General features: G+C 36.1%; 6 protein-coding genes and 1 long non-coding RNA gene across 9 annotated transcripts; 5 read left to right on the top strand and 2 right to left on the bottom strand.

The window, feature by feature from the left end:
- Positions 1 to 121484: 121484 nt before the first annotated feature.
- On the top strand, positions 121485 to 138681 carry KATNBL1 (katanin regulatory subunit B1 like 1). 3 transcript variants are annotated; one of them, XM_062576593.1, is made up of 11 exons: positions 121485 to 121584; positions 121946 to 122020; positions 129048 to 129175; positions 130761 to 130801; positions 131204 to 131486; positions 132896 to 133014; positions 133201 to 133251; positions 133350 to 133439; positions 134032 to 134121; positions 134520 to 134613; positions 136228 to 138681. In XM_062576593.1, the coding sequence occupies exons 3-11, from the start codon at positions 129062 to 129064 to the stop codon at positions 136258 to 136260; spliced, it is 915 nt and encodes a 304-aa protein (XP_062432577.1). In that variant the 5' UTR covers positions 121485 to 121584; positions 121946 to 122020; positions 129048 to 129061; the 3' UTR covers positions 136261 to 138681. The 3 variants fall into 3 exon arrangements, with proteins under 3 accessions (XP_062432577.1, XP_062432578.1, XP_062432576.1); XM_062576594.1 differs by having other exon boundaries at positions 121946 to 122024; XM_062576592.1 differs by lacking the exon at positions 121946 to 122020 and having other exon boundaries at positions 136228 to 138680.
- Positions 138682 to 152371: 13690 nt separating this feature from the next.
- Positions 152372 to 163349, top strand: EMC7 (ER membrane protein complex subunit 7). The gene is made up of 5 exons (XM_062577901.1): positions 152372 to 152635; positions 155860 to 155979; positions 157352 to 157490; positions 159635 to 159715; positions 161638 to 163349. The coding sequence occupies exons 1-5, from the start codon at positions 152400 to 152402 to the stop codon at positions 161788 to 161790; spliced, it is 729 nt and encodes a 242-aa protein (XP_062433885.1). The 5' UTR covers positions 152372 to 152399; the 3' UTR covers positions 161791 to 163349.
- Positions 163350 to 177076: 13727 nt separating this feature from the next.
- Positions 177077 to 183511, top strand: LOC134141497 (fibrinogen-like protein 1-like protein). The gene is made up of 3 exons (XM_062577748.1): positions 177077 to 177229; positions 178964 to 179161; positions 182802 to 183511. Exons 2-3 carry the CDS (start codon positions 179014 to 179016, stop codon positions 183500 to 183502), a joined length of 849 nt encoding a protein of 282 aa, XP_062433732.1. The 5' UTR covers positions 177077 to 177229; positions 178964 to 179013; the 3' UTR covers positions 183503 to 183511.
- Positions 183512 to 193134: 9623 nt separating this feature from the next.
- Positions 193135 to 194727, bottom strand: CHRM5 (cholinergic receptor muscarinic 5). The gene has a single exon (XM_062577238.1). The coding sequence runs from the start codon at positions 194725 to 194727 to the stop codon at positions 193135 to 193137; it is 1593 nt and encodes a 530-aa protein (XP_062433222.1).
- A 4203-nt stretch (positions 194728 to 198930) lies between these two features.
- On the top strand, positions 198931 to 299993 carry AVEN (apoptosis and caspase activation inhibitor). Its single transcript, XM_062576235.1, has 6 exons — positions 198931 to 199182; positions 221141 to 221324; positions 294181 to 294251; positions 294929 to 295024; positions 296660 to 297017; positions 299487 to 299993. The coding sequence occupies exons 1-6, from the start codon at positions 198931 to 198933 to the stop codon at positions 299606 to 299608; spliced, it is 1083 nt and encodes a 360-aa protein (XP_062432219.1). The 3' UTR covers positions 299609 to 299993.
- Positions 299994 to 300049: 56 nt separating this feature from the next.
- Positions 300050 to 531241, bottom strand: RYR3 (ryanodine receptor 3). Its single transcript, XM_062578097.1, has 104 exons — positions 531177 to 531241; positions 493256 to 493375; positions 487036 to 487143; positions 480327 to 480401; positions 479180 to 479258; positions 476821 to 476933; positions 476260 to 476359; positions 472919 to 473012; positions 469447 to 469521; positions 468348 to 468504; positions 462950 to 463123; positions 460380 to 460501; positions 456197 to 456365; positions 455175 to 455310; positions 453514 to 453609; positions 452708 to 452826; positions 449957 to 450090; positions 448377 to 448618; positions 444814 to 445006; positions 441204 to 441420; positions 440886 to 440990; positions 439281 to 439384; positions 438749 to 438832; positions 437049 to 437208; positions 436396 to 436543; positions 433501 to 433706; positions 432390 to 432564; positions 429547 to 429755; positions 428736 to 428920; positions 427961 to 427997; positions 427374 to 427534; positions 426665 to 426830; positions 423374 to 423460; positions 422762 to 422988; positions 420910 to 421711; positions 420224 to 420424; positions 418928 to 419030; positions 415495 to 415632; positions 403433 to 403706; positions 402470 to 402584; positions 399921 to 400050; positions 398712 to 398815; positions 394606 to 394741; positions 391075 to 391255; positions 390504 to 390609; positions 389177 to 389297; positions 388009 to 388178; positions 387158 to 387378; positions 385439 to 385529; positions 383785 to 383925; positions 382733 to 382896; positions 381692 to 381770; positions 380322 to 380411; positions 378694 to 378843; positions 377220 to 377282; positions 372526 to 372601; positions 372227 to 372350; positions 368387 to 368502; positions 368010 to 368077; positions 367109 to 367230; positions 362277 to 362326; positions 361468 to 361528; positions 360189 to 360427; positions 359092 to 359173; positions 355120 to 355250; positions 353530 to 353850; positions 352751 to 352991; positions 351608 to 351695; positions 351407 to 351499; positions 346539 to 346553; positions 343329 to 343499; positions 342917 to 342976; positions 341617 to 341748; positions 340859 to 340971; positions 336951 to 337047; positions 335393 to 335502; positions 334501 to 334552; positions 333745 to 333801; positions 333365 to 333464; positions 333082 to 333161; positions 332708 to 332784; positions 331045 to 331118; positions 330785 to 330802; positions 330245 to 330325; positions 329747 to 329835; positions 329447 to 329575; positions 328966 to 329070; positions 327713 to 327794; positions 326058 to 327382; positions 322854 to 322912; positions 320590 to 320758; positions 319897 to 319983; positions 318182 to 318379; positions 317173 to 317303; positions 310346 to 310388; positions 309594 to 309721; positions 308511 to 308571; positions 307723 to 307869; positions 305898 to 306032; positions 304061 to 304217; positions 302872 to 302936; positions 302664 to 302764; positions 301759 to 301810; positions 300050 to 300979 (listed from the first exon to the last, which is right to left on the bottom strand). The coding sequence occupies exons 1-104, from the start codon at positions 531225 to 531227 to the stop codon at positions 300884 to 300886; spliced, it is 14616 nt and encodes a 4871-aa protein (XP_062434081.1). The 5' UTR covers positions 531228 to 531241; the 3' UTR covers positions 300050 to 300883.
- Positions 314968 to 319480, top strand: LOC134141705 (uncharacterized). The gene is made up of 3 exons (XR_009958696.1): positions 314968 to 315011; positions 315883 to 315942; positions 319047 to 319480. It is a non-coding gene; the product is annotated as an uncharacterized LOC134141705 (long non-coding RNA).
- Positions 531242 to 576716: the final 45475 nt, after the last annotated feature.

The following is a 576716-nucleotide window of genomic DNA, read 5'->3' as shown; positions in this document are numbered from 1 at the left end:
AAGAGGCACCTTACTGTTAAATTTACACATGCACATGCCCTGGTGAATCAGCCTCTGTGGATAAATCTGGGGTCTTTGGGCTTTGAAATCATTTATTAGTATCAGTGTTGCCAATGATCTGTCTGGAACCACTGAATTATACATTTTAAATAAATTCAATTAAACTAAAGCCCCTTTTTTCCTAACAAGAAATAGTTGAGTTCTTGAATAACTGACTGAAATAGACATTTAAAATAATAATTCCTCCAGTCAATGGAATCGTATGTGTATTCTATTTCACACAATCTACTTTGGCATCCAAGAAAAGACAAACAACTTTACATGGTAAGAAATCCCTTAATTAGGTTGGTGATAGAGAAAGCAAACCCCAGTGCATTGCTGTAAGCAGCAATGTGTGAATTTTCTATTCAACACTGCAACAGTGGTCTATTTATTTGGCTTATGTGTGTAATTAGTAGTAAAATTATGCAGCTTTTTTTTCTAACATACAGTAGTTATTCTTTATGGGTCTGGATTCTGAACAAAAATATTTCCTTTAGACTTTATTTGAGTAATGCTTTCTTCAGGTGAGCTCTGGCAAATGCTATAAAAAATTATAAACCTGGAAACCTAGGAAGTATAGAAAGGGGAAGGAAATTACCTCAGTTTGGCATGACATACAATGTTACTTTCTTTAAATAAAATGTATCCTCTGTCCTTAGGAACCCCATACAGCCTAATTTAACATTTCATTGTTATTCATCTGATATTACAGCATCTGAAGTTACAAAGAGCCTATGTTTACACATGCTATTTTTCACTTCTTCCAGAATACATGTTAGTCTGGCACCTTTGTGATTTAATCATAAATGCTGTTTTACATACAAAAACAAAAATAGTATATAATGGAATATGTGTAGATACAAGACTCTAGGTAAATACAAAGACATAAATACTATTCTCACCAAAACTGATGACTTTAACAATTTAACCAAATATATTACCTACTATTAGCCTACCTACGTACTACTTTTTTCATAGAATCACAGAATTACAGATTGGTTGAGGTTGGAAGGGACCCCCTGGAGATCATCTATTCCAACTCCCCTGCTCAAGCAGGGTCACCTAGAGCATGTTGGACAGGATCGGGTCCAGGCAGGTTCTGAATGTCTCCAGAGGAAACCCCATCACCCCGTCACTCTCGTAGTAAAGAAGTTTTTCCTCATATTCAGGCGGAACTTCCTGTGTTTCAGTTTGCACCTGTTGCCTCTTGTCCTACCACTTGGCACCACTGAAAAGAGTTTGACCCCGTCCCCTTGACACCCTCTCTTCAGGTACTTGTACACATTGATAAGATCCCCCCTCAGTCTTCTCTTCCCCAGGCTGAAGAGGCCCAGCTCTCACAGCTGTTCCTCATAGGGCAGATGCTCCAGCCCTCTGATCATCTTTGTAGCCCTACGCTGGACTCTCTCCAGTAGCTCCATGTCTCTCTTGTACTGGGGAGCCCAGAACTGGACACAGTACTGGAGATGAGGCCTCCCCAGGGCTGAGTAGAGGGGCAGGATCACCTCCCTCGACCTGCTGGCAACACTCTTCCTAATGCACCCCAGGAGACCATTGGCCTTCTTGGCCTCAAGGGCACATTGCTGGCTCATGGTCAACTTGTCGTCCACCAGCACTCCCAGGTCCTTCTCTGCAGAGCTGCTCTCCAGAAGCTGAGCACAACCCTCTGAGCTCTGCCATTCAGCCAGTTCTCAATCCACCTCATTGTCCACTCATTTCCCCCTTAGCTACTGTTATCTAAGCAACTAGAAAACACAATTTTGGAAAAAAAACTGCTTGTGAACTAAAGCCCTGGGAGGAAAAGTAGGCTTTATACAGGTGATATAAGTGCATTTTAATATGTGATAGGAGCCATACAGATAAAAAATTTAAGGAATAGTACTGTTAATGCCAGTTACTATAACTCTGCAGTAAATAGAACCTACAATTTGATCTGAAATTACAAATGCAGTTTTAGAGACTTCTGCTCACATATAATCTATTAGTTTTCCAAGAAGAGCTCAAAATCAATGAAGGACATGTAAAATCAGTTAAAAACTAGCTAACTGATAGATCTCAGATTATAATAGTTCAAGCAATCATCCTCAAATGTAGATATTTCTAAGAAAGTTTTGAATAGGGGTACATCTTTGCTAAATACTTTATAAATTATATATAATATAATATCTTTATAAATTATCTGAAGCAAAGCATGAAATGATTTCTAGTAAAATTCAAAAAAGAAAGACACAAACCCTAATGATGCAGGAAATGACAGCATAATCTGAATGGTTGTCTCAATCTACTTTATGGGGAAAACATGTTTAAAGATACAGTCAAATGCAAACTCTTGCAGCCACAGAAGGTGGGTACCCTTCCAGGATGGGGGCTGTGACCTGGAAAGCAGCAATGCTGAAATGGTGTGAATGGTTATGGTAGGTACTTAAATGGACATAGACTTCCAGTTGTGCTTTTCACATTTTAAAAGGTAGTACATTAAGACTTTGATATCATGTCTTTTAGTAAAAGACTTAAGAAGTTACACCTTCAGCTACACAAGGGAAGTTTAAAGGCAATGTACCAAAGGAAAGAGAAGAAATGGAGGTTCTTTAAATAAGCACAGAGGCAAAGAACACCCAATAAAGATAAAATATACATATTCAAATGGACAACAAAGCAACAATTTCTGTTTGCTTAGTTTTGATCAGTTCTTTATATTCGTATCCTCTTACAAGACCAATAAGCACCCTTCACTGTTTGGAGCTAAGACAGGATGATGTTGCCCCAGACTGTCTCAGACAAAACTGGATGCATATCCATGCGTTTTTCATTAAAGAAGACAGATTACAACACCCAGACAGCACTGAGCTCAGTCTAGTACACTGACACGTGTTCTCCGGAGTTTGAGTTGCAGCCCTTCTCTGGTCATGCAGAGCTTGAATTCATTTCTGTAGCCCACTTTCATGCAAGGACAGTAGCTTCACCTAGTTAGGGGATTAGAGAAGGTTTGAAATGATGAGTGTAAGTAAGTGCTTTAACTACCAGGCATTTATAGAAAAGTCTCTTTCACAAATCTTTGCCTTTTTCTTACCTATGAAATCCAAAATAAAGAGTGAGTCTGTCACGCACGTACAAAGAACAACCTAACTTCCGAGTCAGGAAGAAGGATTAGGGCTGAAAACGTCAGTTTCAAGATGCATCTAACTCAGGATCAAACTCCATAGAAAGAAATTAATATTTTTCTTCCTTCTTTGCTGGTGGCTGGATTAAATCACCTGGAAATGCATGCAGGCAGGCCCAATGCTTTCTCTTGCCCCGTTCTGAGCTGTCTAGATAACAGTTTGCTGCCTACCAAACTTTGGCATTAACCCCATACCAACATACTAAAAATAAGGTTGGAAGTGCTACACTTCTTTGCACCTCAAGTTACTTTTGAAATGGATCATATATTCCTTAATCATACACGTGCTTTTGAAAACAAAACCCACAGTATAAGGTAAAATATACTGTGACAGACACTATGTGATTGTAAAAGAGGAAATCACATCTGTTTAAGAACGAATGCATAAACCATCATTTTTGAACCTTGGAAAAGAGGTATGAGTCCAGAACTAGATCTAGAAATGGACTTAGGCAAGTAACCTCTGTTTTCAGATCTCTAGCTCACATTTCAGTGCAGCTAGAACCCTCAAAATTTACCTTCGCTACCTCTTAATCCCATAGAAACTTACATTTTCCAGTCCATTGGTGCCTATAAATTGGCACAAATAAAACCCCCTGAGTGATGATAAAAGAATTTACCACACTCAGTCAGATCGAAGGTCCATGTAACCCAGTATCCTATTTTTAACAGTAGCCTTGCAAAGTACAGGGTAAGTATAAAATAACACTTTCCTTAAATATTCCCCTACCCTCTGCAATTTGTGACTCAGGTACTTTCATAGCTTGACACAATATCTTTCTAATTACTAACCCTCAATCAATTTTTATTCTATTACTTTGACCAAGATTTGCCATAGCTAGCTGATAGCAGGATCACTATAGAATTCGTATATAAAAGACAACTGAATTTAACCTTACCCAAAGACTCTGATCCAGCCAGAGTTCTTCCAAAACAGAATTTGAAATAAAAAACAGGCAAGGAAGGGAGGCTTGAATTCCATTTTGCCCCACAGTCTGTCTTTAGAGACATTGTAGGAGATTGCTTTTAATGCTATTTCTCTGCCTAGATTAAAAAGGGATATGAACTCAGCTGGTCTAGACCTCCAGGCAGGGCACCCACTTTCAGAACAGTCTAGGGATACAGCTCTTAGGAGCTCTCAAGTCAAAGCTATCATATTTTGCATAAATAATACTTAGCAATACAAGAATGACTTTAAAGCTCTCCTTGGCTTTTCCAAGTGACTAATTGAACCGGCTTCCCATGCTTAGGCACTTCACCGAGCCCATGTGTTACAGAGGGTCCCTGGACACCTAATCCAAGCTAAGTAATTTTAAAAGCATTATTTCTTGGACCTTCCTTTACTGGCAATATGTCAGCACATCAACTTGATGTAAGGTAGACTGGATTTTTTACTCTGTAACAATGGCCAGAAGTTGCCTTTAAATTAGGATACTCATAATTACCATTCTTCTAATTGCAGTAACACTCCCTTGTAATACATCTCATGCTTAACTTTCCCAATAAGAAAAAATTCACCTTTCTCTGAACTCCTCACTTGTCTATGCAGGTAATTAATCAGTCAAAAACACTCAAGTATAAAGTTGATGTGACAAACTCCGTTGAGAACGTGTGCTGCAATTTTGCTGAATGTCCTAGCGCAGGACGGAGTGCTGGCTAAGCCCAAAGGTTTATCAAAACACAGTGATAAATCCCAGATGTGATCTCAGCTTTTCATGCTTTCTGTTTTGTTAATGTCTCCAAAACCACTCGCGGGATTTTTGCTGGGTGTTTTCTTTCTTCCTCCTCCCCTCCCCCTTTCCCGAATTCAGGGTAATTTGGCCTGGCTGCTGCTGGCTGGCACAGGGGCACGCTTCCTCTCAACAACTGTAAGCCTGTCTGAAAAACAGAACAACATCTTTGAGATGGGGTGTTTATATGGGCAACTTTCAGCCACCGCAGCGAACGAGGCCCCACCTTCAAAGAGACGCCAGAGCAGGGCTCACCTGATGAAAGCATTAACTGTTTTTGGTTGACTTGATTTACATGGAAGCAGCCAGTTCATTAGCTGAGCTGAACCCAAAGGAGTAAATGTAATGCACATGCAGATGTTTTCCTAACTACTTGATGTCAGTGTTGCTGCAGCTTTCCTCAAGGTAGGAGTACAAAGGCAGCAGTGATAACGCTCTGCAAAATTCCCAAGCAGCTATAAGAGAGCAACCTGCTGAAAAGATTTACATCGGGGCTACTTAGGTCGGAGAAGTGACAGGAATGTAGCCAAATCATAGCGGTTAGTGTATAGCATTGCACTAAACACCGCACTATTACCATATTTCATAGAAATAATAATTTAATATGACCAAGGGGTAAATGGAGGACTTGACATCCACAGACCGATCCCTAAGAAATCTGTACTTTTTTTTTAACATTCCTTAGGTGTTTTAGTCATATTCAAAGTTATGCCTAGTTATTTATATGTCTAAGGCTTCTCCTCCAGAAGTAGTCTTTAAATACTAAACTCGGATGAGATAGATTTCCCTGGTCACTTGAAAGAAAGTTCTTCCTGCTCTGTTGCTTTCCAAACATTTCTCTTTCCTTGAATTAGAGAGTTTAAAATAATACTTGAATGAATATTCAAAAAGGTATTCACAGGATTCAAAAAAGTTAATTCAGCAACAAAATGAAAATGGATAAACTTTAATGAATGTATTATTAGACTCTGTTCCTAACTAATATGTAAAATGTTCCATATTCATCATTTTTAAAAGTGAAAGCTACTTTCCACTCTCACTCATGGTCCTAATTAAAATTGCACCTCAACATCTTCTCCCAGCTAGAAAGTTTAATAGGAGCTCCCTAATATGGCTGCTTTTCTTGGCTGGTTATCAGATCCTCACCACAGTCATAACAACTAGTGATTAATCAACCTGCTTTTCCTCAGTTCATTAAATTAGCTACTTTGGTCTCATTATCTCTCCCGGTTTTATCTCTGAGGTTCTTTTGTTCCTGTTGCAAAAGATTGTACAGTTAGATCTTTAGTTAAGCATATGTTAAGAATACAACCTCCTCACTACCCTACAGCAGAAAGCCTCACACGTCACTTTACTTCCTTAACTTAATCTCCTTTTGAGATTTCTTGCCTTTCTAAAACATGTCTGGTACATTTTGACCATGAAAATACCCATCTTCTTTTCCCCTTTTTCATCTATTTATATACCTTTGCATCTTCCTGTGTCCTGTATATTAGGATTATGTTCATATTAGGTTTGTAGACTGATTTTTATCATCATTATTCTTTTATTGATTTGGAAGATGCTGTAGAGAACAAGGCAATGGGAATAGTGTGGATATAGATATACGCATATTAAATTTCATTCATGTTTAATCTCTGTTTAGAGATCCTTATGGACTTGTTTTCTAAAGGAGGGCAAGAAATAAAAATTTCTCTTGCAGAAGGATTTGAATCTATGAACATCCAGTAAATATCCAGAAAAATATCCAGAATATCCAGAAAAAAAGGAGGAGTAGAGCATGCCTGTGATTTGTGCTAAGCATTGTATACCCAAAGGCCTTGTTCTCCCACTTCAGAGACAAGCGATTTGAAAAAGTCAATGTCAGTTATTTATTTCCAGTAGCAGAACACTATGGGGTCCAGCTAGAAATGCTTTAGACCTTAAATTTCAGTTCCCAAGTTGGCTATTCAACTGCAGCCTTTTAACTACTTTTCAAACTTTATGTCAACTTGGTTTAGTTGGTGCTGTGATGGTCGCAACAGACCGCTGCACAGTCCTGTGCGAGACGTGCTTCTTCCCGACAAATGCTCTCCTAGTGCTGGATGCTTAACGTAAGATCCTGCATTACCAAACTCTAAGAGCGAATATCAGTGTCCAGTGTTCATACGTAGGTGCCTCTTATCACAATGCAAACTCTTTCATCGGCAGAAGGGAGGTTATTCAGGCTCTATCCTATGTGGAAATACTTCCTTATTTTAGAAAAATAAATCAATACATATAGTAAGATGCCACTTTTTACTTATTCCAGGCAGTAGTAAGAAAAATCCACATGTCCAGCCATCTTCACAGTCCAGTCTGAGTTTGTAAGCATGTGATTTGCTGACTGGTTTCAGCGCATCACTAAATCTTCACATGAGCAATTTTTGTACTTGAGGTCTTTGCGGTGAAACCAAAAACAACTTCTTCACTCAGCCTACAGTGACTATTATACCTGTAGTAAGTATGATAGCAGAAGCACTGAGCACACTCCACAGCGCCCAAACTGATCAAGATGTGGGGAGGAAGGGGGAGAGGGAACTGCAGAAACAGTATCAGCTCCACCGTAGTGCAGATTCTTTAGAAGTTTTAAAGTTCCTTTTCCTAGCTACACTTTACTAGCTATAATAGCCTTACTAGCAAAAATTCTTTTACTAGCTATTACAAAATGATATTATCTGAGGTGAAAATGTGGACTGAACTTCCTGTTTCTATAATTTTGGAGAAGGGCCCACAGTCGGGGCTATTGGTCTGGTATCCGATGAATCAAAACGCCTGCATGTGCGTAGCCAGGATGCTCTGAGAGGACCTCTACATCGCATGTGCACATTTATTGATTAGTGTGAGCTGCAGAGTCCCTCTGAGTTGTCTCAGATGACATTGCAGAACCCATCAATTAATGTCTTACCTTCCTTGGCAAGGCCAGTATCTTGTCTTTGCTGATAGCCACTGGCCAGATCAGTCTTCTATTTCTCAGTGTGTGACCTAACAGATCTGCAAATAGGGAATCTCTGTACTTGATGAGGCCCTTGGGGTAAAGCTAAAAATAATTTCTTCACTCAGCCTATAGTGACTATTATATCTATATTTCTCCAGCATAGGAGAGATGGAGTTTTTCTCCAGGAAGAGATACAGGGAGTTTCTCTGATATAATTCAGTCTAGTGCAAATCTGGAGAATCCTAACTGGTATACTTCTACCTAAATGTGAATAATATTAGGCCTGTTATTTTAAATTTTAATATACTTGCTTAATATACTTATTCTAATATAGTTAAACCTCTTCCATGTTGCTCCCCAATATCCTATCAGATATCTATCTAAATATTCAAAAAATCCAGATATTAATTTTCTTCATTTTCCTTGAGTAAATATCAGTGTTTAGCTTCTCATTTTCCCACACTTTATGATAGACTTGCACAACAGCATTCTAAATTAAGAACGTCATATGAAGCCAGTTTTTATAAATGTTATTGTGTTTGCTAGTTCAACAGCTGGGACTGAAGTGTTTTGTTAAAGATTTTATAAATACACGTTGCTTTATTTATTCCTTTTTTAAAGTTAAGAAAAGGAGTTGGAAATCCCAGAAATAAAAGGATAGTTCAGGATTCCATTGGGAATTAAAAAGTGCTTTTTTTCCTGCTCTGAGGGTCTGATTTAGGTACATCAGAGGAAGCAGTTTCAAAAAGGTTAACTGGGATGTTCCTGAAAATCTGGAGCATGAGGTGGTCCTGATTCTCCTTTCACTTGTACCCGCTGCATTGTGAGGTACCACCACTGGCTCCTTTTGATTTACATGCCTTTCAAATGCATGGTTATCTTGCTCATGGATATCTTGCAGCCATGGAAGAGCTTAAGCGTATGTGGGAATTCTGTGACTACACAATTTGTCAGAGCACCTACCTTTTTGCCACAAAGTCCTGCTTCAAAAAGTGTTTCACCTATCAGATCCTTCCATGCTGAATAAACAGAGCTCTGATCTTGCTTTTAAAGGCATTATGCTTTTGCAAGTCCTTTTTTGATTAAGAAACTACTGCTTTAATTTATGCAGCAAATGGAACTAAAATGCATTAACTAAGCAGCCACTTTTTTGCTTCCTCCACCTGCTAAAATCTAATCCCACTTCCATTCCAACTATCAGTAGCAGACTTCCGAAAAATTTGCCAGAGTACTATGATTAAGTACACCATTAATAAAGTCATATGAAACACGATAAACATTATAAGGAAAAAAAACAAGATCTGACCACTCTGAAAGCAGAAATTGGTCAGGAGAATTTGCCAGTCAGCTATAGAGTTAGGTCACTGGAATTTGAATCCTGTACTGAAACTGGGTGGCCTGTCTAATACCGTCCTTTGTGTTTTGGTTTGGCCTTTCTGTGGTCTTTTTGCAGCGATATTCAATATATTTTTGCAAGTTAGCATGACATAACTCAAATGGAGAAACACATCCTATTTCCTTCTTTTCTTAGCCTATAGTTTCCTATAGTGTCACTTGTTTTTGCTTAGAAGAAACCAAAATATGCCTGGAATTGTAATTTGGAAAAATTCTGTAGACTTGTGGTAGCAGCGGCATTGACTACATGCCATAAAGCTCTATAATGAGCTTCATCTCCATATCAAGTTTTGAAATGAATACAATTTGATCCCCAAAGAGCTCTTTGCAGAAACTAGTGTAGCTTGTAAAGGGCCACATATAATACATAAATTCTATTTTGATGAAAAATAAATCTGCTAGATATTTAACACACTTCATCCTGAAGTAAAAGGTGGTATATGTTGGTGTTCTTGGCAAAATAGTCTCAGTCTCCTTAGAAGTTGTGATTTTGGATTACCACCCATTTTCAGCAATAATGAAATTAGGGTAATCAAAAATGTCAGTATTACATGCAGGAAATACGTTGTTATTCTTAGGCAAAGCAATGAGGACTAGGACCCTGTTGCTATAAATCAAAATAGCATTACTTAAATTTATGGAACTATCTGAATTTATATAAATTCAGGCCTATGAGCTGCAATCTGCTCACCGCAGCTGGATGCAGTTATGAATGGGATCAGAACATGCTGCACCTGCAATATGAAATTATCTTTTTGATAACAATGTTGAAACTAAGGGACAAATTAAAGGCTCTTTTATATACGCAAGGTGGTGTAGCTGAGAGTCAGGACTAAAGAGTAAAAGGAAAAAATCCCAACCACAAAAGCAGAATGCAGTTTTAGATTTCCAGCACCAACATTTCAAAGTCCAGTCAGGCCTTATTTAGAAAGAGGCCATTTGCAAGATGTGACCATGGATCTAGTTTTAGATTATGATCCCCACCCTCATCATCTCCTTTTCCCACAGAGCTTGGGACGGTTTTGGTAGAAACCATCATCTTGAAAAGCTGTATCCTTGCAGAGAGCATTATACATACCATATTAGGAAAGACTCTGATAGAAGTTAGTAACGACAACAAAAATCCTATTTTTCAGTTTCCTTGTTTTAGGGACAGAGCTTTGTGTGTTTTGTGAGAAACTAAGAAGTTTCTCAAAGACCAGGATTGCTACTGCGTGAAAAGCACTAAGCAGTTGAAGAAAATTAACTTGCCATAGTCATTTTTCAGGTAGGTCTGCATGTGTGTTCACATGGCCCTGGAGCCCTGAGATTATCTGGTGGTCTGTGGTATGTAGGAAGAGGCTCAGTTAGAGTGTTCTCATCTCCTCTACTGTAGAAGAAGATTTGTGCTCCAGCAGTAGAAGATGATCTAGCGGGCCATGCCACTCCAAAGACACAGTGTGAGATGCGAGATCCTCTTTCTGTAGCTGTGTAATTACACTTCCGCAAAAAAGTGCTTGAAGCTGCCTGATTGTGGAACCTGATTTGACAGCATGCCAGGAGGAGTCGTGACTCTGTATTAGTGGCTAAAACCATCAGTGGTCTTGTGTTCCTTCTTATGAGCCCACTGAAGATCTTTTATCATGAAGGAAATACCTAACCCTCAGACAGTCAAAACAGTTGGTCTTAGAGAAAAAGGAAGAGTGAAATCCTGCAACCTCTGCTACCTTTTCTCACAGAGAAGGAGGTAGCAGGAATGCCCTTCAGATGTAGAGAAGTAATTGTTGCAGTCACCATGAAGCCAGCCAGAAAAGATTTGACTGTTCCACCAAAATATTTACAGAGGCCAGCTTGGGGAAAGACAAAATGTCCTTTTTCCTTTCCTAAAGACAGGAATAAAGATAAAGAGCAAAGAAAAGGGTAACAGAAGAGACTCCATGTTCAGAAAAATTTGCTGACACAAGGCAGCTGTCAAAGAATATGGGATTTGATACAGCAGCTGGCTGAGAGGAAGAAGAGCACTGCTCTAGCCCTTTCCTGACTTCAGGCATGCTACGTGGAGGAGCAAGGCCTGGGTATCCTCCTCTGGATATGGGTGTGCAGAGACACTTCTGGCTTATGCTGAGTTCAGATGCATCTATGATGCGAATGTAAACAAGCACTTGAAGGAGAGCTGAAGACACTGCTACTGGCTTCACCTGCATTTGTTTATTTTATGCATGAGAGGAGCACCCAGAGGCTTCATTCCAGAGTCCTGCCGAGTTAGGTGCCACACCATTAAGAAAGAAGAAAAATGGGGAATATGTTATTGACATGTTGTTTTGTATTGACATGTGACACACACAGATCTCTGGTTTGTTACATACCAAAACCATCCCTTTGCCAAGTTGATACGCAAGTAAACGAAACAAAGAATATTTATAAACTGGAAACTGACCCTGGTCACTAATATCACATTTTTTCTTAAACCAATGATTAAAGCACAAAGAAGAAAGGTGGTTTTTTAAGGATATATAATGACTGTACATCTGTCAGGTGTCTATACAATTAAATAGTTTGTGTTGCTTGGCTTGTCAAATATCAGTTGTAAATCTGACATCACAGCCCAACTCATCCTTAGTATAAATCTAGAGGTTTGACTGTTAGTGTCTTTCAAAAATGGTGTTGTGATCCTTTCAGGAGAAGAAAGGTTAGCTTGTAATCAGGAATAGTCAGGAGCCTTCTTCATTGAAACTCCTTGAGATTAATGGAAGACTCTGAGGGAATTAAAGGCCCACATCCTACTGAAATGCATTTGAAGCCTATTATATTTGGACACTGATACTAGTTTCCTGCATCCTTTACTAAGAAAAGCAAAATAATGATGTCCATTCTCTAAATCCACACATCAAAAATCCTGAAGAAGAACAGGCTCTATAAACTTAATATTTTCTTATTTTTGTGCATCCATCACTGTAGTTACATGCACATAGTATATGCCTACATAGCCTATGCAAATGTGTAATTACAATGGTATCTAGTGAGCTCAGCTTCTGAAGAAATTGTGTGCAGTACCTCTGATCCTAGAGACAACAGAGGAGACAAAAACCACAGAGGAATGCTTATACAGGAATGCGTATGCTTTCCTTACAGACGTGTGCACTTACAAAAAGATGTTCTACTCCGTTCCCCGTGAAGTTGCTTCTGCTCTGTTCAAGGGTGAATTTCATAAACAGCCTACGCAGTTTCTCTGTCCATCAGATTGAGACATAAAATGCTACTGTTTGGAATTGCTACTGTTTGGAATATAATTCCAAACAAGTTTGCAGTTGCCATAGCATACATCAAATTCACTTTTCACATGCAATCTAGTCACAAAATTTTATGTGGCTGAGACACTGATAGCATTCTTGGTGAAAGTCAGAAGCATCTGGACTGAATCACTAGACCAGCAGCTGCAGCAAAACTCACGCAATTTTTTCCCATTAAAAAGGAGACAAGACTCTCCACAATACACAGACTTTGCTCCTCTTCTATCCATATTCTAGATTCAACTCCTATTAATACAGAAAAGCTTTCCAGGCAGAAATGCTGTCATGAACAAGAAAAAGCAGCATGAGAAATTTCAGTTCCTTTGTACAACTGCACAGACTGGCCAAGATCCTAAAGGGCAGCAGGCTCTACTTTGGAAAGCTTAGCAAGGAACCAGACCAAGAGCTGTGCCTTCAGCCCTTGTTTCTGCACACAGTTCAGCTGCTGAGAGAGACACATACAGCACTGCATCCAGCAGCACATGTGCAGCCTCATCAAGTTTGCAATGGCTATGCCCACGCTGCAAGCCTCTCCTTGGCCTAATATCAGGGCTTCAGTCCAGCAAATCTCCTCATCTACCCACGTCATGTCCACATTAAGTCATTTTGCTGGGAGAGGGCAGTAGAGATAATGGCAGGGAGGTGGAAAGGAATATCTTCCTACCTGTTCTCTGCTGCAATTCAGTACAATTAAAGCCAATGCCTGACATTCATCCACTTTTCCACGGCAAAGTCAAAACAGGTAGTTAAACTGTGGTGATTTAAGCTAATCTTTCTTCCTCTAGAACTCATGAGGAGGCATCTTCATGTAGTCAGATGCATCTCAAATGTTTTGGAAGAGGCTGTTCTTTACTCTGAGTTTGACTACTTGCTTTCCCTAAATAGAAATCGTAATAGAAATTCTGCCATGAATCTTTACTTCTCTCCCTGGTGTCTTTTGGTTTTGGCCCATTGCACATAGCTCTCATCCTGGGCTTTTCCTCTCCTGCTCATCTCTCACTGTCCCCACTATCTTCCAGTTGTCATGTTCCCTTTCACCTTATTCTTCTACATACTCTCTCATTGCTCCTGCATCCAAAATCTTTTTCATATTTTTGTTGATTTACAGAGGGCACCTCAGGTCACCACCTCTTACAACATAAACATGTTTCTCTTCCTTGCACCCGTGTTTGAGTGTAGGGCTCCACACATTCTATGAGGGCCAGCTGAGTGCATGGATAGGTACAATCTGCTACAAGAGAGCCCAGAAAAACCCTTTCTCCTGGGTTCAAGTCTCTGGCAAATACCTCACTGTACTTCTGAAGTTTAGTTTTTGCATGGAATTTATAATAACAGGAAAGAGAAATATACAGTCTTTCAGTACTTGGAATGGCAATATGTCATGTGGCTAGGAAAGGTATGTCTGGGAGTATCATATAGCTGTTACTCAACCTGGAGACAGAGGAGCTTTGTGTAATGCGCTGAGGCTTCTTTACCAAGTCAGACCAAAACACAGACACACAGCTGAGGCTGTACTGGTTTAGGCTGACACAGGCAAGTTTCACACCCAAGCACAAGTCACTATTTTTTCTTATGACAACAACATTTTTTGACAGTAAAAAAATTAAATCCCAGTGTTGGACCCTTCTGACTCCATGTTCAGTGCAGGGCAGTCTTTCACTCCTTGCAATCCCCATTCAGGCAAGGATCAGGATAGTTTTGTCTGAAAGCCAGCCGTGGAGGGGATTTATGGATCATGCTTGTGCAGCAGAGGTCAGCTGTAGCCCTCACAAGAAAGAAGCCTGCTTCTTTATCCTGAAAATCTGCCATTCTGAATTACTTCAAGACAATTTCAAGTTTTATTAGCTTCTTCATTCTAAATAAACAAACAGACAAACAAGAAATTACTGCTCATGTTTGCAGCAGTAGCACAGGGATAAAAATATTGTGAAAAAGAGAAAATGTTTGCTCTCTAAAACTTTCTAATACTTCAGCTATCAATTCTCCAAAAGCTGAAAAATAAAATGGTATTTTCTCTTAAATTAGCAGCAGCAGTAGGACACTGTAAGTTACAGGGATCCATCTGGATCCATCTGGAGTGGGATACTCTAACTGTTTGTCCATGCATAAAGAAATAATGAGATTCAAATGGTTCAGGGAGTCTTTTTGTGAGTATCTGTACATTTAATAAAACATATATAATAATGTCCTTGAAAGGAAGCAAAGGAAAAGATGTCAATTATCAAGGGTAACATAAGGCTTCATACAAATTGCCTTGAGAGAAATTAGGCATTTTCAAAGCCAGCTTGGCAATTATGTGCTTATTTGGTGACACTGATGGTCAGAAAACAGCACTGCAAAGGAAGGGAACTGGCCAGTTCCTTCCTTCCATGCAGTACAGAAATGTCCCACATATTATCAGCAGCATAGGTCCCTTTGATGTACATTAAGGCAAAAAAACATTCACAATTGGATAGACAAGCAGCATATAAAACATATTTTTGGCAGTACACAACACACCATCTTGCAGAAATTACATATAGGTCAGAATTTGAGAAAAATATTTTCATGATGATGAAAATGGTTCCCACACAATAACCAGTAATACCACTTCTTGTTACGCACAATGAACTTAGAGCAAAAAATCTATCGCAGGCATCGAAATTGTGTATTTTATAACAGAGTCACCCCAAATGCAAGCCAATTTATAACAGAAACTTAGTTTTATTATCAGTACCATTACTGACTACATTACATTGTGAGACTATAGTGATTTATCCACTGCATGGCAGTGTAGAACAGCTACCTACAAAATGTAAAGCAACTGCAGGTAATGCAGTTCAGCAGGTTCAAAATTTGACCGTGGGAGATATCATTCAGGAATTCAGCTCTACCCAAGTGCAAAGGATCAGTTAACTTAACGATCTGCCTTAAGGTTTATCCGTTAAACAATCCAGACAGTATATGCAATGACATTTACTGACTGCAACAACAGATGAGCTAAGCAACACCCTCCCCCTCACTCCCTTAAGAAAGTCATAGTTTCTCTATATTGTGAATGTCTGTGAAGCTCTCAGTTTGTAAAATTTATTTTCCTCTTCCTTTTTCCTTCTCAGTACCAAGCCACTCATTCTACCCTATCAGAAATGTCTGTTCATATTCAGAATGTATCATGGCTCCTGTTACGATCTCCAACCATTCCTCATTTCATCAAGAAAAAATTAACACTTCCATTAAATTAATTTTCTGAGATAATCTAGATACCACTGGCAATGTTGCACATATGGTCTACAGTAAAAAAAGTTATACAGACAAATGAAAAAATGCATTGAGCATTGGTTGATTTGAAATATTACAGAGAGAAATTTTGTATTTCTTCTTGTACAGAAATCCTCGATTTTAGCCCAGTACTCTCTATCCTACATTCCTTTAAAATCCATCCTCTGTTGTCACTTCAGTAGGAACATCAAATTGGTTCAAATACAATAGTCACTTTTTGAGCATAGATATACTAAAAGACATTGGATTGAGATCACATACTAATTCGATGCTGGCCAAATAGCCATATTACATATATAACAATTTTTGAACATAAGATTAGAGCTCTAAGCAAGTACTGAGTATGAGCAAGTATGACATTTACTGAAGAAGTGAATGTCATAATATCTTGTGTGTAAGTATTTGGCATTTTTTAGCTGGATATAATGTACAAATTGTTTTGTCTAAGATATCCTCCATTGTCATTATTATTGTTTCCATATATTCCTTTATTAGCATGTTACAAACAAATTACCATCTGCTCTCTATTTTTCTAGAATAAACTCAAGATAATGCTGAAATCACACAAACCCACATTCCAAGAGGAATGTAATTTATTACTTATCTGTATGTCGGTCTAAATATTTTCTGCAAAAACAGCTTTGTCATGGAATAAAAATGTCATAACACATGAAAACCCTTTAAACATCTTCAGTCTAATTCCTGTGAGAAAATTGTTCTCATAACTATCACAGTCTCCTGCAGTTTCAAAGTTCCATCTAGAGAATGTTCAGTTTATGGAAAATCATAATTCTCTTTCTAATGACTCCCTTTCAGCTCCCATAAGAGCGCTAATTCAGAGCATGATGATGTAACATTTTTACAAAGGTTGAAGTTCTTTTTGGAACTAGGTACAGTGTTAAAACTTCTGGCCAGCTGCAGTTGTCTGCATCAGTTCAAAGTGAAAAACTCCTCCTCAGCTTGAAGTCTGAATGACAGAGCTTTAGGAAACAGTAAGTGTGGGGCAGCCTCCTACCACCAGTACTCAAAAGTCAGGAACGAGGTGGCAGCAAAACCACCCCACAGCAGCAACTCCTGGACACGCAATGGAACAGATTCCCAATCTCACTGGCTACTCCTGGGTCCTGGGTTTAGAATGGCAGCCTGCAATACTGTTTTTTTTAGAAAAACTCAGGAATTCTCACTGGAAGATACAGCTGAATCATTTTTGAGTAAACGATATAAATTTGCTGGCTCCACAGCACAATAAATTTTTCTGATTATTTTTTGCCACTTATTTAAAATTCTGCATACACATGTGCGCACAGACATATTTAAAATCAATATTTACTCTCTAGGCACCCCTGATATAAAGAAACAATATTCATATAGACTACAAAAAACATTTTTATAATCTAATAGTCTGACACAGCTTAAATGTCATGCAGGCTTTTAAAAATTCTTCTTAGGGAACTCAGTGCACAGATGGCAGAACTGTCTGCAGGACGTGTCTTCTGTTTTCATAGCAATTTTCAAGGTTTTGGCATTTTTATTTTTTGTTGGAAATATCACCAGAAACCAGTGAGTGTCCAGAGCTACACTTTCCCTTTCAAAAGCCATTCTAATTATTTGAGGTTGAAACTGTGGGTCTGCGAATCAAAAAACAATTTTGTTATCATACAGTATTCTGAAATAGGTGGAAGAAGACTTAAATAGGATCTGTCATCATTCCAGCTCATTTCCCTAACTAACGTTCCACTGAAAGCGAGACCTGATAACTGAAAAACTTTTCCAAGAAGATCTTTAGCCAAAAATTTAGCCAAAAATATCCTTAACAGCTGCAGAGGAGAGTAGTTACGAAGATAAGAGCATTAACTAGACATTTTGTGTAAAAGCCAAAGTCTGTCCAGTCCTGCCTATTCCAGTCACTGTAGAAGACAGTAAGGAAGTGAATATGAAAAATAATTTATATACAGAATCATATACCTATCCCCTTGTCCCCTTATCTCGCACCTATCAATAAAAAATCATTACTCAAACATTTTTAGCTCTTAAGTCCTTTTTGCAGAAAGGTCTATTGATATATCTTTTGGTCAACTACAGACTCCTGCAACTATTGAAGAATGAAATTCATTTTTCTTGTCAAAGGGTCAGTACTGCTTCCCAGAAAATACCAGCAAGTTTCAAACAAAAGGACAAGAGCACAGTTCTAATATCTTAACTCTGTTGATTGGTATCCACCCACGAATACTTAGCTATTTTCAGCAGGACATGGTACAGTTTTCCCCAAGACTGGATCAGAATTTCTACTTCTCGATACCAAACTCGGGGACTAATTCTTATCACAGTCACATCACTGCAACTCTGCTGCGACTACGGCGAGAGCACAGCGAGATGTTGTCATGCAGTTTATCCCTAGCTGCTCTCATTTATGCAGGAGAGGTGATAAGGGCTGTGAACAGTACGGGACTGATCGCTATCGCGTTTCCTGGATCCCACTCCAAACAACTCCGGCTCTACAAATCAAAGTGTGCAAACTGAAATGTTGCTATTCGGTTACAATTCCAAAATGATTTTGTCCCAGGTTCAGCCACCCTTTAATTCTTTGATGGGGGAAAAAGGAGGGCTTCTTTTCTGAGACAGCTGGACTCAAGGAGTAAGAGGCCCATCCTCCAGCTCAGGAGGATTGCTTAGCCGGAGCGCTCAGAAGAGGAGTGCTTACAAGAAAGACTGTAGATCTCCATTAACCCCTGTCGCCTTTTTTCTTTATCTTCATAAACAAAATATTTTACACAAATATTTTGGGGATAAGAGCATAAGTTGAAAGCAGTAATGGAAAGCCAATGTTTGTTTGGTTCTGAAATTTTGCCTGACTGCTTACCTTAATGGAGAACAATTGTCTGGTGATGTTTCTCTCTCATGTCATGAACAAGTTAATCTGGGGACATATCCTCATCTCATTAGGTCAGGGAAGAATACCATCTCAGCAGTCTGTAATAACTGTGAGTAGTGCTCAGAAAAGCCTTCAGAAACAAATCTGAAGAGGCTTGCCACTCATGGCTGTGCAGGCTGCCTCGGCTTTGTATTAAAGGTAACATTGCACAACATCTTCCTAACTGGCACCTAGCTCCTGCTATACTTTCTCTTTGCAGAATACCAAATTGATGAAGACTTTTTAAAGACCATTCACCAAAAGTATAAATTAAAAAACTCTATCTGCCTGTCTGCCAAAGTTCCAGTGACATTAATGGGTTTCTCTTCATACTGCAGGTCAGCCACAGCACCACAAGCAAAAGGTGTACATCCTTGCAAAAACTGAATGTTTGTAATCTTTTCATAACTACATGAAGAACATCACATCAGGCTTCCTAGTTTGGAACAGTTTTCTTAGAAGCTTGTTGTTCCCTTGTGCCATGGATCTGCAGCCAGGAGCAGCTGCAATGCTCTTCCTCGCAGATCCCAGGGCTGAATTTTTCAGGGCCACTGACAAGACACATTCAGGTGGGAGTTCTCATCTCTGAAATCTGCTCCCTTGGTGGGCCAACACAGCCTGAGTCTCTCAAACTACAGTTTTATTTATCTGATTTATTATCTATTTTGTTCTATTCTTTATCACAAAAATGATAACCGTCTTTAATATTGCTGTCAGGTGTACAAATACTTGTCAGCATTGTCAAGTACAATACGTGTATTGATTGTGCAAGCACTGAGCAATTGAAATGAAAGGTATTCTCTGAATTAGTAAAACTAAAAGAAACCCAAAGAGCAGGAACAGGGGATGAACAGACAAGCTAATCAAAAAAAAAAAAAGAGAGAAAAAGGCCTGCAACAGAATAGTGTACAGCAGCAAATGTATGGCAGACAGTTGTCTATCAGACTCTTGTTTGATCTTCTGTAACCTTATGAGAATGAGAGAAAAAAAGCAGTTCTTACAGATTACTCTTATTTTCTTTCTGAAGATAACAAATTACAATTTTAACTGATGATGATGAGTCTTTCTTATGCCTGTATTTAAATTTGGCCCAGGAGTTGAAAAGGCTACAGGGATAATTAAGCTTCAGTGTTGATGCTTTTCTCCAGCTCCTTGTTTTTGACTAGACAGTCCTTCAGCGAAACTGAGCTGTAACCATATTTTTCAAACATAGCTACCTGTTGAGAATCTCATTAGTTCCGAAGTTCGCTGTATAGGTGGTGACGTCTTCCAACTACGGCGTTCCGAATTTAAATTTTGCCTGTGATAATATGCTGCAACTGCTGGGAACTCCACTAATTTTTTAAGGGAAACCAAATATCTGGACATTAGCCACCAGCTAAAAACTAGAAACTAGCATCAAAGAGAGCAATAGAAATATTACCAGTTTTCTTCGGATGAGCAGAGAAAATCTTTACAATATGTGATTCTTGCAGAGGACTTGATCCCAAGTCCCTTCAGTCAGTGGAAAGAATCCCACTGGGCACAGACCAACCACTTACAGTGCAGTAGGTGCACTGAAATTGTGTACCCAAAATGATGTGCTTCACATGTAGCATAGGTTATTTGGTAATCAAATGAACTGTAGTGTTATCTGCTATGCAGGAGATCTTAAATGCTTTCAATCACCTTATCCGATTGCAAATATGTATCTAATTGTAACAAATAAATATGCAGATGAAGTATACAAAGTTGACAATTAACATTTATATTTGCAAGCCTTTTTGCTTTGCACTGTTGATAGCATCATTCATTTAGTGTAATTGTTTGCTAGCACAGACTTTAGGGATCATTTTTGAAGGTTTCAGAGAACTTACTTGGCTTCAAATCCATTAACATCTGACCTGAGATTTTATAAAAACAATCTACTAGACCAGCAAGTGCCATAGAAAATGATCAGTTGCTTGTGAAGGAATCCTATCCAGGTCAATAGAATGACAAAGTTTTTGTTAGATTTTGATAGAGAATTTCAAAAATACTGCATGCTACCTTTGTTCAGATTTTATTGGATGGATTCTAAAACCAATACAACAAAATGTAAATGTCCCCAAAGCTTGCAGAGTATCTTTTTAGAACCCCATCATATTTGTTAGACCTTATCAACTAGGAATGAAACAATGTGTGGGCCTGTTGCACAAAAACTATCAATCCTTGCCAGCCTTTCCCAGTCAACTTCAATCTGGACATTTTAAAATTGACACTAAGAAAAAGAGTCAATATGTAGTTTATTAGTTCAAACTCTATAAATGTTAGTAAAATATAATTGCCCAGTTTTCAGGAATATTTTTCGAGAAATTGAGCAATAAACAGAATGGTAAGCATAACTGAAACAACTGTATGGTCTGCCTGAAGAATAATAAGCCCTCGCAGTAAAGAAGGTATGGTTATGCATGGTAGCATCAGCTATGGCTATATACAGTTGATAATAGTTATCCTGTAAGAGAAATAGCTTTTTACTGTTTTTCACTTCCTTAGTTTACTGTTCACTTATCTCCATGTCTCCCAGTATCCTTTAAATAATATTCCTCACAAAGTCAGTTGAAAAAAATGGCTCTCGGCCCCAAAGAACTGTGAAGAATTGATAAGCTGTTTGCCCTCCTGTCCTGGGAGCTACCGCCTGTATAAGCCAAATCCAAACATTTGCAGCTCAAAACCAGGAATGACAAGCTAGCCTCATCACCATTGTCAAGTCCTGAACAAATGACCTCAGGTATAGGACATCTGATAGATGCTGAGCTAATTCTATTTCTTTTTTTTTTTTTATGACAGTCCTTTAAGATTATTATTTTCTTATGTATTGCTACACTGAGACACAGTTCAAATGAAGCAGTGTGTATTTTCAGATCAGACTAAAATTCTAGTGCCTACACAGGCTCTGAAGGCATCATCAAAGTTAAAACAGAAAGGTGGTGGGCAAGTCCTGAGAGGTACAGAGATTTGCTTTAGGTAAGTGTAGATGCTGATGTAATCTGCAAATATTCTCTATAAATTTCTGCACTCTAGACACCATTACAAAGAATCATATCCTTTTGGAAATCTGCTGCTGTGGTCAGGAACTGCATGGAAGCTATGTTTCACGTAATATATCAGTGCCTCTGCTTCTGGACAGATACAGGAAATATCATATCAAAATGAAATATGAAGTTCACTGACCTCCAAATATTTGCAAACTTTGTTGAAGGTTCAAATCACTTCAATGTACAATCCTGATTAAAAGGAGTTCATATTTTTCTAACTAAAACACACAAAGCAAATAGGTTTTTAGTAGTATTATGAAGACAGATGTTTGGCTCTGCCACACATCTTCTCAAAGCTACTGTTTCCTAGCTCTAAACGAGAAGGAAACGTTCAGATCAATCATGGTGGAGACAGAAAAACACTTTTATCTCACCACGGCAGTATCTGGAAGAGATTTACATTCTAAAATGAGTTATGGATTTATGAGCTAAATCCTGGACCTGTTGAAATTAATGGCATAATTTCCATTGACTTTAATAAAGTCGACATTTCAGCTATGGAGAGCTGAGATTCTTCCACAGGACCTGATAGGAGGATCCAGCAGGCTCTCAGCCTACCCAGCAAGTGACTATCCCACGTCCCAAACATGTCTGTGGATCCTTGTAGTTTGTTGAAAGGTCTGTGGCCTCCTTACTTCTGAAAGAAGCTGATTTGTTGCTTACTTGGAAAAGAGTAGTTGTATCAAGACTCCTGTTCCTGATTTACAAAGAAACAACTTAGCCGATCAGTTAGCAGAGGGTAATTATTCTTCTATAGCAGAAATATACAAAAAAAGGTACTGCTTGGTAATCACGTCTAGTTGGGGGAGTATCAGAAAAAGCTAGAACTCAAAATGTAGATTCATTTTACACTGCAGAGCATATTTTGGAAGAGCCCAAAGTGAGGACCAACAAAAGCACCCAACAGAGGTGACTATTTCTTGATTATCACTTTATGTAGAATGTAGAGGTACACATCATTCTTGATGAAATATTTCTCAGGTATTATAGGCAACATCTTTAATAATGAGAAACCTAAAGCATGGCAGAAGATAAAAAAAAAAAAAAAAAAAAAGGGGTTGCACTGATGTATATATTTGAAAAGGATCAGACAAAAGGTTCCAGCAAATAAGGTCACTTGCCCAGAAAATTAGGAGAATAAACCAAAGCTGCACATGCTTTCATGTCTTGATATCTGTTTATGTAAAAGAATATCTGTTTATGTAAAAGAATTCATGATACTTCTGCAGCTCCTTTAGGCTCTCAAAGGATGCTAAATATGTGACTCTGATAGCAGTAGTTAATAAGTAGTACAATAAATAGTTGCCTAATGGTAATAAACAGTTGCAATATTATGTTTCATTATGTTAGAAAGTATGACACATTTCTCTCCCCTCTCCCAAATGCAGACATTCAGTCTTCGTTAAAGAACCAGGTCTTGGTCTTCCAAGTCTAAAAGTGACATTTTGGGGGTAATTCCCAGCAATTTTGGGCAGCTCATCTAGGCATCTAAATTACAGATCTTGTGGAGGCTGATTCAGAAAACTCTCTGGACTCACTCACTATACCTTAAAGACTGGCAAATATCTGAAGAGTCCACTGAAGACTGCAGTTTACAGAATGGTCAGTAAAAATTTAAATCTTATGTACAAATACCCAAATAAAACTTCCAGCACAAAACTAGCTGACGTACCGATCGCTCCCACAGCTACAAAATTAAAAATACTTTTGCATAACTTAGGACAAATCTTTCTGTTTTGGAGCCAAGTAATAAATCTGAACGGCTTATCTCCCCAAGCCATCATCTTGATGGAGGCTTATTTTAATCACTGGAGAGTAATTCCTTTAAAATGTAAGTTCTTCAAATTTTACGGTCATACTCAGAGCACAGAAGTCTCTTTATCACACTTTAAAACATATAAATGCATTGCAAATTGGCACTTGGAAATGAAGACTTCATTTTCTAAATGTTAAATATTGCATTTTCAATTAATGTTTATGCAGGTTGAATATTTACTTCAAAAGATATGAATTTTCATTCTCTGAGTCAGTATTGCTATTATTATTTATTTGTGGAAAGCCAACGATATGCTTTGCTAAAAACTTTATCTGAAGTACTGCCTAATGTAAACAATTTACAGTGCACAATAGCAAGAATGTTGAACAGCAAGAATAGCTTCGTTGTTCAAGAACGACGCTACATACTCTTGAGCACCATCTACCGGCACTTCTCTATTGTATAATGCTTCACACTTTAAGACATTTCTAATTAAGTGCTGTAATATAATGGCATTTTCTGAAAAGTAGAATGACAGCTATACACATCAAAGAATTAGTCACTTGAATCCTCAGTATGGCAAGGATACCCAGGAATTATATTATGCAGCTGAGCCCTTGAAATTAAGTCACATTGGGAATTGCATTAAACCAAAGGAAATCTCAGAGGCAGACAGGATGAGCGCTGAACTTCCAAGATACGGAAATATCTTAATTTTGTAATTAGTCACTGTGTTGACTTCTCTATGTTTTGTTAGTTACTTGGGAAACATCAGAAACCCCTCCACAATGTCATACCTGGTGAAAAGTGTTGGCATGTGGCAAAAAGGAATTTTCTCCTTGTTTTGTTAGTTGCTTGACATAGGTCACGGACAAGGGAACAACACCAATTTCAATGAGAAACATCTGACACGGTATGAAGAGATTCTTGCTATGTGTCCTCCAAGGCAATGGTGTTAGATGGGTTGACTAGTGACGATATAACTGACTAGTGCTGGAGCTGCTCAAAATAACTGATTTTCTGTTGAAGATACTGTTCAATTTAACAGTTTCTAAAAGCACATGATTAATCGGGTAACTACATTATGCAATCCCTTCCACTAAAATATTAGGAAAACTAAATGGAACAAGTTTCTTTAGTTTTTTATTATTATTATTAAAACAAAACTCATCCAGTAGCATGTTTTCAGGACAAAATACCCAAAACCGCTCACAAGATACAATAGCAATATAAGGCAAGGATGCATGCCAGCAAGATCCAGTCTGAGGAGACTAAATTCCATTTTTAATTAAAATATGACTGGGATGGGAGAGTCAGTTGCAAATGCAACTGATTACCTCTTTATTCATGGGTCATATTTTGTGCAAGCACTTGCAAAGTAGCTTTCCCCTACTAGTCTGGGAATCACTGTAGCCATTCTTGCCAAAGGCACTATTCCTCTTAATAAAAACATCAAGTGTAGGACGAAATCAGTAACAGGCTTGCAAGAAAACCTCAGAACCAGTCCTAAGGCAATTTGAAAGCTGAACTTGGCATCAAGTCACTGCACCAGAGGTTAGTATAAGTAAATATTGGCTACAGGATTTCAAATGCAGAGTGATATATTGAGCATTACATATCTACAGCACATAGAAGTGAGACATATTCTCTTCATCTGTTTTCTAAAAGTTGCAGTATTTAGTTTAAAAACTAGAAAGATTAACAGTAGTTCAATCTGTAGCTCAGTGATATAGGTGTGCGTTATTCATGGCCCCTGAGGAATCCCTGTGACTCTGATCCTGCTTGTGCAGCATTAAGTAGTCTAAGAAAGCAGCTACAGACAAAAACCAACTTTTCAACAGATTTATCAAAATCACAATTGATTCAGTTCAAAAATCACAAATAATTTTGTTCAAAAAGAATAGAATTGCACATCTATTTGTTTGGATGCAAGCAGAATCCAGTTTCAAATACACTAAAACATATATATTGCCCTCAGTGTGCACACCAAGTTGCCACTGATGTCAGTTCCCACTGCAAGATTTCTGTACACAGTCTGAGGGCCGCACATAGCTCTAAAAAGTAAAACAAATATTCAAACAAGTCTAACATTAAAATTTCAGCTAAGCAATGTAACTAAATGTAAATATTCAGGATGGAGAACAAAACCACGATTCAGCCCTCTGAAACAGGTGTTGCATATGCAAAGCCCTCACAGTACATTTCAAATGGAAAAACAGAATACAAATCCTTTCAGATTCAGAACAAAGTGACTGAAAAGCTACTTTTTGACTGAAACATAACTGATGTACGTTTCATGTCCCCACACTTAGAGGATACCATCACACAAATCTCATCAGAATACTTTAAAAGCACCTGAAATGTTTTAAATATGCACGTAAAATGATCAAAAGGACTAAACATTCATTGACATTTAGCTGAGATTTGCTAAATTTTAATACTCTATTTGCATGTATTTTTTGCATATATAAGTAACTTAGTTCTATTACATGAGACATCCAGCAGCTAGTGGATCTAATTGTATCTGCTGATCCTACTTCAGTCTCATTGACTTGATCAGAAAGCTTTGAAATACCTCAAAATCCCCTGAGGATCTCAATTCATTTACTTTAACATTGGGAATTTGTCTGGAGTGTATTTGCATATTCAGTAGGGAAACCACTGGGGACAGAGGCTTATTCCTTCCCACTTGTGGACATCAGTGCTTATGCTACCTCTCAGATAAAGGAATTTACCTTGGTAGTCATGATACCTACTGTCAGAGTTTATGAAGCATTTTTCCAGTATCAGCAAGCAACAGTTACTTGATGAATTATCATAGAGGAAACTACAGGAAGGAAGTATTGCATTTGTCAATCCATTTATGCAAAACAGAACTTAAGAAGACATTTTAATATAATATGGCTATGTTAGTGCAGAATTGTATCTCAGCTGAAAAATCAATCCAGGAAAAGAGCAATGCTTTTTAAAAGGAGGAGAGGACAAGGGGGAAAAGGCAATGGATCAACTTCCTCTGAGATGAGAAACAAACTACACGCTCAGAAAAGTGTTCAGAGCTCAGCAGAAGCAGTGGGACGTGGAGCAGAACTGAAAAAGAATGATATTTTAAAAAGGCTTGCTGCATCCACCTCAGCTTGTTCCACCTGGCAGCTCTTGTACAGTATGGAGATCAGTGTGGGTTAAAAGTCCCTTTCTGCACCAGGCTGCTGAGATGCTAACCAGTGGAAACCTAAACTTTTGAAGTTATTCAGCAAGCTAGCCCAGAAAGTCATCATCACACTTATTTTTAACATTTGCTGTTTTCCATTGGACAGGGACAAGAATTTCAGTTGTGGATAAACAGGCCTTTCTCAGACATCTGAACTGGTGAAAAGGCCATGATCCATACAGACAGGATCTCTCACCTTTAACTCCAGCTCAGGTACTACCTTATCTACATCTTCTTCCTTCACACTGTCACACTGCGTGTGGTGGTGTGACCAGGCTGTGCACCTTGTCTGTCATGCCACGCAATGGTAAAGAGTCACAGAGAAGTGAGTTTCTTCTAACACTATGCAAGAACTTTAGTATCAGACTCAAAAAAACCAACCATCTGCCTAAATCTAGCTCGACCCTTTCAATGTTTTTCTGCAGCACTTCAGAGGCTCAAACCGGAGCCAGAAGTTAGCTACAGCTGCTAGTAAATAGATGAGCAGCTGTCACACACCATTATGTCATTCACAAAAAACAGGTGCATCCAGAACTGAACCAGAATCTAAGTATCAAATTTTATCTTTCCCTTTTGGTACATATTCATTGTAGTAAAAATGTAATGCACTGTTACATCCTGACCCACCAAAATCAGCCTTTCATCACACTAAGCCACAGAAGTCTCTGCTCATCTAACTCTCTCTTCACTACACGTGAGTCAGAATTTTATCTACCTTTCTTTTACTGTAATCTCTTGATGCTACAGTATTAACAGGAATCAATAACTAATAAAAAGCTATTATGATCATTAGAGTACGCAGAGCAAAAGTAGCCAACTTATGCTTATGTGTGTGCCAGAAACCAGAATACACATTCTTTCCAGTTCACAAACACTTCAGAAAGGAATTTTGGTCCTGGCATTCTTGGGAAAAATCCTGTACCTATGCCTGAGGGACATTCAGTTCCAGCGACAGGTTTTTTGTGGGCTTTTTTGGCAAAACTATTGAAAGTTGTCATTTTAAAAGTAAGTAAAATTGACACATCTTATTAATGTCTTGAAAAAGACACACATTTCAGGTAATTTGTTTTCAGCCAAATACTCAAGCTCTTTTTCAATACTTGCTCAGGGAAAGCTTATTGAAGTCAACAGTTTTGCTGAGTGTGGACTGCAGGATTTGTTTCTAGCAGTCATTAAAATAGTGTGCTTATTATTTAAACAGTAGCAAAAATAAAAGCAATCACTGTGAATCATCCAACACAGATATTTCTTTTAAAGGCTAACATTCAGCCAGCTAATTCTATTAGATCTTTTTAGAGTTGGAGGGAGTGGTCTTCAGCAGGTAGTCGCATAACTTACGAGAAGCACATAAACATTCTTGAGACAGCATAATCTTGCATCAAGCTAAAAAAATGCATTCTTTACCTCTTCTTTGTGTGAATGTGAAGGGAGACTAAGGACAGCGGGAGGTTTCTGCCAAGACGAAGGCAGAGTGGATTTCTGGAAGGAAACAGGCTTTCACCAAAAGAATAGGGAAAGAATAAACAAGGTGGAAAAAGAAGCCAAGAGTTTCTACTAAAGGGAAGAAAAACTATTAAAGAGAAAGCAGAGTAAAAGTAACAATAGCTGCTTTGCAGACTTGTTGCTTCCTCTTCCTCTTTTTGTTTGACAGCATTTTTACTTCTGCACCTTACTTACTTTACTCTTCTTTCAATCAGGTCTTTGCTTTTAAATTTCACTCTCTTCCACTTTTCCATTGACATCCCTTCTACAAAAAGAGCAGGCACAGATACTGATTTCCTATAGATGTGATGTTAACACTCTTCTACCTCCGAGCAGCTCTCTCAAGAGCCTGGAGGTAAGGGCAATTCTAGAAGTAGCCAGCAGGTAGTCCAGTTTGTCTGATGACATGTCTGACATTAGGCAGTTTCCAGATGCATTGGAGGAAAGCACAGAATCTTCCATTCCTCGACAACATGTCCAGAGGAAAATACATTTTTTAGCATTTGTTGATTTATCTAAGTTGGTTTCTTCTCTAATCCACTCCTTAACTGCCATGTGTTAACTTTTCTTCTGTATTTCTTCTATGTTTCTCCTATATTTCTTCTATTATTTCTTTCTCTTCTGTATTTGCTGAGCTTTATGCTATATTTGCTGAGATTTATGACTGGGGTTACTAGCACTTCATGGCAATATAGTGCTCATACATGACCTGTTCCTTGAGTCTCCCATGTCCCTTGTTGAAAGCAGACAAAATGCCAACTCGCACGTGTTCATTTGTAGGTGGACAATATTCCAAGTCGTTCCTCTACGAGTATTCTTCAAAAAGAAAAAAACAAAGAGTAAAATATTTCAAATATAATGAAGTATACAAAAAACAATGATTTCCAGGAGCCAAAATGGCACTACAAAATGGCCAGAAAATTAACTGAAATATGTCTGTTTTCATGGATTTGGCGCTTTGAGCTGTCATATTATTTTTTAAGTATCAATAAGAGCACCACACACAATTCTTTCAGATGCTGTAATATGATCTCTAAGGGAGATGGATCACATTTTTTATCCTTGGTTGAGTACATGTCTGTGCAGTTTTCTCCCAAAGAAAGATTCAGTGTGTTTCATTTGCAGACTGTATCAACCTTTTTTTCAATTATTTGATAGATGATAGATCTGACAGGTTTCCAGGACATTTCATTTCAGGAAGTCATCTACAGAGCTGACTCAAGAGAAGAGGCAAGAACATTGAAGTTAAAACCCCTCTGCCTGAGCACCCGTCCATTATGCAGACGATACAATCAGGGTGCATGCTCCTCAACGCAACATTCCCAACCCCTAGATGCAAGATGTCCTGAAATATCAAATATTCAACTTCAGATGCTCTTGGCACATATAACAGTAGCCAGTTTAGGTTACACAATTTTTCTCTGATAAATCAGTGTAATTGTTTCCGTGCGTTCCTTTGGTAGGCCTGCTCTCTGGAATATATCGTTCTTGGAATTCTTTCTACTTCAGCTGCAATTTAAGTCACAGGGAAACACAAAAGAACAAATTTCATTTAGATAACCACCCTGCAGTTGGCCAATCCCAATGTAATAAGACAGCTACTTAAGATTTCTGGCAGCTGTGCTTACTAAATAGACTTGGCTTTATTGCACCATGTATACTGACACTGAAGACACTGAAGACCTATCCTTGTTCATTATCTCACGACCATTTACATAACTCAGCTTTCTGGTCTCTTGAAAAGAAAAAATTTTGTCCTGGAAAGAACATTTGTTTTCCAGTAGAACTAGATTTTGGGGACAGATACTATAGCTGTTTCAGAGAAGGCATATAAGTAACGGGACACACTCTGGCTAAGGCAGCTTCCTAAAAAGAAACTTTCAGAACAGTCATGTCCTGTCTGGAATCACTGCACCTCTTTATTCACCCATGAAGAAAAACAGCATAGTTCCAAAGTGGTGAATGTCCATATGACAGCTTTCCTTTTAATGACTGTGATACCTTGAGCACTGAGATGCATTTGCAAACCAAAAATGGGCTTAGTCTGGACCAAAAGTAAACTCTCTGTGGAAATTCATCTTTGCCACTGAAAAATCTGCCAGGAAATACTTCTTAGATGCAGGCTGTAAAGCAGTTAGCATCCTCTCGCTAGAATACCTTGTTGTCCTGTGGCTACAATGTTGATCTGACACCAAAAGTCTGTCCTTGCAGTATATCAGGCAATCAAGGACTTGTGTTTCCCACCTCCTCGTATCGTCTATTGAGCTATTGGCTGCTACAGATCAGCTATGAGTTTCCTTGGAGCAATTATAGTCCTCCACTGAATGTCTTTCTCTTAAAAATACATAAAAATATTTCTACATAAAAGAAAAACTGTAAAAGGCTTATATCACAATGAGTAGAAAGATTCGGACAAATTCACTTTTCATTATGCAAACCATTTCCCTGGCAGTAATTTTTACAGGACAATGCTAGCCTTCAGTAAGATTTAGCTTAAGGTAGGGTAAGCAATAAAACTTTGGTCTATTCTACCAGCTTCTCCACAATGCCACCAGCAGCTCCTGAATATAAAACAAATACAAATGGATCTTTGAGCTGGAAGGGGAGCCAAACATGCTGTAAAATAAAGGATGCTGAGTCAAGCAGCATCCTTTCTGCAACTACACCCTGTGTTTACTGGGTGAGCATGGGGATTGAGCATAAACACTCCTTTCTTTCCAAAATTACGGCAGAGATATGTCCCAAATCCAAAAAAGTAAAAAGGAAGTCTCTGACCAATCCTACCCTGAAGAACAGAGAAAGGGGAATGTTCAGAATTTTTAGGCTGTATTCATAGATTTAAAATATTCAGAAAAATCTTTCTTGTAACTCTGAAAATGTGGACTGATTTTGAGCTAGGCCTGGTGTATCTCAACCAGTTGTATATTAAATAAGTTCCTTAGTCATGAATGAATGTGTGCACCACAGGATTATTTGACCATATGACTGCAGCATCAATAATTAGCTTTTCAGTTAAAATATTTATAACTCATGCATTCACATTTATGTAAACTACTGAAGTTTTGCTTTAAAAAAATCACTATTTTTGCAAATATTACTGGTAATGTTTTATTTAGCAGCAATATTAATGCAAAGGAAAGGTATCAGATATTTAAATGGAATAAAATACTGATTTGAAATGTGAATAAGTCAGAGAAACATAGCAGCACTCAGTTACCTCTAGAGTCAGAGCTGAGCCACAGACTCCAGATTCAGATTACAGTTTGGAACATCCAACATCTGAGACTTCTGAATCAAGGGTTTTGGTCTGTTATAAAGGTTTGGTTCAGTCTGTATATGGTACATACTAGTCTAAATGAGACTTCTGAAACCCTTTCACAAACAAACAAACAAAAAAACAGAATCATTTTGGTTCCAGATATTTTGATTTAGCCTGCATTTTAAATGAATCTAGTACTTGTTTACATACAACCTCATGTTCCCTCCCCTTAGCATCACAGCGTAACATCATCTGGTAGCACTACATTCATAAAAAAATCTTACCTGAAACCATATCATTGCACTAAAATGACAAGCAGTGACCTGGACACCACTTCAATTTGAAATTCTAGCCAACTTCCTATCGTGAACTCTCATGACACCTTTTCAAAATATGACATGGCAACATAAATAAATAAATAAATAACAACAGATTATAATTTCAATTCCACATCTCTAATGTGTAGGGTTGCCTTTAATCAAAGCAACAGTTCTGGAAGTCTTTAAGAGTAACAAAGCAACTCTGAGATGTTAAATGTATAATGTATTATTAAATTTAAGGGCAACTGTGTCTTTAGATGGTTCTCTAGAGAGGTGAGAGCCAACAGGAAGGACATTTAGCATCATTACTGTCTATTTTGATTTGAAGACTTGAAGGCTGTATGACAAGATACCCTCTCTTAACCACTGTTGGGATATATTTATTTACAGTTGAAAGGATAATTACATAGATGGCTCTTCTAAGCTGAAGTACGGTTCTTTCTTTTCACTTTAAAATATGGGTGATACACCAAATCTGTTATTACGAGTGGTGTTTTCTTTTTCCTGATACTATATAAGACTGCCAGCTTGCCAGCTCAGCAAAGATATCAAGAGGCACTTGTTCTGTGGACCAGATGAAAAGAAAACAAGTGCATTTCAGTTTTAAAATTTCAGTGTTTGGAAAAAAAAACAAAAAGAACAAAAAAAACCACTTTTCAAGTAAATTCTATAGAACAGGAGTGCAGTGATGACCAGCAGAACTGGACTTAGTATACTACCTAGCATGAACCTGGTTGTTGTTATCCTGGATTAAAAAAAAAAAAAAAAAAAAGTGGTAATTTGTATAAACAAACATTTCTTCCATATGAGAATTACTGCACAGTGCAAACTTTCTAAGGCATTATTAGAACACTAAATACAGGAGGTAGGGGATGTATAAATCTGTCTCAGTGGTTGGCATACAAAGGAGAGAGAGCTCCACACCTTCTCCCTTGCCTTTTGTATCTTTTTATTTCCAAATACAGGCATATTCTGCTGTATTTGATTTCTGACTATGAACTTGATTTGATTTTAATTCTGATTTATTCTGAGAAATCAAGCAAGAACACCAGAAAAAGAATTCAGGAGGGTGCTGGTGTTATCTAAAGGAGATGAATGAGCTCTTGCACATCATCAATCCAAACGGACAGACACAAGTGGGACAAAACACCTCTCTCTCTCCAGGGATGGGACTATGCTTGAGTTTTCATGCATTTTCAGAGGAAACCTGTCTCATAGGAGAGAGATACCATGGCAGTAACCTGTCGGGGCTATGACCATTCGTTGCAGTGAAGGAGTGTATGCCTCTTTAAACAAAACTGAAGTATGGTCCACAGATGATTATGTCACATTCCTTTTTACTTACTATTACAGGATTTTTGATATCAGTACCTACAAGTTAGGAATAACTAGGTGCAAGCATTTAATTTCTGAACACAGGCTTGGATGCCAAATATTTGCTAGCTTGTAAAGTACCTGAAAAAGCTCGTAAGGAAAAGTATTATATAACTTACTATAAACTAATATTACAGTGCTCTACATAGTCTAAAAATCAATTGGTTTGAGTAGAAAGAGATCTACTTTCAGCAGCTGTTTTTAAATCACTAGATTTTTATAAAAATTCGAAGAGAATAAGAAGTTTTCTATTAAATTTTATGGGATTTTTAAAATCATAAATAAAAATAAAAAAACCATACCTACACTAAATAACAAGATTTAGAATATCTGATCTCTAGTAAAAGCCTGGCTCAAAGGTCTATCTTCATTATCTGGCTTTTCCAACCGTTACAGCATTACGTATTTTCATACATTAAAACCAGATCCATTAATATAAACCAGAAATTAGTTCCATATGCTTCCACATAAAATATTTCCTCTTCTCATGGTTAATAAATTTCCTGTTTGAAGACATGTGAACTGATATAATAATGATCAAGTAAAGCACTTAAGTACATGTTTACGTTCCCGCACATCAGTAGTCATCTTCATCAGGGTCTAAATGAGGCTATCACCCCTCTATCTCTGCTGAAGTCTTTCCACTTTATTAAGGTGATTTAAATTATACTGAAAGGAGACAGAATAAGCTTATTGCTGCCATTTAATGTAGGCAATATTGGGAACCAGTTGCAGAGTAGCTTGAGCAGATCTCAGTGTACTTCCAGCATGCCAGAGGAATGATTTCTCTTCAGATCCTGAGACAAAACGTGAGAACGGAGGTTGGCCAGAAAGCCAGCAGTATTCAATTAATCAAAAGAACTACACAAGCGGTTCAGGAAGGGCTATCGTGCTTCAACTCCCAGTATCCCCAGGGACTGCAAATACTGCTTTTCACAGCAGCTAATCTCAGCTATATCTTAGCTTTCTTGGTGAAACATCCTTCTGATCAATATTTTGACTGAAATTAACTATTAAGATCATATTCATAATCGTAGAATTTTATCTGTCGTCTGAAAGCAATAAGTAACAGAATCAAACTGAATCATGCTTGTTTTTATTCCTGTTTCCTGCCTGATCACCTCTCTTACATTCTCATCTTCCCTTGCCTTCCTTCACTTAATATATCAGTTTACAAATGTTTTTCTTTTTCAGTAATCTCTTTTTGTCTTTCTTCTTTCTTTTCTTTGGCTTCTCTTTTTTCTTCTTTCTTCACCCTTTTTTCTTCCTTCTTTCCTCCCTTTTTTCCTCTCTCATTCTTCTTTCTTGTCCTTTTCTTCTACCATTCACTTCTTGTTTTCTTCAACTTTTTACTCCTGTATGTCATAATCTCTTTTTTCTAATTTACTAGATTTTTCCCTCCTTCAAAAATAATGTGCAAGAGCATAAATATCTGTATACATTTTTTTAAAAAATCAGATTTCATTAACTAAGATAACTTCTGTAGGGTTCAGCCTTTAAATTTTTCCCCTTTTAGCAAATTACAATTGTCACTGTTCACAATTATTAGGCAAAGCAAAGAAGTAAAACTAAAAACATAATATTAGAAAAATATTTAAGGAGATGTACACAAAAGTTAGCATACACACATATACATACATGCACACCAAATAAAATACAAATATACAGCTATACAAATACTATACTTGTAAACTCTTTTGCTGGAAAACAAATAGAAGGAAATTCAGCATTCAGCAGTGCAGAATCTCTATTCGCCTCAAGCATAGATGCTTCTTTAAATTTGGGCCTTGAAGTTATTTGTGTTTTTTGAGAATAAGCTTATAACATTTTCTTTATGCTCAACACATGTTGCAAAGATGTTTGTCTTAAAGAGAAAACATCATACAGCTGTATTTTTAAGTAAACAAGGTATTTTGGTTTCTTTGTATGACTAAATATTTTGTAACTTGAGGAGAAAATAAACTAGCAGTTATGGTGCGACGCAGTCACTGTTATTTAGATGCTTAAATAGAATCCTGTGGTGGTGCTTGCTGGTCAGCTACCATCAGCTGAAATCTTTTGCTGAACAAAGGTGCCCTCTGAAAAGGAAGGCTCTGTAAGGAGGTACCACCATGGAATAAGAATGTTGCATGGAGACAGGAAGACTCAACTTCTTTTTCCAAGTAAAAGGTGTTATATCGGCACAATAGTGCTGCTCAGTCGAAAACTTTTATAAACTATATAGCTGCTCGGAAGTGAATACAACCATATTCAACCCAGTGCCATAAGAAACTGGAGGAACAAGCTGACCTAGCTGCTCAGCTAGAACAAAAATCACCTAAAATTTAATGTGAAGTTGAGACAATGCATGAAATTGCTTCATATTCCAAGACTCTTTATATTACTCATTATTGTTCAGTATAACCCATCTGTCACCTTTCTCAATTATTCTCTTCACAAAATGGCTACTCAAAAAATCACAAACCAAATCTCATTTAATAGCTACATAATGTAAAAAATACAAGGCCATTCATCTTAGGGACATGGAAGAGTTAATAACTTAACTGCTCTCTCCAGTCTACTGCTCAGATTGGAACTGAAGAACATGTGTTCCAGTTGCACCTCTCCTGGAGGACTCTGATAATCCAATTAGGCAGAGGCACATTCAGTGACTACACGCAGTATTTTCCAGAAGTGAAAGCTGCGACCTTCCAAGACACTACCCAAAAGACTGGAATTAAAAAATAGACCTTTAATTCTAAATAACATGAGTGCAACTCCATAAAACCTATTGCTGTCAAATATGATTTTGTTATAGGATCATTCGTTATATTATATTGGGAAAAATATGAAGTACCTTACTGCTAAAATGATGTATTTAGAAATTGCCATCAAAACAAATCCACTGTAAAGGAAACATCACAAAAAACCTTCTGAAACTTGTGAATAAACATTCAGAACCAGCTCAGTGATTTTATCCATCAGCATGGATATTTTTGCTTACCTTTTTGCAATGTCCAAATTTAGTGAGGTCTGAAGATTGGTTCACTTACATCAGCCCACACAAAAGAACCCAGAGGGAGACCTTAGGCCACCTCTCTGGTCCCTTTGTCTGTGGCCAAACATGTGCACAGCCAATTCTTCAATATAAATTTTAACATCCTAAAAGCTGCTCTAATTTGTACCGGTTGGTGAGGTTCTAAAGGAGCCGTCTTTGTGGTCGTAGGTAATAGAGCTCAGTCATGACTCCATGCTGATACTGGCAAGGAGACAGAATATAGCTCATTCTGGCTCTGTGCTGGGAGGCATCCCACCCACAACTTCAAGAAAATATCAGGTATCATTGTGGTGCAAAGTCTTCTTAATGGCAGTATTTCTGGAATCTGTATTTTACCTTCTTGCTTATAAACCTATATAAGTTATTACAGTTTGCATTTACTGTGTATTGCATTAACAGGCAGATAAAATGAATAATTTCAGAGAAGGACTGGATCCTGAGGCAGGAGATCTGTACGGAGAAAGAGTTTAAAATGCATTCTTTATACCTTGGTTTGAGGATGCTCAGTATTAAGACTTCAGCTTGCTATTTATTTCACTTTTTTTTTAATTTATGCTTTTTTTTTTTTTACAGAATTAATGTGTATATATACACAATTAAATGTTTTTCCCTATGCTTCTAGATATGTAAACTTAAAATACAATTACAGGACTTTTGTTGAAGTCATATTTTACACCTTTTTTCCCCTCCTGCCTACTAGGTAGTGATTTTCTCTCTTAGACATGGATTATTCTCTTTTAAATTCATCATTCCTAACCACTCATTTGGTGGAGCACAGCAAGCATTTTCAATCACTCCTTTTTGCTGACAATGCATATCAGGTTGCAGGACTTGCCTTCATGAGAGAATCACTTTGGTACAATTTTTGTGTGAATTTGAAATGATGCAGATATAATCTTACATGAGACTATTTTGATTCCAATACCACAAAATCTTTTTAGGTTTGTTTACATCACATGGAAAGAATTCTTAGCTAAGGTAAGCAAGCAATTCCTAACCTGTAATAAAAGTGTAATGTAGCAGATTATACCCATGTAAGAGTTTAAATGATTTGTCTCTTGTTGAGACAAAGTCCTAGACAATGAAGTGTACAGACATAGCAGAGGCATCCAGATGATAGTTGTCCATATTGTCTTCACTGGTTCAGATAACACAGTTCTCTTTTATAATAGTATGTCTGCATTTCTTACCATTTTTTAAAGTAAAAAATATTCTTTCGGCTGAAATCTTACCATGATTATAAATTGTTATTTTGCTAACAATCCCTTTAAAAGCTTGTTACAGAGGTCTGGTAAGCCCCAGCCCGTAATAAAAGTTTTGTAGTCAATCATATCTCAGAATTACAGCTCAGTGACATAATCCTACAATGGATTCCCCATGAATAATTATTGTCATCTACATTGAAGCAGTTGTGATATGAAAGTAATAACAGATTAAATCCACAAATGCTTTGCACTATTTTTGTCAGGTTCTTCTGCTCTGAACACTATCTTCTCCTTTCTATTTCAACTTATGAAACACGTAAGGGTAGTTCATATTTTCAGAAATGCTCATGTTGGCTTTTCTGTGGAGTAAAGGAATATCTTAGATCATAAATGTTAAGAAACTACCATAAGCGGAAATTTAAGGTCAGGAAAAGGTGAGTAGCTGTTGATGTGAACACTGAGCAAGTAAGTGTGCATCATTTTTTAAGGGTTTTGGTGAGTGTACAGGCATACAGGTTTAGATAACACTACAAAATAGGTCAATTCATAATCCTTTGCTCATCGGCTGATCAACAAAAGCCTTTCCTTAAAGCTGCTTTTTCTCTTCGCCTGACAATTCCATGCATTGCAAATAGAGGTAGTAATATGCATAGAGGTAGCATACATCCACAGAAGTCTTCAGAAGACTCAATTGCTTTTAAATCATAACATTTCATGAATATATGTTATATTAAAAGTCTGCTTTGCCTTCTTTAGTCATGCTTTTAGTCTTGATCTATGGAGAACTCTGGTCCTTCAATTCCTACTAAGTTTTGTGAAAATAATTCTGCTTTCAACAGGAGTTGAGAGTAGACTGCACTTTTTATGGTCTTGTCTTTTCTATGTAGAAAGCTATGTAGAAGCTTCAGAAAGAAAACTATAGCTATTTACCTATTCATAGAACTTGTCTGTTTATAATAGGGGAGAGGGAGTTATGAAAAATGGGTAGAAGAAAGAAAATCAAAATAAGTTACTTGGTGACCAGAGAACAACATTGCTTCAACTACTGCAGATGAGCGAAAACACTGAGAAGGATAATCTTCCGCAATCTCAAACTCTTCTCCAAATAGAAGATTGCTAGGTGAGGTCCTGAATCACAGGTTTTTTATGGGTATATGCAGTATTACCCAACTGCCATCTTACTCAGAAGACTAACTGCCTGTCTATGTCTACATTTGTCTTTCATTCAGTAGAGCCTGCTGTAGCTGACCTGCACAGATTCAGACTTCCCTTTCCAGCCAAATTGTCTACCCAAGTTTATACTGATTTTTTTCCAGTTAGGATATCTTTAAGTCCTAAAGATTAGGTAATAAAATAATTACTACTCCACTTTATTCCTAAAAGCCTTCATCCATGCTGTGGAGACATTTGGGGGCACCGAAAATATTTTTGCATTCAATCAAATAGATCAAGTTTTAAAAGTAACTGTGATCAGACCAAAAAATGTGATTTGTGTTAGCATATTTTCTAATACCTCATGGAGGTTTCTTGAAAATCAAATCTTACAATGCCTCTTTACACTCTGGGACATAAGTAGCATAAAAAAATAAATACTAGAAATATAGTTTCCATAGAAACAAGCTAGTAATTAATAACATGCTTGTTACTACAGGAACAGGATGGAGCCAATAGAAATTCTGTATAATACTGTAATACTAAACCTATTTCCTGTCACTTAGTAGAGAGGACAATTTTGGAGTTTAAATCCCTTCATTACATTTAGACAATGTTCTGCATTGAATGATTACAATTCATTTCCACATTTCATTCCACATTTCACTACCACAGACTACTTCTATAACACTTTACATTCAAGGAAACAAGGAAAAAAAAATCAGAAGATAGGAACAACACTGGAGTGCACAGCTCTGACACCAAAACCATTGAATGCTTGAAGTTAAGTTTATAAAGAAGTTTACAACCAAAAGAAGAATCACTGCCCACTGATTAAGATATATATGCATCCCCCATCTTCCCAGACATGCTTTCATGATGTCTACTAGACAGAGAGATTTGAGAATGTTCTGTACCTATAAAACAGTCTCAGGATATGTAAACATGTAAACATACATGCATGGAGCATCTGTCATTTCTTGCATGACTGTTTACTTAGAAATACAGAAGCAAGTCTTCTCCATCAACACCTGCACACAAAAGTTTGCCAGATTTAGGGATTTTCTGCAACACTGCAGAGTACATCAGTCACAACTAGAGCAGACAGTTAAGCTCCACATTGTCTTGTCAACACAGGCTTCAGGACCAAGAATCAAAGAGACTGTAATATTTAAGGGAAGGAAAATAGAAATGATAACATAATGACAATAGTAATAATGTTCTTTTTCAAGTTTCTGCAGTTTCATTAATTAGTAAGACTGGTATATACTTGCCAATGCTATGTATCCATGGCACTTCATGAGAACTTCAAAAATTGTTTCTTTTTTAATGAAAGCTATGGTACTAGGAACAGATTCCATTTTGATAACTGTACTGTTTTTTATAAGCCTGAACCAAAACAGGGACCATCCTGCCATTGCACCAGAGAATTAACCACATGAATGATGCTGACAGCTACGAGTCGTATACTTCTGGCAGTGCTACACCTAGATAAGCCTTCTCAACTATAATGAAGGTGAGAGAAAACACAAAAGGTAAGTTTAACTACCTGCATAGGTTCTGCATGTTCTATAACCAAGTTAAGCTTAAAGAATATAATGCTGCCCCATCTGTCCTTTGAGAAGCATAAAGCCATGCAGTCATTTAACACAGAGATATACATACATGCACACTTCACAGAGAACTACTTTTCAACTGTGTGAACATTATCTAAAACTTCATTTAAAGAAAAAAAAAGAGAGAGACATTTCTATCCCTGTTTATCACATAACAAATCTTCAAAACAGATTGCTCTGATTGGACAAAAACAATCCACAGGATAACTTTGCTCCTCAGGTGGTGTCTGATGGCAGCATTTCTTAATCCCTGGAAGATCCCTGAAAACTTACTCCCCGACATCAGGCTTCACTCAATTCCACCACTAAATGTCTTGTTTAGTTTCAGAATACTTAGGGGAAGCACAGTCAAAGATCAGTATCTTTTATAGTCCATTTCAGATTCACAAGTAATCTTTGAGCAATCATTTTCTTTCTTTTTTTTTTAAAAAAAACTTTAATTTTCCTATCTGTAACCTGGAGTAATAACATTTCACTGTTGCAATGAATCAAGTAACGTTAAATGCTACAGAAATGCCAAGTACAGTAAGAAGAAGAAAATGGAAATAATCCTGGTAATGCGATAGCACATGGGCAGAAAATAAAAAATAAAGAAAAGAAAAATGAGAGATAATAAAGACTTAAAGTAAGAAAAGAAAGAAATGAATAACATATAGGACAACTGCTCTTCATCTAATTCTACAATTCCTCCACATTTAGGAGAAAGATAAGACAGATATTTAGTGAGCTTATATTGCATAATGAAGTACTTATACCTACCTGGAGGGGAAAAAAGACTTTCTTAAATTTCAAATCACTGAAATGTACATAGAGTCCTCTAGCAGGTAGGAAATCACACACACAGAACTTCTGATGATGAAACTGTTTTAATGTTGGCAGCTACATAAAACAAGATGGATTTCATGTCTACCACAGAAAAGGTTGCCTTTGCCTCATCTTTGTTCAAGTTCAGTCTATCCTGATTCTAATATTTTAGGAGTACAAAAGAACTTTTACAACCTGTCATGATTGCTGAGAATTTCCCCTAATACTTGGAATGTCATTCATTTTTTGTGTAAATAGCGAATATTTTCAAGAGCCCCAGTAAACAGATACCTTGCTTTGTAGCTAGTGTGATCATAAGTTGTAACTAAAAAACATTGCATTTCTATTTTTTCCCCACAGAAGGAAAAGGTACGAGCTCCTGAAAATAATTCCAATTTTTCACATTGCACCTTCTGCTTCTCAAAACAAGAAAGAAAAAGTCAGTCCCCTCTGTTTGCATAAGTCAACTATCTGTCTTGGCAGCTACTCTTTCCTTGCATGGGGTCCTCTAAGAAGAAATGATCTCAGAATAAACAAACTGTGCCTCTTTCCCTTCATCTGCCTCTTGCTCCTAAAATGTCTCTTTTTTTACATAGTTGATTAGCGTTATTTGGACAAATGTGTTTGCACAGCTTTGGCAAGCAGATGTGTATTTTCTTCAGCCCTTGCTGGAAGGAACAGTCTATTTCAAAGAGTTAAACAGCCGCAGAGACCCTTGAGATGTTCCACATCCTCTAGCTGTGGTATGCACTCTGCTAAGCTTTGAACGATACACTATTCAGCAGCCCCTTTGAGGATATGGCTATGTAAACCATCTTACAGACTCTCTTCCTACCTATACTAAAGGCCCAGTGTCTCTGGGAAAAAAAAAAAAAGGATTCCTGTAATTGGAAAAAATTACTGCTAGAAAGAATCGACAACAGGAAAGGGTTGAAATGAATAGGTAATCCAAACACATGCTTGAAATTCCATCATTAATAATATAATTGGTATAAATATTCTCAACAATGCTCGACTGCTAGTCATATATATTATCGTTTACATTGTTGTGATACTTGGACTGACAACGATATAACTGTACCTTAAGTCTAGGAAGTTTGTGGCATGATGCAAGTCAATCTCCTGTTAAACTCCTTTAATTTGCCACTTTCTACAACAGAAGAGGGAGTCAGCAACAAAGATGCAGATTCCATATGTGTTGAAGTCCTGGAACCACAAGGATTTTTTTTTTTAACTGTGATCATTAATAGAAAAAACTACGAAAGAAGCCCTTGAACATAATAGTCAAATTCTTTTCTCTGTCACTGACTGTAGCTCAGGAATTTTGACTCTCCTGTTTTCAGCTGCCAGAGGAAGCTACAGAAGGAGTACATAGTTACAGAAGGAGTACATAGTTACGCAAGAAAACAAACCTATCTGTAATAGGTACATCATCATCATCATCAATGAAAATCTTAAATTCACTGAACAAAACAAGTCTTTTTAATTCAGTGGAATCATGCTGTTCTGCCACAGGAAAAAAAAATATTCATGACTGTGCGACCGTGTGTGATGAATCTATGTAACTTAATCTTGTCATCTCTCTGATTTAATATTATATATGCACCCACTCAGAAACAGCAAAATATTCAGCTAAGTGTCTGCAGCAAATATCTAATTGGACAAGATAAATTAGATCCTGTATTTCCATAATTAATATACATAGCCCTTCCCTTTTGAATACAAAGAGTTGTAAACCCAGTCATTCTCTGCTTCTTCATTTAAAGATAGCCCACATTTTATGAGTGCACTTCACTAGTTGCAAAATATCAGGACTTATTTTTAAAAAGCTCCATAGGATGTTATCAGCTTTGTCTTGATAGACACAGTAATGAGGTTATTTTTAAAGGTGACAGTCCAGTTGCCTTTCTTAATAGTCAGTTCTCTGTTACTCTAAATTCTGGTATCATTTTTTGCTGTTTACATAAGTATTATATCACTGTAGTAGAAGATACAGAAAAAGTGAGTCAGGAAAAGAAAACCAATAGAGGATGAAGGTAAACAGCACATGACAAAAGATTCTTAAAATAATTTTTGGAAGAAGGAAGACAGATCTAGGTTTTATAAAGTATTCTGGGGATCAAGGAACTGAGGAATCGATCTTATCAGTTGAAGAAAGGATTAGTGGATAAAAGCCATTTGCTATTACTGGAAGATAAAGAGAAGGGACAGAATACAGTACTTCCCTAATACCAACAGGCCCAAAGCAGACTGAAACACAGCTTTCCAAATAATTCAAGGAAACAACATTGAGGGCAAACACTTCTTTTATATAACTTGGCAAACAAGTGCTAAAAAATGAAATGTGGATCACTGATGTTGGCAACAGAAGATGGCCAAAAAAGATCTCGTGTGAATAATATGCAAAGCAACTGTGAGTTTTTACTCAATTCATCCCAGAAATTAGGAGAGAAAAGATTTTCTACTTTGCCAAATTGAAAATTGTTTTTCCCATCTGTTTTTCTTCTTTTTCTGTTTTTGCAATCAAGTCCTTTTAACATTAATAAATATTGCATATCAAGAACTATCTAACAATTATTTTTCTATTACAAAATATTATACAAGCCACATAGAATCGATAGCGTAATACCAAAAACATTCTTGACTAAAAAAAAATAAATCTATATTAAAAGGTCAAATCCTAAACTTCTCAAACTGATTTTTGCTAGAAGGTAACTTATCTGCAATGGGACAGCCCTGGAATAGCAAGACTTGGTGCAAGTAATCTATCCATCTATTGTTCTCACATCTAATGATTGTGTACATTCCTTCTCACACTGGCAAAGGTCAGGCAAATTACTGTACTCTTTATCTGTCCATTCAGGTTATCCTGTCCTGTTTTCCTAATCAAGAAATTTGCTCACCGAACATTATATCATCACCAGTTCTATGAAAGGAAAACATTTCTGATACTTTATTCATGGCATTATTATCTGAATTTATTCAGAATACTTCTCTGAAGTTGTGATCCATGTTCCAAAAGGATATATACCCTTTGCAGCCAAAATACAAAAGATTTTGAGGAGTCACAGGACCTTTTTATATATGCCCACTATTTTGCTCTAAGTCATATTTTGCTCCTAAGAAGCCTGAATCAGAACACTAGATTAAAAATCAATCTACCTCAATGCCACTGCTAATAAGAGAAAATAGTCTCCAGCTAATGCATATTAGAAAATTATCAATGAAGTTGCAACTCACTAAAGCACTAAATCAGATAAACAGGTATGGAACCTGGGAACTGGTCTAAAATCAAACTATGCCTAGAAATTTTGGAGGAGAATCTCAGGTGGAACAGATCAAATCCCCAACACATAGCTTGCTGACAGTTTAACAATATTCTGAGGCCGAGTCCAAGCTTGGACGTAGAACAGATGAGCGTCAACATAGAATAGATGAACTTGTAGTGATGTGCCAGTAATGGCCTAAGTAGTTACCTTCATATAACTTCTTTATTTACTCTCAGAGACCACAATGCTTTACAAATGACTTGCAACAACGAAAAAATATACTGTCAAACTAAATATGTCAGAAGAGAAGGCACTGTAGTTTCTTTTCCGCTGCAGAATGGCCAGGCCTGTAATACAGAATTTGAAGAATAGCCAATAGTGGACCTGAGCCATACGGGCTGCCACTACCTTAAAACAAAAGTGACATTTTCTCCATTTTGAGGAATTTTCCGATTATATTGTGACCTCGAATATAATTTTCATTTTAAAATACTGTAGCTTTTCTGATTATAAATGCAATTCCAAAGACTGTAAACCGAAGTATTTTCTTTTTGAGAAACAGCTGAGTCAAGTGCGAAAATACCTCTTAGCTATTTTTTACTTGCATGTTCTTTACTTTGCTATTTCTTCTTCTCTAATATGAATTCGATTTTATGGAAATTAATATCTCTGTGCCACACTATGAACAGAAATGCTGTGATGATGTTTTTTTCAGTAGAAGTACCTCATCTTCTTTTTCTTGAAGTTCATCAAGCAAGTCACTAAAAAAAAAAAAACTTAGCAAATGAAAAAGGATAGTGTTCAGTTTTAATACAGAAATTTAGAAGTACATTTTTAAGGAGATACTTCAGTGTTTACCTATACCAGTTCAAACTTAATAGCATGTAACCTATTCTATGTTTAGGCCTTCCCTAATAAAAAAGAATTTTATAAAAGATGAACAAGGGAATTATTTAAGAGATTACTAAAGTGTCAAAATGACATGTTCAGCAGTCCTCTCTATTACTCAATAATTGCTAAATAGATCTGTAACTACTTTCCTACCACATTCATTTCTCCAAACATGTATTTTTTATTAGCTTTGGGCTTAGGTAAAGGAGCTTTATAGGATTTATGATCTTTTTTATAATGACCAGATGCAAAAGAGGAATGAGTCAAAGATTCCGTTACTGCTGGTGTTTGCTCTTAACAATCTTTCACTGTTAAAATTTTTATTTTCAGTTGCAAGACTTCTTTAATTATGAAAACAGAAATCTCACAGATTTCAACAGAGCACGGAATTAACTGAAACTATGATCTGGGACACAATACTCTCTGAAGAAGCATCAATTTTTATTAACCATCCAGTGAAAAATCAGTCATTGATTAAGTTTTTGTCTTCCCATTGACATTTCATAAGCACAGATTCTTGAATTGAAGCTCTTACAATTTATCAGCTGCAGGTAGCAAATTCTGATAAATGTTAATGCCTCAGAAACTCTGTTATGAAATGATGGTTTTCTAGACTGAAACTCATAAACAATGACCAAAAAGAACTCCTGGAAGTGTGCCAAGTGGCCAAAATGAGGCCATTTTTAGGACCTATAGATACAGTACATGAGGAAATTATAGACTAATTTCTACAGTTTTGCATTGGTTGCAGGGTGAGTCTTAGAAATGTTTTTAAAAGAGCAAATGGAAGAATGGTCAGTAAACCACAACTTGAGTAAAGGATAGCCAGCACAGCCTCAGGAAGGGAAGGGCATGCCTCACTTACTTGCTGGAATTGTTTAAGCTTGTGCCTGCCAATATAAACACGGGGAATGCTCTGGATACTGCACATTTGGATTTTTAGAAAACACTTGCCAGAATTCCTAACTGAGATTAGTGTCTAATGTGCAAAGCCATAGCCTAATTCAAAAAGAGCAAATGGGGCCTCACAGAAGTAAAAGGCTGCCCATTGGGGAGGAAACAAGTGAAGCCCCTTTAAGTTACAGGGAGATTTTTGGTGTTAAGAACTGGCCTAACTAACAAGCTTAGAAAAGCTTTGCAAGATGGAATTGATACCAACTTAGACTTGGAGAGAATGAGTTACAAGGTACCCAGAAGCATCAACAGACTGTGTGTTATTTAAATATGAAGGCTAACTAGTAATAAAATTATTATTTTGCTAATTTTGTAAAAGTAAATTCAAAATTAAAGAATACTAAAGCAAAGGTAAGAGCTGTAAGCTCACTCACCAAAACCCCTACAAATCATATGATAAAAATAGACTTGAAACAGCAACACAGTTCTAGGCCAGAACGTCTTAGGAAAAAAAATAAAAATAAAAAAATGATAACTAGAAAGCTGTAAATAAATAAATTGCACAGAAAACAAATGCTTGTTTTTATCAGAAATGAAAGTTGAAAAATTTTAAGGCGAGCAAAATATTTCGGATTGGGAGAAACAAACTGATTCAGCATTTCCACAAAGTTGTATTTTCAAATACTAGTAAAAACAGCAGGACAACAAAAGCATAAAATTAGAAATAGGCTAAAATTCTCTTTTATCTACACTCAGAATATAGAAAACACAAATTCTCTTTCATTCTTTTATTCCCCAGGAGGCTGACTTTAACCAGTACGCGGTAACGGATTATACTATAGAATGTATTTGCTCTTCTATTGAAATTGTTCTCTCTATAGAAAGATCTACATATTGACTTAGTTGGAGGGAACGTAAGCAACCTGTAAGCAAATCTATAGTGTAGTCCCTGATTTGAATTTATTCTGTATTAAATAATAATTAATGAATTCAGTGTTGACACCTTCTCCTTTGAGTAGGAGATTGGACTAGATGTCTTCCTTCCAACACAAATAATTTCATGATTCCACAGAAATGACTTCAACAGAGAGAATATTCTGTGGTTTGGTGACCATGAACCTTAGAATCCTCATGTATTTTAAGTGATTATCATAACCACTACTGGATTAAGACAGCTGTCCATATCATTACCACACAAATGTGGTGAATCACAGTGAAGAGATCCACCAAAAAATTCCATCTGTCTGATTAGCATAAAAATCTGCTCTTATTCTCCCAGAGAACATGAAACATAGCATGTAAAATAGTATGTAATTATAAAAGATTAATCTTAGGCATGCAGTTTAAAGACACAGTATAGAAATCAGAGCCTGTTCTCAACTTCCAGTTGGAGAAATCACCTAGAGCTTTTTAATTTATCCATCTGCAAATTGAACATAATGCTAGTCATGGTATTTGCCAGGAATACTTGTAATGATAAATGAAATAACTTTCATTCTGTAATATTTTTAGCGAGGATTAATGAAATGTTTTGAACATCGTGGTACAAATTCTTCATTTTTGTGGGTTAAAACATGCCTGTGCTTCTGTGCGGTCTTTAATTAAACTATATACTTCCGCATAATTTCAATGCTTTCTAATGAAAAAAAACACCTGAACCTGTATAAACAAGGAAAAGTTAACAAAGGCACAGACACAATCCCCACTGGTTCAGAAGGATTATCCCACTGTACAGTAAGACTTCTCCACAAGGTAGAAGCAACTCCACTCCAGCTGTTATTGCTAATAACAGAGAAAGGAGAGAGTACTCCAAGCCATTCCAAATCTGTACCATACCAATAAAATATTGCAAAATATCAGACTCAGGAAGGAGCTCTGTGGTAGCTGGTTCAGTGTCCCGAGAGTGCAATTCAGTTCCTCCTATCTACACAACTGAATTAAAATAAATGGGAGTTTATATCAAAGGGATTCACTTGCACCTTGAAGATTTCCTTGAAACCTCCTCTCTCCTGGCCATACCTAGCCCTTCTATTGCAATGACCTTTAAAAGCAACAAGGCTGTTGCCACAAGAGTTTGTGGATTGCTTATTGCATCTTGTTTAATTTGAGGATCAGCTTTATCATATTCACAACACAAAACTGGAAGGTTTGGGATAAACCGGCAACAGGTAATTAGGAACTAAAAGCAAACATCAAGTGCTGCACATTTATACAGCTCTTATTACACAAACATAGTCTTTGGTTTTGCACACATGCAATCCATTCTATGGTAGATTGTATATAACTCCCATGTGCCCTTTCACACTGAGAATTCTTAGTATGTTTTGCCAATGTCACTCAGCTTTGTTCTGTGGGATGATTTTAAGTCTCCTTTTTATACAAATCATAATGCAGAGGGCAAAGGACCTATGCTTATACTCAGATTGCTAGGGAGTTTTGTGGGCCCATGCATGTGTGTGTCTGCTAAAACCTTGAGATTTTGTTCCTAAATGTATTTATCATTCAATAGGTTCCTCTGTGCCATCCAATTTTGATGTAGGTAAAGGAGGAAAGTAAATACTCTTTAATTTATTGGGGTAAAACAACTCCAAGAGTGGGTCTGCTTAAAAAGACCCACTGTCAATACTAGTGATATTACTGCTACTGCCATGTGCCTCGGACTTAAATGACGAATACAGCCTTGGAATCAGTAGCATCTCCAAAAACTCAATCCTATTTTTAGAGAGGCTCCACCCAACTCCAGTCAGGTGGAATAACTGGATTACAAAACCTAATTCTTTGCTGGTTTGGGGGGGATGTTTTAAGGCACTAAACCTAAGTCCCCTGAGAACATGGGGCACAACACTTGCTCATAGATTTTGTTGTTCAAAGTTGCAATAAGCATAGAATAATAATATTATTGCAGAGCATTTGATATGTATCTTCAAGTTTGACAAGACAGGAGAAGGACAAAAATTGAAACAATGCAGTGGAATCAGAAATTTTCTCCAAAGATCTCTCTAAAATAATTTCAGTAGAAAGCACAGATCAAAGGACTTGTTTTTAATATTACGGACACAAGCTAGAAATCATCCTAACTACAGTTTTTTAGACATACTTATTAAAGGCCAAATCAAGGGAGCCAGCATCCCATAACAAAACTGCTCCAACATCACATAATCCTGAGATGACCCTTCACCTCAGCACACCTACCGGTCTGGCTATGTCCCATCCTAGTTTTCCCTTTCCTGCAGGTCTTAATGTGCAGAAGGCAAGGCACATACTAAGTCCTGGAATACCTTCCAAACACAGTCATCACCTCTTTGCAAAAGAGAACCATTACAGTGTTGAGGCACCTAAATAGCTCCGAACAGCCTTCTTTACCTACCCCTGACTTTCGTGGAAGTCAGTAGAAGTGGGTTAGACCTAAAACCCATACTGAGCGTTAATTCCCTTTTCACAGATCTGACACATTCAGCCAAGTACATTTGACTCTGATAATGATAGAGAGTCTGCAAAATACAAATGCTGATATTTACAATTTTTAGCTATCAGTTTATACTCCTCAGCTAACAACCTATTTTCTACTGAAATTGCTAACTGGTTCTCTGAATGGGAAAAAAAAAAGTGAAAGAGGAAGATGTCACGGACAAAGCTGTAATGAGGAGATGTTCTGGTAACAACAGAAATTTCTTGAGCCTTGCTCTTCCGGTTAAGTATGAAGTCATTAGATCCCCTCAGTGTGCAATGCTTATAGGCCTTTTTTTCAGGGCCTATCATTTATTCTATATATTAACATCTAGAACTATAACCATGACATAACCTACTCATTGGGAAAAGCCACAATCCTTGCTATGGTATGTATGCATGCATGCCAGTGTTGCTGTCTTTGTGCATCTGAGACAGAACCACAGAAAACAGGATGTTTTTAAAGCTGATCACTAAGATAAATCAGAAAAGCAATGTTGATTGGAAGTGCATTGAAGTAACTGATAGCCCTTCTGATGCTGTGCATTTTTGACCAAAGTACCTGCAAAGGGTATTGATTAACCGGTGTTACCTCCACAGTAGGCAAGTCAGGCCTTTTGGAGATGTATCTCTGCTACAATGTTAAACGCATGGACTCCAGTTTAGTTGTTTGCTTTTAGTTCCAGACTAGACTCAATATTCATTTTCTCCATGTGAATTAAATAGAAACAGAAACAGACATGGAGTATTTGATTCTCATTTCCATTGCAGTGATACGAACCAGGAGAAACTCCATTGAATAAAGCCAGATTAGGTCAAAGTAAGATGCTTTGTAAATACTGTAGAGGAAAACCCCAAAATTTGCTTCAGACAACAGTCTCTCTCTTGTTCTCTCTCTCTAATGTCTCAGTAATAAACATCTTGTACCACTATTCTCAAAATGGAAGATGGTATTCTCCGTCAGAACTAACTTTGCCCAGAAGCAAATAAATATTTTTAAAGCTTAAAAAAATTGGCCTCTTTGCTCCATAGCTTCCCATAACTACATACCTGTTATTTGGTACTTTGCTAAAGAAAACTGCCTTCAAGAAGAAAAAATGATTTGAATAAAACAGGCCATGTGGTTTTTAGGGGTAGAGGCAAAGTATAATATTTGAATGTCAAGCTCTTGCATTTATCAGAACATTGCTATTGCCCAAGGGATTCTTTTCCTTACAGATTCAAGTCTTCCTAGAAGACTTCAGATCCAAGCTATTGAAAATATCATGTTGTGATTTACTTTACTAATGTAATTTCTCAAAAAAAATTAACATTAAAAAAATCTTCAGCATTAAAGATAATGTAGAAAAACTCTCAGCACCAATAGATGTATTGGTCACATTCAGATTCAAATGAATACCCTTTTTAATAGCTGATATATACCTTTCAAAATAAAGGCATGTATCAGTGCAGAAATGTTACTGTACCTGGACCTTTGCTTGCAAAGATATATTCTTCTATCCCTTAAAATTTACACTTGAACATTTTTTTAATCACCTTAGTCACAGGTAAGATCTGAAAATGTTTCACAAGATGAGTTGCCCAAGATGTGGCAAATCCAGGTAGTAACTGGAAGGCAGGACATCCAGCAGTTAACAGCAGCACACAGGTAAGCAGTGAGGCCTATGCACCTGAAAACATAGGGAAGGAGAAATGCTTTTAATTAAAAAAATATGCTGCTGCAGCAAGTGGATCATTAAGTTGATTTTTTTTCACGTGCTTCTCATTTGTTACTTAGAAGGTAGACTGAAAGGACAAGGCTTTGAAACTTTCTTTCCTCAGTATGTATTCTAGCAACATTTTAAACTACACTTGATGGATTTCCACTGAAAGGCTTTGCAGAAAAAAATATTTGAAAAATAATGCAGGCCGTTGTGCAATCTGAACCAACAGCCCAAACCATCTTTCAGGGGCTGCCAGCAATCGCCACGTTGCTGCTCCCGCTGACCGCTGAAGCGTCACCCAGAATGGGGCCCGCGAAGGGCTCGGGGGGCAGCGGCGGCAGCGGGCGCCGGGGGGCGCCGGGGCGGCCTCCCGCCCTCCGCCGCGGCTCTCCCGCTGCCGCGCAGCCGCCGCCGGCCCGGCCCGGCCCCCGGGGTGGCGGTTTGCGCCGCGTCACCGCTACGTCAGCGCGCGCGGCGGCTCTCGCTGTGTGCGGGGGCCACCTCCCGGCGTCCGTTGGCACTGACGTCATGCCCGAGCCGGCTCGCTCCGGCTCCGGCGGGCTTGTGAGGCGTCTGCGGGGAGCGAGAGCGACTCCGCGCGGCGGAGGTGCTGCGCTGCTGCTGTGCGAAGGCCAGGAGGGCACGTTTCTGCGAGCCGGCTGCTCACAGCTGCTCTTTCATAGGTTTCAGGGGAGACAGTAGCTTAAACAAGGACTACTAGGTGTTATCAGTATGTTAAAATAGAAGTATATGCAGTTTTCAGGCTAGCGATCAAAACCGTGAGACTGCCACTGCAAGACTAAAATTTTAGTCAGTGCACCAAAGTACTACTGCTAGTGTCATTCTAACATCAGTACCATCATCACTGTGTAGCCATCCTACAGCAAACCACACAGAAAGAACTGTAGTAGCTTTATAAGTAATGCTGTAGAACAGAGAAAATGAGGCAGTGAAGCGATACTCCCACTTTGGCAATGCAAATTCTGAAAGCGTTCCCATGCTCAGGCTGAGGTTGTACAAACTCGGGGCCAAAGACACGTTTCAGTCTCTGGTCTTCACTTGAGAGTAAGTGCATCACCCACAGAAACAGCGTGAAGAGAGAGATTGCTGTATTGCTCAGGTGTGACTGCAAAATTAAATTAACGTAGCAGAGGCATGCAAGCAATCATCCGGATTTTATGTGCCTTAGCTATCAGCAAAACCACCTAATGGGATACTAGGTCTGCCATTTCATGTCAGCTACATCAAATCCGGTCCAGGCTAGCAATAATTGAAACTCTTGCTTCCAGTGACTGTTAGAGGGGAAAGTGACTGCTGCAAGGAATTAGAGACCTATTTTTCACTTTCTCATTGATTCAGTAAACCATTTGGGGCAACTCCCAGTATCCTTGACTTGATGTTAGGGTTATGAAAATAATACCATCTTTTGGAGTCCTGGAACAAAAAAATGAAGCGATATTCATCTAGCGATATCCGTCTCCTGGTTCCTAAATAATGGCTAATTGTATTAGTGTAGTGGTTGTGGTTGTTGCTTTCTAGACTTTGATAAAGAGACCAAAACAGTTGTCGGAAATAAATCCCTGTCTATAACAGAGTCCATTTCAGTAAGGTGGAGATAGGGAGCAGGTAGCATCCTACACTAAATGTGTGTGGACTAAGAATAAACAGAGGGTGTCAGCCCACAGCCTTTAATCCAGTGTTATGAATAAGTCTTAAAGCAATTTTTAAAGGTTTTATGGCATTGACAAAAATAAATTAACAGGGCGCTTTAGGAAGTCTATACCTGGACTCTGAAAATACTGGAACCTTTGAGAAAGAGACCCAAATTCTTTCATTCACATCAAATGTCTTGAATAAATAGCGTACTGAGATGAGGATTAGTATTAAATACCATAATTTTAAAGGTTTTCAACAGAAGGAAATGGAAAACATTGGTGAAATGAATCTGATAGATGAGGTAGCAGAGCTGCAATTTTAAAAGTCATATCCTTCCGCAAGATCCAAGAAAAACTAAAGAGCCTTGTGTTTTTCTGTAGACTCCTTATTTTATTTTCTGTTGCTTTGACTGGCAAGCCCAAATATTTTAGCATTAATTTTATTCCTGAGGAAAAGAATATGATTATTTCATGAAGATTACATTGCAGATGCACCTCATACCTCTAATAGCATATTACTAACATTAGAAAAAAATGTTTATCCAGCTGTTCTTCTCACTAAAGACTTGGTAGATCAACATAACATTATAGCTATGCTCTTTTTTAAGTGTCTTTTGAAATTAATGTTCCCTGAAAGTAGCATTTCTGCAAAATATTTGATCTTTGCTAAATATACATTTTCTGATAGAAAAAGATTCCACAGAAAAATTCACAACCAACTGTAGGGTGGGCACCAGTCAGTTTCTTTTGAGGAAAGATACACTACTTCTATAATACCTGTGTGATTATTTTATCATTTTTTTCCCACTGATGGTAATTGTGACTTGAAATGTAATCACATCCCATGAACTAAACACTGAGGAGAAAAAGAAACTATGGGAATGTGAATTTAAGGTCTCAATGGATTTTTGAAAATATCTTTTTCGTGAATTTATTATATATATTCACACACTTGTTATTTACACTCCAAGATTTACATTTCAGTCTGTTGGAAGAATTACGTTCCACATCCAAAACCAATGAATGACCAGTTCTAGGATATTAATCAGGCTAGGTACACTAAAAAAGGGAACAGACTCGCTTCGAGGGTGCCATCAACATTAGCAAATTTCCTTGATAATTCTGAAAAGCAGGACACTTGCCAAAGTAATCACTACTTGTTTAAGGTCCTTCTGATGGTGTATAAATGATCATGTAATGATGTGTCCACTCAAACGGTTCCAGGGATAGTTACTGACAAAGGGAAGGGGGAGCAGTAAGAGGACCTTGCGCAATCCCAGATAGCATTAACTGGGAGCCTCAAATTACCCAGTCACCAGAGCATGCTTGCATGAATACCCTGATTGGGGGAAATACCCTCTCTGGGGCGGAAAGAAGTCTTTTTTCCTTTCCACGCAGTTATAGCACAGAAAGGATCTTAATTAATCCTCTAGAGCTGGTCCAATCATTTGCCCTCTGCTAGAACTACTAAGAGAAATGTTCCCTATGGTGGGAAATGTTCTATTCTAAAATGCTAAATAGCATTTGAAGACTGTTTACACTGCTTACAGGACTGTGGATACTTCTAACTGGATTGAATTAAACTTCTTGTAAGCTACGTAATCAGCCTTCCAATGGTATTTAGTATTTTAGTTATGGCTGACCTGTACAGAATTCAATCTGCTAAACTAGAACAGTAAGTATATTGTACCTAGTAAAACTATCTAGAGAATAGAGGACAAGCATTTATGCTGAAAAATAGGAGTAGATGTTATTTGACTGGGAAATGCAACTGAAAGAAGATAAGAGGAACATGAAATACCTGAATTACAGGTCCCATGTGACACAAAAAATTACAAAATGTTTTTCTTGGCCTTCACTAAACAGAGAAGCTTTTTCCAATGTTGTTTAGTTAAAACGAAGAGAAAATAAAACACCACTTTTCCCTTGAGAAAAAATTTTGAACATTACAAAAACACTGCAGACTTTATTTTCAGGTCTGAATCATCTGCTCCATGTGTGTAGACAGTAGTCTCCTCTTAATGACTGTTGTAAAACTCCATTGCACAAGAGACAGCTGAGACCATGGCATTGAATAGCAACTTCAGTAACCGTAGAGGCTTTTTGATCTAAAATTCTGATTGAGGCAGAAGTTGTTCAGTGATAACTGAAACTATGTGGACTCCACCCGAAGAGAACATAGCATTTGTATCCCGTATATAGTAGTTAGTATAAAAATAGACATGATTATTTCAGACTGTAAATTGTATAAATGCTTCAAAAATTAGGTGTTGTGGAGCAGGTGTTGTGCTCACTCTGAGCTTATCCTTTCAACAGGAGAGAATAAATAATTACGGTTTATAGGAGGGTCTCCTTGCATTGCACCTGCAGCTCAATTGCTATAGTCTCATCATCTCCATTTCCTTTGGAAGTAGCATATTTAAAAAATAGCCACACTTAAAAAGAACTCTGCTTCCTGTACAGTCGCCTTGGCTCGGTCTGAGCCAGGATTGGAATCTGATAACTCGGAACTAGCTACTTCCTGGCAGAATATTATATTTCTGCTTATAATCTTTCTTTCTGGGAATTGAGGTAGTGCTGTGGAGTGTTGAATCCCTAGCCCTGTAGTCTGTGAAATCTAGATTTATTCTAATCCAGTCTTTAAAAGCAATATTTACCTTGCTTTAATGGAATTTTAGCCATTTCCTTTATTTCTTTGATGATACTTCAGAGATAGTTCTGAACCTGGAGAGGAAGAAAGAAAAAATGTTTCAGGGAAAATTACAGAAGTCTGTATAAACATGATTTTTTCCCAGTATTCTGATACATGCATTTATGTATATGTATGTATGTATGTATGTACTGATATACATTTTGAAATGAGTCTCAATGCTTTTCTCTGATATGAAGGCAACTGTAGGGTTAATCTTTCAGGGCTGTAATGTTCCAGATCTCCTTCATGAGAGACAACACACAATGGATTCAAGTTGTGATGTTCTTATGGTACATCTGTATATATCTAGGCAGCAACAACATTTTTTAGTATCCTGAAATTATTTGACTGATACCAACCTGGATGCTACTTGGAGATTTACAAATATTGCTGGAAGGATCAAAAGTTCATTGCCATTGCGTCTATCTAATACAGACAAACATTAAAATGAAGGAGAAAACTACTTGTGCTAGAGCTTGGACTGCTTAATAATATTAGTCCTATATTTAGAACAGGACAAGGAGTTACAACAAACAATATTTTGAGGTTTTATATCCACTCAGTTCATTCCATTCAGGATTTCAAACACAAATTTTAAGCTACCACAGATTTTGTTTTTATGCCCACAGTTCTTCCACAAGCAGGGCAGAAATTACTTTCAGACAAGAGTTATTATTATTTAAATAACACATGATTACATCCAGTTACAAATACATTGGCTTAACAAGAAAATTAGTTTAAAGGGGAAAAGACTTGGCAAAATTCAACAGTTTAATGGATTGTGAAACTCAGAAAAAGTTCTAGAGGTTCTGCAAACCCAAAACATCATAGAAGTCTCTTATCTGTAGCCATTTCTCTACTGTAGATATACAGATATGCTCAGATGTTACAGAAGAAATTGAATTCACACTTCTCACTGAAGGGAAATTCAGTTTCCAGAACCAGAGATCGTTTGTTTCCAGACACAAATGTCTGTGGTGACTTGCCAGTGACTTTCCTGTATGACTCTCCAGTCACAAAGGCCTGAGGTGAATAGTGCAATAACTGGGAGTCAGCAGCGCTGAATTCTGTGGCATGCGGTGGTGTATACAGACCCAGACTCTGTAAGTCATGCTATACTCCATGGTATAACACGAGTATTAGCAGTGGAAGACAATACCTTTGTAACAGAACAAGAGAAACTACTAAAGGCTTTCACAGACATCATTTAGCAATTGCAAGTAGCAGTGGCATTGGCAATTCATAGTCAAAGGTAGTTTAGAAAAGATTTCAACTCAAAAATTTACACAAAGAATTTCAGATGAAAACCTAGCTATGAAACAAGTACCTATCTCCTGAGACACCCCGAGCATATTATGAGAGGATCTTTTGAAGAGCTATAGTAATGATGAATTTCTGGAGCCTGCTGTGGTCAGATGGGAAAGAAAATCAGCAAAATATCATACTACCCTTAACATATTTAGAAGCAGGTATCAAATATAGAGAAGATTAATGTTAAAAAATCTACTCTGTAGTTTGTCCTTCTCAAGTGCACAATCTAATTGTGTGTTCTCATTTTCATTGACATATGCTACTGATTTTACGGAATTATTTTCAATGCATTGTGATACAACTGACTAAGCAAAAAAAATGAGGCCCTTTTTGTAGCTTCCTTTGATGAAAGCAATCCAGTACAAAATCCAGTGATACTGACATGTTATAATGTGCAGCAACCTATAGTCTTCTGCCACTGAAGACTGTGGTGTTTTGATCATTCCTCTTGATTTACATTAAGAATGCTCTAAGACTGCCAACTTTGCTAGTTTTAGGTACTTCTGCAGTGGCTCAGTGGCTGGTGGAAGGAAGAAATGAGAAAAGAATTAGGAATCAGTCCAAGACCACCAGAATGTACTAACAGATCCAGAAAGAATGGGGTTTAAGTGTGTTTTGTTTTGTGGGCTTTATTTGGAAAAGGACCTCTAAAGTAGAAGTAGGAACCCTTAACTCATCAAAATTGCTTTCAGTTAGTTAGGAACTTAATTTCATATACATACTTTAGCATTACCAACAAGAAATACTAGAGAGCTCTAGAAGATACATTGAGTTAAGGAATGTCAAAGCTAAAGCTGTATTTCTCAGCTCTTGCTGATTTGTGATAAACCTTGAAACTATTAAAGCTCAGGGGAGACTGTATTTCATTTTCTTTTTGTCTCTATCTTTTTTTTTAAGATTTCATGGAAAGTTATAAGGTACTCTTGCTGTCTTTTGGAGACAACAACAACTGGGTGGGTGAACTGGTATGCCAAGTAAGATTGACTCAGTCTGTCACAAATCCTTAAAAAGAATCATTGGTTTACTTAACAGAGTCTCCTTCTTTCATTTTCTTGTGCTGCTGCGTCTCCTAATGCCATCTGGGACCACAAGTGGAGTGTCGAAAAACAGCAACAGACTTTTCTAATGGTAAGATGGATAGAGAGATACAGACAGAGATGTGCCAGCTACCCATTTCCTAACTCTGAGGTTTCATTGTTATATTATCTGACTCTGAAATTTTCATCTAGTTTATTTCATACTGTTGTGTTTCTCAGTACTCCATGAGTTTGGGATTTTTTTTTCTAGTTGCAGAAGTTTTCAGTGTACTTTGAATAATTTCCATGAAGAAAAAAAAAAGAATTTAAGAAATAATTTCTAAATTGTTTCACAATACCTCATTAACATTCCTTTTCCTTTAGTTCTTTGAACACTAAGCACTGTCTTTATTTTAAATTAACTCCATTTAAGTAAGTAAGTAGCACTAATTCTAGCCATATTGTAATCTTTTGTAGTTGTTACCCATAAAGGACCTGAACGGTATGGTGAAGGAATAGGTGAATTAACCTTCTTTGACCAAAACATTTATCCAAATATTAAAACTAGCTCAAATGTTGAGTTATTTCCTAAAAGACACAAGTACTTATCACACTCTGGCAATTACTAAGATTTCTTTAAGGAGATTTGAAGCTTTTTTTTTTCATTTTCCAGACTTAAAATTCATGAACACAATACAGGGTGAGTAGAAAGAGTGTATGTATATAAATATTTATACGTATATGTATGTATTACCTCGATTTCATCTGATTTCAGAAAAACCTATCCAGTTTCTTTATTGAATAGATGAAGAGTGTGTTCCTTGCCTTTACTCTCATTTCCCTCAGTTCTCATTGCTTCTGACCTTTCCTAGTTTATAAGGAAAATGTATTAGCTGTGAGATAGCTACATCATTAGTTGCTGGAAATATTCTCTGTCATGAATACTGGTGGAGAATTTACCCCAAGGAAGGCTCTTAACATCCGGTAACTGTTTTTTGATTAAGCTGAGTCATTGGTCATATCAAGATTTTCAATATATTAGTAACAAACAACCATAGCAAAACTTACATCTGGCAGTAATTAAGACTCTTGCTCAGAATTTTAGCAGAGATAATAATATGGATTCAGGGACATTAAGCCATTTTCCCAGTGCAGAGGTTGACTTCATCATGCCAGGGTGGGGCCTGTTCATGTGGCAGTGAGGGGGAAATGCCCTGCTGTACATGTTCTGCAGCTATAGGTACCATTCCATTGTTCCGGCAGCTTTGATTTGTTCTGAAAGAGCTGGTTCTACCATAACACAATTCATTTATGCCAGGATGTATATTCAGTTCATATATTCAGTTCATGTATGTATATACTGTTCATACAATTCATAATCTGACTTAGGAAGTTAATCATTTCAGAGTGATTCCCTTCTGGACTTTCTAGCCTAGAAATACAGAAATGCAGTAAGATATCCTGAAGCCCTACCTATGAATGGTTACTTGATCACCTATGTTGTTATGATGATGACATTATAAAAAAAATCTTAACATTTTATGATACTTTATTTGCCTGTCCAAAAGAATTTTTAATCAAGGCTCTATGCATAACTGCTTTATAAGAGTATAAACTTTGCACATTCTGGATTGTGAGCTACTGAGTCAGTAACATCTTCCACTGTTTAATTACAGATATATTTCTTTAAAATAAATTCTGCCTGCTTTCTTAAACTTTTTATATATGATGTTATGGAAAGAAAACTAAAATGTTGGATCTTCTTTCAAATCTCACCTGTTCCTGTAGAAGTTACAGCATTTGTAGATTGAGATGGCTGTTGTCTAGAATCACCAATCACAGAAAATCTTAACTCATTTCTCTTGTCAGAGGTGCCATGTTCCACAAATAAATTAATCTCCTGAGACTTAACAAGGTAAGTAAGAGCCTGAATTATTCTTCCACAATAATTTCAAGCAGGACCAGTGAGAACAAGGTTTGTCCATTCACAACTGAATATAGCCTCAAGATCTGTATGAGAGGACCACAGGTTCCCCTCATTAGTTAAAACATGTCAAATATAACAAAAAAAGTTGAGGCACGTGCTGCGTAAGATCTTTATATGACTATGTTTTTTTTGTTCACAACATCACAGTGATACTGTTAAGAAAATCAGTAGGATTAATTCATATCCTTGTCAATAAATCTGTGAAGCTCAAGCCACTATTCTCTGAAGCATTTCTCTCACCAAGACAGTACCACCATCATATTAGACCCAACACGATTTAAATTCATTACATCACATTCTAGCTTGAGTTATGCTTAAGCCAAACATTTGGAATTTTTGTGGCTTTCAGAAGAGGAGATGAAAACGGAACTTGAAATAATATATAATGTATGACATTGGTAGTGTTCACTTGTGTCAGTGAAGGCACAGAAACACCCCAGAATGGAATTTAAGTCATTTTCTATATGAGCATATGCCAGGACGTATACTCAGAAAGTCAAGAAGTCTGTGAGTACTGTATTTGACAGGTTAGGAGAGACTTGAATCTTACTCGATCACAGATTGTCATAAAGCCAGTTTTTAATATCTAAAATACAAATGCATATTTTTTTCTGTTTCCATAGTTTTTATCTCCTGGTATAAATTTGCTGGAAGGCTGAAGAACAGCTAACAGATAGTTTTCTTCTGTGTATGTATAAATTACTTAAGAAAAATTGTTTTAGTCTCCGTCTCATTTCCTCACTCAAACCAGGGATAGATAATCAGCTTTTATGTATAATTAGGATCATAGAAGAATTCCAACTGTGCTAGTTTGAAGGTCATCCTTTCAAAACTATGTGTAGTATTTGTCTTGTATGCTTCTACACACAATTATTACTTTCCTTGGATTTGTAAGCATGTCCTAATGATCAACCACAGCTCTGGTTTTGCTTGGCAAGCCTCCAAATAGTCAACAGATGTTCTCTTCATCTTATCTCCTCAGCTAGCAAATGACTTCCAAATGATACCCATCTCTCCTTATAATATAGGGCCAGTGCTTTTGCCCAGAAGTCTTCTCCTGAACCTCAGCTTTTAGGTACTTAGTAAAAATAGACCCCTTTACAGAGTTCCTGCACACTCTAATTTTGTGCTTGTGAAACTCAAATATGGACCACCATGAGGAAATAAATGTGTAAAGCATTAATTTGTATAAATACTGAACCATTTTACATGGTGTCTGCTATATCCAGTCTGGAAAATATCCCACTAATATGCTGTAATTGAAATAAAGCTACTGGATACCATGAAGCAAAGCAGAGCAAAGCAATCATGAGCCTTTAAGGACAGTAACTGTGATGGTAGACTTCGTGTTCCTGATTGAGTATTCTCTTTTTCAAATGAGAAAATATGTGTGACTTGTATGGGCATCCTTCCTAAACATTTTCTCAACATTTTTTTGCTGTAATAGTGATGTGCAAAATAAGCATATGGTATCATATGGATATTTGGAAGGCTTACTCTGTCTGAATAAGGAGATACTATGACAGAAGTGCATTTTGTTGTTGGCTCTGCATATCAGCTTCAGAAAACATTTCCTAATAACACCACAGTTCTCCTGGATGGTCATTAAAGAAGGTGTAGGTTTGGATTTTATAGTGTCTCTTACTATAACTCAATGTAACTATCATGTAAGTGAGGAAGGAACTTAGGAGGAAAGAAGGATTCTGTACATCTTACTCTTCTCGTTGTCAGGGCAGAGAAACTGTGACTGTTCAAACCGGAACACTCCATTCTCTTACAAGACCAGTTATTCTTCCAAGCACTGGCAAAAATGTTGGTGTTAACAGGACATGCTATACCTCTTCTCAGAATAAGGTTCTACCAATGTGTTATTAGAAATGCTTGGTACTAGACCCACAGACTCTAATAACTGCAAGGTAAAGTACTAAACAACATCAGGCACAGGCACATAGCACAGAATGTTATGTAGGGGGAGCACAGACACATTGCTGTGTGTTGGGGATTTGCGTTAGAGATCCATTCTGTGTGAACTCAGTGGTTATCCCTGGCCTCTCCCAGTAAAACATGCATCTTGTCACCCAGAGTTCTCAGTAGCTTTGTAGACCTTGATGAAGAATCCTCTTTAAAGTTTTTCCATTGCCTGACATTCTCCAAAATAGTTCCAGTACTGCCATTTCAAATTAAATGGTAGGCTCTTACTATCTCACAGGAATTGCTGTCCAGTGAATAATCTGGCAAAAATGGTACTATAAGGAATGTTTTGGCTGAAGTGAGAAAAAGAGATAATTACCCATGAAAATGAACAGTACCCTACAGGACAAAATACAAAACCAAACTCTAACTGGTACACTTTGTAAAAGAGTAGCTGTCTGTAAGACTAAAACTTAGCATTTATAGTAGGCTTTATTTTTAAAAATCTTTAACAGCATTAGCAGATCTTGTGAGTGATTGACCATGTTGTGAAACTGAGAAAAAAAAGGAAAATTTTGAAATTACTTATCTAGAGCTACAGAGAGAGTCACTGTGTGAACTTAAATTAGAAAAAAGCAGAAATTCCAGGATCTCAACTGTATTATCAAACCACCGATTCTCTTTGCACACATACAACTAGAATGCACAGGAAAATGTACACCTTAAAAAGTGTGTCATCTTATTAATGTGTCCAATGCATTGGGCATCCATATGTTTCAATTTTTCACAGCCTGATTTTTTGAGTTGGTAAAAATTCAGGCTGCTGTCCATACAAATGAAATCCTGTATCTGAAAGAACAAATATAAGAACATATGTCACATCTCAGAGAGTAATCTGCTGTTTGATCACTCTTGGTCTGCAGGAATGTAGTCATTCCTGAAAACTGGTAAAATTCTAACATACAGGTATGGTCAAGGAGACTTTGCTGGGAGAGTGGGCTTGTTATATGTAGTACTGTGTAATCAGCAACTGGACTTCTGATAAACTATTAAAGAAGTTATATGGGTTTCATCTGCTTGATAACTGACCATCAGTTCAGTACAGGCTTCCTCTAGGCTCGGGCAAAGTAGGAGGTTTTGTAAGGCAGCAAACTCCAGAGCCTTAGAAATAACCTTGGGCCAGCTGCTTGTTTTGTTCACACCTGAGGTCCAGAAAACCATGCTGGCTGCTTCTTAATCAGCATGGGTTTGGCGCCAGCTCAGGCTGCAGTATAGAGAGGTATGGTTCCTCCAGACAGCAGCTCTCAGAAGCTCCCTCCCTCCATTGGCAACAGGAGATCTCCTGCTCTCCAAGGTCCTTCCTTATACCCTCCTTCCTGGTTATTTGTCTACATCTGTCCCTACAGTAGGACCCTACACTGAGACAGCAAAATTCAACTTTGTCTACATCTCTGAGAAGTGCTGGGCCAGCCATGGTTTATTATCACATTTGGTGATGACCAGTAAATGGTTAGTTAAAAAGTCATTATACTTACAACAGGACTACGTTTTAATCCTAAAGATGGACTGGCACCAATGCAAGGAAAAACAGCTGATGCCACGGCTCAGTGGCTAGTAAGCCAATCTGCTCCACTGCCTGCCTCCACCCTTGACTAAGCTGGCTTCAATCTTAGACTTTGGCATTACTGCTATTCAGGAAACTCTGATACATCTTTGAGGGCGAAGTCAAAACTAAAACAGGCAATTTATGAGCATGGACCACCTACAAAAAGTTAAAATATATGAAATTCTGTACTTATCCTATGATGCAGTGTTAAAATCTTAAAATCGTTACTGTTAGTGTAGCTTAGCATCCTCCAGATTAGGAATTCTCAATTTCATTATGTATACAAAGTCTGGAACCAGAGAAGAAGTTTTCCACTACAGGAAACTTTCCTTCCATTCGTTATATTCTAAGAATCATCACTGAGTAAGCTTTTCTTCCATCATTTTTTTTATAATAGAGCTGTTTGATTTAAAATAAAAAATGTATCTCTGACTGCAAAAATCCAATAAAGACCATAAAAATAGGACCATAGAGCTCTTAAAAGAATTTTGTTGCATTTATTTTACATATACCTTTAGTAAAGCAGTATGAAAATTAGATATAGCACAAATCTACAGGCAGAGCACCTAATATAAGCTAAATGGAGCCTGAAATCCCAAGTCTTCATGTACAGGTTGCATGTTAGAGTCTAGTGTCATCTGCTGTGTCACCAAATCATTGGAAGAGTTGAATAAGACAGATGACTCACAGGCCACTCAATGGTTAAAAGTGTCTTGAAACTTTGAAAAATTAAAGCAGTTTCAAAGAATTCAGGGATTACATGCAACGTAATTACAGTGATAGAAAGAAATAGATGCTAATTCGCAAAATATGTTCACAGCTTCCTTTCTCTATGGCAGCAAGCCATTTTTATCACAAATATATGGCCTAGAAACACATGTGTGGTTTCTTTAAAAGCACCAGTTTGAGTATCAGATATACAGGGATGAGCAAATAAGTTGTGATATGTCCCCCTTTTTCCTCTCTGCAGAAAATATTGGTGTAACTCTTTGAAACATGGCTGTACTACAAAGAATCTGTTACCACCATATCAATACAATGAGCTGCAAATTTTACTACAATTTTGAGTTACTGCATTTCATATAATGATCTAAATAAAATGAAATTATTATCTTTTGAAGTATATTATACATTTTATTGAACCTTAGCCAGAAGAAAAATATAATTGACATGGACAATAATTTTTAAGTAGAAGTTTAAAGCTAATGTGGGGTTTCCTCATATGCAACTATTTGTTTCAGACATAAAGTGCCAAATTTTTTTGAATCGTGACAGCACCTTTAAATTGCCCTTATGCTTGACAATATATTGGCATGTGTTTCATTATACTATACTTCAAAGGAAAGTATATTGCTGAGAAAGCCAAAGTTTTCTATATATGTATGTTAGTTGGATGCTTTTTAGCAAATCAAATGAAAATGGCAGGAGCCCTACTAATTTTTTGTTTCTGTGATTTTCAAATATTGTTTTCTAATAATACGGTACATTTCAAAAACTGCATAGTCAGACATAATCCTCAGTTTAATTTCACTGACTTTAATAGAGCTATGCATAAGGAAAAATCTGCTCTATTTTTGCTATTAAAATACTGGCAGAGAAAAGATAAGCTCATACAAAAAAAAATCGCTGATTCAAATTGTACCCCACAGTCAGAGATTTCTTTTGGTATCTAGTGCTTTCCTGGACTATGGGACCAACACACTGAGTATGAAATAATGAAAGACCTGTACGATGATTCTGGCTACGTCTCAAGTTCCCCATCTACTCAGAAAAGGCATTTCTTCTATATAAAAGATTCTTGAAGATATTTAGAGGTCAAATGAAATGTATAACAATTATAAATAGTCCTGACAAGAAGTCTTGGTAATTGTGATAATCAGATTTAAATACACCACTTGATAGTGTGCCAGATACATGCCCCATTTACTTTTCAGTTTGTCACAGTTGCAAAATTTCATTGCCCAGGTCACTCTTTCATTTCTTCCAATTTCTGTCTCTCATAGGTTGTCTAAAATGCGGAGCAATGGCATTCTGCCATGCACCTCTAGATATCATTTCCTCCATCTGTCTAAGTCAGGTACCTGTCCAGACTGAAAAGAAGCTCTTCTCTGTTGCACATCTAGATTTATTTCTGAAGGAAATATGGGGTGATGAGATGTGTACCTGAGTCTTAGCAGGAATTCATCGGAATGTGTGGAATTGAAAAATTGCTAAGCACCTGTCCATCACCAGGCCTCAGCTTAGAGTGTAGCAGCTAAGTCTGGGATCTCTTCAACAGTGCCATTGTAGCTGCTCTCACTTGGAGAGGCATCTAAAAGATACCTCTCATAGAGGTCACTCTCAGATTCTGTCCTGGAGAGCATTTGTCATGTCTCTGTGAAACCTTACCTCTTGGTAAACTCATCAGCAATACAAATTCAATTACCATTCATGGTGCCATTCACAGTTCTATTTCTTATCTGAACCAAACGTTCAGCTGTCTCTCTACTAGGTCCTCTTAGCCATTGAATCAAGTTCATCGTGAATAAAACAGATCAGAATCACTTTCCATCATATCTTCTCTGCAGACAAATGCTATTCTGTAGCCAATTAAGATCCCTAATGTCTTTGTCAACCTGACTAGAACTTTTGCAGTGTTTATGATAGGTACTAGCAGACCTATCATAAATGAATTTATCTAATACTTTTTTTTTGATCCAGAATACTTTTTCCTCCAAAGTATTAATAAGTTTTGTAATGTAATTATGCATTCTCTGAAAAAAAATATTTTTGCTTGTTCATAACTTTACTGACAATTTCATTTTGTGCTCCATAGTTCTTAAATTGTCAGATATGTAGTAAATAATCATTCTGCAGTTATGAATGTAGCAGTGTATTCTTGGACTGTCCTAGCTGTTTTTATCTGAAATTTGTTATGTTTTTTTCAAGGACATTTGGAGCTCACTTAGTCCTTTCCTTTTGATCTGTTCTTGAGTTTTATATTGCCCTCATATAGGCTTTTAAATCTCACAAAAGGCAGCAGTATTCCGTTTGTTTGTGTCTGACATCTAGTGTGACTTTGCTTGTAATATTTTCCCGTCTAATGTCATCATTACTGTTTTTGCTGGAGGAACAACTAAGCAAAATTAGAAGACATTGAAGTAAACAGTCCAACATACACTTTAATTAACCTCTCTATCACAGGTAAAATTACAGCTATACAGCCCAACAATGCTAAGAAGGCCAAAGATAGTCAGCGGCAGACTCAGATTTATGCAGAACTTCTTAGTGTCTACACCTGTGTTCAGTCCATAACCTAGGAGTGCTTCTATGATTGAATTTCAATATCCCCAGCAACTGTGGGTTTGAAAACTTCCGCTGCCACTCTCTATAACAATTATTTGGGTAAGATTCAGGACCAGACTGCTCAATGTATCAGTCCTAGTCAATCCAAAATGCAGCTGGTTTCTCAGGCATGCGCAATAAGACCATGATAATAAACTTACTGAAAGGGAAATTTATTTAAGCGTCTTCAGCCCTTACATAAACAAACATATATAGAGAGCTTTTCTGACTTTTTTTTAACTCTCTTTACATCTGTAGTTTACAGTTCTAGAACATACTTGAATTTCTGGCAAGCATCTCACTAGATCTGTATGTCATAAACAAACCTGAAAAAATACAAGGCTTAATTTTATTATTAGGGCTAGCCAATAGAAATGATCCAAATATCCGATCTTCAATATTTAGATTGGTGCCTATACTCATGGAATAAAAACAGTGAGACATTTTCCAGATGGACCAAAACGCTCTACTCCTTGCTAATGGGTCTCACCACGGCACACAAACACTTCAGGTTGAATGGCTGCCAGGATGTGTGTGTGTGTGTGTGTGCATGTGTGTTGTGCCTACATATGTGCATGTATATCTGTCTTTCACTTGCTCTCTCTGTTCCTGTTTTTGTAGGGTCTACTCTCTGGCTTTGCTGTTTTTCAGCCGTTTTTGCAAAGCCAAAATATGTAGACACTAAGTTAAATCACTCATTTTGTTTATGTGGCAACAACTTCAGACTTCTTGCTGAAAAAATGTTCTTGGCTTTGTTAAAGCAGGCTTTGAGATGCTTCCATCTGTTTTAAATACACCACAAACTGTAGTATGGAAACCATTGCCCTCAACTGGTAGCCAATTTACTGAATAAACCTATATTAAAAAAAAAGTGATTGAACTGCAGACTTTTTATTGCAGAATTTTTATATCATTTAATTTCATAGGAATTCAATCCTTGTATGGGAAAACTTTAAATATTTGTTATGAATTTGTCTCAGATCAGAATCTTACAGAGTCAAGGAATTAAGTTAACAAAAAAATGGTTCTTTCAATTCCGTAAATTGGTATTATCAAGTGTGGGGAAAAGCAGTGCTTCTCATAATGGGCCCTGAGCATTGCTCTAAAGGAAATCTTTCAGTCTATCAGTGATTTTACTTTTTTAGATTCTACTGCTGCTTCAAAGGAGAATATTTTTTGAGAGACTAGCATAGGATATCATAGCATATATAGAGCCTCAGAAAAAGATAGATGTTCTCAGCTCTGTCTTTGGTGTGTTGTGGGAATATGGACACATGATTACTCTTTTTACTCTTCTCTCACTTCTTTTCTACTCTCATTGCTAATTTTGGAAAGGGAGAAGGGTTTTTTTAACAACATGTATGAACAGGGCTAGCAATAAGGACTCCCAGACAGTGAGTTCTGTCTAGGAACAGAACAGACAGAACATGAAAGAACAGAACAAACCCAGGAAAGGTCACTATGAAGTAGAAGAGAGCTCTCAATCCCACCCACAAGCCCCCAGCACATCATGGATGATTTGGCCAAAATGCTTCTTAGTATCACAGTGATCCTTTCTGCTATCCATATTATTACAAATTTAAATGATGGTATCTCATTGTCAAGCTGATGGTGCTGGTACCCTTTGCTCCCTGGGTTGGAATTTGGCTTTCTTTAGCTTCCACATAAATTATGTGTCTTTTATCCAATTCTGGTGAATATTTATTGTAATTATTCTGGGGACAATACATCATAATATGAAAAAAAGGCATTAGTAATTAAAACATGCTTGCACTCTCACGTCTCTAAGTTTGAATAGCATGGGTTAGGGAGAACTGAGATGTTCTCCCACAAAACGATGAATAGATTAATTTACATACTTACTTTGCATCCAAAACACCAAATACTTAATCTTTACACAGTTTTAAGCATACCTCAAGCCCTTTTACCTTCATCTACTATAAATGGTGCAAAATTAACTCATTATCAGCACAGTAAAATCTCTCCTGGCATAAAATAGACCCTCAAATGTAAATATGTTATAATTCACTTCATCATATGTGACTACTCCTCAGCAGGTATCACTGCTCAGATATCCAGTTATATATATGACAGAGGGCATCTTTCCATTAAATTCCTAGCTTTTTATTAGCTTGATGAAATCCTTGGAAACTGTAGCTTTTCTGAGTCATTACTGCAGTTTGGCATAGTCCAATGGTTCTGGTAGTCTGATCGGGGAGCAGGCTGAGGCTGCAGTGCTTACAATTATGTCCTTATAAGGCACCGAGTTCACTTCGAATCACTACGTTTTTTAAAGTTTTAATATTGTAATGAACTATTTTTGCTTAGCAAACCAGGAGCTCTCATTCCTGTTAGTATTACAAGATTTTTATGTAATAAATAAAGGCAACTTGAATCTTGACTTTTTCTGTATACTTCTATAGACAGAGTAAGAAATCAGTAAATTGTCTCTATCCTTCCCTCTCTTAGCAGATAGCTGGAATACTGCTGACCTTTTAAGTTGAGCACAATGTGCAAGAAAACCCTAGCTTCTGGGGCTTCAGGAAACTCTCAGCTTTTGTTCACTTCTTCAGTGCTCCTCTACAGACCTGTTTGACATCACATATTCTTCACTCAAACTCGCCAAATATAAAAATAACAGTTTTACTGTTCTGAAGTTCTGGAATATATTTTAAGTGAGGGAGGGAAACATTGAAAGAAGAAGCCCAGATTAAAAGAGGGGCCCTCCTTCCTTAGCACTGGCAGAGCACAGTCTTACTCTCACACCACATTGCACCTGGCATCTGCACGGCTGCATCTTTTCTCCCCTCCTTACACAACTAACACTGCATCCACTGCAGTCTCCTAGTAACCCATCAAACCATCTGCTCTCAACTCCCAAATTTGATAAACATGTTTATTTTACTCCTGTACGGTGCTGCTCCCCTGGTGTTGTTGTGTTTAATCTCTGTACCAATGACAAAAGATACCATGGGCAGAGGCTTAAGGGACTGAAGTCACTTTTTGCTGTGTGTACAGTACACGCACATTGGAGTTCTCATCTCTGATTGGGGTCTGGAACTGTTGCAATACAAATAAATAAACAAGAACAGTGTACTGGAATGTGCTGGCATCATCCAGAGTGATAATCAGAATAGCAATCAAGTCCCTAACGGGACTTTCTGAGCCTTCCCATGCTATCTGGTATCTAGGCACAAAGGAAAGCAGAATTTTACAAATACCTAGTATAGATCCTATCCTTTGTTCTCACTTGCTTGCAACATCAAGTTGAAATTTCAATCAGTTCAGCAAGAGAAATGCATGTAGTGTGTGAATCAGTTGTCATACAGACGGAGTATCAATATAAATAGTAGTATGGGAGAGCATTTCATTCTTATTGTTAATTCAATCAGACAAAATCAGACAAAAAATGCAGAATTTTCTGATCATTTCTAATAAATAAATTAATCAGAACTAATCAGAATATATATATATATATATATTCTCAGATTTTAAATCATGAAAAATGCAGTAAGTCCTCAGTGAAGTGTTTCTAGATAAAGCAGGGAAGCTAAGCATTCTGGCTACCCTTTTACTTCACTTATATGCTATTCCTGTGAATTCAGAGTTTTCTTTGTGTGCTCTGCTATCAATGCTTCATCGTTCCCTTTTCCTACAGCAACCCCTACTGTTAAAAATAAAACTGGAATTTTCAATTACCAGTCCAAAAGGTTATTTTTAAGTAACCACTAATAGCTCAAACTTTCCAAGTGACCCTAATCCTGTTATACAATGCATTTTGTTTCCCCAACAACTTTTTAGGGAGCGATCTCCTATCTAAACTGGTCTGCGGAAACAAGAGTCATGAATTACAGATTTGCATGACAACTTTCTGAACCTACTAGGTGAACCTGATTGAAATGCCTGAACTGACATTCCACCCTGTGCTAGGTCAGTGATAAAATTCAGATCTGGACCAAGATTTTTAAACTCTGTGCTCAACCTCCCCCTGACTTAGAATAAAAATACTGAAATAAAAACCAGAGTGACCCTAATTTAAGAAAACAGAAAACCATTTTAAAAAATGGATCTGGTTTGATATTCAGAATCTGATTTCGGGGCAGTGTGCTCTCAGGTTCATGATCTGAAGTGATATGGCACAGAAAGAAAAAATCAAAGCACTGTTTCAGGCTTGGTAGGCTGCAAACTTAAGTGGATATTTAAAATGAAAATAAAAATTCCTGCACTTTGTGGTTTATTAAGAGATTGTTTTGACAGAGGATTGGTTCTGAGAGCAGAGCTATTCCTTGGTTTTGAAAAAATGTATTCTATGTTTTTCTGTGACGAAAATCACTGGGTCTCATCATGTTCACTCTCTGAGCAGAGTTCAGCCCAAAGTGACTCCTTGACAGACTGCTTTTCTGAAGTCATCTTCTATGGTCTGTCATATAAAAATATGTATAAGGATTTAAAACATTTTTATAGGTGGCAACACTCCATGACTATATTAGCTCTGCCTATAAATAATACAGTAAATCAACAGCTGGCCAGGCAGATGTTCCTGAATGCTGTAGATTTCACCAGTACTGAGAGCACCAGCCTCAAATCCCTTGATGTTTACAACCATGAATTGCTCCCACAATGTATATTGTCTTCATTTTGCTAATGTTAACTAAGAAAAATACATTGCTGCCCATTTAAATAATAAAACTATTGGCAGCAGAAATAGGTCTTATTCCCAGAGGAAAATTAATATTTTCTCTGGCTTGGCTCTCTTTGGCTTATTAAATATAATATTTAAATGTTTCCCTTTAATACTTTTCTTCAGACATCTCTTTTGTTTGACATTTTACGTACTGCTTCTGGTGGAAAACTCAGTACATATGCATTATCATTCTGACCTAATGAAATAATAAAGTAGAAAAGAAGAAATTACCATGTACGATCAAGAAATAAAAGATACACCCTAGCCTGAAATTTTGAAAAAAAAAAAAACAGAGAATAGCTGAAGGAAAGGTACACGAAGGTTATTGAATTTGTAAGGACTAGCAGTAGTCAGACAATGAACCAGTAATTCAAACTACTCCTTTTTATGTGAAATTTATATTTACTCTTAGCTACTATAGCACCTAATGATCACTCTATTTCTTCTTTAAAGAAGAATTTCGTCTTTAAAGGTCATACATGAAGGTCTTAGGTATTGGAAAATAAATATTTTACAATCAATGTTCTGTACTAGAGCTGACCAGAATTTTTCACAAAAATCATTTTAATCTCAGAAAAGGCTGGTTCTTCCTAACTGAAAACAATTTGCTTTCTTTTTTTTTTTTAATTCTATGTTGCCAAGCAGAATTTGTTTGTCAACAAAATTGTCAAAAAATATATTTTCACTTTTCAAACTGAAAAATTCAAATTTTTAATTTGAATTACTTATACTTTATTTTCAAAAGTTAAGCTATTTAGATTAAACGCATCCTATAAACCTGAACCAACTGCAAAAGAGTAGAATGTTTTATTTTCAAATCCTCTTGTAACTGACTTTTAATCACATTTTAAGATGAGAAAATCTTTTACAATCTCAAAAGTTCTTAGGAGAAGAGAAGCATTTTCCGCAACCCTCTTCAAATGTTTCTGATCTTGTCCTTTGGATATGCACCTCTGTTTCTTTATGTATTCCTATGTCATGTCATTCCATACATGCATGTATATAGAAGACGAGAATATCCTATGGACAGACATAGTGAGCGGCCTGGAGTAACAACGTGGGTGAGTAGATGGTAGCATAGCATCACCACTGGCTATTTCGGCCAGTCAGTAGTTCTCCATACTTACTGTTGATTTCTCTGGAAGTCTGCATTGCCACGGATTCATTGATCTTACTATCCAAGCAATCTCGATTTACCCATGCGGTCATCAGACAGAAGTTTACATATTTGCTGACTTGCAATGTAAATGGATTTTCAGTAGTCCTAGCTAATAAGAAAGCACTCATTTCTGGAAATAGAGCTTTTGTCATCTTAACACAAATTCCATGTGTCCCAATATAAGACATTCTTAAAAAATTACACAAAAATCTAGGTGCTTTCCACCAGTATCTGCTCTCTCAGTAAATTTGCACTTGGGTGAAAACTCCAACTTTGTAGAAGACCCTCCCCTGCAAGTGCTGTGTGTGACATTTAAACTTCACTGGACAGCAGAAGTCTTTTCCTCATTGCCCAAACTGAAAAAAAAAATGCAGGGTCACTATAGAGAAGAGAGGCAAGAAATATCTGCCTCAGGAGCTCAGCACAGGACTGTACAGAGGCAACTTTTCACTAAGAGCTGAAGTAATTTCCGTGTTCAAATTACCATCCCATACCAGACTCCAAAAAAAATACAGAAGAGACGTAGTGGCTGAACTGCTGGCCGTACCCTAGCCGTTTGCATTGCTTACCATTCTATGGTAGAGCCCCAACAAAGACATCTTTATGAAGGAAATTGCCACAGGTCTGGTTACTAAGCTGTACAGTTCCGTATGTCCTTTGAAGCCCCATCAAACCCTCCTTTCTAATTTGAGCAACTAAATCACGATGGGTACCTAGTAGGAAGATCTTTCATCTCTACAGGGTAGTTTAAACATGCATAGGCTTAATCTACAGTGAATACAGTGGTAAAAGTTTTAGAGCTAGAACCCTGATCAAGAAAAAGCCTGCTGAGGTCTATGAAAAATTTTCCCTCAATTTCAATATGCTTTAGCTCAAGCCATTTCAGCCAGTGGAGTTCCACTGATGAATGTAGTATTTGTACGTGGATATGATTTGCCATGTAAACATATGATGGCATATGATTTCTATGGAATATCTGGCTGGCAGGAAAGAATCTGGTAAACATTTTCCCCTTCAGATTGCAGTTTCAGCAACTGGGAGTTTTGTTTTCCTGAGAACTATGTGAATAGAAGCTAAATTTCATAACAACTCTAACCTCTGCAGTCTGGCTTCCGTTAACACTTCCATTACCACTGCTTCTCAGAGGCATTCGTAACAGTGCTGGATTCTCAAGAAGGGAGAAGACAAACAGACTGTTTTTTAGTGAGTGCTTTTTACTAAAATACCATTGTTGCTTTGGAGATAATTTTTTATGAAGTGACTCAAGTGAGCAAAATTACCTGGGGACCTTTACATGGCAAGTCTGGCCAATAATTAAAATGCACCAAACTTGCAAGTTGACTGAAAGCCAAATGCCTCTGTCTTTGGCAAAAAAAAAAAAAAAAAAAAAAAAAAAAAAAAAAAAAAAAAAAAAAAGGTCCAGAGAGGGTGATGCAACTCTTATCAAAAAGGGGTGTTATGAAAACTGGTTGTGGATGTGGCTATTTGAATTTGCACAGAAGCATACAGATAAGTCTTGGCACTTGCTAATTACAGCTATACCTTGGTAGATGTGAGTAAACTGACTATTGTGATCAAGAGTCTTAATTTTCATTTTGTAAGGATTCCAAGAAAATATTCTAATTTTAAAAATTCTTCATTATTTTCAGCTAACTGACTATCCAGCAAAGATATTACAGCTAGTGTTTTCTGTACAAAACTTTCTCTTGCATTTTGGCCAAGAGCAGCTGGTAAAGCTGATCTGCACTCAGTGAACACATAACACAGAGGACTGGGGTGGCACTAAGCTTTGTCTTAAGGATAATTAGAGCTGATGTATCTCTTCGTATTGCAAGCAGCCACAGAGGGATATTTCCAACAGTAGGAATTCCACTAGTTTTGTGAGTGCACTAGCTTTGTACAAGAGAATTGAGTTGGAGAAAAATTATCCCATCCATAAATCAGGCTGCAAGAAGCAACCTGGAAAAGGTCAAAGAACATCTATTTAGTTCATAGCTGGAAAAAATAGACAAAGCAGAGGAAGTGGCCTGCAAGGAATGAGTGATGCATGCAGAGAAAAGTTACCAAGAAATATGACAATTGCTTTCAGTTTAAATTACATACTAACTATGAAAAAACTGCTACAGGCACAAGTTACACTATTTCAGCATACCCGTTCTCCTTCACTGATGCTGACAAGCTCTTCAGCTGAGGCAACATTCTCCTTTAAGAGGCAAGGGCAGATGTCATTTCCAATATTTGGCCTCCCCAGCATGCACAGAACTGATCTCAATTAAGAAGCATTAAGTATGATCTCTGAAGGAATTAAGCGCTATATTGGAAATAAGTGTTAATGAGTCACAGATCATAAATAATATTGTCCTGGAGGAAGGTAGAATCTCAGAGAGTGTTAATGAATCACAGATCATAAATAGTATTGTCCTGGAGGAAGGTAGAATCTCAGAGAACTCACACAAATTAAATATGTTAAACATATTGCCAAGTGTCTGTGATGAAATTTGGGCTTCTACCCAACTATTGCACCAGCTGGGTGGAAGAAATCTCTTCCACCATATGGACTTTGATCATATTTATATCACAGTAAAATATAGAGTGCATATGCATTTACATGCTGTGTAAAAGATGTGTATTGTTTGACACTGCTGAATGTGATAATCCTTGGGTGCTCTCAAAACTGTCTGCACTGCCTTACTCTCCTATAAACATCATTAAATATTCTAGTGAACCAGTGATTTCAGCAGGAGAGCATCCATAGTTCATAATGCATTTTGAGATTTACGAGAGAAACAGTAAATAAATTTGTGTTTACAAAGACAAAAAACATGCATGTTCATGCACACACATGTGCATGTGTTTATGTAACAGAAAATGCACTGATAAATTATCTGTATTACTTCTATGATGATTAAATGATTTGAATATGAGACTAACATAAGGTTTTAAAAATAAAAAAGCGGTATGAATGCTATACAATGGTAGATCATTTGTTAGTGGTGAGAACTGTGATACATTAGACTATCCTCAGAAATTCAAAAATGGCCAGTCCCTGTCTTTGTGCGACCTCAGGACAAATTGACAATTAAGTAGGGAAAGGTTAGGGAAAGGACATAAAGTATTTTTTCATACGATTGAAGAGAAATTAATACTTTCACATATTTGAAATACTTCCTATAAAGCTGAGTATTTAATATTAGTCAAAAGTTCAGAAATTAATGCTTACACTTTCACTGCTGAAAATGCTTGATAGAAATTTTACATTCCCCTATAATACTACTTCTAGAAAGTGAAATTTCTCATGTCTAAAAGAAGCATAAAAATGCCAGCTTCACAAAATAAACTCTGCTAAAGACATCAGACCACAGACTGAAAAATCTGGTTTTGAAGTCTGAAATGTTCAGAACATTTTAAGCCTGATGAAATCCACAAGCAGGGCACTGCCAGTGCTATTATTACTCTTCATTTGTACCTTACTGCCTTAATGGCCCAAATTTCTTAGCTTTCTGTTTCTTCCAAGAATACTATTACATTCTCTAGCAATCCAGAATATTCTTAAAGTGCAATTTTAAATTATTATGATTTTTACGTCAATATTTCAGAAATATTAAGAAGTAATAAGTTCCCTGCCATTTCTTCTATAATAAGGATAGATGCTCACACATTTCCTTTAAAGCCTTCTCTTTCAAAATAGTGACCCTGAGGGCACGTTGTAAATCTCACCTATTCCTGGAAATATTCTCTTACCCGGAAACAAGGGTTCTGTAGTTTCATCCCATATTGCAACCTTCCAGCCTAAGATCGTTTAGGAGAAAACGGAATGAACAGAAAGCCGTATCTCCTATGGCAACAACTGCTTGTAGCTGATAAATAAAGATGACATTTCCGCTCTTTATATTGACATGACTGGTTACAAATTTGACATGGCAAAGTACAAAAAAAAAATCAATACATAATTACTTTTGTGTATAGAGACAAGCAAAAAATGACAAAAATATAGTCTCCTCAACTGGCATTACTCGTAGGCTTGTTGGCAGCCTCAGCAGAGAGAACAAGGATACTGAAACTGCTCAGAGGTGCCTCTTTGAGGTCACAGTTGCAGACAGGCTGGCCAGGCAGCGTGGGAAATGGATCTTGCACTTGTCCATGATCACCCTCATCAGATTTCGAAGGTGAGTAAAAAGACTAGAATAGTTTCCTCAAAAGTATCTATTCACACAGACTTGTTGGTGCAATTTTTCTCTCATGATCAAAACGTGGACTTGCTCCTGAAGGTGGAAATGAGGTCTTGTGCCATTTAGGATTGCCCTGTAGTGCTAGGCTGGATGTTCTGCTCTATCAGGCATGGGTAACAACAGAAAATAAATAGGTATGTCATGTGCATAGGTCACAGGAAAGAATATATCGTTGCTAGTCCCAGCAGAACTGCACTGTAGACAATAAAGGCTCTGAATTATGCCAGAGTGAGTCTGGAGGATATCACAGAAGCTGCGATCTTACAGTTCATTTTTTAGTAGTTGTTTACATGGAAATCAAACAGCCATGGAATTTCTTGAAAAGAGTAGAGTTTAGTTCCTAACTCCTCTCCAACAGTCACTCTCTCAAAAACAGTTTCTGTGGCCATATGTCAACTATCACCAAGTGAGATTCAGAACTGTAATAAAGTTGTTTTCTCTTTCACTCTGGACACAGTTTTCTTATTTATCTATCCCAGCTCATAACTGCTAGAAAATACACTATTTATTGCTGTAGCCTGGAATTTATTAACTGTATACACTACTAATTTATAACGAATCCCTCTCATTTTTATTCTTCTCTTGGGAATAGCCAGAGAACATCTACATACAGCTATCTGAACTTGAATCATTTTCAGCTAAAAATATTTATGCTCTAAAATGTTCTGAATTCTCCTAAAAAGACTTGTACGCAGTTAAGAGTATGCCCATTTTCACATATAGGAAAACCGAGGAAGATTCATAATGGAAAATTTCAGCCCAAATCTGCATTTGGGTGAATCTGTAGCATGCATATATGCACTTAGTTCAGCTAGTTCACTTGGTAGGTCCTTGGACTTTAGGAAAATGCTGAACCTTTTCTTTGGTTCTGCTGAATTTGTTTATTGCTGTGTTCCTGTTTCAGACATCCCTTCTTAGTCTGGCTCTACTTCTTCAAAAATTGTATATAGCTGATTTGTTTTTACTTTGGACTCTAGGTTTAACATATCCATAACAAGCAAAGCTTAAATGCATCAAGAGTTGTAACTCAATTATAAGGTACATTGTTTCAAGTGCACTTACTTTGACAATGGATGCAGTCTAGGAAAAAGTATATTAAATCTGGTCAGTCATATAAAAGGTATCAGCAAATGTAGCCATTCTTTAACTTTTTCTTTAATCATTTGATGTGTTTTGGAATTTTTGCATTCAGTCCATAAAGGGATGTACTTGGTGTAAGAGCTAATCTTAGTCTAATAGAATTCTCACTCTGCACTGTCAAAGCCCTCAGTAACAGTTACTAAATTCAAGAACTTACTATGTATATTTATCCAGTCATTTTAGGGTCTCTGGCTAGCAGGGCTTATCCAGGATTTGATTTCAACAATGATGCTGTTTTATCCTATTTTGTTTTGAACCAAGACCTGAGTGTGGAACTTTTATTTTTATTTAAGATTTAATATTTAATAAGATTTTTATTTATAGAATCTTATTAAAGATTCTATTATAGAGAGATGCATTTTAAGTAGACACTTCACACAGGAGAATAATTGAAATAATAGTTGCCAGGGGATCAGACCAAACGTTTGATCTGAAATGTCATATAGCTAAATGAAGTCATTTCACTCTGATAGATAAACATTTCAGAGAATAGAGAGGCAGAAGCCAGATAAATATTTTTTTCTGGGAAAACCAACAGAAGATGTCAAAGCTGTTATGAGTTATTTTGTGTTGACTTTCAATAGTAGGAACTGAAAGACTTACAGCTAAAAGAAAAAAAAAGGATGGATCTGCTGCATGAATTAGCAGGTTCCTTTAAAATATTTTCTATTTTTTTCTAAGGAAAAGGTTGTCATCACACAATGTTTTTAGTTATGTTGTAAGAGATATTTTCTGTGTTTCCCTTAAGTTTCTACAGCTGTCCATTGCTCAATCATTTTAAAAAACAGATAGGCCTTCCTGAAAAATACTCAGCTCAGAAGCAGTTTTGTACATCATATATTCTCCATTTTTTTATTCCTTGACAGCTTCAGTTCTTTGAATTTTGGATTGGAAACAGAATGATTGCTTCATATGACAAGTTTTTGTTCCTGCCACTTATTTTCCCATTTGCACAATTTTTCCTTGGGTTTGCCAACGTGATTGGGTTTAAGATTCCTCCGAAAAAGATTTAATAATGCAATAACATGAAAAAAATGTATAATAATATCAACTGAAAGTGTACCACTCTGTAAAACAGGCAGTGCAGGATTTACTGGAACAGAGGAAGAGCTGTGCTCTATTCTTTCTGCATGAAAATTTCTTTATCAACGTAACATGTAGTCACAAAAGGGAGAACCTGTAACTCTGGACCTTCTAGCAGCTTTCAATAGCAGCTTGAAGAATCTGAGCCAAAGAGAACATTCAGGATCCAGGACAGAATTTTCGTGTAGTATTTTTTATCCCATACTCTGTAAAAAGCTCCAATGTGAATTTGTATGTGTGTATCCTTCAAGAATCATTCAGAAAACATTTTAGGGGCAAAATAGCTAAAAGCACTCCTGAAACCATGCTGTTCTTCATTTTCTGTGAGACGTCAGTATGTATATTATTGCTTATAGAAGAACTTCACAATAGCAATCCTTAAGTGATAGAAGCTATGTCTGGATATTTTGGTTAGCATAAAATGCTTTGATGCTTTTTAATTTTTTTTTCCAGGAATTCTTTCAAACCATCCTTTATATGGTAATGTTCTTGTAAGTCTGGAGTTATTTTTTGTTTTATGTTACTGAGATTTGTTCCATTTGCTTTGGATTTGATGTGCATAATTTCAGATCCAATTTAGAAGAATACGATTACTGACAGAAATATTCAAATATTCTAGATACTGATGATCACTGAAGTAGCAGATAGTAATGTGCCCCTGTGGCCAAGAAAGCCAATGGTATCCTGGGGTGCATTAGGAAGAGAGTTGCCAGCAGGTCAAGGGAGGTGATCCTGCCCCTCTACTCAGCCCTGTGGAGGCCTCATCTCGAGTCCTGTGTCCAGTTCTGGGCTCCCCACTACAAGAGAGACATGGAGCTACTGGAAAGAGTCCAGCATAGGGCTACAAAGATGATCGGAGGGCTGGAGCACCTGCCCTATGAGGAACGGCTGTGAGAGCTGGGCCTCTTCAGCCTGGGGAAGAGAAGACTGAGGGGGGATCTTATCAATGTCTGCAAGTACCTGAAGGGAGGGTGTCAAGGGGACAGGGACAAACTCTTTTCAGTTGTCCCATGTGACAGGACAAGAGGCAATGGGCAGAAACTGAAGCACAGGAAGTTCCGCCTGACCATGAGGGGGACTTTCTTCCCTGTGAGAGTGATGGAGCACTGGACCAGGTTGCCCAGAGAGGTTGTGGAGTCTCCTTCTCTGGAGATCTTCAAGGCCCGCCTGGATGCAGCCCTGTCTAACATGCTCTTGCTCTGCTTGAGCAAGGAGGTTGGACTGGATGATCTCCAGAGGTCCCTTCCAACTTTACTGATTCTATGATTCTAATGGACAACTCACAAAGAAAGTATAGTTAAAAATAAGATAATTTGCAAGAAATTAGTATAATAAAAATGTGGTAGCATTCAGGAGATGCTAGTGTAGAATCATATAGATACATGGACTATCCATATACGCAGTTTGCTGCAGTGCTGTCTGTTGAGTTCAGCTGCTTAATTAAGCCTTAGAAAGTATGTAAATCCCACGGCTGTGGAAGTCAGGATGGTATTCCAAGACAAGCCTGTTTCTTCTTCACTTTTGGACATGGTACACCGGCTTCCGTTGTCCATCACATTGCCCATTTTCAAACAGAACTCTGTGTAGCAGGTACATGGCAGTAGGAGAGCATGAAGGATGAGCAGAGCCTTTGCTCATTCCTTTCCTCAGTGCACGGGCCACCACAGTTATGTCAAAAATCATATTCTATAAAAGATACAGGGCCAATACAGTTCTGGAGGAAGCCAAAAACAAAGTCACATTTTAATTGCTGACCACTCCTAGAGCAAAAGTGTTTGTGGAGTTGAAAACAATGGAGGTAATAGTTGACCAAACCTCTACCTTCCCATAGCAAAAAAATAATAATGCCTGAGTCGCTTGTTTTAAGACTCATATTATTTAGCCACATCGCATTTCTAATATCTGGAGTAGATATTCTAGAAGTACATTTGCAAATCAATTTTTGCCAGTCTTCTATGCTTTTCAGAAACTGTCTTCTAGTACCAACAGTTTGGCAAGAATTTTACCCAGAAGTTTAAGCAAGGAAAGAATATTGTGTCTATCAAGAAGGTTGATTTTTGTGTACAAATTCCCAGGAAGCTGCCTGCAGATCCCTAGGCTGTCAAGCTCATTACCCTGCAGCATAGCATAAAAATGATTTTTTTAATCGTTTGATCCTAATTGATAGAGACAGCAATAGAATTTTACAGGACAGACATTGATATTTTCTGCTACACCCTCATAATATAAATTATGCTTCAACTACAGAACCTTGGCCCACATACTATAAGAGTTTTATGCACCCCTGGTGGATATTTAGAGTCACAAATAAAAAAATATATATTTGCCACTGAAATAGGAGATCAGTAGCAGAAGAGAATCAGAACACTGAACAGAAGTTTGCAATTAGGGTCCTGATTCTGCAATACCCTGAGTATTTCCTGAATGGTTGGATATTGAGTACCTTTAACTCATGAGTTGATGTCAGTGTTTCAGTTTATTCAATAACACATTGCTGTGGTAAGAGGAATGACCAAAAGCTGTTTAATAGATGTGTTTCAAATGCTATTCAAAGGCAAATAATCAAGGGTAAGATAGCTGGAATTTGTTGCTGCTTGCTGGGGCTGCATGCATCCTGTGCCAACCAAGGCACAAGAGCTCTTTACTTGAAGCAGATGGAAGGCCACTTCATGAATTAAATCACCTGGACAGGTGCCCATGAGCTACACTCTCTCTCTAGGGAGGTTAATACATATAAAGTAAAAGCCATAGACTCACTTTCACGCTATAAGTTCCCACACAGCATTAAAACATGTTGTTGTCCAACTACAGAGCCACTTTACTTAATACTGATTTTGAGGATAATGTGCAGCTATGATGGCTGGTCTTGAAAACTGTCCAGATTATATTAAATGACTCTGTTAGCAGATGATAGAATATTAATGGTGAAATACTGTTATTTTCTGAAGAATGCTATGGTTCATTATTATCTATTATTAACAAAAGAAAGTTATATTTGTCTTTTGGCTCAGAAGGATGATGCCCACAAATGTTTCTCATGGGAAAAACCCCAAGACCAGCCACTCTTAATAGGATAAAAATACAGTATTTTTGGAACAATACTTTTGTATTAAACAGAACCTAGAAGGGCTCACTTGACTCTTTGGCTAAGCTAGAATCCCCAAATCTTATCCACTTCTTGTGCAGGAAGTATAGATTTTCATTGCTCTGTTTCGTAATAGTTATGTGGGGTAGTATATCCATACAGACTGAGTAGAAAAGAGAACTTTCTCTGACAGCTCACTGAGGAAATCCTATTTTGTACTTTATTCATGTTCCATATGAAGAATTTTCACAGGGAATCCACATTTCCATCAAAAAGGAATAGCAAAGTATGAATCTTAGCAAGGCACCAATCTCAGGAAATATATTTTCTTAATCGTGCACTGGGTGATTTGATGACGATTAGCTTCAGGACTCCAATGACAGTATATGGGCATGCTACAGATCCAAAAGGAATTAAATTAAGTGCGGGTGTGTAATGCCATTCCAATCTTTTCTGTGTTCAATATAGGTCTCATTTTGTGATTATACTTCCCACTATTTAAAGACTCTAAAAAATCCACATCCGTATTTGATCTGTATCAAAGAGTATAGAAAGAGAATTCTACAAACTTTCTTTTTGGAACCAAATGTTCTTGCTCTGTATGTTACTTTATTTTATGTGAGTCAATTATTTTTTACATTTTCTTAAAGCAACAACAATAAAAGGCATAAAAATACAACATGTACAGTGGCACAGAAACTATGTTATAGAAAACAATTTGTTTTGCAATTTGTAATGCTGATCTGGTCTTATCTTCATGTTTTTATTGCAAATATTTGGAGAATGGAAACATCTGAGGATATAAAAACTCTAGTCAAGAAGAGCAAAGTACACACTTATAAACCTCAGAATGTTACTGTATCACAAGATTGTGTTTTGTAGCGTGTTGCAACACAAGAGGTCAAAGACTAGTAATTACCAATAGCACTTTCAACCATTTTCACGCAATAAAAAGTGCTGTAGACCCTTCTGTTTGTAAATTTACTTGCACTACCAGACATTAGTAACTCTGGTCATCGAGGAACACTCCAGTCTGTTTTGCAAGGTCAGGTACTTCATGATGTTATTTCAGGGTAGGGGCTCAGAAGCATAACAGCCCACAGTAATGAATGAAGTTGTAAACTGGCATAATTACTTTTTCAAAGCCAGTATCTCTTCATGTTACTCATTCTATTTTTGACATTTTTTACTTTCCCGATAGTCTCTCACATTATCTGTTATTCACTGATAGAAATCATTATCATCATTGCTGTATGAAAAGGAGAAAGGTTCAAAATGTGAAAGGCTGATCCATTCTTATCAATATATTTAAAAGGAGAAAGAGAAAAAGGGGTATCATGAAGCTCCAACCATTGCTGTATTATCATGTAAAGAAAATTGCATACTTTCTATGTTGCTGTATTAAATAATTTTCATCTATTCCTTCAGCCCTAACTCTGAAGAGGAGGCGCGTGAACTCCGTATTTCCTACGCTTCTTTTTAAGCAGGCCTCTTCACACAGACCTTTACTCAAAAGTCAAGCAAGATCCACTATTTCCATTAAGTAAACAAAAATTAAAACTTCCTGGACTCATACTGAAAATTCCACAGAGGATTCCAGCAGAAGTAGGTAGGGGAAAGTATTTTAGAAATTAGCTGCAATTAGAAAACTAATCTGACTTCTAATACAAGATTTTACAAGGAAACAACCACATATTATCAGAACAGGACACAGAACAGTAAATCAAAGAATAAAATACAGCTTAATTCACTACATTCTAAAAGCACTTGGTATCTGAGCTAATCTCAACATTAAGCTTTTATTTATAATTTTCTTGAGAAATCCTTCCCTTAATAGCTGCAGTTAAAAAAGAAAAATAGCAATTACATGAGCTTATCAAGTTCCACAGCCTGTGGGCAAGCATAAGCCCGTTGGAATGTCCTTCTTCCAAGCCACACTACGCTTCCTATTAAAACCCCAAATCAATCAGCCATTACAAACAATGTCATTTCGTTTCTTCTTCTGCATACAATAAAATACGGCTTTGATTTTCTCTGAGCAGAGATCTCTTTTAGTCTTGCTTCTCTTTTAAAAATAGGGGAATTTGAAGAGACAAACTGATTATAATATTTCGGATTTATGCTGTTATTGTCAAGTAAAGTTTGGTCCAAAAGTTATATCAAAAACAAGCAAGAGCAGAATCATGTACAGTGCTTTTTAATTGCATTTGTTTGCATTTTATCATTCATTTTTTAACATATAAATTTAGATTTAGCACTTATCTGACTTGATGTAAAACAAACACTGGGAAGGCAAAGCCTGGAACTTTCTTTCATTTCCTCCTGAAATCTGGGAGTAGAGAGGACAATCCTAGTGCAGCTATTCCTCCCTCTCACACAGAATAAGTTGCCAACTACTCCATGTTTGCAGAATAAGTTATTAGCAGAAGAATCTGCCAGAAATCTGCTTCATTCAGTGTTTGGGATCTAACTGGTCCCTCCACTGCTAACCAGGGTCTCCGCAGAACCCAACAGCCAGGTCCAATTACCTCTAGAAAGCACAGCTCTCTTCACCTCCCTGAGCTAAACACAACCATGGTAAGAATAAACTTACTCTTACTCTGCACTCTTAGTACAAAATTTCAAACAAATAAGCACAGCCTACCAATGAGATTTCAGTCATTCCTTGGATGTTATGTTGTTGCAAGGTTTACCTGTCAGGTGTGTTTCATTTTGCACTTAATGTTATCAAAACCAGTTTGCGCCCCTTGCCATGCTCCCTCTTCGAGCTTTGTGTTCCACATCCACTGGACCTTCTGAGCTCCTTGCTCAAACAGATTTCCTATCACCATTCGTTACTGCAGACAACTGGAGTAACTGCACCACTTCCAGGTCTTTTAGGACTGCACCAGTAATACTGTTACTGTTACAGTATTTTTTCCACTTTAGTTATTTAGATACCCCGCAATCTATATTTGCTTGCTTAGATTCACTATAGTTGTTCTGCTTCTTTCCAAAGCTGCCTGGAAATCGTGATCACATTCTACTACTGTTTTTCTGCAGTCAAAATACACAACTTTTCTACCTTCTGAGATAAAGGAATGTGTGATGCTTTGCAAAGAATTGACTTAGGGGCTAAGGGTCGAACATCTCAATGGTGACAGCATGACATCTGTGTTACAGGATGACTCTAAAAACGTGTGAGGAAGAAAGGTTATTCCAAGTCCCCTGATGGTGTATTATGGTGTGCGGTGAAGTATCAGGAAAAACTCAACAAATAGGAAGATACAAAACTGCAGAACAATAAAAAAAATTTAAATATACACCATTTGAAGAATATCAGGCTCCAGCATTCTTCAGTGGAAATTGCCTTTGTCTATTTTGTGCCCTTGAAATGTAAAGGAGTGTTTCCATGAAGGAACGCTGTGAGCCCTTGGCTTCCTTGTGGTCAGCTGCATGCAACAGCTATTTGCAGAAGGAAAGTACTAAATTGCCTTGTTATTTCATGAAAATCTATTTCAAATTGTGACACAGCCAAACCCTGAATACTTAAAACATAAACTGCACAGTATAGTTATGCCTATTGACTAAAGTTTGTTTAGAAGGTGTACAGAAAGCCATGGCAGTTCAGTTTTATAAAAACTGGTGCTAAATCTGATTGTTTGTCTGGATTTGATTCATACCCTTGCATCCACTGTGAGAAACCACTGTAAGCTACTAATTACCACAGGGTCACGCCAGGTTCAACCTAGTATCTCTTAAGAGTAATCCAAGCTTGCAACAGTGGAGAAACTCTGCTTTCCCTCGAGAACCTTCTCTACTCAGTGTTTTACCATTTTCACAAGATTAAAAATATAACCACAAATAGATTGTAAAGACAATTTCAAGCCATCCTGCAATATGATTTCTTAATTTAGTACAATGCAAATATAACAATATACGAAGTACCACATGGTGACAGACCAGTAACATACGTTGTGTAGTATCTTCTCTCCAAGAATGGCTGGGAAGAAACGAAACTCTAAAATGTGTAGTAGAAGTCTTTAAATATGTTAATAAATGAATAGGAAATACATAACATGCTCGAAAAGGCACTTCTTTCTAGTTCAAAAAGGCACTAAAGAGCTGTATGACCATCAGTACTTTCGTTTCTTGTATTTTCTCCTGTTTTCTGTTAAATTATATATTCTTGTTTCTAATTTCTGTATATGCAAAAGACTTTACATCATCAGTCTTTTGCTGCCTTTTGACAGTTTCTTTATTCACCTAGGTTAAATCTACGTTCTAAAAATGAAGGGCAACTTTTCACTACCTGCTTCCTCTTCGTGTTACTAGAGTTCTGTTCACAGACAGGCAAAAGAAGCAGAGAGATACATGTATGCTGAGTATTTCTCTTATCTACTTGTGTGAAAAATACCTGATGGGAGAGAGTAGGTGGAAATGAGACTCAGTTAGGCAACAGGATTAGCAATGTACAACATACTCTAATGGAAAAATGTTTTTCTTATATAGAGACCTTTTTATCAAGTTACCAACCCAGAAGTGGAACTCAACTGATAATAGGAAAAATGTCCTGTGAGTTTGGCTCCTGTGAGTTCCTCATGGTAATAGAAACTGCCCATGTCTTTAGCATCTGGTTGGTAAAGAGAAATACTAGAATGTTTGGAATTTTTTTGAAATAACATTTTTGTTCCTTTAGCAGAAAATGATATTCTTTCTAACAAATTTCCCAGACATTAAGAACCATTTACCTGTAGAAAACATTTTTAGCTTGGGAGAAGACTGGGATTTGTGTTACCAAATGTCAGCAAATTTACTGCATGTCTGTTGAAAAAAGAAAATTATAACAAAGAGTATCCTAGCAAAAATGCACAAAAATTTGGAGAAATAGCTTTTCTGCAACAGACTGCAGATTATCTGAACACCATACTCAAATGTTATCTGGATATAACTAGTTTCTTTTGGCTTGCATGATTGAAATAAATTGTGTCAAATATAGTGCCTACTATCAAAAGAAAATACCTCATCTACTGATAATTGCAAAGCTTACTGTATATTCAGAATTCCAGACTTTATTTCTAATCTGTATTACTGCTATTGCTATTGCATTGCTATTGCTAGCAATGTTATGCTAGTAAAATAGTTTAATTTTGTTTTATATAAATATAGCTATTTAGGAAATGACTTTAAAAATTTCTGTCATGAGAAAGAAGAGAAAAAATCCTCAGCATTTGGAGAACTTTTGTTTCTAAGTGCTTTAAATTTCCAGCTGAAAGGCATTGTATAGCGTGCAAATATTCAATTGCAAAGGATTTAACATAGCTTTGCATATAGTTTTTCAGATTGCTAGTCAGCCAACTATATCACAAAATATGCACATGCATATTAATTTAAAAATACATACAAAATAAAATATAAAGGCTCGTGACAGCAATCTACTCAGGCAACACACATGCGGAGAGCTGGACTTGGAATTAATTGACAAATTTTTGGTTTATAGCAGAAGCTGCAAAATAAATTCCCAGATGAGGAGTCACCCAGTGAAATCCCTCAAGTATATCAACCATAATTAAGACATCACAGACTTAAGCAGTGTATTGATTCTCAAAGGAACAGGATATTGGTCCCAGACACCTGACACTAGAGAGCTGTGAATTAAAATCATCATCTTGAATTGCACCTATAAGCAAAATTCTTTGAATATTGAGAAGGGGCTATTAAGCTGCTTCTATAAACTTATGTTTTGCACTATCTTCCAGTTAGTCTTTAGATGCAGCTACTTTGCTAAGAGCCTTAAAGTGAATTGCTAATTCCTCTAAAGAGAACTGCAAGTGCCATCAGCCAAAAATAATCTAATAGAAAATAAAATAGAGCTTGTTAGGCATTTTTGTTTCATTTTATCAAAGCCAAAGCTTATCTACTAAGGATGAAGGAAATTAAGAAAAAAAATTTTATACTTCCAAGTAGCAGGTCTAACAAGTGAAACCAACTGAATGCCCAGCTGGACTGGCCATACGTCCTACTTTAAAGGCCAAAGGAATATATAATACTGATCAGAACAATTTATCCAGACCAAAAATGTTCCATCATACAGACTGAAAAACAGGTCATTGAACTTCTTACCTAGAGAGAGCTACAATTTTAAACACATTCCTATCTACAGAACCAGCCTGGAATGAGGAGAGACCCAGGAATAAATCCTTAGTCTTCGTCATTCTGGATCCTGGATGAAAAAGTCAGATCCATACCAGGCCTTAGTTAGGTCTTTATTCTGCACTCAATGCCCCAAAAGACAGTTCTCACTCCCAAATCTCTGCCCCACATATTTCAAGGCAAAAAGCTCAAGTTTTGATCTCAAACTTGACATTTTTATGCAAGTCATTATTGTAAAAGCATTTGAGAGGTTTTCCTCCATTTGAGCAAAGAACAAAAATTATCATTGAACCTAAAGGTTGCCACAAAATGTTGTTATCATCTCCTATCTAGAAATAATCTGCATGTTGTACTGGGTTATGATCTCAGAATCACACATATGGAATTTTCCTGATTATTACATTTTATCATAGTCTCTCACACAAGTCACTGTATCCACAAACCAAGTTTGTACTGTCCAAGTGTATCTCCTTTGGGTTACATTTCAAAAACAATATTTAAAAATAGAAATTTAAATTAAATTCAGAAGATCTCAACTATTAACTACCAGGCACTAGAAACCAGAGCATTGTCCTAGAAATAATAAAAGCTGCCTTTTCCATTGACGTCACCACTCAAGATACCAGACACATTTTTTACATTTTGCAACATACCTATCCAATAAAAGAGGATTAACTTTTGGCTTTGATACACTGTTGGTCCAAATGTCAAGTAAAAGGGTGTCTGCTTCATCCCATGACTGGGCTAGGGGGGGTGTAATCGTGTGAATTAGACGTAGAGAGCAGAGTGCCATAAAAGAACTGCAGTTGCTTTATAGAGAAAATCTCTATAAATGATTGTTTTCCAGAATAGCTCAGCTTTGCAAAAATCTAGTAGTACTTTACCGGAATTTTCTATTTTGACAAAAAGTCTGCTATAAATGAAAATCAACAGCACATTCAAAAGGAGTTAGGGAATACTTGCCTTGAGTACCAACAAGCTCACGTGAAGTCCTGTGTTACTCTGTAACAGACTAGTGATGCTGATAATTGCATCTTAAAGGAAAAACAGACTTAATGCTTTATTTTATCGTGGCATTTCTAAGAAATATTCGTGTCCTAAATCCTGTACTTCCAATAGAGTAACATTTATAAGCACTGATACTTCTTTTATTCTATTGAATGAAGGGATATCACAAAAAACAACCCAGGTCCTGTTCCAGATATCTGTAACAGTCAATTTTCTCTTTAGAATTTTAAGTTACTGAAAAACTTTCCGTATCAAAATATTGTTACAAATCAAAGGCTGGCTAGATCTATCAGGCCTCATTTCACTCTTGCATGTTTCTGAATTAATATTTTATATTAGATTTACTGGCATTCTTGGTTTGGAAGTTTTACAAGATGGCTCATAAATGTATATCTTGTCACAGGAAGCTTGAAGATTATGAAATCCATAGCTGAAGAAACTCACGTCACCCTGGCTTAAAAACATACAGCGCAAAGCTAATGGAGACAGCAATAAGTGACTTCTGAGACTGCAATGATTCTCTCCTGTATTGTGTAGCATTTTGGATTTCCTAAATCCATGAATTAAAACCTCCCATACTGAACTGAAATTAAAGCAATTTATTAATTTATAAAATCATAAATTTTTTAGGCAAAGTATAAACCTATTTGGTTTGTTTAAAGTTCCAAGACCCTTCATTTAACCTAGAATCTATTTAGTCTTAAGCCACCAGAGCTACAGCTATCTGAGATAAACAGATCATTGCTGGATGTCTAGGCAAACCAAGCCACAAAGTCTTGGTTAGAAGAATTAGAAAAAAAAAAGAAGTTGCCTTAAGAAGCAATTAGGGAGAAAAGAAAATGTATGGTGTTCAGCTATTTATGATTAAGACTGGTTTGCTCCTACATAATTGGGGCATGGGTATATGCAAATGAAACTGCAGACAAAACAGGAAATTATTGGCCTTTTCTCTCAGTCACAAAAACTATATCCAAGAGAGAAACAAAAAGCTAGTGAAGGTGTTCAGATACAAGGTTTTAAAAAATTAGTCCAAGAACTCTATTAATAAAATTATTTTGGTTGAAAACTGTATCTTTCTGTCAATTTCTAAAGTAAGAGGGTTATAAAGAGCAAAATATTCCATGCTTGGTGTATTCAGAATTCCTATTCAAATCTTTTCCTGATATTTTCCACTGGCTCAGAATTGTACACAGAAAAGGGCAACAGTCCTCGTAAGATCAGCTGTCATCAGACAGATCAGAATTTGGCAAGTATCCCAGCAGGAAAAAAACACGACAGTTTAGGACACTTCACATATCTGTTTCATCAACCTTAACACTTTTCTGGGTTAAGTAACATTTGTTTACTACTAGGCATCCTGGAACACTAACTGCGATGTTGGTCCAGATTCCTCAGTGGAAGAAGATCATCTGACGTAATAAGAAGGAGATAGTTGACAAGACAAGAGTCCAAGCTACAAAGCTCTTTGTTGGACTAGGATCTACAAGACAAGCACCAGTGGTGGAGTAATAGGTACGTTCCTTCCAAGAAAGCAGCAAAAACCCAAGAATCAAATAGCAGAAAATATTTTTTACAGGAGGTGAAGAGTTTGAAGTGATAACTGTGTTAACAAGTGTTCTGCAAAATAAACTGAATTTCTGTTTAATTAAATGAATAGTAAAGATGTGGGATTTCAGCATGCAGTGGCTGTTTCTTGGAAGGAACTTACATTAATGCTTACATTAATGCTCACTGCTTTCTTGTATTCTCCCACCTGCCCTAACTGGACATAGTAAATCATTTGTGACTGTTTTTCAAAGCCCTAGTGCTGGTGACAGCCCACAGCAGTTATTCCAGTACTTTCTAGTTCTGCAGATCAGTTAAATCCATACAATCTGTACTTGGCTCCAGACAGAAGCAGGGAAGTTATATAAGTAGGACTGCAGTTCAAGTATTTTATCAATTGTAAATCTAATTTGTCTAAAACTGTGCCACATAGAAAGCCGGGCATTGCTCAGGTGTCTTGACTTATTCAAGGGTAAAAATTGCTACCTTGAACTCCTACGTGAACTATTTCCCCTCACATTAACGGAGGCATATGGTTATGGAAAAGTTCATTATCCAGACACACATGGACTCAAGGATCTAATTTCAGGAAAAGCTAATTTTTCTCAGTGAGTGGTTTGACTCCCCTCCTCTTACTCCTCACACACAAATCTAAAGGCAAACAGACTCCATTGAGAGGCTGAACTTTAGCTGACTCTCTTTTTTCTGCCATCATCCTCCGACAGCTTTGATGTTACTAGAGATTACATTGAGGTATGATAAGAAAGGATGCTGGAACTGAGCCCACTTCTCCTCCCAGGATTTTTAAGAGAGATGTGAGTAGAAGTTTCAGACTTTGGCTAAAGATGAAAGACTGAAAATATGAAGTGTGGAAATGTGAAAGGCTCACCATGTTCTTTCTTATCATTTGGAGCCCACCGCTTTCTTCAGTGCAACACCTCACATGAGTCAGAATCTCCTCAAAGGAAACAGAATGGTTCAAAGATACACATTTTGTGTCATGTGTACAGATCTATTTTTTGAAGAAATCTGATAGTGGATGGTTTTACCAAGTTCCACATTTGGGATTTTAAAAAGAAAAAAAAAAAGACAGATGTAAGAATGTATTATTCTAAGGAGAAAATACTTAGCAAAGACATTTTGGAAAACACTCCAATAGAAAAACAGAGCTTTCCTGGTAGAGATTAGTAGACTATATATATTCAGAAAGGAAAGGGCCACTTTATGTTTCTCTCAGTCTCCATTGGTTCACATGGTGAAGAAACTTTCCATTCCTGCTCCTTCAAAAACTATCCATATCATCTCTATAAAAGAAACAAACAAAAATTAGTTCCACATACTTTTTAGAAGCTATTCAAATCTCTTCTCTTCGCTGTGTCCTCTCTTTCACACCACTGTGAGCAGAGAAGCTGGAAATGGGATTATGCTCATCACACATTCTTTGAAACAGTAAAAGCAAAATCTCTTATGGAATCGGATCGCTAAAAGAAGTAAAGCCTCTGATCCAAACACAATTACATTTGAACAGATGAAAACTTAAGTATCCTGCAAAACTGCAGCAGGCCTTGAAAGCAGAAAGAAAAGCAGCAAAGTAGCCTAGGAAAAAGCACATGGAGCATGGTGCCAAGAAAAAAATATGGGCAAAGTCTTTCTGTAGCTGAGGGTTCACTGAAAAGGTTATGGAGTTTTGGGCAACTGTTGCCCATTAGGTCTTCCTCTTACCTACTGCTGTCTGAGTGCACACAGTGCAAACAAACCTCGCAAACTTTCAATCTTCTTTTAGCAGATATTCACTCCATCGCTATTTTCTCCTCCTAACTGGAATAGCATCACACCATTTTCCAGCCATTACTGGGATGCCATTCACATCAAAAGGAGACAGCAATCGAAAGCTGCCATGCCATCTCTCCAGGTAAAGAGGCTTGACACTTTCTTTAAGCTGAATCCTGCTATTATTTACCTGCTATTCTCATGAGGAACACATTTAATCTAGCCTTTGCTTCCGTGGAGGTTATATTGTCAACCTTATTTGTAAACAGCATATAAAATTCTGTGCAGTATAACGATTGCTTAAAAATAGTAATTTGTACGATAGAATCCTAGCTTTGTTTTTGCTATCATGTATCTTCTCCCAAGCTAGTCAATAAGGAACGAAGTTGAAATACAGCATCTTGCGGTGTGACAGCATGTATCATTTCTGTGGAGGAAACAACCCACTCTGGATCCCAGCTCGTTCTGACCACGCAGGAGCTGGAGCAGAATCCTGTATCTTAGAGGTTCCGTTACGTCTTCACAAAATGCTGCTGTTCTCTGAACTCAGACTTGCACCTCGTTTCTCATATTCTGCAGAGCCAGTACAGAAAAATACCTGAACATCTTTTCTTAAAGAGATACTTTGTGACCAAAACTTAGAACCAGCAATGAAATTACTGAAACAACCATTAGCTATCCAAGTATTAAATACAGCCATTGGCAGAAGTTTTGCATATAATGAAAGTGCTAAAAGCGAACTTTCCTCTTTCTATGAGAAAATTATACTTTTATCCAATTACTACATCATAAAATTAATCCTAGCTCAGAGCTGTCAAGCAAGTAGTGTGTTAATCCTCCATTTTGACTCTGTGCCAATGCAAAACTTCTCTCACTTTAACATTTATTAATACTGTGGGGCCTGCATTGGGAATAGAATCAAAAAATAGTAGCTAAATGTGACAACCTATTTTTTGTTCTACTTCATTTTTTCCAAATCAGCAACAGTGGCAAGATCACAATAAAAAATCTCTACTTCACACTTTATGAATTCTATGGCAAAGTACAGAACTGATGTTTGTACTTTCAAACATGTTTCCATGTTTGATGTCTTAGCATAAGTCTCAGACTCTTCTCAAAGAAGAATTTCAAAGCAGTGCAGAGAGAGTGGGGTTAGAGCAGAGGATTGAGAGTCAGCTTTCGGAATTTTATACACAGCTCAGATGGTTACTTTCTACCTGATTTAGGTCTAGATTGCAGGTATTCATCAGGTTACTTTTCATGGCTTCAAAGGACCATGGAAACTATAGAAATAAGACTAATTAAAGAACAAATACGTTCTTCTTTTACCAAACTAGTGGTTCACAGGTAACATTTGGCACAAAAGAACCTCTAGCATGTTTCATAGCTGCAAGTAAACAAACAGGTAAGGTTGAGGCCACTGACAGGCTTTGAGCAGGAGGCTGGACTAGATGATCTCCAGAAGTCTTTTCCAACCTACATGATTCTATGAAAAATGTTATGTTGTCCAGCGACTGTTTAGTATTATTGCCTATAGTCCAAAAGTAATCATAAAAAAATCAAAAAAATCCAATGCAATTACTCGAATGCTCACATTTAGTAAGACTTTTGCTTATTAAAAAATCATTTTTTTCTGCCAGTGCTAGACTGTTTCCATTCCTTTTAAAAATGAGTTTTTAAATGAGTAAAATAAATTTATTACTTTTCCAAATGGTAAGATTTGGTCTGTACTCCTTGAGAAAGAAAAATACCATATTTCCAGTATATATGCAGTGCTTCTCAAACTCACAGATGTTTTGCTGAGTTGTACATAATTCACAGATGTTGTAAAGGCAAACACTTGAAAAGATCTCTCTAAAAGATACTGTGTTACTCTATTTCATTATTAGAGGAGGAAATAGCAGGACAAAAACATTTGGAAGAACCAAAACAGCTTCCTCATACATCTTTACAGTGTCACCTGAATAAGAAGTTGGGCACTTTCAACTGTAAATTGAATAATCCAATATTTATTCAAGAAGCAGACAGAAAGCTACAGAAAATGGGGCAGTTGCATACACTGTCTTCTGTTGTTAAAGGAACTTAGGAAAAGGAAACAAATATCCTAAGATGAAGAACACACTGTGAAAAACTTCAGACATATGCTAAAAATGAGCTACTCCTGAAATGACTAATCACTAGTCTTTTGGCTGGGATATAACTGGAACATGTTAGTATAATCACAGAATCATAGAATCAGTAAGGTTGGAAGGGACCTCTGGAGATCATCTAGTCCAACCTCCCGGCTCAGCAGGGTCACCTAGAGCATGTCAGGCAGGGTTGCATCCAGGCGGGCCTTGAAGATCTCCAGAGAAGGAGACTCCTCAACCTCTCTGGGCAACCTGGTCCAGTGCTCCGTCACTCTCACAGGGAAGAAATTCCCCCTCACGGTCAGGCAGAACTTCCTGTGCTTCAGTTTCTGCCCATTGCCTCTTGTCCTGTCACACGGGACAACTGAAAAGAGTTTGTCCCTGTCCCCTTGACACCCTCCCTTCAGGTACCTGTAGACGTTGATAAGATACCCCCTCGGTCCTCTCTTCCCCAGGCTGAAGAGGCCCAGCTCTCGCAGCCGTTCCTCATAGGGCAGATAATGTTTTGACAAAATCAGTTGCAGGGAAAACTAGGCTTATACTAAGAAATAAATATGTTAAATTATTTTCCATTTTCCAAGCACTGTCATCAGTTCCTCATACTTTATGTAAGAACTCTCTAGGCCATCTTATCTCTCCCAAGGCTTGATTCTGGACACATGAAGGTAATGGCTATCTTGATATTGACTTCAAGTGGAGAATGACTAAGTTCTGAGCTTTATTTACCGAAAGTACAAAAACAGCTTCAGGTTTATCACAAATCTATGACTTGGCCAGCTAACATTTTGTTATTATTCTCGTTATAACTCTTGGCCTCATTCACTAAGCTAGTTACACTAGCTGTAACTAGTCACAAGTCCAAAATTTGTTCTTAGTAACACCAATGACAATCCAGCCTATTTCCATGAAGCCAGAGAACAGGAATAGATCTGTAGCTGTGAAATTTCCAAGAGAAGGCTCTGAAGAGAAACGTCCACGAAGATCACCCAGAGGTGTCCACTTCATCAGGCTGCATCTGAGCAGACTGAATCACCACAGCATCTCCGGCTCTTGACGGGAAGCACTGACTTTCTAGCAGGACTCTCTCTTGAACAAAGCTGCTCCAAGGATCTCCAGAATGAGGTTTGCTGAGAAAGACGATGTGAAGTGGAGCCATGACATGTTTCCTGGGGATTCTTCAGAAGGGAATAAGAAAACTGTGCCTTCATGCTGCATCTGTCTTTGGCCTGTTATTCCTTCTGCCTCTTCTGCCAGCGTGGTACCTGTACCGCAGAAAACCTTACGATCTATCCACTGGATCCAGTCAAGCTTTGTTTATACAAACAGAAACTGCATAATCATGCCCTCAATCTCTAGAGGAACTTCCCTGATATTTGTGCTTCGAATTTTCATTGAAAAGCCAGTAAAGACTGTGTTTCTTCAAAGTAGCAATATTTTATGTGACCAGTGCTGAGTATAAAATAGGAATAAATTGCTGTAAGTACATTTTGTGACAGTCTGGCCTGCTTTGTTATTCTCCCGCAAGCTAAATGAGAGAACACGCTTAGAATCAGGTTCAGTGATCATCCACCTCTCGGCCGAGTGCCCCAGACTAATCTCAAAATGATTTTCTGCACAGCTTCTTCAGGAAAGGGAGCAAGTGCCCCAAGCAGAAGGTTCTAGCCTACCTACGAGGAAGCTTGGATGGGGGTGCAAATACCTTGTGGAAAAGGTGATAACTAAATTCAAAATATGCTCCAGCTACCGCTCTATTCACAAAAGAAAGAGTACGCCCTCCTCGGCCTTTGCAGGGGAGAAGGGGAGGAGAAAGAAAGGACATAGATGACTACTTCCAGGAGGGAATTCATTGCTGTAGATCCTGTGTATCCCTACAGGCAAAAGCAAATAGCCCGAGGAACGGGATCTGAGATTGCTCCCTGCCTCAGTTAAGCTAGCCGGCTGGATTACTCCTTAGCACGTGACCATTTGAAATCTGAATTCTTTCACATCCATAGACACCGTTGAGGGAGTCTAATAGAAAGAACTGTCTAATCCAGGGGCTAAAGTGCCTAAAAAGCTAAATGGTGCTTACCTTTAATGGATCTGGTCCTCAATTTCATTATTTTCATTACAAAATAAAAAAAAAAAATCAAAGACAAGTTGTAGAGCTATAGCCAGCATATAAGTAAAGCTTAATTATTACTTACATCAACTATTGCAGACACAGATACACTTTCCTTCCCTTTCCTTTCTATGGTCAGTCTTGGTTTCTTTAAACAAAAGAAAGATACAGGCAAATTATTTTGGAACAAAAAAATCCCAGCCTTTTCTGGATAATATTTTGTGTCATGATTACCTTATACTATAGGTGTCAAATCTGGATTAAAAACATATAAAATAAGATAGAAGTCCAGCAACGAGAAGGTCTGTCAGGAAAAATTCTGTGGCTGCTCCACCCTGTCCTACATAAATGTTAAAATGAACAGTAGCAGCAAGGCGAGTTTCCTCTTAGAACAATTTCTTCTTGTTTACAATTGCAGTAGGCTAAAATGACTCATCGCTCCATACAAAATGAGAACTGTGTGCTCACAAAAGATGTTTTGGTACCATCTGAAAAGTTTCAGTAAATTAGAATGGCAAAGTGATATATGTAATTTCTTTGAACATAAATTTGAAAATCATAGTGCCTGAAAAAATGTGAAAAGATATATAATTTCTTAGTATTCTCTGTTTCATGATGATAAGCTTGGGGACAACATCTGTTCTACTTCGTAACTCTTCAAATGGCAGGTGTGATAAAACTAAATTAAGAACATTGCAATACTTGTCCCTCAGGAATTTCTAAAACAGAACATTTTCCAGAGTTATAAAAATTATATGTAGCATTTTGGAAAATGTTAGGAACTCAATTTTCATCATGAGTTTCTCCTTATACACATAATAAATACAGAGTTTTTATGAAAGGCTTCTATATTAAAACTGAAACTGCACAGATATAATTTTCCTAAGTTCCTTGTACTAATCTTGTCTGTGAAATTTTTAGTGGTAACTTCAATGTCAGTAGAATTAGACAAGCCACTTCATGCTTGAAAATAGCTCCAAAAATGAACTGCAAAGTGTAATTCTTTCAAATTATGCTTTGGCAGCTATTATAATGTCTATATAAACAACATGCCTTTTCTTAATTTAATAAAATGTTTTTCTTTTCTCTACCATTTAAAAACTACCATGTATTTCAGTAAATTATTGAAGAAGTTGGACATACTAATATAAACACAAATGCATATAAACACAAATGCATAATATAAACACAAATATATTTTCCTCATGAATAAAATGTGTATTATCTGCAGTCACTTTACATACATTTGATTTATGTACATTTGTACTATATTATAAAAGATGTACATGCACCTGGAAGGATTTAATCTATTCTGCAGCCTTAATGTCAGAATAAAAACTTATTTCACTTGCACAGGTAAAGCAGTCTTATACAAAAAATGAACCAGCCTCCTTGTCTGAAAATGCACTGAAGTGGATAAAGAAGCTAAAATCTTTGTTTCATGAATGAAAATCGAATGGAAAGAAATGCTCTTTCCAATACGTACTCTCCCTAATACAATTAGAAAGGAAGGAAAAAGTCTAGCCCACTCAGCTACTCAGAAGGATACGTTCCAGGAAAGAATACTTGTGTTTTGAGGGAAAGGACAACACCAGCGTAGAAGAGAACTTTTGACCTTCTATAAAGGTCACAAAAAGGTGGGGGGGGAAACAACAAGTATTTTTAAAGCATAATTCCTTTTGCATCAAATTTGAGTACAAAACCAGACCACAAGATACGTGAAGAAAAACGTTCACGGCACCTTTATCAGTATTTTTGCATTGACCCAATATTCCCAATATCGCGAATATCTAAAAGAACTACGATATCAGGCCTCTCATGAAAGTCATGTAGTGTAAATGAAATCTCTAATCTAGGTCTGTGTGCAAGCCTACTAACATTTACCATCAATTAAAGATGCTCTTCTTTTGCTATGTTCCACAGGCATAAAATCCTGAGGTAAGGAAAACACTCCCTATCTTTGTAAAAACCAAGTTCAAGGTCAGTGCCCCTAGGAGCTGGGAAATAGTGCTGTTATTTCCAACTCTACATGCTGCTACTAGTTAGAGAATGAAAATTACAGTGAGAAGACAAGCATGGAGAGTTATCACAGGCTCCTATTTTCACTACGTTTTGATTAATGAAAGGAAATACAAACATCTGCATAAAATTGGTGGGGAATATCAATTCTAAGACATTGAGTGGGGTCAGAAGTGTTGTTTCTTTCCCTGTGTTTGCTCTCTTTTTGTCTACGGGTTTGGCAAAGTAGCTCATTAAGTTCACAGTAGAAACTTTTGCTACTTCACAACACACCTCATTATGAAAGGGATTTATAAAACCCATGCTGGTTATAGCCGTGGGGGCTTTTTTACAGCAAAAGCAGTAGCTGGACAGGTAAGATTCCTAGAATTTCAGGCAGGGCATAAATGACAGCAGAATGGGAACAGAATTGTTAACTTCTTAGAGGAAAATCCTCTTTTGTCACTTTGACCAGTCACCACTTGTTTGAAGAATTACTTACATCAAAGAATATTGCAGGCTTTTTGCAACCTTAAAAGCAGTTCAGCCTTAAAAGCAGAGAACAGCCAGCTACTCAACAGACAAAACAAACCTATTATCAACTTACATTGTTATTAAAACAAAGCTATTTGGCTACTTGGAATCCAAATAAAAATATAGACATACCTTTAGGTAAAGCCTTCAGAAAGTCCTGTGAAATTATTTAGCGAGTTTTTCATATATTTTTAAGATTTAGCTCTAGAGTACACTTTGCCATGAAACTATTTTTATTTCAATATTTTGTCTTTGATTTCATCATACGCAGTCCTTACATAGCGAGAGTAGGCAGCCTAGCTTTTATATCTTTCAGTCTTTATGCCTACTGAATTCATGTAATCACATTCAAGCCAATAAAAAAGATTATATACCTAAAATATTAGATTTCTGGCATATAATGTGAAGTACAGATCATTGTGTTAATTCCAGGGTCCATTCAGTGTAAGACAAGATCAAACCGGAGGTCCCAAGGATATAAACAACTCACCTATAATCAGATAAAAAAATGCAGACCTGGAGCAGAACAAAACAGTTTTTTGGGTATAACAAAGAGAAGGAAGAAAAAGTATCCAATAAATGTAAGACACTCCATATACAGCAAATCTGGATGTAACAAGGAGTTTCAGACCAGTAAAGAGCAAGATATAAAAATATGGTTGGAAAGGTATAAAAATAGCCTCGAGTGGACCCTAGAGTAAGGAAGAGTAGAAACCATCAACATGGATATCTCTCAGCAAATAACCTGATGACACTGATGACTTGCTGTAACCTCTTGGCTAGACTGAAGTTAAAGAGAGCAGGACCCAGAGGGGCAGCGTAATGATGAGTGCGATATCAGTGAAAAAGGGATAGATGCCTTATGCTTATGCATTATTTTTGAGACATGTAAAAGCATTCTATTTTCATTTTTCTCATCTTTCCCTGTAATACTTGTCTGTGCCTAATAATAATTTGTTTGATTTGACTCTTAAGAACTCAATTACACTAATAATGAATGGCTTTGCATGTTTCCTTTTTGACCATAACAAGATTTTGAATGTAATGACTGAACATATTTTCCTTTTCTTTTTTCCTTTCTTTTTTTTTTTCTTTTTTTAATCAGCAGACACTCAAAGAGAAGCATGTTCTAGAGGAGATCACCGTTGGGATGATGCTTATCTTCTGTATAATAATCCAGATTTGCTTCATTTTATCCAATGACTGTTTAGTGTATAGTGCGTGAATAGTCCTTTCAGTAGGGACAAGAAATTTCAGCACTCCCACAACCCCTGTGGTGCTTTCAGTATTCTCTATTGGTTTGAACTTTATGGGTGACTCAAACTGAGGAATTTTTGCACATGTGCAGAGTCCAAATTAGAGAATTTAAGTCACTTAAGGAGGAACCCATGAGATTTAAGGATCTCCACAGTTATGTGGCAACTAACGGTATATAAAAAAGTCATAATTCTACTAAAACTGTATGATTTACTTTAAAAATAAATACATCAATTTTGTCTTCTTGAAGAACGAATATTACTATAGAAATAAAATTCCAGTGAGGAGTTTCAGCAAATAATCCTTCCTTAAATATTAACTTCTCAGATAGAGTTGATTGCATGTAATTCATAAAATCCTCCTTAAAGGGTTTTATACCTAAGCAAGTCTTCAAACAAATCTGTTGATTGGTGGTACTTTAATTTCAATATCTGTTTATAAAAGGAAAATGTGAATTAAACCCATATTCAAAGGGCCAACTATGTAAGACATTACATTATGCTATGTACAGGTTGAGATCCCATGATCCTCTTTGTAACCTCAAACTGCTTTATAACATCAAAAATATCAAAATCAAATACCAAAACATCCTCTTTCTGTTCTGTAAGTCATATTGTTTCTTAAGGATGTATGTGTATGTTTTGGGAAGAAAGTATTGGGAAATGAGGAACAATCTAAGTAGATGGGCAATGATCTAAGTACAAGGGAGAAGACTGCTTAAATATTAATTCTCTTTGACCAACAATTGAAAAGCTTCATACTTACTCTAAATTTTTTACAGTTTTTATGGGGTTAAATTCACACAGAACAGTCTTATGTAAAGTTGTATAGAAATCCTTAGGGAAGAAAAGATTGAATTACTTGTATGACATTACAACTCAATATGTTGGACTTTATATTTTTATTAACTGTTTACATTTTAAAATTTCCAAGTGACTTCCTGCAATACAGTGTTACACAGATGTCCATTGACATTCAGAAGGGTAACTTCCATACAGGTTAGACAGGTAATCAAAAAAATACAAATTATAAGGAAATGCCAAACTGACCACAAATTTTCCAGAAGTCCTGGGAATCTTACAACCAACTAATCAAAGAGAAAAGTAAAAAGCAGCAGACCAAAGAAACTGTTGTTTTGTGGTGTTACAGATTGTTAGAACAATTTTTCACCTCACAGGATCATTAAGCTTTCTTCCCACAACCCAAAAGAGCGATCTTTGCCAGGGTGTTCTGCAAAAAACTGTAGTGGAGGACCAAGGTAGCATAAACCTAATGATCAGTCCCAAGTTTCTATTACTATTACATTGCCACTGAGCACAAGAAATTCCATTTTCCTTTTAGCCATGGATTTATGCCAGTGTTCTAGTCAACGGGGTACATCACTACTGAGTAAAAAGCAAATAGCAATATAAGTCTTGTGCAAGACTCAAATGCAGAAGAGCTAGCGTAAGAAATTGGGTAAGATTAGATTAGTAAAAGTAAGATTGGATAAAGAATTGCCATAAGAGAGAGATTTTAACATTATATCCAGCTATTATTTGGATTTATTTTTACTGGAATATATATTTCATTCTGATATGTATGTAGGACACATGGAAAGCCAAGAAGAGATTACACTGTACCATATATCTCAGTAGGACTACTGAGGTGGGTCATTTTACTCTGTTCTGCTACAAATTTTCCCAGTACTTGAAAAACACTTGGTGTCCCTGAGACTTCTACACCATTTGAAACCTACTTAAAATTTACCAGTGGGTTCAAAAGTTACTTGCAGAAATACAGAAAAGAGGGACTGATAGACAAATATTTTCCCTAGTTCTGCAAACTGAGCATAGACAAGCAATCAGATTTCTGGGTAGAGCCAATATTTTGTATAAAACAAATCCTGGTCATTCACAAGAATTAGAGGTGGAATTTCTTAAGAAAACATTTATATGTCTGAGTTTAAAATTTACGGAGGGCTGATCATGCAATTATTAGATTACCTAATACTTCTGATTTATAGAAAGGTTTATAGCTACTTAAAATTTTTCCAAACCTTGGGCATTTAAGCTTTATTTAAAGCATTTAATTTTCCATGCTGATTCTTTGCACATTTTAACCATTGAATTTCATCCTCTCTGAAAAAAGCCAAGTACAAATGCATTATCCTCCAGTTTTAAATTCTGGCTACTTTTATTCTCCTGTACTTCAAAAAAAAAAAAAAAAAAAAAAGGAAAGAAACAAGACCTTGATCTTTCTTTAGAAAGATAACTTCACTATACTGGGAAAATTCATCTGTATCTGGCCACTCTTTTAAAAGTAACCCAGATATGTCTGCATCCACAAAAGGAACGCTCTCCAGAACTTGGAATTAACACAAGTGCCTAATTTGGCTGTGCATCTGCTTTCATTAAATATTTTTGAAACCAGCTCGTTATGTGTCTCAGTCCCCTGCAGTATTACTCCACAGAGAAAATGGCAACTTGCTACTGTCACAGACGATTCTGCGAGCTCGAGGTGTTTGCGCAGCAGCTTGCAGGGCTTCGTCTGTGCTGTTCGGATGCGAGTGTTTCACTGTGACGCTGTGTCGGGCAGTTTGTTGGGGGGAGTTCTTTTTTTTTTAAGTTAAGAAATATTCTGCACCAAAAATACATTAAGAAAATACTATTTGAGTGCAGAATCAGTCACTTAAAGTTGGGAACTGCTAGAATCATGATGGTTTCTAATTGCATCATGATATAGTCTTTAATTATACAGTAATATTTTTCCACAGCTCCTCCTCTTCCAGTCTCACATTTCTTACACATTCCTATGTAATGCTGGCAAGCCATATAAATTAAATTTTTCACAGACTGACTCTAGATCACTTTGCTAGATGACAAACTTACTACACTCAGTTTGATGTGCAAAAATATTGAAAACCACAAATGTAACCCAGCATATCTAAACATATGAAATATTATATAATGCAAAATATAATGAAGAAATCATATCATAAATGTCCCTAGCTAGATACTGAAAAATTATGTTCATTTTTTTACTTGATTTCTCTAAACAGTATTGAGACTTCTTAATACAGTATACGTTCACCATAATGATGTGCAATTCATTACACCACATAGCCAGCCTTCACTTCCCTTACTAAAACACTGTAATAATTATATCCTTACTCCTTGCTCTAGTCTGGAATAATTTTGGATTTAGTTTCTCTTTCTGATATTGCTAAATGGAGTTTTTAAGGAATAAACTTGTTACAGAGATTGAGACCCTGGAACGGGGGTTCTGCAAGCATTTGCAACCCTGTTTTAACTAAACAGAGCGGTTATGAGCCGGTGGCACCGACTATGGCTCATTTTACCCGTGGCTGCCAGAAGCACTGCAAGGAGCTCTCAGTTCTAATTAGTCTGAATGCTGACACTCTATATGTAAAAGATCATAAAAAATGATTTTTTGAATAAACATCTAAAGAACAGTGACATGCAAATAATTTTATTAGATCATACCTTCCAAAAACAAGATTTATTCTTTATTTAAACACCATATTTTCTTTTATTTGTGTCCTGCTTGTTTATGCAATGGTTCCCATTACTCTCTTCATTAGCTGGTTAACTCTTGCAACAGTTCTGTGGTTTCAATGTTGATGCAGAACAGAAAAACTGGTTGCTAACAGAATTAGAACACATTGCCAGCATGAAGCCCTGAGCCTTTGAATGCACCTGCTAGTCCACAGCAGATCACTTCAGGCTGTTGCTGTTTCTCCTCAGATTGGTAGACCAAATGAAGAACTCTAACAACACAGGGAAGATTTTCTGATGGTTTCAAAACTGTAAGTCATGCTCAAAAAGGGTTACTATTTTCAAAACAATGTCCACACTCCAAAAAGGAAAAAAGAGAATATTCACTTCTTCAAAAATCAATGTCAAGAGCCTTATATTGTTTAAGGACCAACATAAGAAGAAAATACAGTCTCTTGAAATAAATACGGAAAAGTTCTTGTCTCCCCCCCCAACAAAAAAAAAAAGTCACAATTGTTTTCTTATTATTAAATTATCAGGATTGATCTGGGAGTTCTAGAAAACACAGGGGAAAAAAGGCCCAATTTTTACTTCTTTTAAGTCATTGTATAGATCCTTAAGAATTCTACTGGAAACAGTTGGAATAAAATGTGCTTATGTGATGAAGAGGTGATAAGAGAAAAAAAAAGATTATTATTCGAATTGAATTCAAAAATTATTTAGATTTTAAGAGGGCTCCACATTGACATAGCATATGCAAACTCATGAAACAAGGGAAGAGAGAGGTGTCTATACATCGACTCTTGCACCATCTGATGTCCAAAGCTTCAAAAATACAATATGAAAGACACCAAACATGAAATCCCAACCTAACCTAACCATGAAATTGAACAATAACAGTGCAAGTTTTGTTATTTACTACAATGAGGAGAGTGTTTTATTAAGCTTCCAAGAGGATTTAAGATCTTGATGGACATTATTATTTTATTCTCTGTAAGCTTATCCTCCAAATACTAAGAGAAGAGAAAGCATGTGGGGAAGAATCTTGCCTGATTTTAAGTTCTAAACTTAATTTGCTTTGCAAACTGCCAGTATAAACTAGAAAACTTCATCTCTGCTTGATCTCTGCTGTCAGCTCCAAATGCAGAGAAAAAATCTAACAAAAATGGTACTACCAAAGAAAAGTAACACACACATCCTGTGAATTTTATGACACTAAAAGGGGACAAAAAGGGTATAATGCAGCTTTTTATTTACAGAATCACTCTAAAACAGTATAACTGAAAGTCTAAAAATATTCAACACACTTTTAATTTCACAAATATAGTACCCAGTTTAAATATCTTGAATTTCAAAGATAATAATTAAGCTATTCTCTTCTAACATCCTTTAAATTCTTGGATGAAAAGCATGCTCAGTCATAGACAGATCCACTAAAGTATTCACAAACCTGCCCCAAAGGGACATCTGATTTTAGTAGGCACTTACTTGATTGACCTGAAAGTTTCCTAGGTGCCCATAGACCTGCTTTTCTGCATGTCCAGAACCACTCTGATCTCAGCAGCATCAAACAAGATATCATGAACCTGGCCATGGTCCAGAAATTAGATAAGGATGCACAACAACCTACATCTTAGATCCAGAATCCAGGATTGCTTTCTGCCTCCAAAGATCAGGCACAGTCCTAGACTCCATCCCAAATCTATGATGTGTGAGACCTGAGCGTGCTTGATCCTTCCTCATGTCTTGGTTTCTTTGGGGAGAAAATCCAGGTGTGTAGTGCAAAAATAGAATCAGAACATCTTCTTGCCAGGTTCCTACTCTGGACAAGCAGGAGGTGAGGACCATCCAATGTTCTATGGCCACTTTTGCTCCTAATCTAGACATAGTTTCAGTCTTTAGAAGACCAGAATGAGTAATGAAACTGCAAGTAGTCCTAACACGCTGTGACAAAAGGCAGTTGGGGCCACTTATTTTTTTAATGCAATTGTTGGAGATGTTCATACTTCAGAAGGAGCAGAGCAGATGGTGATCTGCACCCAGAAAATAAAAGAGATAGCACCACGTTCCCTTCTCCTGATGGAGCGGAAACCTATAGCCACTTATAGTACTTCCAAAGGTCTAGGCCAGACTGGAAAATACTCCTGTGTAACTAATTCCTAGAAGACTGTAACATTTTCACTAAAAGCAGCAGGAGCTGGTTTTGCAAGCTGATAAAAAGCTTGAAGGAAAACTCTCTCCTTCCTTAAATGTTGCTTTCTTGCATATAAGTTATGTTTTGTTATAATAAGACTCATTTATAGGCTGTGACGTGGAGTTCTCCCTTTATTAAACAAGGGGGTACGATGTCCCCCTTCCTGTTGCAGCTGTGGCACGGTTCCATGCAGAAAGAAATGTAAAATTCACAGGGTGAGAAAACTATCAGGGAACTGGGAGTTCGCTTGGGAGAGGGGAATCAGCACTCCCAAATCTTGAAATTTGTATCCTAGCAGTCACTAAGCATGCACCGATATAAACAGGAACTGAAACTTTGTGAGTGCCAGGATACTTCCCAAACAATATTTCCTTCTGCGCTTTCTCATTCTACAATTGAGCCTGGAATTTATCTTTTTTCTCCACCGTGGGCCGGTTTCAGAGGAGCAGGAGAGTCCCCTCCAACCACTATAGCCAATAATTAGGTGACTAAGACATTTTCCTGGAAAGCAGTAAAGCGGGTTTCTACTCCATCCAGCTAAGAAGTGCACCAAATCTATGTTTAGTGCTTTCTGAGTGAACAAATACTCTGAAACAATGTTTTTTACGAGCTTTGCTTCTTTTCTCAGTAAGGTTTTAAGATAAAATAGTGAGGGCTGCTCTATTATTTTTATTTGTATATGTAAGTGGGGCAAATACTGGGGTAATGTGGGGACACTAATTCAGCCTTGTGCCCAGCCAGTACCTATTGGGGTATATAACCCTATCATAGCACAGAAGACTGCAGTATCGATCCACTATCACCATTACAATCACAGTCACCAGTCATAGCAGTAGACACATACTGGAGAAAAATAGAGAAGGAGCTTGTCTGCCACATACATGAAATATTTTTGCTCCAGTAAGGCATATGATTTTAGGCACATTCATGTAGTTAGTGTTTCTGAGTGACAGTGTAAGTTAGCTCCCTTTTCAGAATGAAAAAATGTTCAAATTTTTAAAGCCCCTGATGTTCCCTTGCATTGAACAGGAAGTCTAGGTATCTAATAACACAGTTCTGGATCTAACTCCAGGAGCCAACTACTTAAAAGGTATCATGACACCTGGGTTTTTTTGGTCTCCAAGTCTTTTATTGTCCTTGGTAGGTTACTGTGATGTAGTAATTTCTTAACTGTGTCTGTTTCCCTTTAACTTAGAGTTTTGTGCTTCACAAAGCCTTCTCCACACCAAGGGCATTTCTCTTTATTTATTATTAGTGGATACGAATTCAGTGAAACTTCTCATTTTGCGTTCACCTTGATCTCTTAAATTATTAACTTTACTACATTTATCTGGAGGACTTCTAGGGTTTTTATACTGGTTTCCTAATTCTGAACTCCTTATACTGACTACAATACTTTTGGCTACCTGCCTATTCCTTAAATTTCCTTTTTTGTTTCCATTCTGTAATTCTTCTATTAAAATACACAATTGCCAAAGAATCTTTAGCTTAAATATCAGCTGACACAGGCCACCAGGCCGTTCTTATCTAACTATGAAAATCATCATTTTATTCTTGATAAGGCAAAATGAAAAGTTCTCATTTCTTTAAAACAACAAATATTTGAATCATAAGGCTAAGTGGAAAGTACTCAGAACTTCATTTCCCCACTAACTAGCATGGAACTCTGGACATTTTGACAAGGTTTGCAGAGTCTTCCTCCAAGGCTACTTCATCCTCATGTACAGGATACCAAAAATGAAAGTCCATTATGCAATTGTTGTAAAAGTTCTAAGAAACACCCATGCCCTTTGAAAAGGAAAAGGATGTATTTTTTAAATCGTAACAAATTTTTCTCTCAGTGACAAGAAAAGAGCAGTAAATAATATAAATAAAACTACTCCTTCATGTTGTTTCCTTGGAGGTGCTCAGTGAGCCACACAATATGATAAATTTATACTACACCGCTGGAGTTTTCGTTTGTTGCATGATAGTATCTGCACTTTTACAATTCGTGGTCTGAAAACACCTTAAGACTTGAAGACATATTTGCTAGGTGCTAGGTATATATAATGAGGCAAGAAAGTTCCTATCCTAAAGAATTTACAAGCTAGGTAGAAGAACCATAGAATCCTAGAAGAGTTGAAGTTGGAAGGGGCCTCTGGAGAGCATCTGGTCCAACTTTCTGCTGAAAGCAAGCCCTTAGATTAGGTTACCCACGGCCCTGCCAAACGAAGTCCTGAGTAATTCCGGTGAGGGAGATTCCATCAGTTCTCTGGACAACCTATTCCAGCGGTTAATTGTTCTCACAATCAAGACTTTGCTTCTTATGTTCAGACTTAATTGCATCTTGTCCTGTCACCATGCAACAGTGTGGAGAGAGTACTTCCATCTTCTCTGCAAGATGACTACCTTTCATGTACTGGAAGATTGTGATCAGCCTTCTCTTCTCTAGGCTGAACAAACACAGCTCCTTTGACCTTTCTTCTAGGAGAATTCTTCACACACTTCCTTCCAATAATTTATTCAGGAAGCCTACCTACAGTAACATATTGAGTAACATTTTGCCCGAATATACGTATCTAGAAAGTAAATATCTTCAAAGCCTTCAAAAATAAAATCAGTCTCTCTTAGCAGAATTAACTCCCCAAAGCAATGTAAAATTATTCATTTACTAGGTTACCTTCCTTCAGGAAAAAAAAAATCTAGCTTTTAAAGTAAACAACTTTAAATCTTGTATATAGGTAAGACATGAGCTGTGTGTGAGTAAGTGTCTGCACGAGAGAGAAAGGAAGGAAAGGTTGGATTCTAAGTGAACTGGCTTAAAGATTTATAGTCCATGAAGACACCATGTGGAGTGATGCAGAATAACAAGTTTAGAAGAAAAGTAAGATCAAATTAGATTTATAACTACATTCTTGCTGACATGAGATCATTTGAGCCCACATTACAACTTTCTCTTATTTTGAAGCAAAAGAGTAACAAACAGCTGCTACAAGCACAGGAGAACAGCAAGTCATAAGATGAGATTGTCAGGGTATTGTACTGCCAGTATTCCAGCAAAAGAGAAATTTCCTTCTGTTGTTCTTTCTTTACAAGCCCAGATACACAGTAACATCAGGGATAATCATTTTATTTACAGGTCCTCCAACATAGAAGTGAACTATGTAAAGGTCAGAATATGGCAATGGCATTCTTATTCTGTCACATTGCTGGATCTCAGATGAAATCTCCATGTTCATTTATTTATTTATTAAGCAATCTGATTTAGCTTTTTTGCAAATTGCATTGCTTAATCAGATTGTTTAAGGACTTATTTCTCATACCTAAGGAAAAAGCCTCAGCCTACAAGCTATGAAGATATACATACACAATGCCCAAATTTAAAAATCTGCAGTCAAAAAAGGAATTATTTCAGCATTAACTGCAAAATATAGATAGGAATATAAAAATACAGATAAAAATAGAACCAAACCTAACACTTTCTCATCATTCAGAAAACAAACAGAAGCCAAAACGTTCGTCATGTTATAGCCAACACTTGCAAAAAACAAAACTCTCTGAAGAATTACCATTTTTTTCCTTTTGACAGGCTCCAAATTAGGTAATAAGAAAAGGCTAGCTAAATGCTAACAACAGAGCTAATAACAGGGTTAGGAGCTACACAAGATTAAGCTGGGGAATAGGCACAGAGTATCTTGTAAATTAAAAAGTTGTGGTTAACGTCTAATGAGAAGAGGAAAGTATTCCAGGACTTGCTGCTCACTTAACGAGTTACTCCTGATTAACAGCAAGGAGCAAGCCTAAAACAAAGAAACCAGCATGCTTCTTTGTCTCTCTAATAAGGATAGACTGCTGATGTTCATTCTGCCTGATGCTTACTACGGTTACTACTAAACAGGCTGCAGGGGCTTAGGACTGCTCATTGCGGAGGAGTGTGGCTGGTCTTCAACGGGCTGAATTCACACACAGCTTCTATTCACAGCTGTAATAATTTCACATAAGGAAGAGTAAGCCCAAAGATACTGCCATCACTGTGAGCTCTCTACACAGTCAACCAACATAGTAATCTGGGATATTTTCAATTAGTTTAGGTTGTTTTCGTCAGCAGTGACAAATGCTAAAGGAAGGAAGACAGTAAGCTTGGCTGCAGTATTAAAATGGTGCAATGTCCCTGACCAACAACAAGCTTATCCCTTAAATTATCAGTACTTGCAAAATTCTGCCTTGAGCCTAGCTGAAATTGTATTCTTTTTATACCACATTTTACTGTGTTCTCTAACTAGCATCCTGCAGAGGTGAACCTGACTGCTTAGTTCATCTGTGCTGATCTAGAAGTTTGTTTGCTTGGCTCACACGTATAAAAATCTTATGTGTCCCACAAGATTCAATTTTTTCCAGTGATATCAGATTGGCCTGATAAACTATATTACCTCTATTTACAAATTTTGCTACAGGAGCTACATTTGAATTTCATTTTTTTAATTTCTTTGAATCTTCTCATCTCATATTTTAGGAATATGAGAAATGTATGCTGGATAATTTGTCCTTCTGAATGCGCTTCATTATTTAGTAGGCTTTTTCATGAGACAGTTGTGAACAACTGTCTCTGTCATGATATGTCCATCACTGACCTCACTGAGAGGAAATCTGAACTCATATATGTCTTCCTCAAATTGTATGGTCCCAATCCTTTCAATATCTCTCCTCAAGGCATTTGGAAGTGCCTTTTTTCCCACATCCTATCTCTTACTGGGTTTGATTTTAGTTCTGGTAATTATGCCCTTTATGAGATCGGATGGGAAAGTGGATTTAGGTGTTTGTGGTTACTCTAACTAGAAAAAAAGAAAAGACAGAGTAGATGAAGAAGTTTTTATTTTCATTAGCTTATTCTCAGTTACTCAAGCACAAAAAAATATCCTGCCAAGAAATCTTATTAAGAAAATTGTTCCAGGCATTCTGTTGTTTCCAGCTAGCCTTAATGTGCCTTATAAGGAGAATTCATATTTTCTTAGGCAGAACATCTCTGCAACACACGTTGGAAAAGGTAAAGAGTGATAAATCTGTGCCAGGTCCAGATGTGGAAGATTCTGGTGCCTAAAAGCCAACACAGCTTTTTATAAATGCTCCCATGGTTTGTTTTGGCCAGCTTAAATTAATGCATGTACATTAGAGGCAAATTACTCACTGTAGGTTTGGTAAACATGTGATGTACAAGCTGTACATAAAAGGCACAGAGCTGAGGAACAGAACCTGTGGCTCAAACATTTGTCCGAGAATTTTGCTCACAGGGCACAAAACCAGTAATAAGCAGAGTCTCCTCTTTGAGCTTACAGGATTCGAGCTGTGTACATCTCTGCAGAGCCATGTATAAACACCCTCCACAACAGCCCTGAAGAGCTGAACATAGAATACAGATGCAGGTTTCATCTTTCTATTTATCCTTACCCTCAAAAGAAATGTAACATTCTCACCACGCAAGATATTCAGGACAGTTTAGAGTTTTCCTTTAACACACATGCTTGATGTTGAAGGCAGGATTTTTTTCAGTTAGAATCACCAAATTCAATATAGTATTTTCATCTTCATACAAAATTCACACACACGCTTTATTTCTTCAGCCCAGTTTGTCTCTATTACTCACATGCCAGACCTTTGTTTTCCTTTACTTTCACAGATCTGCTTAACCAACCTGATAGCCTTCTGTGGTGGAATGACTGGTTGGGCAGATGAGGGGAGAGCAGAGGATGTTGTGTCCCTTGACTTCAGCAAGGCTTTTGACACTGTCTCCCGTAACATCCTCCTAGATAAGCTCAGGAAGTGCGGGTTAGACAAGTGGACAGTGAGGTGGATTGAGAACTGGCTGAAAGGCAGAGCTCAGAGGGTTGTCATCAGTGTCGTGGAGTCCAGTTGGAGGCCTGCGGCTAGTGGTGTCCCCCAGGGCTCAGTACTGGGTCCCATCCTATTCAACTTACTCATCAATGACCTGGATGAGGGGACAGAGTGCATCCTCAGCAAGTTTGCCGATGATACCAAGCTGGGAGGAGTGGCTGACACACCTGAGGGCTGTGCTGCCATTCAGAGAGACCTGGACAGGCTGGAGAGCTGGGCGGAGAGGGACCTCCTCAGGTTCAACAAGGGCAAGTGCAGGGTCCTGCACCTAGGGAGAAATAACCCTAGGCACCAGTGCAAGCTGGGGGCTGACCTTCTGGAGAGCAGCCCTGCAGAGAAAGACCTGGGAGTGCTGGTGGATGACAAGTTGACCATGAGCCAAGAAGGCCAATGGTATCCTGGGGTGCATTAGGAAGAGAGTTGCCAGCAGGTCAAGGGAGGTGATCCTGCCCCTCTACTCAGCCCTGCAGAGGCCTCAACTCGAGTACTGTGTCCAGTTCTGGGCTCCCCACTACAAGAGAGACATGGAGCTACTGGAGAGAGTCCAGCATAGGGCTACAAAGATGATCGGAGGGCTGGAGCACCTGCCCTATGAGGAACGGCTGCGAGAGCTGGGCCTGTTTAGCCTGGGGAAGAGAGGACCGAGGGGGGATCTTATCAACGTCTACAAGTACCTGAATGGAGCGTGTCAAGGGGACGGGGACAAACTCTTTACAGTTGTCCCGTGTGACAGGACAAGAGGCAATGGGCAGAAACTGAAGCACAGGCAGTTCTGCCTGACCGTGAGGGGGAATTTCTTCCCTGTGAGAGTGACGGAGCCCTGGACCAGGCTGCCCAGAGAGGTTGTGGAGTCTCCTTCTCTGGAGATCTTCAAGGCCCATCTGGACGCAACCCTGTCTAACATGCTCTAGGTGACCCTGCTGAGCCGGGAGGTTGGACTAGATGATCTCCAGAGGTCCCTTCCAACCTTACTGATTCTATGATTCTATGATTAATTTTAAGCCTGTTTTCTTGATCTCTCACTGATATCTTTTCAGGTTTGTTCCATTTCTATGCCATATTCCTTTTTCCTCTGTAGTTTTTAGATCCTATCATTAGTCAGTCCCTTAAGACATTAACAGTTGCTTTCAACATTGTTAACAATTCATTTTCTTTCAATACCACGTCATTAAAATTTGTCACCTTTTATAAAACTCTTGCCATATTTTTATTTCCTTTTCCATTAATAAAGTTATATAAACCTGTTTGTCCCCATTTCTTTAAATAGAAGACCTACTAATAAAACCACTAATTAATTTCAGCCTAGGTTTTCCCTCAGTCCACTGATTATGCTCTTTCAAAATAAAATAAAACAAAACTGTGTTTGACTACTTCCATCCAAATTTACCTTATAGGAAAAATTGTACAGATCTCACACTAGTGTCATCACACTAATACTCAGGATTTCCTAAGGCAGATTAGTATAGTATGTTTATGGAGTGTTTAGAAAAATATTCAGGTAGTCCAGCATAGTGTCATAAAGTACTGTCACTCTTAGATGCCTGAATTAAAATAGTGTATACCCTATATAGTATCACAAAAAAAAAGTTGGCTAAAGGAGCACAGACAACTTGGAAGTAGTTGCTTGAAATAAAAAACTAGGCTTTGGCCTTTGTTATTTGGGATTACATAAAGGTCAACCATATGTTCTTATTAAAAGAGGTTCTAATAGTAGAAAACAGCCTGCACAAAATTTTACAATGTTCATAGTAATACTGTGACATTGAGCCCTGCTATAACCTGGAGCTCTGTGGCATGAAATTTTCCATCAGTATCCTAGGAAAGAAAATGCAGCAGCAAACATCATTAATCAAGCAAGACCTACACGTCATAAGCAATAGGCAAGAGTCCAGGAAGGCCACAAGGTTAAAGTGCTTTGTTTGAGTAATTATAAGATTTGAAGGATTAGGCTGAACCAAATGATTTAAGGACACAGAAGGATTAAAGGGAGAAATAAGTAAGTAAATTAAAGGGAATGAAGGTATAGAAAGCACAAAAAAATATATTTTGCTCAGCAGAGTTTTTGGAACAATTGAAGAATAGTTAAATAGAAGATATACAATTCAAGGCAATACTATTTTTGTATATTTGTTATCTAGTAACTGAATCATCAGAGAAAAAATATAAAAAAAATCAGTATCCTTCTGTGATAGGAAACCTAACAAAACAAGTACATGCTTCAGTTGAAATGTTCTGGATCCCACAACGCAAAGTCACTGCGTACTCTGTAGCTGGTATAAATGTGAAGTCCCAGTAAACAAACACAAGAGAAATCACACCCACCATAGCCTGTTATTAAAATCTGAAGATTCTTGCTGTATACAGACAAAATGAATTCCAGTCTTTACCTTATGCTATCCTGAGATGAAACTCTTTTTAAAGCTTTCAAATCTCCTTTCTTTTAAAAGCCTACTGAGCTTGTAAACTAATAATAGCAAGAATTAACTCCTACACTTGCTCCAGAAGTATCTACAGGTTCTGCTTCTGGAATATCATGCATGGGAAAAAATCAAGGAATATGATTCCTGGATGATCCACATCTCATGAAATAGCAAACTGCCAAAAGAAAAACAACCAAAAGATAACCCAAAATATACAATGTTAAACTTAAATGAATGTAGGTTTTGTTCAGCAACAAACAGTCACAAGTGCAAGAGAGTATCAATTTCAACAAAGCTATGTAAAGAGAGTAAGGTTTGAAAGAAGGGTATCATCTTTTATTTGGAGTTACTTTAACATATCTTAATGAAACCACTATCATCATCTTTTTTATGATAATCTTTGAAAACAGAAAGGTTCTGGACATCTCAGTAAAGAAGTCTGGGAGAAGTTCAAGAAAACAAGGAAAGTGATAAAATGGAAAAAAAGATGCAGAAGAAATAATCAGTTACTGAAAAAGAGAATTAAAATGAACCATGAGAGGAGGAAAGCAGTTAGTATGTAGACATACAGAGAACCTGGACAAAGGATTCAAAACACAACGCTAAGTCAAGAGAGAACACACGAACAAAGTATTTATTTTGTAAAGCTATGTTCCTTGCTATTCCATCTTCACTGAAGACATACACTAGTATGTTTGACAACCTTAGCTAAAACACTACTATGCTTGACTGACAAGGTGCTTCTCAGCACGATGAAAGAGCAGTGACACTTTTACCAAACTTAGGTTTCTGATTTTGTTGAATTGCTTACACTCCATTGAGCATTTGGGCATCGGCTATAGATAGGCAATATACTAGCCCAGCTCTGGCTCTCTTTATGCTAACGGTGTGTTGTTCCAGGAGGGAAAACATGCACAGAAGCCCTGTGTGGCAGCACCACCTCCTGGTTAATAGCAGAAAGCAGCAGACAACTAAGAAGCCATCTCAGAGCACAGTAAATCAGGTGCTATCACTGCAAGAGTAACTAATGCAACAGGATGGTTTCCATGACCAAGCTGCATGAACATACCTGAAGATGACACTAGGTATTATAGTACAGAATCTGTTTCTCCACAACTCTTAAAAACTCTCATCTAGGAGAGCAATTAATGACAAAATGACATTCGATATGGAAAATTTTATCAAGATTTAAGAGTGGCTTTTTTAAAGGAGTTGGCATAGTCCATTTTTCAAATGGATCTGTTCAGAGTCATTTCCAGGAACAATTCAAATCTAACCTAGGGTAAATTTAATTCATAAACAGTAGCTTGCTATTCCAGGACAGCTGAGTGAACTGTACAACATAAAAACAAAGCAGTAACTTTTCAAAGAATTGCTGACATTGATACAATTGACAATGATAATAAAACATTTTTAAGGCAAAACTATTTTTCCTTGATTTTTTACCGGACATAGTACATGACAGCATAATATTTATGGGAAGATAAATGGATATTATTAATTATGAGTCTGAAACAATGAGAGAGAATTCTTATTCAGAAGTCTGGCTTCAAGCAAAAACTAAGAATGTTAGGAACCCAGGAAAACAGATCATAATTTTTTTTTACATTTTCTTAAATCTCATTATTAAGGCATCGAGCATCTCCGTTTACTTTTTGTCAAAATGATCACTCCAAGAATATAAAGTCTGGTTCATGAAAGTTAAACATAGTACTATAATAGTCAGTATTCCGTTATGACTTTTTTCCATATTAAAATAAAACATTATTGTTACATATAATTATTGTCAAGATAACATGCAGCAGGGTTTTTCTGATTTAAGCAACTACTTAACTCAGTTATTTTTTTCAGCTAGCACATTCCTTCAGAGAATAAAAGAAATTTAGACACTAGCCCATTTTATAGATTCCATAGTTAAATCTAACTTAACTTCTAAAACAGGGAATTGAATATAGCCCTGAGAAGGTACTACATTTCAAAGAACTATAACTTGGTATATTCATTTGTAACTTATTATTCATTAAGCAAGCCTGAGCTAACCTCACGCAGACTGCAGTAAGTCAGAAACTTTACTCATTTCAGCAGAGTCTTTCTTTTACCTGAGTTATGTCCCATTCAAGTATTGTCATCGTAAGCCTATCAGAAACATTATTAAGAAGAAATCATTTGCATTTTGAAGAATGGTAGGGTAGTGAGGGTTGTTCACATCTGCTTCTCCACATCACAGAAAAATCACTTTTCTCATATGCTCCCGTGATTTTCACCCAAGCATTATCAGTTTTTTTTTAAAAAAAAAAAAAAAAAAAAAAAAAAAAAAAAAAAAAAAACAACTACTTGATTTCCATAAACTGAATATTCCCAGTGTCAGGGCATCTCCTGGCAGCTCACACAGACACGGTACAGACTTTTTCTACGCACCCTACAGTGGGCTAGAGGCCTGACCATTAGGTTTCTAGTGGGATTTTTAGTACTCCTGTTCATTCAGTACTGGCTCCTTTTGCTGTGCGATCATTCTCACAGCATTTTGTGTGTATGTGTGTGTGTGATCTGGATCCCTGTTCACCAGGAGCCGGGCTGACTACTGATTGGTCTCATATGGGTCACTGACCAGACACCAGATGGTGGTAACATTCTGTTCCTACTAATCTGGCCCAGAGCTGGCAATTCGGAGGTGAAAAGCTTTATCCTATTACCAATTGCCTGAGCCATCCTGTCTCTAACCTACAGGCAAAAGATTAAGCAGTTAAGTCTTGCAGCTACTGCCACCCCCTCAAATATCTCATTTACTACACATCACAGAGATCTACTGGGTAGATCGAAGAGGAGATCCATAAGCATCAGAATACTTTATGGAATTTAAATTCTATCTAAGGAGGAGTAAGAGAAAAGTCAGGCTGATAAGAAAAAAAGTACTGCACTATGCAAACAGTTAGCAAGAAAACTTCACAAAAGATAAAATATCAGGAAATACTGAAAATACAAGTAGGCTGTTGGTGAAAAATACACCTTGGAAAGATGGGGAGACATTATAACAAGGAAATGCAAACACAAATAAAAGCAGAAAATATTAGGCTGCAGCTTACCTTTTCAGGTTTCACAAAACAACAAAGCATCAATGTTACATTACACACTTGTAACACTTAAGTCAGTGCAGAACAGAAGAAGAACTCGTTTTTTTGCTGAACTTATTCAGCCTATCCTTACAGTTTTCTTTGCCTCATTACAGGTGCTTTGCTTTGCTGCATATTCAAACTTTTATTGTTTATAAATTAGACTTTTGTGTTGCAGCCAAAATCAACACCAAGGTTCTTAAATAAACTGCAAGAGGAATTACTGTTACATTTGTGAAGGTAACACCAAGTATATATCATTTGGAATTTCAAGCTAATTGCAAAGACAACAATCCAAAGAATTGTCCATATCCAGACTCAACTCACTGAAATTCCTTATTCTGAAAATGCAAATGTGTTTCATACCATTTTTTTAACCAGGGGATAGAAATTTGGGCCATATGAAAGATAAAAGAAAAAAGGTTATTTGTTTTTGTATATAGATATATTTATATTTCTATACAATAGATCTGCATATATTTGGATCTACATTTTTTCACTTCTATGAAAAACATGATTCAGATTATATATCATGGTCTTATAAAATCCCATTACTTCATAATTATATTAATCTAGCTAGACTCTTTTCTCCTTCTGGAAGATTTGACTATTCAAACCTATCATATAGTTAATGAAGGACTCATTTAAAAGAGAAGTATGAAAGTAACTATACAACATCTGCCCTTGCACAAGAGGAAAGGGAAAGCTTAGCTCCTTGGTGGTATCTAGGACATCTTAGTGTTTATTTCCTCACTCTATGTCTTACACAGCTTCATGTACAATGTCTGTCTTGTGCTATACACAAATGGTTGGCCAGTTTTACTTAAAATAACCTGCGCAACTCATTTACAACTATGATGCTTATGAGTATTGAATATTTCCCATCCTTTGCATATAAAGTCTTCACATCACACTATTTATCCAATGATTTTTTTAGCTTAGTAATACTTACCATAATAGTAGTAAAAAGCATTATTCAAAGGCAGATTATACAAACTGGGGTCTCCAAGGGGGAAATTATTTCCTTGAAAATACATAATTAGACCTTATCTATATTAGAACTACACTTAAAATTGTTTCAGGTTTGATTTTTTTACAAAGAGTTGTTTAAAAAAGCACAAAAATTTCTTTCTTCAACGTCAACAGTAAGGTCAATATTGCTCAAGGAGTTTAAAACAAGCCATGCTAGAAAAGTACCATTCCTTAATGCAAACTTCAACTACATTAAAAGTACTTTACTTTTATAAGTACCTTACTTCTGTGGCATGCAAAAGCAACATCAGATCTTTCCTCTTTCACTCCAACTTACAAAAAATTAAAAAATACAAAAAGGAACATGCAACAGGTTTAAAAAGAAAAAATGAATTTTCATTACCTTGCAATTACTAGAAGAAATTCTGAATTTTTCTTTAATTCAGAGAACAAGACAGCAGTAGAAAGTAAGAATTGAAAGATAATGGGCCTGTGAACCTATTCAAAAACAGTATAAGGATTCTTACTTATGAGGACTGTTTTTTTTCAGGCACAGATAGCAACACACAATAGGTGAGAAAATGCAAATCAGAAGTGAAATAAAAGGGGACTATATAAAAGAAATCAAAATTATTAACAGAAATGATCACAAATGAGCTGAGCCCTAAACTGATTTACCTATTATTATTAGCTAGATGGTTTATGGTCATTGCTAAGTATCCAAGGAGCTGCTTGTATGCTTCTGAAAACAGAACTGGACCTTAGACAGAAATTGTATTACTATTACACAATTTTGCCCCTACATAGACCTGCAGAACAGCTTATTTTCATAAGGAGTACTTAATAACCAGCCCCAGCAGCAAAAATATTATTCTGTTAGGCAACCTTGACTGAACAAACCAGTTGCTCTGCCATTTAAAAGGTAAACATAAGCTCACGTGATATTCTTCAGCAGTTTTTAAAAAACGGTTGCTCCAGATAACTGATTATTCTATACAGAAAATGCATTGCTAAATTCTTGTTTAAGTGTCTTTTTTTGGGTTTTGATGAAGCACATACACCTTGCAATGACAATTTTCATTTTATCATGTTATTTTTCAGGACTTTTTCATTCTTCTGAATACCATACTTTATATTGTACTTTTTTAACGTTTCGCATTTTATATCATTTTATGCTTGTTTACAGTAACATGTGCATAACTGATCATTTCTTTTCATTAAAATGTACTCCAGGAAAAAAACAAGAAAATAAGCTTGTAGACAAGTACCCAATGTATTTGGTGTTTCTCCACAATAGCAATTTCATTAAGCTGAAGTCAGTGTACAGTTATTTAATTTCAGCACAAATTCCATCATGTTGCTTGTTGCACAGAGAAAACTGCATACATTATCTGCAGTGAAACTGAAGTAGATCCTAGAGACTTAAAACGTTAAGTGTGGTATACCCCCATAACCCTCCAGCTGTCAAAATTTGGCCAACATAGTACTTTGACATCTGTTTTGTAAGAGTAATATTACATTAATGAAGAAATACTGTTTTCAGTGGAAGCACAGGTTTAGGACCTGTTCAGGTTGCCATGGAAAGTTTCCTACAACAGGAGACTAAGGCATTTTGGTACGAATTGCCATAAATACATTATGGCAAAGACATGTGGCAAGGAACAAGAGTTTTTAAACCATCGAATAATATTGGCGCTATAAGAATAAAGGACCTAAATATATTTAGACTTAAAATTTGAACGGATTCCTAGGCACCAGGGCATGTGAGGCGGAAAGGAGAATGATGATGGTGAAAGAATCTAACAGCTTCTAAGATGAAGATTGATACGTTTATGAAACTTATCACATGAAAGAGTGCCCAAATTAATGATCTGGTGATACATTTGCAACTCATTTCTGAATGATGTGAAGTGTCTTCTTCGCGTAGCAGTCTTCTGTCATAAGCCGGTATCTTACAAGCCACCTCGTTTCAAAGCGTGTTGACAGGAAAAGCTGAAAAGCATGTCAGAAAAGATGGTAATGCTAGCCTGTGAAAAAGTCCAAACAGTCTTCTGAGTTGTTCAGACACTGAAAAAGAAACTTGGAGAAGCGTTAACGAGCAAGTTACAATTCAAACTGTCACATCAGATACTGCGATGAAGGAAGGACGCAGTTTGTCAAAGCCCAACCTCTCCCCGACCAAATGAAGTACATTAGGTACAAAAATTTTAGCCAACCCTAAACTTACGTGCCTGCATCAGGGATGTGAGGAGTCCCAATTTTGCAGGGATGCCTATACAGTTGCACGATAAAATCACACACTTCAGCCCCGAGTTTCTGTTCGAAAGGAGGAGAAATGAGGGGAGATGTGGAGCAAAGCTCACCCCTCCCTCCAGGCTAGCACCACGCAGCGCACGGCCCTCACGGCCACTGCCCCACAGGTGGGTTCTGAGATGCTGTATCGGGTCCCAGAGGCTCTTACCCGCTCTCGGGCCTCAGCACCGTTACAGCTGCTCGTACGCAGCCATAACGCGCAATCAGCACGGACCTCGCCGCCGCCGCCGCCGCCGCGCAGACACAGCGCGGAGCGGGGCCCGAGGGCTCCGCGCGGCCTCGAAATGTTTGCGGACAAGGGAACGCGAGCGCGGCTTCTGCAGCGCGGCACCCGCCGGGCGGCCGCGGCGGCCCGGGCGAGGCCCGCGCAGCCGGAGCGCTGCCCCCGCCGCGGGGGCTCTGCCGCAGCGGCGCGGCGCGGCCGCCAGGCCCGGGCGGCGGCGGCGGCGGCGGCTCTGCGCGGGCGGCGGGCGGCCGCCAGGGGGCGCCGCGTCCCGCCTGGCGCGGCGGGGCCGGGCGGGGCGCGGCGGGGCGGGGCTCCGCGCGGCCCAGCATGCAGCGCGGCGCCGTTTGAATGGCGCAGGCTGCGGGCGCTGGGCCGCGGCGGGAGCGTCTCCGCGGCTGCCGCTCGGCGCGGCGCGGGATCATGAGCAGCGGGTGAGCGAGCGAGCGAGCGAGCGGGCGGGCCGCGGCGGGGAGGCCGCGCTCCGCGCCGGCCGCGGGCCCCGGCTCCACCCGGGGCGCGGCCCCAGCGGCTCGGCGGGCGGGCGGGCGGGGAGGGCTGCTCGGCGAGGCCGCGCGCCGCGGCGGCCGCCGGCTCTGCGGGCTCCGGGCCGCGCCGCGCCGCGTGGCGCAGCGGTTGCGGCTGCCGGGGCGCGGCGCCCGGAGCGGGGGCCGGGGCCGGCGTGGGCCCCGCGGCGTGGGCCCCGGGGCGGCGGGCGCGCTGCGGAGCGCGGCGCGGCGGGCGCGGCGCCCTCCTCTTCCCTTTCCAGATGTGCTCGGGTGTTTAAATCTCCAGCGAGCGAGTCTTGGCAGTTCTGTCCCTTTCTAAGCGGATGACATCAGCGTGAGCTCAGCCCAGGCATGAGCCGAGGCAGGTAACGCAGGGAGCATAGGAGGGGCTTCGGCGCGGCGGAGAGGGAGGATAATAAGCTGGGTGTGAGGCCTGCTGACTGATTTTATTCCCTGGGTGTGACAGATGCCTTATTCCAGGGGAGAGGAGGAAGAGGAGATCTTCAGATGCTTGAAAAATCTTGCGTTAATTACTCTGTTAAAAGAGCTGTCTTTTTCCTGTTTCCTGGTTAAGTTTCTTTTTTTAGAGTTGTTTGCTTAGGTGTGGGGTTTTTTGGACTATTACACTGGGGTAGTTTGGTAGGCTGCTGAATGTAGATCCAGGATAAATTCCCACTGGTGAAATCTAGGGGAAAAAAGTACTTTCTGTTATTGTAAATTGCTGCATTTTGGGGCAAACTTAAATCAGTTTCTTTAAAATTGCTTTCTTCCTTCTTACCTTGGAACATGAATTTCCCTTTTCCCATTCCCTCATTTTTCATTCCTCCCATTTTCTAGCATTCAATAGGAAAGGAGGAAAAAAAACCAGCTGCTGTTGTTGTTCAGTAGAAATAAAGAGTAGTGGAGTGCAAGCTAGTGACTCTTTGGCCTTTCTGGTTGGAAAGAACAAATTGTTCTAGTCAAAAGCTGTTACTTTAATTTGTTATTAATCAGTGCACATTGTTTTGATGTCTATGGTGGTGTTCTGTTGAACTCAACTTAGCATTGGCTTGAATTCGTAAATTTTAACTAAATGTTACCTTAACAGTATTATTTCTAAGATAATATATTCTCAGATATACATGCGTGCATGCCTGCAAAAACATGTTTTGAGAATTCCTTTATCATCTTTCTCGTAGGATCATTTAAATAAGCACTACTTTTAAAATTTAAGAATTTTGAATGTTTGTGCAAGGCTGAGGAACTTAAGAATTAAGAAGGCTTTTTAAATACTATCAACAGGCCACATGAACGCATATCTTAGTCTTGTTGATTAAGAGTAACACAAAATCAGGTGACCTTGAGCTATAGGAAATATAATCACAGACCATGTGCTGCGCTAAGCTTGGAGGGGGCTTTCAATATGCCTTTTGGGGGTTGAAACTTTTAAGGTTGAGCAATGAATGAAAAACTGTTTATTGCAGTTAGTTTTAAGATTAAAGCTTTTTAAACTATTAGTATAGGGCTTCAGTATATTAGAACTTTATTTCCTATTAACAGCTCTTAAGATGATGATGTTAATGTTATTTCTGGGGTGTTAATATGCAAAAATCAACATATAAAAGCACCTTTTAAATAGTTAAACTTTTTTAATCAGAGTCTTCTAGTAATTCTTAAAATCATATTACTTTGGCTTGACATGATCTGAAAATGGTGCTTCTAGATGTGGAAAACTAGGTAGCTGGGCTTTTTTTGACTTAATGTTTTCTAGAGATTATTTTTGGCAAGACTTTACGTAAGATAGGTTTTTCAGACTCTTAGGCTAGCTGCAGTGGTAGACTTGATTTCATAATTTGATTCATCCCTCAATTCATCCCAAGTAAACTTAACTGAACTGCTTTTGGTCATTGTCAGAGGCTTGTTGTGGCTGCTCTTGCCAGTGGACCACATGCTTAAACTAATTATTCACTGAAATCGCGTTTGTCTTTAATGTGAGCTTAATCACATTTTTATAATTTTTGTTCATACTCATCGCTTCAAAGTTGAGCAAATCACCTGACAGGAATAGACAAAAATGTGAGCACTACTGAGGCAGTGTTGCAGGAAATACTCTGCAGTAACATATTCCTTAATATCTTGAACTTCCCACCTTTTCCTGCCCTCTCCCCCTTTTTTAAAGTCAGTGTGCAGCACCTAATGAATTGTCAGGGTATAAATTATTTTTTAAAAAAACCTGCAATGCTACTTCATACTCAAAGGATGAGGAAGCCATCTGAAACTAAGAGGCAGATTCTGTGACGTCTGTCAGTTAAAATGAAAGGAATCTGTGGTCAGTTTACTGAATCACTCCTACATCATAATGTAGACAAATTGCCATTTTGGTAGTGAATTTGGAGTAACCATTCTTAGAGATTTCTCATAAGCTTTTTCAATCTGAGAATCATTAGTGAAATTAGTTGTCCTTTGCCAGTTCTTTGGTGGACACCTATTTTAAATGCATTTAAAGCATGAACTGTGTATTCCTTGGGGACTAACAATCAGTTAACTTTTTCATCCAAGTCTAATAAAGATCAGTGTTGTCTTCACTGAGATCATGCACTTGATTCTTAATGGGGGGGAGCATTTACAAGAACATCTGTGCTAGCTAATACATACTGAAAGCTGTGTAAAAATCTGTTAAGGATTGGCAAAAGAAAGGAACAGGAGGAATGTCTGATTTTAAAGCTATTGCTGATGACTTAAATCTATTTTGCACTCACTTTGGTGTCATGTGAAACATTCAAGTCTGCTTTCTGTAAGATGTTAATGCTATGTTAATGCACATGTAGATTACATAACATCCAAAGAAATATTTGTCCATCTCTGTGGGCCATGCCCAAAATGTAGGATGATGGGAGGGAGTGGCTGAGTTTGTTAGTACTTGTCTTTGACAGTTATGCACTTGAAAGCCATTTAGGGTTGGCTTTCTTTGCCTGATTCTCGAATGACTTAAAAGGTGTATTGCATCTGGGAGAGATCAGAATTGGAATGCAGCAGTAGAACCATCGGAAGGACTTTGTCCATGTACTGTCTAGTCCCTGGGGACAGATAAGCTGACTTATCAGGAGATGAGGTTGCTGTTACTCCGGTCCTCAAAATTGAGAATAAAAGGGGGAGGAGGGAGGGCTGGCATTTATTATAAAGGAATAACCCATGTGAGGGCAAAATCGGTGGAATGCCAGCCCATCATCTTAATATACTTTTGCATCTCTCTTCAGATTTGCAGTCTGCTTTCTGTTCCAGTTTTAAAACAAAGTTTAAGCTTGTGCTGTGAATGGATAAGGCAGAGCTGAAGAGATTTATGTTGTATCCTTAGAGATTTTCTTTAAGAAATTATGTAAAGTCTAGGAGTTGCTGTTGGCTGTAATGGGATGACATTAGACTGTTCTGAACAGATACAGCTGTACTCATCACCAGGGAGTAGTCCAAAATTCAAGAGGTTAAGGTGCAAGTTTTGTCTGCTATAACATCTAATACAAGTTTAATAATTCTCTTGAGTATATTCCAAAATAGCAGAGGGTAGTAATGTCTAATCAGCTACCCTACAGAGTATCTAATAGCAGACATGAACTGAAAGTAGTGAAGAGCCCTGTAAAGAGCCTTTACCTTTCCTGCATAGGTTTCTTTTATTATTATTTTAATTGGTAGTCAATTAGCATTTTATCATGTATTACTAAACCTTTGGAAGCAGGCTTCCTGAGATGTGGACTGAGTTTATTATGGCAGTATTGTATTTGGACTTAATGTATTCTTCTGCTTGTGTTCTGCTCTGTTTCTGGGCTACCTGACTTGCGTTTCTGTATTTGCTCACTTTCACTGTATAGATGTGTAATCACTTTCACTGTATGTGTGTAATCTTTTTTTTTTTTTTAAATATGCAGTCTCCTGTGGAACCTGGATAAACGTTTAAATCCACAGCATTATGTGCTTAATTACTTCTTGGGTGAAGAGCCACCTCCTTTTCTTAGTTTTGAACCTGCCTTCTTTCTGGTGATTTCGCTTGCCTGTCTTACATTGGGCAAGATAGTGAACAATCTCTGTGTTAACTTCTCAAAGCCATTCATTTTGTAGGCGTTTATCTTATTGGTCTTTTTGCTATAAGCAGCCTTTTTTTTTACCGACTGAAGAGCTGAAAAGTCTTGGTCTGTTCAGTTGCCCCTAATATGGAAGGTATTCCACAGCTCTGGGGTTTGTTCTTCCCTCCTTGACTTTCATGGAGTTAGGGTTCTGGTTTTTATACACTATCATGACAGTGTCTTGTGTGTTTTCTAATTATTAAATCAGTTAGATTGCACGGTGTTCCATATGGATCAGTAAGGTAATCTGTCATTTGCCCAGATCTTGTTCTGGGTGGTAATTACAGCCCAGAGTCAGTGATTTTTACATGTGAAGTTAGAATTTCCTCACACATGCATGGATGGCTCTACATTCCTCTCTAATCATTACTTCTGCTTCTTGCTCATCAGTTTCATAGGGTCCTGCAGTTCTTTGGCCACCTGTCATCTTTATTGTCTTATAATTTTGTAGTGTCAACAATTTGTCATTTAACTACTCCTTGCTTTTGTGAGCTAATTTGTGAATATATTGAGCAGCATGAATTCCAACACAGATTTTCTGCTGTGTTTCTCTGATGGCCTCCCTCAGCTGTGAAAACAGTTTAGAGCATTTATTCTTGTTTCTTAGCTATTTCTTTATGCAAATCTTTTTCCTTTTATTCCTTGGTTGCTTAGTTTCCTGAAGAGATTTAAGTAAGGGACTTCTGGAAGTTTTTTGGAGTTTTGGGTAAACTCTGTCATTTAGCTCTCCTTTTTCCATTATGCTACTTCATACTCCCAAAAAATTCATTAACTTTGCAAGGCAGAATTTGCTTTTGCAACAGCCATGCAGACGATTTCCCAATATATTATTTGTGTCCAATAATTCTATTCTTGATTGCAACATTTATTAATTTGTACAATAGAGAGGTCAGGCTGGATTTTCACTAGGGCCATCTTTAAATATGGACACTGCATTTTCCATGCTTGATTTCCTTAGATGCTGCAGCAGCTCTAAGGAAGAGGTTATGCACCTTGGTGAACAACACAGCTGTTTCATTACTGAAACTTTTGGATTAATGCTGTCTAATTCTGGGGGCCTACTACAGACCATTTTACTTGGATGTTCCACTGCTGCTTCTAGAGTGGCTTTGAAATGCATTTTCAGGCATTCATAAAGCAGGTTCTACTATGGAAACCTTTTCTAGAATAGTGAGCACAGATGTAAAGAACTTACTTCATTTATCTTATGTCTTCATCAAGTGTTCCGTTATATGTGATCACCTACTGGCCATTTGGGTTTCTGTTCCTACTTTAAAGAAATAATCTTGTTGTCTTTTTATACTTGTATCTCAACTGGAAGTTTAGGAGATGGTGTTACCAAGATCTTGTATCTAATTTGCAAAAATATAGAGGAAAATATACTTTGACTTTTGGAAACAGATTCATTTTTTTTGAGGGGAAATTCTTTCCATTCAAGATAATCCCTCCTCTGGTGTTCAGCCATTTTTGAGTCCTTATCTTGGACTTTTTCAAGTAGAATATTAAACATTTGTACAAGACTAATTGAATTTACTTGGTAAGGCGTTTTTTTTCCTAGCCTTGTGATATTTTTCACTTCTACCCTGTTAAATAAAAAAGCATTGCGGTTTGATAGCACTGCCTTCTACACTGAGGATCGAGTTCTTGCATGGAAGACTGATACTGAGAATACTTTGAGATAGATATGAACTTAAACATTTAATAAGTAAGTAAACAGAAGTCACTGTTGTGTATGAAGTGTTGTATCGCTACTACAGGATTATTCAGGAGCAGGAGTTATGGAATTTTTAGCATCTGACAGATTTATTCTATTGGATTTAGCTCCGGTGACCCCAGTGATACCTGCTGTCCTTTGTCCTCCCTGCTCATCTGCTGGAGTTACTGCCTTTCTGTTACCAGCATTCTCAAACAGGGGATGCAAAGACCAAAAGAGTTGGAAAAATCTTCTTAACTTCCTTCATTCTTGAGGAACCTGAGCCTGGATTTGTTTGGGGTTTTGTATTGCACTTCCTCCTCCAAAAAATGGTCAGTTTTTGTTGTGCTTCAAATTAAAATATTAATGTACGGTCCCTCTGGAGTTCAAGTGGTGGTGTCACTCTGAGAAGCAGAGGAGTGGTTGTGTGGGTGTGTTTTTTGGGGGGGGTGTTTAGGATTTTTTTTTTTGGGGGGGGGGGGAGATTGGTGGTTTCATTTACACTTGAGAACAGAATTACTTTTTTTACTCTATTTATAAACCTGATGGCTAGAAGCCTTGGGATTGTGGAGAGCTCGGAGTGGTAACTGTGCTGTCACCATTCCATAACATGCAGGAAAGAATTAGGCCACCCAACAGGTGCCAGCAAAGTGTGCCTTCTTCTGTAGAGTCAAGTTTATGAACTGGTCTTAAGCCAACCTTGTAACCAGACAAGTATGGACAACCAACTGTGGATGTCTTGCCTTAAGAAATGTTGCCACTTTAAATGCTTGCTGCAGTCCATAGCCTGAGAACTTCATGTTTCCTTTTTAAAAAGGGCAAGGACTTCTGTCAATCTTCCTTTTCTGAGAGAGTTAAAATAAGATTCCTCAGTACTGATCCTGTTCTAAAAAAAGCTGAAGCTCTTGTAGAGTATATTCTTTAGCTTCCACAGTATCCTCCTGCAAGGAGTATTCCTTCTACTTTGTTCTATACCTGCCACCTGTTTGTTTTATTTGACTTTCAGTTACTGTGTTGAAAGAGCTATTTCCCATCTGGCTTTTTCAATGCTGATCTAATTAACATTTTAAATACTGAAATTCCTAATATGGGGCAGCAAATCTATTTGCTACATAGAGGAAAAGAAGTAGGACTATCGGTATTGAGTGGGAGTTAAGACGCTCACATTGCGACCAGAATTTTGCCGTGTAGGGAAAACTTCTTTCCTCATTTGGAAACAGTTGTGGGGGTCTTTTTAGGTGGCCGTTGAAACTGGTAGGGTGAGATGTGGAGGAATGAATCTTTTCATAATTTATTTGCCATGCTCTTTACTTGAGAGTTTGGCTGTATGGTACATGCACCAAGCTTTTCTGAAAAAGATCTCTGCCTCTTGGGTTATTTTATTGTGGAACACTAAGTGTAAATCTTCAAATGCTCATCAGTGTGTTACTAATGATAAGCCCTCCAGCTGACATTAGCTAAATGGCCATATCTTGGATTATTTAAATGACAGAACATTTGTGAATAGTTCCTCTATTCTAACTTTTTTTTCCAACTGTATTTGAATAAACTTAACTGGATGTTTTAGAAAATATAACTAAACTATCTTTCCTTGAACATAGGGATTTGAGAGATTATGGCATCTGAAGCCCACAATGTTAGAAAACAGAAAGTGTTGCATATTGAGGGTCATTCCATTGATCTACCCAGAAAAAGAATCTCTTCTTTCACTAAAAAGATCATGAAGGAGGTAAGATTTTGTTTTAAAAAAAATAAATCTCTGATTAAACTGAAGCAATGGCTTTAACAGAAGTTCATAGCTCTAAGCAGTCCAAAACAAGAAATACAGCATTCAGTGCAAAGAGTGTGCTTCAAATTTAGATGAGTATTAGAATTTTAGCTTATGCACAGCTTACACTGATATAATACATATTTTCCATTATATAATTACTGTATGTGCTTATTACATGCATCCTGTCTTCCACATGAGCAGTAGGTAGTGATGTGGTTTTACTTATGCCTACTTTTCTGCCATCTGGCCAAGAACTGGTTCAGAGCATCAGAAAAGCTTCTCTTGCCAAGAGAGCTGTGTGGCACAGCAAGTGAGGGGTGGGGTAGGTGGAATACATGTATTGAAATGGACCTGTCATCCTGTTGCCACACAGGCTGATCTATTGTATTGTCTGGTAACCCAGGTACTTTCACTGGGATCTTGCCAGCCAAAACCACTTTCTTTTAACTTAGTGGAGTCCTTCAGCCAGCAACATACAATGTTGGCAGATGGAGTATGGAGGAAGTACTAGGGGGAAGTACTAGGGAGATAAATTTAATGCAAGATCATTTCAGATAGTGGTGAAGATACCAAGGACCTTGATGTCTGTGTGTGTATTGAAACTACATATTAAAAACCACATGATTTTCTATGAGTCAGTCTTATAGAAAGATTCTGGCATCATCAATTTGTCAGACAGCTTAAATGTTATCCGTAGTATAAATTTCCAAACTGAAATGCTTGCAGTTTATTAACGTATTACCTACTTATATGAAAACATGCTTATTTCTTCAGTATCTCAGTGCTTTTTAAAAATGTTTGCTTACTAGGTCAAAAAAGACCAGAATTTCAATTTCTCATCATCATTACATGAAGCTGTAAAACATTGAAGATTATAAGACAATTACTTTTTATAAATCTTCAGATTGTTTGCTTAATTTTCAAAGGTTTTGCTAATATGTGCAACACAGCCTTAAGTGATGTTTGTGATTCCTCTTGATTATTTCTATTCTATGCAATGTAATTGGTATCAGAATAGTAATGTTTCATGTGGATGAATTCAGGATAATTAAGCTGCTGCAAGGGGGCATCAAGGGATGTTTTCAGTTGCGTTGGTGCAGGGGGGATTTTTTCCCTGTTTTTATCTTTTCCAGTAGTGGCCTCTGCTGTAGTAGTAGCAGTTAATTGTGTGAGACAATACTGAAATTTGATAAAAAAGCTATAATAATTTTTTCCATATTAGTTTTCAATTATCTAATAAATCAAGAATCTGTTTCTGATGTCAGTCTTACATCTTGCCAGAGATACCACAAGTCTGTAGATGATGATTCTTCAAGGACAACTGTGGCAGAGCTAGCTCCATCTATTTGTACCTGTGAAACACCTGTATGTTATGAGAAGTTTAATGCAGCTGGGCTTCAGTTGCAGAATTGGAGGAATTGGTGGGAGGGGATCTGTAGCAAGCATAGTCCATGAAAGAAGACTTTTTATGTTAAGAAACTATGAAATTGTTTGAGGCTTTCTAGTAATATAGCTCTTTTCTTTCCCTTTTCCTCTCTCCCAGGGTAAGAAATCTCCAAAAAAGTTGGCTTTATATGCAAACAGGTAGGAGAGCTTTGCTGTTTAGAGCCTGGGATTTAGGGGAAAGGGAGGGAGGAAGAAACAGCTAAAACTACTTAACAGCATACAAACCACACAAATAGATACGGAATTATCACTCTCTTCCATTTGGATCTTTTTTACTAATAATACTTTGTTCTTGTGTGCACTGTTGCAATAATGACTGTATTAATGAAAGCAAAAGAAGGGTATAGACTGTAGCTCGTTTCTGATACCTTCATGACATTTGTGTTACTTCGTTGTGGGAGAGAGGAAGGGGAGGTGTGGCAGCACTTGTTTTTAAATAATCTGCATGTTTAATACTGAACTCATATTTTTCCTTAATAACATAAAGTGCATATTTTTGTTTAGAATGACCTCTACTAAAATACTGCTTTATTTTTGCAGAATAACAGTTGGAAAAACAGTGGCCAGTACCCCTTCTCTCTTCAAAGTAGTATATTGTAAAAGAAGAGTTCACTGTTGTGCTCCAAAGCCTTGTTATAGAAAGAAGCAGTTCCCTAAAGTTGGGGGCTGTGACATGGCAAATAAAGAAAATGAACTGGCTTGTGCAGGGAATATGCCAGCAAAGCTACATAATGACAGTCGTTCACACTTGCTAAATTCTAGTGATTCTGGCTCATCCCAAACAGAAGGCCCGTCATCCAAATATAGTGGATTTTTTTCAGAGGTAAGCAAGAGTTTTATGTTAAACAGAAGGGTTTAAAAAAAAAAATAGATTGGGTTGTGCAGTTAGTTGTAGAAGCCTTTGAAGAGGTTTAATTTTTCTAACACAGGTTGACTCAGGACTGGTGATTTACAGTTCTTAGTTGTCAGTTTACTGTGGCTCATTGGCTTACAGTGGTTCTGCTTCTGTTCTTGTTCTTGTGTCAGCACAGAAATTCAGATCCAGCAGCCTAGTCTGGGTTAAAATTAAACCAGCACCAAAAAGGAAGATTGTTTTGACCTGATCAGGTTTCATGATTTGGTATGTGGTGCAGCTACATATGTGCTTGTAAAAGTGTTAGCATATGGGTGAGAATAAGCTGGTGGGGTAGGACAGGACTCTTCCCAATAGCAATATTGGCCAATAGTGTGTACTAAACTAAACGATTTTTATAAGACTGTACTTCTTGGTAAAATTATTTGATGAAGCTCAGTGAATGCTTCCTGTGCTTCTGCAACTGGCTAAAAGATCAGATATTTAAATGAGTCTCATGACAATCAGGGTTATCTGAAGCCCCTTAATGCTAAGGTTTTCCCTCCTCTCATCACAGATGCGCCTCACCTAACCAGTGAGGCCTGACAGTGTTTAAGGCAAGGGATGGCAAAGAGCATGAGCTCTGAGACTATTGCCATGCTGTCTCTTCATGATACAATACCTTATAGTGCTATGAGAGCTGCCATGAAAAGAGAATGCCAAGAGCCCCATGGGGTGGAGGTACAAATGTGTGGTGTCATTGCACTCCGTTGAATTTGATCGCTTCCAGGCAGGAGTAAAGGAATAGCTAGAATGAAGAGGTTGCAGAAAGGAGAAGGGTAAAAGAATGAGCTACAGGCAAGATTTTTGTTTTTTCCACCTGAGAAGCTAGGGATCAGTAACACAGATAACTCTATTAAGAGTTTGAGAGAGATGGGTAGTAATGTTCCTTTCAGTCCAAGATATGTTTTAAAATACCTAAACTTTAGTCCAAGGATAAGGTTTTCCAGAAATTATCCTGAATGTTGACAGAAAAGCTTAATATATGCAGTGCCTTGTGTCTGAATGGTTGAAGCTCTCAAAATTACTAAGCGTTCAAGTAAATGCCTATCAAAGTTGGTGAGAATTATAAGATGGCACTTGTGAATGCTCTGTTTAATTAGAGTTTGTTTTAGATTGCCTCTATTTAGGGTACCTACAGTCACCTTTTGGGTAAAGTAGTCTTAATCTATTTTTACCGCTTTCTAAGGGAAATATTTTAGTTAAATTCTAAACAACTCAGCATCTGTATAGAAAAATATATTTTTATATACTAAGTTATATTACAGCAGCTTACTATGCCATTGCTGGCTGTTTAACTTGCAGTAAACCTTTTTTGTATTCTCAAAAACACTATGCAGGTTTCTCAGGACCATGAAACTATGGCTCAAGTTCTTTTCAGTAGGAATCTGAGGCTGAATGTAGCTTTAACCTTTTGGAGAAGGAGAAGTATAAGCGAACTGGTAGCCTACTTAGTGAGGTAAACTGAGCATCTCTCTTATTTTCTTCTAAATTGGTGTAGCAATCCCAGATATGCTACAATATTGTAGGGGTTCCTTAACTTTTGTAACTTAACTGTAATTATCTGTTCTTTAAATGATAATGGAAGTGTATAGGTCAGCCTGTGCTCTGCTAGTAACACTTATGTCATCCTTAATATTCCTAGGATACAGGATCTGGGAGTAGTAGTAGACTGCCTTCCTGTACTTACAAACAGGTAAAAACAAAACTAAATGGAGGGATGTGGGAATCTAATATACCCACGCTGAAGTTCGGGCACTTCTGAAACTATTATTATTATTGTTATTTTTTAAGTTTACAGGAAGAAAAACCATATATTTCAGTTGGCTGCTGTGTAGATCTTCTGCCTTTAGTTAAGTCACTGCTTAAAAGCAAATATGAAGAGTAAGTATCACTTTCAGATGTTTTCAAAATAATACTTCTTCCTGGCTGTGCACTGCCCTTCAATTTAAAGGTGTTTAGTCTCCCCCTTGGCCTTTTTTTCCTGACTCTGGATTTCTTAGAGAACACCTTCCTGAAGGAGCTTTCCTGCAAACCTTCCATTTCTCCCTTCACAGGTGTTCAGTGATGCAAAATCTAAATTTCTTCTGCAAGGTTAGGGAGCAGGGAACTAGCTTTGCCCTTATGCAGATGTATTCATACTAAATAAAATAGGAAAAACATGACCAAGGTCTTTACGTGCTTTGCAATGTAAAATCAAGACAAATTTTCTTGGGCAAAATATCTGAAGAATTCCTACTTTTTTAAACAAAAGCATAAGTTTACTACTTTGAAATTAAAAACATATGCAAGGACCTAAACTTGGATTCTTGATTTTTCTAAATCTTCCAGATTAGAAAATAGATTGCTTTCTAAGTTACTTGCTAGTTCTAACAATTTAGCTGACCTATGGATCCATTAAAAAAAAAAACTCTATTTGGCAGATGTTTTATCAAAGGGAGGAGAAACATGTAATATGTAAAATATATTGTTACAGATATGTGATAGTTGGTTTAAACTGGCTCCAAGCTGTCATTAAAAGATGGTGGTCAGAACTATCTGCACATACAGAAAAGGCGGAGGATGGGTGAGTATAGTATTGGCATATATTAGAATGTTTCTGTAGTTTATTCAGTCTCAGTCTGTATGAATGTGGATCATCTGCATGTCTCATCTGCAAAAATTGATGCTTATAATTTGAAAGTAAATGTTTAACAAGATTTCCAGTTATCAAGAAGCAGTGGTGCTTGTGTGTGTGTTCTTGGGAGGTTTTTTGTTTTAATATGAAGTTTCAACAAATGCGGAACAGAGGGTCAAATTAGGGACAAGTTATAGGTGATACAAATTCTGTAGAAGTTAGGTCTAAATTTCTCTGATCTTTGTTGCAAGACTAAAGGCTGTATGCAGTACTAAACATTTGTGTTTGATAGTCTACTAAAACATAATGCACTTCTTTTGAAATTTGTTATATTCATTCTCTTTCAGAAATATTCCTGTTTTAAAACAACAATTAAGTGGATTATGGGAACAGGAGAATCATCTTACTCTGGTTCCAGGATATACTGGTAATATAGCTAAGGTAATCCAGTTCCAGTTGTTGTACTCAATAATCAACATAGCTGTATCATTTCTAATATTCTTCTAATTTGATGTAATTTATTTCCTACTATTGAATGATAGATGCAACTTCTAGAATGTTTTCACTAATGCTTAAGTAACTTTACAGAATCTGGGGTCAATGCTTCATGATAACAGTGATGTTTTCCAGAGAAAATCTCCTGAATAAAATAGCTAGTAATAGTAATGCTTAGTAAATGATGAGTTTATGGAGAGCAGAAGGGCACCTCTGTTTGAGGTGACTATTTTGCTTGCCTTTCTCTGTTTACATGCTATGGTATCAAGCAATAGGCTGGTGGTTTTTTGTAAAGGCATGATTTGCTGCTCACAGTACTTACCTCTAGAAAAAAGAGCTTTCTGAGGTTGGACTCCAAAGTGTTACACTGAGTGAAAAACCTCTTCCCTGGAGGGATCTGTTGAAGATAGGCAGTGAGAAAGGAGATGAAGGCGACGAAAGCGGACATTTGGGTTGTTAATGCAGGATTAGAGTGAATGGGGCAGAAGGAGACACTGTTAGACTGGAAGACTAACACTTCTTTTACCTACCTAAGAGCCTCTCATAGTAGCTTGGATTTTGGAGCATCAATAATGGAGATTACCTCAGTTTTTATGTTAGAAATTGCACAATGATACTGATGTGGATCAAGGGGGCTTTTATCATAGACTTACCACAGATGTCCATTTTTGAGTGTTAGATTTGATCCTGTATCTTGATTTCTCTAAGATAACATGGGAGATATCAGTGCAATAAAACGCAGTGCTGCCCTAATCCACAGAAAGCACCAAGCAAAGAACCTAGAGATACCACATTCTTTTATTACCACCACAGGAGCTTTGTGGGATCTTAACTGTACAGCACAGTGCCAAATTTTATAGTTGTAGCAACTAAAAATACTTGTTTCTCTTCCATTTGGGACTGTTGTGCATCTGTGATTTGAACTTTGGCCTCCTTACAAGGATACTTAAAAACTCCTCGCAGAGTTTCAGGCAACAAGGATGCAGAACTGAGTTCTAACTCACAAATGGTAGAACAGTGGAGTCTGCAGTATGGACTGCTCAGGTCTTCTGGTAGGTCAACATAGAGAACAACTGACTGGCTATAACTAGGATTCAAGTTCCCTTTCTAGTCTTTTTCCTACTTTTTAAGAAATGCCAGGACAGACAGTGACCAAAGCTACCTAACCAGATTAGGAGCAGAAGGCTTGAGGAGTAGTGCTCGGATGTTTGCTGGGGGAGGGGGGATATCACTATCAATAAATATGCTTCAAAAATGTCATTGCATGATAATACTCTTTCTTCTGCCATTGGAATGTATATAAGGAGCAGAAGAACAAACTAAAACTTATGGTTGAGAAAATTAATCCCAGTATGCTTGCAGGTTTTTGAGCGTAAAAAGTGCTATTGAAAATATTAAATTAAAAATTAAAATAATCTTGAACTAGTGGATAGCCTATACTGACATTTGACCTGAACGTTATTCTTGTATTAAGATTTAAATTGATTACCCTGACTCAAGCGTACAATTCATGTTGCAGCCGTAAGTATTGATAAACACTTTCTCCTTTCTTTCTTTTAGGATGTAAATGCTTATTTATTACAACTACACTGACGTGACAGAAATGTGTGCTTATGTGGTGAAATAATTCCCTAAAATATCCCTGAAATATGTACTATTTCTGAAAGCCTTTTGAGAAATGTTGGCAGAAGAGAACTGAACTGTCAAGGTGTTTAATGAAACCACTAACAAAATCCTAACAATCTACTTCACATTGAAGTGGAAAAGTGTCTAGTAGGAGCAGCTTTTACTTCAGTGAGGTGAAAGTGCACTATGAAAACTGTATGCTTTTGCTGCATTTGGGATTTGTTCAGTTACTAGGTAAAGTCATTTAAATGCTACTGTCTTTTACTGCAACATTGTGTAAAAGAAGACTGATTGTGCTGTTGTGAAGACAAGATGGCAGAAGCAGTTATAAGGAATCAGCAAGACCAATCAGCATTAAAAGCTTTTAAATCTTTCTTTCACAAGAGAACTCAAAGATGCACAACTATTTTTCAGTTATTGTTTAAAAAAGTTGGAAATATTCAATTACTGTTGTTTTAATCAAATTATTAAAGACATTTTGTTTGCACTATTGAGAAACTATACAGCAAAGATGCCTTAATTACTAGTGTTTCAGAAAGCCAATGTATTAAGATGCAAGTAGCTATACTGTTCACAGATTAAGAAGTGATGAAAAACTGCTACAAAATCAGGGTTTCATTTTGTATAGAATTGTTTATGAAATGTTGCACATTACAAAATCACATATGAGAACTAGTATAAAAAAAACTCAAGCTTCAATAAGCAGTTATTGCAAATGTCATCAGAATGGTGGATTTGTCTGACATGTTTTTTTATATTGTATGTGGATTTCTAACACAGTAATCTTCAGTTCTGTATCATTTAAACTACATGCAAATAAGTAAATACATTAAATGTATCCACTGTTCTTTCTCTTTAAGTTCATAAAAACAATTGGTAGAACAATCCCCTCCCTACTACTTTTTATCATAGCTATTTATATCTGTTTATGAAATGTTTACAGCCAGATGAGGCCATGTTGTTCAATCTCACCCTTTATATACTACCTCCTTTAAGAAACTGACAAACAGCTTTTGCAGAATAGTCAAGTTTTGTCCTGATTAGTGGTGGCAAATTCACAGTACCTTAAATCTAAATGGAACATGATGAAAGCATTGAAGACATAGCTATAAACTTTTTTTTATTATCATATGCTATTTTAATTTAAAAGCTGTAGCTTAACTGTGAGGGAGTTTGGAGTTTATCAGTTTGCTATTGCCTTTTCTATTTTGTGATTAGAAAATGCTTTTCCAATTAAAATCTTATGAAGTGCCAGCTGCTCACTCAAAACATAAATATATGTGCACAGCATGTATCATCAAATAACCTACTTCCTAAAAAAAATAAGTACTTAAAAGGGTTATTTTCATGCCTAGTGTTGAGCATATACACTTTCTTGCAGTGCTAGACAGGTGAAAGGTCTCTAGGAGCCTCAAGCAGTTTTTGCTTAAAACAGATGAAATTAATGAATTTTAAAATCATGTAGTGGTCAGCAGCTTTAGGCCTCCTGTTGTTTCAATTTGAATTTATTTTACATATCATTATTAATGACTTCTGAAGGCTAACGAGAAATCTGTCATCAGAACTTGGTGCTTTTGGTTATGTGAATATTTCTTAAACCACCAAAGGTTTTGCACTTCCCAGGGCAGTCAGCTAAAGGAAAAAGCATTTGAGACATCCCAAATCTGACAATTTTGTGGGACGATCTTTTAAGATATAAGGACAGCCAAATTCTCTTATCTCTGGAAGTGTGTTATATGCCAGTAAAGGTATTTCACACTGTAAAGAGTTTGAGATGGAACTTCTTGTGTTACAAGATGTTGTTAAGTGAAAATTTAAAGGAACTATGGTATAAAGATGTTCTTACATTATTCTACTATTCTGTGGTGCATTTAAATATAAAAAATAAAAAGGCTGGCTTCACAATTTGGCTAGCAATTGCTGGAGCTGTTGATTACCCTCAAGGAAAATACTGTAAAGGTCATGGAAACTTGTAGATCTTGATTTTTCTTGGTTTGTATAGACAAAATGAAGAAATTCATGGCCATATATTTGGATAATATAAGAAGTAATCATTGTAATTGATTTTTTCCTTTTTTTTTTAAAAAAAAAAAAGAATATCTAGTATTCCAGAAGCCAGTTTGGCTATAGAAAAACTAATAGGCTTATAATGGATTCTGCATGTGGCCATGGATTTATCTCCAAATTAGAACTAAGGATGGCACTTTTGTACTAGCAGCAAGGTAAGGTTGACTTGAGGATCTCTATTGATAAATACCTAATAAAATTATGCATTATTTTTACTGCCAAAAGTTGTATTTCAACAGCATCAATAAGAATATATTATGGAAAACATTGTCATTAGTGTCTGTGCCTTATTTTAAAGTAATTTTTACTATTTTAAGGCAGCTATTAGTCTAAGTACAATATTCTGACACTCATAGGAACAGAATTCTGAACACAACATTATCAAGTGTTTTTTTTAATCATGATTTTTCAAGAACTTCTTAAAAGCTATTCAGGTTGAATTTAAGGTTCAGCTCATGTACTGTTTCTCATAAATGGCTAGGAATCAATTTTGCTTTAGTAGAATGTATGTTGTCTGCTCAAAGGTGATATGAGTAAGAAGAAAATCTTAAGCTATGTAAGTCTGAATTCCATGGATTTGTCTCACAATCTAAATCATTTTTACATTCATCAACAGTTTGTATCTAAATGCTAATCTTTGTCTGCAGTGATCATTTCTGAAAAATGCTGCCCCTAGTAAGTACCAAAATATTGGAGCAGAATTGACTACTTGTTTCCAGCGGAGCAGGACATTGTGATTCCCTTCAAAGTTCTTGAAGGGTTTTGGGGAAGATGATGTCCTTTACCTCTTGATTATGTCAGGCCTTCTTGAAACCCTCCTCTCCTATGCAAATTACTAATGAGAAAATGAATTTTAAATGCATGTTCTTGGTTGATGCAGAACCATTTATGTACTTGAGGATAGACACCTATGCAGAGCTGTTCTTCATGCTACATGATACGAAATTCATGTCTCTGGAAAAACAGTGTCATGCCTTAGAACATCTTTCAGTGTTGTGTTCCCTGAGAGCACTTGAGGCGATCTTGCTAGAGGTGTTCTTACTGGAAGTGCAAGCTGGGATTTGCCCATCCTCTAAACTGAAGTTAGAGGCCCTCTGGCAAGATGCCTTTTTCTGCAGTGCTGAAGGAATCAATAACCTGTTCCTGTAAGAATTATTGTTTAGGTATTGCTGATAGCTTGTTGAAAAGCAGAGACTGAAAAGGCTACCTCATTAATTAGCTGGGTACAAAGATGCCAGCATGCCCTGATGATAACATATAACTCTATTTAGAAGGAGTTAGGCCTGTTTATTAATAAAGAATACTCATTAGCGGTACAGTGAAGCAGTATATCACAGGTAGGTATTACAGTTCCAGGCTACTTAATAGCTTGTACAAATAATTACTGATATTAAAATTAGCATCATCCTTCCAGGAGCTTATCTTCAGGAGTGAGTCACAATTAAATTAATCTTTCCCTTCATACGGGCTGCTTTACTGTTCGTTAGAGACTGCAGTATTATTAATTGGGAAGCAGGAGTGATGGGAGAATGGGAAAGGACAAGAATTAAGTATTTGTACCCTAGAACTTAGTGGCATCAGCCCCATTGCTTTATCTCAGTATCCTAAAGTAAATCTGCACATTCTTCTGCTAATCTGAAGTGGGCAATTTTGAGTTACAGGTATTTAAAAGTATTTTGTTGAAGATGTGACTTTTAAAGATTGATGCTACAATGTTGAGTCATGGGGTGTTTCGGTTTTTTTGAAGGATTAGGCAGTTTGTGTGTAGTAAACAGACAAGATACTTCTGAGTTTCATTTTGAAGTTTGGAGTTGCTTTCCCTAATTCATCTTCTCAGATTTTCTATTATATTAGAAAACTGGATGTCTGTCTTACCGTGGAGATTAGGAGCTATATTTTGTGCCTAGTTTTCTGGTACAAAATAATCACTGTGTACAAAAACTGAAGGCAAGCAGTTGATAACTGCAAATTACACTATCAGTGTGAAGTTACTCTGATTTACAATGTGAATTCTTAGTTTATGAAAGAAACTGGCTATTGTGTGAGGAACTCTGGCCTGATGCTGCATTAGAGGTGGGAGGGAATTATTTTCAAGGAGTGTATGCTGTCTAGTGTATAAGGATATTAAAGAGCTTAATTTCTGTCTTCAGTCTAGCTTCCTACACAGTAATTCTAGGCTACAGCTAGTGATTCACCAAGTGAATCAATTGGGCATGCTTCTGTTGCTAGCGTGTATGTTTATACCTATTCTTTAACAATTTACTTCATAAGAATGTTAATTTTGTAGTTAGTTCTTCAGACAGAATGAGATTAAATGGAAGTGTTTTTCTTTCTTCCATGCCCTCATTTTTCTTCAGCACTTAATGATGACTTTTATTATTTTTATAGTCTACATATAGTATGGATTTTTATTACTATAAAAGCATGGAAAGTAAAACTTTAGACAAAACAGGACTATCTGACACAGGACAATTGATTTGGAAGCAATTGGGAAAAAAAAATCCCTCTTTAATACTTTCACACGGTTTTGTTAATATCCACTCAGTGAAATGGGCATTCATGGCCCCAAGTCTAATGAGTTCGGACTTGAATGAAAGAAACTCTAAATAAACACAGCTGCAGTACTGAAAGAGCACTGTGCTAGTCTGTGACACCAGTCCGCTCTGCGGGAGGCGGGAGTAGAGCAGCGCTGCTCCACTGGATACTGTAGAAATAATCACACTGACTTGAAACACCGCAAATATAAAATGCTTTTGTTCCCTTCCTGGTGATGGCTTTGTAGTATATCTCTTTACGCAGAATATAACAATATGATTGGCAACTACGAAGTGAGATCCATTGCTTTCAAGTTGAATGTGGTGCGCGTAGTTTGATTCACCCAGGTCACTGCTTTGATTCGGTCGCTTGGAACGCTGTAGAGCAGATGAGCAACTGACTGTTGCTCTTCTCTTTAAACACCTGTACTTCGCTGCATTGACGTACAAGGATGCCGTGTTCACGTTGTCCGACGATTTTGTTTCCTTAGCTTGCAACACTTGAGCCATTTAAATTATTTTGGGGAAACGATAGCCATAAAAGTGAGCATTTAAAAAGCGCTTTTACAAATATGCTTGTGACTTGCTTTAAAATAATACTACATTTCTGTGAATAATAATGTTCTATGAATTTGGGAAGCAAGCCATTCTCTACTTGCATAGGTTTGAAAGAAACTAGTGGATTTTACTGAAATTGCAACCACTTTCTTGGTATTCTTCTAAGTGAGCAGTATATGTATTGTGAAGCAGCTAAAACAAAGCTAAGTATCAAAATAATGTTAAATTCCAAGACCTCTGTTGTAGGGGTAAGTGTTGGAATAAATACATGCCCTAGCACCGTATTTGAAACTGTTCATAAGTCACTTTCTCTTGTAATTTAGGTTGATTCTTTTCCAATTGTACTTAGGTTCATTTTCCAGAAGTCTGGATTACATTTTGGATTTACCGTTGCCACTTTCACTCTTGCTTCAGAACTTCCATGGATTGAAGGACATAGTCCAATAGTACAATAAATATTCCAAATTTGGAAAAATAGCCAATCTTGTGTTTTGTGATAACTGGCTTTCATATTTCTCATTTTAAACAGGCACCACCTTTTGTTTTCAAAATATTTTTATGTAAGAATGAAACCCTTTTTAGAGAATCTCTCAAAAGAGGAGAACCATTTCAAAAAGCCTGTGACTGTTTAAATAAGGTGCAGAATTTTCATCTATCCAAGAAGCGTGGCTGTGACCGTCGAAGAATCGGTCTGATCCAGGAAGTCCTTCCAGTTCTGTGTGCCTGGTTCCACAACAGTGAGGCAGTTCAAGGAGAAAGGAAGATTTAGAGACTTAATGCTGACGGAGCAGTTGGGTTTCTTCCCAGTTACAGCGGTTATTTTCCGCCTCTTTTGACAAGTTGGAGCACATCTGCTTGGCTGAGTTCCAGCCTCCACCTTCTCACCTACCCACATGAGAATAAAATGCTTTCAGATTTGGCACTCCTGGTTTCCCAAGTGATGTCTTACATCTCAAGACTTCCAGCTCCTCAGCACAAACAAATTATCAGCCTCGTGCCATCAGTGAGGATGTGGAGGCCTATACTTAGATGAGTAACGTGTGGCAGCCAGGGCTGCTACCACTATGTTTACCTCATGTTAATGTCAGGAAGCAGAGCACAGATCTGTGTTAAGGAACTAAATGGCTATTTAGTTATCAACTTGTCATCTTTTTAACCTAAACATTGTACAGAAGCATTAATTTTAAAAATGCTCATTATTGTGGACTCTTACAACTGGCAGGCTAGTAACTATTTAGGGAAAAATCATGCTGCTTGGAAGTGTGTGGTACCTCCCTCTTGCTCCCCTCTAGATAGATCACTAAATTCACTGATGTCTACTCAAATTATTTTTGTAGACTTTAGGATTTTTTTAGGCTTGTTTTCTGACCCCACAGAAGATGATCGGAGTTGGGCTTAGTAAGGCCATGTTCAGCTGTCTAGCTCATGCTATGCCTTGTAAGCATGTGTGTGGACTCTGGTGCTGCTGTGGACTTACTGTGCCAAAGTATATCTTTTACACTTCCTTCTGCAGCACACTTACGCTGCTTTTCATGGCAGGTTTCCCTTAACATCTGCAAAGGGATTTTTTCCATATAATAACTCTTGATTCAAAGAGCAGTATTAGTTGCTTTCCAGCTGAGCAGAGAAGCCTGTTAAAGTAACCCAGTGGTCTAGGACTGTTGGTTTTCTGCAAAGTTTTTCAACTTGGACATTCATATATCTAGAGTGCTAGTCTCCAGCATAAAGCAGTGCTGTGGCCAGGGACCAGTAAACACTGCCACCTATTTTTTTTTTTTTTCCCTCCCACAAAAGAAGGGGGATGAGAGAATGCACGTTCAGAGTCATTCTTAGATATTTAGGCTTAATGCATTGTATGTTAGCAGTCTACTTTCTGGGTTGTCTGAATATTTGGTAGATGATCTCAGCTACCTCATTTTGAAGTGCTGTAAATAGGAGAACGCCCTTGGAGCTCTATTTCAGAACTGGCAGCTTGCTAGCATCAGCCTGTACCTTGGAGATTAACAGGGAGTGTTTCTGCATGTCTGTGTATGGGATATATATTCCTTATCCTTTGGTTAGCCTTTCTGATACATACTTTCTCATTTAATAATCTTCTGTAAGCTCTGGAAATGAGAAGGGAACCTCTGGTGATTTACTCAGCCTTGTTTGGATGAAACAGTTCTGATACTAAGGATTCTTCTGCTGATGTGAAGAAAACTGCAGAATCTTCTCTCCGTTCTTCCATAAACTTACTGTATCTTAGCCCTAATCTTAATAGGCTCCCACATTTAGAAATGTGTTCATCCACACTTCACTATATCCTTATTAACATTTTTCCCCTGAGAAAATGGATCTGTCTGTGGTTCCTTTGCAGTACTTGATTACCATTACCTTAGGCTATTTTCATACCTTTAGATCAGGTTCTCTTAGTGCTGCCCAGGCTGTTTCTTGGTATTTATCATAGCTGTCAGATTTATCAGGAATTTATTTGAAATTACCTTTTGGTCAGGAACCACATTCAGAACTTGAACTGATTTTAATGGTCTGAAAGACTACCTTACCATGTGCTCAGGAGCATTATTTCCTATTGCACTTTTCTATGAAAGTATCACATGTGCTGGTGGCTTTGCAGCAGTACAGAAAAAAAAATGAACTTTCTCATTTCAACAATGAGAGACTTGAGTAGAGGAGAGAACAACTTGGGTCAGATGGTTCCAGCAAGTTCTGCTTTTTGTTTCTGTATACAGAGGTAAGAGAGAAGGAATGGAAGTAACAATTATGCTTTGGGAATACTTGACCCCAGCCCCAATCTCAGCTGCTGGCTCACTCTATTATTATTATTATTCATAGTATCAGTAATCAGTCAATCATTCCAGAGTTCTGACATGTAAAATGAGTTTGCTGCTTCATTTAAGTTTCAAGCATGCCATCATCATTGCCAGGAAAGTCAGAGGCCCTTTTGATGAACCCTCAATAGGATTCCTTCCTAACAGAACTTTTCTTTAGAAGATGTTCTAAATTCATATCTGAAGATGAGTCTACATTCAGTTACAAAAGTAGCTATTTCCTAAGTATGCCCCTTTTAGGCAGGGACACCAACGTGTGCTTTGGTTGACAGAAGAATATTACCCTTTTCACAGGCTTGTCAGAGAAAACGTCCAGCCGGGTAACTGCTGTGTAAAAACCTGCAATGGACCTTACTGGTGGTCCATGTGAGCTTGAGCTTTTTTATCAGGCACCATGCTGTTGTACAGAGGAAGGGATTTCATGTATAGTAAAATCATCCTGAAGTTTTCCATTTCTTGAAATAATGTTGAGACCCACACTCAAATCCCAATTATATGGACTCCAAATTGTCTCTTTTCCTCTCAGAGGTGTTTTCGGGAGCTGGGATTTTGGATATGGCATGCTCTGCCTTTAACTGCTGCCTAGTTAGGACTTCAGAGGGCAAGCACAAAGGTGCTCTACAGATACTAGTGAGAAGCAACTCAAGTACTTGTGATACAAGGACCTCTGCTATGAGCAGTTACATGTTCAAACTACAAGTTCCTGGGACCTGTCTTTTCCACCATTCTCCATTTTGGGTCTAGTAGCATATTTTAATGTGTTTATAACAAAACAAAAACAAGCTTGATAAATAAGAATTGATAAGTACAGTTTATTTACTGTTTAGTTGATACCCTCAAATTTGAATTGGCTAGCAAGAGTTTCTGTTACCAAGTTGTCCAAAGATGTGTTTTCAGTTAATGTACTTACCTCATGAATTTTATCTTTTGTTATTATACACCCAAACTTACTGGTTTGTAATCCAAGCATTGTCCGGAGAGTTTCAGGGATGATGAGCAGGTTGGTGGGGGGTTTGCTTTGGTTCTTCTTCTCCTGAAAGGTATTATGTGGGCCTGCAGTTTCTGAGGTACATTTTTGTTAGAAGCTCATGCACTCTATTCCTCCTCTTCCCCCTGTAACTCTTGCATGAATATGAAGTAGTCCTGAAAACTATTAGAATTTAATTTTCTCTTACTGTGCTTCTTACTTTGACATATCAATACCTAACACGATTTCTTTATCATCTGGAGTGAATACCACTTTGGATGCTTTGCTTAGTATTTGAGGTTTGCAGAAGAAAGTGAAAGTTTTTAATTTATGTTGAAGAATTTATATATTGCAACAATTTTTCAGTGGTTCGTTGCTGTTAGATTTGCCTAAAACAAAATTTGTAAAAAAAAAAAAATATAAAAGTAAATTCATGACTTCCACTGTCCACAGCAAAGTTACTGCTTTCAGTGGGCTTTGGATTTCACCAGATATTACATAGAGCTTCCTATAAGAGCCTTCTGTCATACATTTACAAATAATAACAGCAAGTTAAAAGGGGACAACAAGAAGCACTTGAAAGTGATTTATGCTACTATTTTCCCCAAAATTTAACTAATTTATATAAGAAATATAAAAATGACCCAACTTTGCACAGTTTAAAAGGTTAAGAGGAGGAAGAAAATTAGGCACCCGCAAACATGGAATTTATAGCAAGTACAAGCCTTTGTACTGCAATTGGAAGGATTTTATTTGACAAGCCTTGTATTATGATTCTAGAAAATATTTAACTCAGTGCCCATCTGAAAAAACTGGCAAATTCTGTTTAAATCTGAACTATTCAAATAAAAAAAAAATGAAAGAATCACTGGAGTCCTCTAAGATTCTTATTTAGCTTTAGTCTACAATTGGCATAGATTTATTTGAATCAAACAGGAAATGTTACTGATTGCAAAACTGCTAATCATATTGTTTTAATGAAGCTGCTGTTTAACACATTGAATAGCAATGCAACAACACATTGAAAATTAGCTTATTTGCCATTAATCAATGATAGATAATGCCTGCAATTCACTGAGGAGGTTCATTTGAGCAATTCTTTTTGAGATATGAACTTGGGCTCCTGAAGAGAAGTCTTCACTTGCACAGTCTGATGATTCAGTATAGAAGTCCATACAAATAGCAATGCATCGTAAACCTAAAAAGGAGCGTTACTTAGCTTAGCAGTATTGTAAGGCACCTCCACGTTTATCCATTCAGTCAAACAAGGCAAAAAACTAAGGGTAGAGCAAAAGCTGTTAATTCCAATAACAAATAGCTTGAAAGTAGTTACAAAAGAATCATAGACCAAGCTGCTGAAATGCAACAATATAAAGAAGTAAGTTAGCAGCAGTTACGGAAGTGCTGGATTTTAAAGGAGCAGCTGGTAAACTTCATCGGATATCAGATATCACATCGCTGTCCTGTGCAAGGAAGGTGCTTACGGAGAAGAGACAGAATGTAACGCAAATGCTCACAATATGCCTCTACCGCTACTGATGAGGATGGCGAGTGCCAGGAGCAGCTAATGCTTCAGAATCAGATTTGCCTTGAAGGAAAAAACAAAGCACTGCAAAGCATTTCCAAGATCAAGAAATGGCCAAGTGAATACGGAGTCACTGTAGTTTTGCGTTATTTTTGCTGAAAAATGAACTGATGTCCAAGCTTCGTTTTGCTCTGTCAAATAATACAAATTAGCAGGTTGTACTTCATTCATAGAGTTAATTTGAATTCAAATTTGCTAGTAGTAGATACTGTAATAGTTATTGTGACAACAGCTCTTTGCTTGCTGAACACAAAATTTCCCAGAATCTCTGCAGGGCAAAGTACTGTCCGTAACCACTGAATAGGATGCCTTACCAAACCCAATGCTTAGAGCTTCTTTATGCTGCTCTGACAATATAAAGATGTTGTCATCTGTGTAACGAGAAGAAATTCTACAAAGCATGTGAAATTTCTTCAGCTTGGAATACAAAGCAAGAAATAACATTTTGAGGCATTGTATTATTGATACTGTGGTAATGTAAAAAATACTTTCAAATATGTTTCTTTAAAGGATCTCATAATGCAGTATTGTATTGAGGCCACCTTGTGGTATTATGTAAGTAGAATTCAGATGGGAAAAAACAGCACAATTTAAGCGTGCATACCAAGAAATAAGGATATTAAACTGTTTATATTTTTGGAATACCAAATGTCATAGTGATGTATCACTCCAGCATTATGTAAATGATTGCAGGCGGTGTCCCTATGAGCAACAGTGCAGAAATCCAAGTGCACGTGTAACACCATTCTGAGTGGCACTGCTTGTTCTGTAGTCAGCTTAACGTATGATGTAGTTCTTATTGCATGCTTGGATTATATGCAATTACTGCTTAATAGAGACAGAGGGTCAACTTCCGTGGTAAACCATGGATGAAGGCCTCAAAATATTGTAAGGACAACTTCTAGGTCACAGTCATCTCACGCCCATGTTTGTTGTTCTGCTTACAAGAGGGAATCTGGAACTTTTTAGAGCAGGAAAATGGTGCTGCTTTTCCTTTTCCTAAGAAAAAAGCAGTCCAAAGCCTTTTCCTCATACTTAAACTAGTGATTACATTTCTCCTCCCAAAAATGAAAATCTGAGTTCAGTAAGGTACAGTTCAATCACAACTAGACAAAACCAGATATCATCTGGCAATCTCAATCTCAGCATTTTCTAATCATGCTTATTAAAATGAAGAACATACTAAAGTATTAACTGTTTATGTTTCCAGGTGTATATTACCAGAATGGTACAAAATTAATTCCTGAAAAAAAATCCTGAAATTGGAGGTAGAAAATGGAGAAGAGGTAAACTTGAAAGAGTCATATCAAGAATGATCTCTGTAGGAAAAGAAGGTAGGACAATCCTAAGCACTGGAAGACCAGACCATGCTCCCTGTGCCTGTGAGCTCTGTAAAATACTTCAGGGTAGTGGTACCGCGTGAGAATTGGTAATGCAGAGTGTCAGAGTACAAGGAACACATTTCATGACTTAGTTGGAGGCTCTTTAACACAGAGAAAACCACTGGGGAAAGCATCTGAATCTCAACAATGTCCAATCAAGTTTGTCCCGGTTAACTTGCGGTGAAAGCAAACGAGATGGATGAAAGCTGTTTCTTCCAGACAGAAGATTCTTTAGGCGTTCATGCTGACTCTAGAATGTGCAGATGGATGCATGGAAATGCAGATCATTCAGACAGCTGTTGAGTTTACAGGCATCAGGAGCTTTTCTGCCCTTACATGCCAGTCTTTCAGACACAGAGTGCAGGACGTGGAGACAAGCCTTTCAAGGCAGGCCACGACGCGCTACGCGCACCTTTCGGCCCCAAGTCAGAGGCAGGCCGATCTCGTGGAATCCGACATCCGCGGCGGTACAAACACTGTCGCCGAGTCCAGACTCCTAACGTAAAGTTCGTATCAAGTAAGTGTTTCCAGTGTAGCACTGTAAATTGCCAGCAGATGGCGAAACAATTCCACTTTACAACAGATTTTTTTTTAAAGCGCAGTAACAAGGGAAATAGGCTACACCATTGCTGTGAGTTCTGTATTGTAGTAAAGCTGCTTGGGCAGGAGAGGGCTCGTGTAAATGAGTTAGTTGGCCATCACAGTCTTTATGCTGGTTTCTTCCATCTACTTTCAGGCTGTTTATTCTCATAAATCTGTCTGCTTGGGTGTGGGTATTTAGATCTCTTTTCACCTCCGATTAGTTTCTCAAAAACTGTCAGCGATAAAAAAGAGTAACATTCTCCAACACAAGTACTATGTATCGCAGTGTACAGTACTAACACTGCAATGCTTGGTTCTCTTACCAAACTATAAATATAAAATAATACTTTTTATTCACGATTCTTGCAGGATTTTTCTCCCATTCACAGACACACAATACTCCTGATGCTTGATTTTTCTGAAGTAACCAAACAGCAATGAGTTTTCTATAAAATTCTATCCTTCCTTGGGAGGGACAGTGGGTAAAAAGATCTGCCTCAATGGAAAAATTCCTGTCTGCAAGTGATAAGAAATTTGAGAGTCTTCCAAGGACTCCTGCTGGACAGTGATATACAGGACACTTCCCCAAGGTTAGTGAGAACGACGGCTGCTTTAATAGCTAGGAAGTGACTTAGTCATTACAGGTAACTGTGAAGGACAAGACCATATTAGGAACTACAACAAATATTGTATATTATTTTCCTGGTTGTATATACACTGACTAGAAAACATTTCCCAAGGAAGAAGCCTGAATTACGGCTGATAAAAGGTTAACTGGTTGCAAGAACTCTCTGTACAGTTTTCCTGATACAGTCCTGACACAGAAGCTAGATTTTCAAAGGATCCAAATTACCTGGTAGTATCTTTCTCAATGGGCAGAAACTTAAATAATTGACCAAATACACATCATCAATCTTATCTAAAAAGGAAGGGAACAAGATGCTGGAGGCCTAATAATATTAGTGTATCCTACTGTCTCAAAAGCTCAAAAGCTTTTGTAAAACAAAAGTATAGCTATATGTACACGTATCTTCCACTGCTTCTAGAAATTTTGAGAAAGTTTACGATAACAAGGACCCCAAATATACTTGAGCTGTTAATATTTTACAGAAGCTCAAATCTCTAACACTGTTTAAGCAACTTACAATATAAATACAACTATAGATAATGACGGCCACAGTTGCTTCAACTCAGTTTTGTAGCTTGTTCTGGCAATATTTCTGGGATGTAGTTATGTGGACTCTGATGAATATGTAATTCTTATTTGATTCTTTGTAATTCTTGTAATTCTTTATATCAGTCAGGCCTATGTCTTTGGCTCCATAGAACATTGTGAACCAGCATTGCTTATCTGGCATACTAGGGATTGCCTGATTACCTATGTAGTAGTTAAGGAACTGGCTCAAAGAATATGGTAGGATTGTAGTCATATGGCCAAAGCTGCTCCCTGTTTGTCTACTGCAAGTCAACAGTCCTGCATATGGCTGGCTGGATTACACATGAACCATCAACGGTTGTTGTTTCTAGTTAAATTTATTAAAAGTAAACCAATACCAATATCAGGTCAATGTTCATATTTCCAAACAAAAGCTGGTATTTAAATACCAGCCAAAGCAGTATCAACTCTACAGTGTTCAGAGCAATTGCACTAAAATGTTCAAAGAGGAATTAAGTTTTATAAAAAATGCTTTACTAATAGTGAACTATGAGCAAAAAATTATTTTTTGCTAAAAATACACTGGCAAAACTTTTGCTAGAATTCAGGCTGTGAAAATCATTCAACATAAAACTAAGTTCTAGCTACCAATTTTTTGTAAAATCCTTTTCCTCATGGAGGAGAACAAACTCTCAGTATTTAAGGCTTTTTACCAGTCACAGAATAGATGATTCTTTGTAAACAGCTATGGTGCTCATGGACTTTGATGCTGCATTCAGATCGCTCAGCAGGATTTCCTGTCTCTCCTCTGCTCTTCAATTTGTACATGCTACCAAAAGTGACAAGAATCTGGATAGGATTTCAGTGTTAGAAGTATGATGACATTACATCAGTCTAGACCTGCTCTTTGTTCAACCCATTAGGGATTGTCAGGTCTCATCCATCTGGTTGACAGTTCTACAGAATTAGCGACAGCTGCTTGAAGTAATTCAACCAGACAAAACTGAGAACATGCTCACAAGCTGGTTAGAACTTTTCAGCAGCTTATTGTCAGTTTCTGCATATCTGCTACTGAGGGGAATGAAGCCATCAGTGAAGAGACAGCTGTAAAACAGAGAGATCACTCTTGACTGCACTTTCAGGAGGTTGACGGAGTTGTCCCGAAGGAATCTTTAGATTTTTTTTTAAGATTATCGTTTTGTTCACAGGGAACCTCCTACGTGTTCATGAAAGTGCTTGCTGTATCCAGACCAGGCTTCCCTGCAAAATGAGTTCTAGTTCCCAGTCAACAAGTTCTAGTTTTGCATCGGAAACAAGTGTATTGATATAAATTGCGAATTAAATGAAGATGTTCAAGGGTTTGATTAAACTGAGCATTTTAAATCTTCTTTCTGTGAGCTTTTTTGTAAACTCCTGAAAAAAGCTTGATTCTTTTTCAAGTGATAACCAATTTTAATTTACATTAATTCTAAATAGATCATTTGTTACCAAAAAAAGATACATTTGCTTATTTATATTATTATGCACTTGTATTTAGTTTCATGTGTCCTTCCAGATTTGCTGTAGCAAACTACATTATTCTTTGCATTTACACATACATTGGAAGAACAAAGTACCCTTTTCTGCATGCCCACATCATTTCTCAACTTGGAATGGGTGAAACGTTGAACAGGAGCGGATGGACGATCTAGGTTGCAAGTCAGCTGTTCCACAGAGCCAGAGAGAGCTCTGCAGGACTTTTTTTTTTTTTTTTAGTGACTACACTGCTTTTAGGGTCAAAGCTACAAGATCTAATAAGTCTCTGAGAAGAGCCGCCTGTGGTGCGCCTGCGTCGCCCCTGGAGACAGTAGTGATGAAAATACGCCCCAGTGGCCTTGCACAAGGCCTGGGGGCTGGAGCACCCCCGAATCGCGGGCGCTGCCAGGGGAGCAGGAGCCGCACTGTGGCAAGGCCGGGGCAGGCCCCTCACTAGGCAGTACAGGAGGAGTACAGGCGCGCAGGAGGAGCCAGAGCCGCAGACACTTCGGCCGAGGCTGAGCGGGCTCGACACCCTGAGTGACGGCGACGGGCCGCTCGCGGCGGCTCTTCCGCGGCCCGCGCCTCTTCCGCGGCCCGCGCCTCCGCCGCCCGGCCCGCGCCCGCCGCCAGGGCCCCGCGCTGCCTCCCCACGAGAGAGCGGGCGCTGCAGTTCCGCCTCGGTACCGGTCACGCGCGAACACGCCTATTGGCGAGTGTCCGTCACATGACCTTCAGCAGCTTCACTCTCGCAACTACGCGTGCGCAACATCGGCGAGACCCACTCTCCCCCCCCCGCCCCCTTTCGGCGCGCCTGCTGCGCACGCGTAGCAAGTTCGCCGCCCGGCGTGCGGCGTTCCGCGCATGTGTGGGGAGGGGGCGGGGCCGCCAGGCCGGCCCCGCCCCCCGAGCCGGGCGCAGGCGGCGGCGTAATGGCGGCCGGCGGCGGCCTCACGTCAGCGGCGCTGCTCTGGCTTGTCGCGTCGCTGCTGCCCCATGGCGCCAGGGGCTCGGAGGCAGCTGGGGCGGCGGAGTCGCCGGGCGGCGCGGGCCCCGGGGAGCGGTTTAAGATCGAGGGCCGGGCCGTGGTGCCGGGGGTGAAGCCCCAGGACTGGATCGCGGGGGCCCGGGTGCTTGTGGACGGGGAGGAGCACGTCGGCTTCCTCAAGTGAGCGCGGGGCGGGGGCCGGCAGGGGCTTGTCCCGGCGGGGGAGCGCGTCGTTACCTCCGCTTCCCCCGCCGGGCCGGGCTGCCTCGCCTCGCCTGGCCTGGCTCGGCCAGGTCGCGGGCAGGTCTCTCGGGCGGGCCGAGGTCGCCTCTGGGTGTTGCCGGGCAGTGGCGCCGCCGCTCCGGGGGCCGCGGCGCTTCCCCGGCGGCCCCTGTGCTGCCGCCCGCGGGCGTTAACGGCGCCGGGGCCGCGGGTGGAGCTCGGAGCGCTGCCGCCGCCGCGTTTCTGGCATGTCTAACGACCCTTTCCCCAGTGCCCCTCAGAAGATGGCGGCCAGCCGGGGCAGAACCGAGCTGCTCGCCGCCTGTTGCCGTCGTTGTCCCCGGTAGCTAAGCACAGCCGTGGAGATCGACGTCCCACTGCCGTTTCTAGGTTTTCTGACACACTTGCTCCATACTTACCTCATCAGGCTTTCAGAACGGCCGTGGAAATCTCTAGTGCTGTGGATACTACTTTCGTTCCCGGTCTCATACAGATACGACCAGTTTTGTGACTGAGGTTGGCTTTTTAGGTATTGAATTATTAGAAAGAACAGAGTTTTTATTTTGAAAAGCTTTGCATTTAGTTCTGCAGTGCAGTGCTTTCTCTTAACTTTTGTGGGCCCAGATTCTGTCACTTCTTCATTTAAGACTCTCACCAGTAAAGAGGTTATTTATTCTGGAAAAGGATGGGGAAGGGGGAGATGAATAGGACTAGATCAAAATACATTTTCCTCTGTCATTATTGTAGAAACACTTTGTCCAGTGAGGAACCAGCACAGAAGAAGGGCAGAAAGTTACAGTTGTAGTTAGCTACTACAGAAACAGATTTGTCACTGGTTTTTGTACCAGCGGAAGAAGCCTTTTCAAGCAATATAGTTTTATTTCTTCAAGCAAGATAATGCAAATGCATTTGAAAGCTATAAAAAGCATCACACTAGTTGACTGGGTCTTGGGTAGTAGTGGGTATGTTCAGATCAGCTAAGCATCTAGAGATGTTAGAATATTGAAAAAGTTCTCAGAATTCAGAATTGAATTAATCTCAGAGTTTCAAAAGTAGGGATCAATTCTGAAATCCTTTTCTATAATTTTTAATGCAGTATTTTGGTTTCAGAATTCTATATTAGAGAGCTTCAACAGAATTAAGATACACCGTCTCATAATTGCTAGTCACTTTGAATTATTTCCTGTGTAGTAAAAGTTGAACGGAACTTTGACCCTGTGAACTGTCTGATAGGTTAACAGAACGATCTATCGTTTCCTAAACTTGTACGGTGGTGTCAGTAAAGCACCTGATATGTCAATACAAGCGAGCTGAAGGAACCCAATGTCATACTTAGGAACTGATGTAATAGATACCATGGAGCTGATGAGTTTCCAAATACTTGTTTAGAGTTAGGCTTACATGAATTATGAGAAAACAGTCTTAGCGAAAAGCATACCTTGTTTATGACAATGTAACCTGATTAACAAACTATTATTATGTACATCAAGCGATAGACATACAAAATTATATGAATACATCTTAAAGCCAAGAAATGAGTTAAATACATTTGTAGATTTTTCACTACTATGAGCATGGTACATTTTAGTAAGAATACTTTCTTTAATGGCTTTTTCCACTTGTAATCAGCAAAATACAGGATGGCAGTAAATTTTTAATGAAAACCGTGGTTGAAGAAAGATCAGTTTTCTAATTCTGTTCATAAATAATACTAATTTTTTCAGGCTCAGTAGAAAGATCCTTCAGCTGCAATGACAGGATTCAGTAGATCATAATTCATATATCAGAAGTATACTTTGTCACCATCTTCTGTCATCTGTTGGGCAAGTTTTCCTTAGTTATTAAATGACCACCATGTCAGTTATCAAAAATAACTATTAGACACAGCAAAGTTGCCTCTAAAGTAGTTTGAGATGTTCTCTAGAACAAATGCTTTTATAAGTTGGATTAGTTTCCTCATTGTAACCAAATTAAACTTTTTTATAGTCTGAAAAATGGCAGTGTTGGATACTAATATATGAATTGAGAATTGGCTTTTTCAAATAAATAACTTTGACAAAATTCAATTGTATTTTTTCTAATGTCATGTAGATTAATGTGATCATTATTTCATTTATTTTAGAAAAACCTAAAAGTGAATTGCTTAAAGCAGTTGCAAAAAAAAAAAAAAAAAAGATACTGTGAGCATTTTTAGGGGGTTCACATTATCCCTTAAAATATTAGAGAGACCCACATACATAGTACTGTTTAAATGGCTCTTCATTGTAGGAAGTTCCTTAACTGATGTCCATCTTCGAGGAAGAGAACTTTCATGAAGGTCATGAGGACAAAATTTACTTTTAGGAAGGTTCTGTTTATTTTCCCTGCAAAAGTAGTAAAATCTGCTCATTTTTCTTCTGAATTAAGAAAGTTTTTTTGGTCTTTCTTACTCTGAGTCTTATTTGTAGAAGAATCTTTCATATTAATTTTAGAAGGGTAGAAATGGTAAACATTTCTTCCTGGAGCTTCTGGAAGAATGTAGGAAGTATTCTTCAAGTTTCTGTACTTTTAATTTGATGGCTGCTTTTCAAGTATGCTTTCATTAATATGTTGAAGTTTTGTATTTTAAAATAAAAGTAGTCTGCCTTCTGTGTGTAAGTTCAGAGCTCTTAGTTTTCTTATTGTAATAGCATTATAGAGCTTTCCAGCCTGAAGTAGTCCTAAAGGGATCCAATTAAAAGCAAAAGTCTTTCTTTTGCCATAAGGGCACAAGCCACAATTCTTGTGTTTTGCAAATCATCTTTAATATCTGGCCACATTATGTAGGATTTCAAAATTTCTGTTTTTTTTAGTTCCAGCAGGAGTACTGAAGCGAAGTAAACTTCATTGTACCTATTTCAGAAGGAAAAGGGAAGATATGAAATCTAACTATTTCAAGTCTCACTTAAACTGCTGAATTATTCCTTCAGCAGGACAATAGCTTGAGTGCATGAAGATATCTTGAATGTAACTGGTAATTTCTGCTATTATTGTGGCATCCATTGGTGATTTTAGGGGCTTGATATGAGTACTGAGTGAACAAATTTCTCTTTGGTCATTAATGATAGATTTGTAATACAAAATGATACTATTGTAATTTCTTTTAAAAAAAATTCTTGTACATTAGAACATACTGAAATGCAGAGGAACTTAATTTTTTGCAGGACAGATGGAAGTTTTGTGGTTCATGACATACCTTCTGGATCTTACGTAGTGGAAGTTATATCCCCTGCTCATAAATTTGAACCAGTTCGAGTTGACATAACTTCAAAAGGCAAAATGAGGTGAGCCTTGCCTGATGTTTTTCTGCATTGATCTATTAAGTGTGCCCAATAATTTAGTATAATAGGTAGCTTATAGTTATTACAGATACAGTACTTTTATTTCAAACCATATGTAGCAGCTTCTTTTCACATTACTTCTAAGAACAAATTTTAAAAAATCCAAAGTCTGATTTTTTTCCCCCTCTTCCCCTCATATTTATGACCTTAAAATAGGAGGGAATGGATGAATTAAACAGAGTTCTACAGTTTGTTTACTTTCATTAACTTCTCGTGCAACTACTCTGAAATAAAATCAGTTGAACTGCCTTTTCTTTTGACATACCTTTTTTTTTCTTTTTTTCTTGCATTTTTGTTAAATGTTCAGTCATTACTTCACACAATGAAGGATCAAGCTTGTTCCTAAATTCTAAAATACTTCCGTTACACCTCCACAAAATCATGTTGCTAGCAAATGCCAGCCTGCAGTACTGCAGCATAATTAGCTGTTTTTTATATGCTGTGGCCAGGTATCTTATCCTGACAATGATACTGTGTAACTGCACACTGTTCAGTAAGCAATACGGAGAAATGATGACCTTATTTAGTAAGGTGATATTAGTTAAAATAAACCTGTTTGTATTTACTCTTTTTTTTTAGATGCACACACATGTCTTTATCTTTATTCTTCATCTTTATTCTCTGCAGTTTCTTATGAAACATATTACATTTAAGATTTACATTTTACATTCAGAAATGACAATGGTATTGTTTTAGGGTCTTAAAAACTGAAACCTTAAACTGAAAGCAGCATAAACAGTCTGTCTGTAATAATAGCACTTTTTTATGCTTGATCCCTGCTCCCCGACTTTATGAACTTAACTTTATTAGGCAGCATCTCGTTGTCAACTGTGATGTCCTCCTTGTAATAAAGAAGAAAGGAACTCAGGGTTGAAATACCATGTGTAACCTCTTATTTTAAATTGTTTATTTAAAATGCAAAGTGATGCACTTGGGGAAAAGCCAATACCTACTTCACACACAAACGTTACCTCTGAGCAAGCTATATGCAGTTCAAAGTATGCTAGGTGGTTCAAACCTGTGTACAAACAAATGGTTCTAACGTTTTTGATCTGCTGTTCTGTTTCCCACAGTAAATTTTACTGTCTGTATATAGCCTGGAAAAAAAGTAGAATGAATGTTATTGGATCACATAAAGTGTGTTGGCAAGAGAGATTCGCTTCTGAAAAGTGAAGCCGAACAGACACTTAATCTCCTAGTGGCTTATTTGTAGTTTATTATTAAAACTTTGTTTGGAGTAATATTGAATAAGCTTTATTTTTTGTTAGAGGGAAGATTGTAATTTTTTTTTTATTATTTGTATTTTGTTCATTAGAGCGAGGTATGTAAATTACATCAAAACTTCTGAAGTTGTCAGGCTGCCATACCCACTTCAGATGAAATCTTCTGGACCTCCTTCATACTTTATAAAGAGAGAATCTTGGGGATGGACAGATTTCCTCATGAACCCTATGGTATGTATAAGAACCACACAAAGGTGAAAAATATGCTAAGGATATAAACGTAGTTCTTCAGAATACTGAGAATAAATCAGTTGAGAAAAGATGTGCACTGTTTGCACATAACTATTTGCATAATGTCCTTGAGACAAGACAAGTTTTTAGGTGATTTAAGGCTTATTTTTTTGCTGAAAAATTCTTACTGATGATTGCAGCAAACCAGCGTAATGATAATGCAACCAAGGCTTAAAATGTCATCCTCTCCAGAAAAGGCCTTTTTTTCTTTGATGTAAAGATGAGCAGGCATTGTAGCAATTTCAAGCATAATTACATTTACAGATAGCATGTATTCATAGTAGAATGGTGCTGGTTAGTTTGATCAGTTACTGATTGATCAAACTGCCCATTGTTTGTACAATTAAAATAATTTGCTGGATGAAAAAGTTTTTGATTTAAATTTTTAATTAGAGTATAAAGGACCATATTTTTTAGTGTGCAGAGAACAAAATCATAAATGCAGTTTAGACATCATCTGAATTTTTCATACAGCTAATAGAATGCATTGGCTTTCTAAGTCATTTTTTGTTCATCTTTAAATAAGTCATCCTTGAAAAAAAAAGTGCTCTTTTTAAAATTTCCCAGTTTTAAAATAACAATGCTAAGGTTCATACCATTCTGAATGTTCAACTCATGGATAAAGACATAGGCACTTGTTTTGTGAGGGGTCTTGGCTTGTTTTGTGAGGGTACTTGGTTTTTGTGCTAAAATTTTATTTTAAAAAAAAATGAGCCTTAGAATAGTATCAGAAAAGGAAATATTTTCATTGCTTAGCAGTCCTTTATTTCCCCACACAACTACTATCACTGACATAGAATTGCAGAATTGGTATGATTCCTGAGCCGTACCATGTTCTTAGAGTAGTATGAAAAGTTTTGAACAAAATGTTTTCAATGATACCTGAATAGGTTTGAAGACTATTTGAACACCAAAATTAAGGTCATCTCTAAACAAATGTGTTTTCTACTTTGCAGCATCCTTCCATAGCCTGAATTAATAATGACAAGCCTGTAGGGAAAATCCAAATTTTTTTTTAATCCTAAACGGTTTATTTTTCATGGCTTCAGTATTCTGTATAGCTCACTTATTTCAGTGAAATAGGATAGTTGGAAAACACTGACCTAGTTATTGTCATGTAACTTTGATGGTTTTACCACCACCAGATGTTACCATGTCTAATGAACTGTTGGACTGTTGGGGGTTTTTTATTTGTGTTTTTGGGTTGAGTTTTGTTTTTTGTTTTTTGTTTTTTTTTACTCTCATGTGATACCACCATGCTGATGGCTAAGGAAATTACTCTCATGTAAATCACTTAGATCTGGAAGTATTTTTGTTCTTAAACAAAAAATGGCAAATAATGTTGGGCAAATAATATCCTTTCCAGAGCATCAGGAATCTGTTTCACTTTACTAAATTTTATGCATCTTTTAAGTATGAGAACACAATCCTTTAGCATCCAGTGTGATTTCTGAACTTTCAAGCAAAGAGTGCTTAGTTATGTTACCATTTCTGTAATGATCAGTACTGTTTAACATTTTGCTGTGTAGTAAAAGAACTAGCATTGTGGGCTTTTTTTGTTTGTTTGTTTTTTAGAAAAAGTATACTGGAACGGCATAACTTTTTCAAGGAAATAAAGTTCACTTGTAATTTCAGCAGTATAAGTACAAATGTTGTTTACAGTTTCTTGGGATTTCTCTTTGACTATTTTCTTGAGTAAAGCTGATAGAAATTAGGGAATAATGTTCTGAGATGATTCTTTCTTTTGCCCTGTTTATAAATAGAAAGTTTTTCTCTGACCTGTTCTTGTACCTTTGACATGATGCTTGTTCTAGCTGTATGGAGATCAACACATTGCAAGCTTGTAATTGTAGCATTAAAGGAATTAACAAGTATTTACTTTAATGCTCCAACTTTCACATCCTGTATTTGTAACTTAATTTTTCCTTATATGATTTCTTTCCTGACAATTGGATTAGTGAACCAGATTGCAGTAGCTCTAGAATTTGGCTGTTTAGCTAAAAGCTTAATAATATCAGTATATCTAAAAATATTTTCAGCAATAACTAAGCTGAAGAAATATTTCCCATTTTTTTTCTTTGTAGGTGATGATGATGGTTCTTCCATTACTGATATTTGTGCTATTGCCTAAAGTTGTTAACACCAGTGATCCTGACATGAGACGGGTAAGTAGGTTCAGCTGATGCAAACATGGTGAACAAGGATACTGTCCTGAAAAGGTGGAGAAAAATGATACAAGCCAAAACTGGACTTTTGGGGAAGTCTTAATGGTATTATTTGTTCAGTTAGTACAGTGTTGCTTTCTAGTAATGAATTCTAATCTGTGCTTATGGCATAACACAGAATTAAATAATTTGGCACAGCTTTGAAAGCATTACAGCATGAATGATGTTTTACACTGCAATAAATTTCTCAGGTTAGTTTTTCTATAATCTCCAATGTATTTCTGTACTTTTGTTTAAAGCTAGCACTTTATTTTTAAAAATTATTTAATAAATGCATTGAGTGTGTTGCCAAGAATAGGATGTGTGGTCCCTTAACCAAAAAAGCATAGTTTAAAAATTTAAGTCTAGGTGTTGCAGTAGTATATATGATATGAAGTCTTAATGTAGTCATTAAATGATCTGATTTATTATCCTTCCACCATGCAAAATGCCGAATATCAGAAGGCTAGGACAAAGTGGAGATTCAAGGTGTTTGCTATATCTTCTTTTCTTATTTTTAGAACTATTCCTTGTCTGTCTTGGGTGGCTTCTTTTTGGCGGTTTGGTTCATTTAAATTCCTTTCCCTCTGAGTGACCACTGTCTTCAGTAGTACTTCATAGGTGTCTGAGCTTTTTTTTTTTTTTTTTTTTTTTTTTTTTTTTTTTTTAACATGATACTTGGAAAAAAGCTTATCAGAGCTATGTAATGCCTCTTTTGGCTTAAATTTCTGTAAAAACAGAATATGAAAAGACACTAGGTCACTGTGGAATGTCTTTTAAACTAAGATGAACTTTGGAAGTTGAATGTTAAAAAAACAATTATTTCTCTAGTATATATGCACCTGCATACAGACAGGTTGCTCTCATGGTTTTGTTTTTATTAGTTAACTAGTATGACTTGTTAAGGAGAAATTTTAATTGAAAGAATCGTGCCTGTAATTTAAGTTATCTTTAAGGAATGACAGAAGATAGTTTTAAAAGATCACTTACGACATTCATGTCATCATGTCCATGTGATGTCATGATGGCTATGTATTAAATTCTTAAGCATATATCCAAATTCAGTTTGCTTGTGAAGGATCTGGAGCTTGTAGTATATTTTTTCAAGTTAGCATTTTCTTTTCTTTAGATAGTCAGCTCAGTACTTGTTTATATAGGAAGTTCATGATTAGTAACTGCGCTTATTGTAGAAATACTAAGTATATATGTAATAGTAACAAAAGGCTACCATTACAGCTTTTGTTTAAATTGTATCTTGGACATAGTTTAAGCTGTATCAGTACAAGACTGTTCTGAATGATAACTAGAAAAGCAAGATAACAGTACAACTTTAAATCAGTCATTAATGTAAGTATTATCATGTTCTGGATGTGCTGTTACTAATCTCTTCAGCAACTTCAAAAATTTCTGTTAGATGTGGAGTAAATAGTACTAAATTGGTGAGTCAAACATTGAAGACATGGAAGTATGTAAAATCCATGAGAATGCAGACCCATAAATCTAAACAAAAGCTTAAAATCTTAAATGCAAGAAAGTAATACTGAAAATGACAAGTATTTTAATAGTGTTCTTTTTCTTTTATTAAATGATGGTTTTTTTTTCTGTTACTTTGTTTGCCCTGTAAGGCTACTTAAGACATGGTTGCCTTTTTCCATGCACCAGTGCTTTTAGTTTCTTGTTTTTATGTTTCAGTGTGTAGCTGGGCATTTGGCTGTGGTTGCATAAAAAATGTGTATGGCAGTACATACTTTGGAAGATTACTAACAATAAAACGGTATTTGGGAAAATTTTGCATCTTCCTGATACGATCTTTCAACTGAAGCCTCAGAAACAGCCTATGTTGTCATGAGCTCTTTTTGAGGTTATCTAATCTTTGCATGCAGGAAATGGAACAGTCAATGAATATGCTGAATTCCAACCACGAGCTGCCGGATGTCTCTGAATTCATGACAAGACTTTTCTCTTCAAAATCTTCCAGCAAGTCTGGTAGCAGCAGCAGTAAAGCAGGGAAAAGTGGTGCTGGAAAAAGGAGGTAGTTCGGTCTTCCTGCTAGGCCTGTTTGCACAACTGTTTGTTATGTGGTATCATGTTTATTTGTTTTGAAAGATCAAAAGCCACTACTGTAAACTTTAATCAGGCATGAAAATGGAATGCTACAACTCTGGTGTGTAGCTTTTTTAGTCTATTTAAGCAGTTTTGTACTTGACAGTAAGTAAAAGAAGACATGGCTTCAATACTGTATCTGTGTAAAGTCATTGATATACTGAATTAACTATATTGCTCTGTAGAGAATGATATAAATTACATGATGTGCTAAGCAGTACTGAATGTCTTAATGGTGAGACAATATATAAAGAAATTCTTTCAAAGATAATGAGAATGGAGTTTGCTTTTAAAATGGCTTTAATATTTTTATATCTTCTGCCTGAGTTCTGAAATGAACAAATTCTTTCAAATTGAGTCATGGGTTTATTGAGAAAGGAATGTGCTGTATCAGCTTGTCATGTGTGTTAGATAAGGGATCATTTTATTTTATATTGTTTATTGCCCATACACTTTAGTTCAAGAACTTTCCACTCCATTTTACTGCCCAGTATTATTCTATTAGAGTTTCTACCAAAAAGTTTTAGGGCTGAAAAGGAAACCATCCTTTTTCAGAATGTCTTTTAAGCTCTGTCCAATTTAATATGAATCCAAGGTATCTATATAACATGATGAATGTTGATCTTAAATCTTTCCATTCTAAATCACACTACCTTTTCTTCACTTTTGGTTCATATTGTTGTTTTTATGCTATGCATTAATCTTACTGGTGCGGTGATTTAAGGCCAAATACAGGACACACAAGTTTTTAAAATAAAAGAAAACCTAAATGTATAGCAAGGTAAATCCCACTCATCTTTTAAAATTATGTTACAAAAAATATGGTAAAATCTACATATGCTAAGTTGCTGGCATTACTTTGTTTTTTTGACCATGCCTGTGTATCTTTCAAGCTACTCAGTAGTAAATTCAGAAGGAGTTGAAAATTTGATTGTTTTTCACTAGAAGAACATTTTTAAATTAAAATAACAGCAGTACCTGCCAACCCCCATTAGCAACTGTCTGTAAATCATTTTTAGCATAAGAAATTATTTCATTCTGGAACAGACATTTGTAATGGTATTCATGCTGTCCTTTTCCATTTTTATGTTTGCTAACTTCTTAGGTAACGGTATCCAAGCAATGTGGGTACTGTTTTTCTGATTCCAAAAATGGTATATAACATTGATCTAAAACATACCTCAAGCAAAATCAACTCTGATGTGCATGTTTGTTCTAGGTTTCTGAACACTTAGAATATTCTGAGACAATTTTGTAGTGTTCCTAGTTACAGCCTTGGAACATACTGTGAAATATAAAAAGCTGCAAAAGAATTGTTCATGTAACGAAGTTAACATTTGAAGATATTGGATGAGCATTAGTCCATGTTGTCTGTTGGGCAAGCAGAGATTTCAGTCTTTTCAAAGTAATTTTTAAGTTGTTGGATGTTTTTTGCTAGGTTGTGTTTTTGTTTTGATTTGTATTTTAAATAAAAGGTATCTGATAAAGACAAGAGGATATTCAAATATTCTTGCTAGAAGTATATACTGAAAAGAGTGTTTAACCAAAGTTGTATTGCCTGTATAAAACGCTGAGATTTCATACTTCAAATCACCTCCTTTAACAGAACTTTACTGAAAAATTCATAGGAAAAACAGGGAGCAGCTCTCTGAAGACAGAGCAAATAGCTTTGTTATTGTGCTGTGTCCTAGGAAATACAAACCATGAGTTACTTTTCTTTAACAGTAAGTGGTATAACAATTAAGTTGTATTAGCTTCTTATTTCAATCACAATTTGTTCAGTTTTATTAGCTTCTTATTTCAATCACAGTTTGTTCAGTAATTAATCACATTGACAAATTTTTCCATGTTTTGAAGTTCAGAGCAGGAGTATATCTGCCTTCTTTCATTATGTCTGTTTGAGGTCTTGATCATCTTTAAGGGAGAATGGAGAATTAAGATGATAGAAAAGTGAAATTTTCTTGTTAAAAGTTAGAATAAAAAAATTCAGCAGAAATTGTAAGGATCCTAATAAAACTTCAGAAGGAGCATATGGAATATTCAGCACTTTTTTTTTCCCCCTGTGACTGATACACGAGCATTCAGTCAATTTCTTTGCATGTCAGAATTAGATGCAGTATACCACTCCTCCTCACTCCCAAAGAAAACCCCACCTACCTCCAAAAATCTGTTATCTGAACAACTCAAAATCCTGTTACCTAGTATTATTTCCTCAATCTTACACACTCTTTCTCTGCTTTTGAGGCTTCTCTGTGATAAAGCAGTATGTAGAAGCCATACTGGTCTGCTACTGAGCAAGCTACACTGGTACCAGAGCTGGAATCTGTGTGTCAAGTAAGAGAAGAGGTTCTAGCCAGAGTGCCTCGGTCATTTACAGGTCAGGCTACTGAAGCAAGTTGCCTTGGGCTATCATAAAAGCCACTTGGCAAGGTTTATTTGATAGCTGTTGTGTATCTGCCCATAAAGATTTCCTGTTGTGATTATTAATAGTATAACACAAGGCTGTCTTTTTTTGGAAAGTAAACATAATTGCTATATTTTGGGTTTAATTTCTTGTCCGTCCTTACTGATTTTTTTAGTAGTCTTTCTGCTGTCAGGGGTGACTTCTCACTCTGGTATACCAGAAACCATAGCTGCTTTTAACCAGCTACTTGGATGACATAGGACAGAAGATAAATTGAAGCAGCTGATCCCTCAAAATAGAAGTTAAAGGTATACAGAAACTACTTGAACTGTAGATCATTCTTACGTTGTGATTTAAAACAGACAAGCTGATTTCCTTATTGCCAAAAGGAGGAAGACTTGCCCCCTTCCCCTCCCCAATTTTTACTGCATAATCCTGCTGCTGCCTGCATGCCAGCTCTGGCACTTGTCGGACCTTGCGATGCGTTGATTTAACGAGAGAAAGATTTCCATCTTTTTGCTGGAATTTTGTTATGTTTTAGTAAGTTAAATGAGTTCACAGAAGGATCAAACAAGTGCCAGAGCCAGCAGAAGGTGAGCGCCAGAGGCGTGCAGTCAGAAGCAGGCACCCTCCTGTGTTGATGGCAGCGAGTGAGTCAGTCATTAAATCAGCTCACTGCCTCTTGAGGAAAAATGTGTTCTGAACGAGGGGGCAACTCTGAGTTTCTGACAGGCTGTGTGGAAGAGAAAGGAGACTTGCATCATGCTGAAGCCTGTTTCAGGTGTCACTTGCTTATATAAGATGGCCTGGACACTCACTACCTGAGGTGTTTTGAACAGTTTGAAATAATTTTGTTAATGACTTCCTTCATGATGTTTCCGTTCTTCAGATGTAAGGAAGAAATTTAACACTGTTGTGTATATATTTAGTGTCACTGTTTTAAACAATGAAAATGGTGCTCTGTTTTTTATGAAATGGGGATGATAATAGTTCTGTGAATGACTGTACATCTGCTAAAATTGACTCCTGTTGTTTCAAAGAAAAAGGCCAGATTGTGGTTAAAGTTTGTATTTATGAAGAGGACTTAAACTCCAGAATCAAGTGTTTTTGGTTGTGACAACTGCCAGGCTTTGAGTAAATCGTTTTAAGATTTCTCTTTAATTTTCATGTGGTCAAAGCATGAGTAGTTTGTCTCAAGTATTGTAAAGATGAATTTAGTAATGAATATCAGATACTCAAACTGTGGGCTTACAGAAGAAAATCCAATAAGTACTTTTGTCAAAGAGCATCTTTATTAAGCACTTATAGGTAGATCTTTATATATATTTATTAAATCAACCCTTTGAATAACCACAGATCAAGATTTCCAAGGCATCCAGGCAATTTAAATATATACTCTTTGCTGGTTCAATGGAAAGTGCCAAATTGGTAAGATTTGTTTAACTGTCTCCACCTGGCTGTTAATGGCTGTATAATTGCATAAAGATTGTGTGTGGTCAGCAGCTGATCAAATCTATGGTTGTCTCAGATGATGTCCAGTGCAATTAGGAGGCAAACAAGAAGGTAAAGGATTTTCTTAATGGTGTATCCTGGTATAATGGAGAGCTCTTGGAAATAATTCTTAGAACTATAAAAACGCAATGCTTCAATTCAAACAAACTATTTTTAATGAGGAAGCAGCTTCCAGCAGTACTGTAGGGGGAAAAATTAGTGAAAGAAAATGCTGTCCATCTTTAGGGACTTCTGCTTTTTTCACACAGTTTTGATGTGTGATTGCTGTCCTATATATTTGGAAATCTGTCAATGTAAATTACAGTCCTGTCTAAAAATTGTTAACCAAGTAATACCTGCAGTTATTCTAACTGTGAAAATTAGCAGAGGGCTGTTGGGTTGTTTTGATGGGTTTGAGGTGGGGTTTTTTTGGTTTTTTTTTTTTTGTTTGTTTTTTTTCCCCCAGAGCATTTTATAGTTGGTTTCTCTTTCTTTTGTATAATGCATTGTTTTAGTTGTTTGCTTACTTTCTTACTGTAATGGAGGAGAGAAAAATATTTAAAGATGAGTAAGTATGGTTGTAAAACCACATAAATATGCTGGTAGTCAGGGATACTTGCAATACTGAAATTATTTTTTTAATTGACTGGATTTGAAGTCTATGTTCCTTTTTTTTGTCTATACATTCTATGTAATGAATGATAAAATATGCACCCCTATAAGAGCATGTATACATAATATGAAAAATACATCTAAGATGATAAAATCTTACTTTTTCAAAAATTTAGTTAATAATTTCAGTTTAAATATATTTGCTAAAGTAACAATGCTTTTGCTTAGAGCTTCAAACCAAGTCAGGTTCTAATCTGAAAAAAATTAATGTCATAATTTCAGAGCTTGTGATTTTATAGCAAGTATATTTTAAGGAAGTCTTCTGGGTTTAAGTCAGAAAAGTTTGGAAGGTTGTTAATCTGATTTAATCTAATCTGTAATGAGGAGATTTAAACTGCATACAAACTGAAAGAGGGCAAGGGTTATTCTGCAGTTTGATAGAAGGACTGGAGTTCACTGTTTTTACAGGCTAACAGCAATAGCAATATTTTAAGGTACTAACAGGATTTCACTTTTGAGTATTTAAGACATCATGTGTGACCTTAATCTTGCTGCTCTCAATAGTTTGTATGTAGTAAATTTGTATTCCCATAGTATTTTGTTTCATTTGAAACTTTTTTTTCTCTTAGGAAAATAACCAGTGTGAAATATAAATAAGTCCTCAGGTAGTACCTGTTTTTCATTCTAATGTGTCAGGATGGCCTACCAAGGACATTTATTATAACTATTCTGGTGGTTAAAGAACTGAAAGAGAATAAAAATTTAGAAATAGTTATATGTACAGTTGGCAACTAAGGAATTATAAAGAACTTTGAACTTCAATCAGTGGAAAAGAAGATTTACTGTAGAAGGTATGCTGAAAGATGGAAAAAATACATAATGCACATTTTGGGAAGGACAAATTATTGTGCATAAAGAGGCAATGGGACATTAAGAAGATCACTCTTGATATTTTTAAGTGTGGTATGTATCTCCATAGGCTAGTTACTCTTCAGGTAACTGACACTGAGGTCAACTGTCTGGAACAAACCCTCTGCATGCTCTAGTCTCCAAAACAGAGCGTGTGTAGAGACTTCTTTCCCAGGAGTGGTTTCCAGCCCATGCTAACTTCCCAACCATATTCAGGAGCTGCTGGAGGTGGAGGGACAGGGGATGAAATTAGTCCAGAAGTAAGTCAGAGATTATTTCACAATTGTAATACTATGAATGATTAATTTCCCGTGTCCAGGAAAATTCGCTGGTAGTGTTTCATTTATAAAATTAATATATACAATTTGCTTACAAAATACTTGAAGTCATAGAGTGTTTGAAGCAGAAAAATTTGGAGAAAGGCTCCTAACATAATATTAAGACATGAAAAAGACTGGAGGAATTTAACGGGTTACTGTCATCACAGATTTGACTCATATATAAGATTTACAGCTGATTTATAACTTTATCATAGTGCAAGCATATATGGACAAGTGATGGGAACAGTGCAGAGGAGGAAGATTGGCCACTTCATGACTTGCATATGTTAGAAGTGCAGTCCCAGCTTTTAGGTAAGTACAGACTTCTGTATTTGTACAGACTTACCTGCTCAAGTGAATGAAGAGAAGGCAGTGATCCCTTCACACCTTGCGGCTGGATGAAGCTGTACCATTCAAGGGACTGGGCTTACCAGTCTGTTTTCCTCAGTTCACTTAGCAAAAATCAGGTGGCTATGTAGCTCTTCCCTAAATAGCATAGTTTATCCCTGCATTTGCAATCCATCTTCCCACCACTATTAGTGCAAGCTGCATTCTGTGTGACAGTCTGCAAGTGGACAAATCAAATACGAAATACATTAGCCAGCTTTAAATGCCAAAAAGCAAGCAGTATCAATTGTGAAAAAAACAGAATTTCAAAATTCTACCTGCTTTAATCATTTCAGAGTCTGTAAAGGCAGACTTAGATCTTAACAAGTATTTTGAACTTGTTACTGTGTATAAAATCTGATGATTCTGATCATAAAAATAATACAACATTCTGGGAAGTTTTATTCACAGAATTGTCTTTAGAAATAGTATCTAGTTTTACTCTTTTTTTCAGGTTAAGCTAGTGCAGATTTGTTGATGTCACAGGTAAATGGGATGGTTGGATTTTTTATTTCTGTTGTTCCAAAATCCATAAAGGATTCGAATTCCTCTCCTCATAAATCCTTAGGCTTTTTCAGGGAAAAGCTGCTTTCTTTTAAAACTATAATGTTATTCCTTCAAACTGTCGTGGCAGTGACCCTTGTGCAATGCATTTTTTCCAATAAGATCATGAGGATGTAATGACAATCTAATTTTCTGTGCAACTGGAATTTAGCTATTTAGTTATTTTATTGATGATGCACAAAAACAGATTACAGTTGAGCTCATTTTTATTAGGTGTTTGGTTCTGCATGGCTGACAGGAATACAAATTAAAGACTGTCATTCAGTCAAGGGCAAATTATAGTGACTATGCAACAGAAAGAAAACCTTTCATGGCATTTTTGACTAAAACAGGACTTTGATTAGTGTGTGAATAGTGTGCTCTATGAATACAAACATCAAAAAGTAATATGAAAGGTAACAACACTCATTTGAAAGCAGGCAGAAAAAGTAAGACTTTAAAGGAATATTTTCAGTTGAAAACACTAGAATTTTCTCCTCAGAAGCTTTTGGATTCTTTTAAGGATGTTTTTGCTCCACTACACACAGGAGTAGCATTTCCTTGTGAGCTGGGGATGGGAGAATAAGACACCCATGCTCATAGGTTTATCTGCAGAGCAGAGGACCACTGCTTACTGTGCAGCTGCAAAGAGAATCTTGTTAAATACTCAGAAAAATATTTCCCGTTCCTGGGATTAGAGTAGAATTCGACTGGAGAGTTTTCCGTGAACATAGCTATTATTTTTTGGGAGCAGAGAGGAGTGTTTCTTCTCCTATCAGCTTGTTTTCTCAACAGTCCTAGAATGTTTCTAAACAATCCTAAAACTATTTCAGCTTGGTGGGTGGCAAATGTATAAGCTGCATTAATAAAGACTTTTTTTTTTTTTTAAGACGGTAGTGAAACACCCTGAGGGGAAAGAATATATAAAGAAATTGGAGATCAGGATTAAGCCTCCTAATGAGATTGTGTTGTTGCAGTGGTAAATATCATCTCTTACAAAGATGAGGAGCTCAGATGAGAGGAGGAGCAGTTGCTGAAAGGCTTATAAGTGCAGCATTAATCACCATATTTACTAAAAGTGTTCAGAAAACACAGAAAACCAGATGATGGTATTTTTCTTTATTTTAACCAGGTATGTGATTAAAGGATCCAGACGTTCCTTTCATGAAAATAATATTCCGAACTGTAGCTTTGTAAGGGTTCCCAAGATAGGAATCTACAGATAGTTAGTATGGACTCTTTGCGAAATCTCCTCTTCTAATCCTGTGATGGTTTTGCTTTTGAATTGCAATGTCGATATTCCATCTTTTTTTTTCTTACATGGTATTTGCACAGAGAGGTTTTTTTTCACTTGTATTTGCCCTTCATTCTCACAAAGATTACCAGGGGCTTGTTGAAATTGCTGTATCAAATTCTGTTCAGCTGGTGGTGGCAGAAATAATTATATACATCACTCATACTTTCAAGTGTTTCAGTGGTAGCATCCAATTATTTTTATCGCCAGGTAGCCTGCTAATGGTGGAGAGGTCATTTGTCCTGCAAAAATGTGCTCAGATTACAGTGCTTTCTTTGTAATGTGTTTGAGGCTGATTTTATCATAGATTTTTTTTCAAACCATTTAAGTGTACTGTGAGGAGAGTATCAGAAAGATTGTACAGAAGTAGCCACATTTCACTGAAAATATGATAGTTTAACGAAATACATTGGTTATGCTTTTTCCTTCGAAAAGAATTGAAGAAAATATCCAGAGGGCCAGGATAGCTGCTCATGAAAAAAGTCAACTGAAGGCCCATGTACTTAACTCTAAAATCCATCTGCTGCTTTTAGCCCACCTTTACTAGCATCATACGGAAAAGAGATACAACTAAAGAATTCTGCCTCTTTCAGTGTTAAATCTGTCTTACAAAAAACCTGCACACTGTCCTTTATATGTTTAGCTGTTTATGCACTTTTCTGTATGATGGACTAAATATACCCTTTGGAAGTCATTAATTGCCCGTATAGCTTTGCATTACTTTGCTAGCCTTTTTTAAACTTTTGCATGTTTGTTTGTACTTTGTCAGCCCTTTTTTTTTTTTTTTTTTTTTTTTTTTTTTTTTTTTTTAATAATAAAGCAGATAAACTTGTGCTTTTGCAAATATGCTCCTTATAGGAAACAATTACTGCTTTAAAGATTAATTTCTGGCTTGATTTAAGCACTGTTTTTTTTTTCTTCAAATGGTGCTTACATTGTCTACTTTTTCTTCATGTATTTTTAATACTTTATGCATACTTTTGCATTTGCATACTTTTACTGCCTAATAATTTTTTATGTTTCAAGTAAGGGATTTGAATAAACAGATATTTTGTACAATAATAGGATGTTTTTCTGAGAATATTAGAACAGTTTATCAATGGAAGCCCAAAGCATGAAATGAACTCTGCTTTTTTTCCTATAGTTTTGTTCCTGTGAGTTTGTAGAGTAACTGCTTGATTTTCTTCATTCTTATGAGTACCTACTTTCATCCTAAGGGATAAATTAAAGATTGTTTTTAGCAGAACTTACTTGCTTCAATTAGCTCCTTTATGAACAAACTGTAGACCAAAATCACCAGTGCAGCTAGGGTGTATAATCATGTGTGGAAAAAATATATTAGCACATCTGAATGTGTTTAGCTTTGTTTCTTCAGCCAATAAAACCAGTCTGAGCTGTTACATAGAGCATTATGACTTTCTACTTCAGGGTTGCAGCTATTATTAGATGACGAGACACTCCTAGCCTACACTTGGAAATGTACTATTCATTCATATGTGTATGGTCTTTGTATAGCTGCAACACTTCCAAGTTGTCTGCTCTGAGTGACTCTCATCTATGAGACAGGCGTGCCATAACTAGGAAATGCTTAAAACACAGGAGTCAGGAAAGGACTGTTCTGCCCAAGTCACTAAGCTAACCAAACTGAAGTGAGGATAAATAAATTGAGAACTTAAACCCTAGCCCTGAGATCTGTGTATGCATTTCCCTGAATTTCTAAAATACATATGTTAATTTTAAGAATCAGTGTGTTAGGTATTAAAGGTTATTTATTCCATGTAGGCTCTTAGAGCACATTAGCACTGCAGTTCCTCAGTATCTTTCAGCAGTCCTTGAGCAGTCTGTGTAGCACCTGTGACATGATAGTTCCCTCAGCCTGTCTCCTGGAGCGAACTGTGGGCAGTGAAGCTGCTTTTTAGTAGGTGCTCTTCTGCTCCCATGCTATGTGTGCCTATGTATTATTTGCATTGCAGCGCATTTTTCATTAAATTACAACGTCAAGAAACTAAAGTGGGAGATGGTGAGATCTGTGATAATGATCAGCTCCAGGAGAGAGTGACTCCACCATCAGCTGCACAGACACACTTCAGCATGACAGGAAACCAAGCTCAACACGCACACACAGATGTGAGGGGACGTGTGTGTGTGCATATAGCATTCAGTGTGTATATATAGTATACATACATACTCTTTTTTCTGGAGTTCATCACCAAAAAGAATTTCATTTGTTTAAAGCCTGCCTTACCTCCTGAAACAGTCTTTTAATGATCTTTCCAAGCATTTCTTGTGATTGTATATTCTCTGTATGAAAAGCTCTTCCTTTTTCATGTTTTTCTTAGCAGTGATACTTCAGTTGTGAAGTTGCTGGAGAGCAATAGAAATTACAGAATTTCTCTTTAAAACTGAGATTGTTGCCATGACAATTCTGCCAGCTGCTTCTTGTCCCAGATTATAAAATCATTTTTAGACTCCTATATTGCAAGTCTAGGCTATAGTGTTTAAACATTACAGTTAATTGATTCAAATCAAAGATTAGCAAATTGTTTGCTAAAAATCTTGGGCTCTTTAGCAATTCATCTGAAATTGTTAGTTGAATAAAATATTTGTGCTGGTACTTGCCAAATAACTAATTGCTTTTGCTCTTTGTTTTTCATCAGTTTCTCTACATACTTGAGTTAGAACTGGTACATTGACATGGAAAAGATTTTTATCTTGCTCAGTTTACTAAATGTCTTTCCATAGTAGAAACGAGCCTGAACAAAAGCTGACCAGTACACAGATCTGTAGTGTTTAAAAAAAAAAAAAAAAAAAAAAAAAAAAAAAAAAAAAAAAAAAGACTGAGTCTGAATCATATTTTGCAGTATGCTAAATCTGGATCAAACCTGAAATTCTAGATACTTTAAGATTTATTGTATCTAAAGTCCAGGCAATCGGTTATGAATCATGGAAATGATGATTGCAAGGGACTTTTGGAGGTCTCTAATTCAACCTCAGTGAGCAGAATTATCTCCAACTGATCAGTCATGGATTTGTCTATCCAGTCTTAAGCACTTCTAAGCATGAAGGCTTCCACAATCCATCTGGGAAACCTATTCCAGTGCTGCGCTGCCCTCCTGATGAACAATCTTTCCCTAATGTCCAATTTAAACGTCCCAAGTCACAGTTTGTGGCCACTGCACCATGTTATCGTTAGCTTATGTGATTAATCACAGTAAACATAAAGGCCTGGTGAGGATCAGATGAACAAAGAGGGGCAGAAGAACCCTAGTTAACCTAGAATTGGCTGCTCCTAAGACTGTCAAAGGAGAATGATTATGCCATTGTCCCTGGTGCAAAACACGCTAAGATGCATCAACCAAAGAAACTCCCAAGAACTCCTTGCCAGACTGTATTGCCTACGGGGTATAGGACTCACACCAGGGTTGCGGGGAAACATTTTGGAATTGTTTAAAGCTTATTATGGGATGTCTTTAAGGGGACTGTAGGAAAATGTGAAACTCACTATGGAACCTTTAGAGGAAGGACCAAAGGAAGGGATCAAGGTGAGCAGGGAGAAACAAGCATGGGAAAATAGAGGGAAAAGGGCACCTGTAAACAGGTGCTGGTCAGTACACTTGTTGGAGCACTGTGCTTGCTTGAAGCAGTCTATCTTAAATTCTCACTAAAACCTCCTTCTATCTAATACGTAGGTACCCTTTCTTTTCTAAATAGGTACGTATATAAACACTAGCAAACTTTAAACTGGACCAGCTGGTGAGTATTATAAGAGGTGTGAGTACTAGTGACTGCAGGGGTACTGCAAACCTCCCGGACTCACATCCAGGTGCTAACAGCTCGGAGACCACGGGATCTTGAGCTGGCTATTGGATAGACCGTGTGTATAAGGCCAGCTACTGGCCTTCGTAATTGTGCGTGTGTATGTATATATATGTACGTAAACATTATATGTTTGTATAGATTTCACTATCAAGCTTCAATCCTTATCAGCAGGAGAGGAGGAATAGTATCAGGCTGTGCACACTGTTCGTTTGTATGAACCCTGTGTGTGTTTATAAGGGAGCTGGTAAAATCACTGTATTCTGTTTATGTTGGTCTGTGTGGCTGTTCCCATGTGTGTATATGTATCGTGTATGTATGTGCCTACAGGGATATGTGTTCAACCTCACTTCTGCCTGAGCCTGGGAACACGAAGCCATAGCAGCCTCAAATCCATCAGGCTACTGGATTCAGCAACCTCTAACAGTTACATCATCACCACTACCAAGAAGAGTTCGGCTTTGCCAGTTTTGCAACTCCCCTTCAAGTAGCTGTAGCCTACTAATAGGTAATTTCTTAGCATCCTCGTTCTCCTAGGTTATATGCTGTTGCCCTTGGACAATCTTGGTTCCCTCCACTGGTTCCTTTCCCATTTCCCAATATTTCTCTTGAACTGGAAGACCCAAACGTGGAGACAGCATTGCAAGTGTGGCCTTGCTATTGCAGGGAGGGACAATCATTTCCCTCAATCAGCTGGCTATTCTTCTGATATTGTCACCTGCTGTATGGTGTGCCATATCCTGATGAGAGCATACTATTGGTTCACAGTCACCCTGGTGTTGAGTGTAACTCCCAAGTCTTCCCAGCCATGCTACTGTTCAGACAGTCATTTAACTGCCTGATGCTGTTCTTGGGCTTACATCACCCCAGATACAGAAATTTGCATTCATGAAGTTTCTGTTGGCCAAGTCTCAAGTTTCTCAAGGTCCCTCTGAACTGAAATACTACAGTTTGCTGTGTCAGCTGCCCATTCCATCCCAGCAAATTCAGTATCATTCACAAATTTGCTTAGGTTGTGCTCCATCACATCATCTACTGCATTTAACTTGAAAACACCTAACTCAGTATCTTTAAGCTGTTTTTCACTTAGTCTGGCCTCTGTTCGTACCCTATCGTTAAAATTAATTTTAGTAAGCATCTGATCACTGTTCGTGAAATTTGCAACAAAAGAGGCTTGGAATCTATGCCTTTTGAACTTAGTTTTTACTTCAAATTTTGCAATACCTTCATAAAGAAATCTTAAGAAATGTTTCTTAACATTTGAGAAATTGAATGTTTCTAAGAGTAAACCTTGTTTTGTTTTGTTATACTTTCAGTGAAAAAATAGGCATCTAGGTTCATTTCACAAATAATGGTTATCTCACAAATAATGAATATGTATGAGGAGATTTAGAACTTGCATTTAAAATCATTCACACACATTGTGTTTCAGCAGTTTATAACTGCTTTCTGTTTTGTCAGACAAAACATGCTCTTTGCATGCATCGCCAGGCCAGAAGCTCAAGGACAAGTGAAAATTGTTATGAAGAAATTTTTTTGTTGTTGTTACTGTTCCTATATAAAAATACAATCATACATTTAGCCAAGGTTGCAAAGCAATTCAAAGCTGCTGCAGAAGTACTTTTGTGGCCTGTTTTATTTTTCAAAGTAGTCACTTGTGCAGCTATGAAACATTTTACATAAGAGACACTCAGTGAGACCTTTTCTATATATCTGGTTTGCATTGTTAGAACAGTATGTCTATTGCTTTGAACTTCTTGATATGCTTAAAGGATCTTTGCATGAATATTGGCATTTTCCCATGTCTCTGGACAACAATATTAAGCCATAATTCACCCATTGTAGTTTTCAGGCCTGGGAAATTATTTTTGAAATACTAGATCAGAGCAGAGAGAAATATGTAATGATTATTTTAGTTGTTTTTCTGAGTTTTTGTCTACAGAAATAACTGTCTTTCTGAGTATGAGTGAAGGACTGCTGTTGCCCATTTTTCTGCTGTCTAGTTAGAAGATTCTCACTTCACTTCTGCTTTGCCAGCTCAGATGGATCTATGGAAATCAACAAAGCAAAGCAAACAGCAAGAAATCAACAGCAACCTGGAAAGGTTGGCGAAGAGGTACCCAATGATGGAAGATGTAGGAGTCCAAGGCACAAAACTAAGATGTTATGAGTGACATAATACCTCTCAATAAATACCACTACAGTCACTGGTGGTTTGGGGGGGGTGTCTGAAATGAACAGAGTGGGAAGGTACCATCTCATGCCCTTTCTTGGAGTACTGTTTCAGCAAGATCTGAATCTATTCAGCACACCTTTATTATTTAATAAGCTGCAGTACAGTATTTTCATATCCTAGCCCAGAATTAAAAAGCTTAGTACTAATCAGAAGTTAGCTGTGTTAAACATGCAAATTTTGGAAATTCCCTCAACTGCAAAAATACTAAAAGCTGAGAGAATATGTGGCCCTGTTCTTACACTCTTCCCTATAACTCTTGTACAGTCCAGTGTCAGAGAAAAAAAAATACTTTTCTGACTCCCTGTGGCCATTCTCACTGAAGTGTTGCTCACACTTAAAAAAAATGAAATGTCATTGGGTTTTAAATATTAGAAGCAAATCTTCCTAAACTAGGTTTACTTGTTCAGTTGCATGTGACATATAAATCCTCACATCCGAGTTACACTTTCATTGAGGATGAATTATTGAAAACCAGAAATTCTGGATAATATAAATCTTCAAATAAAGCTTGCACTGGACTTTAATTGTGGCCTTTTTCAGAGATGGGATGTGGTCAAACGGGGTTGCAGATAGGATCAAGAAGTACAGAGTAATTAGGTGTGATGTCTTCAGAAAAGGGTAAATGCTGTATTAGACATCATCTGAAAGACATACAGATAGACAATACAAATCTCAAATACAATCATATATACAAACAATTAATTCTTCACATTTGTTACAGATTTTACCTTAAAGGAATCTATCTCTTGTTAATTCAACTAAACTGAGATAGAAAGCTAGGGGCTAGTCTGTTTGGCATTTTACTTTTTATAGATCTGAGACACTGCTTTCAGGTTCATTCATGTTAAAGCACAAAGTAACGACATAGTTTAGGTTGTTTTGTTCATAATACTTAAAAATCAAGTTGTCTTTATGTAACTTTAAATGTGACTAGCAATATAAAATACATCTAGTTAATTCACTGGACAAAATGACATAGCAAATTTGAGCATCTACCTTTAATAAATAATGTAAGTAGTTTTCTGAACTAAAACTTCTCTATAGTTATCCATCACTGTGTTTATCTATAAATAAGGGAAATTTAATTTAGTTATGGTGTTATTTTAATCCTCATGTAAGAACTTTGTACTTTTTATTTGACGTATGCTTTCTTGCAAGTATAACATGTCAGAGCGAAGTCCACCAGTCTAAGCATACAATATGAAATAATGAAGATGCACTTTTGCTGCTTTTGAAAAGTAGTGTGTTGGAGCTGATCTGTTCAGCTGGACTTCAGTAGCAGGCAAAGTACAACCGCAGAGAATGAGCTCATTCATTCGTGCGCGTGTGTTTCTTTGCCAAGCTTCACTTGAAAGGAGAGGTAAGGTGCCTGCCTAGTGCTGTTTTCCTCAGTTGCTTTCTTAATAACTTATAATACTGAGTTTGCTTCTAGAATTAAATGGATCTTTAAATCATTTCTGTGCTTACTGTAAATATAAAGGAGGAAAAAAGACTGACTCACTCAAAAATGCAGGAAGAAAAAAAGAGCTAAAAAGAAACTCCTAGATCCAAGTACAGACTTCCCTGAAGTTTAGTGATGCTTGTGGCCTAGGTTTTTATCTTAAATCCTTTTTAATGATAACAATAATAAAAACAAAATAGAAGCTTTCAGGAAAAGGGATGTGTGCATGACAGCAGGATATGCAAGTCGAGCATAACTTTAGTATTTTAAGGGAAACCCTGTACTGAATTTTAGAGAAGGTAATTTTCCAGTTCATTAAGACATTAATATCAAATGACTAGCTTTGGATATATTAGCAAATTGTATGATAATCAGAATTATTAAGGAATAACTTTAAATAGAGTAGAAAAGTCTACGTTTTGTTTTTATATGTTTGGAAAAAAATTAATTCTCAGACCTGAATTTTGCTGCTGTGATTTATATTAGACATTTTAAGAAAAATATGCTTAATAATTTTTCACTTTGGAAAACTGTTCTCCAAATCTACTACTAAGTCCTGAGATTTATAAGGAATGTGGCTCTGTTGCAATGCAAACCACTGTGGAGACTGGTACTGGCCTATGAAGTCTCTGTGCTGACGCTGGCAGGAAATGAGCTCTGACCAAAGAACTGCTTGTTTGATCTATTTTCTGCCTTCGTCAGAGCCACTGCATGGAGCACAGTCATTAAAAACAAGAACAAAACAAGGAGGGGAAGAAGAAGAGTTTGAGTAGTTTCTATCTAAGTAACGTGTCCCTTGAGAGTGTGGAAAACATTTGTTGTCCTGATTCAGTCAAAACTGCCATTGATATAAAAATTCCTCTTCAGTCAGTCCAGAATTTGCTTAAATGATGACCTCAGGATTTACTCTAGTAACAGCTTAAGACTTATTGTTGTGTTGGATGAAGGATTATTAGCTATGTAACCCAAAAAGGAGAACAAAATGGGGCTCAAAATTCTTTTTATTATTTTTATTGAATCCCTGTGCATTTTGATGAAGCTGAAGAAAAGGGTTCTTACTTTGTTTATTGAGCTGGTTTTCTTTTCCTCGCTTCAAACATTGACCCATTGACCTTTTATTTAAAACTATAGATGAAAATTCATACAAACCATAGTCCAGATGTGTGGAAGTGCATGGAAATACACCTCGTACTCAAAAAGCCACGTTGCTGAGAGTTGCAAAGAGTACTCCCTTTGCACTGCAGATGGCTGGAGAGGCCAGTGTTTGTGCCAGTTCATCCATTGCTCTCTCTTTTTAACAACAGTTTGGACTCAGGGAATAAGCAAACTTCAAATCTGGAAAATAGAAGATGCGCTTTTAAGTTTTGTCAGTATTATTTTCTATTACCATTTATCACGCATGAAATTATGTTATGCTTCATTGTCCAGCACGGCACAAAGTAACAAAGATAAGATACGTTGCCAGGGGCACAGCGCCAGACTGTGTCAGCAGAACCACCGGTCAGAAATGCAGTGTGACACATTAGGAAAAGCAAGTGTTTCTGAGAGGCAGGAGAAGGCAATTTTGGTAGAGGATCACTCTACCAAAAGCAATTGTTTCTCCCTCCTGACTTTCGTTCTGTAAGTAATAAGTCTTTCAATTTTCAATTCCAGCATTACAGCTCTGAAGTGTATTGCTGCAAAAGGCCTGACATAGAAGGAAGATGCTGTTGAAGAGTTCAGCGGGATTTATTGTGCTGCTGCTCTCTCACTGCACTGCATCAGCGAGCACCAAAGAGGCAGTGGCCTTGGCTAATGCTCACCTTCTCCCCCAAAGAGGCTCTGAGAGACTGGCTAACATCAGTGACGAAGGTACTCAGGAGGAGAGTGAGTGACTTGGTTGCAAGCTTTGCTGCTTTGCTGTAACATTTTCAGGCAAGGCATCTGAAAGTTCGCTCTACAAAAATACTTTGAAATACAAACATGACCTGCTCCTAAGTCCAAAAAGAGATCTTTAAAGCCCTTGCTCAGCTGCCACCTAACTTAAGACACATTATCTCTTCAAAATTTCTGTTAAAAAGTACTTTGTGGCATTTGAAGACTTTTTCTTAATACCATTTCTTGATTGTGCCTGACACTTCAGCACCTAAATCTCATGTTTATCTACAACTGAGGCATCCCTCTGCCGATCTAGCTTGCAAGATCTAACTTTTCTAAGAATACATTTACTAGAATAGATCCCACATAAAATGCACACAAAATGAGTAATGGGTTTGATTCATTTTCCTTTCTCACTGATGGCACTTGAGAGTCTATAAAATTTACTTTCCAGGTAAATCCTGTAACCTCCAGCCTAAATGACTTTCACAAGATTCATCTACTGTTGTTCTATTTTGAATAAATAGCATTCACTGAGACAGAAGAAAGGCAAATATGAGTGTCACTGTATATATTACTGGCTTGAGCATCGCTTTATGCTTTTATAACACATTCTATAAAATCATGGGATCAGCTCTGGAGTCAGACTACATCTACCAGGAGAATGTTCTAACTACTGGATTACAGAATCATCTACACATTTGCACTCTTTCAAGGTATTTCATAATTTCACACAGGTAGTGTTGAGAGTCAAAGTATTTTATTGATGGTTGCGGATTCTATTAAGCAATGAAAGGCCCCAAAGTAAGACTTTGCAAAGCCTATGTAAATCTGGCCCAAGTGCCTCAGACATACCAATAAACTTATAAATTATAAAGGTTGTATTATGAATAATAATATTTAACAAATTTAATCTATCTGGACTTCTACAAAGCCTGTGATACAACGCTTCATAGGATTCTGTGGGTTAAATCAGAGAAGATAAGGTTTCCTATTAATTTCAGTAGGGGCTGAAAATAAAATGACAATGGCTTGAGCAGAAAGGGGAACTGTAAAGCTGAATGGAAACTGGAAGTGTTTTCTTACAAGTGATATTTTTAGTATTCTTATTAAATATACTGAAGCAAAAACAGGAATATACTAATAAATTTTAATGATAACATTAGGGAAATGACAATATAAAGAGTCATACTACTACACAAAAAAACCCAGTTGTTCTTGAGTAATAGAAGTGGGATGAAAAATAAAATTTTAGGTTTTACTGCAAAGTGAGGGCTTAGCAATTACAAAGATCCAAAGAAGAAAGTCTGCATTAAAAGAAGCTATGATACACAAATGCTACCCTAGAATATATCAACAGAGTTGTTTCTAATGGGCCTTGGGAAGAATCGGTTGCACTATATAAGTCTATCTGGAACATTGTGCAAATTTTACCCGTATTCTAGGAGGTGAATTTGCAGTGGAAGGGGTGCAGAAAAACTGAGACAATTAAGGAACAGAAGATCTATTTTACACTAGATAATCAAAGAACTTGTTTATCCAAGCATAATTTACCTTAACAAAACAAAGACTGATTAAGAATATAATTGTCCTCGCTGTACGTCAGGGCTTATTACCAGGAAAGAAGCACTATTTAACGAAGGGACAACATGACACAAGAAAAATATAGATGTAAAGTGGCCATTGATAAAATCGGATTGGGAATCAGAAGAATGTTTCTAACTATCAGACTAGCAATGGTTAGTGAGGTCTACAATGCTTTTCAGTTGGAAGAGATGAAATTTAATAATTCTGTGAAGAAGATTGCATGACATAATTGCCTGTGGGACCAGTAGTAGATAAAATGATCTCTCAGGGTCTACGTGCTCTATTTCTTCCCAGATTGCTGGGAGCTTTCTTTCCCCTGAACAAACTCTTCAGTGTACTTCTGATCTGTTGGTCACAAGACCATTCAAGGCGATTGACTCTTTTCAGACTGTGTTTAGGGGAATAAACTGTGTTCAGTAAAAGGGTCAGCAGGGCCTGTTAGGTCAATGTTTTTGGCAAAGAGAAGACTTTTTAATTAGCTTTTATTTTAAAACTTCTGCTTTGAAAATATTTTTCCTAGTTGATTTTCAACATTTTCTTTAAATATGAGTATATCTTGCCCTACTTTTCCTGAATTATCTCAATTTCCCAGAAGAACAATTTGTTTAATAAAATTGATTAATTTCTAAATAAAATGTCTACATTCCTATCAGTTATTGTCAGGGCAGAACATAGGTTTTCATCTGTGTGAAAAATTATCATTTTATATCTTTCATAGTCTGCAGGAATTTACAGAGATAGTCAAATTCTCAAGTGTTTATTAAATATAAATTACAAATATTCCATAATGTAATGACACAATGACATGCCTTTCAGCTGCATGAACTGCATAATTTCAATTCATGAGCATGTTTCCGAGTAATGGAATAGACACTGAATAATGTCCTTCTCTACAAAAATAATTATCGATATATGAATTCATACATACATATATTTATTTATAAGAATTATATTTGGGCTTTTAGAAATCTCACATTTAATTCATAAAAGCAGAACATTGCACCTTATCTCACAGTACTTGAGATATTGGTACTTGGTACTATTGTAATAGATAGTAGTGTACAGCAAGTAGATAGTAGTCTAATAGCAAAAAGTGTCCTTATAAGCCACCTACAGCTAAAAAACATTTCAGTCCAATGAAGAGGCCCATCCCAAGCCTTATATGCCATTTTTATCACTCCTGAGTTTAAAGGATAAGCAATAAAATGGAAGAGCACTTCCACCTGTTTTCCTGTTATTACTATTCATAGAGCTGCAACTACACAGCACTGTAGTTCCATCCAGCACCTGCAGCCAAGTGATAAGATTTAGCCTGGAGTGTATGGATGACTAGAAATGTTCCTAAGAGAATCTCCAGATTTTTTTTTTTTAACTTGTGTACTAGCAAGAAATGTGTTTTAATGTTTTCCTTTTATCAATGCACACATGGCAAATTTAATGCATGCAAGGATGTTGCAAGTGCCTGAAGTATAAATTGATTAAAGAGGAATTAGATCTATTTGTTGAGAATAAGGCTATCTCCACTTATTAAACACAGTGGTCCAACACATGGCGCAGGGAATTGCTAACTTACTGACCACTGGTAACTGGGAAAACATAGAAAGAGAAGAAGCAGTCTCTACATTCCCTGTTTCTTAGGCTTTTTCTCTAAGCTTATGCTCTGGGCCCTGCCAGAGACAAGCTATCAAACTGTATCCACTATGGTCTGACCCTGTAAAATATATTAAAATAGTTATTTTAATGTGAAATTCTCTTTTGCCTTTTCAGTCACTTTTCCATCATCAGTGCAAAACCACTCTTCTGTTTTACAGCTGGATAACAACCCCTTTTTGAATTTCTGAAAATTTCCTGTATATTTTGCCCTGAAATCTCCCCCTTTGACTAAGTAGATGTCCCACCTGTTGGACTGAACTCAGTCTGAGCCATAGTTTCCAGTCAGATCAAAGCAATCATTCGCTCACTCTAGAGGACAGAGTCCAATATCTAAAATTTACTATATGAACAGAAACTTACTTTAAAACTTACTTTTTTTTTTTTTCCTACTCAGTCTACCCAAGGGATTGCTTTGAGATTTTTCAGCGCTCCTCAGGAAGTTCCAAAGATGGTCTTTATATCATCCAACCAAAGGAAGACCCAATTGTTGTCTATTGTAATATGCAGGATGGTGGCTGGACAGTTATCCAGCACATTACAGCCAATAGTACTGTTGACTTCGACAGGACCTGGCAGGATTACAAGTATGGATTTGGCTCCGTTCAAGACAACTACTGGTTAGGAAATGAATACATGCATCAGTTAACTAGCAGTTCCACACAGTATATACTTGGAGTCAAGCTTGTAGACCTAAATGCTGAAATCAAATGGGGACAGTATGAACCATTCCTTATTGAAGATGAAGAGTCTCAATACCGAATCAGGGTTGGTCTGTACCAAGGCAATGCCACTGATGCTCTGACCCTGGATACAGAAGCTTATCTCCATGACAACCAGAAGTTCACCACCAAGGACAGAGACAATGATAATTTCTTCCAGAACTGCGCTAAATTAGAACACAACGGCATTGCAGGAGGAGGCTGGTGGTATGACGCGTGCGCTGGCGCAAATCTGAACCGTAGGGACGTGATATACTGGCAGAAGGACTGCAACAGGATACGTGTGTGCAAGTTTGCATGGATGATGATCAAACCCATTGACCGTGGCTTGTCATATATAACTGAGTCTTGTCCATGTCAGAAAGACGAACTGTAGATAAACCATGTGTATTTTGAAGGGAACATAGTAAACAAAGTTTCTAGAATATCTTTGAAAAAGTTTTCCTTCTCTGTTAAGCACAGTCTTTGGATTTCCATTCTTCAGCTAGCTTGAAGCATTAACATATCCTGTGACCATTTCTTCTAGATGAAATTACACATACTGGATTAAACTACTCCAAAATTTAGAGGTGTAGGGATCTATAGTTTTGGCTTCTCTCTTGAAAAAATCATTCAGGTGATTAATTTTGAATCTGGATCTGAGATTCTAAATTCATCCCAAAGTTTAGAGTCTTGGGAAGAATGGGGTTTTTCTTCATTCCTACTTTGGGCTCTTCTGGTGCTAAATAGAAACTAAAAAGTACTTACAGATTTGAATATTGGCCATTTCGTTTATCATTTTCTAGGGCTAGAAAGGGAAAAATATGTGATACATTACATTACTGAAATCTCCTGTCCTAAAACAAAGATGTAGGTTTTTTTTATCATTTCATTAACTTTAACTATCTGAAAGAGAAGGAAGCAGACTCACCAGTTCATAGATTTTCTATGTGAATCATGATTCTTTGTGAAGTGACTGAAATACAAATAATCAAACTAAACAGTCATGATTGAAAATTTAGTCCTGCCTCTACAAGGGCTTTATGATAGCATATAGTCCAGAATTGGACCTAGGACATGACAGATATCTATCAACCACAAAAATGAGAATGGAGCTCCCTGTCAGAAACTCTGGATTTCACACCTAACTCCTCTTATAGCTAAAATACTATAAAATCGATTCTTTAAATCTTTTGGTATTGGTCTCAGAGTATGATGTCCTGTAGCAGACACACAAGTATATGCATGCATTTCTGAAGATTTTATTCCAGTGTGAATGTTCATAGCTGTGTTAAAATTGTACATTGCCACATATCACACAGGAAGGAAATCTACAGTCAAGTACTTTATGTTTATATACTTCATGTCAGAGAGTATTGTGTTCCATAGAGCAACATCACCCTTTCTTTTTTTCTTTAGAGAGCTATTTTAATACTTGAAATTGCAATTAGCCTTGTCTCGCATGGCTTTTTTTCCTCTTCATCGACTTCTCCATTTACCTCCACTTTTTAATGATACAATGAAATGTTCAGCACAGGCTTCTCTTTTCTTCCTTCTTACTACAGCAACCAGAGCTAATGATTTCATCAGCCTTCCCTTCAGAAGCTATTATATCCAAGGCTTCCAACTCCTCTCAATTTTTTTCCCAAGAAGAAATTCAGTGAATATATTTTAAAAAATCAAATTGACTTTGCAATTTTTTAATGCATTGCTACCCTTTTTTCTGAACATTACTGCCTTCTATTTACCATGTTTTGACTGTTGCTTCTCCCTGTTTCTTGATGTGCATCAGCTTTTTCTTTTCTTGTGATATCCTGAGATATAAAAAGAGATTGTTGTCTTTATTTCACATCCACTAGCTTCAATTGTTTTGGCACTCAACCTTGACATTTAAACAGCATTTTTTTTAACTCTAAAATGTAGGGGGAATCTTCTACCTTTAAATTTCATGATAAAATTCATCTGTTTTAAAAGCATAATAAAAAGGATTTCAGTTTCGATGACCTTGAAAGATCATGTTTTCTTCTATAGGTAGTTGGGGCTATTTCCCACATTTCTATTCTATATCATTAGAATTACTAGATGGCAACTGAACAGTTTTCATTGTTGCATTAAGCAAAACATCAGGATAATAATTAGAATATCTTGCATGTTATCTTAAATATTTCAGTTAAAGAAACTCAACCAACAGAGACTGGAAAACTTCTGCTTTTTAATTTTAAAATGGAATCTCATAATTTCCATGAAAATTAATTTACAGAAAATAAAACGTAGCATGTTTTAAAAAGAGCTATGATTACTTAAGGAGAAAAGAAATTGATCAGGAAATGAGAAACTCAAGAACATGATTTTTATTTTTTACAATACACTACAACATTTTCAGAGAGATATGGATATGTTTTGTTGGTGAGGCCTGTATAGCATACATGTCTATTTTGTAGCATCTGTTCTTTTTATTTTTCCCTCAAATTGTGTTTAAACAAAGAGGAATGATAGAGGAAGAAATGGATATTACCTGAATTGTGAGTTTATGTCCTTAGACTCTATATAATGTGGGTTCTGCTGTAACTCTATCAGGAAGCCTCCAAAGCTGTAATGAGGATACAAGAAAATTGGTGAATGCTGCTATCTCCCATAGCTTTTACCAGAATTCCCTGCAAGATAGCCAGATTCTGATACAACTCCCAAAAATGTATTGTGAATCATCTGAACATGGAAGCATGCAACAGAAAGCCAGCAAGCTGTATCTGATCCTCAAAGGCAACCCAGCTGCCTGCAGCCCACTCGGCCTGTGTTGGAGAGTTTTGGGGAAAGAAAAAATCTGGAAATAGACTATATGAATAACTTGGACACCAGCAGCCCAAATCCAGCTGCCCAGTTTTGGGGGCACGCTGCAGTATTAATTAGGGCCCTTCAGTCCTATGGTAACAGTGAATTCCAATAAGGGAATTTGATTAAAATTTATAATAACTAGTAACAACAAGTCTCCAAACAAAAACGCAATAGAAAGACTAATATAGTTCAAATAAAGACTTTTAATGCAGCTTCAGGACGGTGATGTATTCCATAATTCTTAAAAAAATGGAAATGATGGAAATGACTGCCTCAGCTGGATTTAGGACTAAGCAGTGGATGAAAATAATAAAGAATATTTCAATCCAACGACCAGAACTTCTTTCTAAACCTTTTTAAGAGAAGAACATGGAGTATTAAGAAGTGGACTAAACTCCTTTGTTCAAACTCCTTGGCAAAAGACTGTCTTCACTGAGTAGATTTTCTTCTCTATCACTGAATATTTTTCATTGTTGCATTAAACAAACCACCAGGATAATAATGAGAATATCTTGCATGTTATCTTAAATATTTCAGTTAAAGAAACTCAACCAACAGAGACTGGCAAACTTCTGATTTTTAATTTTAAAATGGAATCTTATAATTTCCATGGAAATTGTTTACATAAGATAAAATATAGTGTGTTTTAAGAAGAGAATAATTATCATTGGATAACTTGAACAATGACGAGGGCAGGTGGCCATCACCACTGAACAAGAAAAGTCACAGACTGATACATGGGCAGTTTTATTCTGTCTATTCCTTTCTTCTTTTCCCTATCATATTCCTCCTGTCCTACCTCCTTCTTGTCCTTTCCTGACTCTCGTGCCTACCGAAGGGAGGAGGTGGGTCCTCCCAAGAGGAATTAATGCAAAAACATTATTTGGTTGAATATCTTTCCAAAATGAGGAAGCATGCCAAAGTCCAGAGCAATAGCTGCACAGCTGACTCCTAGGTCAGAGCATCCCTAAGTAGGAAGCATGTGGCACTGCACCCCGTAAACAGACACTCCCCTGACAATAACAACTGGAGGTGAGAGATTTCTTCAACTCTCCACTACTTTTTATTTCTCCTCATATCATACTCTCTCCTCAATTGCAGGAAAGATAAACACATTCTCACATACAATATCACAATAATCAACTCAGAACTTAGCCAAAGGATAAATTCTTCCCCCAAAATTATCATTTGATAAAAAGAGCCTAGTAACCTCTTTCTAGCAAAAATACTTATTTATTATTATTTATCTTTTATAGTCATTCAACTTTTACATGAGAAAGTGTTTGGTTTTGCTTCTGATTATCTTTCTTATAAACACATGACTTCTTTTGTGTTAACCATAGGTTTAAGTAGGACAGAGTGTCCAACCTATTGCCAATTGCTAATACTTTGTATCAATAAATTCGTAACATTAACCCTCTGGGCTCATTAATTCTACTTTAATTAACAAAATAGAGTCCTTTATTTATGCTCATATCTTCTGTGTTTCAGAAGACCTCAGGATGCAGGTGAAGTGGTAGGGTACAGAGGTGATTCAACCGCACTCTGCAGCTGGGTGTGCTCTATCATGGGAGTGATACAGGTCCTGAACTCGCCTCTCCTCACTCCTCCTCCTGATAGATTGCACATGTAAGTAGGCCTTATGTGTAACATACAGTAAAAACAGCTATTTTGAACTCCACTATGTCTAGATAGAGACATGTAAGGGGTCCCTCGTGTAAGTCATAGAAGATATTCCAGCTGGTACATTGGCACTGTAATCCAGAAATTCAATAAAAATCTCCAAACTATAGCAGTTCAGTGAAATAGGAGCCAATAGCAATCAGGATTTGGAGAGGTAGTTATGTTTTTTTTGGGGGGGGGGGAGGAGAAGCATTTAAAATGGCTAGTTGTTTGAGAAAAAAAAGACTTGCATGATCTAACAGCAGATACATCAAGAAACTAATGGCATTTAATAGCTAATCACATAACAGTTGAGTAAAAGGCAGTGGTTTTACTGCATGTAATGAGAATTGAAGTTCATAATCTGATACATAGCCCAGCAGTGCTATTATCCAGAAATATATTTACCAAGATGGAAATAATTCACAAAATCATTCTTTTTTGAAACTAAAGAGTTCTAGATTATTTCTTTGTTTACAACACAATACTACAAAATTTTTTGCTATCTATAGATATGCGTAACTGTTAATATGAACCATAAATGAGAAGTTTATCTGAATGACTGAAGTTTAAGGTTTTATAACACCTAGCTGTCTACTGTACGTGGAAAAAAACTTAGTGAGTACAAAATCCAGACTACAGATTTGGGATGCCCACGTAAGAAATAAATGGCCTCTGTTTGATTTGGAAGAAGGAATGCCAAGGTATTTAACAGAAAAGACATAGTATCTGTTTTTGGAGCTCAGGTTTGGAAGGGCATTTTAAGACAGAGAAATCACTGACTATAGGGAAGCCTCAGAGACATTTCAGAGTATGATGAACCCCTTCAAATTGCTACTCACAAACATTGTGGGAAAGCAGTCTTCAGAGTCACACTGGTAAGTGGCAATTTTTCCCAGCTGTTGTGATACTTGTGAGTTTATTCAGAGGGAAGTTCTGATCTGTAAAGTTCTCTAGCTCACAAAAAATGTGGGATCTTTTTTCAATTATTTTTTTATAATATCAAAAAGGCATATAAGTACGAAGCTTTTTGGCAGAGTCCTTTTCAAGAGAGGGACCCCCAGATGCACAAATCACAGTGAAGGATAACTCCAGCTTGATTGTTATATATAACTGAGGAAACCGTTATTTGGTAATCACTGTGTCCATGTGGTTCCTTCACGTTACTTCTATCTCTATAGAAAGTAAGAAAATTAATTCCTGAGGAAAATTACATCATTCTCATTGCTTGTTTTCCTAAAACAAACAATACAGAGAAGGTAGAAGTGTTTACATCTTAACAATTACAGAGTAGCTTTATAACAAAAGTGTCCAAAAATCCTCATTCAATAAGAAAATGTTAGAAATCCAAGAGTATGAAAGGGTTATTTGGAAACTGTGTTTCCTATTATAATTAAGGAAATATCTTACAAAATTATATTCAAAATCCAGAATCTGAAAAAGTCCACAGGTACTCAGTTCTGAGTTTCAAATTGTGCATGCAGTTTTGTAATAATTGTTCTCTATGAGAAAATAGCATTCTCCAGATTGACACGGGATTCTTTAATTGTTGTAATGACGTCTCATTTATCAAATTCAACATGCTTACCACACCCCAGTGTCATTTTTATTTCTTCAGGTGTGTGATTATGCTTAGGTACATTTATATTAAGATTTGTTAATTAAATTAGTTTGACCTGTTCAGGTCATGTATCAAATATGTCTAGGAAGCAATGCCAGAGATTTCTGAGAAAAGCTCTATTTGAGTGATACCTGATCAGACTAATTAAAGCAGAGATGTGGACTTTTCACGAGGCTCAGCTCTAAAACTGGAACAATATCTATGGGTGATAAGGAAGAACAATCAAAGATTTTGCTTTGAAATATATCACTATATCTGGATCTTGAATCAAATGCTCCTAAAATCTGTAATATCCCAGTGCAGGTCTCACTTTAGATACCACAGGGATGAGATACAGAAGTAATTTTCAGAGTTAATAGCAGTTATCAATTGACATGCAGAGTTCAACAGGATGAGTATAATTACCTGCTAAGTTGTATAATTAATGTGTAATTATGTGCTGTAGTATTTTATAGGTTCTTATAGTATTTTCTCTATAACCCTTTTGATTTCATCCTTATTCAATTCAGAATAATTTTTCTGTAAAGGAAAACCCTGCATTTGCTTTCTGTCTTGACTTTCGATCCTTTGCAAGGCTCTGCATTCTCTGCTGAATAGTCACCAAAAGTGCACAATTGTAACTAAATGTTCTGTGTCAGTTTCAAAATCATGGGAATTCCTCCAAGTATTTATGTACAAACAGAAATTATATTTACAGAAAATGCATTATTTGATACTTTATGGGGATCCGGGATATATGGGGAAGCTGGGGCATATGAAAAGGGAGAGACAAAAATGATGCATCAGTTTCCTTTGGGGAAGAATTCAATATTCCAAAATATTAAACTGTGTTATTTCCCTGAAAAGTTTAGTTAGGGATTTATACATACATATACATACATACATATAAATATATACATATATAAAAATAAAATGCAATTTTACAGAAAAGATCTTTGCAAAGTCCATGATCATGACCTTAATCAAAATGAAAAGATGAGTAAAATGTTCATTAAAAGGACAAAAATATAGATAACAAGAATGTTTGACACGGTAAAAGTCCCATAATATGCCTTAAAAGAAGCTTTATAGAACTTGAAAACAAGATATCATTAAGTACTGACTAATATTCTGTTGAAGACTGTGGGTTTTTTTGTTGTTTTGATTATTTTTGAGTAAACATCCTACATAATGATAAAGAACAACATCTTTTTAATATAATTCTAGATATTTACAATGCACCTAGGTTTGGTAATGTAATGTCTCACATTATAAAGTGCTAGCAGCATAATTTGAACACATATTTCACGATTACATTGAACCAACATTGTTGCATCCATCACTGTATAATCTAATACATTTACTGAGCACAGAATCTATAAACATTTACAGAACACTCTAGTTCAACAGAAGCCAAAACTGACAAAAAATATCGCATTTAATTTCAGAAGTAGAAGCCAATGCTTTACTTTTGCAACAACATCACAGCTAGCGGGAACTGTTACTACTTTATAAATTTTGCCTTTAGCTACAGCTTGTGCCACAGAGGGACACATTAATTTCCTAAGAATCAAACACTGTTTACTGAATGTCTGATCCAATGTAATATAAAATGAATCCACTATAATAACCAACTTGTATGTAGTTACTGTACACAGGAAAAGTTCTGGATAGTAACAGAGGAAAATTGATGAAAGGGTCTTTATAAAAACCCATACTTTCCTTTAATAATCAGTCATATGCTAATGCACCAAAAAAAAAACAGGCACAGTACGGTGTATTTCAAAATCAATCATATGAATTTAGAGAACATATTTTTACATTACTACATTGCTAATCTTTCACTGACAGTTTTCCCCTCTGGAGACTAGGGATAAAAAATATTAATTACTTGTACAGTGGTTATTGACCTGAAGGAATTATATGTCTGTAGAAAAACATTTTCATGGTGCAATAATTTAATAAATTATATGAACAATTCCATTGAAAGCAATGGTATGTTCAGGATGACTAGCATGATCTCTGCAACTGCATCACATCACCACTGTAATGTCACACTAACATATATAGTAGATATAATATGGAGCATTGTCCAAACTGGTATTCCAGAGCATCTCACCCTGAATTTTGATAGAAAGGCTAGAGCTGAATCTGAACTTTGTGACGTGGACTCAGTGCATTTTCTGGAATTCTTTCTCATTCATTCATTAACATGTGTGTACTTTCAGACTCCATTCCCTGTGACTTCTCTTGCCTTTCACTTTGCTTTCTTATGGCCTTTTGTGATGCTTTCTGTTTGCTTCCACCACAATGAGCCAGATCATCAGTTCCATTTCACTAGCTTTGTGCTAAAAGCAGCCCCACAGATACACTTGCTCAGTCAATGTTGCAGGGCTCCTGTCAATCTGACACAGATACCAGACAGGCACATGCAGCTCACCCTGTCACAGAAGTGACTGTCCCGCACATCCAAAGCCCCAGCAAACCTCAGCTAGTGGGCAGATTCTCAGCTCACTCTAACTAGGCCAGTACACGCTGATCCCAATATCCAAAGCTGTAAGGGGGATTTTTCCAGCCCCCAGTCCTGTATGGTTCTCCTGGACCAGAAGATATTGACTGGAGAGAACTTATGTTTCCAAATGCCTAATGTTAGTTACTATTTGTAAAGCTATGAAAAGCTAAAAAGTGCTATGAAAGTGCAAAGTGTCATTAACAATTTTATATAGATATTCAAATTTTTTTTAAAAAATCTTTCATCTGTCAGAGGTACCAATTCTATCAATGATTTTAATAATTTGGTAACATATAGAGGTAATGTGTGGGACATAAAATATATATTTTTCTTGTGTTTTGCATATCATTAAACTAATGGAAACTTTGGGGGCAAGGGAGAGGCTAACAAAGGAGGCTGAGAAAAGACTTTCCCTACGTCTTCCTATGTTGTACAGTAAAAATACTATATCCATTATGTTGTACAGTCAATTCTGATTTGTACTATTGTCACTATCACATAAATTTAAAGAATTTCCTTCAGCGGCATCATGAAATGAAGAAATACTAATTCAAAGTTACCTGCTAGTACTCGTTTAGTGATGAAGCTAACTTACACGATGCCACTGAGATTGTGACTGGGCTTCTAATACACCAAATACTTACCTATTCCTCCCCATGAACCTTTACTCTCTCCCAAAGGTCAAAATGGAAATTTCTCAGCATTACACTCTCCCGTAATATATTTGTCCATTTGGAGTACTAAGAATCTCCCTGACCATTTATTATTTCCCCCTTTACACAGTCTTTCCAATCCAACAGGAGATGAAAAAGTCTCAGAAGGAAAGTAGTGGAAGCTCCATTGCCTGGTACATTGAAAACTAGAATAGACAAAACACTAGAAAGGAAGAAAGGAACTACAGGAAGAAACAGTTCTGCATTACAGGAGGATAGACTGGACGACCTGATAGGTATAATCCAGGTCTAATTTCTAGTAGTCTATAAATTACTCTACTCTTTCTCAGTCTGAAAGAAAGGACAGAAGACCCCAAACATAATAACTTTAATGCAGATGTACTGCATAATGACAAATACTCTCAGCTGTTCACAGTAGCCACTGACTTCCTCATTCCAAGTACACTATTTTCATGAGCAATTTTACTTTTTTGCTGACATTTTTTAGCTCCTAGACATATGAAGCAACAACTTCAAAATGACAGAGTTACAGTCAATTTACCCAACTATGTCAATATCTGGGTGATTTTTTTTTTTTTTTTTTTTTGGTCTTGTCATTTATTGGCTTTCAATGTAGCTCAGTTGGTTAGAGCGTGGCGCTGCTAATGCCAAGGTCGTGGGTTCAAACCCCATATGGACTATGCTGAGGGTTGGACTAGATGATCTCCAGAGGTCCCTTCCAACCTTATCATTCTATGATACATGAGCAGTTACGGCAATCTGGTATTGCCCTGCCAGTACAGCTTCTCCTCCATTTTTTTCTTTTTCCACTGACAGAAAAGCAGCATCTTAAAAGTCTTCCTGAAAGTTTTGTTGCAAAGTGCATAACAAATGGGGTTAACAGTGCTATTCACATAGCACAGCCAATATCCAAGGTGCCAGAGTGTTAGGGGGATGCAGTCAGAGCAGAATGTGGAGATTAAAACCATTATATTGTAGGGAGTCCAGGTAATGATAAAAGCCAAAAGAATGGCACTTAAAGTCTGTGCTGCTTTGCGTTCCTTTATAAGAACCATCCTTTTCCTTTTGGTGATTTGGTTACTTATATTTGGATCCATGCTTTTAATGGAAGGATCCTTTGATAGAGCAGCAGCACAAGGAGTTATTTTTACATTACGGCAACCATTGTTGGCTTCCTGCATGCCATCAGCCTTAACCACCAAGCGGAATTTATAGGCCACGCATTTTTTACTTTTTTGTACATTGCCTTTGGCAGGTGATAGAAAGTATTTCTGGGTCTCAAAATCATTTTCTTCAGGTTGGTCTTTGACAACAACATCCTTACGCTCCCTTTCAATAAACTCTTCTGCTTTACCTTTATCTGGACTTTTGTAAGTTACTTGGAAAACTGAATCAGTGGCAAGTTTATCCTCTTCTTCTGAAGATGCATAGCTGCTGCAGGTGGTTAATTGGTCAGCTTTAGACCAGTCATTACAAGTACTCACTGCCTGAGATGCCTTTACTGTAGCAGATGTACTTCTACTAGACGAAGACCATGAAGCCTGGCATCTCTCTCTTTTGACTAAGTTTTGCTGCTTACAACTGAAGCAAGACTTCAGGAGAGCTTTCTGAGGCTTTATCATCTCAAACTCTGCAACAGACTCAGAACCTTGAAGTTCAGCAAGGTCCTTAGTACGTTTCTCAGTCTCTTTATAGATGCGGCAATATAAAATAGTCATCACTGACACTGGGATGTAGAAAGCAGCAATTGCAGTACCAAAGGTGATAATGGGCTCATATAAAAACTGTATCTGGCATTCTTCAGGTGGTACAGTTCGTTCACCCACAAAATACTGCCAGCACAAGATTACAGGTGCCCACAAAATGAATGAAATTAACCAAGCTAAACCAATCATGATACCAGCCCTCTTGGGTGTGCGTTTAGCCCTGTAAGTTAAAGGTCTTGTTATGGAAAAGTATCTGTCAAAACTGATGACTAGGAGGTTCATTACTGAGGCATTGCTAGCTACATAATCCAGCGCTAGCCACAAGTCACATGCTAGACTTCCAAGAGACCAATGTCCTATGAGTATATAAGATGTGTAAAGGTTCATAGAAAATATTCCAATGATAAGATCTGCACAGGCAAGGCTGAGTAAGTAATAGTTGTTAACAGTTTTGAGTTGACTGTTAACTTTGAATGATATCATTACAAGAATATTGCCCACTATGGTCATTAAGCTTACAACTGCAGTTACAGTGGCAATAGTAATGACTTCCCAGAGGCTATGCCCTTCTAACTGCTTATGGTTGATGGATGATCTGTTTACAACAGTTGAATTGCTGAGTAAATTTACTTCCATTCTTGTTCTTGGTTTATTGTCATCTGGATGTTAGCACTGTTGCATATTGCTTTCTGTACTTGAAGATATTCTTTCAGATACAGCTGTAAAGATCAAAAGAAAAGAGAAGAAAGCAGCTCATTAAATAGCACAGACTTCCATTAGAGTTACCACAAAACACTTAAAAAATAATCTACCATATAATTTGTGTTCTCTTTTTGCATTTTGGTTATTGTTTATACCATTGTGAACAAAACTAAAACACACAGATGTACATTCTAGGACAATGTACTCTGATACCTTATAACATTTTTAATGCAATCAAAACAACTACTTTTTGATAAGACATTCAGTCATGTCAGCTCTTATCTCTGAATAGCTTAGGAGACCCTCTACATATTCTTATACACAGATACTTCAGGCTTTGCAATGCAATCAGTCAGTGAATCACAGTATTGCTTCTAAGTGTACTGTGCAGAAGACATGTCAACATTTCTTTGGAAATTCTGGGGAAGAAGTTATTGTTTTGTAAAGAAACAGCAGAAAAAGAGTAAGAGGAAATCACGGCAAATTGAGGATGCATTGAGAGAAAGGAAGAACTCTGGCATGGTGGCAGCAGGAAACAGAATTATTTGTTAGAAGTGCTTGGGGAATTTGAAGGAGAACTTTTGACTTAAGGAAGTAGGGAAGGCTACAAAGATGTTTTTTGAAAAATAAGACAGAAAAAGACTTTTCTATATTGGGAGATGTGGGGACCGAGGAGACAGATTGGGTCTGCAATCTGGGATTACATAACTGTAATTTGTGTAGACTGGGTGATGTAATGATAAGGGTGAAGATAGATAGGAGTAAATTGAAGAAGGGAGTCAATTGAATAGGAATCATCAAGAGATGGCCATGGTGACAAACCACTGTTTGAGTCAGCATTACCTAAAACATCTATTACTGTAGACCATGTAAGCAGTAGAAGCTGGAAATGGCACCACTGCCTCTCTGTTTATACATTTATCTCAGGTTTCATCTCTCTGATGTCCATCCCTTCCCACATTCTAATTCTTCACTGGTGAATATGGAATAATTCTTCACTGCTGTTTTCTTGTTTCGGTGAGTACATACATGAATTAGGCAAACTGGTTCTTTCACAGATCTCTGCTGATTTTGAAGATGATAATCACTTGCTTGATATTTGGTCTTGCTAGACAGTACAATTTTGGATTAATTGGGCAAATAGCAGTTCTTAAGACATAAACAAAATATAAATTATTAATAGTTTGCTTATTGGGCATCTAGCCAGTATAAAACAGGTAAGACATTCCCTTTTCTTCAAAACAGACATTAAAATGAGTTCAGCTAAAAATATCAGGTAGGTAACATATAACAGTGCAGCTCTATGTCTTGAAGATTCTCTCTGCATAAAATGTTTATCATATCCATGTTCACAACTTGTCTGTGTTTTCATCTTTCATCCTAACTCTCAGAAATTATTTTATTTGGTCTTGAAAAGTGTATTGTATTAGCTGCAGAGCTTTCACAGCCTGACCCTTTCCAATGTGTTGTCATCTATCTTTTGTACCAAGTAGCTGGCACCTATCTCTCATCAGATGAATGTATCAATATCTTACAGCCACTTGTTAAGAAAAGCATCTTATTTTCATTGCCCCTTCACTGTTGTCATCCACTACCTTCTAAATATCCATATATCATTTTCTCCTTCTAATCCTAAGATTATCTCTTGTGATGGAATTTGACAATGGTAAGCTTCCTGGTGTACAGAGATCACTATCTATTATACTAAGTAAAATGGTCTTCTTCCATCTGTGTGTGCCCATCTGTCATATCTTGTCTTATATTTAGCTACTTGTACATCTGTACCCTGTTTATACAGTGCCTAGCTCAATAGGATTCTAGTTCCTGTATAGCCCTTATATCCTAGTAATAATCATAACATATGCACGTAGACCATCTGTACTCTTGGCTCTCTGCAGCCTCAAGAGCCAGCAGCCAAGAATAGCTAAGTGTCACACCAGGCTTTATGAGCCCCATGTGGAGGGAAGAATTTTTCATTTTAATTCTGTATTTTGCAAGGATTTCCCTGAGCCAAAGACATTCTCTGATGGCTGGGTATACAGGCTACGGAAACTTCTATATCAAACTTTTTTGCCTCTTTTTTTTTTTTTTAACCAGATGATGATACCTTTCTCAGAAGAGGGGAGAGTAGAAATTGCCCAGAAAACTGTGTCCTGTAATGCACTTATTTATTTATTTTGCCATAGGTAGCAAATGTGTGTTCCTTTTAGGTCTTTTAACCTTCCTAAAATGCTTGGCCTAGGATTTAAGGGGAAGGAATACTGAAGCCACCCACATGGACTGCAAACCTCAGAGCAACAAGAGAAGCAGAAATTTCTGTCCTGGCACAATTATTCTTAGTCTGAACTGATACAGGCAGAGAGAACACAAATAATATGATAGAGAAAGTGTAATTAACTTCTAAACAAAAGACAGAGACATTTTGTGAGGATCAGAGTCCTCAAAAAGGCAGCCAAGAACAATACATTTGGGGGACTTGGCAACAGCATATCTGTTAATGGTGGATTTCTTCTATTACATGAAAAATTAGTTACTTTTCTTCTCCGTGAAGGCTTTTCATAGTTCATTCCTGCCTACTTATTTTCACTCTGTGTGCCACTCATACTGCAGCAGAGCGCAAGCAATACAAACCTTCATTGTTCACCTACTAATTTTTCAAACACATTTTGCTTTCTCGTGGTGCCCTTCATGCTTGGTAAGAGCTCCCTATAATCAACGACAGAAATGAAGCCATTATCATCATGTAAAGCGCTCTCATTATCGTCATGCAAAGCCCTCCCTAATGGACTTTTACTGCGATGACTATGAAAATCAACAGCTAAGCTGCTAGTATGCAAAGACCTTCACGTGTTGACCACTGCCATCATCTTTTCATACTCTCTTTATGTCTGGCTATTACCTTCTGTCTCATACTTCGGCGTGAGCACTTTGTGGAAGGTACTACCCTTGGTTCTCCATTTGTGTATCACTCAAGTCAACGGTGCCTCTGAGTGAGACTTCTCCCTGCTATGGTAACATAATTAATGCTAATTGTCTCTCACAAGCGTGTTTATAATAGGGAGATCAAAATTAAATTATAAAATCAAAATGCTCATGTACACCATCATGACTTTGCAATCTAACTCATAATCACTGATACATGAACTTCACATTTGTGAATTGTAATGATACTTGCTATTTGTTGCCAAATATTAGGGCTATTTTTTTTCCAGATAGGTGTAAGTACTAATTAATGTGAATTGTTAAACTTGCACGTATAGTCAGCTCTCAGTTATCTCCAGGCAGATTGCTCATGTCACAGATTAATTGTGCACAGATGCAGGCACAGCTTGAGTTTGGTGGGGTTTATTAGCTCTAGCTCAGCCCTGAGCCTGCCAGACCCGTGTTGGCGTCACGCACAATCACTTAGATGTCTTTGCAACATGCTGGCTAGTGCTCCGTTTCCTCATTTATCTGCTTGTGCGGGGCACTGGAGTCAAGCTAATTTTACAGATTTGCTTTGCGTTATGCCCCAGCAAGAAGCCCTTAGAGAACCAGGGGCGTAAGGCAGATATGCTGGAATCTGTAATTTCCCAGTATGGGAGTTTTGGTAGTACTTTGCCATAAGGATTACTCGGTTTAAAAAACCCTTCAAAAATAGACCGGTATTTTAATATGGTATTGTCAAACTGCAGACTGCCTGGGGAAAACGTATCCAGCAGGCCTGGCGGTGAGGGAACAGATAAGCTTTGCTTTGCTGGGTAGAACACAGCGGCTGTTTTAATTCAGGCACAGCGAGAAAACCAGCCAGGCTCTGACGCACTCATATACCAAATTCGGCTGGAAAATTATTTCATTTCCCCCGCGATTTGCCGAGGCAAGCCGAGCTGCCAAAGGGCCGGAGGCGCCGCCGAGCGGGGCGGGGAAATGGCGGCGGGGCGGGGAAAATGGCAGCGGGGGCGGGGAAATGGCGGCGGGGCGGGGAAAATGGCGGCCCGGCGGCTGCCCGGGCCCGGCGGCTGCGCGGGGCGGCGCGGGCACACGGCGGCGCGGGGCGGGGGAGCTGCAGCGGACGCGGCTGTTCCTCTCGCTGCCGCGCGGCGACCGGCCTCTTTCCGGGAGTAGGCGGGGACCGGCGCGGCTACAGGCGGCGCGGCCATGCAGCCGGAGCGGGGCGGCAGCCGGCCCCGCCGAGAAGGCGGGCGGCACGGCCGCAGGCGGCCCGGCGGCGCGGAGAGGGCGGCCGAGGCAGCGGCGGTGGCCGGAGGAAGCGGCGGGGACGGCCGCGGCCGAGGCGGAGGAGGCGGGGGCCGGGGAAGAGGCGGCGCTCACGGGCACCGAGGAGGCGGGGGCCGGGGTAGGCGAGAGCCGCGGGGCCGCGGGCTCCCCGCCGCCCCCCACCAGCGGCGGGTAAGGAGGAGCAGGAGGAGAGCCCGGCCTCCGCGGGGCGGCGGGGCTGGGCGCCGCGGCAGCCGCTGGCGGGGGGACAGCCCTTCCCTCCCCGCCTCTTCCCTCTCTCCTCCCCTTCCCCGGCGCTGCGGGCGCCGCTGGCGGCCGGAGCCCACCAGGGCATGGCACAAGCACCACGCCTTTTTAAAAAAATCCATTTATAATGCTTTCTTTTTGACGTGGGGATAAGTGCTTCGACAGTACCACATTCGTATTATCTTGCTTCCTTTATCCTTGTAATATAGAATCATGGTTGCCCCTAAATTGGCAAAAAGATTACAGTCACCACCTAATACTGATTGATGTTGGCAGCGTTGGGAGGCCTAATGCCGGTAGTCCAGCTGCTACCCCATTTTCAGCATCTAGTGGATTAAATTCGCTTTGACTTCTTTTCTGATATCATGACTTAAATTGGGCTTAGCCAGCGGTTTATCTGTATTAGAGCTCCCATGGTTGCTGGTGGATTTAAAAACTTCTGAAATATCCACCCTGCTTGTCACTGTATTCAGATACATTTTAGCACTTGTCTTTTCAGAGAGAAAAATGCAAATGAGTTGGTACTTCTACCTAGAGCACTGGCCAGTAATTTCAGTTGTATATAAACTGTTGTGCACATAATAATGTGTGCACAGGTCTCGTCTTGGGATGTGAAATAATAGTTCTCCTTCATGAGCCACAGAAGCATGGGGGGAAAAATTCAGTACCTGTGTTGGCTGAGGAGAGTTCTATCCTGGACTTACTTCCTTTGAGTCATTCCAGAATTTAATAAGTCGAAGCACATCTGTATCTTTATTTTCTATACTGCTGTTCTGCTTCATAATGTAAAAGGTACGCTCAGTAAGAGAATTGTTTCATGTATGTGCTTTTATCTAGATTACTGTTTGAAGCATTTCAGAAAGCTGTTAGAAGACTTTCTTTTGGGATAGCTTGGCATATGTTTTGCCTATTCATTACTTTATTGAGTTTGATGCATTCTTCATATTTCAGTCTAGTACGATGACTTTCTCTTTTTTGCCCAAGACTGGTAGTATGGACTGGGTCTTTAAAAGTGAAGCCACAGTTAAGCCCCCCCCCCCCCCCCCCGAGTTCTCCTAAAGAACGTTTAAGCGTAATCATTTTTTTTCCCTCCACCGGAGAATTTTCGTGTTAAGCTTGTTATGCCCTCTTAGCACACCTGTATCATGTCTTATATTTACCCTAAGAGTGGTCACCCTGCTGTGCAGGTGGAGTTAGGAGTTAGCGTGCCTCCAGCAGTCTCACTAGTGTCGGCAGCTGTGCCAGTCTGCGCCACGTGAGGTCTAGTGCCACCTCTGAACCAATCTGATGGGCTACCACTTCTGAAACAGGGAGGTCCTGCTTCGTCCCCTTCTTTCTTCTATCCATGGGGTCATGTTTGCTAGACTACCTTTGCTGAGCTGATTCAGTGCTCTCACCTGGCAGAAGATGCCCTCTTTCCCCCTTCCCCCCCCCCCCACTTCTTTGGTGTTCTCTCTGTTCATGAGTTGACTCTTCTCAGGCAAACACAGCAGCTCAGTGGGAGGAAGCCCGGCCCACAGTAAGGGATTTGTGTGAGATGGGGCCCTCTTGCCTCAGCAGCAGAGGGCTAGTTAGATCTTTCCAAGTGAAAATGTGTAAATTATGCACCTAGAGCTCTGTAGTAATACTGAGAATGTGAACGGTTTTCTCATATCACTTTCCTGAATGTGTGTTGGGAAACTGGAGTCCTCTTCTGTGAAAATCTCCTTTCTCTTTTAAAACAGGCCTTGAAACTCTCTGGAGAATGGAGGTGCAGGATGCTGTAGTTTTGGAGCATACACAGAATTTCCTGAGGGGATTCTGGCCCTTCTGCTTTCCAGGGTAAAACTTGTGGAGGATTACATTTTCCATTCCCACATTGCTCATCTCAGTTTGACATCTGGAGGAATTTTTCTGCTAAATTGGCATCATTCTAACATTGCATAATTAGAATTTAGATGACTTAGTGTTATTTCCTGAAAATAAGCCTATTCTTCTATCGTTCTGAAACTGTTGACTTTATAATTTAATTTGCATATAGATTGTTGTTTATAAAAGCATTGCTGCTAAGTCTGATATTTAAATGATTTTTGACTGCTGGAGCTTCACTTGTTGCCTTAGTTTCTCTTTATTGTGCCTCCAGTTGTGAAAAACTTCTGAAAAAAACTGCATCAAATTATATTAAAATAACTGGATTTGTTCAGCCTATTATGTACAGAGAAGTGAAATGCAAATAGAATTAGAGGAGAATGAATTCAGTAAAATGTAGTAAGAGTATTAATAAAGCCATACTTCATTGCAAACTTATGGAAATAGCATCTTTTACAGTGAACTAGAAATTGGCATTAAATTGCTTAATATTTTAGCATTAATATTCTTCAGTCAATTGGATTAATTGAAAACTGACAGTCATTCTCAGAACTTCTGTTTCAGATGTTTCAAGTCAGTGGTCTCTAAGCCTGTGGTTGAAGCCACAGGAAGTTGTTATTTCTGACCTGGACAACAGGGAGAACAAAGCATGGTGGTGGTTGAAGCCGCAGGAAGTTGTTATTTCTGACGTGGACACCAGTGAGAACAAAGCGTAATTGCGGTGGTCAGAACTTCTCAGTTTTTTAAGGACTAGTAAAGTCCTGGACACCACTTTGTGTTTGTACAGTACTATAAGTTAATATGTCTCTTATTTTTGTAATGAGTGATCAGCTGTGCTACTTTCAAGCCTATCAAGACCCAATATTTGCTCAGTCTAAAGTTATTTTTTTCCCCTCCTCTGCTAGATGCTAATGTTAAAGGAGATTGGGGTGCTCAGACCCAATATTTGCTTAGTCTAAAGTCAGTTTTTTTTTCCCCTCCTCTGCTAGATGCTAATGTAAAAGGAGATCGGGATGCTCTTTACCCATATATAATGGATTTATTCTTGCCCTGAATGGTAAATCGAGTGTAGGTGAAAGTCTTATAAGCTTTCATGATTTCTAACATCTAGGTGATAACTCTCTGAACATGGTTTATAACATAATTCCCCACTTCTATATTTTAAACAAGATTCTGCCTTTCTCAAATATGGAATTGGTTTAGAAACTGCAAGGAAAAGTGTTCTTACTTTTTGGTAATAAGAAGGATTTTGCAGTCATTCATAGTGCATAACTAGTGTGCATCTTGATTTAACTGGCTGCTGTATCCTCCATTTAAAATTACATTAATCTGAAGCCTAGTTATAACCAGCTGGTTTACCAAATGGCAGATTTCTTTGTAGATCTGTCATCTTGAATATTTCTGTTGCTTCTCTCTTTTTTAACTCATGTCAAATAAATAGAACACATTTGCAGTTACTCATTTTTAGTAAAAACAACAACAACAAATTATAATGATTGAAGAAAGTTTCCTTTGGAATCAGCACAGTATTATATATCTTATTTTATGCATCCATGAATTTTAATAGTATTGAATTTAAAATATAGTCTGTTAAAATCTTTTTTGAGATTCTGAATACGATACTAGGTTTTATTTTGGTATCTTGACTTCTTCCTCTTCTCAGTGGTTTAAGGGGTGGAAGTTTTCTTTTGTCATTTAGTTTTATGCTTGTTACATTTGAAAAATATTCTTTTAACTTTATTTTTGGTTCTGAGTGTATTATGTACGCTTGTGATTCATGCTGTTGCTTCAGTGCAGTTGGAAATGGCTCATGTATTTTGACAAGCTTTTCTGGCTTTGGCTGATGGTTGCAGTAAACTTTCTGTAGTTAAAGAATGGAAGTTGAACTGGTGCATTTTTTTTCTTGCTTATGGTTAGTTTCTTGATGACATCACATCTATTTTGTGTTTACTTGGTCTTCATTCTTGTGGTTTTTCATGTGCACGCAGCACTGATCTTTAGATCTAATGTTATCAGCCTCAGATAAATTTTACCTAATCTGTATGCATTAAATCTTTACAGCCTAAGTAATAGGCTGTAAAGATGTATTTTTAAAAAAGTGTGTGTGTGTGTGTGTATATATATATATATATATAGAGAGAGAGAGAGAGAGAGAGAGAGAGAGATTTTTCGGTCAGCTTCATTGCAGAGTGAATAGTGGCATAAAGCATAGAAATTATTGGTTGATTTCTAAATTTAATTTTGACCAATTTGTGAATGCTAGTCCATTGTATGGTAACCTACAAAACAGAGAAATGGGCTTTGGAAGATTATTTCCATGTGTTTTTTTTCTGTACTTACATTTATTGTATGTGAAAGCCAAAACGGCTACCTATTGTAATAATTTATCTGAGTAGAAATATATAAATACTATTGTGGTTGTATAAAAAAATACAAAAAAGTATCTTTTAATAGGAAGAACATTTCTAAACAATTTCTAAAATTTCCTCTTTTAATCTTTCAATGTGTGAGTTGTCAGTTGTCTTAGGAGTTTAGTGCATTTCTGTTTATTTCCATGGTTTCTCTGAACTGTGGTGTTCACCTGTTTGCCTCTCTTCGAATAGAATTTATACTGTTTGCCCATTCTAAGACTTGACCCTCAACTGTAGCTTCTTGAGAATTAGGTTTGTGTTTATCTACAGAGTTTGATTGTTTTTGACAGTTTTCTTTTTTTCCCTTAGGAGTCTCACCAGTGATGAAAATAGTGACTAAAAAGACTTTTTAAAACAAACAACTGCTTAATGGAGAGAAAAAATAACTGAAAAGCACTTGTCAAAACTAAGGTTTGCTGGAACTATGGACCAGCAGGAACTGGTTGTTTAGAAAGAAAAAATCAAAAAATGTTCCATCCTTGACTAAGAAAACTTTGGTGTGTCGAGTGAAAATGTCTGAAATAACCAGTATCTAATGGTTCAGACATTCAGAGCCCTGATCTATGGTGCTCTCTGTTGTAGCTCAGTATTTAAACCATAGGACTGTTGGCTTTCTTGGGTATCTGAGTATTGTCCTTTTTTGAAGCTGCCCTGCTTTGTGGTTTTTCATCAGATGGTCACGAGGCCAAAGGCGGAGTCTGATTCTGCGGTCACCTGATATGGTGGAGGTTGAGAATCCTCAGGTATACATATTTGTTATTCTTTCAGGAGTAAATGAAAAAATATTTTGAAAGGTATTGGTTTTGTCTTGGTGTAGAATAGGGAAGAAATCAGATGCTAGAGTTGCTTTTTCCTATCAGCACTGGTGTCTAAGATAAGTGTGGACTAAGAACTACTTTATTTGAAGTGTTTTAGTTTAGATTAAGTCTCTTGAAAAGTGGTTGAACAAGTAGTTGGAAGCTTTTTTACAGTTCCATGTCAAACTGGAAGGAGGTATTGAATGGGATTCTACAAGGCTTCACTCTGCACCAGATAGTATTGAGTATGTCTGTTAATAATTCAGATGAAGAGATAAAAATACAATTACAGCTGTAAAATTTGCAGGCAGCACTAAGCTGGAAGAGTAGCTAGCAGGTTGGAGCACCAAACTGGTGATCAACACAGTCTCAACAGATGGGAAAAATAGACTACAGTTAAGTAAGGTGTAATTCAATCAAATACAACACATCTATGTTTAGATAGGCAAAATCTGCAGAAATAGAAAGGAATTGGCAATTTAAAGGATCAGAAAGTATCAGAACTATCTCTACTTCTACAGGACTTTTATCAGCTGGGGAAAGTCCAGAGGAAAGGAACAAAGACAGATGTAAACTGTAGAAAATATGACCTAGGAGGAAAGGTCAAAAGAACTGGGAGATTTCTCTTTCTTTTTATTTTTTTAATGTGCAAGAGAGAAGACTGGGGGAACTGTGATATCAGTCTTCCACTGGAGAGAGGTTACTGCAAAGAGATCAGAAATGTCCATTTGAAGCAGGACAAGAACAACAAGGTTTGGGTTATTAGAAAGGAGATTTAATTTGGGCATTGGGAATAAAAGCTGTGAGTGAAAGGGTAGGTAGATTGTGCAATGCCTTGTGTAGAAAGTATATGGAGAACAGTACAGACAAATATCAGAAGTTTTAAGAATATGGTGAAGGTTATTTGAACCTGCTCAGTAGAATTGCTATGTGACTTCTTGTCACTGGACTGTTCTGTAATTATCCCAGACTGTTTAGAATGGTGTGGTTTACTGTGGTCTATTGTTATTCCATCATCCTTGTTTTATTAACTTCCTTCTTGATTTAGCCCAATATGCTAACATACTATTACATAGGTTAACGTACTGCATCATTACTTCATAACAGCTCCATGTCTGACATGCTCAGTTTTTGTAACCTCCTTGGAAAAAAGGTATTTTTTTTAGTACAGTGCTAGTGGCTGTGAATTTCTATTTTCCTGCCTTACTTATCCAAATGCTTTTATTCCCCTCTTTTCCTAAGGCCTCCAAGGTAAAAGTTGGGTAACTTTTAAACAAGTTGTCCTGAAGTTTTGTGAGCTTCCAAAAATTAGTTTTATAAACTCCGTATTTTGTTAGTTGTATGAAATGATTCAAAATTATATTACCTCATTTAGAGTCAGTTATCACATGTAATAGGGTAGATGTTATTCAGAGGCAACGTAAAATGGTAATGTCTTGAATGTTGGAGAAGCTCTCACAAGAACTTAACATCATATTTAACACAAGATTACAGAGTTTAGGGAAGAAGAGCAACTACAGATTTAAGAATCCATACTGTGCGTTTAAAATACTTTGCCAATGAAACAATGCTGGTAGCAAACAGTAGATGGGGTAGGCAGCTTAACCTTTAGTACTGGTCAGACCCAGTACTTCTGTGTGTGACAGCCATAGTTTCTCAGGCACAGAAGGCAGCTGACAAATAAGGAAGAGTAAAGGTGGGTGTTTCACAGTGTAAAATCACGATGAGGGAATATTTTTCACCTCAGGGAGATGTTTTTTGAACATTTAAAAATCACACATATGCGTAAGTTTTTAGGACTTGCTACTGAAGTATTCATTACAGACAAAACTGAAGGAAGGGAGCACTTAGGAATTCTAAGCTAAAAATCCTGTTTATATTCCTTGCATGAATAGTTGTCCAGTAACCATCATACAGGGTATTTTATGGGTACATCAAGTGGAATATAGTAGGTATTGCTGAAAGAATAAACTAATTGTAGAAGGAATGAAATTTGATTTAAAAAAATAATAATATTCTGAGTCATCTAAATAACAGTCTTATTTTTCACAATGGGAATTTTGAAAGAGCTGGCAGTACTACTTCTGTTTTTTCACGAAATTAACTAGGTACTTTCGGGAGCCTTTTTACAAATTTGCAGCAAGTGCAGTTGTGTTTCATGGGCTTCTGTAGCTCTCAGAAGAATTCTCTGTATTTCAAAGAAAAACTTAACTGATTATTGATTGAGGAGTGATCTTGAACCTCATAATAAGTACCACAGTATTTCTCTGACTAGTTTTTAAAATCAAAGGATTTTAGGCTTGTGTTCTGTGCTAAAGGATTGCGGGGGTCTGGTTTTTTTCCCCCTGTTTTTTCATTTATGCCATTCTTCTGTATTTGTATATGCATTTTTTCCTCATTATTACTTTTGCAAAAGTAAGGCTTTAATTCTTTTGCAGGTAGCCTTATTAAAACAGCCCTGCTAGTAAAATTGGTAAATCCAGTGCAGTGTGTGAGAACCTTGCCTCAAGGTGCTGTTTCTATTCCTGTCCCTCTCTTCCTAGAAGATGGCTTCAGTGCAGACTTGCTTTTTAACCCTGAGGAAATCAAGATCTTTCTCTTGTAGAGAGCAGAGTAATGATTCCAGGTCACCGCTCCTCCTGGGCTACTGCCCTGTTATTAGGGGGTTGTGAAGCTTTGAGCTTTTTCTAGTTGCCTGGCAAACCAGGGTTTGGTTTTGAGTTCTCTCCTGGGCTGTATTACTCGGGTTATGCTGCCATACTTACTTCACTAGCTTATTCCCTGTTAATTTTAACAATAGGTGCTGGTGGCAGCACCAGAGACTGGAATGATATTATATGATATCATATATATGATATAATATATATTACTACTTTTCCTGCACTTAAGCATACTTGTCAGCAAGTCAGAAATTATTGCCCCAGTGATGAGTAAAATCTGTTTGTGGAGGTAATATTCAAAAATGAATTGTGCCAATTAGAAACGTTAACTCGTTTAGGATTTTGGCCTGGCTCTTGGTGCTCACAGAGTGCCATTGGTGAGTTACTGTCAGGAATATATCTTTTTTTTTTCTTGGTGCAAATTTGCCTCATGGGATGTGCTCAAGCATAATACTGATGGGCTCAGAGTGGTTTCCCTCCTGCTGGAAGCATGGCTGAAGTTGTTCACCAGGGTGCTGCCTAGAGCTCACTACTTGCAAAGTAGGTGCAAAGTTCTCCCGCAGTTAGTACTCTCTATATATGCAGTGTGCCCCTAGGGCTGGTGACTGGTGCAAACTATGTTGCCAGTAAGGACATGTGCACATAAAGTCCTGGAACTGCAGTAGATCGCAACAAGTATTTAATAGTACCTATTTTACAAATGTCCTAGATAGGAAGTAGTCATGCACAGCTCCAAACAGGCTTGAGCATAAGAGCTTGTCAGGATCTAGACTTTATTTATTCTGCTATTTCAGGTTGTTTTTCTGTAGCTGGAGTTATATTTTTGGAGAGGAAAGCTTTTTATCAGACTTTTCATCTAGAAGTTGCATATTATGGTGGACTAGAGTCTGCACCAGGCTGTAATCATGTGACTGATCTATCTGAATTTGTTACATACATTTTAAAAATCAAGATTGGAGAAATGTTTTTTTTTTCCTCTTAAAGTTAGTAAATAAGCAGCTTGAAGGATCAAACCTAGTGAGTGTTGAAGAACAGTAATAGTTTTACACAAAAGACTTGGAGAAGTGTCATGTGTATCATGAATTTTTTTCCCTTAAAATGGACTGTCATTCCTGTTACATAAAACACCATTTTCAGAATAGTATATCTTTCTGCCATAGCTGATCTTTAGATGATTTCCAATATCCAGCATTCAGGAAGCAATCTTTAGGGTTTCCTTACTCTTTTAAAAATTCTTTTCCTGTACAATAAAAGCTAAAAGCTTTTTCCTTGTGCTACCTGTTCTTTCAGCTGCCCTTTCTGCTAATTAAGCTTCTCTTTAGCTGTGGTAGAGCTCTCTAAAGGTCACCAATAAAGCAAACTAGTGAAAAGGATTATACTTTGCAGCAATATTTTTTTTTCTCTTCATGAAAGAACCTCTCTCTTGAGGCTCTTCCTTGGTGGTGGTGGTGGGGGGAAATCTTTTTCCTTTTTCCCTCAACTTGGGAAAACAATAGAACTTCGAATCTGTGCTGGAAGAGATATGTTATTACCATGGCTATAAAGAAGGAAATCATTTTTTTCAGTTAATGAGAGGCAGTGTTTAAAGGTCACTGGAGAAGCCTCACTGCAAATGCCTGAAAATAGGTAAATAGGCCAGTAGGAGAATATGTAACGTACATGTATGACCTCACCCCCATTAACGCTTTTGAAGAAGTACATTTTTAACCTACTCTGTTAGGTATATTGCTGTAATTATGACGTCGACTTAAGATTTGTCAATACTGTTTAATTTTAATACTGTTTTGAAAAATCAGAAGATACGATGTTAAATATCAAGAATATTTTTTGCTCTACATCTTATTAGGCAAAGATTGGGAGAAAAAAGCATGAAAGCAACAGGATTTGCAAATACTTATATTGACTTGTCAAAGGTGTCTGAGTATTACAACTTAGTGACTTTTACAAATGTTTAGTTTCTGTTGAATAACTAACAAATAACACCTTTTTTTCTCAAAATATATGTGAAAATCATCCTTGTAACTGCCATGGGAACAGCTTGTGCACAAGGTTACAGAACTATTACCTATTACTGCTGATACTTTCTTGTGAAAAGGCAGCCAGTGAACACACAGAGCCTGTTTTAAATGCAGAGAGAGCATGATGAAAAGGCTTAAATCTGCAACGAGTGATAAATCAAAGGATTTGGAGAATATGGAGAAGAGGAACAAATTCAAATTGCAGTTCACTTTCTGGCTGATTTCAAATATAAGGTACAATCACGTTCTTTTACTTTTCAGATAAGTGACTGTTGGTAGACTTTAGATATTTCAAAGTGAATTTCCCTCTGTTCCCCCCCCCCTTTTTTTTTTAACCAGACTCTGTATTTTGTGTAAGAACATTAAAGTTGTCTTAAAGATGGAGCAACAATGAAGGAATGACGTGAGGTTTTGTTTGGTGGTGGTGGTTGGGCATCTGTCTGGCAAGCAGGCCACCAGGTTTTCCAGTTCTCTTGCTGGGAATGTTCAGCTGCTGTGCAAACAAGAACAGGGCTGAGAACCCAGGTCACTCATTTCGGAGGATGTAGGGTCACTGCATTCTCTTGGCTTGTGGGAGATGTGACCCGAAATACATTTGTGCAGATGAGGGAATTGAATTTATTTTCACTTTCTGTATAAAATATTGTAGTTCTGCAGCAGGTGAGTAGAAATGGATTGTATTTATTGACAATAGCCCTTTGGCATGCTTTGTTTTGGCTTTCCACGCTCAGGACTTGTTTTGTAATGAGTATGTGATTTGCTGGAAAAAGTTGTGTATCTTTCACTTTGCAGTAGTGATGAAGTTGGTAGTTGCTTTCTCTGTTTTTGATAAATTCTCGTATTTCTGTTGCCTACAGTGGGAGATTGTTTTGAGACCAAGGGCATGCCACAGGTTGGTAGATTAAAATTTGTTTCTGACTTACCTGAGTCAGGACAGTGTGATGCGTCTGCGCCTTTTGTGTCTGTGTAATGTTGATATTTTGATATATAGGCAGAATGTCTGGACATCTTAAATCTGAGGTTGTAGTAGAGCAGTTGGAGGGCATATTGTTCTGAGAATCCCTGAGCTATACTGCTAATAGAGTAGCTAGTGCTTGAACTAGGGTGGTACAGCGTGTTGCTGCATTTTGATTTGAGGGAGCACCACAAAAACACCTTACTAGCCATACATTTGGATTTTGAATTACAGAGCCTGTGGACTCATCAGGAGCCTACCTCTTGGAGGCAAAAATGCTGCAAATTGGATGTTTGGCAGTAACTTGCTATGTTATGGGACAGCATGTTGCATGGTGCCTGAAAGAACTCAGCTTTGTTTTGCTATGACCGACAGATTAGTTCCTTGCTTTTGTTGAGCTTGTGCTGGGAGGGGGAACACTGCCTTGTACAGGTAGATTTGACAGGTTGGAGGGACTCAATGGTGTCTTGTTTGCACTGGCTGGATGTACTGTCAGTGAATTCCTGCCCTGATCTAGAGGCAAGGGTTGCAACCTCTAAGCCTGGTAAGATATCCTTACTGAATTACTGCTTCATCTGCTTTCCTCATTCCCATTTCCTCACATCATTAAATGCACCGTGAGATTTACAGACAGCTTTGAGAATTGAAAGGAAAAAACTCAGGCTGCTTCTTCACTGACCAGCCCCTAGATTTCTCGCATCACTGAAAGGAAAAGGAAGAGTTCTGGTGTCTCTTTATCAAGTGGGTAGTCAGATTCTCTGCAGCTTTCCTGTTTCTTTACTGTTTAAAAAAATCAATTTGTTTTTAGTATTGTTCTCAGAAGTGCTATTTAAAACAGAGTTGAGGACTGCATTTTTTCGTATTTTTATTTTTTCTGTCACGGCATTGGTCTGACATATATTTGTTTTGTCTACTTGAACTCCCAAGTTCTCTTTTGAATCAATGCTGTTCAGTACTTAAGTCTTGCATCTTTTTTCCTTGATATGTGGGCTTGGGTTCACCTATATAGATATGCATTTCGTTTGCATATTAGAAAATTTGCTTTCTGTCCTTAGGATCTTTTATATCACTTACTGTTCACTGATTGACTATGTGGCTATGTACTGATCCTTAAAAATTATTTCTTTTTTGATTCCCCATTCTGGAAATGTGCTCAAATGAGAGTGAAGAATTACTGTTTGTGCCACACCATATATGTATTAATACAGCATAATTTCAAAAATGTGTGATGTCTGGATCTACTGGTTTGTTGATAGAGTAGTAGAAGTCGGAGGTTTTTCAATAGCATGTGAATTTACAACTATAAAAGGGCAGTATGTTAAAAATGAGATGAAAATCTTAGACAATGTTACTGATAGTGTTGCAGACATAGTGAAAGGGAGGACAAAAGCAGAGTGCTTTCATTTGAATTTCTTATAGCATACCTTTTTAGGGTTTTGAATTAGTAGAGTATCCCCTTGTAGAGCTTTAACTTTCATCATAAGAAATATTTTGTATTTATAATATGCTGCTGTAATAGTTGATCTGAAAAAGTGACAGATGTTGGGGTATTTTAATTTAAATTCAAGATGCAAGAATTCCCTGCTGTGAACCAAACATCCGTTCTTGTATACTGAACCTCAAAAATAATGCATTTCACATGCCTCACTGACTATCTGCAAGAAGTAGGTGAGAAAGGGGACTAAAAATGACAATCACAAATGTTTTCAAGTGGAAGCTGAAATTTGTACCAATTGACATAAAAATGCTTTTAGCAAAGGATTTTTTTTTATTTAAGAAGATGCAAAATCAGCAAAGAGCACCTGTGTTTCCACAACTGTTATGAGTAGTAAAATGTAGTAATGGAGAATCCACAATTTTGTAATGGAAATCAGAACAGAAAATCAGCTTTAGGAAAACAAGTGTAAGGATGGGGCTTAGGAGGGGGCAGCAGGTTTAGCTCAGTTGGTTAGAGTTAGCCGAGCTAGTGGATAACTGCTGTCAGAAATGAAGGCAGGACCTGCTTCCCAGATCTCATGTTTTACAGCATGCATTTTATTTGTGCTTGTCTGATTCTGCTGTGAACTGATTTAGGGACTTAAACTGGCAGAAGACTAGCTCTAGGAGAGCGAGGAAAGCTATTGATGAATTTTCTACCAGTTCAGGTGTTTGATTTCTGAGAATATTTTTCTACTAGTGTCTTCTAGAATTTTCTTTAATTCTGTGCTAGCTGAAAATACAACAGTGTGAGTGATTATCACCACTATTTTCATATTTTGAAATCCAAAGAAAAATGCCTTGATCTTTATATGCTTTCCATTTTTTTGGCAAAATAGATGAATTAAAGACTATCAAATTTTTAAACTGTTGTTGAATATTATGTAATATTTTTGAATTTAAAGATAGGAAACAGTTAGCTTGTTACTATGCAAATGTAACAAATTTTGGAGCACTCTTCCATTTTTAACAAAGCACATCTGACATCTTTCAGGGATTTTTTTTTTCTTATTTTGGCAAAAACTGATCCTGTGAGAAAATTAGTATCTCATTTTTGCTTGTATTAGAAACCTTGAAGCTTCTTCAACATGTTGATTTTGAACTCTGTAGTGTAGGCAGTTGCTGGGTTTCTGAGTGTTTTTTTGTTTTTGTTTTGTTCTATAGCTGTGTGTGTAGGGGGTTGCTAAATAAACATTAGACTTGTTGGTAGGACTGAGGTGTTCTCTAAACTTTACTCATTTGAGCAGGCTTTTTGAAGTTTGTGAAATAACCTTTGTGGGTTAGGATCCAGACTCCTATTTTTTCTGCAAATGGATTCAGTTATGAGTGAGCATTTTTCCTAGTTTGCCTTACTTTTATTTCATCATTGATATGGTTGCAGAAATAAAGGCTTTTTCAATATGTATCGGTTTATAACATAGATATGTTTATTGAGAGAGGTTGCCTTGCTCACTGACTCATGAGGGCTAGCCAAATAGCAATATCCATTAAAGATGTCTGTAGTTGAAAAGTTGAGATGAATGTATATTCCCTCAATAAATATACATTCCTTGAAGTTACAGAATTCTGCATGAGCTTTCGTTACAAGTTACCACAGAAGCTGTTAATACAGTTGCTTTTGCTATTTTAGAAAGTGCTACAACAAGACAAGAAAATGAAATGCTAAGAATTAGATGTAGCAGTGGAGGTTTTCAAGACCTAACTGGGCAGAACCCTAAACTGCCTGGTGTGATTTCAGTTTTGACCTTGCTTTGGCCATGGAGAGGGGGTGGACAAGATGACCTCCTGCGGTCCCTTCCAGCTTGAATTACGCTATGATTCTGTGACATTAACACACCGGAATTGAGTCTATTTTGCGATACAGTCATTTCCAGTATAGCTCAGCATATTTTTAGCTCTTATGTAGGAGCTGCAGATTTGGTAAGAACAAATAGCTTTCTGTAGAAATTTCTCTTAGTTTCCAGAATGCTACTTATAATTTGTTTTTAAAGTATGATGTACAATATGTGTGTGCATCTGAAGGTATGCAATATATTAAAACCCTGATTTTTGTCAAATATGGCCTATACATAGGAACAGTCAGTAAAATGCTGTAACCTTTGTGGCAATATAATGGTTCTGCAAGGTTCTACAAACCTGTTGCTTCTGCCAGGGTCAGGGCTCTGACTTTGTTTAGACTCAGCTTTTTTATCTGAATGTTTGTAAGAAAAACACATTCTACTTTTTTCATGTTACCATCAGTTTGCAAGTAGTGTGTTTGACAAGTTTTGTGCAGGTCCATGTGACAGTTTTTACATAAAATGCTTGATGGGTTTATGTAATTGCTGGTAACTTTCATACAATCATTTTGGATGAATGAAGGAAAACAGTTGTTTCTTATGTTGGCATCAATATTTGGACTTGGCAAGTTTAAAAAAATCAAAAGCCTGTTTATCTAAAGACAGCAGCTGGGCAAGCTCTTTGCTCCCAGCATGACTCGACCATGGGGATGGAAGGGGAAAGGACTGCTTCTGGAGTTAATGCAGCTTGTTACTTCTCTACTGAGTTTTCCAGTTAGGGCTGAATGTGTGCTGAAGCTCTGATGACAGAGTTCTCATAACATGCCATTAAATATCCTTCAGTTTGCTATTTTTAATCCGTATGAGTTGGGCTAAATTTCAGCTGGTGACTTTGGAGCTTGGAAAATTTTATATCTAACACACAAAATACTAAAATACGCAGTTTCCTAAATAAATACTTACCTGAGGGGCTTTACTGAGTTCTAAGTCTAGTTTTAATTCTAGAGAATAGAGCTTTTAAGAATTTTTTCCTATGTATATACTCCATTAGCAATTTTTCATTGCACGATTATAAACTTTTTCTTTGTGAGTCAATAGTTTTCAGTATTTTGGCACTGTGAGCCTAAGGGAGAGATTTAAGTCATAACAGAAGCTGTTCCAATCCAGTGAAGTGGAAGACTTGTTCAAAATACAGCAATGGGTTGTGGAAATACTAGTAATCATCTGTGAAAAAGATGAAGTGGGACTTGTAGCTTTCTGACTCCTGATTGTGTTTAAATTTTCCTAAGCCCAAAGAATATTTTATTAGAAGCGCTTATTCTGTTTAAGCAGTAGTGAAAAAAGAGGTGCTTGAGTTTGATTTTTTTTTTTTAAAGTTACAACGATTTGCATTTCATAGATTGTATAAACACAAACTTTGAAGCAAAACAATTCTTATAGATGGGTTTTTTTACATTTTTAGTGTTGTTTTTGATTAGACTGAATGAGCCTATTGAAAACATTTCAGTGTGAATACACTAACAGCTCACAACTTCTTGCAGATGTTGCTGAGTAGTGTTATGAATTTTTTTTGTCTATGAAAGAAACTATGATTTGGACTATCATATTATGAAGAAGTAATTTTTGAGTGAAGTTTAAAAACATCTTTCATTTACTTTTCTAAAATCTGGTTAAGATTATGAAATAATAGTTTGGGGGATTGTATTATACTCTTACTCCATGCCGACTTTATTTTTGTGTTGCTTAAATTAGCTTCTCTCATTTTTCTAATTCATTCCTTTTCCTATGTACAGAAATTTTTCATTAATATTCCTAGGTAGACAGAACAATGTGTTGGCATGCTTCATGAAATTTTTCCAAATATTGGAGTATATATGTAATTTACTGACAGAAATGTCTACCTTGATAATTCTTAATTAACTGTTAGTATTTTTATTTTATAAAGCTGAATTCTTATTTGTCTGTATCATTATGGAGTGCATTTCATATTCTGTAACTGAATTTCAGCATTTGCGTCTTCATACAGAAATGGAATTCCCGAGTTTAATTTATGTTTAAATACTGGAACGCTTCCCAGACAATCTTCTGTATTATTTCTTGTAGGCAGGGACTTCTTGACTGTAAATGCCTACAGACTTGAATCAGTATTGCTAAAATTGTTCCAGTACTTTGTTTTATAAAATAATAGCTTTAATCTAAAGAATATGTTTACAAATGTACTTCTGCTTAGGTCTGCCATCATCCTGAATGTATGTTTTGTTTTTCTTTACTGTATTATACAATTCATATCTTTAGCCCATTACATTTTCACTGCAATAAATGAGATAATGTATACTTTTGCCCATTTTAGATTTAATTTTAATCAATCTCTAATTGCTCACCAGACAGTAAGGAGGGACGTAGGTGTATGGGATGTAAGTAAGTAAATATGGAAAATCAGAGTAACTTTTGTTGAAGACAGTTATACTTTCTATAACTATCATAAGCCTATCAGTCATTGAGACAGAGGAAATTAAGCTGCTGAGGATTCTGCTGTACGTTTCTGGATTTAAGAAAAGAAATGTAATGAGCACAGAATGAAATCTTTTTGAGACTGTGTTGTATTCATATTGTGCTAAGGTAATTTCTGGTGCAGTCTCATTACTCCTGTATGGTTACATCTGCAACAACTTTGAGCCATAAAATTAAAAGCAAATATTTCTTTACAAGAGCAATTGAATTCATCATTGAATACCATTGTTCACATTTCTGCCAATGTGAAATTGGTTCCTCGCCCAGAGGAACCACTCAGGAAATACCAGCCAATCTACCTTACAGTCACTCATGCAGACCACTGTATACAGACTTTTTTTTTGGTGAAACACTTTAAAGTGTGAAGATTGTGAACTTCTTTTACTTAATTATTTATAATTTTCTTGACCCTGTGACTTACAAGTTCTATTCGTGAGAACCTTACTCTGAAAAATGCAGCTCAGATTGGGGTGATATAAAGAGGAGAAACTGTCTCTACCCAGACACCTTACAATTTTAAATATAAATGAGGATAATATATATATCCCTTCATGATATAGCTGGTAGTCTAGGTTCAACCCATAGAGACAGTAGTTGGCCACAACCTTGCCGCCGTTTTGAAGGAGGAGGGAAGCGAGATGCAAGTTCGTTCATGAGAGCTGGTTTCGGCTCCTGCTGTTGTGGAGGAAGAGGAACAAACGTGGGGAGCAGCAGTGGTTATCGCTGTCCCTACGTGGGCCCTGCCTGTGGGCGACATGTGCTGCAGTGGCTGAGTATTTATTGGGGGTTCTGTATGGATGGATAAGCTGTTGGTATGTCTAGGGCATAGTGGGTAAGTGTCCTTAATTAAAGAAGAGAAAGAACTAAGGAAATTTTTATGTTTTTTGAGGGGTGTAACATTGAAAACACAGCAGTATAGTAATTACAATAACAAGTAACAAGGGGAAAAAGTACTCAATATAACCATAAAGGGTTTCTAAAGATATGATGAAAAGTGTACAAAATCTGGTACAGGAGAAATGTTTAGCTATACTGTAATAGTTTTTTTTTTAAAAAAAAAAAAAACTCAGATTGATGTTGACTACATATAACCTGTAAAGAGGTGTTCTCAGGAAGATAACTAGGAGACATATTATTAGATTTTTTTTTCTGTCTTATGTATTCTGTAATATTTATTAGCTACATCAAGAGGAGGGACAGCACAGCTTCCTAAAGAAGGTTAAACTGAAGGTGTTGTTTCTGCAGCGACTGGGAGGAATGTGGAAAATTGTAGGTACCAACAGAGACTAAATGTTTAAACCTTTCTTATGGAGTTGATAGAACTGCATGGGCAGAGAGCTACAGGCACCTCCTGTAGTTTCCTAAAGGTAATAAATGCCGTTTTAGAAAGTCCCAACGGAAGCACTTGCTTTTAATCCACCTTCCTTTTCTTTTTTAGAAGGGCTGAGTTCAGCAGCGCTTGATGGGTGTTGGCGTGCGTGTGTACTTAGTGCAGTAGGAGCGACTGCACTCGCAGCGAAGAGAGGTTGAGTAACTGAAGCAGAGTGTAATAGGGCACGGTTGTCCTTTCTCCACTGTGTACTTCAGCCTCGGTTTTATCCAAAACGTTTTGAGGCCCGGGGAAGTGGAGATGCGGCCCCGGGGGGAAATTGCCTGTTCAGAATGATGTTTATTTCACTCTGACACTTTCGTTCCTGAAACGTGTGTATCCACGTGTTTCTGTCTGTAAGAAAATAGCTAAACAGACTGTTATAACTTCCTAAACCTGTGTGCAAAATCTGTATATAAAAGAGTGTACTGAAATATCCTTCTGTTGCTATAAGGCCTATAGATTGGGGTTATGTATATTACCCATTTTGCTCTCCCTCCCAAGGAAGGCAGATTCATAGATTCTGGCAAGGAACGAAAACATGTTACTTGCCAGAAAAGCCCAAACTGTGCAAGGTCCTGTGCAGGTCTGATGGGAGTTTGGCTCTTTTGAGTGTTGTTTGGGGACTTTAATTGGCCTAGTTTTTGGACAGGACACGATATTTACATTTTTTTTGGCTCATCTGATGGATAAAACAGTCTGAAGGTTTTCTGATTTTCTTTTTTTCTTCCCCTCCCTCCCCAAACTGGGCTTTTGTGTATTGTCCCTGATCTAAAAATCAGAGAGAATCAGGAAAATGTTGCAGAAAACTTCAGTGAAATGTGCAAATGGTGATGCATATAATACTGTCTGAAAGCGAGGAACAGCAGATGAGTACTGTGCCTGCTATGATACCATGGTTCATTATAGCACTGAACAATAATGTGTAGATATAACTCAAAATTATTTAAAGGCATCATTTTTTTCGCCTTAGCTGAGTCATACTGTTTTAAAGGTTACATTTGAGTTGGCTTTTAGAATTTGTTTAAGCTTGTATCATTTGTTATTTGGGGGAAGGTATTTTTTCGTTATACATAGGACAGATGTCTGCTCTACACTGATGAAGACGTGTCTCCTTTTCAGTACGGTGTGATGACAATGGCAGTAGTATATAGTCGACCTCAATAGGCAGATAAGAGGAAAGTTGTATAGAAAACGTTATGTTTATTTAAGTGTTTCTAAACTTTTTACTTTAGGCAGTAGCTGTCTCATATGAGACAGTAGAACCAAATTATTTTCTGAAGCCTCAACTGATCAGAAAAATAATTTATGTATTTGATAAGCCACGATTTTAGTTGTGAAAATGCATCTTTTAAGTTGTTTTGAAAGACAGATATTTAAATGTGTTTAGTTGCAGACCTATTTTATAGTATGGCAGTGCATTATGTGAAATCTTTGAAACACTTTATTAGAAATGTAAGCAGGTCTGCATTTACAGTATAATTGTTTCAAAAGTAAATCTCAGATGGTGCTTGGAACACCTGGCTGCACATCTCCCATTAACACTCCTGAGAATTTGTAGTTTGTTTCTTAAAGTTCAAGTTGATAGTTTAACCACTAAGAAATGCCGTTTCCTTGAGATGCACTGTATAACATAGCAAATGATAAAATGTGAAAAGAATTCAGTTCAGTATTATTTCATGTTTAGGTGAAAACATTTGAATCCATATTAGCTCACTAGAAGCCTATTGAAGAAGCTAATATTCCTGATCTGTTTATGCCAAAAGAAGTAAATGCAACAGACAGATTCAAAGGAAGTAAGTATCCATACTGCCATAATTGCATAGAATGATTTTGATCATTCAGAAAATTTTGGGAATTTCTTAGAAACAAGAAGAAAATACAATGTAGATGTGTCTATGTAGCACTAATCTTGCTTTGATATGTGAATCATATCACTTGCAAGTTATTTTAGGGTCTGAATTCTACGAGGCTTGCTGGATCATAGCAAATCATTCTATCTGTAGGAGGGAAAAAAACAACAAACAAGTTGATTCTTCAGATAAATATTTTTTTGTTGTTGTTGTCTTGTGGAAACTAGCTCTGCATCAGTCTGCAATAATAGAGTTCTGACTTCATCTCCCTCAGTTATGCAACCGCTTGTCTACAACCATTTTAGTGTATTTATCTAATGTATAAAAAGAAAAGAGTTTACCTATAAAGAAAACAAAATTACACAGAACTTGCGAGAATGCACAGATTTTTTCCTCTGTTGTCAGCTGTTTTGGTAATATGTGATGTATTTCTATAATTGTAGTAGGTTTTAAAACATTTTTTCTGCTGTTTGATTTTACCATTCCTTCGTGCTGTTCCTGATCAGGACTCTCAAACTGTGGTGAGAAGCTTATTTCATGAATATTGGGGGATTATTTTCTGAGGGAATTATTATTCTAATTCTGATTTTCCTACTTGTATGATATGCTGGGCAGTCATTTTGAGACAATTTTGGGAGAATATAATCTGCCACAATCAAGTTTAAACATGCTGTACCCTTCAACAGGCATAAATGCCGTGAGCCTGTTCTCCTATCATTGATTCTTGATTTTTGTGGGCTTTTGCCTTTCAGAGACATCAGTGTTACTTTTGGTCATTTTTAATACATTTCTCAAAACTGAGGAGCAGTAGAGTTCCACTATCCATGAACTATTACTTCCTGGTTAGACTTGCTGGGTCAGTCGTCTTTTTATGAGTTGCTTGCATGTAAACGTAGTATGTAGTGTTTGCAATAGAGATTTCTTTGGTGTTGATAGAGGTTTTTCTGTTAAATGATTGGATGTTAAAGGAGTGTCGAAAACCAAACAATTTGTACTTATCTAGCCAAGCCAAACTGTAACTGTGAAACTTTCGATGGAGAAGTTGAGCCTTCTTCAAGACTGATTCCTAAATACCAGTCTAAAACCATCATTGCATTGCTGTATATCCTTTCTTTTTAGTAATCTTTCCATTTCCACACATGATGTTGCAACTTTTCATTTACAAGGGTGTTAAATTAGACTTTAAATAATTGCGCTTCACATTTAATTCAGGATTACATTTGGTTTAAACTATTAAAGCTCAAGTCCTCCTTAAAGTATGTTTCTGAAGGTGAGCTGAAATGACATTTGGCTTATTAATATATAATGACTTAGAGGTAGCTTTGCTTTTCAAAATTATGCTGAATGAGGATGGCTCTAAGCTTCTCAGTAATGTAGAAAAATTTGAATTTCACTGCCTTAGTCGTGAAGAATGTACTCATTCTTGGGATAGCAAAACTGAATTTTATGGCAGCAGCACACTGATTTGTGAAAGGTGAGATAGAGTGAAGGAGAGAAGAGAGAGCAGAGTTGTCAGCAGAGGTATTTGAGAGTGGGCTCAGTAAGGATCACTTCATCCTTGATTTCCTTGCACTAGTTCTTCAGAGCTTTAGGCTTCTGCAGAAATGCTGTTGCTCTCTTTTTTGCACTTTTTTGAAGAGTTTGGGCTAGTAGCTGAACTCTCAGCAGTCTATTTTATTTTTTTTCATGTGTATTTCATTTGAAAGACTTTCATGAAGGAAACAAGTTTGTTGAATTACTTCATATTACCCAAGAGTATGTACTTGATTGTAACAGAAATCACTGGGCAGATCACTCTTATGTGATGACTTTTGGCAGTAATTGTGTTGTTTTTTTTCCTAAACTGTTCGACAAACACCAGTTCTTATCACCTGTATCATTGCAACCCTTGGACAGAGATACTGCTGTTAAATTCATAGTTCTGCTCCATGCATTGCTCGTTATCTTTGCCGTTCGCTTTGGGCTTCCACAAGAGGAGGGCAACCGCTGCAGTGTGCATTCAGTTTCGCTGAGTAGGCTGACCTCTGTTAGGTACTCCTAATAATAAGGAGTGGTTCAGGAAGAGGGTAGTGCTTAATCTAAAATTTTGATTGCAGGGCTATTGATCCAAGTTTATTTGTCTTTCTGGGGTTGTCTGAGTGACTGTTTAAATACTGGGCTAAATGCTGTTGAGTTGTAATGGCTGAATGTCCATTTAAATGTCACAGGTAGAAGATGATGATGATGATAATGAGTCACGAGAGGAAGAAGAGAAGGAAGACCTGAAAAGCTATTCAAGAAGAAAGATTGTTTCCAATTGGAGCCGCTATGAGGATGCAGAAAAAGAGGGACAGAATGAAAGTGCAGAGTCGCAGAGAGGAACAGACTTCAGTGTTTTGCTTAGCTCAGCAGGTAAGTGTTTTGTACTCATACATTTTTTTGTTTTGCATTTGAAATTTACTGTAGCTCTGGCTTTTCTTGATATTGAAATAGGACCCTAGAATACTGTTTCTATCTGGAAGAATAACTATGCTACTGATTATTTGGGAGTGTTCAACATCTTCATGGGAGCAACCAAGTCCCATGTATGTTGCACCAAGCCATGGTATAGTCAGGATAGGAGATGACTGCTGCCATTGTAGCCTGCTTATAAAACTGTGTGCGAGTCTGAGTATGTTTCCACTTACTTTGAGCCTATTCTTGCTGATAATGAATTTCTTACTGACCTTGGAGTCATTGGATTGTTTATAGAAAACAAAAAAGATTGTTAATACAACTAAACATAGCAAAGCAGTCGAACAGCTGCTTGCTGTTTGTTTTGACAATGATTTGTAGTCAGCACTGTACAGATCTTGCGTGTGAATAGCGAGTTTTGCTCTCGATAACAAAAATCAGTTGTTTTTTCATCTTTAAAGGGCATAGTAGAAGAAGCAGTAGGAGGGGCAGGCTTTTTTTTTTTTAGCCGCACATGAATAGGACATTGTGTAAAAAGTGTTGCCTAAAATTATTTTACCAAGTGTTGGTGTATGCTGTTGTGTTAGACTATTCTATTTGTACAGCCTGCAAGCTCTGAGTGGTTGCACTTGTCTAGATGCATCATTTTCTTTTTTTTTTTCTTTTTTTATCTCATATTCTGGTTTAAAGTGAGATTTTTGAAATCCTTTATTATGAGTACACATTTATGTCTTGAAGAAAATGATTGTGATATGAATGTGTTAACGGGAATGTGAAGGCAAAACAGTAGAAACGGTTACGTAGGGGAAGATACAGTGAACATTCCTGTATGCTTTTGAACAGGAGCCATAATTGCTCCTGTAGTAATAATTATTACTGACCCTCTTTGTTTTTTTTACTATACTCTGAATTAGAATGGTCTTAAAGTTAATATTTCAGATGAATGTTGTATTTTGGTCTGGTACAAACTGTATGAGTTCTTGGCAATGAAATCTGTCAGTCTTTGTTTGCATCGTTGTACTTGCATACAGATAATATCTGGAAAGGGAGCAGATCATTAAATGTGTTTGATAAACTCCATGGAAAACTCATTTTAAAACACTGAACCTTCATTTTTAGGATTAGAAACGCAGTTCTCTCTTGCTAGCTAATACAAGCTGTTGACTTTGTAGATAATGTTGTGTAGATACTAGTGGATGAACAAAATCATGTTTGGCTGAAGTAGAAGGAAAATGTGTAACACTTTGAAATGAACACTAGCAAAAAAGAGCATGAACTTATGTTGTGGTAAGACTTTTTGTGATTAACTCTGTGTCATTCACAGTATGCCTGGATTGTTAGTCTGGCTATGAAAAATGAAAAAAGTAGATCTGTAAATCATGTTAAATAACGTTTTTTCTTTGCTGTAACCAGATGAACACTTAAATCTCTTCCAGAATTAGAAGTGCTGTTGCAAAAGTACTAGGGTTGCTTTAAAAGAGAAGTGTTAAAGAATTCGATGGTCTCAGGCTGGGTTAAACACCTAACACACACAGTGCTGTACTGGAGTTGGATTGGAGCTGGCTTTTGGAATTACTTGCCTGATACAGGGTGTGTGTGTGTGTACATAAAAGTTCAGAATTTAGGCGAGAAAGGGAAACTTGTATGTCTAATTGCTGTGGTAGAAAGGTAGCCTTTTTCTTTCCTATTCGGTATAGGAAGTAGATGATTAAACTAGGGTAGAGAGGGAAGCATTACTGAATTTGAGAGTGAAGAAAGCAGTTAATCTAGTTCCCTGCATTTGTAACATCAGTAATTTTAAAATTTGTTATATGAGGAGGAGGGAAAAAAATCACATTTAAAGGACAATATACATGAAAGTACAGTTCAACACGAACACAGAATTCAGATTTCTGGAACAGAGTTGTATTGGTTGTTGTTTTTAACTTGTTGATTAATTCTGTAATATTAGAGCCAGGTCTTCTGTCATTAAAATATGCCTTACCTTGTGACTTACCTTGACTCCAGTTTTTACAAGTCCAATATACTATGGTTTACTACTTGTCTTTTACAGTTACCAATAAAGTTAACTGTCCCTAGTATCAAAAAGTGGATTATTAAACTATTTTTACTTTATTGAGACATCTGGCATAGCACTTCAAACTTCATTAGCTTGTTGCATAATTAAACGGGTTTGTTCTGAGAATTTTTTGCATTTGTTACTGACAGAAAAATAGGGTAGTATTAGAACTTATTAGAACTTAAAATAGCTTGTTTCTTCTATGACTCAGTGAAAACTTGGAATGTCAGTGTTCACTGGTTAATTAAAAAGGAACTTGAAAAAAATATCCCTTAGGTTAGAAAGATGGCATTGGTTACTGTCTTTTATATTATATCTCAACCTTTTGTGTTCAATTACTGCAGATAATTATTTCAAGCATGAAATGAAAGCTTGCCTTCTTTAATGCTTAGGTTTAAGAAAATTATTTCAATAGTATTTGTTTTGTACTTTTAATTTTCTTAATTCTCTGTGATTATATATGTTTTTATATATAGACATGTAGTCCATTAATTTAAATACTGCACATCTTCCCTTTTACTCATTCAAAAAATTTCTCTTCTATGCAATTTAAAATATTACTCTAGCCTTATGGTAATGTATTTATTTTATAATCAGGAATGTCTTCAGCCTTTCGCTGCTCCTCCTGATATCCTTTTAGATTTATTTTTTTTGTATGTTAATAAAATCATACTGACTGTAAAGCAACATGGTTATAAAGCAAGATTGTCTCTTGTAAAGTTATCTTTTAACACATTCATAGCCACTTGATTATTTTTATATGATTTTTTTCTTGTGTTACATGCTCTTGTTCTTGCTGTACATAGTTTCTTTGACTTATGTATAAAAACTGAAAATGGAGTGATTTATTTTTAGTGATCTTTGAGAAGCTTTCATCTTCATTGTATCTGATAATTTTGAATTCTGTTAGCGTGTCGCTGTTTTGCATTCTAATGTTGCACGGCATTGAGTCAATGCAATTGCAACAAACCACTAATGGAGTACTAGAGAGGGAATGGAGTTAGAAATTGCTACTTTTCGTGACTGAGGAAGCTTAGAAGAATCTTGCAACTTATTATAATGCACAATGTTGTAGTTAATGCAATTAGGGAACCTAGTGGCAAAAATTATGTAGAACAGTTTTCTATCCAATGTTTGAATGCCATAATATTGAAAGCAGAGTCCTACAGAAAATGTTCTGTTTCAAAATACAGCTCTGATTTATTACCAGAAAAGGTCCCCTTAATTGAATAAGTTGGGGTACAAAAGATAGTTTGGGATCACACAGTGGTAAAGACAGTAAATTAAAGCTAGTAAACAAACTTAAATGGAGAAATTTGTGACTTCCAAGCAATTAAATTTCTAAGCTTGATATTTCTTTAATATTTTTATAAATATGATTCTACATGTAATGTTTTAGTTTGAAACAACAAAAAATAACAAAGAGCACAAATGTTGCGTGATGTTGACATCGGGATTGGAGCTTTTGAATTTAGGACAAGGATATCACTGCTGCTTGAATTAAGGTAGTAAGTGAGAGTAGTAATGGATTGTTATGTTGTATTTATACCATTAGTGAATGAAAATGGGAGTTTTTTTGAAAGTGGAAAAGGAGGAGGTTGTAGATGTTTGCAGAGGACAGCAAGTCTTTGGGTGACTTTTACTTTATTAAAAATAATTTCTGAAGACATGCTTTTTAGGCTTGTGTGGGGTGGTTTTTCTTTCTTTTTTTTGCTTATCCTTCTGGCTTGTCCCTACCTCAGGCCAATCTCTGGTGCACCGCTGTCTGGCTTTTCGATCAGATACTTAGACCTGACTAGTTCCAGACTGTTGCCGTCCGTAACTTATCTTTCTGTGTTCAGCCTTTGCCCACCTACTAATTCTTGTTCACTCCTTTTTTTCTTACTGTCTTATTGACTTGCACATGAGATCATGTAGAGAAGCTCACTGAGGGTGCGTTCTTTGGGACTAGTTGTTAAGCTCTGGCAGATCTTATCACTAAATATTTACACACTCAGATTTCTTGAAGCTTGTTGCTTGGCTGTATCTGGGCAGATTTTTCACAAAATTAGCAAAGTATATATCTCTCAAAGATTTTCAAGCCTAATTTGAAGTTGCTGATTCAAGGCATGAAAACACTTACAGTTTTCCAAAGAAGAGCTTACAAGGGTCCTTCTAACAAGAGCTTTTATCCCAGGTTCTTTTATGATAGAAAAATGTTCCAGCTGTTAGGACTTTTTAAAGGTGCATGTGGGAGGAGGATGAAGAAGAATCACCTAAAGCAGACACTTGGCATAGAATTTTTCAGACTGAGTAGTAAACTTTTAAGCAACTGAAAATGGTCTTCACTAAGAACTGTCACGTTTGCTTTGGTAATAACTGATATTATCAGCCCCACAGAACTACTTTGTTAGGGCTTATTTTACTTGTTTATACAGCAAGGTGGTAATTTAGTTCTTATCTTTCTTTACTTTTGTAGTAACTTCTGATCATCTTTTTTAAACACACGTGTATGTATAAAATATATTTAAGTAACCTTGAAAATAGCAAAGCAAAGTAGTTTTTTTTCTGTATTGCTTTGACATCTAGCTGATGTAAACTACAAGTCCATTGTGAAGCCTTAAGGGAGTATGTCTCAAATCAATTTAGCAAAAATGCTATTGAAGCGTAAAGAGCAAGAGAAGTGGAAGTGATAGGATAACCTTGCTTTGCTAGAAGAATCTTGCCATGTTTGAAGAGCTGTCCTCATTCTTTGACCGACTGAAGTTAAGTGCCCCAAAATAGATTTCAATCCTTCCTTAGGTTTTGGTTGTGAATAGATGCTTTAGGTTTAAAAACATGATGCTAAACTGGTCAACGACTGATCAACTTCCTTTCAAGATACTAAGCATTACCACAAAAGTTACCAAAAGCTGCCAATATACATGTCTTAACAGCAACATGCTGAGTTGCAGGGTGATGGATATCAAGGTGGAAAATATAAATCTGGACATGAATTCCTTCTGCTTCTTATTTTTTGTCATGACTGGATGATTCTGGTGACCTTAAAAGACAAGGAAAAAGAGATGCTGTGCAGTTCAGACTGGTAGAATGATTTTGATATTTTAAGAAGGTACATAATTTATGTAGCACTTGAATACTCAAATGTGGAATAACAATCAAAAGAGCAGTTACTGGAGCATGATAATAACAAATGGTAAGTATAGGAATTATAAGATAGCAGTTGCTTTCCATTCCCTAAAATACTGATTTTTTTTTGGTCTTTTTAACCTCTTGCTTTTAGGCCTCACTGTAATTTTGATGAGTGTACTGGAATATATCATTGCATTTTTGTTATCTTTGTGATTGATATAAGTGTGTTAATAAGAGAGTTAGCAGTATGCAGAAGACTGACTGTCTTGGAAAAGCTGAAAAGAAATTTTGGGAGCAAGGTTTGTGTTTAAAATAAGGATATCCTGATGGAGATGCAGAAAAAACTGTAAGGTGAAGAATGAATAGTTTGCTTATTTCTGTGTAAATTCTGTTCAAGCAAAGAGTAGTAGAAATGCAGGGTATGTTTCTGATGCTAAAAAAAAAAGAATCCTTTGAGCTTTTAAAACTCTAGAGAACAGTTGAAAATAAGTTATTTTTACAGAAATGCCTAACTCATTGTTGCTAGGGATTATTGTAGTACCTGTCAGGGCTTCCACTTTCCAATAGTATTTGTTTTTCAAGTTCAATTAATTTTTGTTTTGAATGTTTGTTCTGTGAAATTAGTTATGCTTACATGTCTCTGTATAGTCTTCTTTTCTAGAAGGCACTCTGATTTTCCTTTTCCTTCTCTTCTCTCTCTCTCTCTCTCTCTCTCTCTCTCTTTTTTTTTTTTTAACTCATTTTACTCAGTGATCAGCAGATCCTCAAATAGGAAGAATTAAATGGGAAAACTCTATTTCATACTACTGTTATAACTGGATAATATTCCTGTTAATTCTCATGAACTTGGGCAAGACACAATGTGCTCTGACTTTGTTTTAAAAAGATATTTACTATTAATATAGTTCTTCTTAGAGGTAAAATAAAAGTTGCTTTTGTCCTTTCTGCCTCTTCCTCCACCCCAGTCTTATGTCAATAAGCAGGCAAAGATAGACAATAGATGCTTCAGCACTGAGGAGCTCACAGAGCTCTCCTCTTTAAAGGAGAGATTTTTTTTTTTTAACTGAAATATAAATATCCTTATTCAAAATGCAGATATGCTTCCAGTCCTCCTGTCAGATTCAGCAAAACAAATGCACGAAATCCCCAACTCACAGATGCTGCTACAGTTTAAACTGATGTCATATTGCATCCCTGTCTCTTGTACCACTGAGAGATCTAAAGTAATGAAGTATTGTTGGTTATCAGCTCTGAGAACACTAAGTTAAAAATAATTAAAAAGTCCTTTATTATGTTTTCATGTCTTTATGACTACATGCAGAGCAACTGTATTTTCAGTAAGTGAAAATGTATTTATATGCATGATGATATACACGAAATATTTGATCACATGAATACTTCTCTTGATATAAACAGTGTAGGCATGTGCTTTATATCTTTTTCACGTTTTTTTTTCTTTTGCTCTGTCATTCCCTAAACATTCTCTGAACATCTCTGACATGCCTTTCTGTCCTGGTTGTCCTTGTGGTCCCATTCCCACACATCAGAACTTTCCTTTTCTTTTGGGCAGTCTTGTGATAGACACAATCTCTCACTTTTGGTGACTGTTTATCCAGGGTGGTCTCGTTTTCACCTCTGTGGGTCTTAATCATGATGGTTATGCCCTGGGCAGTGCACAACTATGGCCTTGTTGGTAGACCTGAGAGATACTGCTATTTTATGTGCCTATAGATAAAACAGGATTCTAAAATTTATATAAATGCACCCCCCTCACCCCAAAAACCTTTCTCAAACAGGCCCTTCTCTGCACCCCCCCATAAAGATTTGCAGTAAAATTATGGGATTTGGCATCAATGTAAGCTGGTTCTCCATCTGCTCTGCGCTTCTTCCTGAACTGTTCCTAACATCACAAATTCATCTCTTTTGTCCTGTTCAGACAAGCTGTCCTTTTTTGTGCTTGTGCATGTGAATTAAATAGGAAATGCTGGATTTTATGCATTATGGAAAAACATGTTTATCAAGAAAATGTAATTGTTAATCTGTGCTCAACAATGTTTGTGTTTTTTATGTACACCTCCCCCCTATTTTATATGTAAAACACACTCAGAACTGTGTGAGTATTGAAGTGATTCTAAGGTTTGAAGTACATATACCTGTAGGATAAGACTTCTCTTTTTTTCGTTGTAACATTCTGAGTTCATCTCAGAACTATGTGATCATAGGTGTGTATTGGTGATATTACTGTGAAACTAATGGCAAGGAACAAAAGAAAGAAATGAATGGTTTCAACATTTCAGAGCTATTTTTTTGTATGCTTTGTAATTTTAACTGGATAGAGTAAGATTCACAGGCTGAAGGGTTAAATTCTATTTCCATTAAAATCAGCAAGGTAAGCTTTTTCTCATTTATATTTTAATTCTTCAAACCTTGATTGTGTTGATTGACCTGTGACGTTTCAGATTCCTGATGTTATAAGAATTTCTTACCAACGTCCTTCTCTAATCTTGTGCCTTAATCTTTTACTAATACTAATTATTGAGAATATTTGCACTGAATGTGATTGAAGTACGTTTTGGTTATGAAAACACAAATCAGTACGTTTAAATAAGGAACAATTTGTCCTTGTTCCCATCTTCCTGTTGCCATGTCCGTGTTTGAATTCACAGGCTAGAAAACTTAATATTGACTCGCCTGATTCACTGAACTGCTTCTCTTGTTCAATCACACTCTTGTATACCCCTAAAACAAGGTCTCTCCTGGTTAGGGTCCATGCTGCTCATCTTGGTTTTTGCAACATCAACATCTCTGACTTTTTTCTTCCAGTAAAATTCTTTAATGAAAAGACTAGCTATTGAGTCTTGCACTCATGGAGTATGGATAGTACTCTAGACTTCATTTTCAAAATTTAGTCTGATGTTCCCAATACGTTCCCGTTCCTATCTTTTTCCTATCTTTATTTTTGCATTCTCTCCTTCCTTTGAATTTTCCTTTTCCATGGACTTTGTGATTTTTTTCATGTCCTTGAATTAGACACCTCTGTTTTAATAGATTTTATTTTTCTCTTTCAGATTCCTTTTTTACGCAATATTTCTCTTAAACCTTCTGATTCTGAGCCATTGTTAAACACCTGAATTAGACTGAAAGCTTTGCAGAGCAGGGACTTTGTCTTTTGCTTGCCAATAAAGCATTGATTCTTTCCAATAATAATATTTGTAGATATTAGATACACTTGAGATATTGATAGACCTGGAAGAGTTGAGTTTGATTTAAATTTGATTTAATTGTAATACTTAATCCACTATTGTTCCAGTCTATATAAAGGAAAGCCTATGTTAAGAGAAGAACCATTCTATTTTTATTATTTATAAAAATGGTGAGAATATCAGATATAGGAGATTGGTTTAATTGCAGAAGCTGGACTTCATTTAGTGTTCCAATTCTTACAGAATATAGTTTTTCCTAATATCAGCTTACAAAGAAAATGACTCTGATAAGAACGTTTCCTTGTTCGTTGACAGATGCTCTGAAGCAGTGTTGTGGTGAGACTGTGTGTGTACCAGCTAGAAGAGGTCGACAGACCTCCTTGCAAGGTTCTCAGAAGTTCTCCTTGCAAGGTTCTCAGAAGTTCTCCTTGCAAGGTTCTCAGAAGTTCGTTTGCAGGGATGGTGCTGTTTCTAAATCCTGGCATTTAAGTGAAGGAAGGCTATGAAGTGGGCAGTGCTCTAATGAGCACAGACTCCCTGTTCCTTCCTTGGTCTGTCCTAGCTCTTTCATTTCTTTTTGTCCTGTTAGCTGGCCTGATACTCCTCCACTCATTTGTTACCAGTATTGTGGGCCCCCCCCTAGTTTTTCTCTTTTAATGCTTTCTGAATCAAAACTAATCACTTTATCATTCATTCTTGTGATCTCATCCTATTGCTGGGAGTTCCTAGTTCTTTCACCCAAATTCTCTTTCTAAGCTTTCTCTTGATTTACATCCTTCTCCCCCACCCTGGCCGCATATTTTTGTGCTTGTCCAAATCAGACAGTGGTTCCTCATGTAGTTTGTGTCCTCTTGTTCTTCATTCCCACCTCTCTTTCTAGCAAGTCCAAATTCTCCTAAGAGACACTAACATCTTTTGGCGTTTTTGGCTGTTACATGGGAAGGTGGCTCTACTGAGCACACACAGGTTGCATCCCTGCTCCCTTCCCATCCCCCTGATTTATTTTTTTTAAGACAGATTTGGGTAGAATAGCATGAAGAATACCAAAGGCATTCTTCATACTGAAGTCTTTATTTCCAAATGAGGATGATTTTGTTGTATTAACTGTGGGAACAGGGTCATGGGAACTCTTCCATCTTATTGTTGTCCTGTTGTCCTTTCTTGCAAACACTCCACATGTGTAAAATTGTGAGCTAGAATCTCTTTTAATAAAAAGCATGTTTGAGGGACAGAATAAGGTGCGAGTGCGGAAGAATTAGTTTTGTTTGATTCTGACTCATTTTCAACCTTTACTGGGATGTGAATCAGATGACCTTCCTTTGACAGTACGTGCTCATCATCTCAGCTCATAAAAAGTGATATTTCTGAATCTACTGCAGATAATTTGGATTGCAAAACTGATAAAACCCTCTCTATTTCTTGTTAAGATCTTGACTGAAAATGCTGTGATAATGTGGTGTTTTCTTCTTGACTATGTGCTTATGCTTCAGTGTACAGAAGATGTGTCACTGGAAAGTGTAGCTTACTTCCGAATGTCAGGGGCAAAGGAGGAGAACTCTAATTCAGGGCGAGCATTGTAACAGAATGACATTGTTGTAGTGATTTTTGTGTCATAAAAGCTGCAGGCTATAATTGCAAGTATTAATAGCAAAACAAATTTCATTTAAAAAAACCTAGTTAACTTCCTGATTGGCAAATGGTGGCAGAATTGAGCTGCCAGAAAGCTAAATGTTCTTATAAACTGATAGTTGAGTGGTAATAGAAGGTAAATGGGGTTAGATTTTCTGAGTAAACGAAGTGCTAAGGAAGGATACCAGAATAGTAGTCACGGAGAAAGTCTTTGTACTGTTTCAGGAAAAGATGCCCTATCGGCAGTCGTTGCTATCACCTTTCTCATGTTCAAGGAAGTGTAAAATGGGAAGTGTTATAATGGAAAAATTCACTTTCACTCTGATTTCCTTATTGATGGAGTCATCTTAGAGTGTTTTTTCTCTAAGTGCAATTTGTTTATGAAGTTCTTAGAAGACAAAGAGTTCAACTAAGAACATGATAGATTGCAAATGCTGATTGACTTTTATAATAAGTTTTCCTTTAGGCTAAACCACTTCTTGTCTGAAATTCGTAGATACAAATAAGTGAGGCTACCAGGATGGAAATTGTTTAACTGATGGGGCAAAAGGCCTTCAAAACCTACTTTAGCTGAAATGCAAAAACTCCCAGATGTTTTGCATTTCTCATGTATCTACATTTCTTATGCGTGTTGCTACCATTTCTGACCAACTGGCAGACAGACCAACCTGTTAAAGCAATGCGTATATCTCACTTGAGTATCTTGCTGTCTGCATGGACTTGGGAATGGGGCAAGCCACTAGTCTGAAGAAGATTGACTAACAAAAGAGCCAGTTCACACAGCTCAGTAATATTAGCCTAGTTTAAAGTTATGGTTGCCATCCTGCTTTCCACATAATACTACATTTCAATTTGGAGGTAAGTTGTCCATCAACCATAGTGCAGTCAGGTCATCTTTAGAAAGTACATGTAGTCTGGGACCTTCAGTGTTGCCAACTGTTAGAGGTCCTTTGCATGTTGCTTCAGGGACTCCTGACCAAGTTTATCTTCTGAAAAACTAACAAAGCCTACTCCTTGTTAGCTGCTGCTGTATGCAGGGAGCAAGTGTAGACACTCCGTAATTGTGCTAGCAGTCTGTCTTAAAGCTTGGCGCATTCATTCGCTGTCTTTCCCTTGCTCTCTGTCACTGGTCTGTCTTAGACAACATTAATTTTTGTACCTTTTTGTTTTACATTCTCATCTCAAAGCGTACTTTTTAAAGAAAAATAACAATATATTTGCTGCTCCCTTCAGGTATTCTTTTCATGGACCACATTACCCTAAGGATAAAAACGGAAAGGGCATTGCATATAGCTGTTAATAGTGGCTTTGTTAAATCTGCGTTTGAAATGGACGTGATACTGCTGGCACAACAGTGAGAAGTGAGGGTGTTTACATGTTTCTTTTCATTTTATGGTGTTGCTTCAGCTGGAAGGGGGAAGAAAGGTAATTTCTCTGAGAGTAAAGAGCCGAACTTTTACCAAAAGTGACAAAAGGAGTCAGCTAGCACTAGTTATTCTGACTGTAAAATATGGACTTGGGTTCCCCTCTTCCTCCCTTTTAAATACTGGAGAACTACACAGAAGTTGTTATCAATCGTACTTGTGCCTGGCTTCATCTAATTAAGTTTTTCGCCTCTAGGTAACTGTATGTGCAGTTATCAATTACTTCAGTTGTCAAGTCAGTCACTACTAAAACATGAATTCTGATGAAGGTGACTATAATTTATTTTAGATTTTTTTCTCTTCCTCTTGTACGTGCGTAGAAGAAGCCTGAGGGACATGAGTATGTTTTGTCTCTTACATGTATTTGCTTCTTTGTTGCTTTTATTGAGTGTTTGTTTTATTGAGTGTTTTTGTTGTTCTCTTCACCCTTGCCGTTCTTATCAATAAAAACATCATGAATTTGAAGTGGCATTGTGTTTTGCTTCTGCTCTCAATAATAAACCATCATCCTCTTTTCTCTTCTGAAAAAAATGAGTTTGAAAGACACTTCAAAATTCGATGGATTTGGCGTGTCACCAGATACAAATCTAGTTGCCTGGTTGGACTGCGTGAATGGTGCAAAGGAATTGGCAGAAAGTGAAACGGAAAGGCTGCGCAAGGAGAGAGAGAGATGTTGGGGAATCGGGAGTACTAGGACTACTAGTAAGGGTAGGGGCAAGAGCTCCTTTTGTGGTGGCACCGTGTATGTGTAATGGATTAAATTAGATTGATCGGCAGAACCTGTTAGTTTTAAATGTAGACTAAGATTGTTTATGTTGAAGAACAGCAATCCAGAAGCCTATTTGTGATTTGTCTTTATAAACATCTGCAGTTAGAATATTGGAAGCAAGTAGACTTCCTAATGCAAATAAGAGACGTCAGTCTTCCCTGTTTAAATTTTCTTTTCTGTTATTCCACGTCATTGTCTGCTCCTTCTTTACTACTTTTTTTCTCTGTTGTTCATTCCATAACACCTAATTAAGTGTTCACTTACTCTTGTTTTTATATATCCTCTTCCCATCCTTCAGCCAACTTTATTTCTGAGTTGTATTTGAATATGAAAAAAGAGGAGGAGGGAGAGAAAGGAGGAGGAGTGGAAATCTCCAACAAGAGGAGCAATCTAGTCACTTAGAGGAAAATTGCCTACAAGTATGAGATGACTAAATTAACTTGTAGAAGTGTAATCTAAAAGCATCAGATGTTATAACTGTAACTTACAAGCACACTTTAACTTGTCAAAGAAAATTGATCTTTTTAAATATCTCTGTGTAAAGTAACATTTAACTAGAGACAAAGCATTTTAAAGTCTCCGAGGTGTTTGATTTGGACACGTATCTTTGTATATTAGAAAAGAAAGAAAGATGATTATTTGCATTTGCCTGTGTTTGAAAACAGTTTATCTGTATTTGTTCATTTAAACTTCATTAATTTTCTTTTGACTGGTTATGTTTTTAGAGTCCTATAATTGTTCTTGGGGGTTCTTCCCACTTTTAAATATTTTAAAATACTACCATTTCATTCTGCTGCAATGATTATAAGAAACTGAGAGAGTGAACACCTGGTGTTTATAAACTTGTTTGTAGTGATAGTGGGAAAGAATATTTAATGTCTAAAATTCAGTATAAATAAAATGTTGGAGGATATAATTAAAAAAGCTGCAGAGGCATGCAAATGATTTTTACCTAGTAATCGCAAATACTCTAAGGCATTTGCTGATGGATACTGTAGACAGAAATTTTTCTAAATATGTAGAATAAAATAATATGTACTCGTTTCCTGAAAACTGCCAATCCCCCAGACTGGGTGTAAATTGAAAATTATTTCATTCAAAAATGGCCCGTGAAATAAGTATTTGTTCTGTTACAAAAATATCTCAGTGAATAAGCTATACTACATGATAAAAAGCTACTGTAATGCATTTTTGGAAACTGATATTGAGGCGTTGAACAATTACTGTTGAAAATATAATTTTACGTGAATAGAATTCATTTAATCATGAAAGGAAAGCACAGTAGACTAATCTAGGGAGAATTTAACACGGACAAGATATATTTAGGTGACAGTGATAGTATACACCCATACTATCAGTCAGGAAAAGGTGAAGTCCACATAATGGCATTGAGGATGATTTATATAATTTAATTACAATAGGTAAAAATTCTTGAATAGCATATTAAAGAGAGTAGGTATAGGTATTTAAGCAAATTATTTCTTCTAGAATCTTTTTGTATCTGAATTCTGACAGCTTGGCACTGCTAAACTTGGACAGTTTCATCTCTCCCTCTTCCTCTGTTACAATGCTTTTTAAAATATAATTTTAATAATTAGATCACAAATTAGATCAGCAAATATTTGTCATTATTTGCTTTTAGGCATTAAAGATGAAATACTAAAATATCTTTGAATTACAGTTGCTTCATTAATAACTTGTAAAATATTTGTGAAACAACGACCATGTAATAAAAAATAAATTTTAATGAATTTCAGGGCAAATTTGAACAAATGACGTTTACTGTTGTTTCTAACCCTGACTCAGATCTGCTACTGACTTTGTTATTACTTGAAAAACAGTGGATCATATTCTGTCAAGAAAGCAATTGTACACTGATGTCTAGCCCCAGCAAATCTAATAAAATTCACAGGTTACAAAGCCAAAGCAGCTACCTGCGATCTGGTGAACTTTTGTAGCTAATATGAACAGCTGTAACAAAGAAGTAATGAATTAGTCATTAACTGATCTAGGGAAATGTCTCTTAGTATAGCTGCTGTCAAATGCTACTATCAGTCCTGATTTAAACAAATTCAGTGACAGAGAATCCCCCAGAACTCTTGGGAAATTGTCCCACTGGGCTTGTGGACTGATCTGATGGACACTGTTGAAATGTGTGGTCTTAGTTCTCCTCTAAGTCTGTACAGCCTGAGGGCTGCAGCGAGTTGCAGAAAGGCCTCACAAATGGCAGGTTAAATTCAGTGTAGGTAAATACTGAGTGATGTACGTAGGGGAGGGGGAGATGGTCCTTCATATAGAAGGACATCTGAAGTGATCATTACTCCTCAGTAGTTGAAAGGAAATCAATCCTGGGAATTAGGAAGAGAATAGAGAATAAATCAAAAAACACATTACAGTGTAACTATATAAATCAGTAGCACAGCCATATCATGAGTATTCCTTCCAATTTGGATCCCACGAGCTCAACAAGGAAATAGTAAAAGTGAAAAAGGTACAGAGATGGGGCAGCAGGATGACTTAACAGCATGGAGGAGCTTTCAGACAAGGAATGACTGAGAAGGCTGTGGATAGAGTAGAGCTCTACTGCCTGGAAGAGAGATGACTGAGAAGGGGATATAGTATAGCAGTCTAAAATCTCAGAGGATGGAGATGGTAAGAAATTATTACTATCTTTTCTAGTGCATGAGCTAGGGAGCTGCGAATGAAGCCAACTGGCAGCAAATTCAAAACAAAAAGAAGGTATTTCTTGAGTAACTCGCAGTTAAACGATGGAAGTTTGTGTTGTAGTGGATGTTAAAACTTTGCACAGGTTCAAAAAAACAGCTGGAAAAATCCATTGGGGAATATCTTGTAAATAGGACATCATTTCTGGCTCAAGAAATGCCTACGCTACAAATAGCTAGAGGCTGGGGGAGTGTTTCTGAGGAATTATCACTGTGCGTGCGCCCAGTTGTTAGGCTTCGTAGGCTTACGTTGTTGGGGACTCTTGTAGAGAGTTTGAGATGGATAGAACCTCTGTTTTGCGGTGGTATAACCTTTCTCGTGCAACGTGCTCCTGAATTAATTTTCAAAATGTTTAATGGTGTCGGGCCAAAAATAGTGGAAGATGTTTGGGTCACGCAAGAGAGTGACTTTCTGTGGTATTTTTCTGTTTTCAATTGTACTTTACAAACTTGCCGACTTCACCGCTGTTCGATATGTAAGTACAGATACTGGGCTGGAAACAAGTGAATGCCTTGTAAAGCTTATTGTATCAGTACAGTTCACCAGAGCGGGCTATGCAGACCTCTGTTGTTAATTTCTCATAATTGCAGGAATACTGAAAAAGATTAAAGAATAATTTTTTGAATATTGGAAAAAATACTGTCCAATGAAATGAGTGGGTAAATGTGGGCCAATAGCTTCCTATCAGTCCCAGAAAAGAAAAATGAAAAAGGTAATAAGAATTCAATTAATTAAGTTTTAAAGGATAGGAACATAACTAATATTGGTCATACGGCTTTGTGCAAAATATTTCTTTACATATGATTAAGTTCTTTAAGCAAATTACAAGTTTGATTGACAAAAGGTACTGTGTATTTACTGTAGACATTCAACTTTATCTCATGACATTCTGATTTAAAAAATTATTATTATATAAAAATCAGTAAGATACAGTATATGGATTAAGAAAATGAAAGTTCACAGATGCCAAAAAGTAATCATAAACAGGGAATGATGAAAAGGAAGTGTTTCTGTTGGAGACCTGAACGGTTTAGTAATAGTCTCGCTAAACTTCCAGGTTTTAAAAGTAAATGGAAAAATCAGAGTGTGTTAGCAAACGATAAATAAGAAGAGGGCAATCATACTGGGCAGCCAAACTTCTCAGTATACTGAGCCCATTCAAACAAGCGGCTTATGCAGTGCTCTTTATTTAGGAAGAAGGAATGCAAACCAAATCTGCTGAATGAGATTCCCTGCAGGAGTAAGTTAAAGGAAGCCTCATGTGTTCTTAACAATCCAAGTTGTACTAAGGTGCTGTAATAACAAAGGTTGACGGAGTCTTGGAATATATAAATAAAAGTAACGCTTAGGAGTCAGGAATTTTTCCCCCCATGCAAGGTTTTGATAAGACTACATCCAATGCATATTTGAAAAAGTGTTTAAACTACTGGGAATGTAAAATTGTCATCGTTCATGTAGTTTTGTAGGATTTTTGTCTTTAATGCAAGAGATTTTTTTTTCAATCTTAATAAACTTACATAAGGGTGTTTTATTGTTTCAAAGAAAAAGACTGAGGTTACAATTGCAACATTCGAGTAGAGGGAAAAATACAGGTATCTAAAGAGCCCTGATTAAAACAAATAAACAAATTTTCATATTTGAAATACTGGAAGGATATTTAACAGTAATTGCGGTTGAATGCTGAAATAGGTTAAAAGGAATGTTGGATGTCTTTTCCTTTCATACATTGAAATGAAGACTGTGCTTTCCAAAAGGCATGAATTGGTCAGTAATAAGCTATTATCACTAGAATAGTTGGTTAAAATGTAAAGATGTTTAACTGATCTAACAGCAAATGGATCGGAAGAAATATTGAAGAGGGAGATTGTTCTGGGACAGGCACAGGTGCTGTGACTGGAGTCTAGATTTTGCCAGTAGGTTATTGATTCACCTTTTCTAATTTTGTTGAATTTTGTTGATTCACACTTTCACTTTTAGACTTCTAAGCTATTCCTGTATGTCTCAAGGGAAGTCACCTGTGTATCTTCTCTTGCTTCCTCTTATTTACCTATACAGACTACTTCATGTAAAATACGCATTCTCAGACTTGCACATAGTTCTCTAAGAAAATGTGTCTCTAGATAGATTTATCTAGAAAATGTTACCTTGAAAAATCTAGGAGAAAGGTAGAAAATAATGTATAGATATTTTTGTAGAATGAACATGTGTATTGGAAACAATGAGTAATATCTGAGTGTATTTACAGTGTAAATGGTTCTGAAGTGTCAAAGTATCAGTTTTCTCATTATGGTAACTCTCTTTATAAAGTAATGAAGTTACTATAAAGGGAGATGCAAAGCATCATGATTATTTTGATGTGTTCAGCTCAAGGTGAAAAGGACCTGTTTGGCCGGAGATTTAACCATAGGAGCAGTTTGGGATTTTGTTCTGTGCCTTCTGTTAGGAAACAAAGGTTATTTTTTTTAACAGACATAATGAAAGTGTAAGAGTAATTCTACTTGTAATCTAATTGGCCTTGAGTAGGCATGGAAGTTGATATAGAAAATAGGCCAATAAATTGGGAATATACCTTACTACAAGTTTGTGCTATTTACTCATTATTTTTTTTAGCTGGTAATTGGCAACAAGAGACAGTACGGACTGTTGTTTGTGCATCATTCTCATCGTTTCTAAAAGGCTTGCTAGACCATGCCACAGCAGCTCTTCAATGTTTGTTACCTGTTGAATTAATTGGGAAAGGGGTCCTATCTGTACGTACTGTTTGCCTTTTTGCTGGTGGATGTACTGCCTGTGCTATTGGCTGCAGTTATGTTGTGCATTGATTTAACCATTTCATGTAGACAGGGGACTTAATACCTAGAGGAAATGTGGGGTTTTAAGATGCTTGGTGATTCTTGAACAAGTGATTAGCATAGAAGTGAAAGTTAACAGCAACTTGCTGCTTCCAGGTAAGGTGCTTCTCCATATTTGCACATTTTGGGAAATATTTTGTGGTGTATTTATTTCTTTTTGCACACAGATCTAGATTTTGGAATTTGGTAAAGAACTTTGTTTGTATTCAGTTAATATGTTTGAATTCTGTCCTTTCTGAAGATAAGTGAGAGAATGTACCCAAAAAATAACATTTGCCTTGATAACTTTAATTCTTTTCAGATGCATTTTACTACTTAGCCTTCACGTTTTCCAGTCAGGGAGCCTAAACAGCTTTAACTACATCTAATTCTCTGTTTGAAAGTCTCTGAAACACTAAGTTCTATATAAGCTTTTCGGGAACTTGATCAAATAAACATCTGATTTCTCTTAAATAGGCATGTTGATTAACTCTTAGTTTTAGGCTTTGATAAACAACATCTTTTATAAAAGAGAGAGGACCCCCCCCCCCCCATAAACCCCACTTGTCTGTTTGGCCAAGATGAGAAAGTTTTCCCTTGTGAGAATTAGCAGTACCTGGAGATTCAAAACTTGAATTATAACTCTTATTTTTCTTTCTTTTACTTCTAACCGTGAAGCAGGTTCTGAAATCATCTGGCAGAAGCTGCATTGCTTCTGGTGCTCATTACAAGCACTAGCAAGTGGTGGAAGACTTTGTCAGCTTTGCTGCGGTTGGAAAATATGGAAATTTTGAATTGGTGCCATTGAAACCGATAGCCATATTGTTTGGTTTGGCGTTGCACAGCACCTCCGTCTTACCTAAGGCTTGTTTCATGGCATATTAGATGAGAGACAAGATGCTAGTGCACCTTGTATAGCAGCAATGAGGAGGCAGGAAGAACTCAGACCGGATTGTTGTAATATATGAAGTAATGCATAGCAAAAGAAGATTGGGAGATGCTTATTTAAAATTTTATTAAGCAGTTGTGAAAGGAGCTGTTAGAGCCATTTATAAAAGAAAGGGACAAATGGGGGAAATGTAGAGAGGGCTGGAACTTGTCAGCAGCAAAATGGCTGGGTGATGGGTGCACTAGCAAAGATTCCCATCTCCAAACACAGCAAAAAAGTGGAAGACAGACTAATGGAAACTCTGTACCTGTAATAAGCAGAAGACTTGAGCTTGTATGTTTGAAGGATGTGAATTGTGCATTTTTTTTCTCCTATCATGGTAGACATCTTGTAGGAGGAATTACAAATACATAAAGTACTCTCATGTTAAACATGAGATGAGCCCTCTCCAACAAAGTTTTTCGCATAGCTTTCCCAGTAGGAAAATCCAGTATTTGAGGAGTATGTTGTTGACGCTTGACTTGAGAAAAGTCTCTGCATAGTATCAGCTCCTGTCTTTTTGTGTCCTGTCTGTTTTTGGCAAGTGAGTTTTGCCTTCCTGCACTTTGAATTTAGAAGTCCTTTGGGCATAAGTGAACGGCTGGGAAGAGGTGTTTGTGAATGGAGAGTTAGTCCATCTTTTAGCAAGGATTGGAAGAGCAATTGTTTTAGTAAGTTAGGAAAACAGCTTAAATAAAAGGATTGGTGGATACATTTATTTAGAAAGATATGTTAAATAGAAAAGAGGAGAATTAGAGAAGTGGAGGAAAGGTTTAAAACAAACTGGAAAAAGAAACATGTTTTTGTAAATGGAAGTGATGTGAAACCAGTGAAATGAGCCACAGTAGGTTTTTAAAGCTAATATTACATACAAAATTTGACCAATCTGATATGTTAAAGAGTACACAACTATTTTGTGCTTTTCAGTTTTGGGGGTGTGGTGTGTGTATGTGCAAGCACAGGTATCTTTCTCCATGGCTAGTAAGTGCAGTCTTTTGACTGCTATGTTTATTTTTCAAATCTAGCTAGATGTTAGAATGTCGGTCTAAAATGCTTTGCATGGTATTTCCATGTAGGATTAATGTCTGTGTGGATTATGTAGTCCTGATGCCTCTAATTCTTTTTGTTTGCATGCTGTAATCAAGTGAGTAAAAGTGACGGAGGTAACCTGCACCCTCTTTTTATAGTTTTACTGGGGCACTGATGTCCAATCTTTATATTGGAACTCTGTGCATAGTGTCTTTATGGTATATTCATGTGGGGCTGTTTCCTTACAGTGCTTCAGTTTGCCTTTCGTAAATAACTAATCAACACTTTTAGCTTCAGTTAATATCCTTCAAAGAAACAGATTTATTCTCCTATAATAAAAGATACCCTTTAACACGTACTGCCATGATACAAAATGCTTGCTTTGCCAGATTAATTTAAATAATGAGGTACAGTAAATGTCCTTTGCTAATATTAAAAGAAAATGTGTCTCTTTACTAATTTCCTTTTTCTAAACAGCCATGAAATACATATTAAAATAAATTGAAGAATTTAAATCCTCACAAATACCTCACTGTAGTATAAGAAGAGAGAAGGCATTTAATGCTTTTCCTTTGAATAACCTTAGTATCAAAAGAGAACACTTATTTGAACATTGCAGGAAACATAAGAGCACAAAATATTTCTCATGGAAGATTTAAACTTCAATATCAACATAAAGAAATTTAAATTCATTTTCTTATTACCCATACATTAAAGTATATATTCCTGTGACCAACAATTAAAGTAGCAGATGAAATAAAAACTTACCTAGGAGATATTTGATTGAAGCTCTATCTGTGCTCTGTCAGAACGTACTGAGGCTCGCGCAGCAGATAGGGAGCCTTTTCTGTTTGAAATGCTCTCTCGTCTTGTGATTTCTTTCTCCACAGCGTCTTGTTGTTCACTGCTGCTTAGTCTTGTGGTAGTGGTTGTTTCCAGCTTATTTCCAGGTATCCCCAATATCGGATTTCTTCTGTAGTCAGCATTTTTATTTACTCTATCCTAGTGAAGCAACAGAAAAGAACCTGTGAACTTGGCATCTTTTCAAAGAAGAGGCAGATGCACTGACCCCAGTTAGTTAAAGTATTCAACACCCATTGAAAACTCATTAAAGGTTTAGCATTCAGTAAATTCCATCTGTTTGCTGTAGGTTATTCCAACGCTGAAAAGTTATTTCTGGATACATTTGATAGCTTCCACGTTTTATGATTCTTTAGGAAAAATGCTGGATCGGTAGACTTCAGGTCTTAACTTTTAACCCGTGCAACATCGTTGTGTGGGGAACGCGGAGGGTCTGCTTCACTCCGCTCCGTCAGCCACAGATGTGAAATGCTGCTTTTGAACAGGGGAAAAAATCCTGAAGGGTGTCGTGTGCTGTCATCTCCCAGGACAGCGAGCACGCGTGGCATCAGTGAGTAGCAGATAGGAGCTATTGAAACCAGGCACTGAACTGACAGGATGATGCTGTCGCGCAGAATAGACCCATTAATTATTTCTTCTGATGGACAGCAGTGTCTACTAAAAGAAAAAAAGCAGCAGATGATAATGCTAGGTTTGATAAGAGCTCTCTGTTTGAACAGCTTGTCATCAAGAAATGAATCCAGGAAAAAGCTGCTGCTGCTTTGGGGTGTGAGCAGGTAAAATGGACCAGGGCTGTTTTGACATGGTAGTTGTCATGTATAGGGTTAAAATCTCCATTCAGGTTAAGGCCTATTCATAGCTAGCTTTTACCGAAAAGGTATTTCCAGAAAGAGTTGTTGTTTTTAAAAATTTGTGTTTTGTTTCACATAGCCTTTCGTTTGGGGAACCTGCCTATAGTCTTGTGGTTTTTCGTTTATAACTTGCAGTGCAGATTAAGCCTATAGATTTGTGTGGTTTTTGTCCCTTTAAAAATGTGATTACCAAGAAACCTTGATTTATTTTAAACAATATTTTTCAAAGGACTGCGTGTATTAAAAAGATTTACAAACTCTTTTTTGTTGGATCAGACAAAGGCTTTCTGACTCACAGATATGTTTCTACTCAGAATTTTAAATTATTCTGTTTGAACGTCAATTGGATAACTGCTCTCTTGAGGTTAATATGTAGGAAATAATATATTATTGAAAAATTCATTTTTATGCATCATAAATCCCTCTCAAATAAATAAGTTTTAAAAGATTTTGGGTGAGATCTTCATTCACTGTATCCCTGTTGTTAGGGGCAATGTATGTTGATTATGGGGGAAATAATGTACTGTTCTGAGTTTTTCCGTAGAATACAGTATTATTTTTTTTCCCCTTGGAATTTTATCTACTATAACTTTCCTTTTAATTTCTTGACATAAAAATATTTTAAGTCTTCATTTATTTCCTTCTTGCTGTAAGTTGAACACAGAGAAAACAAAATGAAGTAAGAAAGAAAACAGATTATTTTAGAACAGGAGTGAAACGTGCAGAACTGAACTAAAAAATGGTGGAAGCAGGGGCCACTTCTACAGTTGTGTACTTATTTCCAGTGAATATGAATAATTTTCATTGTACCATTGTATCTTCTGTATTATTTTACAGTGATGGAGAGTGCCTGGATATAGCTTTCTTGGTTTATCCAGTTGCTAACTTTGAGCACAGCTCAGTGTTGTGCACTTACATGTCACCAAGTGACTTTGGGAATACGTTTGGTCCCTAGCTTACAACCTGTCTAGCTCCTGTCCAAATCCAAGCCTAATAGTGCATGATGACTGTAACTTTAAATCTGAGTTGTCAATCTTGTCCCTTTAGATAAGGAATTGAGTTGCCAAGGATACAGTGGGTACATGATGTAAAGTCCATGCTAAAAGTGCTGGAATGAGGCATACTTTCTGAAATATTAACACTTTCTGTCTCATGATTTCTGTCCTCAAGTGCAGAACATGTATCAGGAGTTGCTAGCCTAACCTGAGCTGGAAATGCCCTAAATTTATCACAATATGTTGTGGAGGTGCTTTTTCTCATGAAAATCTTCCAAATAACTGTAATGTGACAAGGCATGATATTTTTTCTCTCTTTATCTTTATGTGTGTGTGTGTGCACACATGTGTGTGTTTATGTGGCAATAAAGTAACTTATACAGTTTGTATTTGTGGACAAAGCAATAAAGTAACTTTTTCAGTTTGTATTTGCAGACAAGCTTTCAGGAGATAAAGAATAAATGCCCCTGCTCCTCTCACCTCTACCTATTCCCCAACAATGCACTCAAATATCTGCTCTGAGATTATTCCAAAAGGAAGACCTGAAGTGCTTAGTAATTAAGCTGCTCTATGTGTGTGTGCATACACGTACACACGTGTTACACGCATATAAATAAACAAACACTTTTTTCTCTAAAGAACCAGACAAGCTAAACTATTTGGATGTTACTATCAAAAGTGTTCAGTGACAGTGAGCCTGGCATCTTGTGCAACCTCAGTCTAAGGTGAGCAAGTGATTGGTGTAAGAGTTCAAACTCCTAAGAGCAAGCTGGTCAAATTCTTCAACTTTAAATGTAACACAAAGGAGAGGAATTGTATTCTTCGTTGGCGTTCTGAAAAACTTTTCTGTTGGATCAAACTACAAAAGAAATGAGCTATAAATAAGCTCTGTAACCAAAGGGAATAAATGACATCTCCAGGGGAGAGTGGTGCTGGCATGTCTGAAGTAGCAAAGGTTTCAAGTGTTTATGGCTGTAAGCTCCTGAGAACCTCTTTTCTGTCTTGTGACTGAATGTCTAATATCTGACAGTCGATGCTGTATCTTGTAGTGTGTGATAAATTCTTGCAGAATTTGACTATCTTGCACCCATCAGAATGGCATGATGAGGTATTCTGCACTGCTAAATAATGTCAGTTAGAATGAAGTTCTCATACTTTTAAACTAGGAATAAGGAACCATAGGGCACTGGGTACCACCCTGAACTTCCTTTCATTTGGTTCATAGCAGTGTTGATTTCTGCATTAGCTTCTCAAAACAGAGAAGTTTCTTTTAATATGTAGCAGGGAAAAGTCCTGTACTAATTGAACAGACCTTTATTCCAGTTCCCTCTGTTTTTTTTTTCTTGGTGTTAACCTGAAACATTCCTGGATGTACACATTATAGCCATAAGCCCTAACATAACCACTAGGTAGCTTTGCAAGTTTCAGTATATTGGAAATATGCACCTGAACATCAGACATCAGGTGGATAATACACTTACCTGTGTTGAGAAGATTGTATTTTAAAAATTGATAGGAAATGAGCCCAGAAGTAAGCCGCCTTTAAAAAAAAAAATGTCTTAAATTTTAAGTATGTGAACATTGAAGGTTGAAAGCTCACTAAAACTTCATTGAGATCTCAATGTATTTTGGTATTTATAGCAATACTGATAGTTTGCAAATACAGTACTGCTTGCTCTAGTCCATTCATGATTAATAATTTTGGATTGCTCAGGTCTAAAAGGTTATGTTACACCCTACTGTAGGATACCAATTTGTCAAAGATTCTGGGAAAAAGATCTAATAAGGCTGAATTATCAATAAAGGCATATCTAAGTTAACTGTTTCTAAAGTAGTAATGGATGTGATTGTTAGTTATGATGGTATTGCAAATAAAATTCTCAAAAAGGAAAATGTTTATAAATGATCTCTAACCCTATCCTTTATTCTTATACACATTTTCAAATTTATGAAGTATATATTACTTATCTACCTAAAAGCTATGCAAATGGAAATCTCATTCTTACCTTTTTCTGAATTTTGTCATTGAGCTTTTATAGGTCTGTATGACTACCTGTTTCACATAAGGTTGATACATTAGTGGATGCTTTTCAGAGAAAAGAGATGTATTTATCAAAATTTTTAAATTGCTTAAGAGCTTATGAGCTGAAGAAAACGTTGTCATTATTGCAGCTTCTTTTGTTGCTTGTGAGTAGTTGTTGCTTTTGTGAGCAAAATTATTTTCCCATTTATTCTTCAGACTTACTTCCCCCCTCCAACCCCTCTTTTTTTGTTTTGTTGTGAACTTATATTAATAACTATTCACTATTGCAGATTAAATAATTCTGTATTGTCAGTAAAATGTGATCATCTTCCAGCTAAATTTAATTAATCTGTAGTTTTCAGTGATCAGTTGAGAATTACACTGTATGTTTCTAAGAAAAATCAATAAATGTCTGTATAAAGAAAGACAAGTCTTCAAAATTTGCTTTGTAATCAACCAGATAATTAACATAGAGTAATTTTTGAGTAAAACTTAAAAGCGTGACTACTTGGCTCTTGAGTTTATTTTAAATTGAACAGGAATGTCTTCTAGCTCTCAAGGAAAATAGGAACCTGTACTCTATCATCTCTTAAAATGAGCCAGTTCTTTGTAAAAGTGGGTGTTCCTTGCCCTCTGAGAACTGGTATGGAAAACAAATATGGAAGAGAGATGGATAGCAATAATATGAAAGAGAAAGGAGTTGTTGTTGCCTAGGAAGTGAGTATGAGTCCTTAAGAGAACTGTTACCATGTCAGACATCTGAGGGCTTTTGTGTTTCTTAGCTTTTATACATGAAAGTCAAATTGATAGAGACAGAATGGCTTTAACACAGAATCCTTTGAGAAGAAACACACTTATTTTTCCCACTCTTTCAGTGGAATTTGTACTAGTTGTAGTATTTATATAGAATGCTTTTATGAAAATACATGAAAATGATTATTTAACATTATTTCCAGAACTGTTGGTTTTACTGCTACTAATATTTTGTTGGAAATCAAAGTGAAATTTCACTAGAATTATGTTTGCAGCTGTAAAACATATTTTGAGAAAGCTAACAGTGTGCTGACACAGGCTTTAGTTAATATTTTTATAAATTGTTTTATGCATTTTTATATCTTAAAATGTAACTGCCCTGTTACGATTTTTCATTATTTTAATATTAGAAGTGCCAAGATTTCTGCTTTTGTCTAATATAATATTGGATGAGTAATGACTGTTTCACAAATATGGGCTTCAGTTATGTATTTTTAATCACATTTTTTATTAATGGATCAGTATTTGTGAACTTTTTGTCTATATGATTGGGTCACATTACAGCATGATACTGTTACCAAACGTTGAGTTTGGTAGCAAATTATGAAACTGTATTGAACATTGAACAGTGTAATGTGATAATATCACATACATAATTATAGTTTTGTTGTGATATCTACTGAAAATATGCTCAGTAGATACTGTCCAGAGATCTTTTACGTGATTGTATTTTTTTTGACTATTGATACATGCATGCACGAGCTACAAATAAGACCTTGGATTTCATTTGTCTTGTTTTGGATCACTTTAGTGTAAAATCTAACATAAAAGTGTCCCAATTATATCATTCATTGCAGAGGTGAGGACTGTGACCACCAATTTTTAAAGAATTTCGGGGGGTGTCAAAGACTTCTAAGTTTTGCTTTTGCGCACTTTCTCTCTCTCTTCCAAACCTCGTAATTTTAGTTGCCATAACAACTTCATAATAGCAGAGCATTTGCTGCTGTAGTTAAGGTTGTGTCAGCACTTCCATTATGAGCTGCTCTTTACAGGAATTTTTAATTTTTCCAGAGGCTTCAAAATGGCATGCAGTAGTCCTATATAATTGGTTTTAATGTACACTACTAACCTTTTGCAAGGTTGCTGTTGTTTGATCTCTGCTGTGTGTAAAACAGCATACTGTTTTGAGTGTGTTTTCTTTATTATACAGAAGTAGCAAAATATTTTTAGTTTAAAACTAATTTTGACTGGTTTCCATCTGCCAGAGGTATGAGAATCAATATGTTCTTTTACTCTTTCACAATGCTCCATCACACCTGTATCCAGTTAGACCCATCTGCTCCTGTTAACTTAAAAGATTAGTGTGAATGTGGTGCTTTTCTGGGGAGTAGGGAAAATAAAACATTTGGAATCAGAATTTCAAAATTTCACTAAGAACTATGAAGTTTGGTATCTTAGTTATTTTAAAATTAATTATATGTTAAATAACTCCTCACAAGAGGAGAGCCAGGTTTTATGATCCTCAGAGATCACTAGGTGATCTCTAAAATGTTATAGAGGGAATTTATGAAGAAAAGCTGTTTGTTTGTTTTTTTTTTTTTTTTTTTTTTTTCCCCAGGTATTCTGGGAATACAGCTTGTATTGTAGAGTTGAAAAGCAAGGAATTTTGCACAACTTTTAATGCAACTTTCTGAAATCTGCAGATTGTTTAACCTGAAAATCCCATCTAAGTAGTTACATGATGTGCAAAGGGTCTGTTCTAGGTTCTGCAACAGGTAATTCCACTAGGATCTTTAAAGTTAAAGGACTTTCCTCCATCCAAGTAGAGGAAATTTTACAGATTAGGTTCAGGAAAACTCACACAGCAGAAAACACAAACTTGCTGCCCTAAATAATCATGAAATGTGTATTTTTGAAGATCTGTGGGTTTTGTTTGCTTTTCTTTAAAGCAAATCATCTTACCAGCTGTACTAGAAGACACTTGCCCCAAAAGAAAATGTCTTTTTACTGTAACAGATGACACCATGACAATGTGTTATACAATTTTAGAATTTGTCTTGAAGTATAGTTACTCAGATGCTAGATGTTTTCTGCTTTTTAATCTTTAATTGTTTTTATTTTACTTTGAATTAAAATCTTAATTTATGTGAAATTACCTGAATGAACTACTAAAGAACATACTTGCTTTGCATTTACATAGCATGCTTTTACACTTCAGTAACATCGAACTGCAGGTATTTAGATATTTGTTTGCCTCAGTTCAGTTAACTGTTTTCCTTAACTTCAGCAACAACATGTAACTTAAATATGAGCTTTCTTTTAAACAGTTTATGGTAAGTGTAGCTCTTTATTTCAAACAGCACTTTTATTGATTTTATTTTTAAAGGAAAACCTAGTTAAAACCTTGAATATTTAAATCTAATATAATTATTTAGAAAATATGCAACTATTGTATGCTAGATTGAAGAAATACTGTGTGTACTTCACAACATACTGAAGAACATACTGACAGCTTTTGAAAAGCTCGTTGGCATTTTTAACACAGGCTTTCTGTTTGATTCTACGCAAGTGAAGTACGTAACCTTGATTTCCTATGTCCAAACACCTGACTTGCCTTTCTTTGCCAATTTTTTAATGTATTTTCCCTTTCCCTTCCAAATCTATTCAGGTTTTTTCCAATTTTTTTTTATTCCAAAGCTTTTGAAATCATTTTCCCAAAATTGATTTCAGTGTTTCATTTCCTACTGATCATTAGATTTTACTGTCTGAAACTTGCAAAAGCTCATAAGAAAAAAAATGATGCAAAAATAAAAAAAGAAATTACTTTCTGAAAAGCTACATCATGATGGCATTTTCAAATTACTCTTAGGGTTTTGCAAGCATCCGTCTTTGATTTCCTATCATCTTCTTGTAGTTTCTACTTTTACTTCATTTAGTCCACTCCAATTTATGAGGATAAATTTCAAAGCTCTTCTACCTAGAGGATTCATTTTGAACCTCAGTGTGACGAGTGTATATATCACCTGAACACTACAATGCTGGTGCAATATGGAATTGTGTGATACTGTTTTCCTGGTTCTGCGTTCTGTTTTGATTTTTATTTTAAAATATTTTAGCCTGTCTTGAATAAGAACCCAGTCAGTAAGAATTCATGGGATCATCTACACTCTTTGTAAACTTGATAACTATCAAAAGTGATAGTGTCTCATCTCTACTACTTCTGAGTAAAATATCAGAATAGAATCCAAGCTTAGTATTTGCTAGGCGCTCTTCTTTGTAGTACCTTTCAGATAAGAGAATATAGGAAGAAATACTCTGTGCTGCAGGCTGTGGGTAATCTATAGTTTGACATCTACATTTATTTGGAACTTTTTATAGTGCAACTTTGTGGCACTATTAAACTTTCATTTTAAGTAGACTTGCTAGAAATTCTCTGAACTTAAAGGTCTCACTTCTGAGTTACAGAAATACTAACATAGAGATTCTTGAAGTTTTGCTAATGTGAAACTTTTTGATTTTTTAATAGGTATATATTCATATCACTGAAGTGTTACTGCTCAGTTTTAAGTTGAGGTTAGGTTTAATTTTTGTTAGATTTCAGCCTTATTTGAAAAGGTGGGTTTTTTTGTGTGTGTTCTGTATGTAGTCTAAAGAATGTTCTCTGTAAGCCATGTATGTGGTTTGGATCCAGCAGTCCAACTAATAATAATACATTTGAAAAGTAGGTGTCCTTACTGAGGTGGCTTTTTAGTAGTGCTGTGCAGTCCCCGTTGCATGACAACGCAGGCAGCAAGTGAGATAGGCATCTGTGTTCTGAAAATGAGTGGGGCTGTCCTGCAAGGGACGCGAGAAAGCTCTGCGTGCTTCCCAGTGAATGAGGAACTCAGAATGACTTCTTGAAGTCTACCAGGAGAGGTGGAAACACAGATCTTGTGCAATAACCTCTGCAGTCTTCTTGCCCGATGTCTCCTTTTGTATAGGTGTTGTGTGGAAAGGTAATTTTTTTTCCCTCGCTGCTCTCAGACTATATGCAGGTCTTTCTGAAGACTCTTTATAAGCTTGCCAACTTCCACATGAAATCACTAAACAAAAATTATAGTTTGGGCTGCCTGATAATTAGGAGAGAAACAATGAGGGTCTAAGGCAGAGACAAAGTTTGAAGTCTAGCTGCTCATGCAGTGAATTCACAAATTAATATTCAACACTATTAAAATTTTAGCTTACTTATGTTAATTACATATGTTACTCTATAATCTATTAAGTAATCCTATGTGTCTTCTGTTTTAATTGTATAATTTCACCAGTTTAGAAACATCTACTAGAGTCTTTGTAACATAAGGAAAAGGAATGAAGGAATGAATTCACTTTCACCAGCTAGTTAAAACCAGTTCTAACAATAGAACAGGAAAGTATAAAGAACAAAGGAATCTAACAGTGCTCTGATTTGGAAGGGGACTATCAGTGAATAAGGGCATGTACCATCTAGAATATAGGTAGAAAGACCAAAAAAATCTGAAAAGATGAGAAATGGTCACCTGTTTCTTCAGCATACTACATGATGTCTTGCAGTTTTACATAGATGAAGGGGTACTCTTTGCTGACACCTTCGATAATACTTTTGTGTTTTTAATCAACAATTTAGTACTGGAATAATAAATCCTGGGTTTTGGCTTTTATCATTTTTCCCTGCTTGTGGAGGATGGACAAGGATTGTTTTTCAGGAGGAAGAGAAAAAGCCGTGTGTAGCAGATAGCCTTTGTAAGAGAACCTAGGAAAATAAGCCGCAGGGTGGTTATTGTTGTTTTTCTCCCCTCTTTTGGGGATGTATTGCAGGAGAGTTTGGAATTGGAAAAAATGTGGAACACTTCTGTAACTGTTTATAACAGCTTGCACAATATAACTCAGTTCATGAACGACTTTAAAGTTCATCTGGAATTTTGAGAAAGATTCTACTTTGGTCCCAGGTGAAGCCTTATGATTTTAGGGGTGCTATATGTCTGGTGTGAACTTAAGGAAGATATACTGGATATTTGCTTAGAACCTTATCCACCAAGTAACTGTCAAAATTTCAAAATTTAAGTAGGCAAAAGGAGAAGAAACTAACTTAAGTATAGGGTATTGTTTATCCTTTTTACATATAAATGTTTTAATTGTGCCCAGTTACCATTTTTACATTGAATTTTAAAAACGTTGTTGGTAAAGATGTCCTAGGTGATCATTAGGACAGCAGCTCTACAGAGGAGGACTTGGGAGTGCTGGTAGATGACAAGTTGACCATGAGCCAGCAATGTGCCCGTGTGGCCAAGAAAGCCAATGGTCTCCTGGGGTGCATTGGGAAGAGTGTTGCCAGGAGGTTGAGGGAGGTGATCCTGCCTCTCTACTCAGCCCTGGGGAGGCCTCATGTCGAGTACTGCGTCCAGTTCTGGGCTCCCCACTACAAGAGAAACACGTAGCTACTGGAGAGAGTCCAGCATAGGGCTACAATGATGATCAGAGGGCTGGAGCACCTGCCCTATGAGGAACGGCTGCGAGAGCTGGGCCTCTTCAGCCTGGGGAAGAGAAGGCTGCCGGGGGGGGGGGGGGAATCTTATCAATGTGTACAAGTACCTGAAGGGAGGGTGTCAAGGGGACAGGGACAAACTCTTTTCAGTTGCCCCATGTGACAGGACAAGAGGCAATGGGCAGAAACTGAAGCACAGGCAGTTCCGCCTGACCGTGAGGGGGAATTTCTTCCCTGCGAGAGTGACGGAGCACTGGACCAGGTTGCCCAGAGAGGTTGTGGAGTCTCCTTCTCTGGAGATCTTCAAGGCCCGCCTGGACGCAACCCTACCTGACATGCTGTAGGTGACCCTGCTGAGCGGGGAGGTTGGACTAGATGATCTCCAGAGGTCCCTTCCAACCTTACTGATTCTGTGATTCACTATGAGTAGTGCTGGGGAAATAGCATCATTGAATATCTATTTGGACGTGCTGCTCTGCACATGATTTGTGATTGAAGCTACAAGTCAAAAAGTGCTCCTTATTGTATTAAGTAGAAAGGAGTTTTGTGATTGTTTGAGGATTTTTTTTTTTCTTGAAATCATTGCTTGCTTTGGGTGGAGACTACTGATAAAAATAATCTCATACCTTTAGTTACTAGTGCTCCTGTCTACATGTGGACTGGGGGTGTACAGTAGGGATGACTCAATAACTTTTAATAATTGTCTAGTTATTGAAATGGTACATAAGTGTAATTTTATTCCTCCTCCTTTCAACTGGGAATTGCAAGAACACTAGACTCCCCTCCCCCTCCAACACCACTATGTGCTTTTGAGTGATTCAATGCATGAATGCATTTCTCAGTTGACGTTATCTCAACCTGCCTTATTTTTAAGGAATCTTTGTATTTTCATTCAGTTAACACAAGTGTCAAGTCTCAGAGGGGAGCTAAAGACTCGAGCTTTTGTTGTTCATCATATGATCTCCTGCAACACTACAAGCATCTTGCAGACTGGCAGCAAAGGACTACTGCGTTAGTACCTCTCTGGGAGCCCATATGTGAAGTGAACTTAGGTAGAAGCTGAGAGGACTGTGTTGAAGGGCAGAGGAAGCCTCAGGCCTCGGTTTCTCCCTGCTGCAAAAGCTGAGGCCCAGGGGCATGGGTGAGCTCATACAGACGCACAGTCCAGAGCATGCAGCTGGGCTGGGTTGTTCATTCCTCTTGTTTTGCCTGATGTATGCATCTTCTGCATTTGATTCCAGCATGCTTCAGAGGCTTGCTGTTAGGAGTGCCTGTCTTGTTGATTCCCCTTTAAAATAGGGCCAATAAACTGCAACACTTACAAAATCTGTTCAATTAAAATGTCATCGGGGACATGACCGTATGATGGGAAGAAAGAGGAAGTTAAGTGTAAATAAGCTGCAGTTCTGTTCTCTGGAGCACCTTTGGGATTGTGGCTTTTCTTCCCCTTGGGTATTTGAATTAAGAAGGGTTCCACGAAGCTCCACCTTCAAATTAAATTGGGTGTGTGTGCCGGTGCCGCTTCACAGTTCTGTTGTCCTGTCCTCTGTCTCTGTAGGAGCCTGCATTTTGAGGATGCTGGGTCCTCCCAGTCACCTAGTTTTACAATTAGAATTAAGCTTTTTGGCTAGCTGGCCGAAAAGCTTTTTTCTTGGATGGGGAGGAAGCTGCAGTGTCATCAAGCACAATTTAACAAAGAGGCATAAAAATACCAAATTAAATCTTACAAAGCAATATCAAAGTTAACTCTTGTCTGTGTGCTCTTGTTCGGCTGGTTCAGCTTCTAGAAGCTCAAATTAGAGGAAAGAGAGGAGATCATTAGCTTTTCTAAACTGAAGAATCCCTTGATTCTCTTGTTCTATTTTTGTTGGGGAAAGAATTAAATGAGTCAGAAGTGCACTGAGTTTCAGGTTAAAGATGGTCAATCTCTAATTACTTTTTGTGTTATTTGAATCTACTGAACTCTCCTGCGAGCCCCATTTGGTTTGGAAGGACCACACATTACTTTCCCCTCTTGATACACTAAGAAAGTAGTAAGATTCACCACAACCACATCACTGTAGCCTCCAAGTGTGCATCCTTATCTACTTCATTTAGCAGTTATTGCACGTTATTGATCAGTTAAAATATTAAGAGTGTTTTGCGGATTAGATGAAGTAGTCAAAAGACATTTGACTGCTCTACTTTAAAATCATACATCGACTCTACAGGCATGTATTCATGCTACTGAGACCTTCTTCCCCACCATTCACTTCCATGTTATCCCAATAACAACTCTATCCTCCACCAAATATTTTAAATATATTGTCTGACAGCCTTTTCTGTCTGGGAGAAAAGGGCTGCTATTTGTTTAACTAATTAAGGATGACATTTATTTCCAACAGCCTAAGAGCTGCTGCTATCTGTACAAACACCTTGGTTAACAATTTCAGCTTTGAAGCTGGTCCAAATGAGAATGACTGAGTACAGAAAGTACATTCTGTTATAAAGCAATTTCTTCTGATGAGATCTGCTTCTAAAAGTAAAACAGATAATCAGTGTTCTGTTGGGATAGCTGTATAATTGGAATGACAGTCATTAAAATATATATTTCAAGCTTGTTGATTGTAACTGTAATATTTCATGCATACCAGGGTAGTAGGACAACCTCAACATTTACTGTAACACTATGAGATAATTCATAAGATAAACATTCAAAAATGTTAAATTAAGCTTCAAATATGGAATGAAAAAAATATCATGGCAATTTAAATTCCTGTATTAGATGTTCTTGGAGTAAGCAAGCACCTTCTTTGGTGAGAATGATGCTCAGATTTTAGTAATTAAAGGCATAAGGCTTATCCCAGGTAAGCCTTATTTCAATTCAAAAATTATTTCAAATTCACTCTCAGTGGTATAAAACTAATACTACTGAGAGTGAATTTGAAATAATTTTTGAATTGAAATAATGGGTTTCTCGTAAAAATGCATATTTAGAAAACTGCCTACTTAAATTTAAGAACTAGAACCTTGTAATGGATGTGAAGGCTTCTTCTTTAGTGACTAAGCATAGATGGGGTTATGTTTTTAATGAAATATAACAAATGTCCTGAAAATGGAAAATAAATGCCAGCGTGATATTTAAAGATTTGTAGGTTTTATTTATTTATTTATTCTTTTTAAACAAAGATTTGATAAGAAAAGTTTTAGACAGAGGCAGTGGTTCAGTTAATCTGATGCTGGTAATTCTGTATTTAGTTGTTGCTCAGATATTGATTTTTGTTGTTGTTTTTCCTTTGTTATGATGTTCTTAGAATAGAATAGAAATAGTGATGTCATTAGTAAAATCTAAGAAAAAAATAATTTTTCATAAAGTTCAAATGTGCTTTTTATGTTTAAAATAAATAATAAACAGCTATAATATTAAGCACTTCATTCATAAGTATGGTTTTTTTTTTAAATGAGCTGCTTGGAAGAATCCCATGGGAAATGGCCCTGGAGGGGAGAGGAGTCTGAGAGCTGATATTTAAGGGTCTCCTTCTCTAGACTCAATAATGGTCCATCTCAACAAGCAGGAAATCAAGCAGAAGCAGCAGGAGGCCTGCATGAATGAACAAGGTGCTTCTGACATAACTCAGACATAAAGAAGTGTACATGAGGTAGAAGCTGGAGCAGATGGCCCAGGAGGAATATAAAGATGCTGTCTGAGCATGCAGGAATGAGGTTAAGAGAGCTAAAGTCTGCCTAAAGTTGAAACTAGCAGGGGACATGAAGGGCAACAAGAAAGGGTTCTACAAGTACATAAGCAGCAAAAGGAAGGTTAGGGTATACGTGGGCCTGCTGCTGAATGGGACAGGGGCCCTGGTGACAAAGGGTACAGAAAAAGTAGAGACACTGAATGCCTTTTTTGCCTTAGTCTTTGCTGCTAAAAGTGGCCTTCAGGAATCCCAAAGTCCTTGAGACCAGAGAGGAAGTTTGGAGTAATGAAGGTGGAGGAAGAGGAGGTTAAGGAAAATGGACATACACAAGTCCATGGGCCCTGGCAGGATGCCCCCATGTGTGCTGACGAAGCTGGCTGATGCCATTGCAGAGCCACTCTTGATTATCTTTGAAAGGTCATGGTGACTAGGAGAGGTTTCTGAGGACAGTGATGCCCAGGGCAGGATGAGAGGCAATGGGCAAGAAACTGAAATATGGGATATTCTGCTTGAACAGTTCTTCACAGCGAAGGTGGCTGAACCCTGGAGCAGGTTAACCAGAGAATTTGTGGATTCTCCATCCTTACAGATACTCAATATCCAACTGGATATGGCAACCTAGTGTTTAGGTGACCTTTCATGAGCTGATGGGTTGGACCAGGTGATCTCCAGAGGTCTCTTCCAGCCCCAACTATTCTGTGGTTTTTAACAGCAATAATGCCCATTTACTTCTCAGGGATTTTCTGGTGACTTGGTACACTGAAAGTTAAAAGTGCTTCAGATGCTACTACAAGTTGTATAATTTTGCTTTACTGAAGCCCGTATTGGAACATGTTGTTCTATCATACTGTTTATGTATAATACATTTTTACATAGTTTTTTTTTGCAAGTTTGTCTCTGAGTTTTCTCAACATTTATGATTAAATAATAAATCTCTTACTTGGAAGCTTTGGCACTGAACACAGAAGTGGGTTATTCTAGAATATTAAAGAGTAATTAAATCATAATTATAAGAGTGTAAATCGTAAAACCATTATGTCAGAAGGACTGTGTTTTTAAAAAATGGAATGGGTAAGTTTGTTGTCCCAGTAGATATTGATTATAGTTCTTATTATCAGGATGAAAAATGAGATTATATGAAGAGTTTGGGGATAACTATGTTGATCTTCCTGTTTTGCACTGGTGATCCATAACTGTCATTTTGATGGAAAACTGAGGAAAATTGTGAGTGTGAAGAAAATAGAAACTTTCTAAAAGCAAAAAAACTATAGAAACTCCAAATTCGGCCTTGTGAAAGGGATTCCTCAGTAGCTTGTAAAGCATGTGCATATGCCTCTGTATTGTTTAATAGAAGAAAAACTTCAGAAATACCTCATGTTAGGATTTTTTAATTGCTTATAAAGCATCGTGAAACTCTGGACAAATGTGTTGAGTATTATTTACTATTGCTCTGGAGTTTCCGTAGCAAAAGGAAGGATAAAATTAATGCAGCTCCTTAGCATAAGAGAAACAGAGATGATGATTATGTTGGGGCTCTTTGAAGGTAAGAGTAGAAGAAAGGAGGTGGCAGACTATCCTGGTATTGTCAAGGCAACAGTGCAAGGATCTGCTGTGGCAGATAACAGGGTGAAAACGTGCATAGATTCTAACAAAAGTCATTAAAGATGTCATTCTTTTCTAATTAGCTGTTTGCTACTAGTTGTACTGTGGGTTTATAAACAAATATCAGTAAGAAAAATAAAGAAGGAATTGGCCTGCTGCTCAGCCAAGAGGGAAAGTTTTCAATAGATGAAAGCAAGAAAATGGAAGTTTTGGATGTCTTTTCTTCGTAAGTCTACATTAGCTAGATCCCTTCTGGGTAACTACCGTATGCCGACACTTGGAAGTACTTAAAAGGGAGATGTCTTTTTTTTTTTTTTTTTTTTTTTTTTTTTTTTTTTTCCCTCCTAAAAATACCAAGAAAAAACATTGTCATGCTCAAGAAGTCCACTTAGTTGAAATATTAAAGAGGAGAGAGAAAGTATCTTCTGGTCTCTTACTCTGTCCTAGGTAGGTGCTTGTGGATGCTCTTAAAAATGAAATACTGTGCCTTAAGACTGATTTAGTGCAACCATTCTTATATTGTAAGAGAAAACTCTCTACAGGCACTGTGGTGTATCTGTCACAGGTGGTTTTCAATGGCAAGTTAGAAAAACATCTTACAGAAATGACACAGGAATACATGGTCTTACCTTGGGAAAGAACTCACTTGAAGCCTTTTCAAGTCCTGTGGTTTGAAAGAAGTTTTGAACCCAAACATATAAAAACAGTTTTCTATTAGTAGGTGTTTAAGCTAACACGGCATGAAATAAATACATGTTTATGTGAATGCACACAGTGCTACATACCATAAACAGCAGAAATACACTTCTGTATTTTCTTCTATATTTGTATGTGCTACCATTTCTTTTCCATATTCCTTTGCAATCTGTATATCTTAAACTGATGAAGTGTTAAAGTTCAGTTCTCATGCCAGGCAAGTCTAATAGTTCTCCTTTATATTTCTTACAGTTAATGATACTGTTTCTGGCCTTCCTTTGATTATTTATATTTAAAGTGTTGCTGTATCAGTGATAGTTGAAAGAAGGAAAGGGCTGATGCCACTGGCCGTCCTGGAATTTACCACTTGTACTTCTTTATTTTGCTGTTTCTCTTCATGGTCTGCCCTTTAAAGATTTGTTTCAGAATCAGATTGTTTGGTTATATTGTCATCTTATTAAATCTTCCTTCAATTAATAACCTATAATGCAGTGAGCATGATTTAAATTGTACGTATGATTATTATAAAGAGTGCAAGTATCATAGTAATCAAATAAAATCGAATTATTTACTGGGCTTCTATATGATGGTATAGTTACTGCATCTTTTAACTTTGATTACAAAACAATAAATTTTTATTAGAAATTAAAGGAGATCTCTGTCATTTGTGTCCTCTCAAGTGAAAAACTTTAGGCTATTATGCACTAATTTTTTGTATCAAAAGTAGAAATTACATGGGCTATGGAGGGCTGGTACCTCAATGTGATGTATAGACGAGAAGTTGCTATTGGCAAGTAGAAGTATGCCCTGCAAAGACGATGTCTCCCAAACAAAACCACCTCTTGTATGTGTGTGTATGTATGTATGTTCTTTGGTGTGGCAGGTATGTGTTAGCATAACAAGGACCTGCCTTGCCACTGCTTTCACTGCCCATACTACATATATGTAGTAATGGTTGATTTCAAGTAAGCAAATTGGGTAGTAACACCATAATAAAAATGTAAAATAGTTATCAAAAAGTACGTAATGTTTCCTCCTCTGCTCCTCAACTGAGTAATTCAGGTTACTGAATTCAAGTTGGTTTGTTTCCAAGGTATGGAGAATCCTTTGATTTGAAAAAACGCTGATAGACACTGCTTCTGCTGGATCTGTGTTCTCAGAAACACTTTACTATGAATATTTTTGAATACTTTCCCTATTTGTCATTTATATGTTTAAAAAGTACGAAGAAGTTCATCAGAAAATAAAACTTGTTTTAAGGGTTTATTAAACTTTTGTAATTTATACTGAATCTTTAATTTATAAACCAAAGAATTTAAAGATTAATATATAGCTCTATAATTATGATATGGATGTGCATAATTGCCTTTGTATGAGTAACCTTGTTGAATACATATACATACTGTATAAATGCCATAATTTTATTGATTTAATATTACATACATATGTTTACCGGAATTTTTAAATTTTTGAGTGTAAAGAGAAAATGAATAATTTGCATCTGGTACTAATAAAGAATCTTATTAAATGACAAAGCCAAACAAGTACATGATGGAAATGAGTTTGGAATACATTCTCTATTCCTGCTTCTATTCATATAGAATTTAGTCATGTTACATATTTTGTCAGGAAAAAAGGTGGAATTAAGACAGCTAGTGTGATTTGAGGAGAAAAATCCAAAGAAAAGCAGAGAATATCAATCTGTAGTAAAGCAGAACAGAAAAAAGTTGAAAGACCTGCTTCCTGAGCCTCTCTTCTTGCAGCAAGTATCTATAACTGCGTATAAATGAGAGACCGTTAGCACTGTAAATACACTTCTTTTTTTCTCTGACATGTTTCCTGCTCGTTGCTTGGTTACCAGGACTTTGCCATGCATGCATGCAAAATATTAGCTTATGTTTCTGTCTTCACACTTTGAGCTTTAACAAGGAGATACATGTTCAGAATTCATGTTTTTATGTCTCTATTTACGTTTTAAGGGTTAAATGGTTTATTGTCCTAGAAGATGGTCTGCAAGAAATTATGCATAATTTATCAGACTTCGACTGGAAGACTAGGATGTTCCAGTAGATATGTATGAGCCCTTCGGTGGGGGGGGGGGGAGGGGAGAATCAGAGAAAATCCTGGAGATAAGGCCTTTTGTATATTATCACTTTTGCTATTTTATTGTTTTAATGAGTTATAAAAATTGTATTGGGGATGATGAAAGAGTAAAACTGGAAAAAATTCTCAATTTTTTTTCACACTTGGACCTTGGTGAAAGAGAAGTCTGTTCGTTCTTTTAATCTCACACAGTGTTACACTGTCAGTATAGCTGCTGCTCTATTTTTAGCTTCCTCCTGACTTGGGCACAAAAAACTCTTGCATTATCATCTAATGAAGTCACAACAGTTTTTGCACAGTTTTTATTGACGAAGATACATCTGTTAAGTTTCAGTAACTTGACATGTCTATACTTTAAAATATTTTCTTCCTCTTTTAAAATGTATGTGTGTTAATTTTGTATTTGGATCTACGCACTAGTCATAGCAGACAAATGGTTTTCTCTCTCTCCATATTTTCATTCCCTTATTTGTGTCTGTCTTCTGGATATGGGTAACTAGATGAAGGAAATTAATGCTGCTCTTCAAAATACAAATGCTTTACTCATGTTTCTTAGTTCTGTGTTTACTTGAAAGATGTTTGTGTGATCAAATGAACTCACATGAGATATCTAGATGCTACTTTCCTGGTAATGAATTTTTATTTGTGTGACGAGGAATACCTAGAAGATACCTATCCATGCTGGACTAATATCCCATATGTTAAGTGCCTTCAAGAACTCTTTGGAGAACTCTCAGATTTTCTGCTTTTTGAAATTCTAACCTTCACAAGGATTTAAGTGTATTGCTTGTAACTGTCCTTACACAACCTGGTATCCCATATCCTCCCATCTTGCATAAAGCCCTTTTTAGTAGCTGCAGTGAAAGAACTGAATGATTGACTGTAGACAGTCTTTACCTTTCCTAATGTTGGTGGTCCTTGGATAAGTTAAATGAAAAATGCCACAGCATACTGTTAGTGTTACTAAATGTTTTTCTCTAGCAATCCTATTTTAGGTAGTTCCGTGATGCCTGACCCCATGGTACATAGTAGTTTTCAACTAAGTCATATAGGGAGTTAAAGAATAGAAGTAAATATTTGTATATTTACTTATTTGCTTGTTTATACTTTTTGTTTGTGTTCTTTGTGCAAGTCTATTTGCTCATATTTTCACAGTAGCCGTGGGAGTAGGAACTGGAACTATTGGATCATATTTGAAATAGTTACACATACATGTTTTCAAATACATAAATGACAACACTTAGAATTCTTTAGTTTCACATTATCCCTGTTAAAAAGCAAAGGTATAAACAAATCAAATGAATACTTTTATGTTAGTATTGTTATAGCATGATTATAACTTGAAGTCCAGACTTTAAATACCAGTGTTCAATGCATTGAATTGTACTGTTTTTTTAATATTTTTTTTCCCTATATGTCTTTACATTGGTAGCCATTCTATAATTTCTTGAATGTTAACTAATGCATATCCCATTGTGTTCCATAACGTTTTGTAGTGAGTATGGCTTGAGGTATCAGATACTGGAAGAGTAATACCAGTTTGGTGTTTTCTGAAATATATTTTTCTTTAGTTGATCATATCTTTTCTGAGTAGGCTTGCATAGTTAACCATTGGGGTACAAACCCCTTAAGTTTATTTTAAAAAGGAATGCCAAAGCATTGAGGACAGTGAGGAAAAGGAAAGAAGACTTCTGCAAACATGAAAATAATCATATTGTAAATTCCAATTGAATTGTATTAAAACTTTAAATTTATTTTTTAAAAAAAGCTATTTCTACTACTTACAAAGCAAAAATAAAATGCGTTGTATTACTTTGGTGTTCTGAGATTTGAACAGTATTTTCAGAAAAAGAGAATAAAATCAGCAAGTAAGTTTACTCAATCCAACTCAAGTCTGATTCTGCTAACCTATAGAGGAACTCCACTGGTGTAATTTTTTCTATCATTTTATTGTCTTAAAATCTCCATAAAATTTCTTGGTTACATGAGAACTTAAATATACAGTTTTAATAGTAGTACTACTGGAAAATCTAGTGCGGACAAACATTAGTTAAAAATTTAAAATGAAGTTAATCTAAGATGCTTCACTGTGCGGTAGTTAAAAGAAGTCACTTTGTAAAATAATTCCTTTCTGGAAGACCACATATATAGTGATGAACTGTCTCTCTTATCAGATAACTTCTTTAGGAGCTGCCACCATCGTTCTGCTTCTGAAAGTATCGCAATTAACTGCCTTAATAAGGAGAGGAAAAATTGTTAAACTGAACTACACAATACTTATCTTTACTCTTTAATTAAATTTAGTTATCTCCATTTTCCAGTAAAGCAAATTTAAGCTTTTTAAAAGACATATTCTAAAGATAACATGAATACCAAAACTTTGAAATTATTTAATTCACACATTTAATTGACTACATATATATGATGTTGGCTAAACTCTACACAAATGCACATGGAATTCATCTACTTGGTGCGTCTTAAAAGAAGCTGTCCACTGTGTCAAAGAGTGTGAGTGGTTTTGTGATGTGTGAAAAATGAAGAGCATGGAAAAATCTGTTGTTTTTTTTTTTTAATGTAGGAAAACAAAGGCAGATAACATTTGTGTGGAAGAAAGTAACATGCAATAAAATGAAATGCAATTAAATAAAATGTATTCAAATTGGGTGTATATAAAATAGTACTCTTCAGCTTGGGTCAGCTGCTTTGCTCAGGGTCTGTGTAAATTCAGAGTATGACAGCTGCTGCTGGTTTGCATTGTGAAGTTTTGGGGTGGTTTTGGTTTTTTTTTGTTTTTTTGTCAATTGGGCTAAGTATCTCAGAAGTATTTTATATATAGGTTCTTTTCCAAGTTAGAATGGTTGTAAAAGATCCAGTCTTACGTGTGGAGTCATCAAAATTCTGGGGAATAGTGTAGTACACTGTCTCCGTGGCCGCTGGGAAGCCGAGGGTTGCCGCTGCTCGTCGCCCCAACCAGAGAGCAGGCAGTGTGGAAACGTTCCTCCTCTTGCCCCGGGAACGTGGGCTGTTTAACAGTTTTGCCAGAAAGACTTTGTAACTCTTCGTCTCAAAACATGAATAAACTGTCAGTGTTCTTTCTGAATCTTTTCCTTCATAAAACAGCTTGGTAGTAGAAAGAGTCAGAAGTTTATACTAAAATTACAAACATTCCTCATGTGCAAGTTTCAGTAGACCTTAAGCTAATACTAATATATGCCTTAAGCAGTGTAGCTGGAGTGAGATACTGATTTGGAGCTTTATGACTATGTATATGTATGTTGACATCTGCTGTTTTTTAATTTCTTTAGTTCATTCAACAACTAATAAAATGCTTGGTTTTAGGCTAATCCCATTTCAATTTACAGTTGGTGTTGTGTTACTTTAAAGGGAATTTGCTAGAGTGCAAATATTCTGAAGGAACTGTGTTAAGTCTATTTTGTAACAGCAGTAAGACGGAAAAACCCTCAAATAGTAGCTTGAGATCAAATAAACTTTTCATTTTGAGCTCCTTGCTTTGCAGTTCTTGAGGCCAGCATGGATCAGCATGGACATTCAGACAAGTGGATTTAATCATAGAATCATGGAATGATAAGGTTGGAAGGGACCTCTGGAGATCATCTAGTCCAACCCTCAGCATAGCCCATACGGAGACCGAACCCACGACCTTGGCATAAGCAGCACCATGCTCTGACCAACTGAGCTATCAAGTGTAGGGTGGGTCCCAACGTGCTGTCCCCAGTGGGTTTCATCAGTGGAAGGCAGAATGTTGCTTTAAGAAACGTGGACTCAGCGGAGGGAAGAGCAGGTAGCCTGAAGGCAGCGGCGAGGCTGAAGTGAATGTGAAGGCTTTTTTCTTTCCTCCAGTTCCCTAGTTTAATTCCAGTCTTGTCATCTGTGTCCAGGTAAACAGTTGACTGCAGTTGTGATCTTAATGAAATTGGAGAAGTAGGAAATTCACATTGTAGCTGTAGTATTAATTTTTAATGCTAGCTTTATCTTGGGGTTTTTTTGAATGTGCGTTCACTGATAATAGATAAAGATCATTCTTAAAACCAGAGCATGGCTGATCATGCCAACGAGCAACTCTATCCTAATAACATGGAGTTCATCTCTGTTATTTTTAAAATGTTTCCTGGTGAGCCTAAGTTGGTATTATCTGCAGTTGAATTTTTATGCCTCTAGCCAGACATCAGAGGCTCATATTAAAGATTGAAGTAGAGAGATCTAGAATTAATTGCTCCCTTCTGTAACCCCCTTAATTTCAACGTTAATGATGCTAACAGCGGAAATAGTCAGTACTATTTCCTATGTCCCCTTTACAAGCTTAAGAAATATATGTCACTAATGCTTATATAATGCATTTTGCAAACTAATTTACTAGATGCAGAAGTAGAAAGAAATCCTTTAAATAGCATTATATGTTAAAGGACAGATTCTGCCACCTTTATTCATATTAAATTGTGCCCTATTTTGCAAGCTGTTCATTTGATTTTAATATGACCTCTGCAAGGGTAGAATTCCACTGAAACCGGATTGTTTGTTTCCCTTGTGCTTCAGTTGTTATAGTTCTTAATTTATTTTACAGTTTGTCGCGTATAAGTGGACGTGCGTAATTAATGGAAATGTGAATTTCTTATAAAAAATAGTCATCTAATTTTCTGCAAATACCACATTAACACTTACAGCTTGCTTCTGTCTTCCACCTTTCCTCCTAGTTCTGTTTCATTTACACATAGAGAAATAGAATATATGCATCAAAAAGGCTTGATAGAATAAAGAATCTGAAAGAGGTAAAAGTGGCAGTTATGCAAGTTAAATCATCAGTTATGAACCATAAATCAGTCAAGTAAACCAATAATAGCACATTTTCTAGCCCACCCCCAATATTTGATTCATTATTTGTTTTATAAGAACATCTATGTGCTTCACAGTACCTTTCCCTGAAGGCCTTCTAAACTACATATTCAGAAAAATAATATGTTAAAAGTTCTACCAAGTGCAGTTAGTAACCAAGGCACAAAATATGTAGCAATTGAATTGGAAAGTAAAGGTAAATTAAGTTGTCAAAAAATTGCAGTTCTTTTTCTGTGATTTAATTGAACATTTTCTTTAAGGTTGTGGTCTTTTCTTAATGATTTCATTTTGGAAAGTCATTAATGTGAATTAGAGTAAGCAGAAGACTATAGTCAGATCAAGATTTGACAGCAACAGGGAAACTTTTTAATAATGCCATGAAATAATACCCATAATAAAAACTTAAAAGGACATTTTCTGAAAACTCTTCTTAAAAACTGTCTTTCCTGTGGGCAGGAGAACTAATTAACTTTATTTTCTTACTGGTTTGTTTCTACATGCTCGCTCTTCTGTTTCGAGCTGTCAGCCCATGTTGTTGCTGATTTAGACTTAAGGATTTGCTGATTGCTGGATTTGCATTGCATAGCTGGTTGCTATGTTTTTTGAATGAATAAGAGGCTGAGTTTTAATTGTCATTCCTTCGATAAACATCTTCGTGGGCTCTTTCTTCTTTAGCTGATGGATAATGTTCACAAAACTCAAGAAGCTTCATAGGTTTAAAAGCTCCACCTGCTGTTACATTTAATCGAAAATTGCCAAATACACCAGAAGTTGCTGGTAGGTAGACAAATGAGGTATCTCATAAACCATGTCTCCTGAGGAATTATTCTTTTAAATAACTGCATGTGCCAAAAAACGAACTCAGTCAATATATAGTCTTTAATCATATATACCTGTACATTTTTTATATCCTTTTTCATATTCTTTTTAATTTTTTCTCAATGATCAATATTCTCTTTAAAAAAATCTTTGTATAATAATAATGTTTATTGCTTATTGAAAGCAGTATAGCTTGTATTAGTTTAACTATCTGAAAGGTTGTAAAGGATAGTGGATAATGTTTGATACCTAATCATATCAGTAGTACAGCTCTTCCAGTTATGGATGCAGTTAACTACAGCAAAAAATAGGAAAAAAAAAACTTTTATTTGAACTGGGATTGGCTGAAAATATTCACCTTTCTTTCACCTCCCAGTTTAATCCTAAAATAATTTCAACTCCTGTGTTTGTTTTAAATTCCAAATTGTCTGTCTTTTTTCATGCGATAAGGATTAACTGAGAATATGTTGTATATTTATAAACATGTATTTTTTTTTTCTTCATTGGTTACTGTTAGCCTATAAATGAACCACAGGTTCATAAGTCTGCAGATAACATGTAGAAAAGAACCCATCTATGGTATTGAGTTCTGTAGTAAGTTTTGTTGGTTTTCTGTCCCCCAAGTGGCTAGTAAGATGTTTGGATTTTGAGCATTTGTGATTGACCCAATGGAGACAGTGTAAGGTTGGGGTGGAGGGAGATAAAAATTTAAGAATGTCCTGAAAATAACGGGTGTATTGGAATTTTTCTGTCTGAATTAGAATTTTGTGTGGCTTGAAGGGATCACTTTTCCATGATTTAATGGAATAGCATTTCTACGTTGCTGAAAGATGTTGTTGTTTTGTTAGTGGAGAAGGATGGAGATACAGCAGTGAGAGATGTCTTAATTTTTTTTTTTTTTTGCTAGTGCCAGCAAATGAGAACATTAGATTCTTGACAACTTTTAATAAGCCACTTAAGACTTCAATTTTGGGAGAAGATAGGCGTGACAATATGTTGGTGAAGTAAATTGAAAAACAGATCACTTCAGCTAACTCAGTAAAATTCTATTTAAAAATGCTAACCTTATTTCTAGCTCTAATCCTTTGTTAGCATAAAATTTATGAAAATTTATGAATACATATGAATAGATACAAAAATGCTTAATTCTAGATTTTTAATATGCTATTTTGAGATACAACAGAAGTTGAGGAGTAACAAGGTTTACATTTTCCTTTTGGAAAGCTCTGATAGCGGTTCATAAACTAGATTTTCAGTACTTAAGTTACCAAGATTCTGTCTCTGCATACTAATAATATCAGCACAAGGCAGACTGAAACGCATCAATGTGATCCTGTTATTTTTTTCCGTATAAAATAATTTTGTTGTCATGTTTAATTACGATTTGCTGGTTTACTGTGCTTCCTAGTCAGTCATCACATTGTCGCTCATCAAAACAGAAGCAATTAGTTACTGCTTTCACTAACTGATGTCCTCCTTTTTCTGATAGAATTGCTAGTGAGCTCATTTTTGATTAGCAGTGCAGGAAACAGCAAGGCTGAGGGTTCTTCAATTCAGATAAAGAAAAACCATCGTTACTGATGCTATACATTAAAAAAAAATTCCAAGTTTTTTTGTTAGGCAGAAAATTTTAATCTCTTTCTCTTACTAAGTTTTTACAGTTTTTTTTTTAATCTTGACTTGTTTTGATGTGTTGCCTCTTAATTAGAGCATGCTTATTTTTTAAGTAGATTTTTATTAGGAGGCTCTTGGACTATCTGCCCATCAAATTTGGTTGGCATCGGAAAATGTATTCCAAAGTTCCTAGATATTGACAAGTAGGCACAGACATATGCACGTTCCTCCTATAAACTTAATTTCTTTGGGAAACTAGGCTAACACCTATGTCAGTGCAGACAAAAATGTAAAAGTATTTGTGTGGTTGAAAATAAAGAGTTATTCCAGGGGAGAACAGTCTGGACAATTTCTATTGGAGAATGCGATGAGAACAGAGCGCGACAAGGCAAATGTGCAGGGAATTTGTGTTACTGTACTGAAAGTGAGATGTGCCATCTACAATTTTTAAAGAGAAATAAATCTGAAAAGCTGAACAAATAGAGTTAGGCAACAGTGGACAGAACATCTTTCACCCTGTTAATGATGAAACAGGAAAGCTTGTGATTCCTCACCTTCCTTCATGGGAATGAGCTCTGTATCTCTACTTTGCCTTTTTGACAGATTTGACTTCAAAGATGATTACTCATCTCCAACCTTTGTTTTGCATAGATTGGAACTTAAAATTAATGGAGCACATTGAATAGCCAGTTGTGACTGATTCCCTTTTTAGTGAAGTAGAAGGAAACCTGCAATCCAAAAGTTGCACTGTTTTGCATGACAGATTCAGTGAACACCTATTCAGTTAATGCAATAATGTCTTTGAAGTCCTGAGCGTGGACAATATGAAGCCATTAGACTTGTAGGCATAGAATAAGTTAGAAAAAGCTATTCCTTGTAACTATTTTAGAGCTGTATGTCTCCCTGTATACACTCCTGACATTTTGAGGAGAGGAGTTACCAACAAAGTGGAGACTGAAGAATAAAGAATGCTAAAAATTGCAGGTAAAAGTTTATTTTAAAGGAGAGACTTGCCACAGTTATAGAAAGGCTGCTCTCCTTAGCATGTATGTGCAGAGCTTGTGGTATTTTAAAGGTAAGTTGGCCTTACAGTATAGTAGCTTTAAAAGTATTAGAGTCAGACAATAAACATACAGTTGTTTGACACAACAAGCACTTTATGGTCTTCTCAGATATAAATTACTGTTTTATCCAGGCATAGCCATGTAACTTCTGCAGCTACGTAGCTGATGCACAATTAATTTACCTACTAAAGAACATTTTATTTTAATAAGGTCCTATTTGTGCTGTAAGAGTGGAAGACTTTACCTAAAGTGTTTTTAGAATGTGTCTCCCTTTGAGAACAAGTGTCTGTGGCAGCCTACACACAGATAGTTAGAGCTGTTTAATGATGATAATTGCTTTCTCCCATGAGCCTCATTGGCACTGAAATAGGAATCAGCATGGCTAACCTCTATTAAAACAAATGGATTAATTTCATACTAAAATGAAAAGCCGCTTTTTAATCATTCAGGATCATGCTATTTAGAAAAATGTTCAATTATAAAAAGCCTTTGGTAATTTAATGGACTAGGAAGACTCTGCACACTTCATTAAATTGTATGAAATCTGATGTTTTTTCTTGATATATGAATTAAAGCAATATTCACCTTATATTGCTCAAACTAGCTAAGCTTTCGTCTTATTTTGGGGTGTAGATATAAATCCTAAATTTGATCCATAAACTTTGCATTTTGAAATACTTCCTCATTAAATACTCTTTAAAAGATAATGGTGAATCATTACTCTTAACTTCATGAGCAAAGCCAGAGGTCTGCTGCCTCCTTTATATGAAGTAGGAAACTCATGTAAACCATAGGCATTTTAATGAAGTTACAAGAACAAAAGGCAGGTGTTTAGACACAATTATATCTACACAGATGGTAGTTCATGGACAAGCTCAAAGTGGTCCAGAGCCCTATGGCTCCCTTCCTGTAGCATTGTGCTTCGGCTTGGGACCGGTGGCTTGGACATGGGCAGAGCAAGTGTGCTGATTTGGACAGCTGACCATTTAAATAGTTTTTTTGTTTGTTTTCTTTGCAAAGTAAATTTGTATGTTTGGCACAAGCTGTTCCCTAGGTTAGGTGTGAGTGGTCATGTGTTTAAGTTACTGTGTCCCTGGTGCCTCACCTCATACTGTCAATGTATATCACTGTGTAAATCTGTGCGCGCTCACACCTTCAGTGCTGCATGCTTTTTAATAATACTGTCTCCAGTGGATAGAGTAAGAAAAGGTGCCTAAAAGAGATGTGGTTGAGCAGAACCTTGAACAGTTTCCATCTGAGGAGAGATCGAAACAAAGATGATTTCTTAGCTTGGGAAAAAGGTAATGAAGAGAGGACATCACAAAGCTCTTAGTTTCATGAAGAAATTCATGAAGAATTCATCTAGATTTTTTTTTCCTGCATCTTACGGGAGAATTGAATGTAATCTTCAGAGAAATTTAATTTTTTTATTATTTATCTATCTATTTATATATTTATTTATGCAGGTTGTGGAGCTAATTGCCTCACAGCCATTACTGAAATTGAGACACAGTAGTTTCGAGTTCAGTGGTCTAAATGCAGTCTGGTGCTCAGTCAGTTCCTAAAGTGCTAGTTGCTGGGGACTGGATGAACAAATTTGGAACAGTGTTACTTTCCTCACTGCTTATGACTTTTTCCTTAAAATCTGTTACTCACCACTAACAGAATACTCCATCAGAAGGATGTTTGGTGTCAACATATGTAACATTTCTTGTGATTCTTAGATGTGCTGTGAAGATCAATTTTGGGAGGCAGGTGAGTATAAAAGATACAAGTAAAATATAGACAATCAGAACATTTGAAGTTACTGTTTACTGTACATTTTTTACATTTTTTAATACTTTGGTATTTGTTCAGTTTAAAGCTGGTGGTCTGCTAAAGGTTATTTGGAAGAGGGTTTGAAGGAGTTTAAAATTATTTTCTATTTATCTTGAAATTTCATAAATGTGAACTTATTGAATAGTACTGCAACATTAACTCCTTTTAATGTTGGTAGTACCTTTTCTAAGTATTTACCAGTTATTCTGGTAAATCTTTCTACCATTTTACAAATTCTAATTTTTGACTCTGATTTGACAGCACTCAAAGCTTTTTTTATTGTTATTACCCTCAATACTAAAAGTCCCTACAAATTGGCAAATAGCTTGTTAGCTCTGAATTTTACAGCAGAACATCCCTTAGGAATAAATTAATAAAAGTCTTGGTTCGCATTTAAAATAAATAGGGGATATTTTAATTCTTATATTACAATAATGTATCTTTAGAACTCTCTTAAGATAAATATCTCACTAAGCTCTGATAATTTTCAGACGTTAGAAATAATAATTTTAAAATGTTAGCAGTAACTGCCCCTTTACACTATTTACAATAATTTAGTAATATGTCCACATACTTCTGTCCTTTGAGTTCATTACTGCAGATTGTTGTGGAGGCTAAAAGCATTAATGGATTCAAAAAGGGATTAGACAACGTGGAGGAAAAAAAGATGCATATGTTATATTTTTTTATATTATTTGGTATGGAGTCTCTAAGAATGTTTGTCCAAAGGAGGGACCCAGTCTTGGATCTTAATGTGCCTGCTGTATTTTTTTTAATTCAAATGTCAACTACCGTTAATGTCTAAATTCTGTGATGATTTCCATTCTGATAAATTAGATTATTGTAGTAAACAGTCGTCTTCAACAATGATGAGCACGGTGGTCTTGCACTAGGCTGTCAAACCTTTAGTACAAGAGTGTCTGAGTGCCAAAAGCTAGGGAGGTTCTCTCCTACGTGAGCAGATGAAATATGTTGACCATGTGTTCAGTGCGAGTGTTGTGTTTTTTTTTGTTGTAAACTATTTTTGTGTACTGACTGCTTCCTCTGAATTTTGAAATAACAGAGAGTCAATTGTTTCTTTATTTTATTATCAGACTTAAGTCAGAGGAATACCATAGAAAGTATTTAACAGTAAACTGTGAATGATATACTGTATTTTAAAAAGCTTAATTGAGTGTGTGTTTGGTGACGAGATTCCCGTGTTTTCAGTCTATAAGATAAACGTGCTTTTTCGTGGACAGGGTTCGCGTAATCACAGTATGCCTACTGTGCATATGTATAGAAAAAGATCTCTCTGGTGTGTTACTTGCATACTCTGGATGCATCTATGCTGATATTTTGTTTTGGATGAAGGTAAGCAGTTTTGAAGTTAATCTCCAGCTGATCCTTCCTTACTGTGCTTTGGTTCATATCACAACACGGAGCACTTCCAGATGAAACTAAACCAGAAGACGCACTCCAGCTGCCAGTGGGCAGTCGATCTGCAGGACCAGATTAGGGCTTATTCCAAGCAAATCTGCCTGCAATGTCTGTAGGAGTGTACGTTGGTCCTCCACAACATTTCTCCCTACAGATTTGCTCCTGCAGGGCTGCAGGAACGTAGAACAGAGCCTTTGAGATGTAAAAGGTGTTTGCTACTTCTTACTGAGACCTGTCATCTGCACTGCCTCATGTTTACGGGTAAATTTTACGCTTAGTTTTAGATTTCAGAGCATCTGCCGTGTGTACGTGCCTGCGGTAGAAGGGAACGTGCTTGGAATGCCGAGGCTGACGGAGGGAGTCCTGGCTGATCACCGGAGACTCAGCGGCAGGGCAGTGCGTCTGTCGGGGAGGGCGAAGCGCGGTCGCCCGGCTGGATGCAGTCCTTTGGGCCCAAAGCCTCACCAGTGCCCTAGGGCTTGCCATGTTTAAGACCTGAAATTCCGCGCTCTGGGGCATGGGAGCAGCGCCGTGGCAGGTCAAGCCAACGATGCTTTGAACGTGGTATCCTCCTTCTTGGGACCAAAGGCAACACAAGTCAGGTCTTGCGGCTAGAGTATTGCCCTCTTCAAATTGATCACTTCTAAGCGCTCTGATGCCATAAAATCTAGAACTCCTTATTCTGAGCCTGTAGATGCCAATTTTAGTGGTTTCAGGGTTAGTGCTTGATCATTTTTCAGCTCAGTTCCTCTGCACACAGTGAGTGCCAAGGTGATACCTTGGGGTCAGGGTGCACACCAAAATGTGTGATGTTGCAGCTTTATTTCCAAACATTTTGTGCCCTGTGCTTTTGGGCACAGCACATTATTGTCTGAGGTTTCTGTGTCTTAAGCATCTCTAAACTCAGTTGCTGACATGCAGCGCATTTCAGAAGAATAAATAGCTGGAGTGAAAAAGTTTCGGTGTGCTTCCTTGGGGAATAAAGCCTTGTCGTAAGTGCCACAGCTTCAGAGTGACTCCTCTTTCCTGTGTTTCACTTCAATTACTCCTTGATTGCAGTCACTAGGTATTTCAATTAGCTGACAAACAGATTTAAATTTTGGTCATTTGGTTAATAAAGAATTATTTTTACGTTAAAAACCACCTATCAATAGAGAGCCATTTGCTGCAGACTTCCTAGTAAAGCTGTTTTGAAGGTTAACAAGCTTTAATTTCCAGTGTATTCAGCTTAACAGATAAAGACTATTTGTGATAAGACTGGTGCTGGCAAACATTCCCAGCTCTATTTCATGTACTTGCTTTTAGGTTTCAGGATGTACTAAGGATTTCCTGTATTTTTTTTTTTTAAGTATTTCTTTTTCCTTATCTACAGTTATCCAACTTTTGTTTGCTATATGGTTGCTTTTTATACAGAGGTGAGATGGTTACTTTTTTAGGCTACATAGTTTTAATATGAAAGCTGCTTACCTTTTGAGGAAGGGATGTATCTGGCTTCCACCTGTAGACAGAGTCAACTTAAATCTTTTCTTTTTCAGGCCATGGAATTCCACCTTAGTTAACATCACAAGCTGTAAGGGTAAAAAGACTGTTTTGAATGTAATATGATGATTTTTGGAGGTAATATGATGCCTGTATAATTTTGCTTAGTATTTAATTTCAATGTGTCCAATTATATTTTGTTAGTGTATTTTAAGATGGAAAATTGGTATAAATAAATATTATTACGAAGAAAACCCAGTTTGGCATCACAAAACTATATAAGCCATCATAAAGATAATTGCAAGCATATAGATTGATCAGTGGAGGATACTTCAAATTACTTTTACTTAGCTTCTATTGCAAGATTTCAAACCTCTTGCTAAAGTGTTCTTAGGTTGTTCTTTCTGTTGTTTCACCTCTAGTGACTTTGCTGACTTTCTTTGCAAGTTCCAGTCATTTTCAAATGATGACCTTTTATTTACTGTAGTTAGAAGTAAAAAGATAAGTACTGCCACAATATTGATTTTCAGTAGGATTAGAAGAATATCTAAAGGAGAGGATATTTTAGGTTAATTTAGAAAATGTCTGAAACTGGTGTTTAGATAATTCATTGTTTTGTTTGAAACACCAAATTTCTTAAGTTACTTATGGGGCTAGAAAGCTGATTGGGAAGCAAATTTAATTGAAAATGGAAAAAAAATCCTTAAAAGTTAAAGATTAACAGGCAAAACAAATTGAATAGCATTCCATGCATTAACCCTGTTTTTGTATCCGTCGTGCTTGTGCTGCAAAGAAGTTTCTGTGCAACTACTCCAAGTTTTCCAGAACATAGCACTTATGTGCAGAGTAGTTTTTGGATGAGTGTTTTATTCTTCAAGTTGAAAATTAGCATTAGTAAGACTAAGGTATAGCATCATAAGTGCAGGACACTGAAATTTCTTTCTGTTAGATAAATCTTAGCAGCAAAATTGATACCACAGATAGATACATACATATGTGTGTGTGTGTGTGTGTGTGTGTTTATATATATAAAAATATATTTTTATAAAGATGTGTTTTATAAATATATATTTTTATTTATATACACACACATAGACACACACATGCACACACACATATATATATTTCATTTAATATTGAGGACCTTATCCTTGTGCACAAACAAATTAAATGGCTCTAACCAGGAGGATATTTATGCTGAGAGTGCCATAAATAAAGATATGCTAGATTTTCATTCTTAAATGTCTGAGTGTTTTTTAAACAAAATATGCATCACCTTCATATTTATTAAATGTTGTGTAACTAAAGCCAGATAAGATTTTTTTTAATCACTGAGTTAAATTTTTCATTAATTGTCTTTAATACCTTTAAAATGGATGTAGCTGACCATGTGATATTTTTTTTCTCATTTAAGAAGAAAACTACATTTCAGACCTAGTTTGTTGTTTGAATGCAGTGAAAGATCAATCACAGAATACTCTGCTGAGGAAAATGGTGAATTTTCTTTAACCTCAGTAGCTACTCTTGTTAAAGCTCTTTGTAACAGCTACTGTGCTTTCCTTACAATGTTTGTTTTTGTTCCCTTCTGGCGGCACATAGTAATTTAAAGTTGAGTTTAAAAAGCAGTTCTGTAGTCTTCCAAAAGAAAATGGTATCTCGTGTGATAATGATATCAGGAATATCATATTTTTTATTTTATAAATTATTGTTGCTGTAAATAATTCTTACCTGTTTCAAATAAAAATAATGGTTTAAAAGGACAGTTAGAAGATTAGGATAGGAAGCATTCAGAAGTTAGAAGATCCCTAAGTTAATATTACCATGCAGTTTTGCCACAACCTTTAATGACCTGAAGATATTTAGATTTTGCTACATAATAGATTTTCTCTGATCCCTGTTCCCCTCCATCCCTGAACATGCATCAATAAAATCTATTTAACGGTTTGAATTTCCAGTGTGTGGTTAGCATGCCCCAAATTTGCTAGAAAAATATGTTCTGAAATATTTATATCTCTCTCACTGAGGATTCACAAATGAATGCTTTTCTCTGAGGTAGTACGCTGAGGAGTAGCAGTATAGAGATGTTGGTGAGAGAGATGCGATTGCCAGTATACAAATGCTGTTGTCTTGTATTAGTTCCGCTGTCAGTAACACTGACTTCGTGACACGGAAGGTGGAGATGAGCCTGTTTCTTACTTGTGCTTTTATAGTGCATCTTTGGCTTTGTACATGCTGTAGATACTTTCATGGGAAAATATTTTCATTCTGAATTGTATGTATTTTCAAAATTAGTGGATTCTTTGATAATATTTTCATGCATAAATTTCTAAGTAACTGAGCTTAATGTATTTTTATTTCTTACAATTTCAGATAAACAAATGTAGGGACTCATCTAGTGCTCTGATCTTCAGTAGAGCTGGAGTCCTGTTTCACCCTACTTTATCAGTTCTCTTCTGAGCTCCTGCCAACATGTCCGTTCCTCCTGCTCTGCCGGCTCTGATGCTTGTCCGATTTTGCTTGCTAAAATGGACAGAAGTTAGGTTTGCAACCCAAAAGCAATACTTCTCTGGTGGTTTAGTAAGGTGAGTCAGCTCAGTAAGGGGTTAGCACAAGGCAGGATGTGCAGCTACATAGCTAGGACCTGAGCAGGAGGACATGTGAGTGTAATAGCCCTAGAGCCAGTAGAAAGGAGTTATTTAGGTAGGATGTGGGTGGAAGATGTGGTGAGTGGAAAAGTCCTGGTTTTGTCATGACTGAGCAATAGGTTCTGTGCCAGGAGCTGGGTGCTTGCAAATGTTACCTATATATTGGCCACTGCAATGCTGAACACTGCAATGTATATGCTTATCCCGGATGTTAAAAATGATAGCATAGACCACCATAAAAAAGCTCTACCATAAAATATCACACAGTAAATGTTCATGATGAAGAAAGTTAGCCTGTATTTTTAGAAAGAGAGTGTACTAGTATCACATATATGACTGTACTATTTAGAATGAAGTGGCCTGATTACTACCGGTAGCTTTAAGTAAGAATTGCCTAAATATTTTGTATTGTCTGATTGCTTCCTTCAGATTTTGCTGTAACAAAATGTTATTTCTATTTTGTCTGCCTAAGAACATTACCTGAACATAATTGAGATGAGATTTAGAGAGAGGTCAAAGTACAGATTGTGGGGGATTTGGTTGGTTTTGAAAATGAATGCTTCTGTCTGGATTGATTGAACGCTTTCCTTATACATTTTTGTGTACTTTTTAATACGATTTTAAATGAAACTGAGTTACAGAAACATCTCATTCTTATTTTTTAAAATAAGAGTTTTTATTTTTTAGATGTTGTTCCTTAATTGCATTTCCAGCTTTAACTAGTATGTGTGTTTGGAATGTGACTATTTTAATTCTAGATTTTGTCTTGTTTTGCTTTTCTGCTTATGTTTGACAGGCTGTTTTAACTTATGTTTCTTCTTTTTCTTTTTCATTTTTATATTTGTAAACTTGAGCCAAATATTGCAAAAGATATGGTTGGAGAAAATAGAGGGGAGAGATGACAAAGATGCTGGCATATAATAGACAGTTTTAGTTTTGACCCTGAGTTCAGATTACAGGAAACCTTTTAGCTATATCAGTACCTCTTAGATTTTTAAGTAATGACTGGATTTTGTTTCAAGTGACTTCTCATTGGAACCGAAGATCAAAACTTGTGGCTTTATTTCATACCTATGCTGTATGATGACTATTACTTTTCCTTCCTCTGAAAACCTGCAAAGGAAAAGCATGTATTTTTCTGATAGTAAACCTCAAAGGACAGCAACTTCTGTTTAAGAATCTTCAAGTGTTTCATTAAAACTAGTTAATTTAATCTTTCATTGGTGGTATATTTTTAAAACAAAGTAGTTGCTGAAGAGCGTTATAGGTTATAGCAGGAAAACGCACAGATGAAGAAACGTATTGCCAAGTGGTGTAATGTGTACTTAATGTTAGATTCATATAATGTTATTTTAAAACGAGACTGCAGTGATGCATCAATTTTTCAGATATCAAAAATGATACTCACTGTTTGCCTTAGATTATTTTTTTAAGTCTTATGAGAAAGCTCTACAATATTATATGATGTATGATGTTTTTTCATACATAAAAAAGCCTCTAAAGCTGCTTAAAAGGTCTGACTTTTGGAGTGCAGAACTATTGGCCTCTAAGGAGAAGAAATCAAGTGTCACCATGAGGTTAGTTGTCATATTCTCAGACCATGAAATTCAGATTTCTATTCTGAAAATTAGCTTCACTTCAGTGACAACAGCATGTGAATTAAACTCTCTGATTCCTCATTCATTTTTCATGTTCATCTCCAAGGACGTAGTACCCTGAGATTGAAACTCACGTTTTACCAGATATGCTAGTTCTCTATGTTTTGGCTGGACTTTGGAAGAAAATTACAGCTTATAGTTAAGATAGCATCTACTTCTATTTCTGAAGCATATGACATTTTAACTTTTGATTCCCTGAAGATCTGCTTAACAACTGAAAATATTTTTCAGTAAAACAAAGGCCACTAATGTATGCACTGATTGAAGGAATGAAAAATTCTTCAAGAATTTTTACATAATCAATCCACTGTTCTTCCTATTTTTGGTAGCTATAACATCTATACCTATAGCAGTCTTACTTGGGCTGCTGATGGAATAAAATAGAATATATTTACTGAAGTCATTCTCAGATGAGGGAATTAAACACTTTCATCTACTCTGTCATAATTAGACTGGTCACTTTTCTCTTTAGGTCTTTTACCAGTTTAAAAGCAAAGGTTTACAGCTCTTAAAGTAAAGTGTACACATTTTCATAAGCATTCATACAGCAGACATAAAGCTTCCCCAGTTCTTAATTGGAAGATATTATTATCTGTACAGAGTGCCTGTATTTGACCTTTCACTAGGAGTGAGAATATTTAGGAAGACACCAAGTATTAATGGCCTGTGTATGCTGCCAGGCAGTATAGTTGTTCATGTATGTTATGTAGATGGCTGGCTTATAAAAGACATTTCCTGTGAACAAATTCAGTGGCTACAAGATAGGTCTGGTACAAGTTCTGCAGAAGGAAGACTGCAAGCAATATGGCTGTAGCTACAGAAGAGAGTTTGTTTCTTCTTTTGAGTAGCCTCTTAAGAAGGGTACCCCTGAGAAAGTATGCAGTAAACATATTTACTGTGTCTGTCCTGTAAAATTTATGCCCACAATTCAGGTCTTACAGAAGCAAAAGTAAATGCACTCTTAATGGATCCCAGACTGTGCTGTGAAATCAAGTTCACAGTTTCCAGAATGATCTTAGTCACCATTTAGATCATGTTACCTCTTCTACAAATGCAGCACCTCATGCAATAGCTTGTTTCATTATTTATTTATAGAGATGAAAGAAGCTAAATGAGTCCACAACCCAGTCAGAGCATTGTAGAGAAGCTGGCTAGAATTTTTTTTGAGAGAGCAAAAATTTCTAGAATTCTGGAAGAGTTCAGTGTTAAGTGCTGAACAAACTGTCTTAAACCTCCATCTATGTACTTAAATGATGCATCTCTGCAGTAAGGTGCTTATACGGGCTACGCATCAACCAGCACTCCATTTTCTGAGGCCCTCTCCCAGACGTTCTTGCAGACAGCGTAGAGCAGTGTTCCACCTAGGTCATGGCTGGAGAGGGGAGAAGGTCCACAGTTCAGGACTACAGTCATTATTCCATTGATGGGATTATCCATCTGTAAAACTCCCTGAAAAATACACATTAGATTATTTGTTCCAGAGACAGTCTGAGTCAAGGTTTAGTATGGAATCATGTTTTCATGATTGAATTGTTAATAATATACCTTTCTGCATTGAATTATTATTGTCAAGTAACCTAGAATTACTTATAATTCAAAGTAGCCCCAGCACTTTTGATTTTCATAATTATTTGAGAAGTGCAGTCTTATACGCTTGACAAAAGCTGGGGGGAAGTAATTTGCTTTACTCGTACCCAACAAAATGTTAATGATTGTCTGTTTGAATTAGGAAGATTTTGTTTATTACACTAACTAATCTTCTCCAGTATTAGAAATCATACAAGATGACACGTTTTCACATGAAAAGATTTAAATTATAGTGCAATCAGTGTCACATTGCTTTGTACTTATCAGATGCATTGGATTATGCATTATCAGTGTAGTTAAAGAACCTCTCCCATGGTTTGTGTGTGTGTAGCATATATGTATAGCACTCCTCAGCTGATGGTCTCGTGACATTTTCACATTCACTTACGGCTGTGCTGTAAGGATATAGTAATTCATCTTATAGTGAAGGACTTTCATTCCTGGATCTCAGTTTGGCCCTTCCCTAATAACGTCTCTATTTCATCTGTTGACCACATTCATTACTACACCTTTTCATGAAAGTTGCTGTCACGAGGAAAAAATAATGGAAAACACTCTTACCTCCCTCTGTACTCTTTCGTTGTGACAAAGTCTATCTCAACCACCCTGAAGATGTCAATCGAAAAAAAAATTTGCATTAATCAAAACCTACAGTTTCTTTCGTGTGTTCTGCTGTGATTATGAAGATTTTGCCTTTCACTCTGTCTGCCAAATTCTTTGTTCAATACTAAAATTGTAGAGGATGTTCCTTGATTATTTATCTTCTCTATCAAGAGAATGAGGCCTGATAAAAATTTCAGTATGCTCTTTGTGGATCCCAGGTAGCCTAAATGATAATCCTTTTACAAGCTGACTCCAGCACTATCTGAGATTATTCGTTTAAGGAAAAGCAGTTTTGGGGGCCTCTTTGAAAACAAGCAACCCACCAGTGTAATCAGCATTTGCAAAGTAGTGACATTGGTTTCTACTTATAATTTTTCCTGGGACTAAAAATAGAATAGGTATCTGTGTTATACATATTTTTTAGTAAGTCTGGCCTTACACAAGGCTGAGGGCTTCTCTCTCCTTTTTATTGTCTGTCTTGAAAAGTCTCACAGTGCAGTGCACACCAGATACATGGGAAGATGGTTCATCAGCTGAGTAACTGGCGTTTACCCAACTACATTCTCCCAATGTGCATTTCAGCAGTTGTCGAAGGAGAGCAGATCATTAATTGTCAAACCTTTTTTTAGTCCTCTGTGCTTAATAAACTTAATGAAGACTGATAATATTTTTTATAAATATACTTGAAATGTGAATCATATTGAGCTGTTAGGTCTTCAAGTTAGTAATACCACAGAGATGTGTAACTTTTCAGTGTTTAAAGGAGTATGGATGCGTTTATTCCCCCTCCCCCCCCCCCCTTTTTTTAAGTGCAGTGGCAATAAATTATTAATCTTGGATGTTACACTACATACTGTGTAATGTAATAAACAGAAAATATTCCTAAAAGTACAATAACTTATATTTTTTGATTACTAAGTGCCTAGGGTGACTGTTTGTTGTGCTTGGTTTCCTCTTGACATTAATCTAGGAGTTTTATGGCTGATGTCTCATCTCCCTCCCTCCCGCTACCATGCTGGGTATAGGAACAGTTAAGATTTATTAAGATTAGGTGCTAATTCCTAGTTCTGAGTCATTCATCAGCACTGGCCTTGCACTGTATGTACCTTCTGCAGTGAGTCGTCATGGATTAGAGGCAGGTAAGGAAACTGCAGCTGGCAGGTTAGAACAGCTCATGTCTCAAAACCTCTCATGAATAAAATGTAAGTAAGTGAGCTTTGACAGTTTAAGTATATTTTTGGATTTCAGAAGATCATATATGCCCTTACGTGTAACATACAAGTGAATAACTCTAGTAGTTAAACTGATCTAAATAGACAGACTTTAATCTTTTTTTTGAGTTTTCATGGTTCTTTTTTAGCAGAGATGTGGAATCCTATGGTGAAACTATGACAATAATCTGGTTTTGCTTGGGCAGGGCTGCGAGAGCTGGGCGTCTTCAGCCTGCAGAAGAGAAGGCTGAGGAGGGATCTTATCAATGTGTACAAGTACCTGAAGGGAGGGTGTCAAGGGGATAGGGACAAACTCTTTTCAGTTGCTCCGTGTGACAGGACAAGAGGCAATGGGCAGAAACTGAAGCACAGGCAGTTCCGCCTGACCGTGAGGGGGAATTTCTTCCCTGTGAGAGTGACAGAGCACTGGAACAGGTTGCCCAGAGAGGTTGTGGAGTCTCCTTCTCTGGAGATCTTCAAGGCCCGCCTGGATGCAACCCTGTCTGACATGCTATAGGTGACCCTGCTGAGTGGGGAGGTTGGACTAGATGATCTCCAGAGGTCCCTTCCAACCTTACTGATTCTGTGATTCTGTGATTCTATGATCTTTGCCAGGTGCCTGAGGAGTAGTCTGGGGAACTCACATTTGAAAATCACTGATCTACAGTGTACTGTATAGCAATTAGAAATGGGTAAATGGGTAAAAACATGCCTAGTTAAATTGAGAAATGAACTTTAAATTTTGTGTTTCTGTTTCATTAACCTTAATTTGTTTGGAATTCGTAGAAGTTTGAACAGGAAGTAGTCATTCTACTGTTGCTTTTCATGACTTTGAAGGTACTTAGAGATAATACATTGTGTAAGGAAATGCACATGTCGGGAGACTGGTTCTCCTGTATACACTTGCAGAATATCGCTGGACGGTGATGTTGAAATGTTGAACCTCTGAAACCTGCCCCTCGATACCTGGAAGTTGCTCAGTGGGTGTGCACTTCTCTAGAAGTTTGTCATTCATGTGAAAGTATGATCAGTCTGTTAAATCCACTCCTTCAATGGTATGTTAAAAATCTAGTTTTACCTTTACCGTTCAAACATACTTTGGAAAATTTGGGAACCGTTAGGAGAATACTTGCATTGTCTGTTTACAATTAGCAAAGCAAACCTGCCTGGTGTTGTGAAAAAGGCAAGCAAAACTTATTTCCTCCTGGTTAGAGATATTTAATTTCTTTGTGCATGGCAATTATATGGTCCCCAATATTAAAAGAAACGTACGTGCACACACGTACGTACGTATCAGTTTTGCTGTTAAGATTTCTCCTTCAGAAAGAAATTTCAGTGTCCTGCACTTATGATGCTATACCTTAGTCTTACTAATGCTAATTTTCAACTTAAAGAATAAAACACTTTCATCCAAAAACTACTGTGCAGCTACTGTGCTGTGTTCTGGAAAATTTGAAGTAAATGCACATAAACTTCTTTTCAGCACATGCACAACGGATACAAAAATCGGATTAATGCATGGAATGCTATTCAATTTGTTTTGCTTGTTGATCTTCAATTTTTAAGGATTTTTTTTTTCATTTTCAATTAAACTTGCTTTCCAGTCGGCTTTCTGTCTTCACAAGTAACTTAAGAAACTTGGTGTTTCAACCAAAACAATGAATTATCTGAACAGCCATTTCAGACATTTTCTAAATTAACCCAAAATAACCTCTCCTTTCGTTATTCTTCCTCCCTTTTCTATCTTGTGTACTTCTGTGTATGGGACCTGCTCACCACAAAGCAATAGGATTTGCAAGTGCAGAGCTCGAGCTTGCTGCTGCTGTGGGTGATATACACAGAGGCATTGTGTAATGGAGCAGAGAGGGTACTTAGTGCTTTCTACGGGCTTTGCAGGTCATTCTCTGCCAAAATAAAGTATTTGGGGATCAGCACATGGCTATTATGTTCCAAATAGACTGGAAAGACTTAAGATACCGTTGTTATGGTCAGAAATCTGGAAGAATCGATTTAAACAAGGTAAAAAGCTGAAAATAAATCTAAAGAACAAAACTAGAACAAGTAGGATGGCAAATGAACAGAAGGGAAATGCTTTAGCACAACATAGAAATACATAATGGAGTTATCTCGTAAGAAAAGTTGGGCAACCTGATTTTTTGGACTATACAGACTAGACCACAGAAAAAACTACAAATAAAGAACAAGATAAAGTTATTATGTATAGTGAATGGTTCTGATAACGATGATCTTTGATTTTTGACTTACTGTTACTTCACGATGCATCATTTCTTCAGTCTCTAAAAACTGAATTTTAATATAGCTCTGGTGCTCTTTAATAGTATGCCAATACAGTGATGCAAAAAATTTTCTAAGTGAATATTCAGAAATGGACACCAGAATGCACATTTCAATCCTGCACTGTTTGAATATATAAGATAATTTTTAAAAAATACTTATACATTATTCAAACTTGCGAATCATTATGTATTAATGGCATATATGTAGCCCAGATGGTGTTTCAGTCATCCACAAAAGTATAATTCTTCATTCTATGTCATCTCTGTATGTTTTTTAATTTGTGTAACAGCTGTACTTTTTGCTACTAATGTACAAGAAAAACTTGAACAGAGCAAGAAAGCTACAGGAAACGTTGCTAAGAGTTTTTGCAAGTTACAGAATGTGGAACTGCAGAATGTCGTGCATTCAGCAGAAAGGTCAGTGGACCGCTCAGTGGTCAGCGCTGGAGACACTGGTGTTTTTACTTGAGTGACCAAAGCTTTATTTACTTATGATGTATTTGTTACAAAACCCTTACGGTACCCGATACAGAAACTTATATGTAGATACAACTTCCTTTTTTAATTATTTTTCTCACTTTACAGGAGATCATGCATGGTTTGGTTTGGTTCATGCACGGCTTGAAACTTTGCATTGTAGCCATTCCTTTGTAGGAATGGGAAAGCTTCTTTGTAGATAATAACTTTTTTGGTTTTTTTTTAATATAATGGATAGCTTCTAGCTTCCATTGATAGATTTATTTTTGCTTTTAAATGTAAGTGGACCTAGAATGTAGTTGCATTTTAAGTCCTCAGTAAGACAAGTCGAGTATGTTTGCTTGCTAGTTTGTGATCTGAAGCGAATGCTTACCAATGTGTTAGTTTTAAGTTGATACCAGAGCTCTCTGGTAAGCCATTACACTACGTATCTTTGGAGAATTACGAGATGCACCTAAGTTAGACTCTGAAATAAACTACTGTAAATAATGGTCTTGAAACGGGGACAGGAAAAAAGCAGAAACTTGCAAATGCTGTTGATGCGGATAAGTATGGTTTTAATTTACTAACTATACTTTTTTTGATGTTTTTGATATTTCATTTTAATGCCAGAATATTTCCCGGGCTCTATGCAGTCATGCGCTGATACACAAGCTGAGAACTACTTACTGTATAGCTATTTCTGTTAATCCGCTGTGAAGGACAAACCTGCATCTTTCTTAATACGTCCCGCAACGCAGGTCTGCGGAAAGGCTGGTAAGAGGCCGCGCGCGCCTTGCCTCGAGCTTCCCCGCACGCAGTGCCGTTCTCCGTTCCTGAAAAGGAGCACTTGAGGAAGTTTGGGGCAACGTTTATTTTGAAATGTTCAGCCTCCCAAAACAGACACGTAAAACTGTTTTCTGACTAATTACTAGCTGTATATATTTAGTCATAGCTGTCTAACTTCCTGAGAGAAGAAATTGTTAAGCTGTTGTGATGACCTCTGGGTTCTGCAGGTGCAGCCCAGGCATGTGAAAATGCAGCGGTTTTCTGAGTTGTTCACAAAAAGGGAATTATTGCTAAACTTCAGTTTTAGAGCTTCCTGGCCGAAGCAGAGGTCGTCCCCTCCTGAAGACCTGTGCAGCTCCCCGTAAGAGGGCATAACTTGCAAACAGGCAAGTGGCTCCTGTGTGAAGGACAGCAAGTTTGGGCAGTTTTTGCTTTCATTTGCGGTGCCGTTTTCTGTGTGGGCGCTCTGATTTCAGCTGGGCTGAAAGTTGTGTGAATATTCCTGGTCTTACCCAGTGAACAGTCTAGATCCGGACAATTTCCATGGCCGACTCGGCAATACAGAGGATCGGGCCGTTTCCCTTATTCCCCGTTCCTTGCGCTTGCCCCCGCGGGACTGTGCGAGCAGCCGGTTCGCCTGGGGCTGGCGGTGGGTTGGCCCGAGAGGCCAAGCCCCGGTGGCGCGGGCCTGGCCGTTACTGCCCCTCGCTCGGGTCCGTCCGCGTTGCAGCTCCGTCTGTGCCTGGTGTGCTTTGGTTTTTCTTTTCTGTTCTTTTTTATCCCCTTTTTCCCCCTCTGCCTCAGTTTTTAAGGTTTGGCTCTGTAAAGAATGAACTGGAGTTTGGAGGAACGTGATAAACGTCCCCTGATAAACGCAGTGACTCGGGTTAGAGTGGCATTCCAAAAGCACCCTGCGAGTGGGAAGAAATACTTCCCCAGCTTTAGTGTTCTTATTCAAGTGAAGCTTTACTAGATTTACCCTGTGCTAATTTTAGTCCTTGTAATTTTATTAACATATCTGGAGAAAACACTGCTACGTCTTGCTTTCTGAAGCCACACTTCTTGTTTCACTACATTTAAAAAAATACTTCCAGGCTTGTGTTAGTGGTCTGACTTGTCATATCTTGCAAAACCCTTCGTAAATACAGTGCAGCGAGAAAAGAAACCCAAGCCTTGTAGTCAGTATATCAATCAGGTTAGATATTTTTAGGCCTGTAATTTTATTTATAATTCATAAACACTTTTGAGAGAGAGCCCTATAGACATGGCATACTACATCACTTGCATGAATAGTGAATTCTACATTTGGAAAAAAAGGTACTAATTCAAATGCGATGTTATTAAAAACATCGAGGACAAAAGCATAAATAATATTTATTCATAATATTGTATACTTTGCAACAAGTGTTCTGGCAAGTTCAGCGTAAGGAATAAAACTAAAAGTGCACCACTATACTACTAAGAAAAATTCAGAATAGTTTTGTTGGGTTGTGAAATTGTAATAAAAGGACTGTCAAAGGAAGTATGTATCATCATCAAAAATTAAGACTGGCTTTAAATTCTTAAAATTAAAGCTTGAATACTCAACTGTCAACTGTTTTAAACTTTCATGACTTGTCTATAAAAAAAATTGAGGGAAGGTGGAGAGAGAAAGAAGAATTTTCCCAATATTTGTGTCAGTTTGACATTTAGGAACTACAGATAGCATTTTTGGTTTTTTTTAATTGTGTCAAGTTAACAGATATTGGAATAAAAATAGCAGTCTGCTTAAATAAAGTATTGCTTAAGTTGATTCATTTGTTTTGCTCTAAGAGGACTGTCTCCAATTTTTTTTTGAAAAGAAGAAATTTATTTTTTGGAAGAGGACACAATATAGAATGAAGGAGGACTGATTCTCAGTATACTTGCAGTATTGCATTATGAAACTTAATTATTGACGATCTTAAAGAATTGAACTGCATATTTCAATATACATACTTCGTCCTACATGAATAATTATGTAGGGTCAAGAGAGTGTTGGTAAATGTAAAGAAATAATGATATTGAAGTGAGTTAAATTTCAAAAATGATAAAAAAAAGTTCCTTAAAGAATTTTGATTTTTTCAGACCAAATAAGACCTACCCATTCTGACAGCATACATGCAGAAAACATTGGTGGTCTTCTAGTGGAAGTTTATGCACTCCAGCTACTCATCATCAAGCCTGCTAATTTGAAATAAAGTATATGGAAAGGTGCAAGAATAAATCTGGTATTATTTGACATTCTCACCTTCCAGCAATACAACACTGTATTTACATGCAGAGCTTAAATGAGAAGTGGAATGAACAATAATTCAAGTAAAGAACTTTTGTGTTCAAATAGCACAAACTAAAAAAAAAAAAAAAAATAGTGGATGTTGCATATTTGCAATACTTATGTTTTACTTAAACTTTCATTGGGAAGAGCTTTAAGGTCCTTAACAGACCTGAGAAAGCAAGCTCTGCCAAAACAACAGTAATTAGTGGGCCAGACACTCTGCCATGTTCAGACCTGAGTTTTAAATCTGAGCTTTCCAATAACCAGTGATCTAGCTAACAATGTCAAAGTTTGAAGCGTTGTTTCATTTTATGCAGTAGGACATTCATTTTATTTGGATTTAGAAATATTGGAAAAGTTGGATTTTTGTGTGTAATTTAGGAAAAAGTGAAAACTTCCTGAATAAAGTGTAGCAGTTATGTCCTCACTTATGGATTTTTTTTTTTTACACTTCTTGCAATTCCAGAGCTCTGAAGAGTCAGATATTGCATTACTTTCAAGCTGTAGTGTCTAAGTTTTGAGTAAAACATGCTGCTTTTGTTTAACCTCCAAAATAGTTGGCTCTTTGCTGTTTATAACTGAACTATTAATTAGCGCTTACATTTCTTCCTTAAAGTGGATGTGTGAACTTCGGGGGACTGCGGATGCCAGGGTCTCGGGGCAGTATTTTTCCTTTGGGGACTCCCTGGGGGAAATGCGTGCTTCTCCCTCTGCCTCTGGTGCCCACTCGCCGCGGCTGCTGCGCAGCTCCTGGAGCACTAGGCAAGGGGGGACGTGGTCCTTAGGGGTCACTGGCTTCCACTCTGCTTGGACCTTGCTCCTTTTGCTTCAGATCCTCTTATTATCATCCGGTCTTCTCTTCCTCCTTCCCCACTTGCTCTTTTGTCGGATTCTGGCTTGTTCTTTGTGCCAGTGCCTGCAGATCGATGGCTGTCTGGAGTCCTTCAGTTTGACGAATGCAGAACTTCTCTGCGGGATCTTTGCTGTTTACTCCAGTGCTGGCACTGCCACTTCCTGGCACTGGCTAAGCTCAATAACCTCCGTTTGCATTGGCTTGGAGAAAACAAGGGCTTTGTGAAGGGCCAGATCATCTGATCGTTGGTTTACAAGGATCAAAAACTCTACTAGGTTTCTTTCTTTTTTCTGTGTTGGGTCCAAGCATATGAAAACGAGTCAGCCTGTCTCCCTAAGGAGAATCCCAAATAACACTTCCTTGTATGTGATGCTGAAATGACTAGAACCAAAAAAACAAACAAACAAAAAAAACCAACAAACTAACCAAACCTTTGTTCTTGAGTGTATATGTATTAAGTTATCCACAGATCTTTGTCTTTTTTCAGTCTCTCTCTTGGATGATGTTGCTCAAAAACCAGCATGCACTGTGTTTTTCTTGTACTTTATGTCATCTAGCAAGTTGGTTGTGGTGACATTTAAAAATCACTAAGTATGTTATAAATTAATAACCTGGAAAAATGACACTAGAAAATGTAATAAAGCATTAGGAAAATGTAAATGTTGAAGGTGACTAGCTTAAATTTAATGAAAGATTTAAGCTTAACCTATGGGGAAATCAGTAACTTCACACTTAAATATCATTTTATTATTTATTCAGTAAAAAAGTGAATAATGGAGAGGATGTTATTGGTAGGTATTTATTAATAGTCACATCAGGCTAGTGTATTTGGGTGAAATTTTGAAAGTTTTGGGAAACACGTGTAGATTATATGAACATGGGTTATTTTTCTCATTCAAAGAATCTTAGATTGTGCTGCAGAACCTCTCTTTTCAAAAGACATGTTGATTCTTCCCCCGGACATCGTATTTATCCACATATCCATTAAATTGCTTATAGATTCTGCTAGTTTGTCCAGTAGAGACAGCAAGCTTGCTAGTCTGCAGTTCCCAGAACTGCAAATTTGATTTTATTGTCACCTTTGGGTTGTCAGGCTCCAGCGTAGTTGTAGGTGAGCAGTTAAACACTCAACTGGAAATGCGACTCTTCAGCTTTGTGCTCTTTTAGAGCTCTTGTCCCATCGTGCTGTTTGCTTGTCTTACTCTGTTTGTTATATATATTTTATGTGGCAGTTTTACAACCCTTTCTATTTCCTCATCTGAACATTGCTTCAACCTTTTGAAGAATCACTCTGTAATATTCTTAATTACCTTGATATTTAGCCTTGTCTGCTACTTCTCATTCTTTCTTGGGGCATTAGGTGGTGTGCATTTGATCTTCTGCCTGTGACACGATGTCCTTAAATACTGTTTGTCAACTTCAAGGCAGTTTAATAGTCTTAACTGCCACTTCATTTTCTTTTCAACATGCTTCCTCATGTTCGTATTATTCCCTTTTTTGAGATTCAGTATGTCTACAGTGAATATTTTAAACTACTTTTGCTCCCGCAAGGATGTTGAACACAAGGATGTGATGGCTGCAGTTGCAGAGCAGCTCTCCATCAGTGGCATCCTAAACGAGGCTGGGCACGCTGAAAACCACGGCAGCAGCCACTTCCCGTAGCGCGTGCTCTCCAACGGCCTGCTGTGGGAAGAAGTCTGAAAATTAAATTTAGATTGTAAGAGTGTGTGCCTGGCTTGTTTTAGCTAACTTGCTTTAGCATGTCCCGCAAGTGGAATGGCCCCCGCTGCCTGCACTTGGGGATCTCTGTGCCTTGCACATATTACATTGCCCCACTCGGGCTTCCTCCAGCTGTTTCCAGCTGTGCTGTTTGGCCAGCAAGCCCTTTAAAGGTTTAAAGACATTGCAGTTTTCTCTGTCTTATTTGTTAGCCACCTAGTGTTCCTGCAGAAGCATATCGTTTGGGTTTTTTTCTGAGCCTCTTTGAATACTGATTTTTCTGTTCTGACTCCTCTTAACTCCTGCTTTAGCTTTTACTCAAACCCGCAGAGTTTCTGTGACTTTTGCCATTGTGCTTTTTGGCACTTGTTGACCTCACCCTGTTCCTCGTTTGAAAAACCTGCATCTGACTGTGATTTTAAATGCCCACAGCCTTGCTCAGCTATGTTAAGAATGTTCTTCTATGTTAACGTACGTTAAATTAGGTCTGGCCTTACTGTGCAGACACCTTTTGTTCCAGAAGCAGCACCAGTTCCCAAAGGTCCTTCTTACTCCTGTCTCTGAGAATGGTTTAAAAGTTCGAGGATATTCAATTGATACTGCTGTTTGGTCAGATCAGCATTTTTTTAATTGTGACTAGCACTAGGTAGCTGTGCTAAGGCATTAATTTACAACATGGTTCTTTCTGAATCTGGTTACAAATATTCCTTCTGGTTTACAGCACAGGCTACAAGTACCCTTGACATCAGTGATTTTTACAGAGCTCAAGAAGTTTTACGGGTATCAGAAGAAGAGCATCATTTAAAATGGTTTCCAGGAGACGTATTTTCTGCTGGTAGTCAGAATTTTTACACTGAAGTGTTGCAAAAGCCTTCCGAAGTTTATAATATATTGCTGTGCTTCTAATACGTTGCTGTGCAAAACTGCTGGTGAACAGCAGAACCAGGTTAAAAAATGTAGGGCGTGTTTGTAGTGGAGACATGCTGTTTGGAAATAGGTGCCGTGCGCCTGATAAATTGCAGACTTTGCAGTTACTTGGAATGTTCTGATCTTAATATTATCTGAATAAAATTAATAGATGTTGAGTGTTTATAGGCTTTAGCTGTTGTGTTTGTATTATGTTCTGAAAATCTCTATTACTCAATTAATGCTAGTGGCAAATTGCCTAAGTAGAACATTGCAGCCTTATAGCGATAGTTTCAGTGTGTACTCTATCATAAAGTAGAGAAATTAAGAAAACAGAAATAGAGATTAGTGACTGCTAGAACTGTTATGAGGAGTTTTCAGAAGCTGTGTCTTCCAGAAATCTGTTTTCCTATATTTTCTGCTATTGTATTTTGGACAATTTGCTGTCCCTGCATGTTTATGTCTATGTTAGGCAAAAAATCAGGCCTAAATCCTTTGCAGAATACAGATTTCCTAGGGTTGGAAGAACATTTATTATCAATGTATGTGTGTCTTTTTTCATGGAAGGAAAGAAAGGAAAACCATTAAGTTTCCTGTAAAAGGAAGTCTTTTGTTTATCTGAAGAGATTTTTACATACGGCAAGTATTAATTTTAGACTACTCTACAAATCACGCTACAGGGAAGCACAGTGTAAGGAGAAGAACCATCTTTTGGTTCGGACGACATCCCCGAGCGCCTGCTGTGCGGTTCTTGCAGTGCCGTGACGTTTCCAGAGCTGTCTTCTGCTTCGGCTGAGCCACGGCGGGGACGGGTGAGAGCTTGGGCTCGCGCTTCCTGTGCCAGTCTGAGGAAATTGCAGTAGCTCCTGACAGCTCGCAGAAGCCTGGTAGACTTTCTCTGTGGGCTCAGAATTCACGGCTTAGGAGGAGCTCCCCGCCTTTTCCTGTGATCTATATATTTTTGTCATCTTTACAATCTTCCAGATTATTAAAAAAAAAAAAAAGAAAGAAAGAAAAAAGGAAAACCAAACAATGAAACCATTATTAAATGGAAAGGAAAATGTTACTTATCTGCCTGTGACTCCTAAAGGGAATAGGTCAGAGTCCTGTATGAACCATTGCCATTTGATAAGATTTCAAGTATGAACCATGACTAAACTCTGTGATTCAGGTTGTTTTTCCCTGCGGAACAGTGTTAGAATGACAGATGTGATTTGTTTCACCTTAAAAATGAAATAACTGATATCTATTTTGGAGAAGATAAATTCACATTAAAAATTGCATTTGGACTCTTCCCTATTGCCTTTTCGGTGCCTCTGTCTCTACAAGTCGTGTTAGTCCTAGAAAGATACTGTTGCTTTCTCTCCCTCCCCCAGCCCCCCCATTTTGAAAGTCTGTTTAGCAATCTTCAAGCATACCAAAATCTTTGTCTTTGGTAATGTTTTCTTTTGTTTGCTTTTAATGATTTAGTGTGTTAAACTGATCAAAATCATTTCACTGGTATGTCAGTTTTCTTTTCCTACTGAAACCTGTGTTGTTTTTTTTTTTTTCAAATTTTCAACTTTGATGCTTATGTAACTTTGTGCATTGAAAACTGTTTTATTATGGGCTACAGATATCATTTGTTTGGTTTTGTTATGTAATGAGTATTTGTATAAATGGTGCTATTGAGGCTTAAACATGCATTCTACTTAAATCAGTTGATTAAATTTGAAAATATAGTCAAGTGATAGGAAAACCCAGTGATTTAGACCTGCTGTGCTTTCCTAATAAAGTTACATTTCATATAGTAATGATTTTTGAGGCTTATTGTAAAAGTTATCAAAGATAGCATGTAATATTTACTTTAATGCATTAGTTCTAGCTACTCTGTATTTTTTTGAAGGCCGAGAAATATTTGTAAGGAATATAAAACCTATTCATATGAAAAAAAAACACTTTTAATATTGGAAATCAGAGTCACTGTGAAATTTTTTATTAGTATTCATGGAGTAAAAGGAAGTTATTTTCAGGCTAAAGGAATTTATGAAAAGATAATTGGTTAGACCAACATTCTCATTAACCTGATTTGCATTAAGTATGCTTTTGTGAATTGTAGTTATTGCTTTTCCATTTGAAAGACATGCTTTGTTAACTTATTTAAAGAGCCTAGTTAAACTACAGTTTAAGTCATACCCTTTAATTCAGCAATATAAAACTGTGGCTCTGTTATTAGTTACCTTGGGGGTGTGGAGAATCATGAACCTGGATCCTGGTGGATTTGCCTGCTGAGGTAGATTTGTATAGCTGCTTTACGTCCAGGTCCGGTCGTCTCAAGTGCCTAAAGCGTCCCTCTGATCCTTTTGTTTAATTTTACAGTTACTCCTTTGTAAGAGCAGTGAAAACTCTCGCCACTTCTATGACATGGCACGGGAAATAAATGGGTCTTTTGGGTGTTTTTCAAGAAAACACTTATAAATGCCTTTGGTCTAATACTGTAAAGGTTCTGAGAATCACTTGGTTTAATTATTTCTCAATAAAACTTTATCCTTACATTTATAACTAAATAGAACTGTAAAAATATGAGCTGTTAAAACTGGAATTAGTTTGCCTGTTTTGGTACTGATTTTAAAATCATGAGACTGAGAAATAAATTTGGATTTCTTTTTTTTTTTGGCATTAGTTATTAACAATATTCTAGATGTTTTGAAACCGAGGGATTTATTTACTGTTCTGTGTCATGTGCAGTGAAGAAGTAGACACCTTTGTCAGGAGCGGGTCAACTCTGAAGTGCTCAAGTTAAGCCTTTGCACCTGCAGTTAGGCACAGAAATAAAGGATCTTATTTTTCTCTGCTTGCTGAGCACACCTAGATGTCATAGAACTTCAGGTGAATTATATGAACCAGAGATTTGTAAAACTAGGATTTTTTTTTTCAGATATCTAAATGTAAATTTTAGTGTTTAGTTTTAATTATTTGCATCTGTAAGGTTTGACATTGACTACATCGAAAGAGCAGTATCTGGAAACACTGAGTGTAAACCAGAGCTGAGCAAGGCAAATTGCATGCGTAAGCTGAGTAACGCTGAACGATGTTGGGAAAAAAATCATGAAAACAGGGATGCAGGTTCAAGGTGGATTTGGCAATAGTCATTAGTAGCTATATAAATACGTAGCTGAGAAGGTTACTTTCTTGCTGGCATGGCTCTAACTGTGAGGAGGGCGGACGTGCCAGGTACGAATGCTGGTGGTATTTGCACGTGCTTCGGGCACCCGAGTACGCGGCTTAGCCAGTTAGCAAACGTGATACGCAACGGGTTAGATGCATTTGTTTAAAAAACAAAAACGCCACAGTGGCCCATAAACTTTCCATTCCTGCTGGTTAGGTCTCACTTTTTATCGTTTGGCAAAAACATCTGCCAGTTGTGCCATTTTGCTGCTGCTTTGCTCTGGTTGCAAAACAGAATTTAGCTGCCAGACAAGCAGGAAGTCTTTACTGGTCCTGTAACAAACTTTTTCTTTTTTCAGGACATTTATAGTCCATTTTAGGAGGAGTCTGCTTGTTGATAGGAAAAGGCATATCTATAGCACATTCACATGTGTCCATAGCGCAAGTCTGCGTTACGTATTATATTGTGGGGCATCTATTTAAAAAAAAATCCTTCTGTGAATGTATATGTTCTTGTCGTGGTGTTCAAACCAGACTTTCAACTAAAGTCTTGCTTATTGACATGGCACCTAGCATCACCTCATTCAGTTTTAATCCATTTTGCAAATAAGAGATTTATATATATACATTTATCTATATAAACACTGTATTCTATTTTGACTTAGAGAAGCTTTTTGCATGTAAGCAACATTAAAATTTAATGGAGATCCACTGAAGAAGCAGAGTTTGTTGATTCAGTTTACTTATTTAGAGTTGAGAGTTTGAGGGAGTTATATTCTTTTATACATATTAAAAAAACCCCTCCTTTTCTGTAGGAGACTCCTTTACACAGTTTCGATTTGCTGAAGAGAAAGAATGGGATACAGAGAGCACATGCCACAAGCAGGTAACCAAAAAATTATCATTCTGATAAATTTTTGTGTATAATCACCCTGAATCCAACTGGATTTCAGTACTTTTAATACCAGTTGGATACTTTTCTATGTTAAGTTTGCTGCCCATCCTAGGCAGAATGGCTTAAAAGGAAATAGCGCTCTTCCGTACAATGTAGTGTCCAGGCATGGAGTACGCAGAGGTGGCTCTACTTCCAGCAGCATTTAGTACAGTCTGTAGCACTCTTTATCCTGTGGCTGCTTTTATTAATTTGTCTCTAATGCTGGAGGTTCTGGGGTCCCTCTTCCCTCCCAAAGAAAAATCAGAGCAACAAGCTAGATTTGTAAACGATCTTAAATAACAAGCAGATCTATCCAGAGAAGGGAAAATAACGGACTGTCACCTTGCTTCACCAACACGTCAAGTCAGACTTCCCCTTTCAAATGTATTTACAAGTCGTAGTTTAGTCAAATATATGAATATATTCATATGGGTTCTGTTTTAATTGTCTTACTCTGGAACGTGTTCTACTTTTTTCAAATTAACACACCCTCATTCAAATTTTATCTTTCCGACACTGGCTATTTTGTTTTTTCATCATGTTCTTTGAATGTGTGGAATATAGGAATGTAATAGATGTCAGTTGTTGTTATTTAGTGAAAACTAACTGTGTGTTGAATTATATTTCAGTTATCTGCCCTTAATGTTGACTGTCAGACTTTGGCCCAGGCTCTTCAGGAATTGCCTCTGCATCTAAGGCTGAATGTGGCTGCTGAGCTTGTGCAGGTAATGCTGTGTATTCTCTCGATATAATTCAAGTATATTACGTGAAGTAATCTATGCTAGAACTATTACTTTAAACTTGATCTTTGAATGCAACTTATACATGTATTGTGTAAGTAAATATATCTCCTGAGACTAGCAGCAGGGTGTGAATCAAGGTACCATGCATCAGCACTTCTTTAGCTTCATTGATGACTTTAAACAAAATACTTCTGGACTGGATTTGAAACCAGGTAGCTGGGTGTTTGAAATGGAATAATGTACTGTTTTTGTATTTGCTTCTCTTTTTGGCAACTATTGTAAACTTAAATTTTGAACGTGCTTGCAAGGTATTTCTAATTAGGTAATTACTTTAGTTGGAATTCACTATTCTGTATAGTTGGAATAAACATATATTTTTATTCCATGAATCAAGTTTAGGTCTGTGTTAGAACATGAGCTGTCAATCAAGCAGATGAAGAAAATGCTATTTATGCTCTGGTTATAGGAAATTAAGCACAATATTAGCAGAAGTGTATCTTCAGACTGTGAAAAAGAAAATATTTATGTAAAGACAAAAGAAATAATGATACTTGAGTTTAAAGACAAAAAAAATCAATCTGCTCAAGTAAGGAAAAGGATCATGACTCTTAGAAGAAATTTTAAATCTGTTTTTGGAGCACTTGAAGCTTGAAGTGCTTTTGTCAATGACACGACTATATTAATGTGGCTTGAAGATGTCTGCAGATGTAACGCCTAAGGGAATCTGCATATACATGTTATCTTTGTAAATACAATTCCTTCCTACAAGTTAAAGACCATGAGTAGAACTCTTCTGTTTTGCTACAGTCGCTCCAGCATGGCGGGCGTTACTTAAACATTCTTCCTTCCCCATCCCTGAAAAACAATAAAAAGCGATTTGTAATTAGGTGCCAGGCTACCTTCAAAAAAAAAAAAAAAAAAAAATATATATATATATATAAATAGGTGAACGTGGCTATGTGTATGTTATGTGTTACGACATTGCAGTTGTAACACATGATATGGTAATCAGTATGCACTGATACACAGCAGTGATATTAATGCCATGGCATCCGGATAAAGGCAGGATCTGTGTTTTAGTGTTAGTAAATAATGAGTTGTCATTTCTTATTGTGCTATTTGATAAAGTTTTATATTCTGGTTTCATTTTTTCAAAGTATTTAGTGATTTAATATATCTTTTGTGAAATCATTTTCAGCAACCTGTAGTGTGGTTTGCTTTCAAGATGAATTCTGGAGGGAAGATCTAAAATGTAATGATGCTTCTAGCCAAATTTTGTCTTCAGTCATTCAAAAATTCAGAGTACTGAATGCATTTAATTATAGAAGAATAAGAGAAGTAACTGTGCAGGAAGTGTTTGTGGAATGATGGAATTTGCTGTTTTAGCATACAATCTCGTATTTCAAATTAAGGGATGCAAGGAATTTGTAGCCTGTAGATGCTTAACTACTATCAAGTTAACTTTACTATCCTTTCTGTTTCTGAGTTGAACTTTGATGATTTTAATTCTATTTTTTTAAGTGATGAAACAGGAAGTATGAATTACAGTCCGAACTAAACAGTATCAAAAGTTGAGTTCATCATTATAAAGGCTAAAGTCTTTTCTTGCACTCTTAGGCATCGACACCTGCTGAGCTCCCACACATGAAATTTAAAAATATTGAAGACAGCAAGAGAACAGAGATTCTATTCCAACCGTCTTTGGCTCAAAATCGAACAGTGTCGGTCTCCCATCACGCTGGTGGTTCTGTTGCCCCATCAGAGCCTAGAAGTAAGGATGCTCATGCAGCGACTTCAGCAGAACCATTTCAGAGAGGTCGTCCACTATCAAAGCAAGAGACTGACCATTTAGATGAAGAACTAGATCTTCTCCTAAATCTGGATGCTCCTGTTAATGCAGAAAACAGATGTGTGTCAGGTGCATTATCCTACAACGTAACTGAGAAAGATCAGAAAATGGATTATAAGGAAAAGGGTAAGATTTCCTTCCCCACAGTCCCCTTATTTCATTTCCAGTGTTCTCTTTCTTGGTGATGTTTTTAGAATCATGACTAGCAAGTCAACAGCACTGCTGTCATCCTTGCTGTCTCTCTCGTAGTGCATTGCACGGACATGGGATTATGTTCTGACCCATTCATTCCTTTTCAATTCTAACTTTGCCTAATAATAACTTCAGATATGTGGCCCTCTTATTCAGCATAGTGATGTTCAGAACATGTTGCTGTGGCCTATGGAAATAATATAGTCTGAATCCCTTCTGGTAGAAGCAAATTAAATCTAAAGCTTTTAAAATGCAATGAGTGAACATACACCTTTGTTACAGCTTCTAGAGCTTGTTGGAATGTATGTAGTCTTTTGGCCACTCTCTTATATCCTGGCTTTTAACTTTTTATTTTTTTTTTAATTCTAAATACATTTGATAAGGTGTATGTCCAATATAGTATGCACATTTACTAGCTTTCAAGCATTATGCCTTGATGATTATATGGTTAGTAGCATAAATGAATAAAACAATGGCGCTCGGTTTTCCATCTCACCAATGATGGCCGATCATATAATAACAAACAAAGTAAAGCTAGAATGGAAATCTTTAACTGCAGCAGACAAAAAACTAGATATCCAAATAAATGCCTGGAGAGAGAAATATTTTCTGAAACAGTTCAGTACTTCACAGGTTGCTTCAAAAATTGCCATGATTAATATTTCAAGCCCAAAGAAATTGCACTATTCTTGTTTCTCTTATTCAAAGTGGTGTAACCTTCTGTTAGGCAGAAAACGAGCTATTTTGTTTTTGGCCTCTGAATACATCTGATTTTTCCTTTTTTATAACTTGTTACTTTCACTCCTTTCATTGGGCTGTGTTGTATATATATTGTGTGTGAATCAATTTCTTGACCTGGCAGACTCTTAATAGGATGGCAAAATCTGTCCTTTAGTGTGAACGAGTTGGGATTGACTGCAGAAATCCTGAATTGGTCTTCATAGAGATACCATAAACCCTCATTGCAGTAGGTACCCCACTGTTCCTTCTAGACTCTCAGAAACCATAATCCCAGCTCTTAATTTACTTACAGCAAGGCTACTCATTTGGTGAGGTGAAGAAAGAGTTGTAGATCATCTTACCAGTTTCCGAATACTCTTGTTTTTTTTCATTTTCTGAGCCAAATTTGGAAAATACTATGGGAACTGTTGCTGACAGGGCACTTTTCACTCTAGCACAGAGTAAATACAGAATACTGTGGTTATCCTGGAAAGCACTTACTTATAGATATTGAATATTGAAATACTGTGTATTTTGTAGAAAATACATAATTGCTAAAATTGTTGCCACTAACATCTCAAATGTTACATGGAAGACTTTAACAGCACTTCCCTTTCTACTAACAGTAAGTAACATCATGACAAGTTCTTCACAGATGTTCTGAGTTTCACCACTGTCAGCATGTTCATTTTAAGCATTAAGAGAAAAATTCTTTTGAAGAACAGCATTGGTTTACGATTTAGCAAAAATTTAAAAAACAACAGAAATGTACAGGTAGAAAGTTTTAGTGAGTGATTTAAAAGATTCAGATGAAAATACCAGTTTTGAATAACATTACCAGCCCTTATGCCCCTGTGATCTAGTGTATGGAAGAATCAGTAGCTATTTCTGCTCACTGGTGGTGAATGCTGTCATTTTCATACTTTACTAGCATTCATTTTACCTTTTTAAGGAGAGAAAACATGTAGAATCTTCTCATTTAAGAAATTGTGAACATTTTGTTTTGCTTGCATTTCTTTCTTAAAAGTTCATGTATATTTTACAGTGTTAGATCTAGTGGAGAGTACTGCTGTTCCTCCCCACCCCACAGAGATACAACGGAGTTTTTAGTGTCTCCCATTCTTTCTCTATGATTTTGTTGCTATGTTAAAAACTAAATAGGTGGTTCAACACGTAAAGGTGTCACAACAAGCAATGTGGCAAGCCTTGTCACTGAGGAGAATCTTGAAATAATACTCCTTCATTTCTGCAGTGTGTCTTACTTTGCACAACAAAAAATCACAGTGTAAAGCCCTAAAAAAAAAAAAAAAAAAAAAAAAAAAGCCAACACCAATGTGGACTCCTAGGCTAGCGGGCAGCGAGAGCCGCTGTTGTGGCCTCCTGCGGCTCGCCCGTGTTAGAGAAGATTCTGCCTCTTGCAGGACTGAGACCAGCACTCAGCAGGGGATCAGCTGGGATCGGTGCGCTGGAGACTGGCCCCCACCTGCCCCTTCAGTCTGGCAGAAGCCACGCTGGTACTGGGAAGTTTATTAAGCTGCCTCATTTTGTATTGTTGCTACTATTTTTGGAATGTGACTCTACAGTTTTAAGTAAGTTTTGGATTAAAAAGCAAAATGACCAGGGACAAAAATCTGGTAAGGAATTGTTTTCAGATTTTTATGTCTATTCTTTTTACTTTTCTAGACCCTCTAAAACTAGATGTGCCTGAAGAGAAGAGTACTACAGCATCACAGCAGCAACAATGTAAATCTAAAAATGTCACTGAGGAAGAGCTTGAAGATTGGCTGGACAGCATGATTTCCTGAAGCCCAAATTCTCTTATGTGAATAAATGAATATTGCAAAAGTTAAGTAGAATGTATTAAAGAATGGAGTGAATTCCTTTATCTCCTCTTTATTTTCTTTATTTCACTTGGTTCAGTAGCCTAATGCATAATTTCATTTGACAGCATTTAAAAACTGCTCATCTTAGAAGCACGTCTAAGCAAATTTCTGAAGTTAATATTCTTGGTAGACAATACTTCCTTAAGTTTAAACGATAAAATTATTTATATAGTGATATATGAAATAGTGACAAAATTAAGATCTTCTTTGCTTAAAAAGATGTGTGCCACTACACTAAAAGAAATTGTTTCAGCCTGTACTTGCTATATGTAGTCTCTGTAAAATAAAGATGTGAGCATAAAATGCATCTGTTTTTAATCTCCATCCTATGCCACATTTCCATTGCAGTAGAGAAACTAGAAAGAAGAGACAAAGGTATTTGATTTATTATACTTTATTGCAGTGGGCATTTTTCATTAGAAGAAAAAAAATGCATAAATCTAGCAGCTTCTACATACAGATGACCATAAAGCATTGTTTTATTTTGGCCTAAGATTGAAATTTTATTCTTTTTGATACAATGTATTTCTTTTAACAGCAGCATCTAATAAGCTGTTATTGAAGGTAGTATATAAACGAACTTCAGGTGCAGTTTCATACAGAAAGACAGAAAAGCAACACAGTTAATGTATCTGTCCATCTAAACACTAACATAAATAAAAAGTTTGCATAGCTATGTCTACAGAGGTTTTAAGGCACTTAATTGATGTTTCATGGTCAACAAAGTGTTTGAAAATGTTTTATTTTTAACTGCTTAAAGCTCTTAAGCTGTATTGTAATACATTCACTAGCAAATATTGTAGGGAAAAACTGGACTGCAGTTAAAATACTTTCTGAGGCATGGCCTCTGATGTTCAAGTTCTTCCATTTGAAATGTTGTGCAATTAAGATGTCTTTTAGCCCTTGCAGCTGTACTACCAAACACTGGGTTAATGGTATAGTTAAAAATTTTTAATCAGGCGCTGTTTGAATTGGAAGGCTTCAGTTAATTTTCACATAGATTTCAAATTGAAATTTCAACAAAGACCTGTTTCATACATGGTAGGCAAAAGCAGCCTATGAGGTGGTTTCCAATTTTGTGTGTGTCTTGCAGTTTAAAGCAAATACAGGCTCTGAATTTACACCCTAAAAAGTGGGGGTTTTTTGTTTACTGGATTTTAACAGTTCATGAAAAGAAGCGTTTCTTTTGTGACAGTGTTAACCAAGTTGATCCTCATACTGTTTCCGAAAGCAGTCTCCTGCTGGGAAGAAATCCCAGCATCTTTCTTGGTACATCTTCCACACAAATGATTCCTGTAAATGATAAAGAATATTTATTTTATCATATACCTGGCAGCTAGTACTGTAAATAAACTTTTCACAATAACCAGTACTGTACCTATTACCATAAAGTGTGACTATAAAAACACTGAACCGCCCAGATCATAATTCAAGAATGCTTGTAAAATTACTTCTCTGCCTGATGTATTTGTTTGGAGGTAAGTACTTCTGACTCAGTACTCTTAAAGGCTAAGCCATAGGCATAACAACTGTGTTAAGTTTAAATTAGCCTACATTGTTATATGAGAGCAAACCTCTATAATCTGTATATATGAAATGTATTTTATTTGCTCAAAAAACATTTTGAAGTTTAAGCTGCTTTCATAGAGTTTGCATTACAGCTTCTTATTTAAAATTTAAATAGATCAATCATTTATTATTTATTTATGTTTAGGGCCTAATAACATTAAATACTCATACACTCACATACAGATGTAGACTATAAATATAGTAGTTTACTTAATTTTTGGGGAATAAACTTTAGTTACTGTATTTCAGGCTTTCGTTTCAGATATAAGATGACAGTTATATAACAGGTTCTTCTCCAAAAAGACAGTTTCATGATGTATAGGATCTTATTTTATTTTATCTTATTTTACCCTCCCTTTTATGCCCAGAAAATCTCAGGGAGGGTGGTATTTGTCTCCACTCCTTGGTGGTACATCAGCTCCATCTAGTAGTCCAAGGCTGGAGAAGACTAAAACTAATGAAAGAAAATTTAAATTTTTGATTAAAGATTATCTTCTACATACCTGGCCAGTATGCTCTGTTTCATCCTTATTAATGAGATACATTAAAAAGAACCTGAAACAAGCACATGAAGCAAGTATTAATGAAGAAACATAACATCTCTGCTTCTTTCTTAGAATGGGACATATAAGGGAAATATGCCAATGAGCAAAGTAATGACCATGCTTCTAAATTAAAAAAAATACATATATTTTAAAGGAGAAAATTCTCTCCTCCAGTACTTAACTAACTCCTGTGGTAGTGCTAAGAGTTGTAAAAATCTGTAAAAGTGTAAAACTTATTTTAACATTTTTTTTCTGTGCTAGTAACAACACCTGAATTAAGTTTCATCCTGTCCTGCTCCCATGCTCAAACTATCATCTCACCTTGGAGGAAGGTACAATGCCTGCTAGCTTAACTTCCAGAGATTATGGGTTTTTTTGTTTTGTTTTAAACATAACTTTAGGAAAAAAAAGGGGGGGGACCTTTTTCCTTTTGGTGCCATTAGTTCTTGCTAATGTGCTCTAGTTCGGAAGAGGAGAGGATTGCGAGTGGTTGCTTGGTAACGTTGATGAAGCCACTGAAACTTGTTGCTGATTTAAAATAGTACTTCTGACTGTGCACTAGAGCAAACAGAGACCTACGTGCTGCTGTTCAATGCTATTCCACGTATCTGGGTTGCCTTCCAGAGCAGAACCTTCGGCAGTGGTGTGCCTTCAGGTCTCTCTTCAGGCTGAGCTGGCTCACGTGCAGAGTGAGCGCTGTACTGACAACCAACAGCGAGGAGCGGAGGAGAGGAAACCAGAAAGGTTCCTCAGTCCTGCAGAATTCTGTCTCAGGCCTGTTCAGCAGTGTGCGCTTCCAAGCTGCACCGGAGCTGAAAGGTCGCCTTGTCGTAATTCCAGTTAACGTAGTAAAACGTACTTACAGGTAGTTTGCCAAGTTGTGCTCTTGCAAAGTATGTGTTTCAAAGCCATGTGGGGTTCTGTCAAAATAGTCATTGCCGATTCCACAAATAAAACATTTGGTCTGGAAATGGAATTCAAATGTTCAGTTTTTAACTCTAAGCCCATATTATTACTTGTAACAATATAGATTAATAAGAATAGAGAAAAATATAATGTGCTTACTCATACCTCCATATCTTCTCTCACTTGTTCTTGCTGGTCTCTTAATTCACCAAAAGCATCAATAATCAGACCTATTTTGTATGGAAAAAAGTAAAATAATTTAAGAACTTAGCAAGATTCTTATTTCATGCAATGCAGAAGAGTAACTCTGACTTGATAAAATATTCTTCACTGTATTTAGAGTTCAGCATACTTATGTCTAGGTAGAACAATTCAAGTTAAAAATCTCTTGGTTACCAGACGTACAACATTTGTTTACACTGCATTCCCAAGGGGAATTTCTCTGACACTGAAATATATCTTCAGAGTGGGAAGGCTTTTCTTGATATGCATTTTGGTCAATGTAAAAGTGTCCATAAGGCATGTATTCTCGTATTTCTTGCTCCCATGCCAGAACTTCATTCTCATGGGGCTCTTGCATTGCAACTTTCTTCTAAAAGAAGAAAACTTGGTTCTCACAGACCCAAAACAGTGTTTATAATCACTTTCCACTTATTGGTGATACAGCTTCGCTGCTGAAGCATTATTTCTCCACTGCCAATGTATCAAGAATGATCCAGCCCTATTCTGGGGACATTTGTAATTTTTTATATAGAAAAAAGGCAAAACAAAACCACAGTTACCAGGCAATCTCATGGACAAAAAAAAGAAAAATTAGTTTGAAGCCTTAGGGCAGTTACATAAAAAGTGTTGTATACTGACAGTTATTCAACACGGTCTGATTGATTCTTGTAACAACAACTGCAAAACAGTTAGAACTGCAAATCAGCGTGGCCACGGTGTCTTGTCAGAGTGGAAACCCAAGTGGAAAGTCAATGTATTGTCCAGCCAAATATGCTGGTTCCAGTCTGGTTGTTTTATAAGTCTACAGCAAGCCTTCCCCAGTTTAAAGGGTTATACAGCAGGAAGAGTGATCCTGCATTAACTGTGTCATTGCTGGATAGTTTCCAAAGGTGTTCATAAATACCATAACCCGCATTCTTTGTATAGTACTTAGGACAATGCATATGTTTATGAATTAAGAGTAAAGTTAGTTATTTCAGACTTAATGATTTTTCATGAACTCAGAAATGTCTTTCTGCCAATACTGGTAGAATTTCTACCACTCATCTCAAAGACAAATATGGTAAAAAACCCATTTTAGAACTTCAGTGCACTAAATTTTAACACTTTCTACTATGGTAAGTGAAGATACCTTGAATAATGGCCAGGAGGATAACAATGACAAAGAAGAAAAATGTGATGTCAAAGACGATTCGATACATTTCGTAAGGGTCTCCAGCAGGATCCTCGATTTCATCTCCAATGCCACCACCAGCTCTTACACCCACATACATGTGGAACAGATAACACTAGGAAAAAAAAAAGGAAACAATATAAATATTTAACATGAATAAATCTGGATTTTTTAAAAAAATGATTTCCTTCTACTAATATTCTTCAGAATTCTTATCTAAACATTACAGAAACAGACAACATATAATGATGTCATTCTTCATGCATCACCCACTTTGCACAAGAAATCTGTTGAGTATCTTGACCAATGGGGTTACATCTTCAACTATAAGCAGTAAAAAAGGGATTCAACAGCAACTGTTTCTTCCCCCCAAGTCTTACATAAAAAGTAGATCATTTTGGGGGCATTTTTATTCTATCCACTGCAGCATTCAACTATACACTACCAATTACTTACATAAATTCCTAAGGTTCAAGCTTACTCTGAGTAATCAGAGGACACCATTTAGTCTTGGAATAGAGCATAGGACATGCTAGCAAGTATTGTCATAAAATAAGCAGTGACATATTTACAACAGATCCATATCTGTTAAGGTGGTTTTGGATAATTCCGTTTTGCAATATTAAAAATCTGTCTTCTTATACTTTAAACATGGGTTACCTGTGATCATAAATCATTCAGCTTGAGGTAGAACTTCACAAAAATGTTGTTCTAGGTGCTATTTTTTTAAACGTGATGTCTTCATGGAAAAATATTTACAAATCTGACTAAGCTATGGAAGGGTATTGGAGTGGAATTTTCTGCTAGTCATATACTATTTAATGCTCCTCTATAGATCAACTACAGACTCCTGTAAACCATCCTCAGCTGCATGATATGGGTTAAGAACAAACAAAGGAAAACTCTAAGCTCAAACAGTGTTTTGTCATTACATTAGCAATGATTATGATGATTGATAAATAATCATAAAAACTGACAAATCTGCTCTTTCATAAGCAAACACTAAACAGAACTATACATTCATTTTTAGAATGTAACTTTACTATCCAAGAAAGATACTGTTTTTTTCAATCTGTGATGTGTAACACAGGGTTGATGATACTGATCCTGCCCTAGAAGAAATGCAGTCACCAACTCAGAATGTGGAATGTTTAATACATGGTATTTTGTGCTGTTTTATTTGAACAGTAAGAAAATCAAATCCTCCTCATACTGTAAGAAATATCTGTAGGGTATCTTTTAATATGACACACACATTATTTGGTTTTCTGTTGTGACAAGTGGAAAGAGAAGGGAAGCCAGTAACATCTCATTATTACTCCTCTTAAGCTTTAATTTCCTCCTGCTCTAGTCACATTTGATTTCTTGCTTTGTGACTAAATTACCAATTTTAAGTAGTTTGGAGCAGGGATCTATAACTAGTGCTAACAACATCATATATTTAATGTAGTCTGGAAGAGCTGTATGTACTCTTCCTTTTAGTATGCAAGGAAGAGCTTGCATACTTGGAAATATTTGGAACAAACTGAGCTTTATTTGTGCTACAGTAAAAAAGCTTTGTGTAGGACTGACAGATTTGTCACGAGCTTTTCTTCCATAGACTTTAAGGGTTTGTTCTCTGCACACATGAAAGAGCTGCAACCAATCACAGGCCACAGTATTTATCAGAAAAATCCAAAATATCTTCCTACACTAGTGTGCAGCATCTATTGCATTTAGACCAGTAGAGAATATCAAGGGAACCATATGAAAATTCAGGATGGTATTTGAAGCATACTAGTGATGTTTTAGTTACCGTCATCATGTCGTCACATTTCATGTCTGGTTCATCTTCATCTTCACTTTTGTTGTAGAATTTGCGGAAGAAGTTGAACGCCACAACAGTATAAAGATACACTACTACAGCCAGGAGTCCTACAGTAAGCACAAGCTGTGTATAGACAAATGACATGAAAGTAGTGTTCAATTTTATTTGGTTAGAGCAGTTGAGCTGGATTAGCGTATTGCCTTAAGTATTGAAAATGTAGCATCATATTGTACCTTTCCCAAGAAAGCAACTAAAGATAGTAGTTATGATAGCTGTGAGATATCCCTATTGCTTGGAGCAGCAGAGGGCTAAGTGATATTTTACCCTGCTCTCACCTGAAAACCATATGGAAAACAGTATCAAGCAGTCACAATTGTTTCCATATTTCTAAGCAATATGCTTACAAACTAGGTATCACTGAAGCAATGTTTTCAGTGTTCAAGATAAAGTAAAATTTGAGTAACTTAAAGAGCTGCATATAGTAGAAATTAAATGATTTAAAATAAACCCCTTCAAGTTACTTAATAAATAAATTTAACAATGACTTAGTATGACTTATTACAGCCTATTTTCAATACCAAAGGTAAAAGTGCCTCTAAAGTGAGAGGCACTCACTTAGATATGAACAAAAAATTATTTCTAGGTCTGGCTTTCAAGTTAAGAAGTCTGCTCCTTAAGTGTACATTTCAGTTGGAAAATCTGTAGATGTCTTTCTTAACGAACACAGGTTAGCATTTCTTGATACTATTGATCTTCTTGTCAGCAGAGACACAAGCACTGAAAGATAAGCTTTCTAAAAGCTGTGGTCTTGAGTTGAAACAGTTTTGTCAGCTATGCTCAGTTCTGGAGTATGATTTCTCATTAAGAAAAATCTCATGTAGAAAGAAGGTATACCAATCATTTAATTTAAAATGATTTAATGATCAAAATGATTTTGATAATGATTAAAATGATTAATGATTAAAATCATTTAAAATCATTTCATTACAGCTCTGGTTATCCTGGAGGAAAATGAAGGGAACAAAAATACGGATCTAATTTGTTGTTCAAATGATACTGAAAACATTACCATATGTAATACTTTAGTAAACTGTATGCTTAACAGAGCGTAAGAGTGGGCTTAGAAATTTGTTACCACATTTGAGAAAGAATGGAAACTGCCTGAGATGCAAGAAGTTCTGTTAGGAGAATATTCCTCAAATGCGAAGGAGAAAAAAGGAAGTATGTTAGAAAAAAGCAGGTATTGCTGTATTTGCTAGCTAGGAACACAGATCAAGAATCAAAGAATGATTTCTTGCCTAAGTTTCATAACTTTTGGAAGCAGATTTTATTAATCTGACTTTTGCAGGACTTAGAGACATATATTCCACAGTGCAGAATGCCTATACCTGTAAGCACAGTCTTTAGCTAAGTATTGAAATCTCAACAGCACCCAGGTCATTATGACTGCAGTAGCTGAGAAGAGACTGTGAATTCTTAGTAGTTACCACCAATCTCAGTTCATCAGTGATCATAGAAAAGGAGTTGGCTAGGTTGTAATTCATATTCTCACATTTTTCTAAAATGACGTGTCTTGATATTGTATGCAAAACATCTTTAGCTATCAGTGCCCTATGGGTATAGGTTATTAGAATTTTATAGGACTTAACAAGTATTAACAGTGTTGTAGAAGACAGAGTGGGGTTTCTTCTTTGCTCTATTCATGGTCAGAATGCATTGCAATCAAATATTGTCCACATACTGCAAGATTTTTTTTTTCCAGTACTGTTAAAAAAAATCTATTCATTTTCAAACCTCCATGTGTAACACTCACCTGCTTGCCATTGTGAGTTACTGAGGACAGAATGGTTCGCAATGTCTTGAAACCCATAGCAATATCCAGCAGATGAGCAGCAAAGAAGAAGTTGTTGTAGTGCCCAAGGATAGACATAGTTGTGTACCAAGCTAAGTATAAAAATGACTGCAGAGAAAGTGAAAAGTAGCAGAATGTTAGCAGGTATCAATGTGTATTATTGGATCCGAATATAGCATTCTTTTACTCATTCAATTTGTTTATGAAATAGTCATACCATCATGATCTGATCTGAATCACAATCTGAATGTTATGCCTCTATTTTACACGTACAAAGAGATTGTGTTAGTCTCTTAAGAAAGATCTTCCCTGTTCATTTAAAGAGTGTTTATTGCTTAGTTATGTTAATGAAACCTTTATAGTCACATATTTAACTGAGGTCTTCAGCATGTATGTTAACATCAAAATCTCCTACCTCAAACAGATAATTCAAGAATAGCACAAGATCTTTAGACTCTGCTTGATCTACAAAAAGATGTCTTTGGTTGCTAGACCGATAAATACCAAATTACATGAATGTATCACTACCTTCCAAACATGCACTGCCCTATGGAATCAAAACCAAATATTTTAATGCAAATATGATTTAAAGCAATTTCCTACAACACAAGACAGGAAACAAAATATTATAGATTGGTTGTGTTATTTGGTACCATTTGTGAATGTTTATTAAAAAAGTAGATGGTGAAAGACACACATTCATGTTTAGAGTAGATCAAAGCATGTTCTTCTAGGTTTAACATACTTACGTTATCAGTAAAAACAACACCAAGCTTCCAAATGTGGTACTTTGTATCAATGGAGCTTAACCTAGGGAATATCAAATTTTTGGAATGCATAAATGTCAAAATGAAGTATTTAATAGTTATGATAAATATCCTTTAAAAAATTATATTCAAATGTCTAAGCATATCTTTGCATAATAACTAACCTAATAACTAATATTTTTTCCTTCAGAAAGTATAAACAATGAACTAGGGTTGGCACTTCACATTTGTTGGCTGAAGGCTGTGAAACACAGTAGCTCTTCCTTTTTTGAGTCATACAGAGGCTTCAGCAGATTTCAGAGAGTTCATTAACACAAAACCCCACTACACAGTTTCTAAGCCATTGAAATTGTTGGAACAATTTCAAGTAGGTGTGATACTGCCCTATTCCAGACTTACTTAAAAAAGATTGTGTACTAAAAGTGCTGAAATGCAGACACTGAATTGTCTGAATTGAAGAGATTAGTGTTGTTCTGTCTAATACAAAACGTTGCAATTCTACCACAAGAAATGCTGATGCCTTCTGTAATGTCCTATATGTTTCAATACCCATTAAATAACTTGTGAACAAAATTCCTTTTCATGTATGACTTAGGCTCCTATGAGAATTTGGTTTCTTCTATACCTAAGTCAGTGAAATGGGACTTGGATGGCTTGCATACTTTCAATCTTTCATCTTCATTAATTCCAAAATAGAAGCCACAGATCAATTCTGATTTTTTTTTTTAGGTATTTTATCAGTAGATTTTTTTTTGTCTATTTTAAATTAACTAGAAAGAACATTTAAATGTTGCATTGTTATTTAAAATAAATTGGCCAACTATTTAAGTCATGATCTACATTAGTGATTTTTTCTTATTTTTATAACACAAGTATTTGTTTTCTTAAATATGTTTTCTTAAAATGCTTGTTTATTTGCTTCTTCACTAAAAAGACTCAACCATCTGAATTTTCAATGAAGAAGAAAACTCTACTGCAATCTCAGTACAGAATCCATTTTCATTTTTGACCACGAAGACATGCCAATGTATGATTTTGTTTGTCTGTAAAGTCCAGAAATCATACCATGATACAAGGGATGCCTCTTCTGGTTCACTCTCTTCTACCGGACTAAAATCAAGGGCATTTTTGTCCAAACCCAGAAGTTCTGCTATGCGCTCTGCTCCATATAAGTCCCCATACTTGTTAATAACCTAAAAAATGAAAAAAGAGGAGTTTTGGCACAGAGCAAAACATTGGAGACATTCACTCTTCCCTAAGTCAGTAGCTGTCAGAAATTAAAAAAAAAAAAAAAAAAAAAGATAGAAAAAAGGAGTCTTCCACAGTTAACACTAAGGGAACAGTGAGAATTCGGAGAAAACTGGAGGGGGGGTCAGAAGGAGGGGGGGTAAGCACATAAAAAGAAAACTAGAAGCATTAAATGCTATTATCTGAAAGCTTCTGTATAATTTCAAATCATTTAAGCTGGCATGTTTTTCTTTTTTTAGGGGGATGAGGGGGCTTTGCATCCTCAAGATGACAAGGCTGCAAATTAGAAGTGCGTGGCTGACTGACAGCACCAGGTTATTTGGAACGTATGAGTCTAGGAACTAACCCAAAGGAGTCGTTCTTTCTCCTTCTGCCCACCCACGCTGCGACTGCCTCTTAAACTCTTGAGATTCACCACAACAATCACTTCCATAAAACAAATCCCAGGGCTCAATTTTTTCTATATTTATGGGTACCTAAATCCATTACCTATAGATATCCAAATTAAGTGAGTAGCAGGTTATTGCTACGGCTAACAGAATAGAAATACCCAGCACTTACTTACTTACCTTCCGTTTTACAAATTTGTCCCAGTAATTGTTAGGAAAGGACCTGCATAGATAAGGCAAAGATATTTCAAGTCATTTAACTTTTATGAGAAGGAAAAAAAAGAAGCAAAATAGAAGGAAATGGCATGTTCATGATCACTGCAGATTTTCATACAATTTTGTTCACTCACACATTGCACTTTAAAGTATGAGAACAATTTCTTTTGATGCAGATGGCAGTTGTCAGGACAACCTGTGGTCTATTTGAATTTATGACTCACTGCAATATCATCTTTCTTTTTTCCCTTTCCTTTTTCTCAGACATAAATATCATGAATGGCTACAAAAGGACAGCAGGCTAAATATTATCATTTAATGATCCTAACAACTCAATAATAGCAGGATTTTCACTGTAATATCATTGATCTCCTAAATAAAGCCTTTACCGTTTCCAACTACAAGATCAGTACAGACAAACAAGCCTTGCAATTTGCGATGAAAGTAAGAGTTTTGCAGTATAATTTTTCAGTTCACTGGATTACACTGCAATTTGAGGTTGAACACTTGGGAAGCAGTGGACAGTGTGTAAATATACAAAATTAAAATTAAAAAAATATTCTAAAACATAGATTATTGCTATGATCATTTGGAGAAAAGAGGGATTACTGGTAGTCTTGTTCTCAGGTGCATCTTATAAAAGATCACTGTTACTGGATCTGAAATCTCAGAACAAGATCAGATAAAAGCAAGTTTACAATTCTAAGACTTCAAGACCCTTCAGCTCATGGATGTTTTGCATCTTCCCCCTTTCCCTCACCCCTTCTCTGCCTCCCCACCTCCAAACAGTCACGTCCACTGTGCTAAGTAAAGCAACAACTGTTGTGTATAAAAACGAAAAATAAATGGAGTAGCAAATCTTAAATATTTAAGAGGTGTGAAGCTGGCTGTTCTTGAAAAATTCCATGCTTTTTGCTGAGCAGCGAGCAACCACAATGCTTCCTGAAGCAGCCAGTTTTATCAATGGGAGATCTTAGAGCGGACACTAGGAAATACATCAGTAGATTAGCTCTGACCTACAAGAAAAAGAAGATAATTTTTCTGGAAGTATCCATCCTTTAGAGTCCTCCTTATTAGGCTAGCAGAGTTCCCCTGCTTGGTCATTATTGTTCTTGACCTGTCTTGGGAATAGCAGTGCCTAGAACTTCCTCATTCTGACAGTTCTGCTATATACAATCAGAGTTAGGAAGAACCTGAATTTGCCAGCAGGAAACAATAAAAACTAAGGGTTTTCTCTCTGTCTCCTGGTAAGACATAAAAATTGCAGTTATCACAGTGAGCAGTGTAAAAGAGAGAAGTCAGAGGTCTCTCTGTGCTACTTAACAAAATGAAGTCTAGCGCATGTGAATATGCAGGAAGGTAGAGAGGAAAAAGAACTGCTGAATGTAAAGGACAGTACTGATAAAACAGAAGAAAGCTTCAAGCAAGAAGACCGACATTCTAGACCACTGTCTAGAGAGACTAAGAGAATTTGAGGCAAACTTCCCAACTAAATTTAAGATGGTGCTTGATTTCTGATTTTATGAATTGATTCTCTGAATGAAATTACTCCATACAGCTGTTTCCCATAAAAGGCAAGTAATTTCAGTTACTCAGATACTATATTCTGGTCCAATGTTCTACAGTCTTACTTCTGTTCTTAGTTTCTGAAACTTTTAAGCAAGGTCTCACTCTAATGCAGCCAGCTTGTGCCAACGTCTTGTACAGCAAACATATAACTGTGCTGCATTTAGGGTCCCATTTTTGTCTCATTACTTACCTTTTTAACTTATAAAAAGGACATTTCAGTATATAAACAGCAGTGGGTATCCCTGAGGCTTTAACCACTGCACTAAACCTTGAGAGTCAGTTCTTGTCAGAAGGAAGGTTTAGTCAGCTTAAATTAGATTTATCTTTTACTCAACTTCAATAGATAGATTAACATGCTGAAAACAGGCAGTATAGGATGTCCTTTGGGACAAGCTGACAACACATCTCGTTAATTCACACTGATTTCTACCGAGGATCGGCTGTCTGTCTGTCTAGTAGCTTGCTTTCAATCAAACAGGTTGGAAATTAAGCAAATTCTCCAGTTTCCAAATGGAGAAAAGAGGTTTTTCCTCTCAGTTTACAGTACAGCTAAAGTAGCATTTACAGTATTCAAAAGCTTGCCCATAGCCCTTGAGGACTTGGTAACCTGTAAGGACAGACTCTGCCAGCAAACTTGCCAAGCTCTGACATGTGGCAAAGGGCAAAACAGTCTTATCAAGAACTGAAATCACAAAGCTCAATATAGATTTTAAGTTGTTCTTACTCTTCTCAGACATCTTAGATCTTCAGGGTAAAAGGAAATGCAGAAGGCCTATGCTAACTGCATAGATGAAAGAATCCACTAATCAAAATAATGTGGAAATTTGCCTTTGAGGGCTCTCACTCTCATAGAAGAAAGTATCTGAAAGATACAGGAAAAACTGCATTCTTCTGTCTTTTATGCCAGCAGAAGAACACGAAGGATGTTTATAAACTGAGTACAAGATTTTTTGAAAAGCAGTGCTCAAGAGCAATTAGTTACTCGTCAGAGTTCCTGAGGCAACAGGGACAGTAGGTGGTAAGTTTACTTCTCAAAGATCAAAAATGGATTATTAGAACAGCTTTGGAAACAATTCTTCAAGGTAGTGCAGTGCAACCAGTCAGCTGGCTTAGTACTAGCTTTGAGCTATAGAGAGGTGGAAATTTCTGTCATATTCATGCTAAGGAATTCAAAGAGCATGAGATCTGCTGCAGATGGTATCTTTTGAGAAACAGTGTTATACTACATTGTCTGAAAATCTGCTGTACCCTTTTAACTTCTCAAAGATAGTAAAGATATTCTTACAGAGGAGAGTTAGTTTCCAAGCAATACTTACAAGGGAAGTAGTAACACAATTCAGAAAACTAGAAGAAGCTTTTACAACTTAGTAAATTTAAATAAATGACCCAAAGTTCTGACTGATCTGAATAGTGTTCCCTGGCCATACAAAATACTTTGTTTCAATTTATACTCTATTTCACAGTAATTATTCCAGATGGTGCTCTTGACAGTAGTTTCAGTGTAAGTTGATTTTGCCAGCACAGAGCAAGCCTGCACTTCTGGTACCTGTACTACTTCTATCCTCCACATGTGACCCTGCTGAGCAGGGGGGTTGGACTAGATGATCTCCAGAGGTCCCTTCCAACCTTACTGATTCTATGATTCTATGAGAAGTACGAGTCTGTCAGGTGTCAATACTAAATTCAATTTGCAAGTCAACCTTCTGTAAATGAGATAGTATATGTTCATCAAGGGTAAAATGTATATGGGGTAGTTGCTCCAGTTCAGACCTGACATTTATTTTCATTCAGTATTTAAAATGTCTTTTGCACTTCCTCCAATTCTTCAATTTATATCTTTTTACTCAACAAAAGTCCATCAGCCTGATGTACCTTCCTTAGGAAGTTAGTACCTAGTCTGCGAATCTCCAGTGTAATCCGCTTAATGTGACCTGAGCCTGTGAAAGTACTGGCTGAAACACATCACAAAAACCAGAAAAATATATAAGAAAAGAAAAAAGAGAAACTTCCGATTCAGCTCTCTCATCTTAGAAGAGCCACTTAAAACTTCTGAGGTTGCAGAATGTCTGTGGTGATTACATACTCTGCAAAACTTATCTTCTTAAAAGGTGGCTTAAGTCAGCTCTCAGTGACAAAGACAGGAAATGAAGGTGTCTGGGTACTACCTCAGTATTGCCAAAGAGACACAAATACATCAAGATTTTTCCACATCAGAGGGCAGCATCTGATTCACTTACTGTGTAAAGTCTGGCTAGCCCAAGACACGTGGGATTAAAAAAGTCTCACAATGAACAGTGCCTTTTGGACTCCCCAGAATAACTACAGGGAAATAAATACATACTGCAAGGAAAACACTATGAAATAGTAAGCTTCCTATACTAGCACTGCTATTGCATAGTACTATGGCTTGCTTGATACTGCTGCCAAATGCTCTATTTTGGTACTGAATTCCAGCATGAGCAGGCCACACAGTATGAACTATTTAATTCTAGAAAGTCTGCTAAACACTGTTTGGGACTGAGATCCTCATATGATATCATATCAGTTTAACAAGCATGCTGTAAGAGTAAGGAAACATGGTTAACTGATCTTTGTGTAAAGATTATCTAACAGCACTGCTTCATCACGAGTTTGACGTTGCCCCACTACGGTCTTTTTCCTCGTGCCTGAGTTTCCGTTCACGTGTCAGAGAGGTGTGCTCAGCCCTACTGCCTCAAATCCACCGACCACTGCGGCAGCTTCCCAACTCTTCTGCTTCGGACGTCTAACCTTTGCAGGAGGCTTTGCATTTCCCAGAGATGCAGGGCCACTGCTTCTCTCTCAGATCCTGTCTCATTTATAGGAATTGAAAACTTCTCACAGTGAAAGAAGAAAATACTAACACTATCCTTGGAAAAGTGTCAGTACAATAGATGCTTGTTTTACCATCACAGTTGTCGATCTTTGTACTGCTCTTAGTGCACCAGGAGTCAGAATGAAAAAATAAAGGAAAGACCTGAAGAACGAGAAAAGGCTGGATGATAGTTTACTGCTCTCTGCCAAAAGAAAGGTGGATGAGAAGGTAAATTTTATGCTGAACTGAGCCACAAGAATTACAAACATGTAGTTTCCTAATTGTTCAGCTCCATACTCAGAAAAACAAATGCCATCTTTTTCAAATATCGATACAAATATTAAAAACACAAATCAGTATTTCACTTAAGTGCATACATTTAGTTTAATTTGAATTAAAGGGCAGCCATACTACTTCCAAGACTTTATATACTATCCATAGCAGAAAGTAACAAGAAAGGAAGGCATAGGGAATTTATGGGAATGAGAAAAAAAAATCACTATTATCAGAGAAAATAAATAAAAACAAAATTGCAAACTGAATTCAGCTGTGCTTTACCACACATTTTTCTGATAAATATCAGAACATAAAAAATAGAATTGCTTCTCAGTTTATTACTCTGTATGTTCTTATTATACTTTCTAGCTTTCAGTGATCTACATGCAAAAATGAAAGAGCCCTCTATATTTTAAAAATATTTTAACAGAATTTTAAAATAAATTTCAAGTAACCTTTTATTGTACCTTTAATTTCAGACTGAGCTATAGATTAGCACATATTATTAATGAAAATTTCTTAAAAATTCAGATCTGGGAAAACAAAACATTCAAGCATTTATAATATTGTAGAGATTCTAATGTTAATGAAAATGCTAAGGGGCACTATTTATAACTGCTATCTTCAAAAATTGACTATGACCAATAAATCAATTATAAGACAGACATTTTGACTATTTGATAGCATATCACCACTTCTGTGCATTGAGTTGATGATTTCTGGTGGCTTGTTTTTATTGAATACTTACTTATGCCTGCACATATTTAAATAACAAGTGCTTTATGACTTGTAAATAATTTGATACCTCTTCCCTCTTTTTCAGATTTCTCTTACTGTCCTTAAGCTATGACACTAATGGAGAAGGAAAGAAATCTAAGCCGAGGTATACCATTTCCAACATGGGTTTCTAATCGTCTTGAAAGACTAAATGATGAGAAATAGCCTGTAGACTAGGCATTGTTTCAAGAGAGAAGCATTAATTTACCACATTTCTCTGTGTTGTTGCCTCCATATATAGAGATTTTTTTCTCCCCCATTTCTATGTTTTCTCTGCTCACACAGCACAAAGGCACAAGACAATCTGGCTCTGTTTTTATTTCTGGCATCCCTGAAAATGTGTGATATATTGCTGTAATATATAGTTATATGTGTTTTTTGACAAAAAAATAAAACCCAGCTTCAGCTACTTACACACATTTCTACTGTTTATCAGTTTGCCCAAAAGAGTACATGAAAGACATGAAGGGAACTTTTAAGTTAAACTTACTTGACTAAGAAGTCAAGAACCGATATAGGACCTTGCTTACAACAGTATCTAAAAGTAAAGGCTCTAAATCAATCTCAAAATTACATAGTGCTGTTTTCACGCTGCTAAACTGAGAAATAATCTGTTTGATTACATTTGTTAATGCTAATTTAGAATGACTCATATATCGGAGCTATTCTTGTAATTCAGTACCTAAAGTGGTGAAAGAAAAAGAAGGTGACCTCTTGAACAGATTGCTGCAGCTCAGCAGGAAGAACTTACTGTATGTTTCTTTCTCTTGCCTAACTTTGTAGCATTCACATGCAGAACAGCAGGTGAATCTCCGAAAACCAGTGTATGACTACTACGCTATTTGTTAATACATACAACCAGACGGTAATAGCTGTCGAACCTACCCTGGGAATGCTATTTTACACTAGATCTACTTCTCTCATATACAAATTTTGTTGGAGAGAAAGGGAAAGGAGGGCAGTAGAGAATACCGCTGTATAACATGAATGTGAAACTGAGTCAGGGAAAAGGATGTACGCTATGTTTTAAAGCTTATTCACAAGTGACTAACTTGTGAAACATCTTGAGAAAGGCTTAGGAGGGAAGATATACAAATCTTGCGAACTCTAGAACAATACAAAGGAGGGGGAAAAGACATCCCTGTTATGATAATATTTATTAAACAAACAGATAATATAGGATTCCACACTAGAATCTACTATTGCATCCAATATAAGGTGAAGAACACATTTCCTTCAGATGCAATAGGTGGCATGCAGGCAGGTAAGCTTCAGTGGCTTAGTTAATTATAATATTTATAAACAACTAAACATACAGCCTTTTAATTTTACTTACGGAGTGTTTATAACCAGGCGGTCCCACTGTCCTTTAATATCATCCTCAGATGGCTGTTCAGTTATGTACAGACCATCAAATTCCAGCTTTCTAGCTACTTCCTTTTCTCTCTTGAATACAACCAGAGGAACCTAAGAAAATGACAGTGGACATGTTTGTTATGGTATACACATTTTTAGAAGCTGTGATATCTACCTATATTAAGTAATATTTATAATACTATATTTTACCAAATGTCACACTAGCATCCTGAGGACTAGATACACAGGTCAAAGATGTTACTGTGAAGACTTCTTATCTCAGCCATAGGCTGAATTTCTACTTTCTTATCTATCTTTCTTTTCTCAAGCAGATCTTGGAATAAGATCATCAATATTATTCATGCTAAATAACAAAACTCAGCTTTTAGCATAAAACAAAAATTGAAATTCTAGACACTGCTCGTTCACTGTCCCAGTTGCATAATCTTGGGGGACAGCTAATGCTCCTGCTGTTAGCAGTGGCAGTGTTGATACAGTATGACCCTGAATTCCAAAATCAGCAAGCCAACAATAAAAATGAAGGAAGAAGAATTGAGAAAGATGGATTGCCCTGGCCAACTGGAACAGAGAGGTTCAATTTACTTCCTTCATAATTTCATATAGAGTAAGCTGGTCATTACTCCCCAGAAATTCAAAAGGTGGCTGGAAGCATTACTGCTTTGCTTTTCTCAGATTCATTCTTTGTAATGCAGAAGATTAGATTAGTGCAGACAAAAATTTGACTACCAGTATGTAAAGCACTGTGCTCTCAACTCTGAATTGTTTACATGACACTGCAACACGTTTTAATACTGCTTCGTAGCACTGAATTACTGACAGATACTGAGGAAAACATCTAAATATTAAATAGTGAGCATTGTAAGTATTTATATAAATATGGGTATTCTGATCTCAACTCCAAAAATCACTTTGTGACAGACAGACTGTCCTTTAACACACACAGATTAATAATCAAATTCAGAACTTGCCTTTAAGCAATAGTATCCAATCACACAGACAAACGAGATAATAGTATGAATAACTGCCAGGCCTCTGAGAGTAGGTGCCATGTAACCTGTACTTTCTTCTAAAACAAAAAACACCATGCCCTCGTCCTCTTCCTCTTCATCAAAAGAGTTCCAGAGATTAGAGTCTTCCTCTGCTTCATTAAGTGGCTCTTCTGTCACCTGAGAAAATTCAAGAGCATTACAAACATACAAGGAGCTTAAAAGCTCCTCCATTTTCCTCCATTTCCTTTATTATAATGACAAATCCCTAATTTCTTCCAAATAACTGATGTTTGTTAAGCCTACTCTGCTGAGATGACAGAGTATTAGCTTTGAAAATTAGCATCCTTCAGTTTCAGAGCAAGAGCAGCAGAAGTCTCCCATACCACTGAAAAGAGAATCTAGAAAGGCAAGTACAGGTATACCACCATTTCAAAATCTCTCCTTTAACAGTATCATAGTGAAAACAAAACAAACAATGAAAATGTTATGCACAAATGTCTTACTGAAGGAACCCAGCAATGATGGAATGGCCTGGTCTGACTGAATTCTGGTTTTGTTTTCTAATCTATATTGTTCGTGATTACTAAACTCTAGGAAGAAACAAGATTCTCTTGTTATCAACTCGTATATTGCCCATGAATTTGTATTTCGTGTTTTAGTTTAGATCATACCAGTTAATATAGCACTTAATTAGTACTTCATAAATATTCTAAGCCATAAAGCTGCTATACTGCACTAAATTCTGCCAGTAGCATTAGAAAATTGGCCTTTGGAATAAAAGTGCTAAGTGTCTGTCTTCTGACAGCTTTCTCTGAAAACCCACATCCCCTCTGTCTTGTTCCAGCTCCCACTGACTCCCTCCTGTCCACGACGGATTACCTGGTATCGATGAATACGAACTTCTGACCTGCCTCTGCAATGCAGTGAAGTGTTGGCTGACCCACAAGACTCAATGAAAAGCAGGGAGGAGTGGCAGGAGAGGACTGGCAAAGACGGAAGCACACTCCTCTATATTCTTTTCAAGTCCACCTTCACTAACCAAATGGGATGGGAAGAGAGAGGCAGAGTAGCCCTGACTCTCTCCCTCCTAAAATGGTCGATGGAAAGTCTTCCTAGTTTTCAAGTGCCTTTTATGTCTTCATCTGCCCTATCTCTGAGACTTTACCCTGATCAATTAAAACTCAATCCCAGTAGAGAAATATCTTCATCACAACAGTCACTAAGTAAAAACACTGGCAATGACAACACAGAAAACAGAACAAATAATCGTGACAACAAAACTGCACTCTTACATGGAAACACAGTTAAGAAGGATCAAAACATATATTTGATCTTCTTTTGGTGTTTGAGTTATTTTAGCTGGATTTTAACTTTCCCATGATAAGATTAACAATTCAAATGTTATATATATATGTGAGTGAATGAAAAAAATGCCTATAACTCAACTATACAAGATGAATGAAATAAACGTATATTTTCATTGATCCTGAGTAAAATAAAAACAGACTTAGTATCTCAAAGTTTAGTAATGAAGTTTAGAAACTTCTAAATTATTTTATATTTAAATGCTTTTAGTTAGTGCTTGAAAGGCCTCAACAATGGCTTTATTAAACAAGCCTTAAACTCAGCATTAAATATGCTTTTGGAAATAACCAAAAACAATTTAAGGAACAGTGCAATAAGCATAATCTTACCTTGTAAAATAGCAGGATAAAGTTGATAGCAAATGCGACAAATAGAGCAAGAAACCGTAGGTTATAAAAATTTCTTGCCAAGTAATGCTGGGAAAAGAAATTAAGAAAAAAGAGAAAAAAATTAGAGATGGCCAATAGCTAATATTAAGATACAGAAAGTAGGCAGTAAGGTTTCTAAGAAAGTAAATGTAAGATTATATTGCTTTTGGTTGCCATTATATGATGCTTAAAAGAGCAAGGGCATTTCCTGGTAGTCTATTCTCCCATTCCCTGGTAAATAGGATTAAAAATAATGGGCTTAAAATTGCAACAGAGAAGACCGAAATAGAATACTAGGGAAAATTTTCTAAGAGCAATGCCAGAGAAATACTGGAATAAACTACTTGAGCAGGTTGCAGAGAATTCTTCACTTGGTATTTTTAAGAACAAAGAAAGATCTTATAGAAAATAGGGCACAAGAAGCTCAAGAGGTTACCTAATCATTCTGTTAAGTCAAGGTAAAAGAAATTATATACATACTTTAATTCTTACAATGCTATGAAGCATTACAAATATCATTAAAGACTGACTACAGTCAATCTTCTGAAACTCATGCCAACCCTCCTTTTGTAATGAAATTTCTCCCTCCCTTCAATATGTTCTGTATTATACAAATAAAAGTTCAATGACTAACAGAATTTAAGTAAAATTTACCAGCATTTTTGTTTGATAGATTTCCAAAGCTTTAAAGAAGTTAGCCATAACAGCCTCAGGTTTCTCAATCTTTTGTCCATGCCTTCGCTTCTTTTTCTTCACTTTTCCCTCTTCTAGATGCTCAGATTGTATTTCCTTTGCCTTATCTTGCTTTTCACCATCTTCCATGCTAGAAGAAAGGTTAGCTAAACAAAAAAAAAATACCTAGACAAACTTGCATATTATAATAGTTTTCATTTAGAGAGAATTCTAATTTAGAAAGGTTGGTAAACTACTTTGAGACAGTGAGTGAAGGTCACTGTAAGTAAAGATTTCAGATAGAAAATAAAACAGAAGTCAAAAAATGACCTTAGTTCCAAATGATACAAAAGAATAACAATCACTGAACGAACACAGGGTAGAGCAATAGGGTAAAAGTCCAAAAATCAGGCAGATGTTACTGCACCAAATGTAAAGTGAATAGCTGTGTGCCACCAAAACCAGTGATGCACGCACATACTCATTAAAAGCAACATAAAAATTGTAAGAGTTCACATGTAGTTTCTTGAACCTGAGGCTAAAGAAAAGATTTTAGGATATCAGATGCAAGATCATAAGAAACTGAGTTCATTTCAGCACTATTGTTAAAGGGATGAATGAGTAAGGAAGGTGAAGGTTCCCTCTGAGGGCCTCATCTTACAAAGTGTCAGTCAGATGGCTGGCCAGGAAGACTGACTTAAGTGGAAGTAGACTTTTAAAGTCAATTTTTTTAACTGAAGGCAATTTCAGTTTGCTACAAAAGTAGTGAAGAATGAAACATAACAGACAAAGAAGACAACAGGAAAATGAGTTCAATAAAATAATAAAAGGAAAAAAAAGATCATGTTTATTAAAAAAAAGTGAAAAAGGCTAAAATAAGAACATAAGTGAGAATTTGGCTTATTTCCTAGGTATTTATAAAATGCTTCGCTGAAGCACTGGTAAATGCTATTAGAGTCTGGATTAGGAGACCAAAATCAATCAGCAAAGAGCAGAACTACTACTCCCCCCACCACCCAAAACAGACAAAGCTTCCAATAAAACTTTTAAAAGGGGTGATTCAACCAATCTGAATATTAACTAATTTAATACCATAGTCTGGATAAAACAACAATTTCTGAAGCTCCTTATCTTTAAGCATAAAAATGAGAAGTTACTGTCTTCATAACAAAAAACATTCATTAACAGATTATTTGGATTCTAAGTACAAAAGAACATAAAAATGTGCAAGTGCACTTATCAATTAATAAAAATACTCTAAACAAAGAAAATAATGTTTAACATCTCTGCAGGGATTAAGTGGGAGACAAATCATATCAAAGCAATTCTGTGACAGTAAAATCCAAGGAAGGGACTTTAATGAAGAAATGAAAAATATACTGAATCCTCATGGATGATGTGGATGACATACTTTAATGAAGTCACAGAAAAAACATAAATACATATGCCTGTGTTTATACATATATATGCATGTGAATGTATACAGACACATGCATATATATATTTATGTAGGTAGGTAGGTATGTATCTCTGTAGAACAAAGGAAGACAACTATAATTTTCAGACAAGCTATACAAAAGTATCTATCTAAAAATTGACATACATTAAAATAATACACAGAGCAGATTAGAAAAATGACTGAGACAGCATGGCTCTCATAAAATTAGAATGCTTCTGGGGCAAGGAGAGCATTTTAAGAGCTATTTTTAAGTAGCCATCCGTAGGATAACAGGATGAAGGAATGTATCTGCTCTGAAGTTCACATCTGCTCCTAAAAACACTTAAGAAGAAAAGCACAGACATAGCTACAGTTTTAGGTTCAACTAAGAATAAAAAAAATTGTTTGGGTAGTCAAATCTTGTGTTTCAATAATCACTCATTGTCTTCTTTGTTGCTTGAAAACTATAGTAGATAGTAGAAAGTAAGGTAAGTGTAAATAGTAGCAACAAAAAGTTGCAGAGATTTTCAAAATTGGTGTTCATTTTTAAAGGTGGTTACAGGAATTTTTTTAAAAGACAGCGATTGTAAATTTATATATGCCGTATTGTCAGGGTCCTTGGAAATCAAATTAGTATTTTGTAGCCCACTGGGATGGACTGCAATCTCTTGAGGATTGTGCTGCTTATCAAAATCCTGATAAAGTGTTTTGAATACTGAGCACTGATCAGCTTATTTTCTGGCCAAGTTATCTAACATTAGCTAGAAGTAGCAAGGAATTAAAGAGCAATTGTGTAAAAGTAACTTACTCAGCCTTCTCAGATTCTGTTTTTCTTTCTGTTTCAGCTTCTTTTGCTATTTCAGGTATCTGCAAGAACATTTTAACTATCAGAATGGATCCCGGTAAATAAAAATTTTGCAACGCTACTGTTTTTAAATATAATAATCGGCACATTATAATTTTTATTAATGCCATTCTTCCAGTTTTAAAGTGTTAGATTTCTTAAAATAAACAGATCAGACTTGATTTTAACAGTGAAAACTGCAGAAATTCTTCTAAAAACCATTTATTAGTATAGAGTTAATCAATACTGTAGCTAGTCAAGTTGACTGAATAACTTAAAGGAATTATTCAGTGTTATGAAACAGGTTGTGTGAACAGTTGAGGATGAAAGTAACTTTATGTAGCTCGTATCCTAAAATACAAATATCAGTCATGAAGACTCAGTGCTGTTACTGTTTATGATGTTTATAACCATCAATTTGCCTCATTCCAAATGTAAAATGAGGAACAGTGTATTGTATCAATGACAGCATCAAAACCTGGAAAAGATCTGTGTAATTATTAGGTACTACAAAACCCAGTTACTCTGTCAAGATCAACTAATGCAACTGACACCAGGCAACTATTTAAACAAGGTGTACTTATGCAGTATTTCTCCTCAAACTACTTATCTTGGATGGGTAGATGATCCATTAAACCACTACTGGCACACCTTACAATCATCAAAGTTACAACAGTCCCTGAGACCCTGAAAAACCAATATACTATTTTACAGATGGCTAACTGCAGCAGAGAAGCCCAGGCCCAGGTTTTAAACATCCTTAGACTCATTGTTGCAAGACCAAAGTAATCTCATTTCAAATGCAGTTCAGGTATCTAAGTTTCTCCGAAAATCAGAGATGCAGGCTCCCAAATCCTAGATTCACAGAGGAATTTAAAGAGAATTTAGACTCTTTAAATTTTGGTACCACTCACTTCTGCAAAAACCTATTTTAGCTCTTAATCTCTTCTATATTCCCTAGAAGTGCTTAGACACCTTCGTTTTAGTTGGTGAATTCTCTTAAATTTCTGGTTCTCTTGATAAGCATAAGTACAAGGTTACTTAAAGCAAAAGTTACCTTAACTTTTCCATCACTAGTCACCCGGACACCTTCACATGAGCAGTGAAAGGATTTACTAAACAGAGCTTGTCTTGCTTATCTCACCTCTCACCCGTGAAACTTCGTCTAATATACCTGATGCACAAATGTATAACTCTTCCACAAAATATTCCCACCTCAAACTGATTGGGGATAATTTGATGCCCCCTAATTCTTGTATAGGGTAGGGTGGGGAAAGAATGAATAAATTCACATCCATCCACTCTGTTCCTCTATCATATATGCTCTGCTGTCTCCTTTCCAGGCTGAAGAGCCTCAGCCTGTTTAACTTCTACACAAGGGTTGTTATATACATTTGATAAACTTTTGACCTCCACTAGATTTTTAAGTTCTATCACATTCTTTTCAAAATAGAGGAAGCTGACCTGCATGGTCTTCAGCATGCAGATATACCTTGGGTTCATCAGGTACAATAATCTGTTTTTGTGTTCTTTCTCTTTCTTCTTAACAATTCAAACTTTGCTCTGATTTTTTTTAGTCTGCACTGATCAATATTTTCATTGAACTGATGGTTTCACACAACTGTTTATTATAATCTCAAGATTTCATTCCCAAGATGTAATGATGAGCTCAAAGTCCATCATTTTATAAGTAAAATTAGAACTCTTCCTCCCATATGTATCACTTCACTGAATTTTAAGATTCAATGCTATTTTAAGGTTTCTTCTGCAATTTTTTAGTTAGCTAGTTTTTAATTGCTACGAATACCTTAGATTTATCAGCAAACTCTGTCACCTCACTATTCATGCTTTTCCTTATTTGTTTCTTTATTTTCTGCATGGTGCTCTCCATAGATCTCTGGGGAATTCCGTAGTAAAAACTATTTCCTAACAACTGATTTCCATCACAAAGTCATACAGAGTTTCACTGGTTATTTTGCAGTTTCTCTGGCTATACAGTAATGCCAGTGACCTTATGGCTACACAATTATTTTTTTGCACAACATAATGGTGAATTATATCCAATTGTGTATCAATAGTTACAAACAAGTCTTAGAGAAATGTACAGTTCAAAGAAAATACTTGATTCAACATTTACTGAAGAAAATTACAAAATATTTACTCAGATCTCCCAGCGTCTTTAAGTTCAAAAAAGACTTTTTAAACACCAACCATGTTATATTTATGCTAAATGAGATATGATTTAAAAGGACTGCCATTTTTAATTAAATACATATAAATGAATGAAAAAATAAAAGTAAGAAAATAAATAGAAAGAGTAGTTCTATTTATAAGCAGTAAACAAATCATGGAAGAAAAATTTGAATAAAGAGGAAATAATAAACTATGAAGTTGTACGACAGAGGTTTACGTTGAAAATATCTGGCAAGTATGCTATAAAGAGTTGGATTAAATCTGATGAGAAGAAAGAAATCTCTGAATAACAGGTAGAAGCAGATCTGAGATGCAGAGTGAAATATAACACCAAATCTGACAGAGGCATTTCGATTTTGACCTTTAGCTCAGGCCTGTTTTTAAATAGAAGAACAATAAATTATACTTCATCTAGCAGAGTGAAACAAAGAAAACCATTCATAAAACAGAATAAAAGTGAAGTATGATACTATGATAAACATTAAAGTAACAATAAATACAGGCAAATTGTTTTAATAATTGGAAATACAAGGATATTTTATTGCATAAAATCACTAAAACAACTAGGAGAAAGAAGTTAAGATGATGATAAAGAATTATCGAGGAAAAAGTATTTTATAAAGGTAGATGATGTAGAACTGATGTGATGTGTAACAAAATCGGGAGTGCAGAACAAAGTATACAAGACTGTAAACTGCTTAAAACAAGAACTGTTCCTAGAAAGCTGCTAGCATTTCTCGGTTTGACTAAAGTCCAAATGAACAGTAACAACAATTCACTGAAGTCTACATTGGGCTGAATTTTTCTGCTATGTTAGGTCTATTTTTTAAAAGAGTAGAGAATAAGAAGTATTTTCTCAACCAGTACATTTCTTAATCAGTTAACAGCCAAATAATTCAGTTAGAATTAATAGAATGTTCAGTAGTATATTTGTATTGCCTTCTGCAATGAAATACAAAATCTCTTTTAACATACCTGTACTCCTTTTTTCTTACGAACTGTGTTTTCCAGAGAAGAAGGAATATCAGAACCAAGTATTTCTGCAATATCTCCAAGTCCAGCATCATGACCATGTTTAGAGCCACCTTCTTTCTTTGTATGAATGCCAAAAATATCTGAGATGATGTCACTTTCTCCCTTTTCACCCTTTACAAATTGCACAAGTTCAGCTCTAATGCCCTGCTCAGCACCTTCAGCTTTTTCTGCTTCCATAACATCATCATGGATTCCAAACTGTGTTGGGTCAGGCATGTCCCCCAGTATTTTAGTAACTTTGATGTTCTTGGCTCCTTCCACCAGGCCACCCCCAAATACAGTGCTCCAAAGAATCTGGAAAATTCCCCATACTATAGAAAAGAACAGTTGGAATATCCCTACAAATAGCATCCAGAAAAAGGAGAAGAAAACTTTCACCATCTCTTTTACTGTCATCTTTCTAACTTTCCTGTATTGTTTCCTTAGGTTCTTCACAGTGACCATTTTGAAAAAGTTAGTAACGTTCTTCTTCACTGCAACACAGGCTATTGCAAAAGCTGAGGCTGATTCCAGGGACTTTTCTTCTTCTTCTTCATCTCCAATATCCATTACATAACAAGATTCTGTCCCCTCCTCCTCCTCAGGTCTTTCAGCTGAATCAGTTTCAGAGATCTGGGATGCTAACTGCATTTCAAAGATTGTGTCTTCACAGAAATTCACAAAGAGCTCCATTTTTTCTTGCTCTCCACCTTCATTTACAACATCAAATATAAACTGTCTTTTAGATTCCTTCACTTGTGGCTTCTCCCACTGCATTCTACTGGATTCACTGATTTCAAAGTAAACTCTCTCTATTTTCTTGGCTCCACCCATTATCTCAATACGGCCAAGGTATGGTTCAAAGTAATTGAGAACACTTTCTGCAGGTTCTAGCAAGCTCTGAAGGCGTGAATCATTAGGCATATGCTCTGAAAGATTCGTTAACAACACTGCTACATTAAATCCAATGTCTTTGGCTGGTTCGTGAAATCGTTCCACAAAATCAACATAGTTAAACATATCATTTTCATCAGCTTCTGCACAGGACAGCAGGAATTCAATCTCTGACTGCATGTATTGCTTCTGAGCTTCCATTGATTTCTGGAATTCTTTCTTTGAGATGATGCCTTTACCATCTGGGTCATGCTCTTTGAAAGCATCTGAGTTAGTTAGATCTTTTAACTTGAGAAACATGTCAAAGAACTTCAAAATCATTTCTACATTGCTGGATGATTCTACAAGTGTGTCTACCATTTGTTTTCCAATAGTTCCATTTACAACGTTACCTATATTGTGTATTAAAAAAAAAAGTTATCTGGTGTCTCTATATTTTAAGTTAATAATTTAATATTAATATTCGTGGTGATAACAAAAGAAAATGCCCATTTTCATATTTCATTCTTAAATCTCTGTAAGTTTCATTTCAATACGCTTTTCAGTGTATTTTTTCAGAAAAAGGCTTTTTCATGTTCAATAGATAATAATTTCTATATAAATACGAAATAGCTTTTGTAGTAGCATCATATTAAGGCAAAGTTTAGAAAGGTTGATAATTATCACATTTTATGTTATGAAACTGTGATAATAATATGTAACCACAAAAAAACAGGTCCAACCTTCAAGCAGAGACAGCAGCATTACTACCATATCCTTCAGCAGATCCAGCAGTTCTTTAAGCAATTCAATCTGAGCAGAGTCCTGGAATAAAAGTAGAGTTAAGTTTTTTTTTTTTTTTTTTTTTTTTTTCCTCCTTTCCTTTCCAGGCATCCTATGAGAAACTGAATACCTGTGGAAGAAACTGCATGCAGGATGGTCATCCAAATGTACTTCAAACACTTCACCAACATTTCACTATCACTTTACTATAATCTGCTATCAGTAGACTTTTACAGCATGAGGGTAACCTACTACAGCAGAGGTATTATCAGCACAAATATATTTTAATAAAGCATTAAAAACTACTGAAGTGTAGTTAATGTACAGTAGAAACTTGTAAATTTTGTTACTCAACAAATCTGGCAGTATTCATCTCAGAAAGAAACTGTTCTTTCTCACTTCACAGTGAATATTTAGTGGTGTAATTCATTACCACTCAAATAGAACTAGAACTTAAGTAAGCTTAGAGAACATGACGAGACTAACTTAGATTTGTGGCTAACCTGAAGGGCTTAGAACTGCAAAGTCTCCTTAAAATTCTGATACACTTCTGCAGAGTGGGAAGAAATCTTATGAACAGGTCAGAGGGTAGCAGAGGTACTGACTAGGAGTAAAATGACTCCCTTCAGTCATTCAGTATCTCAAGTATGGCTTGAGTGTACAGGTACAGTAAGCAGAAGTCACCAAAGACCACAGAAGCCTGGAGGCGTAGAGTCGGGTAGGACTCTCCAAGGCCCTGCATGGTGAAATGAACACTGCTTGTTCTCCTCCCCACGGACAATGGAGAACCGACTGTCACATTCCCTCTCTTTCTCTCAAATTTTCTCAGCTTTTCTCTTGCTCTCCCCTGCTGCAGAATGAGAAATTTGCTTTTAACAGTGCTTCTACTATGCCACATCATCTGGTTTTGGTAACGGTAAAGAACAGACCAAATTGCAACCTTCATTATCAAATAGTATAAATGAGCTGAAAGCTCAGGAAACTGAGTTTAATGTTAGTAAAGGTCAGCCTCCATTGATGATTGAGACTAAATGTGACACAAGTGATATGATGATGTAAACTAATATTAAGTTTCAGTGTTGGACCTCTACCTGACAATAAGAAATCTATGCAGTCATTGAGTGCCAGTATGCTAACTTTACAGCTTCCACCATTCACTTGACTGTATTTTATAAATATATGCAAAAAAGAATTACTAAACTAGTGAAAATACCTGTGAAAGTTTCATCTGCATATTGGCAAAGACATGAAGGAAGCCAACAACTGCATCCCACAGCCTACTATGAGCCAGGCTCTGTTGGTTACCTATGCAAGGGCCCTAAAAAAAGATTCAGATAAACACATTTTTTTATGCATAATCAAAGTAAAAAAAAAAAAAAAAAAAAAAAAAATTGGCCTAAGATTTCTATTTGAAAAAAATGAAAAGATAAAATGCAGACTTCCATGAGGCCACACTAGAAAGGTTCCCAGGATTTGTTTGGTATCTAATGCATAAATTCTAGCTTCTATCATATTAAATTTAGTCATTCATGTATTTTAATATTAGCTTTATACTTGGCCAGTGATTCCATGCAACTTTATCAAAATCAAGAAAAATTTAGCCAAAATATATACAAATTTAAGGCAGGATAGGATCAGGCCATATAAATGTATAACACCACTGTTAATAGTGTGGGATAAAATTTTTTGTTTACCTGGATATATTCTGTAAGTGAATTGAATATTTGTTTGGTGACAGCCAAAGCTTTAGAGAAGTTACGTTGTCCTGATTCATCAATGACATCTTTTCCTGAATAGTACCAGTAGAAGTCACTGATTGATTCCTAAGAAAAAACATTGTTTTTATTTTCTGCTTCTGGATTTTGTACACAATATTTACACTCTACATTCATATCACTAGAAGCTGAAGTAGTAGATCTAATTTAGTGTTTCTGTGTCGATCTATTTCTCATGACAATAACTTTTACATTTTTATCTAACTATGTTTTCCTCACCTGAAGACGTAAGAGATAGTCAACTGTACTGATGATAATATTTACTGTTGTGGTGTTGCCCATCTGAGTACGTAGGTAATTTTGAAAATCTGAAATAATAAATGATTTGTGTTTGGTAAATATAAATGGAGAAATCAAAAACATATGATTATCTTCATGTACTGAGGTTGGAAGGTAGTCTTTTAAAATACTCTCCCTGGGTACAGATGCTTATTATACGGGCTAGAAATTGAATTATAATATATCACAAAGTAAATACAACTAAAGAATTGTTATCCACATGCCTTGCAATAGGCTTTGCTGTTAATGACATGCATAAATTCTGAAATTATGTTAAGACTTAAAAATGCAAATTGAAAAGCAGAATTCACATTTCTGGCACACCACTTTTCCTGAGAAAACTGGATTAACTAATTAGAGAAAAAAAATCTTAGAATCAGTTCTGTTTAGAGAATAAACTTAACAAACATCTTCCCCAAATTAATTCAGTTCACTTACCATTGTTATGCCCTTCACAGAGCAGTTGTAGAAACCTAAATAGATCTCTAGTAAATTCATCATGCTGCAGCACTTTTTCACCTTTAAAATACATAAATACAGTGATTATATGACTATTGCTATTGTTTAGCACGCAGAATACATCATCTTCAAATAGCATCCTTTAAAAAGCAGTATTATAAAAGCTGTCTTAAAGTAATTTAAACAAACAGACTGATAATAATGAAAACAAAACAAACTATGAGACAGAAAAAGCACAGCCAAAATATTTAGCACTCCAATGCATTCATGATTTTAAGAAAAAAAAGAAGTTACTAGACTATATATCTAATAAGTAAATGGTTAATTATCAATAAAACCATGCCTTAAATATGAAAGACACTTCTTTAATAAGCATCAAACTGTTCATCCAAGCTGAACACACAACCCACTGCAGACCATAAAGCTAAACCTTAAAGGATGTCTGGGAAGATGCAATTAAAGATTACATTCTGTATTTGCAACACACGATAGTATCAAAATCTGTAAACCCAAACGTACCACGCTCACGAACGATGACTGTGGATCAAAGAAAAATAACAAGAATACAGGATAAGAAAATTGGAAGTTAAAACATTTTTCTTAAAAATGATTGCTAAAGATTTTGTAAATATAAAACATATTCAGAACTCAAATTCTAAAATTATTTTTAGTAAGTCTATTAAAAGAAGCTTCAAGCCACAGTAAACAACAGTTCCAGTTAAAGAAGGAAGCACAAATAATGTTTTAAGCACTACTGGAATAAATTTCATTCTACTTACGAGTTCCTTCTTCAGTAACCATTCCCAGGCCTTCTGCTTTATTTTGTCTCTCAAACGCATTCAAGTCAAGAACACTTATATTAAAAAAAGAAAAAAAAACCAGGAAAAAGTACTATAGCATACAATGAAAAGTTAATTTCTGCTGGGAAATCTCTGGAGGCCTTGAACAACTAGCCTTGACCCAATATAATATGCATGGCCTCTTATTTTATTTAATATGCACATAGAATAAATGAACATAGGAGAAAAATAAAGGTCCAGTGTCCATTTCTGAAAAGAAACAAGTCTCAAGTCAGGTCTTAACATTCATCTAACTTAATTTCCAGTAATGTCATTTAGGGTTTCACATATATATGAAAAGAGGAAAAAGAATCTTAAATGTTACTCTCTATATTGACCTAAACCTGCCTGCAAAAAGGGCATCACTGGAGTTTATTTCTCAATCACAATTTTTTCCACTAAATTATCCCTACTGTTATTATTATTACTTTATATATTATATATTATTATATTATTCAGAACACATCAGAGATTCCAAAGCTTCCAAGGTCAAAACATACTGAGATCTTTATCCTGGTGCTAACTTGGCCTATATCAGTACCCTGCACAGGGTTCTCAGCACACAGTCAGAGTACTTCCATTCAAGCAATGCAGACATAATTTTATGAAGACAATTTGTTCAGTCAAACAGTAATACAGTCATTACTGCAGTTAAACTGCAGTTTCAGTTCTAGCAACCTCATTAAAAACAAGATTTGAAGCATTTTTCAAAGTATTACTTTCACTCTCCTTTAGTGTTCAAGTCAGTTTACACAAATGACCTTTTTAATGATGTCCTGAAAGATATGTATTTACAACTCGTGGTAGCATCAGTGCAGACTCTCCTTAAGCAAGTCCTTGCTAAATTGTTCTACGTAAACAGAAAGATGACAAGATGGAATAGATGATATTTAATTAGGCTGCAACCGTTTTGCAATGACGAATCGGTAATTACTACAGAGCAGGTCAGCAGTCCTTCCTCAGTTTTCCTGCCCTTGTATAGGGTTGCTATGAACTTCTCCATATCTAAATCCCAGTCTACTGATTTTGAACCCTTCTGTTGCTTTAAAATGCTGAGAAAGAGAGGCTGTCTATTGTAAGAGTAATCAGGAACATCAACAATTTTCCACCTTCTTTATAGTGGTTCTTTACCTGATTTCACTTGAACTTTCAAAGAAATGACTATGGGCTCACTGGCCACATGCCACCTCCAACAAATTTGATACATATGCAGAGGATTCAGATGAAAAGACAGAGATTATGTAACTTGTCAGAGATGTGCAGAAACTGATAGCTTAGCAGAGCTCCACCAGCCTGTCCTCTCCTTTAGTGATGGCTTTTATCCATCCTTAGAACCACCCATCCAGAAAACTTCAGGGAGCTGGGACCAGTAAAGAAGCTAGTGCACTTTATTATTCCTGCCATTCCAAACTAAGCCTTTAAAGGCATACTCAGTCATTCTCTGCTTTGATTTCTGCCTTGGAAAATCTAAAAGATTAACACATTGATTCACAAAAAATTTCCACAAAAGCACTACAATTTGTGACTCTTGTAATTCAAATCCAGCAAATGCACTTGCATTGGGCAATAAGCTGAAACTTTAATAATATGATTTATGTTTTACCTGCAAGACTGCATCAAGCCAGAGAGACTTTGAAAAAATCCAGCATCCTTTTTCTCCTTCAGGTAGTCCAGCATTTTCTACAGGATATACATTTGGGAAAAAAAAAAATCTATATTAAAATTGTAAATTAGTAATTTCCTAGATTACTATTCTAAATGTATATCACTGGCCAGCAGTAATACCACTGTTCATTTAAACAGATAGCTTGCTCTTCCCACATTGCAACAGCCTACCCTGATATTTCTTCATCATTTACCTTAAAATTAAATGAACTCTTCCCAGCCTAACAACACAGCAGGACATTGAAATTCTCCAAGTGACTTCCCTCCTTTATACAAGCAAGACACATAATATTTTTTTTAAAAAAAAATTACCTGCTGAACTATGGTATTCCCACCATTTAAAATAGCAATACCAAGTTTTAGTGTTTCAACAACCATGGGTCCTGTATGACCTGTCAAAACAAGCATAGTTATTAAAACCGCAATTACGAATTATTTAGTCAGAAAAGTAGTCTGGAAAACTTCACATAATGTAATTCATAACTGACATTTAATTTTGCCTCATTATATATCATATACAAGTTATATAAGATATACATATGATATACACATCATTTGTGTATCATATGTACTTTAACACTTCACGTAACATTACCTTTGCTTGCACTAATCATCTGAAGGACCATCTCAGCAGCTCCACGATCATGCAAGCGAGCTTGCTGATAAAGAGTTCTCTGTTTTTCCATCTCCTTCTCCTGGGTTTGGGAACAAAAATGGGAACAGAATAAAGACTGGAACTGATTCCAAAATATGATGATGTGATGATGAGAAATCTGATGTTGTTGAAGGACACCTGCCTCCATAATCCATAGCTAGTTTAATTCCAGAAATTCAAAACACACAGTCTTTCCTTTATATGAATAATCTAGTAAAGCAACTCAATAGACACTGTGTTATCCTTGCACCTATTCTAGTAAACATATTTTAGATGATTTCTTGTGCTTTAGTCAATGAGAAAAAAAAAATTAATTTTACCTCAAACGTCTTCTCTTTTTCTTCATCCTCCTCTTCCTCTTCTTCATCCTGACAGCTCTTTTTATGTTAGCAAAAGAAATTATAAGCTTTTACTGAGTATGGAACATAATGGCTATTTGTACTTCAGGATTTGCACTACAAAAATGACTGTTCCAAGAAGTTTTCTAAAGCAATAATTCAAGTCATTAAGAAGATTTAGGATCCCTATAATCCTAAATATCTGTGCTCAATTATAATAAGAAGCTGACATACCCTAATACATGAGTGGGTTTCAGGCTATTTATCCAACTACAGGCAAACCTCTAACTGTAGGTTATGTGTTCTCATGTCTTATCTCTGTTTCTATTACAACTTTTATGTTCCCAGTTAAACTCTCCTCATATTTAAGTGCCAGCTATAATCAACACATTGGAAATATTGATTGCTTTTGAGAAGACATGAAATAGTAGCTCAAAAATAATTATTGAAAGAATAAAGGTAACTAATATTGTTAAGATGTCTCATGAGTTATCCTACACAAGACTAAGTGTTCATTGATAGCAATGGGATTGTGCATACTACAATTTTATAATTATATTTTACAGCAGGAAATTTATTATTATATATTTAACTCTGAACAGCATTTGTTTCATTAAATATACAGAAACTAGTAGTATTACGTAGTCCAGATACGAGAGAAAAAATTTAAAAAGGATCTCAAATAAATAGGAAGTGCCTGAGTGGGGTGAGAGGTGGAGCTTAAAATGATACATTTACCTTTGCCATCATGGCAGAATAGGCAATATATAAAGGATCATCTTCTAGTTTGCTATAAAGAGGAAAGAAACAATTTTTTAATGATGTAGTAATAAAAAGCTGTCATACTGCTACTAATATGTAAGATCGGTTTTTATTAATGGGAAGTCCATATATATCTATTTGAAATACCTGTGAACTTGAAAATTCTAATATATTTCCTCATCTCAAACCAAATCTATATGAATTTTTAATTGGATGTTTTACTGGTATATTTGAATATCTAATTTAGTCATTTAGATGGATAAGTAAGACTAACTGGCTGATACAAGTCTAGAAAAGCATTATGGAGATATAATTATTCTAACTTTTAATAAATGTCAGATTGTGAGATTGTAGAGCAATCATACAGAAAAACACAGAAAAATATGGAGAATTTTACTACTTATAGGAAATGTATATTCTGATCAATAGTATAAATTCAAAACATAAAATGGCACTGAAAAAGATTCACTCTAACCATCAGTGGTATTTTGAAGTTTCTAAAATATAAAATAATATTTAACAAATGCCAAGAGTAAGAACATTTATCCATTACCAGGACACACTGGGAGGTTACCCTGCATGAAGCAACCATTCCAGTAGACCTTATGTTTCTATGAGAATTCAGGCTTTGCTATTTCTGTATTGGGTATTTACCAAGTTTCATAAATGTCAAAAGTATGTCAACCCTTGTCTCAACATAAAGTTTATACTGAGGTTAATGCATGAAAACATTAAGGAAAAGGATAAGCAGCAAAGTCTTCACTATAGACAATACTGAACTGCAGTTTTGTTAAATCACTTTCGTAATATTCTTAGCAATTCATGGATGATTTTACTGAATATACTTTTAAAAATGGCTCTTTCTTACCTTCGCTCTGTGAGAGCACTGCGACTAAAATAGAGGATAATCTGATGAAGCGGATCAGGCTGTTTTTTCTCAGTCTCTTCCTCTTCCTCTTCCTCTTTTTTGGGAGGTTTCTGTGTCAAGATTTATAGCAGAACATACAGATTAAGCTTCATAAGTTAAAAAAAAAGAACAATTAAGCACAGATTTCAGTAACTTTTTGGGTCCATTTTGTATTAACTTCCAGTATTCATCTTATTCAGCAGCTTGCAGCAGAACCTGAAACATTTTATGCCTGAACGCCTAAGCAGCATAGCATCTGACTCTGTTACTCGTATTTGATAGTAATATACTTTCTCATTTGCAAGGTATTGTGAATGAGACAGTTAAAGTTTTAGGCAAGTCTTATTCAGCAGAAATTATATGTAGTTTCCAGTGGACCAGAATTGAAAGAAAGTCTCAATTCAATTATTTAGCAGAATTGGTTGGGAAATCGAACTGTTTTTAAGACTATCATCAGATGCATACCACTGTGGCTGCTATTTGCTATAATACTTTCATGTATCATTTCTAGATAACTAATCTTGATTCAATAAATGTAAGAACTGCTCTAATTACGATCAACCCCAATTTTTTTTCACAGTTTGAAAGAAAACATATTCAGCACTGGCATAGAAAAAGGTATTCTTCTTTGCATGTACTGTCACTGGTAGACTGGTAAGATTTGTAATGTAGGATTATTACTACATTTAACATCAAGGTATGAATAATGTCATATGATAAATATTTCCTTCTTTGCCACTAACTTAAAAAAAATAGTTAGCATTATCATAAGAATAACAATGATCCAATTATAAAACGTAATAATAATCAAATTACAATTTAATTGCTTTTGCTAACACTGAAGCATCTCCTTGTGATCCATGGAGCCGTTTATTCATGGTGTTTAAGTATCAAGGAGATAGGCCCCTTAAAATTTTTTAGATAAACTGACTACAGAGAAGGAAGAAAAAAAAAGCAGCAGTCTTTCTGAATCAAGATTAAGTAACAAAAACTGAAGTTTACCAATCACCTTTAACAAGTGCATGCATAAACTAAACTTTTGCTGAATATGGCTGCATATATTTAAGTCTCCTTATGAAGTATCAACAAGACAGCAGCAAAACTAATTTGTATTCAAGCTGAAAATGTTAAATATTATGCACCAACAAAAATTTAAAAAAGGGAAAAGCATCAGTTGTGTCAAGCTTTAAAAAAACAATAGTTAAAATATAGGAACATAGGAATTAGCATAATGACAAATATAGACTGACAGTTTATCTGATCCATTTCTATTCCCAAGAATGAGTATCACACACTTTGACTGAAGGCATAAACCACTTTAATGCACCTCAGTGTGCATCACACAGCAAATGTCTTTTTGAACACAGCAGATAATGACCTTATGCCTTGAAGCACAAGGATATTATAAATTTATGCAAATGTATACAGTACATAAAGGTTATATATACGCTATAATAGATACATAAAATATAGACTAAAGTGGGCACTGAAAAATATGCCCAGTTATGTCAGTACTTACAGCCAAATCCTGAACTAGTTTCTCCTCAAATGAATATTCCTCTGTTTCTATCCAATAGTTCTGATAGCCATGGAGGAAGAGGTTAATAGAACGGTGCCTGGGGGGGGGTTGTGAAAGTGAGATCAAGAGGGGTAACGGAACACAGTATAACAGCTCAGGTGGTTAATGATTAGTAAGGATACGTGTTTGTACAATTTTGATCCTCTGATTGGTCAGTGAAACAAAATGCAAAATCTAACTACCATTCACTGAAAAATCTGAAAATATTTCTGCACATTCTTGCTATTACATATATGTTAGTTTTCATTCTGAAGGCTGTGGGAGTGCTCATTTATGTTATATGTGAAACTGCAGGACTGGAGTTTTAATACAAGCATGGGAAAAATACATATGTTAATACACTAAGAATGAGTGGGTGGGATTTGCAAGTTAAGTAAACCAGGACACTAAGACAGCACAAGTTGGCTGTCAATAGCAAAATAATATCAACTTTTTTCCAGCATGTTGTCTGTGGACACTCACTGCCTTCTTCCACAAGCAGAAGCCTATGCTCAGCTTCTTTTCTTGTAACTACTAATTGGGGTAGAAATAATGTGTCCTCAAAACAGCTGGATTAGACATGCACAAGAACTGCACTAGAAGAAGATGAACTTTAGAAAATTGTTAGGCATATTGATTACAGTTTGATTAATTTAATTGTACAATCCTCCACAGAAAACAAAGTTAATGATAACTATCTACACATAAATCTGGCAAATCAGCAGCATTTACATTTTATTGGTGAGGAAATTTTGTTTGGAGACACACTCTATGAATCCTCTGAAGTAAGGTAGTTCCACAGAGTCTTTGTATTTATTTTTATCTTGCACTAATACCAGAACCATACAAACTGTCTGTATATAGGGCTTAGAGGCTCTATATGCCATGACTTGTACAGACGCATTGTGCACATAAATTATTCTCATTCTACTTTTGCAATAGAATGCTATTTCGCCAACCCTCTATGCTCCCCTGCTGGCACTGATGCCACTTTCTTATCAAATTGCAAAAACTGACCAATCAGAATCCCCACTGAAAATTGTACAAATTCATGTTTTATGATAACATCAAATCATGGCTGGGAAGGAGTAAGTGTGCGCATACGGAAGAGGCTCTCCACAAGTTACATTACCGTTAACTTGAGTATAAGCCTGTCATACTGAGTTTTTTCATGTACTTTTTCCAGCCAAACACGTTGAAAGGTGCTCAGGAAGAAATTGCTAATTTTGTGTCTGAAGAAAAGCATATAGGTTTTCATTGAAGAACTAACAACAAAGGCACAAATTAAATTCACTGAAGTAGTCAGAAAGAATGTTTTTTTAAACTGTGTATGAAAAATTTCCATGTTAAACTTTGCTGTATTTATGGGCATATACAGATGATAGACAATAAAACAAATAATTTGCAAATAAATTTCTTTAAAACATCAAACACAAATACACGTCAGAGAAAAAATACTTATCAAATAAGACACTTTTTCAAAGCACTGTGCATATATTCGTTAATGAACAGAGAACATGAAGGACTAGCATAGGTAATACTAACAATTTTTTTCCTGGAGAAACAAGAATATTTGAAAATACAACTATGAGTTCCTTTGTATCTCAAGGTACTTCTCAAAACAGGGAGCACTTGGAATATTTATTGAAGAAGCTACAGTAATTTCTGTGTGGTTTCTCAACTTGCTACTTTAACAAAGACCTGCACAAGGCCCACCTGGACGCAGCCCTGTCTAACATGCTCTAGGTGACCCTGCTGAGCAGCGAGGTTGGACCAGAGGTCCCTTCCAACCTTACTGATTCTATGATTCTATGAATGAACATCTTAATTTCTGAAACATCGCACTGGAGTTCCTAAAAAATGATACCTATTCTCTTGAAGAAAATAGGTTAAAATGGGAGATTAACATTAAAGTATAATGAAAGCCACCTAAATCTCCAGCAAATTATCAGAGGAAACAGCTCATTATCTACTGAAGATCAAAATCTTTTCTAGGATGAATGAGAAGATATTGCCATTATCAATTTCCTTGCTACCCTGTAAATTAATTGCTTCTATCATCAGATCTGGAACTAAGTCTCCCAATATAATACTGCAACTAAAACGAAGAAATACACAAGATTAGGAGAGCTGCATTTGAAACTGGTTCAATGGGATTTATGTAGCTCTTAGAATTAATCATACTCCACTTGAAATAAACTCCCGAGGGTTCAGAGATGCCTTCATAACACAACCAATTTAAATGATGGATAGACAGTTATGTATGCAATTAGGTGTGTAACAGTGTGACAGTCTTATTTTCCTGTCAGAATCTAATATTTATCTAGAAAAATCTGTGTCCATAAATAAAGAACTTTAAAACTTTGTTCTGTACCTATCAATTGAGAAAGATACCTAGAAGCCCAAAGTGTTTTTCACTCATGCCTGTTGTTCAAAACAGATACCAAAATATGTTAGCTAAAAGAGTTTCATCAGACCTCATTTTTAGAATCTGTAAGAAGAAATAACTGGACAGATTTGTCTCACATTCAGATTTCTTAAAGCTAGGAGTAACTCCACCATAAAATCTACCACAAAGTCTGAAAAGAACCAGTTTCAGAATACAGAAAGATATATGAATATTATAGATAATATGCAGGGTTTTAACATTCATATTATCTGTAATTTTCTTTAAAAAATATCTATAAATTCAGAACACAGTTGTCAAAAAATGCTACTGAAATGGGTGTTCATTCCACTACTTCCTCTCATTTCCCCAAATATGACTCTTGAAGATGAAATAGTTCATAGCCTCAAAACTAGTCAGTTTGTTTTTACATTTTATTTAAATCTTTTCATTTCTCTCTGGCTCCATGAAAGTTGGCTGGTAGTAGGGAGACACATGGGTAAGAAACAATTTAGAGAAGTTATAGTCTAGAACTACTAGTTTTTGTAAAGGAAATATGTGTGCTTTTTACTGTGCATCTGGAATTTATCTTGTTATGGCAAAACTAGCTTTCTTCTCAGTATATTAGTGGCACAGCTACAGAACTTAAGCTGATGTCAAGCATGGAGATAGGTGTTAATAAAAGCATTTTTAAATGCAAGGAAATGTTTCTACTAAATACTTTGTGAGCAATCTTTAAACAAAAATATAAATCAGGAAAGGTGAAAAAGTGTGCATGCTTACGCTCCATCTGAATTAAGAAAAAAACAGTTTTGGTGAGAATTAACAGGGTAAAGGAAATAATTCCAGTGTAACATGGTCTTAATATTCTGTCTAAAGTAGTGGATAGATCCAGGCACAGGATGCAGTTTATGTCAGACTTTGTGACATCTGCATTCAACTGGAGAAAGAAGCAGAGCAACACGCAAGTCCAAAATCTCATACTGCACTGCTCTGCCCTAATAGCTGCTTTAAATGCATATGGCTTCCTGACATAGTAGCTACAGATTAGCTCATATAACCTAAAGAGTATGAAGCATTCATGTAAAAGCCATAAAAACAAAAGTTAAAAAAAAGAAACGATTATGAACATAGGAGAATAAAGACCAAAAAGAGTAATCAGAGGCAAAAAAGAATAGAAGCGGCAGCAACAAAATTTTAACACAGTTTTCAGAGGTAATTATACATAACATCCAAGACAAGAGCTGACAAAAATGAAGCATTTGATTTTTGTAGCAGTGGAATTCCTATGGTCTTTCTCCTCTCTGGGTATGTGTCATGAAAAAAAAATATTTTGTTACGGTGACGAACTGGCTGATAACTAACAAATTATTTCGTCTGAAACTCATTACATAAGCCTAACAATCAGCACACTTCTAGGGCAGTATTTGCACTAAGAAACATGAACAAAACTTATAAAAACATAAACCTTTAAGCCATCTACCTTGGCAGGTTGTATAATGGCGCCATTCTGAAACATGCCACTACAGCCCTTTTGCGTTGTTTTGACAGGAGTTTGTGCCAAACAGCTTTCTTTGATCTGAGCGGCTGTTCAACCTATGGCAAAATATCTTTTTTTAGTACATACAGTAGAAACTCTTCAATTCTTATCCCAAATTGTCTTTTTTAACTACCGGTTAATGTAGTAAACGAATTATACAATGTTACAAAAGCTCTGTGTCTTCTGAAAGAAAATAATGTCTATGCAGATTCGATCAATCTTTCATGTGAACAGATTTCTTTGCTATATCATTTCTGAATGAAAAGGATGAATTTTAAGGGTGCAAATGCTTTTGTGTTGGAATTGCATAATTTGAATGAAGAGGCAACAGGATTCAAAAGTTTTATTAAAGCATCCTCGTATGCAGGAATGGAAGATGCTGAAATACGTGTATTAAAATAAATGCACATGCAAACATATTTTGTTAAAATTAGAGAGTTTTCAGCTACTGAATATTGACTTTTTGTACATAAAGGTTCATGAAATTGTTTACAAAGTTGTGTAGGGGTAAATACTTCCTGAGTTTTCTCTGAAGCAAGATTGAGGCACTTCAGCAGATTACACAGAATACTTTGTATGTGTACACAAGAATTACTTTTATCTAGAAACTTAAATAATTACATTCAGTGAAGTGGAAACAGTCTTCATAAGAACCTCATTCTGATTTAAAATAAGCACAGTATAGGTATGTTACATTTTACCTGCTCCAGATGATACAGAGCCGCTGATATTCTCTGCACACGTTCCACAGTTTTCTCAGGGTCAGTAGGTTCATCACTCTTCAAAATGTCTTTGTAGAGATTTAACTGCCATTTCACAGCTGGATCATCAGACTGAAAATCAACATATTTCATACTAAAGCTGCTGATTGAAGATACTGAATATGACTATCTTCATAATTATTCTCTTGGAATAATAAGAAAAGTTATAGATATCCTATCATCTTTTCCCTTTTCATAAAAATTCCCATTTGCTAGATGCTGAAAAAATAGCACTAGGTTCTATATACGTTTGGGTAGCTGAACTCAACTCTTAAGCAAGCTTCTGTTTTTACTTCATGAAACCAAACAAAGCACCCCGGGAATTCTGCATCATATTTAACGGTATTAAAAATTAGGAGGCACATCTAGCATTAAGATGGACAATACTAAACTGTTGAATACCTATCCAGTTTGACATATAACATTGCCTTTTTGTATAACTCTTACACTTCTACAATTTAACCCCTTGCTGGACTTTTGTACCAACAGGGGAAAGCTGAATTATGGAAGCTACCAATGACAGCTGGAATTTTAGTAGCTGAAGAGTCCCAGCCAGAGTTTTTGGCTTTTTTGTAACAGCAGTACAGGAAAATACATCAGAATTACTTAGCACGCCCAGTTTAAATTTAGGTAAGCACAAATGTCCAGCAATTAAGATAGCCATTTCCCATCTAAGATAACTGAGTTATTCCCATTAAATTCAAGTATTTGGGCAAGTGATCTAAATTATTTGATATTTACAAAATGATGATGACTTCATTTTGTTATCATCTTTGACCCTATATTTTTCAGGGTCTAAACAGTGGAAACACAAATATGCTGTAAAAAGGTTTTCTTGATTTTATTTCATCACATTCACTTTAAAATGCATATATTCATAAAAATACTGTTTAGTGGTTAAATCAAGTTAAGTTCAAAATGAGAAGCTGAATATTATGCTTTGATTTTATTTTTGTCTTAGATCCAAATGATTTTAAGCAGTTACAGCTTTAAATCTACCAAATATAATTCTTTAAACTTGTCCAGTTCTACAAAACTTCTTGAAACCTAAAAATACCAGTCAAAGCTAGAAAGAAGCTAGTTGTTGTTATGGCAAAAAGTACAGAAATGCTAAAATGTTATTTTTTTGGTTAGTTTTTCATTTTCTTTTATCACATACCACAAACATTATAAATAAGCGTAATTTCCATGTTTAGAAAGGTCACCCCAGCATATTTAAGTCAGATTTTTTTAATATTACCTTTTCCTGCAAATGTAAGTTGTTACGTAAATGTTCTTTGACTTCATCATCAGTGTCCCTCTGTAGAAAGGTAAAAGCATTTTTCAGTTTTGATTAAGGTTCATTTTATAAGAATATGCACAAGAACACGCAAAAGAACAGTTATTCTTTTAATACTAAAAGTTAACGTCTTCTGTCTTCCCCGTCCATCTGATAACTTACATACTTTGAAAACAAAAGGCCTTCTTTAATTGCAGGCACAAAACAAGAATCAAACTTTTAAGGGAATAAATGCTAACTAATGATCTTTCAGTACTTTATTCTTTATGCATTTATAATTTAAATTATAATGCATTAGAATTGATATATTTGTTTGGCTGTCTTGTAAAAACACAGTTTGTATCTGTCATTAGACTGCAAAGTACACACTCACATGGCTGTATCTAGTCTTAGCCAAAGAGATGAGCTCTTGATCTCCAGGTGTACACATGTTCAAACCGATAGGAAGCATCTTTTTAAGTGCAGCTACAATCAAGGAAGTTTGTATTGAGTACAAATCCCCTCTACGTTTTGATTTCTTTCTCTCTTGGTCTTGTCCTCCAGACTATAATTAAAAAATAGAAAGGTAAATTGTAACTATTCTCTGATCACGCACTTTTCCAACACACGCTTCTTCTAATGGTCCAAAGAAACTAGACTCCTGATGTAATATAATTAATTAAAAATGTTAAATTAGAGGCAGGAAGTACAGTTTTGAGTAGGAAATGTAAAGGAATATTTTTGGTATGCACCAGTGCAGAAGCTGCAGTAATAGTAATATTTTAATGGCAGTTAAGTTTTGTGCATTCATACTTATGAATCTACCTATATTTTCAAGATCTTATTTACCTCTCAGAAATACTACAGAAGTAAAAATTTTGTCAGTCTTAGGGGACACTATTAGTTTGCAGTTTTACAGAGACAGACTCAGGTTGTGTACATTTTTGGTAGAAACCTGGGAGATGCAGTTACCTAAGGTCTGAACACAGTTATGTGGGGATGAATGAATATAATCTAATTTGTTTCAATTGAAAATAATCATTATCTAAAAGGCTTGAATTCAATGCAATAAAATGCCAATGAATTAGTGTCTCTGGAAAACCACTGTCCTTTGGCCTTGGCTGATATAACTATAACTCTGGGATGAAAAATAAAGCCTTCTGCAGCTTTGGAGACCGTAAGTAACAGGAGGAGAAAAATAGAAGAGACAGAGAAGCAAACAGCACAACAGAATACCATTTGCCCTATCTACTTACAACAAACAACTGACAACAATACTTCACACATAACTTTTCATTTATGAGACAGCAAACTGAAATCCTTAAAACAGACCCATATACTTAATGAACATATGCTAAACAACAACATAAAAATAGCCCAGTTCTGAATTCTGTACCTAGATTAAACTCCTATTAAACTCAAGGAGAGTTTTGCCTAAGACAAGATTTCAGGACTAGGCCTGCAGGATTATAAAACACTGCAAAACAGCAAATGTTTGCATTTAACCTTCTTCCACATCCTTTTCCCTCTGTTGACTAAATTCTACTGACTCCTGTTTGTATAGTTTAATGCAGAGAATGCACTGCAATCCATTATTTACCAATTATTACCACACCTTTCTCATCATAATCACTGAAGGAAGAAAAAAGGTGGCCATATGTATTCTACTCAGCGGTAGATTTTGGCAAATGCTGTCTTCTAGATGGTGAATCACTGTGTATATAGCTGGTGTTAACAGCATTTAGCAGGTCAGAGGGAACACACGCTGGATGTGGCTTCCTTTCTTAAGGAACTAACAATTGCAAGAGAGTACTTCGCCTCAAAGCTTTGCTTTTGGAAGTGCCTTAGAAAAAGTTTTCTACAACAGCAATGATGTAATGGCTATAATAATGACATTATTTGTACTCTACATTGATAGCAGACAAACAAATGCCACAATGTATCACTGTGACTCAGTGGCGTCACTATGCATCTTGAAAAAGGCATAAGGAGTACCAAAATTAAAAGAAAAAAAAGAAAGAAAGAAAAAAAAAGAGAGAGAGACTTTTCTGCATCTGTATGCTTGGGAAGGTCATTTTACACATCCAATTTTTATAATCTTCATTTCAGATTAATAACTAGGTATAAAAAACACACAAACTTAAAACAAAAACATTTTTAAAGCATAAAAAAAATCCATTCTGCCTTTGCCATCAAATTCTGCTGTCCATTAAATTGCAATTCCTGCTGATAAATGTGTAAGTAGAGTCACAGAGAGAAATCTATACTGAAATGACAATAAAATTATGTCTCTTTCAGTTCTGATGTGCACCCATGAGTAAACACAATACCTTTATTTAATATGTAGAGTGTTAAATCAGATATATTTTGTGTAAATAATTTATTGTACTAGAAGAACCCCTACAACAATCAGAATGATATACTTTGATTATCTAACAGCATATAGTAATCGTACTTGCATGGGGATTTAAACACAAAAATGGAAATTTCTTCAACAAACATACAGACGGAGAATTACAGATTCTCCTGCAGATTCAGAAAAAAATTCAATATATAATCAAAAAGGAGGAGGAATTTATATTAAAACATTAGCTAGAGTTAATCAAGACCCTGGAATTAATATTATTAGTATTTCTAATCCTTCTTGAGCACTCAGTTCTGTGAGATTATCATGACAGTATTCATTAAACCCTCCTCCCTACCTGGGGAAGTTTGATAGTAGCAAAGCCTGAAATCAGATCTAATAGCTTAACACATCTGTTAATTTTTTAACTTATGCCTCTAGTCTGATTGCTTAAAAATAGTTCACATCATAGTATGAGGTTCTCAGGCCATGGTAAGAAGGGAAAGATGAAAAGATTTTATGCTCTGTTTTGCTGTTTGTTCTGCTTCACCAATGAAAAACACACCATAGGTCAAAAAGTAATGATATGTATTAAATTCATATTAAAAAAAGATAGTATGAATGATGCAAAGATGAACTATGGTTCACTGGAGAAAAAGAAATCTTTGCATATATTACATAAAAGAAATAAGGATGATTCAAAATCATCCTCACATCTTGCTGGCTTAGGAAAGTTTTTTTTTTTTTTTTTTTTAATTTTAGAAACAAGGTAGGATTTGAATCCTAGGTCTAATTTGAACTTATTACATCTAATGTTATATTTTATTCATTTACAGACAGGGACAAGATTATAGCACATTTCTCCCATAATATTTTTCTAGAACAACATCATCCAAATATTTATTTCTGATGACTCTACTTAGGCAGTTCTCTTACAACATCTGCTTCAATATATTAATTAAAAAAAAAAAAAAAAAAAAAACAGAAGGCAGAAAGACAGCAGAGGGGGGAAAGCACATCTAAAAAAAATATTAAAAGTAACTTTACTATATTTTTTCATCAAAGCAGCATGTGAGTGGATTAAAGGGAATTTCAGCTGCTCTGATTAAATATTGCCACTGTAACTACGAGAAAATTTCGGGCAGGTGGAGCCTGGGCCTTCACTTTGTGACGCCACTGCTATGATCAATGGAGGGAATGCTTGGAGCCTGATCATCTCTAAAACTGAAACAACGACACGTCATGCACTTGGACCTGTACCTTTACTTGCATGGCCTGTGTGAAAGGAAAAATAAAGGAAAAAAAATATAAGTAAAAGAGATGGAACAAAGATAATTTTACAAGTTAGTAACAAACTTATTCAGCTCTACCAGGACATTAAAAATATTGCAAGTCTGTTGCTAAAACAGTAGTCTGTGAATGCATAATCAAATGATGCCTTAGTGAAATCATTAGTTTTATTCAACTTAATCCATATTTAACAACTGATCTTTTCAATTATCTGTTGCTATTCATCATGACAAAACACACAGTATCACTTGTTATTTTAGTAGTGAGTGAATATCAGTATACTAAAATTTGCATCTGTTCCCAGTACTTTTAATAGAAGGAGGAAGTCTGGAATCTGGATAATCTGATAATAAAAAATATTCAAATTATCATCACTATAATCCTTTCCACCTTTTTCCACCCAAAATATGTATGACAAAAATTATGTTTAGAAATAGAAATGAAAATCAAGGCACCACTGGAAAGATGCAGTGTCATTTACAGATATATTTTTCCCACTTTTCAGGATAACATTAGTGTTTTGTAGACATCCTGAGAGAAACCCACAGTTAGGCTCATGCCTCTCAGCAGTATTCATTTTGAGAACACAGCTGTAATGCTCACAAATACTAAGGTTGTTTTTCCTCTTTATTATGTAATATCAAAAATACATAAATACACCTAAATAAATTTGCATTTGTAGTCTAAACCTATGTTACCATGGTGCCATGTAAAATTAAGAAGATAACATCAGAACTATGTAGTTATGGTAAAATAATAATAAAAAAAAATCCACTAGTGATTAAAGGAATCCTTGACTGGGCATGGGGAAAAATATTATAGAAAACTGTCTGTTAAAAAAAAAAAAAAAAAAGAAAGAAAAGAAAAAAAAGTCAGGAGGAATAGCTCAGAATGGTTTTATTTTTCTTCTCGTGATTACTCTCATTATAACCTTGTTTTCTTGTCACACTCAGAACAATCTAATATGTCTCCTTTTTGGCCTCAAAGTGTTGAAGTCAAGCTATAATTAATATCACTCTTTATATTCTGCTATATTTATATCACATAGTAAAGAAAAACAGTTATAAGCCAATGAAGAATGAAAGATTAATCATCAAGTTATGCATTAAATGTCTCTAGACTCTTGAATACCTACACAAATAGCAAATTTCAACTGAAATTTTCAATTGGGTGAAATATGAAGATGCAGTGCAGAAATGGCATACATTGGTATACCTGGCATACATTAAAGGTAAGTAAACAAGTGAGGTTAATTCCACTTTATTTATTAAGCATGACCATAAAAGTAAACCATTTACGTTTTACCATAATATAATTAAAGGAAATATTTTTTATTCAATTGAAGTAGTCTTCAGGAAGAGAGTTAAAATTCTTGAAGAAAATACTATCATAACCTTGAATAAACATAAGTTTTCAAATAATATGTATTACATATTATAAATGGGCACAAACCAGATTGTTCATCCACTCCTTCATGAAGTCAGGACCATGGTGTTTGGAATAAAAATTTGGATTAAATGATTGCCTCAGACTTCTATAATAGGCCTATCCTAGTGTTTTTTTTTTTTTTTTGAAATATATACAAAAATTTAGTAACAAGGGCCAATCAAATATAATTTCAGCAGGATATGCAAGTATTTAGCAACTGAGGTTCGTCTTCCAGGAACACATTAATTCAAATTGCAAAGTTTACTCAGTATTGCTTGAAAAATTGCCCATATATGTATTACACATTTATAATATATATATATATATGAATGTATACACTTTAATCTTTCATACAAATTAGCTGTAAAACACACTAGGGAATCATTACATGTTAAAAATACTATTTTATCAACCAACCCTTGAAGAGTTCAAACAATAACAGATTAGTGAAGTTGAAAGAGCTTAATTTCTCCATTTCAACACTTCCATCATAAATCTGTTATCTCATTGCATTCTAAGTTACCAGTCTCTCTCAGACTGAAAGTTCTCTAACTTACCATTCCCCTCCGAGCAATCTGCTGCCATTTTTTCAGAAAAGAAAAATTAAAAAACTTGGCTCAGGTTTTAATACATTTATTTGAATAACGATTAACAAAATTAAAATTGTATAATCAAAATAAAATGGGTATCGTATTGATTTTCTGACTGTAATAGTGAATTATTTGTTACCACTGCTATTAGCTACAAAACCCCCATAATCCGAATCCTTCATTTTCTGCATAGTTTTTGTATATAAGGCATAGAACCTTCCATGCTTGGTATCATGTATCAGGCCTTACACGTTAGTACTATCACTGTATTTTGTGTCCGGGGGAGTAGGAAGAGGAAAAGTCTCAGCTGTGAGGCAGACAGTTGTTTAAAGCAGCCTGAGACCCACATGGGATTTTACTTTTCTAAAAGAGACCCCAAGCTGTTCTGTCTTGGACTGACTATTAAAAGCTGATGTTTATATACATATTTATTTATATGTTCTTGCGCGTGATAAATACTGGATGTAATTACTACCATTAAACATAATGTGATGAAAGATGAACTGATAATGAAGAAGAAAGTGTTAAGTACTCTGTTGTCATACTACTTCCTTAGCTGAATCTTAATATTAAACAAGGCACTATAAAAATAATGTTTTCTACTGTAATTTACTCTACTAATTATTCCCTATAAATAAGGAAACTATAAATAAGTAAGAAACTTTACAATAAATCCTGAAATTCAATTACTTAAAGAACTTCTTGTTATTTCTAAATTATGCAATCTTAAAAAATTTATTCAGATCTATGCTTTAGAACTGGGTTTAATACCACTTACATTATGCATTAAGAAACATTATCAATTTATGATTTAGAAACCACATATAGAAAATCAACACAACACTTTTAAAATATGTCTCATGTATCCTTATCATGCTATTTAGGTCAGCATGAAACAAATGCCTATCTAAACCAATTAGTTGTTCTGCAATCACTCCTGCAGATATGGTATCATACTAATAAAATATTCATTCATGACTAGTATATTCCATTATTTATGCTCCTATGCTAGCAATAACCATGCACAATATCCAAAAGCACCACGATTTTATATATTGCTTTACTTACAAAAACAGTATATGCACATAAAAAGACTTATAATTTCCCTGTATTGCATTCATAAACATAGAAAAGCATATTTATATAGGCATCTACATCCATGTTATTTATAAATTTATATTGCCTAAATATACATAGGAGGTAATTGTAAATGTAATCGCAAAAGCAAATCCTTTCAAATTTGTATTATATGGTTTCCTGATGTTGAATTCTGTGATTTTATTCAAATCAGAGCAATACTGAGGATATGTATTCTTTATTTAGTGAAGAGCTCTTTTGTCATTCCTGCCATGCAAACTGGCTAAAACACACCACTAATAGTTTACATCAGTTTATCAGTACTTCAGTAAGATCAAATTTAGATTAAAAAAAAAATATATATATATCACCTGACTACAATCTATCATGATCTTAAAAAAAAAATCCCAAACAAGCAAGTAAAAAAATGCTGACCAAATTCTTTGCTCCTCAAACCAATTTCAATGTACAAATGTCCAAGTATATGTATTATACATATGTGTAGTGATTGCCACAGGATAAACTGCAAAGCTATGTGATAAAGTATGTTAGTTCATGTTTTATCCTCACTTCACCTGGACAGTGCTCACTACTCATCCCAATACTGAACATTATACAAACACTTCAGGTCCATTACACAATTTCAAGCATTTGCCTTTTGAAAACAAGCAAAATGGGTAAAAAAAAAAATATTTTCTCCATATATGGAATTATCCATACAGTTTGAATCCTCATTCAGCGTCAGTCATGAACTAGCAAGAGGCAGATAATGTTGTATTTTTAATTGTAAACTTTCCAAAACATGGCTTTTCCTCAAGCAAATATCAAAACTTTAAATTCAAAAATTGTAACAGAAAAGAAGCAAACATTTTTTTCAGAGAGTTGCAAAGTGAAATGGCATACTTCTGACTCTGTGTGGTCTAAAGTTGGACTCACAGTAGCTAAGTTACAGACAGAATCAAAATACAGGGAAACACAAAACAACAGAACCCACCATTCCTCTGAAATGCTTTCAGAGTAGGATTTCTCACATCATAAATATTGATAAAACAAATGGTTCTTGCTATGGTCATCAGAACTAATCTGAAATTCAACTGACTTGTAGATTTTGTTATGAGTAAGGCAATCTTCCTCACCTAATGTCAGTGAGACATTTTTACTATGACAACATCCACTCTCTCCATTACACAGGTAAAAATGTATTCTGCAACCACCATGTCGGAATCTTGTGATAACAAAAATGAGTAAAAAAAGGAAGGAATGTAGTTATTAATAAGCAACAAGATAAATAGTGAACATATTGTACACTGTATGTATGCCTAAAGAGGTATAAGCAGAGATAGCATGCCTCTGTCGAAGTCAACAGAAAAATATTGACTAGCGTCCACAAGATGAGACAATGCTTCATTTATTTTTCATAAAATAATCTACCTGGATTTTTTTGAGAGACTACCTGCTGTACATGCACAGCACATACTCTTTTGTATGTGTAACCTTTCCAAGGTAAGATCTGTATTTTATCTTGTTTCCTTAATTATTTGACAGATATTTAGTAACTAAATCTAATGTAAATAACTTTTTTTTCTCAGAGTAGTTTTCATAGTTATCATCAAGAAGCATCACTTTTTAAGACTTCTTTTATCAGCAAATCAGCAACAGTCTGGGTAGACTTTCAGAGTTCTCATACAAACTATTAAACGCATGCTGAAGGTTTAACTGATCTGAAAACTTTTATTAACTTACTTTAGACATCTTGCTTTTGGTGTCTCCTGTTAGAAATGCCAAATTGTTGATTTCATTCTGAATCACAAAATTTTGTTCTTCTCTTTTGAAATTCTAAAAAAACAAAAAGAAAGATTATCAGAGCTTAATTAATTTGTATGTACCACACTTATATTTACAAATAGAATAAAATGGAGGAAAAAAATACACATCTCATCTTACATGTGATTTGCACCACAGGATGAAAACTTCAGCTACCATTCGAAAGAGTTCATCAGAATCAGCATCTGGTTTCTTCAGCCAATTTGCTCTGATTAAAAAAAAAAAAAAAAAAAAAAAAAAAAAAAAAAGAGAGAGAGAGAAATTTAAAGTAAGACTACTGAATATAGGTATTATTACTCTATTTGATTTGATTATATTTTTTGAACTTAATTAGTATCACTTCAATTTTCCATGAGCATGGTTACAAAGACCATTTTTCATGGCACCTCAACCAATCTGCAACAAAAATCCTAATTTTTGCCTACTAGTTTTTGACCATCCCCCTTCCCCACAGTGCCAGCTCTCTGGTGATCCAACAGAGACAACTATAATGGAAAGAGGACAAAGAAAAGAGAGACATGAATAAGTGGGTAGAGCTGTAGGGAGTTTCTAGCTAGATTTCTCTATATCCTAGTTAATTCTATGTTTTTAAAACTGCCAGTGCTCCCTTGCAAACATGGTCCGACATGGCAACATCCTGAGTTAATTTAGAAAGAGCAACTGATTCTCAGTGTCAGTTTACAGCACAAATGATCGTGCACACAAGGAAAATGCTTCTAGCTAGCCAAATATATATTAGCATCTAAAAACTGTAAGAAGCGGTCACCGATTGTGTACAAAAGAACAATGTTCTTAAGGACTGGATTAAACTCTTCTGAAAAATATATAGGAGGCATGTTCTGGGACAAAGGAAAGGAAAGGAGTAGGCACAGAATACTCCTTCAGTAAATTGTTGATGAGAAAACTTCATGGTCATTCTAAATGCAATACAATGTTGTCCAGGCATTTTTATTTCCCTTCTTAAAAAAATGTACAAAAGATAATCATCTTTGTGGTATCACCTACAAAAATATAGTGATTCAAATGAGGCAAGATATGCATTCTCCATTGCAATACTGCAGATATAATCAAGTCAAAACGTACAACAAACAAAACAATGTGAGAAAAATAGGTGCCAATTCACGGTACATCAACCTATCAGTTAAGGATATAAAACTCAGGATACTATTCTCAACGCAGCATTAAATTCATTATTTTTTTCTAAACATGGACTCTAACTAAGTTAACTATTAAATCTGGAGTTAATTATTAGTTTTTACTCACCTGTTGTTGTCCACATAACGTATTAACATTGGATAGAAGGCATAGAGGTCTCGACAAAGAACAGCAAACTCATCCAGAATGAGTAGCTCAGCTTCTTGAGTATCACTTTTACTGTCTGCTCTCAGTTGCTCCTCTTCCATCACGATCTTTATAGCTTTCTTCTTCAATTTCTCCAGCGTTGGAATAAAGTGAGTTTTCAGCAGATCTGGCCTGGCTTTGCTGATGATGGGTTGAGCATAAACTATACATAAAAATATATATGACCCTACAATTAATGCACAATTCATGTTTGAAATCATGTTAATATGAACTCTAAAGTTCTAACACACTTAGAGTACATAGTGCTCCACATAGTTCTGCAGTACCATAAAATCATTAATAAAATATTAATATAGCTTTTATAACTGTGTGCACTGAGAGATTAAATCTAGCAACTGAGAATTCAGACTATATATATTCCAATCTTACATATGTCAAACTATCATAGTCTTGGCAAGTCACTTATCTCTAACTTGGTTAGAATCTCAACAAAACAGTAAGAGTGACACAAAGACCTAAAAAATGGTGCTTTATATCTGTTTGCAGTGGTGCTGCATTTTATTATAAAAACAATTAACAAAATTTTTAAAATTAAAATTGCTTTCTTGTATTGTTCCTTACCTGAGTTCTTCCTGTTGCTTTTACTGAAATTTATTATTATTATATCAATGGGAAATATGATAAATTGTATCAAAGTAATTATACATTCCTAGACACAATTATTCTTTAAAACTATTTACCTGCAATTCTCTTCATCCAAGACGCTTCATCTATTCCCAGATTGTTGTTGATGATTTTCAAAATGTTTCCCAGAAGGATGCTCAGATGCTCAGATGTTATCATAGTACAGCAGGGCCCAGAACTTTCAGGCATACTTTCAGACCCTCTTTCCCACCAGTAGGACAAATAGTTGCATAGCATGGGTAAGATAACTTCAATTACATGAGGCATTTCAGTATACCTGGCACCAGACTCTGCTAAATCGTTAATTTCCTTTATTAGTCCATCCAGCTGAGGGATCTCTGGACACATCTCTTCTACTGTATCAGGCATACCTAAAACTGCATGTTAAGGTAGAAAAGGAAAAGATTAATTAACAAAATGAATAGAACATCTACATTCATCTATTTTCAAACTCTAAATACAAACAACACTGTCACTCAGATTTCTTTCTGCTACCATCTTGGGCAGACATGACTATAGTAAGACTGGGATGTGCACAAGTCTCTCATCTCATAAATTATGCCTTGCTGATAACATGCTTACAGCATTAACTAAGACAATAGCAATCACAAAGCTTAAAGGGCAAAATTCTTTCCATATGGTCACTTGCAGCTATCTCATGACCAAAGTAGCTATGTAAAAATGCACGATTGAGAGCTTATAACAATAATAATCAAACTCTGGCCATTGCTGTTGTTATCATTCAAAATTTTCACGTTCATTGGCAAAAGTTTAAATCCACCACAGGGAACAGGAAACAAACAGCGTTTTCCAACAGGCTGCAAATAGCTCAAAATTATGGGCAATATAAAACTCAAGTGCACCCAGCTCAGATTCAGGCTAACTTCTTCCAGACTGTTCTGGAGTATAAGATGTGAATAAATTTATTTGGAAACCAGGTAGATAAGCTGTTTTTCCTAGTCACAGGACTTACTGAAACTTCTGTGTAATTAGAACATTCAAAAACAGTCTCTTTCATAATTTTTCTAGCTTCACTCTTCTGAATTCTCAGATTACATTCAAATGTAAGGTGGGGCACAGAACATTTCTTGCACTTGTGCACTTCCATCCCTTCTTCATAAGATTTTCTCTCGAAAAAGAAGAGCTCAGTTTGAGATTTTTGGGCTACTTTAAGAGCTGAAGAAGCTGAAATCACCTGCATCAGAGAAAAGCTGCTTCCTGCTCTACTCCTCCTTCCAATGTAAATAAAGAGCCAGGAAAGAATTCCAATTATCAAAGGCTTTTATTAAAAACCAAAGGGTGCCTATTCAGCAATTAATTAGATAATTATATAATTTTCTAAATAATTTTGTAATGTGGACGTGATCTTAGACTAAGCTTCAAATGTTAGTGTATACAACTTCAGTAAAGAATTCAAACAACATGTTTAGAAAAATACCCACACATGCTGGGAAAAAGGGTATAATATTAATACAGTCTGAAAATAAGAGAGCAAGGCTAAAATGACAAGTAACAAAAGACTAGTAGTGGGAGTAGTTATTTACTGAGTCATATATTCATTTTTTCTTCATTACAATTTCTTTCTATTATTTGAAGAGGAGTAAACACCTTTTTTTTGTTGCTGTTCCCTGAGGAACAGTACTTACTGGCTCTTTCTCTTGCACTTTTCGTGTTGAAGACAGACAGAGGATTGTAGTGGTTGAGAGAAGGTTCAAGGAATGCTACTGGAATGGCTGCTGCTAGAGATGCTAAGCATTCTCCAAGTGCTGGGCGCTGCCTGTATATGACAGATAATAAATGTTATCTGAAAGGAAAAGTCGTTCACTAGGCTTTCAATATCTAGCATGCACTATAAAGCAGCATCGACAGTTAATCCTGATTTAGCTTACCATTTTTAACACACCAGGAACTATTTGACTATTCTGAAAAATTATTTCTTGCATAAACAAAACTATTGGAAACCAGAGTGGAATAGGAACCCTGTAAAAACAAACAACCTCTCCTGCCTCCATGTGTTTTATAGTAAACTGTTCCTCAAACATTGTCCGGAAGACAGGGTATCTGCTGGTTGTAGCATTCTGGATTAACGAAGACAAAATAATCAATTAAAATTGAAAGAAGCATTGGAAAAGACAGGATTTGGAAAGTTATCAGTACCAGTAATTCATTTTTCATATTCCTGATCCCTAAATACTGAAATAATTTGGCTCTACATATGGGTAAGACCTAAAAAATTCTTTAGGAAAGATGTGTATTCCATTTTAAAATAAGCAATATATATGAAATCTTTTAAAGTACTGAAGAGCACTGCAAACTGCCAGGCTGTAGAACGCACATGCTTGGAAAATTTCAAAATGACTGGACAACAGTCCTGTTAAGATTCTTTCAAGCCATTCCCTCCATCTCATCTTTAATTGCCTAAATAAATTTTCATTTAACAAGCACGTAAGAATGTAAATAGATATGCAAATATATAGCTCTCCAACTGTTTTTCTGTAGGCAGGAGAGTGGATATTTTTCTGATTATGCAAGGAACTTGGCAAAGCAATGGCTGTACCATATTGAGAAACATTGTGAAAAGTATTTATGTCCATTTGAAGATATACGATTTATATAAAATTATATAAAATTACTCTGTTTCAAGGGTTGGCATTCGTTTATTCTCTCTAGAGAATTATTTCCACAACTGTAGTTCATGAGTGTATGTGAGATCAAGTGAAATTTCAAAAAAGAAATGTTTTTCTAAAAAAAGAGAAAAGATTATTTCATGCAAACCTTTCTTATCAAGTGAATTCTATGTTTTGGGTACTAATGATTTTTTTATAAATGGATTATAATACCAAGTTTTTCTTCTTCTTTTTTTCATAAAATAATATATATAGAAAAAAAAGAACAAAAACTTGGAAAGAACAGTCATAATCATAAGGTCACTCTACAGTGCATTTATTAAAAAAAAAAAAAAAGTTTGCTGTTTGCTGCTGCTTTACTATTTTTTCCCCCTAAGAAAAGAAAAAGGCAGAAGTCAAAGACTACAAAATTAAAAAGAAACTATGCATTTCTATGTATCTATGTCATTTTGCAATAAAAGACATGATGCATTAACATCACAGATAGCAAACACAGAATATTTCATTAAAAACAAGGTTTTGATAATGCTACAAGTGCAATCATATTTTTCAGCACAGAAATGTTCTCTTCTAATTTAAATTTTAATGAAAACCATTATACTATAAACTTAGGAGATTTCATAAAACTCCGTGAAAAGGAAACCTTATTACATCTTCGCCTGTCATTGAAGGCAAAAAAAGAAAAAACTTTGTACACATAAAAAAATAAGTTAATTTGAAAAGATGAACATCAAACCCACAGAGGCTATTTAATCATATGAGTATCAAAATGGTTAAACAAGAAGAATAAGAAAATAACTCTGGGTAAACAGATATTTTCTGTCATGTGGAAGCCCTGAATGAGAGAAATCAATGGAAAGCAGCCTATAATTTTCCAAGACAGAAATTAAAATAGATACAATGAGAATTTCGGAGTAAATAGCCACTGATATAAAAAGCAAATGAAGCAGTATACTATGAACTAATGAATATCCCAAGGAACTGAGGGAGTACCATGGAGTAAAAGACACTTAAAGAAAATCTAAACTAATCTTTTAGACAAAGTATGTTAGGAAGACAACAGGAAATGTTAGCTTGAAAGCATGAGGATAAACTGTCAGAGGCTGATGTGCCAGTATTGGAGGAAATGAAAAAAGCTTGAAACAACCAAATCAATCAAGATGTTGAAAACCAAACCAAGATAAAAGACCACTAATTGATGGTAATTAGGAAGAAGCATTCCCTATTATATCATTGTTACAACAGACATTTTTGAAATGTCTGCAAAGCATTCCTAATGAGTAGTCTCAAACAGGTAAAATTGAAGTCTTTGAATGAACTATCTGGATAACCAGTACGACTGAATATAGCAATTCACTTTTTTATTTATATTAAGCTTCATAAATCATAAATCTGCTGCCATTTCATAACTTATGCAAGAGTTAAGTTTGTATTTCTTATTACTGATACAGATATTTGATCATTTGTGCTAAAAATGCACTGAAAATGTGTTTCTCTGAACTCTTAGTTTCAGGATAAAACCAAGATGCCCTAAATGGGCACCCAACCTTTGAGTACTAGGAGAACAGAATTTTCAGCCCCAAATTTAAGACTCTCGCAGTTTCCCATACAGTGAATGGGAGGAATTAAGACTCAGACTACTACATTTTCTAAATCCTGTCCCCAATGTTTATCAATCATAAGACATTTAGAGAAGAAAGATTTAACGTCAAAAATCAGAAATATCTCAAACATCTTAAACAAGCTAAACGCTTTTAGTAAAAAGGATAAAATCTTTGAAAATGAAAGTTTGTCACAACAGGGCAGCAGCAGTAAACCAAGTTAGTGTCAGTCTTTAGCCTCAGTAGCAGGGAAGTTTGTAGAATCACCCAAGCTCTTTCAGCCATGAAAAGTGATTTTTACCTATGAAAAGTGGACAATGATTCATGGTACAATGGAGAGTAAAACTTCTCAATGTCTCTGCCAAGTTCACTAGGAAAATCCTACATTTTATCCTAACTCTGAAGAACGGTAACTGATCAAAGCAGCACAACCATGCACTTCCACATTTTTCTGAAATCCAACTTCCCATCTAGACACTGATACCTACCTGCAGTCTCTATTTAAAAGTCTGAGTGAAAATAGTGATGCACAAACTAAGTGAAATCCACACTTAGAAACATCTCACACAGCCTTAAGAAACTAATTTATTTCCATTTCTGACCCAATCACAGGAAAAGAAAGTAGAAAGAGGTGATGCTACTAACACCCATGTTTAATATAATTACCCAGAGCTTAACGACTTGCCAATGAAGGTAGAGGCCGGGGCTGTAAGATCATCTTATCCAGAGGCAACTTCAAACACAATTACTTTTATTTCCTGTGAGAACATCCTGACTGCTAAGGCACTTTCTATTTCTCCTATCAGATTTGTGCCAAAGTGTATTTAAGATTGACAAGTCTAGAAGAGTAAAAAAAAACCTTTGAGAGATGACTGTGCACATATGTAAGGATGAGCTTATGCACACAGGTATACATATGAAGAATGGGATGAAAATGCAAGTAACTGTGGGTTCTTGTATAAAGGCTGTCAAAATCCCTACATATACTCAGGTCCCTTTGGATTTTATGTTCAGGTCAACTATTCTGTAGGTGTGAGACAGACAATTAGTCAGCCTACTTACCACAATAGTGAGTATGATAACATGTAGTAGCCACATTCTGGGAATATTAATGGTGATCTATGCAAAAATTTAGCTTTTGTAATGGGAAAAACTAAGCTCCCTGCAGACACTTGGTCACTAAAGCAGGGTGAGTTGTTTCCTTTTGTTTGATTTTGGCTTTTTTGTATGGAACTGACTTCTAAGATTTAGGCAACTACATTCCACTTAAGGTGTGTTTTAAACATGTTCGTGCTGTTTCAAATTCACCTTTCATTCAAACTGCTTTATCAGATAAGCAACACATTCCTAAAGTAGAGAAAATTTTGTATGGTAAGTTTTTATTCAATACCTTTCAACATAGATGTTCTTCCCAGTCCCAAGGGAATAGAGGCTGCAAAGAATTCTGTAACATGAAACTTGTACATCGCCCACTAGAGGAAAAAAGTAGAAGATTATTAGTACCTATTCATCTAAAGGTCACTTCCTAAATCTAAAACAAATTATACATTATGCAATGTGACAGATGGGGTCTAAAATATTTAGCATATACTTTGCAAAACACTTTTACACTGCCAATACTGCACACCTGCAATATTTACTTTCAATTTCTCCAGTAGCCAGTGTGTCATCTATATTCATCCCATAACCTAACAGGTCATCAGACATTCCAACATGCCAGTAGATAATTATTAATAAAATATTTCAAAGAATCACATTTGCAGAATATAATTTTAAGTTAAATCACAGCAGTCTGCTTGTGTAACCTCAAGGAACCTGATTAAAAGGCTTGTAACATTATAGAAAGTCTTTCCATAGCTATCAATCTTTTAATTATCTTCTACTTTTGAACTGTGATTCCTCAATTATACATGAGATTTCATTTCAGCACATTTCTAAATCTCAAGGAGACATTTCAGTAACTGGAACTACTTACTTCTTTTGTCATTAGTATGTGCAAATTTTAAATTAAAAGATGTTAAAAAGCAAGGAAAGTTTTAATTAGAAGAAACTAAAATGGCTTTCCAACTTGAGGAAAACACAAGGAAGTACTAATGGGAGTTGTCTCATTTTAATCTAACGAGATAAAAATATGTAAAAAAAAAAAAAAGAAGCTAAAATCTTACTTTCTTTAGGAATCTTTAGTCTCATTATCAACATAGTAGGCAGGGGAACATTTAAGGGGAATTTCTAACTTCTCCCTCACAACATTTGGAAGAAACATTGCATATAATCAGCTTGAAATTTACTGAGTATTACATATATACTCAATTCCATTAATATCAAAATATTAAAAACAAAATGCTGCCAATTTCATCTTTAATTCTGGAAATATTTATGAGTTGAAAGCCAAATTTCATCTTTTATATTCATACATTCATTATTAAAAGTGTTTGTATTATTTTAACATAATAAACTCCCCCCCCCCCAAAAAAAAACAAGACTTACATAGTAAATCAACTCCAAACTGATACTGTGAAATATGTTCAAAAATTGATGTCAAGATAGGTAACAATGCTACTGTAGTGTAATTAATATTCTGTGAAACACCCTTGATCTGTGTTCGAGAATGGGTAAATTTTCCAAGTTTAAGATTTTCTAATGTTTTTTCCAGATCCTCAGCTGCATTTTCAAAAAAGGCACGCAATCCAGCTTTAACTAGCTCAGATCCTGATTTCATAACAGTTCTGAAAAATAATAAAGAGTAAAATTAATTTTGCATTAATCTTCATGATATGTACAGATATATACATATTGGTTACACTCAATCAGTCTTTGAAGATACACGTTTATCAGTGAACTTTACACTATGAACAGAAAAGCAGAGCTATATCTACACAGCAGTATAGGCAACAATTAATTCAGACTATTTCACGAAATAGTAACAACAAAAAACTTCTGTCTTGTACTCCTGTTTTTTTGTGATCTGCCTCCAAATGTGATACTGTACTAATGTGTAAGTCTTAACCTCCGCATTTTTATGGACTAGGTATCCAAGTCAAAATATAGTTGTCTTCAAAGCACCCTAGAGTACCTTCAAAGCACATCTAGAAAAGGTAACCCCAATGTCAGCATTATAGTTCAATTTCTTAATCTTTTTGCATATTTCTCCAATTCCTCATTGAAGTTTTGATTTTTTTTCTGTGCTGTTATTCAAAATAAGTACATTGTCAGGCTGCTGTGTGATATAACCAGGTCAGAAAATTGGTCCAATAGGAAAACTATCTTGGCTCTAAATTCTGTGTTTCAATGTACTTAAGTATTTTAATGTAATGAGTAAAAGCCAGTAAAATGTAACTACGCCTATATAGTAATAACTTCTGTGCACTTCTAATACCAAGTTTTCAACCATGCACTAAACTCTCCCAATATCTACAGGTACCAGTACTTGCAGTTCCAAATTTTGTGTCACTTATATTTCGCAATAAAATCTTCAAACACCAACAGAAAGAGTGGCAGAAGCTCTCAATGTTTCCTTGTTTCGGTGATCATGAACAGAAAACTGTGAATGAAACCATACCTTTTTTTTTTCTTCCTTTCTTTCTTTCTTTTTCTTCTTCTTCTTTTTTTCTTTTTTTTTTTTTTTTTTTTTTTAGATATTGAGGTCAATATCTAAAGCATCTATGCTGCTAATATCATTAATTACAATCCAATTGCTCTTCAAGAGCACCGTGAAACCAATATAGTTTGTACCTGGCAGTGACATGCTGAAATTTTGTTAACCTACCGTGTGTCAAGAGACTGAGCTAGTATGTGCAGGCAGCTCACCATTGTAGCAGAATCACTCCCTGTTTTAAAAATGAAAAGATACATTATGAGAGCATAATAATATAGCAAATGTAGGATAGCCTAATCATTACAAAATGACACTATTGCAGATGCAGGCGTTGAACGAGATATAAGTCTTCCACCTCCAGTCACTGGAGGGAGAGGGAAGTCTACTTCTAGATCTAACTTTCTATTTTGTAAGTCCATCTCTACACAATTGAAAAAGACTGGTGTCTACTACTTATGCTCATTTTCATCACTTGATCCCGCCACATTCTGAACTTGGTTTTAAATTTGGTATCTTGTAGTATCTACCTTTCTTTCATAACTTTCTTAACAGTACCTACGAAAAAAGAGCATCTTTTCTTCCCCTCTACACTCTCCTAAGCTACTGAGAAATTAACAGAGGAGAGTCTACATTTGGATGACATAAATTGAAAGAATTCATGTAAGATGATGTAAGATGATTTCTGAAAAATTAAAAGTAACAGCAAAAGCATTTTATTTTAATATAGTCTGAAGTATTTTAATAAAGTCTGAAAATTCTAGAAGCTGCTATTTATTCATGCTCCAACACTTCACATATTCAATTATCTGCTGCTTTCAGAGGCATGTTTGGTGATCTCACTAATTACACTGGAAATAGTAATCTTCATTTTATCATTGTTTTATTGAATTCTGATTATAGTTTGTGACAAGTTTCAGTTATTATAGAAGTATTATATATTCTTCATATTTTTAACTGTATCAAGATCTTTAACAACTTACCGAAAAGTGAAATCCTATGTCTAACAAGAGCAGCTAGCTTGCAGAACAAGCTGAGTAGAAAAGGAAGAAAACAGCAAGACAAGATAAGACAAAGATTAAAGATTTGCTTAGAATATGAGGTAAAGGAGAGTAAGAATACAAAAGAGAAAACACTATATAATTCCTAGAAGGTGTATTTTGAATAAAAAATAAGGATAATGGTCAGTCAAATAACTGCATTAAGCAGCATAACTTTTGCAGCTTCCACATTCACTCATTTCCTAAGCTTCTTCAATTCAGAAATGACTTGAAATGTGAAATATTCTTTTGATTACAGCACTTTCCCCTACATACTGTAAGTCTGAGTCATTCTTTACGGCCAGAACAGATAAGACACCCTTTCCAAACATTTTACCATTGGTGTTTAGCACTGCTGATGGGTAAAATTAATCCTGAAAAAATTACAGAAGAGCTTCAAGTAAATATGTCAGGAGCTTGTATGTCTAACTTTTAACTTTGAAAATAACAGGATAAGTAAGTGAAAGGAAACATCACCAACTTTCTTAAGATAAAGATAATTTCTAAAAACAAAGACATACTTATCTGTGATAATTGGAATTATGATACTATATTATAGGATTTTATATTATATAATAATTCTATTAATATATCAAATATATAATACATAATGTAACATAAAACAATACAACATAATTGGAACTGTTATGGTCTCTTACTAACAAAAGTTAAAAGCATTTTGCCTTTTTTAGCAGTGTTATCTTCAGTCAGGAAATACTAAACTTTTTATAGGAGAAAAATATTGGTAGTTACTTTTCTCAGCTGAGAATGGACGAAGACTTACAAGACATTTCTGGATTTATAACAACAGGCATAGAGGACAGGTGTCTTTTTTCATGTGCCTCTCTAAATCTATTTTGTAAAGGCCTAATAAGAATCTGCCTAGCTTTTCAAATCTGAGCTGACTGACTTTAGGGAAGTTATATGAGCATTCAGAGAGGAAGCATGAAATTGAAATGAAATGAAATTTCCATCCTCCTGAGCCTGACCTGTGTTCCACTGCTACTGGAGGACCTAGAACCTTCTTCTATACTTATATATGCTATATCTAAAGGTCAGTAAAGCAGTATTTTAGGAAATTAATAGTCACTGTTATGGATAACTGCTATTATAAGAACTAGAATCCACCTAGAAGACGGTGAACGAAAGAAAAATGACAATTTAGAGAAAAGTAAAAGTAATTTGGAAGAAAAACTGGAGGATGGGACCTAGCAAGCTCAGAGCTAGGTCTGGTCTTACTTATCAACAAACAAGTAATTTTATGCTCTGGAATTTACATCCACTCTTCAGCTGGAAAGCCAATTCAGGTCAACATAGTGAAGGAAAGTAAGAGAAATTTGAGAAATTCACAGTTTAAGTAAGAAAGTATGAGAGTAAAATACAGTTTGAAAGATTATAATACAATATTTTCCACAGAAAATAACTGGTACTTCACTTTCGGGGGGGGGGGGATTTGGCAATAAAAATATTTGATTACAGGCACATTCATGAACAAATTAAATATGATTTTTTTAGTTAATTGTAAAAAAAGTAAATCTTTATTTTTATAAAGGCAATACATTACAAATTAAAAGGCAACTGTCTTTTTAATTAAATTTTCTAGAATTACTTTGAGTCAAAGTGCTGATTCCCACCAAACTGACACAGTGTAGAAATCTAAAAAATGTTTAAATTCCAGCAAGTTTTGTGGGAGGAAGAAAAGCCATTTTGTAGAGAGAGAAAATCCCATATTACTCCTAAAAACCTACATCATGACATTTTCACATTTTCTGATATCTGAAAATTCAACTGTGAGACGATTTAAGTAGCCTAGGATAATCTTCAATCAGAAACTGTCTTCAACAATGAAACAAAAATCCATCGGCGATTAAGCTCTGTTTGTTCTACTGCTCACAGAATCATTTACTAATGTTTTTGATGCTATCGTTTTTACAATGCAATATTTAGCCTGAAGTGTCTCACTAACAGAAAAAAATTGCAAACTAAATTAACAGAAAGGACATGCAAAACCAGGAAAATGTAATTTAGTATCAGGAAAACTGCATAACAGTATCTTCCAGGCTTCAACACCATCTCCAAAGAGATCTCCATAGTGTGACACCTGGGAGTGAGACCTGCACACTGAATAAAAATGAAAGCTCTCTTATTAAACCATAAGCTACTACTGGACTTCAGGCCTAAGTGAGAGATAAAACTCTCAGTTTCTGAATAAGTCTTGAAAATCATCGAGTGTGACTAGCAATATTCTTTTGTATTCCCTCTGCTTATTCTTTTGTATTCTCTCTGCTCCAGCACTATCTATATTCCATCACAAGCATGTAAAAAGTTTCATGGGCCCATGCTGGGCTTTTCCCTGACGTTGTTTCTTTTGGTTATCATTCCGACAATGATACAGGCAGATGAGGTGTCTTCTCAGTGGATCATAGCTGACAAAGAGCCATTGGGAATTAAAAAATAGGAAGGAGGATGAGGGACAGCAGTCAGCTGCTTCTGAACGCTCCCATCAGGAATAGAATTTAGATCAAGAATTTGAGAATAGGAATGAGGAACCTGGGAAAACAGGCAAGTTAGAATAACAAAGAATGAACAATAGATAGGACATAATGGAAGAAACTGAGTTAATGAAAATGCTCCAGAATACATTCCTAACCAATTCCCAATGATCTACACTCTAAGTATCTCCCAACTCCATCACACATATGCCCCAGACTTTCTCATTCAACTACTAGTTATCCTTTACACTGTTCCAAGCTTCATGGAAACAGGCAATGGTAAGATATCTAAGATCCTTGCCCCCTTTCTTTTAATGGCATTCTAGCACAAGGCTACTCAATGTTTTTGGTACACTGGGCAATTTTACTAGAAGCCATACATAAAAATCAAAGCACACCACAGAACACGTAACAATTGTCCTCTGTTTTCATTGATAGAAAATAGTGCATCACAACAACCTGGGGACCAGGAAGAAATACAGAATTTTCTGCAAGAATTCTGGGGATTTCACATATCTAGGACCTCTGACAAGGCCTGGGTAAAACTTTCTTGTGATTAAATTGGTATTGTAACCTGCCAGCTAAACAGTCCTGTTCTATAATATCTCATTTGCAAATGCAGCTGACAGAAGTCAGGCCGAGAAAACTGTGTTTTCCTTATTTATCCCTTAAAAATGGTTTAGATTTTGCTAAATAAAAATTCTTGAAAAGAGTTTACAGCAGTAGAATTTGTATATTGTATCAGAAATAATAACTAAAGGGCATTCTGATCACAGAAGAAATAATTATACAAGAGATTCTGAACAGGAAGATCAGAATCAGGAAGTTTATCTGGAGTCAACAGAGGTGGAATGAAGGTCAACTATACTGAGTGTCTCTCAACAACAACTTCTTCCCCAGTATGGTCATTTATCCTCCATATTCCCTTAAATGTATGATATTTCCATACATTTATGCATTAGCTAATGCCACTAGTCCTATGGGTTTGATCTTATGGCATTGCCAAAATTTCCAGGAAGAAAACTGTCCATGAGTTTGAGAAGAAATAAGGGAAAGTCCTTGCACAAGTCAATGTTTATGAAGCATTAGGGTAAGTAGTAGAGTCAAACTCGTGCTTGACTGATATGAGTATTTTTATAATTGCCATCGGCTTTACAATAAAAAAACAGTAGTGTAAGGCAATAATGAGGATAAAAGTCACTAGACAGCTGTCTTATTTCCTGAGAACTATCCACCCTAAATATCAGCAATATAATTTCTACCATTCCAGTTTGGCTTCATAACTTTAATGCATTTTTATCTTCCTGTATATTCTTTAGGACTTTATACTCATTTCAATTTTTGTTAAATATCATCTGCAGCACAAGCAAAAGTAAGGTTCCACAAAAACTGCTTAGATGAACTTGAGACAGGACACTAACAAGCCGGAGAACTGCTGTCAGAATCAGTATTCTGCTGGGAGAGAAAGACTTAAATAAATCATTCTAGTTATCAGTTTCTCTATATTTAGAACAAAAATATTAATCTGAAAAATATTTATTTTAGTGATTTTTTAAAAATCTTCCCTGATTACAAACCCACCACTATCAATGCTATATAGATAAGGCTGAGTTGTTTACATGTTGTTATTAGGAGAACATTTTACTCTCTGTCTTAGAGCTAATGTTCTCTGTTTAACAATGAAACAAACTATGGAAGCTTTTCTGGTTTTAGTCTCAAGTCTATCCAGAGATTGACACTTTAAGAACAAGTGACTGCACAGTATATACGAACATAAGATGACTGGTTTCCTTCTGCTTACAATGAAGTCAAGCAGTAGATAACAGAACTAGAGTTGCTTAGCAGGCAGTACTCAAGGCTCTTGCTTGAGGCATCAATAAAGGTGCTAGTCTACATAAAGACATGATACCATCAAACTCTTAATATAAGACACTAAACAGACACCCAGTGGTACCTATTTTCACCGAGAAACCCTTTAAAAATACTTAACTTTAGGAATTCTTCTTTTGAATATTTAAAATATTTATCATAACTTCTACAGTAATATTCAAAGAATAAACAAAACTTCCTTACATGGGGAAGAGATTGAAATGATGTGGAAACTTCACTTTAATTATATATTAAAGAATACCAAGATGAAGAATACTACTCATTTACTACCATTCTACTGAAGAATGAACCAGTTACTTTCTATACGAGGAAACTGAGCTTTTGAACTACCCTTTTCTTTAGTTTCTTCTCTACACAGAACCCTCCTGTACATAATCTTAATTTTCTACTTACCTGGCTACCATTTCCTTTTCCTTATTTGATGCATATCCACTGCTACTGAGTGTTTTTGTTGGAGAAGACAGGAAGTACAGGCAGTGATTTGTAAAGTACTGATCAACTAATGGTAAAAGAACCTAAGAAATACAGATACAAAATGTATTTTTCACAGAGCACAACAGTAAATGTAGCAACAATGCTCTGATTGGTCAAAGCTCATCCAAAGAATTTGAGTTCTGTAATACTTGTATTTTCTTATTTCAGAGACTCAGTCATAAGAATGAAAATCTTATGTCTTACAATTTTAATTAAAAGTTAAACAAATACCCAAAAAGTTAAATAGGTTTATAGTTTGGATCTAATACTAAAGTGCTTACTCTTCTCAATTTCAGCAATAAGGATCACTGAAATAAGAGGACCCTTCCTCCCCACTATTTATATAACTGTTCAGTACAGATATAAAAGAAGAGGGTTTTCATTAAATTCTAAACGAAATCCTGAACGATCCTTATTTCAAACCTGAGTATTGACAGTATTTGTCTTATTAGGTGCAAATGAGTATAACACTGCTATGCATAGGAATATTTATTCTGTTAATTAAATGATACTATGCACCTTATTAATATACTGATGCAAAATTTTCAAAAGTGATTTATATATTTGGAAGGAATATTTCATTTCATTTTAAAAATAAGCTGCCTTTTAATTTCCATGTTCCTTCTCATGTAAAGGAATCTTTTCCAGCAATAACTTCTCCTTTTTGAAATATCTTTTACCAATATTTCATCTATTACTTACTATAAAAAAATTGGAAAAAGATATTTCCCTTACCTGCAAAACAATCTAAGGTTACAGATTTCTATGTTATGTATAATAGAACACATATGTACATTACTTGAAATATTAAATCACTCACTTTGGCAAAGAATTTAATTTCTTGGTCATGTGGAGATTTTTCAGTTTTTCCACTGGTTACAATGGCTTCTGCAAGGATATAATTAGAGTGGACATGAATAAGAATACTAAATTGTTCAATAAAAAATAGCACAATAGCTCTTTGACACAGCCTTACAAACTTACTTTTGAAGAAATACAAATAGAACACTAAAATCAGTTTAACTAGTCACAAAGGTCCAAGAATTCAACTGTAACTAAAAAAAATTGCTAGTAATCAGAATCTGAATTTCTTAAATATAAGAATAATGTAGTGATCATTAGAAATTTAAACATATCACTGCAAATATTTAAATATCAACAACTTTAAAGATTTTTGAAATAAAATCTACAACTTACCCAAATGTGCAATAAACTCTTGAGCAGAGTCAACATATTTTAAAATTTTCTTCAGAAACTTAAATGCAAACCTCTTTTCCATGGATGAAGCATCCAATTCCATGTCATTCAGACCCCTATTTTAGAAAGCATTAAGATAATTGGCATTGATGATGACAGTACTATGAAGTGTTTCATTTCTTACTATCTTTTATTTATGGAAAATTTTCACAAAGAAGTGAAAATAATTCAGAGTTGATATAAAAGGTCGTGAACTATATAGCAAGATGTTAAAATCAGCTCACATTTCTCTAAGACAATTAATAACCTTTTAGATTAAATCATCAAAAATATACATATTTTAGCATAATGACTTCTGAGAGTTATGTTGCAAAAATGAAATGATGTTACATTTGAATCTTGCACAATAATGCATTAGTCTTTCAATTCCTACTGATGGCAGCTGAAAATGCCAAATGTTTAGGAAGACAGCAAATCAGTCTAAACACAAGAACACTTCATTTTTGTCTTTAAATTTTATAAAGGAAAGACTGAAAGTCAGTATGACTTAAGCTACCAAACAAAAACCTAAATGTAAGCAACACTCAAACTACCATGTTTTTAAGCATGTTTGAAAAAAAATTAACTTTGTGCAGAATCATTCTTTGAGATATCTCAAAAGTATCTACCTACATCATGACAGGTGGGTGTAATATCATTTCCTGGGGTTATTCCATCCCAGGTGCAGGACTTTGCATTTCATTTTTTTTAACCTCACAAGGTTCTGGCAGCCCACTTCTGCAGCCCAAAGTTTCTCTGAATAGCAGTACAACTCTGCAATTTATTGACTACTCCCCCCTAGTTTGGTGTCACCTAAAAAATCGCTGAGGGTGCATTCTGTCCCATCATGTATGTTGTGAATGGGTTTTACTTCATTATTTTTTTGAAGTCTCATAACTCTACCAGTTTTAATTTGTTTTCTTTTCAAAAATATTTGGTTTTAAAATCCATTAATTCTTTCTTCTCCACTTCCTTAAGGGTTTTTTGTACATTTTGTTTTTTACTTTGCATCTTTTTCATAGTCTCTTTATTCTTGTACTTTGTCCTTCCAGCTACAACCACACTTGAGATTCTCAGTTGATAGCTCATGGACTATGCTCAAGATAACTAGCTGGCTTGCCAAGAGAAGTAGTAACTCAGTAACATTGAGGGACATTGAGTACTAAGTACTGAGTACTGAGTACTAAGAATCTCAATGAGCTTCTGTACAGACTCTTCAAAAAGCACTACATAGGAAGACACTCCCTTTACCAAAGGGATGAAAGAATGACTTGGCTAAAGGAGATGCAGAAAGCAAGGGGTTGTGAGACTACAGAGGTGCTGGGCAGTGTATCAGAAATAGGGAGGAAGAGAAGAGTTGGTAGTGCGTGGCATTGAGGCAAGAATAAGAAAGGAATATAGGTGTTGGATTCAGTGTCATGGCATAAAGGAAATGATGCTTTATCCTGAGATTCTTTAGCAAAGGTGCAGAATTAAATTTCGAGAAAAATCTAGGGAGTATAACTGGAAGACTAGACAGCTGAAAAAGAAATAGGAGGTGAATCTGAGGAAAAAAGTAATTATTACAGCAATGCAGCAGCATAACAACAACAACAAAAATATCTGATACTACAGTATATGTACTCGACCATGTCAGAATGGGGGTAAGAAGGAAGGAACTGTTGCAGTCTGGGGGAACAGAACTGAGGAAGCAAGGAGTGCATTTCCCATCCCATCTTACAAAACATATATGAAAGGGCTGAGTAGAAGTGGCATTCATGCACAGAGTACTGCTTCTGACTTCCCTCTTTAAATCTCACCCCCTTCTAGTTTCCTTAAAAAAAAAAAAAGAAAAAAAAAGAAATTTATTCTAAGAGTCCTAGCTTATATACTTTTATGGCCTACTATTCATTGATATACCACATGTGAAACCTAATAATTCTTTACATATTTATTCAAGCATGAGACATACATTTACAACAACAGCTATGTATGCTTGACAGGAATCTCCTGCCACCCGATCTCACAGAGGATAATACAACAAAATTTGTGTCACTGTGTCACTTTTTTAGTGAAGTCACCATAAATATTCTCTTTTTGCGTTTATATTATGTCATGATTGCTAAGAGATTACATGTAATTTCCTCAATATTGAAAGAAATTCATGGTTCTGTTAAATGACAGAGGTAGGATCAAAAGCACTTGTAGATGTTAAAAAAAGCATAAAGGAGTAGCGAATTGTCTCTAATATATATTTGAATAATGCCCGAGAAATTTATCTCTGTATGTCATAAACACTCAAGAATCTAGTGAAAAGCGTTCTCAATAAAGGACTAAAAGTCAAAATGGAGACAGATGGTATACGCAAAGCACACACACCGTGCAGCTTACACATTTCCAATTATAAAGAATTTCCATGTTCTCATGATTAGTCCAACATTTTTAAGAATAACATTCTGTAATAATTACAAGCAGCATTTTAAAAGATGTTATATATACTTAAAATATGCACATACTGATATATGAAGAAAATACTGGAAAAAGGATACTCTTAACACAGAAAATTCACCCTGTTACAGTTATTGCAAATTCTTTGCCCATATCCACAAACAGGCTTTTTCAAGGTAAGTTGACATGATCCTTTATCAGATACTGAAAAGACTATCCTAATCCTACCAGATGCAGCTACAAAGAGAAATTAAAATTAATATTTGAACAAGTCCATTGATGTTCCAAGGACTATATACCATTCATTTGCAAAAACTAAACTTGTTTCTCTTATATAATGGCTCTAACTCTATTATGGATAAATGATTATACGTCCTATAATTATGAAGAATGGATGTCTGGCAGCATACTCACATTCTGATTTCAGGCTGACAGCCTACATATTTGGCAGGAGTGACTTTTCTCTACAGTACTGCAGAAATGCATCTGTAGAGCACTCTCTTCTAGTATCTTTAAAAATGTTATTAATAGTTGGAGCCAACTGAAACTAACAAAAGTAGCTTTTGCAGATCCTAATCAACAATTTGTATCAGTTTTTGAACCTATACTTTCACTAGAGGCACAGATTTAAAAGCAAAAATAAATGAAAACAAGTAAGAGCTATCTCTATGCACATACAACAAAATTCCATTCATGAATACAGTTTAGTTGACAAAAAAAAAAAGAAAAGAAAAAGTTTACTGCTAGAAAAATTGCAGTTTCCTATGGGTTCTCCCTGCTCTTATAGTAATAAATACGTACATATTAGTTATGGTACAAAAACTCACAATTTTGCCATATAAGGCCAAAAATACAATAAAGTAGGTAATATTCACCCACAGTGTAAGTCTCCACACAACAGCCTAGTTCTGCTATAGTAATTCCAGTTATAGTACAATACACACTGCTGTTCTGCTTGAGCAAGTTAAACAGGAAATGCCTACAAAATAGCCAGTTTGTCATATTGGTTCACAGAACTCTTCTTAAAAATTGAATTAAAGCCCTTCTACACAGATGTGTTTCTGCAGTATCAGACCTAAAGTTTCCCCATGATCCTTACTGACAGCTGCTGGTTGCTAAAGTATTGAATTGTCTGCTTACTTAAATACACTACTGCTGCATTTTCTACTTACTATGAGCACATACTTACTAAAAATTTTACCCCTCTACACTATTTCAGAAGAATCTTTCTGTACATAAAAATAACAAGGACTCTTTGATTTACAGAATATATATCACATGGTCATTGTGTTAATAACTAACAGACTGCATTGAGATAAGGAAGATTATCGTGGACTGCAAGGTAAACATAAGCAAAATAAATATGCACCTTACCGAGATATGAGGATACTATTCACTTGAAGGAATTTAAACAGCTCTTGTGCCTTTTCACGGTCCCGTGATTTCTCCTTGGCTGTCAATGTGTCATAAGGTACCAATAAAGGATGACTACCTCCACCTTTGGTAAGTTGAGAAAAACGTAAGCTGTTCTGTCGCAAAACTTTTGTTTCTTTGTTTTAAATATGAAAAGGAACTATTTAATTTAGATCATCTTACACTGTCTTCTTTCAGACTGTTTCTTCTCCCTCATTTTCTTTGTCTTTTTTGTGTGGTTCACAGGATTTCTGGCTTACCTTTGCTTTCCAACTCCATTTTCTTCTTTTTGGCCCATATATTATGGTAGTTTTCTGCCATTACCTCAACCATTCCCTATGTTGCCAAAAATAAAAAAAAAGATGATGCTAAATAAAGTGTGACAATTAAAATTTCTGTAATTCTATAGCAATACAGGTTTAAGATTACAGTAAGAAAACATCACAGTTACATCTGCCCATGCTCCTTCTCTACCCCCCTCAATAAATTGACTTGGACTGGACATCCAAGCCCTGATCTTAGTAAAGCGGGAAAAGACTCAGAGATGTTTTCCAGACCAAATAAAACAGTGATTAAAGTCAATATTTATCAATAATAATAATTATTATACTACACTATCTCCTAAGTGGCTTCAGTGATAAAGCAGTACTTAGGCTAGGTACTGTAAAACACAGAACAAAAGGAGAGTGAGTTTCTGCTCTTGCAGTTATAGGATGCAACTATAAGGCAGGACAGAATGAGAACACAATGACAATACTGGTTAGTGTGAGCAGTGAACTATTGTCTGAGGAGAATATATGCCCCTGGCAGTAATGAGCCATTAATGCCCCTGAAGGCTATTGCAAGGACAATGGGAAGAGAACGTACGGAGAAAACGAGAGAAAATGTCCTTCAGAACAGATGGCGATACTAAACTGAAAATAGATAACTCTTTTTCAGGAAGTACATATTCCCTTGTTGTTTGTACATTCTGGCTTACAAAGGCAGTCTTCACATGCAAATATTGTAATAGGTTTATTACAACAGTTATCATAAAGTTATTATCAGGACGTATGGGTTAGACGAGCGGACAGTGAGGTGGATTGAGAACTGGCTGAAAGGCAGAGCTCAGAGGGTCATCATCAGAGGTATGGAGTCCAGTTGGAGGACTGTGGCTAGCGGCGTCCCCCAGGGCTCAGTACTGGGTCCCATCCTGTTCAACTTTTTCATCAGTGACCTGGAGGAGGGGACAGAGTGCATCCTCAGCAAGTTTGCTGATGATACCAAGCTGGGAGGAGTGGCTGAGACACCTGAGGGCTGTGCTGCCATTCAGAGAGACCTGGACAGGATGGAGAGCTGGGCGGAGAGGAACCTCCTGAGGTTCAACAAGGGCAAGTGCAGGGTCCTGCACCTAGGGAGAAATAACCCTAGGCACCAGTACAAGCTGGGGGCTGATCTTCTGGAGAGCAGCTCTGCAGAGAAGGACCTGGGAGTGCTGGTGGATGACAGATTGACCATGAGCCAGCAATGCGCCCTGGTGGCCAAGAAGGTCAATGGTGCATGGGGTTGCATGGGGTAATGGGGTGCATTAGGAAGAGTGTTGCCAGCAGGTCGAGGGAGGTGATCCTGCCCCTCTACTCAGCCCTCCTGCTGTGGAGTCTCCTCCTCTGGAGATCTTCAGGGCCTGCCTGGATGCAACCCTGTCTACTATGCTGTAGGTGACCCTGCTGAGCAGGTTCGTTGGACTAGATGATCTCCAGAGGTCCCTTCCAATCTTACTGATTCTATGATTCTATGATAAAGTTATTATATGGGAGAGTCTTGGGGCTATTTCTCTAAAATCTTAATGAAGTACCATTTTGAATAATGGTAAACAGCAGGACTGAAACAAGCAACACACTAATTTTCAAATTTAATACATTTAATGGTGGACAGCATTATGGCCCATCAGAGGTGAAAGTCAGCTTTCAATACAATGGATGGGATAAGAGGGCAAGAGTCAATGGACAAATCTGAAAAGAAAATAAAGTAATATAAAGTAGTTTATGTCTGTCTGAATACAAGGGTAAGGAATGTGAAAATGATAAACACAGGAATTTTCCAAGCAAGTCAGACATGACTGCAGCAGTTAAGACTAGAGAAAAAAGGCTGCTCAAGAAATCAAAACACAGATATCAGAACTCTGGATAACATTTTCATCCATAAGGATCAGACTTTGGATCATGTCTTAGAGCTAACATCTCCCAGCCTAGATTTGCCAGAGACTGGAGTGAAAAATAACACTCAGATTACAGGCCTGAGCGACTAGCAAAATGGTTGCGTCATCAACAGTGATAAAGGAAAGAGAAATAATGACCTTCTGGAGGAAGATCAGAGTCAAGGATCCACAGACAGGATCATCTACAAGAAAGGCAGAGGATTTATTTTGGAGAGAATGAAAAAAAAGTAGGTTTGTGATTCACGCTAGTTAAATTTCACTTCTGCAACAGAGATGGACTGCAGAGTTAGAAAGAAGAGCAAGGAAAAAGTCATGTAGTCATTATCAAAAATGATAAAGATGCCCTTTTAGTATATTTTGAAAGAATGATTAGAAAGGTGGGAAGAGAACAAGCATAAAAAAGGCATTCATAAAACCAAACTAGGACATAACTCTTAGAAGACAGCAAGGAAAACTGCATCAATGTGACTAGAAGGTACAGTTGGACAACTAGCTCTTGGCTAGAAAGAGATCCACAGAGAATCAGCAAGTACAGGGCCAGTACAGCTCAGGGATCAGACACTCATGTTGCCCACTCTGAGATTCAAGAAGAACCTCAAAGAGTTACTGTAAATAGTGAATTCAGTGAACTTTTAAATGAAAGCAGAATGCCAATTAAAGACAAAACAACAGTGAAAGCTTTTTCTGTAGAAAAGAAAGAACATCAGAAATTTCAAAATAATACTCTTCAATAAATTAAGGAAAATGGTCATCAAAGACAATTAGCAAAAAAAAAAAAAATACTGAGCCTCTACTAGTGTAACTGCAAAAGGATTAATTCTCCTCTAAAATGCATTCACAAGACCTTACTAGGACAGAATATAGATCTAACAATCAACATGGAGGAAAAAGGTATACCAACTAAAATAAGTATAGAAAAATTGTGAGCAACGGCCAGGGAAATTAGATTCCCTTCTTTGAAATTGAAGCGAAAACAGATTAATTATTTTATCAAAAGAAGCTGAAAGAGAACATCAAGGAGACAACTAAAAGGTGGAAAATAATCATCTCTGGCTTACAGACAATAGGAACACAGAACTACATGGATAATAAATACATTCCGGATAGTAAGGTTTTGAACAAATAAAACTTCAGAAAAAACCTACAGAAAGGAATATAAGAGGAAAAATCTTTAGTATGGAGTTTAGACTATAAAATGGCTTACATAAATGTAAGCACTATATTGCAATGACTACAAATGCAGGGGAGAACCAAAAGAAAACAGGTTAACAGAAAAGGCAAAGTTGTAAAATGGTTTCAGTGTTCCCTTCAAAACACTTATTGCAGAAAAAGTAGTGGCAGGAAGAGTATCAGAGGGCCAAGAGTGGATTTATGATAATGGCATTCAAATGAGTTGAGAAAGTTGTTTATCTTAGAAGACAGCAGAGTTGAAAGAATTTAGAGAATAAACTTTTAATGAAGAAAAGGAGCTTGATCATAGACTCCCACCAGAAATGGAAACTAATGGTTATGAAATTGAAAGTTCTGCATCAGAAGAGCAGGAATGGAGGTAACTGGCATGGCATAATTAAGTCCAGACTTTTGAGATGGACAAAGAAAGAGCAGAAAGATGTAGAGATGAAGAATTATAATAATAAAAGAAAGAAATGTGAGACTATGGCTGACATTAGACAAGATGAGAACACCACAGACAGCCTAGAAATGAAAAAAAAAAAAGCATTAAGGTGGAAGATAGGAGGTCTGACAATCAATTTTCCAGAGTATTGTATGTACCGATCATAGTTACCTTTGCAATAAAAGAATACAGAGAGAACAGCTTAATTGATAGGGAGAACTGAAATAAACTGAATGATGAAAGTAACTAAGAAAATATACATCTTTCAGGTTATTAAAAAGATGATGAAATTGCCACAAAATGAATATAGAAGAGACAAAAACAGGATCTGTAATCAAAGAGGAAGACTAATATGCAAGTTCAAAGCACAGTGCATGACAAATATTAGAGATGGAAGGAGATATTTGTCTCCTCTTCAAAAGACTTGTTATCAAACAAAACCGAGAGGAGGTGGCAAGGTACGGGGAGAAATGTTGGAAAAAGAAACCAAAACAAAGAGGTCCTACACCATCTAATGCATTAGAGGGGATGCTAAAATAATGAAAGTACTCTTCAAGAATAAAAACACATTGTTTTCTTTCTGGTTGCACTATTTCACTATTACTTCACTACTGACTGCATCAAATTTACAGAATAACAGTTCACCAATAAGGGCAAATATGTGCACTAAAGGTAAAACTTAGTAAGCAAAAAACTTGCACAGCTTTCTTTCCTCCAGTAAACTTGTTTGGTATTGTACCTCTAAGAATTCTTCCATTATATTAGGTTTTAAAGTAAATGGCTGAAAATTTAAATAATTTATCCATCACATCAGGAGTATGAGTATATTCAACTGTTTTTCAAAGTCAACACATAAGACAGGCTGCACAGATATCTGTCACTTATTGAACACATACTGTTTTCACTGCTTTCCTTAGCTTCATGTTAACTTTTTCTAGAAACTCAGGAAACAGTACTGGGATAAACAGTAGAAACCTTTTCTTGAAATACGTAAATAACATGGCATGCATCTTTCTATAACATCATATCACAGCCATAATCACATATATGCTAACAGGTCATAAAATCTGTTAAAATTCAACTCATTAATAAAAAAAGTCTAATTATTTCCAGCACAACATATGCGAACCATGAATACAAACCTGAAGCTCCCTAGAAAGTACAACATTAGAAAGATCAAGTGGTGCTGGGCTATATCCATTTCCCTGAGAGGAGAAAAAGAGATTAATTATTTTCAGATATAAGTATTTCAGATAAAACATCTCTTCAACACTTCTGTTATTGATCCAATTAGAATCAAAACATTCACATTTCTAAGCTTTCATGTAGAGAACGTGTTCTCCTTTTGCCTTGCAATGTGTCGAAAATACGTTGGATATTTAATATAAAACACATCTGCTGATGTGGAAATGAGAAGGAAGCTACACATGTTTAGACCTCTTTATTGGCAACAGATGACAACCTGCTAAAAAACACACTCTTCAGCCTAACAAAGGAAACATCATGAAGCATGCAGGATGGGTCTTCAAAATATAACAGAATGGTATGGCAGCAACCTGAATGAAGCACGTACTAAAGTGAAAGACATTACAGAACTAGAAGTTAAAATAGGTTACTGTCCCCTGGAATTTACAGACTAAGAAAAAGAAGAAGGAGTTGACTACATTTATTTATTCTTTAAATTTTTAATGTTTGTTGTGTAATCCAATACAGCAAAGCTGTCACAAACATGACTAAAATAAAATGTGAATGGTCACAAACAAAATCAGAGGTTTCGCTCATGCATTGAAGTTAAGCATCTGCTGATACCCTGCACTGGATCATGTTCTTATTATACATTTTGTTTATGTTTGTTTCAAGTCATTTTCATTCCGTTTATATCCTTTGGTACTATCAAGGCACAGTCTGCATTTCTAAAAATAAAAGAAGTCGTGGTATGGTTTTTATAATTTTACGGTATGGTATTATGAAATACAAACAGACAATTTGGTTAGCCAAACCTTGCTTGTCAGAGTTTCTAACAGCTTCCCTCCCTCCCCACCAAGAAACAGACCTATTGAGGAGCAATCTCAGAGGCACATTAGTACTCACAATTAAAAATTAAGGAATAAGGTTGTATCACCCAGTAAAATTCAACCTAGTACCCTAGGTACTACAAAACTACCTGCAAAGTTTGCTTGCAGATTTTATCAAATGCATTAAAAAGGCAATCCTGTTTGTTGGCTGTAATTTTATCAAAAACAAAACTAAATATTTCAGGCTCTTGTGTTTGCTCAAGAGAGAATATTATTAATTTGCTTACTATAAAAAAAAGGCTTCAAATTCTCAGTCATGTGTTCTTTCAGTGATTATACAACAATTCTCTTCAGGAACACATCTAAGAAAATGAAGAGATATGGCCTCTGATAGCCTTCTCAAAAACTATCTTTTTGCAATATTCTCTTCAGCAGAACAGCACATTTTTTTGTCAGTGACATGACCTCCTAATCTCAAAACTCTAAAACTACAAGTTTCTTTTCATTAAAAATAATATAAAATTAACACATTTTTATGTCATTTATCAGTAAATGAGTGAACAAACATTTTGCTTTCTGTATTTAAGCAATGCCACCTTACTTGGCTAGACTGAGATAAATTACGAAGCTTTTCATTTTCACGCTGATGTATCATGGTTTCTCCTCCTTCCTTGGTCCTTTCTAAGCTCCATCCCATGGCCAACATGGTTTTCAGAGATTCTCTGGCTGGCCAACGATAAATTTCCTTTTCCTTTAAATGAAAAAATGTGAAATTACTCTGCGTTCAGCCAATAGCAAAACTCAATAAAAATATTCTAGCTGTGATTATAAATTGTCACATGCCAGATAGTCAACAGAATTTGTATATGATATCTATAGACAGGATATGACCACTTTTATATTAGAAATAAGCTTTAAGATAGCTAGGGGTTTTTAATTTATTTTCTTACTGGCATTTATTGCTGAGATATGTGATAGTGTATTACAAAATAAGCGCATAAAAGAGATCTCAGGAGCAATAATATAGTTTTTATTTTGAAACCTATTAAGTTGTTCTTCCAGCACAAAATAACTAAAAAATTGATGGTTTGACAAGTGCTACACAAGTAATTGGGCAGGTATATTTAAACATATGAGCACAGAGTTTTTATTAGTCATCTTATCTCTCTTCACAGATATAAAACAAATTGATCTATGTACCTTTTTATATAAATACAGTCATCAATACAAATTTAGGGAAGAGCCTGTACTCCAACAGTCCTTTGTAAAGCAAAGGTGTTACAGAAAACATGTAAAGTTGTGACAAAGAAAAATTTGACTATATCATATTAAGACTTCTCAAAGCAACCTGGTAGAAGTATTTCAGATTTAACTATAAATAAAAAAAGAAGTAGGATAGTTATTTACAGTGCTACTTTATAAGGAAATACCTAATTTTAGAAATGGTTCAAAGCGTCTCATCTGAGAACCTGGAAGATTCTCTTTAATCTGAGATAATATTGAAAAAAATAGATTACAACTGCTTTATGATGCAAACAATTCTTCAGCTTTTCTCTGAAGATGTTAAAGCATCTCAATTTATAAATTGAGAAATTAAATCTTTCAAAAAGCTCTTTAATTCTGTAATCTCTACTTTCTGAATGGGAAAACAGTGGTAAAGAGTGCAGCAAATGTAACTGAATTATTTGAGTCACCCAGTGACTCACTGCAAGAGTATGTGAGTTCCAATTCCATTCAGTGTTCTGACCACTAGAAGACATTCGTGCCTTGTCAAGAAATTCAGAGAAAAAGTGCATTTAAAATAGCTTGAATGTTGGTTTTTTTTGCCATTTTCAAATGAAGCATTTGCTTGACTTCTTCAAAACTTTTTATCATCTTTCTAGGTAGAAAAGAAAATTGCTTCAGAAGTGTTAGATTACACTTTCATGTAAAAAACACAGAGGTTGCTGCTAGTCCCTTCCTCATCCACGAAGGCCTGAAAACCCTATGCTATTGACGCTTTGAATACAAATTGGCCTAGAACTACAAAGACTGTCTGACTGAAGGAAATAATTTGGGAAAAGGCCTGTGCAAGATTAACAAAGCAATCACTTCAATGTACAGATCTTGTTATTCTTAACTAAAAGTAGTATAGTATGCCTCTGCTATGTGTGTACTGTATATTTGAAACAAAAAATGTACACAAATCAAGCTACACTGTATTAACGCAGTTGAAATTTCCTTTATTACCTTTTCAGTTAAAGTTTTGAAAGGTCTTATTAATGGATGAGTCTTCATATTTTCATCCAGCGAAACACCGTATTTCCATCCACTATTAGTCTGAAAAAACAAAATATATTTAAAACAGGAAAGGATATATAACATAGATAAGTAACTGCAAATCAATTAGTTTGTCAGACCGAATTGCAAATCTATTTTAATATCCTACTCAGTGCCATAGAAATTCCTATTAAAGGCATGTTTCACGTGTGTGTACATGAGAACGAAATACGGCCCAGATACTGACTAAATTTGGCATACAATTGGCAGGTCTCATGCAACCAGTTCTGAACCTACTATGCACTGGCCCCTTTCAAACCAATGCCTTAAGATGGTGCTGGCTTAGGTTAAAAAAAAAAAAAAGACGAGTCTCTATTTTCTGGGATACTAGTGCTCACAGATAAGTCAGCAATACAGAATCCTTTGCATTAAACAGTATTAACTGAAATTTGTGTTTTGAGATTAAATATATTTATCTTTACATATCTATCTATATTTTTCTCCATACATCTACACAACACAGACAATAACAGAAGCATTTAATAAATTAGTTATCTCTCTCCCCACTTGAATGAAAGTGAGGTTTATAATTCATATTCAAACTGAATAAGTTACTTATATCCAAACGCTGACCTTTTTAATACATGCAACATATTTAGTAAAAACTTCAACAACTTATTCAAATTTCATTTTTGCTCAAATTTAAGTGTAAAATTTTTATTTATATTAAACATTTTTGCCAAGTGTAAATTAAAAATCTCTATTAAATGTTTCATTTTAACACTAAAAACGATATTACAAATTATTAAATATATATATTGTTGTCTTACACCTCATTTGAAGTGATGAAACAGAGACTCAGTAAAAAGATGGAGCAAATCAAGAATCACAAGGAAAATCAATACATAACCGCCTTCTTAAAGCTAAGAAGAAACAAAAGCTCCAAGTACATTTTCTGAAATAGTACAGGAGATTAGAAGTCCTAAGCCCTCTCAGATCACAGAGCTGCTGCAGTAAAATTGATTCTATGACTTCCAGTCAACAAACATCATTACCAAGGTAAAATGCATCTAAAAAATATCTATTCCTACTTATAAAACTTAACAACCCCCCACTCACACACAAATCTTGGCCCTAATAAATCACTGACACTGTTAAAAAGTAATAAATTTCAAAGAACTTTCTTGAGAAAAAACTTTCTCCCACATATCCCCAAAGAAATATTTGGGCATTAATGGACACTCTGAACATGTGTTAGACAAATTGGACAGTTTTTTTCAGTATTTAACCTCAGTTATTACTTACTTGCTAGAAGTCATCAGTCATAAAATAATTCTTACCTTTTCAAAGGCCCATTTATCATGGGAATGTTCAGCATACTTGCTTACAATATACTCCAACTTTTCAGGAAGTACAAGGCTGTAAATAAACAAGAAAATAAATCATAATTTACTGCAGTCTGATCTATGAACAAAATGGCAGTATAATACAACATTAATAAAAATGCTTCATCTCCACATGAAAGTAAGACATTTTGCCTCTGTAACTACATTTACATTTAGAAGAAATAACACAAAACACAGTAGAGCTCTAACAACATTTACTGAGAACCTTCAAACATATAATAGAGGCATTTTTTAACAACTGAAATCACAGGAAATAAAGCTGCTTCACCATGATGCACAGGTATTCATCTTGGTAGTTCTCAGTGCAGGATAACACTAGTATAGATGCTTTATATCGCATAATTGTGAGTGGTGGGGAGGTGAGAGTTTAATATCAATAATCCACCAGTGATCCTTAATTTCTAAATATAAAACTATTCTAATTTTATATGAATTGCACAAGTATTAATAGGAAGTCTATGTCTCTATTAAATCATCTCACATGATCTGCTTATTTTGCCATATCAGATGCTAACAATCAATTCTAAAAATTAAGTGAAAATTTTGTCAAAACTTGGTAATAGGCTATCTGAATCGCTTACCAGATTTTAACGATCTTGAATCATTTATCATCCCTGTATCACCCTCTAAATAATGATAAAGTAACAGATATGTATTACCAATGTATATATCCAAAATATTTGAACTCAACCATCAGGTAATACCGTAAATAATAAATACATAGTTACTCTGCAGGTATAATGTGTGAACACTTAACATTGATACAGGACTTAGGACAGTAAGTTTTTTTTATCTGGTAAAAAGGCTATGCTGTGGTGCACCATCTGGCAGCAGGAAGCAAGACACTACTTGTGAAAGGTACTAATATCATTAAAAAGTCCGTCACCAACCAACTGTCCCTATAAAGCAGAAAAAAGTGTTAATATGGAAATATTAAAAACATTTAAAGAAATCACTATGGTAGATATGACTCACTTTGCTGTGCTGATGGGTTTGGGATCAAAATTTCCTTCTGGATCCACTGAGGTCTGCTTTTCCAAAGTTGACCTAATTCGTGTATCTAAATAATCAGGAGGCAAGGCACCAGCTATAGCACTTAGACAAGGCAAGGCCATTCGAAAGAGCTCTGGATCATACTTCTGCAGGAGAGATAGGAACTGGTTGGAAAGTCCAACAGAAAAACATGCAAAATGTTAGTGAAAACAAAGCAGCAATATGCAGAAATATTAGAAGATGCAAATGAACAACAAAGCACATGTAAAAACTAAGCACATAGCAAAATGATTGCTGTATGACATCTACTTTTCTTGGTATTAACTTGATAAGGTATGCAAGACTACTCAAATTAGCTTAACACTATGCTAACACTTGTATAAGTATATACAAAACATGTATAAGCCTGATTTTGAGTACAATCCAGTCCAAAAAGTATTTACTCAGTAAGGTATTCCTCTTGTCAGAAAGGTAACCTATCCTTAATCAAGAAAAAAGTGCACTTTGGAACAGTAATACAGGAATTTCTTTACATGTTTCTTCATAAGAATGTTGTATCATAGTTCTTGAGCTAGGCAATGACCAGCAAACTAACAAAATACAAGTTCTGTTTGAAAACAGACAACATGAATTTACTGTGCTTACAACAGTAATTTGATAAGCATATGTGTCTCTTAAAATTAATGCCATTTTATGTCAGTAAGAGTTATTTTAAGAAGTGTAGTAGAGCAAAGGTAGAAGAAGACAGCATTAACTTTCGTTAGTGCATCAAGCAGTCTGCCTCATTACTAGGGGGAGGTATAAGGTTATAGCAAGACAAAAATTACACGTTTCGTTAGTTTAGAGAGACTCCTTCAAAATTCACCATTCAATCTTTCATTAGAATTTTGCTTTACTAGAAGTATTCACTATCCTACCTCCCCTACTATGTGGAAGAATTGCTGAAATAGGTATTTTCTGCACTTGGCACCACGAATTATCATAATAATGCTTTTATAGTCACCTCATATTGTAACATAAATTACAGTCATTACCTTATGAGACAATGAATCAAATATTCCCCAGAAAAGTTTTTCAGTCAAATGTAATTCTTCTTCTGTTGCAATTCCGTAACTTCCCATTCCTGAAGGCAGGCAATAATATTTCCAGCACTGCTCATAGTGGTTTGTCAGAAGCTAGGTTTTTCAGAAAATAAAAGTGTGTGTAAAGCACTGGTACAACATAACATACTGGTTAGTGAAAGTCTAAATACCTAGCATTTATTCAAATATCCATACGAATATCATTATTTACTTCCATTTCTTTACTGCTAAGGGCCAATAAACTTTCCTCTTTTTCCCCACTTTTATTTTTGAGATAATAGTAGCACCTGAGCTCTGAAAGAGTAAAAAGAGTAAAAGTCCGTGCTATAAGCCATGGTTCCTACTGTGAGATTCTCAATGACCACAATGAATAGGAAAATTACAAAACTCAGGTTTGTCACCATCTGAGTACATATTAGCCCTAAGGATAAAAATACAGACAATGAAATAAAGCATATGGGTATGAAACTCTACATGACAGATTCTAGTCAGAAGTTTTACAAATTCAAAATTATTTTACTTCTGTCAATTATAGCTTGAAGCCTCCATACAATTCAAAGCATTGCAAAACACAGTTGCAGTATGCACTATTCAAATGAGCAATGTCTGGTCATCTGTGGAAAAATCTATGGAAAGAACTATTGTACAGACAATTTTTAACATACCAGTTAAAGGGCTAGCATATACAATTATCGGTGGACTTTCAGCACCAGTTTGAATTTTTACCAATTTCTTCTTGGGAACTCAGAATTCCTGTCCCAAGGAAAATTCAAAAATTTTGCTCAGCATCAGACAAAATCCTTACATTTTAATTTTCCTTCAATTTTGCAGAGGAATAATAAAAGAAAATAAAAAAATCTCGCCCTACCCTACAGGCACCCAACAACAACACTTGTGCTATAAAACTGATGCAACCTTAGAATATGTCTGCGGTTTTGGCAGCTGGTCTTTAGAGGACTATAGTATTTCCACTCTGCCATAAAATGACTAGCCTGCTGACTGAAGATCTGGCTTGTTCATCCCAGCAAGATCAGGAGGCAAATTTGACAGGTAAGTTGTAAATAACTGTATTTATTTTCTCACAATTATCATTTTCTATTTGCAGAACAGAAAGATGGGTAAGACTTCAATTCAAGATTGCTCAAAATTTTCCCCTTAAATACATTTTACTCCTGGATAACAGACAGTGAGTTCTATTCCCTGTATCAAATTCCCTGAATCACTTCATTTAAAATTTATTGCTGGACTATGCATCCTATCAGGAGTTATTACAAAACATATAGCAAAGGAAGAAAGATCACGATAATGCTAATATTTAATTTGCTTTCAATACTACTTCTGCTGAAGCAGTGAAAAAGTTAACAGTTCACTGAACACAATCACACAATCAACTTACAATATACTGCTATCTAAGGCAACATCTCACAATGCCTTTAATCATTATATTCAAGTCTAAAACCTTATAAAATCATAAAATTAGTTTAAATTTAGAAGTCATTTCACATTGCTTTACTCTGCCCTGTTCTGTTTTTAAAAACAAGACAATGATAGATTATTGCGGACTAAGTTTCATGCTGAATATGTATATATAAAGTACAGCAGTTACCTTGAGAGGCATTTTACAGTATTCATTGAGCAGAGGTACATCAAAAACTAGCCTTCTCAACAGCTGTTGTAGCATAGAGGGGCGTAAGTGACTGTAAAAACAAACAAACAAACAAAAAAAAAAAGCACCCCACACTCTTGTTAATAACATTCATACATTTCAGTGAAATGAAATTGTAATACATATTGAAATCAATTTGCCTACTGGAATTCAAATCACTCATTAAAAGTATTTGGAAAAACAGTTATGTGCACAGAAAAAACAGTGCTGAAACACAGAGTTGTAGACTAAATATCCTCAGGCACATAAAAACAACAGAAAAGAAACTAGACCTTGATTAAATTTGAGCGTAAGGAATCTTACTGTGCCTCATCTATGTATATGAGGATACAACATGCAAGGATCGTGAACGTTTGGATTCTCTTATAGGATCATACAGTATATATGATTATGTCATATGATGATCTAGGGAAGAGTGCTGGAATTTTTTTTAGAATACTGCCCCTGCAACATACCTGAACCACCTGGAAATCTAAGCTAAGTAAACAGAAAATTGTTGTAAAAGAACAGTATCCGACATGAAAATAAAAAGCAACAAAATACTTCCAATTTGCAATGATCTAGGGAATACATTATGATTATTATTATAAGAAATAAATCTCAAATGGGAGGCTGAATAAATTACCTAACATTTCTTTTCCAGTTATTTAATTCCAATTATCTTGGTCCTCCAAATCAATGTAAAAACACTCTTTCGTATCTCCCTCTCAGTCATCTCTTTTTCAGGCTGAAGATTCCTGGTCTGCTAAAACTGTTCCAAGATAGGGAAACCAAACTTGTTGCCCTAGCGTTAATCTTCTCCAGTTCTACTACATTCTCTTTTCAGTAGGGTTCAGAATGATGCACAAACCGAAAATACACGTCATATTTCTTTCTTTATAGTCTACTTGCACAGATAAGTAGTATGAGATATGAGACACAGCCTCAGCTTTACACTTCCTGGCTCCATATACTGCATGTATTCAATACGTGTTCTTAATTCCTCAATTCATAAACACAATCTTCCAAATCTGAGATCTTTGGAGGTTCCTACCCCAAACGCCTTAGTGATTGTTAACAGAAACGCACAGATCCCTTCCATGGGTTGCTAGCCTTATCACTTACAGATGACACAGACCAAGAATTCTAATTATGTTGGCAAATCAACATTTCAATTCCTGCCATGATTTCAATGCTCACATTCCAGTCTTCCAGTCTCAGGATTTTTGGCAGGGTCTTTTAGGTTTTGTTAGGCTTTTTTTTTTTTTTTTTTTTTTTTTTTTTTTTTTTTTTTAAACTAAAGCCAAGGTTCTTCAAACCACAGTCAAAAACATAGACAATCAATCCCTTAAATCCCCAAGACACACTTGCAGTCAGAATCAACAAAACATTTTCAGAAGTTAATGAGGTTTTATTATTAAATAATCAGAATTTATGCAGTATCATCAAAAAGTTCTTACCTATACAACAGCTTGCATAACGTAGCATAGGTAATGAAAAAAAAAACTATTTTCTCTTAGGGGGAAAAAGAATACCTGTCATACTCAAACTCTGGTTATTTACTGTATATAAGAATAAAATTCTTCTATTCTACATGATATACAAAAAAATAAGTTATTAAAATATGTATGCTTATTACTGAACAAAAGAAATGAATTTGCACACAGGTATCACACTTACTGACAAATAGCAAGAAGGCATTCTTCAATAGTGTCTCTTTGTGCTTTTGTAAGGGACCGTCCCTTGGATAACCTATATATTGTGTGAAGCATGGAGTCAACCAGAGAGGCGTGATGCTCCGTTCCAGAAAAGAGGGGAGCACATCTTTTGAGCAGTGGAAACACAGCTGAGCAAATATATCTATTCAGTGCAAGAGCTGCCTCTGTAGTACTTAGAGAAACCTGTATGAAGTAGTACATAATTGTTAGTATCACATGAAAAAAAAGGTTACTAAGAACAAAACCTGTATACTATAATAATGACATATTCCTGATGTCTCTTTAGTGGTTGGGTACTAACATAGTATCTCCAGCACCTGCATGAAGACAACTAATTTTTAAAAGATAAGAAAATCCACATCAAAATAGATTTCTTGCACTACAGCATTCAGAATGAACAGAAGCGATAAAGAAGAAAGGCAGCTTGTTCTTTAAATACATTAGCAAAATCACAAAGCATTAGGCAGCACTTTTCATCTAATTTCTCCATACCTTCACATTACATGAATTTTTAGTGTAATTCTTGAAGCACACATGAAATAAAAGTAACCATTAAACCTATTACAGTAAACATACTTTATATAATTAATGTATGTCTGTTTAAAAGTCCTAAAATTACATTAGACAGCTGCTTCATAAAGTGGCACTGAATATGATCAAACTTAAGCACTATAAACTAATAAAAAGTAATTTCTCTATTATTGTTTGTGTATGTAGTGAGGACTTTTTCTTTTAATGCTGTTTAGACTTGGAGTTCTAGTTTTTACTCTTACAGAGCCACTCTATCCAACCACTGCATAGCAAAATACTTACCGTATCCAGAGAGGCAGAAGCTCTTAAATCTGGTAAAAATCCAACTTCCAGTAAGTGAAGGAGAAAGCTTTGGTCCTTAATACCATAGACACGGTCCAAGAAGAGCACCATGGGTGCTTTATGATCAGGACAGAAATTTGCAGACATGTCTGGCTCATTCACTGTGCCGTCTACATAAATATATAAAGCAATTATTAATAGTACATAACTGACATAAGAAGAAACACCAAGACAATGAAAGACATTGCAATTCCATTTCATGTGTAAAATCACATGTTCAATGAAAAAGATACTCTTGTTCAATTTTCTTGTTCACTGAAAAAGAACGTGCAGTATCTATTATTTCAAAAACTCTCTCATTTGAAATTTATTCAATAGAATTTAAATCTTTCACTCTTAAACGAAAATTTAAGAATGATTAGCTAAAGTATTCTACTTGTTTAGTTACCATTACAGAGGATGTTTACACTGTAAAATTAAGTTACAGGAAAAAACTGCAAATATTAAGATACAGCATAACTGTGAATCTCAGAAGGTTAAGAATTCTAACATTCGTCTCACGTAAAGTACACTATAAAGAAAATGCAGTCTAAGGGGAACATATTTTTTTTGATTTAAAGATATTAAAGAATAATAATATTATAGAGAAGATCAATTATAAATTTCCAACAGATATCAGTTCTCATTTAAAATAAATGAAGATACTACTTTGGCAAGAGAAGCATTCTTCTGAGAAACCAGAATTACTAATATTTTGTGCTTTAGAAAAACAATTTTTTTCCAAAGAAAGATATTCTATTCAAAAAGAAAGTAAGTAGACAGCTCACTCAATTCATAATAAAGACAAAATCCACTGGAGTCAAGCTCATTGCTTCAGAATATAGAAAAGATACATATATCGATAGCCTCTCCTACAACTCTCTGGTAGACAGAGTACTGGGATAGATGAACCTTTAGTCTGATGCAGTAAGGTCTTTCTTACGTTCTTAGATTCTCTGATCCACAAGAACAAGCAAGTTTTCTACTAGAGCAGATCTAATTGATGCATATCTAATTAAAATCTGAAGAATGGTTTTCTACTCATAACCAATTCTCGTTAAACTGCTGTTTCTATTTCACACCTCAAAGCTTGTCTTCCAAAAGCTTTTTAATAAAAAAGACCAGTTACCTTTGTTGACTGTGGACAGCTTTAGTGGTATACTTATAATCCCAACCAAGTCTTCAGTTGGCACTAGAGATCGAAGGATTGATCTGATTCGAATAGCTTCACCTTTTCCACTTTGAATAAGCTGTTAGAAAAAGTTTATCAATTAAGAAATTTAGTACTGAGCGATATCAGAAAAATTTCCTCAAAATAATAATGTTTCTTGTGGGTTTGAAACACGATTGCTTGGAAAAAAAAGTACACAAATTCAATTTTATCACAGCACTCTAATGGAGTTGCTGATTTTCAGCTGATCCTGCTTTTCATTCCATGCTAATTTTGAGATCCTATCAGGACTTTCAGGATTTTATGAATTCTCAATTAAAAAAAAACCCCAAGCCGCCACATGGATAAGATTCCTAAGCACCAAGAAGACAGTGATGAAACTGAAAATTTCCCAGAGATTCATGTTACTTATACAATCTACAGTGGAAGGTTTTCAGCTTGCCTCTCCATACTATAAATAGATGCAAACCTGTCTGTGTTATTATTTTTCTATTATATTTATGCAGTGAAAATTTCAAAATGCATAAACTATAATTAGGTGACCAATCCTTTTTGATCTTTAGCAGAAATTAATAATCTATTTTCTGTGTCTCTGAAAATCTCTTCTAATGATTTTCAGAACTTGAAACTACTAGCACTGACTACATAAAGCTAAGTACAGCTTTACAGATAATAAAGTTAATAGTTTTGGTAGTAACATGTATGGGAAGCTACAAGATACATAAATACTGCACTTTCAGTTGGGCAGACAGTACTAAAGAATTTTAAATACAGACAAGCAAAAGTCACTTGAAATAAAAGCAAGCCTTGTGTGTGTGACTGTTACAGGTACTAGAGTCAAAATGGTTATTTTATATCCTTTTCCATGTATCCATGTGGTGTTAATACTACACTTCAACAGATGTACAAGAAAGATAAGCTCTGCATCACATTGTTATGAAGATTTTTATGGCTTTCTACAGAACAGTAAAGGAACAATTTCAGAAAATTCATTGGACTTGGAAGATGTGCCACACTAGTAGTTCATTTTTACTTTGATCCCATGATCATACAAAAATTTTCCAAATTTTACACAAATTACAAAATATGCAAGAAAGCAAAAGTCAGTGATTCTTTATAAACAGCTTGCAAGGAATATGTTTATCTAGATACAGAGAGAAAGGGAATACAGTCCACATTTAGAAGGGGAGAAGCCCTTGCACAGAGAATAGTTTAGTTAGACATGTGCAGTTCTGTTTACAAATCATCTCTCACCTTTTCCGAGCAAGTTACAGAATGAACTTACATGCATTTCTGGTGCACAGCGTCCAAGCAAATCTATAAGAGCTGAGTAAAATGACATGATAGCATTGCCCATGTGCACGATTTCCTCCTCCTCCTCTTCATCATCACTAAAAAGTAACCCAAATTAGTGAGTATTTTTGCTGACATGCATCTATAGCTCCTCTCTGGAGCTAGACCCATGTTCCAGAAACTATAGATCAGATATATTAATTTCTCCTGGATGCAAATTACAGGTTTTCTATACCTATAGTAAGTGCACAATTAAGCAGTAGCAAATGGCTGTTCATGTCAACCTTCTACCCTTCTCTATCTTTGTCTTAGATTCATTCCATAACTGTTGTCGTCTTTGGTTTATCCTTCAGGCTCCTTCTCAGTAATTTTATTCCACTTCCTTTATCTAGCTCATGCTATATAAATTCCATACAGCAACTGTTCATGGATGTGACTCTCTGTTACTCCATGTCTGTGCAGAGCCTTGCACAACAGGGCGTATCATGCACATACTTCAGGCATGATTAGACATGCCAGCTATTAAAACATTATTTGCCAAACAAGCATTCACATTTACTTACCCTTCTCTTTTATAACTCTGAGAGGGAAGGTCACGAGTAGGATTTTCTGAGATCCTAATAGCTTCTTGCATAGCTGCCAGCAAACCATTTCCACCTTCACCCCTAAGGTCCGGTCCAAAGCATTCCGGGCGTCGAATAAGGAGCTTGACAACAACACTTGCATTTTCCTCAACACTTTCACCTAAAGACCGAAAGAAATCTTAGCATTATACATAAAAGCTTCACGCCTTCTGCTGAAAGGTATCCTTAGCTTGGCAGAAAACTGCATTTTTCTCTAAATTTTGCAAAATAAAAAAAATAGATCTTCATTCTTATTTCTAAATTAAAAATATACCATATTGGCAGCACTGGATGTGCTTTACCAAAAATATACCTACATTTAAAAATTGACACTGTAGACTTGTCTTATCAAAGTTTTATTAAACTTAACCTAAAAAAAAATCACTTTGGAAGGTTAATTTGCCTTTTATGGCAAAGGTTACACTCTATTAGACTTAAAATAATGTGGTAGTAGCTTCTGGAATGGCTCCTTCACAAAAGCGACTAGAAAACCAAAACATAACGTATGGACAAGTGAGACCAGCACTAGAAGAAATCAATTTTCCATTCTTGGACAATCTGTGTTAATGACGAACCATAGTTTTTGGTGGGTTGCTGTTACAGACTGGCAGATTTTAAATGTATTCATTCCTGGCTTTAGGAAATATGTTGTGAGTACTAATCCCAGCAAAAAGATAGAGACTATCTTACCAAATTTCATGATACCATCCGCACATTGTATATAATTTACTTCAGCTTCTGGTGTAAAGGCGAATAATTCCAAGAACCAACAAGTCTGCAATTTCAAAGGGGTGAGAGTCTTTTGATTTTTAATGGACTAGCCAAAATAAAGAACATTGTTGACATTGTGTCTTTAGTGCTTCATCACTGGCAAACTGATCTCGGAGTTTAACTTTCTTGATATGATTAAAGAATAGCATCTCCTATTTTAGATTAAATATACTGGAATAAGATCTCCTCATTCTTTCTACTGCATGTTTAAATATAGATAAAATTTTCTGCTTGCTATTTAAAGCCTGAAATATAATGCTTCATCTTTTTATATATAGAAATCATACTACGATCAGCTTTATAGGTCATGGCTTGCCCGAAACATTCTCATTAATAATAGCTTTGCATGGAAAAATGTATGTCTATTTGAAAGATGAAAAGAGTAGCTGCAACTATTGTACAAATTCAGTAGGGGCAACCTGGCTGATATCTAGTTACTTCTAACTAAAAGTAATTAGGACTCTTCATATAAATGATCTCCTTTTATATAACTAATTGCTTAGTGGACTGCAGTCAGTAAGTAGGACCGCACCTGGAAGTAATTCAGGTACAATAATTGGGTAAAAAAATAACATGAGCTAGCAGATAAGTGCAACTATTTAGAAAATTCATAGTGGCTGAATATCTGTAGGATGATATGAGATTGATAGAACACGTATAGGAAAAGAAAGGGAGCTCAGTCACTGAGTATGGGATATCAGTGGCTTTATCCCAATGATCATCAGTACCAGTACTTCATTTGTCATCTACAATACTTAACTGATAAAGAAACCAAAGTAGTTTAATTTGAACTGAATTTTATAGCTTTATTATAGCTCCCACTGAAAGAAGTGGGATTAGAAACTGTGGTTTATGTGAGAGCAGCCACATTCTTTAGTGCTACAAGGAAGTCAGAATCACGGGAAGGTTATGGAATCTCATCAAATAACAGTCAGCAGGATTGACTGGATCTGGAAAGAGCAGCTAAGAACTGTAAACATTTCCATCTTGTATTTTTCCACTTAAAAAACAGGTACGATCCTGATACGGAACAGACACTCCTTGACTTTGCACAGATTCTATCTTTTCTCATTTCATTCACCTATTTTCACACTGCAGGGAAAAAGCAGGATTTTAAATCTTAGGTCAGCAATTCTAGTTTGATTTGGTTAAGAACTTCCAATTGAAGACTTTTAAAATAATGAATTAAATAAAATAATCCTATCTCAAGAATTCTACTAAATACCTGTCTATAGGTATCTAAGCAGTCATCAAAATGTGTACAAACATTCAGCTATAGATACAGATATACATCACATAAATATGATGTTCCTGAATCCTCCCACACTTTGCATCCCTTTTGGGAGGCAGACACCAAGCCCTCTCAAAAACTAGTCAGAAATTGAGTGCATACACATTACAGTATCAAATATTAGCTACAAATGACATTACAAAATCTGTTTATTTTTATTTTAATAAAACCATTGCTAATATTGAATATCTTATTTCCAGTACTGTTTACATCTAAATGTTAAACACTTGTTTTAATTCAGGCACATTGACCTGTCAATGATAGCTATATCTGAGGAGTGCACTTTAGAATAAAAGGAAGCACATACCAGAAAAAAGCCACTTGAGGATAGTCTTAATTTAGAATGTGTAGGAAATAAAATCTTATTTTAAGCAGGGATATCTAGTTAATCTTGAGTGTTGCTCTACTAAAGTCAACATATACTTACCAAGAATTAGTCTACATATTTATTGTACAATTTCTTGTACATTGCATCTTATTCTGGCCTTCTCAGTTTGTATCTCTGACTTCTCTATATGATGAATGTCAAACTGAGGAAAATAACCTTAACTTAGTATTTTGCTACCTTCTCTAATTTACCTCATAGGCCAAGCTAATGAAGAATCTTGCCTGAGGAAAGAAGCTGCATTTGCTTATTTCAGGGATTAATTGGCCGGTAGCAAAATTCATGTGTTTACAAGCATTTATAGGTTGCTTCTATCTCAATAACTTAAATATTTTATAAATTTGTGCAGGAAAGTAAAACAGAGAAATTAGTAATCTGATATTCAAAAATACTGACTCCAAAACTGCCATAATCAGAAGATTCAAACCCCCAATCATAATTGTTTATCCAGAAAAAAAAGTTGAAACACATGATTCTAACTTAACTCTACTGACTAGCAGCCCATTCAGTGCAGTATACTCTTCAAACTAATTCCACTTTTGCAAGTAAAACCCAAATTAGAAGCACTGCCCTCATTTGATTATACAGAGTATTATAACATTTATTTATAAAATCAGCAATGACACTACACACACCTTGTTAACACAATGAACTAGTTGTTCAGCACTCACTAGGTTTTATTTTTAGACACATCACGGTTTGACCTAAAATAGCGTAAGTCACTACATTCTATCCTAGTAAGTTTACTTACAGGTAGAATTCCTAACTTCATTTGTTACCTTAACAAGCTACATTATTAAATAATAAAAGTTGTTAAAAATAACAAAAAGTAACACTAATAATCTATGTTCAGAAAATTTATGTTCAGAAAATTACATTAAGCAGAACACATTAATAATCCTGTGGTTGTAATGAGAATAGTATGTATTAAACTCTCTTCATCCACTAACTCAGTGTTATGGATAGAAAAATCATTTTAAGGGAATTTTTTGATAGAATCTAGATGCCAAGAAATTAAACTTACTGTTAACAAAAACTGCAAATCTTAAGAATGACAGGTAACGTTCACCCTCTATAGGATTCCATCCGATGTCTGGATATCCCTTTGCTAGCAACACTGGACAACTCTGCAGGCCACAACCCGCCAGGTAGGTGACAACCTACAATACATAAGCAATCATCAAATTAGATATTTGTTTTGTGCATTAGGATGTGAATTACGATTGTGAAAATACTACCAATGCATGAAACAAAATTAACAATAAGATTTTTTTTTAATAACAAGGTTTTTATATATCATGTGTTTCATCTCAGAAATTATCAGTACAGCTCAACATTGTATCCATCTTATTTTCTAGTTCTTGCTCTGGATGATAATGAGAAGAGCTAAGTGTTTTATTTCTACAGTTACTTACATGATGATGCAACAATACAACAAAATGAAAAAAATTAATTTGGAATATGAAAAGCAGAAGAATAAAAACTATGAATTCAGATCTTTTTTTCCCCCATAAACACCATTTAAAAATACAGTACTTCAAAATCATATTAATTGTTACCAATGTCTTAACTTGCTACAAGAGCAAAATCTAGGTTTTATCAGAACTCTAGCTACTGCAGTTTCAAGTAAACTTTCAAGAAGGATTATGGAAACCACAAGTATGAATTACAGAAACATTATAAATCACATTAACAGTTTTAATAACTACTCAAAATATTAAAATTCTTTAAAAAAAATCTAACATGAAACTTAACAGACGCACAAATAATTAAATCATTCAGAAGATTAAGCAGTATCAGTGCATGGCTTAAAAAATCTTGAGAACTAGAAAGATTAAAATTTTTGGTGGTATGTAAATTCCTAACATACCATTTCTTATCAGGAAGAGTACGTATAAACAAGACATATCTCTGAGAAAGATGATGAATTTCATTAATTATAGTAAACTAAGAATTTCTGAAACAAGAACCTCCTCTGACTTTGCACCCATCCTCCATTCCTTATTCTGCTTCCCTTCCCGGGAAAGGCAACTTTAACGACATTTTACATACCCACTCACTTCCGCTTCCTCCCACCCCTACTCCTACCTTCACATTTCCCTTTACTCCTAACTGCCACGGATCCTGGATTCACTTTCCTACTATAACTATCCTTAAGCTCCTGTTCCTATTTCACTTCCTTAAATGCCTGACACTCCATTCTCTTAGATCTTGCCTCCATTCCCATCAATCTCTATGACTTAGTTAGGCCACAAGACCTGCTTCCTTTCTTCAGGTTAACTTGCTCCTCCCCAAACAATGTTTCTTTACAAGCTTTCCTCCTGTTTTATACCCTTTTTCTTGTCCTCCTTTCTACTTGGTATCAATAGTGAAAACTGTGATTCCCAGTAAGTGAAAAGCAGCAGCATGGAAAACGCTCCTTAATCAATCTGACCCGAGACAGCACATACCTAGAGCAACTGTTTCTGAAGACTTCATATTTGAGAACTCCAACACAGGGAAATTTTCCTTAAATAAAGCACATGCTTTGGTCTACCTTCCACATTCTCTTTGTCTTCTCTGCCAAAATATGCACATTTATTCTAGATTGAGAAGTCTACTTTTAATGTACAGTAGCATTTACAGTGTCTTCTCACTTTTACATTTAAAGAAAGGTGCCCCCTTCCAAGTGCTATCCTGATTCTATCCCCTTTTACTTCCCTGCTTTTTTCCAGTATTTTTATGCCATATTAGCATCTTAGAATAGACCTGTTAAATGGACACACAGCTAAGAAACAGAGCACAGATCACTGTCAGAGAAGTCCAAAGTCAATAAAAAGCAGGGTGTTAGGGCTTGGAGTGCATTCTCCTACTAAGATTTTAGCTAAATTAAAGAGTTCAACTGGCTGGGTCCAAGGTCAGCTCCTTCACTAATAAGAGCAGTTGTGAAGACAGCTAGAAACAAGGACCTCACCTTCCTTACCCTTGGGAAAGGCTGATAATTTTACTGTTGGCTGCTGCCTATGCTACACTGCAGCTGTGCAGCAGCTGTGTCTGTGCCCAGTCTGGGACTTCTGTGATTATGATCCTGCCTGCTTCCCTGACCCTCAGATTCCCAGCTGGACCTTGGACCTACCCCATCACTACAGACTTGTGGGGTGATCACTGGACAGTGTCTGACCCTGACTTGCCTCTCTACATCCTGGCTCCTTGTTGCTGAGGTTCTCTTGCAAAGCAGCTGGCCCTCACTGATCCCTGACAAGGGAAAAAGAAAAAAAAGTTGGTGCTTCTCCCAGAACTACCCATAGGTAGTTTTAAGACCAGAGTCTTGAATAAAGCATGTTAATTCCCACACAACCCAGACTGTGCATCACCTGTACTACTGTGCGATCGCAATGATACAATACGGAGTTCATAGAATCACAGAATCAGTAAGGTTGGAAGGGACCTCTGGAGATCATCTAGTCCAACCTCCCTGCTCCAGCAGAGTCACCTAGATACAGCATGGTAGTCAGGGTTGCATCCAGGTGGGCCTTGAAGATCTCCAGAGAAGGAGACTCCACAACCTCTCTGGGCAACCTGGTCCAGTGCTCCGTCACTCTCCCACTGAAGAAATTCCCCCTCACGGACAGGCAGAACTTCCTGTGCTTCAATTTCTGCCCATTACTTCTTCTCCTGTCACACGGGACAACTGAAAAGAGTTTGTCCCCGTCCCCTTGACACGCTCCATTCAGGTACTTGTACACATTGATAAGATCCCCCCTCAGTCTTTTCTTCTCCAGGCTGAAGAGGCCCAGCTCTCGCAGCCGTTCCTCATAGGGCAGGTGCTCCAGCCCTCGGATCATCTTTGTAGCCCTACGCTGGACTCTCTCCAGTAGCTCCATGTCTCTCTTGTAGTGGGGAGCCCAGAATTGGACACAGTACTCGAGATGAGACCTCACGAGGGCTGAGTAGAGGGGCAGGATCACCTCCCTCGACCTGCTGGCAACACTCTTCCTAATGCACCCCAGGAGACCATTGGCCTTCTTGGCCACCAGGGCACATTGCTGGCTCATGGTCAACTTGTTATCCACCAGCACTCCCAGGTCCTTCTCTGCAGAGCTGCTCTCCAGAAGGTCAGCCCCCAGCTTGCACTGGTGCCTAGGGTTATTTCTCCCTACGTGCAGGACCCTGCACTTGCCCTTGTTGAACCTCAGGAGGTTCCTCTCCACCCAACTCTCCAGCCTGTCCAGGTCTCTCTGGATGGCAGCACAGCCCTCTGGGGTATCAGCCACTCCTCCCAGCTTGGTATCATCGGCAAACTTGCTGAGGAGGCACTTTGTCCCCTCCTCCAGATCACTGATGAAGAAGTTGAACAGGATGGGACCCAGTACTGAGCCCTGGGGGACGCCACTAGCCACAGTCCTCCAACTGGACTCCATGCCACTGATGACGACCCTCTGAGCTCTGCCTTTCAGCCAGTTCTCAATCCATCTCACTGTCCACTCATCTAACTCACACTTTCTGAGCTAAAGGTCTGAGTTAAAAGTCTTCTGAAAATCTCAATAACTGATTTTGAGTTCATCATACTAGAAAGTCTGAAATTAAAGAAAAAAATATGATTTTTTTCTCTAACAAAAACATGAACGACTGTTACAGAAAATCCTAAATTCTACAAGGCTCTCTTTCACAGTAAAAGAGAACCTATACCCACAAAATAGGGGGGTTTTATTATTATTCACTTTCTCTGCCCTCAAGTTCTCTTTTATCTAGCAGGCTCTAAGTAGAAATCAAATTAATGATTTTAAAATTCTAATATTTAAATGGACTCTAAATGCAGAAAAAATAGTTCAATTATTTAACACCTAGCTAAAGGAGTATTTCTTACTTTTCAATGGTAACATTACTAATGGATTAAAAGAACATGGAATTGTAATAGTTAATTGTCATTAATAAATGGCTTCACTTTAACATCTATAACTAAGGCAACTCAACAAGATAATCCATCTACCCTCTGCTATTGAAAGATAAGTGAGGATTTGTTGTGTTACAGTTGGAAAATATTTATATTAATTGCTCATACAAACCCCTATATTATTGCGACCAAATTTGCCCTTTTCCCTTCTAGTACAAGCACAGTATTTAAAAAAATAGGTCAGGGTGATCACTTACCTTCTCAAGGTCTGGCTCCTCCAACGCTAGTGCAAGCTCATTGTTATCCATTACAGAGGCTGCTGCAACATCTAGTGGTGTCGAACCTCTCATTGAAGGAAATGCTGCAGAAGAACGTTAAAATACACTAAATCAATTTAGTTTGCAGTAATCAAGGTCATGCAGCAGAGGGCAGCAGTCTCACTGGAATCTACTCATATTAACAGCATGTTTTACGGATGTTCTTCAATCAAGAACATACTTAATTTTTTTGAATAGGGATGAAATTAGTAGCCAGATTCATTTCTGGCTTGCTACCATAACTATAAACAAATGCACTGTTTTAAAATGCAGATAAAGAAATCAATATTAACAACATAGCAAATTAGAAAAATATTATATGACTGTTTTCAGCAGAACATTTTAACCCTGTGATTCTAAGCAACCATACAACTCTACTAAAACACCAATTCAAGGTTTTAAAATATGCCTATATTTAGCAAAAAAAGACTGTTTCAATCTTCAGTGTTACCTGTTTTCTTTCTTTCACTCTTACCCCATTTTCCATGCTTAATACAGGCATATGTGGGCATAGGAATAGTTACCAGGGATAATAGTTACCACACCTAACGCACTATGAAATCACAGGTTAACTTACCTTGCTATATGTTACTGATACAGCCATCTCCCTATCCAAGATAATTTTTCTTGAGCTACATAACTCAAAGCACACACATTAAAAAAATCAGAGATCTGAGGTTCTGAAGGAAGAGTATGAAATCACATCAGTAGGCTTAACTTTGGGGAAAAACAAAACAAAACAAAACAAAAAACCCCCAAATATGTAAAGCATATTCTTACTCTTATGTTTGGTTGTCAGACAAAACAGGCCAACACCATAGAGGGTTAAGTTAATCTTAGATTTCAAAATACAACTATATTCAATGGAAAAAAAAAAACATCAAACAGCATGGATTTGATCCTAAATCTTTCAAGGTTTTGAAATACACAGATTTAGACTACCCTGTGTCTATTACAGTTCACAGAAATACAAGGATGGAAGGAAAATGGAAAAATTGTGAGCGAAAGGTGAATCCACAAAATGGTTTAAGCTTCAGAAAGGTCTTCTCAAATGACATGCTTCAACTTGCTACACAAATTAGATGACAGACTTGCAATATCACAGTTCTTCCTGGACTTGGTTTTAGCTACTACAAGTACATAACATACCCAGCCCAACACTGCTGTTTTCCAGTAAGTAACTAAGATGCTCAAACATGGCTTTTTGGTTTTGACGACTAATTCGACAGAAGTAGCACAGGAATCGACAACAGCTTGCCACCATCTTTGGAAAAGCGATCTGCTGGAGAAGAAAGTTGACAAAGCAGGGAAATATGTTAATTACCAATCTGTTCAGATTCTTATTCCTGCATGCCTAACAGGGAAAGTCTAACAAAGTTACCAAGGCAATAAACAGCTCACATAATCACTTTGCCCCTGCTTTAAGAAAGGGCTTGCATTTCCTTTCATCTTTTTTTCCTCTTAAGGTCGTTAGGCCATTAGGTTTAAAATGCTGAAAAATTATTTTGGAGAGAGCTATAAGGAACCCATCTGGAAGAAAAATCTCTACACTGAGAAGTAACTCTCAGTCATTTGCAGACTAGTTATACAAAAACATTGCACTAACAACACTATGGTAACAAGCTTAACCATCAAAATATTAGGTCATAACAGAATCAAGGATATCCAAAAACCTTAGTTGATCCTCCCATATATGTTATAATAACAATATACGGCTTTCATATAAAATGTTTTTACAGGGCTTTTACATCATTCAATGCTTAGGTCTGGCAATACAAGTTAATATTTTATCTTAACTGTCCAAACCTTTTTTTTTTTTTTTTTTTACTTACTTGCTGCACATTATGTGCAAATAGTTTCTCCTCTGAAAACAAAATAGTTTCATCTGTAGCATTCCTGAAAGAATGTTTCACAAGATGCATATATTTGTAACATCTTCTGAGATGAGAAACTTAGGTTGTTCTCAAATTTCACTGCAAGGAGCTTGTGAGACCAAGATCAAAAACCACAGGACAGATTTTTGATGCTTCTTTTAAGGTTTATCCAATATGATTTGCTCAATTTATCTTTCTATAGCATTTTATACACTCAACTACCCTGTTCAATTGCAGATCTGCATCTTAAGGATACTCTCAAAATTAAAGAAAGAATTAATGACCATCAAGGAAAATTCTTCTTGAAATAAGCTGACTAGAACCCTTCAGGCATAAGCACGAATAAATTCTAAATATCCAAGGTGTTATCTGAGTATTTTAACCATAAGATCATGTTTTTGTTTTGTTTTTTCCTATGATGTCCTACCTCCTTCACACTACACCTTTAATTTCTATAATAAAGGTTGCCTTCTTTATATCACAAATCTATTCCTTCTGAGAGGAAGTGCAGTCTTTTCACTCCACAAGAAAATAGTCTTGTGAAAAAAATATAGGTGATTGTATTCTTAAAATGTATATGATATGCAATATCTATTAAAGACTTCAAGAGCATTTCCTAATTTCTGAGGACTTGAATTGGTTAACTAGTTTTTCTTTGGTGCAGTTTTTCTGAGTAATATACATGGCTCATTTACCTATTTCAGTCATCAACAAGCTATTACATACAAGCAGTATACTATTATACTGTTTTTAAGCATACTATGATAGTCTTAACTAACCGCAGTATAAGAACATTTTGTAATGCTGTAAGGACACAGTCAGATACAACATTCAAGTATTTTACAGAACTACACCAGCAGTGTGACCAAAGACACAAAGAAAGGTAGAGGTTGAGAAATGTTCAAATAATAACAAGTTGCCAGAAAGAGGACAAGATAAGCGCAAATGCAAATAGGCAGAACATCCCTCCAAGTACACAAGAAGGATGACTGGCAAGACTAAAGAAAAGCAGTATCAGGAGCAGAGAAGATAGTATCATGCAGAATCACAGGATGGCTGAGGTTGGAAGGGACCTCTGGAGACCATCTAGTCCTACCCCTCTGCTCAAGCAGGGTCACTTAGAGCATGTTGCACAGGAAATCTCTCTTTTTGGGGAGGAAGGCAATAAGATAAAATATCAGGTAAAGTAGAATCAGAGAAGAAAGAAGACAAGTTCCACTTCATTTATGACTTCGCTCAGGTAGCCTAAATGTCCAGGTGTGCTGCTCAAAATACTTACGTTTCTCTGCCTTTAAATTAACACCTAACATTCAAACATAATGTTAAGGCAATGGAAAATACAACATTGCAAGAAAATTATACATCAGTTCAAATATTTGATCATTCAAAATTAAGTTTGGATTAGTTAACTAATTTTATAGTCTATTGTCAATACTGCACCTAAGATGAACAAGCATATTTTCCTAACAGAGCTACATCTCCTATGAAGGCAGCCTAACCTATACTTTTAGGTTAGAATAAAACCTTTTAAAGTACTATTAAAATACAAATACAATACCTATAACCCCTCACCCTCCCACTTCTTTTTCAAATCAAGTCTAACTTTGACTACATGTCCTATAAAGCTGGTCATCCCCTACTACTGCTATAATAATAATGTTCAAATTTTAATATTAATTCCTACCTCACAGACCCCATTTGGATAAGCAATAGCTCTCACAAAAAGGTGGTCTATTTTTCTCTGAATTTTACTCCTAAACATCCCATTGTCCTTCGGCAAAAGTTAAAGATGCAAAACTAAAAATAAAATTATGGTGAAATTACCTGAGATTTATCTCCTCCAAGCACATTTACCATCACATCCATAACTGTCTCATGCATGCCCAAGACTCTCATTAAGTTAGGATGCTGATAAAACACTTTGTTGTTCATTATATCCCTAAACGGAAGAAAGGGCAAAAATGCATTTTTAAGAAAGATCATTTTCATTTAAATCAATGATACATTATCAGACATTTCAGAAATATCGATGCATTGTAGAGGCAACATTTTAAATTCTGAGATTTCATAGGCATGCACTAGCATGCAGCTGGTTAACAAAGAAAGGTAATTTCCTAACAGAAACAGAGAAAAAAATGTTCTTAAACCAGCAGAGATTACATAAGGACAATTTCTTAAAAACCATAATGCTATACACGATATAATCAGCAGTATTCTGTGCTCAAATACTTAAGTTACAACTGATATGACATACTAAACACTGTCTAGTTTCAGATATTTCAGATCACATTACAGCTTCAGTGGTTCTACCTAACTCCCTGTATAACCTTACCTATTACAAAGATACCAGCAACTCTATTCACTTACGCAAGAAAAAACAAAGCAAGATTTAAGTTTGTGAAAGGTTGTAGTACTGACAACAATACAGAATTAAGTAATCTATTTTCTACAAAGCTGATAAAACATGTATATTTGATGAAGCTTCAGCAAACATCAAAAACTCATTAGGCTTAACTGCAGTAAAAAGGAGCTCACTTCCTTTAGCTCAAAAAAAGTTCACAGAAACTTTTTTTGATGCATTCGATTTTGGCAGAGGGAACAACTTGAGCCATCTTGGAAATTTCTGTGAAAATGGTAGGCATCTCTGAGAAATTAGAATGAAATTACCAGACAACAAATGCATTTCAGTACTGTAACTTTAATCCATGCTCTAAAATGAAAAATTCTAGTAATGTAACACAAAACTTTGCTCAAACTTAAAAAAAAATTAAAAAGCTAATTCCATACCCTAATCCATTAATCATCAGCAATTCCTCTTCTTTTCCCATTCTGACACTGAGAAGTGAGCGAATCTGTCCCAGTGCTGCAAGCAGATTGATGGTATCCTCCACGGAGACAGCACTAATAGTGTATGCCTTCCTCAGGGCTTGCAGTAGCTCCCCAATGCTGTCGTACTGCCTGCGAAGGAGGGTATACATAATCCGAACTAATTCTGGATCCTGAACCTGGTCTTCCTGGGACCAGCGCACCATAGTCTGAGATATGAGTTCCTTCAGTGTAGCTAAAACAATAAAATACGTAAAATGTTACAAGCTATAACAACCACAAACTCAAAAAATATTTATTAGTGTAAACTATCAGATAACAGCAGACAACAAGGCAGTCGTAAAAGCAAAAGAACGTGAGCAGACTGAACATACAAAGTGAGATGCTCCTGAGAGACAGAAAAGAATAATCTTCTACTTAGTATTCAGATCAGTACAACATTTTCAGAGATGAACACTTCTTAGCATATCATGACCCCAGAGCTTCATCCTTGTAAGTGAAATGCTAAATTTAAACTTTTAAATTATTTTCCACATTGAGATTTATAAAATAGTACTAACCACAGAGCTTTTTCTAACATAAACATCCTTTCATTAGGAATTACTGAAATCTAATTCTTTTATAATTTGTAATTTTGTAATGCCATTGAAAAACCATACTCTGACGGTGACTTCTGGCCAACATGAGCCTAAGTTTGGAATACAGAAGTTCATAATTAAGTTTTCATCAAACAGTTAATCAGCTGGAAAACAAGATTTCAATTATATCAAAACTACGAACGTGAATTTAACTTGCCAAATGGTTTTGCCAGAGGGGGAAAAAAAGAATCCATTCTAATCTTACAAAACTGCCAGAAAGGAGTATGACATAGCCTCCTTTTTATCCAATATCCAGTTAAGGGCCAAACCAGGATGAGAGAGAATGCACTTCATTTCAGCTGTTCATTCATTCAAATGAATATTTATTTTGTTTTTCAAACAAAGGATGTAATTTTTCTTCAAAAAAGGCACAGATATCTCTACCAGACTCGCATCTTCTACAGAAAAATTTGTTGAGCAGACAGACCTTCTCTGTAGAGAAAGATATAACAGCCAACTTACACCAGTCTAACACATCTTCAATATATAAAAAAGTTATAAATATATTCCACTGAGTTGCATTAAAGAAATATAATATTGTAGAAGATGATTAATGATGAACCTTAAACTTCTGACAGTACAGTTTACTACTAAAACATTATTTTATTTTGACATTAAATATATTATCATAATCAGATACAAGTATCTGTTTTTACTACCCACAACCACAACCTTAAAATGTTTGTGAATTACATGCAAGAAGATGCTTCATTTTTAAGACAAATTTAAGTCAGATTGTTTCCTTCCCTTGGTTTAAGCTTTGTTATCTTGTAAATTCTGTGTACTTCATTGAGTAGGTCAGGCGAAACATGGCTAAAATAATGTGGGAGAAAATCCAAAATCTACAGTAAGGCACTCTAAGACCTGCTATTGCTTTGTTTCGGCATCTCTGATTTTAAATCGAATGCATTAGAACACTGTCAGAATTACTGGCTTGTATACTTCGGCTCCTAGTAGAATACTACTGTTAACATGTTCTTAAACATTTTCTTTACTTCAGATACCAGAGAACTACTGACAATAAAGCACAGAACAATAAAAATAGAAATCTTAATGGAAGAAACATTAAGCTAACATTAAGCAAAGCTCTAAGGACTCAAAAGCGAAATCAAATTTACTCTGAATCTTAACACATTTCAAAATCAGAGGGGAATGATTCTAAGTACAAAGCTGTAAAACTAAGCCAGCATAAAATGAATACATATAACATACTATGTAAAATTATCAGGATCTAGAAGATTGCTTGGAGTAAACTAGAATTGGTGCATGGTAACATAGATAAGCAGCTAAAAACAGTTGCTAATGTGTTTTCCAATTTTTAACAAGAAATCTTAGTGCCTTTAATTATCTTCTGAGGCTGCATAAAGACTTACCCATAATTATGTGATACCCAAGTCATGTCTCGACAGCTATAAAAGTGTTAACTATCAATGATTTTTTGCCTCAATGACTTTATCCTCTGAGTTCTAGTTTGTTTTTAAAAACACATTTTATTAATTCATCCTTAACACTAGTTTTAATTGCTGGCATTCCTTTCCTAAAATAAAAGTACATTTGAGAGCAGATATAAATGCATATTTAGAAGAAAGGAAGACTTCTTTGCAGAAAATGGTTCCTTCCAGGTACCTTGGCTATGAACATTCACACCATAAGTATGTCAGACCAGATATTCAAGACTAGAGACTTTTAGCCTTATCAATACGTATATGCCATGCCCCTCTACACCCTTGTGGACATAAAATAATGGGAATATTTCAGGCCCCCACAGTTTCTTTCACCATCTGAATCTTAATGTTCCAGGGCAGGCAGGCAAGTATTATGAAACAGAAGGAAGAATGCATACATGGACTAAATATCTCAAAGACTCTCCAGCTACTGTCCAGTGATTTTCCATAGCCCTTTGATTGTCCATGTGCACATTTACACTAAGCATAACCACAAAGAGGAGTTCTAGACAGAAGACACTATCTAGAGGCAAAACTCAGCATTTCTAGAAAAACAGATACTGCAGAATCACTCAGCCAAAGCAGTTCCACTGCTGCAATCTTCAGCAATGTCACCACGCTAACCAAAACATGGAAATAGCTCCCTATCCTAACTATTTAAGTGCGTGGCATTAAAATGTTCACCAGTAGCACAACTTGGGCTCCTGGGAAGTATACCACAATTCCAACTACTGTCTCTATCTTAGGTAGCTTAAAGCACATTTTCATGCTATCTCATACAGTTGGCTTACAATAAAGGTTGCAATCATCCCCTCCCCCCAGCAGACATAATAACTTCCAAGAAAAGCTATTTTCATCTGAAAACAAAGAAAGAAGTATTTATGAAACACTCAAATGGCTGGCAAATGATGAAGGCTTGCATTGCCTTCAGATTCTATGAATACAGGATCTATAACTTTGGTGCATTAAAGCTCTTAAAAAAAAAACTGAAAATGTTATTTTTAATCTCACGCAAATCTTTTCACTTGGAGAGCCTGAAATCATCCACAAAAATTGTGACAGCTCCCATATGAAATGCAGCTGCCAACCAAGTATTATACTACATGCATTAGCTCTGCTACCAGCAATCAAACAGAAGCAAGAGAATCTCACATCATCTTGTTTATGTAGCGCATTAAAAAGTGTTATCCTTCTACACTTCAATCTGAGGATGCTTAATTAGTTAGAGAAAAAAAAACGAACTTGCATTTCTTGTGACCCAAAGCTCATGTATAAAAAACATAAAGCTTTTCTTCTCTGAAGACCAAATACCATGTGCCCTTAGGCTTTAGAAGTGAATATTTTCTGATTCATGAGAATCCACAGAAACTTTGAAAAAGAAATGACATTTCCTAGGCGCTGACAGGTCCTATCACCTAAGTTCTATAACTTAGAAGTGTTCTAAGTTATAAAACAGCATTGCTTCTAATCTTGCACAACTCTTGATGGAATAAATAAGTCTGAAATGAAATTAACGGTTCCTAGTCTGCCAAAAAGGCCTATTGCTAAACTGAACAAAATGGAAATGGAAGAGGAGCACTGACTACTGGAAGACCACCCTGAAGTTATCTGCACTCGGCATACGATATTTGGATGGTGTTACAATACTTAAAACTGACAAAAAACAATTTGATTCATAAAGACAAGGAGCAATGTCAGCAAAAGTTTATGTTTTAAGAGAAAACTTGGAGGAATTGGGCTTGTTATCTGACTTATTCCTCAGAGAACAATAGAAAACCACTAACATTCTGCATCTGATTTCTACAATCGTGGCTCCTCATAACTGGTTATAGCAAGGAAAGAGTTAGCCTTGGAGATTCATTCTATATATCAAGCTCACTTGGGCAACACAAAGGGGAGAAAGTCAGGTCAGCTGCTCAAAGAGGCTCAACAAAGTGCTCAGGCAGATGTTTGAGTGCAGTTGGAAGCACTAAGCGATCTTACCTGTTTATACTATGCGCATCCCTCCTGTGTCAGGGAATAGGGCATGAGCATGTGTACAGGAATACAGCACAAACTAAAAAGTCTCTGATGTTAAGTGTTTTGAGGTGAGGTAACAGTGAGAAGGAATACACACTTCTTTTACTACTAGTTCTTCCCTGCCTGCAGCAGAATTAGTCACAGTAAATAATTTATTCAAGGAAGAAGAGCTAAAAGGGCAATACACCTTCAAGATCAACGTGAAATACTGTAGAGATGAAATATTAATGACAAATTGCTATTCAGCTGAAGCAGACAGAACTTGAGACATCTTCAGGATGTAAGACATTCCTGGCTGCCACTTGCAAACAGACTCTGTTCCCAGGCAGCAAAGAGGCTAAAACAACCCTTGTGACAGGTGTCAGAGCATGAAGGTAACTGTAGTTTTCATTTTAGCTAATAGTAATGCATCTCTGAGGCATCAGTAATATATACAATAATCTATTTTCAGATTGCTCTCATGGCTTGAGCCATCACTAAAACAGCTGAATGCAATCAGGTATTTAACTAGTACAACATGTATTATTCCTTAAATCAACAAAGCTAGTCAGCCAGCTAAATAACATTCTCCATTCTTCTTTCATTATAATGAAATGAACAATCATTATATGTGATACCATTTTATTTGTGGTTAGGAACATACTTGGTTCCTCTGAAAATCTATCATTTCAGAGAACCAAAAGTGATTTATACACAGTATAGCACATACTACAATATAAGCTCTGGCAACATTTACAAGTCAAAATTGATTGACTACAGTCAAGAATAACAATTTTATTTTTTATTTATAGTCTTGAATTAGAAAGCGAATAATTTCCTCTGTATAAAGATACGTAACAAAATATGCTATAATCTTTAAATGCTCAAATATTTGTTGGACAAGGCTTCTCAAGTTAGTCATAGGAGTTTCTCTTTCTGCATGCTTTATACATTTTATACATGGTAAAACAATAAAAGGGCAGACACAAAGTATGGCAAGCATTTTAGAGGAGTTACTTTAATGAAACAGTATTTGATTCAACTATGATTACAATAAATCTAATCATGTAGATAATTATACAGGCTATTATCACTGGGGTTAAATACGTTGTTATGGGTTAAAAAAATCTACATTCATCAATGTAGTATATTATTTTAAAACACATTTATTATAATAAGTATGCAAAATATAGCATTTTTTAATTTAAAACAAGATTTCTTTTTAATTTGGGCTTGAATAACGACAAAGGTAATTTTCACTTCCTTCCACTTCTTTGCATTACAAAAACAAAACTATGAATTATTTAAGGAATTTGTGGTAAGTTCATCCGTCACTCCTACATAAAATAACTGTATCTGTGCTACAGCCATTTTTGTTAAAAGAACAACTTTCATTAAAGATGTCAAGCTTTGCACAGCTTTCTCCTTCAATATACAAATGGACATACATAGATATATCAACTGATAAAGAATCCTTAGAATAGTTCAGAACCCTGACTAGAAATTACAAAAAGAACAGCTGTGACAAATTAATCTACTTATTTAGTGTAGAATTAGATAGCTTTTGATTATAATAATGACCTGAACACTTACATTGATTTACAAGATTACTAGATGAAGCTATGTCCTACTTTTCCTGTTTGTTCCTGCAACTTTCTGCCTGTAAGAACCATTAGCTCCTGTGATAGTAAAATATGGAGGCTAGAAAGATCATGCAAGGCACTAAATCCTATTAGCAAGTCTAAATATTTGTAGAGTCTAAAAATCTTCATGAAGAAATGGACTAAGTTTTTCTCCCTTGAAAACTCAGTCGCTTCTAGAGCAGAAGTGATGACTTTCCTTCTCCCAGCGTTCTCCTATCAGGAAGAAGCATCCCCATAACAGCTTGCATTATGGGCATTTACAACCAATCTTTCTATGATTTCTCTGTGGCCACTGTAGCCAAAGCAGAGGCCTGCAGCACCTGTAAATGTATTAATCTGGACATAATTAATAGTACCTTGCCTCAAATATAACCTTGTTAAAATAGTGCAAAAAAAGTGCAATTATTGGTAACACTGATGACGGAGGAGCACAATGCATATGCTATTTTACTTTAGTATGTGAACAATGTAACCACCAAAGCAGCTTGTTAAATTGCGCTTAGGAGGCATGGGAAAACATGTAAACAGCATCCAAACAGAATTTGCAGGATAAAGAATAAAGACAGGCACAAGGGACTGACAATAGGCAGGACATCCTGCCAAACACACAAAGAGTGACTGGCAAAACAAAAATCAATATAAGCAATATCAGAAGCAAGTGAAATCTCCCTTTCGGAGGTATGGAGGAGCGTTAAGGAGCATGAAAACACATAATAGGAAAAATGAGGAAGGAGTAAGAAAAGTCTGCTTCTGTTCTGACATCCTTTGTCAAAGAACTTGACTCAACTTGGACCTCAACTTCCCCAACTAAGACCATCAAGAAACTTCGCCATTAATGCTAACTTGAAAGCTTAAGCTCCATGATAATGTAGCCTAATAATTAATTTAGAATTATTGACTATGAGTTTTGTATTGTGAATTGTGAATACATTCGTGAATATGTATTGACAATGATTAATAATGTGTAAAAATTAACCATTACCATAGAGTGTGATAATGAAAGAATTTAGCAAAGTTTAATTTTAAAATTTAAGCTGCTATTTAAATTTTAAAAACTGTCTGATCTATTTATTTCATAAACATTCCCATTGCAGTGATCTCTCATTCCCTAACTAAAACACACTCACTTTATATAACATAAATACAACACCACAGTTTAACCAAGTTAAATGGAGGGTATTCAGTAAACTGCCTCATCCTAGCAGGCGTCAATCATCTATATCCAGAAAAGAACACGGTGTGACCAAGAGAAACACAATTTCCTTTAATTTCTACTAATTTTAAATCTAGTTATACTTTATGTTGTACCTCATAAAGGTGTTGTACCAGCCCTATTTGAAATTTTTTTCCCTCAAAGCTGTAAAGTTATATCAGCTCATTTTACATTCAAAACTTGAAAAATGAACTTAAACATCTGACAGTTGTTTTCTAGAACTGTACGCAGGGTAACTTTTCTTAATGTTAGTGCTTAGTAATTCCCATAGTACTCCTTCTATTTAGTATCCCTTCTCACACTCTTATTTGCTACTTGCTTTACTATGTTTCTTCTCCTGCTCTATATAATACCACATTTGGTGAAGTGGTACGATTTGCTTGATCTCTCAAGCACAAGTGCATAGCTCTCCAAGGACACAAACACAAATTAGCTTCTCTTCTGCCATCCTACAGACAAAACTGAAGGCAACAAAGAGAAGAGGAGCAGAGGCAGTGTGGCTCCAGAACTGGCTCCACCTTCAGGGGATGAAACTGTGACAGTACTCATCTTAGGCCATTCTGCAGTTCTTTATACCACGCTTTCAAAAGATCATGTGCCTTTAAGGTTTGAGACTTGAGCTCAGCTTTTTTCTGAATCTCTGTGTTGGCATCCATCAAAAAAACATAATTTTAAAGTAAAAGACTGGTTTACAAGTCAGAAAAGGTGTTTAAACAGCCTATTCAGGCTCAACATCTGTTGATCTTCAGTCCAAACTGGGTGGAATAACAAAATGTACAACTGTTATTAAAGTTACTCTCACATACAAATGCCATCTTTGTACATCCGTGGTACTGCAAAGGTTTCACAGCTGGTTCTACTGCATGTGCGAGGTACTTGTGGCAAAAGGAGCTGCTTAACCTCATTTCAATCAATGAAACATTATCAGCACACTGACACAGCATGGAAAGAGCTCTGATTGAGGATCTGATTGTACTTGAGTGCGCACAGTTCAGTTCTGCTACTCAGGCAAAGATTGACAGCTACCACAGTTGGACTAAATTTTTCTTTTGTCTCATTCATCTGCTTAGTCCTATCGATTAGCACCAAAACAATGACAAAAACAGGTATGTTCCCTTTGAAAGGCATTGTCATGGAAGACGGTGGGGGGAGAGAGAGAAGGGGAAAAAATACGGGAAAATAGGGAGGAGAACAGACTGGAGGGGAGAGGAGGAGAAAGTGCATCGTCACAGGCATATTTAAATTTAGTCAGGCAAAGCAACTATGAAGAGAAAGGTTACTAACCGAAAACTAAGTTCTTTGAGTTCTTTGAGAAGTGCTGCCTTTATGTTTACTTCCAGGCGTAACTGCTAGAGTTTGGGTTTAAGATTTTTTTTAAAAAACAGATTTTTTAGGAACTCACTTATGCTTTTACACTACTGCATATAGACAGTTCCTCTCAAACTGTAAACCTTGAATTTCTAGTGGGACTCCAAAATATAAAGGAAGGAAGAGGAATTAAGAAATTGTATTTGGGAAAATACAGCTTTTCTTTTCTATGAAGTAACTGTCCACACGCACGTTCACATTGACCGCGCAGTACCTTCTACTCCACATGGAGTACATTGAAAAGGGCGCACTTAGAGTACATTGTCCTTGGATCAGAGACTCTGGTTCTTATGGGGGATTTCAATCTTCCCGACATCTGCTAGGAGGGTAATTAAGTGGGACACGTGCAATCAAGATTTCTGGATGGTATCAGAGATAACTTGATGCAGGTACTGGATTGTCCAACTAGAAGTGAGACATAGCTGCATTTGCAATTCACTAACAAGGAAGAATGGTCTGGGGATGTGCTAACCATTAGCAGCAATGGCGGCAGTGACCATGAAATAGTGGGGTTCCAGATCCTGAGAAGAGTAGCACAGACCCTGGATTTCAGCAGATTTCAGTTGGTCAATGAAACTTGTAGATGGGACCCATAAACAGCAGCTCTGAAAGGTAAAGGAGAACTGAGAAGCTTGCAGGTCTTCAAGGGCTACCTCCTGCAAGCAAGAGGTGAGGATCTTGTCAGGGATTACTTGAGAGAACTTGACCCATGCAAGTCAATGGGACCAAACAGCTGCATCAGAGGGTGCTGAAATTGCTGGCTGATGCCAGTGATGCATTTATTTGTCACTTTTTGGACCCCTCGTGCAGCGAAGACACTGGAGCAAGTTCAACGGAGGGCCACCAAAATGGTTGGGAGCTGGAGCACTTGCCTTGTGAGGGAGCTGGGCTTGTTCAGCCCAGAGAAGAGATGACTCTGAGGGGTTGGGGGAGGGAACTGAAGAGCTGCCTGTCAGTGCCTATGAGGAGGTTACTGAAAAGCTGGAGTTGGCTTTTCACAGCGGTGCATGGTAGGAAAAGAAAAGACAACAGGAACAAGAGAGTTCCTAACTTTAAAACAGACATAAACCATTTTTACCATGAGGATAATCAGGCAGCGGAACAGGTTGTCCAGAAAGGTTGTGTCGTCTCCATCCTTGGAGGTTTTCAAGACCTGACTGGATAAAGCCCTGATCTCACAGTTGACTCTACTTTGAACAGGATGTTGGACCAGAGATTAAGGTTTCTTCCAATTAGAAATAGTATATTATTCTACGATTTCAGAGTTTTCAGAGAACAGATTGAAGGAATCTCTTTGCCATGGCTCACACTGTATCTAGAAGATTTTTTGACAGTAGAGTGTTTGACACGTGTGGATAAAGCTGAAAGTCCCTATGCTCCATACCTTAGGTCAAAAATGTTTCTAAGAAAGCTTTCTGAGCATCTGTCTGCTAGAGACAAGGACAAAACCGAGAAGCAGTACTTCTAACAAATATCACACCTTATACAGATTCAAGTTATGCCAAGTCAGTCTTATTCTGTCCTGTAAAACAGGACAGAATTTTTCAGTATTTCTATTGGACCATATGATAAACAACTATAAAATGGGGGGAAAAAGGAGAAAGAAACACATATCATGTTCAGAAAAGGAAAGAATCAAGTCTAACAAACTGCCATGGTACCTTGTAACACATGATGTCAGGTCTTTTTAAGAAGAAAGCTTATCAAGCATTATCAACCATTTGGTTGACACCAACCATTGCCACAGGATGTTATATGTCTGAAAACAGAGGACTTGAATGCATAAGCACATCCCTGTTGCATCTGGACAATCTACACTGAGAATAAGGATTCACAGGCAGCTGTGCTAGAACAGAATTAAAGTTTTCCTCCATGCTACATCATGCATCAAAGCCCAGCTGGCTTGGAACTTGCCTCCAAACAGTTTGGATGAGAGGACGAATATGCACTCAAGGCCACACCTGAAAGACTTCAGAGATATATCATGAGGTTTATTGTTTTGATTATGCTACCTTTCTCTTAATAAAGGCAACTTATTGGCTCATACTGTTCAATACCACTAAACTAACAAACTTTAATTTAATTATTGATATTGCTTCAAAAATTACTCACAATAATCTGATGTGGTTATTAAAACTGTGCTGGACAGAAGGATTGTTTTCAGTGCTGTAATATGTATTCTTCCACATAGATTGTTGCTAGTTCAGCAGATGAGATTGTGTCTTCTTCTCTCATTAGTTTCAAAATGTATATATGCAGATCTTCCAAGCATTTGAGTTAAATATTTCCATTTTCTAAGAAAAATGTCACAGCTTAATATTACTCAGAAAACCCATAGGGATATCCCACTCATCCTCCTCTATAATACTTGGCTGTAGAAAAGAACAATAAATAATTTTTCTGCTAAATGGTGTCAATTGTCTTCATGTATATTACAGGCAATATGAAAGATCACCGAAAAGGGTAACAAGATTTATAAACTACAGAGAACAGTTTTCAGACAAACTAACAATATCTAAACAGTATTTGGCTCTGGCCTCAAATTTTGGAGGCCCACCTTAAAGATTTAAAGAGTAGAATAAAAAACTTGCAATATTAAATACTGGAAAATTCTTCCACCTCAAAGCTATGTATGAATACAGAACTTTCATTCATAAAAAAAAAATGCCATGTTTCTGCTTAAGTAGTCAAATAGCAGAATCAGCAAGCAGAATGAGACAATATTGTAATTACATACTTAGTTAATACAACAACATCTAAAAGTGAAAGAACTCAAAATAAGAACACAGAGATCTTATGCTGAGTTTTAAAAGAAACACCAGAGGCAGAGGTGCAGTGCACAGTGATGCACAGCACAAGAATCTACAAGAGCATTTGAGATTATGGAACTTCTGTGCCATAAGAGGTGAAATTTATGTATGCCCACTATGAAATTTTGCTGACATATCTGATTTATCATTGTAACTCTTCCATGAAACCGCAAATAAAGCAGAACAGCAAGGCTTAACTTGTTGATCAGCTCAGAAATACCACCTTTTTGAGCAACACAAGTTTTCAGTAGTTATTAACAAAATCAAAATACCCAAAGTTAGGCTGGCTAAAAGAACTCCACAAATTTAATCTTGCAGTTCTCATTTTAAAAACTATTTCAGGGCTATCTCAGTTAAAACAGAGTCTGTAGCTCTTTCTTCATAGAATGCTGCAAATCTCATACCATGTATTTTTGAGACAGTAAAGAATCTAACCCCATAATGGCAAAAATTGAAAAGAAAGCTTTGTAAAGTGAAAGCCATTACTTTTTATATTCAAACTAAGAATTGCAGAACAACCATTTGTCACCTATATCTTGACACTGAGAACCATATAGCTTCCCATTGCAGCAAAGAAAAGTTAAGAAAGCTTTTGCAATTCAACAAAAAAGGCAGAAAAAGGAACAGGTCAAGCTTAGAAAGCTTGAGTCTAGATTGTTACTGTGACATATTTTTTTAAATGTAACAACCTTGATCAAAATTCTTCCACACATTTTATTTTAGCTGCCCATTTAACATGCATCCAAGGACACTCAATATATAGGATAATTTTTCCAAAAGGCAACGGAACTTAAACATGCAGCTGCTTCTTCAGTCCACTATGAAGCTTTTCTAAAAAATAAACTGTTGTAACTGTAGAACCTGTAACATGTGTATTACGAAAGTACAAAAGTGGGAAGAAAACTTACTAGGAGATTGTTCTTCCTCCTCCCTAGGTTCTACTTTTTCTGCTTTTGGTGGACCCTTGATTTTGTATATTAATGAACGGAGTTTGCCAGTCAATGAGGCATCTTCCTCTTCGTCTTCCTCCTCTTCTAATGGGATACCTTAACAGATAATAAAACTAATCAGAAATAAAATTTAACCTTTGAAGATAAACTGCTTTGATATTTAAACAATATCAAAATATTTAATGGATAGTTTTGTAACCAACAAATTTCATACCTAAAGAAACAAGTGGGGAAGCCGGTAGCTTTTAAAAATATTAGTTGTATTACTTATTATATTAGCTCAGATAGTTACCTTTATTTCAGTAGACACATTTCTTATATCCAGATTATTTATCTAGTGTTATTTTTTTCAGTATTACAAACTAAGAGGTGATATTGTTAGAAGATATTATAGCCATTACTATAGTACGGCTCATAGTTATATTTGATTAAATATGCGATTACTATTAAGTATTTGAACGGATAATTATTATTTCATCTTGCAGAAGGTAAGCTACAGAAAGAAATGTATGGATGAATCTTATAGTGCAAATTTTTACTGGAGACATTTATCATTCATAAACAAACATACTGAAAGTCTGGAATTGGCAGCTCCCAAGAGTACGGAGTTAAAGTTTTGACTGGGAGTCACTGGTTGAGTGACTTGGAAGACAAAATGCAGAGCTAGTGGGAGAGCAAGAGAGAAAGTAGAAATTGCAATGCAAAACTGGATAGGGCGTTTGAGTAATGAGAAAAGAGTGAGAAGCAAGACTGGTATGGCAAAATGAAGAGCTAAGAATGAAGTCAAGAACAGGAAGTGTAAGTCAATACGGAGAGGAAGGAGAAATCAGACAAGGATATTAACAGAAAGCAAAGAACTACTTGGCAAGGAAACCAGTTCTAGGGTGTAAAACTTGAAAAATGTAAGCTAGGGCCTTGAAGGAAAAGAAACACACTGGAACAAAAGCAAGCACATTCAGATCTGTGAGAAGCTGAAATGGATGCACATTGCTCCAGGATCAAAGACTACATTGCTCGTACTCTGTCCTCTTGGAGTAGCAGTCCGTTCCAAAGCTGACCATATTGTGTTGCTATTTGGTAATCCATTCAAGTGGAAGAGGTCTATGCACTGGTATAGACAGTTCCAACCCAGCAGAGGAACCAGAGAAGTATCAATTTGATGCTATGCAATAAAATTTATTTTCAGTTTGTTTGTTTTTGCTTCTAACCAAGAAATTACACACAAAAATTATGATAGAGGAACATAATTTAGCTTGCAAAATTACCACTCACAGTTAGGACACACTAGAATTAAGGCTTCCTGAGTAACCTTAATTCAGACTACTTGTATGTATTCATTAAGATGCAGCCTTTAATTACTTGATTGCATTCATATTTTTCCACTTAGCCTTCAAAGTGTACTTGGTATTAAAAATCTCTTTAAATATTCAATGCACAATCCTATTCATTTTATCTGCAGCTGTGATTGCTTAGTACTGATTTTCAGGACCAAGTCAGGACACAGAAAATGAGCAGCACTTATGTACAGTGACCACCTATGATAAATTTGTAAAAAGTAATAGACAAGATTTTGTTTAGAATCCAGAGCATCATTAAACTACTTTAATCACGAGACTGTTTTCTCTCCCTTCAATTCTCTCTCATTCAACATACACATGATATAGAAAACTATAACGAAAGTACACTCAAAAAGAAAAAAAAAAACCACACTCCCCAAAACACCCCAAACAATAGGGTTTCACCTCATGAAAAGATGAAGCATGCTCAGGGACTGAAATAACCCAGTTAATGCCAGTAATAAGATTTCAAGCTAAAATAAAAAGTCTGTAACAGTCAGACACTTCCAAATAAGTTAGAGTCCCTATAATCTTCACACTGGGGTACTTAAAGAACTCTCTGATGTTAAACAGGCATTACCTTGGAAAACCTACAGGTTTGATCAACTGGACAAGGGACACTACAGTATCTGTCTTAGATAAAACAGGGAGAAAGAAGTAGGTGGAAGAATGCTGACTATTCATTTCAGCAAAAATACTGGAATAAAAGAAATAAAGATTTTGGTAGGCATTTAAAAGAAAGGATGAGCAGCAATCAACACAGATGTTTCAAGAACAAATTACATCAAACCAGCCTAATTTCCATCTATAATGTAGCTGCTCTTGCAGATACAAATTTTTACTTTAAGGACTTTTGACACCATCTCTCACAATATCCTCATAAATAAGTTGATATAGCCTAGACACTCAAGACCCACCTATTTTAGGCTATCTACTAAGCCAGTTGAAAAATGGTACTTAACTTATCATGAAATCTCAGCTTGAAGGCTGCTGGAGATTGTAATGTGGTACCCCAAAATACAAGCACAAGATGATAGCACAAGCCTTAACAATACAAATAGAGAATGATACGTGAAACACCATAGTTATAAACAGAGATCATAACTCATTAATTATTGGTCACTAAAGGAATACAATTCCGTGAACTTGGTAAAACCAGCTTCAGGGATAAGCAGTGAAGAAAAAACTTGCAGGCAATATTAACAAGCATATTAAAGAGACCTCAAGCAGACACAGTGAGGAGGAAGAAGAAACTGTTAATGCTATCATACTCTTCCTGGTGAACAGTTTGAGATGCTGACAATTCACTTTACTGACCCTGTTCCCTTCTTCATGAACAGCATGGGTGCCATCAACCACAGGACCCAGAAAGGCACTTGAAGAGTGACCGTAACACCAAAGAGGTAGATAAAAGAAAGTTTGTGCATATTATTTTTAACTGTTTCATAACTGGGAATGAGCGGTGATAATTGGATAATTTGGATGATAAATGCTAGCATCACTGTAACTGAACTTATAATTCCATGATTTCCTTGATTAGGTTAACACTTGAATAGGCTACCAAATCATTTTGGCTTCACAAATAAGATGCATTTATTTAAGCCACATAAAACTAAAACAAAACAAAACAAAAACTAAGTTAAGGCAGCATCATCATCCTATATGTAGTGTTCTTTTTATTAAACTTTCTACTGATTCACTTCACAGTAATATTCTATCAATATAATCCTTTTATCTTTTTTTGTACACAGTATGCACAGTAAGTCTTTTAAGGTAACCCAATCTTCTTGTCTGGATGATTTTTATTTCTAATCAAGTCTAAAATCAATACTAAATTTCATTGCTATGCATCTATTAAATATTTTCCCATACTATTCTGTCTAAAACTGACACATTTCTCACATTTTTGGTAATCTGCAGTAAAAGTTGGTCAGGAAATTCATCGTATGGATAATAATACAGCTAACATCCCCTCCTCCAATATTAGTATATTTTAACAGATCTGTCTCTTTTTTTTATGGAAAGCAGAAAAAAAGTAAAAGCTTGCCACTCACCACAGTGCATTAGAAGATCATCATGAAAGTCATACAACTCATCCCGAATCTCCTCTGGACAAGGGCAATCCTCTCCCAGTTGAAAATTCAGCAACATATTAATCTTTAAGGGAAGAAAAAAAAATACAATAGACCTTGAAGCAGGCTAAAATACTTTCTAACATATTACAATAGCTATATTTTACTTGTTAAAGTTTATAATCAAATTAGCACAAAGTACAGATTTCTAATACAGTTCTGTGGTAATACTAAAGCAATGGTCATTTCTAAGTTTTAATTATGAATGATATAAACATGTAGGTATTCTTAAAATAGTAAAGTCATTTCTAGAGGTGATAAAGACTAAAAATTTCCAACATAAAGATGCCAATACAGCACTAACTTCATGTCAATACCACACAGCAACTAAAACCATCCAATTAACTTCTTTTTGCAGAACTGACCCAGTCTCTGCTCCTCAGCACTGGACAGTAACATCCAATTTTTCTATACTCTTGAGAAAATCTATACCACTTTCGATATGGAGCTTGAATTCTTCAATTCAAGTATGAACATTTGGACATTGAGTACATTGAGTTGTGGCCAAGAAGGCCAATGGTATCCTGGGATGCATTAGGAAGAGTATTGCCAGCAGGTCAGGGGAGGTGATCCTGCCCCTCTACTCAGCCCTCGTGAGGCCTCATCTCGAGTACTGTGTCCAGTTCTGGGCTCCCCAGTACAAGAGAGACACGGAGCTACTGGAGAGAGTCCAGAGTAGGGCTACGAAGAAGAGGGCTGGAGCACCTGCCCTACGAGGAACGGCTATGAGAGCCCGGGGAAGAGAAGACTGAGGGGGGATCTTATCAATGTGTACAAGTACCTGAAGGGAGGGTGTCAAGGGGATGGGGGCAAACTCTTTTCAGTTGTCCCGTGTGACAGGACAAGAGGCAATGGGCAGAAACTGAAGCACAGGAAGTTCTGCCTGAACGTGAGGGGGAATTTCTTCAGTGGGAGAGTGACGGAGCACTGGACCAGGCTGCCCAGAGAGGTTGTGGAGTCTCCTTCTCTGGAGATCTTCAAGGCCCACCTGGATGCAACCCTGTCTAATATGCTCTAGGTGACCCTGCTTGAGCAGATCTCCAGAAGCCCCTTCCAACCTTACTGATTCTGTGATTCTGCTTTGTGGCATCTTCATAAATTTTATTTAAAATTCCATTTTCATCCTCTAGCAGTTGCAATTATTGTTTCGAACTTGGAACTCTTGATCATAACTACGATTTTTTTTCTCTTTAGCTTCAACTAGTTGTTTAATATTACCTGTTCTTGAGGAGGAGAACGAAATTCTTTAGTCTTCTTGGCAGTCAATGCAGCAGACATGTTCAAGGCTTGCATGAGTTCATTATACCTGTATTTCTGATTATATTGCAGCTTTGATACATAACGGTCTGCAAATGATACAATTGCTTCCACCCTGTGTTGTAGCTCACAGTCACAGAAATAATTGAGTAAATAGCACATCTAGCAAAGAAAAACAGATGCAAGTTTACCAGTTTAGCTTAGAATCTACCTCCTAAATTGTAACTGAGAAAGAACTACAGGGGACATAATACATTGCAATAGATTATAAAAATGAGGGAAGATTTTTCTTCCTGTATTTTCCTTTTAATGGTGCAAGGTGACAAATTTATACAGTTTTACTATGATGACTGTTAATACTATCTTGCATTTACACAGTCTTTCACTCCATACTCTCAAAATGCACATAAGTATTAATTTACTTTCAAAATGCACTGATGAAATCAGTATCAGTATACCTATTTGAAGCATGAAGAAACTGTGCAGAAATTGCATCATCATCCAACTAGGTTATTTATGTGAGGTCACAAGACAGACTGAAATAAAGACCTTGATTTCAAATTTTGGGAACTGAACAACAGACAAAGAACTACCTTTATTTCATCAGTAGTATAGTGTATATAATAAATTTATGTTTAGATGGTCACCTGAAGTTTAACAGATTCTGGTAATCTTGTTTGCAGTAAGCCCCTTACTGGAGCTTTTGTTTCTTTTATTGCTTTCTCCCCAGCTTCTACAGCTTTTTCTTCAACTTGCGTAACTTCTTCCTTCTCTGTCCTCTCTTCTAAATCTTCCTTGTAATCTCCAAATACATTAGGATCAATGAGGAGTAACACCTGCTTCACATCATCATCATCAAAAACCCCCATTATGAGCAAGGTTGCTATCAGTTTAAGAACAGGAACAAACTGGAATGCAACCTGTCCTCCAACAGGGTCTCGTATATGAGCACCACTACATTGCACTGCCTCGGTTAGCATGCTTATGGCCTTGGATTTGAGTGTATCAAGTGGTATCTCTGGGCTCGATGTATGATGTTCTTCACTGGTCACAATAAAGCAAGGAGTAGAAAAATTAAAGCTTGGTTTCAGACAAGTACTAAGCCCTACTCCAGGTAAACCATGCTTCTTTGTTTCATCAGGATATAATTTAATAGTTCGAGTCTCCTCTGTAACTGGAATGATAAATTCATTGTTCATCATGAGCTTTGCTTGCTTAGCATGTTCCAGATGAATACTAATGAGCAAATCATAGAATCCAGAACGTAGTAGTCCAGGCAAATATTGATTATCTATTGTATAAAATAACTGAGATATGTCCACGTGGCTACAAAGAGCATAAGCAACTCTAGTGTTTCCTAGAGCACAAACTGAGCTATACAGTTTTAAAGTGTGATAGTGAAACTTCATCAAATCTTCTTGTTCACATAGTTCCAAAATATCAACGCATCTGTTACAAAAATAAAGAAACAGAACATCAAATACATGAATAATAATTTCATAAAGAAAAAGTTTGTATGTGCACACCTTAGTTCTGCTTTGAACCACTAATATTAAGACTGGTACTGACTAATCTTAACGCTTGCACAATTAAACCACACTAATTAGCGGTGATGTGTTGGTAATCTGAGGAGATTATTTATAATTAGCATCCATAGCAAAGAGGAGGAAAAAGGTAAAATAGTAAACTATCTCTGGAAGCTATGGTAAATTACAGCTTTGTTTTTAAAAGAAATACTGGAACTCCACAGTAATACTGTCACAAAACAGCATCTTTACAGCTTATTGAAGATTACTCTTTCATTTTTTTCCAGCAAATACAGTAATTTTTTTCGTATTTCCGTGAATTTACTTTTATTTATGTTGAATAATGTTAGTTTTTAAATTAGCAAAACACACTGCAAAATAACTGATAATAGTATACATTTTAAATTAGCTTTCTTCAACACTTCGGTTTATAGTTTAATTTGTTGGTTACAACATCTGATATTTGGATACACCTTTATGATGATCACTCCAAAGACAAAACAAATGTTTAATGCAATCTGAAAATCTAAGAAAATCAGTATTTCTTCAGTAAGAGCATAGAAGTTTAATTGATATAAATTCAAGGCAAATGATACTGGAAAGCATTTAACACAAAGAATCAGCAAAACTGTATTTGCAGGGTTTTTTTTTTATGTTTTCCAAGCTGAAAAAAGATCTGTTTTAAAGATCTCGTGATTTAAGATATAATATCTTATAATTAAAGAAAATTATATAATCATAAAAATTGTTTTATCTCATGTATGCTGATGTAATAAATGGTATCAAAATTCTTCAGCCTCTTACATCTACTTAAATTTCATACACATAGTATCATAGCAGGTAAGAACAGAAATTCTAAACAGTTCAAGTGTCAATATCCTCCAAGACAGGTTTAACTAACACCAAAATATTAACCACCTAACTCAGTATGTTTCCTCCACAAGCAAGACGCTGCAGTTCCATCTAAATGTACCTGTTTTCCTCTGGGATATGAAGTGCCATCATTTGCAGAGGTTCCAAGCACTGCACAACCCAGCCATGACGTTCACTGACACGCTCAGTTTCTACTTTCAGAAAGCTGTTTGGCATCCTGCTCCATAAAACAGGTGTAATTGTTTGCACGTCAAGGCGAGGGGGACATTGAGGAACAGGATTTCTCTCTTCACTTTTAAAAATTGCTGCTGATAAAGGCATAGTATTCTGAAATAAATAAGTATATTAAAGTTATTTTTGCAACATCTAAATATAATTACTAAACTTATAATATGAAATGATAGCATTTTAATTGATAGCAAAGAGATTATAGAAATATGAGTTATCACAATAAACAAAGTCAATTAAAAGTAAATGAAGGGTACTCTCCCCAAATGTCATTAGTTTATTGTGACAAAGTCAATTTAGCTTTGTTGTACTTACTTACAATTACTTGTACATATTAACTTAGTATAATAATTACATTCACAAAACTAATGTGTAAAAACAAAAACTCACTCTGCAGATTCAATATAAACAAATTCAACTGAGCAGGCATTTCTGTGGAAATTAACAGATTTAAAAGAGCACCTTTATGGAAAGTACTTAATACCTTTAATTTACCAAGTTCAAACTGAACCAAGTTCGTGCTTGTAGGCTGTACAAAACTTGCTGGAAAAAGCTTTGTGTTTGGTTCAACCTAGAAGGGAAATAAGGTTGCAAAATTAAAAAGGCAACAAGAATCTCTTGCCAATATATGATGCAGAATAAGGATTACATAGCTTACATCTCATTATGAAATAACTGAAGAAACTGAATTAAAGTGCTGATTAGTGTCTACCTGTGGTTAACTTCTAATATGGTGAAGAATTTGCTGAATTTTCTTTATAGGCTCATCTAATTTACAGGCAGATATCTTTGCTTCCTTAAGCAGTGTCAGAGCTATGCAGGAATTTCCAAAATAAGTTATGTTGATTCTTCTCCAACATACCCAAATCCAACACTTGCTGGATTTTTAAGAAACTATCTTCAAATGCTACTTCACAACTACATACTCTGGCCCCTGCTCTAAGAAAAACAACCCCAGTACAGACTGGGGATAGAATATAGCTTTTTACAACACAGTACATCTTTCAGAGTTCCTTCATATTTTATGCTGAACAAAATAATCTGTGACAACAGAGCCTGAAACCATAAATTTCTGAGAGAGAGGAAGCCAGAGGGAGAAAGCAAGCAGGGGAGAAAAGTATCATTTTATCAGGATAATGTAAGGTTCTAATTCATATTAACATAAGTAAAACAGTGAATTTCTGACCCATACTCTAAAAGCAAATGAATGTAACTTCTAAATAGCTCAAAATTTCCTTTATTTTCAGGCTTAGCTTTTGTTCTTAGCACAACAAATCACAATGTTTCGCACTGAATCACAGTGCTGTAGTTCTAGAATAACTGAGTTGGGTTTTTTTTTGACAGCTACATCATGCTCATTTCACCTTTATAGTTGGATTCAAAGAGTAATAAATAGTACTAGTTTAATTTCAAGAATTCCCCACAAGATCACCCTCCCCTTCCCCCAAAAAAGAATTAATTGAAAAAGATAATTCTAACTTATAATAAAAATTATAATTTAGAATAGTTTTCAGTGTTCTAACATGGCTTAAAAAGGTATACCCTGTACAATGAATTCAAGATTTCAGGAGTGCGGTTAAATACTTTCATTACATCACTGTGTATTTTGTTTACTACGTATCTACTTCATATATACTATATAAGTACAACAAGAACATTCATGTTGTAAAGGAGTGCAATTTGTAACTTTGAGTGCTGCAAACTACCACAAATCTCGAAACATTCACTATATTGATTTTCAAGTCACAAAAAGGATCCATATTCTTTTACATGAGAAAACAGTCCTTAAGTGCAAAATACTTTAAACAATGCGTTAAATACTGTATACTGAAAAATGGGAAGGAAAAAAAAAGGTTATTTCAGAACTGCAAGCATTGAGACAGACAATGTACAGGTACGTAACTTCTGATCTTTTTGATAAGGAAAACAAACAAAAAAGCAGAAACAAAAGATATCCTGGCTTGAAAGACGCTAGTAAACATATTTTTTATTTCATTAATAAGGTATGTTAGACACTATCAGAAACTGATTGAGAAAATGAAACTCTCAGCCACTGAACAAAGATAGGCATTTCTTAGCACTAATAATTGATTTTGTAATTTCTAATCTTGTTTGAAGGTCAGAAAACCATTACTAACATGGAATAAAATAAACTGTCTTCATAAACCAATATTTAAGATCTCATTTCTGCACTGAATACAGTGATCTGACAATAAATTACAAAACCACAAATATATAAGTATATACGATCTTCCATTTGTTCTTTTGTTATAGGCAATTCTTTTTCTGAATATTATCACAGCATTCAACAGACAGCTCAAGAACTACAGGAAAACTCATTATTTTCTCCTGAAAATTTTGATTTCTAGGCCTTTCAGAATGAAAATTCAGCATACGTACACAGTCTCTCCACTTCACTTGAGATGAATGAAAAGTGTAAACAGTTACAAAGTAGAATAACAATTCTATTGCCTCTAGACCAGGCAAATATCAATCATCTGCCTCAATAAAGGTGACAGATTAGATTTACTTAAGCATTTTAAAGCTTTTATTCTACAGTAAAAATGTTCAGGAAATGAAAGTGAAAACTATAAGGCAGTGCAGTCTAACAGGTAGATTCTACCTATGTAGTTTCCTAGTTCTTTGTAAAACCAAAGAACAGGTAAAGGCTTTTCCACGAAAAGAAACTGCATGGTTTTGTTCAGAAGCTGTCATATTTATCTTCATTTAGCTACAAAACCAGCAAAGAATGGGGCTTAAACCTCTTCATCTCCTAGTTTCTGTTTCCATGGAGTTGATATTCTCCCAGCATCCCTCTGAAGTCTCTGATCACTCTTCCATTTTACAGTATGTCAAAATCAGCTGACTATAACATTCCCATCCCTATTTACAGGTTGTGTCCAGTTGCCTTGCATTCATTTTTATCAAGTCAGTATACGAAGTTTCTATAAATGTAGTTTAACAATATAAAAATCATTTTAACAAACACTTAAGTTTTATATGTGTTGCAGATTTGGGGTGTTTGTTTACATAGGAGAAAAAAAATGTATCGCTAGCAACACTAACTCTTCTACACTGGATGTTGTAGTACGGATTAGTAATCTTTTCAAGCAAATCTTATCAATCTGGTATGGAAAAAGGCAGTCCGTGAACTGTTTATATAATGGCTTCATATTTTGAGAATGTTAATAACATTAGGGCCCACTCCCTTTATTTTTGCTTTGCAGATTAATACATATCCGAATTCTGAGGTCTGAACTCTACCTAATCAAAAGATCTCCAAATCAGAGTTACCTGCAGCAAACACAAAACCTAGAAAAAATAAACTAAATTTATTTGATCAATGCAGACTGAATTTAACAGTGTCTAAAGTCTTTGCTTTGTTTTTTTCTAATTTAAACAATTACTCACCCTGTTGTATATTACAGATTCATCATTTTTACATTTTTTTGTGAACTAAGTGTTATAAATCAACATTCTGAATCATAAAAATCGCTAGGTAAAACATTATTTTTCTGAATAATATCTAGCTACAGTACTTCAACAATGTTTGACACTACTGTAAGAAGATGAAAAATTAAGCCTTACTTATGAGACAGATGAAGGGAGAGAGAGGGAGAAAAGGGGATAAAACAGAGTAATGTGCAATAACATGTTATTATCACAAGACTAGTTTTTGGTTAGATTTCTGGAAAACAAAACAAAACAGATCAATCTTTTTAACAGCATCAAAGGAAACAGCTTACTAGATGGCTTCTTGAAAATCTGATAATACCTGGTAACAAGTGCCAAGCTCTTTTCCATTGGCCGTGAATGACAACATTCCAGTAGCCAGATCAACAAAGCATCCGATTTCTAAATCAACATTACTGCGACCTGATCTCTGGGAGTTAGCAATTACGTCTCCCCCCCAAACCATATAGCAATTACTGCGCTTCACACTGAAAAAAAAAAAAAAAAAAACAGCAGGAACAAAAAAGAAAAAGAAAATCACAGGTCATACTCCACACAACTAAGTATTCAATGCAGATGTACTTTTCAATGAAGTAATAGAGATTCTTAAAGGTGCTTTTGTTGCCTTTGGTTCCATTTTCTCATTGAAAAATAAGCTTTTTAAAAATGTACCATGGCAAGAGATCTGAGTGACAAAGCCCACTACTAATCTTCTTTCCCTTATTTTATAAATATGGAATAATTTCACATATCCTTGTGTGCATATGAGATACATTAAAACAAATCACTGATTCATCCACAGTACCCAAATATAGATGCTAAATAAAGAAGCATCACAAACCCTCCTTTCAAACAGAACATGAATGATTGATTTCTTGACTTTAACTAGATTTTCATATATAAACGAACAGTCCTACCCCATCAATTTTATTTTAGTTTAAATTATTAAAATGTCATTAACCTTGCGAATAATTCAGTTCCAAAAGCAATATTAAAATATGAACTTTAATAAGTGATAAATAAATCCATACCTTTCATGAACTCGGCCTCTCTCATCACCTAAAGTAACTGTAACTGTACAATTTTTATTTAGGTCAAAATTCTCACTGTAAAAATGATAGTCTGGTGTTACCCAGCCAACCCAGACAGAGGATGGGTCTTGACCAGCAAATATCCGCAACGAATAAAAATACTGAAAAAAGAAAAATAGCATGTTAGCAAAAGAATTCTGAATCAGTATATGACAAAAAATTTGTGAAGGAACAGTAATAGACAAAAGCTCTATACATATAAAACTTTAATAAGTTCACATTCACTTAATAAGTCTCACAAAATGCTCATCAACCAAAAATACCCTATACCCTTCTTTCCTCTCCCCCTAACCCCTCTAAAAGAGAAAATGGATCATTTTCAGATTTGGTATTTATCAATGGATCAAGATAGCAAGATTTACATAACAAGTCACACAACTCCGGACATTATTACTTACACACAAAGTAAAAAAAGAAAACCATGATTAAAAGGCTTATTTAACAGATCAACTGCTAATGAACATGCTACCAAGACTAAACCTATTTCAAAAAGTAACAAGAACTAAGATTTTAACATATTTGCTTACTGTAGTAGAAGAAACAGCAATTTCTTGGCTCTGTTTTCTAAATAAAAGAAAATATTAGTAAATTAGTAAGTAAAAAAAAAAAAAGTCTTTATTGTTATACTAAGCCTAATTTCAAAGAAACTAACTAGTGTTTGCTGGGCACTAAGTGCTTGTGATTTGAGTAAATTAAGTATACAAAGACCTTCCAGTAAATGTCAGGGTAGGAGGACAGACCCACAAGAGTTGACTGCAGGTAGGGTGGGGAGGGAAGAAGAGTAGTCGGAGAGATTTACAGCAGCTAACTAAAGATAAAGGTAATGCTCAAAGATGCTGAATTCTTCTCATATCTGCTATCTTTAAAAAATTGTCCCACTTTTTTTTTCTTTGTGCAGATTGTTTAATTTTGTGATACTTTAAGTTATTGAATGGTAGTGTAGAAGAGCATTAACCTAGTGGGTAAAAGATGCTAAGTTGTTTTCTCTGACAGGTCAAAGAGCCTTGTAAATCCCACTAATTTCAAAATGAACGCAGATGCCTAGCAATGAATAACTAGAATCCTTTTGATCCATCTCTTCTGAACAGATTCTCTGATCCTGTTCAGAAATAGTATCCTGCAGTGAAGTTCTATTACAAATTTAAAGTATCAAGAATAAAAAAAATCACAGTAATACGCATCCTATACTAACATGTTCTTAGTCCAGAGAACAGATTTGAAATCTTGAATGTACTGCAATAAAGAATAACAGAACATTTTGAATTTAAATTGGGAAATTACATAATTAAACACATATCTAACCGTTTTTGGAAAGCATCAGATGAGGTATTTTCCGCACCCATGCCAAAGTTGAATGATGAACGGAACTCAATGGGCATACTCAAACGGCAATATATCATATCTGAATTGCTGTTCTGTGTGCCAAATGTTTTGTGAGTAACTTTTAATCGAGGTGGACTCTCAATAGTTCCATCAATTCTCCATATCTAAAAATAATAAAAATAATTTTAAAACACTCTTCTCAGAAAAATGCTGAAAACTTTCAGTGGGCAACTAGAGAATAATTGTAACGAGGAGTCAACTTAAATTTGTCAAAATTAAGTAATTTCAAAACTCTACAATTCTCTTCTCCGATAGGGAAGCTAGCATAAATAGTGAGGTAAGCAGTAGATTCAGTATCCTGACTACAGTAAATCTTTTTCAAATTCTCCAACTCAGCATTTTCAGAAAAAAACACAGATATTATTAAATTAAATCACTAAATTTTGAGTGCACAAGTCATTGAAAAACTACTCAAAAAAAAATTTTTTTTTAATGTAATATAAAAAAAATGATTTTAAGAAGTTGCAACTGACATGGTCCATATAGCTAACTGCAGTGCAGCACCATAAATTAGTAATACATAGAACAGTTAGGTATTTCAACACAAGGTAACAAGATGACCACAAATGAAGTTGGAGACAGATAAGATGATCTGGAATTATCTAAGGGTGACTTAATAGATTTAAATGACGAACTATTTGATGACACTAGGTATTAGTAACGCTTTAACATCTCGGCTTGCCTAAACAAATTGTCGATAAACAAGTGGTTCTTTAACGTGTAATGTTACCTCAATGTGAGGATGATTTTTTGGCACATTGACAAATGTTGGTAAGCGTTTACTAAACCACATAGCAACATCTCTGTTCATGTTGACAGCAAAAGGTTCAAAACCTTCTTGAAGGCCGCACATTGTGTAATACTTGAACGTACTGGCATCCATTCCAAGGTTCATGCGGCCAATCTGAGATAGACCCAGGGCACAAATTGGAACAAAACCTAAGAAAGCAATAGGACAAAAAAAATCCAACAGTTTATTTGGAAAACGCAAGCATTTTATTTTGGATACATCTAATGTGACCTAAACTTCAATTTCTACAAGGAATGTACATGAAATAATGTCACTAGTGAGTATTTAAAGCCACCTCAAATATAATGGCTAAACTGAATATAATTGCTACTGAAAATCTTGAGAACTTTGGCAATGAATAAACATTGCACACATTTTCCCATTTATCTAAACATTAAACCAGTTAAATTGTTATTGGCAAGCTCTGATTTGCACGAAAGATGAACAAATTAGTATCAAAATGAGCAGTATCTTTGCAGACTATCAGCTTTGAAAAAAACAAGATTTGCAAGAGTTAGATATACGTTTATTAGAAAGACCAATTATTTTCTTAATGCAGTTTAGATTAGTAAACATGACTTTATAAAATGAATTGGACATTGGAAGACAAACTTCAGCTAAATGCTGAAGTTATTAGCAAATAATATGTATGATCTCTGCAGGCATTAAAATTTCAACAGGACTTTTAGATAAGGTTGAGGTAGCTCAATATATTTGTTAAAAAATTTCTTTTGTCATGAGAATCTATAAATTTGTTGCCAACCTCCATCCATCATCATCGACAAACTGATACTTCCTTAAGGCTGGTATTTTTGATAACTGAACATTTTCAGTCTCTATATACCTGCTGCAGCCAATGCCTACAAAGATGAAGATGTTGAATGATTTCTCCATCCCTCCTAAACCAGAACTTGGGGTAACTTCTGGGAAAAGTCATCAATTCTATTTGTACTGCAGAGAACTCCTATCCCACACTTCAACCTTAAACCTTAAGGAAAGCCCTCTTAAGGTAGTCCCTCATTTTCTACCATTAGAAAATGGCAGCAGTGATCAGACCAAAGATGGATAGTGGGTAATTGCAAAATTTTCTGGTAATTACTAATAAGCATGATGCTACTACCAGCTCGATTACATAAACTTCCAAAAAAATTTCAATTAAAAAATACAACAGTATAGTTTGCAAGTATTCCCTCTTTCCTTCAATGCATTTATTTATTGGACAAATACTGCTGTCCAACAAGCCAGAAGCAAGAAACAGAAGAGGAAACAGAGTCCAGAAGAAGTAGTGCAGGTAAGCCATGCATAGGACAGAAAAAAAAATATATATATATATATATATTAGACTCAATTCCACACTCATGTTGCAAAGATTTGTTCTTTTGGTGCAGATTCTCACCCTATGGTATTCACTTTGTTCTCTACAGAGAAGAATATAATTAATACAAATTCTGTATGCTCCAATAAGAAACTAAGGGACTACGTTTTCCATGTTTGGGGATTTTTCAAGGTGCATATTATAACCACTTGTTACCACTGAAATTCAGTTCTGTGCATAAGCCTAGCAGGGCTTAAGGAAAATTTACCCATTCTGACCGTCAAACTCCCACTGATTTTGTATTAAAGGATATGACTCCTTTTACAATACAAGGCCTTTTACGAGGCCAAATGACTCCTTTTACAATACATTCTTATGGAGCTAATGTGCAGCACAGTCTGAAAGGTTACATGAGTGAAATACAATTTAAAAACACTAACAGAGATAGTAGACAGGAACAAATTAGCAGGTTGGGAATCTGAGAACAAAAACTTGTTAGACTTGTAACTACTGATGATAAGAACAGGAAACTATAAGTTCCCTAAGGAAATCTCCATAAACTAGAAAATAAAAGAGATTTTGAAGAGGGAGGTTAAAAAAAAAATCACTGAAGATGTCAAGACTATTTAGAACATTTCACTTTTAAATGGAGGAAAGAAAAGCCTTAGGTATCAACAGTAATAACTACTGCTGCTGAGAATAAACATTTGATTAACAATAAAAGAACTGATTATTCTGCTTCTGAGAGTAAATGTAAGTGATAAATAATGATAAAGTTCCAGAAGCAGCAATGATAGTATCTTTGATTATAGATGAGGAAAGTGAGCAAGGGAGGAGCTCCTAAGTAACACAAGATAATCCAAACTGAATTTATAGACATATAAAAATCTATCTGCAACGTGCTGAAGGTAAGAGCTGTATAAAAACCCTGCTAGGCCCACATCAGCTATGATTTTGTTATTTATCATGCTCATGTCAGGTGACAGTCCCTCCTGGTGAAAGCAGTAGCTTCATACAGCTTTTTCTAAAAAAAAAGCCACTATTTTTAGCACAGTTCTAGCAGATCCTTTTCACTGTTGCATGCTATAAACAATTTCTGTCATGAACATCAACTTTTTAGTATAATGTTATTACATTCACTAGCTAACAACCATTCTTAATTAGAAAAGGCATATGGATTATATTTAAGCTTTTCAGAAGAATCACCCGAAAGCAGTGCAGATGGACAACATACAACATCATGGTAAATTTTATCATTGCTCCAAGTATAGAATCAGTGGGACGATATTCCTTAGCGTTGAATTTAATGAGTTCAAAACAAAGAGTAAAAGGAAGACCAAGAATTAACTCAAAAGAAATCAGCAGGAGCATTATTTCTTATTTCTCAACTCATTAATTCAGTAGGACAAATTAGGTTTTCTCCCCCCTCCCTCCAATAACCATGTAACTATAAAAAGTATTCAATTACCACTTTCTATTCCAAAGTCAGCAAATGCAAGTTCTGAACCTTTACTCGTTATAAGCAACTCTCCATTCAGAGTAAAGATAATTGACTTGTCATCCAAGTTTATCATGCAGCCAACCACATCTCCTGGTTGCCAACTTCGTCCAAAGAATCCACTGCCTTGATGCCAGCGCTGCCCCTAAACAACAGACAAGACCAAAAAATCAAAAAAATAAACATCATACTAAAATTCAAATATACAACATAAGTATTTTCAGATAAGAGAGACTTAAAACTTTAGAGGAAAAGGTTGAAGTAGATACTAATTAGTCAAGAATGGGAATGTGGTACAGACAGCTAAAAGTATCAGGCATAAAATTCTAAATAAGTAAATAAAAAATGTGTAGCAAACAATTTGGTTTCTGTGACCCAATTAAGTAATTACAAGACTCTTAAGAGTCTTGTACAAGCATCTTAATTCTTTGTTTTTCTTGCATCTTCTTCTTTCAGAATCTCAAACTAATTCACAATACGGCTTTGAGGTATATTAATTTAATTAGTATCCTACTTATTTCATATACAGAAACTAAAGCATCCTGAGTTCCATAATATGTAAACAGTAATTTGGAGCCTGGATGATAATCAATGTTCCTTGGACTCCAATTCTTCTATACAGTGTCATTATCATCCTTCCTGTCCTTTAGGAGTTAAGGAGTTAAGCTTGAGAAGAAAGCATGTGCAGAAAGCATAAAAGAGAGAAAAAGGAAAACAAATCTGTGGCTTTCTCTTCCAGTCACTGAACAAACATTCTTATAGGTTTTTTATTTGTCACTTGCCATTCATAAAAAAGCAAACAAATTCTGAATTCTGTTATTGTTTACAGGAGACTTCTTTTTCTCCATTTGGTATATGGAGATGGATCTAAAACAATCCACTTTTGTTGGCTTAATCAGAATGCCCACAACTGAAACACAAATACTATACAGCATGGAACAGAGCTCAGAAATGCTCTTTATGTGAATCAAAAATATTCCAACAGTTGATCTGGAGAATATAGAGGAAATCTTTATTATAGTTCTCCTCCTAGTTTTTTTAAACACAAAAATAATTCAAAAAATAATAAAAGGGTACTGACTTTGCTTCCTTCAAAAACAAATGCTTGGTCATCTGCTCCCAATTCCACATCAGGTCGACATCCTGGCCTGGCCCAGCCAACACGCATATCTCCACCTGTCACAGCTTCAAATTCAAAATACCACTTTCCAGACTTCACTGCATAAGACTTTTCTACTCTGAAAAAACGGATCTTGTCAATGCTGACTTTTCCCACTGTTTGGTCAGCTGTAAAAATAAACAAATGGAGGGGGGAAAAAAGTCTTTTTAATTAGATAAGACCAGAAATACCACTCTTTATCTTTTCAACTGTTCCCATTGTTTTTCCTCTTTGAAAACAGCTATTACGTACCATTACATGTTTCAGAACAACACTGTATAGTGTTCACTGTATTTATAAATTAGGATTTGAAACACACTTGATTTTTTCACTTTTATTCCAATGAAAGAGCATTGGTATATACAAAAATTATTCCTATTGCATTATTTTTGAATCAATATTTTAAACATGGCCCTAGAAACATTCCTAGTAAACTTCCGATATGGAGGGGCAATAATCAGTATTCAGAGGCTTGTTCTATAATCAGATGAACAATTATCCACTACTTAGAATCAACTGACTACAAAGTCTATCACTCAGTACAGAGCCTCAAACACAGAACTCAATAGAGGAGGAGCCCTCAGAAGTTTAAGATTACTACAAGCAATAAAATCCAATGCAACAATGCAGTAATACAATACAAAAAAAATATAGAGTTTAGAACATTTTAAAAATTATAGAATAGAAAAATTACAGAATACAGATTTTTTTAAGTACTTCTCTCTCTCTACTTCAAAAAAAAAAACCCAGATGCTGTGGAAGTGGAAAAAGAGATTACTGAAAAACTACTGACAAGGTAATATTACAAGTTTTTTTCTTTTCTTTCTTTTTTTTTTTAAGGAAGAACTTGAAGGAAAAATGGGTTCAAGCTGTTTCCCATCTATTTCTTACTAATATTAATAATAGCACATTTACTTAAGACAACTATAGGCCTGTCAGCCTCACCTCCACCCCTGGAAAGGTGATGGAACAGCTCATTCTGGATGTCATCTCCATGACATGGAGGAAAAGAAGGTGATCAGGAGTAGCCAGCATGGATTCACCAAGGGGAAATCCTGCTTACCCAATCTGATAGCCTTCTTTGATGGAATGACTGGCTGGCCAGATGAGGGGAGGGCAGCAGACATCGTGTCCCTTGACTTCAGCAAGGCTTTTGACACTATCTCCCATAACATCCTCCTAGATAAGCTCAGGAAGTGCGGGTTAGACAAGTGCACAGTGAAGTGGATTAAGAACTGGCTGAAAGGCAGAGCTCAGAGGGTTGTCATCAGTGGCATGGAGTCCAGTTGGAGGCCTGTGGCTAGCGGCGTCCCCCAGGGCTCAGTACTGGGTCCCATCCTGTTCAACTTACTCATCAATGACCTGGATGAGGGGACAGAGCGCCTCCTCAGCAAGTTTGCTGATGATACCAAGCTGGGAGGAGTGGCTGAGACACCTGAGGGCTGTGCTGCCATTCAGAGAGACCTGGACAGGCTGGAGAGTTGGGCGGAGAGGAACCTCCTGAGGTTCAACAAGGGCAAGTGCAGGGTCCTGCACGTAGGGAGAAATAACCCTAGGCACCAGTGCAAGCTGGGGGCTGACCTTCTGGAGAGCAGCTCTGCAGAGAAGGACCTGGGAGTGCTGGTGGGTGACAAGTTGACCATGAGCCAGCAATGTGCCCTTGAGGCCAGGAAGGCCAATGGTATCCTGGGGTGTATTAGGAAGAGTGTTGCCAGCAGGTCGAGGGAGGTGATCCTGCCCCTCTACTCAGCCCTCGTGAGGCCTCATCTCGAGTACTGTGTCCAGTTCTGGGCTCCCCACTACAAGAGAGACATGGAGCTACTGGAGAGAGTCCAGCGCAGGGCTACAAAGATGATTGGAGGGCTGGAGCACCTGCCCTATGAGGAACGGCTGCGAGAGCTGGGCCTCTTCAGCCTGGAGAAGAAAAGACTGAGGGGGGATCTTATCAATGTGTACAAGTACCTGAATGGAGCGTGTCAAGGGGACGGGGACAAACTCTTTTCAGTTGTCCCGTGTGACAGGACAAGAGGCAATGGGCAGAAATTGAAGCACAGGAAGTTCTGCCTGTCCGTGAGGGGGAATTTCTTCAGTGGGAGAGTGACGGAGCACTGGACCAGGTTGCCCAGAGAGGTTGTGGAGTCTCCTTCTCTGGAGATCGTCAAGGCCCACCTGGATGCAGCCCTGTCTAACATGCTCGAGGTGACCCTGCTGAGCAGGGAGGTTGGACTAGATGATCTCCAGAGGTCCCTTCCAACCTTACTGATTCTATGATTCTAAGATTCTGATAAAAAAATATTAAAGGATATTATCCTTCATTATACTAGAACTACTAATGATTATCTCTGACAGATTACAAATGCAGTCCAGAAGAACAAGAGCTGTAATGTGAGATATGTGACTACCTAAAATTAGGAGAGCATTTGAAAAATAAACGTACATATATTTCAAGCTTTTCATATACCTCGTAAAGAATTAAGAAATGCATGAATTGCCTCAGGTAGCTAACTCTGACATCATAACGCTTTAAACTTTTTTCCAGACAAAACCCATTATGTTCACCCACAGTACAGATTTTTTTTCCAATCTAAAAGTCAAAGAAATTATCATTATCATCAACTACAATAAATCTTTTCAAAAAAAGAAAACAAAACCCTAAGTGATATATATGTCATTTGCATCCTTCATTCAAGTCCATTACCAAAAACACACTAGCATTAGTTAATATCTAGTATGTTTTCCTTATCTATTTCAGTGTTTTAACTTTTTGTCCCAGCATTGTGGAAAAAAATGGCCATGATTTTTGTTTGGTTTACATACCTATTTCTTGGTCTGGTGGCTCAATACTATAGCCATAGCCTGCAAACGTCCTAACAGCTTCACGGAGGCTATCTCTGTTTGATTTTTTAGTACGTTCATCTAATAATGCATATGGCACTAAGCGAGGATTACGTTTGTTCTTAAGATCCTAAAAGAAATTGCAAGAAAGAACATCAAGAAAATCGCGTTTCAATTTCACAAAGACATATACACTGAGATAGGGTGAAGCTGAAATAATACTGTAAGTTACTACAGGGAAGACACAATATTGATAAAGAACAGTTTTATGAATGCAAAGTCAGTCAAGTACGTTAAATCCAATTGTTAATGATATTAAAAACCTACAGACTTAGAAAGAATTAGAGAGAAGTATGGCAATACACTCTCATATAAAACTAATTAATATGCTACTATCAGTTTAGAAGACAGAATAATCTGTCTTAGTTACAAATCCTGCAGCTGCAGCACTGCAGGTCTGACAACTCACTCACACCTGCATGATTAAGGCATTTAACGCTGTTCCAAGTTTTCCGGAGTTTCCATGATGTGATGTCCAACATCTACTCTATTATTTAACAATCCCAACTAACATGCAAGAAAACAAAATCTCACATTCCTCCCTTATGCCAAATTACTCTAAAAACAGTCCCTACCTGCTGAATGCCATAGGTCCATCCTTGTTTTATTCTGTTTTTTGCCCAGACATTATGTGCATTTTCTGCTAGTTTATCAACTAGAAATTCTTGAGAAGGTAACAATTTCACTTCAGAAAGATCAAGAGGGGCAGGTTTATATCCATTTGACATCACGTAACTGTAAGTCAATAAAGGACAACAGAGAGTCAAGATACCCCAATGATGATGATTAAAATTTTCTATATGGCATTCATAGGGTGGTATCCTCTTTCTCCCCCACTTTTTATTCTCCTACTCTCCATTTCTTTGTGAAAATCCACACTGTGTTTGGTCACTGACAGGGACAAACTGCATATAGCTGAAAATCTCATCTTTCATCTAATTGCAGAAAGTCTAATTAAATGGAACTCAGATCCATATGTAGGTCTCTAAACAGTTGTTATGAAAATAACTTTTTAATGAGTACACTTTAGTATTTGCATTTTAAAGACATCTTTGTTTTAAAGAGCTGTGTGATGGTCCATCAAGACATTATTTTTAAGTATAGGATATGATTGTATTTTAAGATATAACATTTTTTAATACAGTAGCCTGCAAAGTTTACATGTTATCATTCATTCCAACAGAATTCACCAAAGCATATTTTAACCACTGCTTTTCCCACTTTTCTGATGAATAAGAAGTTTAAAACGTAGTTTAAATATTATTCTGTACTTGTAGTATGAAATCTTGTGAAAGGTTCTTTTTGCCCTTTAAAATTAATGTCATCAAACAGATCAAGATTTCCATCTCCCATACCATAAAATATTTATTTGACTACTATTTCACTCCCTTTACAATCCTAATTTTGTTTCTCACAGATAAAGCTGGTTCAAGAAAGTAGACATCTTGTGAGATGATAAACTGATGGGATATGAGAATAATCTGATTCGTTGTTGCTGTCTTGAAATGTCATTACTCCACAAATGTCAGCAGTTTAACCTGCCAGGGGGTACTACAGAATTCCCCATAGACAAGGCTACAGAGAAGTGATCCGTGATTCATCTTCACCAGTTTTGGGGTCCTCCTTCAAGGTCTCTAAACAAAAATGTTCAGCTACTTCAGTTCCCCAACTGTGAAGTAAAAAAACCCAAAACACAGAGAAGACAATAATCTACCCCATGCACTTTTCCCAGAAATGTATGCCATTTTAAACAACTTTCATTTTCTAGGTTTTGTTTTTCTCACACTTTTTCCTGTAGTACAGGATGGTTAAAGAATATATTAACTATGTTTTTAATTATATTATGTGTATATGTGGAACAAACTTTTTCTCTGATGGAAGTGAGGTAGATGTAAAAATTGAAAATCAAAGTTATGGGAGAAAGATAAACACTTTAGATTGGTCCTACTCTATTTTGCTATGTGACAGAAAAGCACTAGGATACTGCTTCTAATTTTGTAGTATCTATTCTAAGATCGTATAACATTTAAGTCACATGCAGTCGTATCTGTATGTAGCAATTTGGATCTCCATGACTCACTCCATGAGGAGATGTAACGCCATCAGTATTAGCAGTCAGTAATCATCATAGGCAAGGTAATGGACCAATCACATGCAATTCAGCATTCACATGGAGTTCATTGTAAATATTTTTTTAAAATAACTTCACAATATTTTTTTTAATTAATACTCTATACTTACAAAAAATATATGATCGTTATCATAAGGTACATACTTTTTAGGAAGTTTAACTTTTTTAAGATCTTCCTCAGCTGCTGGATTAGCATGAACAATGTGACATCCAAGGGCCAAAAGGGTTCTATCAACACAGAAAAATGGCAGTAATAAGATACAATGTTATAGTACTTGTCTCCTTTGCCTTTTCCATTTGTTTTGTTTTCATTATAAATATGTTTTCATTACAAAAATATCAAAGGTATTTAAAGTCATTCAAAATAATGGAATCTGAAAACCCTTCAAAAAATCCCTTCAAAGTGTTAAAAAAAAAAAAAAAAAGTAAAAATCAGAGTTTTGAAAATTATGCCAGTTTGAATAAAGCCAACAGGATTTGGTATTGTTTTCTTATTTGTATCTCTGTAGACACAGATTTCTACAAATCTCTCTAAATGTATCTCTGGAACTCCTAGCAAAGCCAGCAGAACACATTTTGAACTAGATATTCTAACTGGCTAGTATGCTTTTAAATCTTAGAACAGTATAAAGTGTTGGAATAAAAAATAAACTCTTCTTTTAAATTTAAAACTCACTTTAGGGTTTCTGTTGACATTTGTAGATTATAGTTCTTCTCTGTTTCAGGTAATTTTGAGAATTCCACAAGACAAGGATGATGCCTTTTGTTATCATCTCGTATCTGTAACAAAGTAAAAGGAAAAAATATTTTCCTGACATCAGAATCAGGACAGAATCAGACCAGTATCAAAGGACCAAAAATATTTAATTCTTTGCACTAGTAAAGACATTGTAAAGAATACCATTTATCTTTGCTCAACAACAGTTATTCATCATTATACAAATGAACTTTCCCATGATTCATTTACGTTGTCCACTGTAAGTACTCCCTGATAAACAACAAAATACAATAAAAGTCTGGATATTTTGTATGTTCTGTATAAATACACAAAAAACAAAAAGCAAGTCTGAAAAATCAATGAACATTTCTACTGAATGTTTGTGTAACAGATTGAGAAACTTTGTATAATACAATCTGCTCTATTGTACGCATTCTGATTCAAAAACCTTAAAGAATCATTTGGTAATGTTTTCTAAATTCTACCAAAATAATAGAGCACCATATTCCTTCTCTGATACCATCCATGTAAGTTTGAATGAGTATCTGAAGCTTAACTTAACAAGTTCTTTCATTCAACATCCAGTGTTTCTATCTTGGTGGCAGTTAAGAGTCTAGGCACCTCACACTCAAGAAAACTGCCCAAGTTCAGAAAAAGCTCAGAATTTCAACAGCAATGATACTCTAGTATATAGTAAGATAGAGCTCCTATTGAGGAAAAAAAGGGGGGGTAAAATAAATCCAACAAATGAAAATCACAGAGGATAAGAAAAGGAAAAAGAGATTCTTTTAAAAGATACATGGGATGTAGTGGTGATTGCCATATGGCACACCATCCCAGTAAAACTGAACTTGAAAAGCAGCAAGGTGAAAACCCCTAACTTCAAGGCAGAACATAACTTTTAGAAGTTTATATTGCTAAGTAAAGTTACCAATTCTAGTATAATTGTTGCTTGAATACAATATACTTAGCCTACGTTTTTAACTGTTTCTCATTTCATAAGACCTATCGGACAGAGAATACCTTGTCATAATCATTCAAAAATGCTAATTAAATAGTCTTACTCCCTTCAAGTTGTTAGGTTCTCCCACGTCATAAGGGTTCACTATAATGATAAGTTTCAACTATAACTACATTTAAATAAAGAACTTTGAAGAATTTAAGTTACTGTTACAAAAGTTAACAAACCTGGCCTTGGTGTTACCAACAGAAGTAGGTTTCCACGTGGAACTTTTCCCTTAGCACCTAGGTGATCCCCAGCACCAAAGGGTGTGTGGTTACTCACTATTGATATGAATTTCAATAGAATTCCAGTTTGATCTAACTAGGAAGTTTCTCAGTGAAGATACTTATCTCAATGGTTAATTATTCATAGTGCTAAACTATTTACCTTATTTATATATCAAGTTTGTCTTGTAATCAATAGATAGCAAAATTTCTTTTTTTATTAGGAGTTTACAGGCCACCATTAAATACTCTGCTAAACTTTCAAGTCCAGGTTTTCCAACAGGAGGTTTAATCTGCTATGGGCGTCTGTAGCCAGTCAGGTAATTCACAACTCACCTTGCCATACGTCCAGCCCAGTTCTATTTTATTCATTCCCCATAGCTCATGGATATTTTCAGCTAGTTTGTCCCTGATCTTTTCAAGATGAAAAGGAAGAGCAATCTAAAAAAAGAGCAAAACAATTCCATGAATAAGAAAAGATTCTATAGTTCCCATCTCTTGTAAATCCAGAATCACTTAGTTCAGTTAAATACAGCACAACACACAAGTGATGTATTAACTAAGAAAGCAGGAAAGCTAGCTTAGTCTTTTTATTGCCAATTAAAATTTTGTTAGGATATATTTTACAATCCCATTATTGCATGCTTAAAATACCTGACTGGTGTCAATCGGAGAAGGGATAAAGGAAGCTTGGGACAGGAATTGTGTTGTACCCAGCAAATCCCTCACTCCATCAGAATCTCTCTTATATTCTTTCACCGGTTCAAGTTTCATCTTCTCTTTTGGAAGTAAAGCTTCGTAACAGGGAGCATAGCCAGCAGGAGGCAGAAATTTAAACTCTCCATGACGTCCACCCAGGAGGAAACGAACTCTGTGCAATTTACAGTGAAGAAATTACATTCTGAAATAGTCAGCATATATTAACATGGTAAAAAGTCAATCAGTAATTCATATATTTATTTGTAGAGCATCCATAAAAATGGTGGTTTATTTCATGCCTTAATAAGCACTTAAAATTTACCAAACATTTATATTAGCAGATTCTACCACTAATATCATAATCTACTAACTATATTTTTGAAAAATTATTTTAGTCAAAACAAAAATAATTATTCAACACGACCACGTCCTTTCAAAAATGTACTACTTATTTAAAAATCAAATGGCTGTAAGCTGAGTGATTTTTAATACATTTAAATAACCCGGAAACATAAAACAAGTTTAATTTGGACTGACACTCTAAAAATCCAACAGAGACTACTTATATATCACTTGAAATTGTGAAAATAATCTTCTGGCGCATTCATGCAGGTAAGAGGATATGAAATGGTATACAAGAATACACTAAAAACAGAGAATATGGTGAAACTAAAGGCACCATAATCTTACAGAAATCAAGCAAATAAAATTATACCAAATACTACAAATATGAATGAGTTTCAAAAGGATAAATAAAATTCTTATTATACCCATAAATTTTTCTGTTTCTCCTGGGATATATATTTTTGATAGAGATGTAGGGATATATTTGGAAAAACAACAGATGAAAAACTGTCCAACTTCGTATTTTGAGCCTTTTTTAAGCAAAGCCTAGAGGTAAATAGCCTCAGAAAACTAAATACAAATGTTATCTCCAGGAAATAGTCTATTCTTTTCTTGTGATGGGGTAACAAAACCAATTTTTACTTACACTTCTAAAAATATCAGAACTATCAGATTGACAAGTTTCTTTGCCTCTGACTCTAAGAGTCTTAACAGACTCTGAGCCTCTCTACATCATGTTTTTAAAACCCGATTACTCAAAAGCAGCTGTGCTTTTTTTTTTTTTCTCATTTTAAAATAAATGTCCAAATTTTTTCCTCTGAAAAACATGTTTTACGTTTGCCTGAGCTTTGGAAAGAACCCTCCCGAAAATCAAATATAAAGCCATGTAATTCCTAAAACCAGCCAGAAATACATAAACTTATTGCTTTAGGTTAATTACTATTCTTTTTGCTTCATTTCTGAATTGGGCTGCACTTACTTTCACTAAAAGCATTCTTGCTAATCTAGCTAAGTATGACTACCATTGTAGCAACTACGTGTAGTTTTCCTAGCTTGAATGCCAAGACTATGTTAAATAGTTAATGCTTCTCTTTTGCTTACTGCAAAGTCTGTCTGTGAAAGACAGAGCCCTATGGTACCTGCATTTAACACACCACACTTTTAATAACTAAAAGCACCCAACATTCACTTTTAAGACTTTTCAGGTTCACATTTCCTAAAAAAAAAGTTGCGTTGGACAGCTGATTCAAACTTTGTCTCCCATTTTACTTCTCTATCTCTGCCTTAACAGAGCTTCAAAGAGAGGTTAAAAAATCTGAATTCAAGGGAAGAAAATGAATTCTTGGTACAGAGTTGCTGTTTAAATTCCCTGATTATTTGACTAGCCATATTGTAGTACTACAGACAGAGCTCATAGTATCCTTTGTAAAGGAAGAAAAAAAATGGATAGAGGAGAGAAAAGGAGTAAATTGAGAGCAAATGCCTCTCAGTTGAGGGAAAAAGCAGAATGAGGGATAATGTGGGCAAGCAGATGCTAACAAGAATTCAGAGCAGAAAAACTGGTGTTGGAACAACGAAGTAGATCAGGAATCAGACACCAAGAGAGGCCACCCAAAAACAGAGGAACAGAAAAGGGACAAGAGCAGCAGAAACAAAGAGTCTGAGTCCAGCAGCGAACACTCTCCTCCACAGCCGAACGCAGGATTCCAACGTCATAACGTTTCTCTGACATCAACAGATGCAGAAGACAACTTATAACCTATTATTGCTCTCAGCTGGTATTAACTAAAAGGACTGATGTTCTCACAAAATACACAACATCAAATAAGAACAAAGAAAAACTATCATAGTAGTTGAGACAGATACCTCAAGGCAAAAAAAAGTAACTAATATTTTCAAAAGGTCTTGTACTAATGCAGCTACATGTTAGGATCACTTCCAAGCAAAAAAATGAAACTCGATCAGTTATTAGCCCTTTCATAGGTCTCCTTTATTCTGTTTGGTCTTTGTTTATATTCACCTGACAGTTTCTCTTCCTCAGAAGACCTCAAAAGGGAAAGTCCATAGATGTTAGTTTTCAGATTTACTTTATCTCAGAGACACCAAGCTTTTTTCTTCCTAATTACTAATTGTGTGAATTATTTATAACATGATCTTATTAAATCTATTAAGAAATCTATGAAATCTTTGTCTATTCTGTCTATCATCACCTAAGAGCACAAGGTATTAGAAAAACCCTCCTTTAAATAAAAGCCCATCTTTTTAATTTTTTGTTTCCTCCACCTCAAACTCTCTCCTCTCTCCTGATTATCCCTTCTAAATTTGGATATTTAACACAGATATTGAAATCTAGACCATTAGCATTTTAACTGAGGGAAAAATCTTCATAGCTTGTCTGTATTTTACACGGAAATCATGCTCAGCCTACAAAAATAGAAAAATCCCAGCCTTTTTTGCTGAAGAATTCTCCTCAAGTCTTTCCATCCTACAGATGTTGCCAGTCAACAACAGCAATAAAGATGCTGCCAGTGAACTGAATGGAAATTGGTCATGTAATGACAGCAGTGCAAGAGCTAGTCTTTTGTTGCTGTGTTAGCTTTGTTATGCTAACTCATGTATTTTGGCTGCTTAAGCAGCGTGACCTTAGCAAAACATTTTCTGAGCAAAGTAAAGGTAAGATAACAATTGTAAATTCGTTTTTTATGATTTTAGCTGGAAAAAAAAGGTAAAGAATGGATAACATTAGTAACAAGATTCCAAAACTGCTTCTCAGCACTGCTTCAAGTTCCCTACCATGATTAGGGTATTGAGTCTCCACAATGATTCACACAATGATTCAGTTTTTTTTTTTTTTACTTCCTGCTGAGATTGCCAATAAGAATTTTAATTAGTGCTAAATGTGGTACTGTGTTTCTGATTTAAACTTTTTTCACTGATAATTGGATTGAGACCAAATTAATTTCCCATAGGTCACCAGATACCCATCAAATTATTATTTTAAAAAACTGTGACTTGGTCAAATCACTGGGCTTACATTTTACCTGAAGCGCTCCCTAAACAAAATAATGCTTTTCTGCCTGCTTCCCTTCTCCCACCTGAGGGATGGGCAGAAGCAAAACAACAGATTACATACAATAAATCATATATAAAATCAGGAAATAGTCTGTCTGACAAAAAAAGCGAAGAAAACAACATTAAAACGAAGAGACATAGTACTTACTTTACACCTGCTGATAAGCTTACAACAGGAAAGAAAAACCCTTCTATACTGAAGTTCTCAAACATTCCTTGTACAGGTTGTCCATTAATGCGGAATGAAATGCTGGGCACACCTAAATCCAAGCAGCAGCTAACCACATCGTCAGATGCCAACAAATGCTGATTGACAGATGCCACAGCTCTGGGCACTCGACCTAAGAAAAAAGTAAGTAGAACCTTTAACCAAACTCTCCAGGTTTAACAGTGAAATAATAAATACGTTCCCTCAAAAACAACGTCAAGTTTTGGTTCTCAGTCGGAAAAACATGCTCTCGCCTTCCCTGTGCTTTGTGAATCGTTCTGCTTTCAGAAACACAAAATGAGTTAATATTCTTCAAACTGATATGTAGCGGAACAGTGCATGAACTGAGCAAATCACTCAAGACCTCATGTGGTTCACAATACAGAACATGCTCAGCTGAAACAATGTGAGCTCACACTGTAGCCTAATACAAGAGTACTCAAGCATAGTAAATGATGTTCCTCGGCCTTGATAAAGCTAATAGTGATACACTAAGTCATTTGTTTCTTTATTTGTGAAATTCAGGTTTTCATATGTATCGTAACTAATTCCACATGTGGATGGATCAGGACAGTATAAGGCTTCCAACAGTTACCACGAGCACAGAATTCAACGGATCACACCTGTAAACCATCATGCTTCAGTGTAGTAGTCCAAAACATTCCCTCCTCCCCCCCTTCCCAACCAATTACCATGCATTGGGAATTTATTCGAACCTTCACCTGAGGGTCTAGCACCAAGTAGTACTAGAACTTCACCTATATCAAGTACTACCAAAGACAGGAAGGATCACAAATTTGATTCAGTGCAGCACTTACTGTTTGACCTGTATCAATACACCTGAGAACATGACTATTAGTTGCAGAAGCAACCTAGCTGGAAAGCAACAGCCTTAGCAAAAAATTCGTTTATAAAACAAGTATTCTGTTTCTGTTGGTATACTGATAAAGACATTTTAAAAAGTACGTTTTGAACAGCATGACAAGTGCAAAGTACATGGGGAAAGAGGAATGTGCTGTTCATGTCACACCCACTGACAAAGTCCATTGTAGTCAGATGCCCCAGACCTCTAAAGGGAAACATGAGAAGAGGATTCTGGACCTGGGATTATAGCCAATATCCAGGTTTACAGTAATAAATACCAGGAGGTAAAATGGTATACTGCGTTTTGAAATAATAGATCAAGGCTTCCATAGATCAGGTTTTCATTAATTCTATCAAATACAGCCTCAGACTAAAGACAAGGAGCTTGGCATCCCCTAGTCGGGGGGAATGGCACTCCCAGCCACGCACAGGACACGGCAGTTGTCATTGGAGATACCAGTAACAGTTAACAGGAGAGAATAGCATCCGTAGTTACTCACTCACATGCATTCACAGGTAACTGCAACTGTCTAATCCCACTTGAGTATCTGGGTGTATTTTTAATCAGGGACTATCTTCTCAGAATTCCTTTCAAAAAATGTTTCCCTTGGAAACATTCTATGACAGCTGTAAAGCAATTCTAATTAATTGGTTAAGTACTATTCCAAAATTGTAGTCTTTGAGACTTCTTAAGAACAAGCTAGTCAACTACATGTTCAGGACAGTTTAAATTGATTTAATTTTCCTGTACTGCAGGAGAAGAGATTTAAGAAGACCTTCCTAAAGGAAGGTTCCTAATGAAACCTTCTGTGGTTCTGTTATTAATTTTGTGATAATGATTTCTGAAACCATTTCTAATGGAGTATATTACAGATGCCTCCCAGCCTACTCCCTAAAATCATTTTTACCTTCTGAGAATTGTTCACCAGGGCTACAAAACAAAGTTGAATTATGTGTACAAATATACATATATAGATATTTTACGCTCAAAATCTCATGCTAAAATAGCATTAATATAATTGAACAGTCAAACAGTCTCATACCCTAGCATGAAGTGTAAGAATTAAGGTGAGAAAAATCTAATTTAGTGTATTTAGGTATATGATTTATAATACAACTTTTCATTGCATGATCCCACCTTATTCCTTTCTGAGCAATTAAATAGTACTTAGCAGCATATAGTACTTCAAGGTTCTGAGAAACATGAGGAAATTTATAATTTTACCTACAGACTTTGAATGGTGTGCAGTAAATAAAGCACTAGCCACAAACGAAATAGGGTAAAAAAATAACAATTTCTGACTTTGATCCTAACAAGCACCATCTGCTGTATGCAAGAGAGATCTGGAAGGAAAAGTAATATGCTACCTCGTAATTACAGATTGTACCATAGTATGCACACAAAAGGACTGAAATAAATTCACAAAAAGTCCTTAATGCCTTTTTCCTCCACACTTCTGAATGGCTGGTTTTGCAACCTGATTTTTTAAATCACTGTTCTGAGCAAGATACCTTAGATCTTAAAATTCCAGACTGAACAAAACTCAGTCATATGCTTCTATAAGGATACTTACATGATTTATTAGCAAAACTAATACTAGTATCAACAAAGTTCTACTGCATTTAGCTCTCACTTGTGAATTAATGGTACAAATGCAGCAATATTAGAATATTATTACTCATATGGACCTGCACTATATATAAGAGAATAAATCAGTTTGCCAGTATGTTTCACAGGCACTTTCTATCAGAAGACGAATGAATCTCAGGTATCTTAGTTCTAATCCAGTCCCTGGAAGAGGAAGTGCCTGGCTCCTTTGGATCTGTGTCCTCCCAACTGCCCTTCCCTATTTCCGGTTCCTTCGTCTCATTTTCCTCATTTAACCACATGTCACTGCCTGGACTTTTCCGACTGTATATGTTGTAGTTCCTGGTATCCATTAACTGTCTCCTTCATAAACTGAAAGTTTAACTACTCACTGCACTGCAAAATGAGTCTCCTAGATTACTAAACAAATTAAGAAGCACTCCTAGTAAAACTTTATTTTTTCTGCAAAACCTACTTTAGATAGCAAGGTGTTTGACAAATAATATTTTTTTTGAACAGCATAGCAACTATAGGTTTTCCATTTGATCTTGGCACCACAGAAATCCATGTTCTAAAAATAACAAAAGTTCTCAAAATAGTGTAGCAATTCTTATTTTAAATTTCCCAAATTATCCTTTATGATTAGATTTACTAAAATGTATATTAAATTTATTAAACATTAGTAGATGTAAGGATAACAATGTCATTTAACTATACACACAAATTAGAAGAATACTACATTATAGAGATCCATATGCAATGAATTTGTCCAGTATCACTACGTCCATTGATTTTGGACAGATACACTTAAGCTAATATTGATCTAGAGCTACATGCAAAACCCACTCTGAAAATGCCATCAAAAGAATGAAAATAAAAGCTATATGCTAAACATAATAGGCGTAATTCAATATTGGTTAAAATTTCAGGGAAGAAGTCTCATGTAAAATTCTGAATAACCGCACTGAGTTTAGAATTCAGCTCATGTAATACATGTAGAAAAGGTAGATAACTGCATAACATAATAAAAGAAACAGAACAAAGTACTCACCAGACCACAGATGAAGGCCATCAAAACCATAGGAGTACAGGTCATCACCAACACCATTGCCTCCCCATCCTTCTCCACCACCAGGATAAGGGGCATAACCTGATGTAGAGGCCCATCCAACTCGTAAATGGGTGGGCTCTGCCGTCAAGAAGGGATCAACCTGGTCAATTATTAATTCAAAGTACCACTTCTTATATTGTGCAGAGCCCTCAGCAACACCCAAAAATATGTTTGGCCTTATGCTAAAAAAAGAAAATATAAGCCAGTTAGTGTAAAACATACAATGTAACATATGTTATATTGTCCTATACTGTTCCATTTCACTTTGCAAATACGATACAAGTGTAGATATCCACACTTCACTTATAATCTTTGTTTTAATACAGTGACCCATTTTATGACTTTATAGAGCAGCTTTAGAATTATCCACTTATTAAATGGAAAAAACAGCTTGCATTTTTCCATTTAATATCAGAACACACCTTACTATCACAAAAAGTTCTCTCAACAATGCCATCAAGGACAAATGCAAAGTCCTGTACACAGGATTGTCCATCTCCTCCACTGGTAGAGGCTGCAGACAGACTGGTTGGATAGCAACTCTGGACTGCACAGTCAGCAGTTCACCCTGGCAGCGACGAAGGCTAATAGCATAGCTCAGCTGCATTAAGAGGAGTGTAGCCAGCAGCTTGAAGGATTTCATTATTCCCCTTCACTTAGCACTCTGCAGACCACATCTAGAATATCCAGTTTCAAGCCCCCCAACAGAAGAAGGATATTGATAAACTTGAGTGAGTCAGGTGGAGTGCTACTAACATGGTCAGGGAGGTGGAGCACAAGAACTGTTAAGAGAGGCTCAGGAAACTGGTCTTGCTTAGACAGAAGAAGAGGGCTTAGAGGGAATGTAATTGTAGCAGCAGTATTTAAGAGGAAGTTGTGCAGAAAATTGAGCTGCATGGCAGAAGAATGAGATGCAATGGTCATAAACTGAAACAGGAGGTTTTGACTGAAAGTAAGAAAAAAAATCAGTATAAAGTATTGGAACAAGTTGCCCAAAGCGATTAGGAAACCTCTGTTCTTAGGATTTGTCAAGATCTGGCTTAACAAAGTTCTAGGCAACTAAGGCCTAGGTATGAATTCAGTGTTGATCCTGCTTTGAAAAGGATGTTGAACCAGAGACCTCCTGAGGTCTCTTCTAATCTGTTTTACTCTATGATCAAAATCAGCATAGAGATTGGGTGAAGATCCGTATACCTCAAAATTTAGGCTAGAAGTCATTAATAAAACTAGATCTGTGATTCAAAAATCCCATTAAAAAAAAAAAAAAAGGAATACTGATTTTGTCTTAATTATATGAATCAATAGTGTTGTTACTTTCAAGCCCAGTTTCCAGAATAACTGTCACCTTGCTAGTAATACTGAATTTTTAAAAAAGTTAACACTTAAGCATTTCCCAAAAAGTCAGTGTCTGACTAGGAAACAATGGAACATCTCTCAGGTTACCGTATTTTCTTACATTAAGTACTATAGACACAGCAGTTCAGGTTTTTCTAATATAACAATAAAACAAGTCACAATACCTTGTCACATCATTAATCAAACGTGTTTGCAAGAGTAAGTCTCTTCTAGGCAGCAGATTGTCACAGATCAAGTTCTGATTGGCTCGAACTGCAACTTCATTACAGAGACAGAGAGAGCAAAGGACATCGAGAACCTGAAAAAAGGTCAGAAGACAGTCAGGCAAAGGAAGTGTTTTACATATACACAACAATTCAATTGTTAATTTAATTTACATTTAGAAGAGACATAAAGCATTGGTACTCTTTTCTAAATTCTTTTCCACAGACATAGACCAAATGTAGTCTACATTACTGACAGTGAATATTCAATATTAGTGGAACATACATTCACAATACAGGGTTTGCAAAACGCCTTAAATAACCTTCCTTTGAGATCTTTTATTCTCATGTCTAATAGAAGAAAGGAAGGTTAGAGCAGCTGTATGGCAACACTTTACAATAGCTCTTTCATCAAATCCCATTACAAATTTGAAATATAAAGTTAAATTTGTTGAGAAATTTGCTGTGGCCCAAAGAATTTCCCAAGCGAAATTAAGTGGACGAGTCTCAGTTGCAATCCCCAGGCTGTTTATGAATCTTTTCTGAAATCATGATTTCAACGAAATAATCCATTTATATTTAAAGTGAAAAACATTTCAAAGAATTTATTGTAAAGCCAAAGTTTCAAAAAGATCTAATTCTAACATTTCAATTCTCTTTTTTTTAGTCACAGTCTGAAAAGTGAAAGAGTTTGTTATATATATATTCTCCCACAAATTACTGATTAGGGTATAGTTCTGAGCAAAAGATTTTGGAAGAGAGAACACAGTAGCATACTGTCTACTTCTGAGAGACAAGGCTTCTCCCTTTTTCAAAAATGGAATCCTTTTCCTGTCTTCACTTCCAACTGCTTCAATTTATATTTAATTCAAAAATATGTAAATAAATAAAGATTCTTTCCTTCTACATGGCATTATTTTGTCTATATGTTGAAATGTATATTCCCAGAGAAACTTACAAGGTGTGTTTGGTCTTTAACAGGCAAGCAGGGAGCAAAGAGCCTGAATGCTCTAAACTATTACAGACTCTCCCAAGACAAAGTACCATCTTCCCTCTGTTTATTACTATTGAAACTGTTGTCCAACTCAAGAAACAGTAGAACAGAACATTTATCTCAATCATTCCTATTCACTGTCCAGTGCATTAGCACAAACCCACACTCCACAGTAGCTAATGTATTGTGAACTCCACCATGTGAACTCAGCTCCCTCATTTTTCCTTTGACCACCCTCTGGAATACTACCTCTAGGACAGAGGTAATAACTTAAATAATTGCAGTAGAACTGACCAGTATTCAGTTCTCTTACTAATTCACTCATGAACATTAGTTCATGAGAATCAACAACTCAGTATTTACACAGAAACTTTCTGAATAATGTCTAAGCACACAGTGATCATACCTCTCACATAAGGCTTTCTGTTAAAAATAACCCAATATTTTTAAAGACAATTTTGGAATTGATCCTATTGTCAATGACATTATTGTCTTTAAAATACTACTGTTATTCCCTAAATCACAAGATAATTTCTAATCCGGCAGAAAACAAGATATTGTGTTTACAAATAAATTACTTCATTACTTACTGGTGCTAAGTCAAAGACATTACGGATGGAAAAGCACAAATCTGTTACCCAGCATCATTCTTCTCCTGCATACAATTTTTTCCTTTTCCACTTTAAGCTCTCATTATGTCTGCATAAAAAGATGTTCCAGCTGAAAGGTTCTCTCTTCAAGAGGCTTGCAGAACACAAACAATTTTCCTAGCAGCTAAATGTAGTAAGCTAAACTTACCACTTTAAGTTCATTTTTTTATTGTATCTACTTACATCAGTTCCTACTCCTTAATTATCCTTAAAAATACTTTTCTCCTTTTTCATATTGGTAGTTGGTTAGCTCTCTTTATATTCCTTCCTTGTAAAACAGTAATTTCCACTCACTAAGCATTTTTTATGTTCTTCCTCCAGTTTATCAGTGTCTTTCGAAATAAGATTCCAACGGAGGAAGGAAACTGACATCATTCATACACCACACTATCCCCTCCTGCATGTTCTGATGTCATCCTCACCGCAGCCAGAAGCTGCGTTCACTTCTTCTTCTGTCATAAGTTGAGACCTAGCTTAATGTGCCTTGCATATCGATGTCTAGCTTAATTTCCAACATTATTTCTAAGTCTCTTTGGGTGTAACTTTTTCAGTTTTCTTCCTTCTTTTTAAACCTGAGTTTTCAGATATTTTCATTTTTTCCTCATATTTCCATTTTACTTTGCTGTTTTCTGCTACTATCACTAAAGTCAGGAATTACCTCATAGGATTTAATTCTATCTGTGTAGAGATCAGTGGTAGTTCACTATTTCTGCATAACCCTAGAACAGGAGGGTGCAAGCTACTCTGTCCAGGTTTTGACAGTCAGCAAATAGAGTACTTCACTGTCTCAGCATCCAAAATGATAGGTATAACCATTCTGACGAGTTATTAATATTTCTTAACTTTCTATCTCCTTGTCATGCCTATTTTGCTGTATTTGAAACAGAAAAGCACTTACACATTACACATTAATTTTTTATCTCAACAAAGCAATTTTTCAGATATACTTCAGTGTTATTTTATTCCTTTAACGGTACTAGTACCATATCTTCCATGCAGAGAATACCATGGCTTTTTTTCATAAGTTACTGAAAGATTATCAATACACCTTTAGTTTTACAAACATACCTTGTAATTACGCCCATGTTTATCCAACAACGAGATAATAGATTTGATATGTTCTTCAGCTATTAAATTTAAAGCTTCTGGGCTTTCAATCAAGATGCAGTGCAACACTTCCAAAATACCTGTATGAAGATCACAGTAATAACATCATGAAATAATCTGCAGAACTGAACACAATCTAAAAGCTTAGTAAATAATACAGCATCTCAAGATCTACTGTCTTTTCTAATACTATCTATTAAAAGTCTCGAGCCTAAAAAGAGAACACTTGAGTATTGATATGACTATGATGTGAACTGCATTAGACTTAAATGCATTACGAAGCTGTTAATTTCTAATTTTTTTGATAACAGACACAATTTAAAAAGCATTTGCGAAGAAGGCAAGTTCTTCTTCAAGGAGAGAGATACAGTTTTTAGTAGGGAACACTGTGTGGTGTTGTGATCTTTTCCTGAACCTCTCATAGTGCAAAAAATGCCTTTATACATATTTGTAGTTTTGCCCATCACCTACTCCTGCGTTACTTGATAGTAATGGAAAAATATTGCTGATACTGTCTAACCCAATTAATTATTTTACTGAAGTCATTTGCAACAATGATTGGATGTGAAGTTGCACATACCAAATGTATGAAATCAAAAAAATGACAAGAAACAAATAGTTCTGAAGTAACTTATTTGATTAAAAAAATGCACAATATGTATTTTCTAATGAACATGTTTAAAGCTAAAGAGCTCTGACATGTATGATGTAACACAGTTAAGTATGATGTATTGATAGTTGGTTTACATTTATAAAGCGAGTCTTACCTGAGGAAGATTCTAATCTGTCCAATTTACTTATTAGCCAATCAAGGTTACTGGAGAACTGAGTACAATTGTTTCTGTTGCCACGAATGAGAGCAGCTGAAAAAAAAAAAGAGAAAGCGTACTTTTATAACACTAGATTTTTCAAATTACCAATGTTAATTATGTATATTTTAACATAATAACGAAATAAAAATAATATATCCTCTTGTCCATGAACCAAATAAATTTTATCTATTTATGAGATATCACTACACAGACTTCATTTGAACTGTGGAATCTCAAGAAACTAAAAAGGGAATCTGAAGGTTTTGTAATTGTTTTTTCAATTTCAAATTGTTTTTCCTTTTCCACTTTAAGCTCTCATTATGTTAATTGTTTTTTTGCCCAGCTCAGAGATCGTATTTGTTACCACATGTGAATGTCAACAACTGACGTAACTTCTAAATAGCATGCGCTTTTTGAAGTACCGGCTCAAGTGCAGGTGGGGTACTGCTCTTTAGCTCCATTTTCTGATTAAAATATGTTATAGAGTGGATAGCATTCAGCAGCACAGATAATGTTATTTGACTTCACAAAAAGTTCAGCAGCAGTCAAGTTTTTAAGTAATGTTGGATTTTTTTTCTTCCAGAAATTGCTACTGATCACAGAAAAATAGTGTATTGTATGCAATTGTCAAGAATTTTTATTATGAAGTATGTAACTGAATAATTGTTTATTACAACAGAACAGTGTGTTTAAGAACTACCTGCAGAAGAAAATCAGAACAACATGTGAAATGGCCTAAACAGCCCAAAAAAGGTTGTTTCTTCCTACTTTTCTTATATCGTAAGACTGAAGTAAAATGCAGGCAATCATATCATCACACTGTCTTAAGCAATGGGAGGATTTCAGCGGAAGCACCTCTGCTTCTGAGTTATATGACTAATCTCATGCTTGAAAGCCCACTTCTGGTTTATTTCATTCTTGACCTAAATTTTAACTTGCTTATTTTACTGTGGCTAAGGACTAACTTTCTTAGTAATGAAAGTAGAATGTATCTAAAACTCCATAAGCAGGTAAGGGTCTCCTTTATGAGGAATTACGCTATTTAGACATCAAACATCTAATTTACAGAAGTACATCAAATTTACAAATTTACAGCAGATACACATGCATCTACTACTTTTCCACAGAATTTTGACCCTACTGCAACACAGGAGGGATTCATTCTGCAGAGTCTAGCACTGAAATTGAAAATTTATTTTACTTTTTATTTAATTATTGTTATTAAGTCTAAGTGTCCATTGATAAATATGGATTTTGCAGATCTAAAAGTCCTGAATATTAATTTTAGGCTCCTCTTTATCTTCATTTATAGAGGCTTTTTTCACATTTTTCTGAATTTTTAAAATTGTAACTCAAGCCTACTTGCACACATTTTTTAAAAAGAGACATAAATGTGGCACGCTATATCAAAGTTCTTTTTATTTTTCTACTGTATCATTACTTTGTAAACTCTATTACCTATAATATATATCACTAAATATTTACAAGAAATTGTGTGATTAGCTTGATATAATGAATGACAAACAAGGTATTCTTCTGTGGCGGAGAAGCAGCAAGTAAAATACAAGGAATATATACCCTGATATTTCACTACAGGAGATTATTAGAGAACTTACCTAACAATTTGTAAAGGAGATTCAAAATTTCCTTCCATGCTGTACCATTTTCTTCTATTGCAATTCCTGCAAAGTGAGCTGCACTATTGTAGTCATTTAAGCGATCAATGCAATTCAAAACTAGAGCCAGCATTCCCTAAACACATATAACAGAGAGGAAAACCAACTGTGCATCAAAAGGCATTTGTTGTTCTTTCAGTATATTTCTATTGTATGCATTTACAAGGTTTATCATCTTAGATAAGGAACTACCATGCTTACCAGACTTGAATATGTATCTTTCTATATCAAAGTCATCCCTTTTAGAGAATGCTTCAATACTATTCCTTTCTTAGCTAAGTGTTATGGAATAAACAAATCTGTCAGGAAGACTTAGAATTTTTGTGAACAGAATCTTATTTACATAGTTTAAATTCATATACAAAGCAATTTCTGTTGATTAAAAATGGTACTGGAAGCCTGCAAGCAGTTTAAACATGTTTAAAAATACTGTAAAATATATTTTCTATGTATACAGAAGCATAATTATGTTTTCAGGGAGTAGCAGTCCTAGAATTATACAATATATATCCTTCTCAAAAACTAGCATTGGCCCAGGTTCTAGAGGTAAAAAGTTTCTGTTTCATACCCTGAGGGACAAGCAAGACATCAAAAATAAAATCTATCACTGATCCAGGTTTTATGGTCATTTGAGGCACCCAACTGTATAGTTTCAGAAAGAGAATTTTTTTTTTCTGGTCGTAATGGTATCTTTTAATAACAGCACTTACTTAAAGATGCTGAGAAGAAAAAAAATATTAAGACCACATTTTAGCAGAGAAAGCTTTTGGGCTGGGACAAATGTGAAAGTGAAAAATATGTAACAATTTATTATATGGCTTCACAATCTATTATATAAGTCAGCTATACATCTTTACACAGAAATTTTACATATGTCTTAAAAATAACATTTAGATTCCTCTCAGTGTTTGTTACATGATATACTTAAAATTAAAATAATGCAAAAAATCCTCTCTCTGTACCTCTTCTTTGAATAGATTTTGTCTGTTTTTGAGTGAACGAAGTTTGCTTTGCTTATCTTCATGTTCCAGTTCTTCTTCAGGAGGCTGGAAGTAAGTAATCAGGTCTTGCAGAGTCTGAACCATCTCCTCAATAGGCAGGGCAATGGGTGATAGTGTTCTATTATTTCCACTAAGGGAAAACAAAAACCAGAAAGAGTTGCAGCATTGTTTTCACAAAATAATTTACAGTAGTGCATAGCAGCCTCTTTTCTGATCAAAATTAAATTGGTTCTTGTCATATATATAACATAGGATACAAATAACTGATCTGAATTGCAAATCATCCAAATATCTACTGTTTGGGTGTCCAATACTTAGAGCTCCCTGGAGTAGAATCACAGTTCATCTTCTGCACTGACATAAAGAGAGAAAAAGAGAACAAAAAACTGAAGAAATGAGGAGAAAAAATGAAACAAAACAGTAAGTAGAACAATGAAATAGTGATACGATACAGTGAAGTCGTATCTTAAAGTAATTGATCCTGCTTAGATGCTTTAAATCTTATTGATAATATGATAATAATATACAGATGGTCTAAAATAGTAGCAGTTATTGAAGCTATACACTCCCAGCTTCTTAGACAAAGGATATAAAATAACATGTAATCCTAAACTGCTTCTGCATCAACTCTATATAGGAAATAACGAAGGGTATAATTTAAAAATACAATGCATTTCAAAGAACTTCAGGTCTTCATAAAACAGTAACATTTCTTTCCTGTTCAAGCATTTGTTCAAACTATCTTGGGTGACAATGTGATTTTTTAGGTTCTGAGTCACTATTTAGAGAGTATAATCTAGAAGGACCTGACTGATATCTCCTTCTCTGGAGATCTTCAAGGCCCGCCTGGATGCAACTCTGTCTAACATGCTCTAGGTGACCCTGTTTGAGCAGAAGGGTTGGACTAGATGATCTCCAGAGGTCTCTTCCAACCTTACTGATTCTGTGATTCTATGACAGAAGTGGCTCTGTTTTTAGGAAATACAAGAGAGTGGTGTGGTCTCTTGTGATACTGCATAAACAATGTTTTAAACAAATAAACATCTAAGGGGGTTCTGTGCAAGCAAATTCTTAAATATAAACTCATTTTTCTTTATAACCTATAATCTATTACCTCTCTAACAGAAAACTCTCTAAGTCAATGGTAATTCAAGTGAAAGAAATAGGCAGGCAGTAATAAAAGGACGACTGATCAATTATCATGATTAAAACTTTGCAAAATAATATATAAAAAGTCTTTTTAGAAGAGATGGTAAAGAAGAGAGAAAATATTAGTCTGAAACAACGCCTGTTGTCATTTTTTCCTCACTTAAATGTTAGTCATTGTCAGATTACACAAGCAGAAGATAATTTATGAAACAATGAGGCACATAAACCTCTACAGTTTAATAATTCTGCATTAATGTTGCCTTAAAATGTGAAATGAAATGCAGAAATTAAAACAGCTTTTCAGAAAGCCAAAACAGAAAGTCCTCATTGACTTTCTGTATAAGGCTTTCAGAAACTTGGGTCACTCCGAGATAGTAAAATCTGACATTGCTCTGTTCCATTTAAGATATATGAAGATCAACATGCGGAACAGCATTTGTCTCAAATGCTCTGATTTTTTTTTCCTTCCATTACCTCTATAGCCTCCTAGTAATATTAAACATACAGCCAGAGAAACCAATGAAATGTTTTGTGGCTGTTAATAAACATAGAACCAAACAACATAAAAACAAACAACAAAAAAACTAAACTAAAAGCCTCAATACCTGAACATTACCAAAATCTAGGAATATTCAGAAGAAACATTCATACTGAGATGAAAGATCTGAACACCTCCTTTCTAGAACACTTGTGTTGTCTAGTTGCCTCTTTGCATTGCTCCTCTACTCTTTCACTAGACTGAAGCGACTTGCATTGCAGACTCTTGATTTCATTATATATTCTTACAGATTTATCTCATCAATTATAAATGAACATATATAGTCTTTTACCCTAAACATCCTTAGATTTTAAAAAAAAAGATAAGATATAGAAGAGGCCTCATGAACGAAACATCTTGCTGTCTGTTAAAGAATATTTTCTTGTAAGTTTAGTAATGCAAGACAAATGTCATGACTAATTTAAGAATAAGAGGGGGAAAATACAAAAATACAACTATATACATAAGACAATTTTCATGACACTTTCCTTCACTTCCTGAATTCTAATGCCTTTATCAGAATAGTCAGTTTAGACATATTTTTATTTACAGTCTCAAATTTATTGGGTAACTAAAGTCTGATCAAGTTAATCTAAATTGGTAAGTGACAGAAAAGCTGCAAACAACTTGACAAGTCAGATGATATACAGCCATTGAACAAATCTTTTTTAGCCCAATATATACCTTCAAGGGAACTGAAAAAAACTTAAGCTGAAGTTAGTGTGATAACAAAGTGAAAGCAAGGCCAATTTCAGTTCAGAAACATCTTTTTTTATATATAAATAATATTGTTTATATACAGGCTTGAATCCCCAAAAGCCTGCCAAAAACACCAAGATCTCCCTAAAACTGGAGATAAAGTTTGATAAACATGGTATGTTTTCTTACTGAATTTGCCATTTGTTCATTAAAATTCAAGATCTCCTGAGGCAGATAACGGCTCTGTGATCAGCAATACAGATTTTGATAGACTGTCTTAAATGATATCATGTCCAGCATGTTTGTTTTGCTATCAGCTACAATTGAATTTTTCTGTGTAAAGGAAAGTATTATGTTACTTCATATGTGTGGCAAGGTCATTTGGCAACTACTTACTAATTACAGCTCCGTATATGATCTTTTTGATGAATCAAGACTATGACAGAGTAAGTCTGGTGTCTTACTAAGTTCCCTGACTTTCTAATTTTCTTTGTAGTAATGAATCCATGCCTAGGGTATTCATATACTGCATATTTCATAATGTCCTGCTGTGAAAAGGTTTTGGTCTTTTGACCTGTAGAAATAGTTGTGACTGTTTCCAAATTAGTTTTGGAATTTTATTACACAGTTAATGGAACAGCCCAGCCTCAGATCATTCTTACTAAGGTAAAATTACTAACATCATCGCCCTCCAGTACAGCAAAGATTTCGGAAAACACAATTCAGAAGGTAATTCTATCGATTTTATTCCAAAATTTTAGAATTGCATCCTAAGCTATTCCTTAAAATCAGATATAGCTATTGTCTCTCTGCTGTGATGCTGTGACTTCAAATATTCTTAAATCCATTTCACTGCAGTAAACATGTTAGTTTAAACATGAGATTTAGGAATGCTCACAATTAGTTGAGTTAAAGAAAGTAAGTTGTTCCTTGTACCTTCTTAGCTGCTGGTTAGCCTTCTGCCCTGAATTTCTGTTACTTCATATAATCCATCACACTGCATAGGGTTCACCAGAAAGAACTGCCCCTCCTCTGGACTTTAGATCTTCTAGCAATGATTAGAAGGGTGGCAGACAAGAAACCAGAAGGTTTAACAGCATGAGTGCTTAAAAAGGTACAAGTAAACCTTTGCAGCCAAGATTCTGAAGGCAGTAAGTTGGTACTGTTCTGTTAGACATGAAGAGGTATCTATTTTGTACCTTCTTTTGTCCTTTATTTGCATGGGTTTGGTATTGCTATGGATTCCTACCCTATTTTTGGTCTGAATATTAAGAATCTAATTTCCTTTCAGTTACAGGTTTGACAAATCTAACTAGAGTTGGCTACAACCTTTGATCTACTAAATAAAAATAGAAAAATTAGGAAAATTTAATATTCTCAAGCTCTAGCCATTATGGAATGAAACCACCTCCTTACCAATGGAGTTACACTGGGATCATTTAACATATCTTCTTCAAAGAAATCAGGAACTGGATTAGGATTCAGTTTGCTTCTGGCTTCCACGTATTGGTTTTCATTTAAAGAGTCAAAAATAAGCTGAGTTCTACCTATTTAGTGGCATTACTCTTTTCTATACATCAATATGACAAATTTAGATCAATTAAAATATAATGCTAATAGTTTCTGATTACAAATATCTCAAAGTTGGAAGGCTTTTTTGATTTTGTTTTTGTTTTTTTAGAAGAGAAATTCCTATCATTTCAGAATACTTTGGAAAAAAAATGTAAAAATGACTGGAAATAAATTGGTAACAACTACCTTATAAATTGGCTGAATAAGCTTGTAGTATTGCGAATGATTCGAGCAGCCTGGGATTCCTCATGCTGGCATCTTTGTAAGGTTAGACCATCATCCATATGGCCTTCTTGGTGTAGTATAACCTATTGAAAGTCAATAATAGGTATTATTTAAAAGCCTTTGTGCTTTTAAATTTCTGTAATTCTTATTTCAACATTGTTCTGTAAACAATTAATAATTACATATTTACCAGGCTATTACCTGATATTCACTTTATCTAAATACTTACTAATTAATCATTTTTATTAATTACAAAGTGCTCATTCTCACATAAAAGGTATTTAGAGAAGACACTTTAATGTAACTCTTGTTCTCCAGTAACTTGTTAAATGTATGTGCTTATCAAACATTTTCCATTTGAAACTAAAAATATAATTTTCTTAAATTCTGTCTGTAAGGGAAAGGTCTTCACCACGTATGCCTCACTTACTAAAAGATTCATCCACAAGAAGGCGACTTACAGAAAAATCAAGCTGGATTGACAAAAATCTTCATAAAAATTACACAACTATAGAAGCAACAATAATTGCTACTAACTTCTGATTTACATACCTATTCTCTCCACATTATTTATATTTTTACGAGAATCAGATAAGATCTCTGAAACACTGTAGGAACTTCAAGAAGTAACAGAATTCCATCAGTGGTTTTTAATGTTTTTCTTGAAGTAAATACTCAGCTTCAGTATAATTTTTCAATATGCCATAAAAATAAGTTTAGATTACTTTGAGTCATTAAAATTCAACAGCACTCTTACAAGAATAAAGTGATTCATAATGCTCTTTTTTCTAAAATATAACTATTGAATTTTCCACTGAAAATTTTGTTTTTCTGTATTTCCTACTATACTTCGGCTCTAAAATACTGAAAGGCAACACTTCCTTTTTCCAAATTTTCTCCCTGGTCTCAGGGACCTGGAACTGCTGAAAGCAGGTCTAATTAGCAAAGACTAAGACAAAGGTGGCACTAAGTAGCCTGGCCTTTTCTGGGTCCTTTGTCACCACGCTCCCTGCCCCATTCAGCAGCAGACCCACATTAACCCTAGTCTTTTGCTCCTGCTTTATCAGAAAGAGCCTTTTGTGCTGTCTTTTGCACCAGCTCCAGATAGGCTTTGACTTTCCTAATCCCATTCCTGCACCCTGGGACAAGCGTCCCTGTATTTCTCCTGGGTCACCTGTCCTTCCTTCCACCTCTTGTATGCCTTTTTATAACGGAGTTGTGTCAGGAACTCCTCCTTCATCCACACAGGCCTTTTGCTGCCTTTGATTTCCTAGTCAGCTGGGATGAACCATGTGTTTCGCTAATTTTGTATTAGTAGAAATAGGAGAAGGCTTCCCAAACACCCCTAACAATATACGTTTATCAACTGATTCTTTCTCCTCTCTCCTAACACTACCACCTTTACAGTTATTAAAAAGAACAAACTGCTCAACAACAACAAAAAAGCCTAACAGCAAAACTAAAGATTGTTAAAATTGAAGCTTTTTTCTATCCTTTCCTTTTTAAGTATTTAACTGATTAATGTTTCATCAGTAAATACAAGCTTCATTAACCTCTTCTCTCCTGGACCAGAGACAATCCATTCTTATCAACACAAATAGCATGTTGCCAAGGATGAGAAACATTAGACATTTATAGACATTTATTCGATTTTCAGCTCTAGATGTAACAGAAGGCAATTCTCTAGCGCAGAAAAGGAACAAAATAAAAGTAAAAAATCTTCACTTAGTTCTTTCTGAAAAATCTTAACCAGGAAATACAATTGCCTAAAATGTTTTTTCCAATGGCTGTAAATAGAGACTTAAGTTATAAAAAATAGAATTTTTGTGTGCCTATGTTTCATTTAGGTAAGATTTAAAGTACTTTTGATTGTGGTAAGTTACACTAGGAAAATGAATTTTCCATGAAAATTGCAAGATGTTTAATTTTTTTCAGACTGACTTCACTTTGTACTACAATGTATTTTTCCAGTACTTTTCCTAACTGAGGCTAATTTTAAACTACAGGGCCCTGATACCACCGCACAGTTGCACTGAAGGCAGGAAGTTGTTACTTAAGAAATAGCCCTAGAAAGAGCTCAAGTCTCTCGAGGGATATTAATGCAGGAAATGGAAATTAAATTTGTTCAATATATTCAATAAAAATTTCTAAATCTCCAGTGAACGTACAATGATTTACAAGCTTAAGTCCTTAAGCAGATAAAGTAGATTTCAGAAAAAGGAATCTGATCATCTAAATGATGAATTTCAGTTTTTTACTGAAGTGCACGAAATAAAAATGAGTCTGAAGTAAACATTTCTTTTAGCAAGAAAAATAGTTAAGTACATTTCTTACTGGCAGGTTTTTCTTCGGTTATGTAATTAGGAACACTTTTAAAAAGTCAAAGAATCACACCATTTTCAATAAAACAGCATGAATCAATTAAATAAACAACTGCTACATTAGCAAGATGGCAGAAATCAGGACAGACTAAAATTGTTCTGCAACTAATGCTTATTCAGCAAGTAATTTTAAAAAATATAAAAACGTACCTTTCTTTTCAAGAGACCTAAACGTGCTGATTTAGCATCTTGTGCTTTGTAAGTCAACCACAAGGCACTGGCCACATGTTGAACAAAGCAAACTGAATCACCGTACTTTATTTCTGGGACTCCCATTCCATCAATGTCACGTTTAAGAGCAGAATCCTGCTTTTCTTTTAACTCCTAGGAACATAAAATAAAAGTTTGGATTTAATCTCTGTACTGAAAAAGCATAAACAACTGAATTCTACTGAACAGTAACATTTATATTATCAATGTTGTTAAGATACAGCTAAAAGTTCATTTCACATAAATCCTCATTTTCTCTTATCAAATTGATAATTGATTGTAACCGAATAAAAAATCATTTCACATTGGAAGTAACAGCATTTTCACTGCAAGAAACAAGAAAAAACAATTTAAAATTATTAGCCCATGAAGATGTAAAAAAAAAAGAACAGTAACATTTAAACTAACATAAAATTACTGATTTAATCAAGGTCCCAATTTAGTAGAGTCTACTACAATTTTCAAACTTTTAGTTTAAAAACAAAAACACGAACAGAAACACATGTTTAAGTTCAGTTAAAATATTTTTATGCTAGAGAATTTTATACCTGTAACTTGCATATTCAGATAAAAGTGCATCTGCATTTCAAAAACTAGCAAGTAAGAAAATATTAATTTTCACAGCAAACACAGTAAAATTTTGTAAGCCCAAGTCCATTACTGAATCCCATTATTCTCCATTCACAATCAGATGATTTTACAACTCCAGCACAGAAGCAAGAACCATGTGTGCATGCATGTGTTTATGTGTGTACAATCAAACAAAAAAAGCTAAGGAAATAAAATAATTGGAAGATATCATTTTTCTCTGATTCGAAACGCCCTGATGTACTTAACTGTAAGTGATAATATGTGACTAAGTAAACAAAATCTGTCAAACCCTGAGACACAGTTCAAGTTATCGTACTCGTAACAGGCTTCTTATTTTATTATTGTTTAGTGAATACTCAATATTATCTGTGTAGTAAGTTTTATCCTAACTCTTTTATGCACTTTCATTTAAAGGGAACTTAGCTGCCACATTTCAGTAAGAATTTTAGTCTAAAAAGATAGCACAGTAAGACCGAGACAAAGTGTAATGAAATTGCAATACTTTCCTTGGGGATACCATTACAGTACCAAGGCTCTCGGGAAATCATGCCACATCTTATTTAAATAGATCATGTATAGGTAAAGATGAACTCTTTCAACACATTTATGGTGAGTCCATTAAGAAATGAAGAACACAGTAAACAGCATAAATTCACTAACTCTTAATAATTAATCATTTGGCTTTTACGTAGCACATTGAAGATGTAAAGCATTTTTCTTAATTATTGTATCTGTATCATGAAGCAAGCATTAATGAAAATGTCAATGAAAGAAGTTATAATGTGGTAACAAGCTACACTAATTAAGCTACTGTTTGAATAAAATAAAGTTATACCGGTCCTATTCGACAATATTAAACATGCAAAAAGATATTCAAAATTTCAGAAATGAAGCTACAGAATTAATTTCGTGAGTTGAAAGGCTGTTCTCACTTTAAGCAATACAGCATAAATTGCTCTCCGTGATGTTTTGCTCTTTGTGCTCTGTCCAGTTTCTCTAGGATTTCAGCCAAGTCATTTGATAGCAGTGTAAGAGAGGGAGTATTTTCTAATAGCTGAAAAGTGTAGTCACATAAAGACTATTTGGGGGGGGGGTGTAAAAAAGAAAAAGAAAAAAAAAACTTTTACCAAAATATTTGTACATATCTTAGTGGGAAAAAATCCAAGGATTTTCTCCTTCAAAACTCCCTCTTCACAGCCTATGCTCAGTTTAACTCTCTCTGGTCAGGAATGAATCAAGCTGAAGAAAATTGATGACATCAGGTTTCTGGAAGAGGGCGAGGGAAAAAAATAAGAAATGTATCGAGACAGAAAAGAAAAGAAGTGAATGAGGGGAAGCAGGAGGGAAGAAGACTGAAAGAACCAGCAAGGCTAACAGAAGAGATATGTAACTTTTACAAGATATTAAATATACTAGAAGAATGGTAGGATTTACAAAACTGAAAGAATTCCTACATGACAGTAGAAGGATAAAGAATGGCAGTGTGAACTGGACAAAGAAATAAAAGCAATTGTCTTACAACGATTTTTTAACAGTCTTCCTGTAAAACATAGTAGGGAAAAAGTTCCTAATACTTTAATCGTTTGTTTATCTATCCCTAAAAATAGTTAGGCAATCCGACGGCCTAATGAACCCTTTCTAAGGCTGATTGATGCGGGGCTATCTAAATTATGCTTTCTGGTGTTGCATACTGTTATATTAAAAATAATACCATAGGCTACATGAATGTAACACACCATAAAAAGTCTGCAAATATAAGTACAGAGGATTGATACATTCAGGTTAGAATGTTAGTATTTACTCTTTTGTACACTTTCATTCCTACGTATCAGTGTGCAAGAAAAAAAATCCCTTAAATTTACCTTCTGCTTTCTCTTCTCATATAAAATAAACAGAAAGGATATTTTGATACTGCATCTGAAATGCAGCGCTTACTTGGCAATGACAATTGTTAAATATGAACTTATGAATAAGTACTTGAACATGTGTCAACTATTGTATGTAAAGGACTCTATAACACCAATCATCTTATTCCAAAAATATTATTAAAATATCATAGCCAAAAATAATTATTAAACTTTATGATTACTACTAAACTATTACAGCATCCTAATGCCATCTTGAGTCCCTAAGATAGCTACATGCTGGCAGTAATATTAAAATGATATCAAATCCTACTGCATGAGTCATCTGTGACTTTTGAATGTGTTAGAATGTTATTTACTCAGACTACACTAATAATTTCTTCATTGTCAGCTGTATATACCATCAAGGAAATAAAATACGAAATCTCAAATACTAACTCTTGACTACAACAATTTTTAAAGAAATAAATTTTTTTACTATGCTTTTGTTCTTCACTTAATTTATTCTCCAAAAATTTTTAAGTAGCCTCAGGGTTCTGCTCAGTGAAGTATACTGAGCCAAGTACTGTGCTGGAATGAGAACAGCCCATTTCAAAACAGGATTCCATCTGCTGTAGGGAAACTGCTGTCTCTGGTCACAAGACATTACAGAACTGTTGCCTTAAAATATAAAGGTTGACATTTTAAAACTTGTCAAAAGTGGGCACCATATTAAACCTAGACATTTGAGGGTTTTCCAAAGAATTCTGGTGCATGAAATATTAGTTTTCAGTAGTCTGCAGCAGACAAAGAAATATTGCTGTTTTTATTCAAAGCAACACCATAAAATACAGTGTTTTCTCAATGTACCTTACACATATTCACTCACTTTTTAAAAAGCTCCTATTCTGTTCTGATAAGGACATATTAAGAAGAATCATAATTTGAATTTATACTTTAAAATATAATATAATCCAAATTCTAGTATTATTGTATAAAAGCAAACAAAAAAGTGAGGATAAAATACATTACAAATGTGACTGCAGGTTCTGAAAAACAAGGAACAGAGAAGAATGCTGAAGTGGTATGTAAAAATACTGAAGATGAAGGTATGGGTTCCAGTAAGAGGGTCTCTATAACAACTGCTGGAAAAATAAGACTTTAAGCCATATGTTACAAGCTCCTTGGCAAGCCTGGGGAATTTGGTGTCCTCCACACAGCTCTGCCTACTGACAAAAAGTATCTATTTTCTCACAAAACCCTGCTTTGCTAGCTTCCAAACTGGGAAGACTAGCTCAATGAAAACATGTTTTATTTCCTTTTGGGTACTCCGCAGCAATATATATTCTGAGCAAGTTGGTCTACATTCAGTGTTGACCCTGCTTTGAGCAGAATTTTTGACTAGATGACCACCCAGGTCCGTTCCAACTTGAATTATTCTGTAATTCTGAATTGGAGGATTGCTGTAAACAGTTCAGGTACCGCAGAATCCCATGTTTAACGATCAGCACACAACTGGAGATGAAGCACATTGGTATTAGACAGTTATCTTGAAATTTCCCTTAATTCTTGCCAGATTAAGTTAAAAGTAAGCAAAATATTTCTTGATTGAGGAAAAGGTACAAGACACACAGTTACAAAGACATACCTACAGAAATTACAAGCTAATCCTACTTACATATATGTAGCTTAACTATTACGTCTACTTTCTCCCCCCCCCTCAAGCTCTATATAATCAGTGATATTTTTTCAGGTTGGCCTTAAGAATTCATACCTTCTTACACCCAGATCAACTGCTGGGTTTATTTTTCACCTTCAAAGCCTCATCCTTCTCTTTTCAGGAAGAGATTTAACCCAGATATTCAGGAGGTTATCACTGCTTATTCCCTTCAGCTTTGGAAACAATTATGCTCTAGCTATGGCCCAGTGCAGCTCTTACCCACCCAGAGAGTAAACTATTATTCTTATTCTTGGCTTAACTAAAAGCAAATTTATTACCTATTGTGAGATAAAATACTCTTTACCATACAGCAGAGTACAAATCTTACAAATCATACTAATAAAATAAACATAGTTATTTTACCCTGATAAAAAGGAGTATTTATTATGGTAACAAAAGTCTAGCCTCTGTCAAGACTCTAGATGCTAGATTTTATCCAGTATATATCAAACCTTCGAAATTCTCTTTCATCACCCTTCGTGACCATACAGCATTCAAAATTACATGCAGCATTTAATATCTCATATCTAATCAAGAACTCTCTTGTGGCAGCTATACCTACTAGAAGTAACATCATGAAACCATGCACAAATTTTTCATTGCCTTTGGTGCCAAAAGTTATTCCTTCCGCCTACCTACACATGCATTCTTCATCCCCTCTCATCTGTACTGTTTTTTTCAGTTAGAAATGATGAAGTATCATGCAATTAGCAGCTCATTAAAGCACCAAGTTTGACAACATGCTTTAGAAATCACTGACTACACAACTGCATTGAAATATTTTGCTTATAATTCCTCTATCAGCACACTGCATAAAGAATAAGGGCAGAATTTTGCCCAATTAATTGAATTCAATGATGGAACTGTAGTGAATGACTTTCTAATGACATTTTGTCCAATTAAAATGATTCTACAACAATATTACTCTTGTATTAGTTTTCAATCTTGTTTTTTAATGTGTTAATAGGTTGCTGTAGAACTCATCTTTTTCCCATCTCTTCAATAAAATCTTCATTACTCTCGATTCAAGCTATTTATCCTTGCATTTAAATATACTATCCCTGTCAATCACTTTCTATAGTTTATAGAGTAAACTTTAAATAATTTATAGAGTAGTTGAACAACTCAGGTCTAGCACTCGAGTGTTCCATAGTTAAGACAAATTTGCATTAATGTCATTTACCTTTGATGCTCTGAAACAAAAGGCAGTAGAGGTTGTGTCCGACTTTTGTCTTTCTAACATTACAAGTCCTTCATCTTCATTTAGAGCCAAATATTCTCCTGTTGTAATGTGTCGAAGACGAAAAGGCTGTCCCCATCTGATGTTACTTCCACTCCAACTAAACATATTTGACAACAAAAATTTATGAATACAAAACTAGTATTTCTACTCTACACTTTACAGTATGTTCAGAAAATTTAAAAGAACACTCTACATGTTTTTGATTTCAATATTTGCATCAGCACAATTCCAAAACTGACAGTAATGACTGGGAGGAAATCTTAGGAAGGAGTAATATGTTTAAGTTTCTTGTTTCTATAATCTTTCCCTGTTTTATTGGGATGTTAAAAATGATGGCTATAGAAAAAACCCCAACTTTAAATGTGTTCTGAAAAACACTACAGTGTAAATTAACTACTGTAATTCAGTTGACTGCCTAAACAAACAAATCAAACATAAAGTGATGACTTGATATTCCAGAGAATATCTTAATTTTAAAGGGGATTAAATCTGCTTAAGTTATGAGGATATTTCATTTACAATCATAAATATACCAGGAGTTTAACAAAGACACAGTTCAGAAGGCTCCCAAAGTTAAAAGACAAATTAGGTGCTCATACCGTGTACACTGAAGCTGCATTTGCAACAAGTAACAGCTAACTAGTTACCTCAGAGAGAGATCAGCTCTAAGAGGTAGACGTGCATGAGGAATATAACTGTTCCACTTTCCAACCTGTGCCTCCTAAATTCTAAGTGAAAACCAATAAAGTTTTACTTTTTGCCAGAAGCAAGGTCTCAAGCTGAAGTTTCTCATAAGCAACATTGCTTTTGACATGTCACAGGCAAAACAGTATCTTAAAATATTGGAACTCCTCACATCATTATATATAATGGTAGATTATTTTTTATTATTAACAATAATAACAACATAATAACAAATAACAAACAGGCTAACATATATATCATATAGCAGTACAAAAATATTCAATCATGTTCTCTGTCAGTATCAATCCAATTACTGTTAATGCTATTAACAACAAAGTTCAAAAAATGTCAGTACCTTATTCGAAGGGGTTCTACTCTCCACAAAGATCTTGCTCTAACACCAGCTCCTCCTGTTTCATAAAGTACTTTCCTACAGATAAATTCAGAAGATCATCATCTTGTGTTTATTTATACTACCTGGTTTTTTTGACTTAACTCTCTGTACATCGTTTAGGACTCAATTCTTCTCCTTAGTGAAAAAGATGGAGATGAAAGGAAAGAAGATTCCTACTCAACAATGAAAGCACTCTACACAACCTGAATGTCCCAGATATGTTAGGAACTGCAGGTCTTTATGACCTACAAAGCTACTGTCTCTCAGGACTTGATAAAATACTTTGTCTTCCAAAATGGCTGAGCAACTTTTGCTGTTACTTAATCAATTGTAAAACACGTAATTCATACACTGATTAATATGAATACTAATGCTTTTAAGTACATTACAAACAATATTAAAATAATTACACAGGACTGTATGCATTAATATTTGTATGAATACTCTATTAGAGATTTAAGTTTTAGAATTACTTCTAACATCTATTATCAATATTATTTTATTCTAGAAGAAAACAAACATTTTGAATAATAACCCTTACCAAATAAATACAGCAAATACAAACATATACATTAATTTTAGGAAATTCAGAAACAGGAAGTGAAGGGATTCAGTTGTTACTGTAATCTAATTCTAATTAAATGATTCTGGGGGACATTAGTGACACATTTTAACACTGAAACTATTATTCTACTCAACAATCAAATGCAGACTGTCAAAAATATTATATTCTGTAACAGAAAAACTTTAGAAAATACTAAACTCTCAGTCAAATACTTTATTTAATTATAACAACAGATGTGGAAGTTTGATATATGCTTACCTATTCTAATGTATTTTAAAAATCCCTTACCTATAGAAATGACATTTAATTTGGTGGAACCCATTTTATGCAATATGATAAAGGGACTGAATGGAAACAACTTGGAAAATAATTTGTTTTCATATTATTTTTTCCCTGAGAATTTCACTGTTAATGTTGCAAAACACATTTAAGCACACTTCATACATCTCTAGTATTCTTTTTATTGGTTCACACGAGTGAATTCTTCAGTCTGAAATGACTTATAGATTTACACCAGATAAAGTATTGATTGCTTTGAAAATAAAAAGGAAAAAATAATTCAAAAAGTCTTTGAAAATGTTTCTGAGTGAAGTCTCATCACAAGAGACTTCTGCTGAGCCTTCCCTAATTATGATTTCTGACATTTTTCAGAAGAACTGACAAAATACAATGAAATTTCGCAGTAATATGATTTCTAGTCTTGAAAGAATTACTCATGACAACGTCTGGAAAGGATCTAAAGCCAGCATTGTGTACTTTTTAAGCTATCTGCAAGACTACTGTTTTCAGAAAACTTTTTAAAATGGATTCCACCAGACCTTGCTTTACAATTGCAATTAGCAAGCTGTCCTCCATATTGTATAATGTAATGGCTTATCCTAATACCAATATACAATAAATTGAAATGTTCTATTACTGGTGGCAAATGCTCAGTGGAAGCTCTAGCTGAATAGAAATTATGGTGTCCTGCTCAACTACAGCAAACTAGTATTAGGAGATCTTGGATCTATATTTGATCAATCCTCACTTCCTGGATTAAAGAAATTATTTTTGTGTTACGTCTATTTCTTCATTTGAAAATGTACATGGTGATATATTTGTGTATGGTGAGTGTTGTTTAAAACTGAGTTCTTCTAAGGAGACACGTATAACTAATTCATATTCTTCATAATTATACATTGCAGTACATTCCTACATACTTTAAGCAAGAGAGAAAGGTTCATACGTATAAGCAAAATCATTCTAGATGCAAAACAAATCTGATTCACATTTCTTGTCTGAGCATGTACTTCCTCACTTGAAATGAAGTCAACTACTCAGTGCGTTCACTTTTATCCCATTAAAATACCATACCTTTCACTGAATCCTTCAGGTACACCGGATTACCTAAGATAACCCTGAATCTGGCGCTCACTGAACATTAACACTGATCAAGTCTGAATTAAAGAGAGAATCTATTTCACTTTCTCTTGGTAAATTTATGGCAAAATCAGAACCGGCATATGTCTTCAATCATTAATTACCGCACAGAGGCTAGAAAGATCCACACAGTAACTTCAGACGAGAACAGTTAGGGTGGTAATTGGTCTGGTATTTGGCTTCTTGAGCAACACCAATTGATAGGGAAATAAGCTAAATATTAACATGAAGGAAACAGGAGCATGGTGAAGTATACGTATTCAGTATCTTTGTACGAAGATGGATTTGTAGATCAACATTCATACATTATTCAGAAGTCGTGTTTAAAAGTGCATAGGAAATTTCAAAAATTTCAAAATTACAGTGCACCACAAGGGTAGGAACAGATATTCCTCATAGAAAAGACAGTAGCAGTTCCTACACTTGCCTTCCATAATATTGTTTCTGACACTCTAGAATCAAAATACAAGACAACAGAAAAACTAGCAATCATTTCTCATCTCCAAACTCAGTGAATACACAGTAACTGTCTGCAGTAATTCTTTTCTCTTCTTCATTTTCAGCTAGATCCTCTTTGGTCCCATCCACTTTATTGATATTATTTTTGGCAGACTCTAATGACCTCTTCCTAGTCAAGCTCAGAACTAATAATCCATTTCCATTCTCCTTGACCTCCTTCATTTCTTCTTGATGAATTCAGTCATGCCTTCATGGAAGCCTGAATTTGGCCACCATAACCTATTACCTCTCTGTTCACCTATTATACTTCTTAAATTCCTGTACTACTTAAATTCTCCACCTCTTTTTCAGCTTTTTCTAAATGTAGCATTGTACTATCCGTAGTGACCTGTTTCTATGCTGATAATTTTATTTGTTGACTAGAATTTTTTAATGCTGCTTTTTTTTTAGTTTTCCATGTTTTTAAGTATTATCAAAATATTAAATGTTAAATTCTAATCAATCATTGTATATAATAAGTGTGATACAAATATGATTTAGTCTACCTAAATACAATTTAATTATCTTAATATAGTAATCAAATTTGAGAGAGCAAGAACATGCAAAAAGCTGCAAAATATATAAAACAAAATACAAAAGACATTTTAGAGGGTGAGCCTTTAGAGACTTTTCTAAAACAGTTTTTTTAATTACCATATTCCCCTGCTAATATCTGCTTATCTTCTGTTAATATTAGTCCACATTAAAGATAAACAACATAGTAGGCTGAAATGTTGGTGGAAAACAGCTACTTCAATTTCAGCAATAAAAGAACTTAAGAATGATTTTCTGCTTCAGTAGGTCTCTTAACTTCTTCTCACAGTTTCAATGCCTAATTAAAGTTAATCTCAAGAGAGTTTAATTAGGCTCTATCTAATCTCAAATTCAACTGACAATCTGCAATTCTGTTTGAGAAGAGAGAAAAAAACATAAAAATTCACCACCACTCACTTTTGCTGTGAATCATTCTGATCTGTAGAGGGAATGGTCAAACACTCATCATGGCCATGGAAAAAACGTACTACATGCCCACCAAGAAGATATCCTGTAAAAGAATACAATGCACTCGTTTGTTTAAACACTGACAACATGAAAATAATCTCCTCCTTAAAAAAAAAAAATATCTAAATCTCTGGCTGAAATTTATCTTCAAAATATTTATTCATTATTCATTCGTCATTTAAGTTAAACAAGTAGAACAAAGTTGCTTTGAAAAAATGTATTGTTTAATTATATCATTTTCAAGTAAAAATATCTCTGGAGAAAATGAAGGTAAAAAGAAAGCAATATTCTAAATATTTTTTTTAAAAAAAATCAAGACCGGATTCTGAGACAGAAAAGGAAAATGCAAATTTCTGCAATAAGTACTCTTTTGAAAATTTAATGCTTTAAGTAAAGGCCAAATTGAATATATAACTCTGTAATCTTGGACATTATAGAGAATTTTCCCCCCATTTGTAAAATCTACATGTTCACAATACCGAATGATTTGGTGAGTTTATCAGCTTGTTCTGACATTTAATATTTGTGTCAAAAGCAAAACTGCACAGCAGTAGCAGATGACAGAGAACAGAAAAACACCTGTTCTGAAGATTAAGCTTAATGGAGGCTAACTTTATAACCCTTTTAAACAAAGACTACATGCAAAATGTAGGCACTTCACCTCACAGAAGAAAAGAAGAAGAAGAAAAAAAAAAAAGAGGTGTAGGAGGGGAATGATTCATCAGACCCTCAGTCCAAACCGTTCTGACCCTGAAAGTTAAATTAATGCTTTTACAAAGGCAAAGAACAAAGACAAATACGTATAAAAGAGGAGGGGTAGGAAGGCATCCTACACAGTATACTGACAATATTAGTTTGTAAATTGGGAAAACAGTAACTGGTAATTATCCAGGTGACAATTAATAAAACACATACATAATGCAAGGACTAAACAAGAGAACCAGAATTATTTTCGGTTTCTGACTATGAATCAGAATGAGTATGCAGATCTCTGCTGCAGTAAGCAATGAAAGATTGAACTACAGTATTTGCATAAGAAGAATTAATAAATTCTAAGACAGAAAGAAAAACCTGAATACCTTGCACAGTTAAAATATATTATATGAAATCATATATAAATCCTTTGCATAATTATTTTCAAAATGTGGACCTGTAAACAAATTCACTTATTTAATGCTATCATATGCACATTTACCAATGTAATTATATATATCCATACACACATGCATAGTATCACCAATGAAATACTTGAAAATTAAGAGAATAGTCTTAACAAACCTAAACAAAGGAAAGAATAAGTAAATGAACTCTTTCCATTAATGTTTTATTTCCCAATACCTACTGTTAATGGAAAAAGAGAATGAAATCAATACTGACAAGTAAGGCACAAAGATCCCTTTAACTAATCCACATAGACTTGGGTTTTATTTTCTGTCTTTTAATGCAAATCATGGCTTACCCCATAGGAAAATTAATATCCAAATTTAATGTGTAGCAATTAAAATTATAAATTTACATGAGAGCTGTGCATCCCTGGAAATCATAAGTATAGTAATCAGTTATCTTTTAAAAGTGGTCTGCATTCAATAAATATTATCAATGAATTTGGCAACAGTTTTTCTTAAAACAACAATATGATGGCAGTATTTTTGAGGTTAAGATCAGATCTGCCAAAAAGTGATGAGTCTGAGGGATTTAGCTAAGTGATATAAAATGATCCACTCCTGGCTTGAGGACTGCTATCATTCATGAACATGGTGGGCTGCTACTTTGAAAAAAGAACAGCAGAGGTAAGATATAGTGTTTGCCATTATGTTGCTAACGTGAGTTTTGTAATTTAAAACTACATATTATCTTGTCCTTAGTGTATAAGATATATCACAACCTCAAGGATCTTTGTTGCTCCAATATTGAGGCTCTCTGCATGAAAAAATGGCAATATTCTGAACTTACAGTGTGCATGCACAAAGTAAGAGGATAGTAGAGAATATTTTTTACTTTAAATTCTGTTTGGTAATATTGATGTACACTTGGTCTTTTGTATCCCTCCTAAAATAATATTTTGATTTCTGAAGCACTGATTACTCTTCTGTTCCTTTTCAATGTTTATTTTTATTCCTTTCAAGATGTCCTTAGATTAATTTATGTATTGGTTTCTTTCAGAAACACTACTTCGATGACTTTCCAAACTGCCTCTTTGCTTTGTCATGTTACATCAGGAATATCTCTTGTATTTCCAACGCTTTATACATTTTATCATGCATAAAACCTGGCAAAAAAAGTCACTAATTTTCCTCTACCTTCTGCTGCACATGCTATTTTGCTACAGTTTTGCTGATAATCTGCTATTCTTTGTGATAGTCACACTTGAGTAACATGAACATCAATCATAGCTTTTTATTCCTTCATTTCTTTTCTAGTACTATTCTAATCTCACCAAAGCTTTTAGTTCTTTTTTCTATAAAATACTCCTTTGACAAGGTCTGCAGGACTTGTCATATATGATTTTTTCAATTACATTTCAGTTCAAATAAACTCCCTGAGTTCATATTCAGACTTCACTGATTTTTTCTGTAATCTCACACCAGTCTGTGTAGAGTATGGCATGGAAATCAGGAGTAATAATAATTGAATGCGCCTTTCGTTGCAGAATCAGGTTTGGTTGACAAGTGAAGCCAAGAATATACAAAGGAGCCCTAAACATGCTATGTGGGATTTAAGACTGACTAAGAGGATCCGTTTAGACAGCTCATTTTCAGAGACTGTTACAGAGATACAGACAATTGTAAGGAAGCATCGCTCTGAAATCCAGAGAAGATACTGAGCAAACATCCTTAGAAAATACATAATGAGAAAAATGAAATAGATACTGCCAGAAACCTGATTTCCATTTTGCATGTACCTGTAGCTCTGTTCTGCTATTGCTGTTAAAAGGTGATTTAAAGTCCTTTGTGAATTTTAAGTTTACTAGCAGTCCCTTCTCCCCAGAATTTAACTGAATACTATAAACTCATCTGTTGTTCTCTTGGTCTTCATTTCTCACTCAGCTTTTTATGCTTTGTTGATCTAGAATCACTTCACTCATTTAGCTTTTCTTCAGTTAACTCAGCTGAAGTATCTTATTTCCCTTTTCCCTTCTATTACCCTCCTCTCCTATGCTCATTTTCTGTATTTTTATTAAGCTCTTTGGTTTGATGTTCAGTGTTTTTTTCATTTTCAATTTTTATGAAAAGTTATATAAAGTCATGTCAAATTTATCGATTTCTAAATAAAGAAAATAACACACAAACCTTCCGTAATGTTACTTCCTGAGCACGTAGGATGTACATTCCATAGCGTCTGCATAAAGGAGGCATCAACTTGAATACTTCCATTGGACATAGAGAGATGCTGAAACAAGAAGACAGAAACAGAAAAAGAATCAAAGACAAATGCGTAGAAATATTTAAAAGATATTCCATTCTCAACAGAGCAACAACGCATAATAAAGCAGAAATAAAAACATTCTTTATAAAATTGTTACTGACTCACACTCTTTTCTAAATCTAACCAGATGACTACAGTTTCAGCTCAGAAATCTTCCAGTTATAAAAATAACATCTCCCAAAAATGGAGAATGCTGAAGTGTACCTTAGGGTAAATGTATGCAAACAATCAGTTTTCTTAGGAGGAAGAAACATTTCACTGAGAAAAAAGTGCATTAGAATCAGGCCTCATTTCCCAGTTTTGAAAAGATTTGTTTTTAAGAGCTTGTGTAATAGAACTTCAACCTTTTTCTCTCCCCTTATGGCAATTTGTGTTTTCCCAGGATATTCCCTCTGTGTGTCTATTTCCTAAATAAAGAAACTTACCAGGTATCTTTCAGAGGACACACTGACTAGGATAAGATCATCACCAATTCGAACTTTTTCTCCTTCTGACCTCTGTTTAGAAGCAGGATGTATTGTCCACCAGCATGCCTCACCTAAAGAGCAGAGATACTTATCAAAGGTATTCCAAACAGACAACTCCCACGAAACTTAAGGGTATTTTTATACAATATTGAAAAAGCATAATAAAGAATTTGTTCTATAAGACATTTGCCACTTTATTTCTCATTCCATTCAAATTTTCTTTTGTGAAACTAAACTTACAAAACACTGCCCAGAACTTCCTTCCCTTCAAGGTTCCCATAGCCAATAAATTGCTGACAGATACATCTATCTTAATTATCATCTTGTGCGTATTCTGCTTAATGTTCATATTTACATTCACTATCTTTTGTACCATTTCCACTCTAAGCCACAAGTATGTTATAGAGTGCAGAATTTGGAAACAAATGCTTCATAGATCTACAATATTTCTAAACTATAAACATCAATTCTGCCCTCAATTCCATGGGCACTACAGAACATGTGATTACTGAAAGCCAAGTCTGAAGGTGACAACCGCAGAACTTTTCCTGTACATTACTAATAAGATTCATATTATTTTGTACATGAACAACAATTCTACGGAGATCGTCTAATTAGTTCCAGATTTTCACACTCTTCAGGATCTATTTAAGACTCTGAAGATGACAAAAAATTGAAGACAGTCTTCTCAATGGGCAATACAAAGCGAGAGAGAATTAAACAAAGACAATAAGGATATCATAAGACAAAGTCCAAAAACAAAATCATGTAAAATTGTAAGATAAAATTTGAAGGTTTTAAAACTAATTATGAAGATTAAAATAAATAAAAGCTGCATCTCTAAAAATGCTCAGCATAGAAACACAAATAAGCACTCCTTTTATGTGTTGCTTTTTATATCTTACCTGCATGTACAAGTCTCCTTGTACATGTACAGTAAAGCAAACATGAGATACCTGACAACTACGGACGTTCATTACAAAGTCTCATGGGCAAAGTAGATACATGCACAACAACTCTGAAATAGTAGAATTATGAAGACTGATTTCACCAAAGCTATTTTCAGAGAAACAGAATGCATGCATCCCCAGTGTCTACAGGACTAAAGAAAATGGTCTCAATCTACTAAGGCAGCATCTAAAGATAAAATCAAGTAACAGGCTACTAACATCTGCCTGAGATCCTTTTCTGTATGGCTACAAGAGACTGAAACAAAAGATTTAAAAATAAATAGATATCAAAAGAAATAAAAGATAATCAAAATATCTAGACTGAGAGAGCCACTGAAAAGGAAGTTTCAAAGATCATGGCCCACAGATACTGTAATATCTACATGGCAGTGTCTCTCCATCACCAATTAATCTACTTAATTTTTAATTTATTTGCAAAATAATTGAAAAAACTATTAAAAAACACTTGGGTATTAATGGAATTGACATTTTTCTATTTGAAGCTTCACATTACTGAGATATAAGCATAGATACTTAGATTTCTCCTTTCAAGGTGTACATTTCTGAATGGGCCCAACAGGGTCACTTGTTACTCTCTGATGCAGTGCTCTAATTCCAGCAACAGCTAATACTGCATATACAGTTATTTGCAGCTCTGGGTGCTGGACTGCTTTTAAATTTATTTAACATAGCATAGCTCCCACTGGCATTTGAGAATTTATATGTGATTTCATGGAAGTACCAAAAAAAAAAATATATATATTTCTATGACAAACACTTGTTCTGGCAGTACTCCCGGAAATCTATTAATTAGATTTTAAAGCTTTCTCATCATTTCTAGTTTCTGTTGTTTCTCTCCCATTCTGTCCCATTATTATTTTCATCACTTTATATTTCTGTTTTCCTTCCATTCTTTTAGCTCATTATTTTTTTTCTGTTTTCTTGTGCATTGCATACTTCGTTTATTTGCATAGTTACAATGTATATTATAAATGCACTGATAATTAAAAAAATATTTTGCCATTTATTAACTCTACTGCAAGTTCCAAAATACACAATTAGAAAATAAATGCATCAAATTTGTTTTAATTTTATTGGGCAGAAATTTTTACTTCAACTATTATCACCAGTGTTAATAGCAGCAGCTCAGCAGCTGTAAATAACTTATTTTAATTGCAGAGACACTCACAGATTCTTATATGAAGTCAGTTAATTTACTGTGGGTCTTTTTCCTGAAAAACAGTCATCTTATTTCCAATTAACAAATAAATGTGACATTCACAAGCTTACAATACTACTATTCACAATGCCTCTTTGCAAAGCAGAGATGTGTGACATGGTTTTTTCTGGAATATAACTTGCGGTACCTGCGGCGTTTTCTCGTAGCCCCACATCAAATGCAAGTTTATCTGTCTGAGATCTTGATGTTGTTAAACATGTCAAATACTGCAAAACACAGTGAAGTTGTTGAAAACAAAAAACAGTATCTGTTGACACACATCCCAAATCGATGCTATGTTCACATTACTCTATCCTGCTTTCATATCGTGCTTAAACCAGTTAAACAAGTTAAGCATGTTGCCATTTCTATACATGCTTTTCCTGACTTCTTTAAAACCATTAAAATTATTTTCCAATTCAGCACGTATTTCTCTGTGTAAGATAACTGCCACCTTCTGAACTGCAAAGTTTCACATATAAAGTTTATGATATAGGAACAAGTAAACATCTTACTATAGTCTTGCTGTAATATGCTTGCTTTATGAAAATGTATCAAAAATGTCAAAAAGCAATAATCTCCATACTTTGCAACACCGGTATATTACAGCAACTATGATCTATACGGTTCACAAATATAAGCAACAGAGATTAAAGACTAACATAGAGTCTTCTAGTACAGGAAAAATGAGAAAATATGTTTTCTTCACCTCTCCTTGCTTCAACCTCTTATTAATTATGCTTGCATGGCTACTTTTCCCCCCTACTATGTCAAAGATCCCTAGAAAATAAAAGGTAAAATCTGTCAGTTCTATGTGATGAAAAAAAACCCATACAAAGTGGCCTTAAGAGAGCACATTTGTGAGCATAGTCTCTGGAAACAATGTTAAAAGGAAACCCTTATATTATAAAATATTCTGTAAAAAACAATAATTAAAAAAAATCTGGAAAAAACTTTATAGCAAATTCTTCTTGGACATCAGCCACTTGATAATGGAATGAAACATTAAATTGGATTCCTAAGGATATAGAAATAATCCATCATTAAAGGAGTTTTTCAGCTACAGTGGAGGGAAATGGCCTGAAAAACCTGTATTTACAATGTAAGGGCCGCATACATTTTGCTGAGATTCCTTAAGCTGCAAGATATTTTTTTAGAACATTGCCCTGAATCATCCAGTTCAGAAGAGAACTTATGAAGACTATACTTCTGAACGCATACATTTTTTATTTCAAATGTTTATTAAGACTTGAGTTCAATGTTATTCAATTATGTACAAGTGCACTTTTACCTACCATTTCACTAAACGAATGTCGAAGTAGTATAGCATGGCCGTACAGTAGAGTTCGGTGACCGCCACCTTGAGCTGCCTATAGAAAATGGTAGAGAAGGTTAAAACTCCACTGCACTGTGTGGTCTATGAGCAGAATTATGTAACAACGTGAAGAGAGCTATTACAGTTTAAGTAGCAAGTGTAGATATTCAAGCAAAGTGAAGTGTATATGCTGGGCAAACATCACGGCTATTCATAATAATGAAGTAGATACATGAATAGCCACGTATCTTTGAAGTGAAAAAATATTACGTCTGGTCACAGAGTGTTTTTGCGACCTAATTTTTATCACAGTTAAGTAAAAATAGAGTTTTCAAAAATGTTTTAAATAAGGTTCTACTTACCTTTCTTATAAACTTCAGAAGCATTAAAAAATAACAACAAAATATGTATATACATACATACATATATATACATATATATACACACACACACACACACTGAAATCCAGAAGAGGAAAAATGCATCAATTGTGCAAAACAGTTTAAGGATGTCTGCTTGTTCAGATTAATGTTAACTTAAACATTTATCAGATTCAGTAAAGCAATTGCATACATAATTTCAACCAAGTGCAATTATGAACCTCAAATATGGAAACTTATGACAAGGCAGAGGTGAAGTTGGATTTTCCAGGTGATTCCTTCAATCAGAGAATTTAACAAATACCTTGTGAGCCTTTCTTGGTGACTGGAAGAAAATAAATTTCAAGGGAAGTATCTTAATAGAAAGTTATCTATGGTACAACAGACAACAAGCTTTATATGGTTTTCAAATCTACCTCTTGACCTCTTTCTGCATCTGCCGTCTTGCTTGCTTGTTACTGATAAATAATAATTCAAATTTAAGTAAGAATATGACCAATAAATTATTTCTTTACTGTAATGTTTTCCACTGAAACTAGGATTTTTCTTTTTTCAGACTTTGGATCTCAGACTGCATGCAGCAAGCTTTTCTAGGAAAGTAATGCCCACGTTTTGCAGAAATAAGTATATCACAATTAAGCTAATACTACTATGCTTGGTAACATTATACTTCATTCTCTCTCTCAGTCCAGATTATAAAATTTGCAGTTGCTTGCTCCTGAGTGATACCGAAAGAGTCTAAAGTCAAGAACCCAATAACAAGTTAGTAACTGCCAACTTAAGAATATCTAACTTCTCACATAATTTCTATGAATTGTTCTCCATATATACATACACACACATTGCTTTTTTTCTATTTTAGGTCCTGCCCTATTAGATGTTATGCTGTTTTTGTTTCATGTCTATTTAGTTGAACATTAAAAACGAAAGATGATTTCCAAAAATAGAACTTCAGAACAGAGATTCTCCCTAGTGCATTACATATTGTTAGAAAGGACTGTCTTTAACATCAATTCAACGGACTCCTGTGGAGGAGGACAGCAAGATAAATAAAGTTGTTTTGGTAACTAAAAGAGTGGTTATACATATGCAGACAAATGACTTTTTACTCTACGAATGATATATTAGTTAAATTACCGATTAGTCAATAGGTTTACAAGCTGTGTCCAAGGTATGCTCTACAGAACACCAACTTAGATGTGAAACTGAATAAACTATTAAATTCTGTAGTTCAAAATATGAAATATTTAATACTTACTCAACAGAATAAACATGAAATGTTGTTTGTCCAATAAATATAATAAAAATAAACAAGTAATTACATGAAGGTCTTTCACTACAACAGCAATAAAATAAAGACAATCCTACTTCTCATTTGCTAGCTTCAGAACTGGGTATGTTAGAATTTAAGCTTAAAACTGTTTATAGATTCAATCACAAGATTTTCAATCTTGTGTATTTTTATGTGAATTTTATTGAAAATTTAACACAATTATATGAGTATAAAATATTTCTCCATAAAAACCATATAATTATGTAAAATTTCTCAATAGACTTAGATGCTTTTGTAGCAAATTAAAGAAAACAAACTGCCGCTTACTGAGTTCAAGGAAAATTTGTTAGATTATTAGTAAAACTGGAGAAAAATTTATGATAGTTATCGCCAGCAATTTGAGAGGTTTAACTCTGCCGGTCATTTCAAGGACAGGGAAAAGTTATTAATGAAATCAGTGTTACTGAAACATAACGAACTAAGCAGCAGTTCAAACTCCCAGGCTAGCTATTTCTAACAATTGCTCAATGGAGCCAAGGCATAACTAGTTTTGGAAAGCATTGTATCATTACTCCCATTTAGGGGAGTATTAATCAGTAAATAAAGAGAATATACCATACTTTGAGGTGTCACTGTAAAAGAACATAAATGTAAATGAAACTAAGAAGTAATACAGAAAATTTTAGCAGAAATAGCAGAAAATTTTATTTTTCTCCTTGAATTTCTCTAAATCAATTAAGGTGATGGTCTCAATGACATTTTTCCAAGCCTGTAGTCCATAAATCTGTTTCATTGAAAAGCTGATTCCAAGTAAAAACATTCAAAGCAAGAGTTGAAAAACAAACCTTTTCTCAGCTCAGTGTTTAGGGTACAAAGTCTTACAGTGTTTGAACTACTTCTTTGATGCAAAAATATAGCCTGAATCAGCAGAAGAATTTCATGGTGTAAATGCTCCAGCCATTCTCTAATGCTGAATTACAGAATGTTCCCTATAGAAACGCAGCCAAGATCAATATATTTCTGAAAAGTAAATTTCTTTTTCAACAAGTTAAATATTTTTGATTAGCATAAAAACATGATTTCTTTTCATAGTCATCTTCTAACTAATAACAACATCAATAGTTGATATCTGCCTTTATTTATACTATATCTAAATTGCTCGAGATGCATGATTTCACAAGTGAATTTTCTGAGGCTATGTCTTTAAGTATTCCAATTATTTGAATATGACTTTGAATCAGACAGATGTTTTTACGGGTAAAATACTATCAGCACAGATGTTTAAATTTTTGCAACACTTGTAAAATAACATTTCCTTAATAAATGATGTATAGGCACAAGATGAAATTGCTTTTCTTGATATACATTCTTTTAAGGGCACTTGTTCTGAATAATCTGCAGAGTTTATTAGCTTTGCCTTCATGAGTAGTGTATCCACTTAAAAATTAGTTTTTATCACTTTATGCCACATTACCATAACTGCTATGCAAATGGTATTCAAAAAGTATACAATACCTTGGGGTATTTTAATATGTTTTCCATAGTTTATCCTGAACTATTCTATAGAATTTCTAACACTATCCAGTTACTGTAATCCAAAATACATCTCCTAATTTTAGTCCTCTGAATTATATATGTTAGATGATTAAAATATCCTAAAATAGACAGTAGGAATACTCCCTCTGCATGCGTACATACACTTCTCTATGGTTTACATAACTGTACCCTCTCAATCAAATTGTTAGTGCAACAAGTCCTGAATATATACACTTCCTAACTGAACCGATACAAGTTCCACATGTAAAGCATAGCAGAAACATTCTTATGGAGAAAAGAAAAGAGTTTTCTTTAGCTTTAATAGCAAAAAAGGTTTGGAGTATAAGGAGTATATTATAAAATTGTAAAAGCACAAAACTGCAGTTTTATGTTTTCTCATCAATCATTCCTAACCAGCAACCTTCTCTTATTTTAAATTTAAATTCTGCAGTCACGTTATTCAGATAAAAATAAAACCAGTAATATTGTCTCATTTAGTATTTACTAATCTGCATGAAAAATCATGAGCTTTAACTTAGAAGCACTCTAAACATCTGTACATCTCTATAATTTTGTATCATGAGAAGCCATCTTGCAAAGTAAAATTCACTCCTTCGGAAAGGAAAGACTCCTTTCCCTCTCTTGAATGCTTGCAGAAACAAAGTAATTTAAAAAAAAAATATAAGTTATATATTTGTTGAGTTATATATTTGACCACCTCTACTTTTCTCTTGAGAAATAAAAAATGTTGTATTTTACAAATTTTTCTTCCTACTTCTTATCTAAAGTACATGGACTATTAAAAGTTTTAACAAGCAATCATGGCATACCAAGTCACAGCTAGAGTTACACTTGGATTTCCTTGGAAAAAACAAGAGTCACTGTTGTATAATAAATGCTTAAATAGGGCTTTAATGCATCTGCTTTACAGACAGATAAAATCTAAAACTGCTTTAAAATGGTGAATTGTTGCACAATGGACAGACTACAAAACAAATGTCAATCTATAATTCAAGAGGCAAATACCAGAAGTTTACTCTATAGCTATTTCTGTCTTCAGAAAAATAATACACACACTGAAACATACGTTTTTCACATAAACAGTCATGACATTCTAAAGAAAATTAGCTTCAACTGGATAAAACTTTCTTTCGCTTCTCTCTTCTAGGATTCTACTATAGGCTGTTTAGTTAAATCATAAAAATTCTCTCCTTGAAACATAGTTTTCCCTTTTATTTTCTAAGATTGTCCTAAAAAAGGAAGAAAGTACTAAAACCGCATGCACAGTATATAAAACTGAGAAAGAGATTCGAAAAAATCCCTCATCATGAAACAAACACCATACAAATTTGCATTTAAACAAAAAGAATATTAAAATGAAACGTTCTTTTTAAATAACATTTTATGTTATTTTTAAGTAAAGTTATTTTTAGTTAAGCTTTTTTAAGTACATTTCTTCAGATAATACCAGGATCACTTTTGTTTTTATGTTTTTCTTCTTCAGATCTCCATTTTTCCTTCTGCCTAATGTGACAAAGTCTTAACATTCTGTGTATGCTCAAAAAAAAATGTAGCAGCTTAAAAAGAATACAAACTTTCTGGCTCCAAGTAAAGAAAAAAAAGGCAGAATATCTAGATCTGGCAGATTGGTTTGAGTATTTTTTATCTGCCGTTCACTCTCATAAAATAAGTAAAGCCATAGAGTTTCATTACGCTCTTGCTTCTTGTCCCCCACCCAGGCTTTTGGACTATGCTGAGAAATCAATTTAAAGCATAGCAAGGTGATCAGGTAAGACTGGACCAGGCAGTGGTAACCTGAGATGCCTACGGCAAACATCAATACACTGATGCATTAGATATTAGTCATGTCAAGAGAAGTTGTTTGAGTACTACTACCAAGCTTAATTCTAATTGAGAGGGAAATGTGGAAGATTTTGATTTAGGTGAGTTTTGTGCCTTCCATGGAGCCAGAAACAGCAGTTACAGAATCTGCTATAACAAACATTGTGAGGCCTTCATTTAGTATTGTTTTGCTAATAATGCTTCATTCCACACATTAAAAAGTGCAATTTCCAGGTTTTTCAGATTTCTTTGCTTACTAAATGTAAAAATACAACAAAGATGATGTCACATTGTAAGTTCCTAAAACTTATACAGATGAATAAACACGGAGCAGTGACCAGCTGATTGGAAACCATAGCTTACTTTCATTAACTTCCAGAGGAACACAAGCTCTACCTAAGCATATAGGACTAGAAAATTTACTTAAATTACTATTTTATATACATATATACATATAAAGTGATTCAGAGATGCAAGAGCAAGTGTAACATCTAATATTTCCAGAAGCAGCAGCTTGGAGATAGGATGCAAGTTCGTTTCATTGCTAGGGTAATAACTAGCAGTGAATTTCTGCTGGGCATGCAGAACATTGAAAATCCAAGTAGTCTGGAGCTGGGGTTTGGATTAGGCTTTATTTTTACTGATAACATCATAATTTTTTGCCAAACAAATGGCTTAGATGTTCTATGAAAAACACAGTTCTTAAATAGCTTTGTCAATAATAACTGAAGTATAATACAGTATGCTTTTTTTGATATCTTGATTTCTCCGCTGTAGAAGCTGTCTTTCAGTCACTCTTAGGATGGGTTAGATTTGAAGTGGAAATTTAATCATAAGGTTAGTAATGTGACATGCAAGCTCAGTTACAACCTTTTATTTGATTGCACAGTTACTTTTTGCTATCCTATAAGCATTAATTACAAGTATGCTTGTGCTTTAATATAGTTTAAAGAAACACAAAAAGAGAATTTTTACTTCCTTATTTCTACCCAACAGATTTGCTTCTTATCATAGGTTAAGTAACTATAATAACACTACAGCAGTTTAGTTACACATTTACAAAAACAAACTGTATTTTTTTATCTGTAGAAAATATATTTAAATGTGAGGTTTTTTTGTTGATAGAATTTAATTCCTAGTTCTTAACTTCATGTAAGCATAAGTCAAATAAATCAAAATATTTGAAAATTTTTTAACTCCATGAAATGAGTTAGAAATGTATGAATATATGTTAGAAATGAATGAACAAACTATTTTACTTTCACCATTGACTTACAGCACTGTAATATAATACAATGTTTGAAAAGAAATCCTATTTTGCTCACTCTCCTCAGGTTCATGAAAACAAAATTCACTCTAACAGTTCTATTATTCATTTTTCAGTAGCCAGTTCTGGACTAGTGGTACTTACTGATCTCTAAACATGATGTTTCCATTTTTTGTAAATATTTCAATAGATTAACCTCACCTGCTGCTCAATGCTAACAAGAAATGAATAGAAGTATGATAGCAGAGCAATAACATCTCAAGAAAATGGGAGAATCAAGGAATCTATTATCACACGAGCCCTCTCTCCTAGAACATCCTGGATCAAGGAATATATATGAAAACAATCTATATACAGAAAATTTTGTTGTTGTTGTTGTTAATTTACTTACCCCTTCACTAGCATTATCCCCTGTGTTGGCCAGCATTTCTTGGAGGGCTCTGACAGAGAGGGACTGTTCAAGTACAAAATTACAGATGCAAAGGTCTGGAGGAACATACTGTAAAAATAAATTAAACATAGTGTAAAAACAGAAGAGCAAAACAGATTAAACAGGATGCAAATTGTATTTGAACACACATGGTTAAACATTAAATATAGTTTGAAAACTAAAACTCTTTCAATTTTGAGATGCATGGTATGCATCTGTGTGAAAATAGTATAAATCCATTCTTCACAATTTGCGAGTGCTGCAACTTCCTTTTTCTTAAAGCGGTATTTCTCACAGGGAAATAAAACATCTTCAAGTTCAAAAGCAAGAAGATTTTTCCCTGCATGCTTTCCTGCATTTCAGAATCAAACCACGATTACTGTTTGGTCTCAAAAATAAATAAACAAATAAAGAAGCTATCTGACTTAACAGACAGATGCATATATACACATAATCTTTTTACCATTTTAGCCCACAATATTATTATTATTAATGGCAACAGAAATAACTTAAACTGTAATAAAGTTAATAGCTTATTTCTTTTCATTACTCATCTCTGATATGGGATGCTACTTTTTTAGCATTCATTATCTGGAGATGTACGTACGTATGTACATATGTGCACACACATATACAGAATATACCTGGTTATATAAACATAAGGTGTGTAACACCTGTATACATGCACACGTTGTAACCAGAAGGTCACTCTTTAATAAGTTACACTGAAGGCCTCTCATATAACCAGACAAAAGGATGGCACCATTTCTCACTGAAATGAATTACAACTGAAAGGAAGGTTAGATTGTATGCCTCTTTTATTTGTCAGTAAAATGTATTATACGGAAACACTTTTTTAGAGTATTTTAATGTTGTTATGAAGATAAAAAATTATATATTAGATACTCACTACTTACCAATGAACCTGACAGGGAAATAAAAGCACCAATTACTTCACTGCATTTCTTTGTACGTGGCAGGATAGTAAGCTACATAATTATTTAAAAAATATATATTTTGCGTTGTCATCCTATAGTAGCTTTTAAAATAATGTAGCATCCATTTCATTAGGTCAGTCACTTTGTGCATTAACTATTCTGGTCTTGTAGCACATTTGATTTTAAGAAAGTAAAAATATATATTTTCAAAATGAAACTTAAAAAATCGTGTTCAGAAACTGCACCAGAACCCTACCTGGGAAAAAGATTACAAAGTTTGTAACAGTTTTAACCAGTATCAAATTATGTCTGTTGCTTAATGCCACTCAAAACTCAATATGGCATAATCAGCATGATCTAACATATACTTAAGCAAACTAAAGAACATCTGTCCACATCTAGGGCCATGTAGGCGGCATCTAGATTTGAAATTGTTACAGCTCTTACTTTAGTGCTGTACTAATGAAAGAAACCCTCTACAACCATGTATCCTGTTCTCTTCTATTTTCCTAGTTCTAGTCTGTATTAGAAGCTATATACTAGGTTAAACACAAGTAATTTTTCATTTCTTACTTTTTTTTGTAACATATGGTGCATTTAATTATATATAAGAATACTAACAAAGAGAACTACAAAATTAAGGATTTTTCCATCCACCATTTAAACCAGTTAACCACTCTTTCAGAATGGTAATGTTACATACTAAAGTTCTCACATACTGTTCAAGCTGCATCATTTCTGTGTTTGGACATCAGCAAATTTTGTGTTTAATTCCATTGACATAAGAAGTATCAGTGAAATGTAATTTATGCAGAGGTATATGACTTTGGTAGCAATCGGCCTCCTTCGTTAATCCAGACTGCATGCACAAATAAAAGTTGTAAAATGGACTACTGAGTCCGCCAAGGTTCATTTGATTTCAGGTCTTCATTTCCCACTGACATGGGATGACACTATCAAATTGTTTTGTAAGTTTAATGTTTTTGCTACAACAATCTCAGCAGACCACTTCATATTTTTAATAATTGTACACTGAAGAGAGTTTAATAAAATCCCAACCCTCTGTTTTATTTTTTTACCTAACTCCAACCAATTTAGTATTGTTAAATCCAGAAGTGCCAACAACGAACAATCAGTGAAGTAAAAATACTGAGAGCTGAGAGCTATAGGGAAAAGATAAGAAATACTCACATTAGGAATCCTCATGCTAAAAAGAAAACAAAATTTGTTCAGATACCATGATGATGTTTTAGAAAATTGTTGTAAAGTAGGAATTGGTGCAAGAATCTCCCCTACTGACAATGGAAAGCTGGAATGGCTATACAGGACTACAGTATCACTTTAAAGCATTATCAACAATGGAAAAACATCAAATGTTACTTCTTTCTTAAGATTACAGCATTTTGTCTTACAAACATTTAAAGGCATGCTGAGAAAGTAATTTATAAAAAGCAAATTATAGTAGCAGAATAAACAGGCTAACAGATAAATGATAAAGGAAAGCAGGAATTTGGAATAAATACTTCTTTAAAGCTAGTAAGGGTTTTGTGGAGTGCATCCAGAAGATCTCTGTACAGAGTCTTGTCCATATATACAGGAAGATACACCAAAACACAAATTTGGTATAGGAGGCTTGTATGAATTTGCCAAGTAATCTGAAGAAACAATTAACAATGCTACCCTGAAAACTGCCCTTTCTATAAAAAGTAGATGTTTATTTCTGAGCCTACTTCCAAACAGGCCCTTCAGGTACATTTACCAGTTCTCCATCAACACACTCAGCAGACTGAATGCATCCTTTTTTTCCTGAATGAGGCGGTAAGATAAATAAAACTTGCTACTGAACTGGAAATATGTAACAGATCACTTAAATCTTAAAATAATTGTTTTCTCATAATCACAGAATCATAGAATCAGTAAGGCTGGAGATCATCTAGTCCAATCCCCCTGCTCAGCAGGGAAACAACTGGCCCATACGGGGACTGAACCCACGACCTTGGCATTATTAGCACCATGCTCTAACCAACTGAGCTAAACCTACCCCCTCAAAAATGAACCTGACTGATTTCAGTTCAAATTACTGTATTTTCATCTCTCATCTTCCTCAAGAAATCAATTTATATTAAAAAAACAAAGCCATAAGAACAAGCTTCAGTGAAGTTTCTAATACTCTCTATATAGGACCCCAAAGGAAAGATGCATTGATTCAATGCATGCAAGAGATGCTGGCTAAAATATTCTTACAAGCACATTCTAATGAACAGAGTTTCATATCAAAAGATTTTAAGGAAGCATTTTCTCAGTCAAAGAGATTCATCAATCATACAGTCACAGAATAGTTGAGGTTGGAAGGGACCTCTGGAGATCATCTAGCCCAACCCCCCTGCTCAAGCAGGGTCACCTAGAGCACATTGGACAGGATTGCATCCAGATGGGTTTTGAATATCTCCACAAAAGGAGACTCCACAACCTCTCCAGGCAACCTGTTCTACTCCTCTGTCACTCTCACAGTAATGTTTTTCCTCGTATTCAGGCGGAACTTCCTGTGTTTCAGTTTGTGCCCCATCACAGTGGCAACAGAAACAGAATTAAGATAAAAGTTTTATTATGCAAAGTTTAGTTTACATATGTTTCTAATCAGTTTGTTTTCTATGCTGTCAATCTACTATTATTTTCAATATGCAGTAATTCTTTACTTATAAGTAACAGTTGTGAAAGAAAAAAGAGCTAATGGGAAACCCTAGTTCCTACATCACACTTTGAATGCAATTCACAGTCTTCTGGATTGCTCCTGACATTATTGTGAAGTGAAGTTCTTGCACATACTGAGCTTACCAGCTCATCATTGGCCATAGAAATATCATTTTTTCCTCTTTAATTTTCTAGAAACATGATTTTAAAATATATCTTCTTTCTCCCTCTATTCCCTCCTTCCATTTTAGCTACTTTTATCTTCAGTCTTTTAGTATATACAACTCAGATCAAAAACTTAGTCATGAAATTAAACCTCTTCATTCTGGAAATGACAGGTACACTGTTTGTTTGTGTGTTTGTTTTCCTGTTTACCTTGTTCTCTCTTCCAATATTACTTGAATGAATTAATTATTTTTCTTGTTTTAAAAATATATTGCCAAAGTTTATTAAGGGGAGAAAGTAAGGTGGCTTTCACATGTACTGAAAATAGATCTTGGCTTTGGTAAAGTGGTCAACTGTAAGAGATAAAGTAGTAGAAAGTATCACTGTGATTATCTACTGATAGTCTGGGTGCCTGTTTATAAATGTGCCTTGAATCTTCTCTAAGTAATTTCTTCTTAAAGCATAATCTACAGAAACAACCTAGCTTTATGAAATAATTTCCAGAGATCCACCTCAGTAAAACAGAACAATTCTAACAGGGAGGGACAATTCATTTTAAGAATGAATATTTAACTTGTAATGTGAACCTGATTCCAAGTTCCAGCCTTCAGATTTTATTATACTTCGCTTTCTAAAATAAAAGGATTTCTGTTATCCATGTTCCCATTTTAGAAACTTAAGAGTAGTGTCCATACCTTCCCTTTTTTAAACCGAACATACTGTGCCCTCCTTTTACACTGTGATTATGATTCTCATATCACTTTCTGGAGCGCTCTCCAATTTTCCAACATTCCTATGAATTTGATTCCTAAAACTGGACTCTCTATTCCAGCAGCATTGCTATATAAAACAGAAATTTGCAAAGGGAACATATAACTTTAATCTCCATCAAGTATCTTTTGATTATACCTCCAAAGGGTACAGTAGAACTCTTGAGCAAAACATCACTCAGGGAATTCATGACTGCATAACACCCACCATGACCTTCACATTCTTTACAGGTGACAGGAATAGAGTTTCCCATTTTGTATGTATACTGCTATGCTTAGTTATTAGACTTTGCCCAGGCACTACTGAAACACACTTCTATTTTCTATTAACATGCAAAGGACTACAGATATTCCTAGGTGGGAAATGACTTCTTCATCCACTACCAGTTCCCCAGTCTTTTATCATCTGACCAAAGCACCCAACAGCATACAACTAAGAACAGAATCCCCAGGATTCAAGTAGGAATACATCTACTCAGTAATAATTTTGTCATCCACTAGATGTGTGTCATTTTGAATTTCTTTTCATTTCACAACCAAAATTCTGTGTAAATGCAGATAAACATGTCATTGCTAATTGCTAAGTGTCATTAGCAAGTACTGTGATCTCTGATCACCCATTCACACTTGCATTTTTTTCCTAAAAAACTTACATATCTATATACCTCTTTCCAAAATTCTTAAATGTCCTCAGCAAACATTAGTAGTTCAGAAAGCTCCTCAATCAGCTCTTTTAAAGCAGTTATATACAAGTTTTGTTAGCCTCTTAACTTTCAACAAACTTCCATAACTTCCGTGATAGTATCTAATACTGTATGTAATGTAAAGTGCTTCTATGGGATCCTAAAGTCACACATATCATTCTTCCTTTTCTTAGGATAAGAAAAGCAAACACACTATTTTACAGAGTAAGAGGGCCAACTAGATACTAGATATATTACACTGCACTTTAACTGTCAATTATTAAACATTTTTAAGTGTTTGATTTTCAAGAAGCCATCACTGTTTAAGAATTTTAAGATAATACTTCAAAACTAAGTGCTTTTACTTAAACAGATGAAAAGATTATTAGAGATTTGTGAAGTACACAGTAGATAAATCACCATGACTCAACTGTAAGAATGCAAAGGAATGCAAATTTAGAAGCAGCATAGTTTTTTACCTCAGAGATGTACAAGGACAATGTAAATAAACACTGTGCGTTTAACACAGTCATAATACACAGACTAAAAATAGGATCACAGGGCAACATTTCAACAGAAAAGATAGACACCACAGCAAAAATCAGTAGTAGTAAATGAGCAGGAAGGAGGGAAAAGAAAGATACAAAACAAATAAAAAAAAAAGATGCAGAGAAAATAGAAGACAGGGTACAGGCCCACCAACTATGAAACCTCCTTTACTATTAAAGGGAAAATTGACCAAAAAAGCTCTGATTTAGCATATAATTATGAAAAAAATACAATGGATTAGAAAATATTCTTTCAGTACTTCCCATCATTTCATATCTAGCATCACATTAAGGAGACATAATTAAAAGTATTCACGGTTATGAAGTAGCTTAACACTCATCAGTCAGTCAGTTCAGCTAAGAGCATCTCCTTCAGTAAATCTTACCTTAGCTTCTGATGTTGGTTCCAAAAAGCACAAGCGATTCCCAAGTCCCTCAGCTGCCAAGCAGAACTTTCGCTGCTCTTTGTGAATACTGGCAACACACTGAAGTACTACTTCGTCATCCTGTCACAAAACAAGGCATGAATAAGAAAATAATTATATAGAAGTTAGACATGCCATATTGCTAAAAAACTGGAACAAAGAATCTGTTGAAAACACAAATACATTATACATAATGGATAGCATGGACTAGGTAGAGCTTCACAGGTCCTCTGAATGCATAATCCTAGGTTCTAAAGTCTCATTTAATTTAGAAATCTTTGAGCACTACCAAAGATCCAAGAGGCATTTTCAAATGACTTTTTAATTAAGTCATAAGGACTTGGTTCTCAGTAGACATATTCCCAAAATAAGAACACTCTGTAAAACTAAGATAAAATAATCTTATTTTTTAGTTATCTTAATTATCCTAAAAATTATCCTAAAAACGCTTTGTAAAGTGTTATGCAATGCAGTGCCAGAGACACTTATTTATAAAGTACTAAGCCCTTATTCACCTCTTAACATGTGATACTAAAGCTGATATAAGCATGCCAAAATAGATTCTTAAGTGTTCAACTGTGTCAAAGATATACATACAATTAAAAATTATTTTAATTTCTAAAACTGTCCACTAAATACAAATAGCTAACCATTTTTTCATGAAAAAAGAAAAATTATTTTCATGCAAATATTTAATTGTTCACCAAAACATTGCACTAGACGTTTCTAAGGGGGTGGAAGCTGATAAAACAAGAGCAATATGATATGTCAGTGTCTCATTCAGTTATGAGCTTCGACTGGTGCCAATTCTTATTGACAAAGCAGGCACACAACAGCCGCCCGCGCTGAACAGGGAGGTCACTCCAACAAGTCCGTTCTAAAAGAAGCAGTTCTTCTAGTCCCACTAAGCAACCAAATACTGTACTTCTGAAACAGCAGCACACCTACTGACACTGGAAACTAAAAGCTAAGAGTGACAGAGTAATTTTCATCAGAGGAATTAAGTGTCCTTTAAAATGACAGTTCAAAAGCAGTTTTCTCACTTTTGTGATTTCACAAATGGGTTTAAGTTATATAGCTTGCTTTTAGGTGACACTTTACTTTCTTTCACTAATATTAATAGCTATTATAGTTAAGACTAACCAACTAGCAGTTCCTGACCATGTTTCCTTATCTAGTTTTGCATACCAATCAACAGGGTTTTTTTAACAGTACAGAATGAGAATTTATGAACATGTTACAAAAAAAAAAATTAAAGAGGTAAAGTCAAATAGGTGGTAGACAGAATTATCCAATTAAGACTGAACCAATTCCTTTTCTTCTTCCACTGCTGCCTCTGCTTCAACTTATCTGTAAAACAGTCTCTGAAATTCTCAGCTTTTAATCTTAGTAGGAAAAAATATCCCCACTTTTTAAACTTCACTGTAATAAGTTGCTAAATATAAACAACTCAATTAAGTATTCTGTACTACTTCCCTCAAGCCATGAGTTTTTTCAAATTGGAACCAGAAACAGACACATATTTGGGGAAAAAAATAGAGCAAGGTATAAGATGAAAATAAAGATATTTAAAACATTTTTCATCATCTGATTCCCGTATCAATATTTGAGCATACACATCAGAGTCTGAAGAAAATGTTAGCAAACAAATTTATAAATACCAAGACTTAGAATAAAACTGAGCTTTGCCATCTAGCTTGCATTTATCATCAGATTATTTTAGAATGCTTACTAGATTTAAAATTATAAAATAAGTAAATATAAATATATAAATATATTATATTTATTGTCCTTACTGTATTTAATATTTAATATTCCATGCGCAGGCATATATATAGTATCATAATTCAGATTTCTAATGAAAATATGCCTTCAGAGAGCATGCATAAAAACACATTTAAAAAGCACTTAAAATGAAAATAGTTTACTTAACCATTTACTTCACAAATCTATATTTCTAAAAAGTGAAAGAGTTTTTAATAAAATGAAATGAACATTTCTATTTGTAGAATTCAAAAAATATTTATTTCTATAGTTTACATTGGCTTCACAAGATACTTACGATTCAATAATTAATAATCATAATAATAATCCCAAAATATAAATATTGATAATGTCCTGACGTTCCCTGAACTTCCAATGTGCCTTTTCACTTGTGCTACAACATATGATAAGCTATCTATTTTCCTACAGATGATGAATGACTAATAAAAAGAGATAATTTGCACGGTTTTTAAAAATGGTAAAAATAGCATATGCCAGAATGTCATTCAGCTGCAGTGCTCAGGTGCAGCTGGCTTGAATACAAAGAATTAGTGGAATCTACGTAATCCGTAAATAAGACAATGACTCGCTGTTAAGGTGACTCAGTATTTCAGAGTACTTACTGAAGTAAGGTCATTCTAGCTGAGGCCTGAAATTGCTCTTCTGGTCTGATGACATTAACAGAAATGAGTGCTGATTTTATTATCCTATAACAAAATTGCAGAACATGCCTCAGCACTAATGCCTCTACCTTCTCGAGTCTTCCTCTCACATGTAAATTACAGTATTCTAAAACTTTTTTCCTGATAGGTTCATTTTCTTCTTTCTCTTAGTTTTCAAAAACATATGGCACCATAGCTATCTACTCATGCACAAGGACACAGTAAGTAAGTAAATATTGTAGTTAAGCTTGCTTTCAAGCTTTTTCTATGCAATCTTCCTTATCTAGCATCTCTGACTTCTCCATTTAAACATTTATTTTGTTCTAGTCTTTTCTCTGCTTGTTTTTAAATAAAATACAGGTTTAGAGCGCACAGAAACATAGAATATTATAGGCTGGACAGGATCTCTGTAAGTAGTATGGCAACACCTCCCCAGAGCAGGGCCAAGTCAGATCAAGTTTCTCAGATGAGCTAAAGTACTGAATTTAAGAGAAAGGTCCACTCAAAAGTTCTGATCTGCTTGGGGTACAGTTACAGATTCACACCTCTCCACCGCACCTTACATCCCTTCAGTTTAGAACTGTGGACATACAAAGGCTACTGAAGTATAAAATACTTTACAACAGATTTGCCCAGAAAGGTGTCTCAGTTACAGCTGGATGACAAGTTTCTAAATAAAATGATGGTGAACGTAAACTGAGATTCCTGCACAGTAATAAGCTAAAATGCATACAAAATCAGTTTAAATTAATCAATGACTTGACTTGCTGCAAAGTGACTCCGTGTTTATAGTGAATCAACAGATGCATTCTATGACTTTGCTTCTGCTCACTTCACTGGATTTTCAACACAATGGTCCTCTGTCCTTCTTTCTGTTCCTATTAACTTCTAATATTTGATTACCTTTTTTGATCGCTAATGAGCATTAAGCTGATGCTCTGGCGGAGCTCAATATAAAGCTGGATTGCTATTTCCTTCTCACATGCATAACTTCACATTTATTTATCCTGAATTTCATCTGCCATTTCATTCCAGTTACTCTTAGAAGGTCCTTCCAGAATGGTTCGCAGCTTGCCCATGTTCTCACTACCCTAAATAACTTCCTATTATTGGTGCTCTCACCTTACTATTTATCTATTTTCTCAGATTTTAAATATGTATGTATGTATTTTAATTATTTCTTTTTCCTCCATGGCACAGGTCTCACCACATACTCCTGTGGAACTAATGACCTCCTTTCATCGTAAGAGATGAACCATTCACTCCTACACTATTTTCCTATATTTTAAGTATAAGACCTTGAAGACTACCAACTAGATCACCTCCGTCCACCTCCTGTTGGCCCCCTCAAAATTACTTTGTAGGACAGAACATTCCTTTATAAAGCTCCTCCTAGGTATAATCAAATTATTCAGATGACCACAAATTCTATTCCTCAATCAGAGTTTCTACTAATCAGCCTAATACAGCTATCAGGTGCAGTGAACTTTAGTCTTAGATTTCCCCCTCCATAAAACTGCCCTCCTTCTCCAACTGAATAATGATCAGTCAAAATACTGCTACACATAAATATATGTGAATATTGCTGTGAAACCCACAAATAAATTTCATCCCACCTCCTCCTGCCAAAAGGTCTACACAAGCAATTTTAATTAAGCACTTTCCTCATTCTGGTAGCTAAGATGACAATCTTCCTATATATCTAAAGGTGTTAAAGTAGTTGGTGATCCCAAAGAAGTTAGTATTTCCATGTGATAGAAAAATCAAACTTTTAGCTTGTTAAAAAAAAAACAACTCGAAAGTTTTAATTGTCTTTATGAGCACTCAGATAGACAGGATCTTGTTGATAAATAGTGCCTGATCACAAAAACTACATCACAGTGAGTCTGCACCAAGTCAGAATGCACAAGGCTGCACAGACAATCATCTTTCTTCACTCTGACTTTATACAACCTCATATATCAGTTTAAAATAGCAGCTAAGAATAAAGCTTGTTAACTCTTACTCCAACCTATGGAAAACCAGAAAGAGTCCAAAGGAAATTAGGAACAAACATGTGAAGCCTAGATCAGCTGATCCATAAGAAAGACTGAAAGATTGTAGTGATTTAGTCCTGGAGACAAGAGGGGTCCAGGAGAACTGGTGAATACTCAAGAATCGCCTCCTCCAAGCTCAAGAATCATCCATGTTGGTGGGCAGGAAATTAAGCTTCTGACAAAACTCCGTTATAAAAAGGCAAACAAGAGGTGGAAGGAAGGACAGGTGACCCAGGAGAAATACAGGGACGCTTGTCCCAGGGTGCAGGAATGGGATTAGGAAAGTCAAAGCCTATCTGGAGCTGGTGCAAAAGACAGCACAAAAGGCTCTTTCTGATAAAGCAGGAGCAAAAGACTAGGGTTAATGTGGGTCTGCTGCTGAATAGGGCAGGGAGCGTGGTGACAAAGGACCCAGAAAAGGCCAGGCCACCTTTGTCTTAGTCTTTACTAATTAGACCTGCTTTCAGCAGTTCCAGGTCCCTGAGACCAGGGAGAAAATTTGGAAAAAGGAACAGTTGCCTTTGGTGGTGAAGATCCACGTTAGGGAGCATTTAAACAAAATGGACATACAAAAGTGCCTAGGCCCTCATGGGATGCACACAGAAGTGCTGAGGGAGCCTGCAGATTTCATTGAGACGCCACTATCAATCATCTTTGAAAGGTCATGGCAAACAGGAGAGGCTCCTGCGAACTAGAAGAAAGCAAGTTTCACAAACATCACTTGTCTTCAAGAAGGGCAAGAAGCTTCTAGGGAACTACCAGTTGGTTGGCATCACCTCAATGCCTAGTACAGCTAATCCTAGATACTACTTCCAGACACGCAAAGGACAAGAGGGTGACTGGGAGTGGTCAGTATGGATTTATTTTTATTTTTTAACTGGGTGGGTAACTGACCATTAGAAGAGATTGCCTAGAGAGGTGGCTGATCCTCCTTTGGAGATACTCAAAACATGACTGGACAGTGTGCTGAGCAACCTGCTCTAGCTGACCCTGCTTTGAGCAGAGGGGTTGGACTGGATGATCTCCAAAGGTCCCTTTCAAACTCAACCATTCAGTGAACTGATAACACATCTTGACCAATTACCTTGCAGTAGATTAGGGTTGCCAATTCTTTGCCCCCTTGGTCACTATTGTATACACACACACACACACACACACTGAAATCTCAAGTAAACAGAAATATTTACTTTGCGGGGACAATAACCATAAACAAAACTGATGCCCAAGTGATAAGGAATTCAGAAGGGAAACCTCGTACACACACCAGAACGGATAAGAACAAGAACTCTCCTTGCCATTCTTTCAATTAAAACAACGGGATATCTTTCATTTGGCCGCCTACATTGACAAAATTTGTTCAGCAAGTTCTATAGGTGTCTGTGGAAAATAGATGGGCAGAGAGTAATTCTGTATAAACTTTTTCTTCTTTGGAAATTAAGAGATAATTAAAGAAATTAAACTTCAGTTAACACTGAAATATTAAGTACTTCTGCAGGAAAGTAAAACATGAAATGGGATAACTAATGCTGAAGGTGAATATAAAGGGTACTTCTTGTTGGTCTAGAGAATCACACAATCAGTAGCTGCCCTGCTTCATTTGTATTACTCCAAATTACTACTAGAAGAAAGTAAGTTAATGCAAGTAAAATGAACTTCAATCCCATAGCTATTCACAAAAATAATAGCTAACAGACGGATAACTACGTAATACATATTACAGCTACTAAAGCAGTGTAAAGATTAAAGAATAACATTTTTGTTCAAATTTCAAAACTTCTAACTTTATTATATTTAGGAATGCATAATTTTCACAATTTTAACTTTCTATTTCTGTTAAGGTTTACAGTATAACATACTCATTTTCATATTCACTGCCATATTCTATTCATTGTTTACACGTTTAAGAGTTTTTGTTATACTGCTAGGCAGCAGGGGATAAAGCAACAAATCTGCTCATTAAAACAAACAATTAAAAAAGAAATATATGCCCTAAGTAATACTAATGAAAAAAAAAGTAAGTTGCTAAAAAATTATAATTAAGTTATATAGGTAAATTAAAGTTAATACCAGATTTGTAAAAAAAAAAAAAAAAAAAAAAGATAAAAAGATAATGCAACTGAGATTTAATTAAAAGATCAAATTATTAATTTGGTTAAGTTACAGCTACAGTAAACTACGTTCCACAAATTTTCTGAAAATAGATGCACTTCCTAGGAAGTATAGTTGGGAGAATTTTTTTTTTTTTTTTTTTTTTTTTTTAAAGAACCTATGCATTAAAGATATTTCAGGGAATATTTGTTCCTATCGAGATTTACGAAAAGGAAAATATTTGTATCCTCCCCTTCATAAAAAGACTTCTCTTTTTGTATTTCAGTTTAGTACTTCTGCATTTTTCCTACTGAAGATCCACTACACAGTTGAATCATTCATATAGATCTTAAAGTGGAAAACTCACAGCTATTCAAGAACATAATGAGCACGTTGCTAGGGCTTCTGCTAAATCCTGGAGAAACTAGCAAGCCAAAAAAGTCACATTGCAGCAAAGTGATATGTAAAAACTAATTCACAAGACCATAAAGCTGCAAAAGCCAAAACAGCAGCACACCAAGACTTGAGTAGAAGGTGAACTGCCAGGTCAAAGATACTTTCTGGTGACTAAAAAGGAAAAAAATATCCATTGAACAGTGCCCTAAGTCTGCATGCTGGGGGGTGCACAGACACACCAAAGCGTCTGAATGAAAGGCAGCAAGACAGACAATTTTTTTTGTTGTTTACAAACAATATACAAGATTACATCTCAAATACTTCTGTATTTTTTTCCTTCTGGTGAAGTTGAAGAGCCTTATGATTTGATAAGAACAGAGTTTGTAAGCAACTAAGCAACAGTTATGGTCCTCAGGTTCATCTCATTTCTACATACATTTGAATATTATATTTGAAATTATTTGTTCTTATAAAGCCAGGTCAGAATTCTAGTACACTGCTGACTCAGGAAGAATGTGATAAGCTGAAGAGTACTTCTAAGAGTATCTACACTTTTCTCAGATGACTCATTAGAGCAAAACCTTATCTTGTTTAAGTTGTTCGACAGGTTCACAAAATAACATTGTATAAGACATTATATTAGATCATCTACCTCCCACAGTCTAATCTTACAGTATTTCATGGTTACTACTTTCTAATGGTTCTTATCAGAATTTGATTGTGAGTTACAAAACTAATGTTGCAATATTTTCCTGTATCTTTTAGTGAGCTTTGGTGCTAATGTATCAACCAAATATCCATTTAGGCATTATAAATGTTTACATTTTGGACAGCATGTTCCCATTCTTTTCCAACTGAGGGTTTTATTTTGCTTTAAAGGTTATACATTTGGGTAAAAATTAAAAAAAAAAAAAAAGTAGTAGGAATTTAGCTTCATTAGAAATGCAAGAACTGCAGTTTACAGTATATGAGGAATTCTGTATCATTTTCTTCATTGCCAGGCATGAGAACATTTGTATGGTTGTCTGTATCGCATTAACATCAGCGAACACTTCCTGTTTATATGGCTCTCCTTGTTGCTTCACAAGCAAATTATAGCAGTTACGTGATGCAGCAGAAGTTACTACTCTCAGTGTTAAGAGCACCACAATATAGCTCGTTGCTGTATTGCTCAAGGTAAAACAATCTATTCCATCTTCCCATTTCACCAAGTTGTACAAACATTTTTAAGAAGTTAGATGCTATGATGACTGCTATAAGCTTACTTGCACATTAAACGGTTGCTTGCATACCTATTTTTCATAATGTTCTGTTAGAATTTCTGTTCTCTTTCCCTCGCAAACATTAAATCCATTTTTCTGTCTGGATTTAAGCTACTTCACACCTTATACTTTATTTCATCATTTGAAATTTTAGTGTCAATAAAGTTGGTAAAATAAGGTGGACTATTCTGCAAAATGGACATTAGGTCTCTTCTGAGTCTCTTAAGGGCATTTTTTTGGTTGGATTTTTTTTTGTTTTGTTTTTGTTTACACACTAGCCACTTACAATACTGGAGATAATTTTCCAATAAATTCTAATTTATTTAGCACATAAGTTAATATTAAGAATATCTTGACTAAAGATTATATCCAAGCACCAAAGCAAAGCTTAGTATTAGTTTAGCTTATGAACCATCTTTCTTTATGAAAACAGTAAAGGATTTCATTTTTTTTTTCTTTTTTTAGTATAAAAAATGTATACAACTCCGCTGCAATATGATTATGTTTATTTTGGGATCTCTACACAGAGCTTCAAGCTTTGCAAACATTTTTCTCTCAAAATACAAACATCACAGTAATGTAATGGAACTGGCAAGAGGTCTCAAATATATCATAGTAGCCTTTCCTTTGCTTTTAATGTCTATAAACAATTCTGGCAAACATTGTGTGTTAACGTATAAAACCAAAGTGTGCCTAGATACAACTATCATATTATAAATCATTACAAAATAAAAAGGAGCAAACCCATCTTCATGGAATCTTATATACAGTCATTTGGAGGTGAATTCTCAGTAGGTTTAGCTCAACTTCTAGTAATTATCATGTTGTTTTTAACATCTTATTATAAACTAGAAATGTTCATTTGTTTGGTAGCAATACATCAAGGTCTTTCTTCCCCCAGTAAGCCCAAGAATTTCTTTCAATAAACACAGTCAGTTCACTGCAAATGGATCCTTGGGATGACAGCACAGTTATCTGATGGAAATCCACACACCACCATCTGATGGTTCTCAGAAGATTCTATAAATAGAGTTGGGGTTTCCGTTGTCAGTTTACTCCTTTAGTGGTAGCTGGATCAAAGCCTAATCTCAGCCTTCACACACAACACCGTATCTTATATCAGATCATCAGCAAGGCATAGCAGGCAAATCATTGGACATTAATAAAAAGTGGTCTTTCCCACAAAAATTAATACTTCTGAATGAAAAACACTTTACAAAACTGAACATGATATCTACAGTCTAAGAAATAGGCAAGTTAGCATATTTTCTGGAGGATTTTCATCGTAATTTCTCTACATCTGATTAAATGCATCTGTCCTCTGCAAAATTTCTAAGTAACCGCAACAGGTGCGGTTGGGTTGATAGGCAAGAACTACAAAGCTGATGCACAGATTTGCAGTAACTTGAGATTCCTTGTTGTGTTGCTATGCCAATTTCCTATGCTTTTTTTCTTTTAAGAACTATCCTGTAAAACCCTAATCACTTAAATATTTCTATTATGCACTACAGTAGCCTTACAAAGTTAAGTATTTCAGTGTTGACTGCTATGTTCCTTACTTCAGTAAGACCTCTCTAGAATGCAGACTAGCCATGGAAGCATTTGCATAGTTTGCTCTCTTTCTTACTTGCATCATTGTGTTCCCTCTGCCCAGTTCTTCACCAAAACCAACAGCATGAGACAGGGACATTCACACCAAATGCAAGTAACTTTAAAAATATCAATTTATTACCTCTCATAAAAGCTAAGTAACGAATATGTAACAAACCAAAAAACACTTTATTAACAAGAAAGCACATGAGATTTATAATTATAAAGAAAAAAATAAAGCAAGAGGCACCAAATATTCCTAGTTTGGTACAATCATATAAAGTGTAAAAGCACAAGAAACAGCAACCAAAATAATGCAATGAAGAAGAAGAGAGGACAGGTTAGCTTGTGTAATCCTGAAGGCAAGGACAGCACTTACTTCTGATGCAAATGCTACACTGGCAGCCCAACTGGTGAGCAACAAGAAGATACAGCATAGGACATCCATAACAACAAACCTATTTTCATTTCAGTGGTTAATTGGTAACTAGAGTTTGCAAATAAAAAAGAGAAAAATGCCAGCATAATAAACTTGACTTGTAGAGTTTAACTTCTATAAAATCTTACTGCTCAATACATGCTCAGAAACATTAATGGAATAGCCAATGTCTTCTCTCAATTACAGATGAATCAATTTTAAAAACCTGGCACTTGTATCCAAGAAGGAATCCAAATAGAAGCTGTCAGCCTTTTGGAATCCTGGCGCATGACCACTGCTGGATTAGTAAAGATACCAATAGCAACACACATGTAGGTAATATAATCTATTCCAAATGAGATCAGGTTTACACAGTATTAGCACAATCTTTAAGATCAGGTATCCGTACATAAACTCATTGGAATCTCTTAACTATCACTATAAACATCTCAGGATATTTATTTTACATCGCATTTTGTACAAGAATGTAAGATTTCCCTCTTGGACTAACAGCTTTTGCTACAAAGTTGTTAGAATTTTTGGCTCAAAGTTACTGTCTATGAATAATTTTAAAGAAACAAGTACCATGCAGGGTTTTACTCATCGTATATGCAAATTGTTGACAGGAGGGATACTTAGGATATTGTTTACAAACTTCAAGACTTTTAATGAGACAAACTATCAAACATCTTAAATTTCAAGATCTCAAATTAGGTAAGAAAAACATTCTGCAAGAAGATGAAACAAACCAGACATTTGCTCAGTCAGTATTTTAAGTTAAGGCTTCTTTTTCTTCCTGGAGATAAGACAGACCTCACAGGATACTATTTTACAAGGATTTTGAAAAGGGGGACTTTACAGTTTCCTGAATTTAAGACCTAACCTTGTTAAGAATACGCAGAAAAATGAGTAGTGACATTTAAACACATACAAAATGTTTGCTGGAATTATCTTATGCTCCTCTTACAAACTACGATGATTATTTCATATCCAGGGGAAAACAATGACACATTTTTAAAGAAATTTTCAACCTGGAAAGCAGAGACTTTATCCTATATCCTAGGCTTCTGTAGACAAAATGGAAAATTGGCTGTGAATAAATATATAGCAGGTGAGCTGCCCAGCTTTCACGGATTGATGAAAATGGAAGGGGTATGAATCAGGTTCAACTGTTTAAATATACACAGGGAGGATTATCAGTTACACCGAGAGGGACAATTCTTAAGGAGTAATACAGATGAATGAAAGTCAGAAAGCTGAACTTATCAAAAGAACTTATTTTAGAACACCATTCAATTTTCACTGAATGTCTGCTCAAGAAAGGCCAAAAATCAGAACACCTATGTTATTGTATACTAATGAATATACAGGTATTTTAAGATATATATGGGTATACTAAGTCAATATACAGAAATATTAATGGATATAAAGTATAAAAGAGCTCTTATATTTAGTATCTCTCCTCAAGCAGTTAATCAAACTTAAAACTTTTTGACAATAATGCTACTGAACGAATACCAGAATGGCACGTAACACCACCACATATTTGTTAGAGTATGTTACCTACAGAAAGTCCTCAATTCTGAGGAAAGCTTTTTAAATTTACTAGATTAAGAGATTTCAGTGGTACAATCCATTCTGGGAATCTCAAAGTTACACACACACACACACGCTTCCTCACAAGTAATGACAGTAATTACTTTCCCCAATGATTAAAAGTTAGAACTAAAATAATCTTTCTAAAGTATTCTACAGCTCTACAAATTATATTACAAAGCATCTATAAATTATTTTAAAATAGTCTTAATATATGAAAATATAATTCCTTGGAATCAAGCTTTATTTTCCATTTCTTAGTCTGTATAACACTATACTAAAATCACACTGTATGTATATACAATATACATGTTTACTGCAAATTCTTTAACATTTTCCACCAGCAAAACTTTTCAAATGAGAGTCTGATAAGACAAATTATACACCTATTTCAATTAAAAAAAAAATCTGAAGAGCATAAGTTACTGTCGTGGATATTGAAACTTCACTATCTGTTGCAATCCTGAACTATGACTTGCTGGAAATGTGTTTCAGAAGTGAGATATCTGAAAATCTTGGCAGCTGCTTTAAAACAAAAACTTCAGTAATCTGTTATCATCTACATCAGTTATAGTTTAAAAGAGGAAAGGCATCAGATGCAGGCAGCATTCCAACAGAAATCTTTCAAGTGAGACTTGAACATAGATATTTGAATGTCCTTCTCACAAAAGATATGAAAAAGGAAGAAAAAAATGGAAGAGATGGCATAGAAAGAATATCTTAATGTGAAAATTGAAGTATATTCAGCTATTCTCCATCCCATGTCAAGAATTTACATATGTTGCTTTCTACAAAATAGCAGGAGCAATATTCTCAAGACAAAACTAGGCAAGAACAGGATATGAAAAGGGCACTGTAAGTGATGCAGTCACTTAGATATCCTCGAAAAACAAAAAATTCAAAGAACAAGCATTCGTATAGCTGTTACCCCCTAATTTCATAGCCGTGTTATGGTTATTGCTACACCAGTAAGAGATACCTAGACATTTGGAACCAACAGCAGTGTTTAAAAAGAAAAGTGACAGATCAAGCAGTACCCTACAGCAATCTGATTAAATTACACATATATCCTGTGTTAACCATGCAGTTATATAACGGACCCATTACTGAGAATACCTGCAGGACAATTAGTGGGAATATAATGATTTTTCATCAAAATAAGATAGAAATTTTTCTTAGTGCCTAATTGATGATACAATGCATAATACTAAAGACTGGTTAATTTGCTTTGGTTTTCCTCATAAATTAGACCCTATCTCCACAAAAGAAAATTGCACTGAATTTTGTAATTAAGTTGAATTTTCTATAGAAAATTCATTATCACAGCCTCCTGACTGTAGTTTCTCCTGATTATATACCAGACAAGAAGTTACAAGTATTTCATTACTTTCAAACTTCTTCATAGTGTTGGCTTACAAAGTCCATAGTACCTAGTCTACCAAAAATCAATAATCACATTCACTAGTAAATTACAGAGTGAAATTTTAATGAAGCTTTCAACAGACAAGTTCATTAAACTTGCATAAACCCACACAGGCCTTCCATCAATCTTGCCTTATTTCCTGTACATTGGTATGGACCACTGATCCTTGAAAGCAGCTTGTTCTTCTGGACCATATCCTGTGGGACTCTTTCAAGTAGATCCCTGAACAGACCAAAGTCTACTTTCCTGAAGTCTGGATTAAGATCCTGCTACTTGACTTGTTCTCATCTCTCAGGATTCTGAACTGCACCATCTCATGGTCACTGCAGCCAAGGCTGACCTCAACTTTCACACCCCCAACCAATTCTTCCTCATTTGGTAGTATCAGGTGCAGCAGAACATCTCACCTCATTTACCCCTCAATTGCCTGTGTCAGGAAGTTATCAAAACATGCCAGAAATCACCTGAATTGGTTGTGCCCTGCTCTATTGCTCTTCCATCAGGTATCAGAGTACCTGAGAATGTGAGGCTTCTTCCAGTTCTTTGAAGGCCTCATCTACTATTTCTTCTGGACCAAGTAGTCTGTGGAAGGCTCATAGACTCAAAGCAGAGTTCTGTGCATTCTGGCTGCTCTCTCACATCACGGGCAACTCCCTCTCCTCACCTTCCTGGCCTGTCCTTCCTAAAGGGTCTGTACTCACGCATTGCGGCACCCCAGTCATCTGAGACTGGACACATCATCAGCATACATTTACTTCCTGGTTAGGCCTCAGCTGTACACAGTTCAGAGCCCACAACTTACACTAAAGAATTTCATGCGACTGTCAAGGGCACAGCACACCACTCAATTGCATATAGGCTTACTAAGCATACAGTTTCTTGACAGCAAGTGGCATAAAATTCCACTGAGACCTTACAAAATTAATTTGATATTCCTTCTGGACAAATTTTATAATGTTTAAGTAATGTCAGAAACCACATTCAAGGACAGTTGAGACACTGTTAGACCATGAATATTTAAGCTTCTTTGGCTCTTCCACACAGTAATACTAGCCAGGCATTTTGTTTAATACACAGGTTGTGTCTAATTTGAGAACTAAAAGACTGTCTTTCTCAAGACTCTTCCTAAGCAGGCCTGGTTGACTTGTCCAAATACCCAGACCAAAAAAAGGTTAAGATTTGGATTTGTAGTAGATTAAGCTCTCCTGTAAGGAATTGGATACAGCTTTGAAGCTGTAACCTGTCTTTGCAGTCTAAAGTTAAAGGTGGCCTGTATTTCAAAGACCTACATTCCTTCCTGTATTACTCTGCAGCAAATTTTTACTTTGTCACCTCTTAAGATTCCTTAAATCCACCATATATCTTTCACATTACTTCTGTTCAACTTCCCTTTAACTAGTAAAACTTCTAGGTGGGATAAACTGCATTGTAAGGATGAAGTGACAATGCTAGTCCTTGTTTTAAGAATTAGAGCAAAAAGTTTCAGCAAATATTTTAGTACTACCTGAGGAAGTCGTCAGGGGTTTGAGGAAGACCATCTGTCATTTTAAACACCAGCTAAAACAGGTGCACCTCCTGATGAGACTTTTACACAGCAGAAAAAGCTAAATGCTTCACAGCATGCTGGGTTTGCATATCATCAAGATACCTGACACTGGATTACTATAAATTATATTCTGCACTATGTCAGCAAAATCTTAACAGAACTTGGATGAGTTTTAAATAGTTACTTTTCTTCATGAGGATTCTAGACAAAAGCATCCAAGTCTCAATTCATTCAAATTAATCCTGGTGCAGCATTTACATTAAGATTGCTGTTTAAAAAGTGTATAAACATGCTTAGTTTTAAAATAGATTTTTATCCTGCTACTTTTCAGAACTGAGGTGGCTAGTCTCAATATTACCATCAAACTTGGCAATGATAAAGGGCTGCTCTGGTTTCCACTTGAAGAGACCTCTACTTCTTTCTTGTTCCTATAAGCTTCCATTTTTCTTTGTCTTTTTCCTTGCAGGGGATCTTCCCAATATATCCTGCTTAAATTTCCTTCATTTCTTTAAGAGTATAAATTGTTTGAGCGACTGTTTGCATTTCTCAGATTTTTGTAGAAGTACTTACTTTTGAATCCCTCCAAAGCTTAGGTGATAACCCCATATTCTCATTTCAATGCTTTTACTTGAGTAACTGTATTACTTTTATTCAATGTTTTTTATTACTAAATTTCTTTTCTCCACTGGAACTGCTTAGGATTAGGAACTGCATTCTACTTTCTCTTCTGCTTCATACCTTCCAAGTAATATTTCCACCAAAATCTCTGTCTCCTCTTGGCTTTTACAACTAGCATACATACAAAAAAGCAGAAACAACAACAATAGGAAATCAAATATTTCAGACAATCAACTACAGAATTAACTTAATAATAGCACCAACATTATACCGAATTTTATCAAGTGTGATGTTTGATTAATGTTACCAGAGCTATCTGAGACGCAGATATGTGAAAGATTACTAACTTTTGGAATTAGGACAACCTTTTTGTTCCAAGATTGTAGTGCACTAAGTACAATCAAATATGGACCCAAGACTGTAATTCTTTGACATTGCCACACTGTAAAATGGATGTGCATGTGTCTGTCTGTGTGTGTCTCTGTATAAAAATAAACAGCCAACAGATAAGTAAACAAACTGAGACTTAGAAGATTTAGCTTTTTTTTTTTCTTTTTTTTAAATCTAATCTATCTTTCACCAAAGTTACTTAAAGAAAAATACTACATTAAACTATCATTTGTTTTACAATGCCAATGTAGTGGATATCGAATTTGGGGATACAAACAAGTCAGCTTGTTAGCACCCAAAATGAAAAGGAGGATTACTAATTAAAAGAGGTGAAATAATAAAACTGATGGTCCAAATTTTCTTGCTATGCACCTGAAAATATTTACAAGACACAGTATAATTGGTCTAACCATGATAACAACTGTGTGTTCTCACACAAGACCACATGAAGTAAGAAAACACACATGAAGAACTCTCCATATACACAATTATATGACTGAATAAAAAATAATCACAATGGCATAGAAGCAACTTCTGCCTTCTCTTATCTATGTTCATTTTGAACCCAGTGCATTCTGAATTTTATTTTTTTATCCAGCATACTTCTAGTGTGAGCATTTTTAAAGAAACTAGCAGATATCATTAGAAGAAATAACAGCATGAGTGACTAAAGGAAACAGAGACATATTTGAAATGTGATTGTTCTTGTCACCCCAATATTTAGTCCAGACACATATTTTTGAAAAGGTCTGAAAGGATGGTTTAGACAAAAACAATTTAATATACCCAAAAAAACCAGAAGTATTGTACCGTGGAACTTTATTGTAATTATACATTGGTTTCAAAATACACTAATTAAATAAGCAATGAACATTCACCATATAAATGTGCATTAAAAATATGTAAAAGAGTTTCTTGGATCATCTGAAAAACAGGCCTTTTCCAATTAAAATATTTCACACAATTAATAACAGCCTCTAAAACTCTAAAATTGGGGGTTAGGGGTTTTGCTTTTTTTACATAGAAGAGTAGATCCAGAGTATTTACCACACAAATACTTATTTAATGTGACAAGACTTCGCTTTGAAATTCCAAATCCTAAGAATTTTTTTATCTATATCATATGTATATAAATATATATATATTTATATATATATATATATACACACACACACACACATATATGTATGTATTGATTCTATAAAGTTAATCAGCATACTTTTGGTCAGTGACAGTCACAACTGGTATAAAAGAAATTGAGGTTAAATGCAAAAATGTTAAGAAATACACATTCATGGTGCTGGGGCTGTAACCACAGTTTCCTTCAAATACGCTGTTCCTGATCCATACACATAAATGAAAGATGGCTCACATTCTTTTCTTCAATTAATGCACTGTTAGTCTGGTAGGTAATAGAAATAGTTTTGACTTTACTAAAACACTTGTATAGTGCTGTTATTATAGAAGGTGTTTTATTATCCTAGTATATTTAGCTAGTTTGGATTTTCAGATAGAAAGGGGATCCATGCTCTCTGAGAGTATTTTGAAAACAACTTGGAACACAGACAACCAGTAATTCAGAATTCAGAGGTCTACCTTTTCTTTTCTTTTTTTTTTCTTTTCTTTTTTTTTTTTTTAAGATTCAAGTCCACAGAAGTGTTACATTCTTCAAAAATGTTGTATTAGAAGTATTATGTTTGTATTTATTATATGTTTGCAAATATTATATGTATGCATTAAAACCTCTGGTGATATATTTGCCAAACAATTTCAGCTATAGTAAAATAATTTTCAAGCTATGCTAAATTTTTATAATTATATCTTCCAACAATCTTCTCTTTCTGAATAATAACTAAAAAGTAATAAAAATTTCCATCTATTGTGACTTCTATCTGAATAATAGCATATAGGTTCATTTCAACATACAATGATCTGTAAGTCTCAGGTAAAATGTTGATGGTTCAATATGGCTTCATTATGATGAGTAAGCAATAGTAAAATAGGAGTAAAACTGAAGTGCAGGCAGAAGGATTAATATCAGTTGTATATAATGCCCTTATAGATTGCTGACATGGTATCTGCTTAGGAGAGAACAGCTATACAGGAAAAAAAAAATAAATAAAAAGCATTTGGTATGTACTGGGGATCAGACTTCAAGACTAGACAGAACTTTCTCTCCTTGGTTTTATGCAGAGAGCTGACTCTAAAAGTAACACAGACCTACAAGAACATGTGTCACTAGGCGTTGGATTCAATACTATCAAAAGCTGTTGAATCAGTGGTCTAGCTACTGACCCTATCATTGTGATCTATGGTGAACAGCGTTGTTTCAAGGAAAGCAGAAAATACCCCTCCCTCCTCCTTTACCCTATAAAATATCCTGCATATCTGCTCTAGCCAGTTATTTTAAAGCACTCTTTTTTTTTAAACTCCCTCCTAAACCTCCAGATGTACAGAGGTTACTTATTTCTCATGTACTAGAACACAAGATTCCTTGCGAAACTCTCGTACATTATAAAAGCTATATATAATCTTACACACTTTTTTCTGAATACAAGACTTCAGTAAGGTTTTTTTTAGAAATGAATTTCACAGCATTCTTCTTATCTTTTAGAACTTAAAGCTTTAGAACTTTCAACTTAATTTATCTTGTGCTATGAAACAGAATGAACAGAACTGATACGAATTATTTCTCTCACAACACTGTTTTTTTTCTAATATAAAGGTCACAATCTTTTCGGTATCACTTCATGCAAGAATATTTCCATACTCATCATAGTTTCCCACATCATAAATTTCAAAAGTCACACTGGTACTGTTTCTGCATACTGTACCAAACAAAATTAGTGAGACTATAGCCTGATTCATTATCTTTACATCCCTTTATCCCTACTGTTTTTCTCTGCTTGTAAAAGAAGAACATTTGAAAAATTATTCTGATGTGACGACATCCTAAGCTAGAGGATCCACTGGACTTACACCTTGACAAAATCTTGCCTAGGAAAAGAGGTGGAAAGAAAAGGGAGACAGGTTAAAAAGGGGCTGGGACAGATGTATTCATTAGATGAGAGGTAAGGTTTATCTACAGTGACAAGATCCTTTAGAGTTAAGCTGGATATGGTTACCATGGAGCTAAAACTCCCACAGAAAAAAATTACAGTATTTTGAAACATTTGTTGGAGGCACAGAGGTAGCCAAATAAATGACACTGTACCACTTTCAGGCTATATTAGGTCACTTAAATTCTACTGGAAAAGTGGAAGCTCAAGGGAGGGATTTTCATAGGCTTTATCAAGTATTTCAGTCAAAGACAAAAAAGCTGTCAGTATTTTTATGGTAAGTCTTTGTGATCTAGACTTTGCCCAAGGTAATTTAAACCTTTACCTTTGCACATAAGTTTCCTGTATAATACATGACTTGATCATATTAATGGAATTACTCATTATCAACAAGGTTCTGAATAAACTGATGGGCCTGGTTTAACGGTATGTGTAAAAAAAGGATGACTCTGACTTCAATCCCTCTCATTCCTATTGTCAAATTTGGCAATACAAACAGTGTCCCACGCCTGTGAAATTTATGGCTGTAAAAATTACCTTTCTGTAGCTGGGCAACGCATTAAATCTTTGAAGAAATTTAACTGTTTGTCTTCTGCCTCAGACCTCATTAAAGCACACTCTAAGAAAAGAGTTTTTGCCAGCTTTACTCTTTCACCCATTAGGCTAAGCTTTTAGTAATTTTTTTCGTTGGTTTGTTTAAATTCTAAAGACATCAAAAGGACAAAGTCAAGTTCTCTGGGAAAGTTGTAGCATAAGCTGTTGTATAATCTGCTGTAGTAAATTATCATGCAGCCATGAAGGACAGTACAGCACCAAGCACTAGTTCCGCCCTAAGGGCCCCTGATCTCTTATTCTAGCTTTGCCGCAAGTTTTCACAGCAAGCATGAAAAAGTCATCTAACCTAGATATCCACAATATGCAAGTAAAAAATATTCCACTGTTTCACATAACAAGGATAAACATACTAGAAGACTGACATCCCTGCAAGTCAAACACTTGCTTACATTTGCTTTTTCTTCACTTTGAAACTTCACAACCATTCAATGGTCAGCAGTGCTCTTTGTTATTGGAGGATGATTTTGCAAGTGACAGAAATCCTGCTAAAATTGTGGACCTGATTTAGTGGGTTTTGTCCTATAGACAAGGTACAGTAAAATCCCTAAATTCTGTCTTTTGATTTAGCACTGTAGACTTCTTTGCTAGTTCATTCTGTCTCCAAAGTTACTCTTCTGGTTCAGCACCGTGCCATGCAAAACATACAGCTGCTCTAGCACACACTGTTAGAACTAGGTCAGTTAGTGGAAACACATAATTATGTTAACAGACCGCTACATCTAAGTTAGTTTACCATTTTCTCTCATGTCACCCACCTCTTATCATCACTAAAGGAAGGCAAACAGCAACTTTCTGTACTGAAAATGTGAGATTTTAGAATTATGTTTCATATTGAAATATGAATCTGAGTTATGAAACTGTTCAATAGTTCCAGAGAATAATTTGCCAAAGCCAGAGCTGTCATTTTTCCCTTGAGTAAGTGTATTAAAATACTTCTTCCTCCAGGTTCATAAGCCAGGATCCTTTGTATAAGGAATTGGAAAAATAACAATGAAGAAACATATCCTTTACCAAACTAAGGAGAAGTTTCAACCATTTTTAACCCAAAGTCTCTCTCCCACCTGTTCTAATAGTTTCTCATATGAAAAACCTCTGAACAGGATGAACTGAAGATTGCCAAAAACAGCAGAGTATCTCACCTCAAGGCATTTCAGAATTTGAAGGACTGAGGAAATTCTATCCACATCTTCAAAAAAAATTAGTAGTCCATAACTGTGGTGAAAAGTGACTATAGATCTTAAGTATGTGATTTCAGGCATTTCTCAGCTGAATCACAACACTGGTTATCCTGAAATGAATCTTCAACAGACAGCCTAAGCAGCAGGGAGTTTTCATCCACAGAATTTTTCTTCCCTATAAAGTTATGGGAGAAAGGAGATTCCTGGAATTATTTCCTTCAAAATGTACAGGCTACAATTCAGAAGCAAATAAAATGTAGTTTAAGAAGCTCTGAGAAATCAAAATCTGATACTGAACAGACATACCATTATCAAAAGCAATACTCTTAAGAGTATAATAGAATCACAGAATCAGTAAGGTTGGAAGGGACCTCTGGAGATCATCTAGTCCAACCCCCCCTGCTCAGCAGGGTCACCTAGAGCATGTCAGACAGGGTTGCATCCAGGCGGGCCTTGAAGATCTCCAGAGAAGGAGACTCCACAACCCCTCTGGGCAACCTAGTCCAGTGCTCCGTCACTCTCACAGGGAAGAAATTCCCCCTCACGGTCAGGCAGAACTTCCTGTGCTTCAATTTCTGCCCATTGCCTCTTGTCCTGTCACATGGGACAACTGAAAAGAGTTTGTCCATGTCCCCTTGACACCCTCCCTTCAGGTACTTGTACACATTGATAAGATCCCCCCTCAGCCTTCTCTTCCCCAGGCTGAAGACGCCCAGTTCCCACAGCCGTTCCTCATAGGGCAGGTGCTCCAGCCCTCTGATCATCTTTGTAGCCCTGCGCTGGACTCTCTCCAGTAGCTCCATGTCTCTCTGGTACTGGGGAGCCCAGAACTGGACACAGTACTCGAGATGAGGCCTCCCCAGGGCTGAGTAGAGGGGCAGGATCACCTCCCTCCACCTCCTGGCAACACTCTTCCTAATGCACCCCAGGATACCATTGGCCTTCCTGGCCTCAAGGGCACATTGCTGGCTCATGGTCAACTTGTCACCCACCAGCACTCCCAGGTCCTTCTCTGCAGAGCTGCTCTCCAGCAGGTCAGCCCCCAGCTTGCACTGGTGCCTACGGTTATTTCTCCCTAGGTGCAGGACCCTGCACTTGCCCTTGTTGAACCTCAGGAGCTTCCTCTCCGCCCAGCTCTCCAGCCTGTCCAGGTCTCTCTGAATGGCAGCACAGCCCTCAGGTGTGTCAACCACTCCTCCTAGCTTGGTGCCCTCGTGTGTCAACCACTCCTCCTAGCTTGGTATCATTGGCAAACTTGCTGAGGAGGCACTCTGTCCCCTCATCCAGGTCACTGATGAAAAGGTTGCAGTATGAAATTCTTCTCTAAATATACAGACTGATGGCTACTGGAGTGCCTTACACTTTATTACTTCACCTACACTATTAGAGATCACACAATGTTTAATTGCTAGCCTGAGCCTAGGAACGATTTTGTCCTATATCTACTAATACCTTGCCAGAACATGCTTCAGCACGACCTGGGATAGGAAACAGACCAGGGACTGTTCCCAACAAGCAGTACAGGTAAGGCCACCCTGGAGAATGGGTTCAGTAATACGTATATAAGCTGCGCTCTGCCATTTCATTTCAAGGCTAGAAACCATGGCTATTTTATTTGCTAGTAAAGCTACAGCCTTTGCAACCTTCAAAAAAAATGGTAGTTTGTCTCTTTTCAGGTACACCTCTAGTTTTTCTTTTAAATATGAGTACCAGTATAAAAAGGAGAATCAAAACAGAATAGAGGAAGAACTAAACGATCTTGGAGCCTGAAGTGGTAAGAAAAGGGGTGAAATCAAATACTACAAATGGTAAGTCTACGCTAACCATGAGATGACTAATATGATCTCCCTATAAATGGCAAATGAAGACTTGGCCAAGGAAACAAAAAAGTATATCACTGTCCCAAAAAGTACATAGAATCAGTAGTCGTCACCTATGTGTAAGGGAAAGAGGCCCAACAAGTATGAGCAATCAGAAGGCATAACAGAACTGTGAGAGAATCAAAGAGCCAGTTATATGAAAATAAACTAAACAAAGACAGTTTATTTATTCTAGCAAACTTAAACCTGAGAGGGAACAGCATTAATCTTTATCAATATGTAAGGGGCAACAGTGTTGGCACACAGGAAAAAATCTAGAAATAAATACATTTAAGCTGGAAAACTGAAGGAGGTTCCAAATTCCTAGATCAATGGATTACTAGATTGATAAAAGCTTCAGGGGCAAAAATATAATTAGCTTTAAAATAAAATTTCAATTCAAAATGGACTCAACAATACAAAAAATTCTTTCCAGTTTTATGTTCCTTTGACCCAGAAGTATATATTCCATGTCAACTAAAGGTGAATGCAAGACTAATCTGAGCAATGAAGCTTCAGATGGATGTTTCATGTTTTCTAGTAAAAACAGAGCAGAGATGGGAAACAGAAAAACTAGGAAGTCTCAGTAACCACAGCTTTATGAATCTAAAAAGGGGCCTGTGAAGATGAACTTTCAGGAGTAATGGCTAAAAAAATTTTAGCGCTCTGAGCAAAATATCCTTATCTGTTTGTGGCATTCCTCCTGTATTCAAGACATGGAGCCTTAATCATTTCTGAACATAGATTATCATTTTAAAATTTTCCTTATCCACCAAAGATACCTAATTTAGTTATAAATTACCATCAAGAGCAATGGGGAGTACTTTTGAGACCCTCAATTTTGGTAAGCCATTCACATGTCAGAATGAATAAAAGATCTGCAAACAAAGAATTTCTGTTAATTGTAAGCAACAAGGAGATAGGAGGACAGTTGCCGTCACTCTGCTTTTTAGGTCTCAAGTATATCTGAACGGGAAACATGTACAAACTAGTACCTCAGCCTCCCTTTCTTTCCAATCTCTCTTTGTACATATTTACTGTTAACGCATGCTCACAGGGAGTGAATACAAAGATGTTTTGTGTCCCTAGCCAAGTTGTCCCTCATAATTCCTTTCTTAATCTCTATGGTATTACTATCCTTCTTGACACACACACACAAAAAAAAAAAAAAAAAAAAAAAAAAAAAGACACTCCTGGGAGGATTCGCACCTTAGTCTTTTGTTAGCTTCCCACATCCAAACTACTTCCAAATCTTGCTAAACAGTTTCCAGCAAGTAAAGTATTTTCCATCCACTACTAAAACACTTGTCCAGATTTTCATTACCTTATGTTCGGGTTACCCTAACATTCTTTTTAAGACAGGAGGAAAATGATGCTGTGAAAAACTGCAAACTTGTCCTCTCCCATTCATCTTCAATACTGCCATAAAAAAACATCTTTGAAAGCTTACTATAGCTTTGATAAGGTCAGCCTCCTGCATTCTTTCACTTGCTCTTCCTGCTAAGGAAGAGATTTATTCTAAGATTTACAGCATTTTTTTCTTTTTTCTTCAAATGCTCTGTCACAGATGGAACTTCCTTAAAAAGAAAACAAACAAAAAACCCCACCCTGCAAAACTAACCTACTACTGCTTTCTGTCTTTTCTTTAACATTGTTTTACAATGCAACAACATTTCAATTGCACTATTATTTACTCACTTTTCTAATAACCAATATTGTCTCATTTTACTTCTGTGTTCACTGAAGGCCTGTCCATCCACACATCAAGTGTGAGCACTTTATACTGGAGAACATACTGATTTTCCTGTGTATGTACAGAACCTAGTATAGTAGATTCTAGCCCTTGTCCGCATGCAAAGGGATTACAAATTTTAAAATCAAAACACCTTAAATACACAAACGTTGCTTGACAAGATATTCCGTATGTTTGTTTTCAGTAACAGGTGCTAGATATAATTCTGCTTATTTACATTAACAACACAGAAGAAGAGTTGCAAACTCTTCAGTAATAGTGGAAGAAGAACAGTTGCAAACATTAATAGAGCCCTTCTTCAGGGCATATTTATTAGGTAAAAAAAGTTTTAACCATAGTACATTAAAAGATGGTTTAAGGCAACTCTAAAGTTTGACCACCATTAGATCACTGCTCAGTATAACATGAAAAGCAGTTCCTTTACTTGACTTATTTAATACTGAATCACCTTTTTAAAAGCAGGGTTTTTTTATTATTATTAAAGTAGAAGTGAACTTTCTGATTAAAGTTTTGGATTAAACATACACATTACTATGTCTCTTTTTGAATCTGTAAGTTTTTGTGTTTAGTACATATGCCTTCCAACTAACTGTTTAGTAATAGCACATTTTCACCACGTATAACTACCAAGAACTGGCGCTTATGCCCAGCTGTCAAGTTTCATCCAGTTCTGCAGGTGAACATTACCCTAACTTGCAAATAACTGTGATCCCAAGGCCTGTGGTCTCTGATCCAAGCATGACTAGTACTCACAAGACCCACGCTGACTAGGCATGTACTAGACAGAGCAACCAGAGCGAGTGAACAGCAATTGCTATATACGTATAATGTTGTAACGGGAGAAGAAATACTTGGGAAGAAGCAGGTGTTTCCACTGCTTCAGACCACTATTTTAGGACTGCAGCACATTGCCCAGCATTGTCAGTAGCAGCATTTCTGCAAACATTGTAACTCTTCACCTCCTGAATCTCAAAGGCTTACTTGGTCACAGTCAAGTCATCCATGAAACCACTAAGCTCACATCTGATCAGCATGAAACAATGAAGAGCCCAAGACCATTTAAAAACCAAACAATGGCCATACCTGCCAAGGACTATACAAGCCTCTACTCAAAACAAGCAGGGGACAGACTTACTTTTAAGACCCCACCTCAACTGCCAAAGAAAACAGCAACTGGACAGTGACATGTTCAGCTAATTCCATTGCTGGAAGCATGCTACTTTTGCTATATTTACGTAATATATCTACTTTCCAGTAAGGAAGAACTGTGCCTTTGTCCCCCACAGCTGCACTTGAGACCAACAGTACTATGACTTCTTTCGTAACAATTTTAAGTTCCAGTTTACTGTCCGTACAACTGGCTTAAGAAAGGAAGGGAAAAGAAAATAGAGTACATAGAACTTCATATCTGAATATTACATCCTAACATAGCTAAGTTACACAGCTGGTTGACAGGGTGCTTCTCGGTAGTGACAGATGGTGCAGATTTTAGGTAAGTGTAAAAAGAACCGGTTGAATACTGGTAACTGAGTTTGTCTGGAAGCAGCCTGAGGCAAAGAAAAACTTCCATCAGCTCCCACATCATTACTGACTTTTTTATTATGCTGTTTCTTTAGATAATAAAAGAAATATAGATGGGAAAGATAAAAGGAGTAAACGTATTAGAATAAAGTTTGACTGCAAGAATGCATTACAGAGCTGTCCAGTTACCTGCTTAACTTGCTAAACAGTAGCAGAAAGGTTCTACAGACACCACAGATTACCTATGAGAGAAAATCACTACCGTCTTTTGGCCATCTTCTGTTAAATTTTTTCCCTTCATTTTCTATGCCATGGTGATCCCATTTCACTGTCTAGATTTTTTTTTATTATTTATGATTCTGAACAGTCTTGGTATTGGCAAGGATAGAAAAGGTCGTATTACCACTCTAATTGGCAAGATAGGCCTTATATGCAGACCCTTATTTAGTCAATGATGTTATTTAAACCTAAGGTCAACTTGGAGGGAAGTTGACTTGGGAAGATCCCTGACAAAATAAAAATCACATGTTCAGAGTAAACCTAGAATCTTCTATACTATCACGCTTCCTGAATTTCATATTAATCTTGGTAAGACTATATTTTCTGAAGCAGCTTCTCTAAAAGTTGGTCTTTTTTCAGTAACAAGGCACCAGTGAATACAACTGTACAACTTATTGCTTGCTGCAGCAGTATGACAAGAAATAGAAACAACATTCCAGTTAGGAGTAAAAAGTCATTAATGGCTGTTTGTGTGATTTGCCTGCAGTTAGGCTAGCTATGGCATTCTCAACAAGAATTCTCAAACTGTAGCATTTCAAAGCAAAAATGATCAAAAGTCCAAGAAAAACATTTTCTCTTTCTTTCTGATAAAATTCTTTTCCACAGTAAGGTACATCATAGATATTTTACACCATCAGCTACACTTGAACTGTCCACTTGTGAAAATATAATGTAATCTACTGATAATCTATTTTTTCCCACCTTAAGGAATCTTGCCACCAAACAACACTTGAATGAATAGAAAATATTTAAAAAAGGAAGAACAATCTACCTGTTCAGAAGAAGGATTAAACATGAACAAACATATCAGGTTCTCCCTTTGACTACATTGCTTATGTATACCAGTCACTGAACTGGCTAGAAGTTGCTTATAACTTTTACAGTTTTACAGCATACCTATCAGCATAGTTAACTCGATTAAATATAACTTTGAGCTTATTTTGAAACCTAAACATTATCAATACAATTATTCACTTCCTACTGATTGTAGGAAATAGAATAGATCAAGAAATTAAAATTTATTAATCCCTATTAGCATTTATCCCTATTATGATCAAAGATCAACATGTAGTTCCCCAATTTTGATTAAAAAAAAAAAAAAAAAAGAGAAGACACATTTAAAGACACATTTGGCCAAACGGGCTCAGCACAGATGTCCCTTTGCATCACTTTAAACAGAACGACACACCTGTTGGTATATTTTTCTCACACACTTAAAATTCTTAGTTTTAAATGAGCTGTCCCTTCCTGAAGGAGAGTAATGAGTTTAAACATAGATTTTTGATGATTTCTTTCTTAACAGGCACATAACCAAGGGCCGTAGGTTGTCTTTAATGAATATAATTCAGGCTAACAGATACTGAAGTTGACAGTAGTGCCTGGTGAACATTAAAACAAATTTAATTAACCAAAAAATGTTATTTGGTAAATAATCCTGTAATTAAGGATTGCTCCTTAAGTAGCAATCATTTTAGACACAAAAATCTGCTCTCTAAATGAAAAAAGATGCGTAATATGAAAGCTTTCCAGCTAAGCCACCAATACTATATTGCTTTAAAATACTATATTAGTATGTAGTACTATACTATATAGCAGAAGATGCTATAGCTTTAAAACTGTTCAATACAAAACCTATTGGATTGAGAGGGGAAGGGAACCAAAAGATGCTGTACGATGACCCTATAAAAACTGTGATTACAATCAGATCGTATTCTCACACACGTGTAAAAGAATCTTTTGTCTTGTAAATGTAATTCTTTGGAAAAAGGTTACTCAGTGGAGGAAAAAGAAAGGAGAAGAGGGAAGGGGAAGGGAAAAAAAGACAGCACATACATGCTCAAATCAAAATATTGAATTTTATGCATTTTAAAAGAAGGCCATACTACTAGTTTGCATTATTAATACTGACAGCTTTTCGGAAATGTTTTTTGTCTTTACTTTATTTCTACCAAAAATGTTAACAGTCTGTGCACTAAGCAATTGTAAAATCATTTCCATTCATTATAAAAAAGTTTCAAAATTCTTCAAATAAATGACATTAAGTAGCTTTAAAGGCACCAGATATATAGGTGTTGTAGACATTTTCTACAGAGAGAAAAAAAAAAGAATGTGACAATGCAGAAAATGAACTTCAGAGGGAGTCTTGGGAGACGGAAGTTATTTGGCCTTAAGCATTTTAGTGAACCATCTGAGGCATTCTATTATATACTTTGAGCACGATGATTCTCGTACTGCCTTTTGTATCTGGTATTGCTGATGCCATTTAAAAGCACGTTAAATCTTCCGTGTTTTAAATTAGTTCTGCATCTGCTGCTAAACAGCTGTTTCAAATCCCTGAGTTAAAGCTCTATTACCTGTAAAGGCAATTTTTAAAGGATTTTATGTTGCATCTCTTGTGACTCCTCTGCATTCTATTATTAATGAAGAGAATTCAAATTACTGCATCAGAGCCAAGGAAAGCTGGCTTTATGGTTTTAGGGAAGCTGGTTGAATGCTGAAGTAGCTTAAAATGGGAAAATGTGCAAGATCGAGATGTTTGTTGCGAGTTAAAAACAGACCAGTCAGGCTTGTGCTGGCTAACCTTGTTACTCTTAGTGAGGAAACTGCACTTGGTTCATTGGAGAAAAACCTAGAAGAAGGAAAAAAGCTGATGCTATTACTAAATCTTTATGCTGCTGGATCTGCTGTTTCTTCTATTGACTGGAGCTACCACTCCCAAAGACGAGGTGCCAGAAGCGGCAACAGGGAAGAAGGTTACCTGACCAACAGACTGAGCATCAGCTGAACCAACTTTATCAAGACTGAAACATGATTGAAAACAGATGTGTAATGCCTGACAAACATGTATATGCAGGCATCATACTGCAAGTGGGACATTTATCATTACCAAAAGCAGATAGAGGGGAAGAAGGCAATTTTCTTGTAATTCCTATGTATATCCCAATCTTGAACTACAAGATTGCAGTATCTTTAGATACACTTTGGGGATGTCACGTACTTGCTAGCTGCACTTGAGAATGTTTTTGGAAACAGCACTTTGACATGTTCTGTCAGAACCTGGCACAGTTGGCAGGATAATCTGTGCAGTCTCCACTTATTTACCAGTGACAAACAATGTACCTCTTATGTACCTCTCATTCTAAAAAGAACAATGAGGAATAAACTTTTGTATCTAGTTTCTGCTGGGGGAAAAAAAATCAATTCCAAAAATAACATTTAAGTAATGCAAAACCGACTCCTTGCTTTGACTCACCGGTTTTCTAGAAAGTGATTACGTGCCTTACCCTTTTAGAAGAAAATTATTAGATTGTAAAATTGGACTCTAACACTTCATAGTATGTGTAATTAATATATACTTATTAGCAAGTTAAAACTTCTACCAACAGCAGCTATGGTTGCCTTTCCTACAGGTATCTCTGAACATATTAATCATTTTGGTAATGAAGAAGATTTGCACAAGATTTTACTTGTTCTTCACCCTACGGTAACTGTGACAAAAGCATTGCAAAGAATTATGTAGTTTTGCTAATATAATCTGAAGCTGACAGGAATTAGCACCACTCAAGACTACACACAGCTATTCATATTCTCGCTGTTGTTATATCCTACACAATTTGCTTGGATTGTCCAAGATAACTGATCATTTGCTGTGTGTATAGGAACCTGTATTCTCCAAAGGTGCTTTAACAGGACTAACCCATAGGCATAAGAAATTAGACATTTATCTGGTGACTTAACAACATTAAAAGAAGAATGTTCAAATTAAATTTCTGTATTCAATAGATAAAATATTCCTTGAGGTATATATTAATGATAAAAGTTGTTTTCTTTCTGAATCTTCTGAAGTGTTCTTGTGCTCGCAATTGTTTTCTTAAATTGTGATGATAATTTTACTATCTAGATGTCTGTAATTATCACAGATCCTCACTGTTATTAAGTGCCATATGTACTTCATGAGTAAAATCAGAGAAATACATGACTTTAAAGCAGTGTCCTGTAATTTAATTTAATGTATTTTAAATAATTGTGTTCTAAATGTAGTTTTATTCTTCTCCCTGCTTTCATTTGTCTTAATTTTTGGAATCTGTAACTAATGCACCTAGCAGCATTTAGCTATGTGGTCACAGCACTGTCATGGGAACTAAGAAGTAAGCAATACTCACAGCTGGGTTTCAATATGAATCATACTCAGTTAGCATGGCAAGGGATTAGAAAAAGGCACAGAGATCAGGCAATGCGGTTTCGGCATTCTATAAAACCGTGGGAACATCACTAGCACGCTCACAGTTTATTACCAAAGACAACTCCTGCTCAAATACCAAAAAGCAGGGTTTGAGTAGAGAATAAACCTGCCAGGGGCCATCAGCGAGGTTGGGGGGAGAAGGTGGAATATATGCTCAGAGAGTTAATTTAGGATTTATTGCTTGGTCACAAATCCTATCAAAAGGCTTTTAATTTGCTACGGTTCTGAAGTGAGACTGAAGAGTTTTGCTTGCTTGTCACAAATTCAATGTTATTTCTAAACACAGAGCTACTGCTACAGGCTTGCACTTTTCTGCTGCGGATTTGACAGAGTCAGCAGACCTACACTGTCACTGATCCTACCAGCAAAATTAAAAATAAATAAATAAAGAGTGTGTGTGGGAAGAAAAGCTGTTTAGGAGTTAGGTCTAGTATGACTATATATAATTACATAATCTTATATTATTTTGTAACAATAAACTGTGTTTAGAATATTATAATCCATGCACTGTTGTTTTTTTTTGTTTTGTTTTGTTTTTTTTTTTTTGTTTTGTTTTTTTTTTAAGAGTAGCTTGTGAATCTAAGCTATAGAGAAAAACAGTAGTAAAGTATGATGCTTATTTCAGGTAAAGCAATACTGTTTTGTTTTTAACTGATGTAGACAGCATCAATAGGAATAGGCTTGTAAAACTGCAACTTATTTTGATTCATCAAATATAACATCCCACAGTACCTAATACCGGAAGATGAGAAAAAAATTATGCATGTAACTTCAATGCATGCAGTTAACAGAGAAAAAATCGTTACTACCTTGAGAAAAACTTCCATAGACAGAAAAAGAGAAACACATGTATTCTGATGTGGCTTTAGGTTTTAAAAGATCATTACTTTTAATTCATAATGAAGTATCTCTGAACGATACTGCTCTACTTCCTTACAAGAAAAACTACGCTCATAATCTATTGTATAGATCCACATATAAGAGTAAGAGACACAACAGCAAAAGAAAACATGAAGAGATCAGTGAATCCTATCAGAGAGGTATATCAGCCCCAACAAGAAACCTGTAACCTTAAGACTTTTAGATGTCTGTCCCCAACTCATCTATCCTTCAGCTAATAAAGAAAAGTCAGCTTTCACCTCTGACTGATCAAGTCTTCATCATCCATTGTTACATTTTCGAGCAAATACATTTGCCTTTTATCCTGTACTGCCCTTTTAACAAATACATTCATCCCACCAACATTCACTCAGCAATTTCATTTCCTCAGAATCTTTAGCAAAGCTTTCTTTTTCCCCTGACACCAGGAAGTCTACTTTACAATTGTTTCTGTAATTAGCATGCAGAAACAAGTACCTAACAACATGCTGAATATCATTTTGCTGTCTTCTTTTTTATAGTCCCTCCATGCATTTCTCTTACCTTTTTTCTTATTTTTACTTGTAAGCTTTTAGGGACACAAACATTCATTTGTTCTGTACTTGCACCAAAAGCTGAGAATAGACCTCAAGATCCTAACTCCATAAGCCTGTATTAACCTGAGAAAATAAGAAATCAGATCCAAGCATATTAAGCCAAATCATACAAAGTTCTACGAATTTACAATGCAATTATGACTACATCACTTTCCCATCTTTTCTCAGAAGTAGCTGTAAAATTCCAACCATTAAATAAATTTCAAGGTATTTTCATTACATTAAACAAACTACTTAGGTGTCTCCCTTCCTACCTAAAAATGGTGCAGCTTTCCCAAAGAACTAATCCCTGCCTAAAGCCTGAAATAGCTGCTTAATAATAATATTTCACCCTGAAAGAAAAACAATTGTTATGAATGATTTGAACGATTTAATTTTTATATACATATGAAGCCTCTACGCCAGTGTTCACACAGCTAAGACCAGATACAATCTGAAGGCATGATCGTCATGTTTATAATATAGTAGAACATTTTCCAAAAATTCTGCCTTGAAAGGAGGTTACAGTGAATTGCAGAAGAACTTGTCTTTATTCCATCAAAAATGATGACTGACACTGCACTACAGCATATGAAGCACTCTATCAGCATCAGAAATTTTGTTATGTTGCCAGTCATATCTTTCTTCAAATATTACCCAGACCTTTGGCAAGAAAATTCTCCTCGGCAAAAAATGAGTATAAGTTTTTTGAATTCTGCTGATAGTGGCAAACTGCAAACCTACTCATTAAGTCTGAAACACTCGGAGAGAGTAAAAACAGTAATTCAATGGGTGAAACAGGATCAGACTGGATCAAATCTGTTTACAAAGGATGCTGAGCTTTTTGCAGCTTAACTCAGGAAACGTTAATAAATTTAAGTATGATTTTCATGTCAGAAATCAATAGAAGAGACAAGAGTAGTGATTATAAGTAGCTATACTGGTGATAAACTAATGTTTTAGAGGCAAAACCAAATGTAACTGAAGGGAGATTTTTTGAGGTAGAGTGGAAGAGAAATGTAAGAATTTAAAGTTTTTTTTTTCTTTTTCTTGTACCCAGGACTATTATATAATTGTTAAAAATTGCGGCAACAAGAATAGAAATGAGAGATTTAATGCAGAGAGCTAGATAAATAAATAAATAGATAAACTTCTAATTCAAAATTCATTTACGCTCCTAATACACACCAGTCTTTAGAGGTAATTCAAGGTTTACACCATTCTTCATTTCTTTCTACTCTTTTCCTAAGACAAAATGACAGATTGAAGGACCACTACTATAACACTCTAAAAAGCAGTACATCTCAGTTTACTGAAACAAAATGTCCTTATTAATTTAAGGACAATACTGTAGAACACATTCTGCTATTCAAGCATCATGTGGGACCTGTATAAGGAGTTTGGGGAAAATTCTGTTGATCCGATCTCATGGCATTCCTTCACCTTTGTGACTTTTACTATACACAATATTCTATATCCCTTGTATATAATCTCATGTGCAACTCATTGAAAATATGAAAACAAAAACTTTCATATTTTCCCAGTATTGTAATTAACCACTGCTAAAAACATCTCCTTAGGAAGATCTTCCAACACTGTCCAACACTTAATAATTTATCCAATATATTTATCTGGCTAATAAACTGTGAGTGATTACTCTCCATAATACTGAATCAAGCCCCAAAGAGCTGTGCTAAAAACTTGAAAAAGAGTATCATCAGGTGTGGCACCCAGTTATTAGAATCATCCATAGGATACAAAGTTGCTCTGTGAGATGAATCATTTCAACATTTCTGCTTTACACTTACTTGGTTTATCACTAGGGATACATCACTAGCAACACAGATTTGATAAAACAACATATGGTAGGAGCATCTAAAGAACTGCCTTTATGCAATATTAATGCAGAGTAAACTGCGATGTTTTACTACCTGCCTTAAAATTAAAAAATAATAATAATAGCAAGATGTGGCCACTTTTTATATTTATGAATATTTGGCTATAGTGAAAACAATGAAATAATCTAATTCTTACCACACAAACTCAAACTATTCATACTGTAAAATTAATATTGAAATAACTCCCAATCTCCTCTGTAGCATCTTGATAGTAGAGGAGCTCATTTTTAATCAATGTGGACAGGAAAATGTATTTGCATGTTTATAAACATGTATAAGCCATCCAACTCTCTTGATTCTGACTCACAATTTAACACCCAAATGATAAAAAAAAATACCTAAAAAAAAAAATCTATAAATGAGCTGTGTAAATTCATGAACACATGAACCAGGTCTTGAAAAAAATTAATCTGGTTTTCGCTTAACGGGAACATCAAAAAAAAAAAAAAAAAAAAAGAGAGAGAAAGTAAAACACTACTGTTTCTTTCAAATATGTTTCTTTCAAATATAGTTAGTAGCTATATTCAGTCTAGAACAGAAGACAGTTTCCTACTCCTACCTGTAAATTTTTAGATAATGACAGGATATGCCCATCAGTACTTAAAATTAGGTCACTGAGATAAGCACTTAAAGGAGCAAAAGTCAACAGAGAAGCATCAAACATTATTAAGGATGCTGTTTTTAATCACTCAGAGCAAAGGAGAATTTGTAAGCAGCTGAGTAGAGAATCACGCATATGCAGACACATACAAAAATGCAGACACACACATTCGTATCCATAAACATAAACACACACTCTGTTCATATAAAGCAGGGCAAAACTTTCCTGACTAATATGTTAATGTGACTAATGTGACTAAAAAATAGTAATTTGGATTAAATCTGGAAACACTCTAATATGATGAATTTCAGAAAAATAACACTGTAGTATGGCTATTAGCCAACGTTACCACCATAATAACTCTGAGATGGAAAGTTACTTCAGTATGCTTCATTACAAGTATCTGTAAGCTGTTCCTCTACACTGGAGGGGCTTGATACACTCTCATATCAAGTTTTCCATCATCAAGTGACTGTGCAGATATTTCTGATAGAGAAAGTGCTGCATGTTCCAAGACATTACCTCATATTTGATTAATTTGGCAGCAGTGAGAATGACAAAGAATTTCAGAATATATTCCAGAGAGCAGAGGACTCTGTCAATTTTAATCACAAAGCAAAGTTAAAGAAGCTGTGAGAGTGCTTTACACTCACTACCCACATTGCCAAGGGTAACAGGGTCCTCTCCGCATCCCTCAGCACATTAACTGAAATGGCACAGCTTAACGTATTTACTTTTCTCATCTAACGCATAGAAATATGCTACCATCAAAAATTTCTCACGTATTCACAACAAAGCAAGAAGTAATAAACAAAAGACAGGAGGAAAGTCACCTAAACAACAAATGCTACTAGGGCAGGAGGAATGTCACTGTTGCATGCCACATACAGGTAACCACATAACAAATGCTTTACTTCTCCCTTCCAAACACAGAAGACAAAATGTGGCGCATACATACACTAAATAACCAGAGTCAAAACTGGATGAAAGCCATCAACAGAAAACTAACACTGAAACAATTCCAAGTATTATTATAATATGAAAACTTCCCAAAAAAAACCTCAACTAACGGACACAGCAGCAGTATAAAGAAAATGCTTGTGTGTGCGTGTGCACACGCATGTCTGTACTTGCATATATTCACCCTGAATTTACAGGCCAGGGAAAAAAATGAAGAAAGGGATTTACACTGCATTAGCAAAATCTTCCTTCAAATTCCATCACTGCTGCACATAAAGACTTGCAAAAGCTTTGGGACTTGCTTCAAGCGAGCACCAAACACACACACTAGTACATTAGTGATGACAGTAAAAATGTTCTTGCCCTGAAAAGCTTGCCATCAAAGTGGTCACAAGTTTGTTGCCCCCTACAAGGGAAGACAAGTATCATTTTTATGTGTTCCTAGTCCTTCTACGTGGCCAGAAAGGCTAAAAAAATCATACACAAAACTATGTAATAACTTAGACATGGAAGTTAAAAAACAACACTGAAATGGTGGACAAAGGGAAAGGTTTCCTTTAAGGAAGAAAAAGGAATTTTATTAAACTCTTAAGAGTTAATACTCCTGCTCCTTGAAAAACATGCTATAGGTTATTTTTGGATCAAAAGAGATTTATCTTGGTTTATATCTCACCAAGAAAGAGTTATATCTGGGAGTAAAGCAGCCTCTATAACATCCTGCAACACTTCTTCCTGTGGACTCAAAAATAAGAACACTAAGATCAATAATTTCCTAAGATTTAACTACACAAGTCTCGGGAACACTCACTAGCGAACCAAATTCTCCAAAAAAAAACATTTTGATCTGAGGAAGACCCTGAATGATCAACAATAATGCTAGAGGAATATTAAAGAGCTATTTACTATACTTCATATTGTATGTACAAACATAGTGTTTATGCAGCAGTAAAATCTATAAACAATGTAAGTCCTTAAAGCTTCCATCACTGTAGCACCAGTACCTTATAAAAGGTTCCTTTCTCAGTGTATCGTGAAATGAGAATTGATCTCTTCTCCATGAGGTGAAGGAACTTGTATGGAGAGGAAACAGCAATACTGTATTTACTCTATTACTGTATGTCTGCTCATAGCAACAAGAAGCTGGGGCTTCCAAGAGAAAAATCTAGCTTGCTTTTTTTTACCACAGAAGAGTATTTCCTAACACCAAGTAGAAGAAACACTCCTGTATGGTTTCAGTCCCCCCTTCCTTTTTTGGCCCTCCACCTCTATTTAGCACCTTATTCTCACTGTTGGAAAGAAGTGCAATGGAGTTCTACAAGCTTGAGAATGAGCTGCAGCAGGAACTGCTATCTCACGTAGCATAAACAGGCTATCTATAAAGAGGCAAGGCTCCTCACTCCATCATTAAGGAAGACTGCTCTGTCAAATCAACATCTTAGAAAGTGAAAAGATGAAGGACATTGATTCTCTGTTCTCAGATGAACAGAGCTTTAACTGCTTCCAAAGACTGAGTAATCTACTAAGTTTTATAAAACAGATTCTTCTGAAAGTGGAGTTGGGGGAAGGGATGTAGAAAAGGATTCTTCACTGTAGTTATCCGTGCTTTCCATCATGAACTTCTCACAAGCTTAAAAGCGCCAATGACACTTCATCACACCTGAACAGTTTACATAAGCAGAAGCAGCCACCACCACTCTCCACCCTTCTATTCCCCCATCTCAGGGATCAAGCTTGCAATTTCCTACTTTGGGCAACTTAGCATATTTTATTTTGGAAATCTATCCTTCTAAAGTTGTATCAGCTCTAAAGGAGATTGCTTCTGAAACATTTTTCAGTAAAGATGGTATGGGAGAAGACAGAATACCCATAGCAACAGCAATTTTTCCATGCTACTTACACTGAAACATACTAGTCTCACAGGGTAAAAATAATGAGAGAGAGAAGAGATGACAAATATAAAAGATCTTAACCTCTCCCCATAAGTTACTGCATGAACAGTACTTGCTTAGAAGTTCAAATTGGTCGTCAGATTTGCATAAAGCTTTAAGAAAGAACAGTGCAAGGGCTCTATAGAAAATTACACCAAGTTAAAGCTATTTCACTAATTAACATCCTTTCGTAGAGGAACGCTTCTCCTTTTAAAATAAATCTCTTTTAAACACAGAAAACATCCCAGGACATTTGTAGAGCCCCCAGTTCCATATCTGTTGGTATCCCCTACACACAAATGTGCTTCTGTGTGCATGGTTATTGGAAAGGGTCATCAAGGGCTTGCTTGGTTTATTCATCATTTTAAGGCTTTCTTATTTGCAAAGCCTCTGTTAATGTCAGTGAAACCTAACCTAGCAGAAGTTTCAGAGGTCAGATATTTGGCACGCTACATTTAGCAACCCAAGTACAAAGTTGACGAGGACGCTTCAAACACAGGGGATTACAGCGGAAATAGGTCTCCTTATACCAAATCAGTTATTGAGCAGATTCAAGGAAGAACACATTGAGACCGCCTGATGCTACTAAAGCTCATCTTCTTGCTTTATTTTTTTCCACAGACTAAATCAATTCCCCCATTCAGCAAAGCTCAACACAGAATAACACTTTAATACAATAGAGATGGACTAGACACAAGACATAATAAAAACATGTACTAGGTGACCTAGAAAAGCAGATACTTACAGTTCGTAGGAACTGTATTTCATCTTCCCCTCCTTCACCCCCTTCAGCCATGGCTCTTGAGGAGTCAGCTCTGCTAAGACTCCGATTGCCTCCACCAGCAGCTCACTGCACTCGGTACAGCTCCTCTTCTCCTATCAGTATTAGCATATAGCTAATCCACAGCCATATAGGGAGCTCAGCTAACTCCACTGCACTGCAGACTGTCAGTCAACCCCCTCACTGCCAGAACCAACTGTGCTGCTTTTTCAGCTCCTAGCAGGCAAATGCTTTCCTTTTCTCTCTCTACTCCTCATCCTAGAGGAAAAATCTACTGTTAAGGTATTGCAGGAAACATTATACGCATCACTTTTTTTTCTTCCCTCTGGCAGACAATGTCTGCCTACAGCAGCAATAACAGTGAAGTGTTAATAAAAACACTGCTCACATTTTCACATATCAAGGTTCCCAATTTTGCACTGAAATCTATCAAATTCAGTAAATCTGAACCTATTGATTTCTGCAGCAGAAGAATATGAATCGGATGATCATACAACAAGCCGGTTTTGACAGCAGATATTTTCAGCTTGTTTACAATAACTTCCGTTTCTTGCTTCTCTGCATAAGCAGCTGCAAATCAAATTTCCAGGATGACTTACTGATCTGAACCTACTATCAATAGTTATTTGTGCTATCATTTTAAATAGCATTTATATGTATACTACAGATAGCAGAGGTTTTATTTGAACCATTTTAAAACTGCACTTGAGTACCTAATGCATGCATGATCGTACAAAATTTAGTTCAAAATGTATAAACTACACTAACATTAAAATAAAACTTAAAATAACTTTAAATTCAAGTTAAATAATGTAGCAATCTTCATTAATAATAGATTTCTTGTTATCACTTCAACGTTAGCAAGCGATTAAAAAAAACCCAATAGATCATCTCCAGGATTCAATTTAAGGTCCCACAGTCCAAATTTGAGGAAGGGAGAAAAACAGAAAGCATGCAAAGAAAAGAAAGGAGGAGTAAGCAGTAAGGAGGCTTTAGCCAGCCAATTTACTACATAATCCTGTACCTTGTGACAAGGTTGCAGTCACAGCCTACCCATAAATTCCTTCCCAATAATCCTCATCCAAAATTTGTGCTGTCCAAACTTACAGGGACACAAGCCTTCACAAAAACACTGAATGTATACTACACCTTCTTCCAAGTTAGCTAAAGCACGCTTCTGCTTTACAAATGAGAAATAGAAACATATAGGTAAAAAGAGAATAACTTTCTTGAAGTCACATTGGACAAGCGAGGCACAGTCAAAACTGAAAGCAGTCCACAAGCCAATACATTTATGTACAACTGTCCACTTCTACAAATTACATGAAGTTCATTAAAAAAAAAAAAAAAAAAAAAAAAAAGGAAAAATCTTGTAGTATGTTGATATTTCTTTAATTAAACATACCTACAAGCCAAACACCGAGATGTCCTATAGTTTCTCACCTTCAAGAAAAACTTTTTGAAAAACGTTCCATCTCATTTTCTCTCTTACTAACCAGAGGAAAAAAAAATACTAACAATCTCACCAAAAAGCCATAGGCAATTTCAGGGCCAAAGGCAACTCAGGAGCTTCTGACTTGATCCCCCAAAGCCTCTAACTGATTTGATCACAGAGGCTAGCCAGTGCCTGGCAAATCTCCCCCACACACATCCCCCAGCAGATTCTGTCTGCTGTTGTGAGCCAGAAAAAGGAATTCTGTAAAAAAGCAATGTGGCTGAAAAAAAAAGAAATAGATGTACTGAATCTGTTTTTTTTTTTTTTTTTTGTTACTTCAGCCACCTTTGAATGAATGTTTATCTCTTTCCTCATTAGTATAAAAAGCAAACCTCCGCAGATACTCCTTTGAGTTCTAGAAGGTAGGTACCCCAGAAAAATTCAACTGAAGGAACCGGGGAAATATCTTACCTAGAAATCAAAGCAAGGCACTATTTTTAATTGAAAAACAGATCAGTTACAGAGGTCTATAAATAACACATGCTTATCTGTACATTTACAGTGTGAATTTGGTACATATATTTCATATCAGAAAAGTTTACATGCATAGGTTTTGTGTGGTCTCACACCACATCCTATTAGACACCCCATTTTACACTGAAAGATCATGAACAAAAAAATACTCCAAAGCCTGAGAAAATAGTATATGTAAGACCAAACACTGGCTAAAAGATTTCACTTTTTATAGAGACTGCTCTGTTTCTTTCACACACGCCCAAATAAACCATCTATGTTATATGGTACATATGTTGGTCCAGTTTATTTCATTTACTAAAATAAGAATTCTGCATTGTAAGTTATCAACATTCAGAGCTCCATTCTACTTCCACTCAAACGGAGAAGAAACAAAGGTCATCTCTTCAAAATGTTCTCCTTTTATTTTGGAATATTCCATACAAAATGTTTCACATGGATCCCTCTTTAATGTACTTCCTGAGTAAAACACTACTAAAATTTACATCATATTTATTTCTATATATGTATATATATACACACATATATATACTTGTATTTTCTAATAAAGTACCCATGAAGGCTATTGTTTTTCCACTGAATCAATATGCCAGGATTTTACTTAGTATTTTAACACCAAAAGCATATGGAAAAACGAATATTGATCGTTCCTCTAGCACTGTAACAGACAGCATACAACACAGCTAAAATTCTGACTCAAATTCTATCAGCAGGAGGTTTTTTTGGCTTTGCAAATCCCTCTATTTTTCTTTGTTTTAAATTCATTTCTACAAAGTAGCCAATGCACTGTTACGGCAAGCAATTGCCAACCCCAGCAGGTGAAGTATCTTGGTTAAATTTCATGTTTTTTAAATTTACAAGTGAACCGCAAAGCCATTTCAGACTGCCTGTGTTCCTTAGCTTTGTTCTGCTTGATATTAGGCCTACATGTTTATTAATATATTCAATTGCTTTAACATAATGAAATTTATGGTCTCCTCAAGAAGCCGCAGCTGTCAGTTTTTTCAAGCTTTCCCCAATACTCTATGATACATGACCGAGATATAGCTGTTGCACTGAATCAACAGTCTTATCTACACAAAATACAATGCTTTGCATTTCCAACTTCATAATACTAATTTACCTTTTTGTTTTCTTCATGTATGGAAGCTACGATTACTTCAGGGCACTGTAGTTTTAGTAAGTCAATCTGAAACAAAGTTTCATTACAATTAAGTTTTATTTAGAAACTACCTGTTTTCCTGTAAAAAAGGAATATCTGACTCTAACTCATCTTTCGCCATGTATATATTATGTTTTTAGAAGACTGGCTTACACTACTAGTCAAAGACTGATCAAAAAAAAAAAATTAACCCAAGACATTTACAATACTCATAACAGTAAGTATATATATGGTGACATTTTCAAAGGTGGGGTAACATCAGTTACCTAAGTGTCCACAGAGTGAATATTCAAAATAGTGTTCTCCACCGATAACACAGTGTAAATGCTAAGATCTAAATGCTGTTTAAAGAGGTCCTATGCACTAACTTGTAATTTTACCTATAAAGGTTTTATTTGCTACTCAGAATCAAGTACTTCAAGAAAATCAGTTCTTCAAGAAAAATCTGAAGTGCATTAGGACTTTTGAAGTAAGACCTTAAATAACATATACAATCACTTTATCTTTTGACCTCAAGAAGTTCATTGAGCTTATTTGAAGCTATAATGAAATACGTAGCAACTCTAAGATAATAAAAAAATAACTGATGTGTTATGAGGCTTCTTGGGGAGACGGTGAGAGGTATTCAATGAGAAGGGGATCTATAAACCCTCTGAATTTCAAAAAGAAAAACACATGGCTGGATTGCACTCATAAGATCAAATTCAGCAACCAGTACTTTTAATCAAGACCCATATTCATGAGACACTTTCAAGCTGAATGTGAATGCATCAGAATTCTTAATATAGAAGCTGTGTGTGCTTCACTCCAATATGACAGAAAACTAAATGAACTTTTATCTAAACTCTAATATTAAACATATACCACACTTTCATCTGTTACACTTTCTTAGAATCAAAGCTAGGAATAACTGAGAAAAGAAATCATAATTTTTATAGGTAACTCAGCTGCTGGAAACTGAGTATAATAATAGTGTTTTAGCTTAATTTTGGAGAATCATCTCAGTACTTGAAATGTTTTGTTCAACTTAAATTAATGCACTAATAAAAAAAACACTGCATGAGGACAGAATATTGCTATTATACACTTTCCACGACTTTTATGTTTCTGTATCATAAATATTGCCACAGTATTTTTCATTCATGGTCAACACTTTCTGTGCCTAAAATGAGCAGATAACTCCATATAATCTTCCCAGGGTCCTCATACACCAAAACTGCCCTGCATTCTTTAAGCTCCATGTAAATATAAGGAGATTTACATACAAATTTTAAAAAGCCATTAGAGGAAACAATACATGAAATTAAGAACTTCACAAAGAAATAATCAGATATGCTATGCTGGCCATGCCAGTCTGTGCTGTGTGTAAGAGAGCCAACTACTTGCCTAGTTCACAAACACAAGCGCTTACTAGAAGTTAATGACATTCACAGTACACAGAACTGCCCTGTGAATTTGCACTTAAAGACACTTATTTATGCACTTAACACACTTATTTTTTTAATGTATTTTAGAGGAATTAGATTTATTACAATTCACAGTATAAATGCAGGATCTTAGAAAGTCAGCATGAGGAATGCATTGATCAGAAGGTTCTTAGTTTGTGCAACAAAGCAAGAATGGTTTTCTTCATTTACACGTATTTCTAAGGCTCATCTACATTTTTGCCTGGTTTTTTTTCCAAACCAATTTTTCAACACTTTACACATATCCTAATTGTTAAGCCTTTCTTGTGTAACATAGTTTCATTTTATCTTTAAAACTAGGTAATCTGATAAAATTATTTATAAATACAGAAGGAATGAAACGTACTGTAATGTTACAGAATCCATAGCATAGTTACAGCCATAAGGCCTAACTCAGTGAATTTCCAAACTTTAACACTACTTTATTGAAGATGAGGAAAAGACAGTACCTCAGAACAGATGCTCCAAAGTCATGAAGACCAGGATTATATACCAAGGCAAGCTGTAGACTCTTGCTGAACTCAACAATTCCTCATAAATGAATTCCTTTTAACTACTATTCCTAATATAGGACCATTCTAGATGGAAAAGTTTCAGGTACAAAGACAACATTGAACTATAAGAGAAACAATGTAATTGTCCTAAGCAATATAAGCTATAAATAGCTAACAGAATGGCCTACATAAAGTTTTCAATCTAGTTTCAAGTTAAACTCATTTTCATTCAATTTGAAATAGAATAGTTAGACAACATAAACTAAATATACTTTTAATGGTACCAAAATAAAATTGTTCGAAAGGTCTGTGTCAAATGTCCTCTGAAACAGGTAGTTTCTAAATAAAACTTAATTGTAATGAATATTTAGCCTGCCAATCAGAAGTGTCAGAAGTTCCCTTCTCTTTGGCTAATTCTTCAGCACTGCAATCTGTGAGAGCTGCATTTCAAGATTTAGAAACAGATTCAGTTCTTACTCCCCTTGAATGAAGGCACACTTCATAACTCTGATGTATTCTTGATGTGACATCTCCTTTTTACATTTGTCATACGGCAACACAGCAGCTTAAATTATCTCACCAATACACATTATTACAATTAAGTTTTACAACTTAAAACAGCACCCTTCTGCAGTCTCAGTTACTTTAAATTTTTGAGTTTCCTAATTCAAATATTCTTCTCATTTCCTCAGAGTGGATGAATTCTATCAGGTCTCTGCAACAGAGATTATTCAGAATGATTTGACTTACTATGATCCTTTAATTAGACCTTTTAATTTAAAAAGAAAATAATATCAAAAAGTTATTGTGGTACTATAAGACTGACCTGCTTGGTATCTGGAAATAGAACTATCAAAAATATTTTTCTATAATATTCTTTGATAGTAGAACATGGAATTGTATTTATGCTGACTGCTGGGAGACTGATAACCCCATTGGCAGGAAGAAAAATGCTGGTTGCACTCTTCAGATCTGAGAAAGATCAGGAAGAGATCTCAGTTGAGCATGCAAACAGCTAAGAATCTCTTAGATCAAGTGAAATCCAATTTATTCAATTCTCAGAAAACACATACAATTCTCTTACTAGTGGAAACAGAAACCATAAAAAAAGGACAAGAAAATAAATTAAAAAAAAGTTACAATAGAAAACATCTTTATAATGCTACCCTTTTTATCAATTCACATCCACTAAGTCCAAAAGGTTGTGTTAGATGGCCATCTGGTGGTATAGGTGAAAAAAAAAATCTGTACTGCTAAGCATAACCATTTACATATTATTTTAACATAAGATACTAGGAGTCTTATTCCCAATTCTAGCTAACATACATTTATAACTAGTCTACAATGCTACGGATGTTGATGTTGCATCATCTTCTGCTTTCTTTAAAAAAGGAAAAAGGGAATCTCATAAGTTCCTTACTAAACTAAAAATGCTAACATAGGAGCATGACATTCATTTTCCAGAAATGCTGTTACTCCAATCCCAGTCGACGTAAGTCTATCAAAACAAAGCTCCTCTACACCTCTCCAAAAACTCCAGTTCTAGACACCACAAGCTGAGCTCACAAACTCTAACAGACATAAACTGATAGATGCATCTACTGTTTTGCCGTAACTTTCAACTCAATTCCCAAATGTTTTGTAGTACCAGTAGTAACACTGTTTTTACACAAGGCACTATTCTCACACAGAACAGGAATAAAAACAAACAAAAAATACACCACAGTGCTATGTATTTCCCCCCAAAATTCAGTAAGTGAATGGGAAAACATATTTCATTTGAACTTCACAGAGAGATCTAATTTAGACTGGCTGCTTAAAGCTGAGACTCAGAGATGCATGTAATTTAGGATTTACATGGCGTAAAACACAGGGACTGTGAATTTTGGTTGAGTAGAATAAGAATTTAATTAATTAATTATAGTAAGCATGTAGGAATGATGGATTTTGGTGTCTTGAACAAACTTGTAAGGTATGAGCAGATTACCTCTGTGAAAACAAAAGGCACTTCCGAACTTGAAATGACAATACCACCAAATTTCACGTTTCTGATACAAACTCCAATCTACTAAGTTTTTTGTTCATTTATAAGGACAGAACTGTGTGTTTTATTGCTTGCTTGCTTTATCCTAGAAGTGTCAAATATTCCCCAAAATCTCAACCATCTAGCATGGATTGAGCATAAAAGTTTCAGCACTAAACTTCTGTTCAGATTCTATAAGCATCTGAATATGCTTATACTGTTTTAATGAAGAATTAGGAAACTTTAATGAGGGATTTTCAATGTTTTGAACCAAGTTCACTGAAATAAATGATAATTTTAGAGAAATGCCTAGGGCAACACATTATGAACAAGCTGGAGTTTAAGCCAAAAAAAAAAAAAAAAAGAGGCAGATCAGTAAATAGAGAATTGCACTAATTCAGTTCTGTGGTAACAAAAGCACAGTTAGCTACTTTAAAACACGACTAAGACAGAAAGAAGTTTCTACGTAGCAATGCTGAGTAGCTGGCTATCCCAAATACAGAGTACTGGCATGAATTACGTGGTCAGTTATCAGAACACAGCATGACAGACAGAAGAGTCAACAGCAGTTACTGTTATTTCTCTTGTATTTGCTCACCTAAAGATGATAACTATAAAATGCCAAGACTGTATCAACTATCTATCAACTATAGTATTGCAATTGTAAGAATACTTAACTACAAAAGCATTGAGGAATTTAGAGAACTATCCACAAGTCCACTGTGATTGCCTCCAATATGTTTACTATAATTCTTTTAATCCTATCAGCTGAACACAAACACATTATGTATACACAATGTTTTGTATTCAGCTGTATTGTTCAGTCATAAATGACAAAGTAAGTCTCCCAATACTGTTTTGAACTTCCACTGAGAAAACTGTACAAGCAGTCTGCACTGGATTTACTGTGCTTTCAGATTTAAATTTCTTTCCTCTGAGCTTCTTCTACACAAATATTGAATTTATATATATATAACCACATCATAGGAAATAATTTATTAATCCACAGTATTAAATGCCACTGAACATTTCAGTATTCACCCTCCTCTAAGGAGAATTAATTGTGTGTTCATATACACTTTGACTTATAGAAGACACAAATTATGCTCTTCTATTGAAAATATAGAGCATTTGTATTCATCTCATATTTTCTATTGATGTTACTCCAGCAGACAGTAAGCCAGTTCAGCTACTTTCAGAACACATAGTAATGCAGAAATTACAGTCTAAGAATACATAGGTTCTAATACAAAAATCTCTGTAGCTCAAATTAATTCTAGTCAAGTGCTAATTCCCCTTCTGAGCATTTTCATGAAGGTCAGTGGTGACAGGGACTGAAGGAACTAGAGCAATTTATATCATCTTTTCATGGCACCCTGAGCTCCCCTACAGTGACACTTACCTTTATATTTTGTTTTGAGGTTTCAGTTCTATCCATTTGTAAACTGGAAAGGAAAAGAGATTAAATCCCAGGTTTCTGGGGCTCCTGCTGCTCATTTCGTACATCTTACTTTTTATTAACTGATGCCTGTACTAATGGCTGTCAACAATTTAGGGGGGGGGGAGTTTTCTACCTGTTCCTCTGAGAACGTAGTTTAAATTCCATATATTAATATTGCTACTTAAAATTATATCCTATAGCAACACACACTGGAGTAATTAAACAGCACCATACCACATGCTTGGTTGTTTGCTTTTAATGATCAAAATTTCACACCAATTACTTCCTTCTTTACTAGAGGAAGGCTACTATAATGTTGAAACAAGCCTAAGAATGCAGAACTTCAATGTTCCCTCGATTCCCTGGCAGCTTTCTTCAGGTCCAACCCTTAGCAGCTTTGCTGGATTGCCTAGTTTCAACTGCTTCAGAACACTATCTCACCAAAAGCCAGCCATGAATTTTGCATGTCATAGTATAAAATTTGACATTATACATTATGCGCTGACCAGCTGTGACTACCAAGAGGGATATAGATACCAATTTATGTAAACACACCTGTATTATTATTTCAACCATCTTTCAGTTGTAATTTTTATTAATCTCTTGTGTCAAAAAAATTCAGATTACTATTAGACTGCAAAGGAACAGATTGATATATGTCCTTTCTGTTCACAAAGAAAAGCATATAAAAATTTAATCTTTGAAATTACATGGAAGACTAACGAAAACTGTTTGCATAAACGTAGATGCAAATTACACTTTCCTTGTGCACAACTAAGTTTCTGTTTTTTAAGTTCTTATCAAATCAATATATTCATTGCTAAGTTTCTAAATTTCTTTAATCGATATCTGCCTTATGGTATGTTACATTTCTATGAAGGTCAAAACTTAAAACTGTCACAATGGTAACATAAATCCTCCTAGAAATATTTTACAACTATAAAGAGAGCTCTGAGTTCTTCATCAGTAAAAATTATAAAGGCCAAAGCAAAAGAATAAGTCTCCCATTAGATTATTTCTGAAGGCGTATCTGAAGAAAAGCTTATGTACGGAGAAACAACATATGTAAGCCATTATTTGAAAAGCAACAAAAGCTTTCTCTCCCCCTTCTTTTTTTAATTTTCAAGAAGGATTTGTAAGACATGGTATCTTCAAAAAGCAAATTCCTTATAACTGTAATGATTTTACAATAATCTAAGCTATTTTAATGCAAAAAAATATATTTGTTTTATGCAATAAATACATCAAAGTCTCTGGAAGGAATGCAGCATTTTGTAACAAAAGAAAATAATAATAATCAAGAACTATAAATTTGATTTGAATACACTATTTATTGAATTCCATCCATGTCATAAGGATCATGAATACTCCTATACAAAAAATGAGTACAATTTTGATTATGAATGACAACATTTAAGCTATGAAATCATATCTTATTTTGAATACTATTTGAAAGCATATCTTCTTTTGGATACTATATAATCTAAAATATTTTACTTATCACTAAGTTACGTGGTATGGAGTCTTACCATGAAAGGTGTTAGGCCTTACCATGCAGATAGCATAGTCTTACTAAGTTAGGATATCCATAATCTTATTCTTATAATCTTATTATAATTATACTAATATATAATAATTAGACTCTATATCATGTAAACTGGTATCATTCCTGGATATAGTAAATATACAACCGTATTTACTCAAATCAGAACCTTTTCAGTTCTAATTAGACCTAAATAAAACGGGACAGCCACATAAATTCAAAATGCATATATTCATATTAGAATTACAAATAAAATTAGTAAGTTAATAGGACTACTAAGTCAAATAAAGGCCCATCCAACTCAGCAGTCTGTGTTTTGGCTTGATATTACTAGTACCAGATAGATGTAAAATTATTTAAATAGGACTTCTGACTTATTCAACAACAATAAAAACCAAACTTATAACCTTTGAGGCTCTAGATTAAACAAAGATGCCTTTTACATTCATACACTAGTAAAAGATAAGAATTAATTGGATACAACAATACATAAATACTGAAGCCGGTAACACTAATGAAGAAAAAGTTATGCAACATCATTGTGCCAATGAAAAACATGTAGACATGGAACACCAAAGAACTGCAATTTTAAATTTAATCTAGCTCACACTACTTTTTAAAGTCATGGTGAAATATTTTTAATTTTACACAACTACATTCAAGTACTACAAAAGTCATTTTAAGGAAATGGAAAGGGATTATTCTGCCTGCATAAAGTACTATGGCAAATTTTGTTTAGCTCGCTCACAGAAATACAGTACACACGTAACTTGCATAATTGGGCCTTCAGCATCAAATACATGGAATCCTTCTGTAATTTAAGTAACATTTCCTCCCTTATGCTTACTTACATAAATACTTGATTCTTCTCCTTACTTTCCACTTTCAACTGCATTTCCTAAATCTAATTGTGGTACACGGGGGTTACCAGATTCTCCAATAACAGCCATCTAGAAGTTAGTTATTTAAGAAGACATATATATATATATATATGTACATATATATATATGTAACAAATCTTGCAAGTACTGTTCAAAGTGCTTTGGCACTTACCTGATCTGAAGGTTGAAAATACAGCAAAAGCAACCCCCCTACACTTCAACAGCACTAGCTTTTTAGTTCCAGCATGCTCCATCACTTCTATCCACTGCTGTTGATACCATCTTGTTCAAATAAACTTTTCTCGCCTGCCTATTTCCCACAATGAAACACTATCATCTTTTCACCCTCACACCCTCCAGTGTTACAAGCGTGAAGCAGGTTTGTGGTATTATCCGTTCTGCCACCTCCATGCAAGCGTTTGCCAATGTCCTGTGCAGTGCTCCGCTTTCTGCCTGCTCCATCTTACTCATCCAGGAGCTCAGTAACTCCCCAAGCGTCACCTCTGCCTCTCTGAACCACCCTCACTTCCCATGTCTGGCCTCTGGAAAGGGGCAGGAAAGCCAGGCTCTCTTCCCACAAGTCTTACTAGCGTTCACTTCTCGCAGCCTCGTACTACCACGCGTGCAGAACCTGTGGGCCCGTTCCACTCTTCCCTTCCACACTCCACCGCTGCTAAGGCGACTCTCATGGGTCAGCCTCATCTTTCCCCAAAGCCCCCAGCACCACTTGCTTTTCCCCAAATCTCCCCTTCTCTGCCACAGCAGCGACCCTCACCCCTTTTCTGTTACCTCATCTCCCACTCACCTTCCTCACTCGAGCACCTTCTTTCTCTTTTCTTCTTCCTTTTCCGTTGTGTTCAGGGGCTTTTAGGACCCTCCCTTCCCGATCCACCAGCACCTCCTGCTGAGCGAGGCGGGTCAGATCTCCCTTCCCCTCCTCCCCCGCCACCAGCGGCCGGACGCGGCCGAGGGCCTCTGCCGGCCGTTAGGCGCAGGCACGCGGCCCCTGAGAGGCGCCTGCCGCCATCTTGTGTGGTCGGGGAGGTTGCCTTCCCTCTCCTTCCCTCTCTGCTGGGACATCAGCTGAGATTACACAAGGCCAAAAAAGGGAGGACATAGTGCAATGCCATGTTCCAGGAGTGATTGTTTTTGGTATCCTCTGTCTCACTTTTAAGAATATCTCTCCATTTTGTGCCCAGGTGTACAGAGATGAGTGGTGCCTCAAGCAAAAAAATTGGTTCCAACTACACGAACTGAAAGCTCCGCTCCCAATCTGCTCATGCAGTGCCTATCTTGAGCTGCAGCAGGCCTGCACACAGAGCCAGTAGTATTTACAGGTAATAATTTTTCTGACAGTAATTAGAGGGCCTGCTTACTTTGCATTTAAAATATGTGGAGTATATATATTCAGAGGTCACAGAATAGCTTGTAGAAGACTTAATGCTGAAGTGTTCATTAAAATGTTAAATTTAGAAACAGCATGGGCAGTTCTACACATCCTTTTGTGTTTCTTTACAAAGCTTTGTTTAGCTTAATTATTTTTACAGGTCAGTGACCGGTTTCCATCAAAGAAATTATGCCTTCTGGCTTTTCCTGATTTTGCTATTAAGTGCCTATAGTGTGCGCTAAGAACATAGTCACAGAGTAAAGTCTGTTTGCAGTCACCAGTTGCAGTGACTATTCAACAGAATCATTTTTCTGCAAGCTATTTTCGAAGGCTGTGTGAATGCACACAGCACCTTGTGAGGCAGTAGCAGAGGCTGGGAGTGCAAGTGGAAATAGGTGGCCTTCTTCACAACACGCCTCCCATCCTTGTTAAACAGAGAACTTTGTTTTGGGGTGTGTACCTCATCTGTGAAAATCTTAATTGAAGAATCTGAATGCAGTGGCTATTCCAGTATAAAAATGAAAGTGATTGTATGTGAATTAATCTTAACTATCATTTCACAACAGACTGAACAAACTGTAATTTCACAGTCCTAACAACTTTTATGGTTCTAATGAAAATGTTTCATAAAATTTGATAATGTAGTAATGACCTGTATAAAGAGTTTTTAAATCATTACCGCTTCTTTCCATGTTTCTGCTAATGAATTTATTTTTTTAATTGTAGGAAAATTTATGTAACACTGTTCAATGCAAGATTTATTTAATGTTATCTATTTACAGAAAAATTCTAAAATTTGTTTTAACCCCTCATACTTACTCTGATATAGATTTCATTCACTCACACTTTCTCCCCACATGCAAACTCCAGGGTGGGTGTGCCCAAACAGCCTGGCCAGGATTGCTTGTGTTCATCACTGAGGAAAGGGATGCAGGATGCAAAAGGGATGCTATCAGAACTTCATCACATCTCTGAATTTCTTGATTGGCAAAAACACACTACATCATGAGCAGACATTTTGTGTCATAAGTTACTCTCTTGAAGGTTAATTCATACGGAGAGTTTGTTAAATCATGTGAGTAATTTATTTAATTAAGTAAGCAGCCACAAGCAAAACAGCGCTGGGCGGCCGGGGAGTCTTAGCTCCGCCAACGGGGCGCGCCTCCTTCACAGACAGTCCCCTTTTATAGTCTGCTAGTTTTGGGACGCGTTGTAATATCCTGGTGCGTTTTGCGCATGTGTGAGTTGCTAGGGGGGTCGTCTGAAGTTCTCTGGTGGTCGTGGAGAGGAAGGCCGTAATCTTCCTCCGTCTCTTTATCTTGGCTTGTCTCCTTGTGAGTGATCACAGGTGTTTGTTTATCTGTTGTGTTGACTCCCTTTCGGGATGCTGTCCTGTGAGTAATTACAGGCGCCTGCTTATCTTTTCTTCTTTATCCTTTTGCCTTCAAAGGAATTCCCTCTTGGTGACCTCTGAGCAGCTTGTTGCTTACTTCAGCTCTTTATAGTCCTGCAAGATAGCTAAGGCCCCGACGCCAGTTCCACAAGGGGTCATATAAGCTTTTTGTGCTAACCATAGTTTATTTGCCTAACACCATGTCTCAACCCTGGTTGTTGTAAAACCTCATCCTCCCCCTCCACCGGCTTATTCCTCCTTTTAAATAATGAACAAATAGTTACAATTTATTACAATCCCTCCTTTTTCTTTTTGGTTACTTATTTTGTTCATTGAATTCCTGGAGTGCCTGGCGACTCAACACCAATGCGTCCGCATCTCCGTCTAGTTCAAGTGATTCATACTTAGTATGTACCAGCATTAGGTGTACAGCTTCTAGGCGGCTTTTCACAATTGCCATTATTTTATTAAAAATACATGGTCCAAAAGTTAATGTTATTATTAACAGTAATAAAGGCCCTGCTATGGCTGACAACAAGGTGGTGAGCCAAGGTGAATGATTAAACCAGGATTCATACCAGTTCTGTCGAGCCTCATTTTCTCTTTTTCGTTTTTCTAGACCCTCTCGGAGTTTCATCATGGTATCTCTTACCACTCCAGTGTGATCAGCATATACACAACACTCCTCTCGCAGGGCGGCACAAAGTCCTCCTTGTTGTAAAAAGACCAAATCTAATCCCCTACTATTTTGTAGTACTACTTCCGAGAGGGATCTAACTGATTTTTCCAACGCCGAAATGGATTGCTCGATCCTGGCCAAATCTTCGTCAACTGTGATACGCAGAGAGGTGAACTCTTTGCTTTGTTTTACTAGCGAGGCAGCTCCAGTACCGGCTCCTGTAACCCTTAAAACCATTAATGTGGCCAGGGTTATAGCTGTGACTGGTTCCCTCTTTTTGAGATAGTGATCTGCTACAGTGTAGTGACTATATATATATTCCTCAGAGTGGTATAGAATCCTTGGTATAATTATTACCTGTACACAAAAATCGTGAGACGCATTAAAGAGTTTTAATGATAAGCATGGAGTGACTCCTAATGATGAGCATACCCACCTCGTGTTGTTGGCTAGAATTAACCATTGGTGTGACTGGTCGCTATTCTCGGTGATGTTACAAAGCCTACCCTTTCCTCTGGGGACGGTACCCACGCACCTACCGCTTCCAGATACCTGGGTTAGTGTTACCTCGATTTCTTGTCCCCAGTAGCATTGTGAGGGGTTACTTTCGTTTGAGTAGATGGGATCGCCTAAATCTCCGATGGCCTCGTAATATGGGGGTCTTATGCTAATACACAACCGGCAGCGTCTGGTTATATTTGGATTTGTTTGATTCAACATTCGATAACTAGCATCTATGACTTTCCATATGCTGTTCCCAGATGTGATTCCATGTTCCCCTTCAATGGTGGGGACTATATCTGTAGGGAATGATTCTATTGCACTATTGGGAGGTGTCGTTGTAGATAGGTCTGGCCCAAGGGCTTTTGTAGGTCGGGCCTCTAGGACTCCCCCTGACAGTACGCTATTTGGTCCGACTGGTTGGGAAATCTTGGCCTCCTCCTTTTTTATTAGTATGAGGCCTCCCCTATCAGGTCCGTGTGAATAGAATCTAACGCCCCACATTTTCCCTAGTAACCAGCTGCTATCTTCCGGTTTGGTTACATTTAGATACAGAACCGTGCAATTTCCAGCATAGTTGGGCTTTGATCTGTACCCAAGCTGCATACCTCCTGAGTTAACATGTTTGCATCCTAGTGGTCCATAGCCTACTTCTAAAAACTTGTCACGACCTGCCCCAGGATTCCAGTCTGTAGCAATGGTTTCACAGCCCCAGTATGCGCAATAATATTCGTTAGGATAATTACAATACCCCTTCCCTGGGTTAGAGCTCGGGCAAAAATACAGAGCAGAATCATTACGACACATGTCTAATAGGAATAAGGTACACACCGGTGTTGCAAAACTAGGGGCACCTGCTGTTGTTACTTGCTGTATAATCTGTTGATCTTCATATCTAATTAGACTCCACTGAAAGGGTCGTTGGGGCTGGTGAGGTTGTAGGATACCGCAGCTGACCATGATAATAACGCTAATTCCCGTGTACCGTAAGAGATAGTCGGGGCCCATTTCTCCTAATGTTATGTTTTACCTGGCCTCTTAACCTCCCCACCATCTGCACTCCTCTGCCTCGCTTGTCAGTTCGGTTACAGCGAACTACAAGGTATTGGTTCTTCTCAGCAGCAGTAGTGTTCTTCAGGGGAATCTGTTAGAGAGCCTTTGTCTAGGAGTGGGGCCCCTTCTCTCATTACGGTACATGGACAGGGGAAATAATACTTATCGAGTCCGTTTAAGCGTTAATTTCAAGTCCTTGGAGCCTGGAACCACCCTCCACTCTTCTCCCAGGATCGGTCCTTTCACACGGCTGGCATGAGTCCACCCTTTTTCTGCAGTCCGAACAGCCGTTTCTGTAGTAAGCAAAACAACGTAGGGGCCTTCCCACTGAGGTGCTAATGAAGTCTCTTTCCATGTTTTGATTAGAACTTTATCTCCGGGCTGTACTCGGTGTATGGCTATATCTAATGGGGGTTGCTGCACCACTAGGCCTCTTTTCTGTAACTCTCTATGTCGGCTCATTAACTGTGTTAGGTAGGGCTGTAATTGAGTATCTTGCAAATTGGGGTGGTCAAGAGGCATCTCTAAATCATATGGCATACCATAAAGCATTTCGAAAGGCGAAAGCCCCACGTCAGTTAGGGGCTGCATTCGTATGTTTAATAAAGCAAGCGGTAAGCATTTTACCCAGGACGCTTTAGTTTCTAGCAGTTTTTAGTTTTTTTGTTAACTGTTTTTTAATTTCACCATTCATCCGTTCCACCTTTCCAGAGCTTTGAGGATGCCACGGAGTATGATATTCCCAGCTTACTCCTAAAGCTTTCATAGTTTCTCGGGACACCTTAGATATGAAATGGGGACCTCTATCAGAGTCAATTGTTTCTACAATTCCGTATCTGGGAATTATATTCTCAAGTAATATTTTTACCACGGTCTGAGCTGTAGCCCTTGCCGTAGGGAATGCTTCAACAAAATGTGTGAGATGGTCTATAATCACAAGCACATATTTGTACCGTCCTGTTTTTGGAAGTTCTGTAAAATCTAATTGGATTTTTGCAAAAGGTCAATGAACCAGTTCTCGAACTCCCAACACCCTTTTTCTAACATGTTGAGCATTCACTTTTCGACAAGTTATACAGTCATTCACAACCTTCTTTGCTATATTGTAAATTCCTACACACATATACTTTGTGGCAAATTGATCTACCAATGCCTGAGTTCCCCAGTGCGTGTTCTCATGAAACCTCTATAGCACCCCCAAGGCCACCGACTTCGGGAGTACTTCTCACCCATCCGGCAGTACCCACTTTCATTTGTCAGCTTCTTTTATACCCATTTGTACCATCTTGTTCTTTTCTAGCGGCGTAAAGCAAAACAGTGAGTAAACTGGTCTGTGCAAATAACAGCGTTCATATTCAGGGGCCTCTTCCCCAGCCGCTTCCTCGAGGAAATTACACTGTATTCCTCCGACACTCCATTCCTTCCAACAATCATAACATGGTAACTTCTTTAAATCTTTTCCACAATTTGGACGGTCTTCCCTCATCTTTATAACCTGTAAACTCATCAGGGTTGCTCGTTTAGCTTCCTGATCTGCCAAATTATTTCCTCTAATTTGAGGAGTAAAACCTCGCTGATGTCCTTTCACATGGACTATAGCAATCTCTTTTGGTTCTCTAATAGCCTGCAGGACCTGAGTAATCAGTTCCTGGTGTATCAATCCCTTCCCCTGCGAGTTGACAAGTCCCCTCTCTTCCCAGATTTTACCGAAAGTATGTATTACCCCATAAGCATATTTAGAATCTGTGTATATTGTGCCGCTTTTGCCTTTTAACAACTTTAAAGCTCGCAGCATAGCATATAGCTCACAAGCCTGAGCAGACCAGCTTGGACTCAAGGGTCCTGATTCTACCACCTCGAGTGTCTTCCCATTCACCAATGCATACCCTGATTTCCTTTTTTCCTTTAACTATTCTCGAAGAGCCATCTATAAATATTTGCTCGCCCTCAGGTAACTCCATCTCTTCCAAGTCAGGTCGCAATTTTGTTTGCTCTTCTATATTTCAGAAGCAATTATGCTCTAAGGGTTCGGTTGGTTCTCCATAGAGGAACTGAGCAGGATTTTGTAAGGAAGTCATTTCTAAGGTTAACTTTGGAGAGGAGATTAAGATTCCTTCATACTTTAATAATCTAGCATCTGTGATCCATTTTTCAGCTTTTTGTTGTAGTACCCCTCGTATATTATGAGGGGATAATACTTTAATTTCTCCTCCAAATGTAATCTTCTGCGCTTCTTCTACTAATAAGGCGGCTGCAACCACTACCTGCAGACAGCTAGGCCAGCCCCGGCTAACCGGGTCCAGTAATTTGGATAAATAGGCAACTGGCTTTTTACTTCCTGCCCATTCTTGGGCAAGTGCTCCATAGGCAGTACCCTCAGTGCTGTTTACGAATAAAAAGAATGGCTTTCTTAAATCTGGAAAGCTTAATACTGGGGTATGCATTAGTTCCTCTTTTAATTTTTCTAAATGCTCTTCATCTTCTTCTGTCCACTTAAGTAATCCATCCTTATTTAATTTATTGTAGAGGAATTTGACCTTTCCGCTATAATCCTCTATCCACTGCCGACAATACCCAGTTAATCCTAACAGTTGCCGTACTTGCCTCTTTGTCGTTGGGGCCTTCGAGCCAGGATACTACTAATTCTCTCCGGATCCAGTCTCTTAGTCCCCCCACTTAATCGATGGCCCAGATATTTTACCCCCTTCTCTACAAACTGCAACTTTGATTTTGAAACTTTCAACCCTTGCAGGCTAAGAAAATTTAACAACTGGATGCTAGCCTGCCTTACCACTTCTTCATCCTTTCCTGCTATCAACAGATCATCCACATACTGTACTAATGTCACTCCCGGCACTTTATTATAGTCCTGCAGAATCTGTTCCAGGGCCTGTCTGAATAAATTTGGGGATTCGGTAAATCCTTGAGGGAGGACAGTCCATCGTAGTTGTTGTTTTCTATGGGTATCTGGGTCCTCCCATTCAAAGGCAAAATAATCCCTACTGCTCTCATCCAAAGGACATGCCCAAAACGCATCCTTCAAATCTATCACACTATACCATTGATCATCCGGGTGTAACTGACTTAATAATTGAGTATGTGGATTTGCTACTACTGGGAACCTAATCACAGTTCTCTTATTGATTTCCCTCAAATCATGCACCAATCTATATTTGCCATCCTTTTTCCTTACTGGTAATATTGGGGTATTAAAAGGGGTACAAGGTTCTAATAGCCCCTGTTGTAGTAACCTCCGAATTTCAGGTTTTAATCCCCGCCTGCCCTCTTTGGACAGGGGATATTGCTTAATTCTCGTTGGTACACCAGGGTTGGTTATAGTTACCTTAAAAGGTTTAATATTCAATTTACCCACATTGTCTGGAGTGTAGCAAACTTCCGGGTTTATGCTTTGTTCATCCTCTATTCGGAGAGGACACAATTTAATTTGTAGCCTATTATCTATCACTTCTAAACTTATGCCTAATTCTATTATCAAATCTCTACCTAACAGGTTATACTCAGCTTCGGGTACCAAAAGTAAAGGTCCAACACCTATCTTGGAACTTGATTCGATTAATACTTCTTTTATAACAGGGACCCCAAATGGTTCTCCTTTTACCCCAATTACTTGTACCCTTTCTGCCGAGGCCTTACACCCTAAAGGTAAGGTTTGGACCGTAGATCTTTCAGCCCCTGTGTCTATGAGGAATTCCATTTCCTCGCGCTGGGGACTCACTTTTAATTTTATCAAGGGCTCGTTTTTTTTTTCTCGGGTCCCCAGCAAATAGAGCCCCTGACACCCCTACTCATCCTTGAACATCTTCTCATCCTCTTTTCTCTGTCGACATTCCCTCTTAATATGACCCTTTTTATTACAATAAAAACAGATCACATTTCTTTGTCCCTGACCATCTTTCCCTTCTTCTCTTTCAAGCTTCCCACGCACCATCCTAGGCCTTCCTCTTTGACCTTCCCGTACTGCTGCCACTATCATCCGTACTTGTTTCTTCTCTTTTTTGTCCTCTCTCCTAACATACACCTTCTGTGCCTCTCTCAGGAGTTCATCTAAACCCTTATCTTGCCAGTCCTCTATTTTCTCTAACTTTTTCCTAATGTCCGTCCAGGATTTGGCCACAAACTGAGTTTTAAGTATGGCCCCTCCCACAGGAGTCCCTGGATCTAAGCCACTATACAACTGCAAGCTTTTTCGCAGCCTTTCTAACCATTCTGTCAGGGTCTCATCCCGCCTTGGCTGTTCATTAAAAGCCTTATTAATATTCTGTCCCCTCGGGACTGATTCCCTTATCCCCTGAATGATAATGGTTCTTAAGTCTTGCATATGACCACGATGGATTGGGTCCTGGTTATTCCAATTAGGCAACTGCATCGGCCACTTAACATCTGCTGCCGGACCTTGCTGGTGTTGTTGGTCCCAGATTCGCATGCCAGCTCGCCTAATCATCCCTCTTTCCTCAGATGTGAACAGGATTCCCAGGATGGACTGTAGCTCCTCCCAAGTGTAAATATTCAGTCCTAGAAACTGGTCTACCCGCTCTGCCACTCCCAGCGGGTCCTCTAGCAGGTTTCCCATTTCCTTCTTAAAATCTCTCACGTCCCCGGAATTAATGGGGACGGTTACATATCCCATCCCCGGTTGGGGTCCTCCCATAGCTATTTCCCGCAGTGGATATAGTCCTCCCTCGAGACTTAACCCCTGTGCTCTGGTCTGACTCCTAGTCACTGGTCCCTGGGGACTAGGGTTAGCCTCGCCATCCGACTCCCCCGAGGACGGAAGTTCGGTCGGCCCGGGAAGAGAAGGGGCCGTAGGTATAGGAGGAAGCACATAAGGGGGTGGCGATACTGGGATCTCCAATTCTCGCTTCTTTTTCCCCCCGCCCTCCTTTTTCTTTTAATGGGTATAAAAGGGTTCTCGTCTCCGGATTTATCCAGAGGTGTGCATACTCGCTCTCTTCTAAGCTGAAGGGCTCCTTTGAATTTACGTAACTATTTAGGGCCTGGCATATCCAGTCCTCAAATGAACCAAAAGGGGGCCAGAAAACACTTTCTCCTTTTACAGGTTTGTTGTCCCAGACTTCAGTACAATAATGGATCATCTTAACTTTACTTTTTCCCCGCCTAGAAGGGGAATCATCCCAATATTTAATCATCAATCCTAGTGGGCTATCCGGGGGAATGGGAGGTAAGCCTCCGCTACGAACTCCCCCACCCATGGGACCAGAAGGGTTACTTTTCTTCTGTCCCATCTTCCGGAGTACCTTCAAACACACACACACACCGCTTCCCCCTTTTCGTGGCCCAGTCCCTCGCGGGATGTGCGAACCGCACTACCGAGGGGTCCGCACTCACTTCGTCCTTACTGGACGTCTCTCACGTGCACTCCGGGATACCCAACCCCAACCGAACGGAACACCGGCCTATACTTACTCAATCTTGAGTCTTCATTCAGTGCGCAAAGATTACTTGGGGTTGCTGGCTCTTTTTTTTTTTTGCTTGTGGCTAATTTAGGGTTTGTCGGTGAAGGGCTTGAGTGAAAATCGCTCTCGACAGAGGCCGCCGAACTTGGCGGGGCGCCTCCCCTTCCGAAGAGCTTTTCAGTCCATTGCCTTCATCCGAGTCACGGCACCAAATTTGTCATAAGTTACTCTCTTGAAGGTTAATTCATACGGAGAGTTTGTTAAATCATGTGAGTAATTTATTTAATTAAGTAAGCAGCCACAAGCAAAACAGCGCTGGGCGGCCGGGGAGTCTTAGCTCCGCCAACGGGGCGCGCCTCCTTCACAGACAGTCCCCTTTTATAGTCTGCTAGTTTTGGGACGCGTTGTAATATCCTGGTGCGTTTTGCGCATGTGTGAGTTGCTAGGGGGGTCGTCTGAAGTTCTCTGGTGGTCGTGGAGAGGAAGGCCGTAATCTTCCTCCGTCTCTTTATCTTGGCTTGTCTCCTTGTGAGTGATCACAGGTGTTTGTTTATCTGTTGTGTTGACTCCCTTTCGGGATGCTGTCCTGTGAGTAATTACAGGCGCCTGCTTATCTTTTCTTCTTTATCCTTTTGCCTTCAAAGGAATTCCCTCTTGGTGACCTCTGAGCAGCTTGTTGCTTACTTCAGCTCTTTATAGTCCTGCAAGATAGCTAAGGCCCCGACGCCAGTTCCACAAGGGGTCATATAAGCTTTTTGTGCTAACCATAGTTTATTTGCCTAACACCATGTCTCAACCCTGGTTGTTGTAAAACCTCATCCTCCCCCTCCACCGGCTTATTCCTCCTTTTAAATAATGAACAAATAGTTACAATTTATTACGTTTTGGATGATGATGTTCTTCCCTGTGTGTTCTTTCGTATTTTGTTTGAAAGGTATATTTGTATGTCTGCTCTCAGGTAGGCTAACAGCAAAAGGAATAGAATATGTAATGTGCAACATTGTTGCCATCTTCCTGTTGTTAGAACGCAGGTGACATGACTCCAGTGACAAGTCTGTTGACAAGGAAGCAGGCTTTTTGGTCTTAACATGAAAACATGTTCTTCAGTTTTACTCAGAAAACAGTGTCCTCGGAGCCGTGTTAGTGTTCTTTATTATTTTTCCATGCAATTCTTTTAAGCCTTGTCCTGCCATTTCTTCTGGTGCTTTCACACACATTTCTATTTGTGTTTCATTCATACCAATCTTAGTATTTTTGTTACAAATCTCCATATACTGATCAAATTACCAACTGTCCAAGTAACAAGCCACCTGCCAAAAAAGTGCAAAAAATATATAATATTGGAAGAGAAATTTAGCAGAATTCATATTTGAGTCTCAGAATTATAAAGTCTTGTAGTAATATTTTCTGAACAAAATTTATCCCCCAGACGTCTTTATCTCGATGTCTCTACTTCCTCTAAAATTCCAGAACCGGGAATCTTGACAGCTTTATTTCAAAAGAACAAGAAAGATATTGTTAAGCCTAATGATAGTTCAAGGAGTGCTTATGAGCTGTATCGAAAGCTAGTAAATATTCAACTTCTCCTGTAATACTGTGTTTCATCTCCTGATTTTTCCAGTACAAATGTTCAGTATTTTCCTCCACCAGAGGTCTCCTCATCTACCTTGTCTTTAACTATGTTTCCATAAATATATATGAAAGGATCTGTCTGCCAGCAATGTTTGTTCAACAAGTGCACACAAGCCTTAAATTGTCTGTGCAGATTTTTCTTCTTAATTCATTTCTATCACAAGCAGCAAAGCTACACTATTTCACCTATGGTTTCACCAAGGTTTTGCTCAGTAAAAACCAGAAATGAAAATATATTCACTAACAGTTCAGTAATGAATGAGAAAACCTGACAGAGAGAAATGCTGCATGAGACATATATAAGGAAAAGGTACTAGGAAGCCTTCACTGGACCAATTGCTAGTAGCCTTTTTTCGTCAGTATTCAGAATATTACTACAGTTAAATGAGATTTTTACCAGCTGAGTGAGAGTGTCTTAACAGTTTCTTGTAGCTGTTTAACCTGGACCTGACCCTTGCTTTTAAAATAACCATTAAGAGGTTGTTTTAGAGCTCCAGTAAGAATAAGATATCCTCATCCCTAATTTGCCCATTCTTCTTCTTTAGAATATAACTATAACAAAATTTCATAACTATTTTCATCCAATTTTGCTCTCTTTCATATGTTCCTTTGGTTCAGTTGTAAGTTCTGTATTACTTGCAAAGAGTTCGTAAAGTGATCCCTCACTTCTTCAAGATTTAAAAAAGAGACACCTAAAAAGTTTCTCCCATAGAAGGGCACAAGTCTATTTATAAGTATTTTTTCCCATAGAATCATAGAATTGGTAAAGTTGGAAGGGACCTCTGGAGATCATCTAGTCCAACCCTCAAATGAGTGGCCCATACAGGGATCAAACCTGTGACCTTGGTATTATCAGCACCATGCTCTAACAAACTGAGCTAAACCACACCAAACACATTGCTCGTTTTAGGAAGAAGTACTCTTTCTCACATTTGTTTTTCCCATATTCCAGTTTACATCATCTCTTTTGTTTTGTTGGTTTTATTTTTAGTTTTGTTTTTAGCTTCCAGCAAATCAGATTTAAATAGATGACTTAACCAAATATAAGGCTTTTGTCACAAATTATTATCCATTCTTTTTCTCTCTTGTAGCTTAAATATTTTATATTTATCAATTTAATTTAAGTTGTATAAAAAATGAAAACATGCTGAAGATACCTTAATTAACTATGGAATCTTATTACAAAAATTATTAGATAGGAACTCTTGGGAAAATACAGAAACCAATTATACAATTAACTCATCCAAATATTCCCAAGGTACAGGATTAAAAATTTGAAAGAAAGATGCTAAAAATGCCTGAAATTGAATTTCTTCCTCTATCCACTAATTAAGATTAATTTATTTAGGCCCTGTAGTGTTACTATAGTTAAAGGCCAACAACAATCCTTGAAATGTATAATTTAATGTATAATTTACATGCACATGTTGGATACTGAGAAAAACAATGTATTTATCATTTACAAGAGACATTATGATCTAGGTAGTTTAGATAAACCATAGCCTAGGTAAAACTGAAGTTTACGTAAAATCAGATATTAGTCCAAGTGTAGAAGACTCCATTCCTCACTCAGATTATTAGCTTCAACAAAGAAAACCTTTGAAAGTTTACATAAGGTATACAATAAGCAGACCAAAGGAAAAAATAGGACAAGGAAATATTATAATCTCTTTGAATTAATTTGCTATTCTACCAAATTAATCCCATATGTTCAGATATACTGAATGGTGTGTCAGTGTATCTGAACTTGACCACTGGGTGTTTGTAGATCCATTGTACTGTGCAGTGGCTGAAAAGAATTATGAAAGGAGAGGCCATAAGGTCAGAGAGGTCCTCCCCCTGCCCCCCCAAGCAGCAAATTAATTAGTGGAAGGAAAGACATCTCCAAATTCCTTTATTTCTTACTGGGCCCTCTCAGAGGGACCACTTATCTTTATATCATCTCCTGCCACAATTTGCTGTCTGGTCTACATTTGTTTTGATTTTAAAACAGGACCTTCCAAAAATCTCTTCCGGTTTGGGTCCCTCATTCCAGTTACAACCTGGTCTCATGTTAGGGTTCCAAAAAATTCCATGATTACTATAATAATTTTTAGTGTTCCAAAGTGTCATCTTGTTTTTGAATTCTTAGTTTAAGCGGATATAGCTCAAAATTTAAAATTTTAAATCATTTTATAGTTTTGAGTAAAATAATCTTCAAATGTAACACAACCTAGTAACAGTCTTGTTCTTCCTCACCTAACTGTAGAGTAGTAACTCATCTAGTGACTAAATCAAAGGAAAAAAAAAAAAAAACCCAAAACACATGCTATCTTCTAAATGGTTCTGACGTCCCTCAGGAATAGGCAATCTTTAGTTGAATTTTTAACTTATTTATTGCATTTCTGTAGAGCTCTGCTGAAGTCTGCACCTGCTGTTTCAGGATAGCATGCACCTTTCCTCTAGGTTGCTTCATTTTCTACTTCCCTTATTTGTTTCTGTTCATGAAACAGTATAGTGTTCTTACACAGCCCTTAAAAAATTGTTTTAAAAAGCTTATATAAAAGTCTTTATTTATTTTAACAAGACATTAACGTATACAGGAAGGATCTCAGCCTTCCCAGACAAGCTGCCTACCAGTTGGCTCCTTGAGCTTTTACAGCTGAAACTAGAAATCTCTGTGCTTTAGAGGCTTGCCACCTTCAGCAGATCCTGTAAGGAGTTACAAGCAAACATAACTAATTGGTTTTGTAGTCACAGTGCATAATAAATCATGGTGCTATTTAGAAACAAGTTTGCAAAAACTGTAAAAATGCTAAATAGCCCAAAGACTAAAGGAATCTTTGAAGCAGAATCACTGAGTACAGCTTTCTGGTTCCATGTAGTCCAAAACCAAACACTACAAAAGCCTTCTTGACTGGAAATGTGTGGTACTCACATGATCTGAATAGAATAATGTGGTTTTGGGCACGAATGAAAGAAATCTCCCTGTCTTTTTCCCTTTATCAGCATACAGAAATCTTTTCCCCTCCCCCCAAACAGGAAAGTAAAAAGGAAAGTAAGGAACTAAGAGAGAGAGCAACTACTTTCCTAGTTACGAAAAGGGGAGAGGGGAGGAGGAACTAGGGGAGAGAGTCCAGCAGCTCCCAGTGCTTCTCTGCTTTTGTGAAACTGTAGCTCAATCCCCTTCCCCCCTCAATGAGATAGAGACTAGCAAATGCAGGGTTATAATGGGCAGACAAGGAGTTAAGGAGGCACAGAACACTTTAAATTTAGACAGCATAACACAATGCAGTGATCGCTGTGCTGGCTGCAAGCAGGTCAGAACAGGTCCCTGAAGAAATGAGGAAGAAACATGTGCTTAATTAAATTTGCTTAAGTTTGTGCAGTCTCTGTACTATTAGACAGCATTGGTCTTGGCAGCTTAGTCCAAATTAAATCTTACACAAAAATCTCTTGTTGCTGTGTTCAAACTAATTGTATTCTAAACTTCAGAAGTTCTAGAAATGGTGCTGGAACATGCTCTCATTAAGTATGCTCTGGAAGTGATTCCCCAGCCAGGGCAGAGCCAGGGAGCATGTTGTTCTGTGGTTCAGTTGCAGAGTGGCACAAAGAAAGACTGAGCAAGGCTAGAATCCTCCGTGCGCTGTGGGTTTACAGACACTAGTTTGACCTGCCTTCTATAAATGCTTTCTTCTGACTAAATGCTTGGTTACTTTAATTCAGAGGCAAAAGCCTTCTGATCTTAAACTCCTTCTTCTCCAGTGATCTGCCTAAGGGGGACAGAGGCAGCAATTTTGCCTTCCAGGATAGCTGAGGAACTGGAAGCATTGCTGACTCAGTTGACTGGGAACCTCCGTTTTCTGAAGTTTGGTCCATCTCTTTTTGAACCTTTTGTTGAAATCTCTTAATTGCTATGTGCTTGAGTGAGAGGGGCTGGTAGGAAGTAAGGTATATTTTTTTAATGTCATGAGCATTGGCCAAGTCTCACATGAGTCAGATTTGCCACCAAACAAAGATTATGGCTTTTGAAAATAATGAAATGAGTACAGCCACTGTCATCAGGAAAAGACCATAAAGGTAAAACCATCCATATCCCTTAGGCATAGAATTTCCATTTCTCTTCCTGGCAATTAAGTGCATGTGTTCTTTTTCTAATAGCACCCTGGATATGACAATGGAGAGTTAAAATATCCTAATTCATTATTGCCACTAAAACAGTAGTGTCCTGGAGCAGTCCTCCAGTCTAGGGCTTAAAGGTCATATATACCGCCTTATCTATGAGTTTCTAACCCAACTTATGTATCTTTCCTGGCAAGTCTAGTGTTGAGAACTGACGTTAGAAAAAAATCACATTCATGTCTCTCAAATTAAAATTCTATTCAAAATAAAATTTAAATTATTGTCAGTGAATTTGGAGTTCTTGAAACTAGAGATTTGAATAAAAAGCAAATCTTGTAATTCAATAATTGTAAAAAAGATATATGACAGTCATGTATGCTCATGTGAGTTTATTATTCAGTGGTACTTGGAGGTTTAGGTTGCAAATAGCTATTTCTGTCTTAGTCTTCCAGATGATTCCCACAGATCTCAAAATGGAATCCTTGTTAGTATAGTGTTTGTGCAGCTTACAGACAGAAGCCATACAAAGACTCATACAGTGGGATTGCCCAAGTAAATTTCTAAAAGAAAGGAAGAATACACTTTATTTGCAAGATTATTATTTATTGTTATTTAAAATAATGCCTGGGATAGCTGTGTCTGTGTAAAATATTTCCATTAGCTGGGCTAATTAGAGGGGAGAGGTAAAAATTCATTATAAAATAGAAAATAGAATAGAATATTTATAATAGAATGCATTGTAAATATTAAAGTCCCAATCTAGCAAATTTAAACAGACAGGCAGCATATGTTGTTGCTGGTTATCTCCAGACTGAAACTAAGTCTCTGAAACTATGTTACTGATCGCTGTCAAGGATTATCAGTCTGATTTGCTACCATGTTGCTGGGTTTTGTGTGGTTTTTTTCCCCTCTCCGGTCCCTAAATAAATGGGTTTAGGTAACCAACTGGAATCATCACACTCTGCCCTGCTTTGGTTACAACCAAAAATTCCCATCCAGCTGTTTTTGAAACCTTCCATGTAGGAGGCAACGGTTCTCATTAAAGAAAGGTCTTTTTGCATAGCTTCCCTTTCAGGGTCCTGCCCTGCCAAGAATAGATAATATCAGTCACTAACAGAAGTATATTACATGATCTATTTTGCTGAAAATATGGTAAGGCTTACTGTAATTTAACTTGTAGGATGAGAATGATTCTAATTTTTGGTTGCACTTGGTTTGTATTTTTTTTAAGTTCATAGGGACTTGATTCATCCATCTATCAAATAAGCTGAGTATTTAAATTGAGTGATTGACGGGACTTAGATTGAGAAATTAATTTATAGCTCTTTTTGACTTGATTAGCAGACACTGAATTTTTCTGGAGTTCAGAAAACTATTCAGTTCTATGTTTTTTTCATGAATTGTGGATCTAGATGCAGTATAGTGTGGGTAAAATGCTAAATATCTCTGCTTCTCTACATAGTCTTTAACACAAGTACTTCTAATAAAAATATCTTTCTTTCATCAGTGTTATTCTTTCTCCAATAATTTTGTTTTTCTTGGAGTTTATTTAAAACTACACTCTTGGGTTGTTTGTTTTTTAAAAGGAATATTTACATAGCAATTTATAGCAGTCAGCCTAGAAGCTACAATTGGCTCCAAAGAACAACGGCTCTTTCTAACACAAGAATAAAAACTTATGATAGATACTGTTACTCTTAAAAAGATAAAGGTAAATAGATACTGTTACTCATAGAGTCAGAAGGGAAACACACTTCGTATGTAGGGACAAGAATTTATTGTTAGTATGATGTTATTGTTAGTATGGGGGAAGTCTTGACAGTCTAATCAAAGAGTTACTATTAGTCCAGGTCTAATTATTACAGGAAAAGAAAACAAAAATACTACTATTACAGAAAAAAAGTTTCAATAATAACAATGTCATTGGCATAAGCACAGTTCTCATCTACCCACTTCTCTGGTGTTATGCTCTCCCTTCAGCTGTCTCTGTGGGTCCTGAGGTCTACAGCTTCAGTCTGAGTGAGCAGGATTGTGGCACGTCATCACCGTCCTGTTTTCCTTCATGAGACATATGATACTAATTTCTACTTCTTCTCTTTAGGATCTGCTTGCAGTCATTTTTATGTATTTACTAACACACTTTTTACACCTTGCTCTTTTTTCGCTAGTCTGAACTCCATATTTCATCCAAATTTACTGTGTAAAATACTGTACATTTTATGTATGTTAGATATTACTTCTTTCTTCTTTTTGTTACCCATAACACTCATATTGTCTAGCTGCAGGTCTGCATTTCTTTGCCTGGCCATTGGTTCACACTTTCAAGACTTCAGCTATTGTGGCAGGCCTGTATTGCTCTACATGGTCATTATGTTAGTCATAAATGTCATTCTGCATAGAATAACTACTTGTTACTAGTTGCTGTGTAAGAACTATGATTGTACCATACAAAGATACGCAATAGTAAAATAAATCAGACATATCCAGCTGATCATCAGAAAAATTGCTCTTACAGCTAAACCAAATAAAAATAAAGCTCAAGGCAGGTCCAGACAAATTTAGACAAACCAAATCTGGCAAGTTTCAGTCCCAAGGTCTTGAAAATTCAGTACAATGTCTGTGGCCTGTTTCTGGCAATGACAATAACATGTTTATTAGACAGCAGGGCTACAGCACATGAAAATAACATAAATGCTTTTGAGGATATGGATGGTTCAAAAAGTATTTAGAGGATACTAACAGATACATAAGTTTCTAGACCTTTGTAACTGTGTTCAGTTATTTTCCTATTACTTTTTTTTGAGTGACTGTTAAAATGATGATCCATCTTGAGTACTATTTTATGTAAGCTCTTGCCTTTAGATTTCTTTTTTTAAAATAATACTTACTAGAAGATGATTTTTTGCTTATATGAAGGGAGGTTAATATTCAGGGCTCTTGGACTGTATTCCTAAATCTGCTGGTAATTCATGTGATTTAGAATATGTCTTTACCTTTGTCTGTATCTATAAAAGCTACTACATTCTGCTTTAGCAGAAAGGTATTTGGGCTCTTATTGTTTGTGAAACAGTTTGAACTCCTGAGATACTTGTGACATAGTAAAGCTTTCGATTAAAAGTATTTCATCCCTGAAGAGAACTACACTATTAGGCAGGTAACGAGAGTTTCTTGTTGAAATTTGGCCTGAAATTTCTTGATGAAATGCCGGAATACTCTGTATTTAGTTTTTTAGTATTCATAGTTACTTCCTACATTCTTGCTCCTTTAATCAATCAAAAGTAATTTGTTAGGAAAAACAGAAAAATTGAAATATTGTCTTCATGGCACAAGTACAACAGTGGACATCCTTGGCTGAAAAAGTACAATAGTATATGCTCTGCTGTGGGTAAAAGTACTTATTGTAAATCATACCTATTGTACTTACTTCTGTCATATTCAAGTAAAACTTTCAAAATAATTTTATTTGTAACAAGTTTTAGTTACGATTAAAAATCGTAGAATCATAGAATCAGTAAGGTTGGAAGGAACCTCTGGAGATCATCTAGTCCAACCCCCCCTGCTCAGCAGGGTCACCTAGAGCATGTTAGACAGGGCTGCATCCAGGCGGGCCTTGAAGATCTCCAGAGAAGGAGACTCCACAACCTCTCCGGGCAACCTGGTCCAGTGCTTCATCACTTCTCACAGGGAAGAAATTCCCCCTCACGGTCAGGCAGAACTTCCTGTGCTTCAGTTTCTGCCCATTACCTCTTGTCCTGTCACACGGGACAACTGAAAAGAGTTTGTCCATGTCCCCTTGACACCCTCCCTTCAGGTACTTGTACACATTGATAAGATCCCCCCTCAGCCTTCTCTTCCCCAGGCTGAAGAGGCCCAGCTCTCGCAGCCGTTCCTCATAGGGCAGGTGCTCCAGCCCTCCAATCATCTTTGTAGCCCTGCGCTGGACTCTCTCCAGTAGCTCTATGTCTCTCTTGTAATGGGGAGCCCAGAACTGGACACAGTACTCGAGATGAGGCCTCCCCAGGGCTGAGTAGAGGGGCAGGATCACCTCCCTCCACCTCCTGGCAACACTTCCTAATGCACCCCAGGAGACCATTGGCTTTCTTGGCCACAGGGACACATTGCTGGCTCATGGTCAACTTGTCACCCACCAGCACTCCCAGGTCCTTCTCTGCAGAGCTGCTCTCCAGCAGGTCAGCCCCCAGCTTGCACTGGTGCCTACGGTTATTTCTCCCTAGGTGCAGGACCCTGCATTTGCCCTTGTTGAACCTCAGGAGGTCCCTCTCCGCCCAGCTCTCCAGCCTGTCCAGGTCTCTCTGAATGGCAGCATAAACTTCTTAGTCCAGTATTTCCTGATCTGCTAATCTGATAAAGTGATGTTAAAGGAGAGTTACTTAAATAATTGGAGGAGGAAAGAGGTTATTTAACATTCTGAGATTCTTTAAAACTGTTGCTTTCTACTGCGTTTTGCTTATAAAAGACAAACTGAAATATTCTGTGACTGTAAGAGATACCGTATGTTTTAAAATGCATTTTAAAAAGCATAATATAGTTCAAGGGCAAAATTTTATAGCTACGTTCTTCTGATAATACAGATAAGGAAGCCCAGCTTTAGTGAAAGCTGCTGTGATTTTGTATTGTTTGGTTTTATTCAACAATAAGCAATTGTGGAAGGTGGAGAAGGTCATGTGCAGCATTAATCTCAATCTGGAGAAAATTTTCAGGGAAAAATAGCTAAACTATGGATGAAAACTTCAGAACAAGCTGCAATTATCCATTTCTGAATTAAAAAGGAAAGTATAGTGTGTCTGGGCTATGACAGCATAAACATTTTACATACTTAATTGTAGCTATTCAGAATTAAAACTTGTTTTGAAATAGGCAAATGTAGCCGAGCTTACTGGTAGGGACATTATAGCTTGTCAATGTAATAAATGCTTGACCGCATTAATCAAAAAATGATCATTTGTATCCTTAATGCAAAAAAGCATGTGTTTTCAAAGGAAGGGAATTATAATGAAATTACTGGGATCTTTATTTAATGCTGTCAGTACTTTTTCAAAAAATTGAGTATTTCCAGCTGTCATTGCAGGATCTAAAAGATCTATCCCAAATGTGAATCAGTTCTAGAGTATTGCACGTTAACTCTTTAGGAAGCAACAGCAAGGAGGAATTCTGCTTTCTGATGAAAGAAAAGTTAACAACAAAAATCAGTTAGGAAGCCAATGGTAGTCAGCTGATATGAAGAATTAGAGATATTGTCAAAGATGACTTGTTCAGTAAGTACTAAGGGAAGGTGGTTTCTTTTGTTGTGCCTTTGCCTTTTGTTTTTTTTCTCTTCTCTGCTAACTTTTGATGGTGAAGAAGGAATGTGTATTTCAATCAGGTTGGGTTGTATCGTGATACCATTTAATCTATAAAGAGATGTTATGAAAGAAGGATAAAAGTTATGAGGGAAAATCGGTAGCAGAATTCCTCATGGTGGAAAATATATAGCAGTAAAGAATGGTAATATTTCATTGAGACGCATTTTAAACACTCATTGCATTTTTCCATAGTTAATGAAAGTCATGACTAAATGGTATATGCTGCTGTATGCTACTTTCTTACTGAATCTACTTAAATCATCAATCAAAGAGTTAGAACCAACCTACTGTTGGTTCTAATGTTTTTAATAATTCCTCTTTGAATAATATATGCTCAAGAGATTTGAATGTACAAAACTGTGAACATTATTTTTTGCTTCTTGATCTGAATACATATATCATTAAATTTACAAAGCTGTTAGTGTGTTCTGATAGTTATGCATGCAGGTCATGAGCACCTCCTCCTGAGAATTTGGACTTTTAAGATTTCCCTCTACAGCATTTTACTTCTATTTGGTATTTCTAATATATTCTAATCTTATTTTTTGCTGTTTTTCTTGATTATACTGATGCTAGATTTACACCCATTTCAGTTTTACCAGCCACAGTATTATAACCTGTTGTCTTTTTTATCGAGAATTTAAGACTGATTCACCTTAATTTCACTGTTTTGGGATTCCTAGTATATGAGAGTTTCAAATTGATTTTTACAGAAGATTGATATCTTTAGCTTCTTTTGCAGTAGAAAATCCTTCTCCCTCATTTGAAAACAGTAGTAACAGCACTTGCCTATTGCTGTCTTTGTCATATGGTCAGGTTCTTACTTTAACATCTTCCAAGAGTATGGATCATTAGAAATATTTCAGTGATTAGAATCTCTCACTTTGACCTGCAATGAACAAATTGTTAACAGATCTGTGCCACAAGCAGTAAAAGAATTAGGGAATATTTGTCTTTGTATAGATCTGGTTTCTTTTACTTACCCTTCAACAGATCATTGGAATAAGGGATACTATAGTAGAATACTCTGCTTTATAACATCATTAGCACACCACCTGCACTTGTTTCCTGCTTGGGTTGTGGATTGAGTTTATAGGGTTAGTTTTAATCCATAAAGACCTAAATTATTTAGTACATTTGTGATCACCTCTTGTTCGGTAATATCAGCACTGCAACCTGAATTAGATCCATCACAGTTCATACAATAGAAGGCTGTTGGAAGGCTATTGGAAGAAGGTTGTGCTTTCTATGCATTCATTGTGTAACTTTCCTTTTAATATATGGGACAATGCTAGACAACTGTAAAAGGTCTTAACATCCAGTTTTGCTTTGGCTCCATATATAAAATGAAAGTCTTTTTAATGATGAGGAGACATAAGAGAGATTATGCTGTGTCTGTTGTTTTGAACCTTAATAAATATTTATTTCAGATGAAAAACAGTAATGGTCAGCCTGATATCTTAAACTGAAATAAACAGATATTAACTTTTCAGTGTTATTCAATGCCTAGCAGTAACAGTCTATCAGTAATGATCTTTAAATGATGCACTGTGATCCTTTCTATGCTCTTTTTACTAATTACAGATAATATTTTCTAAAATTCAAAGCAGGCTGCACACACAGTAATGAAGAATGCTACTTTTGCTTAACAGATTACAAGTAACAGCATGTACATTGTTCAAAGAAAGAAATGGGAATATCAAGAGATGAAAAGAGCCAATGATTTGAAGAAAAGAGGGGCAGCTAAGTAGGTGAAAAACCCAGCAGACACAGACATTCAGAGTTACAAGAGAGAGCAGGTGGCTAAAATATCTCAGAAACCCAACAGAGTAGCAAAGAGCATTTTATCTTCCTGTAATTAACATAAAGGGGCATTCAGCTTTGCTATCATACTTAGAATTAACCCTGAATGTATTCTGCTTCATTAAAAAAAAAAAAAAAAAAAAAAAAAAAAACATTAAAGGCAGTATCAGATGACGTTATATTGGTAATGTAAGATTAACAGAAGAAAACAATTAAATACAAGTTTGAATAAACAAATACAGTTTTTAAATTATGTAAAGATGTGTTTATCATTATAAATTGCTTTAAATTGCATTTTTTGATGTTTTATGTTATTCAACTTGTGTATGTTTCATATATGTATATATATGTATGTGTGTATATGAATGATGACTTTAGAATATATTGTTTGATCATAAAATACAGTTGCATTATTTGTATTTCTTTAATCCTAGCACTTTGTCTTCTGGTAATATTTCTCTGCCCTACTACATAAAACATTATAAAACAGTATTATTTACATTACCCAGCTAGCGTTTTCTGGACAAAGTAGCACATTAAAAATTCTGATTATCCCTTGTCCCTCCTCCCTCCCCCCAAAAATAAAATATATATCTGTGTGTGTGTGTTTGTGTGTATATATATGTGTATATATATGTGTGTGTATATACATATATATCTTTCAGAAGGCTTTCTATTAAAAGACATCAGTAAAATATCAGGTAGCCTGGAGGTGGTTTCTAGTGGGGAAAGCAATACGAACTGATGCACTTGTTTAACTTCATTAATGATTCTGGAGAGGAATTAAATTTATTACTAGTATTCACATATTGTTCTGAATTAGGGTGAATAGGAAAGAGAAAGACTATCCAAAAGAAGGTCATTGTAACATTCGATTTGAAAAAGTATAAATACATTTTTTGAAGTTTGAATAGGAAAGTAACTTGGAAAGGTTTATTGTTAAAACTTGATACTAATTTGTAGTCCGATGTGGCTACAAAATGACTTGATCTGAAGCTGGTTACACCATGAATCACATAATGGAACAAGAAAGTATTTTTCTCATAGTTCTAGTAAAATCTACACTTACTCCTAGTCATAATGTTACTAAAGAATACAATGAAGCTGAGACACAGGTTAATGTTGGGGTGCATAAGTTAAAGAGAATAGTTGACTTCCTCATCTCTCTCAATAGGACTAACTTGTACAGTATGGACTGCACAGGATCCATCTCTTAGAAAGCAGCTTCATCTGTTGCTCAAAATAGTGGTTTCTTGAATAAGAGCAACAAAAAAATCAGGGATTTAGGATTTTTTTTCTGAATCTACTAGATAAAACATGCATATGAAGGATGTCAACACCATGAAAAGTAGGAGTACATGTGGGGGATTCAGGAATATTACTAGGACTAAGCCTAAAACAAATGGTATGGTTGGAATAGCAAATATGTAATAAACTCTGCTGTGAACTTAGCTCCCTGGAGAGGTTTTGCAAGACCAGTTGCTTGAGGCTTTGAAAATGATCTGTACTTGATGTTAGAAAACTGTTCTAGCCTGCATTAGTGGAAAGCTGGCCTAGACCAGTAGATCCCAAATACTTGGGTCTGAAATCTTCTCACAAGTTTTTTGTTTATTTTTTTCTGTTATCCTTGTTTCTGAGAACCTGTAAAATTGCTAGTATACTCTTTACTATCATCAAGCCATTTTATCGCTTGAAAGAGGCAAAAAAGCCCTTTTGCTAGTCAAACTTAAAGCTTGTATTCAGAACCCATGTAAAGCTGATCTTTTAATGACAGTGTAATTATGAAACTTTTTGAAATGTGGATAAACTTGATATACTTTTTCAGTGAAGCTTAAACCTTCATTAATTAAAGGAAATTATTATTTCAGACAATTATCTGGTTAATTCTGCCTGGGAAACAGATTCTTTTAAACCTCATACTTAAGTTTTAAGGCCAATATGTAGTGTTCTGCTAAGAGCAGTTATGTGTAAGTACTCTTTATAAGTGCATGATGTTTTTTTTAAAAAAAAAAGAATGAAGCTTTTGACCTCTGGATGTTATTTTTTAAGCTCTGTTTGAATTAAAGATGTTAAGTATAAGCTATTTAAGGAGGTTATTCTTTTAAATTTATAATTTCACCATGTGAATGCAGTATTTGTTCATTTGTTTTCAGGAAGACACAATAATTTTCTAATATGTAAGTAAGCTTTAACCATGACAAGTCTCTCCTTTAAAGTGAAAATTTATCTTTTTATTTTATTTTTTTTTACCGGTAATAATTAAATACAAGTAACTAGTAACAGCAGTTAAAGAAAGATCATATGGGAAAATGAAACTGGAATGATTTCTAAATTATAACTGTCTTGCATATCATATTACGTGGGACAAGTGAAATTGCATTTTCAGAAGTTATAGAGAATTCTGATGACAAATTAGTATTTTTTTCTGAAATTCTTAAATTGCCTCCAAAATTAATGAATTTAGAAAGTTGGAGCTTTAAAATGTGTAGATTTTAATGTCATTAAAGTATTAACAATCTCAGTTTGCTTGATGTTTGTTAATTTAAATTTTCTCAGTTCTGTTATTGAAGATGGAGGATTATATCAAACTCATCTGTCAGAATACAGCTAATTTTGAAATGTGATACTTGTATACAAAAACTTGTATTTCTTGTATATAAGTACCCACATTATTTAGTTCTAATGATAACTTTCAAGTTTCTAAAGTGTCAATTTTCACTTTCTCTGAAAATTATATGGATTTCACTATCTCCTGACTTAGAAAGTTTTCATGCAAGTTCATACTAGTTGTCTTATTTCTTAACTGCAAATGCGTGTGTCAATTTTGTATCAACTCAACCTTGAAATGTGCTTCCCTAAGGCACAGTTCAACTTCAAACATCAGCGGCATCTTCTGCTGCAAAATTTTTTGGCTATAAATATTTATTTATTTATAAACATCTTATTGCAGAAGGTGATTTTTGTTTGAGTAATCTTATCAAGAGATTTCAAGAATAAATCTAAGGTAATCCAATCAGTTCAGTGTGGAGATGTGGTTTGGGGAGTATGAAAAACTTTAGGTTTAAATTCTTCCAGTTCTACATTTGTACTTCTGATGAACACACAGCTTGAATTACCATATTCTTTTCTGAAATAGAGAATGAGAAAACTGTTTTTTCCAGCTTTTTATTTTTATAAAGTTTCTGATTCTCTTACAATGCAAATTTTAAATTTTGAATGTTCTTTGTTATATATATTTAATACAAGCTACCCATAATTTCTTTGTAATTTGCAGTCATTTACAACTGTAGTCAGTATGCTATGGTACAGTGAGCCTCACTTACGTCTCTTGCTCTGTGTTTAAATGTAGACTGGGCTGAGATTTAGAAATTTGACAGGGTTCAGATGTTCTTTCTCTTTCATGCTATCCAGTTTATCTAGTGTGCAAATAAGAATTTATCAGTGTATTTAAATAAGTAACTGAAAAAAAATATTACTTTTCTTCCTGACTACAAAGCTTTCTTAAGGAAAAAAATGCAAAAATCACTCTTAGAAACAATGCAGGGTTTGTCGGTGTTGTTTTAAGAACCATTGCACTTTTGGCTGTGACGTTGAGCTACCATGTCATCTAGGAGGATCAATGATTTAAAAGTTAGTTGTTAGTGGTATTAGTGATTTAGTCTTACCATTAGAGTACAACTTCTGAGCTCAGTTACAGATCTTCTATATGTGATCTGTCTGCAGATTGTCTAGGTATATACATTCAGAGTAGGAGTAGTGTCAGCTTGACATTGAAGAGTCCATGGTATATTGCAAAGGAGTATGTGTCTATGCCTATGATCAAAATAAAATTTAAATTTAATACTTTAGCCAAAGGTTTAAATAGAAAGCTAGATTATTTTACTTACATAGAAATATCAATGTTTGGGGCAAACTTCATCTTGAATGATGATAAACCTTGGGGGAGGGATGAGATGGGAGGTGAGAGGGAGGAGAAGGGAGAAATGGAGACAAAAAGGGAGGGGCACTGTATGTAATCTCTAGGAACCAAACAAATGCACTTTGTTACCAGCTGTTTGAATGAGCTAGAGAGAGAGACTGGTGAATCTTGAACGCTGGCAAACATTTTTGGCTCTGAAGAAGCTCACAAAGTATGTGTGGAAGTACCTGCAATGTCCCATCTTTACTAAAGTCAGCTGAAGAGTGCACAGAGGTTCTAGTGTACTCGGATAGCATTATCTCATAGGCTTCTCATGTGCTGCCCATGAAAGAGACACGCAGTAGGAAACAAATTTCATATTAAAAACCTGCATAGATCTCTGAGCTAATTCTGGATAGTAACATTCTTCTGTGGAATGTCTCATTTGCAGTAATAAGTATTTTCATTTGAAAAGGTTCAAACAAGCAATGCAATCTTGCCAAAAATTGCTAGGTAGTTGTTTGGGTGCTCCTAAGTAGTTCTGCCTTATTTAAGACGTAGTTCACACTTCTGATTTGTGTGAAGCAATTCTTACCGTAGAACCAGTGTCATCTACTGGCAGCAAATGGGGAAATGAGGAAGTTGGGGTTTCTGAACCTGATTGGGTATGTTAATGATTTTAAAATAGGTTTACTCCTTTTGTTTTGAAACCTGTCTGTGGCAATCCTGTAAGGTGTGTTGTAGCTAGTCACATAAGCATGTTTAGTTTCCTTTGGAGTAATCGATCTAATTGTATGTGAGAAGACATAGGGTGGAGAAATGTATTTAAAACTCTTTAATGCTTGTTTTTTGGTAGAATTTGGGGCAAGAAGAAGCATTTATAACCTGATGTTATATATTTACTAATACAATCTGAAAAATAAAACTTATTTTTAACTACTTGAGCTGATTAATAAAGACAGGATGTTGGATTTTTCTATAAGAGAGTCATCTCCTCTTCTGTACGTTATGACTAGCATTTACTATCCTGTTGTTCTGCTTTTGTTGATAAAATGATTTGAGATGAAAGTAAGTTGTCTTCTCATATTTACCTGCAAATACCAGGCTTCTTAATAGTGCTATGTAATGTATTTTAATAGATTTTCTGTGGTAGCTGGGTGAATAGGCATTTCATGGTGTGTCCGTATAGAGTTTTCAGAAGCACAAATAAAGAGGAACTTTTGAAGTATTTTTTTCCTGCTTTTGGATGAAGAGAAATACTTTGCAATAGTGGACTAGTTTCTTGGGCATGTGCATGAGTACAGGGCAGGAGGATCCTGGGTATTCTACTGAATTATTCTATACATCTTTTAGTAATAAATAGATCTGAGCTTTATTATTATGAAGTTGCTGGGTGCCAGTTTCATTCAAAAAACTGTTCTATATAAAGCTAGGTTTAGAAATGAAATTAAATAGCTAGACCTTTAGTAGCTGTTTCTGTTTCCATTAAGACATAGGTTAGAAGGCAAAGTAGTAACAAAAAAAGTGGAAAATGTATTTAATAATTTAAGAAGATATGAAGTCTCTGGCCAGCATAAAATTTATCTGAACTGAAAGTGAAGAAAAATTTAAGAAAGTCATAGCAAGTATAATACTTACCGCAATGGGAAAGAAAGTCTCCTAGACTCTTCACATTTGACTGAGGCAGAGCTGTTACTCAGTCTTGTCAACAGCCTGCCTTATTGTATATTAGCAAATTAGTGCATTTTTCACCCCCTTTTACCTTGTGTGCATACATCACATGGCATTTCTATTCCATTGTAGCAAATGGACCTGTGATTTTTCTGCCCCCCAGACTGCCTGGCTGCAAGCAACACCATTCTGGGGACCAGGTGGTGTCACCAGCACAATATAATTGTGAGTATAATCATACTCACGATTAGCTCCTAGATTAGCTCCTTAGCTCCTAGAAAAGAATCTGCTCAGAATATATGGGTGCAGCACGCCAATACCCATGCCAAAAATTAGTGAACAGTACCCCAACAATTCAAGGAGAGCACAGTAGAAGTTCAATAGCACAAAACCTATCAAAAACACAACAAAACAAACTGTGACCAGGTACTGAAAGCTTATATATGTTAGGTTGATCGTTCTCGGTTAGCTGAAGTGAGTCACAGGCTATAGCTGTCCTAAATGAAGTTGTCTTTGGAACTATCCAAGTTGTTTTATGTTCCATTAACCATGAAATGTTTTTCAATGGTAACAAAAGAAATTAAGCTTCATAGTGATAAAATCCACTGACATGCTTCTGCTACTGATACTGTCTTTAAACAACTGGCTAGATTCTTTCGAAAGTCATTTGTAGCAGACTTCTCCAAGTAATGTGCTTTCTCAGGTGATTTGTTTACTGCAATGTCCAAAGCCTGTAAAATATAATTCATTGAGAATTACTTGATAGCCAAGTTGGTACCTGCTTTCTCTGGATGAGCCTTTCTTTTGATGCCTTATTTGACTGACTTTCAGGAAGCACCTAACTATCCATAGAACATGAAAGCAGAGAAAAACATCTCAGCAATCTTCCTTGCAAGCATACTTGCCATGTGCCATTCTTATGGTAAATTGTAAGGACTTTGTTTATCCAGCAATTCCACGTAGAACTTCCTTTTAGGAAAGATCTACATCTTGCGTATGATGGTATCTCCTATCTATTTAATGTGATTACTGAAATAACTGTGTCTTTGGCATCCTTCTTCCGTTATGATTACAATAATATGAGTATTCTTCCTGTAGCTATAAATTCGTGGAATTTTGTAGAACATCAAGCTGCAAGTATTTCATTAATACATAAAAATATGTTGAAATAGTACATAAATGATTTCTTTGTGCATATATGTGTTGTAGAGCTAAAAATACATTTGTGAAATTTCAATAGCTTATCCTGTTTTTCTAAACGAATTTGGCAATTTTTTTGGACATATTTCAAACTGTTTCTTAATCTAGGAAGTTTGCCCTTAGCTACCCTGACATTCCCTAGCAAACTGACTTTAATGAGAGCAAGTTATTGTATAGTAGATTACAATAACAGAAGATGTGCTTTGTCACTCAGCAAGTACTATATGATCTGTCAACAGTGATCATATGATGTGCACAGTTTTGACAGGTTTGTGCTTTATGCTGGAAAGTGACTTCTGGGTAAGAGGTTAGATTTCTTACACTAAGCAGAGTTATTTTAAATCAAATTTTCAGGGACCTTATTCCAAGCTGGATTAAGATAAGTGTCTTTGCCCCAAATTTTTCCTTGCTGATATTTTTACATGATTAAAGTACTGTTGAATAGATGTACCTAATAACCAATCTCTCATTATGATCTGCTTTTGAGTACGTAAATATTACACTGTGAACTCTGAGGGACTGACTAGCTTGTATAAGTAAAAACAGTCCCTTTTCCCTTTCAGTGTATGCCTTTTATCTTTACAATCCATCAGACACTTTTCAGCTTCTTAATCAAATGCAGATACCGGGAATGTTTTTGGATCAGAGACCATTTGTTCACCACAATTAATTTCCAGCACTCTCAGTTTGGCCTTTAATCTTAAACCTAACTTTATCTTTGTGGGCAAGAGGGAAAAGAAAAGAAAGGCAAGAGATGATGGAATAATTATCTACCTTTTTTCCCCTCAAGATCTGTTTGGTGATAGCAGGTTTTGTTGTTATAAAAAATAAAAAGGTCCATTGGTTATTATCATTTAATGAAGATGGGGAAGGCAGCTTCTGTCAGAAAAAGTGTTTTCAGGTAAGTTTTTCTCAAGGAGAGTGTCTCATGCTTGTATTAATACATTTTTGAGAACATGATTAAATAAACTCATATAAATATTCTCTTTCTAAAAATGTTCTTTGATATGGAGGGGTCCTTTTTGTACTGCAAACACTGGAGTGCTACAGTAATCTCAACTCTGCTTTTTAATATATTATGACCTACTTAAATTCAGTTTGTTTTGATTTCTCTTTTCCCTGAGCTCTCTTTGTACATAGCAATTTCTCAGTCTCAAGATGAACTAAGAGATGCCTTTCATTTCAGGAGCATCCTCTTTTATAACCTTAACATTAATAGAACTGTTCAACAGTTCCAGCAATCAAAACAAATCATTAAAGTATGACTTTGGCAATATTTTTCCAGAGAGTGATGGTGCTCTCCTTCCCATATGTTTTTTCTCAAAACAACCTCTCTTAGAAAGCTACCATTGCAACAGAATGTTCTCCTGTCAGCAGTCAAAACTACAGCATGACCATAATTACACTTCTTGTTGTTGTGCACAGAAGTATTTAAAGACTACTGTCCTACAAATGTCCTGTGTAGAATCTTGATGACATCCATCATCTCCACATGCCTCTCGGCTCCTAATTTCTCCAGTCCAGAGCACTGTATAAAACAACTTTCCCTGTGTTCCGTTAATGTACTGCTTTACCTATAAGAAAGCCTCCTAATCACCTGGGCTAGATTTTGATCATCTTCAGTAATATGCTGTCTGTTATATGCTTCCTATGCAATTTAGTCATTTTTCTAGACAGAAGACTGATCTGATACATAAAAATACATTTGTGTATAGGGAAGAAGTAGCATATTTTAATTGTATCTGATTAAATATCATGTAGTCATAATTTTAACTGCTTATAGGCAAAATGCATGCTTAACAATTGTCTTAATTTAGCCTACCACAAAGCAAAAGAGTTAAATCCTATAGCAGAGAAGAAATCCTGTATTGATTTTCCTCAATCAGCAAACCAAGACTTTCTAGTATATATTTCGCACTCTAACAACGTTAATAAACTTGTTTTTTAATAAGAGGATTTTTTAATACGTTGATCATCAAGCATGTTACAAAGGATATCAGTATCTTTCTTTTATAAACAAGAGCTGGAATAAGTATATTGCTTCTAAGTTCACTTTTTTTAAATATAGAAGGCTCTTTTTAAAGATTATAATGTTATTTAATTTGTGGTAATTGCACACTTTCTGTGCTTCCTAACTTCAAAGATTAATATTAATTCTAAAACATATCAGATTTATCAAAGTTTATAGATTAGGAAATGGATCGTTAGAAAGGCAACATGACATTTGAGGCCATGGAAATTCTATGGATAATAGTTGAAAGTCATATCAGAACATTTAACTTCCACCAGAATTTTTTGTGTCCTATTAAAATAGATTATATATGGCTTAAGTTTAGTCTTCTAAACAGACAATAAAATCCTCAGTACAGTGCAAATTTGTGGTGTGTTCTATATTTCCTTCTTTTTTGAGGATGGATTGTACTTAATATATGATATATCTTCTGCTCAGTAGAAACATTTCTTACAGAAAAAAAGGAGGAATAGAGAATAAGTGTCACAACCCAGTATGTCCGACACTTATGCTCAGTATCCCTTTAAAAGGAAAAAATGTAGGTGTATCTTAAGCTCATCCTTGTTTTTCATTTCTGCTTGCTATTGAACGATATGATTTATTCACTACTATTTTGATAGAAAGGTAAAGATCCCGCAGGTAACAGAAGTAGTAGATGAATTCTATAGATCTGTTTATGAAATCTGGTTGTGATTAGTGTCAGATCATAAGTCCTTATAACTAACAGAAAACTAAGGCATTGACATTACATACCGTGTTAATAGGCGTATATTAACGTTACACTAAAATTCAAAATACACAAATGCTTTTAAAATTCTTTCCCCTGAAGAAACCATGTAAACTACTAAGGTTATGTTGCTCACAAGAAGTATTCACAGTTCACATAAAAACAATTTATTCACACAAAGAGAATTCTGAAATAGCTACTTCCACTGAAATAAGAACAGCAGATTCAGATTAGCAGTTGCAGATGTTAAGTGAGACTTAAAATGGGATAGAAAATAATAGCTTCTCAAAATAAATGTCAAAGAGAGATTTAAAGAAATAATTGAGAAAATTAAAAATAATAAAGGGGAAACATTCTCCCAGACTGTCCAGTATGAATGAGTAGGGAAGAGTGAGATTGTGTGTTGAAATACCCACTTTGTCATTTTTCACTGAAAAATAGGAAACTTTCCTTGGAATAGAGAGGCCTGGCCACCATCTTCTGCAGAACTTTGACTTTCATTGAATAAGGAAACTATCTTTGAAAGTTATGTTCCAAACACAGGTTGATGTAGACTTTCTGCCTCTGCATACAAATATCCCAAGTGAACTTAGAGTGCAGAGTAAACTTTTCAAATTACATTCTTGTGTTTATAGCACTGAAGGTCTGGTGACAATGTTTACAAAGCCGGTATACTTTGGGAAAACCTATGAATGTTTTTGAAGGAAATTATGAATAGTTTAGTTGGCGGTCTGTAGTTAATTTGGACAATTTACTTTGCACATCCAGGCTTTTCATCTTCATACAGTTTGTTATTTTCAGCTAATGATTTAGTTTTGCCACTTGCTATTTAAACTAGAAAATCCAACATATACAAAGAACTTGCTATAAGAAACTGTTAGTTTCTTCTTGATTGACTTGACAGTAATAAAATGAAGTTAATAATGACACTGTGAAGACATATGTGCACTGTCTTTTTTCAGTTTATAAAATAGCTAGAAAAGATTCCAGAGACAGATGTCTTTTTCAGAATTACGCATATTATAAAGTTACATTGACTGAATGGAAATTAGAAACTTGTTTCCTTTCAAATCTCTAATTAACACTACTTTAAGGCTTTGGTAAAGAATCACGGAAGTATTATTACCACCAAATTCAGGCTTTGTTAGAAATCTTCATTTGAATCAGAGTGCCTTGCTATTGGCATCCATATTCGCATGCAAATGAAAGAACGGTAGATGTAGCTGATCTAACAGAATGATTTGAGTTATTAAATTGGAGAGCAATATTCAGAAATTTTTTATAGGAAAAAGATCCATTATCGAAGTCTCTTGATCAGTGCCTAATACATGATTAATCATTTGGTCTCTGTGAAACATGCAGCTCAAATCACTTTTAAATTCTAGGATTTATTGTATCATTGACAGAAAGAAATTTTTTCAAGCAAATATTCAGTAATTAAAGGTACTAATAGTTCTCCTTTAAGAGAGAATTTCCTTGAATGAAAAAAAAAAAGAAAAAAAACTATTTCCACTTCTTTATGGAGAGTATTTTATGCAAAACCTAAAAAGGAAGTATTGTATCACTGTGTGGACTGTAATGAAACACTGAAATGTAAATTACATTGAAATTTTACAGCCATTCAAACATATTCTTTTTTCTTTATTGTAGATAGATTCATTCAGACATAAG

Source organism: Rhea pennata, chromosome 5, assembly GCF_028389875.1.
Source record: "Rhea pennata isolate bPtePen1 chromosome 5, bPtePen1.pri, whole genome shotgun sequence".
In the NCBI taxonomy this organism is placed as follows: Eukaryota; Metazoa; Chordata; class Aves; order Rheiformes; family Rheidae; genus Rhea; species Rhea pennata.
The sequence above is the reverse complement of the archived record's forward strand: the minus strand, read 5'-3'. Positions and strand labels throughout refer to the sequence as shown.

Excerpts from the sequence above, each read along its gene's own strand:
- CHRM5 (XM_062577238.1), bottom strand. The coding sequence starts at position 194,727 with ATGGAAGTAAATTTACTCAGCAATTCAACTGTTGTAAACAGATCATCC.
- RYR3 (XM_062578097.1), bottom strand. The coding sequence starts at position 531,227 with ATGGCTGAAGGGGGTGAAGGAGGGGAAGATGAAATACAGTTCCTACGA. Across the intron at positions 422,989-423,373 it reads TTGAACTTGGTAAATTAAAG|AATACTATGCCTTTATCAGC; the intron begins GTATTAAGTACT and ends TATTTATTTCAG. Across the intron at positions 398,816-399,920 it reads AAACAGCAGTGTTGGGCTGG|CATTTCCTTCAATGAGAGGT; the intron begins GTATGTTATGTA and ends GTTCTTCTGCAG.
- EMC7 (XM_062577901.1), top strand. The coding sequence starts at position 152,400 with ATGGCGGCCGGCGGCGGCCTCACGTCAGCGGCGCTGCTCTGGCTTGTC. Across the intron at positions 152,636-155,859 it reads GAGCACGTCGGCTTCCTCAA|GACAGATGGAAGTTTTGTGG; the intron begins GTGAGCGCGGGG and ends AATTTTTTGCAG. Across the intron at positions 155,980-157,351 it reads ACTTCAAAAGGCAAAATGAG|AGCGAGGTATGTAAATTACA; the intron begins GTGAGCCTTGCC and ends TTTGTTCATTAG.
- KATNBL1 (XM_062576593.1), top strand. The coding sequence starts at position 129,062 with ATGGCATCTGAAGCCCACAATGTTAGAAAACAGAAAGTGTTGCATATT. Across the intron at positions 130,802-131,203 it reads TTGGCTTTATATGCAAACAG|AATAACAGTTGGAAAAACAG; the intron begins GTAGGAGAGCTT and ends TTATTTTTGCAG. Across the intron at positions 134,122-134,519 it reads ACAGAAAAGGCGGAGGATGG|AAATATTCCTGTTTTAAAAC; the intron begins GTGAGTATAGTA and ends ATTCTCTTTCAG.
- AVEN (XM_062576235.1), top strand. The coding sequence starts at position 198,931 with ATGCAGCCGGAGCGGGGCGGCAGCCGGCCCCGCCGAGAAGGCGGGCGG. Across the intron at positions 295,025-296,659 it reads TGGCTGCTGAGCTTGTGCAG|GCATCGACACCTGCTGAGCT; the intron begins GTAATGCTGTGT and ends TTGCACTCTTAG. Across the intron at positions 297,018-299,486 it reads AATGGATTATAAGGAAAAGG|ACCCTCTAAAACTAGATGTG; the intron begins GTAAGATTTCCT and ends TTACTTTTCTAG.
- LOC134141497 (XM_062577748.1), top strand. The coding sequence starts at position 179,014 with ATGCTGTTGAAGAGTTCAGCGGGATTTATTGTGCTGCTGCTCTCTCAC. Across the intron at positions 179,162-182,801 it reads GGCTAACATCAGTGACGAAG|TCTACCCAAGGGATTGCTTT; the intron begins GTACTCAGGAGG and ends TTTCCTACTCAG.